The sequence below is a fragment of the Prionailurus viverrinus genome, chromosome D1 (assembly GCF_022837055.1).
Source record: "Prionailurus viverrinus isolate Anna chromosome D1, UM_Priviv_1.0, whole genome shotgun sequence".
NCBI lineage: Eukaryota > Metazoa > Chordata > Mammalia > Carnivora > Felidae > Prionailurus > Prionailurus viverrinus.
In genome coordinates this window covers 37,537,769-38,027,812 of record NC_062570.1, presented here as the reverse complement: position 1 = coordinate 38,027,812, position 490,044 = coordinate 37,537,769, and the positions used below count along the sequence as shown (strand labels likewise).

At 40.7% G+C, this 490,044-nt stretch overlaps 2 protein-coding genes, 3 long non-coding RNA genes, 1 other non-coding gene and 1 pseudogene across 11 annotated transcripts; 4 read left to right on the top strand and 3 right to left on the bottom strand.

Moving 5' to 3' along the window:
- Positions 1–33,135: 33,135 nt before the first annotated feature.
- MAML2 (mastermind like transcriptional coactivator 2) lies at positions 33,136–382,663 on the bottom strand. Its single transcript, XM_047877072.1, has 5 exons — positions 380,823–382,663; positions 144,193–145,707; positions 45,820–46,023; positions 40,588–40,699; positions 33,136–36,949 (listed from the first exon to the last, which is right to left on the bottom strand). The coding sequence occupies exons 1-5, from the start codon at positions 381,333–381,335 to the stop codon at positions 35,934–35,936; spliced, it is 3,360 nt and encodes a 1,119-aa protein (XP_047733028.1). The 5' UTR covers positions 381,336–382,663; the 3' UTR covers positions 33,136–35,933.
- Positions 50,258–50,387, bottom strand: LOC125147308 (small nucleolar RNA SNORA11). The gene has a single exon (XR_007145136.1). It is a non-coding gene; the product is annotated as a small nucleolar RNA SNORA11 (small nucleolar RNA).
- On the top strand, positions 255,495–258,031 carry LOC125176139 (uncharacterized). The gene is made up of 3 exons (XR_007156146.1): positions 255,495–255,567; positions 255,892–255,959; positions 257,978–258,031. It is a non-coding gene; the product is annotated as an uncharacterized LOC125176139 (long non-coding RNA).
- Positions 382,664–386,673: 4,010 nt separating the features above from the next.
- Positions 386,674–420,776, bottom strand: CCDC82 (coiled-coil domain containing 82). 4 transcript variants are annotated; one of them, XM_047877075.1, is made up of 9 exons: positions 420,718–420,776; positions 414,878–415,596; positions 414,195–414,399; positions 403,920–404,012; positions 401,434–401,558; positions 398,182–398,352; positions 392,508–392,693; positions 388,178–388,261; positions 386,674–387,167 (listed from the first exon to the last, which is right to left on the bottom strand). In XM_047877075.1, the coding sequence occupies exons 2-8, from the start codon at positions 415,580–415,582 to the stop codon at positions 388,178–388,180; spliced, it is 1,569 nt and encodes a 522-aa protein (XP_047733031.1). In that variant the 5' UTR covers positions 415,583–415,596; positions 420,718–420,776; the 3' UTR covers positions 386,674–387,167. The 4 variants fall into 4 exon arrangements, with proteins under 4 accessions (XP_047733031.1, XP_047733032.1, XP_047733030.1 ...); XM_047877076.1 differs by lacking the exon at positions 420,718–420,776 and adding an exon at positions 420,578–420,648; XM_047877074.1 differs by lacking the exon at positions 420,718–420,776 and adding an exon at positions 420,234–420,492.
- On the top strand, positions 420,678–474,307 carry LOC125176137 (uncharacterized). Of its 2 annotated transcripts, none has more exons than XR_007156143.1 (4): positions 420,678–420,764; positions 427,649–427,748; positions 465,820–469,365; positions 473,578–474,307. It is a non-coding gene; the product is annotated as an uncharacterized LOC125176137 (long non-coding RNA). The 2 variants fall into 2 exon arrangements; XR_007156142.1 differs by lacking the exon at positions 420,678–420,764 and adding an exon at positions 420,780–420,945.
- LOC125176135 (N-lysine methyltransferase SMYD2-like) lies at positions 436,481–441,500 on the top strand (annotated as a pseudogene).
- Positions 474,308–476,132: 1,825 nt separating the features above from the next.
- Positions 476,133–482,583, top strand: LOC125176138 (uncharacterized). 2 transcript variants are annotated; one of them, XR_007156145.1, is made up of 2 exons: positions 476,133–477,385; positions 482,387–482,583. It is a non-coding gene; the product is annotated as an uncharacterized LOC125176138 (long non-coding RNA). The 2 variants fall into 2 exon arrangements; XR_007156144.1 differs by having other exon boundaries at positions 476,133–477,454.
- The last annotated feature ends 7,461 nt before the right edge of the window (positions 482,584–490,044 follow it).

Genomic DNA, 490,044 nt, shown 5'->3' with positions numbered 1-490,044 from the left:
GATAGGGGACAAACTAACAATCTTTCCCTGCCCTCACAAATTCCCCTGCAGAGCAGGAAGGGAGGGTAGAGAGATAGAATTGTGATAAGAGAATAGGAACTGGGTGAAGGGGAAATGTTCTGCTGTAATTTTCTGTTACGGAAGACACAGGAAGGACAAAAAAAGGAAAGCATAAAGGAATTTTTCTGATTGAGACTGAATCCCAGTTACCTCATGTGTGAAATATAAAATTATGCAAAGACTATTTCTGTAAAATAACTGAATAATTTAAAAAGAAAAGTCCTTGCTAGGATGAAGAGAATTCTGTTCACTTAAACTGATTTGTTTGTTTGTTTTTTTAATGTTTGTTTACTTGTGAGACACCATGATCCAGGAAGGAGGGGCAGAGAGAGAGGGGACAGAAGATCTGAAGCAGGTCTGCGATAACAACAGAGAGCCCCATTCAAGGCTCAGACTCACGAACCCGGAGATCAAGGCCTTAGCCGAAGCTGGATGCTCAACCAACTGAGACACCCAGGTGCCCCAAACTAGGTTTAATTCATAGTGACAACTGATGTTTTTTAAGAAAATCTTAAAGTATAGCCCCAGTGGAATATTAACATGCAAGTACACTCCCCCAAAGAACAACCTAACCTTGTGTTCAGCATACTTACTAAAATAAAATGGGTTTAAGCACAAACAACTTTGCCTTTCTCTTCCATTCTCTAGCTTGGCAAGGATAGGACGGCAGCTGATAGTTTATATTTATATAGTTATATTTATATAGTTTTTAAAGAGGTCTTCAACTGTACTCCTTTAATAGTCAAAGAGAATAAGCAGTCACAAACACTTAACAAGCATAAACATCTACAGTGTTTCATAAAAGAATTTACTTACTGATTCCCTGTCTCTACCTGCCTTCCAAAATGCTGACTCATTGTCACATGATACTTGGACGTAGGTTTTCTAATCTAAATTTGGTGAATGCCGATGAATCCTTGAATGGGAGACCCACGCACTCTCTATTACCCAGTTTGTTTCTATCACTGTATTAATAGAGCAGTTGAAACCATCTGCCTGATGATGTCATAATTTGTATATGAGTCTATCCGGTGATTAATAAAGAACAATAACGTTAGCGTAGAGACTTTGTAACCAGACAAATCTGAATTGGAATTGTGATTCTGGCACCTACTTGCTCTATGATATTCATTAGGTTGCTTCTCCAATACTGTTTGCTCATCTCTAAAATGGGAATACAAAACTCCACATAATCACTCGTTTTTACCTACATAGAGTTGGTTGCACAGTAGGATCTCAGTAAATGGATCTTGCTATTATCATCTGTGCTTCCTCTGAATTTAACTGCTTCTAAATATTAAAGCAGTAATTTCTGAGAGTGAACAACAAGCAAAAAATACTTGAATCTCAGCTGAAAGTTAAATTAGTGCTTGATTCTTTTTCTGACATGTTGGCTGCTATGTCATATAGCCAAGAGAAGTCACCTTGATTAGGACTTTCTGCACCTCAGTTTCCTTATCTTTTAAAAGAACATGTTAGCCTATCCCAGGTCTTTGGGAACTACTGCTACAATTAAACTATAGTGTAGGTTCATCTTGTAGCTGGGGCACAAGGGCGCAAGAGCACCTGGCTCCAGGGGTCCCAAACACCAAGTTCAGCCACTCCCTGTGGACAAAATCCAAAGGCAGAGAGATGACTGGTGGTGAAACAAGAAAGGAATTTATTTCAGTGAGGCCAACACTGGGAAGACCGCAGGATATCCTCTTGAGTATCTCCAAAATGCTGAAAATACTTCCAGGTTTATATAAGGAAAGTGTGAGACAAAGGGTGGGTACGTGCAGGTGGGCAGTAAAGGTTAAATCATTATCTTTGAGTCAATCATGGGCAGAGTCTCGCTGGTTCAAAGCAGTCCTTACTGCCTGAGAGAGTAGTTTTGGTTCTCATCAGGGAATGCTTTGCCCATGGGGTCTTTTGCCTGAGTAAGAAACAAGGTGGAGGTGGGGGTGGGGCAGGGGCACACCTAGGTAGCTCCTGGGTGGCTCAGTTGGTTAAGCATCTGACTCTTGATTTCGGCTCAGGGCTGATCTCACAGTTGGTGACTTGTGCTGACAATGTGAGGCCTGCTTGGGATTGTCTTTCTCTCTCTGCCCGTCTCCCACTCTTGCTCATTCTCTCTCTCTCAAAATAAATACATAAACATTTTTTTTTAACGAAGAAGAAATATGCTAGAAAGAACTTGACCAATTAAAAAGTATAAACTGAAGTGAAAATGGAGGTAGTTGAAGTCCTCTTTCAATCTCTCCTATTAAATGGTTAACTTGAGATCTTCCCAAAAGTAATTTTCTTATTTGAAATCTAGGCCAGAGTTTCTCAAGTTCTCTCTGAGAAGAACCAATGTTTTGTTTTTAATTTCCAAGCCATCATCAACTATTGCTCTTTTTAAAATATAAGAAAATTAATTACTGGATAAATGAAACTTGAGCAAAAGCTGAAGGCACGCAAAATACAAGGCCAAATTATTTTTCTTATATTTAACAGATACAAAATTACTTCATAAAAGTTGCATGAATGTTTCTAAACAGGTATTCTCATTTCTACTCTCATCTCATGGACAGTCAATAAGTAGTTCATGTATTTGAGTAGCACTGATTTGGGTCTATAGGCTTGTTGCCTGTCAGCTTATCAAAGGCTGCTTATTAGACAATCAGAATCAGAATAAGGAAATAAACCTCTTGAGATAGTAAAATCGTGGGTTAGGAATGGACAAGTAGAGGGATTCTTCTCTTAAAACATACATGCCAAAAAAAAAAAAAAAGCATAATCCTGAGATCAAGCATGCATAATTCTTATAATTATTTATATTTAATCTTTTTATTCCTTTGGTTTAGAGAGTTCCACTTCTAGTACGGAGAAGTAAGCTTCTAACAGATTGACCTTTCCACAGATAACAGCTGGAAACTCCAGACAATAAAACAACACCCTGAGGAGTAAAGAGACTGGACAGAAGTACACAGAAGCAAAATGCATAGGAAGTGACCAGTACAGAGTGCTTTTCCATTTTGAGTGGCTTTGACCTATGGACAAACCAGAATTGTGGTGTGGTACAAGGTGGCAAAAATTCACATAGAAAGCCTGCTATCTTGGGGTGTCTGTGTGGCTCAGTCGGTTGAACACTGACTTTAGCTCAGGTCATGATCTCGAGGTTCATGAGTTCCAGCCCTGCATTGGGCTCTGTGCTGACAGCTTGGAGCCTGGATCCTGGAGCCTGCTTCAGATTCTGTGTTTCCCTCCCTCTCTGCCCCTCTCCTGCTTGTGCTGTTTCTCTCTCTCAAAGATAAATAAACATTAAAAAAATATTGGAAAGAAAGAAAGAGAAAGAAGAAAGAAAGAAAGAAAGAAAGAAAGAAAGAAAGAAAGAAAGAAAGAAAAGAAAGAAAGAAAGAAAAAGAAAGAAAGAGAAAGGAAGGGAGAAAGGAAGGAAGAAAGAAAGAGAAAGCAAGAAAGCCTGCTATCTTTCTGGCCTGAGGAACCAAGAGAAGGGAGCCCAGGGCAGCTAGAGAATGAGGGAGGAAACCCAAAAAACAGAACCAGAGAACTTTAAACTCTGTTTATAAACTGAGACAATCCTTGGCTAAGCCCTAATTCATTTTGAAAAACAAAGGCAGAATGCAAAGAGCTACTATAAACTAACTTAAAATAGAATATCCTTCTATCAGATAAAAGAACTGAAGCAAGATTTGAGCTGTTACCCACTATACACAAGTCAAAATTTTCAATTTTAAGCTAAGTTAATTTCTTGCTAAACAAAAGCATCAATAGTTTACACAGAAATAAAACCAAATCCAGAGACACCAAAACAACATTCATAATGTCAAGTACAAAGTTTAAAATTATTTGGCATAAGGGGCACAGTCTGTTGAGTGTCAGACTTGATTTTCACCTCAGGCCATGATCCCAGAGCTATGGGATCAAGCCCCACTTGGGCTCCATGCTGAGCATAGAGCCTAGTTGTGATTCATTCTCTCTCTCTCTCTCTCTCTCTCTCTCTCTCTCTCTCTCTCCCCTCTGTCCCTTTCCCCTGCTCATGCACTCTCTCTCAAATAAAAGTAAAAAAATAAAAATAATTACCAGGCATAAAAACTAATAGGAAAATGGAATATATTCTTAAAGAAAAAGATATTAAAGAGAGGCTAAATTCCAGATGACACATGTATTGGAATTATCAGGCAATGGCTCAAAAGCAACTAATATAACTATGTTCAATAAGGTAAAGGAAAATATACTGTAATCAATGAAAAGATAGTAAAACTCAGCAGGGGAATCATATACATAAAAAAGATCCAAATACAAACTTTAGGAAAAGTACAATACTGAGAAAAAGAAAAAAAAAATTTACTGGCTGGGCCTAATGGCAAAATGGATTTAACAGATAAAAATGTCAGAGACCTGAAGACAAATCAATAGAAATTGTCCAATATGAAAAAGGGAGTATTTTTAAAACATCATCATAAAAAATATATATTATCAGAGGCCAAGGGACAATATCAAAAGATCTAATACGCAAATAATTGGAGTTTTAGAAGAAGTAGAAAATATTAGGCAGAGAAAACTATTTTTTCAAAAAACTATAGCCAAATCCTACCAAATATATCTAACAGCATAAATTTACAGATTCGAGTGCTCAGCAATCACAAAACAAGATAAATACACAGAAAACCATGCCTAGGCACATCATAATTAAACTGCTGAAAACCAAAGATAAAGAGAAACACATCAAAGCAGCAAGAGAGAAATGACACATTACATATGGGGGACTACATTTCTAAGAGTCACAGTTTTCTCAGCAGATATTATGGATGATAGAAAACCGTAGAGAAACATCTTTAAAGTACTTAAAGAAGAAAAGTCAAAACAGAATATATCTAGGTTCCACAAAAACATCTTTCAAAGATGATAGTGAAGTACACATTTTCAGGTGAAGTACAGGAGTGCCTGGCTGGCTCAGTTGTTAGAGCATGTGACTCTTGATCTCGAGTTATGAGTTCAAACCCCATGTTGGGCATAGAGTTTACTTAGAAAAACAAAATAGATGAAGGACAATTAAGACAATGTGTTGCCAATAGAAATACAAAGTTTGCTAAAGAAAATTCTTCAGGCTAAAGAGAAATGATACCAAAGGTAACTTGGACATTCAAAAGGAAGATAAAAAATGGAAAATATTTGGAGAGCCTGGGTGGCTCAGTTTGTTGAGTGTCCGACTTCAGCTTAGGTCATGATCTCATGGTTCATGGGTTCAAGCCCCTTGTCAGGCTCTGAGCTGACAGCTTGCTCAGAGCCTGGAGCCTGCTTCCAAGTCTGTGTCTCCTTCTCTCTCTGCCCCTCCCCCACTCATACACTGTCTCATTCTGTCTCTCAAAAATAAATAAATGTAAAACAAATGGGAAATATTTAGGTAAATGTAAGAATATTTTCCCTTTTAATTTCTTTAAAATGTATAAGACTGTTTAAAGTGAAAATCACACTTTCTGTGGAGTTTGTAATGTATGTGTATGTAATACCTATGAAAATTAGAGCATAACATTTGTCAAGGATTCATTGTAAATGGAACTAAATAATTGCAAAGTTTGTATATTTTATGTGAAGTGGTTCAGCATGAATTCTAAGCAATCTTATTGTTAAGGTATTATTTTTATCTCTATTTTATAGATGAAAAAAATTCTGAAGCCTTGGAAGTTTAAATATCAAGGTCACACGAAGCAGAATGGGACTGGAGTTTAGGGCTACTTCACTCTGATGCCCATCTTCTTAATCACACTATGCTGTGATTTTTCATGAAAAATTCATGCAATTCTCATGACAATCCTTTCAGTTAAATGTTGATTAGGGATTGGCCATAAACTTTCCTTTGCTATTGTGTACTTCTATAAGCTTCTTAGTTAAATTCCTCTTTAGTCTGAAAGTCTAGTTTTAATTTGGAGTTTTAGAACTCACCTACCATATATTTAATGGTCCTCTCCCAGATTTCCAGAAAACAAATGATGTTGGCAAATTATGCTACTTGAGTAAATCACCCTGTAATCTGTGCATTTTCCCAAGAAAGCTATATTTCATAAATTCATTACAGCAATATAATATGCATGCAAAATTCTTTCTTTCTTTCTTTCTTTCTTTCTTTCTTCCTTCCTTCCTTTCTTTCTTTCTTTCTTTCTTTCTTTCTTTCTTTCTTTCTTATTTTAATTCCAGTATAGTTAACATACAGTGTTATATTAGTTTCATGTGTACAATATTTGACAATTCTATACTCAGGGCTCATCATAGTAAATATACTCTTAATCTCTTTCACTTATTTCATACATCCTCCCTCCTACTCTCTTCTTTGGTAACCATCAGTTCTTATGGTTAAGAATCTGTGTTTTGGGGGGTGCCTGGGTGGCTTAATAGGTTGAGCGTTGAGGTTGAGCGTTGAGTAGGTTGAGGTTGACTCTTGATGTTGGCTCAGGTCACAATCCCACAGTTCATCAGATGGAGCCCAGCGTTGGACTCTGTGCTGACAACACGGAGCCGGCTTGGGATCCTCTCTCTCCCTCTCTCGCTACCCTTCCCTCCACTCTCTCAAAATAAACAAATAAACCTTTATTTATTTATTTTTTTTTTTAATTTTTTTTTTCAATGTTTATTTATTTTTGGGACAGAGAGAGACAGAGCATGAACAGGGGAGGGGCAGAGAGAGAGGGAGACACAGAATCCGAAGCAGGCTCCAGGCTCTGAGCCATCAGCCCAGAGCCCGACGCGGGGCTCGAACTCACGGACCGCGAGATCGTGACCTGGCTGAAGTCGGACGCTTAACCGACTGCGCCACCCAGGCGCCCCAACAAATAAACCTTTAAAAGAAAGTCTGTGTTGTGATTTGTCTCCTTTTTTCCTTTGTTCATTTGTTTTGTTTCTTTTTTTTAATTTTTTTTAATCTTTATTTATTTTTGAGAGACAGAGTGTGAGCAGGAGAGGAACAGAGAGGAGACACAGAATCTGAGGTAGGCTCCAGGCTCTGAGCTGTCAGCACAGAGCCCGATGCAGGGCGTGAACTCACGAACTGCAAGATCATGACCTGAGCTGAAATTGGATGCTCAACCAACTGAGCCACCCAGGCGCCCCCATTTGTTTTGTTTCTTAAATTCCACATATGAGTGAAGTCATATGGTATTGTCTTTCTCTGACTGACTTATTTCACTTAGCATTATATTCTCTAAATCCGTCCAAGTTGTTGCAAATGGCAAGATTTCATTCTTTTTATGGCTGAGTAACATTCCATTATATATATATAATGGAATATATATATATATACATATATGTGTATATATATATATAATTTGGCTATTATAAATAATGCTGCAATAAACAGAGGGGTACATATATCTTTACAAATTAGTGTCTTTGTATTCTTTGGGTAAATACCCAGGAGCAGAATTTTTGGATCATATGGTAATTCTATCTTTAATTTTTTGAGGAAACTCCATATGGTTTTCCACAGTGGGTGCACCAGTTTGCATTTTCACCAACAGTCCACAAGGGGTCCTTTTTCTCCCCAGCCTTGCCAACACTTATTGTTTTTTGTATTTTTTATTTTAGGTGTGAGGTGATATCGCATTGTGGTTTAGATTTACATTTCCCTGATAATGAGTCTTGTTGAGCATCTTTTCATGTGTGTATTGGCCATCTGGATGTCCTCTTTAGAGAAATGTCTGTCCATGTCCCCTGCCCATTTTTTAATTAGTTTATCTGTCTTTTGGGTTTTGAGTTTTATATCTTTATATATTTTGGATACTAACTCTTTATTGGATATTTCATTTGCAAATATATTCTTCCATTTAGTAAGCTATTTTTTTTAGTTTTGTTGGTTTCCTCTGATATGCAGAAGCTTTTTATTTTAATGTAGTCACAATAGTTTATTTTTACTTCTATTTATTTTCCCTGAGGAGACATATCTAAAAAAAATGTTGCTACAGCTAATGCCAAAGTACTGCTTGTGTTCTCTTCTAGGATTTTTATGGTTTCAGGTCTCATATTTAGGTCTTTAACCCATTTTGAATTTATTTTGGGGTATGGCATAAGAAAAGGGTCCAGTTTCATTCTTTTGCATGCAGCTGTCCAGTTTCCCCAACACTATTTGTTGAAGAGACTGTCTTTTTCCCATTGCATATTCTTGCCTCCTTTGTTGAAAATTAACCATATAATCATGGGTTTATTTCTGGGCTCTCTATTCTGTTCCATTGATCTATGTGTCTATTTTTGTGACTGTGCCATTCTGTTTTGATTACTATAGCCTTGTAGTATATCTTGAAATCTGGGATTGTGATATTTCCATTTTTGTTCTTCTTTTTCAAAATTGCTTTGGCTTTGGGGAGTCATTATGGTTCCCTACAGATTTTAGGATTATTTGTTGTAGTTTTGTGAAAAAAAAGCTGATTGTTATTTTGATGGGGATTCCATTAAATCTGTAGATTGCTTTCAATAGTATAACAATTTAATAATATTTGTTCTTCCAATCCATAAACATTGAATATCTTTCCATTCGTTTGTGACATCTTCAATTGCTTCATCATTATTTTATAATTTTCAGAGTATAGGCCTTTCACCTCCTTAGTTAAGTTTATTCCTAGGTATTTTATTATTTGTGGACCAAATGGGATTGATTAATTTCTCTTCCTTCTACTTCATTATTAGTGTATAGAAATGCAACCGATGTCTGTATATTGATTTTGTATCCTGCAACCATACTGAATTCATTTATCAGTTCTAGTAGTTTTTGGTGGATTCTGTAGGGTTTCCTGTATATAGTATCATATCATATGCAAATAGGAAAGTTTTACTTCTTCCTAACCAATATTAAATGCCTTTTATTTATTTTTGTTGTCTGATTGCTGTGGCTAGAGCTTTCAGTACTATGTTGAAAGAGATGGTAAGAGTGGGAATGCCTGGCTGGCTCAGTTGGTAGAGCATTCAACTCTTGATTTCAGGGTTGTGAGTTCAAGCCCCATGTTGGACATAGAGTTTACATTAAAAAGTAAAATAAATAAATAAATAATTTTTAAGTGGTGAAAGTGAACGTCCTTGTCTTGTCCCTGATCTTGGAGGAAAGGGTCTCAGTTTTTTACCATTGAGTCTAATGTTCACTGTGGGGTTTTCATATATGGACTTTATTATGTTGAGGTATATTCTCTCAAAACCTACTTTATTGAGGGTTTTTATCATGAATAAATGTACTTTGTCAAATGCTTTTCCTGTATCTATGAAAATAATTGTATGGTTTTTATTCTTTCTCTTATTCTTTCTCTTATTCTTTCTCAACTCAACATGTATCATGTTGGTTGATTTTTGTGAATATTGAACCACTCTTGCATCCCAGGAATAAATCCCACTTGATCAAGATCAAGACTTTTTAATGTATTGTCGGATTCAGTTTGCTAATAATTTGTTAAGGATTTTGCATGCATGCTTATTAGAGATATTGGCCTGTAGTTCTCTCTTTGTCTCTCTCTCTTTCCTCTTTCCTTTCCTTTCCTTTCCTTTCCTTTTCTTTTCTTTTTTTTTTTTCTTTTTTTTTTGTGCTTTTGTCTGGGTTTGGTATTAGTGTAATACTGGCTTCATAGAATGAATTTGGAAGTTTCCTTTCCTCTTCTGTATTTTGGAATAGCTTGAGGAGAATAGTATTTAATTTTTTGGAAGACGTCAGCTGTGAAGCCATCTGGTCCAGGACTTTTATTTGTTGGGAGTTTTTCTGTTGGTGGTGGTGTTTTGTTTATTTTATTTATTTATTTATTTATTTTTTAGTTTTTAATTTTAGGTAAGCTCCACACCAAACATGGGGCTCAAACTCATGACCCTGAGATTAAGAGTCACATGCTCTGCTGACTGAGCCAGCCAGCCACCCCTTTTGGGAGTTTTTTGATTACTGATTCAATTTCATTGCTGGTAATCAGTCTGTTCAAATTTTCTATTTCTTCCTGATTCCGTTTTCAAAGATTATATGTTTCTAGCAATTTATCCATTTCTTCTAGGTTGTCCAACTTGTTGGCATGTAATTGTTCATAATATTTTCTTATAATTCTTTATATTTCTGTGGTATCAGTTGTTATTTCTCCTTTTTTATTTCTGATTTTTATTTGAGTCCTCTGTTTTTTTGGATGAGTCTGGCTAAAGATTTAACATTTTTGTTGATCTTTTAAAAGAACCAGCTCCTGGTTTATTGATCTGTTCTATTATTTTTTTTAATTTCTATTTCATGTATTTCTCCTCTAATCTTTCTTGTTTCCTTTCTTCTACTGGTTTTGGGTTTTGTTTGTTTTTCTTTTTCCAGGTTGTTTGAGATTTTTCTTGCTTCTTGATATAACCCTGTATTGCTATAAACTTCCCTCCTAGGAGCACCTGGGTGTCTTAGTTGGTTAAGCATTCAACTCTTGATCTCAGTTGAGGTCTTGATCTCAGGGTCATGAGTTCAAGCCCTGCATTGGGCTCCATGCTGGGTGTGAAGCCTACATACAAACATAAAAAGAAAAGAAAAGAAAAGAAAAGAAAAGAAAAGAAAAGAAAAGAAAAGAAAAGAAAGATAAAAGAAAAACTTCCCTCTCTTAGAACAGCTTGAGATGCCTTCATTCTGAAGAGCAGAAAGTTTGCACATGCACAATATACTCCAGGTACTTCTGCAAGGCAGAGAATAAGTTCAGGCCAGCCTCAAGTAAGTGCAATAGTTTCCTGGATACGATACCAAAAGCACAGGCAACAATGAAAATAGATAAATGGGGGACACCTGGGTGGCTCAGTCGGTTGAGCATTTTATTTCGGCTCAGGTTACGATCTCATGGTTTGTGAGTTCAAGCCCTGTGTCAGGCTCTGTGCTGATGGCTCAGAGCCTGGAGTCTGATTTGGATTCTGTGTCTCCCTCCCTCTCTGTTCCATCCCCGCTCACATGCAGTCTCTCTCTCAAAATAAATAAAGATAAAAGAAAATAGATAAATGGGATGATGTCAAACCTAAAATATTTGTGCTTCAGGGGACACAATCAATAAAGTGCAGACACAACTAATGAAATGGGAGAAAATATTTGCAAATCAATATATAAGATAGGGGCTCCTGGGTGGCTCAGTCACCTGAGCATCTGACTTCTGCTCAGGTCACAATCTCGTGGTCCTTTGAGTTCGAGCCCCGCGTGGAGATCTGTGCTGACAGCTCGGAGCCTGGAGCCTGCTTCGGATTCTGTGTCTCCCTTTCTCTCTGCCCCTCCCCCACTCATGCTCTGTCTCTCTATCTGTCAAAAATAAATAAACATTAAAAAATTAAAAAAATATATATATATAAGATAAATGACATATATCCATAATACATAAAGAACACTTAACAATTCAACACCAAAAAAATCAAATAACTGTATTAGAAAATGGGCATAGGACTTGAATAGACATTTCTGCAAAGATGATAAACAAATGGCCAATAAGCACAAGAAAAGAAGCTCAACTTCACTAATCATTGAAAAAATGCGAATCAAAACCATAATGGAATACTGTTTGACACCCATTAGGATGGCTTCTATCAAAAACTCCCCCAAAAAAGGAAGTATTGATGAAGATATGGAGAAATTGGAGTCCTGTGTACTGTTGGTGCACTGCTATAATGGTGCAACTGCTATGGAAAATGATATTTGAGGCTCCTCCAAAAAATTAAAAATAGAACTACCATATGATCCTCTATCCCACTTCTGGGTATATATGCAAAAGAATTTAAAGCAAGGTCTCAAAGTGTTATTTGTACAATATGTTCATAGCAGCACTTTTTACAATAGCCAAGATGTGGAAGCAACCTAAATGTCCATCAAAAGATGAATGGATAAACAAAATGTGGTAAACTCATTCAATGGAAAATTATTAAAAAGAAAGGGAATTCTGTCACATGCTACAATATGGATGAGCCTTTGGGATATTATGCTAAATGAAACAAGCCAGTCACAAAAAGATAATACTATATGAGTCCACTTATACAAGGTAATCAAAGTGATCAAACTCTTAGAGACAAAGAGTAGAATGGTGGTTTCCAGGGGTAGCAGGGAAGGAAAAAGAGAGTTACTGTTCAATGGGTATAGCATTTCAGTTATGCAGGATGAAAAGATTTTTTTATACACAACAATAAGTTGTATATAGTTACCGCTACTCTACACTTAAGAGTGGTTAAGATAGTAAGAGTATGTACTTTTTACCACAAAAATAAATAAATAAGAGTATAACTATCGTATGATCCATATTCTATCATATCCAAAAGAATTGAAAATACGTCCATCACTTAATTTTATGATATTGGTCCAGAAGTTGCATACCTGAATTCAGCTCTTATCTGATTGGCCAGAACTTAGTCACGGTCCATCCCACTGTAAGAGAAGATTAGAAATACAATGTTTAGATATGTGTCTCTATTCAATTTCTATTGCTGTGTAGCAAATTATCATCAATTTAGCAGCCTAACATGAAACATTTATTTATTATCACAGTTTCTGTGGATCAGGCAATCTTGGCAAGATTTCACTTGGTCCTCTGGTCAGGATCTCATCAGGCTGAAATCAAGGTGTTAGCCAGGCTGTGTTCTCCTCTGGAGGCTTGACTGGAAGAATCTATTTCTAAGATAATTCAGATTGTTGCAAAATCCTTCTGGCTTTGCTGCGTAATGCAAGCTGATCACATGAGTAAAAGTCCATCACATTCACACATCCTGCCACACTCAAGGGGAGGGGAATACACAGGGTATGCATAATTTTTGAAAACACAGACTTTCTTTTTTTAAGTTTATTAATTTATTTTGAGGGAGAAAGAGTGGGGGAGGGGCAGAAAGAGAGGGAGAGAGGATCTCAAGGAGGATCCACGCTCTTAGTGCAAAGCTTCATGTGGGGCTGGATCTCAGGAACAGTGAGATCATGATCTGAGTCCCCTGGGGGGCTTGATCTCAGGAACCATGAGATTATGACCTGAGCCAAAATCAGGAGTCAGATGCTTCACTGACTGAACCACCAAGGCACTCTAAGAAAGAGTCTCTTAAGCAAGAGAGGAAACTAGAAACCAAAAAGAAAAAGGAAAACACTAACAAACTTGATTATATAAATACATCATTTGTTTCTGGTGACTGAAGCCATAAACAAAGATAAAAGAAAGTTGATGGACTGGACATACTAAAAAAAGGAAAAAAATGAACATGAGATAAGAAAGGCAACAACTCAGTGGAAAAATGGACAGAGAATACACACAAAAAATTTGATGAAAAAATACAACTGGCCAATAATATATACCTCACTGATAATGGTGGAAATGACAATTAAAATAGCAATGACTGGGGCACCTCAGTGGCTCAGTCGGTTGAGCGTCTGACTTCAGCTCATGATCCTTTGGTTCATGAGTTCAAGCCCCACATCAGGCTCGCTGCTGTCAGGGCAGAGTCCGCTTCAGATCCTCTGTCCCCCTTTCTCTCTCTGCTGCTCCCCTGCTTGCACTCGCTCTAAAATAAATTTAAAACAGCATAATAAAATAAAATAGCAATGACTTGTTTTTCACTTACAGGACTCATTAATAACAACTAGTGTTTGCAAAAATCCAGAGAAACTCATATCCCACTGGAGAACATATAGTTGGCACAGCCTTATTTGGAGGATTTTTTTGGCAGTATCTATTAAAATAAATAATATGGGGGCGCCTGGGTGGCTCAGTCGGTTAAGCGTCCGACTTCAGCTCAGGTCACGATCTCGCGGTCTGTGAGTTCGAACCCCGCATGGGGCTCTGGGCTGATGGCTCAGAGCCTGGAGCCTATTTCCCATTCTGTGTCTCCCTCTCTCTGCCCCTCCCCCGTTCATGCTCTGTCTCTCTCTGTCTCAAAAATAAATAAACGTTAAAAAAAATTAAAAAAAATAAAAAAAATAAAAGAAATAATATGTCTTTGATTCAGACATTCGACTTATTACACACACATAGCTTAACTGTCCATTATAGAGTACCACACTATTAAGCAGCTATTTGGATCTCCAGGACACATTGTTAAACAAAAAACAAACAAAAATTGTCAACTAAAATATATCTGATTGATACGTATTTAGAAAAAATTGAATACATTTAAATTCATGAGTATAAATACATATTAAAAGGTCTGCAAGGGTGCCTGGGTGGCTCAGTCGGGTAGGTGTCCAACTCTTGATTTTGACTCAGGTCATGATCTCATGGTCATGGCTCGAGACCCACATCAGGCTCCATGTTGAGTGTGAAGCTTGCTTAAGATTCTCTCTCTCCTTCTCTTTCTTCCCTTCCCCATCCCTGCAAAAAAAAAAAAAGGTCTGCAAGAACAAGTATCAAATTAGTAATCCTTATCATCTCTTGGAAAGGAAAATTGGTTGGATTGGGGAAGGTAAGTGTGAAAAGAAATTTTAACTTTCTACTGTATATATTTTTATATGTCATAAACTTTTAATATCAAGCATATGTTTATGTAAGTTGAAAAGCAGTGAAAATAAAGAAGCAAATGTATTATAAAGGTACCCATAAATAACCTTTAATAATAATAACAATTAAGTGATGTGAAACATTACTATAACAAACAATTCTCTAAGCTCTTTTATATTACATTATCTTTATATTGATTGTATGTATATATCTTTTAGACAATATTATCACACTTTGTCTTTACAACACTCCAGTGAGGTATGTAAGTAGGTAAATATTATTACCCTCATTTTATGTTTGGGGAAATATTCTTTTTTAAAATAATTTTTCATGTTTATTTATTTTTGAGAGAGAGAGAGAGAGAGCAGGGGAGGGGCAGAGAGAGAGGGACACAGAATCTGAAGCAGGCTCCAGGCTCTGAGCTGTCAGCGCAGCCTGATGCGGGGCTCAAACCCATGAACCATGAGATCATGACCTGAGCCTAAGTCAGATACCTAACTGACTAAGCCACCCAGGTGCCCCTATAGTTGAGGAAGTATTGTTGAGTAATTTGCCATACTTTGTATTATTGTATTTACTGAAAGTCCAGTTTTTCCTCATCATGAGATAGAGGCAATCTAAAGAGTCTGTAATATAAGTATAGTTTGTTGAAGTTCATGCACAAAAGACAGGCATGTGGCGTTAGTGCATTTTGCAGGGTTTTCAAAATTATATCAATACGACTGACTGATAATTTTCAAGAAAACCAAGACAATTAGAATAATCTTGGGATCGTGATATAATTAAATAAATAAAAAATAAAGGTACTTTATAAACAACACAATGCTATGCAAATAGTGATTATTATAGTGGCAGCACATGGTTTAACAGGGCTAGAAAACCTAAGCAGAATCCTGGCTTTATACTTCCTACATGTGTGAATTCAGAGTAGTCATCTAATCTCTCTGAGCTCCTGTAAAATGTAGCTCAGATTCTTTGTTCTCCCCGCCTTCTTCCTCCATTATGTGCATGTGACTGCACACACATACATATCAGAATGTGAAAATTAACTGAGATGATACATGTAAAAGCATCCAGGATGGTAAATGGCATGTTATACATGTTTTACAAGTGGTAGTTCTCTGTGTAATTCATTAAAAAAATAAAAACACATATAGCATGGGTCAGATGAAAGAACAGAGACTGAGGATTCCCGGCAGTTTGACAGTTAATTGAAGACCCCAGCATGTAGAGTTTTCTAGTGACCTTGGAGACATATTAAACAATATCAATAGACTGGACTATCTGAAAATCCATTTAAAAAAAATCTCTGCGTTTGAATCTATTAATCTCATATTTTCAGATAATATAATCTCTATGATTGTGATTTAATCTAGCAACTGTCACTTTTACATTGAGTACGTTAAATTGTCAGTTTGATCACGGTTCCTAAACTACACGCCTGTGGACATGTTGCCTTCTGTTTTTGATTCATTAAAATTACTTTTGCATTCATGGCATTTTCATGACTGCTTGATATATTACTTCAGGCATTGGGAAGCAGATAAAAGATTTCTGGCATCTTGGGAAGGATGAATTTGTCCTGGAAGAGATTACATCTTGATGTATTGTTATTGAATCTCCTGGAAAATGTTGTATGAACTGTCAAGCTTTGGTACCAGTTTTCAGTGTCTAATGTTAGGTATCTAGTGTACATCACATTTATGTGGTGTGGGTTGCTTGTATGTACTCTCAAGGTCATCTACTGCCCTTCTGCTCCAACTCCTGGTAACTGTAGGGGGTATTTGAGAACAACCACCTCCTCCTGACTTTAAATAAAGTTTGCGTTTGGGACTGAAAACTGATCAAAAACCTACTTGTCTTCACTAAGGGCCGCAATCACTTTGAAACATTCAGATTTGAAGATAAAATGGGGCCAAAATAACGTGGCATTTCTTTTCAATTCTTACGGTCTTATCAGAGCCAGATGATTTTGACATCTCTTTGTTAACAACTTTTCTATCCTCCTGTTAATGTTCTCACACCTCCTTCAAATCTTTGTTCAAATGTCTCCTTCTCGAGACCTACCTTGAATATCCTTTTAAAACTACATATACACCCTTAGATTCATATCTCCCTTATCCTCTTCTAATTTTTTTCTTACCACTTATTACCTTCTGCTTTCCATATCCTTTCCTTATTTACTCTGTTGTTATTATCTGTCTCCTTCAGTTAGGAATCCTTGTTGGTTTTGCCTACTGATAGGTCCCAAGCACAGAAGAGTGCTTAGTACAAAGTGGGCATTCAATAAATATATATTTGAATGAGTAAATAAATGCATATGTCTCATAGGCTCCCCTAAGAAAATTCTTGATCTGATTTGGTAAGTGCTTGTGAGAACATAAGAAAAAGTGTTATTCACTTTTAACAGTGTTTTGGGTGAGTGATGACTTTATGAAGAATATGTTCTCTTGGCAGAATATGTTTGTATTCTTCCAGGAAATCTGTCCACCACTAGGTTTAAGTCTAAAATACATGTTCATTTCTTTGTAATGCTTTCACATTATTCATGATTTATAATACCCCTATAGTTCAAGATATAACATCTGTGCGGTACAACAAAGAGGAAAAAACTAACAACATTCTTTGTGTTACCCAAATAGAGATCTTTGGATCTCTGCGTATAAATTCCAAAGCTTGGACTCTATCACCACAATGTGTTGTTAAATGTTACTCATAGACTCTGAAAGGCTTAAGGCAAATTAAATACTGACTTTTTTTTTTTTAAATTAAGAAGTGGAGTAATAGGAAATCTCAAAACCAAAACCAAAATAAAACAGCGACCTGCTTAGAAGCAATTTAATGACAGAGAAGAAACACCAGCAAAAAGTGCCCCCACAACACCCCAGCATTTCAGGGCTATAGTTTGAAAATATGGAGAATTTATATATGTGATCCCAGGTCAGCAAGGTTTATGTAGAGGAAACTCGCAGAAGTGAAATTGAGGGGAAAAAGAGAGATGAGCGCAAATAGGTTGGAGGGAGGTTAATCGTGAAGTGTCCCTTCAGGAGGAGTTGTACAAGGCCAAATCTATTTAGTTAAACTCTCAGAATACAATTTCAGGTTTAATAAATGTATTCCTTACTGAAACCAGATTTGCTAGGAATATTCGAACAGGTCTAAAATGATGCAATAGACTTCAGAAACAAGGAACCCAAGCTAAAAAGGGAAACAAATAAAGGATTTTGACTTAATAATCCATGTTTTCTCCAGAATAAAGGAATCCACTGCATAGCTGCCCTCTTTGCATTTATTTTTATAAATATTTATCAAAGCCCTACTTTTTTTTTTTGCAAAGGTTGTGAGGTGGTATATAACAAAGGTACATGAAATTTAAACAAACAGGATGGCAAAAAAGGACCAAAAAAATTATACAAAAAGAACCTTACAAGAACCTTAAAAGTTTCTCTTAAATAAACTTTAGATTTGGCCCTAAGCCTCCTGGCAGCCATATCTAAAGTAAACGCATAACCAGTTATAACATTCTCATTATCAGAAAGGAGGAATCATGAGTTTTTCAGAAGAGACAGAAGCTGTTTATAGCACTGAATTATACAAGAAATATCTCACTCAAATTTCATAAGGTGATTTATAAAATAACACTCTGAATAGCATTTTTGCGGTAAGTGCAATAGCTTAGTTTACACGACTATTTCTCATAATAATTTTTAAAATAAAAACGGGTGACATGATCAGAAAAAAGTACAAGTTCCTTTGGGAGCATTGAATGGGGATAATTAGGGATAGGTCTGGGATGCCTCCTGAAGATAATAAAGGAACTTGGGATGTTTTGAGTTATCCAGGTGAGGAAAGGCAGGAAGGGCATAGCCACAGGGCAAACTGTATGTCTGTGCCTTGTTCTTAGAGTACTCTGATGTTCTTGTACTTATGACATAATTAAAGAGTGATTTCTTGTTTATATGAGTAACTCAACAAAAGACGCAGCCACTACCATTCTAGAAACTTCACCTGAGTAATCCCATCTCAAACTACATTTGGCTTGGCTCCTATCAGAAGAGATGAAAATTGGAGAAAATATTACTCATGGGTCACACACTAGAATGTGCTCACAGCTTCCCCTGAAACCCTTGCGAGATTCCTAAAATACGAAAAGGTCCAGAGATGGGTTTAGGAAAGCATGGAGTCCTCAAAAGAACACAAATTGGGTCCTTCTTTAGGGGATAATGCTTCATGTTAGAGCTTCAAGTTTCCCTCATTCTGGTTCTTGCATTTGAAAACCTCAGTTTATTGATATTATTATTTGAAAAATATCCTATATTGAATGAGACAATACTCTCCAAACTTCTTTAGTCTCTGTACCACTGTAGTGGTAAGGGAGAGCAAACAAACACATATAATCTCTGGGAAGACTAGTGTCGATCTTGAAGAGAAATCAGTAAAATATCAGGCTTTTATTAATCACATACAAAGTATTTTTTCATTACAAACACAAATATATCAATGTCTGCATCTTGTGGAAATGACTACTCTTTCAAAGCCCAGCCAGAATGCACTCTTAGGTTAAATTACATGGGACAGCATTTGCCTAACCATACCGTACGGTATCAGTTGGGATTATGTGAAAAAGGTCAAGTGAGTGAGGAAATTCAAGTTTTAAAAGTAAGTTAAACAGTTTTGTCTGCTACAGAAAAATTTCAAAACACCAGTGTCTCATTAAAATGCAGTGTCCCTCTAAAAATGCATTCTAGTACTTTCCAGACTACCTTGACAATGGAAACCTGTCTGCCTATGTGTTGCAAAGCCCCAAAACAGGAGTTCATGAAATACATCTTGGGAAGCACAGTTTCAAGAGGAAGAATTACACACAGAGGTGGAAAATCTAGCTCTCGAACAGTCTCTACAATCTTTGAATCCAATTGTGTCACTTACCGACTAATAGCAAGTACTCATAAAGTGTCTGAGTTTATATTGCAATGGAAAGAGAAGCATCATATCTTTGGGAGAATATAGAGTTAAACGAGCTTTCTTTTTAAAATCTGGACTCTCAGGAATGGAGCACCACATGTTTTAACTTTAAACCTTAACATCATTTGAACATACTTCCTTGAAGTGAAATATGCCTTGATATGTTTTGTATTTTAAAATAAAAGCAAATGATACTCATATGGAATGTTTTATTTGTTTACTAACTCACACCCAGTATCAGTTAAATTTGGAGATCCAGATTTTTGCCTTTTTTTTTTTTTGAGATTACCAGTTTTCCTCGATGTCATAAAGAAAGCCCATGTCACAGAACAAGTGCAAGTAAGTTCTTCAAGAAAGAGAAACTACCATGAAATATGCCAATATTTCATGCTCCAACTGAGACATCTGTGCACACAATTGACATTCAGAACTCCCCAGTACACATTATTTTATAAGCCTTTGCATATTTAGCTTTCAAACTCTATTATTATTGTATTTAAAAGAAGAGAAACTTTTTTTTTTCAAATATTATCCGCTACCTTTGAAATGCTAAAGTGAGGGCCTTTGAAATGAGTTTTGGAAAAAATCTTGAATAATCCACATCATCATAGATATGTAATACTGAAATGAATTCACTCCGTCACTGCCCTTTAACAGCTGTGTTTCCTCTTATAACCTTTAATTTTAATACTTGCAACTGTGTTATAGTGCAGCTATGGTGGCTCCTCTATGAATATACTTTCTGGATTAGATAGGGATGCAGAATATTTTTCCATAATAAAGTAGTCATCTGGATCGAATTGTCAAAATCTAATCCTCGCAATGCCACTCCTATTGGTTTTGTGAAATGAACAAAGACATCTACTTTGACACGCTCAGAGCAGGATTAAGACATCCTTCAAACCTTCTGATCATTCCAAAGATTAACAAAAAATTCACTGCCAACTTTAACCAAAAGACCAGATGTAGAATAATCTTCTATTTTTCCAGTGAGTGTTGAAAGGCAGAATTATACAAATGGAGACACACATATATAAATGAGATTTATAGGTCTATCTCTGTCTATATATATTTAGCTTTTCTTCAGTGCTTTGAAAAGTGACATATTGCTTTCAAGTTAGTATAATGAATCAGTAATGAGTAAAACCTACTTTGAAGATTATTTATGTTATATTCACTCATATTGGAGATAATCTTTCTTAATATTTAAGTTTTATAATTTCTTAGGAATAAAAGCTTATTTTTCAAGCATGCATAACCTCTATGCCTTCTATTCTCACTTCCCATTAGGTCCTAAACAAAGCCATACGCAAATCAAAATCTTCAGTTCATTTCCTTAAGGTTTAATAGAGTAGATATCCTCTTACATGGTGTGAATAGAACTGAGAGTCGGTCAGTTAATTTAAGAAAGAAAATAAAATTGGATTAAACAGAAATTTATATATATATATATATATATATATATATGTATACAGACACCACATGGGTACAAATATACATACATTAAATGTTTTGACTTAAAACATGAATTTTAAATGTTTTAACTTATAGCTTATAAAGTGCCTTCATTCATAAATCTTTTGATGTTAGTACCAAGGCGTTTCCTTTTAGTATGGTTTTGCTAATGGGAGGTCTCTGAAGTCTTTCTTACATGAATCACATACATAATGTATCTTCTGTGATTTCAAGTTCTGATTTCATTAAAATGGAATGAAAACTTAAAACACTTTCAAAGCAATCCGAGTGCAAAATCCCTGTACTTAATGAAAGATTGGTTGATGGACTGCAACTCCCCTTCTGTCTTTCACATAATAATTTGATAGCATTTAAAAATTGTTTATTATGAAACACATCAGATACACAAAGCATAAATAAAAAACCTATGTATCTGTTAAGGAGTAATGATATAACAAACACTAGTGTATACACAATCAGATTAAGAAATAGATTATTACCAGTACCTTAAAAGACCTTTTTGTTCCATACCCCAGAGGCTGACTTTCATCATCATTCTCTTGTTTTCCTTTACAGTTTTGCTGTCCCATATATGTTGTTAAATAATATTTTTAGTTTTGCCTTTTAAGACATTTTAAGGGAAGTGGACTAGAGCCATATTTTTCTGTGACTTGCTTCTTCCTCTCAACATCATGCTGATGTGTTTAGCATATTCCCTTCTACTGTAATGTAGCATTCACTTTTATGACAATATCTCAACTTACCCATTCCATTGTTGATTGACATTTTCATTTTGTTTTAGTTTACTTGCCCCTGAAGTAGATCCTAAGACAAAGATTTGGGTTTAAGTAGCTTATTTAGAAGGTGATACTGGGAAGCACTGGGAAGGACTGAGGAAGTAAGACCCAGAAAGAAGAAAAGTCTCTGTTAATGATCTGGTTATTGCTATGTGGGCTTGTTCTTGCCAGGACCTCTGAAAGACAGTGTAAAACACCCATCAGATTTATCCACTAAGGGAGGAGGAAGCTAGAGTATTTATCCTCCAACCGGAGTTGGAGTCATCGCTGCACAACAATTGGTTAGTCATCCCTGGCACATTAATGCCCTGCCACGTCCCACCAATGGGCAGAGTAAGCTGAGGATGCCCCCAGGCAGAGATAGGCAGGAAGCATTCATCCTGTACAGAAACTCTTCAGGATAGGTTAAGTGAATATAGGTGGAATGAACCCTTTCTGGATCTGCTACAATGCACCCCTTGTACCACTCAGATCCACTCAAGCTCCACTAATGTTTACTTTATCCTGTCACTAATTTTTTGAGGTTCAAGATACAGGTCCTTGAAAAAGGGAGTAGACCTTGCTTGTGTGGTTGGTCCTAAAGCTGTAAGTGGTACTCACCAGGTCCTTTAACCATCTATTGTAGATTTCTCCTGGTATGCTAGAAATGCTCTTGGATGCTTGCTTGGTAGGATGACCTTGTCCTTCATCTTTGGGGGAACTGAATCTTTGGTAATCATACTTTTTTCAAGACTAGATTGTTGCAATTGCCTATGTGCTGATATCATTGGGTGTGGAAGCAGCAAGAGATACCCTAGCAAATTCCTCAGCATTATATAAAATTGAAGACATTATAATATAGAATTTTCCTGGCTAAGAACATGGATAATTTTCTATTTATTTGGTCTTTAAAATTTTTTTAAATAGAATTTGTCAATGTTATTCATGTACAACTTCATATATATACATAGATATTTCTCTCATATATATATTATTTGTATATATATCTCTTAGATTTCTAAATTGCTTTTGATGTTATCAATGACATGTTTTTCAAGTTACACTTTTTAATGGTGGTGTATAAAAATTGCTTTTATGTATTGATTTAGTATCAAGAAAACTTGTTGGATTCTTTGGGAGTTTTCTAAGTGGATAGCCATATCAATCTGTGATTATTCAAATAATATTTGTTTTGGCTCTTCCCATGCAATTTTTGTGAATTTTATTTCTTTTTCTTGTTTTACTGCACTAAATAGACTGAGTAGAAGTGATGACAGTGGGCGTCTTTGTCTTATTCCTATCAATTTTTAAATATTAAACCAAATTTGTACTTCTGGGAGAGACCCAACTTGGTCATAATGTACCGTGTTTTTTATATACTACTGGATTGTGTCAGCTAAAATCTGGTTTAAAACTATGTTCATGAGTGTGGTTAGTCTGTAATTTTCTATCATGTGCCATCCATCTATGTCTTGTTTAGATATCAAGGGGTTCTGCCAGCTTTAAAAAATAAGTTGGAAAGTATTACTTTTTTCTCAATTTTATGGAAAAATGCACATAAGACTGGACATCACTATTCTTTGACTATTTAGTAGCTAGGCTGCTTTGTCCTGCTGTTTTCCTTATACCAAGATGTTGAACAAGTATCCTGTTAACATTATCAGGTTACCCAAATTCTCTTTTTTCTTAAGTCAGTTTTGGTGAGCTGTGTTTTGTGGTAATAACCACTAAATTTTCAAATTTATTGCCATAAATTTATTCACAGTATCCTATCATCTGTTTAATCCTTACAGATTTAATAATTGTGTTTCTTTCTAATTCTTTTTTTTTTTTTTTAAATTTTTTTTTTTCAACGTTTATTTATTTTTGGGACAGAGAGAGACAGAGCATGAATGGGGGAGGGGCAGAGAGAGAGGGAGACACAGAATCGGAAACAGGCTCCAGGTTCTGAGCCATCAGCCCAGAGCCCGACGCGGGGCTCGAACTCGCCGACCGCGAGATCATGACCTGGCTGAAGCCGGACACCCAACCGACTGCGCCACCCAGGCGCCCCTCTAATTCTTAATACTATTTTTTCCTTTGGTCAGTCTCTCCAGTAGTTGTTAATTTAAAGAACCAACTTTTGGCTTTGTTAATTTCTCTCAATTGTATGTTTGTTTCTGTTATTATTTTTAATTACTTTTTTCTATTTTTATTATTTACCCCCACTTTCTTTAGATTATCCTGCATTCTTTTTTTAACTCCTCAAGTTGGATTTTAAAAATTCATTCTGAGACTTTTTTCCCAATGAAAAGCAATTAAGGAAATAAACTTTTCTCTCAGAACTCCTTAAGCAGTATACATATTCTATTATTGTTTAGTTACAAGCATTTTCTATATTTTCTTACAGTTTTTCATTGTCCCATGAGTTGTATAGATGAGTTTTTTTTTAATTTCCATTTTTGCATTTTTAATTTTTTAATTTCCATTTGATTTTCATGGAGTTTTCCAAATTATCTTTAATTTTTTTTTTAATTTATTTTTGAGAGAAAAAGAGAGCATGGGAGGGGCAGAGAGAGAGAGAGAGAGAGAGAGTCTCAAGCAAGCTCCATGCTGTCAGTACAGTGTCCACTGCAGGGCTTGAACCCATGAACTGTGAGATCATGACCTGAACTGAAATCAAGAGTCTGACGCTTAACAGACTTAGCCACCCACAAAATTTTAAAAGTCATTTCTAACTTACTAATTAGAGGGAGGGAATGTGGTCAGTACAATACTGATCTTTTGAAATGTAACGAGGCTATTTTTTGGCATACAATGTTATCACTTCTCATGAATATTCTATGTATGCTTAAGAATGTTTAGTCTCCATTCTCTAGGGACAATATTTCACAGTGATATTTCTAAACTTCTATTTATTTTTTTAAAAAATATATTAAAGGTAGGTATTTTATATACATCTCTTATTTCCCGTATCTGAAGTTTTATGAGTCTTCTGCTGGTACCTGTCGCTTATGCCGGTTCTCCCTCATGGTGCTTTGTTTATATATGTGTTGTAATTTCTGATAATGGATCTGATGCTGATTGTCTCTGAAAGTTTGTGGGCATTTTGTGAAGCCTCCGAAGATCAACTGCATTTTTCTTCTGTTTCCTGAGGGTGCACCCTAATAGGGGGAGCACTTCAAATGAAATTCTTGACTCAGGTTTTGTTGTTGTTAAATACACAAATTTTTATGAATATAAATCCAAACTCATATGAATGCTGATTTTTGGCTATATGTTTTCAGGGAAGTATGTTTCCCCTTTGTAACATAACAGGATTTATTTCATTTTCACTCTTCCTCTGTGATGATATTCTTTTAGTCTACCAACTTTTGATAAGGGGTGTTATAATAGAATTTTCACCTTCAACATGCTTTAGTCTGTATATCCTATCCCCCACACCCTGTGAAGTTGTCACAATGCAGGGTCAAGTTCTCCAGAGTTCAGCAAACACTGTCAGGGGCAAAGCTTTGTCCAACGATTCCTGGTTTTACTTCAATTCTGGGCATGGTATATGTGTTACTTTGGTAGCAACTCAGTGGTCTATTTATTATTGTTATTTTAATATTTATTTATTTTTGAGAGAGTGCAAGCATGGGAGGGGCAGAGAAAAGGGGACAAAGGATCTGAAGTAGGTTCTGCACTGACAGGCTGACAGCAGTAAGTCCCATGTGGGACTTGAAGTCATGAATGGCAAGATCATGACCTGATTCAAAATCGAGCCCTCAACCGACTGAGCCACCCAGGTGCCCCTCTGATCTATTTTTTAAATGCCTCTGTATTTTTTTCTTTCAAAAGTAGATTTATTGTGATATAAATCACAGATCATAAAATGTATCCCTTTACTGTGTCCAATTCAAAGTTGTACAACCATCACCACCATCTGATTTTAGGACATATTCTTCACCCCAAGAAGTATGCTGTTGGGTATCCCATACCCATTAGCAGTCATTCTCCTTTCCTCCTACCCCCAACCCTAGACAATCACTAATTTACTTTCTGTCTCTATGCATTTGCCTCTGGACATTTCCTAGAAACGCAATCATATAACATGTGATCTGTTGTGACTGCTTTCACTGAGCTGTTTTCTAGGTTCTTCAATGTTGTATCAGTAATTTATCCCTTTCATTGCCAAATAACAGTCCCTGATAAGAATCAACTGTATTTTGTTTATCCATTCATTAACTGATGGACTTTGAAATGCTTCTGCTTTTTGGCCATTATGAATAATGCTGTTATGAATATCCGCGCGTAAGTTTTTGAGCAGATACATGTCTTTATGTAAATGCTATGTTTAACTTTTTGAAACACTTCCAGACTATTTTTCACAATGGCTCTACCATTTTACTCTCCCAACAGCAGTATATGAAGTTTCCAATTCCTCCACATGCTTCTCAACACTTGCTATCATTTGTCTTTTGGATTTTAGACATCCTAGTATGTGTGAGGTGATTTGCATTTCCCTAATGAGTATTTTTTCTTTCATGTGCTATTGGCCATTTGTATATCTTCATTGGCAAAATGTCTGTTGAGACTGCCCATTTTAAAATTGAGCTATTTGTCTTTTTATTAAGTTGCAACAATTCTTTATATATTTTGGATACAAGTCCCTTATCAGACATATGAGTCGCAAATATTTTATCCCATTCTATGGGTTATTTTAAAGGTTAATTCTATGTGTAAACTTGACTGGGCCACAGGGTACTCAGATTACACTTTATTTTTGATGTGTCTCTGAAGGCATTTCTGAATGATATTAGCATTTGAATCAGTGGACTTAGTCAAGTACATTGCCCTCCCCAATGTGAGTGGGCATCATTCAATCTATCCAGAGCCTGAGTAGAACAAAAGGAGGAGGAAGGATGAATTCATCCCCTGCCTCCTGTTTTTTTCTGTCTCACTTCTTTTAAAAAAAAAAAATTGTTTTTAAAGGGAGAGAGAATGTAAGCCAAGGAGATGGGCAGAGGGAGAGAGAGAGAAAGAATCCCAAATAGGCCCCACGCTCAGTTTGGAGCCTGATGTGGAGCTCAATCCCACCACCCTGAGATCATGACCTGAGCTGAAATCAAGAGTCAGATGCTCCACCGACTATGCCACCCAGGTACCCCATTTCTGCCTCACTTCTTGAGCTGGAACATCTCATCTCATCTTCTCCCATCCTTGGACTTGGATTCATGCTATCATTCTCCTAGTTCCCAGGCCTTCAGGCTCAGACTGAGTTATACCACCAGCTTTCCTGTGTCTCCAGCTTGCAGATGGCAGGTCGTGGGCCTTCTCAGTTGCCATAATTACATGAAATAATTTCTCATAATAATAAATCTCTCTCTCTGTATATGTGTAGATAGATAGATAGGTAGGTAGATAGATAGATATGGACACAGATACAAACATATATCTAGAGACATAAAGATATATCTCCTATTAGTTCTGTGGGTCTGTTACTATGGAGATCCCTAATATCTTTTCATTTTATGATAGTGGCTTTGAGTCACCAAAGTTTTGTATTTTGATGAAGTTAAATTTATCTATTTTTGTTGTTGCTTATGTTTTTGATGTCATATCTAAGAAATCATTCCTTAATTCAGGGTCATAAAGATTTACATCTGTTTTTTTTATATGGACTCTATAGTTTTAATTCTTCGTCTTCTTCTTCTTCTTCTTCTTCTTCTTCTTTCTTCCTCAGCTCCATGTCTAGCGTGGAGCCCAACTTGGGACTTGAACTCACGACCCTGAGATCAAGAACTGAGCTGAGATCAAGAGTCAGGTGTTTAACCAACTGAGCCACCCAGGTGCCCCTATATTTTTAATTCTTAAGTATGTGAACCATTCTGAGTTTACTTTTGTACATGGTGTGAGATAGGGGTCTAAGAGCATTCTTTTGCATGTGGAAATCCACTGGTCCTCCCACCATGTTTGAAAACTTTTCCCTCTTTGAATTATCTTGGCACTTTGTTGAAAATCTTTTGACTATTAATGTTAGGGTTTATTTTTGGAGTCTAAATTCTTTCCATGGGTCTTTATGTCTATGCTCATGCCTGTACCACATGGTTTTTATTCTTGTAGCTTTTTAATAAGTTTTGAAGTCTTCATTTTTATTTTTAAATCTAGCAATTTAGTTATTTTAGTGAGGAGGACCTTTCAGTACATTTCATCTGCATACTGCCATAAATCTAAATCAATCACTATTTATTTGTTCATTTACTTATAGCAGAATGCCTTTAGTGAGAACTTCAAATAATTTTTAATGTTTATTTCTTTTTATTTTGTGTGTGAGAGAGAGGTGGAGAGAGGCAGACAGAGAAAAGAGAGAGGAGAGAATCGCCAGCAGGTTCCATGCTCAGTACTGAGCCCAAGGTAGGGCCTGATCTCACAACCGTGAGATCATGACCTGAACCGAAATCAAGAGTCAGACACTTAAGTGACTGAGCCACCCAGGTGCCCCTAAACTTCAAATAACTTAACTTAACTTTCTTTTCATTTCTAATAATCAATTTCAGGTATACAAAAAGACATTAAAATATATACAATTGTATAGTATCCACCCAGCTTATAAAATAACATTAAATCCCTGTCTATATCTCCTCAATCACATTTCCCTACATTCACTCAAAGAGGACCAACATCTTGAATTCATGTTTATCATTCACAAGAATGTCTTATACTTTTATTTATATTTCCAACTGCCTGTTTCTTTGCCATCCTCTGCTATAGAGGATATAACACTAAATACTTGACATCTAGCTTCTCTTGAAGATCTGAAAGTCCATAGACTCATTATGGCTAGTGAGGTGTGAATAAAAGTCTCTGGGTAGGGCGATCTTTCTCAAATGAAAAGTAAAGGCTTGTCACAAGGTGACAAGAATGAGGAAGAAATTTCTACGTTTTCTCCTGGAAGAAATGAATATGGAGATAGCCTGGGTATCTGACAGCCTTGTTGGACTGTTAGGACTGCTCACCTCAGACCCCTCATTGCATGAGGCAAATAGTGCATTTCATTAAATCCAAGATGTCATAGATTGTAAGACACAATCATTATGTATTTTTTGTACCATTAAGGAGCAAAAATTTGCTGATACAATAATATAATTCTTTCTCTTCACATTATTGGAAATGATAACCTAAATTTATAAACAAGAAAATTTGAAAAACATGTGTTTCCAAGAGTCAGTAAACCATTTTTTGAGAACCTTCTTTTTTAAACCTCTAGTAGTTGAGTTCTCAAATGCTTGCAATTGAAGTTTCCTAAAGGATACCATTCTATAACAAATAGACAAATTTAGATAGAAATTCATGTATCTGAAAGCAGGGAGGAAAATCAGGTTTTGCTAAGTAATCTACTTTTTGCCCTAAGTCAGCAATCTAAGGATGGCTGAGAATCAAGAAATCTGCCGGCATGTCATGTCAGACCTGGGCCTGTTGCCTGGGGGATTTATTCCTTGCCCTTTGCTAGTCTGAGACATAAGTCTCCAGGCTATGGTCCCCAGCCCTATGGGTGAGCTAGGTCCTGCTGAGTGCAGCCAGTGAGACACGTTGCCTGGAGAGTGGTAGAACACAGGAGGGAAGAATGGTGTTTCTTCTCCTTCCTGTCTGTCACGATTGGCTTTTCTGCAACTGAAACTCCTCACTGATCTGGTTCCTACCAGACAGGTCATCGAATGTTGCAGCACCTGCTTAGTGATCGTGGCCCTCTGTCTTTTTGTCCTTCCATCCTAGGAGTGGTAGCAGCTTCCTGCTTTTGCTCCCCTCCGGATGGCCTCACCATCCCTTACTGGGCTTCTCAGCTCATCCATCATCTGTGTAACCAACTCCTTGCATTAAAATCTCTCTGACACTTGGACTATTTAAAGGACTTTTTTGTTTCCCTGACTAAAAACCAGTGCTACTTTTTGAAAAATTGAATTCTCCATCGTAGGTTAAAATTACTGCTTGCCAAGTCAAACAGATGGGAATCGGAGCAGGAGATATGATTGGAACTTGAGAGCTCAAGTCTGCTTCCCTGGGCCCCTCCCCAGCACCGAATGTAATATACTCCCTGAGGAAGGGGTGATTATTCCCATTGTAAAATGCAGCTGGCATGCATCCTGAGGAAAGAGGGGAGTTTTTAATGCTTGTCTCCCCTGGGTCATTTGAAAGCCCAGAGACAAAATAGTCTTTATTCTTCTAGTTCAGAAGGATGTGATCTATACATGTTAGTTTCTCTTCCAAATAGTTCTCATTACCATTATCTTTTTCACTCTCCACTTGGATATGTTGGGAATAGATAAGCATCTTTGGGGCTTAGATTTCTGGTTCATCTTGACCTGGCAGAAAAGAGTTTGCCTCACCTAGGTGTGATGGAATAGGAGGTGATGCAGTAAGTAGGTGAGATTTGGATTGCCTCCTTATGGGGAGGAAGTGAGTGCTTGGGTTGTGACATTTTGAAATTGAAAAGAAGGGAAAAACAGTGTGTGTGGAAATAGAACAGCCAGAAAGGGATAGTAGAGATTCATGGTTTTATTTTATACCTCTCTCTCTCTCTCTCAATCTCTCTCCCTCTACTCCCACTCTCCCCCTTTCTTTCTTCTTTTCCTTCTTTCTTTGTATCGTCCCCCCCCCCCCCCCCAACAATAGCAACCTGATTTTCTTTGGGGAAATCACCTCTTTCCCACTCATAGTTTGTATGGTTTGGTGGTATTAACACTAACTCTGCCTCCAGAGATAGGCATCAGATCCAGGCCTGGCCAATTAGAACACCAAATCTCTCTGGCCAAATTAAAGCTTGTGAGATGCAAAGCTCGATTTTTTGAAAGAAAAGTTTTCATATGGTTGATGCTGGACTTGGGAGTCGTGAGAAGTCTGGAGCTTCTAGCAACCATCTTGCCACCAAGAGAGACAGACCTACCTGAGAATGTAGTCAAGGCACAGGAAAGCCAAGGTAAGAAACAGAAAAGAACTGGGGCACCTGGGTGGCTCAGTTGGTAAAAGGTCCGACTCTGGCTCAGGTCATGATCTTGCAATTTGTAGGTTTGAGCCCCGCATCGGGCTCTGTGCTGACAGCTCAGAGCCTGGAGCCTGTTTGCATTCTGTGTCTCCCTCTGCCCCTCCCCTGCTTGTGCTCTCTCCCTCTCTCAAAAATAAATAAACATGGGGCGCCTGGGTGGCGCAGTCGGTTAAGCGTCCGACTTCAGCCAGGTCACGATCTCGCGGTCCGTGAGTTCGAGCCCCGCGTCGGGCTCTGGGCTGATGGCTCAGAGCCTGGAGCCTGTTTGCGATTCTGTGTCTCCCTCTCTCTCTGCCCCTCCCCCGTTCATGCTCTGTCTCTCTCTGTCCCAAAAATAAATAAACATTGAAAAATAAATAAACATAAGGAAAAAAAAAAAAGAAACAGAAAAGAACCTGTTCTTGATGCCATGATTGACCTGTGGGATTCAGCTGTGCCTAAACCCAGACCTACCTTGTAAACTTTTCAGTTATGTTAACCAGTGAATTCCTTTCTCTAAGTCCATTTGACATGTATTCTTTTCTTCTTTCTTTTTTCCTTCCTCCTTCACTCCTTTTTGCTGAAAGAACCTTAAATATCATAAAAAGCATCTTTATGCTCATGCATATTCTGGAGCTAAAGATAACTTCAATTTGGTTAAAAGAGAACTTAAAATGCTATTTATGTAAACAAAAGCCCTCTTTTATCATTACTGCATGCAAAGCAATGACGACAGCATTTGGTTTTAATGTTTTGATCATTCGTTTGTTTTTTGAGAGAGAGTGAGAGAGAGAGAGAGAGAGAGAATGAGTGGGGAAGGGGCAGAGAGAGAAGCAGAGAGAGAATCCCAGGCAGGCTTTACATTCAGCATGGCGCCCGAGGGATTCGATCCCACAACTGTGGGATCATGACCTGAGCCAAAAACAAGAGTCAGGCACTTAACTGAGCCACCCAGGTGCCCCCGGTATTTGGTTGTAAAAATCTAAAGTCCGTGTGTTTTGTTAATTCTCATGATAACAATATTTTAGTTTTATGCTATTGCCGCCAATGGAGTTGATACTAGGGAACTGATTTCCTCTATGATAGCAAAGTAGGAAGTATATTTAAAAGATGTTACACTATCATTTAAACTCATTAAACTTCCTGAGTTTAATGAAGATGTAGGTGATCTTCAGGGACCTACACCATCTACATTGCCTGTTTGTTGACAGCCTACTTCTGGCTTCCTGTGATGAAATCTCTTTTTCATATGACAATATTAAGGAGGTTGCTGCTCTGTTAAGTCGACTGATAACCTGAAGATTTTCAAAAGGTTGAACAGCGATTTCTTTAGTTTAAAAATAATGCTATTTGAGGGTTTTGAGGGTTAATTTTCCACTTAGCTTTGGAAAAAAATCAATCAGAGGCTTCTAGTTGAAAAGGAATAAAGAGCTATTTCAACCCCACACTCTCCTTTTCTGGGTGAGAAAACACAGTCACAGAGCTATAAAATGGAAATAGAAGATAAAATGTTTAAGAATTTAATTTACCAGGTGCCTGGGTAGCTCACTTGATTGAGTGACCAACTCCTGATTTCAGCTCAGGTCACGATCTCAGGATCATGGGATCGAGCCCCACATTGAGCTCTTCACTGAGCCTGGAGCCTGCTTAAGATTCTCTTTCTCCCTCCCTCTGCCCATCTCCCTCCCCCACTTGCATTTGCTCTCTCTAAAATAAATAAATAAATAGATACATTAATAATTAATGAAGACTTTGAACTGCCTTTAGCAATTGCAGCCAGGGAAAAAGCAGAGCTCCTGATTTTTTCACTCTCGCATCTCCTCTCCTCGGGTCTACTTCCATGGGTACCTACTAGGATTCATAGGTAATTCTAGAATTATACCTTTCTTTCTCTTAATTTGTGTATTTTATTTTTTTTAATTGATGTCAATTTTATCTGTTTACTATTGAACTTTCCAGAGTCATTTGACAGGGACTATATAAAATGTCAATTTTATTATTCCTCCATTAATAACACTAATGAAAAGGATAGTATCTCACATCTTTCTGGCAGAGGGGAAATGGACAATGGAACCCCAGCAACATACTTCCACAGGGGAGCAAGAACATTCGGTGAGGAGGGTTCTCATTGCCTCCACCCATCTTTTTGTTAACCTCTTTGACTCTCAAGAGGGAATGTGTAAATATGTTCAGCGAGGCTGTGTTTACCTGGCCTTGCGTTTGCTCAGACTGGTCTGAAAAATGCCCAAAGGCCCACCATGCCTGATAATTAGGGACTGTTTCTTCAGTATTGAGTAGTCCTGTGCATATAGGATCTTAATACAAACTTTCTAAGTGAACTAAAGAACATTGAAAGGACACAGACAGTATTTCACTAGTATGAGAAGCTTCCCAGAGAATAAATCTGCCCATCACTATTAATAGTTCTCAGAACTTTCTGTGATACGGCAACAATATTGCTGGTGACTGAAAGTATGATTTCATACAAGAGAACGACTTCTGAATTTTTTAAAACTATTTTTTAACACATGAAATTACACACAATACAAAGTACTTGTTTTACAAGTTGAAGTCTTTACAGTTATGGGTACAGTTACAGTAATGCAAGTAGTATTAATGCATTCACTTAGAGCAGAGTTATTTATCTTCATTGGGCTTAACACAAAGCCAAGAATGAATTATTTGCTTAAATTGCTTTCTAGTCTTTGAATAAAAAAAAAAAAAAAGGAAAATGCCTTCTACCTCCTGTATAATATGTCAGAATGATAAACAATGCCAACAATTAAGTAGTCTGGTATTTGTATAAATGGGAGATTGTATTCCAATAGCTTTTAAGTTGTAAATCTTAAAGTTTTGGCTACAGTATGTCTATCACATTGTCATTATCTCAGCTCTCCGGAAAATTACGTCATCTTTGGTAATAGGCTGCCAAAAAACAGAAACTATGGACTACACCATTTTTTTTCCAAAGAATCCTGTATTTTAATGAATAGCTGAATAAATAGACATTAATTATGAAATTCACATTAAGATAGAAGAAGATCCAAACATTCTGATTGCTTTATCTCTTAAATTTGATAGCTACTACAAAACATACTATTTATGTTAGGGTAAAAATAAGCTGAATCACAGGAGTGTACCTGGGACGTGCTGGCAGATATATACAGCAACAGGGAGGAGTCATAAAATAAGAGTGTTTATATGTACATATTTTTTTTCCTTTTTTTTTTTTGCATGGAGAAACACTGTTTTATAAAATGGGAAAACACACAGTAGATCACATGCAGCAAGAACCAATACAATGTGCACAGCAGTATAACCAAATAAGACACAAGAACTATGGGTTTAAAAAAGAATTTGGGAGCAGGGAAAGAAAAGAAAAAATTGAAACCTGGAATGCTTTCTTATGAAGGTTTCAGAATATAACTTTGTCTAAACAAGCCTCTTGATAGTTTTTCAAAAGTTCTCACTTGACCTCTTATGGTTTAAGTGTAGAGCTAAAAATAAACCATCATATTATACAAAACTTTGTATATTAGCATACAAAAGGTAACAATTTACTTTTTGTATAAAATATAACCTTTTGATAGTATATTTATTTCACATATGTATAAATATAACCCAAAGAATATGTTTTAAGTATTTCTACCAAAATATTCTTTACAAAAGTTTACAAAACAAGTAATTTATTCATATTTACAACCCAGCACAGAAGAGATTCTGGGCCAGGGATGTTGGTATTGTGTAAAAGAGAGTGCGTCTAGACATTTTAAAGATTGAGAGAGGGCTTTGCGGAACTTTCAAAATATGATCTTTTTAGGACAGATATTTAAAGACTTAGTTGTGAAACAACTTCAGTTAAATTACATTTGATGATTGAATATGTGGATGTATAACTAAAAAGGCTGAAGATAACCTATGTTCTTCTGTAATGAGGAAAATAATAGCAATATTTTTCATCTGATCCGAATCAGCACACATTCTCCTGATTTTACAGCTGGTCTGTGTGTGGGCACTGAGGTTACATGACTCAACCAAACTTCTTTCTTTGATACAGTGCTCAGCCCTGAGGGAGAAGGCTTAGAGATGAAGGGTCCATCTAGCATGTGGTAAAGACACATCACGTCAGGGAGCAAAGAATGTATGGATTGCTACATTCTATTTAGTTCTTTACCCAAACAATATGCCCAAATCAGGACAGATTGTTTTCTCTCTCAATTATGCTTTCCTTCAAACCCTATGAAATAGATTGTACCCATCCATCCCCACCATTTCTTGTCCTGACCTTCTGTGTCTTATCTCCAATCAAAACAAGATACTTTCTTATCTCAGTTTGCTTACAAATCTGTCTCTGGTCATCAACATAAGCAGGGAAGACAAGGCTCAATTTCACTCAGCGAGGAAACTAACCAGTAGGCATCATCACAATAGGTAACACCCCAGGTCATTGGGGGCTAAATAAATCTCCTTTATAGCGTTGTCCAATGGGATGTTTTCTTTTTTAAATAGTGAAATCTGATGCCGACAGGGATGCACGAATATTTCAGTATGATTAGGACAGGTCGTGGTTGTATCTAAGACTTGGAAATGCATTCAGAAATTGGTTGTGGAAGCCCAGATAAAGTTGGATAGCCCTGCAATCTTGTTTCATCACTCAACACAGCGTGTTGCTGAAGTATAGCATATGTAGGAATATTGACAAAGTGAGAGGTGAACCTGGGGAAGAAATTCTATAATCCACTGGCCGCTCTCTAGTTTCTCTGGCTTTTCTCTACTTAGGACACTGGTGACTCCAAACAAACCTATAACATTTCCATCTGCCCTGGAAGTCTTAGGGAAACTAAATGAAAAGACAGAGTGGAAAGATTCAATCACACTTCCATCTATCTATTCGAGCAAATTAAGGAATTTGTTGCTTGCTGCTTGGAACTAGTACCTCCGTGTGACATGGGGTTTAATGAGCTACAAGGTCTATTACTTTTCTTTCAGGGAGGAAAGGAGCTTGGAAAGCCTATTTTACACAACTAATTACACATCAACATCACAGTTCTGTTTGGGCAAACTGGATACTCTGTCCTGGAGTTTAGACAGGGAAAAGTGATCCCAATATTTTACTTTCAGGGTTGAGATTTAAAACAAGCGTTTGAACCGAGCACTACAGTTACTTTCCGCTTCCATTTTTAAGCCAAGGTGTCTTCATATCATCCAACTAAAAGTCAAGAGTTTGGCCTTTACAGAGTCCTCGTAAAATACTGCCTTTTAGTGCTTAGAGTATATTAATCGTCCCTCTCTTCTCCTTTAGGAGTTGTTCCCCAGAATTTCATCAAGATTGATGTCTTTCATCCAGTCGTCGTTACCGGGCTCTGTCTTCAATAAGGAATCAATGAAATCAGCATCACTGTTCAGGGCAGGGCCCATGTTATCAGTCTGTTGGTTGAGAAAGTCAAAAGCTAAGTCACTGCCATGGTCAGTTCCTTGAAAAGCCCTGGAACTTTGGTTGGGTGAAGGAAAGTTGCCTGGTGTCATAGATGGTGTCTGGCTCATGCCTGTCCTCGGCTGGCTCAACCCTGTTCCCGACTGGTTCAAATTAGGCAAGATCTGTGTGCTTAGCTGATTGGGTCTGAGATTCAGACTTCTGAGTGGACCCATGGTTTGTCCATTTAATGTTTGGTTCATTTGGTTCATGGGTCTCATTTGCACTGCTGGTGTTAACTGGTTAGGAGGGGCCGCTGCCCTCTGGGAAAACTGCTGGCTGCCGACTGCCTGCTGCAGTGACTGGTTTGGAGTGTAGGCTGCAGGTGCACCTGTGGGGAAGCGGACTGCCGTGGACTTCAGGGCTTCCTGTTGTTTGGTTGTCGTGTCTTGAGAGGCCCAGTTTGGTGCGGTTGTGCTGGATGTGATCATAACATTTGATGTTCTCTGTGCGGGCATGCTTGCCATGCTATGGGTTAAATTTGGTCTCAATTGTTGCGAATTGCTGACAGGTCCAGCTCCAAAAGTAGCCACGTTGTTATTATTACTTGCCCCTAAGGCAGGTGGCCGTGGCATTAGAGGGTTGTTTTGATTTGCTATCAGTTGGTTTGGGTTTCTCTGTTGGGTCAACTGATTTATTCCTGAAGTGACGTTGTATGTGCCAGGTTGACTGCAAGGCAGATTTCCATACATCCCCATATTCTGAACTGCTGTGGGTAACGACGGCATTCTTGTCCCATGGGAAGTAGACAGGAGGCTGGAATTTGGAGTCAAAATGGTATGCGTCGAAACTGGGTTTGCCAAAGCCTGGTTAGAGTTTAAAGTCACTGCTGATGAGCCACCTGAGAAAAAGAAGACAGTTATATTAGTTTATAACCATAGGTTATCTCCTCTATTATAGAAATTTGCAATAACTTATCAACTCTGAAACTGTTTTCAGGTGAAGGGACAAATAAAGAGAAATAATCATCACAGGTATTATATAAAAGAAGTGAGACAGTTTGCAAGGGAAGTATCACTTAGGTCATCCCTTGGTCAAGAGTTTATATATTCTAGAAAAAAAGGCTACACTAAAATGGCTCTGGTTTTTAGATTTTACTTTATTCCTCTTCTGGAGTCTTTGAGAAGAGGTGATAGTCAATCTTTCTTTCATTTAGAATTGGCTTTACTCTGTTCTGAGACCAGACTACAACTGTGATTAACCATCTGTTATGAAATCCATGCCTCTGGTTACCTCAGGTCCAAATAAGAAAGTGTGGATGAATCCCATAGGTGGCTACTAGATTAATATTCCAAACCTGTGGCCTTGAAAATCATGTCCAGTTATCCATCTGCATTATCCCCACTCAAGAAGCTTCCATGAGTGGCTCCCAAGTGTCCAAAGGGTAAATTCCCATCTATTTAAACATCTGGAATTCAAGGTATTCCATGCTTCGCTGATTATCTCCATGTGGAAAGCCCTCTGCTCCAGGAGGTATAGTTACTATTGCACTGTTATCCACGTACGTTGAGCTACCTTTGCTCATGCTATTTCCCCCTCCCATGATGCCCTTCTTAAGTTGCTGAGCCTTACTTTTTCTTCAAGGCTCAGGCCAAGGTCTAAGCTCCTTCATTAAGTTTTCCCGGATATTCTCGCCTGCTTTTTCCAGAAGGATTTGCTGTTTGAAGTTTTCACTCAGCACTTAGTTAGCCCTCGTCTTAGGAAATCCATAGAACCCCAAAGTAGAACCATCAATCATAGGCTGTCGAATAGTGAGCTTCCACATATCAGAGAGTGATTAGTCAACACATTAAAATCTTCCTGACTTGGGGAGGTTGAAGTCATCTTGGGAAAACATCTTGGGAAGCAAAACTGGTATGCCAAGAAGTTGGAAATAAGTGCCTTGTAGATGATAAGTTCCACGGGGAAAAACATTTGCACCTGTTTTGTTCACTGTCATATTCTCTAAGCCTAGTGGATGGCGCAAAGTCAGTATTCAGTTGGTATTGAATGAATGAGTTAATGAGAGATTGAAGTACATGTGTAACTTGGAGAAAGATACTCTTTTAAAGTACTCTCCCTGCAGAGATGCAGGGACACTCAGAGAATCAGAAATACTAATAAACAAGAATTAGACACATATACAAATCTCAGAACAGGAGTGTATGAAGAGAGCATGGCTGTAGTTGTAGCCCTAGGGTACCCTGACTGCTTGGGGATAGCTAGCATGGCACACGGCTGGATAGACTAAAGTCCTTGCTATTTGTTTTAAAATATGTCTCCACTAGACTACATACCCCTTGAAGGCAGGATCAGTCTCTTGTATCTCCTTGTATGTCCAGACTGAGCACAGAGCCCTGCACTGGTAGGGCAGTGAGAGTTTGATAAAGAGGGATCACAGTCAGGTATGAGATGCTTGAACAGCAAAGAGTTCACAGACAGCTGATGAGGGTAAGCAACATCCTGTTGGGTCTAAAGGTTTCATGAGAAGTGGAGTGACACTATGAAAGTGCTATGGAAAAAAATTTAAAGATTTTAAAAATCATTCCCTCTAGTGTTCTCTATTTTGAAAATATGCCCTGAGAAGATTTATGAGGAGGGCAATATTTTTAAAGTACCAGAATGGGGAGAATTTCCATAAAGATCACAAAATATCAATCACAGTTAATATTTAGAAGCTCCTAATACGTGGTTAAAATTGTTCCATGTGATTTTCATACATAACTTCTTATATTAACATCTGGGCAAGGTAATTCTTACTGTACTGAGATTAAAATAAAAAATGATAAAAGAGTTTGTGTTGTGCTTGTTGTTTATTTCATTCTCAGAAGTCATGGGAAGTTCAATGCTCTAGAGCAATGGTTCTTAACCATTTAGGGGTCAGTAACTGGATGCTCAAGATCCCTCCCTTGGGAAAATGCCCTGTGAAAGTGATCTGCGGGTACCTACCAAGTATCCAGCCTCCCTGTATCCCTTAGAAAAACAGACCCTTGATTTTTCAGCAATGTGCCCAGCTGAAAAGCCACATTTTCCAAATTTCCTTGGTGATGGAGGGATCCAGATGAATAAATTCTGACTAAAGGTAGAAGTTACTAGGTGAGAGCCCAAGAAGCCTATTTTAAAAAGGGAATCTGACTCATTTGGGAGGCCATTTTACCTTTTCCCTCCTTTTATCTTTCTTTTTGGAATATGGATCTGAAGGATGGCAGTGTGGTGGCCAAAAGGCCATCCTTAGGAGGGAAGCTACATGTTAAAGAAGGTGGAACAGAAAGACAAAAGAAACCTGGATCCCTGACAACATGGTACAGCCACCATGAAACCACCATCCTTGAGATTCTTTTATATGAATGGGAAAAGTCCAAACATGCATCTTGAGTTTTTCAGAATATTTCAAAGGGCTCCTAGCTTCCCCGTGACCACGGATAAGCCATTATCACTGAGAAGCCATGTTCCAAATGAACCTCCATCTTGTCTTTCAACTACCTTGAAGACAGAATCAAATAGAGAATCCAGTCTGGGGCCTGAGACAAAGTAATCTTAGAGAGTGGATTGCATATATCTCATTCCAAATTTTAGTGGTGAAAGACAGTCTGGTACATTTAAAGAGCTTAAATACATTAGTACAATATAGTTATTACCATGCATAACAGGACCAGAAAATATTTTTTAAAAACAGGAATATTCATGGCACCTCCTTTAGATAATCTTCTGCATGCCTTCCTGGATAGATGAAGGTAACAGGCAAAATAGAGAGAACTTGGAAAAATTGAGGACAAGCTTAATTTACATGAGAAAGTGCAGAGTTCTGGGTAGATGGGACTTGAATCCATTCTAAATAGGAGAAGGCAGGAACAGTCTGGGTTAGGTCTAGGAGAGGTTCTTTTAGAGTTTGGAGAGGGAGCAGAGAGATTTTAGTGGTAGTGCCCACCACTTATGTTACATGGAGCAAAATTAGGAAGTTTTACTTTGTATCCTAAATGCGGTCCACCTTTGTTGGGTTTTTTTTTGTTGTTTGTTTTGTTTTGTTTTTTTTTGCGAGACTTCATGAATCCTTATTTGCTTTTCAATTATGTCTTGGTGGCAGGACTATTTGTTCCAGAGAGATGAGTCCAGAAACGGAGACAAGAAGATTGGACTTTACGCAAGTCCCAAGAGGGAGAAATGTCTGCTTCCCTTACATGATCTGGGTCCAGATATTTGCTGGGAGCAGAATGGTTGAACACAGCGGTTAGGAAATAGTTAAGCTCTTTTGAACTCTAAGGGGTAATCTGGAGGGCAGTGAACTAGGTGAGTGCAGGACGAGAATCATCAAGAACTGATGGAAAGACCAAAAAAAATACCCAGTTTGGTCTTGATCTGAGAGTTAAATGGGATCTAATGAAGGATTCTAAGAAAGATGTTATATTTCAATATGAGGTGGGAAGAGGAGGAAACATCAAAATGGAACAAGTTTCTTTCTTCTGCAGTTAATGATTTTCACCGATTTTTAAGAACACTCACCAGAATACTGGGCAGTTGGCTGCATGCTGCCTGCGTTTCTTCTTTGGTCTTTATAATCTGGGGGTGGCCTTGTCAAATGTCTATTGATTTGATCCTGCGGAGAAATTTTCTCCTTGAAAACAAACACAAGCGAAAACATATTAAGTTGCATACTTACTTTCCCACTTGCAAACATTCACAGACTGTTGATTCAAAAAAGTAAGACTATAAGAACAATTTTGCAATCATAGCTGTGTATCGCAGACCTTATTTAGTAGGTCTTAATTCAGAGACAAGTCTTCTCAGTTTCAATAAATTTCCTGCAGGGCAGTATAATTTCTACTTCTCCTTAACATTCACTGTGTGTTTTGAGTCTAGGAACTAATCTCATTTTCTTTATTTTGCAATTAGATTTCAGTGAAAACTAAATTCCTGTGCTTCTTGAGAGGGTGTTTCTGGTTTCATTTTGTAGCACGTCTGATATGCTATGGTACCCATTATTTAATTCTGGTCCCACAGGGTGTAGAAAGCCTATAGGAGTAGGATTGTCAGAGAAAATACAGGACACTTGGGAATCCTATATTTTTATTTGCTAAATCTGGAGATGCCGGGAGACAACTATCAGGTACTGGTAGGGACACTATAAGCACATTACCTCATTCCCCCCCCCCCCAAAAAAAACAACCCTTAAAGATAGGTGTGATTATTCCCACTTAATAAATGAAGAAATGGAAGCTTCCATAGGTCATGTAACTTGACAAAGATCACAGAATGGGAGAACAGAAATCGGATCCTGGGTCAAAGACTCGGACTCTTTTCCTGCCACACAATACAATACTTGCTTCTCTGTTTCTCTGTGTCCCATTCTCTCAAAGCACAGAATTTTCCCAGGCCCCTTTCTTTTCTTCCCTCTGGAATCAGTCACCATTAGCTCTTAATGGTAGGTGAGTTTGGGAGCTAAAAGAGGAAGTAGGCACATTCTTTCTATATTATCAATGCCTTTAGCCAAAGACCGCCAGGAACACACCTACTGGGTTTATTTCTCATTGCAGTGAGGGAGAATGCACATCATGGGGGTCCAAGTGGTGTCTTCGTACTAGTATGTTAGAAAGAAGCTATTATAGGATTCCGGCTTTGCTTGGGTGATTTAGGGAGGGTCTAAGGAAGCAACGATTTGTTCTAGATTGTAAGCTATCAGAAAGGGAGGTTGATTCCATCATTGAGTAAAGAAGTGGCCATCACTCATTTAGCAAAAGGTAGGTTGGTATTTTTGTGGGTTTCTCAATGGCCTTGTGTCTATAGTAAGACAAAGTTATGAAGTGGCCTATTTTGTCTCGTTTTATTGTGGTCTCAGAATAACCCCATCTAAGGTCAGTTTTCTATAAGATTGTTTATGTCTTTAATGGCCTGGCTGTGAGTGTCATATCAGTTCTTTTCTTTCTCAGCATGGATCAGGAAGTTTTTAGAATTGCTTTACTGCAACTTTGTGTGAACCCCAAAGCAACTTCCATTTTCAAAGATAAGCACAACCAGCATAGGTAGACAGAACAATATCATTATAGAAAAGTCAATAAATAGAAAAGAAAACCTTGTAAAGGTAGACAGATAAATTAGATGGAAGCCAAATGTGAGCTGGCTAACTTAGATCCCACTTAACCATGTATTTGTCAGTTTCCCATCAAATTCCAAACCTTCCAAGTAGAACAAATCTACTATAAAGGAAAAAAATAGCCTTAAAACAACAACAAATTAAGTTCAAATTCTTGTTTCTAAGAAAAAAATTTGAAAGACTCACAGGGTTTTTGGGCATCAAGTAATTCGTATAAAACACAATTTTGATGAGCTAAGTGTAAATGAATCAGAAACATATGGATTACATTGCTTTTAAATATGGGTTTACAAATTAAGGGAAAAAGTGGTTGGTGAAACTCTTTATGGTTTTTCCCAAACCCTAAATGTTTAAGAAACAGCTTGAGATGTTCCATGAACCCAAATGTGGTGATGTTCAACCATTCTTGTTATAAACTATTGTGCAAGCTGACAGTTTTGATTTTTTTGCCAAGCATGAGACTTTCTGAATTCTTCTCTTTTTCAAAAGCATCTATCATTTGTTTTCTTATGGAATTAGGTGTTTCTGCTGTTTAAGTTGAAGAAAAAGGATTTGCACATTCACGCACATGTTTGCATGTGTGTGTGTGAAAGAGAGAAAGAGAGAGAGAGAGAGGGAAAGAATCAGGCTCTCGGTTCCCCATGAAAGACTAGATCTCAAATCTGGACTTATTTTTATGTGTATTCAACCTACTTACTGACTTTTTTTTGCACGGGAGCAATTAGGTTGTTCAAAGGGTTAACAATACATCTCTGGAAGCTTTAATTACTTAAACTACTTGTTCACAAATGAGTTAGACTTAATGGCCTTGTGTATGGACTATCATGGAACTGCCATTTTGTCTGTCACTTCCTGCTGAGGAGTAGCAAAGACCAGCCTCCAGAACAGAATGCAGACTGTTCCCATGCCCATTCCGTGCAAAAGGAGCACGTTCCCATTCTGTGTAAGTGTAAACTCACAGGTCATCCCCGAGATTACTTCTGTGCAACATGAAATGTAACTTATCCACTCATATCTCATGGACATGGACCCTATAACTCAACCCAATAACTTGGACCTAAAAACCTACCAAAGAAATAAATGCTGTTGCACTCATTGTCCTGCTTTGGTACTGTCATCTCAAAAATGTGAAATGCAGATAATGCTACGACCTCCCTCGTACTCTGGTTATAAGGATTAATCCTCTACTTCTGTAAAAGCTCAGCATGGCGCCTGGCACACAGTAGGTACACAAACTGCACTGGTTATTGTGATGCCTATTGTGTTAAGTACTACTCATCTTTCCTCTTTGTTCTTCTTCATTGGTGGGAGAATAATGGAGAGTAAGGATAACACACATTCATGAGAAAATGTCTCAATTTAGGCGCCTTTCTGGCCTTGCCAACTGACAGGAAATGACTACAAAGCATATGCTAATGAAAAGCGGTATCAAAGACTATTTCTTCCTGGATATGCTAAAAAGCACAGGCACCGTCAATGGCATCCAAACAAAGAGAAATGTGAAAGGTTTATAAAAACCACAAAACCATCAGCTCATTGTCATTCATCTCTCACAGTTTATGCCGATGCCTTTTGCACCTGCTCCAGTGGTGATTCAACTGGAGTCCAATGAGAGGTAGGCCAGTGCCAGGACAAGACCCTCATGGTGTGTTCCCTTGCCTTTTAATCAGAGCTGAAAATCCAGAAATTCAAACTCTGCATGTTGTAATTCAACACATTAGTAGTACTGGTGGGAATAATGAAAAGTGTGTCCAGCGCGTCAGTCTTAGATTGTATGTTTTTCTTTTCCATAGCCCTTGTTTTCAAGCTATGTAGTTGATGAAGATCAAAAAAGGGAGAGAGTACATGGGACAGGTAGAGTTTTGAAAACTTCTAGAAGATTTATAGAATAAATTAGTTGTGTCACTTTGTGATCCAGTCAGTATCACCCCTTCATCTTATACCTTAGGGCAATACTCAGGGTCACCTGTAAACTTAGTGCTCACTATTCCTTACTCATTCCTCACTACTTCTCACATGCTCTGGACTCCAGACTTTTTCCATTTGTCATTCCTTAAAAATAATAAATGATTATGTGATTATTCATACTTTTCATTATGTGTTAAATATTTCATAATACAATCTTACAATCTCAAAGCCACCAACAAATATACACTGAGGCTGTACCTTTTGGTATCTGGCCCAAGTTCATGTTGGAATGGCGGACGCTACCTACTGTATTCATCAGAATTCTATAGTCCTTCAAAGTCAAAGTCAAAGTCAAATTTTGCATCTTCTCAGAGACTTGCTTTAATCTCTCCTGGCTGGATTTTACCTTTCTTCCATTACATTTTCCCTTACCCTGTTTATATTTTATTGTAAATCTGAGTCTAGTGCTCCTTTGTTTAAAGTCCTCTCCATTGCTTTTCAGACAGTGTAAATTCTGATGTATCAAGCTCTATCCTCTGGCCTCTCCTCTCTGGCCTCCTTGACTATTACTTGCTAATCCTTGTGCATATTCTATGCCTTACATCGAATGTGATATGTAGTATACATTATTGTATCTGAGTCTTTGAATATGCTGATTCTTCTGTCTTGAATATCCTCCTTCTCCTTCCCCCATCTCCTATGTCAGCTTCAGATCTTCAGTAGACATATTTCCTCTCTGATGTACTTCCCACATCATAGCATTTAATCACATGCCCTACAATTGCCTATTTATTTGACATCCTGTGGGCTCTGAGCTCCTTAAGGACAAAGACAGGGTCTGTCTTGTTTATAGCTGTTTTCTGACTGAAATTTAGTTAATATTTACTGAATGAATTATAGTGCTTATCACACCCTAGATTTCTGACTTTTACTACAAAGCTTCTTGAGCATAAATATTTTTTATTTGGTTTTTCACATTTTTGTAGACCTTGGCTCTATTAACCTGGAGATGGTTAACTTTGCCCTTTTTTTTTTTTCCCTTCATTTAGCCAAATCGTTTGAAGGGAGAGAATGAAGCTTGGAGACGGGGCTTGTTGTTCGGAGGTGGGAAAGGTTTGAACCAGTGCCCGAATGTATGTCTGAGGATACGAAGGGACAGCAGATAAATAGTGAAGCAGGGTTAAAGCTTGGGCGATGCTTGGGAAATAACCACCTGCCCTTTCTTTAAGGCCACTTAGATATGGTGGGAGTTGGGAATATATCTTCCATTCTGAGATGCTTTATGTTGGAAGCCAAATCTTAAGGTCTGAAACTCCATGCTGGCTTTCACAACTGTTTTTGAAACACTTCTATCTCTAAAATCAGTTGGGATTCGAGCTGATTCAAGTTCTGTCCACTACTTCTGCCCCTCAGGGCAGTAGCACAAGAATGATTCCTTTTGCCTCATTCAAATACCCATGGTGGTAGTTCTTAACATTCCTGGGCTGGGCAGGGCTAGTGAGGTGGGGTGCCCTGCGTTTCAACTGTCCAGCAGCTGGTAAATCAAGTTTTGTTTTGTTTTTTTCCCCATAGCACTTTAACTTCTGTATAGAATTAGCCTCTCTTATAGTCAGGACACCCTTGTTGCTATCACCAAAGTAGGCACAGAGAAAAGGGCAGTAAATAGAAATGGGCAACAACGAATTCCCTGTTAGGCCCATAGGTACGTGCAGGAAGAAATTAGGAGAAAGTTTTACCGCATCAACCAGCATCTGCTGCTGGAGGAGAAGTTGCTGTTTCTGCTCCATGATCTGCCTCTGTAGAGTCTGTTTCTTTCCCATCAATTGCTGATTCAACAGTGATTGCTGGGAGTTCATGTAACCACTTCCGGTGTTTGGATTTGAGCAGGGGTTGGGACTTGGACTGGGGCCTATGCTCTGGCCTACCACAGAGTGTTGATCCTAAAGAAGAGAAGGGGGGTGGGGGAAGCTACTGTGAATTAGAAGAAACAAAAATGTAGCACAAAGATCATAAGCTTAGATTCCAAACATTTTTCATCTTGTTAAGATCAAACATGGTTAAATGGGTTGGGGATCAGAGAATTGCTTTCTAAATGCAAGAGAAATAAATGCATATTACGGCAACCAAAGCAGCAGGGTTAATGACATTAGGGCACTGGAAAAGCTCCCATACGACTCTAATGGTGGACGCTCCACATTCCAGAAGGCGTTTATGGAACCTCAAAGAAAACTACCATAAAAACATATGGCAAACCTCTCAATTGCTCAGGAACAAACACATCATAAAGTAACAAGTTCTTCCTTTTCCTTAAAGTTAGCACATATCATTGCTGATCCTGCAACGAAAATTATGTTTCAATTCATAGGTTCAAAACTTGAATAAACCATTTTGGTCAGAAGGGGCCCCACTCTTTGTGACAAGGCAGGAAGACCTGTGAGTTTCTGTTTTACAAACACTCCGAAGAGCGTAGAAGGGACCTGCCCTTACAGAGACTTGTTAATTTTGCTCCCTGGTAAGTAAGCCAGGAATTTCAGTGTATCAGTCAGTAAAAGAACACCCAACCAGCCAACAATGAGAAAGTATTAATTAAAAATTCAACACTGTATATTAGTAATATTGGGTATTGGTGAACTGCCATTCTAACTCAAGGTCTCTACCAATCTTTAGGCACTGACAAAGTCAGGGCCTTGCAGGGCAGAGAGCTAAACCTGGTCAAATGTTTTCATGAACTCCCGATGATGTGTTCAGGCTGAGCTGTATACTGGTGGAGTTACAAGGACTCTTCCCACCTTGAAGAATGTGTCCAAGTAAGGAGGAAATTACATGCTTACATGTAAAAATACAAGAAAGCACAGAATCGAGTCTTAGATATGACACAAGAACTAAGTCAAAGGTCCTCACACTTTGATGGTATTCACTGGGGAAACAGATGCTCTGGCCTTTCTCCAGAAACTGTGAGGCTACAAATCAGGTACCTGGCCAGGTAATTCTAATACTCGTTGATCCAGGAAATGCTCTTTGAGGAACAGTGGATTATGAGAGCAATAAAACCCAACGTTCATTCTCCAACTGGGCTGTGGGAAGTTACGAGAGATTGAAAAGATAAAGCAACTCTCGTGATGCCTGATGAGTAGTCCACACACTCCATTTGTGGAAAGTGTCTTCCCTTTTACCTCCCTCTTTTTCTTTAGTTATCTACTGAATTAAAAACAAAAACAAAAGCCACCAGCCCACAGCCTGGGGATGTAGAGAACTTGGCCTCTCTTTAGTAATCCCTGGGGCTACAGAGCTTGCCCACCTGTTCAAAAGCAAAGCGATACGAAATAATCTTAGAGATGACCATGCACTGAGCCTTATTATAAGCCAGGCACTGTGCTGAGTGTGCTACGTGATTTATCTCATTGAATCCTCCCAAGGAAACAATGAGCAAGAGCTAGTTTTATCGTCCCAGTTCTGCAGATGAGAAACCTGAGCTCAGAGATCACACAGCTTCGAGTAGTTGAGGAAGATTTGAAGCCAGGTGTGTCTGAGTCCGGAACTCTCTTTCTCAGTCACTATACCAATTGTCTTTCAGCTAAGATGAGCAGTGTTGAAGAAGAAGGTGCTTATACTTCAAAACTTTGCAAACCCACCTGTCCATGTAGCAAGTGTTTATTGAACACCCCCTGCACCCTCAATCAGGCACGTGGAAGGCAGTGTGTTGGACAGAAGGGCAGGGCTGTCGGGTCTGGGAGAGGGGCAGTCATTCTCACCAGTTAACTAAAAATAAGGGGAGCCATCTCCGAGGTAGGCACATCCTCTGTGCAAAAAACCATCCTCTAACACGTCTGCACACAATGCCCAGTCCTCTCAAAGTTAAACCCCTCTTGGCTCTTGGGGGGAAAAGTTCAACCCACATGTCCTACAAGCCACTAGGGATGTGGGTCTGGAGACTAGCGCAGAGGGTCATTACCACAATGCTAGTAGATGAAGATCTGTGGGTTGAGGGCTCTCGGAGGGCAGGTGGAAAAGGAAGTATCTGGAGGACTGAGTGTTGAATCGTTGGCCCACCCACACTACTGAGAGGGAAGCAGAGCCCGCGACAGGGAGAAAAAGGTGGGGTCAGAGAAAGATGACCAGAAGTGATGCCAGAGGAAATCAGGGTGAGAGAGAATATAGTGGAGACAGTGGTTGGCCCTCCACTCTCCACTGTCAACCAGAATCGAAATCATCTGCTCTTTTCGATAATAATGTGAAGTTTAGTGCAAGCTTTTGGGCTTAAAAAAAAAAACACCCGGTTGACAAACATGCATAGAAAAATTCAATGCATTTTTCTTCTCAGCCTTCTTTGCATGGCCAAGTGCTCCAGATCATGAGCTCCGCAGATGAGCCTACTGCAATTCATTTCCCTGTTCTGGCACTTATTAGCTGTGTGATCTGGGAGAAGTTAATTTGCCTCCACTAGCCTCAATTTCCTTGTCTGGAAAGTGGGCACAATAACAGTGCCCACTTCCTAGGGTCCCTGTGAGAATTAGAGGAAATAATACAAGGCCAATAATACCGAGCACAGAGTCAGCACTTCATAAGCAGCAGCTGCTTATAATTGTTTGCATTATTTCAACACACGGGAGCAGTCATCTTGTTTGTTTGTTTGTTTGTTGTGAAGCAAGGAAGTCAGGCCTTGCAGATTGAAGGAAGTTGTTCTGCATCGACCCTTCCAGAAATGCAGAGGTCATCTACGTCGTCGAGATGGAGCTACGGACAGACTCAGGGAACGACTTTTATCCTTCTACCTGGTGATGTCAGAAGAGGAACCGAGTGCTATTCTCCGATGGAAGGTCTTTTGGAGGGTGCTTCCTTCATCTGGGTTAGGGCCTTGGCCCGGGGCCCTGACACTTGGCTTTTCTCCGTGCTGGTTTTTATTTCTTACCATCCAATTATTTATTAATAGTGCAGCCAATATACATGCATTAAGTACCGTGCCTTCATTTCTTCCATCATAAATTAGAAGTAATGACACTAACGGCAGAAAATGAAACCAGACGAAATTAGAACAGTCCGAGGCACTTAGGAGGTACTTTATTAAATTTAGTGATTAGTACTTTTCTTATTTACTTACTTATTGTTTTGTATAGGCCAGAGGTGTTTTAGACACAATTATCTTTGTGATGGAGCTTGTGCCGTAAGCGTACTTGGATTGCGGATGGAGTGTGTTTAGCTCCCATCTTGGTTTAGTTTAGTTTAGCTTTTTTTTTTTTTTTCATTTTGCAACTTGAACACTGATACCCAAAACATGAGAACGCGACAAAAGCACACGACAAAAGCAGGAAGGGCAAAGACAGCTTCGCCTCGCATGCCATCTTGGATGGGCAGGGAGAAGCTGCCTAGAGAGCTGTGTTAAGAGGGGCTCTGTGGAGGCGCTCTGGCGTGGTGAGCTGTTCTGCCGCGGATCGTCAGCATTGTGGGATCCGGCAGAAGTTGGCACTCACTCTCGCAGCATTTCTGGTCTGGATGGTGGAGCTGGTGCTGTCCCCATCATTGGTGCCACTCACTGTTGACGCCAGCTCTCCAAGTGCCTCCCCTGTTGGCACGGGTGCTATTCAGAAGGCACTGCTTGGATCTGGCTCAGGGATCAGCAAAACCTCGCTCCTTGTCCCAGGTCAGGGGCTCCCCCTGTATGTCGTCCTGGCTCCACCTTCCGATCAGAGCCTCCTCCCTGATGCTCTCTGGGTGCTCCTCTGGGCCCTGGCAGGCTCCTCGGCCATATCCACACCCATCGTCGTGAACCTGTCATCCACGGCCTTCGAGAACCTTCTGTTCCTGGGGGTCTTGGTTCTGGTTCTGGGTGATGAGTCTCTGCACCATCTTGCTGGTCTCGTGGTGCGCTCTCAGGCCGCAGAGGAGTTCATCCTCCAGTTCATCCATCCAGCTCCAAGGCTGCTATTGGGAGCCTTGTGTTTCAGGTACCTCCGTGCAAGAGTAAGGTAAACGTTTGCCGACCTGGGGCTGCACCAGCGGTTCCCAGGGGTCTCCTTCCTAGCCCTGATGCTGCAGCTCGGGTCCTGTGGGAGGGTTTCCCTCCAGCCCCTGACTACTCTCATGCTCACTCTCAGAGTTTCTGCCTCCGGGATTGAGGCCTACAAAGCCTTAGGCTGCCAGTCCTGCCCAGAGCCACATGGAGGTGCAGGGTGGGACACGTGTAGGGTATCTGTTCATAGGAAGGCCACACATTTTGTGCCCCTTGTCATAATGAACCCAGATTGCTGTTGGGTGTGTTATAAACAGCGGAGCCATTTCTGCAGGCCCCCTGCTCTGAGCACACCCATCATATTTGAAACATAAATTGGCCCTTGCGCTTCTCCATGGCCCACAGTCCCCACTATTTCTTATTTTATTGTATCTGCCCATTTTCCTCATTTTTGAATTTTTTTTTAATGTTTATTTATTTTTGAGAGAGAGAGAGACAGACAAAGTGCAAGCAGGGGAGCAGCAGAGAGAGAGGGAGACACAGAATCCAAAGCAGGCTCCAGGCTCCGAGCTGTCAGCACAGAGCCTGATGTGGGGCTCAAACTCACGAGCCATGAGATCATGACCTGAGCCGAAGTTGGATGCTCAACCGACTGAGCCACCCAGGCACCCCCCATTTTCCCCATTTCTATTACTTGCCTGGCTCATGTAGGCATTTGAGATTCAGATCTCTGGCTTATAGTTTATCTGGGAATCTAAGGTGCACACACTACGTACCCCATGAACCTCAAATTTCCTACAGCCATCAGGTGTATGACTTCCATCAGGAGGTATGATACCCACGAGTGCTTCAAGATTAAATTCCAGACCTTCCAGTGCCTAGTCTAGTCACCTATGCAGCCATCCGTCCATGAGGGAATCTGATACATTTTACTGACTACCTCCTGTATGCTAGGCAGTTTTCTATTTTCTAGACATTAAAAAATTATTTAGAAATGGGACAAATGCAGAGAAAGAGGTGGGCAGAGTGCTTAGCGTTGGCAAAATTAGCGAACTTCAAAATAAGTTCCAGTGAAATCTGGAAAACTAGCCCCTTCTAAGATTCAGAAAAGATCTGCATACCAAGAAAATGTAACTATGTTCCTTTCTCTAATCAAACAGATGGACTGTGCTAAATTTAGTTTCATTCCTTTACAATACCAAAGGATATAAAAATAAGAGATAAGCTCTCTTTTGGAATTTTGTAAAAGATTTTGAAGCCTCATAGCTTCTGGCCTACAGGCTTTACCATGTACTCTACCCTACACATTCCTTCAGTTCATGATTGAAGTAATATTTGGCTGCTGCTACATTCTTTTGCCCTTATGTTAGCGAGGAAACACGAAACACCTCCTTACACAGGCTTGCTGTCATTGCCAAGATGTTGTGCAAACTTTAGTACATATAATATTTTGAAAGAAAAATATGCTCTGATGCGTCGGCTTTGATTTCCAGATTCGGCCTCGCTCTTTGCCTTACATTCATTCCCGTAGAACTTGGCCTAATAGAAATCAATCTGTTTCCATCTCAACACTCATTTTATCCTTAAGAGCTTGTGAACTTGTGAAGGCCATGGTAAAAATGGCACACCCTCAGCCTATCGATGAAGAGTGTGTGTGTGTGTGTGCGCGCGCGCGCGCGCGCGCGCCACGCACGTGCGTGTGATTGTGAATGAATTAGGCCACTTCCATTGATGTCATCTTTTATATGACAGAAAACCCAGTTTCCTAGAGAAACTGGTGTTCAAGGTTGATTTAGCAGCAAACAATAGCCACGTGATTGGTTCAAATCCTGAATTTGAATGATCTTTCATTTTGTGTCTGTGTGTTTTCTGTTTCTAGGTTAGTATTTGATGCTAACTGACAAATTAGGCTTCTGATCCTATCCTTCTGGGATTTAATATACATGTACATTGAATATGCACTTAAAGTTTTTCACATCTGTGTGTGTGTGTGTGTGTGTGTGTGTGTGTGTGTGTTTAAGAGTTTAAAGTCCTGGGGGCGCCTGGGTGGCGCAGTCGGTTGAGCGTCCGACTTCAGCCAGGTCACGATCTCACGGTCCATGAGTTCAAGCCCCGCGTCAGGCTCTGGGCTGATGGCTCAGAGCCTGGAGCCTGTTTCCGATTCTGTGTCTCCCTCTCTCTCTGCCCCTCCCCCGTTCATGCTCTGTCTCTCTCTGTCCCAAAAATAAATAAACGTTGAAAAAAAAAATTAAAAAAAAAAGAGTTTAAAGTCCTGTTATAGTATTAGTTAAGCCACTGAATTAGAGTGTTGAGATATGGTTAAAGCTTCTTGATCCTTCTTTTCATCTAGCATAGGACTGCCAGGCCAATAAAAGCATATCCGTATTCTTTTAATAAAGTTCTCCCAATAATTAAGCTATATCTTTAGAATTGTTATCTTCATTCTTCAATGATTCATTTATTCAGCCATTATTTGTTCAGCATCTACTATGTATCATGCATTCTGCTATGCCTTGGAGATCAAAGTCCATGTAGCCTACTTGAAAAACCTTGCAGCTCGTCTATACTTTCAAGCTGGACTACTGATGGAAAATTTACCTTCCAGAATGGTCTCAAGGATGTTAGAAAACCATTGGTAAATCAGGTGTGTGATGATGAAACCAGTTTGTCATGCCAAAGGCAATCCAAACATATGAAGTTGATTTATATTCATAGGAAGCTGGAAGCATGTTTTAATGGGAAAATATGGTAAAAGAATGCTTTCCCAAATGTGTTACTTTGTTGACTTAGTATCATGTCCATGAATTACTACAGGAAGCACTAACTCAACAAGGAGGTAAACTATGTCTACAAGACCTGGTAGAAAATTAAGGAGATACTTGAACTGTTGTAAATGGGCACCCCTTTCCTTAAGGGACAAATGACTTGTTCTTCCTGCTATTAACTCTATTTCTCTCAAAGCTAGGTTGAGGTCCTTTTGAAAAAATGTCCAAATTAAAGAAATTAGAAATAAATTCCACTTTTCTATCCATAACAGCTCTTTCACCATAACCTCTTCTTTAATATTTCAGGGATAAAAATGTAAAGACACTGTATGAAACCAATCTTGTAAATCTTAGTAACCAACATCAAGAGGATAGGCATGGCCACTGGGTCTTACTTTGATAAAATGTCTTTGTAAGTCATGCTTAACACGTGAGAGATCTTTCTAAAAGATGTTAATAAAAATGCTGTGATTACCTCTTTCTTTCATTTAATACAATGCAAAGTCTCTGTCAAGCAGGATTGATTTCAGCAAAAGGTAGAACAGTGTCCACCTAGACACATCCTAAAGCAGCAAACAAAAATATCCCTGGTTTCATTGAAATATGTTGAAATACTAAGACTCATTGAATTCAGCCATTTTTACTGTTATGCGCTGAACAGTGCGCCATGGTAAGTTTCACAAAGCAAGCAAAGTTACCAGGCAGGTATTGTTCTCTTAATATTAAAAGGAAAAAAAAAACACTAAAAAATATTTGTCTTCTTCTGGGCATCTGGGTAAAATGGCTCTCTGTTTTTCTGAACTTATTTTGGAAGGGGACATATAATGATTTTTTTCCCCCCACAAAAATGAAGTAATGTAAGTTACTTGGGATCCATGAGAGTATTTTGGCGTGGGATGACTGCCCTTTCTTTTTCTTGGCTTCCAGAGCTAGGCATCTGCAATTTGCAAAACAAATTCAAGATAAAGTACCCAGCTGGGCAAGTTTGTACAGTAGATCTCATAAACGGGTTTGCTATTCAATCAATCTTTCTCCCCACCCCCCTTCTCTCTTGCCCTCTTCTTTCCCTGTCTCAATGAACTAACTGCTCAACTGTTCTTCCAGGCTATTCATCTTCTGAACTGTCTACTTATGAAGCCATTTATTTATCTCTATGCCTGAGAAACAAGTTGCCTTAACCATTTCAGATTCCCTGCAAGCTGGCAGCCCCACTAAGTTATTTACTTGGGGCACAGATAGTGAGCTGGCTCTGTGTGGCTAAAATAATTGAATAGTTCTGACACAACAACAATGACCACAAAACAATTACCAGGAAATCGTCCAGGAAACAACTTCCAAACCCAAAGACTGAAGGGATAAAACACTCTTGTCTTCAGGCTGCCTGTCTTCTATTTGAAGGGTCAGCAAACTATGGCAAGACTGGTCAAACACAGCTTGCCACCTTTTTTGGTAAATACGATTCTATTGGAACATAGCCATGCACATGCATTTGTATATTGTTTGTGGCTGGTTTCACACTACAACAGAGCTAAAGAGCTGTGATGGAGATCTATGGTGCACAAAGCCTAAAATATTTACTATCTGGCCCTTAATGGAAAAAGTTTGCTGACCCTTGCACTATTTGGCTGTACTGGCCAAGGAATGCTAAGTACTTTGGTCTTTTATATTAAATTGATAAAATGCCTGAAACAAAGTGCCCAGCAATCCTTGGAAAGAACTGTCAAGTCGGCAGTGAGAAATACCTATCACGACGTCTGTTCACAATCGCCCTCCACTCCAGCCACGATTACAAACTGTGGGAACTGAAAAGGAACTTACAGATCTTTCATCCGACTTCATTTTACAGATGAAGACGTTGCCCAGAAAGGTTAAGGAATTGACTTGCACGAGGTCACAGACCTCACTAAAAGATGAAGAACACATATCCCAATCCAGGAAAACATTAAGGAGAGATGCATGGAACAAAATGTATCTGCTTAGGAGAACCTTAGCTTGTCTGATAGGAGTGGCTTGTTGGGGGCACCTGGGCGGCTCAGTTGGTTCGGTGTCTGACTCTCGATTTCGGCTCAGGTCATGATTTCATGGGTTCATGAGTTCGGGCCCCATGTCCTGACAGCGTGGTCCCTGCTGGGGATTCTCTGTCTCTGTCTGTCTGTCTGTCTCTCCATTCCCTGTTTGCATGCCTGTGTGCGCATGCTTGCCCTCTCTCTCACACAATAAATAAACCTTAAAAAAAAAACAAGAACTAGCTTGTGGGGGTTGGGGGCGGGGTAGGGCAAATGTTGCAAGGTGGAGTATGCAAACACAGAAGATTGTATCTGAGTTAGTATTTTTCTTTGTCCTTTGCAATTACGAATAGTAGCTGCTTTCTCTTTCTAGTTAATAGGGCATTTTTCTTCACTTGCTCAGAACCTTCCCACTTACCCTGCAGGGAAACCCTGATCATATGTTTATAATCTGTTTGGTTCAAATGATTAGAATGAATTTTGTGGTCACTGTAGAGTTCATCCTTCAGATGTTACCCAATTTTCAAGTCACCAGGACACTGCATCTATTCTAAGCCTCTGGGGTGGACACTTATTATGGGTTGGCACAGAAGACCAGTTCCATGAGCGAGGAAGCAGCATTTAGGTGGGAGAGTGGCCAGGAACAAAACGTCAGTGGGTCAGGGTGGAGTGGGAAGAGTTTGGTAACTCAGGGGAAGGAATGAGAAATTTTTCTTAAAAGAGAAACTCTTTAACTTTAGAAGGGATCTTTGTGGCGGACCTGAAATTTCTGCTCTGTAAGTTAGCTTTAAGCTTTTTATACCTAGAGCAGTGGTTTCAAGCTCTTCTTTGGATAACAGTGCCTTTTGAGGGGTTCACAAAGCTATGGATTCTGCCTCTCTTTTCTTACCCCCAAGTACACATACAACTAACAATTGTGTCTACATTTTCAGGGAGTTTACAAATTTTCTAAACATCCACAGACCATCCGTTGACCTCACGTTGAGAACTCCACCTCCTACCCCTCAAAGGTTAGTGTTGATGAGAGTAACGAAATGATTTTCCACTTGGATACATTCTCTACACTGCACCCCCAGCCTAAAGCCATCTATGGTTCCTCTCAGCCTTTGGAATCAAGTCCTAGCTCCTGAGTATGGCACAGAAGGCCCTCCATGATCTGGTCTCTGCATGTTTTTCCAGTTTCATCTCTCAACACATGCTTTCTTCACTTTCGACTCTAGTGATATTAAACTACTTGCAATTCTTCAAACCCACAGAGCTCCTTCTCCTCTCCACACTTTCGCATATGCTCACAACATCTCTGCCGGGAGCCCTCTTCCCCTGCTCCTCCCTACCAAGGGATCACTCTTTTTTCTTTGCTCAGTTCAGATGTCAAGTTTTCAGGAAGTCTCCTCCGGCCTCCCAGTGCTGTTCAGTGCCTGCCCCTCTTTTGTGCTTCCATAACAGTTGGTACTGGCTCATAGGAGGGCATTTTTCACTCTGTATCACAACTGCTTGTTTGCTTATATCTACCTCCCAATAGAAGTGTTTAGAAGGCTCGGATGTTCGCCATGTTTTTCCTAGTATACAGCAGACCTTCCATACATGTCTGTGGGTTTTGGGGGAATAAATAAATACATACATAAATGAAGAATCCATGTGAAGCAGAAAATGGGGACAGAACCTCCTGCCATAAGGCACATGGGATAAAAATGTTAGCTCTTTTCAAAGGCACCTGGAAAGCCAACGTAGGAGAGGGAGGCAAAGGCTGAGCAGCACTGGGAAGTCCAGTGTTGCATTTATAAGTGCACCACTTTAGAAGGACCCACAGCATAAAGAAAATTTTAGGAAGGAAAGAGCTAGTGGTGAGGGATGGAGAACATGATGATGATGATGATGGTAGTGGTGGTGATGGTGATGGGTAGTAGATACGTTGGAAGGCAAGAAGAAGGCACACCGGTGGAGAATAATTTCTACCAATAGTTACCATCTTTGAAAGCTATGTACCAGGCTATGTGTTGAGGGTTTGACATTTATTATCTCATTTAATCTCCTCAATAATTCTGTTTTAATTGTGATTCCCATTTTATTTATTTATTTGAAGTTTATTTATTTATTTTGAGGGGGGGGGAGAGAGCAAGCACGAGCAGGTGAGAGGCAGAGAAAGAGGGAGAAAGAGAATACTAAGCAGGCTCCTTGTGCTGTTAGTGCAGAGCCTGACACAGGCTCGATCTCACAAACCGTGCAGTTATGACCTGAGCCGAAATCAAGAGTCAGATACTTAACCTACTGAGCCACCCGGGTGCCCCTATGATTCCCATTTGATAGATTAAGACATCTCTCTCTCTCTCTCTCTCTCTTTATTTTACACATATGCCTTTAAAATGCAAAGTACCTTAAAGGCTTAATAAATAAGGTTATTGGCAAAATATATTAAAAATATCCTTCTGTTCTAAAAGCAATTGGAGTGGGTAGGCAGCAATAGTGAAAAGTGGATTCTGGGATCAGACAGAGCTGGGTTCAAATCCCACCTCTGCTTTTTTCCAACTTGTATGGAAGTAATAATATTTATCTCAATATTACCCCAATAAATGGCAAAAAGTTAAGTGAGGTGAGTAGGATAGTATAGTAGTATCCGGTATGGAATAGACATGAAATAAATGTTAATGTCTCCTTTTAAGTAAATTTGATGTTTATTGAATATCAAAGATGAATATCAAAGACACACATATTAAGGTACTGGACTAAACAGAATATAATTTCTGATCATCACATAGTGAGGATAGCGTGATGTTTATAATAATACTAGCAATAAACCAACAAGCAACAATGATCAGTGTTAAGTCACTTAGCTAAGCATTTCACCACTGCCTCTACCAATTAAAACAAGATTAGGGGATTGTGTTTAAGGGTAACTGTACCCTTGTTGAGTTTATTCTATAAATTGTGTTGATACTAATCCCTTCTTCTTCTCCCTTCTCCCTTAGGCTTATAAATCCTCTCTACAAAAACTTTCATTTCAAAGGACACACATTAGGAACTGCTTTTTTTTAAAAATTTTTAATGTTTGTTTATTTTTGAGAGAGAGAGAGAGGGTGTAAGCAGGGGAGGGGCAAAGAGAGAGGGAGACAGAATCTGAAGCAGGCTCCAGGCTCCGAGCTGTCAGCCCAGAGCCCAATGCGGGGCTCGAACCCACAGACCTTGAGATCATGACCTGAGCTGAAGTCAGATGCTTAGCCGACTGAGCCACCCAGGCGCCCCAGGAACCAGTTTTATACCCTAAAAGTGTGCTATTCCTCTAGAAGCGCTTGGAACATGTTATGGTTTTGGATGAGATAAATATCAACATTTTCTGTTCTCATTGAAAGTGAAGGCAATCCAGTAAAGAAGTAGTAATGGAGAAGGAAGAAGGGGTAGAGGACACTACAGTTCAAAAGGAAGGAAATACCTCTTAAGGGGCTGGTTCTTAAATCAAAAAGATGTCCAAATTATATATGAAACAAATCTGGAATTTTTTATCTAAGAGAGAGAGAGACAGACAGACAGACAGAGAGAATCTTAAGCAGGCTCTCCACTCAGCGTGGAGCCTGATGCGGGGCTCGATCCCAGCTGACCCTGGGATCATGACCTGAGCTGAAATCGATAGACACTCAACTGACTGAACCACCCAGGTGCCCCAACAAATCTGGAATTTTTAAAAACCGATTTCCAGAGGTTGCTTCTAACACTTGGGAAGTAATGCCAGATTTTTCCTTTGGAAATAATAAAAAAAAAATGTAGAATTTTGACTCTGGAATTTCTTTAATGAAAATTGTATAGACTGCTTTTAGCTTCATATCTCTTTAAGATTGAGAAATGAGGAATCTAAGAAAATTCTCACATATTTCATGTGGTATCTCATGACAAAATACTGTAATGATGAAAAATGTAAACTTTGTAGTCAAAATGCCTAGGCTTAAATATTTCCCCCATGACTTATTAATTGTTCTTAAGCAAGTTATAAAAATCTCTATGTCTCAGTTTCTTCTCTGTTGAGGGGCAAATAATACTGCCTTACTTATACAATTGCTGTATGGCTTAAATAAGATTAGGTAAAATATGTGGCAGTCTTTAGCTCACAGGAAGTATACAAAAGCAGGTAGCATTTATTTTAAACTATGGTTTTCCTTGACAGTTTTTGCTTATTCTTACTTATACACATTGACATTATTTCATTGATTCTTGTAGGAATCTGGTTCATGTGACCTGTGAACCTTGTTAATTTCGTTTTTTTTTTTTCTTCAACGTTTATTTATTTTTGGGACAGAGAGAGACAGAGCATGAACGGGGGAGGGGCAGAGAGAGAGAGGGAGACACAGAATCGGAAGAACCTTGTTAATTTCGTAGCCTTCTCTTTTCACCTCTCTAGGCCTTACTTTCTCCAATGTTAAGATATGGATATTAGATTATAATCTCTAAATTCCATTCCAGTGCTAGAATTGTTGAAATTCCATTTTTATTGAATCAAGCTAACAATAAATACCACTGTAATGAAATAATTCAATTTCTCTTTTTTTCCATTGAGTCTAGAATGCAACTTAACAGCACAACTTGCAGCGGTTTTGTCACTATAATGTACAAATACTAGATTGACGCAGTTGGGGGTAAGGAGCAGGAAATCACACTGGTTATTTTCTTCTGAAGTGACTGAGGTAAATGCACTGAAGCTTGGGAATGGGAACGTTGAGAGAATTCAAACTCAATTCTGCATCCGTTCAGATACTTCAGTGTGCAAGGCATAATGTAGAACTATACAGGTTTGATAATAATGTTGGACTTTTCTGAATTGATTCTGTAAAAAGTCTGTTTTTCCCCCCTGATTCTGTAAGAAAAAAATCTACAAATTATTTTGCTAGAGGTGATTTTTATATCCATCTGTGCTAAAATATATAAAACATATTGACCTACAAAGTAGCCCACATATTCTTGACATATCTCCTTTTAAGAGAAATGAGAGAATATCTTGGTTATTGCAGGTTATCTAATAAACATAGAAATCTAGATGCACTGACACAGCACAGTGACTGTGGTCAATATCTTCAAATGTGTCCATCTACTCTAATGTAACATGATTAGCTATTTTCAAATGTATTATTATAATGACCACAAAGGACGTTTAAAAAGGAGCCATCTGTTCTCTGTTAAATGTAGTCCTGAAGTCTCCCTTGAATTAGCAAAGCAAGCCACTAAATACTTCAGTGGGACTTCAAAAAAGCTGAGTTCTCCCTAAGAATCACTAAGGGATGAACTTCAAAAGATTAGAGGTTTCACTTGGATCAATTCCCAGAAAATCAGGTTATTTACCAAATCTTATTTATGCAAACTATACAAACACATTTTGATCTGCAGAGTACCAAAATAATGTTTTAGAAAAATGATAACCTTAAGTGAAAAAGTCTACCGTGGAAAAGAATGGGGAAAGTCAACTTTCTTTGGTCTGATTATCTGTCTGTCTACATTCATCAAATCAGCTGTACAAGTATTACCAGATCTGCTGTTTCTTTATGTTTATAAATTCAGAGAGAAATTACCAAAAAGTTTTATTAACTCTGTTGAGTAATAAGATTAGGGATGTCTTACACACACACACACACACACACACACACACACACACACACACCGTATTTTAGCTTCTCTGTTTGGATTACAAAATGGTGGAGATTATTAAATTATTTTTAGACATCAACCAATTTTAAGACATTTTTTTTCATCTGTAAAGATTTCTAGTATAAGTTTGGGTTCATAAACTAACTCTTTACATTAATTCATCTGAATAGAGAATTCAGAATAAGGCAGGTCTATCTTGGCAGTGTCCAACATAGGTGACTGGTATTGCTTGAATTCTAATCGCATCTTGTATTTATCTCTGTTATAGGATCTATCAATTATTTATTTACATGTATGTTTTCTCTTACTAGGCTGTTATTACTTCAAGAACACAGACTTTTTTATTCACCTGTGCATTTCCACCAGCACACATAAGCCTGACCTAAAGTAGACACTTAAATAAATAATAACTTGACAATCAGATAAGCTTAATTTATAACATGATTTGCAATTATTTAGGTGTTACTAAGAAAGTAACATATATATGAAAAGCTTCCAGTGAAATAACAAGTATTAATATAAAATATCATATAAAATGCCTCCTCTGAGAATATTATTACTTGTTAATTCAAGATACTATATGAGTCTTTTTGCTTACAATTAATACCTTCAACTTAAATTTAGCATGTACAGTGTTCTGTGAACTTTTAAACTTTTTTTTCTTAGCAATTTGGGTAGCTTGATTGTATTGGATTCTGTTACTTGTAACTGGAAACAGATCCTTGATTTGAACATAACTGTCCAGTGATTTTAAAATTGGGTAAACATTTGTGGCTTACGTTCCTAACGGCTGATCAGGAGAGAATGCATGAAGGGAGACTGATATGTCGTACAGTTACCAGTGTTTACATCGTTTTGTGTTTTCCAGCTCCATGTGGTACTTTTTAAAAGGGTATATACATCTGGGACTGCTACAGCTCTTCAGCTGCCGGCTGGATCCAAATAAACAGTTCATTTAGCATATATCTGAGCATTTCCGAATATTTAAATCAAAACTGTGACTAAATTTGAGCCAATCTGGAATCGCTTTATAATTTAAAAATATTGTTATTTGGCCATCTACAGGAGAAAAAAAACCCTATAAAAATAATTTTTAAAATTTCTAGCCTGTTCATAAACTTAACAGAACTTGGCCCAAGTATGCGAAATGTCACAATATTGGATATCATGGAAACTTAAAACCTGTCAGCTATCTTCTTTGCCTACAGTATTACCAAACAATTGGCTTGAGAATGTTACTTAACTGAACAAATTAACCGAATCAAGCAGTTGTTTTTGGTAAGGCACAGCGTGATTATCTTTTTTAAGGACCGATTTACCTGATAGATCTTTAGTTGAAGTTCACCATATTTATCTAATCCTTGCCAGGTCTTAATTTCAGTTTTCTCCTTACAGACACAGCTGCATTGACATCACCTGGATTCTAGTATCATTTTTCAAAGTTGCTTTTTTCAAGGTATTGGGCAAACATTAGTATTCCATTTTAGAAAGGTGATGAAATTAATCAATATGTTGAGGGTTAATCAAGCTAAAGTATTTTGGCCTCTTTAGAAACCAAGTAACATTGTTAGATGTAATGTTAATGTACAACTGACCAGTTATGGAGACTGCATAAAAGGAGACAATTCAGTTCCTTTAAAAAAAATACATATCCCACTTGATGCTGAAGATGCTGTCTTCATGTATGGCAGTCCTTCTATATCCTAGTGCTACAACTTTTCCATTACTTCTCAATTAAATCTGAACAATTTTCTCACACTTTTTTTTTTTTTACTCTACCAGAATCATTTCTTTTTTGGCAGGTGGGTTCATGGTTTTCTCCTAGGTAATATACCATTCATTCATATACCCTGCTATATAGCTCTCCATTCCAAGAAGATATTAATATTTGGATTTCACCTGGTCTTTGGTTATAAAAGAAAGTGAGATGGTCACTGCTTTTAGGAGGAAAAGCAATACATTTAGATAATATAGCTTATTTTAGTAATTTAATCATACTTATTACTTACAGAGATCAAAGAGAGGCTATTTATGTGGGGTGAGTAACTTTCAGTCAAGTTAACATCAGTGGAACTAACTTGTGTGCTTACTACTACACTGGTATTTTGAGGGTAGAAGAAAACAGGGGCATTGATATATTGATATATGATCCCTTCACTTCTTAGGGAAGCCATGAAAAGTATGGTAATTTACCTGTAAGCATCTATTATAGTAAAGGAAGGCTGCTGTGTTTCTATTTAAATGCAAATAATAATTCACAGTGTTGTATAGAGAGTGATTTATTTCTATGTGTTTTTCCCCTAGGATTTTAGGCTAGCCACTAGAAATACTGTCCAAGGACATCTATTCAAGGCTCTACCTCACAGAATGGTCGAGTATTCCTTAACGTTTATATCTGTGGTCAAGGATAGAAAAACAATCAGGCCTACCAGGATTTATAAAGCATGGCTTATTGAACGATATTCCTTAGAGGGCTGTAGTTCCATGAACTGAATGGGGAACAATTTGTAGCACGGGAGATGATCTACTTACTGCAAATTGTAATACGTCTTAAATGACCAAACCAGCTATGATTATCATTATCATTGTAAACCTGATTTCTGTCTTAATTTAGGATATTTCCTCATTGTAACCTCAGCGGATAAATTACTATGGTCAGAGAACATTTACATTTTCTCTCTTTAATCTTTAATATCTGGATACGTATATAAATGTCGAGGTGAGACTATGAAAATGGAAATGTTTATAGGTTATATACTCACCATTTTGCCAAGCAAACTGGATTTCTCTTTAGAGATTTTTTTTTCAACGTTTATTTATTTATTTATTGATTGATTGATTTTTTGGGACAGAGAGACACAGCATGAACGGGGGAGGGGCAGAGAGAGAGGGAGACACAGAATCAGAAACAGGCTCCAGGCTCTGAGCCATCAGCCCAGATCCTGACGCGGGGCTCGAACTCACGGACTGCAAGATCGTGACCTGGCTGAAGTCGGACGCTCAACCGACTGCGCCACCCAGGCGCCCCATAGAGATTTAAATAAAAATTGGTTTGGGGGCGCCTGGGTGACTCAGTCGGTTAAGCGTCCGATTCTTGATTTCAACTCGGGTCATCTCACAGTTCATGAGTTCCAGGCCCATATCGGGCTCTCTGCTGACAGCACGGAACCTGCTTGGGATTCTCTCTCCCTTCCTCTCTCTCCCTCTCCTGCTCATGCTTTCTCTCTCAAAATAAATAAATAAAACTTAAAAAAATCAAATAAAAACAGGTTTTCCTACTTGGGAGGATTTAGAGCGAACCTCCTGAGAGATACAGGGGCAGACCAACAGGCCTTTCCCAAGCCGCTGCCTACCTTTCCATGTGGGGGACACTCTGGAGAGGCAGCTCCCTGGGTCGTATAGGATCATTTCTGATATCAACAGAAAATTCAGTTACCTGCAGACTATGTAGGAACACAAGATGCTGGCAGAGGCCACGTTTTAGATTGCTAGAGGTCTAACGATCCCTTCTCAATTTCCCTGATTATACTGTGGATGAGTTAGGAGGACCAGGGGGAAAGAGAGGGAAGGACACATTATATTTTGAACCAAACAGTTACATAAGATACAAACTAGGAGAAAAGTGGTTTCATGCAGATATCAAAAAAACCATAGCAGGCTTTATTTGTTAGAGAGAAATATTTGTGGCTAGAAATATATTTGGCTAGTAGGAATAATCTGACATTATCACCAACAGTTTTAGTTATTCCCTATCTTCTAGTACTTCCACAGAAGGATGTATTTTAGAAGTAATTTCATGATAATGATCCAATGATGTTTATAAGAACTTTAGAGGTTTTTTTTTAAGGTCATATCAACCCAGAAGAATCATTTTTTTTTACATTTAAAAATAGTATTTTTTCCCGCCTTTAAAATGTCCCATTGATCTTTTTATAGCAGTAAAATACAGATACAAAAATGGTTACGCAAAAGTCCAGAAGCTAACTAGTCAAGGACAGAATAAATGGGATTTTTTTTTCTTAGCCTTTAGAAAAACGCCAACACACACTTCAGCCTCTCACATGATTTGGTGGTTAAGGATTTGGTTTGCAAAGCACAATTCAATATTTTATTTATAGAAGGCAAAAGAAATGGTAACAACTTTACATTTTGATTTCTGAATATCTGTGTTTGCCAAAAAGAAAAGGTGTCTATGTGTCTGAGTGTGTGTGTGTGTGTGTGTGTGTGTGGTTGGGAAAGAGTCTTCCTCCCATTACTTCATAAAATCTCCTTCTATTTCTTTCATTGTCAAAGTTTCTCAAAATTATTTTGCTGAAATCTTGTATGCCGAGATTCAGCCGAGCCAAACTCTTGGATTATCTGTTGTCTATTTTTGGGCTGGAGTAACTAACATTCAGTAAACAGAATGTCCAGAGCCTCTTCTTAAAGCACCACTAGCAGGCACTGTTAGAGCATTTTCATTCAGTTTATTCGGCTTGGGCAGACCGGGAACAGCGGCTTACACCGACTGAGGATCACTGAACACAATCTCATAGCAACAGACACCAAAACAGTCCCTCATTACAAGCCTTGTCCGACAATCAAGTCTTTAACGAGAACAAAGGTTGACAGTGATTAATCATTAAGCAGTTCCTTGTTCCTAGATGCACGTGTTCTCAGCAGCCTCCTGCAGAGGCAGTCTGGCATATTTCCTGTCTCTGTGCTCCACTGTGCCATGTCTGAAGGGACACCCAGGCAGCCTTCTCACTATTTTAATTTCAAATGCTACAAACATCTACAGAGTTTCTATGTGCACATGTCTTGACTTTTATTCTGAGCCTGGCAGACTCTGAATGGATATAGGCAGAGAGAACAAAATAAGCCGTTAGCTCCACATCTGCTTACTAGATTATGTTCAAAGACAGTATAAGAAATTGATTAAACACTGTTTTCTGGAATAAACCTTTGAAATCTGTTTGTTTCCTTCAGCAACGCAATATGTTGATACAATTTAGTTGCGCAGCATACATAAGATACCTTCCCAATGTTTCTACATAAAAATAGCTTCTCTGTTGGCAAAGCACCATGCTTTAAAAAGCAGTAAAAAATTTTTCAGAAATCCTCTTTCAAATAATTCTGTTTCACAAAGCAGCAGCTTTGTAATGTTAACTGACATGGTCATCATTTTACTCAATACTCTCTTTTGTTGTGTGTTTTAATTACTTGACAAGGTACAATTTATCTAAGCTGGTTATGCAATGGTATATGTATTGCTATTAATAGACTGACTTGAAGTTCTATTTTTTTCCTCTTTTAACATATAAATATCACTGATGAAAACTACATTACCTATGAATTAGGAGGTCAGGTGAAGAAGGAAGAGTAGCCATGAGACAGAAGTTTCTAGGAGGTGAGAGGCAAGGGTTAATGGAAACAACATCAACAAAATTACCCCAGGAATCCAGTTATATTAACAGCAAATATATTGTTTTTCAATAACAAACATCACATATAACATAAAAACAAAATGGGATAATCTTAAGGATTCTTTATACCTATCAATTTCTCTTTTCAAACCAGTCAGAATTCACTAATGGCCGGTCTCCAGTGGTTTGAGTAGAAGATTTTAACTAGTATGTCTACAAAATAAAAACTAAAGCACGAAATTCAATCAAAAATATGAAATATGCAATTCTCCCAGTGCATCTGGTATGTTATAGTATATAAATATGGTATTTTATTGTACAGTTGTAATTTTTTTTTACCTGAGTTATATTCAACTCACTAAGGAAAGGAAAATGACAATGACATTCCACAAACAAAAAGACCACCTTATTATTGGTAGCTGAGCTCTTCACCCAAATGTATGTGACAGGGATGACATAATGGTTGTTGACTCATGTTAAGATCAAAGCAGCCTATTAGGACACCCCATTCAGAAAATGAACATCTTTTAACCGGAGCCTCCTGGGATCAACATTTAAAACTAACAACAGTGAACTCTGAACTGTGAAGGAAGGCAGTGATGGACCAGAGGAGGAAAACTTTCAGGATTTGAGATTTTCTTAGGCTGCATTCTTATAAACCAACCCATCTGAATACTTTAACTTAATTTAACTTATGATAATCTACTCTAACTGGCTATATATTTCTCTGGAGTTAGGGTAAATTGTCTTCACCTCACACAAATTACTTTGAAAACACAATATTGGGCTTCAACTGGTTTGCTTAGCCTCAATCTTATTCCAGTTAGAAGCTAAGCTTGTAACATTTGGGGGCTTATGTCAAAATCTTAGGGGAAATGCCTAAATCGATTACAAATTAAGGGACTCTAAAACTGTGTAGACGGCATGGAATATTAGAGCAATTTTTAAATCATGGGGTATGAACATGTCAAGGAAATTCCAATATATGCTTATTTGAGTCATTATCCATAAATAACGATAATAGGTAACATGTATTGGGAACTCACTATGTGTCAGTCCCTTTAGTGGACACTCTATGCACTATCGCATCTCATAACCGTAACCACCTTCTGTGATAGCCTTATTAGTGTTCCCATTTTACAGTTGAGAGAACTGATATTTAGAGATGGTAAATAATTCATTGAGAGAGTAAGCAATGGAGACAAAACTCTAACTCAGGCAGCCTGACTTCAGAGCATGCTATAATAGTAGTATAATAAATAAAAGAAAACTCACTCAGCCAGCGTCTTTGTTATAAAGCAGTGGTAAACATATACTATCGGCGCATAATATCGAAATACGAAGCAATGTGGTGTAGCGCAGCAAGTATACAATTTGGAGATAAAGGGGGCCTGTATTTGATATTGAGTAATAGGCCATCAAGTTGCTTCGTTTTTCTGAACGCCAGTTTCCTCATTTGCAAAAGTAGGTGATGCCCAATTCCCACTGTAGTATGTGAGATATTATATGTAAAAAGAATTTTGTAAACGCTGTACTCCAGTTGGGTAAAATAAAAGCATGAAGCCGCAGACATATTTTCCATTAAGCCAATCCAATAAATGTGGAAGAATAAGAACAATAAAATGAAAGTGTTAAGAAGGCAAAAAAAAAAGCCAATTTTATGGAAGCATATTAGCTACGATCGTTGTATGTCAAAATGTGTAGAAGATACCTTATACTACAGAAAAGACATAAACCAAAGTGAACTGAAAAAGAAGTTAATTTTCTGCAGGGATTATGGCATCGTTGTTAGGAATTTTGCACTTGCCCAGTTTAAAACCTGGGCAAGTTACTCAAGTCTTAAGATCTCTGTTTTTCTCATTAGTGAGATGGAGATCATGAATGTAGGGATTAAAGGAGACAATGCGTATGAAGTTCTTCATATTAACAAGGCTTAGTTAATACCGGTGTCTAGTATAATTATTATTTAACTTTTGTCACTGCAGTTTAAAAGAAAGAATATATTTTCAGGAGAGGTCTACAGAGATGACATTTCAGAGTCTTATGGAAGGAAGTCAAGGAAGGCAATGCCTAGGGAACACACATAAACCCAGCATTTGGGGCTGCCTTTAAGTACATCATCAGGTTGATTCTAAAGTCCTTTTGCTTAAAAGTTAATTTTACTGAAACTGATTGGCCCCAAGGTTCAGCTCTTATCAGGACTTCAGATTGGGTCTCTGTCTATGTGGATAGACTTAGTTTCATTCAGTGAAATGCTGTAGTTGAACTTGTTACCTGAGTCTGAGATGCTGTCTGACTCATCACACAGATGCGACCTACTCTAATTGGAGGGGCAGGGACACAGTTCCTGTTGGGAGGGGACAGAGAGAGAGAATGAAGGAGAGGGGGGAGGAAGACTAGGGCAGGGCATCGGAGATCAGAGCCATTCTGACCACCTTGTTCCTCTCAGGGGCAGGAAGCTGTCTGGTGACCAGATTATCAAATTTCCACCTGTACCACATCCACCACCCTTAGGAGACATGACATCCCTCCATTGCACCTTTTCCACCTGATGCCTGTGATGTTTTGAAACTCTCCCTCCTCAAGTTTGAAGAGATCATGTACCATCATATCCTACAGAGATGATCAGATTCTAGGAGGAACACTAATTGTGGGGATGTAAGTAATTATCATAATATTTTACAAGGGCTTTTAGAAATAAGTAGAGGGTTCCTTGTGTCCATTTAGATACGGACACCCCGAATGCCCTTCAAGGTGCATTTGCACGGAAATATGGGCTTTAGGAACGTGAAGAAAAGGGTAGATACACTATATACACTGTTAGTATGGTGAAAAAGAAGAAAAGACTAAACTTTGATTTAGAATGCTTTCCAATTAGAACACGGAAGGGAAGAACAGAGCCAAAAATTCTATGGAAAAGATTTGTTTAAAATAGCTAAAAAAAAAAGGGGGGGGAGGGTGGGGTGGGGTAGGGTGGGGAAGAACCAGTCAAAACATTTCCAGTTGTCCTTTCTTGTGATACATGGGAACTATATAAAATTTTCAATTTGTGAAAACAATACTAAGCTGTAGTAATTTTTTTCTTTTTCTTTTTCTTCTCTCTCTCTCTCTCTCTCTCTCTCTCTCTCTTTTTTTTTTTAGGGAGAGAGAGAGAGAGAGCACACACATGAGCGGTAGAGGGGCAGAGAGAGAATCTTAAGCAGGTTCCACACCCAGCACAGTCACTAATTCAGGGTTCAGTCCCACAACCCTCAGATCAGGATCTGAGCTGAAAGCAAAAGTCAGATGCTCAACCGACTGAGCCACCCCAGTGCCCCTAAGCTATAGGAATTTTTAAAATAACTTAGTAAGATGAAATATATGAGAAATAACCAGTAATGACAATAATAATAGTAATAATAATAAACATATATGGAGGGCTTGCTAAGTATGAAGCATATCACTAAACAGTCTAAAGCCATTACCCTGCTTCATATTCATAATAGTCTTTTAAGGAGTATTTCACTCTCTCTCCCCACCCCAATTCATAGACGAGGAAAATGAGGCTTTTAGAGAAGTCAACTAAATTATACAATATCCCTCAGTTAGCAAATGGTAAATTGAAATCCATTTAATGGACAGGTATGCCTTGGTTTATGTGATCCCTGATCTGAAAACTTGCACGTAGATAAAATCTTAAAAAATTGAACCACTCTGAAAATATGAGAATGGATTTCCCTTTCCTTTCTTTCTTTCCTCCCTCCCTCCCTCCCTCTCCTCCTTCCTTCCTTCCTTCCAAGAAATATATTTTAAGTTCCTGCTGTGCCATATATTGGGGCTGTGGCGGTAAATAAAACAGAGTCCTGGTCTTCATGAAGCAGACATTTCAGTGTAGAAAGATAATAAACATATGAACAAATACTATATTATATAATGCTAAGTGTTATAAAGAAAGAGAAAGCAGGGTTGGGGCATAGGCTACCCTGGAGGTTTGGGTTGGGAGGGATTAGGGTGATCAGAGAAGACCTCCGGGAGGAGATGACATTTGACATTTGAAGTTAAGGGATAGCTGAAGGAATGCCTGAAGTCTTGAGGTGGGAGCATGTTTGGCATGTCCGAAGCAGACTGATGTGGCTGGTGCAGGCGAGGGAAGAGTGGGGGTGGCGGTGGGGCTTGAAGGGGTGGGTTGATCCTGGAGAGCCTTGTTTGCAATTGTCATAACTTAAGTTTTACTTTGAGTGGTATGGAAAGACAGAAGAGGATTCTGAGCAGAGAGGTGACATGATCTGATTTACATTTTAAAGATCATTCCATTAGCTGTGTTTGTGTGGGGAAGGAAGACCAGTAAGGAAGGCAGTAGGCATCGTTCAGGGGAGAGACAGTGGTGTGGACCAGAGTGGTGGCAGTGGAAAGTGGCTGGATTTCAGACAGACTCAGAGGCAGAGCCAAGAAAGTTAATCAATGGACAATGTGGAGTGAGAGAGAAAGAAAGGCATCAAGGGCAACTATAAGATTTTTGGTCTGAGCAAAGGGAAGTACAGCACTATCATTTTCTGACATGGGGAAGACTGAGAAACACAGTTTTGCTTTGTTTTTGGAGAGGACAGGAGAGAGGGAGTTGGAAGTAAAGAATTTCACTTGGGATATGTCAAGGTTGAGGAGCTTAACACAGCCAAGTGTAACTGTCAGGTAGGCAACTTGATATCTGAGTCTGGTATTCAGGAGAGAGATCCAGGCTGAAAATACAAATGTGGGGGTTGTCAGCATAGAGGAGATATTTAAACCCATGAATTTGCATGTGATCACCTAGGGAGTAGGTACAGACGAAGAAAAGGGGTCCAAAGACTGACTTCTGGACACCCCGTTGTTTAGAACTGGTAGATGAAGAAGAAACCAGCAGAAGAGACCTGGGACCGTGGAAGAGTGATGTCCTGAAAGCCAAGGGAGGGAGGTGTGCCAGGAAGACAGTGATCAAGAGATCAATGTTGCTGATAAGTCATGTAAGATGAGAGCTGAGAACGGACCATTAGGATGGACAACTGGGTATCACTGCTGGCTTTGACAAGAGCTATTTCACTGGAAATCTAGAGACAAAAACCTGAATGGAATGGAGTCAAAACAGAGGGAGAAGAGAAGTGGGAGTCAGGGTTTTTGGAGACATTTTTCAGGGAATATTGCTGAAAAGGATGGCAAAAAATGGAGAGGTAGTAATGAGATGTGGAGGGTTTTTGTCTATTAGGTTTATATGCTTATAAAAGTAATTTGTTTTTGTTAAAGTTTATTTATTTTGAGAGAGAGAGAGAGAGAGAGAGAGAGGAGTGTGTTTGCGCAAGTGGGGCAGGGGCAGAGAGAGAAGGAGAGAGAGAATCCCAAGCAGGCTCCATGCTATCAGCACAGGGTTCAACATGGGGTTCAATACGGAACTTGATCTCATGAACTTATGAGACCATGATCAGAGCTGGAATCAGGAGTCAGATGCTCAACTGACTGAGCCACCCAGGAGCCACTTAAGGAAAAATGGCAAATGCTTTAGGATTGTAAACTCTTACTGTATTTCATCTGCTTCATAATATATGTGATTTAGTATATTGGTTTTGCTTATACAGCAAATAATATTACTGATAAGTATTACCAGTGAAGTTATAATAGTGCCAATGATGGTTTATAGTTATCATCCTGATCATAGCTATCATTTTGAATGTAGTATCTATAGAGTTGAGTCTCTAATACCTTTGCGACAGAAAGCTATTAGCTTCACCTTAAGGTCTTCTGGGTAGAAATGCTTCCTGGATATGCTCCAAAAATCACAGACAAGTTTTTGAATAACCTACAGTTAGAGCCACATAATGGAAAAATGTTATGGAAAGAATTAGCCATTCGCTCAGTTCAGATATAACTCTTGGCATAGAACATTTTATTTGGGCTACGGTAACTCAACTTTCTGAGCCCTATAAAAACACACTTGAATTGCCCATTACGGCTACTCAGCAGAGAAAGGCTAACAACAACAATAGTAATAATGATGTAGATGTAGATCCAGACACCTAGGAGTAAACAGGGGACTGGCAAGCTACTGGGAATAGCTCAGCGGGGGGAGTAGGTCAAATTTAGAAATTGGAAGGAGGTGACTGGACATGGCAGTCCCTTTTAGGTGAAATTGTTGTTCAAAACAAAACAAAACAAAAAATCCAGCTGCTGGTTTATGAATTTCCCACCACATTCATGACTCAAAAGTGCAGACTTTGGATGTCCCTCTGAGTCTCCCAGTTCTGGAGTTTATGCTATTTGGTAGTTAAGTGCCGTTTAATGAGGCTATGGGGAGCTTTTAGTCAACGGTTTCACTCCCCAGACGGCCGATGCCGGAGGTACAAGTCAGCGAAGGCGGGGGGTGCCTGTAGATGGGACAGCTTTGCACACACAGATTTAGTTAGCAGGGAGAAAGGGAAGGGCCTGAATCCTCATTTCGTTTCTAAAGTCCAACAAAGGCCAGCATAATTCCCTAGACCATCTCTAGGCAAAAGAGTATAAAAGGTGGGTAAAGTATACCCTCAAAACTCTCCTTTTTCTGGGGTCTTTCCCCATCTTTCATCAGATTCTCATTTTTCCTAAGCAACTCTCTTCCACCCTGGGCTCTCTACCCCCTGCTGGCTTCTTAAGCCTAATCCATACTTGTCTTCCCCATTAGGACTGTGTGCCTCAGATTTAGAAAGATGCCTTTTTTTGCCATAAAAAACAATCTATCTCATGGTCAATTTCTCTTGTCCTCAGTTGGGTCAGTATTTTTCCAACTTTAATATGCATGTGAATCACTTTGTGATCTTGTTAAAAAGCTGAGTCTTAGTCAGGAGGTCTTGGCCATGGTGGGGTGGTGCTGGGGTCCGGCGTTTTTGCATTTTCACAGGCTCCCAAGTGATTCTGACGCTGCTGGTCCACAGCCCCTCCTCTTGCGTATGCCAGGTGACTGAAACTGAGCGGGTACTAAGGCTTACCGTGAAGTAAGGTGGTAGGGGTGTATTGTATGCCTGCTTCCCAATAATGTTTGGGGTTCCACAGGTGGATTTCATGCATTAACCAGACGAGTGAGTGAGATAGGAGTTTTAGGTCTCGGTGGAGAAAATTTTAGAGCTGGACTTTAGTGGATAAAACCGGAAGCAATCCTCTATGAAACAGGACAAGTGTGCTACATGGAGAGAGGATAGACTCCAGCACCAAGGATTATTGCTTTACTACCATTTTCTTTTGTGGGGTGTGTGTGCGTGTGTGTTAAGGAGTACAGTAACATGTAAACATGAAGCTTCCGTAACTTAATCTGCCCACTGCTCAGCCTAGACCAATCACCTCTCCTGTGTTCCACAGAATTCTGGGCTTCTCCTTATTGAATCTCTGGTCACACTATGTGGGTTTGTTCCTTTCCCCATTAACCTGGGACTCGAAGGAAGAACTATGTGTGGTCATTGTATACACAGCCATCAGAACGGCATCACATACAGCAGTGATTGAAAAATGCTTGTTAGGGGCGCCTGGGTGGCTCAGTTCGAGCGTCTGACTTCGGCTCAGGTCACGATCTCACGGTCTGTGAGTTCGAGCCCCACGTTGGGCTCTGTTCTGACAGCTCAGAGCCTGGAGCCTGCTTCGGATTCTGGGTCTCCCTCTCTCTCTGCCCCTCCCCCGCTCGTGCTCTGTCTCTCTCTGTCAAAAATAAACATTAAAAAAAATTTAAAAAAAAGAAAATGCTTGTTAAATGAATGGCAAAGTCTAAAACCCATGCCTTCAGTTTCCCAACTAAGGTGGAAGGTAATAATCCATTATGAGTCCAGTATATAAGGGCCTCACTGAGGGCTGCTCCCTGAATGCAGTTCTCTGCCTGGGCCTGTGGCAGGATGGTGGGGATGTGTGATCGGCCAATGAGTTGTGAGCTGACGTGCGTGTCACTCTCCAGCTAAGAACGTATTTGCTAATGCAAGACCTCTGAGGACTCTCTCTTTTCTCTCTGGTTCAGCAACTGGCAATGCTGAGTGGTGGTTGCTCCATCACCCTTGATCCATAAATGGCTACAAGGAACAGGTCTCCCCGCCCCCATTTTGGACATACTGTATAAGAAATAAAACTTTGTCCTTTAGCCATTGGGGTTTTGACGGTATTTGTTACTACGGCATAACCTTGCTTGTTCTGATGAGCACAGGGTACGGGGGATGATGGCGGGGATTCTCTGAACTGAGGAATGCCAGGTCCTGCCTATTCCCAGGCTCCACATCCCTCTGCCTTTTGAGGCTGGGTTTCAGGTATGGCCCTGAACCAAGTCTCTGGTTCTGAAAACAAAGTTTTTGCCTTGGTTCCTAAGACCAAGTTCACACCTTGCAGCTGGTTCTGGCCGGAGGATCCCTGTCATGTGTCTGTGACTAAAGTTCCACGTCTGTAGCCCAGACTCTCTTTGGTGAGAGGCACTTTGTCCTTGCCATCCGGGGCATTGCGATTATGCTTCTGAGCCCTAATCATCGGCTCCAGCTCACCCTGTCTGTTTGCCTGGATCTCTACAACTGCCCTTGTTTCTCCAACCATATGATCCATCCACAGGTCAGGGCACCCTGAAGACACTGTGGTGAATTTCATTTTGCTGATCAAATGACTGTGTTCCCACTGCTTCTCTGTCTCTGTATTCTTATTGCCACAATGATCTCACTGCTAGTCCCTGTCCTGAATCTGTCCCCGAACTCCAATGCCTGCCTGGCTATAATCAGGGAATTTTGTCCCAGTTTCCTGCCTTTCTCGTTCTTCCCCGAATCACTGCAGTTAAATGGGCCATGTGTATTTGTGTTCAGAGACATAACAGATGGGATCTTGGGGATTAAGGTAGCAAACAGAGAGCAGGGGGCTTTTAGAAGGATTAGTCTTTCGCCTGGTGGGGAGGGTAGAGAAGGACACTGGGGAGCTGATTTAAAAAAGGTCACTTGGCCCTATAAGCATATGTGACAGTCGCTGGATTTAGTCCACTCTCAGTGTCCCTGTCTATCTGCTCCTCTAGTATCTGTAAAAGAAAGAGCACTAGATTTAGAGTCAAAAAACATGGGTTTAAATGCTAGTGTGCCATTTCCTAGCTGTGTGACCTCAGACGACCAGTCAACCTCTCTGAACCTATTTGTTCAGGTGTAAAAGAAAGCTGAAATAATGTCCCTAATGTGGCCCATAATGAGGCTGTGTGGGGTCTCGTAAGGATCGCCTAACAGAATGTCTGAGGAAGCACTCAGCCTGCTGTACAGTTTTATTAATGTAAGGCGGTGTCAGGGTGATGAGGAAGGAACAGATAGACAGACGGACTAGACCAGCAGGCATGTGCTGAAGCTTTAGACTGATCTGGGGTACGCGCGGAGCTGCACTAAGGTTCTGAGAGGAAGAGAGCTTAGGAGCATGAAGTCCCGGAAACCAGTCAGGATAGGACGAAGAACCTCTGCTGAGGGTGTGCCAGGATGCTCCCAGTGGAACGTTCACCCAGTTACACTACTGACTGAAAGCTCAAGTGGAAGTTCAACCACATTGCTTCCCCTCCTGATGTACAGCTGAGATGGGCAGATGTGCAGGGGGACAAGCTACAGATGGCACTGTTGCCATATGATGGAGCCACTGTTTGCATATTTCGTTGCTAGGTAGCTTTGAGGCCTCTGGAGGCCCTCCTTGCTCTTACGTTAATTCCCAGTGCACCCAGTTACCCAGCCCGTCTTGCCTCCTCGCCTTGCCAGCACGGTTCCCACACGTGTGGGAGCTTCGCCGGCTGCCCAGTAGCCAGGCATCAGCAGTTGGCAAGGCTCCCCAGACTGGAGCCTGGACCACCCAGCTAGCTGGAGGGCTCATGTGGAATGTGGGATCATGTTCTAGAGCACAGCAGGACCACACTGCTGCGTGGGATGTCCCATCTGTGGGAGTGGGATATCTGGGGCTCTCAGGGAAATGCAGACAGACTCCATACATAGTCACACAAGGCCCTGGCCAGGGGTGGCCGTTCATTATACAGGGCCTCTCCACCTGGCAGGGTTTCCCTGCACAAGTTGTTCGCAGCCCACGCTTTTCCGGCTGGAGGCAAACAGGACGCCCAAGGCAGAGGGTAATAAAGCACAGGGAGAATGCAGGAAAAATTGGGGGAAAAGACAAGTGATTAAGTTGCAGGGGCTCTAACTAACAAGATGCAATGAACAAGAGGCAGTTTTGCTGCAGAAGGCTGGAAGTGGACCAATCTGGCACAGTTGTCAATACACGCTCAGTTGTATAGGCTTAGAGAAAGTTAAGACATAGGATGGTCATAAAAATGGAGAATCCGTATATCAAGGGCACAAAATAGCTGGAGCAAAGGCTAGGGAAAAGCGGACTAAAGGAGATTTCAACAGGATTTTAGAGAACCAAAACAGTGAGGAGAAAGTTTGTTTTTTAACAGACAATTAAGAGTTGTGTGAGGGGAAAATGTTTCGATCGACAATGAAAGAGTTCTAATAGTAGACAAGATCATTTCTGCAGAGTGCCTGTGCCTTGGGGTTAGGTGGGTTTGCAGCCCCAACTCCACTACCCCGAACTGTGTGATCTTGTCAAAGTTGGTTAGCCTCTCTTAGCCTCAGTTTCTCTCTATACGAACTGGAAATCTTAATAATGCCAAACCACAAGGATCTCATAAGACTTAAAACAGATCATGTGTATGAAAGTTCTTCTAATCCAGGAAGTTCAGACAAGTATTAGCTATTACCAGAGAATTTCTCTGTTTTCCGAGGCTGTAGTTTTTACACCTTCCGGGGGTGCAGATGTGCATGCATGTTGCGAAAAGCCATGCCTTCTGTTGAGTAGCTTGGTGGTAGGTAGAGCTAAAAGGAATAATTAATTAAAAGACCTCCTCTGGCTTCCTATCGGCTATCTGGCTTCCTAACTACTCTTTTGGCCCTTCTCACCCATTCACCTTACAGAACTTCCCTGGACAGTTCTTTGACTTGTTTCATAATTCGCCTGCCTCTGTGACCTTATTCTGGAAGCCTAGAATGCCCTTCCCCTGGATCTCCCTCTGCTCACCTCTTACTCAGACCTCAAAATCCAGCTCGGGAAGCCTTTGCCTAGGGTCAAATTGGTCAATGCTCTCAATGTCCCCACAGCACTCTGTTCAAGACTCTGTTTTAGCTTCTGTCAATAATAGGCATGAAAACAAAGAACAGACCCCAGCTAACATTTATCAGGGGCTTACAATGTTCCAGACACTGTGAGAAACATTGTGCGTAGATAATCTCAAAGACTCTTCAAAATTTTTTCTAAGGTAATGCTGTCGCTGTCTTCATTTTATAGATGAGGAAACTGAGATTCAGAGAGGCTGAGTAACTACCCCAATTTTACTGTAAGGAAGTCATTAGCTGGTACTAGTCATTAGCTAGTACTGTACTGATGTGACTTGTTCATTTATCAGTCTCCTCCTCTCCCATTAGACCAAGAGAATCTAAAGAAGAAGAACCCTAACTTAGTCACGAGTGTGCATGCACGCCCTTAATAAACATTTACTGGATGAAAAGGTAAGTGGGTTTCACTGTGAGTAAAAGCATAAGGTAGGCTCATGAAACAACCCTAAAATGTCAATATCCTCTGTAAACTGAAGTCATATATACGCCACCCAAGAGAGACAACAGTTACATCTGACACGGATCTTTGGCCATCATTCATCTGTTTTTCAGCCTCTTAGCAACACCAGTAAGAGCATCAGCTTCTAATGTGGAGAGATGATACATACATGGGAGGTCTGCCCAGCCCTCCCTTCATTCAGGACTGATTCATACAGTTAATAGCATTCAAACAAGCCGGGGGGCTGGAAGTCTCTCTTTATTCTTTATGTAATCTCATCTACAGAGTTTCATTGTAACAGTGACCAAAAGTATTCCTTTTGGCTAAAATTGAACAAGACATATAAAAATATCTTTATATTACATCAAGGAGAAGGGGAAAGAAAGGAGGGATGATACAGGAATATAATCGGTGCAACACTAGGTAGGGCTGAGATGGTCCAGGGTGGCCATGGGGAAAAATAAGCCATCATATATAATACATTTGTTTAGCATGCTGGCTAATGAATAAATTCATAAAACATCTCATCAAGTCTCCATCACATCACTAACATCAATCACAGTCCCCGGCACGTAGTAGGTACTTAATACCTGTTGCATGAATGGATGGATAAGTGAAATATGAATGGCCAATGTTGTAGAAGTTTTCTCTTCTACCTATAGGAAGTGCAGGAGGCTGGGAATCTGGATTCAGGGCTTTTGTAGGGTAAGGGGAGAGGAGAGGCTGACTCTTCAGGCAGAAGCTGAGACTGTTTCAATCAGTAGCTGTTTAAAGGATGCCTGTGCCTCTGGAGTTTCTAGCCAAGGTGACAGTGTCCAGGATTGAGCTCATGGGGTTTTGATCACTGAGTTGCATACAGTCTAAGGAGAATTCAGAACCACACAATCCTGTGAACAAACTTCGCATTTCCTCCCTCATTCATTCAGCAAATTTTTATTGAGTGCTACTGAAGCTGGCACTGTGCCAGGTCCTTCACATATATTACCCTCTAATACTCAAAATAATTTTAAGGTATATACTATTAGTGTCCCAGTTCACAGATGAGGAAGCTGAGTCCTGGAGTAGTTAAGTCAGTTTTCAAGGCTACACAGCATGTGGCCAAGCTAAGATTTCAGTTTAGGACTCTCTGACCTCCAAGTCCCCTCCTCTTTTCTCCCTTATTCTGGTCTCTGACCTTAAGGAACTCAAAGTTGAGCAGGGGAATCAGCTGGAAGACAAACGCGGTGTGGGCAGTGCTCTGTCAGAGGTAAGAACTGGGTGCAGTGCAACACGGAGGAGGGGTATTTACCCTCATGAGAGCCGAGATCAAGGAGGCAATCTGTCTAGGGGAGAGGATATGCTGAGTCTTGGAGGAGGGCTGGGACTTCATCGGGGGAAGAGGCAGAAATACAAAGGTAAGGGCAGCATAGTTCATTGCTTACTCATTGTTTTTCATTTGCGTGTAAATGGACTCATAGATAAACAAGGTACCAATAATGTCTAGCTATCTGCACCTCTTTCCATTTATCATTTGTCCAAATGCAGGGGAAACCATCCACAGATTGAGTACCTATGTACTAGATATTAGGTATCTAGTACATATATAATATCTAGGTATTAGATAACTTGCTTTAGATCTTGAAAGTTTTAAAAATAGCAATTTTTACTACTCTATTTGCTCCCTCAAACATTTATGTTCCTACTTGCCTCAGTACTTTTGTCCATGCTGGTCTCTCTGCCCCAAAGACTCTCTTTCTCTTTATCTAAAAAAATTAATTGTTTTGTTTTAGTATTATTATTATTTTAAATTTCAGTATAGTTAACATACAGTGTTATATTAGTTTCAGGTGTATAATACAGTGATTCAACAATTCTTTAACATAATTTTTTAAAGTTTATTCATTTACTTTGAGAGAGAGAGAGAAGGAGAGAGAAGGGGAGAGAGAGAGAGAAAGAGACAGAGAGAGAGAGAGAGAGAGAGAGAGAGAGAGAATGAGTGGGGGAGGGGCAGAGGGGGAGGGAGAGAGAAAATCCCAAGCAGGTCCCACACCATCAGCATGGAGTGCAACGTCGGGCTTGAACTCATGAGCTGAAGTCAGATGCCCAACTGACTGAGACACCCAGGCTCTATACATTACTCAGTGCTCATCACCATAAGTATACTTTAAGTATACATTAAGTATACATTAAGTATACTCTTAATCCCTTCTCTTTTTTTCCTTAAGCATTTTACCCATTTCCTCTTTTCTGCACTTGGCTAATTCCTATTCATCTTTTTAAATGTTTATTTATTTTGAGAGAGAGAGAGAGAGAGAGAGAGAGAGAGAGAATGAGAGAATCCAAAGCAGACTCCTCTCTGTTAGCACAGAGCCTGACTTGGGGCTCGACCCCACACACCGTGAGATCAGGGCCTGAGTAGAAATCAAGGCAGAGGCTTAACCAGGCACCCTCTTATTCATCTTTTAAGGGTCAGTTTAACACTACTTCTTCTGGAAGGCCCTCCTGACCCTAAGGTTAGGATGATCCCCTGGGTAGTGTCTCCGAAATGTCTCTGATTATGACACTCGTCACACTTCCATCCCCATTGACTTGTCTGTCATCTCCTACAAACTTTAAATGCTACAAGAGCCTATAACTGTCTTGTATATTCCTATATCTTCAGTGGTCAACAAAATGGCACATAATTGGCACTCAATAAATGCCTGTAGAATGGAGAAATGAATGAGCATGTAGTTGATGTTTTTTCCTACAGGGAAGAAACTGAAAACTCAGCAAAGTTTGATGTCTAGAAAATAGAGTCAGAATAAAGAAAGGAAGAAGACAGAAGAAAAGGACTGTGTGTTCTAAAAAAAGGCAGAGTAAAATGTGACACGTGTAGAGAATTTATAGAATTGTATCATTCTTTATTGCACCCCCGGTACTTCCTTAAACACATAATAATTTGCCAGATCTTATCAATAGTAGCGCTCAATTTTCATATATTCCCAACACATGGACCATTTTCCTTAAAAAAAAAGTTATAAAAATGTTATTCATCACATTCAGGGCAGTGTTTCTCTTTGCTAGATTTATGGCATCTGAATAACATAGAAAGGAAATCCTCAAAGTCAGGGCTCTACTTTTTCCAGGCCCCACTTATTGTATTTTGGACATTTTGAACTGAATTTTTACATTTTTAAGTGATCGATTTTCATTTCAGCCCAAAGGTCCCTGCCTGTTTCTGAAATCTGCAACATCTGCTAGGGAAGTGAAGAGTGAAACAATTTTTTTTAAAGATCAAGTAATGAAAAAAAAGTCTTTCTTGAAGGACTGTGGATTTTCAATTTGTTCCACATGAGACTATCTCAGGAAATTACCTTTTAACTGGTGCTCATCTTGTTTGTGCAGTCATATTCCCCTGATAGGGATGGACTGTGATCTGAGAGTGTTATGATGTAAAAATCCTACTAGTCTGTCTTCCAAGGACAGTATCCAGGTTTCCAGTTGCCTGTCACGTCAGAAGGACTCTCTACCTATGTGGGAGACCATCCTCCCACCCCAGTTTCTATAATGAGTCATAATTAAGGCAAAATTATCATTTCCTGTGAATGAACCTTACAGTGGATTACATAGATAATGTAGTTTTCCAATTATTGAACAAAGGTCAAGGATAGTCCTAGGGAAAACTCCCCCAAATGGGCTGGGTTCACATCTATCACCCCAATCTATCCTCCCACCTCCTCTCGGACATTGTTCTCTCTGTGGGCTGGAAATTCCCACCATTAGTCATTCACTGGCATACAGCTCTCACTTCTATGTTCAGTGACACCTCAGAAGTTTGGTAAATAAAAGATTTCAAGGGCTGAAAGAGGGCTTAATGGTCACAACCAGAGACTCTGTCCCATGGCAAGTATTTTTACTCATTTTGTATGTTGGCAGACTACAAAATATTATGTTTGGAAAAGCTGTTCTGCTGCTAATTTTTTTTTTTTACCAACTCACTCTAAAATTCATACGGGATACAAATTCAAAAATAATGACCATATTTCTGAAAAAAAAAAAAACGATAAGATAGGGGGAATTACTCTACCAGGTATGTGGTGACTTATAAGCCATTGTAATTTAAACAATGTGCTTTGGAAGAAATGAAAAGATGAACAGAACAGAAGAGAGTGTCCAGAAATAGACTCACAAATCTAAGGAAAATTGTCATATGAGAGTAAGGACATTACAAATCCATGGGAGAAGAATAGAATATTTAACAAATGTTTCTGTGACAACTGTCCATCCAAATGGGAAACCCAACTATATCTCTACATCATGGCATACCCACCCACAGAATCACAGCTGAATTTCCATCTGGCAAAACAGCTAAAAACTCAAGCTCTATAGATGGAGATCATTCAGGTCTTACTGAGTGCTCCATAGGGGGGACCAGTTCCAGAGGCAGGTGAGGATGGTCGACCTGACAGAGAACTGCCAGGCCTCCACTTAAAGCCAATCTAGCAGGCAGAACATTTTACAAGGGCAATTTCACTGCTTCAAGGGTGCTAACATAAAGCTGGGAACCAAGGATACAGTAAGACCCCAAAGGCAATGTTGCCAGTGATGCTACAGACCTCAGTGAGAGTGACACTGATTCCCACCTTTGACAGAAAGATGACGAAAGAAAGGTTTGTGTATTTTCTTCTTCCTCCTTCTGAACCCCTAGAGCACTCCTAGCCTTGAGAGAGGAAGTATACAGAAAGGGTAACAGTTTGCTTAGGAGTAATTTAGCTCTGGGTCTGAATTCTGGATCAGACCCTTACTTTTTATATGACTTGGAGATAATAATTGCACCCATATTTCCCAAGGATACTGTGAGGATTAAGCAAGGTAATATATATAAAGAGCATAGCACAGTGCCTGATATACATAACTGTTCAACAAACTGGTGTAATTACTATAGGCTTTTTCTCCTCTATTACATTTTGCACTGTTTCTTCTTTCTCCAAGTTCAATTTATATTTTAATGAACTTCTACTGCATACCAGGCCTTGTAAAAGACACTTTTACATATTTCATCTCACTGAATCCTCATCAGAACCTATCAGGTAGGTATGCTTATTCCCATTTAATGTGTGTGTGTGTGTGTGTGTGTGTGTGTGTTCTTTCTCCAATAATACTATGTACTAGTGTTTTTCAAACCATGTTAAAGAGAAATGGATTCACGAAATTTAAAAAGTTACTCTGTTGAATAAAAACTCCATGGTTATGTAAGTTGGGAGATTGTGAGTTAAACAAACTAAACCAATTTCTTTTTTTGCAACACATCTCAGAGTCCTTGACAGGCTAAGGTGAACTGTTAATTTCCAGGAAGGAGGATTCTTTCATATATTTGAAAACCAAAAGAGTTTTGAGAGTTTTTTCCTCAGAACACAGCTTGAGAAAATGCAGAATAAAGATTCACTGAATAACAGGATCCACTTTTGTACCTTTGCACATCACAGTGCATGGCATACTCTGGGTACAGGCAAAGTGTTTAATAAATTCCAGTTGCTTGATTTACATGTGAAATTGCCCAGCTCTTTGTATACCAATGGGCCAAGATGGCGAGATGCTATCTCTCCTTTTCTCTGACAGTGAGTTCATAGTTTTTCTCATTATCTTTATTGCTTTCTCTGAAAGCGAGTTTACATTTCTTCAAATTAAGAACGACTGGGACCAAGTCCTGGCTAGAATGTAGACCAACTAGAATACCTGAACACTGAGGGCAGGAAGGGCAGCTACTTTAGAAAACAGACTGGGAGGTTCTTACAGAGTTAAACACAACAGCCCCACTCCTAGATACTTACCTAAGTGAAATAAAAATTTATGTTTCCTCAAAACCAAACTGGAAACAACCCAAATGTCTCTCATCTGGTGAATGGATAAACAAACTGTGACACACTCACACCATGTAATACTACTCAGCACTGAAAAGGAATCAACTATTAATACAAAAAACAAAGTAAGTGAACCTCAAATGTGCTGCTAAATGAAAGAAATGAGATGCAAGAGGCTACAGACTGATTTCACTTATCCAGCGTTTTACATAGCAATACCGTAGGAACAGAAAACAGACCAGTGGTTTCCAGGACTGAAGGTGGGGAAAGGGTTTGGTTACAAAGGGACACAGGGGAATTTCTTACTTAGTGTGATGAAAATGTTCCATTAATAGGCTGTGGCTGTAGTTAAATGGGTATGCATTTGTCAAAACTTGGGGAAAAGCCACCTCCAAAACTGTCTACAAGTTTGTTTTACTTCCAAAGTCAAAAAGTCAATATATGTTGTTTAAGAACTTTTTTTTTTTTTTTTTTTTAATGGCAAGGAGTATACCAGTGTCCTCTCCCAAGATGGCTGCTGCTCATAATTCATTCAAATTCCTTTTCCTGGCACTTCTCACCTTTGCTTTGTATCCAAGCTTGCTTCCAAGCCATGGTCTGCCCTGAGGACTATTACATCTGCCACCACTTCTACAGCACTTGTCAAGTACTGCCTTATATTGCAGCTCCTTCTCTGGGGCTTGTCTTCTTTAAATTTTAAGTCTGGGGCAAGAAAGAACCATGCCTTACTTGTTTCCACCATAATATGCATTAAAATGCCTGGCGGGAGTGCTATAAAAGTATTTAGTAAATAAACTGATCTGTACTTTGGTAATAGCGGCAACTCTATGAGTCCTTCAAAGACTGGGAGCCCTCTGAAGACAGAGATTGTGCATACATAGCCTTGACCGGGTCTTCACTGTAAATGCCCCAGAAATACTTTTTGAACAAATATTGACCGTAAGGACCACAGGGGATTACGATTCTGATTTTGTCAAGATGGTGCATGAGTTGGAGAAACTAACCAGGACAGAGCTGTGGTCTGGTGAGAGAGCTCACAGAAGCGCAGGAGGGTAGACCCTGGGCTACTTCTTGGAAAACCTGAGGGTAAATGTGCAGCTCTCCAGGTTACACCTGGCTAGGTTTCAGCTCTTATCATGAGCTTTTCTCAGAGAATTCTTGGACGGGAGATACTAGATTTGGATCCAGTTGGAATGACTAACTGGGGATGGGCTGCAACACGGCAGGTTTCCAGTTGTGTTTCTCAGGCTTGAAACTGCTCCCAGAAGCAAAGATGATGAAGGCTTCATTTGTTAAGCATGAAAATAAAAACAGTTTATACCGGGTTTTAAGCAAATCCTTTCTTCTCTTTTATTCTTATCTCCCCTTACTGTTGGCCACTCCCTGAATTTTAATCTCTTTTGGGAAAGACTCATGTTCCCTACAACTATTTTTCTTAAACTAGACTAAGTGGAAGCATTGAATCTATTTTATTGGATGGATTTTATAAGGTTTTAATTGTTGTAATTATAGTTAAATACTTCAACATCCCAAACATCCTAGCCCTTTAGGTGGCCTAAGGGGAATAGGTCTTATAAGGATATATAATAACATAATGAATACTTGCAAAGCCAGATCCTCTGTATCTGATGACTAACACACGGGATCCAGGACACAGAGTCTGACTCCCATCTCCCTGTCCTTTCTTTGCTTCTAAAACAGCACAGGTAGCCAGCTGGGGCAGTTGGTCAAATACTTTGATGTTACGTGTGTGTTTGTGTGTAATATCTGGTTTAAAACTGTGATAAAAACATTTGTTATTTATTAGACCATTTAATTAAAAGCGATTCCGTAGCTTACTATAAACGTCCTTCTCATTTAATGCAAAAGGCTTTGTAGAAGTAGAAAAGCAATAACAAAAGTCCTGAAGCTTTTCAAGTTCTGCCCGGAATTCCTTATGCCAAAATCATTTTTGATACTTTATTGAGTATCCATAATAGTTTAGGTGTGGAGGGAAAATTTTAAGACACAGTCTAAGAGGAAAATGGGTGCTATTCCTCAGCACTAGCCTCAGACCATCCATTGTGAATGAGGTCAGATGTTTGTCTAGTTGGGATATTAGGGGACCAAAGTCATTGTTGTGATCATATAGGGCCAGTTAATTTTGTCCTGGACCCGAGTCACTCTAACCACAAGGCTTTTATTTTTTTTTTTAAATGTTTGTTTGTTTGTTTGTTTAGAGAGCACAAGTGGGGGAGAGGGCAGAGAGAGAGGGACAGAAAGAATCCCAAGCAGGCTTTGCACTGTCAGCATGGAGCCCAACACAGGGTTCAAACTCCCAAACAGTGAGATCATGACCTGAGCTCAAGAGTCAACCAACTGAGCCACCCAGACACTCCTAACCACAGGCCTTTAGTCACAGGGGGACCATACAGGAATGTCTGGGAGGTTCAGTTTAAAGATTAAAAGGATCCTCTGCTTTTTTGACTGAACTAAGCCATCTTCATGGGCAAACAGGCTGGAATGAAGGACATACTTGTCTTGTCACTGGGTAATATAGGAAGCTACCTAGAAGAAGTGGAGTCAGAATTAACTGCTAAAGAAGAAAAAGTCCACATAATCACCACAAATAAGACTGGAATCCTAGAAGTGTGTGGTAACCTGCAAGGAGGCAGGAAATCAAGACAACAGTGAGAGAGATCAAGAAAAGGTATCCTATTATCCGCGGGAGCTATGTGAAAAGGAAACAGAACTGGGTTGGAAGAAATCTACTGGAAGCCAAGTATAAGTAATTCCGATTTTAGAATTTGAAATAGAATATTTAAAAAAAAAAAGTAGTGGGTGTTTTAGGCATGCCCATTGTTTTCTTGCAACTACATATGTCCATCAAATTCCTGTTTTGTTTTGTTTTGTTTTGTTTTGTTTTGTTTTGTTTTGTTTTTCAGAATGTGGATTCTATGGAAGACAGGCAGGCTGAGTCTGTCAGTGGTGGCTGTCTGGGCCTAGGGAGTCATAGGGAGTATGAACTGGCACCAGGGAAACCCAAGGCCCTGTGCGGTCTGAAGGGACTGGGCAAGTGGAAAGGAGTAAGACACTATGACCTCTCAGAAAGAGAAATACAGAGACAGGTTAGATGATTTGCTGCCATCTTTCCATTTCCTTGATGTTGTCCTCCCAACATCGGGTTTTCTAAGATGCCATTGTAACCACTGAGGACATCTTTTATTAAAGACAAGGTTGGGGAGATTTCTGTTCCCTGAAGTCAAACACCATCCCACCCACACAGAGATGAGAGGGTTATGGACAAAGTTGGAATCAGAAGACCTGGCTTCTGATGCTGCAACCATGTGGCTGAGGCAAGTTACACACCCTCTCTGGTCTGTAGGTTTGGCCTCTGGGAACTCAAGATTATACTGTATACCTTTAGTTATATATTAGTATGTATCATTATATTTAATCCAGATGTAGGAATGAGAAAAGGTCTACGAGTGCGCTTACCTAGCACACTATGGCGCTTCAAAAAATGGAATGTGTGAAAAAATAATGAACGAATATATTGTTTTTTTACTTCACCACAAGTTTATATCTAACTAAAGTATTGTTATTCTTTTTTCAGTAGGCTTCACGCCCAGCATGGAGCCCATTGCGGGACTTGAACTTACAACCCTGAGACCGAGACCTGAGCTGAGATCACGAGTCGGATGCTTAACCTACTGAGCCATCCAGGCGCCCCTAAATGGCATTTTGAGGAAAAGACAGCTACTTCTCAGAGATTTGCAGATTTACATGTAGTTTTACAGTAAAGTAGGCAGGTGACAAACAGAAAATCCCTCATCTAATGAGTGGCTTACGGCCACTAGAATGACATCATGTACAGTTAGAACAACACAAAAGCCTGGGTTTCAGATAATCTTGTGTACAGCATGGGGCCCCAGAAACAAGAAAGTATGCCTGAGGTTTTATGTGGGGGCAGAACAGCACTTTCAGTGCGCTCTCGAGAGTTCCATTTCCTCTCACAACTACGAGTGATTTATCATTCATTCATCTTAGATCTTTGTAGCAGTATTCTGTGCCCAGAATATGGTGGTAATGAATATGGAATAACCATCCTCAACTCACAACCCCTGGGATTGGTCTGATCACCATCACGGTCACAGTTGCAGTGGAGGGTGAACAAGCACTAGGTACGGAAGATGACATTTTAGGTGCACTCAACAGGATGGTAAATAGGGGTAAATTGCGATTCTTAAGTTTAGCATTACTCCTTCTTATTTGGCCATTGGTTAGGGACAATAGATCCCAAGATTCAAGAATATGTTAAATCACATAACCATTTAAAATTAAAGATTTAACCAAGAAGTTGCACTGAAAAAACACCTCTGGAGTCAAGATGCTATGATGCAAAACCTTGAAAATTGTTAACCCCAAATATTTTTTCTTTTTTTTAGAGAGAGTGAGCAAGCCTGAGTGGGTAGAGGGGCAGGGGGAGAAAGGGAATTTTATTTATTTATTTATTTATTTATTTATTTATTTATTTTGAGAGAGAGAAAGAGAGAGAGAGAGAGAGAGAGCATGTGTGACAGGCAAGGGGCAGAGAGCGAGGGAGACAGAGAATCCCAAGTAGGCTCTGCACTGACAAGACATGGGGCTCGAACTCATGAACCATGAGATGATGACCTGAGCTGAAATCAAGAGTGACGCTTAACCATGAGCCACCCAGGCACTCCAAAAGAGAGTCTTAGGCAGGCTCCACCACGGAGCCCAATGCGGAGCTCAGTCCCATGACCCTGGGATCATGACCTGAGCCAAAATCAAAAGCCAGAGGCTTAACCAACTGAGTCACCCAGGCGCCCCAACCCCAAATAATTTTTCTCGTCTGAATTCTCTAGAAACCACAGTATATTTCTAACATCCAGGTGTGATGCTGCCTATTTAAACACCTATTTATACACCTCTCTCTAGCCTCCATTCCCAACACAGGATTAGCATCCTAGACCTGAACACCATCTTAGATAAGTGAAAGCCAAGAAGATAATTTTGAACCTGATCCATCTTGGAAATTTGATCCGAGTCTGAGAACACCACCTAGGTTGAACACCACTCTGTAGTTGGGAGCCAGTGCACCTGGGCTCCCACCAGTTCCCACTTTCTGCCCAATCACCAGATGTATTCTGGGATATTTCTGCCCACAAGCATAACTTGGCTTGTTTTTCTTCACAGCAACGAATGCCTCAGAAAAAACTCTGGCTTTGCAGTTTCTCTGCTGCGTTAAACCTGAAAGCTAAATGCCACACCCACAATAAAATAAGAAGAAATGCTCTTTTTCTCTTTTCAAAAATTACCAGTGGCTATGCAATTGTTGGTGGTTATTGTCCAAAAGTCCAGGTGTTCTCTTTTGCTCTCTTTATCTCTCATACACACTTGAATTTTAAGACAAACACACTCATACACAACGGGAAGATAGCTATAACTTTATTTGATAGCTGTTTGCTTGCAAATTTAGCCTTGTCACTGGAAGCATGTATCTGTAGCTGCCCGGTGACCATGGAAAACCAATAAATACTTAAAGAGGTCTGCAATCAGGGAGCAAAGGAACATAGCTTGATACTAGAACTTCTGAGTGTTAAGGCTGTCACCATTCATCTAGAGCAGGCTAATTCACAGAATCCACAGGCCAGAATTGGCAATTCTCTGGATGTCTTTTCCAGGGGGAGATGCATTCAAAGGCACTTCATCCACAGAGCCTGCATGTATGTCCATTCAGAAGTTCTCTCTCACTGGGCATTCTGAGCCTTGTTGCTATTTCTCTGACTGCTGTTGTCTTACTTTGGGGCTTCCAAACTTGCCCCCTGATATTTTAACTCCTAATCCTGACAGCGACTAAATATCCCAAGAGACAGCATGGTTAACAGGTGAAAAAGCTCACTGGATGTAGATTAAAATTAGGCAGGCTGGGACTGTGGAACTATGTGCATTAGGAACACAGTAAAGAGAATGTTGGAAATCGGTGTTCTTGTATCATAATTAGAATAATATTGTAATACTATTGTAATATGAAATAAAAGCATTTCACTTATGAAATTATGAAAAAGAGATAAATAATAGGAATAAATATCACGTACAGGAAACATGAAGGAATCTCAGACAACATATTCCACACTGAAGTCTATGGAATTCTAGTGTTTTGTGCACTATTAATGTGTGTTCCAAGGGGAAAACGCATATTAGAAAACAAGGAATTAGAGAGAGGCTTTGTTTGTTTATTTGTTTTACTTGCAAGACTTAGAAACACCTATATGACATTGGCGTGCATTATGAATCTTCATGTTTCTTATACTTATTTGCCACAGAACGTGTGTGTGTGTGTGTGTGTGTGTGTGTGTGTGTTGTAATGAGATTTTGCATACTTCAGGTTGGGATGTATTTTACTGGGCACATTCTAGGAATGCTCATCTAAAGAAAAATGTGAAATGGATGAAAAAAATGATTAAACCTTGAATAAATCCAAGAAGCTTCTCCATCCAAAACACTGTGTTAGGCACATAAGCCCTATCCCAAGAAATCCACACACAAGACTTCTATTCAAGCTTATTGTCACTTGCTGTTCACTTTGCCTGTAATGCTCTTCCTTACTTCATCTCGTTCTCTCTTCCAATGTTGTCAATATAGAGGAGCCTTCCCTCATAATTTACCCAACATAGCGTCCCATCACTCTCTAGCTCTTTATCTTCCTTAATTTCTTTCAAAGCACCCCAAATAATTTTACATATTTATCTATTTGCTTGTTCATTGTCGATCTACCCTACTGGAATATAATAAACCCATAAGACATGTCTGTTTTTATCCAACCTTGTATTTCCAGAACATAACAGAGTACCTGGCATTCAGGAGGTGCTCAATAAATATTTGTTGAATGACTGAATGAATGAACGAACGAATGAGAACTATTTCATAAGATTACCACAGAAAGAGTAAAACAGAGAAGTTGAGGAATTTAGGTTGAGGCTGCTTAAAAAGGCTTTATGGAGAAGATGGCATTTGAGCTTGGCTTCGGAGATAGGAAGGTTTTGGACATGGTGCATATGGGATAAATAGACAAGAATCAGAAAAGGTCTTAGTTAAAGGTCCAGATACAGCGTTGAGACAGGCATGGAAAAGAGATTGTCACAAATTCTGGGCTAGCAGCCTATACACCACACTTTGGGAAGGAGAACCTGCCAAAGCAGCAGAGGTCCTCAAACCTGAGTTCTATTTGTATCTTGAATCTGGCCAGTTCTATTCAGGTTTTTCAGATTCAATAGTTTAATCATTCATTCTATTATCTCTTAGGTGCCAGGTACACCTCAAGGTGATATAGATAGAGCAGTGAGCAAAACATAAAAATCCCCACATTCGTGGAACTTGCATTCTCATGGGGAAAGAATGTGGTGAACATTATAATTATAGCATATATTAGAAAGTGGTAAGTATTGTGGAAGAATGGAGTCCGGGAGATGAGTAGTATGGAGGGAGGGGTTGCATTTTTAAATTTTTTATCGAAGTATAATACACATATGGAAAAAGAGACATATCATTAAGACAGCACTCTCTGAATTTTAACACACTGTACAAACCATGTGTAACCAGCATGCGGAACAAAAATCGAACATTACTGACAGCCCAGAAGCACTGCTTATGTTCTTCTAGTAACTTCTCCCCTGCCAGAGGTAACCATTACCTTACTTCAAATAACAGAGCTCAGGGTTGACCTTTTTTGTTTGTATATTATGTGTTCTTGTTTTTAAGCAGGCTGCTTTTCCTTCAGCATTATGTTTATGAGATTCATCCATGTTGTTACATATGATTGTAGATTAATTGTTCATTCTGATTAATTTCTAGTATTTTTCCACCACACTTTATCCTTTCAAATGTTTATGGGCATTTGGATGTTTTCTGCTTGGTGGCTATGTAGATATCGCTGCTATGAGCATTCTGATCTATGACTTTGGTGAGAGTATGGATTTTTTTGAAGTTTTTATTTTATCATTATTTATTTTGAGAGAGACAGAGATAGCGTGAGTGGGGGAGGAGCAGAGGGAGAGGGATAGAGAGAATCGTGAGCAGCTCATACATGGGGCTTGAACCCAAGAAACTGCGAGATCATGATCTGAGCTGAAACCAAGAGTTGGATGCTTAACAGACTGAGCCACCCAGGTGCCCCCAGGGTGTGGATTTTTAAATAGGTTGATCAGGTAGGGCTCATTTAGAAGGGGACGTTTAGGCAAAGACTTGAAGGGTCTAAGGAAGTGGGCCATGGTAACCTGGGGGAAGAACAGGCTGGGCAGTGAGGACATTCATGAAGCAAGAGTCTGACTGACTGATGTGTGAGAAACAGGAAGGAAGCCAAAGGAGCAGAGTAAGGGCAGGGGAGAAGGAGTAGAAAATTCATACTTTTTTCCTGAAATGTCTAAGTCTGTTCTTTCTCCTTTCAGTTTCCGTTGTCTTCCTTGATCCGGGCTCTCCTCTTTTCGCCACTACTGCATTGCCTCCCTTCACTGACTTTGGACCCCCACTGGTCTTCCATGCTGAAGTCAGAACAGCCTCTCACACTCATATCTAATCATGTCACTCTCTTGTTAAAATCCCAGGGTGTTTCCACACTGGATCAAGTCCCAAACTTTCTCCTAAAAATCAAAATCCTTCACCACTGGCTCCCATCCTACCTTTTTTATCTTTAAGTCAGGCTTGCATCTCTGTGAAACCTTTCCTCCACCTCATTTACCCAACGTTACAGAGCAAAGTCAAAGCCTTGCTAATACTCGGCTGGTTACCAGCCAATTCTTAACACTAAAGGTACAGCCTTTAATTCAGGACTAGGTCCACTGGGGACCCCATGAAGAACACTGTCTTTTTCTTAGTCAGCTAACTTATTTATTTTTTTTGAAGTTCATTTATTTATTTTGAGAGAGAGAGTGAGTGAGTGCAAGTGGGGGAAGGGCAGAGAGGGAGAAAGAGGGAGAGAATCCTAAGTAGGCTCGGCACTGTAAGCACAAAGCCTGATGTGGGGCTCGATCCCACGAACCGTGAGATCATGAGCTGAGCTGAAACCAAGAGCCTGACGCTTAACCGAATGAGCCACCCAGGCACCCTAGTCAGCTAACTTATTAGTCTCCTTATGTCACTACCTGGGAAGGGAAGTAGCAGCAGATAATACTCGTATCATTTTGCAAGCAGAAACACAAAAGATCAGACACATTAGCAAATGGATTTGGGTTCTAACTAGTAAAACAGGCTTCCTATCTGTCACAGATGAGGGCAACGACCAGAGAGTAGAGTACGGACAGGGAGGTCTGAGCCGAAGGCCCAATCCCACTGTCCAAGAACAGAAAAGAAGAAAAAACATAAAGAAGCCTTATAAAAACCCTCAAGTGGAAACAAGGAGAAAACTTTGCCATCTGGGTTACGGAGAAAGAGCTGAAGGGCTGCCAAATGTACTTTAATGGTCATTGGTGGGAAACCTGCTTTCCCCATATGCAGGGAAAGGATTCCAGAACGTATGCTGCCCACAGATGGCAAAGTAATTTGCATTTAATATAAAAATTTTCCCATCAGAGGAAGACCAGAATCAGTGAGAAATTCCTGTTAATTTCCTCTGGTTAAAACAACAACGAAATCTAAATGGACAAGAGAATATCTGGTTGAACAGTTCAACAAAGAAAAAGTATTTCAGGGGCAAATATTATGCACAAGGCACTAGGCTACACAATAACGGTATTACAGAGGTGATGAGGGCAGAGTATTTTCTTTCTAGGAATTCAAGATGGAAAGGACTAGAAAGACATAATAAATACCTCTAGTAGGGAGACCGAGGGAAGACTTCCAACACAAGCACTCAACAAAACAATTCCACAAGTAATTTTAGTAACTCTGAGACTCTCCTTTTATGCACTTAAAAGAAGTAGACAGAGATAATCAGCTACGTCAGGTGAGTGAGGGGCCAGGGAACAAAGGTGGGTGTGGAGTGCTTGGAGCCAGAGAGAACTCCCGAGATCACACCTTACCTCACACCCATATGAAGGCAAAAGCTAAGGTAGAAATCCAAGACTGTTACTAATCAAGGGGCTAAACCAAGTTGTGAGACAGAACAGGATCCACAAAATCCAGGGGCTCAGAAATGCTGGGGTATCTGGCCAGGCAAGCAAGAGGCAGGTCTGGAAGAATTTTGGAGGTCGCATAGGGGTTTTCGCACCAGTTTTTCACATGGTTGCACTGATGTCCTAAGTATTCTGCAGAATATGGAGAATTCAAGGCCTAACTGCCATGACATGTAGGTGGTTATAAAGTCTCCTTGCCCCCACCTTTTCCCTTCAATGGGCGCTGCCTGATATGATTCCTGAATTCCACCATTCTTTGAGTACAGAATGCATCCCGTTCTCTCTCTTCCTCCCTCTCTCATACACTATTTACTGAGTGTATATTATGCACCAGGCATTGTGCTAGGCTTGAGAATTTCTGTTAAAAAATAATTACCCAGGGCACCCCGGTGGCTCAGTTGGTTAAGTGTCCGACTCTTGGTTTTGGCTCAGGTCATGATCTCGTGGTTTGTAAGTTCAAGCCTGGCGTTGAGCTCTGCACTGACAGTGCAGATTGGGATTCTTTCTCTCTCTCTCCCCCACTCTCTCTGTCCCTCCCTTGCTCATGCTCTCTCACTCTCTCTCAAAACAAATATATAAACTTTAAAACAAACAAAAAACCCCATAATTATCCTAGGAAGGGTGAAACCATCATCTCCACCTGAATAAATCATCTCATCATCTCATTCTCAATAAATAGTTTTTGAATGGATGCAAGAGACGATTATCAGCTAACATCTTAGAGAGGATTGTGATTGTAAGTGGGGGTGGGGGGTGGGTAGTGACAGGGCAGGTAGTTGGGAGCACGTACAAGCATCTGGCTATTGAAACAGGTGAACAGGTGGAAAAGAGGTCTCCTGGCACTTTTGTCTGTACAATTTTGCTCAGAGCTGAATCTGGCTCAGTTCTTTGGAAATGAGAGGTGTTAAGAAAAAAATAAAAACGAGCTGTTCAAGTTCTTGCAGATGAGATGTTTGCCCCTTTATCCACTACAGTGAGAGGGCTCTTATTCAAGATGAGGACATCAGGATGAATTTCTGTGAATCGGGAGTGGCTGCACCTGGTGTGATTCGCTTGGTCCACGAACGCCGTCTGGTCAGGACCACTATACGTGCAGTCATAGTTTTGCCCGCACAAGGGCAGCTGTTAAGGGAGCAAGTGTGACCTGACATATTTCCAGCTTGCACTTTGCTAAGCTTTGCACCCAGGATGGAGGGTGAGGTGAGAGGGCGTGGGTACGCCCTGAAGAAGAGCAACGTTTTTCTGATTTTTCTCAGGGTGGTTCTGTCTTGAGAGGTTTTCTATCGGCCATATGAATGTCATGGGTCATCAATATTGAACAAAGTCATTGTTGTTCATTACGTTCTGTATGAACTGTTGGATCTAGAACAAAAAGCCACTCTGGATCTGCAGATTGCAGAACTCTGTCTCTGATGTGGGCACAAAAGGACTTGTAGGAGAGGATGGCGTTTGCATACGCTGGGGCTGAGGGCCCCTCGGTGAATCCTTGTCCTACCCTCTTCCTCCCTGTAGTGGATTAGGGACTCTCTGAGTCCCTTCCAACCTGAGATTTCAATGATCCACTCATAATGCCATCAAAGATTAAGGCCTAGGGGCGCCTGGGTGGCTCAGTCGGTTGAGCGTCAGACTTGGGCTCAGGTCATGATCTTGCAGTTCGTGAGTTCGAGCCCCGCATCGGGCTCTGTGCTAACAGCTCTGAGCCTGGAGCCTGCCTCAGATTCTGTGTCTCCCTCTCTCTCTGCTCCTCCCCTGTTCATGCTCTGTCTCTGTCTCAAAAATAAATAAACATTAAAAAAAAATTTTAAAAAAGATTAAGGCCTTTACTCTTTCGACATACCTTTCTTGCATTAATAACCAGTCTCATAAAAGTTGCCCACCTGTGGCATGAATAAGCTGGGATCAGAGTTGTCCAGTTTTACTGTAAAGACATATTGAGAGAAATTACCTTCTTGATTACTCTGGAAAGTCAGCCAAACATCGAAAGTGTTCATCAAAAGCTACCGCACAAGAGGGAAAACAAGAAAAGAATTTGGTGTGTGTGGAAAGTCTCTTTAGGGCCGACCCAAAAATCTCTGATTCAGTCTCATTCTTAATTTATGTACTGGGTCACAGAGGGTACCAGAATTCACCAAACGGAAGGAATATTTTGTCACTCGGATAACCGAGTTAAACAGAAACTACCCTCCAAGTGGGTAAAACTTCCTAGTAGAGCCTAGAACATAAATCAAAACAGACAACTGGTGACCTAGAGAAACATTTGGCTGCCAAAGTGATGTAATGATGGGAATTTTTCCCTCTTAACCTTTTGGTGCCCCCCTCTCTATTTTTCTCCCAGTCAGCAGACTTCTGTTTTTTTCCATTTCTGTTATTGTTTTTGGTTTTGCCCTTGGCTTTCTCTTCTCCTAAGTCTCATTTCTGTATGAGAGGCTGTTGAACCACAGAATTTACTTTCAAAAGAACCGAGTGATTTCCTTCTCCTTCTTCTTAGCTTGCCTCCTGCCATGCCAGCAGGCCACGCTGCCTGGTAAGAGAGGCTGGCAGGAGCACCCGTCTGGGGTTGGGGAAGGAGGAGGGGAAGCAAAGGGGGCAGGCAGGGGGCAAGAGAGAGGAGTCTGAGCCGCCCAGGTGAGGCAGAGGCAGAGCTAATGAGAAGCATATGCCGCCAACCATTTTAAAGGCTGGCTTGAGCCAAGGGAAGTGATGAATTGCAAGAATGTGTTGTGTTCATAGCCGGGGAGCTGGCAGAAAGAGCCTGGCTAGAGGGCTAGGATGGAAGGTTTTTTTTTTGTTTTTTTTTTTTTTTAAGAACTCAGGCTTAAAAATACATTTCTCTTTGTCAGCAAAATGTTCTAGTTTCAAAACTATGAATGGTAGACTACATCTGTCAGACGAATGCATTCCTTGCACCTCAAAATTTCCAAGATACAGTGTACCTTCAAATTAAAAGATTAATTTCTCCCAACACTGGACTTACATGATAGCACAGCTCTGAGCTACTTGGAACATTTTTAATACACAGGACAATCTCAGGCAGGCAAACTCAATTCTGTCAGAGGTCCCTGGGAAGGGCACTTGGACTCCGAACACAGGTCCAGGAAGACTTACTCCTTCCTTTCCTTTTCCTTCCTCTCTCTCCCGTCTCCCCCAATTATTTGTAAAGTCTCTTCTAAGTGCCAGAGTCTGTTTAGAAGAAGATACAGTGGGGAAACAGAATCCAGATCATCACCTCCACCAGGGAGGCCCTTCAGCACAGCCAGGTTGACGACAGAGGCTCTACTTCAGAGGCCTAGATTAAATGCTTGGTCCCCAGAATCATAGCCCCCTACTTCCCAACAATAAGTATGTTAGGTTTTACTCTTGACAAGGAGCTGAGCCCAAGCCCGTGTCAGAACATCACAGCGGGAAGAGTGAATGCTTAAGGTGCGGCTCTCCATAGATATTTACCCAAGTTTGCCTCTGATACCTTCAACCTACCTTGTCACCTGTCTCCTAACTTCTGGTATTACTCGTGGCTATTCAGTTCTCAGCTAAGCGACAGAAGTCTGGTGTCCGCATACTTGTTGTTCACTCCTGTTTCCCCTGCTGCCTGGTACAGGGCTGCCACTTAACGGCTAATCAAATACTTGTTGACTGAAAGAATGAATGCTTTTTTTTTTTTTCCCCCAAATGTCCTATTTGAAATTTCCTTTCGATTACTTGTGACTCAACCAACTGATCTCTCAACCCAAACTCCAAGCAGTTTTATCTCAGATCCTGGATCTGGCATCTTATAATAAGAAACCTTGGGCAAATCACCTCATTCTCGAAGCTTGTTTCCTTACTTTCAATGGGATTCATGAAACTGACTCCACAGGTATGTTTTGAGGGTTCACTCGAGAACTGAGAACTTAAATTAAATACCTAGCCCATCTCTCGGCATCTCGTGAGCATTCAAAAGATATTGATTACCCCCTCTTCCATCCATTCCTTCTGATGATCTCCATCAAGTGTTAGAAAAAATAAATTGGTGGGATGCCTGGGTGGCTCAGTCGGTTAAGCATCCGACTTCAGCTCAGGTCGTGATTGCATGGTTCAAGAGTTCGAGCTCTGTGTCAGGCTCTGTGCTGACATCTCAGAGCCTGGAGCCTGCTTTGGATTCTGTGTCTCCCTCTGTCTCCGCTCCTCCCCCACTCACACTCTGTCTCTCTCCCTCAAAAATAAACATTAAAATTTTTTTTAAAAATTGGTGAAAAGAAGTCATGCTAAGGTATAAATGAGGAATGGGTCAAGTTTTTCTAGTCTGTGGCATTAAAAATGGAAATGGTAGGTATGATAGTTTTGAGAAGATGGGACTTTATGGGGTTTCTCTCCACTCTGTTCCACCTCTATTTTCCATGTTTTGTTTGGATAGTTAGTCCACGCTGGTTACCCCAGCATTCCAGATGTGGTATCATGACAAGATGCCCCCTCTGAAAGGTTGCTAATACATACACTGCAATACCTCACATACACTGCAATCAGTATTATTAAAAACATTTTTTTAATGTTTATTCATTTTTGAGAGACAGAACAGAGTGTGAGCAGGGGAGGGGCAGAGAGAGAGGGAGATAGAATCCAAAACAGGCTCCAGGCTCTGAGCTGTCAGCACAGAGCCCAAATCGGGGTTCGAAATCACTCACCTGGAGATCATGACCCAAGCCAAAGTCAGACTCCCAACCGACTGAAACACCCAGGCTCCCCCTCCCCTTTAAAAAAAAAATTTAACATTTATTCATCTCTGAGAGACAGAACAGAGTGTGCAATCAGTATTATTTAAACTTTGTTTCATGGGTGAGCATGTTAATAGAAAAGTAAGAAATTTGGATTGAGAAATAAGAATGTATAAAACTCAAAATGCATGAAAATAAATAAATGATTGTTGTTTCTTAGTTTTCTTTTGATGTCCCCCATAAATAAAGTTGAGGAGGAGGAAACCATCTCATAAAACCCATCCTGTATCTTCCATAAAACGAATCTTTTCTACTCTAACTCAGACAAAATGAAAATGATTTCATTTATTTCTTTTTCTTTTTTTTAAAGTTTATTTATTTATTTTGAGAGAGAGAGAGTAAGGGAGGAACAGAGAGAGAGAGAGAGAGAGAGAGAGAGAGAGAGAGAGAGAGAATTCCAAGCAGGCTTCACACTGTCAGCTCAGAGCCTGATGTGGGGCTTGATTATGATCAAGAGTCAGATGCTTAACCAACTAAGCCACCCAGGCACCCTGAAGATGATTTTAAATATTTTTTTCTTACATACATAGGCCATTTTATTTATGCTACTGTTTCCTAAGAGAACATCTTAAGAGGAGTTGAAGGAAAGAGAGTAAATTATAGAATTTGATTAAATTTACCTTCACTGAAAAATTGTATGATGGAATGGATTGCCTCAAGTTTCCTAAAGAAAATGTTGTTATGTGACAGACCAAAGTCTTGCTTTTTTCTTTCCTTCTCCCAGGTTGGCACAACTTAAAAGAAAATACCCACTTATGGCTTAAAAATGCCAAAGTGTCTACCTTTCTCCCCACTCCCCATTCAAGTTTGAAAATTTATTTGACAATTAAACTGCCCAATTTAGAATTTTTGTTGCCAATTGCAAATTCTTTCATTGCCCAGATCTGCGAATTAATCAGAACAAAGTAGGAACGTGCTAGCCACAGTAGAAGAAGTTAGTTTAATTTTTCTTTTGTCAGGAATACATGTTCAAGTACATTATAAGTAGACAAAACATGTAGCTGAAATTTTTGAGAAAAGCTATTAAACTTTCCACGATAATGAACCGGTGAGCTTCTAACATCTCAGGATTGTATCGATTTGGAACCCGTTCTTATGTTCCTTAGCACATCTGCAAGGTAGATAATGAGTTGAAATTATCATTTCTTTAAAAGGACTCTGACAGGCCCAGCTGCAGAGTGGTGACTTCAGAGTCTGCATGTGATGCTCTATTTTTTTCTTTATTCCCCTTTGTACTTTACACCTTTCTTCTGGATCATTCGAATTATAAGCTCAATTTTAGAATAGGTAATAATAGAAAAGAGAAAAGAGAAAAGAAATTACAATAAAATGAGGATTTCCCTTTGTCTCATATTTTCATCTAAACTTAACTCTTCTATTTCAACTTCTTTCTTTCTTTTTTTTCTTCGACAAAAGGAAGCACTTTTTTAGAGCAATGTAAAATCTGTTCGCAGCGCATTTACAGATTGGCATAATGGAAATAGTGCATAATCAATACACCCTCTCCATGGAGATATCACAGGGCACAGAACATGGGATTTGGAATGACACTAAATGTGACCTAGCTCCTGGCTCTGCCACGTGCCACGGAGTGACCTCGGGCAAGTCTTGTGATCTGAGTTTTGGTTTCCGCCGAGAAAAAGAGTTAGTAATACCTGATGGTTAAATAAGAGACTATGAGTAAAGCACTTTGCACCGTCCCTGGCACACATACTAACAATTTAATAAAGAGAAAGTATTAGTATAATTCGGGCAGGGAAATGCATGGAGTACTTAATCCTTTCCCTAAGGCAAATTGGTATTAGCCAAACTGTCTACCATCTTGTGGCTGTTTAAAAGGTGAAATGTATGAGAGTTAATGGTTCTCCCTGGTTAAAACAATCTCCCTAACCGCTTGGAGTAAGGATAGTTATCATCACCAGTCATTTAAATCAGGGAAGCCAAGACTTCTCTATGCTTTCCACGTGAGTAGATCTGATGCCATTCAACTGTGATTGGGATTCACTCCCACTCTCTGAATGGTGAGGCTATCTTACCATGTTTACTATGGTCCTTTCAACTCAACCTCTTTGACCTCATTTTATCTTCACAACAGCTCTGTAAGGAAGGGCAAAACTCAACAGGTTCTTAATGGTGTGGTTCTTGGACTGGGATAATCTTTTAGGATGAGACAGGTCCAGGGAAAAGGAAATTTCTTGCGTATTTATAAAAGTGAGGGGTGACTGCGTGGCTCAGTGGGGTAACCGTCCGACTTTTGATTTTGGCTCAGGTCCTGATCTCACGGATCGTGAGTTTGAACCCCACATCTGGCTCTGTGCCGACAGTGCTGAGCCTGCTTGGGATTCTTTCCTCTCTCTTCTCTCTCTCTGCCCCTCCTGCACGTGTGTGCTCACTGTCTCTCGCTCTCTCCCTCAGAATAAATAAATAAACTTGAAAAAATAAAAATAAGGTGAGTGTGTGTGTTAAAGGGCTAGCAACGCTTGGGCTCTGAAGGATAGGATTGCTGATTGGGGGTGGTGGGGGTGATGTGAAAGGAAGGAATGCTGTCAAGGATCATCGAGCTGGGGGGAGGGTGCAGAATGGTGGATGCGACTATGCTTTTATTATTCTATTTTGGGAAATATTTGTGGCAGGTATATGATGTAAGAATGAGTGGTTCACAGGGACATTGGATAGGTTTCTTAGGCTCTGCTGTAAATAACTAGATGGTGTGGGCAAAGAGTTAAGAAAAACTCCTTCCCTTTTTGCATGAGAATCTGACCTTTGGTTAACTTCTTAGCTTGGTTTCCCTGGAAACAGATAAAGATGGTATGTGTCAACTATGTTACTAGGCAACAATGCATATGGTAAAAATGACCCCTCATTGGCAGACTGCATCTGGACCCAGGGGGTGGGGGGGGGGGCACTACAAATGAACTGTAAATACCTGATGGGAATGCCATGCTTTGGACTTCCGTGAGTGCAGAATTTCTTGTAAACAGAATGTCCCTTGCTAGGACCCTGCAAACTATATCTTTGGAGTTATTACAAGAGTTATTGACTGCTATGGGATAGAAGGCTTTTAAGCAAAAGCAGTTCCTTCACCTGCCCAATATGGATTCCATCATCCAGCACCTGAACTGGCAGGGCTCTAATCACAGAAGAATGCCTGATGCTGCTTTGCCAGTAGGCTATGGTTGGTTCCCATCCTATGTCCTTCTCAGTAAACTGATGTCAGATGTAATGTATAGTAGTCTTGTGAGTCTAAACGTCTAGCTGAGCCTCAGAAACTGCCTGCTGAATATCTCAAGTTCGTTTAATGTTATGGTGGTTTCTTTTGGGTAATAGGTGAGGCATGACATCTAGAAAGGGGGTTGGAACGAAGGAAGTCTTTTGTAGCACCTTTATTTTTAAAGTCAAACTCACTCTTCCATCCAGCCATCTAGCCAATCAGCCAGTATTTAATCAGAATCTACAATGTGCCAAGTATCATCGTGCTACACACACAAAACAGTCAAGGTCTTTTCTTTCAATTAGCCCTCATATCTTATGGAAGAAAAAGAGGCATCTATTGATTATTATTAGTAGTAGTAATAATAGTGGCCAATATTTCTTAAATACCAGGTGCTGTGTTAAGCACTTTCTATACGTCATCTTATTTAATCTTTGACAAGGATTCTGCGAAGTAGATGTTATCCTACATATTTTTTAGACAATGAAATTGAGGCACAGAGAGGTTGCTACAAAGGTCGGGTATGGCATTTGAATTAAGGCAGCCTGACTCCAGATCCTAATCCTTAACCAGTATGTTATTTAATGTGATATGCACCTTAATAATGGTTCTCACCAAGGACTTCATTCAACAAGTTTCTATGAAGGCTCTCCTGGCTCTCCATCTCCTACGAGGCCTGGAAGGCCACCAATTAAAGTTTGTTCGAGTTAACAAGGAGTCATAGAAGATAGCCATGGAGATAGGTGATGGGGGAAAAAGAAAGACAAAGTTTACCTGGATCTAGATGTGTATGAGGTCTGTGTCTTTTCTTCTCCAGAGAAAGCTTAAGCTACTTTCTGATCCAACCTAACCAGCTTCCTTTTCCAGTTCTGAAGGCCTGGCTTGCAATTGGGCCGAAGTGAGCACCATGACATTTTATGTCTTCAATAATTCCCTTTCGAACCCAGATTATGAGAGAAAATAAAGTATGTAAGGCGACAAGTATTGTGCCTGTCATGTTGTAAGCACTCTATAAACCATGGCTATTATTTTTCTTTCTTCTCATGTTGCCTGCAAAATGCCAAAAGTTATTGGAGAGGCAGACATTGCGGTGGCTTTAGCACCTAGTGTCCTCTTTAATCCAATATATTTCTTGCGTGTCTGTCAAGAACATTTGTTAAGTGCTCAGTGGGTGGGCTGTAGAGTATCAGAGAAAATAGAGAGAGCCAGGTCCGTCAAGATGCTTATGACACATTTAACAACACAGACAAGGAAATCTGAAAGTGCCTTAGGAACCCTCATGAAAAGGTGCCAACCACGTAAAAATTGTCAACTCTCCAATTTTTTTTCCAGGAAAGGGCCTGGTTAGACTATGGAAGACATTAGCTATTTTTCATATTTACCAAGCTATTTTCTTATAGAAATAAAGAGGAGAATCAGAAGTCGGTCTCCTCTTTGCCACATCCCACTGCCTCAGACTTATCTACTCCACTCCGCCTCTGCCCAGTCTTTATTAAACATGGCCTTGACCAGCAGCCAACCTGTGTCAGTTCCAAACACTTGTCACGAGGAAAACCTTAATGCTGGACTGTGATTCCTTTCTGCCCACCCTAGACTGTCTTGTCTTCTGTCACATTGATACCTAGTGTCAGAGTCTGGGGTCTCAGGCCAATTTCCAATGTTGTGAGCTTCCCTCAACTCCTAAAATAACAGAGGCATTCTTCCCACATTCTACTTCTGGAGATCTCTGGTCTCTGAAGATTCAGTACCTATCCTAGATTTTGAAACACTGAGTAGTTGTACTCCTTTGCCTGGGATGATGTGTGAAGCCAAAGCTAATCCAAGATAAAAGATTTCAGAAAAAGGACCCACCTCTGGCAATGGGCTTGCCTGGTCTGGAAGTCTGGGGTGAGACTTAAGTGCTGGTCTGTCGGACTAATTGACACGGGATGGAGAACAGACCAGACCCCCACTCCGTACTCAACTTGGTTCACTCACCAGACATGTACTGAGCAGGTACTGTCCTATGTTTTGGAAACAGAAAGTTGGTGAAGACAAGGTGTCTTCCCTTGAGAAATCCAACGTCATGTATTGTTCACGTAACATGAAACCCATTCATCAGTTCGTAAGGAAAAACAACAGCAGCAACACCGATTCTCAAACTCTCCCGGAAGAAAATGTTCACCGCTTCCTCTAGCCTGGAGTTCTAAAATGTCTGACTCAATAAAGCAAGACACCATCAACTGCCACCAGAGCCTCCCCAAATGAGAATTCTGTAGCAGAAGTGATCTTGATTATCTCAGAAATCCCAGACAGAAATGGAAGCAATATAAATAAACATAAAAGAAAATAGAGGTGCTGTAACACAACTATAAATTGCTCTTCTCCCCGACTTTCTTCCAGTCATCCAGGGCAAAAGAGGGAAGTTGGTCTTTGTGGCAGAGAATAGACCAACAGCTGTTCTATATCCTGCCAAGAGGAGAGAGACTTATTATAAATAATAGCCAACAATATGTCCTTTGGGACTGGAGACTCAGCCAGTGGGGGGAGTGAGGAGGAAAGAGGGAGGGTTAATGGGATGGGGGTGACGAACGCAACAGAGGACGAATTAGGAGAAAACCCTATCAAATTTTCCTGTGTACTTATGTTTCTATTACCTCATTAGGGTGATTACATAATGCTACTCCATTTATAAACTAAAAGGGAAATAAGGGGCAATATTCTCATTAGCAGGGGCTGATGCGAGACATTAACATACCAGTAAGTCACGTGGGTGAACAATTAATATGTTTGGGAACATCTTTTCTTTCTCTCTTCATCCGTTTGGTATTTTGTCTGCTCCTTCCTTTTTAGCCATATATGTGTATCTGTGATTCAGAAACGGAGATGAAGCTGACAGCTGGGGTGCCCTCATTTTGAGAGCCCTTCATGTAAGAAATTTATGGAGTTTGTTCAACCATTTTATATTCTAAAATTGGGAGAAACAAATGAATGATCTTGAGTGATGTATGGATGGGTCTCTCACTGCTCCCTCTCCGCAACCCCCCACGGGGCTTCTTAGCCAGATGCAGATTGGAGTTCTGAAATTTCTCACTTCTTGAGATATTTTTCTACTTGTGGAGAGACACCATCCTTTCACATCGCTTACTTGCCAGTGTCCTAATTCTAACTTTGTAACTCTAGATGAGGATCCCCCCTCCCCCGAGATGGAAAGCTTCTGTTTATGGAAATACTATTAATTTGCATCTTAACTTAAAAAAAAAAATAGCTCACTAGGACAGTAAAATTCATCAAGTGACATTTCACAGAAGAGGAAACTGAGTCCAAAAACCATGAAAGAACTTGCTCAGAGAGTTTAGAGGGAGAACCCAAGCTGGGACCCAGCATCGGCAGGAGCTACACAGCATATGACTGTAATATACAATTTCTAAGGGAGGCTGGGCAATTTAGGGAGTGTCTGCTCTATCCACGGGCTCTTCTAATGAGGGGGTGTGGGAGGCGTGGGGGTGTTAGGTAGAGCTCAATCCTGCTAAAGGGTCCCTCAGAGAAAGAATTAGCTGTTTAGCCTGTATTTATGTCTTACATGTGGTTTTCATTTGATATACTCACCCTTTATTCCTACATAGCCTTATTTCATCTCTGTCTCTCTCTTTCCATTTTCTTATATTAGCTCTGGTTTTAATTTGGGGGGCTCCCAGATGCATTATTGTAAAGTTATCCTTTCTCTGGAGATGAACACTTATTTTGCATTTGTTCTCACGATTGTAGACTAGATGAAGAGTTTGGGGGATCTAGCATTGCACACGAACAGGAAGGAATATCTTTATTCAGATTAGAAAAACAAAGTAAACATTTAGACTGTAGACAGCAAGTTGGAGAGATGGCGCTTTACTTGGGGCCTGGGAATTAGCATTTGCTTAAATTAGCAATCTATTCTTTAAGGTAAACTGTTCCATAGGTTTTCTATTCATATCTTTTTTTTTTTTAAATTACAGTTTCTTAACTATCCAGCAGATGGCATCTGCTTCAAAACTCTCAAACTTCCATTTATATTTCAGGACAAACAGGATACCGATACATTGAAACCTCCCTTAATTGACTTTTACATTTAATACCTAAAATAGGCTGCTAGAAACATACTTAAGGGTAGACAATTAATTCCCTTTTTTGGGGTAAGAGTCATTCTTTTCTCTTGCCAAGTCCCTGGCAGGATCATGGATACACAGGAAAACCTCGGTCATTTGAAAGGAAACATAATCAGGATTAAACTCAGCAGCTCTCTAAAAATCTATCACTTGAGTTACTTTCAGCATGAAACAAGAGCCGAGTATTAAGATCAGATTCACAAAAACAATGCTAATCTCAAACCTCCTCTAAGGGTGAGAGAAGCAAAAATGGGAGTCAGCTCCTCTGAGAAGTAGGAGGTGACTGACTACACAAAGCTTTGTGGATAGTTACCATACAGAGCCTTTTCCCTCTTTACTCTTTACTTCATATGAAGAGATAGGCGTGATTGAATGACTTCTAACATTTAATGACACCTTTGCTTCAGTGCTTTGTAAAGCTCACACATGAATACACTGATCCATTTCCAGATGATCCTCGGGGCCCCATCCTTTTGTGTCAAGCACAAAGAAAAAGGAGAGAGAGGGAGACACAGAGACAAAGGAACGGCCCATGTAACCAAGCTCCGAACATGATTTAAACAACCAACTTAGTAAACATCAATCTTAAGACGTGTTATGTGAAATGGAGTCATACTCCAAAAGAAATGTTGGCTACGTTTAAAAGATCACTTTGTCTAAAGAAAATGCCAAGTTGAATTTCCAAGCAGTAAGTCATGTTTCTACAAGAAACTGACAAGACAAAAGCAACAATGTGAAAAGGTGAAAGATAGACCATGTGAAAAAAAGTAATAATGTTATAACCCTGTTGTTTTTTTAAAGGGTCTGGTTCCCCTCACCATTTTTTTGGTGGGGGTGGGGGGTTATTATTTGTCAGGGACTAACGTGCCTGTGAAAAGAGCAATGGGTTAGAAATCAAGAGACTTATGTGTTACCTTGTGTGAGTAATGTCACCTCCCTGGACCTCCGTTTCCATCTATGATATAAGGGGATTGAACCAAACGACTTTGGGGTTCGCTTTCAGCTATGTTTGTTTTAACTGGGCATCCCTGCAGCCACAGAACGGCCTCTTAGCACTCAAGTGTCAGTGTGAGTCATAAGGAAGGATGGTGGGAGCTTGGATAGTGGTAGGGTCTGGAGCTACTTTGCCAAAACTGAGCCACTGGAAAGGTATGTGGTCAGGAAGCATTTTAGAAGCCTTTAGTTGCATTTTCCACCTTTTCATTCCATGTCTGTTTTGTGAGAAAGAAAGAAAAAAAGGAGCAAGAGGCCCAGAAGTCTTAGAAATGAATCTGTTTGTTTTCACTTTTAGCTCAAAAATAAAGTGCATTCTGACCATTTGATTCTTCAGGTACACTGTCACACATGTCAGTGAATCTCTCCCCAAGTTTGGAATTTAAAAATGCCTGACATCTCCACAGTTAATATACACAATGGATTCTTCAGAAATGCAGAGTTAGAACATTTGAAGCAGCTGAATACTGATTTACATGAAAGCTGAAAGTGTGCAGTGCTAATAAAATGTATCTTTGACATCTTGGCTTCCAGAGAAACACACTTCCTTTGTTCATTCACAAGTCTGCTCTATTTCCACCTCAGATTTAATTATCTTCCCAGTTCTCATTTGCCTATGTGTAGGCTACCATTTACAATACGCCAAGCCCTACATGTGGGAGGCACAAATCCTTTCATTCAAAAAAAAAAAAAATGTGGACAAGCCATTTTGACCGCATAGTATGTGCTTTAGACAAAGCCAAAAGGATGCTAACTGTATTCCAAGAATACCAATGTCCTTGAAATGAAATTTGCTGCTTGCTGTATTGATCTACATCACTTAGTTGCGACTTTCAATTATGTGTCACATGCATAAAAGAACTGATCTTTTTTCTCTATAAAAGCATAGGCTGTTGGGAATCGGGAGGGACTTTATAGAATGATCTAGTCCAACTTCCTCATTTTACAGATGAGGGAAATGAAGCCCAGAGATGTAAAAGGTTTGCCCCAAATCACCCAGATGGACAGCAGCAGAAGTGAGACTAGACTTGGATTTTTTTTTTTTTTAACTTACACACTGGCATCAGTTACACATCCATGATTGTCATGCTCCCCAGCATCTATCCATCTCCCCATTCAAAAACAAATAACCTCCGAGTGCCAGAGCCTGATCTGGACTTGGTAAACAAAATAAAATGTCCCTGATCCTCAAGAAGCTGGCAGTATACAGTTGAGTTTGCTTTTCAATAACCTTTTGGGGTGGGGTGGGGGGGAAAGAGCCAGCTTTATAGTTCATAACAAGTATCAAAACAAAAAAGATAAACATTATTACAACAAACGTTCCACTTTCCTCTTCTCTAAATACAGAGATACTTCATTTATATTTGGCTTTGGCAGAGAACAAGGTGTTCCACGTAAGCAAACTCTGCAGACCGCTGAAATAAAAACTTTTGAACAGAAATCTTTCTTAAAGTATATTTCATACGTATTGAACATGACTTAAGGTTTTTATGTTATTTTATTTGTTTTACATGACTCAGAGTGATCTCTTAGGAACATCCATTATCCTACTGGACAGTGATCCTGTTCTGTGTCTAATTTTCCAGGTCTCATAATACCAGGCAGTTAACACTTTTCCCTGCAAGTTACCCTTACTTTTAGCAGTGATTTCATAATCTCTTTCAATTTGCAGGGCCAAGAGTCATTTCAGGAAATTTATTAAAAATTATATCTTAAGTGTGCGTCAGAGTCAGTAAGGCTTCAAATAAGGGTCTGATGTGTAGTATACATGCCTTTATTGGGTGAATCTGTGGACCAAAATTACATACTTATGCTTTTCTGATTACTTCTAAGCTTAGGATGATGGAGGGAGGGCTGGGGATGCCATGCCTCTGGCAAGCTGGCCAATACTGCAGTCAGCCTCAGACAGAAACTTTTACTTTATCCCCAGAGCAGAAAGCCATCATGGGACCATAGAAGCCTGAGCAGTTTCGGCAAGGGTAAGACTCCCCTTTGAGCTACTTTGTTTAAGTAGTACCCGATTTTCTCTATTGCTGTTGCGAGAGCCGTCAGAATCCTGTCCACCGGCCTGCTAGGGTATCCCCTGCTCCACGGATTTAGAGTCCAAATGTGCCAGATTCTACTCACAATGTGACCTGCTGACAAGTCCTGGGTCAAGTCCTTTACATAAGAGGAATCCAGGTATTCCCTACAACTCCGTGAAGTAGACTTAACTACCTCATCGAAGGAAACTGAGCCACAGAGATTTTGGGTAATTAACCTAAGGTAAGCTGGATAAAGTGGGAGGAATTAGGCCTCTTGACCTGACTCTCTCTGTCACAGACATTCACGTGCCCAAGGTGGTGACTCTGTAAAGCCATGACTAAGAGAGTTGATGGACTTTCTTGCATCACTTTAAATTTCTTTCTGATAATACCACTGGGTTACAAGAGGAGGGGTCCTCTTGTAGCAGAAAGCAACATTAAAAAAAATTCAATCTGGGTTTTAGCTCATTGCTTGTTCCTCTACAGGCACTGATTCAGATTTTCTAATCTCCTACTTGTGTGTTCTCTGTGTATGTTTGATGGTGAACTATAAGGTCAAGGAAAGCACAAAGAAGCCCACATTATGCAATAAACATACAAGTGGATAAGACTACCCTCTTTTGTGTATTCCAAAAACATTTCTTGGGCACTGACCAAGGGGCAGGCATTCTCCTAATCATTGAGGACTTTAAGATGGACAGAAAGTGGTCCTTGTCCTTGAGCTTCTGACATTTCCATGGGAGAAGCAAGATTATAAGGAAACAACCAGATCAATGTGGGAAGTGCTAAACTAGAAATATGCTAAAAGGTGCTATGGGAACCTAACACTGAACTCTGCTGATGGAGATGATCAATGAGCTGGGACTAGGCAACCGGCTAAAGCCAGAAGGGAAGAAGAAAGGTACTTCCGGGAGAGGGAGCAGCATGGATGGATGAAAGAGCTTCGTGTGTGGCGTGTTAACTGTGGCTGCAGCCACGGGCTGAAGTGGCGAAGTGAGGCAGGAACTTTCTGAATTGAAGGTTAAAAGAATTGTGTAAAATGACTCCACCATACTAATGGCCAAGTTTATAAATGCAATGGCTAGAAGAATGTATGATGAACTTTTTGGGCCCAATTATAAGTAGACAAAACATGGAGTTGAAAGTTTTGGAGAAAGATAGTACACTTGACGGCACAATGAACTGACGACGATGTCTCCAACATCCCCAATAGAATTCAATCTACTTGAAACCTGTTCTTGTGTTATGTAGTATGTCTTTCTTCAATTACAAATTTTGTCCTTGACGGGACACCTGGATGGCTCACTCAGTTAAGCCTCTTGACTTCGGCTCAAGTCATGATCTTGCGGTTTGTGGGTCCAAGCCCCACACTGTGCTCTGTGCTGACAGCTCAGAGCCTGGAGCCTGCTTTGGATTCTGTGTCTCTATCTCTCTCTGCCTCCACGCCCACATCAGAAATAAATAACCATTAAAAAAATTACAGATTTTGTCTTTGTGTCTCTGTGATTCTGATTTTTTTTCAGACCATACATCCTGACTTTTTCTATTTAGAAAATGCTGATATTTATATTATTCCACAGCGCAACATTACCCAAATAACCACTTTAACACATTTCAGTGAGAACATCAATGCATACACCGAGGCCCTGGGTCTAAATGGAAAGAACTGATGAGAGGAAAATGGGAATTTAAGTGGAAATTACACGGTATTGCACTTCTTTCAAGAGTATAAATGCACTGCAATTTGTTAAAGGTGAGGCCCTCTTTTTTATGAATGAAGTGTCATACTCAAGGTTACTACTCCCAGGGAGAAAATTAGAGTTCTTTGGCAATAAAATTACCTCTTTCACGATCACTGCTAAGTTTTACTCTACTGATGGTAGTCCTGTGGTTGGGATCTAAGAGAGTTATTACTAGCAAAACTGACAAAGCAGTAACCCAGAGAATGTGTAACCTGAATCTGTTTCGTGACTATCATAACCTTTTTGTCATGAGGCCAGTCTCAAGTCACATTCTTTGGCCTCATGGTGGGGTAAACTTAGAACCCAAGAGCTAGGGTGATTTCTGGGTCTCATGGGATGCTGGACCTGAGGTCAGCTCTTTTGATTCTCAAGTTATTCTGCATCTGAAATATATAGAGATGCATAGATGAAAGAAACTGAAAAGAAGAGGCACCTATGGTGGTATTGGGAAAACTGGGCCCCAGCATGCAAAGGAAGGAAACTGGACCACTTTCTCATACCAAACACAAAAATTAATTCAAAGATTCAAGACCTAAATGTGACAAACAAAACATCAAAATCCTGGAGGGGAACATAAGCAGTAACCTCTTTGACATCGGAAACAGCAACTTCTTGCTAGACATGTCTCCTGAGGCAAGGAAAACAAAAGCAAAAATGAACTATTGGGACTTCCTCAAAACAAAAAGCTCTTGCACAGCAAAGGAAATAATCAACAAAACTAAAAGGCAGCCTATGGAATGGGAGAAGGTATTTGCAAATGACATATCTGACGTAGGGTGAGTATCCAAAACATATAAAGAACTTACAAAACTGAACACCCAAAAAACAAATAATCCACTTAAAAAAATGTGCAGAAGACATGAATAGACATTTTCCCAAAGAAGATATCCAGATGGCTACAGACATATGTAAAGATGCTCAACGTCACTCACCATCAGGGAAATACAAATCAAAACTATAATGATGGGGCACCTGGGTGGCTCAGTCAGTTAAGCATCTGACTCTTGATTTCGGCTCAGATCTAATAGTCGTGAAATCCAGCACTGAGTTGGACTCTGAGCTGGGCATAAAGCCTTCTTTATGATTCTCTCTCTCTCTCTACTTCTGCTCCCCCCGGCCGTCGAAAAAAAAAATCTATAATGAGCTATCACCTCACACTGGTCAGGATGGCTAAAATTAACAACACAGGAAATAAGAGGTGTTGGCAAGATGTGGAGAAAGGGGAACCCTCTTGCACTGTTGGTGGGAATGCAAACTGGTGCAGCCACTCTGGAAACAAGTATGGAGGTTCCTCAAAAAGTTAAAAATAGAAGTACCTTATGATCCAGCAATTACACTTCTCAAAGGTATTTACTCAAAGGATATAAAAATACAGATTCGAAGGGATACGTGCCCCCTGATGTTTATAACAGCATTATTGACAAATAAAACAGCCAAATTATGGAAAGAGCCTAAATGCCCATTGACTGACCGATGGATAAAGAAGACGTGGTATGTGGTACACACACACACACACACACACACACACACACACACAGAGGAATACTACTCAGCCATAAAAAGAAGGAAATCTTGCCATTTGTAACGATGTGAATGGATCTAGAGAGTATCACGCTAAGTGAAATAAGTCAGTCAGAGAAAGACAAATACCATATGATTTTAGTCATATGTGGAATTCAAGAAACAAAACAAACGAACATAGGGGGGAAAAGGCAAACCATACAACAGATCCTTGAAAACAAACTGAGGGTTACTGGAGGGGAGGGGGGGGGATGGGTTAAATAGGTGATCGGGATCAGGAAGGGCATGTGTTGTGATGAGCACGGGTTGTTGTGTGTAAGTAATGAATCACTAAATTCTACGCCAATATGTTAACTGGCTGGAATCTAAATAAAAATGTGGGGGGAAAAAGAACAGGCCCGTGTGTCTGGCGATTCTGGAATAATGCTCATTTGCTCTATAATTTCTCCTTAAGGAAATCTGCTAGGTTGTCAAATTCCCAAGAAAATGCTCACATCAGGGATTCATTTAGAACTCCTCTGGATTTGTTTTCGGCAGATTGACAGCTATTCTTTTGATGACAAGAAACTGTCCGCTTGGACTGTTCTCTCCTTCTGTTTTTTCTGGATGAAGAGACGGAGTGGTTTCAACAGTTAGGTGCAGGACAAAAGTTCACATGACAGAGTGCATATCTGATGGGCGACAGTGCTGTTTGAAATGACCCGGAGGCAGGAAAGCCGTGCAGTGCGGGTCTTCTTTTCTGAGCAGTGTCACGAGAAGAGGAAGCATAAAGGGGGAAAGCAAGTTTGAAAAGATGAATACAGTTTCCTACTAGGCGCATCAGTTGTTCAAGTAGAGAAAACTGAAACTACTTTGTTTCCCTGGAATACAGTGTCCACCACCATCTGGATGTCATACGTGAGTAAAGAGTGAAGGACCCACAAATCCTACAAAACAAGTCACTTTCTTTCTAGATGAAAGGGAGAAAAATCTGTAATTCAGAATTTCAAAGGAAATATTTTCAGGTAAATAATATCCACTTCAAACAAAACTTCCCCTCTTTCCTTCCTTTCTTTCTTTTTCCTTCTTCCCTCCTGCTCTTGCCTCCTCCTCCCATTTCTTCATTTTTCTCTGTGTTAGGACAAAGTATCTCAAATTAATCCTATTTAATATAGACTCCTCCCAAATATAAATGAAATAAAATCAAGAAAACCCCACTTTCCTCTCAATGAGCAAAAAAGCCTTTGCTTCTCACGTCATATGGTGTTCTTGTTGCTCGGAGTACTAACAACTTCATGACTGCATACAAGGAACACTTTCTGATTGACTGCCCATAGTAACAGTAACTCTAACTGAAAACAACAAATCCAAAGTGACCTGACCAGTATTTAACCTCTGGGAACAGAGGGCTCTTCAAAGCAGCGTGAGACGCATTTACTGAAAACCCACCGTGTTCCAAGTACCGTGAATCAGATGATTAAGATGAAAGCTCTGTGTAGACCAGGCACATCACCGAATGGGAGTCTCAAAACAAGATAGGAGACCATCACACTTGCAAGAAAAGCTCCACTTTGGGCATTATTTAAAGGAAAGACGTTTATTTAACAGAAAAATGGCTGTGTGAGTAATCAAATTAAAAAAAAAATCCTACAGCTTTGATATTCTTTTCATATATTTAATCAATTAAGATAACGGAAAGTAAGGTTTGGGAGGGTTGGAAGAGGGTGCTTTTTTGCTTTGGTTTGTGTGACCAGAGAATGGCTCACAGGACACAAAAAGTTGCTGCAACTGTGATGTGGCATTTATAATAAATGGCTCAACCTCATAAGGCCCAGGCACTCGGCGATTTAACTGGTAATGCCAGTGGGATGATGTAGTATTTCCTGTACTGGTTTAACTTCTCACTAAGCATGTAGACACTGTAGTGAAGCACAGGTAAAAAGTTCACAGCTGGAGGGGGTGTAGAGGAAGTGTTCTGCAAAGCTAGAAGCTTACACAGACCTCCAGCTGGAACTAACCTTGGAGGAATGGAGGAGGGGGGAACACATGGAAATGATTTGAAATTTACAGGACGTGGGCTTCAGGGCTGCCGTAAGGGTGGCAGAGTTTTCTCTCCAAGCCATACGAAGAGGTGGAAGGAAGCGAAATGTAGAGCCGGTTAACACAAGCTAGGAGCGCTTTTAGGGTATGCCTGCTAATTTTACCTCTTAGACCCAGTGTCCAACGGGGCAAGTGCCACTCACCACCATTGGCTCTTCTTGTCCCCAGAGTGCTCATTTTTAAGATCTCAAATGCCATCTCAGTTAGATGGGGTCACCACCTGTTTTAAAAATTCTCACCTAGAACTTTGCATCTGTATTTTCCTTCCTGGGCCTTCTTTAACTGTGCATTTCTATTAGTGTCCCCTTTCCTCTCCTTCAGCCCCTCTCACCTTGAGATGACAAACGTCTCCATGGTCAAGACTTGCTCCTTTCTCTTACCCTGAAGCCAACCCCCACCCAATAAAAGCTTTTCAATGGCTTTATAGGACTTTCAGACAAAACCCAGACAGACTTTTTAACATGGCTTACACAAGGTCCTTCACAATTTGGTCCCAGTCTGAGCCCAACCCTTCTGTCAATCTCTCTGGCACCTCACGGATCTTTCCTTCCTACCATATTTCTGATCTCTTACTTCTTGACTTTGTGTGCGCTGTTCCCTTGCCTGGGACATGCTGTCCACCCACCCACCTGCACCCCCCATCTGCCTGTTGTTGACTCTTACCCCAGGGCTCATAATTTGCTTCAGGGGCTCCTTCCCAAACGCTCAAAGTTATACACTCCATACTTTCCTATGCTCCCTCTCTTATATAACCCATTCTCCATTTTTTATTATTTGTTTAGTGATTCTTTTCTCAGCTAGACTACAAGCTCTGGAAAGTCAGGGATCGTCTCCATCTTTTTAGCACTGTACCTGCAGTGCCTAGGGCATGAAGCTTGGATGTATGGTTCTACTATGTAAGAACTCAATAAATTTTACTTTTTAAGTAAGTGAATAAGTAGCTACTGTAATAACCACCACGGACTGAGTGCCAAAGTATGTTTGCTACAGACTTTATACTTTACACACACATTATGTCACTTAATCATCACAGTGATCCCATTATTACCCATAATACATATTATTATTCCTGTTTAGAGATGAGGAAGCCAAGTCTTAGAGAGGTTATTAACTACCCAGGTTACCTAGCTCAAAAAATGACAGAGCTGGGATCTGAGCGCAAGGCTATCTCACTCCAAAACCTATGGCAAATAGCTACCCAGTAAATGCTCATTACAAAACACACATACATACAAATACTTGTGAATATATTACTTTCTTCCAATTTGAGAATCTCTTTGTAATTGTATTTGATTTGAATTCATGTGATTAGAATTGTTTCTAATTTCAGTAAGAGTCTCTAAATTCCACACCCAAGTCCAGTCCCAAATTTCTTTCTTTTTTTTTTCTTTCTTTCTTTCTTTCTTTCTTTCTTTCTTCTTTCTTTCTTTCTTTCTTTCTTTCTTTCTTTTTTCTTTCTTTCTTTCTTTTCTTTTCTTTCTTTCTTTCTTCTTTCTTTTTTTGCCTATTAATATAATGTCTGTGGAACTAGACGGAATTGAACCAAGGGCTTTGTGCTCAGATGCTGCCTGTGTGCTTAGAAGCGAGATGAGTTCATGTGTATACAATCAGCCAAGGTGGCCAGGACATTTTTACCTAAGGACTCCAAGGATCATGATTGGGACACCACTGTATGGCACCTTTTAACTCTATTTTCCTAAAGATACATGGTTCATATAGTGCCAGCTTTGTACCAAGGCACCCCACAAGTTGGGAAACATGGAATTAAGTCACAGCACAGCAGCTCAATATGTAAGAAAACTCCCCAACCAGCAGGGTGATTCAGTAAAGGGCCATCTGTGTTCCTGGGGAGTGGATGATGGAGGCAGAAGCTGAGTTACCATTGATTGGTCAAGCCTACCCTAGAAAATGATGTGCACATTGGGTGGGTGGTATAACAGGAGAACTTTGGACTCAGACTTTCCTAAGTTCAAGTCCTTTCTCTGCCTGTACTTGTTACAACCTTGGGCAAATCTCTGGGTGTCTAAAAGCCTCACTTTCCTTTTCCATGAATAATAAAATATACGATTATATTTATAGAAGGCAATATATTCAGAGTGTAGAATATACTTTCTAACTGCATGATCTTGTGTGTTGACTAACCATCATGTGCCTCAGTATGTGGTAAAATGTGAAGGATAATAGAGTCTTCCTGGAAAAATTGTTGTGAGACTTAACTGAATTAACAATGTAAAGTTCTTGGAACAGTGCCTAGTCCTGAATAAATCTTCAATCGGTTTTAATTATTATTGTTATTACAATCGTGGACACACCTCACTGTTTTTCACTTTACATCCAGGAGTTTATGTTATAAATTCCCTCACCGTTTGTCATTTTACTTGAATTTTCAGTGTAGAATAGGGGTTGAAAATTTAGAAATGATTAGAATTCATTCCCTAAACCAGGAAGCCAACATCTCAACAAGAGACTGTATTCTTAAAAAGCTAGAAGGAATGTTTTTGTGTCAAAGTGGACAGGAAATAGCTTATTTCCAGAACCTAAAGTATCTGAACAAAACTGATTTTTTTTTAATTTGGAAAATGTTCTGAAAACATGTCTGAGAGATTTAAAAATGCTTCTACACACATTTTTTTAAAGATCTAAGAAAAGTTACTAAGAAAATTGCCTTAGTTTTATAAAGTATTTATTCCAAAGTCAAGACAGAGAAATAGATTTTCTTCTAATGAACACAAGTTAACAACTGATATTAGCTCTTATGGCATTGCAGAGCAACATAGGTTTGTTTGTTTGTTTCATAATCTCCTGTGTCACACTGGTACACAGCACTCTGTCTCTCCCTGTCCCTTTGTCTGTTTCTTTCTCTGCCTCCGTTTCTCTCTTAAACACACACACACACACACACACACACACACGGAGGAAGGTAAAGGACCCTAGCTTAGCTGTGAGTTTCCCAAAGTTCTTTATGATGAAAACATAGAGATTCTAGCAGGAAGAATCATGATTCATTCCATAAGTCTAATATTCTTAAAGGATGATCCGGGTCTTGTCTGCTTCTGGGGAGTTGTCTTTTCTTGTGAACTTTTAGGTGCCAGGAACTGTGGTAACTGCTTAACATAAATGATATCACTTAATCCTTACAGTAATCATGTGTGGTAGGTATTACTTTCATTTTACAGATAATGAGATGCAGAGTTTAGGTAGAATACTTTGATGACAATCGCACAGCTAGGGTTTGGGGGAACAAAAGCCAGGTTGTGAACCAAGGTCTGTCTGACTGTGAAGCTGGTACTGTTGGTCACTTTCCATGCCGCCCTGTATTGGGGGGCACCCAGGGCACAACTGCTGCTGCTGGGACCTGGTGGCCTCCTGGCACTCTACCTGCTCTGGTGGTTGGTCCAAGGAACAACAGAAATTGGTTAGGCTGGGGCACCTGGGTGGCTCAGTTGTCGAACTCTTGATTTCCGCTCAGGAATGATCTCACAGTCGTGAAATCAAGCCCTTCATCAGGCTCTGCATTGGGCATGGGGCCTGCTTGGGATTCTCTCCCTTTCCCCTGCTCACATGCACGTGCACTTTCACTCCCTCTCTCTCTCAAAAGGAAGAAGAAGAAGAAGAAGAAGAAGAAGAAGAAGAAAAGAAGAGGAAAAAAAGAAATTGGTTAGGTTGGTCTTTGACCCACCCAGCCTCCTAGGCCTGCTCCCCTTTCCCTCCCCAACCTTTTCCAGAAGAAGATTGAAAACTCCTTCAAAGGCAAGGGTCAACAACTAGTAATCAGCTAGTACTCCTCCCAGGGAGCTGTGTAATTTAATTAACAAAACCTGGGGTGCCTGGGTGGCTCAGTCAGCTGAGCGTCTGACTTCAGCTCAGGGCATGATCTCACACTCCATGGATTCAAGCCCCGCATCGGGCTCTGTGCTGACAGCTCAGAGCCTGGAGCCTGCTTCAGATTCTGTGTCTCCCTCTCTCTCTGCCCCTCCCCTGCTCATGCTCTGTCTCTCTCTGTCTCAAAAGCAAATAAAAACATTTAAAAAATATTTTAAACAAAACCAGTGGTTCTTCAGAAATCAACCTCAAAGGGAGCAGGAGACATCTCTTCTAGCTCTTCTAGCACTGCCTGAACCTTGCAGATAGGACACGATGCTGCGAGATCCTCTCACTAATGGTGACAACAAATGTGTAAACAGTGTCATCATGTGAATGACTCACTGGGACCACATGCACTGCCATTCTGAGGGTACAAGGCAGAGCAAGGTACAAGGAGGAAAGACAGCACCTCCTGAAGGAGGAGAAGATCAAGGTCTTCAGCCTCAAAGGGTTCCCTGTCCCTGCTTCAAAGTCACTTAGTAACTGCAGCTACACTATGGCTCCTGGGGAAGGGAAGGGAAGGGAAGGGAAGGGAAGGGAAGGGAAGGGAAAGGAAGGAGAAGGGGATCAGGGAGAATACAATGTTATAGATGGACTGGACTAGACATGTAATACTTAGCCCTGAACCACCTATCTTTAGACTTTCTACAGATTATTTATTGGCAATGGATCTAATGATGTTTCCTTGAGTAAGAGTTGACCTAAAGTGAGACCTGATTCCCCAGAATCACTGGGGCCAGACCTCTAAGAATGGATTATATTAGATAAAAAGTAGGATGAAAACCCTTCATTCATTCCAAAAATATTGACTGAGCATTTATTAAGTGCCAGACCCTATCTGAGGTGCTGGCAATTCAGCCAGCCAAGATGACAGTGAGCAAAACTGAAAAAGCCTCTGTTTTCATGGTGACGGTAGACAGATACAAACAAAACACAAGTAAACAGTGTGTCCAAAGGAGATAAGAACTGTAGAGGAAAACAAACCTGGTAAGGAAGACAGAGAGGTGTAGAGGTCATCAAAAGAACAGACTCTGAGATGGGCATGAACTTGGTGCACTTCAGGAAGGCAGGTGTGGCTGCAGGCTAAAGAAACAGGGACAGAGATGGAAGCTAGGGTGGAAGGAAGTGGGTGGTGTGCATGCTTCTAGTCGGATCTTGTAGTGCCTTGGGAGGATTTTGGCATTTACCCCTAGTGAGATGGGAAATCAGTAGAGGTCTCTGAGTGGGGAAGAGACATGACAGAACACATGGCCAGACTTCCTGGAGTTCCTTGAGGCATACCACAAACTAACTTGCCTTCCTAAACAGGCTTACTAGCTTTGTCCTTCAGAACTCTTTCTTCTTCTGGTAAGCTGACATTTGCATACATTTTTCTCTGGCCATAACATCTTGGGTATCAATGCTCATCTGTCCAGCATAGCCTGGCACTATTTTAAAAACAACCCTTCAAGACACGGACTGTCTTACAAAATGCCTTCTTCCATACAACAGAACACGCATTTAAAGAAAGAACAAGGGGCCATTTCTATTGAAGCAAATGTGTTTCTTGCAGCCAACAGCACGGCCCTATAACAGTAATGTTTCTATTTCAGAAAGCAAGTCTATTATGTCAGCAATAATCCTGCAAAAACCCAAGTTGTCACATGATCCCTCTACTCTATGCAAATAGGTCAGGATCCAACAAATGAAACATCTCTCCTGCAAATTGTATCCCATTTGGATTTTATTTTTATTTTTTTAATGTTTATTTATTATTTATTTTGAGAGACAGCGTGCACGAGCAGGGAAGGGGGAGGGGTGGTGAAGAGAGAGAGAGAGAGAGAGAGAGAGAGAGAGAGTCCCAAGCAGGCTCCACGCCCAGTGCAGAGCCCAAAGTGAGGCTGGATCTCATGAACCAAGAGATCATGACCTGAGCCAAAATCAAGAGTGAGACACTTAACCATCTGAGCCAGCTGGGTGCTCCTGTATTTTGTTTTTAATTTTTTTTAACGTTTATTCATTATTGAGAGACAGAGAGACACAGATCATGAGCAGGGGAGGGGTAGAGAGATGGGGAGACACAAAATCTGAAGCAGGATCCAGGCTCTGAGCTGTCAGCACAAAGCCCGACACGGGGCTTGAACCCACAAATTGTGAGATCACGACCTGAGCCGAAGTCGGTTGCCTAACCAACTGAGCCACCCAGGCACCCCATCCTGTATTTTGTTTTTAAATCGTCTTTTTAAATCTGTCATTGGTAAACAGAATTTAGAAAGTAAAATTCCCTCACAGATATTTTATGATAATCCAAAGGAGAGGAAATGATTATTTATTGGGGCCTACTGAATTCTTTGAATGTGGTATTTCATGTTAGTATGAATGTTGGAACAGAGACATGAAAATGCACATCCATAACTACCTATCTTGTTTTAGTTTTCATTTCAGGCCCATATTACTTATACATTCCCAAAGAACAACTTCAAATGCCATATTTTGCAAGCTTGTGGTTTCAAGTTGCTGATTTAAGGTCCTATTGACCTCTGTACAGAATTTTAACATTTTTTTCCTGCTTTGTTAGCCTGAGGGTGATGACGGAATCAAACATGCTTATAAACAGGGCCAAATAAATGGAAAAATCTCTCATAGAAAAGATGCAGTTTTATGGAAAAAAAACCCTGCTCAAATCAATTTGTTTTTTTAAACTTCTCACCCACTGACATTTCTGGTCCAACAAGTTTTCTTCTTGATGTATTTAAATGTCAACAAAAGTGTTACTTATTAATTATCTGATATATAACATATATATCTAATTATATAATCTATAAATATAATTTACGTTACATACAAATTATTTTATTAAAAAAACTTTTTTCAAACATATAAATTATTTTATATATATATAGAATATATCTAATTATATAATAATGCATATATCACTTCACTTAGGAAACATTTTATTCTCAGGTTCATTAGCTTTTTTTTTTTTTTACAAGAAACTTTGCACAGCCAGTGGAAAGAAGATACTTTTTCCTCAATGACTCCCTCTACTGTAATAATTGGCCTGGGTTGATTCTCTCAATATTACATAGTAAAGCTTGACTTTTCAAAGATGGAGGTAAAGCAAGCGTGTGAACTTCCCTCTCCTGGTACTTCCCATAGAACAGCAGTTCTCAACTGTGAACGCAACGCAATGCAAAGTAAAATTTCTGAGGGAGCTTTAAAATATATGTATATGTATATGTATATGTATATGTATATGTATATGTACACGTATGTGTATGTGTATGTTTATGTGTATTGTATGTGTATATGTATATTTATATTTATATATGTATATGTATGTGTGTGTGTGTATACACACACACACATCAGAGAGAGAGAGAGAGAGAGAGAAGATGCCCAGGCCCAACATGAAGAGATTCTGAGTTAATTGGTCCAGGATGAGGAACAGGGCATTTTTAAAAATGTGCACCTCAGGTTGAGAACTATAAATCTAAAAGAAGACTTCCTTTCTCTCTTCTTCCTTCCTTCCTTCCTTCCTTCCTTCCTTTCTTTTTTCCTTCCTCCTTTCCTTTACTTCTCTCTCTGCCCCCTCTGTTTCTTTCCTTTTTTTCTTCTCCTTTTCCTTCCTTCCCCCTTCCTTTTCTCTATTTTCTTTTCTTTTCTTTCTTTCTTTCTTTCTTTCTTTCAATCTATAATAAAGTGACTTCCTATTTGAAATATTTCTATTTTTAATTGAAACGAGCAAAGAAAATTCCAGATAGATAATACTGTAACTATAGAAGACATAAGCACACTGTAAATGAGAGGGAAATCATATTGCTTAGATCAGTGGTCCCTGATTAAGTCAGATTTTCAAATGTATTTTGCAAGCACAGGATACTTCCCAGCTATATATTCAGTGCAGACAACAGATAAATCTCATTCAGCCTTAGGGACACTGACTACAATCGTCTTTGCCTGTTGTCTATTGTTCACTTCTGTCTTCAGTGATTAATTTGTTGTAACTTCAGCATCTCTTGTGTAGCTGAGACCTGAATCCACCTGCCAGGAGGAAACAGGTGAGCGTAAAGGTTTCACCTGGAGGTTAAGAGGCCTCCTGGGTGGATGAGGTGGGTAGCAGTTTGAACTACATCCCTAACTTATGCTCAGTTATTCAGAATGGTAGAAGAGTCTGATGGAAACCAAGTTGTCGGGACAAACTGGAATTGCTGAGGAGACAGTCTTAACGAAGAAATTTAGAGTCTGGTGTAAACAGTGATTCAGCAATAGGACAGGAGACAGGTAGTATTGCCAAGATGACCACTGGTCCCTGGAGGCATCCTGAGCCAGTTCTCATGCTGTGTGTGACCTGGGGAAGGGAAGAGCCATGCAGAAAGGGAATGAGATGGTACAGTAAACCTGGAATTACCTTGGGATCCACAGCCATGGATGTGTGGCGGGCGGGGGGTTCCAGAGTGTAGCTTCGAGTGGCAGCAGCTGATATTGAACATGGCTCCTACTGATGCAAGAGCAGCACATAAAACCCTTCTTTGGGGCTCATAAATGACTGGGGTGGAGGTGAGCACTACAAGTAGCTTCTCAGGTGAGAAGGTAGGGGTGGGTAGGTTGTAGCCGGCGAGATTCGAGTTTTGATCTTATGTAAGCTCATTTGTATGATGCGCTGAAGGAAACAGGGATATTTGGGTACATTGGATATGATCCCATCCTTTAATTTGGGTGCACTGGATATGATCCCAGCCACCAAAACCCATCTCTTCCATCTGTATTACCCCAAAGGGCCCATTTTCTCTTTCCATCCCAGTCCATCCTGCACGTGGCTAATATACAGAGAAAGATTACAAGAGGTCAACATGACATATCAACACTGGCCATTCTGAAGATTGGTTGTCTTCATGGGCAGTCAGTCGGACTAGTGACAGCCATAGAAAAATAGCAACCCCCCCCCCTGCCCCCCCCCCCCCCCCCCCCCCGGCCCAGGCTGCTTTCTCTAATTGCATCAGGAGACCCTTAGGGAGGAATTTTCCTTTCATTTACCTAGGTTGTTGAACCACATACACCACAAATCCCCAAAATGTATAATGCGTTAAAATAGTAAAGAAAACCAAGTTAGGTGAAGTGTAAGATTTGGGGAAGACACAGAGATACATTTAATTAGTTTACTCCTGAATGTGTGTGTGTGTGTGTGTGCATGTGTGTGTGTGTGTGTGTGTGTGTGTGTAAAATGTTTATGTATTTATTTTGAGAGACAGAGGGAGAGTTTGTGTGCAAGTGGGGGAGGGGCAGAGAATGAGAGCATCCCAAGCAGGCTCCATGCTGTCAGCACAGAGCCCGATGTGAGGCTTTTTCTCACAACCCTGGGATCATGACCTGAGCCGAAATCAAGAGTCAGACACTCAACCGACTGAGCCACCCAGGCGCCCCACGAATGTATATAAATATATATTTTTTAAATGAAAATTTCAAGTAGTAGGAATTCCTGATTCCTCACTGGCACTCCCCATTTCCAATCTGCAGTGATTTTTCCTAGCCTACTTGCTGACAAAAGATCTAGTTATAAGTGAGGTCACATTTTTGTGTAGTGGTTAAAGCCTTGCTTCAGGGTATATCTTGAGGGCATATAGGTCGATGGACCTTTGCATGTTTCTTACATAGAATAATCCATGTGCTTGCTAATTATACTTCCACACCATATATTCACGGGATGCAATTGATTACTGGGGTCCAGCACTGATCTGGAAATCAGGTCACAGTTCTAATCATGGTTCTGATGAGTGAACGAACTTGGAAAAGCCGTGGAATCTCTCATACATATGTAAAAATGGAGTAATGATTTTATTAGAAACATCTCTAGGATTCGTACCATCTCTGAAATACTGAACCGAAATTTGAACATTTACATAGTTGAAGTGAAGCTTGGCCTCCTCCTCATCAGGATGGTACGCGGCCAGGAAATAAAAGGAAGGGGATAAAGTCTCAACCAGAAAGAGATCTCTCTCAATGAAAGGTTGTTTCTAAACAACCTACCTCATCCTAGAAACAGATTTTCTACAAAATGAGCCATGAACAGAACCAGCGATCTCATGCCAAAGTGACTGTGTGTTTAAAGCAATGAACGCCAAAGCCAGCCTCTTGCCCTGCACTGCCCAAGGAAACAAGAAGGCAAATCCACAATCCTCCCACCACGATAAACTCCATTTGTCACCTTCTCACACGTGCCTCCAAGACTAAACTTGTCTCTTGGTGGTTCCTTTTCAGTTAATACCCTTAGACCTCAGTCTAAACTCCTTCTCTTACAATTTGGCTCAAACTACTGATCACAGTGAATCTCCATATTTATAGTTCCAATTTGGGAGGACTTTAAAATCTATTACGGAGGGGCACCTGGGTGGCGCAGTCGGTTAAGCGTCCGACTTCAGCCAGGTCACGATCTTGCGGTCCGTGAGTTCGAGCCCCGCGTCAGGCTCTGGGCTGATGGCTCAGAGCCTGGAGCCTGTTTCCGATTCTGTGTCTCCCTCTCTCTCTGCCCCTCCCCTGTTCATGCTCTGTCTCTCTCTGTCCCAAAAATAAATAAACGTTGAAAAAAAATTAAAAAAAAATAAAATCTATTACGGAAACCAGTACAATCTTAGGGAATAGACTGTGTATCCAATTTCCACAATGAAACCTGGGCTGCAGCATTAATGCTGTAGGAAGACTGAATAATTTAACTGAATTGTATTACATTCTTTGTGCGAAAAATCCTTTCTTCTATGTTTGTGTTTTGGGCAAAATCATCAATTTAGCCTTGCAAAAAAGCTTTTGTTTTGCTTTTATATTCTCCTGCCCCTTTGGCATCTTCTCCGTCTCTCTTTATTCGATTCCCTTATTGTTAGATTCAGTCCTAATTAGAAGCATCATTGCAGCTGAAAACAATGACAATTTAATGGAGTGAAGCAGATCTACTATCTTGGGTGGTAGCGGTATGATGTGGTTAGCAGTGCCTTCCACATTCTTGTTAGCTGGGTGCTGAAAACATGAACACCGCCACCATCACAAAGTAGAAGGGGATACATCTCTAGTTGGCATTTTACTTATTCACTTATTTGTAAGTTCCAGTATTATGCTTAAAGTGGTTCAGATAGAAGGACCCATGAAGATCAGCTGGTCTAATGGTGTTCTATGGACACATGTCCATTACCAAGGAATTTTTAGTTTGCTAATGGGACCAGAAAGTAAGAATCATGCACTAAGTTTATCAAACAGCTAAATTTATTCACTGTAAACGATGATCACTTACTCTGCAATTATGTTCTCAATTTTTTAATGCTAAAATGTATTTTTTTTTCATGAAATGATGATAATAGTAGGTGGTAGTTGTTTGAATTTTTAATGTCCTTATACAAGAAAATAAAATATAGCAAATTGGTGTCAGCAACCCTATTATAAATATGACATTGAAAGATAAAAGTGGGGCCACACATCTGGTCTGATCATCTACTTCATTGTGATCTTGGGAAAATGAGGCAGAGAAGTTACCTGGCTTGCATGCAGCTACTGAATTATTCCATGGCATCGAAGCCATGTGGCCTTGGATAAGTTCGGGTTCTCAAACTATACCTGTGTGTGAAGGAAAAGTACATGCTGTACCTATCAAATTCAAAGTCACCCCGAAACTACTGAGTTACTGTGTTCTGTTTATAATGCTCTCATTTGCAGTATTTTTGGTCACATGAGAGTTATCTTTGACATTTAAAAAATATAATTTCTCTCTCTAAAACAAAAACAAAAACAAAAACACAACCAAGGCAGATGGTCCCCCAAGGATACACCTCTTCAGTAGACTCTATCCTTGGACAGGTCACTGTGGAGGAAGGACTCAGGGTCTGTCCACTTTTTGTGCAGATGATGATGGCAGTTTCAAGGCTATCTGTAGACATTCACCTTTTCACAACACTTGGTTTCGAACTCTCTGCTGTTGGTGTGAAGTACAGAGGGCCCACTGGACACTGTGAGAGGGACAAAAAGCGTCCTAACAAACATCCCAACATGAAAAAGATTTCAAGTCATTTTTTTTAAACTTCATGTATTTATGAATACATGAGAGAGACAGAGACAGTGCACATGGGGGAGGGGTAGAGAGAGGGGGAGAGACAGAGTCCGAAGCAGGCTCCGGGCTGCTAGCACAGAGCCTGATGTTGGGCTCGAACTCATGAAGCTGTGAGATCAAGAGCTGAGCTGAAAGCAAGAGTCAGAGATGCTCAACTGACTGAGCCACCCTGGGCCCCATTGGGGCCCCAACGCCCCAATGATTTCAAGTCATTTTGGACACTAGAATAAAAGTTAGATTTGTCTGTGTCAGATTTCAAGTTATCTTTGTCAATGGTGTTCTGATTGAATCAGCAAACCCTTAGGGAAGAGCCTTCCCTTCCTTTCTGTCATCTGTTTTGCCAGGCACACCAACACTGCTGGAGAGGCTAGGAAGTGGGCGTAACCTATTTTGCTTTTGTTTTTTCCTATGAAAAAAGCGAATTAAATGACAGAATAACAAAAGAAGTAAGCAACAAAGAAATGTAAGCAGAAACTTAAGCATGACACTTTATTCACTCTCTGAAGCCTTACTACAAAGCCAATCATGCCTTAGCTTTCAGTTCTGAAGTTTAGAGATTCAATGTTAAATACCACAAAGCTGATACAGAGATTTCCGAGGGAAGATATTGACAATATTTCATGTTTCATGATATAATATTCCCCCAAATGAAATCCATTGCCTATTATTGATATTGCGCTATCCCTGCAGCAAACTTGAAATGTAAGGCAATAGGATTCCACTCATTATTTCTTATTAGTAAAGCTAATAAACCACAGAAGTAGCTAATATATATATATATATAATTGTATGGTATCTGGCCAAATTGTATGGTATCTGTGTTCCTCCCAGCCAGAGCAGAAGGTCTATCTTTTCCATTTTCCTGTCCTCCAAGAACTAACATGGACTCCTCGAGTATTGCATCAATGATTGAGCACATATTTAAGTATCTACAAAGTGCTGGCTGCTGGGGGTTGAGAGGTGCAGAAGACAGATAATTCTGGAAGGCATAACATAAAGAGTGAGAAGAGCTGAGCGAGGGAAAGTCAGGTGGGGGTGGATCTGTCTGACCAGCTTCCTAAAGGAAGTGACGTCTAAGGGGAAACCTGACTGATGAGTGGGAGTTTCCCCAAGTTCTCTTTTTCTTTGTCTTTTCAGGTTACTGGAAAAGCTGGTGAGGTTTGTGGCTAGGAAGATACTGTTCACTGTGTCATCTGCTACAGGGGTCAGCGTGAAAAATGTTTTTGCTTTCAATGCTTGGTGTTCAGACAGTACCTTTCATGTTAATGACATGCTAATGTGTCTGAGCTTCTTGGCCCTGTGATGCAACAGTCTCATGCTCCCCTAAACTTGGATACTGAGGTGAACCTTCTTGGCCGTGCTTTGAGGAGTCCCTTGCCTCCACTTTCAGTATCAATTGGTGAATAAACTCTCCTCTTTCCTACCCAAAGGCAATGGTTAGGCAAAGAAATTCTTCACTTTAAAAGAATTGCCACAGAAAGGTATTCTGACTCTGGCTGAGTGGTGTGGCCTCACTGTCATCTGAATCACCATCCAAGCTGAGTCCCAGAGACATTAAGGGGAAAAGGACAGATGTGTAAAACCTGGAGGTATGAATGTGTGCATCTATGTAATGAATGCATGAGTAGAGATACCAGCCTTGGAGAGATAAACAAGCTTCCCTCCTATTCTGTGTACTGTTTTCTCTCCCTGAAATTTTATTTTATTTGTAAAAGAAGGTTTTTTATCTGTTTTGACAGAGAATTAGCAGAGGAGAAGAGAGAGAGAGAGGGAGAGGGAGAGGGAGAGAAAGAGAGAGAGAGAGAGAGAGAGAGAGAGAGAGAGAGAATCCCAAGCAGGCTCCACACTGTTAGTGCAGAGCCTGATGTGGGGCTCGATCCTATGAACCATGAGTTCATGACCTGAGCTGAAATCAAGAGTTAGATGCCTAACCAACTGAACTACCCCAAACTACCGAGTCGCTCCTCTCCCTGAAATTTCAGGGAGAGAAATTTCAAACTCCACATGTATATAAATAATGCAAGCAATGATGGAAGGCTTATCTCTTTACACACACACACACACACACACACACACACACACAGCCCTTAGAGCTTCCTGCTTAATTTCTCACAGCAATTTCCTCCATTTAAGATGGGCTATGGTCCCTGAGGGAAACCTCCGGCATCTGAATTTGGCAAAGAATCCCATTCCCATGGAAGTTAGGGCTGCCCTCATACTCCCAAGAACAGCCTGGCGAGGTTCTCACCCATCTGGCTTCTTTGGAGAATATGTGCAACCAAGCTGGACTGATGAGGGGGCTTCGATGCTCCCCAGATCACGCAGATCCACAGGTGATCAAGCCCTTCTTGCCTCTGAGTATGAGGAAGAGGAGGTCTACGTAAATCTTTACCAGCACACAGCTCACTCAGTTCTCTTGCTGCTCTACAAAAATGAATGTTGGCAGCACAGTTTAGATATCAAAACTGTCTAAGTGGAGCCTGACCTTTGGGCCTTGGGATCCATGGTGAATTCATACCCATTTAGATTTGACCCCATTTCAAGTGTTCAGAGAAATGTGAAAGAATTTTACAATAGCCACCCCCTCCCCCCAAACTGAATGAAACATGAGGAGGAAAAACAAATGGAGAACTTTGTGAGAATGGTTGGCTTCGTGTGTATTTGCAAACAGAAATAGGCAATTTTTCAGAGTTTAAATTGCCTTATAAAGTATCTTTACACAGCAGAAGAGATGGTCAGAAATGCATTTTTTGGCCCAAATTTCCATTCATTTCTCCCTTGGGAACACTCTTTCCTACTTTTTATTCCCCCTTTCTGACCCTCTGGCTTTCTCTCTGGCTTTGACTATGCAGACAACTTCAATTGCATCTCTCACATGGTTAAAACCTTATTTTAGGAATCATCATGGCTGGAATAGTAGTAAAAGAAGCAGATAGTTTTGTGAATTATATTCACACATGCACAACACACCCTCATCTACCAAGTCATGCCTCCCAAGGCTAACTGTGGTGTCAGAGCACAGCTGGTAAGGCCACCGGGCCAGGCTGCCTTGGTGGCAGGTCCTTTACTGCCTGACTCTCTCTTTGTAGACTATGGAAATAGAGCTGATGGCTCAAAATCATTTTAGCTTGATGAATCAGAGAAACAAAATTCAGTCTACAAAACTGGTATGGATAGGAAGAGACACTGATAGGCATTCAGGTAGCTCCCAAGCTACAAGTATCTTAAATGACCAGAAGGAAGAGCCTTGTGCCCCATCACTGGGGACATTCTGGCCAATCTTCCCTTGGTCTGGGCCATGAAAGTCTAGCCAAAGAGGTGCCTAGCCTTCCCATTCAGAATCTGAAGCCAGGCTGAGGTGGAAGTCCCCTCTCTGTTGTTGACATAGCAAAGGGCTCTGTGCACATGCGGGCCTCACATGTCTCTCCTATGCGGTGATTCTCTGCTTCACTAAATAGATTGTATTCATGGTTCCACCACTATGCCTGGCTCAATCAGTGCATGTCAGACAATTTTTTTCTTAAATGCAGTGTTTGAGAAATTGTGGTCAGTACTCTAATAGTTTAATGTCCGCATGAGTCAAATAGACTCTGTATAGGCTAGCCTGAGGATATAATACACTTTCTTTAAATTGTTTCTATGGAAAAAATGCACCAGGGGTAGCCCCCCCCCCCCCCAAATTAAAAATCAACTTTTAGAACCCAATACTCAAAAGTAGAGACTGTTCAGGGGTGCCTGGGTGGCTCCGCTGGTTGAGTGACTGACTCTTGATACAGGCTCAGGTCATGATCCCAGGGTCATGGATCATGTCGGGCTCTGTACTTAGCGTGGAGCCTGCTTAAGAATAATCTCTCTCTCTCTCTCTCTCTCTCTCTCTCTCCCTCTGTCCTCTGCCCCACACATGCTTTCTGTCTCTTGCAAAAAAAAAAAAAAAAGACTATTCAGAGGACGGTTACCTGCTTCTGATCGCTAACCGTATGAAAGGGCTCGTGTTTCTGCTTCTGCGAGTGGCGATACTGGTACCATGGCCAAGACACCGTCCCAGAAGACAGGGAGGACAGTCCTCGTGCTGCGGTCTGGCAGCTGACCATGCACTTAGTCGCCCTCACCTACTGAGAGCTGTGTCTGAAGTGTCAGGGCCCCTGGGTGAGCAAAGCTGTCAGAGAGCTTCAACTGTGCCAACACGAATGAAATGCATCGATGGTATTTGTCTGCTTGCACATCAGTCAGTAACTCATCTATTAAAATAAAAAAAACAACGATTTTTATCTTCTTTCATTCATTTTGAAATTCTTTCCTATGTTTTTACCCCTTGTATTTACTATTCTGTTTTGTTTCAGGGGATGAGAGCTTGGAGTAACCTGCTGGTACAGGACACAGCCAGAAGCAATTCCCCACCAATAATCCTGGATGTCCCTCAGGCAGGAGCTAAATGTGATAAATGTCAGCAAATGAACTGACTGGCATAGAAACCAAAATCCACCAGGGAGAAGGGCAAAAACCACGAACATATTTTCAGTTGTAACCAGATCAGACTGTAACTGCCTAATCCCTAATAAATAGAGTGGGATAAAGAATTGAAATATTCTTTGGAAATAGCTCTGTTCCAGCATTTCACAGAAAAATATTAAAATAAAACTTGATGTACATGGAACTATGAAAATAGATGTTGCATTAATCAGAATTAAATTATACACACACAGTAAGGGGGTAGCATATTGGGCTAGAAAATAGCAAATGTCTGACACTGGATTAAAGACGTGGTTGAACAAATTCCTTAAGGGCAAGAGTTGCGCATTTATGCTTTCTGGCTGAGAGATGCAGTGTATGGAGTATAGCTAAAAGCAAACATGGTCTGAATTCCAATTCCGCCACTGATAAGCTGTGCGACTGCATTCTGCTCCTGAGTTCTTCATAGATAAAGAGGAGAAAATTATTCCTATTTCTTAGGAATGTCATGGAGAAACCAATTAGCTCATAATAAGTGCTTCGTAAACGAAGCTTCCTTTTTCATTCCTTCTTTGGACACTCGTAGCTCTGAATGTACTTAGGAGGACATTATCTATGTTCAACAATGTTCTTTCTTGATGTTTTTAGTTTTTTTCTTATCTCAAATGAGTTATGATTTCCTGGAAGGTTTCAACATCTTACCTTTCATATATCCTTTGTCAGGAAGCTATTATCAGACATAGTCCACCAAAATGAGAGCTTAAATAAACAACACAAGGGATCCAGAAACCGGGAATCCGGTAAAGGACAGAAATGAAGGCATTTCCAGCATGGAGGCAGGAAGCCCTATGGTGACTGCTGTATCTGTAGGGCTAGAGAAATCTGTCAAGATGGCTGCTGGGGATAGAGGGCTACTGGGGAGATGTATCCACGAAAAGAAACAGCAAACAGATTAACTGACAGGAACTACAGGTGGAAAATTGAGAGATGTTTTACAGAGCCGTTGGATGGTATGAAAAGACATGGCCAGAGAGTCAAAGAAACTTCACGAATGAAAAAGGTAGACACTGAGCTCCTTCAGAGGAATTATGGTTACAACACGCTGGCTTGTCTTAGCTGTAAACATTATTTATATCTTCATAGTTTTACAAACCCTGATGTAATAGATACTGCTTAAAATTAACAAACCAAGAGGTTTTAGGCATGCATACATTTAGCGATCTGATGGTACATACCAGAAGGAAAAAATGATGTAAGTGGTTTCCTCTAAACACCATGAAGGGTGAGGGGTGAGGGGAAGGGGGTGCCAAGGAATAGCTTTTGTGTTTTAGTACTACGTGTCTTTTTAAATTATTGCCTATGTTACTTTGATAAAAATAACCAATTTAAAGATGAGGAGAGTAATTGCATTTCAGAATCAAGAAATTCAGGATTATAGTATAAAATTGTAACAAAGGAAGTAAACGGGGACTAATTGCTAATTGCTAAGTCTAGGTCCAGAATTCTTGCCTCCTATTTCCCATGCCCATGCTGCGCCCACCACACAGTGTACCCCATCCATTACACTTCTTTTAAGTTCCTTTGTTTATTTTGAGAGAAACATAGCATGAGTGGGGGAGGGGCAGAGAGAGAGAGAGAGAGAGAGAGAGAGAGAGAGGGAATTCCAAGCAGGCTCCATGCTGTCAGCGTAGAGCCTGATGTGGGGCTCAAACCCCTGAGACCCATGAGATCATGAACTGAGCTGAAATCAAGAGTCAGATGCTTAACTGACTGAGCCACCCAGGTGCCCCCATTACATTTCTTATAGCGACTGTCGTGGTTTTCTCTGTATGGGAAGTGCTCAAATATTGGTTGATTGATAAATAACTATGCCAATTGCTGAATGTTTTCACGGTGATTTTTAATAAGCTTGGTTTGGTGAACAGGGGTGGGGGGCCCATCTGCAGTCTGTAGTTTTGTTCTATATGCAGGGATAAGATCATGGCTTAAAAGGATTTTTGAAAAGCTCTCCTTGAAATCTGATTCTGAGGTAGACATTCCATGGGTCTCATCTACTCTACACAATGCACAGGTTTGCCAGAGCCTCATTCGAGACATTGAGATTTGAGTGAGGCAGTCTAATGGGAATTTTAATTATGCATTCCTATACAGTCTCTAAACTCTATCTTGGGATAAGCCAGAACCCTGGTTTGAAGACTGTCCTGAAGGGCCCTAAGTTTTAGGGAGGTCTCTGGGAAACCTTGAAAGGGGGAGGGGAAGAGAGAACTATTCTTGATAAAACAAAGTGCAAAAACCATTGATACAGAGCTTCAGAAAACATTACATCTGTACCCCATTATCTCAGCTTCCCAGGGAAAAGTATTCACTGAATTAAAATCCAGTATTTTGGACTCAAGTTTTATAATGCAGCTTAATAACAGAAACTTCAAAGTAAACAGTGTCACGGTGTCTTTGCAAAATTTTCAGTGGAAGATGTCCATCATGTGACCTAATTCCCCCAGTGATAAATGTACCTTTGAATTTGTTTCCAGGAAATAGTTCGCCTCCACTGATGAGCTGGCATGCTTTCTTTCATACTAAAGAAAAAGGACCCCTAAATCCCCCACATAATTTCTCTTTGCCTTAGTTGCCTGGAAACTTAAAGTTAAATGAAAGCTCAGTTTTGGAATTCAACCATTCCGAGTGTCTACTAACATTTAGTTTGGACTGTTTTAGTGGATTCATTTCTGATGGTCCTTAGTTTGAAAAGGAAAGCAAGCTGACATTTGTGAATTGTGTACAAGGTACAGGCCCTGTATTTGTTGTAAGTCTCATGGGTTATTTCATGGAATTTTTTCAACAATCCTGCAAAATAGGCGTTGTCATAATTATTGTACAGATAAAGCAGCTCAGTTCAGGGAATTCAAGCCATTTGACCAAGGCTATACGATCATTAAGGTGCTTACATTTTTGGAAGTAAGCAATGCATAAATTCTCAATAATGTACATTTTGTATTCAGATTGATGTCAGAAATTATTTGACCCTATTTCTTTTCCTTTGATTTCAAACCCATACAACCTGTAACACACACACACACACACACACACACACACACACATCATAGCTTCTTTCCCTACCTTCCTTTGCTCTCCCCTCCTCTCTTCCTGTTTCTGTGTCCTTATGTTGGAACTTTCTCTCAGGTGCTCTGTTAGCCCTTGGAAGCACAAAGATAAATTGTATACAGACTCTGGCCTCAAGGAGCTTGCAGTTTAGTGTCGTGGTTGACTTATAAATTTAATTACGATTCAAGGTAGAAAGCAGTGAATGTAATAAGAGATACAAAATACTCTGTGACTTCAGGGGAGGAAAAAAGAAATTCCACGGTCCAAACCCTCTAGGAATTCTCATTTCACCGGACCAAACAGATACCAAAACAAAATGCTAATACAATATAAGAATGGTACTGAAAGTGTTGGCACTATGTTGTGCACACGAGAGGAGGAAGAAACAAACTTTGCTTGTTTCACAGCTTGAGGAGGGACGATTACAGCAACACAGGCAGTGAGGGCACAGGCTGGGATTCTGAGATACCTTGGAACTGTCAAAGCAGGTGGGCAGGATGCCACAGACAAGGGGGAAAGGTCATCGTTGGGCAAAAGACATTCACAGAAAGGAGAGCTGGTCCTGTGAAGTAGAGGCCTGGGGAGTGACTAGATCTGGAGTGAGGGCACATTCCAGGGAGAAGGCTGGAAGTGGCTGGAACCACTCGCCTTGATCCTGAGGAGCATGGAACAAGGCAGAATTTCTTAGACACACTGTCCAGCCTGTTACTAGGAGGGACAAGGGAATTGGAAAGAAGGAGATGGAAGGAGTTTTGCAATAACTCAAGCACAGAGGCAGCAGCAGAGGTGGTGTTGAGGAAGAGGTGAGGACTGTCACCAGTGTCATCTGTAGAGGTACCTTGGAGGGTGGGCCCAAGGGACAGAGAGGAATTCTACTGACTGCAGAGGATCGGAGCCTGGTTATTGAGCAAATGAGATTCAGAGGGGTAGGAGCACTGATGGAAAGTTATTTCCTTTTTTAACTTTTTAAAAAAAAAACAATGTAGGGCTCGAACTCATAAACCATGAGATCATGACCTGAGCTGAAGTTGGACACTTAGCTGACTGAGCCGCCCGGGTGCCCCAGAAGGTTATTTTTGAAGGATACTAGGGATATAGGGGTGACGGAGAGAATGGGAGAGGACAGCTGAACGTGCAGAGACATTCTGAGGTTGGCAAAGGGTGAATCTTCTGGGGCCCACACTGCGTGCACATCCAGATCCAAAACGTCCCTGGCATATAGATATTGTGAAGATCTCCTTGCCCTTGGCCCCACAGTGTGTCCTCTGTACTGTAACTACACTGAGTTTTCCAAATGTGATTCTTTAGATTCAACATGTTTGAATTACGCAACTACCTCCCGTAGGTGCAAGTTATGCCTCTGTTTAAAGATGACACATACAAGAGGAATTTCTAAACTCTTTACCATGGTTTGTATGTCTTCTGATGATCTGGCCCCTGTTTACCAGTCTCATCTCTCTCCTCTCCTGACTGTATACCCTACAGTCCAGCCCTGCTGAGCCGCCTGACCTCTTCCAAAAGAGCTTGGCCTCTGTCTCTGAATATCACATGGTAACTTCTGTCACAAATCTTATAACACTACAGAACCTCATTTCTGTCCATTACCTATGGGTAGGGATTGGGTTTTGGTCACTGCTGGTAAACTGTTAATGTCCCACACATGTTTTGTAACAGAAAAGAATCATTTGGAATATCGTGGATAAAATTCTCTTAGTTGACTCTTACCCCTGTGATTCCAGGCTCCAAGAAGAGAGCCTCTGCAGAATCCCCTTCCAGAGGTCTAACCCATGGGGAGCCGGGAGAGTGCCTTCTCTGGCTTGCATTACTGAAAACTAGTGCTGTCGGTGCAGGTCTATGGGCAAATGGTGTTTTAAGGGCAGACTTGTCATGGAGGAAGGTGGAAGTGGCAGCTCCCATTCCTTCCTCCTCAGGAGGAGAGGGTGATGTGTTGGCATCCTTAAATCCCCAGAACAGAAGAAGGGATGGCGAGGAAGGTCAATGGTGAAGTTCATCTGTTCATTGCTCAACAAATATGTTTTGGGTGTCTCCCACAAAGTAGCCATGATAGGGGTTGGAGTAAAATGGTGAACAAGATGGACACAATCACTGCCCTCAAGTAGCTTGCAGTCTAGTTGAGGAATACACACAAGAACAAAAGTATAGGAGGGCTGATACCTGCTAAAAGAGAGAAAGTACCAGAGAGCGGCTACCAGAGAGTACAGGATGGGAGCTAACCCAGATTGGGAGACCAGGGAAACCTTTTGGAGGAGATGTCTTAGCTGAGTCTGAGAAAGTGTAGGGTTAGGTTAGCCGGGCCGAGTAGAGCAGAAGAATGTTCCAAACATTCTTCTCCAGTTCCACAACATATCTGGAGACCTGAGGGTGAGGGAAAGCATAGTACTTTTCAGGAACTGGAGGACATATTTTATGGTGGGAGCCAGAGTGCAGAGTGTGTATGAGTGTGGCAGGTAAATACAAGTGAATGGGTAGGTGGGAGTCAAGGAATAAAACAGCTGGAAAAGGAAACCAGTAAATCTTGGCAGGATCTGGGTCATGTAGGGCTTTATAAGCTACATGAGGATTTGGATTTTATTCTGAGAAAATGAAGATCATTTACAGGGCTCAGGCAGGTGACAAACATGATCACATTCCTATTTTATTTTTATTCTTTGTTTAAATGTTTATTTGTTTGGGGGTGGGGAGGGGCAGCACGTGAGAGAGAATCCCAAGCAGGCTCTGCACCGTCAGTGCAGAGCCCCAGGCGGGGCCTGATCTCACAAACCTCAAGATCATGACCTGAGCCGAAATCAAGAGTCAGACGCTTAACTGACTGAGCCCCCCGGGCACCTGATCACATTCCTGTTGTAGAATGCTCACTCCACTTGCAAGTTGGCAAGACAGGAAGGTGGCAGAGGCCAGTTTTTTCGGCACTTGAAGTGAGAAGGGACAATGGTTAGAGGTTGTTCAGGATATGTTTTGCTCATGGGTAATTCATTCCTTTGTGCCAGAGGCCTGTGGGACACAGAGATGGGTCTGCCAGATCATTAGCCTCATGGCCCTCCCCAACACAGATCCTTTTCCAGGAAAAGTCTCTTCATCCTTGTGGCCAGTACTGGCTCCAGTGGCTAAATGCCCTCTCCTCCCCCCAATTCCCACTTACGCTTGCCATAGAACAGGTCTCAAGGAGATCAGAGGAAAGAGACGAGTTCCAAACCGATCTGTAGGGAAAGGGCAAGAGAGGAGAGGATACAGCCAAGGGGATGGGAATGGGACAAAGACCCCTAGACACAGAGCAGAGATGTGAGCCCAAGACCAGAGCGTGAGGCCCACACACTCACGCGTGCACCCACACAGACCTGTGGAGCACCAAGGAGAAGGGCCAAAAAAGCTCCCTGTTTATGAAGTTCATGTTTCCTAAAGGTGGAGCTGAACTTAAGCTCCTGTGAAAAGCAAACTGTGGAAAATGCCAGTGATTCAGGGTGGAGGGAATTAGCAGTAGAAAAAAAGGGAAACAGGTCAACCACCCCCATGCTTTCATCCTCAGGGAACTTGAACTTGATTTTGCAGGATGCATAGGAAAGTAGTCATTGGCTTCCCTCTATTATGCTCTACTCAATTTATTGCTTGGAGAATAAAGTGCCATTTTATTGTTCAGATTCATTGCATGAAATGCAAATATGCAGCCAGAGTTCTCTAATTAGTATCCAGAGCGCTGCCTGGGCTCTGTGTGTGTACGTTTGGTCTTCCCCGCTTAAAACACAATGTGAAAGGGTAAGATGATTCACTCACATTACATCTCTCTGATCCTAGCAGTCTAAACATTTGTGCAGTCTTTTGTTTCAAACCGAGAACTCTTTATAAAAAACACCTCCTGAATATCAAGTTCTGTGCGTGACTTTAATTAATCATTGATGTGAAAATTTACTGATTAGTGCACTGGCTAAATGGGTTGTTGCTTCTTTTCAATTTCACAAAAAGAAATCATCCCCCGCCCCCCAATCACACACACACACCAAACTGATAACAACTGACATCTGATTAGAAAAGGCAAAACTAATTAGAATGGGTGCAAAGGGGATTGTTTGAGTCACCTACGTTAATGCACATTATAGTTAAATATCTGTCAGATTTTCCATTAACCCTCTTGCATTTCCATTTCTAGGATCAAATCTATTTCTTAACCTCATACCCCCTTTTCCCCTAGTTGGAAAGTTGGTATTCAACAGGCTGAATTACACACTAATGCTTTAAATGCACATCTCTTATTGATGGATGCAACACGCTGACAAAGACCTTGGAGTGAGAATAATAGAAGTCATTCCCCTAAGTGTGGATTTAAACCCTATGCATTATGATTCCAAGGCTAACATGCTCTTCTTGTTATTGTGTTTATTTCCTTATTGAGGGATACAGGAATTAATTGTTGCTTTACACCAATTCACTCTATTGTGCTCTGAGCTATTACATACTAGGATGACAAAATAAAATAGAAATGAAAGTGGAATATCCAGCAAATAGAGCTCTACTCTGTAAAAGGTTAAAACAACACATTCAGAGTTGAACGTGTAGACTCAGGGGAAAGGCTCATGTGATTTGGGCTTAGTTATTAACACACAAGAGAGGATTATAGTATATGCACCCAATAAGAATCCAGTAAGTATTAGCGGCAGGTGTCTCTTTCAAATCATAAGCCCATTGAGGGGAGGGACCACGCCTTTCTGATCTTGCAAAGAGGGCTCTTTGCATCACTTAATCTTTTAATCTCCAATTCCTGGCACATTGTAGGTGCTTAATAAACTGTAATCATATGAATGCATACACGAGTTATGGTTTTACCCTATTGTTAAACTCTAACGGTGACCCCGGACAGTTCCTAAATCTTGCTGGATCGTGTTAAAGAACGAGAAAGTGAGTGAATTTTCTTTATCATTGAAAAAAGCTACCCAAACTCTTCAACTTTTTCCTTTAAAAACTGAGTCACATACCACTCCCCTGGGTATTTTCCATTTTTATCTGGGATCAGAGATACCACGAAGCCCAGCAGCAAATCAACCTAGCCCAGATGCAAGAATATGATGAAAACAGCTCAGTTTGAAAACACTCTCTGATCATTCAATTTTTTAAAAACTTTTCTTTTTAATTTTATTTTTTTCCCCTTACCATATCATGCCTTCTTCTTTGCTCTGAGTAGTGGCATCAGTGTCCAGAACTGCGCCTGGCCTAGAGCAAGCACTCAACACATATTTTTTGAATGAATGAAGAAAAACTATTGGTTGAGTTCAGAATGGGACAGTACTCAATTTAGCTGGAGATCTTTAGTTTATGGCTCTTGGTAGGGCAGACCAGGAAACATAGAGAGCTGCGGATTCAGATAAGTGAATTTGTTTGGAGATCCTTCCCTGCATCAGAATTGCCTTACATTTTCCCTGAGGTGGAAATGAATGGGGTATGTAGACAGTCATGAAATTTCAAACAGACGTCATGAGAAAAAGGCCCTGTGAGCCTACCTAGTTCCTTAACGTACGCAGCACAGCAGTTATTAATGCTGGGCTTAGAATCAGACCAGTTACAAACTGTAGTCCTAAGTTATTTAAACCTCATTGAGCCTCCATGCTCTCGCCTGTAAAAAAAAGAGGCTGAGAACATCTACCACTTGGGTTATTTGTATGCGGCACAGAATTGGTACTAATGTCGGAGACAACAAACCAGCTAACAGAAACTAACGAAACACATGCAAAATCTCTCCTGCGAATCTTGCCAATCAGGATTCTTCCGTACAAATCACAGGAGCACACATGTCTGGGAATTCACTCGGCATCCTAGCCTTTGCGCTAGTTTTGGGGAATATTAAAAACAAAGTTTTATTTTTCTTTTCAACTTGCAAGATTCGATGATAAACTATCAAAGACAAGATGAAAATGCAAACATAATGTTTGGTCTGCCATGGACGATCCTCGGAACGCCTGTGCCAGCCCTCGTCCCTCTTGCCAGCACAGCCCAGCCAAAGTGTCACGATGCAAATCACCAAATTGTCAAGGGTCATTTGCAATGATCACCTCGCATCTCTTGGGGCTCGATCCCAACTTCACTCTAGATTTCATGTCGTTTGTACTTGACCCATGACCACAGATTTGATTCCACCTTGTGGCCTCACTCCTGGATTCTGAGTATATGGACTGATTTTGTGTCCCAGCTTGTTTAGGACATTGGGGTAGGCTTATATTTAACCCTTCACACTCCTGACTTCTTTTAACCTGGTTCTAGCCCCTAAACCCAAACCCTGGCACTAGCCTGCCTAGCTGATCCTTTCCCCAACCTGTAGCCCCCAGCAAAGAGGTGGTTTGGAAGTTATATTGTTGCAGGACATCGAATTCATAATTATTTTCCCATTAGAAAAGGCATTCCCAGCTGATTCAAGGTTCTGTCTCTTCTCTGGCACTCTCACTGGGCAATTACAAGGATTTGTCAGTAGACGAGAGGTACAGTGATCCCTTCACCTTCAACTGGGTGCTCATCTTTAAGATCAGATATATACAAAATTACCTGAAGAAGAAGAGAGAACATTAGACTTGTCTGATTTATGCCAAGGGTTGACATGTAGAGTAGTGAAGGATAAACTTGGCTAGGTAGAGAGAGTGGGGTGACATTCTTAATATATGATTGAGGAGCTTGGCATTAAACTAAGGAGGAAATGTACAAATTTATGTTTCGGTCATAACAAACCATCCATTCACTGGCTGCATTCCCTCTCAGAATTTTTAGAGATGGGATAATTCTAGACCAAATATAGAACTCACTTGAGTTTCATGGATCTAATGTTAGAAAAAAATTACACTTTTAAGTGTCTGATTATACAGCTCTGAAAAAGATCACTTTTTGGTTCAAAAGGTTAGAGCTTTTGGATTAAACTCTCATGAGCCCTAGTGAACCAATAACTCTTTCACACCTTAAACAAGTATTCAGTGACTTGAAGATAAATCAGAACTGCATGCATTATATCCTTCTCCTGCCCTCTCCCATAACCTTCAAATCAGAAAGGGAAGGAAATTATAGCCAGGGGGTGTTTCCATTTGCCAAGCCCCAAACATCAGCAGGACAGAGTCACTGAAGACATTTTGTGAAATACCAAATACCATTTGTTCTCTCAGGCTCCAGAGAAGGGATTACTTGAAACCACCCCAGGCATGGCACAATAAAAAGGTCTCCAACAATTCAATTATGTCATATCCATGTCCTAGACACCATTCACATCTAGGAGAACAGAGGTGGGTATCCAGTAAAGAGAGAGGGGCACAGCCTGCCCCCAATTTGTTCCTTGCCCGAACGTGTAGATCTGTCTGGGTGCAGAGCTCCAAAGTGTGAAGAGAAGGCCATCTTTGCACACTCCACTGGGTAAATTACAAGCAACTGTTCGACAAATTCAATCCACCATCCTGCAGCAGAAAGCCCAGATTTCCACCATTTCCAAGGCTAAAGGGCTCCAATTAGCAAATCCCATAGTAAATCTTCCTATGTTTGACATAAAGTGAGTATGACAAGCAGAAAAAATTCATGACCAGTGCTTTCATTTAAGATGCTCTAGTTGATAAACTTGAGAATTGCTTAATTCCCAATCTCTCCCCTCCTATAATTTAGGTCCTGAGTAACAGAGAGTTTGCTAATCTGAAATGAGAACACATATTTGTACTGTCTGCTATAAATGGTGGGGTTAAAACTATGCTGCCTGAGCTGAGAATAATTGGCAATCTACTAGATAAGACAATAAGAATTAGAAAAACCTTCAAAATATGCTCATCCAAATGAAAGTTGCTTCTCAAAATTATCATCTTGGGAAGAACTCATTTTTCATTTTTGTCTTCAGAAAAAGTTCGCAAACCAAACTTTAAATCCAGTTCTATCCTATTAGTTATTTCTTGGTTTTGACCCAAAGCAGCTTTACCCATCTCGACTGTTTTCAAAGATCACCCTGGCAAGGATGAATATTATTGCACTGGTAATAATCCACTCAATGTGCTAAAAGCTCTGAAGACAATCACCAGAGGGAAAAAAACCCGTAACTGTATTAAACAATAGCACCCTTATTAGCATAAGTCCAGCCTCCCAAAGGTGAATGCTTTTAAAAGGGCAACACGTATTTGACTATGGAGCTCTGGTACACTTGCTTACAACTCAGGCACAGGATTTCTGAATCCTCCCTCTTAGAACTGTTGACCAGGAAGAGACAATTTGATTCAATCTACAAAGTTAGGATAAAGCTGTAAACAGGTAGCCATGGCCAGCCTGTATAGAAGGGTCTTTAGCTTGAAATGGTGCTTCCATTTTTACCATATGTGGCATCATATGTGGCACATTCACTGGAAAAAGTTAATTATTATCTAAGGCATTGAAAGATGTTTGCTGATTTGGCCATTAGAACCCACTGGTGTGCTTGGGTCCTGGAAGCTTGGGTGAGGACCAAGAGGTCATGAATGTGGTAGACAGTTGATATGAGCAATGGGGCCAGAAGCAGGACCAAGGATATTGGAGGTAGCAGGAAGGCTCCCAAAGAAGGGCTGATGGGGCACCAAAGAGGTATGTTTCTTCTTGTAAATTTCCTTTTTTGGTTAGCTCCATAATGTTCACCCTCAGGAGGGTCAACAGTCATGCAGACGTTTTTTTAAAATTCTTTTTCTTTAACAGCTTTGAAGGTTGGAGATGAAGAGTTTCTTTCTCCCCAAAGGACTTAATCTACTCTGCAGATTATGTAAAAATGGTTCAATATTTTAAGAAATATTATTTCTCAGAATTTCACCGTGACCCTCAAATGGTCATTCATTTCCCAACAAATCCTACCTGTGAGCTGTAGAGCCTAGTGGCTGAAAGTACAGCCTTCAAAGTAGATCATCGGATTCCTGGCTCTTCTACTTTAGAGTAGCAGAGTGTGTGACTTTGGAAAAGTTACTTAACCCCTCTGTGCCTCAATTGCCTCACCTGTAAGATGCAAATAACGGTATTTCCTTCATATAGGTGAAATGAGATACTGTAAGTAAGAGAGACACATGCCATGCCATACAGGGTACATAACAGATACTACCTTTATTAACTATAAATTATTATTTAGCTCCTTCCTTATTATTTCCATTTTTATGATCTGAAGTCTGGGCCTAGGGAGGGTAAATCGCTCCCCACTCCCCATACTGCTGGACAATAAAAGAATCAAGGATATCGCTTCTCGGCCTTTTGGCTAAGATCAAGTGAAGAATCAAGGAAAGGTTTCTTTTATTCCTCTAAAACTGTTTATGTTAGAATTTGAGACTTACTCCAGTACATCTCCTACATAAGAGTAATACTTGTTAAAAAATATTGATGTCATATGTGGTCCTTTCCATGATTATCACGATTGCCAAAATTATCTCATTTTATTCTAAAAAATCCCAGGATATATTGTTAATCAGCCTCGTTTACAGGCGAGACAATTCAGGCTTAGTGAGGTCCAGTGACTTGCTTGAGGTCACACAGTTAGGGAATGTCAGACTAAGAATCTGAACCCAGATTCGTCTAAACTACAAAGGCTATCCACGCTGTTAGGAAGTAGTTCCACAATACCGTTTGTTTATAAATGATCTCCAAATTACCTGTGTTAAGAAGAAACTCTGAAAATATACTCATGAGTCTCCTCAGGTCCCTTCCTCGTCAACTGCAATTAACACCCCCCCCCCCCCCCCGCCCGCTGCACCTCACATACACCTCTTAAGTGGCTAAGAGGGCCAAGCTTTACTTGGTGCAGAGCTCTTGAATCCCAGTTGAGCCCAGGGTTCTCCTGGCACACATCTAGGGCAAAGGTGAGCTTGGCTACAGTCTGTGGTGCCTTGTGGTATTCTTTTCTGGGCAGTAGCCATGAAAACTACTCCAGGAATGTGACTGGAATTAGGCTCAGTGCTGTCATACTATCCTGACATACTGATTTGACATGGAGCGTGTTGTCTTTGTGCTGGGAAACCAGTGCAGATCTGTCAAATTACACGCACAAAGCAACATTCAGACTTCCTTCCTTCCAGGAAGAGTTTCCTCTCTCAAGTTCCCTGGGGATCTGAGCTTACTCACCAATATGTGCTCTGGAGGCACAGAGCTATCTCCTCCACCTATTCATGTCTGGGGCAGAATAAAACTTCTGCTTTATGTTAATCACAGGATATAAGGTAACCACAGATATTTTTTCATTTGTGTAGTGATGACGATTTCATCCTTTACATGTAACGCAGCTATTACTTTCTCCAAAACACTTCCCCTTGCAGGGTAAGACACCCAACCACTGGGCTATCATGTTATTACCCTTTCCATAGTATTAAAATGGTAGTTTTAAGGCCTGTTTCCCTCCACAGAATGTGCTTGCAGACAGGGCCCATACCTTATTTAATGCACCAGCATGGAGTCACAGCTATTATGATGGGTTGGGCATTTATACGTTTCATCAGTTGGTGTGGTATATACTGGCCATTACATATTCTTAATGCTTTGTCTGGGCTTATTTCAATATTCAATATTTTAATACCCGCATAACCACAACAGCCTGCACATGGCAGGTACTCAGGACGATGTTCACGTCCGCTTAGTGACCGATTCACCGACCGGATGAATAAACACTTGGGCGTATCAGAAACTTACTGGCAACTGGACACGTCACTAAAGGCATGAATTATAATGCAACATTCTTAATCAGCAAGAGACTTTGGTCACTGCAGATCGCAATGGCAGTGACTGTTCTACAAGGAAATACTAACTCTTGCCTCCAGATGCCCCAAGCGAGCCAGGCTTCAAGAGGCCTTCCTGGGAATCCAACAAGACCACTCCCGTCTTTGTGGTCTTGACTCTGTCCCCACACAAATGTAGCAGCAACCAAAGCGTAATGACCCAGCTGAATGGTCTCTGGGTCCTCCGTGTTTGGAGTAGCAAACTTACGGCCTTACCTGTCTGTGCTGTTGGGAGACTTGATACCCCAGTCCTGTGATGGGCTGGTTCTGCATTTTCTGAAGCAGGATCTTTTGCTGAAGAGGCAAGGGTGACCTTAGCAAAGGCTGGCTTGACAGAGGCTGGGCAGGCTGGGATGGCGGCGGCGGCGGCTGCGGCTGCGGCTGCGGCTGTGGCTGTGGCTGCGGCTGAGCTGAAATCGAGCTCTGTGGCGGCTGTTGCTGTGGCTGCTGCTGCTGTGGCTGCTGCTGCTGTGGCGGCTGCTGCGGCTGCTGCTGGGTGTAGTGTAGGAGAGAAGGCTTACTCTGGGAAGGCAAAACAGAAGGCATCTGCTGGTTTGCTTGATCTGAGTTAAAATGGAACAAAGGCTTAGTGTTGCCATGACGGGGCTCCATGGCCGTGTGCGGGTTGTTAATAAAACTTCGACTGAGATCCTGAGGCTTTTGCTGCATGAGCACATCCAGGTGCCCGCCCTGGGCCGACGGGCTGGCCTTGTACATGTAGTTAGCCAGCACCTTCGACTGGCTGCTGCCGCCGGCCACCCCAGGCATGGGGGAGCTCTGCGGGCTGAATGGCTGCTGACCGAAAGAAGGGCTGGGGATCTTCTCCTGCCCGAATGGACCCGGCGATGGCCCGGCGGAAGAGGGCAAGGCTGACCAGCTGGGAGGCTGGTGCTGCTGCATCCGGGCGTGCTGCTGACGGTTGGCAGCAATCTGTTTGAGCTGCTGGGCATGGGACACCTCCTGCCAGCTCGGCAGGGCCCGGCTTGCTCCTGAGGCTGTCTGAGGCTGAGCCTGGCTCTGCGGGACAGAAGGGACTGGGGATGAAGTGGAGAGGGCAGAGGTGGCCATGGAGAATGCAGGGCCGGCTGATGGGGGCCTCATCTGAGGAGAGCCCGAAGGACCCTGGGTCAGGCCGGGGGAGTATTCACTTTTGATCACTGTCTTCTCCATGGGCAAGGAGGGTCTGGGAGTGCTCCTCTGGCTTTGCTGACCCAAGTCAATGTTAAATGGGTCATCCTGCTTGATGGTGGCATTGATCATGTTCTCCAGCTCAAGATCACTCATGGGAGGCACAGATATGTTGGTCAGTTCATTGAACAGTTCCTGCAGCTCTGGATCCATCAACTGCTCTACAGGGTCATCTCCGTACCTATTGGAAAAAATATTCTCCTGGGTCATCTGGCCATCCATGTGCTTACTACATGATACAGTCTCTCCTGGTTCCTTCTTCACTTCCTTCAAGCCCATGTTGAAGATGCCGTTCCCAGGAGAATGTGTATGTGGTGGCAGGGTATTAGTCTTCCGCAGGGGTGCCTGGCTCATGGGCAAGGTCCCTGACATCATCTGATTTTGTCCATTATTTACTTGGAGGCCCCCTTGTCCTGCAGAGAGGTTCTCCCCGACACGGATTCTTTTGATATCAAGGAATGAGTTGTCGACAAAGCCATTGGGCCTCTTGCTGTTGGCAGGAGACAGGTTAACTACTTGTTTTCTTTTCAAGGAACCCTGGAGCTGAAAAACAGAGGGGGAATAAAAAAGAAAAATGTGAGCTATTAATCCAGAAATGCTTTTTAGTCAAAAGAGACATAATATTTAAGTGGGTCCCCCCCCCCATTTATACACAGGATGAAATCAAAAAGAAAAAGATACAAATGGAGCACAGTCTGGAATATAATGAAACTCACACTGGTGCAGACCAAACAGATTAAACTGTTTCTGGAGGAGCAGGTCAGTTAGTGGTTCGAGATCCCATCGGCTCCCGCGATTGGTACACAGGTCAGTGGATGAAAAATACTTCACACATTGTCAGGAGTTATTGATAATACCCACAACCCATCACCAAATGGAGTTCTCTGGAGCAGGCCCAAATACTCCACGCACATGCACACACAACCCCACTCCGCTGCGGAGAACTGGGACGAGCACAATTTTGACCAAGATGGGAAACACCAAAGAGTCGAAAGCTAGGACACAGTTTCCAGGTTCTTCTTTTCACAGATTCATCGGTGAAACCCTTCATCACTATTATCCTCCAAGTACGTAATCAGCATAGTTGTTGTATTCAAGCAGGTAGCGTGCCTGCTGTCTACTATTTTTCTTCCTATAATTCTGCGGCTTTGCATTTAAGCCCATGCAGCAACGCTGTGTGGGTGCAAGGAAGCCATGAGATTATCCTTTATCAAACGAGACGCTCCAAGCACAGATTTTCCTGGGGATTCACTTCTTGTGCTCCCAGTCTCGAAAACTTAAAGCCAAAACCAAGGTGCAGAAAACTGGTACTACCCACTGGTTCAGAGCTCAGGCCCTGGAGCTGGCCGAGTGGAGCTCAAATTCCTATTCTATCACTGAGTACTAAGCGACCTTGCCACTTTGCTTATCTGAGCCTCAATTTCTTTATCTGGAAAATGGGGACGATAGCCCTTAATTCATAGGAAGAAATGAGACAATGCATGTACAAGTTTGGCACAGTGTCGTTGTTGTAAGAACTCAATAAATTACAGTTTACAAAAAAATGACTTACTACGTTCTCAAAGAGGAGAGCCTCTCTAAACAGCAACATTAACAACAAAATGCTGAAGTACTTCGTGCACTGACTCAGTGATTAGGTTGTATTACATGGACTTTAGATATCATAGGGAAAGGAATTAAGGACCATACGATCATACCAATAAATCAATAAGAAACGAAACATTCACCATGGATCTTGAGATCCTTGTTGGTTTGCCTCTAAAGTGTATCTATCCAAGTGTGGCTTTCCGAGTGCCATGGACCCACTTAAATTATTTAATGTTTGTTCAGAATAATTATAAAAAAAACCTGAGGCAGGATACTTCCCGGATACAAAATTCTATCACTTTTCTTTCCCTTCCATCTCACTACCACTCCCTCACCCTCCTGAAGATTTCTAGGTAACCTAATTAGAGAACGAGATTAACCTAACTGAGCATCTGTTATATGCCAACTGCTTTAAATATGGTTATTTTTCTTAGTCTTTACAAAAAAAATTAGATCCGTATTAATTTATAGCTATTATTTTATAGACAAGAAAACCAAGGCTCAGAGAGGCTAAGTAACTTGCCCAGTGTCACACAGCTAGTAAGTGGTAGACTTTTAACTCAGAGTCTGTGTAATTCTAAAGCCTGTGGCATTTCAACATATTATGCTGCCATCAGCTTGTTTGGGGCTAGGGTCTGCCCAGCATGAAAAGGCCAAGGGCAGTGAACACAGAGACATCCTGTATCTCTGGTAAAATGATGAGGAATATGGGAATGGCCAGGATGCAGTTATAGGGCCAAATGTGAACAGTATGTTTCTCGTCATTTAGTTCATCAATTCCTATTTCAATAATCCCTTATCTGTGGTTTTGCTCACTCACAAGTGCTATATAGTTAGCGTGGATGCTCCATGCTGCTATAGCCAGTTTTTACCTTTTCCCGTTGCTAATTGGTAATCAGAGAAAGGAACCTGGCCTAAACTGGGCCAATAAGTTCCTTCCATGGGAATACTGGAATTGGAGAAAGTGAGACCAGGCTTTCTTTGGATGGCTGCATGGTCATTATAAAACTTGTGAGTTGTTGCAACATGTCAACCAAAGCCACAGAGGAACTGAGTCTGTAGAAAGAGAGAAGACTTAACACAGGGAGGGGAGACACAAGTTTTGGCAACATTTGAGGGCTGGATTTCAATCCCAGGTCTGTCTGTCTCTTGCCTTGTTTTCCTCGGTACACCGTGGAATCTTTAGAATAAATGCCCCTTTTTGCTCGAGCGAATACAAGTTGGGCTTCTGGTATCTTCAGCCAAGGGGCCTAACCAAGTCCTGTAACCAAGTCCCGCGAGATTTCACTTTGGGCGATGGGCAATTTGCAGCAAGACATAGACGTACTTTGCACCTGGGTGTGAAGGTCCCCACTCCGCCACCTCTACTGTCTCCTGCATGTTTTGCTGACCGCTAAGCTCTCAACTCTAACGTAGGGAACCTGGAAGGACACTGTCAGCCCTCACCACATTCAGCAGACACTCAAGAGGGGCCCCCATCAGTGCTTGGGGGGGGGGAGGGGGTGGTCAGGAAGAACACAGACCAGAGAGGCTCAGCCATGTTACTTCAGGAGGGGCCACAATGTTTATTTCAGCCTAAGTTACATTTTGAAAGTTTTTTCATAACAAGGAAAGAACAAACAAAGGAGTACACTCTTTTTCCAGGTTTGGGTTATTGCCTTTGATCTATTTTCCACTGCTTTGAAAGAACCTGTTCTGCCAGATTCTCCCACTGCTCGGGCCCCTCCCTACGAAGTGGGAAGCAGCAGGGCACTTTCTCTAAGCCATCCGGATTGGAGACGCAGTAACAGAATTAGCGCTGGCTGTGGTAGCGGTGGTGGCGGTAATAATAATAATGATAGTAATAATAATTATAATAGCATAGTCCTTTATTGAGGGCATGTGTGCTTGGCATGATGGGAAGTTCTTTGTATGGATAATCCTCACGACAACTAAGAATCGTCACCACACCTCCATGAAGTTGATATCTTTCCTACGCAGCGCCCTCCCCGTCCCCAGTTTTACAGATGAGAAAATAAAAGTGCGGAGACTGAGACTTCAAGGTTATGCAAATAACACACAGCAAAGCCGGGAATCAAACCAAGTGTCTCCACAGCAAAGCCTGTCCTGTGTAGTAAATGGCATCAGTGGTATCCTTTATAAACAGTGTTATCTCTTAGAACACTTTCCTGCCCAGACCTAGAAAATAACAGGCACTGAGGGAGTAAGAATGGTTTTTTAGGCATATGTGTGGTGTCAGGACCAGCACAGCTGGATGGATGACCTAAAATGGGGAACAGAAGTCCTCCTTAAGTGACTGCATTGTGCCAGTAGATCAAAGACATTCCTTCAGGACTCCATACTTTACCGAGAGACTTTGGGGGACAGTCTGTGTCCTGCTTCATAGAACTTTCTAATCAAATTATGTCACCAAGACCCACCAAATGCACAGCCCCAGTAGATACCAAACTACTGGCACAATACAGTCAATGATTCTCAAAGTTCAACCTTTACTTTGACGTATTTCCTTTGCTGCATTAAAATTTCTCCAACAGATATATGGCTTTGAATTACGGTATAGAGTCTCTAAAAGTTCTGTGACAAAATACAAATATTCTAGAAGGAGTAGAGAAAGAACCCAGTTAGTCATTAATACCTCAGTGAGAAATAGTTTATCAGAAAAATCATTGCTGTTTTACCAGGCCAAGAATGGTCCCAAGAAGTGAGACTCAAACGGAGGAATGAAGAGCTGGGTTTAAACTGAGAAGGAGGGACAGGCCTAGGGGAGTTAGGAGCTCCACACTGGGAACTTTTGAGTGATTGGGCTAGCCGGGGTTGGGGAAAGGACCAGCAACTTCCAGAAAGCAGTTAATAACAGCGAAATGGTAGAGGGAAGAGTCTCCACAAATAGATCTCTTGCTCGGGGCTGACTTACCCATTAGACACTGTCAGGACAGTGCCCAAGGCCCATGGTAGTCTTAGGGGCCCACAAAATTGCTTGCATTTCTTTTAAAAACAGAAGAAAAACTGAAATTTTAGGTTGAAGAAATGTTTTAACACATAGCAATAATATATTTATCTTTACGTCAACAGAGTCATAAAATACTATTTTTAAATTGTGCAAGGGAGGGTTTGCCTGGGTGGCTCAGTCAGTTGAGCATCTGACTCTTGATTTTGGCTCAGGTCATGATCTCACGGTTCGTGAGTTCGGGCCCCTCATCAGGCTCTGTGCTGGCAGCATGGAGCCTGCTTGGGATCCTCTGTTTCCTCTTTCTCTGCCCTCCCCTGCTTGTGCAAACTCTCTGTCTCTCTGTCTCTGTCTCTCTCTCTCTGTCCCTCAAAAATAAACAAATAAACTTAAAAAAAATTTTTTTTAATTGGGTGAGGGAGAAGAAAGGGCCCTCAATAACAAGAACACCTGAGACCCACCAGAGGCTCGTACCTAATACTCGCTGTGTATGGACGGGTATTTTAAGATGGGTACTCTTAAAATACGAGTGGCATAGAGTCTAGTTTAATCTTCCCACAGCTCTCTGAACGTGTATCCTGATCCTCATTTTATAAGTGAAGAGACTGGGGCTCCTGACATTCAGATTACACAGTGAATGACACGGAGGCAGGGTGCCAAGCTAGGGATGTCTGCTTCCAAAGTCCTCGTTCTTCACCACTGACCACCCCCACTTGCTTTCCTCTCAGCCGTCCCCTTGCCACATGCTGACACCGTTGTGGACACAGCGGGCACAGAGAACCAAGACCAAAGGGTAACAGAATGAAGATGTATTGCACACACAGGGCAAGGGTAAGGGCATTTGGGACTCGCGGGGACGGACAGCAGGGAAAAAGTGGTGACATCACTGGCTGGAGGTTGACAGTAAAAAGCTCAGGACATCACCCTCAAGGCTCCAGTAGAAGAAAGGGAGGAGACAAAGGGTCTCTTGGTCATTCTGAAAGATTTAGTAGGCATCCAGAGAGAATTCTGCACCATATCCTATCAAATCGCCCTTGGCCTGAAGGAAATACACAGATGATTAAGCTAGTGGCGGGATGGAAAGGCTTCAAATGAGCGCTACATGTTACTATGTACACTTTTTCCATCACCAAGACAGACTAAGGGGCAGTTTTCGTTTTGTACAATAAATCTGCACCCCAAACTTGTTACGTTGAGTTTGTGAGATTATAATATCACCCTTTCACCGGCCATTCAAGGAAAAGGGCTTCTTTGGGGAATGATTTCAACACAGCAAGTCTGGACTGGTTTGCATACTAAATCACTGCACTCTGCTGAGATCCAGCAGCCTGTTTCCTTTCACTCCTCCTTGTTCTGATTCTTCCCTGTGAACACCTCGATGCTATCTGAGGCCTGTGGTCTCTGCTGGGGGAAGGCTTAGGCCTGCTCAGGGCCAGGTCCTGACAGAGTGACCGGCCTGCCCCAAGAGCTGGAGAAGGAGGTGCGGACATGGTGCCTGTGGCTGACGGAAATCCGGCACATGGCGGAGTTGGGGCCGGGGTCCCTCAGTATACTCTCCTTTTGAACAGCTGTACTCTGCTCTTCCACAGGACTCGAAATGTAAACTTCCTGGAGGGATTTAAAAATGCCATTATTGTGCAATCCCCTGGTTTCTGTTTCTTGCCCTGCTCCCTATCCTCTTCCACAAAATAAATGTGTTCTTTGTCTTCTGGGCTGCCCTAGAAACAGGGAATATGCCACACAAAGGTAACAATTCAGTCCATAGGTCACATTTTTTCCCCCAAGTAGATTTCTTTCTTTCTTAGCAGGGCATGAGCATAAGAACTGAATTTACCGCTTCTGAGATACTCAAGCGAATGAATATCTTGGTCCCATCTTCTGTAAACTTTCCTCAGGCCATTTTACTCACGGCTGATTAGTGATGGGGTGGGGATAGACCAATCCTTCAAATGCTTTATGACTCTTGAGTTGATTCCTAATGTAAGAAAGTTTGGGGTCCTGGAACAGTAAATTCCAGCTCAACACAGTACGAGGAGGTGAGTCGACTCCTCCTTGACTCTCTTGCCGCAAACTAACTAGATGGGATTTTGAGGCTTTTGCAAAAGCTCCCACTTCTTATTTGGCCCTTGTAGATTTCTCAGCTACCTTGGATTGTGAGGTATTGTCTTCTGTCTGCATAGTACTTAGGTTTGCCTGACTAGATTTTAAGCTCTTCGAGGGTGGGCATTGTACCTTATGCTTGACTGGGTTCCTCTCAGTACCTACCACAATCACAGGTGTTCACACAGTAGTTGGTGGGTTGATCTCAGAACTTGGAAAACTGGATCCTTCTAACTATTGAGCAGTAAAACAGTGGTAAGAAGAAGGCTGTGGCTGTGGGAACATTTTTATTTCCAATTCCCAAGCAATTTAATGGTTCCGCTGGAGTTTTGCTTGAGTGATCATGTTCTTCTGAACCCTGAAGTCAGAAGAATGTGAAGCCCCAAGAACTGTAACCACATTGTCACCCATGTATAAACAAAAAGGGCAGAGGCGCATGAGGCTTTGTGACAGACTCTTGCTCTTGTGGGGCCTGTTGAAGGGACTCCAAAGCTGGGGAGTAATTCTTAGCCCCAGCTCTACTCCACGCCCTATAGGAGTGAAAGCACTAGGGCTAGAAAAAAGTGAGGGCATATATCTTGTATGTTTTTCAGTAACTTATGCTTCTACTCTTTCAAGAAAAAGTAGGAACGTCTTTTTTTTTTTTTTTTTTTTTTTTTGTAAAAGGTGTCAGGGAAGGCCTGTGAGATCTGTTTGGGAAATTTGTTCCAGAACTTTGTTCCATAATGCTTGAACTCTGAGAAATGTGACAATCCGAGTGAAGAAAAGACCTACTCTTCATGAAATCCAAGACAAAATGTTATATGGAAGCAAGAACACTGCCAATTTAGGATCTTCCAGAGAAAATAAGTGAACACTGTCCTTCTAAAGATACTAAACACCAAATGTCCCATATTCAAAATTTCTTCAATGCCTCCCTGCCCCCTCCTATGCTTCATGGCTGGCTGTGGAAGAGTCAGTAGAAGAGCTGGAATTGGCTATAGAAACACTCCTTGTTACAGTGCGGAGGAAGTGTATTTCATCACAGCGTTTTCTCAGTTTGGACAATTCCACCAATTCCACTTGGAGAATGTTGCCAGTTTATCGTTAACCTACAAAGTATTCACTGAGAAAAAAGGAAAGACAGGAAGACATCCTATTTTCTGGAGGCCAATGGGAGGACGTGGGATTTCCAAAGAGCATGGAATTCAACCTGGGATGTACGCACTGCTCTCCTGCAATTTATCGTAGAAGCTTGGACCAGTCACTTACCTACCTGCATGATGGGACGCAACCATATACGTAGAGCACCTTCCATGCTCCCAGCTCAGAGCAGTGGTCTGTTACTGGGAGGCGAGGTGGAACATGAACCCAAGCCTGGGTGATGTTTCCTGTTGTTATCCTGACTGTTATGTGCCAGGCATGTGCCAGACAAAGGCAAACTGAAGACAACAACAGGGGCTTTTCCTCATCTGTAAAGGGAATTTGTCTACTCATTCATTCAAAGGTATTTATTTGGCACCAAGTATATAATTCTGTGAGACTGTCCATGTCATAGGGCTGCCGTGAGGACCAAGTGGTTACAGCACATAAACAGCATGGGAAAATTGGTCTTAGAACATAATGCTCAATAAATGTTAGGACAAAAAAAAAAACCACCAAAAAACCAAAAAAAAAAAACCCCAAGAAACAAAAAGAGATTGACCAGTCTGTCTGGAAACAAAGCAAAAAGTAACAATGCAACGCGATGGTTTTTCTGCGGTTGTGCATGGGATGACGGTCGCAGAGGGAAGGAGACTTTGCTTGGACAAGATAGAAAAGGAATCGCTCTCCTTTCCCTTCCAATGAAGTGCCCCCTGATATGTGAATAAATATGATGCTTTGTGATATTCTGATATTTTGCTAGTGACAGTGTCAACAAAAGCTGTTGTTTAACAACAGGGGGACGTTTAAATCAAAAAGTTCAAAGTAGAATTATTTTCCCACATTGGCTACTATTTTAATGTCATTCCAGATCTACTCAGTGATAACCAGCGTGATTATCCTGCTGACTACATCCTTAGTCATCCTGACGAGTTGCTGCAATTGTTGTAAGGCGGGGACCTGCAGGGGCCATCTTTCAGAGATTGACTCTCCGTGTTTAGCAGAAAAATGAACAGAATATTCTACCAAAGCTTGAAAAACCCAACTGCTTTGTGCATGAAATACTTTACTCATGACTCATTTTTTTGCCCAAAACATATCGAAGTGACTCCAAAGTAAATGCTATGTATAAAATGTTGGCAATTCTCGTGAAATCTCTAAATGTCTTCCTCAGCAGAATGTACAATGAATTGAGCATCATTAATCAAGTGGCTTCTCTCTCTCTCTCCTTTAGCCGGAGGGCCCTGTCTGGAAGCTTTCGTTCTAAGGGGCTTAGCTCAAGGTCCACCTCCTTGGCGAGGCTTTGCCCTTCTGCCTTACGTTCTTTCTTCCCGCTTTAATGATTTTAGCACTCTCTGATTTGTTTTTGGTAATTGATTCGGGTCTGTGAGTTTTTTTCACTTCAATATCACGCCAAATCAGTGGAAGACAGAATACTTCTACATCTCATCTCCTCCCACTAGCCCCATCCAGCACTAGCCTAGGGGAGCCCCCCTGAACTAGCTGGTGATCTGACTTACGGGGCGCTCAGTGGTCTGGGAACACCAGATGAGTCAGTTTATGGGACATCTGAGATCCTCTGCCATTGCTGTGAACCACACCCCGTTTATAAACCCTAGGGCTGATTCTTAGCGACTCTTTGTCCAACTGTAGAGCTGACAGCTCCTAGAGAGGTAGGGACAGCCTGAGTGTTTTAAGAGGCTGCTATTCTTTTCTTATGCTGGCAGGAATTGGACGCATTCCAAAACCTTGGTCAATTTGAATATCAGGAAAACCCAGATGGCAGAGAGAGTGCCCTAATACCATTCCAGGGTTGTCTACTAATTATCTGGGGGCTTGAACATGACTACTAGAGAGCTCTCACCTTTTTGTAAAATAACACAAAACACAGCCACCCCTAATTCCCTGGAGGCATGTCTCCTTCATCTTCAGTGGCTTCTCTGACTCGAACAGGTATTAAAGGTCCCTGTCCTTCCAGCTTCTTTCTCTCAGATCACAGTCTTCATTCTTCCAGCCCCCACTGCTTCGAACACAGCAGGCTACCAAGTATCCTTTGACCACATTCTGAGAATTTGACCCTGCGTTTTGCCTCTCCCCACCCCAATCTGTTGTCCTTGTAGCAACAAAAGGGATCTCCTTCTCACGCCCAAGCTTCAGCTACTATATCACTTATTTTTTAATTATTTTTTTACATTTCTAAAACAGGAAAGGTGATTTCAGCTTCAAGCCTTTGCATATACTGTTCCCTTTCACTGGAATACTCTGCCTCCTCTGACCCATTCCCCTCTTATCAGAGCTGGTTCCTCCTTTTCCTTTACTTCTTACTTGAATGTGACCCTGGCTGCCATTTTCCCTGGACACCTGGCTAAACTACGTTCTCACTGTTGTTTCCTATGCCAACCTTTTGATTGTTTCTTTATGGTCCTTATAACTTCTAAATATTTTCATTAATTTGCTTCCAATTTTTTTTAAATTTTTTTTTTCAACGTTTATTTATTTTTGGGACAGAGAGAGACAGAGCATGAACGGGGGAGGGGCAGAGAGAGAGGGAGACACAGAATCGGAAACAGGCTCCAGGCTCTGAGCCATCAGCCCAGAGCCCGACGCGGGGCTCGAACTCACGGACCGCGAGATCGTGACCTGGCTGAAGTCGGACACTTAACCGACTGCACCACCCAGGCGCCCCTGCTTCCAATTTTTAAGTCCGTCTCCCATGTTATAAAATAAGCCCTAGAGAGGGAGGCTGGAGCCCTGTCTTGACCACTATAACTCACCTTAGTGTAGCCCAAACAAATAGGAGATCAACAATATTGTTTAAACAATAACAAAAAACATCTAGAAGGAAACACTTCAAGATGTTCTGATGGTGCAGTGATGGTTTTTCCCCCCATTTTATTCATATGTCTGTTTTCTCTCTTTTTTTTTTTTTTTTTTTTTGACACAGAACATAGACGATCTATGTAGTTAAGACTAAAGTGAATGTGTGATCCAGCATGTCTGTCCTTGGTCACAACTCTCCTCTGAGAATCTGACCCCACATCTCTGGGTTGAGGGCTTCTGATCATGGGACATCCCGTTTCCCCCAGCCTCAGCAGACTGCATCAAAGTGGACATTTGACTCAAGCTGAACAAATTAAATGCTTTTCTCGTAATTGGGAAAGAAGACCTTCTCAGCAGTCTCTGTGCCCTTGCAATGAAAGGTATGCAGGGCTGCCCCTACTGGAGTCATTCTCAGTTGTGGACAGTGAGAGACACGGAGAGCAAGCCCAACAGGAGAAAGTGCATTGCTAGACAGAAGGCAGGAGGGAGGGAGACAGAGACAGAGACAGAAGGGAGATTCCTGAAGGTTTCCAATTCCTGGTTCTAGGACTCTGGGACACTCACTTATATTTCCTGTGATTGAGACACCTGTACCTTCCAATAAATCTCCCAGTTTTTCTTTTCTTTTCTTTTCTTTTCTTTTCTTTTCTTCTTTTCTTTTCTTTTCTTTCTTTTTTACCTTTTCTTTTCTTCCTTTTCCTTTTCTTTTTTCTTTCTTTCTTTCTTTTCTTTCTTTCCTTCTTTCTTTTTCTTTCTTTCCCTTTCTTTCCTCCGTGTACTTTACAACCACGTCTGTTACTTGCAACAAACAATTCTCAACTGCAACAAAGATGTACGGAAGCCAGTAATTACATTCACCCTAAAGTTTTCACAAGGTGAATGCATACTTTTCTTGACTGATTAAAATTGAAAAGCTGAGGAGAGGTGAAAGGCACACATTTCTTTTGGTTTCTCTTTCCACTTTCCACGTGTGGTCATTCACCCAGCTCTTCCATGACCCTTTGTGAAAGCAGAGCATTATATGAGTGAGGCCGCAGTTCCGTGACAGCAGTGTGCTAACAGGGTTCCATTGTCTCCACATACCTCTACACCGCATACCGGTGAGGGGGGGGGGGTCCAGAGATGACATCACCACCAATTCTCCCCTCAGTGCACGAAAACATTCTGAAAGGAAGACTTCCATCCGAGTCATGTTCGGACAACCCGGGGCCACAACGTGCTAACCGGCTGGGGTGCAATCACCTGGAGACAGAGCCAGGATGAGCAGACCTTTTAAGAGGTCCCCGCAATTTCAGGCCCATTTTTAACTCCATTACAAAGGAATGTTAAGCAGCATTTAGAGGGAGTTTGGCAAAGTACCTGAAAGCACCAAACAGCTCCTTTGATGTTCTTGGCATTGATGCCATCATTCTCTTGAAACTTCTGAAGAAGTATTTTTCTTATAGCAACTGTGTCTAGGTTCAATTTAGAGTGTTGACGTGTGTCTTCTCTGGTCTAATGTCAGCCTGAGCAACCATGAACCACATAGACAGATACTCTTTTAGAGAGGACCTCAGCTTTCACTTCAGCCTGTGTTTATTTTCACATCAAAGACACATCTAAGGGGAAATTGCCTAACTAGCTCTATGAAACATGAAGAGGTTTACAGAGATATTTGGTTATAATTGAAAAAACCCAAACCCAAACCTACACTCCCGGCAATTTAAGGCTTTCATGCCCGGAAATGAGAATTTATAATGGCAGATAGAAAAACGTTCCTTTGCTTTCCATGAATGTCTGAATGCAGACTTTTTCAAGCGGGAACTCAAATCCCACTATTTGCCATACATTTATGGGAAATGATTCTTGATGATTTAAATGGCATTCACTGAGGGACAATAAAGCCTTTATATTGTTTGCAGTTTAACTACCCTTTGAAGCAATGTCCTATAGCTATCCAATGCCCTCACTTTGATCTAACTTGCTCAGCCCAGTAATTATATGACTGAGATGAATTCTCCACCTGACAGGTTCCAATGCTTCATGTGTGGCCATATTCTTTGAAGAGGGGGAAGGAAACCTACCTAGACTGGAAAATAAAACTTGAAGCTAGTCAAAATTGTGAATCAAGGGTAATTCTCTGTGTCAAAGCAGTGGGCTGGAGGAAAGGCCTTCTTCCATATGATGAGAACCACTGTTTCCCAGTCCATGCTTACGTTCTTCTTGCAATCTTTAACTGAGAACATGCTACAGTTCCTTTCTGTGAATTTTTTTCATGATAAATCAACGTTCAGCATTGTAAAAAAAAAAAAAAATACGAGCAGAATTACTAACCTGGGCCTTGGGTATCTGCTGACTGCTACCTGATGAGAAAGGACCGCCCATGCCATTATGAATGGCCACGGGATAATCAGACAAGTAAAAGAGCTCATTTTGCACCATTCCGCAAAGAAGACTGTTTACTGAGTTAAGTGTGCTGAAAATGTAAAAAGCGCAACCCTAACTCAGGCAGCTCATAATCCTCAAAAATATTACTGCTCTTTATTCCATTTGCCTTTTCGACACAATATAGGACAGATTCCAACCAAGCAAGCTCACCAACTGCAACTGTGGAAATTGCTTTTAATCTGGGGCGCCGAGAGTGACACCACTGGGACTTTCGCCCTCACCCCAAACATCCATTTCTTCCCTGTACCTGGCTCACAATATCTTGTATTCACTCATTAGATTTCTAGACGATAAAATACTTCCTTATCCATGACCAGATCTCTGCATTTGTCATGTCTTCATGCATGCCATTCCAATCTCAAAATGGGTTTTTCTCTTCGACTGGTGGCTTTTCTTCACTATTCTCAAATCCCAACTCAAAACCCACTCCTTCTCAGAGCCTCACTGTGATCGCTGCTCTATTGTTTTGTGCTCCTCCATGGTTTACTTTCTTTGTGTATTTAATGCTTCTGGCTTGTAACTGTTATGATACGTTTTCAGTCCCCCTCAGGCAAGATTGTGAACAATGTTACATGTCTTCTAATGCTATTTGAGGCAATATATTATTGTGAGTGTGAGCTCTGGCATCAGATGTAAGTCCTGGTTCGGTCCTCCACGAGACAGGAGGCTCTGGATGATTTACCTAATCCTACCAGCCTCAGTTTTCCTTCTCTGTATAATGGAGGTGATAGTTCCAATTCCTTAGTTGTAATGAGTCTCAAATAAGACAATGTCTATAAAGTAGGTACTCAAAATGCAGCAAATAATGGATTAATAAATACTAGGTATTTTTATTTAGTTTTCAGGGTCCCCTCACAAGCCCCAGATGAGAGTTGAGCATATAGCAGGAAAGAAAAGGTTCAAACAGCCTTCATTGAGTGCTCAATAGAAGGCATCTTACATACATTATCCCATTGAATCCCAGCTTCCCTACTTATTAGCAGTGTAACCATGGGCAAGCTACCTAACTTCTGTGCTTTGACTTTCTCTTCTGTGAAATTGATATTACAACTGCACTTACATCATAAGCTGCACCGATTACATGAATACATGTAGAATGCTTAAAATAGTCCCAACACATAGAAAATGCCCATAACACCAGCTTTTATTATTATTTTCAATATTAAATTCTTACAACAAACTTGAGAGTAGATACAAACAGCCTCGCTTATAGGTGAGAGAAATGACGCCACAAAAGGTTGTCCAGCTACTCATTGAACCAGATTTGCCCGACTGTGAAAATCCATGCCCTTTATGCAATGTATTTGCTGGAGGAAACTTCCATTTCATGCTAGGGAATTATTCCGGGGAAGCTCTATAGTGACAACTAGGTCCTCAGGGAACTGTCCATCATGGGCAAGGCTGACAGTGAAGCAGTCCTGGCAGGAGCGGGTAAGAGGTGGGGCTCAGTAAGATGTGGGACAGGGCTTCTCTGGCTCAGTCACCATGCAGAGGAATGTGGTCCTAATTTTGAAGACCATGGGTAGACATCAAAGCATTTTAAGCAAGGAAGTGACATGATCTGTAATGTATTCTAGGATTTTTTTTCTTCTATTTTTACTCTAACAACCGAATAGCTGTGGGTGGATTGGAGATAGGACAGCATAAGCCAGAAGGCCAGTGAGGATGTCTCAGCCTCAGTAAGAGACAATGCGAACTGGGTGTGAGCGAAGGTGGTGGCAATAGAAATGGAGATCATGGGAAAGAACTTAGGAACCAGAAACCAAATGAACTTTGTGATTAATTCCATGTGAGAAAGCAGTGAGGGCCAAACAGACTTCTAGATTCATGACTGAGTGGGTGATGGAATCATTTGCTGAGAGAAAAGAATGTAGGGGGAGGAGCATGGTTCCTGACAGGATGGTGGGGAAGCAAATGATGGGTCTGAATTTGAATATGTTGAATTTGAGATGTCGTGGGGCACGTAAGTGGAGATGTCTCATTGCCAGCCAGAGAGTCAGAGCTGCAGACCAGGAAGGAGCTCTGACTGTCTACACGGGGCGGGGAGAAATGCACATAAACATTGGTGGAATGAATGTGGTTGTGAGTGTCCAAACAGTGAGGAGTGAGAAGGGAAGGGATGGGAATGGAATCCTGGGGATATCAAAATTCAAGGGGAGAGGAATAAAGTCAGGAGATGAGCAGCTGAAAGAGCTGAAGGAGAAAACTTCGGCGGGGGACGGGGGGTGTGGGGGCAACCCCATCAAATGAGCAAATGCTACCTGGCACAAAGGCAGTGATCTCTCACATCTGGCATTTGATGGTGGTTGGGGGAAGACACCAAATTATAGCGTGTGCTGAGGATGGAGTGGGGAAGTGGCGGAAGGGAAATTAGGTGGGTAGATTATTTTTCCTGAATGCCAAGGTGAGAGGGAGGATAGCAGCCATGGGAGTCTTAGGGTAGAAGGCTGCTTTATCACTTTTTGTATCCTTTACAGCAGCAAGTACAATACTTTGTATTTTGTAGGTACCCGGTTAAACATATTTGAGTGGGTGGTTCTGCCTTATTCTTTGATTTTATCTCACTCATTTCTTCCATGTTTTCTTCTCTTCTCTATCCCAGTAAGGATGCAGTGAGGCTGCCATTCCTTATTCAAATACTAACTAGATGGGAGGCACGGAGTTTGCCTGCTTCTTCTGAAGTGGTTGAATCAATAATGTGTGACAGGAACTTCGGTACACGCGAAGCCAGCCGAGACCCAGGGGGAGGAAGGCCACAAGAAGCACAGGTGACATTGAGAAAGCAGCGGTGTTGCATGGGTTTCACGTCCAAATGCATACGGGTAAATGGGAAAATCTTGTTTGGGGAATGGAAAAGCCACCCCAAGAAATACATAAAAAAGAGACGGATGGCTTTGGGCAGCTTCAAGGAGAATCCCAGTAGTGCAGATTTTCAGGAAATCTACGGATAGTAAAAGCCTATTTAAAATGTTATCCTGCTTGATCTTGATAGCCAAAGATACTTCAAAGCACTAGGATTGGGTCTAATCACTTGTTAAATTAAGGTCACATATGGGACTGCTTTTGGCCAGACAGTTTCATGCTACTGAATAAGAAGGATCTAATGAAGTTTGATCTTGGGACGTCTATCATTATGTATTATCAAGCCTATCATTTTCTCCATCAAAGAAAATACAGTCAGAAAATAGGAAGAGGAGCAGGGAGAGAACAATCCAACAACCTTCGATCCATCTACGCATCAATCGAGGCCATTCTCCATTCTCTGTGTTCACCTCACAAGCACACACCATTTAATTTTTGCTTTTGCTTCTCATCATATTTTTAAACGTTCAATATCATTTAGTAACACTCTTTCTTCCTCCAGGAAACGTTGTGTCACAGGTGCCTTTTCCTTTCTCTATTACTTTTGGCAGTAGAAAGAGAATTTTTTCCTCCCTCCCATTGACCTTTACCTATCCCTAGCAAATTCATTGCTTTATGACAAGAGGTAACACGGTCATACGCAGATGCAATTTATCTTTGCGCACAGTTGGTCTGTGTGCATGTGTCTGTGCGGGCGTGCTTCTCTTCTATTGTTTGACTCCTTTTAACTCCACTCAGATCTCTCTAATCACAGTTTGGAATTCACCTGAATTTCCCTGCTGCGAGAGCTGAAAAAGCTGACATCAAGTTGCAAAGACCGCAGCTCTGAAAAGGAAATAGCACATCTTTATTGGTGGGATACATTAAAAGATACGAATGTGAGGTTTTTAAGTAAGATGCTGCATACATATAACCTCTACATGCTTGACAGTGACATTGTCCCACATGTTGGCCATCTCCTCCATAATTAAAGAAATGCTTTGGAAGAGAATAGAACTGTTTGATTTTCACACTGAAACATTATTCTGGGAATTCAGAGCCCACAGCTTGCTAAGCCCAATCCAAAGCATGGAAATCGTTCATACAAATCTTTTCATGAGGCTGAGAGAGGGCTTGGCAATTCTAGTTTCATTCTTCTCTGAGGGAGAAAATTTAATTTCTTGTAATTTCTTATATATCCATTCGCAAGGTTAGTTTTTTTTTTTCTTAAAAAAGTTGCTATGGCAACAACCACCTATCACGGTGTTCCTCCTTGAGTACTTACAAATGCTGCTTGTTAACAAGTAGATCCCTAAGCCACATGAAGTCCAGGGAGAAACATCAGCTTATCAGTTGGAAAAGATTAACTAAATGGTTTAAGAGACAAATGTTTGAAATGGAAACAAAAGCTTGGATGCTTCCATCAGATGGGGCACTGCAGACACATCATGGCCGTCTCTCTACGAAAACACCAAGCAGACAATTCTACAGTGACCAGGTTTGGTGGGGCCTTGAGGAAGGTGGTGAGGAAGAAATGGGACTCAGGACATTCCCCAAAGAGAGCATGAAGCTCTGGTTTCTTATTGGAGCTCAGTGGCCGTGTGGTGTGGTACCCAGCATGACCCAGGGCAATGTCCATCTGAGGAGGGTGGTCTTGGGCCCGCTGCACTGTGCTCTTGGAGTCACAGTGGGTTTTGCCCAAGCACCTGGGAGTGTCTCCTCCCTTTTCCTGAGGGCACTTGGACCACAAGGCTGAGCCACTGGGAATGCAATCCGACCTACCTCAAAGGTCACCAGTAGCGTTTGTGCTGACATTATTACTGTCTATGAAGTGTTCCCGGGGCATAGAAGCCATTTGCAGAACCAAAAGAAGACTGTTCTTACACACTTCTCTCCCCTCTGTGATTCTCCTTCCCAGGCAGGAGGGGAGGCGTCTGGTCTTCCTCTCCTGCCCAATCTCCACTCTCCACGATCAAGTGTTTGATACCTACGCATTGGCCAACCCTTCCTTCCATAATTGTATTGGCTTCAAGGAATAACTGGTAATACATTCCCAAGGCTTGATTTACTCATTGCTTTCCGTGGGATAAGGCATGTATCTGGCCTAATGGAAAGTGTCTTCTGAAAAAGCCAGAAAAGGGGAACCCAAGAGCGAAAGCGTAAAAGCCACTGGGTCAATTGCTGAGAAGAAATGCTCAGCATTTCCCTCTGATTTCCCTCTGTGGGTCTGTCAGCAAAGGATCTGCCCTCTACACTGGGGGCCCACTCTACGTTTGAGTCATGGAAAATCATAGAGCAATAGGCAGGAATGCAGAAATATGCTTGGCTTCATCTTTTATGAACAGTCTGAATTCAGTTTGCATTTTGCAGTGCAAAAACAAGCATAGTTTTTCTGGAAGATAAATGAGAGGGAGGAAGAAGAAGAGGAAAACCGAACACAATAGAAAAGTCTTTAAAAGGGAAAAAAAAATAAAACCTTGTAGTTGTTTTCCTTCTCAGGGACAAGCAAGGGATACTTACATTTAATCATGCTGTCCCAAGGAAAACATATTGTGCCAAAATTTACATGAGGAGGATTTCACTGTTCTGCATTGTTTTATTTCGGACCACCGGTTCCTTGGAGTTTGCATTTTCAATTTTTTTCTTCAAGTATCTATGCCCCTAGGCGGACAAATTAACTCATTTTATATTGAGACTCTCATTACATCAAGTAAAAATCCTAAGCCTGATAAAATGATTTACCCTCTCAATTTAACTTTTATTTTAGTCTCCCACCAGCTTCCCTGACGTGGGTTTGTTGCCAAGCTATAATACTATTTTAGACTGAGTCATCCAGGCACACTGAACAGCTTTTACTCTGCCTCTAATGTTTCCCCAGCCCCATTGTTGGAATAAAGAGAATGTGTTCGATGGCTTTGCACTTGAAACGGTTGCAAATGGCAGAAAAAAGAAAAAGTGGAGGCTTAAATCCAGGTGTTTGGCCCTGAGGGAACACAGATTCCCCTTTCTCCAGTCTCTTTGGGCCCCTAAAGGGGGACGGAGTACCATTCTATTGAGCCTTGAAATCACTGAAAATACAGGCTCGCAGTTGTATACCTAAGTATACATTGTTTCCTTTCGTCCTGGGGAGAAAATATTTGGAGTCACACAAGGAGGGTGTAGTTAGAGATACCCCCTGGAAAAATTAAAAATAAAAGATCAGGTGAAGTCTTGCTCTCAAGTTGACATACCATCACCACAGTCACAGGATTTTGAAAAATAATAATTAAAAAACCCAACATATCTTCTGCAGGAAATGCAGCCCATTTCTTGATTACACATACTTTGCAACAGGGCAAAAGATACTCCAGATTGAGACAAATACCATAATTCTTGGTGAGCAATCAGCGTAGACACACCAGATTTTAACTTCTGTCAGATAGAGTCACCATTTTATCCTAACCTGTTCAACTCCTGTTCCTTCTTACACCTTCCTCCTTCCCCACCCAGAACCCTCAGTATCAAATGAATTTGTGCAAACCGAGGCCAAGTATCTCTGGTTTTGCAAGTCCCTTCACAGTGTTGGGTTTCTGTAGCTTGTGATCTCATATACTCACACCCTCCCTAGACTCCTACTGATCTCTATTGTTGGCTGTGTGGATGGGAAAACCCAAAATGTTTTTTTTGGAAATAAAGCAGTAGCATCTAAAGTTCACCAAACGGAGAGGCCCCCACCATGGAAGGGAAACGTGAATACTGAAAAGTTTGACTGTCTCTCTACTTACTGGACTCCCCTGAGAGCTAGTTAAATGGCAGATTGGAGGTCCCTACCTAGGTGTCCTTGTCAGCAGAGGGATTCAAACCCCATCTGCTGAGCTACCGTGGCTAGGATTAAGTATACCTGGAATGTGGAATGAGCCAACAAACTCCAATCCCAACAGGGAGAGAAGTAAACAGGCATGGGGAGGGTAGAGACAGGAAGAGGTAAGCGCCTGGGATTAACAAGACAGTGACCAGGATCTTCAGCAAAGCAGAGACAGAGAATGTGGAACATCATTGAAAACCCACAAGTTGTCAGAGCTGTTTCTGCTGAGGTTCTGAATCAAGAAACCCAGGGACAGGAGAGGACATTCATACTCACATGTTGGCCTAAGCCACAACTGGGAGTTTCATACAAAGAGGGTGGGAGGCAGAGAGGGGCATAGTAAATGTTTCGTAGTGTGAGGTAATTTTTTTTTTTTTTTTTACTTCACCCAGCCTCCAAGTAATCTTGGCTTAGAAGTTAAATTAATTAAGTCAATTACATTGGCCAATATATGCCTCATTGGTTACCTCCTTTAGGGTCTGGTCGGTACAATCATTCAACAAACATTGAGTAACTATGTATCAGGCTCTGTCCCACACATGTAAGATTTGGCTGTGAACAAATAGACAACATTGTCTCTTCCTTCACTGGAGTCTAGCGGGAGAGACTAACAATGGGTGAGTAAATAAAAAAGGTCAGGAAGTAATAAATGCTCTGAAGAAATGCAAAGCAAAGCAAGAGGAGAGAGTGCCTTGTGTTAAATAGGATGGTCAGGAAAGATTGTTCTGAGACCCTGATATGGGAGCAGATGCCTAAGTAAGAGAAGGAGTCAGAGGAGGGCACCTCCACCCATGCCAATTCCCAGGGTCGCAAGTTGGGCCGCTGAGAGGTAGGATGGACCCGACATTCAGACCCTGGGTCTTGGCATCTATCTGAGCAGCACTTTTAGAAGGTCTTCTAGAATCTGGCTTCGATGAGCCCACAGAGCTATCTCAGAAAATCATGCAAGTCAGACCCTGGGGTTGAGGATTCTCCTGAAGGCTGATACATTTCTTTCCCACCCTGACAAGTTTGAGGCCAGGAAGCCAGGTACCCACTGGGATTCTGATACAGCAACACAGGCAGCAAAGAAGCACCAGGCTTCTATAAATAACAGACACTTTCTCAGCTGGAGACAGGGCAGTGCTTTTTTGTCTCCCTTTACACTGCTGCATAAAGACTGAATAGTGCACTTCCGCCTGAAATTCTACCAGCTTTTTCTTCCAAGTCAGACTCTCAGTGAGTTATATGGCCCGCTGGATGGGTTCATGAAGGGAACTCGAGGAACTCTATGTTCACCTTCTGGGATGACCAGCCAGGGATGACAAAACACTGTGGAAGGACCGTATTGTGGCACTGGGGATTCTGATTCAGTTGGCCTCCCTGTATGGCAGTATGACTCAAACAGTCAGCCTGTGGCACAATGTACCTTTTCTGTGTTCATATTCTACCCTGGTCTGACATCATGGCAAGTGGGAGGTCCTGGATTGTGTATGTACTTTAGAGACAGGTTTTGTGCTCAACTGCTAAGCTTTTTGGTATTCAGCCACTGGGACATATGGAACCGAGCTCTTGGAATCTTTGCAGGATTGGGAGGAGGAAGGTGGGAAAATAAAACAGGTTTCCAAAGTGCTTTTACCAAACAAGTGATTCTTCTAGCTTGGATGTGCACTCCTAAGTGGAAATCAGTGCTGATTCATATATGTGGCAAGGAGAATGAAGGTTTCCATTTCCAGTGTATCAAGGGATCACTAAATAAAGGACATATTGAGTACGTATGAAATGCAAGGTAGCCATAAGAAAGATACAGGGAAATTAAATACAGAGCCCATTAAAATAATAGTAACAAAACAAGGGCTAAGTTGCATTTTCTTTGTCTTTTTTCTAAAGTTTTATTTATTTATTTTTGAGAGAGAGAGAGAGCGAGCGAGCAAGCAGGGGAGGGACAGACAGAGAGAGAGAGAGAGAGAGAGAATCCCAAGCAAGCTCCACATCGTCAGCACAGAGTCCAATGTGGGGCTCGATCTCTCGAGCCATGAGATTATGACCTGAGTGGAAATCAAGAGTTGACTACCTAACCGGCTAAGCCACCCAGGCGCCCCTGCATTTTGTTTTCATTTATTTACTTTTTAAAGTTTATTGATTTATTTTTAAGAGAGAGAGAGAAAGAGTCAGAGAGAGACAGCAAGCAGGGCGGGGGCAGAGAGATAGGGAGATGCAGAGAATTCCAAGCAGGACCTGCACTGCCAGCACAGAGCCCGACTCGGGGACTAAACCCACGAACCATGACCTGAGCTGAGACCAAGAGTCGGTCCCTTAACTGACTGAGCCACCCAGGCGCCCTTGCATGTTGCTTTTAAAGAACAAAGGCAGTTAACCAGTAGTAATAACACATGGTGAACTGAATTGATGGTCATCACTTTAGGTATCTGAATGAATTGGACTGGCCCAGTAGGTTAAAGCCCAATGTCTTTTCATAGGACTAAACAGAGACAATTCAAGATGAATGGAATTTTGACAAGTGGAAATGTGAGAGGACGGCATTCCAAGGGAAGAGAATCAGATGAGCAAATGTGGGAAGGTCAGGAAAATATATGGAAGCTGATAAGGCATGGGCACGGGACTAGCCTTGCCCTTCCATAATTGGTTTTGCCTTCGGAAAGTGACATGGCTTTGGACTCGTTGATGTTCTCAGCCCTGTCATGCAGCAGAAGTGTTGTCAGCAAGCTCTCATGCAGAAGAGAGGGCTTCTGGAGTACTGCCCTGAGAATGAAACGGGCAAGTAAGCAATCCCAAACATCTACCCCATCACTGCCTTGACAATACATCGTTTTCCACTTAGATGAGACTAGGACAGTCTCCGAACAAAGACGTTCTGTAATCTGCTGAAAGCCTACCATAACCCAAGGAGGAAATACTTAAAAATCATATTTAAAGTTTTATCTATTTATTTTTGAGAGAAAGAGAGTGCATGCATGAGCGCACACACAAGGGGAAGCAGCGAGAGAGGGAGAGAGAGAGAGAATCCCAAGCAGGCTCTGCAGTGTGAGTGCAGAGCCCAATGTGCGGCTCCAAGAGGGGCTCGAACCCACAAACCGTGAGACCGTGACCTGAGCCAAAGTTGGATGCTTAACTGACTGAGCCACCCGGGCGTCCCTTAAAGATCATATTTAACGGACAATGAGCAAACTTGTGGAATCAAGGAACAATAGGAGATATAATAACAAGCGTGGAAAGGACCTAAGGAATAATTTGGTCCAAGGATCTGCCTTTGAACAGGGAACTCCAAACCATCCAGAGAGACTTCTCTTCTTAAATACATACAGATCAAAGACTTCCACAATCTCCCTCGTTCTGGTAAGAAATAAACGCGATGGCTAAGAAAACGTCCTCTATCTGATTCAACCAACATCTGTTAAAGCCACAGTGACAAGTCACTGGGCTGGGCCACAGGGGACAGAAAATCGAGTTTTGTATGATGCCTGTGTTCGGGAGTTCGTGTTCCAGCAGAGGAGGTAAGCATGTGCACAAGCAACTCTAACTGAAGCCCATGAGTGAGAAGGGCTTCACGAGAACGTGCCACACTAGCAGCTCCGGGAGCAACAGGTCTTCTTCATCTCTAAGTCCCTAGAGCTCAGGACAGTGCTCGGCATGTAGTAAATCCTCAACAAACGTTCGTGAAACGGAGAAGGATGGACAGAAGGATGAAGGAAGGCAACACAAGAAGACGGGTTTACAATAATGGTGTTGGAGCCACTCGGAGGTCTAATTCTAATTTAAATCTCGAAGGGTGGGGAGGAACAAAATGTGTCAAGAAGTGAGCAGGCAAAGCTGCCTCTTGCTTGCTCTTTGGTGGAATGAGTACTTCTGAGGTGTATCGTCAACGGAGTATTTCTACATGATCAAAAGGAACAAAAAAGGGCCTTTCAGGATTTGTTTTCTGAAAGGTAAACACACCCTCCTCAACTGTGTCCTTTCTCATCATTTCATTCCGCGTGTCTGCCTTTTCTCTGAACCCTCCCATAGTTGCTCCACATTAAAATAATCATAAAACTCCTTATAACTCTGTTGACTCTTAAAGCTTGCAGAAATACTTCCTGTGGCCATTACAATATTCGATTTTTACAATAAACCTAGGAGGTGGGTCAAGAAAGTAATCGTATTCTGTCATAAAGAGGAAGGAAGGTATGGCATTGTGGCAGACAGAACAGGGGACCCCCAAAGATGCCCTAATGATAAGGACCTTGAATATGTTACCTTACGTGGTGAAAGGGACTTTGCAGGTGTGATCCACTAAGGATCTCGAGATGGGGAGATCATCCTAGATTATCCAGGTGGGCTTGGTATAATCTCGGTGGTCCATGTCAGTGAATATGGGAGAATCAGATGCCACACCTGCTGGCTTTGAAGATGGATGGGAGCCATGAGCCGAGAGGCACGGGTAGCCTGTAGAAGCCTGGAGGACCAGGGAACGGATGCTACACTAGGACCTCCAGGAAGAACGCAGCCCTGCCGACACATTGATTTCAGTCCAGTGAGGCCCATTTTAGGCTTCCGGCCTCCAGAATTGCTGTGTGATAAATCTGTGTTTTAAATTTGAAGCCAGCAGCTTGGCGGCAATTTGTCCAGGCAGTCATCAGAAATAATGCAGACATTGTCTGATACCTTGCTGGAGCGCTCACAGAGCCCATGGCTGTGAGAGCTGCATCTAGAACCCAGGCTGTACCTACACCTGGCCCTGTCTTTTTTGGAGCTACCATATTTCCTCTGATTACTCTTCTTCCCCCCGACTCTCCCTTCTCCATCACAGCACCATGCTTCCTTTAAACTACTTATTAGAATTTGTAATGATTTTATTTACTTGAGTAGTAGTTTTTGTATCTCTCCTTCCACCAGGATGCAAGCTTCACGAGAGGACAGAGGCCCAAAATTTGTTCATCACTGAGTCCCTCAGTGATGGAAAATAATAGGTGCTCAAGAAACGTCTGCTGGCAACAGTCATACTGGAAAAGGCTGAGAGCGTATGCCAACTGAATAGAACCACAGATGCTGAGGTGGTGGCCCAGTGTCCACCACAGACCTGAAGGGCCAGGAGTGGCCTGTACGTGCTTGGTTCCTTGCAAGTTGACATGAAAACCGTGGCATGGGTTGCGGTCCCTGAAGGCCCAAGCGGATCCCCTCACCCCCACCCCCTACCCTGAACTCTGGACGGATGCCAAAGCCCTAGTTCAGGTTGATCACGCACTGGCCATACTCTACCCCTTCATGCTCCACTTCAATAAGCCTGTCTCTCAGTCCCTTACGCACTTTGTTTCCACCCTGCATCTAATTGCTTTTGGATAATTATATCATTAACTCTTTGAAATGAATAATAAAAAAATAAATCACATTCATGTAGGACTGCAGCGCAAGATGCCCAAGTGAGCAATTTTCAACTACGTATGTCTCCTCCTGACTCCTCTGGTCTTTGTCCTCATTCCTTTCCTCTCTGTGACCTTCTGCGTTAGAATCTCAGCCAAGTGTGGCCCAAGAATCTGTATTTTTAAAAGGGTCCCTGGGTAATTCTGATGATCAGTGAGGTTTGGAAACCACTGACCTAGAGGCTCAGGATCCTCAGAGACTAAAGAAGAAGCTGAAGAACGAACTCAAACAAATTACAAAGATCCCTGTGTTTACTTAGTTCTTTCTTGCAAATTGCTCAAGGGATAGTGTCTTGCTTTCCTCAGTAATTCTAGGGCAAGTGCTGTGATTTTGAATCTGCAAAATGGGAAAAATGGCACAAACAGAAGTCCCCCAGGCAGGTAGCCAGATTACCACTAATGAATAAGTATTCCTCTAAAGAAGGCCAGAGTCAGAAGGGAGTGAAGGACAATTTGGATGCTAATCCCAGTCCCAAGCCCATTTCTGGGAGGATAGTAGAGCAAGAATGTTCCTGAAGCTGTTTCACTCTGGACCCTACAGAGCCCCTACACCAGCCTGAAGAGAATGCAAATCCTCTCCTTCGCCCCAGGATAGCCCGGCTTCCTCGGAGGCTCCCAGATCATGAGAAAATTACCTCCACTTAACATGGAAGCTAGTGTTCTCAGATCTTAGGAATAAGCAGACTTCCAGGGATGTCAGGAATATTCATTATGGTTGTGTTTCCATTGATATGTAGAAGATGGTCAATCCTTGTTCAGTTATAAATTGAACTGCCCGCTCTGGGGGAGGCCTTTAACACAAGTGGGCATGATACCCTATTGGCAAGAAGGAAAAGGCTTGCCTTCGTAGAGTGTGTGTTATTAGCCGATGGCAAAAAGCATTTAGCAGACATGTCCTTTGGTGCAGTGCGCATAAACCCTCAATAAACATGTTCCAAAGAAGCATCATATTATTTTTCACTTTATTTCAAATCTAAATTTCAGCTTCCCAAACTGTTTCTTGTTAATCATAACGAACTCATCCAACAAGAACATACAATTGTTGTGACTAATGGGTCAGCGTCCTGGCGGCCTTCACATTACCACACGAGCCATTCTTTCTGGCAGCATTAAGAACGGAGAAGAGAAGACTACAAAGGAAGAGTTGGAGAACCAAGCCACTTGCAATTCTGTGCCCATTCCCTATTCCTGTCTGCAACGATTTTAATTGCTTTGATAACTGACCTGGTATTAGTGCCCTGGAATGGCAGCACAGACATTTCTCTAGACGTGCAGATACAGCCATGCCTGGCCTCCCAATTTGCAGATGATCTCTCTAACGTAAGATCCTCTACTGAAGGGGAGAAAAACCTGTAGGTCTTTCTCAAGGTTTGGCTACGCAAAACTCTTCTGCCTTCTCCCCAAGTTGCAGAAAGTCAAGTCTACTTAAGAGCCCCACCTGGGTGGCTCAGTCGGTTTGGCGTCTGACTTCAGCTCAGGTTATGATTTCGTGGTTTGCAAGTTTGGGCCCTGCAACGGTCTCTCTGCTGTCACAGCAGAGGCCACTTCAGATCCTCTGTCCCCCTCTTTCCCTGTCCCTCCCCTGCTTGCTCTCTCTCTCTCTCTCTCTCTGTCTCAAAAAGAAATAAACATAAAAATTTGTTTTAAATAAAAAAAATGTTTCTTTTTGAGAGAGAGAGAGACAGAGCATGAGTGGGGAAGGAGCAGAGAGAGAGGGAGACACAGAATCCGAAGCAGGCTCCAGGCTCTGAGCTGTCAGCACAGAGCCCCGTGTGGGGCTCGAACCCACGAACCGTGAGATCATGACCTGAGCTGAAGTCGGACGGCTTAAGCCACCCAGGCACCCCAAACATTAAAAATTTTTTTAAAAAGAGCCGAACTGTGGATGGGTCTCTAGGAACAGCCATGAAGGGAGGGAAAGAAAATCAGGCATCAGACAAAGGAGGGTATTACATAAGTAACAAAGGTAGGATGGAAGCAAATCTTTCAGGCAGGTGTGTGTGTGTGTGTGTGTGCACGTGTGTGTGAATACATGATGTGGTTTTTTGTTTGTTTGTTTTTTGTTTTTCCAGAGAAAGTTTAAGTCATTCAATCATAAGAAATTCTATCTCCACTGCAGTAAACCATCACACCTGTAGGCTTTTATTTCTCACAGAGGACCCTGTAAAACCCAAGGCAGCAAATTGGAATTCTGTGTGGTTTAGAGAGAATGCAACCACAGATTCCAGCCAGGAGGGAAAAGATCAATTATCCCATTCTTTACATGCCCAGTCTCGTACTCAGAAAGCCCCGTGTAAGTGAAACGTGAGCCACAATCATGGCCAGGGCAGAGGAAACCTAAGCGCAAACCTGCATTATGCATAGCGAATGCCCTTTATGGTGTCGGTGCTGGAACAGCAGGTCTAATATCCACTTGCCTGATGGGCACGATGAGCAAGAATTTCTGACTCATGCCATTCCATCTGAGGGACCTGAGCTGACCCACGGGCGGGCTGAACCCATCTATTCAGACCCATTCGGTGCTGGGGGGAGCTAGGCTTCTACTCTTGGATATATTTGTGCACAGGACAATCAAGGAGGCGTTGAGTTCCAAGATGGTGAAATGCCCATCTCTGTCTCTCACATAATCGATTACTGCCTTCACTGTTCTAAATATTTCCTCGCTCGATGCCGACCCCTCCATGCTATCGCATGTGGTTGTTAGCAGCTCTCTAAAAGCAGGAACCATCAGATTTCCAAGAAGTGTCACTATCACTCACCTGGGTGAAGTGTGCCTGAGAGACGTTTGCAATCTTTTTACCTGGTAATCACACATCTGCCCATCGCTACACTTGGCTGAGTTCCTCCAGGTCAGGGAGCTGTCTGGTTGGTCACCGTGTCCCAGCACTTCACGTAGTGTCTGGCACCTGGTAAGAGCTCTAATGCTTGTTGATGACAGAGGCTGGCAATTTACCATTTGCTCTGGACATGTTTCAGAGTCCACATGCAACTGGTTTCGTGGCCACATGCAGGGCTCCCAAACATGCTGGGGGGACTTCTATCCTATAGAGGGGAGATGAATTCAGGTAGGACATGTTTAGATTCAGCTCTAAGGCAAAGCTTGTAACAGTCATTCAGGGTTCTCTCTGGAATCACCAGGTGCCGGGGTGGCAAATGGGGGCGGGGGGAAGGGGCCACTGTGGCCTTTATGAAGACGGGGACTATCTGAGCTGAGGGGCAGTGTGCAGAGATGAAGAAGGGAGGCAGAATGACAAAGGTTTCACAGGCAGGGATTTGAAGTCACCACAGGAAACAACATGATATAGAAATGACTGTCCCAATTCTGTGGGCCACCGACTCCCTCCCTCGAGGTTCTGCTTCCGCCAGCATCCCAGGGGGTGTTCATCTGCCCCTCTCTCCCACACACAGTCTTCCTGCCTTAGGTACTCTGCTAGGAACTGGGAGACCTGTCCCTGCCCTTGACCACTCACAGTGAGGCTGGCAAGAGCAGCATGTAAGCCAATTATGACACCATGTGCTCTATGGTCTGAGCCCAGTGGGTGAGGCAGGAGAATCACCTGAGGAGGAGAAAGGAAAGAGTCTCAATCCTGGCTTTGTTATTATCTCTTAGCAAATCATCCCCAGGTTCCTCATGTGTACAAGGTCCATCACAACACCTACTGAGCCTAACTCAAACGGTTAAGTACCTTCAAAGGGATAAAATTCTATAGACACCAGTTCTTATCAACATCACCATGATTTTGTCTATTTAAAGTCAAACAGGGGCGCTTGGGTGGCTCAATCAGTTAGGCATCTGACACTTGATTTCAGCTCAGGTCATGATCTCACAGTTCATGGGTTCGAGCCCCACATCAGGCTCTACGCTGACAGTGCAGAGCCTGCTTGAGATTTTCTGTCTCTCTCTCTCTCTGTGCCCCTCCTCTGCTTCCTCTCTCTCTCTCTCTCTTTCTCCCTCTCTCTCCCTCTGTTTCTCTCTCAAAACTAAATAAACATTAAAGAAATAAAAGACAAAGTCAAACACATGCGTGTGTGAAAAAGAGAGAGAGAGAGAGGCTGTACATGCATACATGTGCCCACATTTACTAACAGGACATGAGGGGGAAAGGAAGGAGGGTTATAGGTCACAGAAGTATTTAGAAGAATAAATATGAAGTCAGAAATCAAACACCAAACCTTCCAAGGTTTGCTAAAAGAAGGGGCTGTGTATTAGGCTCAGATGTAACTTCCTAGAGATATTCTCAAACCTGGGCTTCTATTGCCCCCTTGTTTCCTCCTATGCCATCCACTGCCTAAGAATGGATGTTGGCCACCTTCACTGCCACTTTGCCCCTAATTGGGATCCTTTATTACATATCACAGGAACCCCATTTCATTATTGTATGATGGCCTCTTGATAAAGCATTATCTGCTTATGGCCATTAAGCCACCACTTAGGAAGAAATGACATTGCTGGCTTTTCCTAAGGGGGTTAATGAGCTGCCCTTGAGTGACCTGAAAAGTTCATTATTTATACAGATTCCTCGCAGTGGAGACAGGGAAGTGAATAAACAGAGAGGAGAGACAGACACTGAGCAGAGACCGTTAATGGCTCTTGAAGCAGCAGCACTTTGCCTCACCCACGGTGACCTCTAGGCTGTGAGGCCACTGGGTCACACTGTAGAGAGACGGGGCAGAAGGACTTCTGGTCTCCAAGTCTCAGCGTCTGGGGAGTTGTTAGGAGAAGGCACAGGGCAGGTAGGAAAGATGCGTGGCTGCTGGTGGTGGCAGGTTCTGACCCCGACTGGACCAGTGCCCGTTTTACTGAAGAAGGCCCTCACGTCTGCACATTCAGGCTCTCCAGGGCCTGGGCTGCATATGGGGGAGGGGTGCCAGGCAGGTTCCACTGTGTGCGTGCAGCATTGGTACACACATTACGAAATCCTAAATGAATCGGTACTGTCTGTTCTCTGTGTCATGAACAGTTGGTGTTATTTATGACCCCCAACAGCCCTTGACATGTTACTAATGGTGAAGTGAGAGGCAATGAGTAAAGGTCCTTCAGTGAGAGAAGCATAAAATGAGGCCCTTAATCATCTCCTCTTTCCTTTCCTTGTCATACTCCAGAATGGCTTTTTTCTTGCACTCTATGAGGCCAGGCAACGATGGGAGTCTGGCCATGAGGCTGAAGAAGAAAAGTAAGGGCTCAAAGCATTTTTCCAAGGATGGGTACATGCTAGGAAGCAAGGGGCACAGGTTCTAGTCTGACTGCACCTGTAAGCAGAGGCCCACCGTGGTCTCCAGCTCACAGACTTTTCTGGCTTACATGTGAAGCAGGGGTTCAGACTTCAGGCAGAGCCCTTCACGGGACACCAGGAAAAACTTTCCTTCAGAGGGGAATGCTTCTAATGATATGCTGACTTGTGAGCAATCGGTGAGCATCTGTGGGGTGCAAGCTACTACACTAGGATGTCTGAGGGGTCCAGGCCATGACCCTGGGTCAGCCGGTGACAGATAAACTGTATGGAAACAAAGGTAATATTTTGTGAGAGAAAGTGAAACCAGCCAAAGGAGTAGGAGAAAAAGTACTGGATCAGGGTTATTTTAATTGTTTTTATGTTTGTTTGTTTGTTTATTTATTTATTTAGAGAATCCCAAGTAGGTTCCACCTGTCAGCATAGAGCCTGATGCAGGGCTCGATCTCACAACCCTGGGATCACAACCTGAGCCGAAATCAATAGTCAGATGCTTAACCAGCTGAGCCACCCACGTGTCCCTGGATTAGGGTTATTTTAGACTGAGAATTAGAGAAGGCATCTGACAGTATGCTGTGCTTGAGTTAGACCTTGGAGGCTGGGAAGCAGTTCGAAGGTGGAGAGGAAAACAGTCCCTGTAGATTGGCTGGAGTACAAGATAAACCTGATTTACACATTCATTCATTCGTTCGGCAGATATTGGCTGAGTGCTTGTCGTGTGCTGGGCACTGTGCCAAGCCCTCAGGACACAGTTGTGAAAGGCACAACACAGACACGGTCCCCCACCCTTAGGGGGCTTACAGTCTCCCCGCAACAAGAATCAGATCGTAGCCAATGCTACAGCACGGGCACATCCATGTGTCCCTGGAGGACAAGAGAAGTACCTGATTCTGATGAGGGTGATTAGGAAGAGCTTCCCAGAGGACAGGTCATTTGGGCTGAGCCAAAAGGATTCCAATATGGGAGACTAAGAGATCGGGAGCTCAGGGTGAGGAAGGGTACAAGCAAACTCACAAAGAAATAAAAGTGCCAGGGATATGTGAGAATCAATGAGACTGGATTACGGGGTACGTGGTCCCTCTGCCACAGGATGAGGTTGGCAGAAGACAGACCAGGCCTTGAATGCCACATGGACATTGTACCATGGAGCAGTGGGGAGCCACTGAGCAGGTAGGTGACTAAGCTTGATGATAGGGCATGCCGGGAAGGACATGGGGAAGCAAATGGTGGACAGAAGAGAAAGGCTTGAGCAGGAAGGCCAGTGCAGTGATTTCAAGCATGGTTGCTGTAGGCTGCCCGAGGGCAACAGCCTCCTAATCTCGCTGACTCAGTGTTTCCATCTGCAAGTTGAGGAAATCACACCCACTGTTCCATGAAACCTTTTGTAAAGTTCACTTGAATGGAATAGAATACAGGTGTGCAGAATTACCCGCGCAGTTACATGTGGTTTCTCTCCATCTGTTTAAAGTGGATGGGTGATTTGTTGAACGACACGCAGGGAAATCATGCTAGCAGATTGGCCAGTATGTTAAGACTATAGCTTTCCCGCTTGGTGCCATTTCAATTATTGCTCAGTTAAGAGAAAGCCTTTTCTCTGGATTGAATGGTCCACTATTATTGGATTACTTATTAAAGAGGACTGATAGGTTGAAGCTGTTTTCACTTAGGGTTTGTATGACATGTTCATAACTGAAATGGAGAGTTGCCATAGTTACCTGTGTGCGCTGTTAAACAGAGCACAATCTCCACTAAAATCTCTCCATCAAGGTCAACTAGGCATTTTCAATCAGCGCCAAATAATTTGCTGCCTAATGGAAGTTAATGAAATTATTAGACGAGCAGAAGAAATTGAAAATAAAGTTAATATGGATAGATTTTATATTTAAATATACTTTAGTGACCAGCCATTTCTTTGGGGTTCTTACCAGCTGGAAATTCTGCAATATAAGTGGACATCTGGAGGGAAGTTTAGAGTAAAAACACATTTGGATTTTGGCACAGAGTACTGCCTTCGAATCCAGCCCATCATTAACAGCTTCTGTACAGTATTGTTCTTCCTCTAGGGGCTATAAAAATGAACCAAACCTTTGTTCAACCTAAACTTCCTTTCTTGGTCAGCCATTCTTGCTGACTTTGCCTCCTAGCGACCCTGTTGTTTCCACTGGAAACGTCAGGATGGAGAAGAATACAGGCTGCTTGCTTTATAAGTAGCATGTTCTATTCCCCTAGACCAAGAGGAGGAAAAGGCAGATAGTTACATGACATAATCTTCAGTGCTTCTCAGGCTTTGATGTGGATACAAGTCACCTGGAGGTCTTGCCAGCCTGCATATTCTCATTCAGCGTGTGTGCGGTGGGGCCTGAGATTTTGTGTTTCTAAAGAGCTCCCAGGTGATACCAGTGCTGCTGGGCCACAGATCACACCTTGAGTAGTAAGATCCTGTGTTTTTCACCTGCTTATTGGAATCATCCTATGTATCAACTCTAAAGTGCTGTCACACACCATCTTCTTGTTTGACATGTAGATGATCTGACGCTCACATAGCTGTTAGAGTTGGCTGACACAAAGATGTTATATTCATCAGGCCCACAGGCCTGGTGCTCCCAGCCCTCTCCAATATCTTTTGTAGGAACGTGGCTTCAATTGACAATTACCACACAGCAGCTGACCAGACAAATAATAAACAAGTAAATAACTCAAATGTGGAGTTAATGCCATGTCTTCATCCCAGGGCAAAATAGCATTAGATTGATCTTTCCTCTTTAACAATGAATGAAGCACGAATCAAAAATAAATCAGTCTGCTCAGGGCAAACCAGAATTCTACTGACATGCGACATTGACAAAAAACATATAGAGTAAGCATGACTTCTGAAGTTGTTATTTATTTAAAACAGGAAGCCTCCTTCTTGTATGGTGCAAGCTGATACTTTACATTGTAGTCTATTTTTTTAGGACATGCCATTGTTGGGATTTCTTTTTTGGTGGAGTGATGTGCTGAACATTATCTAGACTAACCATCTCCATGGTACAAATACACTAAACAGTGTTTAATTCAAGATTTACCAATAATCATACTTGAAAAAAGAGTGTGTAGGACAACCGCTATGTTAGGATTGAGATTTACACTACTCTCTGCTAGCCTGTAAAATGGATCCCCCCCATACACACACAGTCAGTTGATTCAATTCCCACTTACCCTTTCCAAAAACACATTCTCAAAAGGAGTAAAGAGAAGTCTCTTCATTCTAGACCAGTGGTCCTTAAACTTTAGAAGACATCAATATCACCCAAAGGGCTTTGTAAAAAGAGTTCTGGGCCTCACCCCCAGCATTTCTGATTTAGTGTCTGGGGTGGGGCCTCAGAATTTGCTTCTCCCACAAGTTTTCAGGTGCTGCTGTGCTGCTGGTAGACACTTTGAGAACCACTGTTCTAGATCATTAGTTCCCCTCCTTAGTTGTATATTAGAATCATCTAGGGGAACTTTTGAAAATCCTAACATATGTGTTGCTACCCAGATAAAAGAAACTAAGATCTCTGGGGGTGGGCCCCAGCTATCAGCAATTTTCAAAGCTCCCCAGACGGTTCAAGTGATTAGCCAAGGCAAAGAACTACTGGGTGTAATGGATGCTGTCTTCTTGCCACTGAGGAGTACAAAGTGATTATCTCAGGCTCATAATATCCCAGATAGTTTATAATGATTCCAAGAGCATAAGTGAGCAAAATAATGGGCAGATAAAAGGCTTACGGTTATAGAAGATGTAAGCTTGAGGACCATGGCAAATTTGGACTATCTGGACTCCAGACAGGAGGAGGCTGGCTGCCAGTTCTCCTGTGCAGGGCTTCTGATGCGGAAGGGTAAACCAGAGGAGCCACCTACATGACTAAGCACAGAACCTTTTTTTTAAAAAAGAGGACTTCCAACAGAATGTCATTTTTCTAGTGAAGTCATAATATGGTTCAGAAACCCAAGAGGGATATGTGACACTTTTTTCTTCTTCCTCACTCAACAGCTTTCTCTACTTCATGCCTCATCACAATCTTACATTTGGCAAGAAGTTAGAGAGGGGAAAGTAAGAAGATCCCCAAATGCTCTAAGTTTGCCAAGCCATGATATGTACCATGGCTTGCTGTTTTAATCTTGGAGAAAGGATCCAATCCAGGGACGTATGAAGTAAGAAAATGAAGTAAGATCTGTAACTTGGATTTTAGTAGCATTTAGGAATAATTTGCTGAGGTTAGAAATCTGCCATCCCTCCATTCATGGCTTGAGATCCCTCTATGAGGGAAAAGAATCTTAAGGTTCTTTAACACTAAAATGCTTGTGACTTCTACCCAGTGTCTTACACAAATCATTAGGATCACTCAAAACAGGGCTACTCTCTTTTTGATGTTAGAAATATTTATTAAATACCTATACCATAGTAGGTATGGAATGGATAAAAAGGTAGAACAGTCTCTTTAACTAGGAGTAGAAAACAAAAACACAGATTCCATAACAGAGACAAAGATACATGAAAGCAGGAGTCAGCAGAACTAGCAGAAAGACGTAGAACTACTTCAGAATAAACAGCCTTGAAGATGGGTCTTGGAGAATGGGTAAAATTTCAGCAAAGCAGAGATAAAAAGATTCCTGACACTCCTGGGAAAGAGAGCAGCGTAAGTAAATGCAAAGAATAATAAAAGGCTTCGTCTATCTAGAAGTCATAACAAGTGTAAACATATACACACTTAAAAAACAGACTCAAAATACAAAAAGGAAAAACTGACATAAGGGTGAAACAGACAGCCCGATGACAGCAGTTTGAAACTTCACTACCCCACTTTCAATAAAGGACAGACTAACTGAACAGATGATCAACAAGGGAACAGAAGACTTGAACAACACTGGAAACCAACTAAGCCTAAGTGATGTATATAGACCACTCTAGTCAACAGCAGAACACATATTCTTCTCAAGAGCACGTGGAACATTCTCCAAGAAAGACCGCGTACTTATGATTCCAGTTATATGAAATACTCAGAATAGGCAAATGCATAGAGACAGAAAGTAGACTTGTAGTTACAAGAATTCAAAGAAAGGGGGCATGGGGTTTCAAATACTCTGGAGTTAGACAGTGGTGACGGTTGCACCATTTTTAAAATATACTGAAAACCAACAAATTGTATGTGTTAAGGTTAAAGTTTCCTGGAAAGGATCACATATCTGGCAAAGGAACAGAATGCATAGTTAATAGCATGCACATACACATACCTTGCCCTCACCCATATCACTTACAGAAAAAGATCTCCAACACGTAAGCCTCCGAGCAGGAAATTAGGGGAAAAATGAACATATACAGTGAGGTCAGGCATTTGTAGTAGAACATACCCATTCATTCATTTCTTCTACAGATATTCATTGAGGACCTATTGTGTGACAGAATTTCTACAAGGTGCTAAGGATTCAGAGGTGAACGAGATAGATAACAGTTTGCCAGAATCTGTGCCCTAGTGAGTCTGTTTCAGAATTGACCGCATTTCAATCTCAGGTATAAGCAGGAGAGTATAGTCATGTACAGCTATAGCGTAAATATTTGATTTTACCCACTTTTAAGAGACAATACATGAATGACGGTCAGCACGACAACAACAAAAAAGGAGGATCTCAAAGAATAGTATTTCTGTTACTGTGTTCCAGCATTATCCAGGCAGTGTTACGAGCCACTCTGCACACATAAACCTATAGTAGAGATGAATATGGCATGCTTTTAGCTTTCCAACAAGAGGTGTGGCAATGTTTCTTCCAAATACCATGGCTCTGATTCCTTATCTAAAAGGCAACTTCCCTTGTAATTTGTCTCCCTACATGTAAGAAAGGATAAATTCATCAGTGCATTTGGGTAATCTGGTCTGCTATATGTTAGCATATAACATTGTAAAGGTCCAAATTGGTATTTGGGTTTACATCTCTGTGTCTTGTGTTTGGCAGTGTGAATTATTTCTGAAAGCCTGATAAAACTTGTATTAAATCCTGAGACATGATGATCATGCCCAAGATACTGCTAATCTGTGATGCTTGCGAAAAAGATATTAGAGTAAAAATTGAAATATGACTACTTAACATCACATATCACTCAACAGGGTATAGTGCGTGCCTTCTACATACATGATATCCTGCTAGGAGGTATGTGAGATACAAGATATGCAAGACAAAACCACCTCAAGTGGGCTCTCCTGGATAAAGATGTTTCTTGATTATTTTCATCGAAGGTACTTAAAGCATTTCACAGACATTAATTAAGCTCTGTGAATATGAGATTACACTCAGAATTTTAAATGACGAGGAGCAAAGATATGAATGTGTTTGATGTTTAATGGAATATTTCCTATCAAATGGAAATACTTTTAAGTATTGAGTGTATGAAAAAGTTACAAGAGTCGCGAGGACTATGAGTATGAAATAAACATGATGCCTCAGTTTCCTGGAGGTCTGTGCTCTCGTTTCAATTTTTGTTGCATGCCACCGGGGACAAAGTAGCTCGATATATTTTAAAAGTGAAATATTTGTCACATTTTATTACTTTTTTATTAAGCATAATCATTACTTTCTTGTTGATTTAATGTTTCAGAAGCACCTACATCTGTTTTTTCTCTCAACCATTTGCACCTGCGAGGTAGCCCACACAATCTTGATTCTTTTCCCTATGCAAGACCTAGATCGGTCCACTTGGCAGGAAACCGGTTTTAACTAATGATAATATTAAAATATAGAGTATCTAATGAAATGGGCTTTGTGTTTTTATGGGACCTACTGTGCCTCAAACAAGAAATATGAGTGTTTCATAGAAGCCTCTACAGGCTGCTTCTATTACCAGGTCAGAATAGTTTATAATCTGGTATTCTCAATAATTATTCTTTGTATTTATTTAGCATTTTGTAGTTCATAAAGCCTTCGTAATGGGTCTATAAGATGCCTTGAAATTCTATTATTCTTTGGACCTGTGACTTTACTCAAGATCATAAAGCTAGTATGCGGCAGGAACATGGCCATGTGGCTATCCTCTTGATAGCCCTTACTACAAATTATGAAGATTTTGTTTATTTATTTTCTTCTTTATTATCTTCCTCCCCTACCAGGTTAAAGGTTCCAAATACTTTAAGATTAAGGAATTATTTGTTTGGAGGATCATGCTTCTTATAGATTTAAAATCAGCCAAACCCTTGTCCAAATATTACCCCAAAATTAAAAAAATGAGTCAACAAAGTTTTGCTATATGTAAATTAATCTATCCTTCTTTTCCCCAAATTCTGTTTGACATTTCCAAGTGCTTGACACACATAAGTTTATAAGTATATTCCCTATTCTTACTTACCACATTGTGGTAAAAAGTGAATGGCATGTCCCAACTGATTCAGCCAATATTGCCTTTATTTCCTCCAGCTAAGAGGGATAAACAGAAATGGTTACCATGGAAAGTCACAAATACTGCGGGCTGCTGTTTCCTTATTTGCCACTATATCATGTATTAGAATAAACAGCCAGGGTTCCTTGTCAAAGCTGGGTTTCAGGCATGTGCAAGGCGTTAGGTCCACAGGATCTGCAGTTTGCTAACTTGCCCAGCTGTATCAGAAGGAGGGGTGTTGAACATTTACCCAATACCAGATAGTGCACCCCAAATGTATTCACTTTATATCATTTCACCCTCACACCATGCCTACGAGTTATGTCTTACTTAATAGTTATTAAGTAATTAATACTATACCTTTACAGGGGCGGGAGCTGACACTTAGAGATGTCAAATAATTTTCTCAAGCTCACTCAGCTAGCAGGTGGAAGAAATGAGATTTTAATCTACTTCTTTTTAACTTTTTAACTTTTTTTATTGTTTACTTATTTTTGAGGTTGGGGGAGGGGTGCAGAAAGAGGGAGATACAGAGTCTGAAGCAAGCTCCAGGCTCCAAGCTGTCAGCACAGAGCCCAACGGGGGGCTCGAACTCATGAACCATGAGATCATGACCTGAGCCGAAGTCTGACGCTTACTGAGCCACCCAGGTGCTCCCCCCGTGCCCGCCCCCATTTTTTTAACTTTTTAAAACAGTGGTAATGATTTTATGGTTTGTGTTGGGGATACACAGGTAAGTGAGTACTTAATGCTCAGCTTCTTCTTATGTGTGTGGTGCTATTTCCAATGAGAATTGGCTAATTCTTTCCTACTCCTGGAGGAGTGATTCCTCTGGTGTGCTGCTCAGGTTGGTGCTCTTAATTCCTCATACTGACATGCATCTCTGAATCAGAGCACCCATCCTCTGGACAAGACGATTCTCCTTCAATGGTGTCCAGGGCTGGGGTGTGGGGAGGAAGAGATGATACATACCTTGTAACCTAAGTCTTCCCGATCCTAATGCTTGAGGGTTCCGCTACCACGGGAGAGTTTTTCTGCAACAGGCGGATCACCTGTCTCCCTGGTCTTTGGAGCAAATGAATCCCACCATGCTCACCTGATTTCAGGAGACCCTGGTGTCGGCCAATGGAACATACAAGCCAGAAGTTTTGTACTGCATTTTACCTTTCTGTTACTACTCTGGACATCAGACTAGGGGATCATTTTCACAACAAAACACCTTCCAGGTTATATTGAAGTGTGAACCCCCTGTACCTCGCTAGGGGTCTGGGACACAGTAGGTACTTTGAGGATGTTTGTTGAACTACATTACTGATGAACTAAACCTTGGTAATCCTACTAAGTGAAGACCAATAGGGGCCTGCACTAAGGTGCCAGAGAAATTCACTGACATGTAACCATCTAAACACATCTAGGAATCAAGTTTCTGAAGTGGGAAGGAGGCCAAGACTTACAGTCCAAGACATATCATTTGAGGAAGTCCAAGCTCCATCTAAATATAAGTCTATGTGGTAAGTTACAAGTTTCTAAATTTTCCTTTTCCTCACCATCAGGTTTCTCCTCTTCCTCCTTTTCCCCTGCAGAATGAGCCACATAATTGCTTCAATTTGCTACTTCCCTCTGACAGATCTAGTTATATGTATATCTGGAATACACACACACTTACATAAACATGAGTTGAAGTCAATTTAGATAACAACTGGCAAGAAATTAAATATTTAAAGATGTTGTTGATTATGTAGTTATCACAAATGTCTAGTTAGCATCCCATATTGGAAAAAAAAAAAACACCATGATTATCTTGTCTTGGCAGTCTTCCCCATCACCCCCCAAACTCAAACTGCTACATATTTACTTAGAACCTTAATTCACACTTGTTTATTTCCTGCGTGCACATGCAAAGTTGGGGAAAACAGACCTCGGTGAATTTCAAATTTCAGAGCTAATAGCACACTTCTGGTATGGTAGGTGTTTATTTAACTTTAATATAAGAAGGTAGGCATCTGTTTTTCTTCAAACTGATGCCACAGTTCATTTTCTCCTGAATAATAGAGACGTTTCAAAATGCGTGAAAGCCTGCTTTCTGCTTCATTTCCTGTAAATAACTTTACACTTACTTCAAAGCTGACCTCTCCTTGAGATGGAAATCCATGTTACTACAAACTTGTGGAGAAGGGAACTGCATCAAGAGGAGAAACATTAAAATAATTGTATCTTGCTTTATTTACTGTACCCTGAACACCTTTGAGGGTTTATAATTTCTGGGGATACCCTGAGCAGCTTGAGTGAAGTGCGCTGCCAAAAATCACATCTGACTGGTGCCCTGTTATTTTTGTTCCACTGCTGTTTTTTTAAACATGCCATCAGGGAAGCTTTAATGACAACAATTCTCTTTCAGTGTTGTCAGTTTTCCATGAGTTCAGGCAGGCCACGGTGCAGATCTCAGATACACAGAAAATGAAACCGGGTTAAAAGGAAAGGGAATGTTGTATATACTTTAATATCATAGAAATCAAGTACAAAGGACATACTACAAAATTGTAGGGTGAAATCAAATTAACTGTATTCACTGGAAACAGAATTCCAATTACCTTGTGCTCAGTTACTGGAGAGGAATGAGGAGACTAAAAATAGACACCACTGTTTTTGGCCTTTGTTTAAAATAGTAACTCCGCAAACTAAATTTCTCTTACTGGCTTTAATATGCCTGGATCAGAAGAAGCAAATCGAACTGGTTTAAAAAAAATCTTTAGGGAAAACCTAATTCCTTTGTTTTCTCAGCAGACTTTGGATAAGAGTCTAAGTTTACTTTAGCCTGTGCATTTTGAGAACTGGAAGACACATTTACTGGGAGCCAGAAAGAGTTCCTTCACATGATCTAAGCTTTGGAATTCCTTTGTTTCTTGCCTCGCAGATAAAGAATCACAAGTATTGTACTGACCACAAACTCACTGGCCATTCAATCTCCGTTTCAATATACTACATGTACAATGTGTGTGTTTGCGTGTGTGCGCATGTGTGTGCACGTGGCGGAGGAGAGGGCGGAGGAAACCGTATGGGTATTTACAGTTAATATTAATCACCTGGCTAATGTGTATTATGAGCAAATTAGAAATTTTGAATTGGGTTAAATCTGAAAATTCTTACATATATTGGCCTTTGACATTTGGTTCTTTTATTTTTTAAAAGTCTATGTAATGGGCTAATCATATCAGAAGGCAGTCTTTCCATGAAATAGCTGCCCTTTCTACACTTTCCCCCAGAGCTTTCTATATTCATCAAGGCAGTGTCAATGCAGCCGCTCTTTGGTCTCTGGCATTTCTACTTTGAACAGAATGGCGAGAAAATGGTCATGACACGTTACTCAGCGTGGATTTATTAGGGTCAAAAGAAGTCCTTCATCTAGGTTAATAAAAACACAAGAGTCTTCTTTTTGTATGACTTAAGATCCTTCTGTTACAATCAAAGATGTGACCGCCCCCAAAATGGTGAAGTGAAGCAAAATGAATTTTTGTCCATCAAAAAGACGGATAAAAATAGGACTTTACTGTACTCCATGCCGATCCCCATATTAGTTTTCTGTATCCCTGAAACCTGCTCCTTAGTCACTCTCTTCAAATGCTAATTTCCAGGCAGCCACCTGAGCTCATGTTACTGTCCCTGGACTAGGAGATCTTTGTTCCATTCCTAACTCTAAAGCTTATGGCCAAAGGAAGTTATTTATGCCATCTGTAAAAGAAGGAGCAAAATAACTGCTCTTTATCTTGTGTTCCACAAGGCTACTCAGGAAATTTATGAAAAATCTATTTCAGTGGCTGCTGAGCTATGAATGTTGAGCTCCTAATGGCTGCTAATGGGAGATCTTATTTCAGTCTTCCTGTTTTCCTTACCCCCAAGTGGTCAGCCAGTGTTCAGGGGAGGTTGAGAAAGATGGGGGAGTTGGAGAATAATGTTGCTGGGTGAACCACCAGGGATTGGGTTTGATAATTCCTCCTCACTTGGAAATGCCTGAACTAGAAGAACCTCTGAACCAAAGTCCAGGAAGGCCCGAGAAGCTTTCTAGTTAGAGATCGGTAGGACCCGTGAGTCCTCCCGAAAACTTTACAGTGTCTTAGGTGCTTGATCTGTATCGCTGAGTCCCCTCCCTCCCTTTTTCAGACACTTGGGGAAGACTCTTGGCCTCTACCATCAAATGCTGATAGCAAAGAGATTTTACAACTCATTCTGAAATTTAAATTGTTTTTTTTCTTCAGTCTTCCAAGGAAGTGAAAATTGTTGGTTACATTTTTGTCATACAGTAACTTCCAGCATCACTGAAAAGAGTTATTTAATCATTCTGCAACTTTTGTTGCATTTGATGCTTACAGTTCCTTAAAAGGGAAATATGCCAGAATCATGTTCTCACAAAACTTTTTTTTCATCTCTATTTGTAATGTACTATGGACCAAATTAGCTATGCTAACACAGATTTGTTCACAAATAGATCTATTAGGCCTATTGCCCACCACCCGTGTTAAAAGACAACGGTATCTAATGATCACCATCCCAAATACTGAATACATAACAATTCCTTTTCTTGGTGTGTAAGAGAGAATGATAAATCTCCAACCATGTTAAATTCTTTACCAAGAACCACAAGAATCATCAACTATATTTTAATTAAAGAAAGAAAGAAAAAAGAAAAGAATCCCAAGAATCTTTTGATCCCTAGAGAAAGGTAACTGGACAGCAGGGGATCAGACACATGGGCCTACATCTTCCCTTTTACTCATAATCATGTTGGTCAACAGCAACTGTTGTCTTTCAGAACAACATTGCGGAAGCTCAGTATCTCAGGCCAGTTCCAGATGATGGCAAAGACCAGAACGATATGAAGCGCTCGAGCAGAGGCAAACATTAAGGACCTTTGAAATTTCTGTCTCTTTTGCCTATTCCCCCTCTTTCAACCCACATCCAATCTCTATGATGCAAGAAAGACCTGGGTACGTGGGCAGCAATGAACTCATAATTATCTTAGAAAAAAAAAACTGAATTAAGAAAGCTGCAGAAAACTGGGAAAACTTGCTGAAAATCTTCAGAACACAAAGTTCCCAAACCTGAGGAAATTGCTGCTAAGGCTTATCATTGAGGGTATTTCGCTTTCTTTATGTGGTTAATTGTTCCTCCCTCCATCGAAGATTTCCTCCCTCTTTATCTCCCCTTGTTTTATTACAAGTGCCCAGGCATTGGTGTGATCCATCTGGGACTCCATCAGACTCGTAGCAGGCACAGAAGCCAGGACCAAGGGAAGAAAAGGAAGAGTTTACCCTGTTAATGTTAACTCATTTTCACATTCTTGGCTTGGCTTGATTGTACCATACTGTTGACAATTTATATTTTTCTTATTAGTTATTCAACCCTCAAAGGTTTAAAATACCATCACAGCCTCTCACAGGATATGTGAGAAGGGCCCACTTCTGCCCAACACAAACAGGTTGCGATGGTTCCGAGCCAATCCCGCGGACAGAATGGATAGCAGAAGACAAGACGTGTAGATTGTGGATTTTCTGTGAGCAGAGTCTCAGAAGCTACTCCTTGAGTTTTTCTGATTTTAAACCAGAATTCTTTCATAAAGTAGCACTTCTCAACTCCACTCTGATTAGGCCTGAAGTAGTGCTGACAGAGGTAGCCTCTAGACTTTTCCCCAAAGACCTTTCACCATTTAAGACACCCACGTGAGACATACCCAGAGTGCAGAAATTGCTAATCAGGTGACTTGTCCTCCCTCCAGGAACTCCCTCTAAGACCTGTATCAGGGGAAGTCTGTGGGTTCAGGAGGCCAAATACACTTGACGGATCCATCTATTCCATCAAGGGCCACCCTAGTCATTTTAGGGACACATTGGGAACATCACTGTCCCTATCCTTCACATGGTTGTTTAATGCTTTTGAGTCGGGCCTAGGGTTGCTAGATATAGCAAATAAAAATACAGGACATCCAGTTAAGTTTGAATTTCACATAAACAACGAGTGAGTCTTTTAGGATAAGTATGACTCACAACATCCAGTCTGCTTTCACTGCACTGTTGACAATTTATATTTCTATTGTTATGAAATACTCATAGGTTTACAATAAGCTTAGGTATGTGGGAATAAAGGATATGATATGACAATGTCATTACCACTTCTGGTGAGGTGTTCAGCTTTGGGCTGAAGTATTACACTTTTTTAGTACAGGAACGTCCCATGCAATATTGGGTACATCTTTGTACTAAAAAAATATTCTCTGCTTATCAGATGTTCAAATTTAGTTGAGTGCATTGTGTTTTTTCAGGAAATCCTGCCAGGACCCTGACATCTCTCCTGAAATGGAAGGAAGCAAACTCTTGCTCATAGATAGATCGTTCTTCAGCGTCGGAAAGGCTACAGCTAGAGCCATCATTGTACTTAACCTCAGAATTGGAGATATTTGAGTATATCAAATGGACATACAGAAGGGAAATCCCACTAACGTTCATTTAAATGAGGAGCCAAAGAGAATCCTGAGGAAAAAACTCATTCTTAGGGGTGAGAGCCACGACACATGAATCTGAGCCACAAACAGAGGAAGGGGTGATTCTGAGCACAGCAGACCTCTGGCCTCAGACTACCTTCCCTACCGCCCCCTGAGGACCATGCCTAGAATTTTCTAGAAATGAGAGCTGTGGTGCAAAGACACAGGGACTAAATAAGCAAATAGGCAGAATGATGCAGCATCAGGATGAGGGGCTTGAGCGTCAGTGGGAGGGTAGCATCTACACAGAGCACAGATAGCCTGGATGCTGATGTCAGTGGGCACAGCAACAGGGCTGTGGCCCTCTGGCCAACACCCGATGGGGCTGCCGCTTGGGCGCTGGCAGGGGCCAGCCATCATTATGGCAATCTGCAGAACTGAAGGAAAGTGACAAAGGTGATGGGGCAATCAAGAAAGCTAATCTGAGGAGATATGAATTTAGTCAACATTTATTAAACACCTCGTATGTGGCAAGCAGTGGGCTTGCTGCAGCAAATATAAAAATGAAACAATATGGTCCCTGACATCATGTTGCTCACAGTCCTGTGTGAGAAACCAACAGGTCCCAGAGACAATCACACTATGGTGTGGCTAGGGCCATTATAGTTTGCATGCACATGGGAGGGGCACCTAACTTACTTCTCTCTGGTAGGCTGGGGTAGGTGTCCCGGAGAGGTGACTTCTAAGTAAAGGCCCAGTGGACCAGTAAGAATAGGTCAGGAAGAAGGGTCCATAAGGGAGAAATCTGAGGGGGCTAGGGTTCCCATCTGAATGCATAGGAGAGTGAGTCCTGATTTGTGAATGCTAACTTGACTTCTTTTTCCTGTTAGGCTGCTGTGGCTCACTTGTTGATGGCCCAGTCTGTGCCCTACGTGGAGTAAAGACCAGGCTAAATGTAAGTGACATGGAGGGCTGAGTGGCATTTTAGTGCAGATTCTCAGGAGCACGTCACCAGGACGCTGAATAAATTACCTAGGCAAACAGGATATTTTGCCATATGTTTTGCACTTTGAAAGCCCTTTCATAATAAAGGAAGTACTGCAAACGTCAAAGAATTAAATTATCCCTCTTTCCCATGACTGTATATGCACAAGCAACCGAAACGCAGCACTGATGAGGTGATGTTGCCCCTCTCGAAGTATCTCTCTGTCAGGTTTTGCAGAACTGATTTATTTTTCTCTGGTCAGAGTAGCCTCAAAATAATAGGTTTCAGGATAAGAAAACAACTATTTTTTTTTGTTTAATCTTAATAATAGGGTATTTCAGGTTTGTCTAATGAAAACCAGAAGCTGATGATCTAATGCAATCAAATACCAGCTTTTGTGCAAAAAGAAGTCGTAAAATAACGTAGGACCTTGTCTAAATAAGACTTATAAATGATGCCAGCTAAATGGGAAAAAATAGCAATAACCTTTTAAAACATTAATTTAGACTTTTATTGGAATACAAAGGATTTCTAGTGTCTGAAAGCAGGCATTGTCTCTCTTTTTCACTTCAATAGAACTGTGGCTTGAATACAACACAGCAGGGTGTGTGTTTTCTAAAGTTGGGTCATTATCAGAGTGTTCGCTGCCGTTTGCCAATAAGCCTTTATTTAGCAAAGTTTAAAACTGCTGACAAATGGGATTCTTCCTGTAGCAGTATAACATGGTACGGCTCAATATGCCTAATTACAACAGCCCTCCAAGGACAGTGGGGAAATTCACAGTTTTGAGAAGATTCACAGGGACAGTCGTCAAACAGGAAATAGGAGGAAAGCCTTGGGGGCCTTGGTCACCTCACTTCTGCTCCTGGCATTGTGGATTTTAAGTTGCGGGAACCTGTGAGATTATTCACCACAAGGTCTAATTTTCTCCAAAGCGGCAATCGTTTCTCATTTAGGCTCTGCAGGCATTTAAGAGAGTTTTTACTTGTGCACACTCTGGTCTGTGGGTTTCTGTGGGTGTCTGTAACTTTCCTTCCTTGTTCTAATCTGTCCCTGCTCCTGAGGCCGATAAATCAGACAACTATTATCCAAAACTCCGCAAATTAATTCCTTGCACATATTTTGTGCTTTTAGGACTCTGTGAATGATAATGGGCAGTCTCTTTAGAACCAGGAAGGGGGCCGGTGTCACATATTTCATGGCAATCTCTACCTCCAGGAGCCCCTCTGAAAGAACAGAAGCTTCCCTTGAACCGGCTTTCATGGGAAAATGGCGTGCAGCAAACCTTGCTCTCTAATTATAGCCAGGGGAACATGAGGTTTGTTTGGAATCAGATGTAGCATTCCGCTACCATAATTACACATTTTATTTCAAACACCTTACTGCAGTGTTTGAAGCTGTTAGCACAATTGTACTGAATACCATCCTGAAGTTCTGGCTTGGGAGGCCTGGAGGGAGTGAGGGAACACGACAGGACGACAGGAAGGAATGACGGGCTTGTGAGGGCAGAAAGTGTGATGGCAAGATAGGAGCGTTGGGCTTCCCGTTGGGATCTCGGGTCTCTGGTCAGTTCTGCTGCCTCGCGGAGGAGGCCTTGGGCTAACCAGGTAAAGCAATTAGCAGCTGAAGGCACACTGAGGGCTTCAGGGGGACCCGAAACAAATATATGAATGTATAGCTAGACAAGAATTCCCATAATATGGTCAAGAAGAGTGCTTGCTGAGAGGCAAAAAAAAAAAAAAAAAAAAAAAAGAGCATCTGTGTTTATATTCCAGCGCTGGCTGGCATGCTTAGTCCTGAGCAAGTCTTCCAGTAAATCCAGGGAGAAGGTTAGGCGAGGGGAAGGAGGTAGCCTTTCCCAGATTGGGACCAGTAAAGTGGTGGCAGCGGGTTCTGTGGGGGAAGTAGGTTCACCAGCTCAGTTCCATTGACAGAGGGACCTACATCGCTAAATAATTCCCCAAATATTTGTGCCACAACCCCTGTGTGGCTGACCTTAGGAGAGAGGGAACAATGGGCTCGCTGGGATTACAGGAAGTGTGGTAACCCTGGAACGACAGGAATAGTCACAAAGAAGAAGAACCCTTGCTCTCCTCTTCGAGGTCAGCTGCCTGGCTATCTAATGAGGTGGGTGCCATCACAGGAGGTTCTGGAAAAGGAGCCAGACATACACCCGGTACGACTGCAGCTCCTTCACTGACATTTCATTTTATTCTCACTTTAAAAGGAACATTTTCCCCATTTCCGACTCAAGACAATGACTGAAGGAAAGTCAAGGTAATGTAGAGTGAGGGCTGCCCTAACAAACTCCCAGTGTACTACATTCTTTTAATTCCACTGTTGTCTCAGTGCCGTGGAATCTCTGTGGTCCATTAATAATACCAATAATCATCCCTTATGTTTGTATGGCACGTAATACGAATGGTTTTCAAGGAGTTTTCGGTGTATTGCCTCACTGGAGCCTCGAAAACAACTCTGAGATGGGCAAAACAGGAATTATTACCCACGTTTCAAAGAGAGTAAAGCTGAGGCTCAGAGAGGCAACAGGCCTTCCTGGGGGCGAGGACGGGAGTACGGCTTCCACCAGCACCAGGCCCTGCTTCCTGCTTCCCCCTGGGGACCTTGAGGGGGACTGGGACAGCCAAACAGCTACCACCTCATTACTAAACCCTGTACCGACTTGTGGACAATAGTCTTATTAAATGCTGAGGATCTTTGGATGGAGACCAAGAACTCTATCTCTACAAAAAATCTCTACAGAAACATTTTCTCTCTTCATTTCTCCTCCTCATTTAAATGCTAAAATATTTACAGCAATAGGCCAGATAACATCATGCTGCCTTGTGATTTTCCAGGGAAAAGATGAGAAGCACATGATAAGGGTGGGAATGTTCAACTGCTTGGCATCAGGGGAAGGCATACTTGTCTAGGAGGTAAGAGATGTGGGGTTCTGCTCCTGTCTCCTCTGTTTATCAGCTACGTAACCTGTCACTTGTCACTTGCTAAGGTCTACAACAGGGACCATCCTGACAAAATCATGATGTGTAATTGTGTACTTATATATAAATGTGTAGAAATCAGAGCGGTTTGTTGCACCAACATGGTGACGTGCAGATGCAGTACAGCCACGTAAAATATAGATGATTGTCAACGCATTCAGCCAAGCAAGGTGAACAAAACGTACGCGTGCTCAAATCGCTGTGTTAGGGGAGTATCTTACACAGGAGCACCATCAGGATATAGCTCTCAAGTGACTGGGAGCAGAAGCTTCAACACGATTTGAAGGAAGACAGACCAGTTTCTAATAGGGCATTGAGTCTCTTGGGATCTTCAGACAGGATATGGAATCTGGTAGCTTTTGACGAGACAAAATGGGAACCTAGTCTCCAGGCTGACCTGGCTATCTGTACTAACGAGGCTCATAGTTCAAGCCACTTTGAAGAACTAGATACAATATTGCTATTAGCAGTGAATCTGGGAGGCAGAGTAGGGGCCAAACCATGGAATTTGGAGTCAGAAAGGGCGGAGTATCACCTGTGTGATTCTGTCACCTAAGCTTTCCGAACCCCAGGGTCTTCAACTATGTGATGGGCACAGCCCCACGTCACAGTGCTGTGTTGAAGATTAGATGGGATGCGTGTCTAAAGCACCTCATGTGAGTACTCGTCATGAGGTAGGCACTCAGTAAATGGCAGCATCCGGGTGTGCAGACCCCATCATACCTCAGGGACACCCGAAATGCTGCCGTGAGGCAGGACCGTGTCATCCAAACTTTAGGATTCCTTACGAGTCACCAATTGTTCGTTTGTGTTTGTGAGAGAGAAAGTTCCATGTTTGAAACGCTATTGGTTCCTTATTCTTTCTGAGAGTCTTTACAGGCTAAAAGATGCATTTGGCAGCCTTTTATAACACAGAAGCTTTAAGAAAAGTGACGCCAGGCTACCATCCTGGTTTGGCATCTGCTTTGCTCCAAACGAAAGGCCATGTGATCTCCTGAGGATCATGATACTTGGCTCAACCTTTGAGTTACTTCAAGGGAGGGATCGAGTCCTCTCCATTCTTTACTTATTCAAAAACCACTTATGGACTACACATGGACGAGCTAATGTCAACCTCCCTCAATGAAGGTACAAAACAAAAAAGGGGAAAATTTTAAAAAGAAATTTTAAAAGTTTTAGGGAATCTAACGAGTAAATAACTGCAAGGACAACCAGAGGCAGAACAGTATATATGCTATGTAGCTAAACATTTTGCCAATGGTTCCTTTCCTATTAAATGAGCGGTGTGGACTATAATCTCCCAGTTATCCCCCAACCCACAGTTTTAGTTGACGTATTCACATGGCTTACGAGGCACAAAAGTTTATGGCATAACCCTTATTCTCATACTTCCTGCACTAACCATTTTTTAAAAACCTTTATCCTTAAATTCATAATAGCCTTAGGAAGTGATTCATAAATGCACTAAACCCTCCCTTAATGAGATATGTGAAAAATTATATTGCTAGGTGTTTTTTTTTGGTTTTTTTTGTTTTTTTTTTTTGTTTTTTAGCCACAGATCCAATTTATGGCCTCTAGAGCTCAAGTCAGAAGTGTTGGATTCGGGGCGCCTGGGTGGCTCAGTCGGTTGAGCGTCCGACTTCAGCTCAGGTCACGATCTCACAGTCCGTGAGTTCGAGCCCCGCGTCGGGCTCTGGGCTGATGGCTCAGAGCCTGGAGCCTGCTTCCGATTCTGTGTCTCCCTCTCTCTCTGTCCCTCCCCCGTTCATGTTCTGTCTCTCTGTCTCAAAAATAAATAAAAACTTTAAAAAAAAAAAAAAGAAGTGTTGGATTCAACTCTTCCACGAGCAAAGGCTGTGTGTTTTAGGCAGAAAAAGTTTGTTTATCCTTTGCACATAAGTAAAGAAACAAAGCCAATTTAGCTAAAACTTTCCTTCTTTCTTTCCCTCCCTTGGGTTTTGGCTGGCACTATCCTTGGGCAAGTTTTGCACCAAAGAAAACGATGTGACTGAGTTACAAGGAAGGGAAAGTGAACTTTGAGAATGCTGTCGGGGTTTTTTTTTCTCTCTCTCCAGTATGATTTCCAAATCTATCACACACACATTTGGGGAGTATTGTTAGGAGGAAAACATGCATTTGGGGCACTCCTATTTTGTGCCTTGAAAAGGGGATTGTTTTTGCTACAGGACACAGCAAAGAAAGGTCTGATGCATGCTAGTCACATCACCTGCCACTCTGAAAGAACAGCGAGGGGCTTTAAGCATAATGAAAATGAGGAGTAAAAACGCCTGGTGTTTATCTCCAGCGTTCCAGATAGAAATATATCTCCGCCCAGTGTGCGGCATCTCCTTTAACAAGACTGTCCCACATTCATCTCTCCTGCATACACATGACGAACACACCTCATCCGTCACGTCGAGACATGTTAAAAGGAACCTTCTTCCCCTGTTCCTTTCTACTCTGAATAAGTAATTATGAAAAACAAATCATCGCCATGTCTCTTTCTTTCTTCAGTTTTATTGGGTTTTGTCTGCCTGTCTCCCATGGACATAAAGAATTGTTCTGTTCATTTAGATCCAATGATTTTCTTTGGGGGGTTGTTTCAGATAAAACAGAAGGTCTGATTTTGTCAGGAATGTAGCTCTGAAAGTCTCTAAGAGCAACTATGCATATGAATTTGAGGGCAAAATGTCACCCTCTAAGTGAACTGAATGGAAAAAACACAATAGTAGTCTGTTAAAATGCTGCTTTGGGCAACAAGGAAAAAAAAAGCCTGGATGTGATCATTCTTTCTAAAGGCCTTGTAGGTGCTGACCCATACTATGATTTGAGGGGTGTCCACCAGCCTACATTTGGATATTTCTTTCTCTTTGATGCACTGCTCTGGATGACATGTTGGGGCTCATATGTGAAGGGAGGTAAGTGGCCTTCTAGCCTGAAAAGTCTTACAATTCTTAAACGCACACAGGCTACCTGACAGAAGGCAGAAAGTGTGTGTGTGTGTGTGTGTGTGTGTGTGTGTGTATGCATGCATGCGTGTGTGAACTGATTAGATTATCTCATCAAGTGATTCAGAAAGCAAGGGACAGAGAGCTGGGGCCAAGCTTTAAGGTCATCCACACTGTGATGAACAGGATTCTGCCCTGGCAGAAAGCTAGAAAGGCATAATACAGGCCTATATAGCGTGGATCTGAAGTCAGTTTTTGAATCCTGATCGCACACATAGGCTTGACTCTTAAGGCTGGGCACCTCAAACCTCTTCCCTCTAAAATCTCCCTCTTGCAGGCTTCTGAAGTATTTTATGATTAACACTGTCCTTATGCTGTGACATGCAACTCCATGATGTGCCTCATAATGAGTTTAACAAAAGGAAGGTTTTCAAAAGTGAAGGATAAAGTTGTTGCCTTCAGTCCATCTCTGTCTGTCCCCGTCTCATTTTCTTTGTGTCTCTATTTCTCTGTCTCTCTCCCTTTGTCTCACTCTGTATCTGACTGTCCCTCTATCCCCTCTGCCTTATTTGACCCTCTGCCATGTCTATAACTGTCGCCTCTATGCGTACGACTCCCAAGCCGCGGTAGCCAGTTTGGAATTGTCTTCTCAATTGTATTCTGACATTTCGCACTACTCGTTGGACATCTTTATCTGGATACTCGGCAACTCGAAATTACCAGGTACCAGACTAAATTGAATTCGATGTCTACACAGCGTCCTTTCTATTTTGCTATCTTACCGACAATGACAAAAACAAAAGCCATTGCCACCATGGCTAGAAAAGCTTGGCTCTTCTTCCTCATGACTCATCCATTCACTCATCAAACACTGATTGGGTCTCTACTGTGTTGGAATGCTGGGGTCACAAAGCTGAAAAAGATAACCCCTGCTCTCAAGACACACAGAGTCAATGACAGGTATGTAATCCGAGTACACAGTGCTTTGATAGGAGACCTCACAGGATGTCACGGGAGCCCAGAGGGATACCTAATCCAGCCTGGGAAAAGGGGGTGGTTTAGGGCACCACGGGAGACTTCCAGGAAGAGGTAACACCTTCCTTGAGCCCTGTGGGATCTACAGGAGCTAGCCTGGTGAGGGGATGGAGAGAGACCGTCGCATTTCTGTCAGATTCCGCAACATGAGCCATGCCCAGAGAGACAGCTTGCCCACTCCTTGTAGGTCGTTCAGGATGACTACAGCACAAGGTGTTGGGAAGGGCTGTGGTCACAATACCCATCCCTTCAGTTTTGGGGTACTGGAGTCATTTATGATGGATTCTACTCCTCTTTCACTGAATACAGTAGCTGTCAAGCCCTACCAATTTGACTTCTACCAGATGTCCTTCTTCTCTAATGCAGACCTGCTTTACCTTGTGGGGCCACTGTAATAAGCCAGTATCCAGGCTTCATCTGCGCCAGTTTATGTCTCATTACAACGTATTTCTAAAACCTCCCTTCTAAAAGCATGTTTTGTAATCCAGAAGCACTGACATCACCTGGGAATTTCTTAGAAATGCAGGCTCTCGAGCCCCTCCCTCCACCTACTGAATCTGAATCTGCATTTTAACAACCTCCCTCGGTAATGTGAATGCATACTGACATCTGAAAAGCTCTGCCCAGAAGCATAGGTTTGCTTCTATCCCATCATTGCTGAAAAACAAAACTGGCGCTGCTTCCCTAGCGCCTACTGAATACAGTTCAAAGTTCCGCAATCTCTACTTCTTTCCAACCTGACAGGACGCTTTCCTTTTCTAGAACATGTTCCATCCATCCTTCCTCGTCCCCCGGCCTTTGTGTCCTCGCCTGGAACACTTTCACTTATATTCCTTCTGATCCACTGGCTTAGTGAAAGGCAGCTTCCTCCTGGATTCTTCCCAGGGGTGTCTCTCTCATCTCTGAATGTCCAAAGTAGTCAGGATATTTCCTCTTACTCTGTCCTACCTTGCAGGGTAGTTACCAGTTCCCTCTCCTGACTGTTAGTACTCTGTACACCCCTTGCCAGGACTCTAGCTTCCCCATATAATTGTCCCTTGTGGTTTCAGTCAGTGGATGCTCGGTACGTATTTCTAGGATACGTAAGTTAATGAAAGAAAATGTACTCGAAAGGTGAAAAAAAGCAAGCACCTACTGCTCCCAACCACCAAAGAAGTGGAAATTCATTCCGCACTTACTGGTCATCGAAACAATGGCCTCCATTGGGTTGCAAATCTGAGAAACAAGTCTGAGAAACAAATTACTTCACAATACTCCAGCTACCAAAACAATACAGTGGACAGAGGAATTGACCGGTTGTCTGAAGTTCTGTCCAAATGCGTAAGTGTTAAACTTTGTAACTCTCACTTACCTTAAATATCACAGGGCACGTGGCCGGCAAAAATTCTAGGTATGTAAAACACATCCTCTCCTCTCTCCCAACTAAAGAGAGGGAGAGGAGGAGTTAGCCTTAAGCCCCTTGATTCTTCCTTCAACGTATCATGTAAAATTTGTAACTAGGTTTCAGTCTCCTGACACATGAACACATTTACCAGAAATATTCCTTAGAGTCAATTTATACAAAGCAAGGAAGAATCATGGCGGGAGCAGCAGAAACGTGCAATGTTTTCAGGCTAGGAAATATCATGTTCACAGAATGCTGATTTGGTAAAAGAAGGAAAGCAGTTTTGCTGGGAGAATACCAATGTAGTTTAACAATGAGACTCAAACATGTTGGGGCATTCTAGGTGACCAGCTCTCAATGACAAGCCCTCAAGACAAGCAGCTTGCTTGCCTGCCAGAATCTCACAGCTTGGAAGTAAGCAAGAGAAATGCTCAAGCTAGCTCTCCAAAGGTAGAGAGACCAAGGAGGGCACTGCAGTTATATGAAGTGATTTTAATTATCACATTCCTACAGCCAGAATGCAGGGTAGTTCTGCCCACTGATTCTCCCAGCAGGAGCCAGCCAGAGGAAAATTGGGAGGAAGCTTTGGAAATCTTCCTTTTTCATACCTAAGTTCATGGGTGGCCAAGCTGTGAATTTTAGGCCCCACTTGAATTTTCTGCTTCTGTTTTTAGATTTGCTGCTGTTGTTCTCTTGCATGAGGTCCCAATGAGTTTAGAACAACTAGGCATCCCTTTAGCCCAAATGATGCTCACTCCTCCGCCTGGACCGTTCCTTGCTCCATCACAACGTTGTGATGTTAGTTGATAAGAGGTCCACAGCACGGGGCTTGAGCCCACCTATCTGGGTTCAAGCCTTTATTCTGCTTCCTACTAATGGTATCATTTTGGCAAGCTATTGAAACCATTCTGCCTGTTGGATCTTTATCTGATATTCTGCTCATCATGAAGTTATTAGCATTAATTTTGACTTAAAAATACACATTAAAATCTTAGTAGCCTTGATTACTGAGATTTTGGTGCCCTCTCTCTCCAGGAGAGTGCCTCATCCCGAGGGCCCCTGTCTTACTTTGCTCATCAAAAAATGAAATGAAACATGGTAACTACTTTCATGCCTTACCCCAAGAAATAAAGAAGATCATGCACTTAAAGTGTTCAAAACAACATCTTGCAAACTATGTGAACTCTCACCATGGTCTTCTTTGACTCTGCACATCTGTTTTTCCTGGACTGGAGAAGGAGGCATATTGCAACAAGGTTTCTCCAAGTGTGACATGCCTAAGAGTCACCTGGAGAGCTTGTTAACACACATTCCGGACCCCACCCTCAGAAATCCTGATTCAGGAAGTTCCGGGGCAGAGACTGCAAATCTGCATTTCTAGCAAGCTCCCAGCTGCTGCTGCTCTGGGGACCAGACTTTGAGTGGCGGTTCACCGAAGGCAAGGGGAGAGCTCCCTGTGAAATGCCGGACTTATCCACCACCAGCAATACGGTAGTAAGTAATCACCAGCACATACACTTACTCCAAACAAATGCCCTCTTACTTACTCCCTGGCACAGGTGGATTTTGAGAAACAGAATCAGCTGCCAATTGCCTCTGCGGCTTTTATTTACATGTTGTAGTTCTGCTTCCCTTAGAACTCCTAGCGCTGTGTCTTAGTGTGTCTTACCCGCGTTCATCTTGACTTTGTAAATGAATACTTAGAGAAACATTTCTGAGGGTTCTGAGACTACTGCAAAACAGTATCTTTTCAGTTGGCTGGTTCTGTGCAACAGACTCTCAGCAGTACCTGCCAGGGCGGGCACTGTGGATGAAAAGATGAGAAGACCCAGGTGTTTCCCTTAGAGTGTGCCATCCTCTGGGGGTGAGAGACATGTGAACGTGAAGTTACACTACAGGATGACATGTAACAAGACAGTAATATGCAGAGTGCCATGTGGAGTGGAGAGGGCACCTTACCTATCCCCTAGGTTCCAGGTAAGATATCCTGGAGGAAGCATTAGGTGAAGGGAGTCTTCTCCACTCCTGAGGGTTGCTTCCAGGTATCCGTGAAGCCCCAGGAGCCCCCAAGAGTGGCCCCTTGATTCACTCTGCCAGACGTATGTGGATCCTGAGTGTGTGGCCTTTCTTCTGGGTGTGGCCTGGGCCCAGAGAACTGCTCCTCCATGAAGGAGGCCTTATTTATTTATTTATTTATTTATTTATTTTTGAGACAAAGAGAGACAGAGCATGAACGGGGGAGGGTCAGAGAGAGAGGGAGACACAGAATCTGAAACAGGCTCCAGGCTCTGAGCTGTCAGCACAGAGCCCGACGAGGGGCTCGAACCCACGGACCGCTAGATCATGACCTGAGCCGAAGTCAGATGCTTAACCGACTGAGCCACCCAGGCGCCTCATTTAACAGGTGCCCTTTTGTGCCCGAGACTGGGTAGATAGGTCTGCCTAACTTGGGAGTCCAGTTGGCAGGCTACATCTTCCATATTACTCCTTTTACAAAAATTAGCAATGGTAATGTTTCCCAGTTTTTTTGGAACTCGGGTGGGAAAGAAGGATCCTTTATATTGGACCCCCTCAGAAACTCCAGCAAAGGCTAGTACCCACCGAAGTTGAGTCAGAAAGGGTGAATAGAGCGTAGTCAGATGAGGTTCCTGCAAAGGAAGTGGTCCTGGAAATGCTGACAGTGCCCAGAGCCCTCTATGGCTCCACCCTGCTTTCTTAATGGGGATGCTCCTTCGAACGGTCCTTCAGAGCAGGGTCAGATTCTGTTATGACACTGCGTGCATTTCTCTGAACTTCATTTTCCTCTAAACAGTAATGCCCACCCCCACAGGGTTGTAACAATTCAAAAAGAAAATATATGAGGAAAATCTCTGGCTAACCAGACCACTCGGGTCCAATGTTAGGCTGTTACCTCCAAGCCATTTTAGAACAGAGCTTTGTGCGTATTAAGTTGCTCAATGAAGCATGCTGACTGGTGGTGCAGTCACCTCTTTGGAGCAAAGGAAAGAGAAGGCACCGTCCCTGCCCTGCCCCCTCCTGTTCTCCTTCAACGTGTACATTCGAGAGCTAACTCATGATCTAAACATGTCTAGCCACACGGCCAGACAAAATGACTGCAGCCCGAACAATGGCCCTTGGCTGCTGTATGACTGAGATGCGTCTGCAATGTGGCCTCTGTGGGTTGAGTACCATCAAGTATTACAAGAGGAAACATTAAAAAAAAAATCCCAGCATATATGCACATAAACAACCTCTTGGGATCACTGGCATAACAAGTTCCTGCACTTCGCTATGCAAAACCCACAGCGAAAGTGGGTTATGCTGACCACCCCCCACTGGTTCCTATTTCCAGCTCATCGAAGAACTGGCCCTCTGCCTGTCTGCAGACAGGAAATGCTCCTGGATTGCTGACATGCTTCGCCTCCGTAACGCAGGGCTTCCATCTGTCCACATGGTCAGACTCTCTTCCTTAACCACATAGAGAAGCCTGTTTTCTCCTGACCTCTTCTGCTCGCATCCTACCCTGAACCCCCTGCATGAACTGGAGATGGCTCATACTGGCTTTTGGCCCAGGCAGCCTCCACCCCCCCTCCCCTCCAGCCCTCACACCCCAAAGGTTCATTAAATTAGTCACTTGGACTTTCCACAGTTGAGCTGAAGGTCACTTGCTTTTAACTGTCAGCCAGGAAAGAGATGCCTCTCTGGGGGTAGTTCCAGAGCTATTGTCTCCTTGACTGGGAGGCTAGGTCTTACCGCCTGTATGGCCGCCCTGGACAGAGCACATTACCGCCCTTCATGGTACAAGGTGGAAGGCAAGAATACTCTCCAAAACGCCAAGAGGAAATCGGTTCCCCAGTGACAACTCATACTTCAGTTTCTGACAGGCTAAGGCAATTGCCTAAGCTTTCTATGCTTCATTTTTTCCAACTAGAAAAACAAGGATACTTAACTGCCTCACGGGGGTGATCTGAGGACACATTAACCAATTCTGAAAACCACCTTATGAGTTTGGCCAAAAGAGGTAAGGAATGGTCACTGTCATCCAGAAGTACTAAGATTGAAATCAACAGCAACTCTACGTATTCTGTTGGGGCTGGAAAACAAATTACAGGTGAAAGCAAACCTATGTCTCTTTGTATAATGTTTCATCTCTGAGCTGAAACTTTAGTATCATGAGGCAATGAAAACACAATAGAATCCTACACTTGATGTGCTCTTGGCCCTGTTTCTCATATGCAGTGGTGGGTGGACTCCATTAAGTATGGTGGCTGTAAAGTCCCCAGCCACGTCTCAATTGGGCAGTAGGGCAGACTTGGCACTGTGTTAGCGACGGCAGTCACTGGGGAGAGGGTTCCAATTGTTTCCCCGTCAGCATCGTCACGATTCAGCAGAGGAAGAAAGTGCCAGAAAGGCAGACGCCACAAGAAGAGATTGGTAAACACTCTGTGTGTCTTACATCTCTCAAAGCTGGCATGTGGAGAAGGCAGTGAAGTCTGTAGAGCTCTAGAAGCAAAGATGCATGTGGGAGTGGACAGATCTATGAGGCATGAGCCTCTTTTCTGACAGAGTGGTGCCCGGTAAAGAGAGTTCCTGTTCTACTTGACATTCTAATGTCCAAAGTCAAGGACTTCTTCAAAACATCTTCATGCGGCATCATGGAGCTTTGTCCACGAAATCACATAAAGAAAAGAATATAAAGCATTGCTTATCAGCCTGTGTCAAATCACTGGTGGTCCGTGGAGGAAAGGCAGTTATTCTACAGTGGAAGAATAACCGCCATCATGAACCTTCATGGGGCTTTGGCAAAATACTAGCAGCCTTTTGCGGCTAAATGTTAGTTCTCCCCACCACCGCTGGCCAGTCAACTGACACGGATAACGTGCTCATGCAGTATGCGCGAAGATATCAGAAATAACTACCCTTTAAGCTATCCCTTATTACACAAAATTGACTCTTGCAAGTAACTGACTATTTTATTTATCTCTCTCTATGATCTGACCCCCCCATCTTCCCATCTCTACATTAATATATCTACCTGATAGCTATGTACAGATAGATAGAAATCTAGTGTTGTGCTTCATAAAAGATTTCAAAGAATCTAAATAAAGAAAAAGCATAAAACCTCTATATTTGCTGTTTGTATCACTTCTGTGGATAATAACTTCTGCAAACTTACTGCCTGAACATTTAAATTTTCATTCTGTTTTCTCTTTCCTTTATTTATTTATTTATTTATTGGCCTTAAAATTACCTATTTCAAACTTCAAGTGGTGGTCCCCAATTCTTGTATCCCATTCTGTTTTAATTCAGTTCAAGGAGAATTACCTATTGTATTTCCAGGGCTGTGGCTTGAGTATTCAAAAGAAATAAAAATCACATTTCCTGTTCTCAAGGTATTCCAAGTCCTGTGGGGAAGGCAAGGCTAAACAGAAAATGTGTTTGTCTGAGAGAGAGGATATGATTACTGTTCAAATGAATTACATGGATAAAAGGTGCTATAGAGTCCCATATATGCCAAGATTGGGTGAGAAATCAGTTTATTTGCAAAGGAAAGAGTCCTAATTCTTATGGTCTGTTGACATGTGTCAGTTTCCCTAACGCAGTGGACCACCCGGTTGCCCTTCTCTAGCTTTGATTGTTGGTCCTGGGGTGACCAGGCCCACACATGGAGATAGGCTCTGAAAGTGAGAGGCTGCCCAGGTTGGCCATCTGTCTAGGTTCTCCTGTGCAGCACAGGGAAAGTCCAGAGTGATCGTGGATGCTCTCAAAGGTTGGCTCACGAGATGCTGCTGGGACAGAGTCCAGAGCTGGCACAAATCTTCACTCCTAATGCCTTTTGAAAACTCTAACAATAGGTAGACAAGACCATCCCTGAAATCACAGCAGATTTCTTTTGGCTGGGTGGAGGCTGGAACCAGCATGTCCTAATTTATGTATGTAGTCTACTTTTCAATTTCACAGAGGCACTGTCACCAGGTTGTAGGTAGGGTGATCAGGAGTGAGACGACTAGGAGGAGAATTAGCCAGGGGCATTCCTCCCCAGCGACCCTCCAGGTCTTATTAAAATTCTGATTTGGAACAAATATTATTCAAATGCCCTGGAAAAAGGGTGTGGGTAAGGCATCATTTTCTCAGCCTTACCTTTTGGGAGAGAAAATAAGATTTGCTGTGTTAGGAGAATAAAGTCTTCTTCGAGAGAAATAGCAAACGGTAGAGGAAAAATGTGAAAATTCCAAAAGGTGTGCCATTGAGCCTTTCTAATTAACACAGGAGCAAAATTCTCCTTCTGTTTCCTGTGGGCAAAGGGTTGCTGTTGTTTCCTATGATCCACAGAGGTGAAAAATATTGATTTGTGAGGAATCCCTGAGGCTCTGGTGAAATTAATGTGATTTTCATAAATGCAAATTGTATCAGAACAGTTGTCATAGAAACTTGAGTGGAAAGAACATCAGGGGCGTGAAAAAGAAGAGAAATCTATGGTCAGTTTCGGTGTAGACTGTATGGCCCCCTGAATCTTACTGTCAGGCAGTGGTCTTTCCAAAATGTAAATCTTAGCAAACAGCTTGCCATCTACCCTTCATCCACTCAATGAAGAATTCTTCACAGCAAGAAGTTCAGTGCATCTAGGGGCACCTGGGTGGCTCAGTTGGTTAAGCGTCCGACTTTGGCTCAGGTCATGATCTCGCGGTTTGTGGGTTCAAGCCCCATATCAGGCTCTGTGCTGACAGCTCGGAGCCTGGAACCTGCTTCAGATTCTGTGTCTCCCTCTCTCTGCCTCTCCCCTGCTCATGTTCTGTCTCTCTCAAAACTAAATAAACATTTAAATAAATAAATAAATAAATAAATAAATAAATAAATAAAATGCTCAACGCTTCTCTAAATCATCAGCCCCAAATGACCCATCCAGACAAATCTGCTGTCGGCCCCATACACCATCTCCTATCAAGCCAAATTCAACTAGCAGCCAAGCTCCTAAACCATAGTTTCTCAAACTTCCATGAACCAAACACCTTAGGGTGGTGCCTCCTGGGAATCTGCATTGCTGCTAAATCCCCAAGTGACTGTGATGCTGAGCACTGGTCCCAAGGCCACACTTAGACAACCACTGCCCCAGTGCCTCTGCTGTGTATACCTAATCCCCTTTACATAAAATAACATCATATCCTGAATTTATTATAGTTAGTTGCATGTCCTGCCTTATAGTGCTATTGTCTTGAGTTATAAAAGAAGGTATATTTAAAAAAAAATTAAGTTTATTTTTTGATTTTTGAGAGGGACAGAGTGAGTGGGGGAGGAGCAGAGAGAGAGAGAGAGAGAGAGAGAGAGAGCGAGAGAATCCCAAGCAGGCTCTGCACTGTCAGCACAGAGCCCAATGTGGAGCTTGAACTCATGAACCATGAGATCATGACCTGAACTGAAACCAAGAGTCGGACGCTTAACTGACTGAGCCACCCAGGTGCCCCAAGAAGGTACGTTTTAATAAGTTTTGTCTTTCTCTTGCCCACCACAGTGCATTTCCACTATAGAAAGAGATCAATAAGTACTTGTTAAATCGGGAGGAAACCAGACAGAAGACATTATGGTCTTCTGGGTCTACCGAAAGCCCTGGGATGTTTACATTTCCAGGATCCCCTAGAGCTATTCACATTAAGGGGAGGGGCCCCCAACTCTCTCTACAATGCACCTTCTATTTTTCCCTTCAAAGGTATTCTTCGTTGTCCTTTGAGCCTGGTTGACAGGAAGGACTTCTGGGTCAGAAAGCCCTGGATTTGAACTCAACTGTGATACTTACAAACTCCATGGCCTTTAGCAAGTTACGGTTGACTTAAGTCTCAGTTTCCCCATTTCTGAGATGGGGACTAGTGATTCCAAGTTACAGATCTGTCTTGAGGATTAGATAAAATAATGCACAGAATCTGCATAGCTCTGTGCTTACTGCACAGTAGGTCCACACTCATACAGTATATATTATTTATTACAAATGCAAATCTGGGTGTCTGCGCCCTCTCAGAGTGACCTTTGGAGAACACTTGCCTATAAATTAGAAGGTTTGACAAATGGCTGCCGGATAACCTGGGAGGCACTGCACCTCTCCCTGAATATCAGTGACCCCAATTTCTGCCAGGGGGATAAATCTGCTTCCATTTCAATATAATTTCTCAAGAGTCGGTGGAGAGTAGCAATGTCACAGCAAGAAGCATCTGGAAACTGCAGAACTGAAAGTGGTGAGTGTCCCTGAGGACCAGTCTGAGAAGATGCCCATGTATTGTGACTGGGAACATTTAGAACCTGAAAGAGTGGGAATGCGGTGGGGAAAGCAAGGGAATTAAATCTCCTCAGCCTCCCCCACACAAATCAATCACCAAGGAAATAGGCATTTGAGGAAAAAGTTCCTGCAGAATGTATTTCTATTTGTATTTCTATTACCTCATCTCATAAATCTCATTCCCTCCTAGTATGATTCCTTGGGCAGCACAGCCCAGATCTTTTTCAGTCTCTTAATGGGTTCATTTTTCGTCACTGTAGGACAGACAAAGGAGTCTTGGAATCCACCAGATGGGGACCGGAGCAGGTTAGAGCTCTGATGGCAGGGTCGCTTCAGACTGCGGACGGATGATGTGAAGCTGACACTCCAAATACCTTCAAGTGACTGGAATTTTCTATCTCCATACTGAAGGAAGAATTTGAAGCCATAAAAATATAATTACAGAGTCTACTCTAGATCTTATTTAAGATTGTGTTGCTTCACGTTCAGCATTCATATGTCCTGAATTTTATTCAACAAGCATGGATGTTCACATTCTATTCCACTGTTCCTCATGCTACAGATGTATCCAGGAACTTGCTACATTTTAGCTTCCATATTGTATCATCCAGTTTGCCTCCTGTCTCCCACATCATAAGATACTTTTTGGTTTGGGAAGTATAACCATTGCAATATATGAGATGGGGACTAGTGATTCGGAGTTACAGATCGGTCTTGTACCCTTCAGTTTGCAAATCAGGAAAGTTGGATCTTACTACAGGTTGGTGTCAGCACGAGGGGGCTGAAATCCAGTTTTTCTGCCCCCCAATACATTACTCCCTTCTACTATACTGTGCAGCCATCATATTCATTTTAAACTATTCAAAGATTTTTTTTTAATTGACGATGTATTTTAATCCTGACAATACATCCCAGACCCCAGCTTTCCATCTGGTTAGAGAGGAGAGAAATAGTTTAAAAGATATGTTCATAACCTCATTGAGGTATTCTCTTACTCTATTTTATAAATCTAACTTAAAAAAATCAGCATATCCAGTACTTTACAGGCAAAATCAGATCTGATTTTTTTTTTTTTTTTGCATCCACAAGAGGCTCATAGAATCAAATCTTGGCACCTCCACTTGATTTAAAAGAAAGCATTTTATAGGGCTAATAAGATACTCAGAAGTCTTTTCATCCAGGTCTAGCATCTGTTATGTTCCAGGAACTGCACCAGGTATTAGGTATTAGAAGTCAATAAAAAGATAAATATCCTGCCCTCATAGAATTTACAGTTGAGCTTAACTTCCCTGAGCAAGAGGGTCTAGGAAAGGCTCCTAGGCTATCCTGGACACAAAAAGCCCAGGGTCTGGCATAGTTTAATTAAATGACCATCCTTCCCAATTAGCCATGAAAAACACTGCTTGTATAACTATGTCATTATCACTTCCTGCCTGGATTAGTGTAATCCATGATACGCAGGCCTCTGCGCTCCAGCATTTCCTCTGGGGATTTGCAACTTGTGCAAAACCCCAGCTTTAGAATGCTGGCTGGAGACAAGACTTCATTACTCACGTTACTCCTATGCCAAGCAAACTTCACGGGCTTCCTTTACAGTGGAGTATACACTGTACACGTTCTCTATTAAAGGGATGAGCAAAAATCTCTTCCCCAAACCTGGGGCTGTCTCGGCAGTTGAAGTATACACGTACCTCCCCCCCTCCCCCCGCCAAGCAAAAGTTGGCAGGTGCCAGCTCCAAAGAACACATGAGCTCATCTCCTGTTCCCCGTCAAGAAAAAGCTGGATCCTGTAGAAGTCATTCAGACCCTCACTAGGGCTGACGAGGTTCCTTCCAACTCTACAATTCTGTTTTTCTAGAATAGCTGCTCCCTGGAGAACTCCCACAGGTACGACAACGGTCTAGATGCCCATAACATCACTTGTTTTGATCGTAAACTCCTATTCTTTTCAGAAATAAAAGAATGCTAGAGTATCAACTGGAAATGTTTCAAGTGAGGAAACGAGCTGAGAATGATAAGGAGCTCAGACAAGGTCACAGCGAGAGGTGGAACAAGGCCTCCTAACTGATCTAAAGAACTACTGTGTCTTTTCTAAAAAAGTAGTTCATATTTCAGTGACCTGTGCCATATGGCTACTTTCACCCTCCACATTTTTGGAAAGGACCCTTCTTTTCTTTTTTAATCTGTAGGCTGTCCAAGTCTTTGGTGCTGTGATGGAAAGGGTCCTGAATGCCAAACACCATGTCTCATCGATAATTTGCTCAGGTAGTGTCTCAAAATAGATTTCCGTTGCCAGAACAGGAGAGCAGTCCATTAAAGAGTGTTCCGGCTTCTGAAAATACCATCATGGGCTTTCACAAGAGCCAAGCTCCATGAAACAGATCAAAGAGCATTATATTGCCTTCTGGTTATGGGTCACTCTATCTCTGTGAATCTAATCATAAAAGCATAGAAATTCAGAGCTGGAAGGGACTTCAGAGATCATCTTGTCAACTCCTTCAGTTTAAAGGTGAAGAAAGCAAGACCCAGAGAATACTACAGACTTGCCCCAGGCTATAGAACTAGTTACAGGGACCTGGCCTGTCCTTTCCCCCTTATGTCACATTGCCCTGTAATAAAAGGCCTATGACACCTGATACATCTGGTGGTTTTTCCACACCAGGATTGTGCCAACAATACTCTCACTCTTTAGCTTTTTTTGAAATTCCCAAGAATTCAGAAGACACTCTCGATTTCTTTAGAGTGACATAGATTGTGACAAAGCCCCACACTGACCTCTTCCCCAGCAGGCGAGCACACATCCCTGGACACAACGCAGGAAAAGAGGAAGGCAAAGGAGAAGAAGAAAACCACCCCATTATGGTCTCAAAACAAGTTGGGTTCAAGATCTGATACTCGCTGTTCATTTTAGACCCTTTGATGCGTATGATGCTTAAGACAGCGTCGTTGCTAAAGCAAAATCAAACATGCCCAATTCTACTTTAAGGACTATATGCTTCCCCACAGAACTGATGAGGCGAGAACCCTACCCATCCTATCTCCCTCTTCACTGAATGTGCATAATATATTTCCAACACGTCTGTTGCCCACAACTTCCAAGCGCAAGAACTTTATAAAATAGTATTTTTTAAATTATAAAAATAATACATTATCATTACAAAACAATTGGAAAATGCAGAAAATCATCAAAAAGAAAACAAAACAGATTTATACATCTACAATCTGTAGGTAAATACTGTTAACTTTTTAAAATATATCTCACCATTATCTCCTTTATATGTATATGCATGCATATACATATTGTCATTACATTACATATTGTCTCATCATTACATATTGTCGTCTGGCCTGCTTTTGCTTTCTTTTCACATTATAGTTTACCAGGAACCTTTTTTTTTCCAAGAAGTTTACCAAACTTTAGTGAGCATCAGAATCAGTGGGAAGCCTTGTTAAGAGAGTCCTGAGGGGTGCCTGGGTGACTCAGTCGGTTAAGCATCCGACTTCGGCTCAGGTCATGATCTTGCAGTTCACGTCGGGCTCTGTGCTTACAGCTGGGAGCCTGGAGCCTGCTTCGGATTCTGTGTTCCCCTCTCTCTCTGCTCCTCCCCCACTTGCACTCTGTCTCTTAAAAAATAAATAAATGTTAAAAAATAGTAATAATAAAAAAAGGAGTTCTGAGCCCCACTTCCAGTTTCTGATGTCTTACCTCTGGGGCAGGGATCCATAATTTGCATTTCCAGAGGATAGTTTCCAGAGGATAATCGATTTTGCGGGTCTGGGGAACACACTTCAAGAACCCTGATTGTACTACAACACAAATTGTTAAAAAACGGGTATTTTTCACCTATTAAGTGGATAAGGTATGTAACAGGCATTTAGATTTTTTTTCCTATTTTTCACTGTTACAAATAAAACGTAATAAATATTTGCATTTTGCATATCTCTGCTGCTTTTTTCTCCCAGAAACATCTTTATTGAGGTGTAATTTACACACAAGATTCACCTAGTTTAAGTATACAATTATTTGTTTCTTTAGGATAAATTCTAAAAAGAAGAATCGCTGGGTCAAAGGTTATGAACATTTTTAAGGCTTTTGATATATATTGACAAACTGTCCTCTGAGAGTGTACATAATTACATTCTCACAGCAGAATATGAGAGTCTTATTTTCTGATTTCCTGGGGGCAACTTGGAGTATTACAATTTTAAAAACAGGTTTGCCTATTTGAAAGGAGAAAAACAGTATTGTATTGCCGTTTTTTTTTTATCTTTCTTTGACACCAATTGAGGTCGAATATTTTCCTCCATATATTTATTTGGCATTAGTATTTATGACTTAGTAAATTGCTCTGCCTGAGGCAGGATATTTGCACAGGTATCATGCATAGCACAAGACCATGAGAACACCAGTCACCTTAAAGATTGACTAATGGACACAGGAAATATCCTTTGTAAATGTAATATCCTTACAGTTCTCACTGAGCATCAGCATCTCCCTGTCTGTCTCTGTCTCTGTCTCTGTCTCTCTCTCTCTCACACACACACACACACACCAAATTGTGAAGGACCTTCAGGCTATGGGGAAACTCTCACTAAGGCTGCAAAAACACACTAGCTTCAAAACTGACTCAAAATCGAATGAGTCAGTTTTATTGCAGTCAATTGAATTTAGTTAAAGGGTAAATGTTATAATGTTTATATAGTTAATTTTAAAAGAAACTGGTTATTTTACTTAATAGGTTTTTTGTCTTGTTTTCGACTCTGCTCTGGGGGAACATAGACTCGGACTGGTAGATGGCTCCCTTGCCCAAATAGAAGCTGAAAAAAGAGGGCCTGAGGAGAGAGCTGTGAGTCCCGATCCCTGGAAACTTCCCCAACTTGCCACCACAGAAACCTTAAGGTTGAATACCAATAGCTAAAGCTTAGGTGGAGAATTTTGCATTCTTGGGCCCTCTGGCACCCACTGGGGAAAAATGTCATATATATTTTCACAGGTGAAGGCAAGTTGGTGCCCAAGGCACCCAATACAAAGGCACTGTGTTCTAGCTTTCAGCCTGGGAAGCGGTGAACTGTCCAGAGTTGTGTGTGTGTATGTGTGTGTGTGTGTGTGTGTGTGTGTGTGTGTGTGTTTAATGTTTTATTTATTTTTGAGAGAGAGAGAGAAAGAGAAAGCACAGGAGGGACAGAGAGGCAGAGGGAGACACAGAATCTGAAGACAGGCTCCAGGCTCTGAGCTGTCAGCACAGAGCCCAACGCGGGGCTCGAACCCATGAACCGCGAGATCATGACCTGAGCCTAAGTCAGACGCTTAACCTCAGCCACCCAGGCGCCCCTGTCCAGAGTTTTTGAGAAGAGTTTCCTTTTCCTAAAATTCTTCTGAATACAAAGTGACTCTTCCATTAGACCAGTATGAAATTACCATATCTTGCTCTGCCTGGTCTGCCCTACTGACTGCTTACCCCCTAAACAGCTATGCTTTATGAATACTTTCTTAGTCCTCTTCACTTCTCCTTTTAGGCACCCTTCCTGAGGGATGATATTCTCTGCCCCCATGACTCCCACACCCACCCTGATGCTCATGGCACCAAATACCATGTTTCCATTCTCAGCCTTGCTCCTTGGCCATCTTGCTAAATAAATGCCTTCTGGGAATTTACCTTCACTGGAAAGACTGACAGACAACACAAACCTAACATGTTTAAAACTGAAACTCTTTCACTCTTTCCACCTCTAACTTCTCTTTATATTCCTCATTTCAGCTAATGGCATCACCATTTATGTTAGTTATGTCATGTGGATAATTTACATTTACTTGGTCCCTGACTTGCACTGGGTCTACCTCAGGCATGTGTCTGGTGTGGGGCCCTCCCTTTCCTTCCACCTAATCCTGTGCTTCAGTTCAGACCTTCCTAACCTCTGGCCCTCGTGACTTCCACCCTTCTAGCTGGCCTTCCTCATGGCAGATTTCCTTCACTCTAATCCACTCTGTGCTTCAACATGGCCTCCAGAGTTGTCTTCCCCTGAAAGAAATCTGATCATGTCACTTCCCTGCCGAAGGATGGCTGCCCAGAGGACTAAATCTAAATGCTCTGGCCTGTACCTAACTCTTCACTCCCAGGCTCTTCCTCCCCACCCCTACCCTCACTCCCACCCCTACCCTGTCCCTCTCTGGCACACTCTGCTTTCCTCACATTGAGTCCCTGTTCCCAGAACAAGCTACTTTTAACCTTTTACCCCTATGTATACATTTCCCTCTCCATATCTGTTACGAAATTTCTTCCTATCATTCAATACAAGTGAGCTGAAGCGAATTAACTCATTCATTAATTCACTCATTCATTCAACATAATTACTTTTAGCATCTAATATTTGTAAAATATTGTGCTAAAGGAAGCCAGCCAGACAGGATCCCTATTCTCACGGAGCTATAAATTTTTGGTGAAGCCTTTCTTGACATCTTTGGCAGTTAATAATTTCCTTCTTAGCATCATAGCATTCTGTTCGCACCACTACCATGGAAGTTAATAAACCATCATGTAATTAGCTCTCCATACATCTGAAGTCTGAATTTCTGACTAACTCTGAGCTTCTGGGGCTGGGGGTACAAGGGTCGCATCAGTGACTCATTCCTACGTTTAAGGAGGCTATTTAACACAGTGGAAAAGCTCATGGGTTTTGGAGCTGACTACCTGGGTTCAGGTTCTGTCTCTACCATTTACAAGCACTGTAACCCTGGCAAGTTTTCTTAACCTCTCTCTGTGCTTTGGTTTGTTCCTCCACTGAACGAACATAATGGTAGTGTCTTATAAAGTTGTTCAGATTAAAGGAGTTGATACATGAAAGCAATTAGTATAGAATATGGTAAGTACTACCTTTTATTTAATTCCATCATGGTACCTAGTAATAGAAAGCTCTCAGTACAAGCTGACTGAATGAGTGGATGGATATTGAAATATAATAAGACCTCTAGCTAGCTATCTGCCACTCTTTCTCTCCCTTTCTCTCTCTCTCTTTCTATATATATATACACACACAGTCCAAGACGAATCATCTCATTCACAGGACTGAGAATGGTCAGATGAACAGACAGCCTAGGGCAGTGATTCTGAAGCGTTAGTGTGCTTTAAAATTTCCTAAGGAACCTATTCATAATTCATTTTCCTGCCTTGTTTCTGATTTAGTGATTTTGGAGATTTCAGAACCTGCATTTCTAAGAAGCACTGTGTGGATAGATGGTCCTTGGACCAAACTTTGAGAAATATTTGCCCTGGAAAGGTATCTTGGATCCCTTTCCCCGTTGAGGGTACCGGAACTACACATTGTCCCATGAGCAAAGGGACTGGAGAGGTCTTGTTGATCGGGGTGACACAGTGCCATGCGAATCGCACAGTGTCCTGCTGTGGGAGATAATCTTGCTAGGGAATGGGCTACACAAAACACATGGTGTGGAGATCATCCACGTGGACATCTGCATCCTAAGGCGATACTGACTGGTGGGGTGATTTGAAAAGAATTGCAGTCCCATTTGGGTTATTTCCCAAGTACTGGCAACAAAGCAATGTTATTTATGGTTCCGAGGTGTTGCCATTTAGGGTTGAGCTTTACCATTGGTTTCAGGTTGGATTAATTTATTATTATTAATCTGCCATAAATTACCCCTGTGACATCTGGCAGGTCACGTTGCCTTTCCAGGCCTCTTCTTTATGTAATAAGTGGGTAGGGTTCAAGTTTCTCTAGACTCATTTAATTCTGTTGTTCACTGTTGGGAATTGCAAACCACTCACTGAAGGCCTGAGGAATTAATGCCTCTCTTTAGAGAGAACAGTTTACTCTGTGTTAACCTCAGGGTCCGTTCCCAAATGTCAATCAACAGTAACACACCTGCACTTTTAAAGGTGAGGAGAGAGTGCCAGCTCTGTGGTACAGCCTGAGCCAGCACTCAGCTGTAATAAGAACAAAAGAGCACATGAGAAACCAAAAGCCATTCTCTTCTCTCCTGCCCTGCCTGCAGCAAACCTGCTCCATCTAGGACTTTCTCCAGAGGCTCCACTTTCCCACCCACAGGCCCTGGGGATGGGCAACCCAGGAAGCAGGTGTTTGAGCTACTCCTTCCTAAAAGGTCTTGCTGAGGCCACCTGTAGGAAGTCATCTGGTCACACCCTTGAGAGCAAATCTAAATGTGCGAGTAATAGTGAGTTCATGCCTGTTTTTCTGGAAATCCAACACCCATTTTTGCTTTTTTTTTTTCTGTTATATTATTGTGATGTTGTGATGTATAATAAGAAATACACATTTGGTCTTTTATCCTGTTTCTGGCACTGAGCTCCTAAAACTCTAGGAGTTTCCTAAGGGACAGGAGCCATAAAGGTGTCTCTCCTTATGTTAATGAGATGACTTTTGGACCTACTTAAGGATAATGCTGGTTGCCAGGAGATCCAACCATGTGATTAAAGAAAGGGGGAGAGAGGCAGGAAGTTGAATCATCACCAATGGCTAGCGATTTAATCAATCACGGCTATTGAATGAAGCCTTCATAAAAACCCAAAGGATGGGTGTCCAGGAAGTTCCAGGTTGGTGAACACGTGGAGATTTGGGAAGAGTGGTGTGCTTGGAGAGGGCATGGGAGCTCTGTGCACTGTCCCTACACCATGCCTTATGCATCTCCCATCTGGCTGTTCCTGAGTTACATCTTTTTATAGTAAACTGGTAATCTAGTAAGTAAAATGTGTCCATGAGTTCTGTGAGCTTCTCCAGCAAATTAATCGAATCCAAGGAGGGGGTATCTGGAACTTCCAATCCATGGCCAGACAGAAGCACAGTTGACAATGTGGGTCTGAAGTCGGGCAGAGCAGTCTTGCGGGAGTGAGCCTTTAACCTGTGGGATCTGACACTATCTCCAGGCAGTATTAGAACTGAGCTGAACTGCAGGACACCCGGCTGGGATTGAATTAATTGCTTGTTGGTGTGGGGTACCCACCATATTGGAACTGGTGTCAGAATCATAGCTATTGTTGAGGGAAGAAGGAGGAATGGGAAGTAAAGTGAAACTTTATTTTTCTCGTGTTCTATAACACGAAGCGGCACCTCTAACCTTGACTTACTTTGCTGCATATTATACAGAGAGTGGTGCACAATAAAAGCATCTCTGGCTGTTTGTTTCAGGAAGACCCAGTTGAGGAGAATGTGATACATCTCAGCAACACACAGACCCTTTCACGTGGGTAGAGTGAAGCTCTTTAGCCCTGTGCCAAAGTTCTGCATTCCCAAGCCTCCTTGGCTAGTGTTTTCCAAGCTTTTAACAAACAAGCGGATCCTAGCCTTTCGTTATTTCTGCCTCCCCTGCCCATATCATGTGATAAAAGATTTTTCTACCCGATTGCATTAATTAAGTAATAATTAATGTTTTCCCATTTAAAAATTAATCAAAGACACAGATAATGGCTAATCAATGCTTCTCCACCAGAGCGCCAGTAATCACTCTTATCATTCCAGAGAAAAGCCCAGAAAATTGGCCTCTCAGTGAATTTATTCAGTCTTATCACACAGATGTACTTTGCTTTCTGATGCAGCTTTTTGGAAAATTGAAGCTGGTTCCAGAACCCCCACGATGCCTCCATCTCTGCGTGTTGACCTTGCTAGGGAGCTAGCAAGGTGAGCACAGCTTCCCTCTCCTCACAATGAGAGGCGAGGTGGCTGATGCCCAGATTACCAGCTGGCCAAGGACATAGGGCTGCCACCTGTGGAGAGAAACAGGGAGGGAGGAGCTTTGGTGTATAATTTCTACTTCTTCCTCTACTTTTGAGTGGGTGCAAGTTCGTGTAGTTCCCGTCCCCACTTGCCTCTCCTCTCTCACCTGTCCTTTCTTCCTCCTTCCTATTGCTCCCAAGCTGATTGATGGTGGGACCAGAGAGAAGACGAGGTAAATCTCACCGGAGGGAGGAGTGAACGCGGCTGTCCAACTGTGTGTGAGTTGAGGAGCATGACACAATACTCACTGTCTGTTGTCATTATGATCTGTCGAGTGGTGATACATCACCCTATTACATATGTGTTTCTGTCTTTGCCTTGACCTGGCTGTGCTTCTCTGCCCAATTTCCCCATAGGCTTCAAGACTCTGCCCAATCAGGGTAGGGGCTCCTCTTCTGTGTCCCCGATATATTGTATTTAATTACCGGTTTATGTTTCTGACCCTCCCCTCTGCTCTGCAATCCATGAAAGCATCTCTGTGCTCAGGGCCTTAGTAAACTGCTTAAACATGAAACATGTTTGGTGTTTAAGAAATGTTTGTTTTTTTTAGATGAACCTATCACAATATGTGTAAATAAAGGGCAGTCTCTTCTGGTTGTCAGTATAAGCATGGGATTAATAAAATGGGTACTGTTCAAAGTCAAATTCCAGCGAGAGACCAAACAGTGCCCTAAAGTCCAGTAAAAAGAGTCAACTCAGGGCTGGAGACAGGGGGATAGTAGAAACCAAATAATGAATGGCAGATGTCAAGGGCAGATGTGGAAAGGTGATCAGGAGAGAAGGAAGGAAACTAGGAAGTTGTGCGTTCTGTAGGCAGATGGGGCCTCTGTGGACAGCCTTTGCCTGCATCTTTCCCCCTCTTCAACACTGTCCCTCAGAAGAAGGAGGACTGATAGCCAAGCGAGAACTCTGACAACCTCTGCTAGACTGCTACTTCTGTAATGGCAGACACCAGCCTTCCGTGCCTGTGGTATTATAACAATGACTTCCCACAGTGTCTTGCACAGAGAGATGCTTGGGCAGTGAGCACTGATTTGACTAAAATTCAAAACACCATATATTCGAATAAAAAGGGCTGGAATCTTTGTCCTTTTTGTACACTCATGTGTCCCCGAAATCTAGGCTTGTGCTTGTCCCATAATTGGTATTCAAGAAATATCTGTTGGGGGCACCTGGGTGGCTCAGTCAGTTAAGCATCCGACTTTGCCTCGGGTCACAATCTCACGGTTCGTGAATTTGAGCCCCTCGTCAGGCTCTGTGCTGACATCTCAGAGCCTGGAGCCTGCTTCAGATTCTGTGTCTCCTTCTCTCTGCCCCTCCCCTGCTTGTGCTCTGTCTCTCTCTCTCTCTCTCTCTCTCTCTCTCACACACACAAAAATAAGTAAACATTAAAAATAAATAAATAAAATATCTGTTGAATGAATAAATGGCTTTTTAAAACCGCATAGCCAGCCGTTGTTTCTATGGCCAAAGTTGAGTAGCGTTTTCAGTTAATCCCCATCAAGGTAGCTCATGGCTCATCAGCAAAGCATAAGTAGATAATAAACCTTAATCGAGCTGCGTTCATCACCTGACAGCGTATGCCAGTGGCCCGAATGGAGGCGTTCAGAGTCTCTTATTTAGTGCCTTCTTCGCTCATTTCTGAAACAAGATAAGCCAGGTCCTTTTTCAAGATGTACCTAAGTTATAGGAGCAAGGAGACAGCTTTTTTCCTCAAACTGGTCTCTGCTCATGTCTTCTTATCTTGGAAGGGGAGCTCTGTTCCTGTTAGACAATGATGACTACATTTCAAAATTTAGGGTAAAACTCTCCCTATAAGCCATGCATTTTTATCTTCAAATGTTACCCTTTAAAACAATGACATGAGAACACAATACTGGTAGTGGAATAAATTCACATGAAGCAGTGTACGTGTTAAAAGCCTTTACAGTCCCAGAAAATGTGGGTTTACATTTCACTTGTCCTGCTACAGCGCCCTATGAATTTACTCAGCTGGCTTTAATAATAATATCATTTTTTTAAAAAGTGGTGGGAATCTATTTCTGTGTATACATTATGGAATGAGAGGCTCTTACAACAGGAATTTAACACCAGCAATCGCACATGTGTACAGACGGAAAAACATGAGTAATTCCCTTTCATATGGTGTCCAGCCTTCTCAATACGTAGAACGCTACACGCTCAATGGGAGGAGCCCAAGTACGAACGGTGGGTGTCTTTGGAAATGGGCATCGTTTTTGCCAATTGCCATGGATGAGAAGATTCTGTTTCCTTCCTAACATCCTTCTCCTCCTTTCACCCCAGCACATTTTGGCATTTCCAAGCCGGGATCCTCGCCTATGCAAACATGCCACACCTCCTCCCCTTTGCCGACAGGCTTTGGAATCCAGGAGGCTATTGGGATGATGGTCCCCGAGCACTTGGGCACAGATGGCAGCTTTCAGCCACAAACCATCTTGGAGGAAATGTTTCACCACCAAAGGAAGAGACTCAAACGTAGAGAATAACTTTTATGTTTGTACTGCGACAGCCTGGAAGCAAGAGAGGAGAAAAAAGGCATTCAAAGGAAAATGGTCTTGTATATAAGAAACTGGAGGAGGGAGCTGGTTTCCAGTGGGACATAGTTGAATGTTTAACAGGCTGAATTGGAGGAGACTGGGAAGCCCTGGAGATAAAGGACTGGAGCTCGGGGCACAAACCACGTCTGGCACAGAGGCGCTGAGGTGTTGACCGTCATCTGCACAGAGAAGGCAGCCCTGGGGAGGGAAAAGGGCAGGGGGCAAAGCTTAAAACTTAAAACTGAGACAGTGCTTAATGGGCCACCTTTTGCTAAGAGGTGATAGGAGCACAAGTGTTCAGTGAAGATGGCAGAAAGACTCATGAGAGGAAGTCGAGGTGGCCGAGCTCCTTGTACCTCCTGAAAGCCATGGAGAGAAAGATTTTCAGGAAGCAAGACAGTAAGTCGTCAGCAATGCCATGGGCTGCAGGGATGTCGAGAAGGTAAGGACGGAGGCTTCTTTGCCTTCTCTCCTCTCCTCCAAAAACCATAAGCTCCTGGCTTTCTCCAGTTCCTGCCTCACTCCAACACCATTCTACTTAGAATCACCTCTCCTGAAAGAGGCAGAAGACATATATTGTTGCTTTTGCTCTTTTATTTTTAGAAATGTGGGTATTTTATCACCTGCCTCTCTTAAGGACAAGGGAGCAGCAGGCAACATTTGCGGAGTGTTTCCCACATGCTCAGCGCTAAGTGGCCTAAAATGGTAATGAACACATCTAAACAGCAATGACTCAGGGAAAGGTAGTGATGAAACTGTCAAGGCGGGAGCATCACAGGCTCGGCCTCCATTCCAAGTCCTCGCACACAGCACCGTGGGCTGATCTCTCTCTTCCCTCGACACAGAGAATGAAAACCCTGCCTGGTTCCCCCAGTTGCTGGGAGGTCACGTAGGATCCAACAGGCTGCATGAATGGAAGGCACTAGCAGGGGGATGTCTGCTTTTTTGTCCCAAAAGGTTGAACCAATTGCACACCCTAGATGAAGACTTCCCTGGGATGTGCCAGTTTACGGTCACTTCCCTTCTCTGAAATTCTACAGTCAACACTGAGATATCAATTATTTCTCTTTATTACTTAAGCCCTATGAGTCTGATCTTCTGAGTGAAAACTAATCTCCTTGGAAGGAGGGTCTGTGTCATATACTTGTGGGAGACTCACAAAGCCTAAAATACATTCAACGGATAGCCAGAATGAAATGCTTCTCGTGGCACCCGTGGTAATTCAAGTCTGTTGCTACTATTTCTCTCTGACAAGGGATTTGTTTTAAAGAACACCTTCTTGATTTGGCCTTGGGCTAGAGTAATATTCTCGGAGCCCACAAACCCTAAGGCATTGTTTTATAATTGCCGATCAGCATTTCTGAGCACTTTGGAAAACGTGGGGCAAAGCAGCTCTTGCCTAGTGCGCTACACAAGCAACATCGAACAAAGCGACGAGGGAAAAACTAGAGGGAAAGATGGCCCAAACTCCTGGGGTTGGCAACTTCTTAATCCAAGCCTTCTAATAATTACCACAGAGGAATATTTATTTTAGGAGTCTTGCATGCACCTTCATTTCTTCCTCTACCGCTTGTTTTGTGACCCAGAAAATTTTACCATCCTTGCAAGAATAAAGGAGTGTCAGGTTTTTCTTGCAGTAGAGATGCTATTCCTCATCAGGGAAAATGGAAACCAAATTAAACTTTGTTCTGCAATTTAAAAACATATCTCAAATGCAAGCCAACAAAAATTTCCCTGGCTGTAGTTGAATTCTTCTTCTTCTTCTTTTTTTTTTTTTTAAATAGTGTGCAAAGCAAACTGCTATAGTAGCCCTTGGCTGGAAAAAAAAAAAAAAAAAGAAACATGAGGGGATCCATGGGACCTTGTCATAAACTCCAGGGAATCAGGAGAAGCTTTACTATCATCTTCCTCCACCTGAGCAATATGAATCCTTAACACACTAAGGAAATGGAAAGTCAGCTTCTGGTGCTTATGTCAATGATCTCTAAAATCTCAGTTCTGTAACTCACCTACTGCAGATTCAAAATACAGGCTGCCCCTGATTCACAAACATACATTTCCATCACAGAAAAAGGATGCCTCAATTTGCATAATGAATTATTGCTTAGACTGTGGAATCGCAGGCATTATCTCCTTTAAGCCCATACCTACCATGTGAGGTAAGTAGTATGACCTAAATTTTATAGACGAAGATGATGTTCAGAGATGTTGAGCCACGTGCCTAAAGTCATGGAGGAAGTCAGTGTCAATGCCAGGACTTGAAGCAAGGTTAAGTTCCCTGGCAGGCCCACACTTATAACTTTGTCTCCATATCTGTGATATTAGGAACTTAATATTTATTATAATTTGTAGGTATGGGAAGATCTTTTTAGAGTATAACTCATTATGAAAATGAATAAACCAGCAATTATTGAAAGCTTACCATTTGGCAGATACTACAGGTCTGTAGGCGACTTACAGACATTACTACATTTCATCCTAACAGAGATTTTGGGAAAGAATTAGCATCTTAGGGAGTAAAGCTCATCTTTTCCTGTGAATGCACTAAGGTGCCCAGGATCTATTCTGGGGCAGTGTGGATGAAATCGGTCAAGAGGAATCCCTCTAGGTGGGGTACAAAGTCTTGCCACTCAGACAGCCCTGGATTTGGTCTTATGAGGGGTCTATGAGAAGATTTGAAAAAGTGAGGTCACCTAGTTGTAACTGAGCTGGAGTAGGTGATGATTCAGGGAGTGACATCAAGGGCTCCTAATTAAGGCCATCGGGTAACGGCAAGGAAGTGGCTCTAATACTTTAGGGCTGGATGAATAATGCCACTCCCTTTAATGCACAGTTTAAGGGGCCTTGGGGAGGGTAGATGTAGTGATACTGATGGATGGCAGCACAAAACAAAAAGCTGTTTTCCTGGTTGACATGCTGCCAGGCGGGGAGAATAATGAGGAAGCACACTACATGCCAAGCACTATTCTAGGCGCTAAAAAATGCAGAAGTGAAAGGGAGAAAATACCCTGGCCTTTACGGAATGTATAGTCTAATGAGGAATAAATATGACCTTTGTGACCCTATTTTAGGCCACAACGGTCTGAAGCAGCAAGAGTTACCTATGTAAAGCAGACACGGAAACGTATCAGGATAATGTCATTTTACTGAAAGTCTCTCCAGATATACTGTTGCTTTAACTCTTGATTGAACCATAAAAGTGTAGTCCCTGCCAAATTGCATGGTGTTCTCAATTACTTGAGTTCAGTTGTCACTGGCAGGAGGCCCTTTGAGGATTATGAATCATTACCTATACCATGTTATTAAATGGGAAAAATATGTTATAATAGAATGTGACTGTCAATTTTCAGGGGCATTACAGTCCCCTGGGAACTGTACTGCATCACAGGAGGACAGGGATGACACAGGAAGAGAGGGAATAATGCAGGTGATATGTGAGTTCATTTCGCTTCACAACGTACTTGGTAATGAGATGGTTTTTATCCAAAATAACATTAGGAGCATTTGCAGACAACTATCCAAATGACAGGCCACTGCCAAAATGACAAGGTATGTCGATGTTTAAAACAAAAAATCTGACAGGGCGGGGGAAGGTTTTTTACTTGGGGCTCAGCCTTCCGAGGCCATAAAACACACCTAGAAATGCACCTTCTTTTGGGCGGAAGCTGCAAGGACACTGAGTGTGCTTCTCTTGTTTTCAAAGACCATTGTATCTCATCTAAACATTTATCCTGAAATTAGCAGCAACTTCAAACCTAAGTTTAGTCAAAAGAATATCCATAAAAAATAGAAAAAAAAAAGAATGGGAGAGAAATGAACATCTTATGAGAGGAGAGAGAGCTTGGGAATAATTTACTTTTTCAGGTTGGAATACACAGACAGTGGTATTTTTGCAGGAATTTTTGAGGGAAGTAGGAAAGGTTGAATATCCTGAGAGCTTCTTTGGGTGGGTGTGTGTGTATGTGTTTAAATAAGAGCCTTCATCTGGGATACAATTTAAATCCTGATGAGATCTACAATTTTATATTCTCTAACTTAAAAAAAATAAATTGACCTATTAAAATAACATCCCTTTATGAGAATTTTCCTTCTTCTTCTTCTTTTTTTTTTTTTTTTTTTTCCTGACATGGGAAGGCTGAGACATCAACACTTCCAAACGCTGTGGGAAAACACATTAAAAGTGATTAGAAAAACAGTAAAAGACATCTGTGGGTCTGTGAACTCTCTCAGACAGCTTATAGGGAAGGATTAAAGATGTGGGCCTCCATTCTGTGAGAAACTGAGGTTGGCCGCCATGATGCGGATTTGGGTTACATGCGACTGCCTTGTTTTTAATGTCCATGGAGAGAGAGCAGACGTACAGCGTCTGACTGAGTGAGGGGCCACCTCTCTGAAATCACCCCTGACTTTGATCAGGAGGCAGACCCAGGGGTGGGACAAATATATTTGATCTGAAGAGCTAAATTCTCCCCCAGCCAGCTTTTAGGGATGACCTTACTATGCTCTTTCACCAGCCACGGGGAAATATCACTTAATCCCTGGCACAGATCAGGAAACGGCTGTGGGAGTGCTTCCCTGAGAGGTGAAAAATGGAGCTGGGCATCCAATCTCCTAAAACGACCAACACCACAAGGAATCAGGGGACGTCACAAAAGGCAGCTTTAATCAAGCTTGATTGTGGTAAACATAAAAACATACGCAGCTGCAGCACAATATCTTATTAATCATCACCCGTGTTCCAAGAGGTAGGTGTTAATTGTCTCTTGTGCTTCTCTGGATATGTCTGGTACCCGGTTTTGCTGGTAACTTGAACGCGGATTAGATGTGAGGAAGAACAAAAGAATCAGGAGGATTTCCAGGCAACACAATCTCTTATAAAAATGACATGGCCATTGTGGGAAGAAGATAATGCTCTGCAGAATTCTAATTTTGACCCTCTTCTGAAAAAAAAATCCAATTTTAATAATCGTCACCCGATGAAATGGTCATCCTTATAGTGCTGCAGGCTGTACACATGCCTGAATGTGATTAGACGGCGTCCTGAGAAAGGGTTCATTCTGCTTTTGTCCCTGAATGCTTAAGTCTGGGTGACTGTCGGCCAAGTCTGTATTATTCTGCCTGACATCATATTTCTTCCCAGAAACGTAGCGTTGTGTGTTGTGACAATGACCTTACCATCTAAACACCTTTCAAATGAAAAGCCTGGCTCACCTGGGCTTATTATAACTAGATACACCAACAATTATCCTTCAGGCTAAGAGGGAGAAATTGTTCAGATGTCCAAAAGGAAGGATATGAACAGATGTTACAAAAGCCAGAGAATGGAGAAAATACCCAGCATCAAACGACAATATCAAAGAGAGAAACTGGACTTCAGGGTCCCTGGCCATCCCTCTTTTGCTCTTTACCCTCTAATCTCCTTATTTTTTTAACCCCCTTACCCAAACTCTTCATAACCTCAAGATGTCTGCTTATTTCCACCTAATCCTACATTAAGGAAAGGATCTAACATTGGTAATGGAATCAGATGGCCAGGACTCAAACGCAGACTCCCTCGCTAACCAGCTTGTGACTCTGGACATGTCACATTCTTGCTCCAGGTCTCGAGAGACTGGATGATATTTCAGGCTATTGTGGCTGCAAAACAAAAATACGATTAAAAAAGCCAGTGACCATGACCCCTACCCCAGGCCACCATGGCGTACTGTGGCTTAGGGGGAATCCTGAGGAGCTATCAGGATCCGAGATGCTGCTCTTCTCTCCACCTCTCTCTCTCTCTCTTCCATGCCACTTGCTCTCTCTTAGGACATGTTTGCTTCTCTCGACATGTCTTCCCCACTCTCCTCTCACTGCCAACTTGCTGTCTTCTCAGAGGATGGCCACTTTAAGTCAGGTAACCATCCATGGTTCAGTCAGGGGGCACCCTGGCTGAATAAGAGCCTGGTATTGTTTTCCAGAATGAGGGGCTTCAGACAGGACCATCAGTCAGAACACGAGAGTAGGGAGAGGCAGTTGCTGGGTGACCACTGAGACTACATAACCTCCAAAGTCCAGTCTAAAACCGAGAATCTATCACGGTGAGGAATGAGGTTTTGGATCTCCTTTTGGAATAATAGCTAACGAGGGAAGGGTCGAGGAGGCAGAAGTGCCTTAGAAGGTACTGGGTGAGGATCTGGAATGGGATGTAGGGATAGCAAAGAAGGAAAAGGAAGGGCTGCTACAGGTATGTGACATACTGTGTTTTTCAAAAGGACTGCAACAATACCTCCATTTCATGTGCTCGTCTGACAATGTGTTTTGACACTCCTCCCCCTGAGAGGTGGGGTCTATGCTCCCTCCTCTTGCATCAGGGCCGAAGCGTGTGACTGCTCTCTGGCCAACAAGTAGAGTGGAGTTGTTGCTATGTGACTTCCAAGGCTGGGTTAGAAAGAGGACACGGCTTCCACTTGGCTCTCTCTTTTGGGGTTCTCATACTTGGAACCCAGCCACCATGTTGTGAGGAAGCCAAGGTCACGGGGAGAGGCCACATGTAGTGCTCTGGCTTACAGCTCCAACCAGCCAGCATCCACCAGCAAACATGTGAGCAAGGGAGCTCTCAGGTGACTCTAGCCCCCTAGCCTGCGGGCCATTGCAGTGGAAGCCAAACGGGGCCAACCCCTGACTGAGCCCAGCCCAAACGATAGGCTCCAGGGTAAAATAAAGGTTGTCATTGTTTTAGGCCACCAAGTTTTGGGGCAATTTATTATACAGTTACAGCAAATAGTGCTTGTACTGTGGATGCTAAAGTTTTGCCTAACAAGAAGACAGACGCACCCCCAGAAAAATGACAAGTCTAATGGTTGAGCTGAGGTCCTGATAAGGCAGAAACTGCTTAGCTACCACCTTGTCTTATCCCAGTCAATGTTCCGTCTAGTAAGGGGCATGGGCCAGCCTCCAGATCAAGATGGTGTTTACATAGTCTTACAAAATCACAAAAACCTAAAAATTCTACTTTTCTGTTGGACCTATACAAAATTCAGCTAGTATATTTTTTAGAACTATTATAATAACTAAAAAGCCTGACATTACGAAAACCTTTCTTTACTTTTTTCTCTCTTTGCCCAGCCACGCACCACTCCCACCTCCATCAAGACTTTACAATATAGGGGCGCCTGGGTGGCGCAGTCGGTTAGGCGTCCGACCAGCCAGGTCACGATCTCGCCGTCCGTGAGTTCGAGCCCCGAGTCAGGCTCTGGGCTGATGGCTCGGAGCCTGGAGCCTGTTTCCGATTCTGTGTCTCCCTCTCTCTCTGCCCCTCCCCCATTCATGCTCTGTCTCTCTCTGTCCCAAAAATAAATAAACGTTGAAAAAAAATTAAAAAAAAAAGACTTTACAATATATTATCTGAGAATAAGTCTAAGATGAAAAAAAAAAAGTAGCGTTTGGCCAAGTGTCAAATCAGCCTTGACATCATAAAGAACTCTCGTTAAAGCCTAAATAAAACTTCCTACAGTGGCTTCATACACTTGGCAATGCATGCTGATGGCCATCAGTGACCATTAAGTCCCCAACTGAAAAGAAACAGTAAAACTATTTGGAAATGGATACTTCTGTGAAATGTATGCTCACTAATTCTTTTCTGCATTTGTCCTCAGCTATCTTTCTTCATAGGATAGCATAAGCAACCACCACCTAACCCAGCAAAAATCTCCCCTTCTATTATACATTTCTGAGCCTCAGGCTTAAGGCTCATCCATGCTGCCTGAAGTGATTAGAATGGCACTGTTACGAGATTTTTATATGTGTGACTCTTCGTGTACCTCAGTGTCCACTTCTACAAAATAGAGCCTAAGATCTATCCTACCTGCCTCCCAGGCTTTGGTTTGTCTATTTTATTAAATAGCTAGAAATGCACTCTAGAAAGCGCGATGTTCCATAATCATCAAAGTAACGCGTCTGAGGATAAAATCAACCAGCCACATGAAATGTTAGGTATTCCAGTACAGAGCCTCAGACATTCAACAAATATCTGTTGGGGGCCTACAGTTTTCAAGCAGATTGCCAGGTACTTACCTACATAGAAGCAAGTTTCATCCCTCCCCAGCGTTTCTTGCCCACTAACTGACCTTCCATCCAACAAGCATGATACCCTCTTCACAGGGTTAAACCACAAAAGCAAGGCATTGCTACTAGAAGCTACTAGAAGCAACTAGAATTCAACTAACATTTGCAAAGCACAGACTATGGCTGTGCTACTAGAAGCTACTAGAAGCAACTAGAATTCAACTAACATTTGCAAAGCACAGACTATGGCTGTGCTACTAGAAGCTACTAGAAGCAACTAGAATTCAACTAACATTTGCAAAGCACAGACTATGGCTGTGCTACTAGAAGCTACTAGAAGCAACTAGAATTCAACTAACATTTGCAAAGCACAGACTATGGCTGTGCTACTAGAAGCTACTAGAAGCTACTAGAATTCAACTAACATTTGCAAAGCACAGACTATGGCTGTGCTACTAGAAGCTACTAGAAGCTACTAGAATTCAACTAACATTTGCAAAGCACAGACTATGGCTGGTGGTTTCACTTACAATATCCCATTGAATCCTCACCGTAACTCCATATGCACATATCAATATCACTATTTTACAGATGAGAAAACTGACGGTACGAGCTGTCAAGGAGCTTGCCCAAAGCCACATGACCAGTAGGAGGTCAGACTTGGGACTCAACCCCAGGCCTTACTCTAAGCAAACTGTTGTTTCACATTTCAATGTGCTTTTATTCCAGAATGTTTTCTCCTGCTAGAGAAGGAATGGGGTGAGGGATCTCCTTACCTTCTACTAGATTTTTTTTTCAGTATACTAGCTAATTATGGTACAGCAATAGACAACTTTTTGGAAGCTCTTTCTTGAAGATCCTTCCTAAAGCCTTTGAATTCAAGATATCTGCTTATATTTTCCAAGATCATGAACTTTGCATTTCTTTTATCACTAGGACTTGATTTTTCAGAGCAATTTTAGGTTTACAGTGAAATTGCACAGAAGACACTGAGTTTGACGTACCCCTACCCCAATTTTGCATTTTTTACATTACTATTTCCCTCTAGTTCTATAACCTAGTAAGCATGCTTTTCATGAATTCCTGTTGTAACTTTCACTGTCATTTTATCTAATAGAAAGTACCATACCCCATACATGTGCTAGAACTAGGTGCAAGACTCAGAAGTAAAACTGTAAGTTTGCTTTTTGGACTGACTATGGAAATGCTACCTGGAATATGTGGAGATCAAAAGTCTGCATTTGGGGGCACCTGGGTGACTCAGTCACCAAGCGTCCGAATTCAGGTCAGGTCACGATCTCATGGTTTGTGAGTTCGAACGCCGCATCAGGCTCTCTGCTGTCCGCACAGAGCCTGCTTCCGCTCCTCTGACAAGCCCCCTCTCTGCCCCTCCCCCAATCACGCTCTCTCTCTTCCCAAAATAAATAAACATTTGAAACAATAAGTTTGCATTTGTAGTCTGCTAAGCAGGGACAGCCCTCGGAGGATGGTGCTCCCAGGGTAGCACCACATCTCTTGTCATCGGGTCAGGGCGAGCAACACCGCAGAAGCGATGTTAGAAAACAAATCCATGAACAATGGTAAAAGAGAGGATTTCAACACTTCCTAAGTCAGCGTCTACATTAAACCTAGAATTTCAAATGGAGTATCTGGGACTCTGAACGCAGTCATTACTTTTATATTTGTCCAACATTTCTAGGATTTTTAAACATTAAAAGTTTTTTTGCAAAGTGTTTCCAGGATTTGCACTTTGGCACTGAGTCATTCAGGGAGGGTGTGTGATTTATTTTTTTCCCTCAGTGGAACTGCCTGGGGAAGATGGAGACATGGAGTCCCTCCCTCATGTCCTTTGTGTTTTATCGGTCCAGTTGGCACCCCAAAACTCATTACATAGAGACTTTGAATACGTTGATGTCAAGAAATCTAGTAGGTGTAGCCAGGAGAAATGGTCTGCAGAGGCCAAGCCGCTCTCAGCGGAGGTACTCCTCACGGTAGGGACAAAGTTCAAGTAAAAGTCTGTGATGCTCTATCTAGCCTCAGGGGTTTCTGTTACAAGTGGTTTGGGAAATAATGGGGCCTGGGGAGGAGCTAGCCTTCTAAAGAAAGAGCAGCAAAGTGTTGAAACCAAGGAGCTTTCTCTCGGTTGAGCAGTTGTGGGCTGACCAGGTGTCGTCTCATGGCAGGTTTTGCTCTCCGTAGCCTGTTTCCAGTATGTTTTCACAGGTGCCAGCGGAGGAGGGTGGTGCCTTTGGGGGAGGCTTGACCGGGTCTGTGGGGGCAGAGCTCTGGGTCTTCCACAGAAAAACTGCTGTCAAGGAAATGACCTGTGGCTGGAATAGTCACACCAATCCCCCAGTCACTGCTGTTGGTTTGGGGTCAAGATCAAAGTGTGGGCCGTAGATTTGCAGTATTGGCATGGCCTGGGAACTCGCTGGAAAGGCAGAATCCCAGGCTCCACACCAGACCTACTGGGTCAGAAGCTGCATGTTAACAAGGCCCAGGACTTACATACACACTACTGTTGGAGAAGCCCGGATGTAGAACTCCCAAATTTCAGCCTTCTGATAGATGGCAGAGTTTACTTTCTCACTTTAATAAGCTGCATCAGGTACCTGCACACCAGAGGAAATTATACGGCAATATAGCATAATTAGCTTTTGCTCCTAAATGAATTATATATTAGCTTTTACAAATTGCCTATCAAATCACGGGAGAAACAGAGTACTTTTTGGAGTCCCCAGAGAGAATAGATGTACAAAGCTGTATTATAAAAGTGGTATGGGTATGGCAGAAGGGGCTGATTGAACAATTACTCTCTAAATGCTTGCTACCGTGTTGAGTATCTCGCATGCATGATCTCATTTCACAACAACTCTGCTCTCTGGGAACCACTGCTATCCTCACTTTACACATGAGAAACGGACGGACGCAGAGAGCTTGAATCCCTCGCCCAAGGTTATACAGGTGGTGCATGTCAGCCTGGCAATTTGAACCCAATAGTTTCTGGCTTCAGACCCCTATCCCTTAACAACTACAGTTCACCGTTCTGCACGGGGAGACGGTCTTTTCGCAAAGGTGACTACAAGCGCAAAATAACACAAGCACAGCATGATTTGATAAATGCCCCTAGATTTTAAGAACCAGGTTTCACCGATTTTAAAATCATAGCTCAAACAAATAAAACAAACACACAAGAATAGCACCTAGAGGCCTCCCTGCCATTGAGTTAGTCTATTCCTCTGACTTTCCCGACGCCGCCTTATGTTCCTTTAACCTTACTCCAAACTGCTGGTGTAACCAGTGACCCTCTGAGGGGCCTTTTCTCACCTCCGTGAATCGAGCTGCTCTTGGGCATCATCTGACTGCTTCTCCACACCTTCTTTAGATGTTCGTTGTGACAGATAAATGAGATTGCATATAAAGAGTGGTGCATAGTAAGTGGTTACTAAAAGCCACTTTTATTTTAGTTATTCTTGTTCAAATATAGATTCCGGATTCCTGGTTTTCTCAGAACTCCAAGTTAACCCATTACCTAGGCCAAAAGAAACGTATTTGGAATTTCCTTGATACTCATTAAGTGCTCTAGAAGTATCTGCATTCTTTTTCATGTTTATTTATTTATTTTGAGAGAGAGAGAGAGAGAGAGAAAGCACAAGCGGGGAAGGGCCGGAAAGAGGGAGAGAGAATCCCAAGCAGGTCCTGAGCTGTCAGCACACAGCCCGATGCGGGGCCCCCGATCTCATACACTGTGAGATCATGACCTGAACCGAAATCAAGAGTCGGATGTTCAACTGACTGAGCCACCCAGGTGCCCCTGGAAATACCTGCATTTTTAATGGTTGAGTAAATGAAAGAATGAGGGTGTTAATTTGGCTGTCCTTAGGAAATCACAGCTGATGCTACCCCAGACTGCCTTGGAAGTAAAGGCTTTGAATTTCCAGTATCATTTATCCAAAGTGACTAAGAATTTGAAAATGACAGAGTCCTGCCCAGGAATGGGCCGCTTATTATTGTTCTCTTCTGCTCTGAGGTTTTTCACGCTGGCCTATGGACTAAGCACTCCAGAAAAGGCGTTTGCTCCTGACTCCAGCACTGTGCATACTGATGAACTCAGCTGGCATCTGGCCTGGCGTTCATGTGGCCGAGGTATCCCTGGCCTCTGGTTAAATGAAGCTGTCCTTCTGATGTTTCTGACTTGGCAATAAAGTCTTAGTAACCAGAGTCATCACTCCGGCACCCTGCTATTTAATCTTTGCTGGAAAGTGATGAAAACAGACCTCAGTCGTATGAGAACTCTTAGGTTTAGTGAAAGCAACAGGAGAAGTTGCCAAGTTTGTGCTTAGAAACAAGCCCATGTTTGAAACCTTAGTTTTCTTTTCCTTAAGCTTTCTCAAGTTGGAAGCTTAGAACACAGAGACGAGGTCTGACTGAAGCTGCCCTTGTTACCTTCCTCGTTCAGTTTTTAAAATCAGCTTTTGCGTGGACGGAAAGTAGAAAGCAAACAAGTCTCTCCCCTGCCCCCATCCTTTCCTGAATAATCTAGATATTTCGGCAATCTTTCCCTTCCCTGGGGGTGTGACTGTAGAGTAGTATTTTATTGACTCATAATTAAGAACTTCTGATGGGAAAACCAGTCAAACAGAGAAAAATGGCTTGGGGGGTCCCACAAGCAAAGAGAGAGGATATACTCTTACTGTGGCAAGTACAATAAACAGGAATGAGGAGACTCCACAGAAGAAAATGCTCTTGAAAATATTAAATCCTTGACGCAAACTGTATGCCCTTTTTGAGGAAGTTATTTTTTTTTTCACCATAATGTGTACGAAACTGTGAGTGATAGTTTGAATTACTCTAAAGTTCAAGGAGTATATGAGTGAGGTCGTGTGTGGGAGGGGGATGGACGATGGAAATTCGGTGAACACGGTGTGGGCAGAGGAAAAAAGCACATGTGAAACATCACTGAAAGGAAGTGTCACAGGAAAATCTTATGAGGCAGCATTCTACAGGGCTAGTCAGAACAGCTTCAAGAATGTTGTGCGTTTGTTCATTTAAAAAGAAATCCTACAAGTAAAAGATTTTAAATGCCCAACGAACCACTGATGAGAAACCATTACTTTTTTAGCTGAACTAACATTCCTGGAATTCAGTCACATGCTATCAGCCAAGAGAAGATTCTAGTTCAGAGCTAGGGACTGGATTTTTGTCTACATCTGGTTCCACTCATGGAAACAACCACCTCTGTACCCATTATTCTCCTGACATATCTAGTTTAATAGAAGAGGTGATTTCCCTATTAGTGCCCTGAGGTATGATCTGATGAGAGTTTGGTAATGCATATAAATGGATTTCCATTATACAATTAAAGCCAATAGGGCCCAATCTAGACTTCTTATTGAATTTTTTTAAACGAGTAGGCATTTTATGTGGTACAGTTTTTTGCTTATTAATTGACTACCTGGTAAACCTTCACATATTATCTTCGTATTGATTAAGAAAGGTTAGTCTTAGGGGAACATAGGCTTTTGAAATTCGCTTAAAATTGGGGTTTTAAATTCTCTGTTTGAAATATCTGCAATAGGCTTTCACACTGATGTGGGTAAAACTAGAAAGAAAAGTAGCCTCCTACCACTATGACTAATTTCAGGTAATTGAAAATCTATGGCCTTGAAATTGCAGCAAAACTCATTCATTTGTGACAGCAAATCAGTTTTTCTCCTGACAGATTTACTAATTCACGTCATGTTTCATCATATCCATTCTGTAGACACACACACAAGCTATTAGAACTCCAAATCTACTCACTGTCTTGTTGGTTATAGACATGATTGTAGGTGTCTTTGTTGAATTATCCAGGAAAATTTGAGGAAGTAAAATCTTCATTCAGAATACAAGAGTAAGTAACTTTAAAAGATGGAACTAGCATATTTATATTTTTATTCAGTTGGCTTAATCTATTATTATTATAAAATGTTAACAATGACTACAAGAATTTTTCTTGTGAAATTCAGAGGCAAAGCATACTAGGAATGTATATGACTAAGGTTGATGATGTATGCAGCCACTGGCATAAAGAAAGAAAGAAAAATCTTAATTCCTATTTTTCTTACCCTCTTTCTTTTTTCAAGGAAATGATTTCACACTGAAAATTTGTTAAGAAGAAATTTAAAAGCCACCACTGATGAAGTTATTTTAATAGATTACTAAATTTTTACCTTTTTTTTTTTTTTTTTTTGAGAGAGTGCAAGTGGAGTAGGGGCAAAGAGAGAGGGACAGAAGATCTGAAGTGGGCTCTGTGCTGACAGGCAGACAGCAGAGAGCCTGGTTGCCGGACTCAAACTCACGAATCACAAGATCATGACCTGAGCCAAAGTCAGACGTTCAACTGGCTGAGCCACTCAGGGGCCCCTGAATTTTTATTGCTAATGATGCACCTAGAATCTGTGGTGCCCTTGCATACAAGATACAGATAATTCATGTGAGGGAAGGGATTGGGGAGACAAACATATGCCAGGTTCTGATCCTTCATTTTTAGGCATTACCCCATTTAGTCTGTCTCCACCCCCCCCCCAAAAAAAAAACAATTAAGGAAGTATTATTATAGATGAGCAGTCTGTTGGTGAGAAATTTTAATGAACTTGTTCAAGGTCACACCATTAGTGAGGGGAAAAGTTGGACTTTGAAATCCAGGTTTGCTTGACCACAGAATCTACTGACCACCTCTTTTAGAGGGAATTGCAATGAGTTACACATCCACATCTAGAACCAATTCATGGAAGAATGACAATCCATAAGGCTCTTATGGCATCCGCAGAACTCTGACCTCTTCCCTGTCTTAACAATTTATGGTGGTAACTTGGTTACATTTTATAAAAACATACTTTAGTAAATTTATCAATGACATGGGGCTGAGAGTAATAAAAAATATTTTGAGTAACAGAATCAAGATGACAAACATCTCAACGAGGTGGAACCATGAGCTAGCCCTAAAATGATGGTACTTAATAGGGATAAAAGGAAGTCTCTGAACTTGGACATAAAATATCAATTGTACCAGGATTGGAGAGAAGAAGTCTAGAAGGTACTAGTGTATAAAAAGAATTTAATTCAATTTAAGTGATCAAAGTTTTAATGAAGGCCTATTCTGAAAGAGACAATGGGGTCCAGAGAGTTCTGGTTGACAGTAACCTCAATCCCAGTCAATCATACAATGTGGCTCCCAAAACAACTAATGTTATCTGTAGTTGCACATATAGGCAAGTCCTCCTCTACACCGTTCTTGTCATACTTCACTGGGAGTACAGTGTTCAGTTTTCTGGATCCCCTGTTAGAAGAGGGATGGCCAAACTGATACTTGTTTAGAAGACATGCAAGGCTAGCCAAAGAGATGAACCTGAGCTACTAGTATATAAGAAAGATGAAAAGGACTGAGGATATTTAAGCAGTAGAAGTATCATAGTGGAAGCATAAGAGTTATTTTTGATCAGCTAAAGTTCTAGCATGTGAAAGAAGGTTTTAACTAATTGGGCATAGAATGAAATTCTTGTCTAGGACCACCTCATGGAGGTGTAAGAGGCTGTCTCTGAGGAAATGGACTGCATTGGGGCATCTGAGTTCTGTTAGTGACAATATTAAACTCCAGCTGGAAAGCCACTGTTGAAGCTGTTCGGGCAGAAATCTCTGCATGGATTGATATCCAGTTGAGTGGCATAAAGGCATTTTCACACAAACCCAGATAACTATGTGAAGTGTGGGCTTCTGCATTTGCTCAGCCCATGAATAAACAGAGCCCAAGGGAGGAGAGGAGAAGCTTTGAAATCAAGTGAGGCTGAGCTGTCTGCAAAGTCAAGTGTCAAGGCTAAAAACAGAGCTGGGAACCTGAGACACTAAAAGGTGGACAGTCAGGAAACCACACGGTTTCTCTGAAGGATGGGATTTGCTTTTACTTTTGCGAAAAGTCACACAAAACACCTGCCAGACTGTCCAAGGCAAGGTTCTTACAATCCTCCTCTGTGGTCCTTCATAACAATGAGTGTCATTGTGACAGATGTGTTTCTAAACTGAGCCTGTCAGGCAAAGAGCCCTAGATCAAGAGTTAATGTCACCTACACACAAATTATCTTTAAGCTACAAAGACCTCTAAGGACACTTCTAATCATAAGACTCTATAATTAAAAAAAAAAGGAGATTATCTATGAAGAGGCATTTTGTGATTTTATAATCATATCCCTTGTCTTTAAACCCAAGACTTGTTGGCACAGCTAAACTGTTTAAAGATAATTCTTCTCCAAAGATTACGAAGCATTTTGTCTCTAAGCTAGCATTCCTTGGAACAACCCCTTCTAGTTACTTACTCAGCCTTCAACTTATCTGGAAGCAGAATAAGACTATCTTTCAGTCTGATGAAGGTAGTCAGGTTATCTATACTTGGGATGACCTACACTTGGGACATAAGCCAGCCTGATTGATCAGCTCCGACTAGACATTGCCTAGTGACCATGAATCATGGTAATTTACCTGGCTTGCTTCCTGCAGGCCATCTGACCCTGCCCTCGTGTGCATCAGAATCGAATTATTTTAAAATAAAAATTCTAGGGGAGCACATTTCTTAGAATAATTTACAGAACTGTGAAATCCAGGAATCATATCTTATGTATACCATTAAAACTCAGGTAAGTGGTTCAAGAACCATTTTGTTCATCCTCTGGCTCTTGCCATCTTCCATTGATTAAAACGTGATGTGGGGGGCATGGAACTGTGTGGCACTGTGTTTCCCCAGCTATATAGACACTGTCAGTTTGATCAGATTGTGATATTCACTTGGCAGAACTCCATGTTAAAGACACGCTGATAGATTTTTTGAGCTATCCTATTTATATAATATCTTTAGCTCCAGAAAGGAGAAGAAATAGTAATAAAACAGTTAATCCTATGAGGTTCAAAAAGACAAATTGTATTTTCTGCAACTTACACAAAGCAGCAACGTATTTATCAATTTTAAATGAGGCACTCTCCTTTGTAACAAAAGGGAAATTTCTCTTTGAAGAGAAAGATCTTTACTCTTCATTGGTTGTTACCTTTTTCCTTATACAATGTGAGGAACACATATTTGACTTATCCATTTACTTGTTTGAAAGTTAATTTATTTGGAGACAGCAAGAGTGCACGTGCATGAGAGAGAGCACATGAGCAGGGGATGGGCAGAGAGCGAGGGAGAGACAGATAATCCCAAGTAGGCTCCATACTGTCAGCACTGGGCCTAGGCTTGGGGCTCAATCCCATAACCATGAGATCATGACCTGAGCTGAAATCAAGAGTTAGATGCTCAACTGACTGAGCCACCCAGGTGCTCCACTGAGTTACCCATTCACTTTAACAGACAACCTACTCACCTTAAGTATCTGCATATACTACTCTGACCTGAATTTTAAGAGACAACAAAAGCAGCTGACAAATTCCCACCATGTGGTCTTTTCTTTCTTTCTGTTGTTCCTTTCCAATTCTCACTGTAGCTGAGTCTGCAGAGTGGGCAGTCCTCAGAGGGGAGGGGATCCCAGCCTCCTGTTACCTGGTCTCAAGCATCCTCTTTACCCTCCTACTGTTTGTCTAAATGGAACCTAATGAGACAAAGCACAGGTCTGTCCATCAAAGGGTAAACTACCTAGAACTGGCTTCAAAATAAGAAACAAAAACTGATAGTCACAAAAATAAAAGGAAGACCAAGGCTCTATAATAGCAGACCAGGTGGTCAGTCCAATAGATTCATGCAAACAAATGGTCAGTTGAATTGGAGGCCAGAGTGGCAGAGCAGAGGGGGAAAGATGGGGGGTAGGAAGTATAGATTAACTAGAACAGTTTAATTATTTTATTAATGAGTCAGTTCAGTCCCAGGGTTTGAACTGGTCACACTGTGTATACATAATTGAAGCCAACCTCTGAATAGTCAGAGTAAAGGTGAGAGTTTAAGGAATTCTCCAGGTAATTTGGGAAAGGGAGTAGCTGAGGGCTCAAATTATGTGGTGTGGCTCTCTCCCCAGTGGGGAGCCCCTACGTAATTTCCTCCATTTCATTTTGTCTAAGCAAAAACAAGCTACCTTAATGTAAAGCAGTTTCCTACAAGGAGAGAATAAATTTGTTGCATTAAATAATTTGTTCTCTTTAGCTTACAATCTGGAGTCAGATGAGATAAAATCTAGAAAAACTACAAGTAAAAGAACACATTCTGAAATGTTGCTTTCTTTTGTTCAGATGAACTCAATGAGTCTCTTCTTTAGTAGCCAAAGGCACAAGAACTAAATACAAAATTCCTTGGGGAAAAATGTTGCTACAGGGCTGAGTCCATTGGCTCCTTTCCCTCCCTTTATTCTCAGGAAGAAAAGGCACTGAAGAGAAGGCATTAAAATCCTTCTGAGGTTCAATTCATGATCCCTCCCTGCCCCTCAACCTCTCCAGCTTCTCTGGCATTTAAAGGAACACTGTCAAATAGGTGAGGTTTCACATTTAGAATTAAAATGTTTCAAAATTCCTAAGAGAAAAGATAGAATTCTGTGATACATATGCTTGCTTGGGAAACCAGAGATAAAAAATATTCAGACCCTGAACTTGCTTTTTCCTGGTTGTTTCTGTGTGGGCACAATGAAATTAGAAGAGTTAAATATTCTGAACAGGGTGGACATCCAAGCTATATAAACCAAGTCTTTCTACCTCACATTTTCCCTCATTTGTGGGCCTTTTTCCCTGTTGATCTAACTTCTAACAGAACTCCAAGCCATGCTATTATTGATCCCGCTATATGAGCCCTTTGCAGGGCTCTCTGCAAAGCCCTGTATAGGCTGGTGCATCCCTGAGGACAATGTGATTAATATATTTGTATCTACAGAGTATGCCACAGTGCTCTCTTAGATATCACCTGTTTTACAGAAACACCTCAACTCACTACTTGTTAGTGCTGGGGAACTCCAGGGCAGGGGTAAGAACATTTTCCCAAGAGCACTCAGAGCGGGTAAGTGACCAGAGGGGGAAAGGTCAGAGGATGAGCTTACAGGAAAGACCCAGAGATGGAGAAGTTTTGCATTTCCTCCAGCGGTAAAGTACTGGGGAAGATCAAGGTGATTCTTCCCTCAGCTCTCAAACTCAGAAAACTAAATATGAATTGTCTGTGCCTTCGGGTATCTGCTTCACCATGAAAATAATGACTAATCTCTGCTACCACACACACAGGCAGAGTAGAGAAAAAGAGAAGCCTGATTTATTAGGATCCAACGAAAGTGAAAAGAAACTTGTACAGAGTGACTGCACATGCACACCCACAGCATGGGCAATTTCAAATGACTCCATAAAAAGGCAAGAGCCAGATTTGTATGCCTGAAAATGAGGTATTAGTGCTTTATTTGAAAATTATACTCTTACGACCATACTGTCAATTGTTAGCACAAACTACGTGTTCTGCCGTCTTTCCTCTCCTGCTGATTTACAGTAAGTCACAAAAGAGTTAACATTCTCTCTCCCTTAATCTCTAAAGCAAGTAGGTTAATGATTAATTGTACCAGAGGGTTTTGTTCATAGAATTGAAACACTGTCATTGTATCTGTCAAGAGAATTAAACTTCCCCAATCATCTATACGTTTTTAAATGTATACTGCCACAGCATATACCCTTACAACAAAGATGAACAAACTAGGCATTACAAAATTAATTAACAATTACATTCTTAGAGAGTAAATATAAGTGAAAAAGTGACTACTGTTAATTAATGCTTTGAACACACCACCTTATTAGCAACTGCATGCCTTTAAAAACAAAAATGGAGGAGACAACAAGATTGTCATTCATGTGCTTTCTTGTAGCAATTGAAAAAATAAGTAGTTCATGTCATTGGGGTGATTTTCATTCTGGGAAGAGCTACTTATTTCCAATCAGTCTCAAAAAAGAACTCTATTTGAAAAAACCTTTTGCAAGGTGACCACTGCTCTGGGCTGCATAAAATCCCTTCTCTTGGAGAAATGCTATCCTGTGTGCCTAGTCACTTACACTCTGATAGTCTGTGTATACCAAGGAAAGAGACCTTTGCGACAAAGCGGCAGGCACGGATTGACCACTGAGATGAACCAATGGTAATGCAGAAGCAGGGCTGTCTCTCTCCCCAACTTAAGGGTAAAGACAGTTTGTAGAATCCTATCCTAGTTCCAGTGGAGAATGGAGGATGCCCTGTCCCCGTGCTGGAAGCAGGAGGTCCACTCCCACCCAGGTCTGAAATATTCCTTGGCTGCCTCCTTAGCCCCAAACAAGAAATTGCTCCTGTCTGTCATGCTTGGGGTAAATAAGGTTAAGCACAATTATAAATTACATGCAGTTTATCCAACGCCTGCCCAGGATCCTTAGAATTCCTAGCCTCTCCAGTCTCCAACTTTTCCCCTTTCTTCCTCCTCACCCATGCTTTCCATAGCCCAATGGTCCCCTCTTCCTCAAAACTATCTGATACATCTCTATGTGAAATAAAATCAACGTGTTATTCTTGTGGTCCTTATATTTGAGTCTCATCTCTAAACTTGGAATGTTAAGCACCAGGAAGCAAATGGCAGTAGGTATTTGAGGACAAGAGTTTACTCAAGTGCCTGTAAAAAATCACTCCAAGAAAAGGCAGAGATGGGTGGCCAGCTCAGGTCGCTATGGTCTGGGAGGCCAAAGCTGTTCATACACAAATTATGCTCTTGCTGTGTTCAAACTCTAAGCACTGCCTGATTCCCTGAGATTCACAGTCACATTCTCCAAAAGAGATAAAAACCAAACAAGGGTTAAGTCCCCAGACACATTAGCAATAGTCTATATACCAAGAAGCCCCTTGTTCCTCCCTCAACATAACTAATTTTAAATAATAGAAAACAAATCCGGGTCAATTTTTGGAGCTGTAAATCCAGTGTCAGTAATTCTGACCTCCACTAACACAGCTACTATTTCAGATTCCACTCTGACAGTTGCTCTGACTCTTTGGGGGCTGGGAGGCAATCCAAGTAACCGGAGAGAAGCAATTCTTTGACATGCTCCAATCCCACCATTCCAGAAAGAATGTAAAGGGGACTGGGGCAAAAGATGATTTTTTATTTGTGTTCCTTTCCTCATTATTCCCACTTCTATGATTCTCTGTCACTCTTAGCTTGCATTTCCTGTCAGCTGAGGCTTGAATATCTTCTATAAACATCCCATGTTATTGTCAGCCACCTACTATGACTGGGCAGTTTGCTCAGTCTGAAGATATCAGACTCTGCCTACAGGGAGCTTACAGTCTAGCCACAAAGGTAGATCATTAAATAAGCACTCTCAGTAACTGTAGCTGTACATAGTAAACAGCAGTTGTGTGGTGCTGAGGGAGGGTCAGAAGTTACCAGAGGCCCTCTTCTGAGTTATCCAGGTGGGAGTGGAGACTTCAGACCGTGTAGGAGTTGGCCAGGTGAAGTATGAAAGTAGTAGAAAGAAGAGTGCTCTGGGAGAGGGGACAACATGGGTAAAGTTCCAGAAGGGAGAGAAATTTGACATGTTTGAGGATGTGGAAATTAAGTCTGGAGACTCAGTCAAGTAACTCAAGATCAGGTCAGGAGGAACTGGGCAGTTAGGCAATGGGAAGCCACTGAGAGGGATTAATCTGGCAGGTTATGTGATCTATTTTGCATTTTAAAAGATCACTGGGGCACCTGCATGGCTCAGTCGGTTAAGCATGAGACTTCAGCTCAGGTCATGATCTCATGGTCCGTGAGTTCGAGCCCCACATCAGGCTCTGTGCTGACAGCTCAGAACCTGGAGCCTGCTTCTGTTCTGGGTCTCCCTCTCTCTGTCCCTCCTCTGCTCATGCTGTCTCTCTGTCTCTAAAAAAATTTTTTAAAAAGAGCTAAAAAAGGTCACTAATGACAGTGTGGAGAATGGTAAGACTACAGCCAGGATGACATGTTAGAATGTTATCAGTTGACCCCACAGACACTCCCTTAATCCCTTTCAGTTGGCCAAGGCAAGTTTACTCTCCCCAGGCATAGCTCATTCTCCTTAGGATTTCTCTGAAGATCAGAAAAGATTCCTTTCCATAGTGCCTGAAGTCAGACTCACTGATTTAGGGCATGTTCTAATCTACCAACTGGGAACATACCTAATAGCTCTTTAAAAATCCTAAGTCAGGTATCTTGTCTTCTCTCTGTCTTTTCTGAGAAGGGAGTGATTCTTGGCCAACCATCACCAGTTCCTGCACCTGTTTCTCATATGATATGGTCTACTCAATTCTTTTAACCCACATTGGGATAGACGTAGGGTCTCTGTCCTCACACCATCCTGGTGACTTACCTCTGAATTTATTTGTTCATAGCTCTTTTGCAGTTTAGCTCTCAAAACTGAAAAACGTACCCTAGATGTGCTGTGAACAAGACAGAGTAGAGAAGGCCTTTCATTTCCCATTAGGAGACCACTAGTCTTCTGGGAAGTGGGGAGAACGCCAGAAAAATTCCAAAAGGGAGAATGATATCCATCCTTCCCTTCTTCACTAGTCATACCATCTCTGAGTTTTGGTTGGACACATAACTACCCCAAATGAAGGTTATGTTTTTTAGATATTCCTACAGCTTAGAGTGACCCTGTGACTAAGATTTATATGGGAATTATTGTGTGTGACTTGTGAGAGAAATCCTTAAAGAGAGAGGCAGTCCTGGCTGCTGCTGCTACTTCCCCCTCCTTCCTGACTGGGCCTCTAGCAGCCATCTTGTCTCACCTCATGGAAGCCACACGCTGAGGCTCGTAGAACAACAGTAAGAGAGAAGAATGTAGATGGATCCCTGACCTGTGGAGTGTCTGCCTCTGCTGGATCATTTGTTGGAACTTCTTTTATGAGAGAGAGAAATAAACAGGTATGTTGTTTAACTGTTATTTTGCATTGTCTGTCCCTCATGACCAAACTAAGTCAGACTGATACACACTCTTTATTTCAGGGAATTTATTTCTATTAATGCAGCCTAAGAATTTGCTACGCCTACCATACCACACTATGAAATGTTTCTTAGCCTTTTCCCCCTTGGTCTGCCATTAAGTCATATATGTGCCTCCTTCACTGAAATGATATGTGAAAAATCACCAGGGATCTTTGTAGCAAGGCTGGTTTCAAGGATGGGTGAAGTGAGACATAAGGCATTGGGCTGGGGCCCCATTCCTCAAAGAGGCTGTATCCTCTCTAAGATTTAGGTACCACATTCTTCTGGGGCTGTGAGTCTATGAGCAAGTCATGACAAACTGAGCACTTCTTTGTCTGTCATGTAGAGCTTGTTCTGAGGAGATGTGTGGGGCTGTGATGACTCCATTGTGTTGGGAACCTATTTGTCAGTGCTTCTGTCTGAGGCCTCACTGCCCCTCTTATTCTAGATCTGCCCCCCCTCCCCTATCCAGTCCCCTGATGCATGCAGTCTTGCTAAATCTAACTCTGCTTAGTCAAAAAAGTTTCTGTTGACTCATGTGAATATGCATCACGGCAAAACAGTGGCAACATTAATTGGCAGGAAGCCAAACCCACCCAGAAGTCTCCACATTTTCTATAAAAGATGAATAAAAAGATGAATGCAAAAGTCCCTGTATGTCTCATCAGTTTGGACTAATGCCAAAATGAAGACTAACCATTTCATTAAGCAGTGTTCAGTTTCTAGTTCCATCCAGAAGAGAATAACTTTTTAACATGAAGAAAAACTTTATTGAAAACTACCTCTTGAAGGATAAAGAGGGAGGATGGTGGCCAAGAATCCATTCGGGTAAATTAAGAAAGAAAAATAATAGTACTTTACACGTGTGTGATGAATTCACTTATATTACCATTACCTACTGGATGGTAATAGGAAACTTAGTTCAAACAGATGAAAAGATTAGTCACAAGAAATATGTAAACATGACCCCAATTACTGCCTTTGCCCATATTTAATCTCTATGTATACACTCATTAGCCCACTTAGTGTTCAGAGTAACTGTAACACCCCTGGTCAGGAGAACCCATGCCTGAGCTCTACATGGTCCAGATGTGAAATGGATATGTTCTAGCTAGGACTTGCTGACAGGACAAGTCTAATTCTTGAATCAGATCTCAGAATAAATACAATTCTCCTAACAAGCTACTAGCTCGACTTCATTCTTTCTCTTCTGTTTCTCTATGAGGAATGAATGGAATCTCTCTTGGGAATTATCCTGTGTCTAAGAGGAAAACAAGCACAAAAGTTCCCACATTTGGAAAACTAAGAGCCTGACAGATTTCATCAGAGAAAGATGTCCTAAGTTAGTGTGTTCCTTACAACAATACTCCTGCAATTTATTATTTCCTTCAGGCCACGGTTATGCCTCACACTGTCACTTCTTCCTGCTGACATTTTAGGAACTTCTGGACAAGTTCACATCTGCAGTAGTGCAAAGTGTGGGGGTGTGGAGTAGGGTGGGGGTATGAGGGTAAAGAGATGTTGAAATGGTATTAAGGGTGGGGGTGAAAATGGATATTTCAAGAGATAAACCAACAGTATACAAAGCAATCAGAGACCAGTGGCACCATAACTGACATGACATGAGAGAAGAGGTAACAAAGGAGGAAACAAAATAGGAAAGACAATTCCACGTGACAAAAACAACCAAGATGGTAAACATTACTTCTGAACTTTTTGGTTTTATGATTTGGAAGCAATATTTCATATGATTACAATGACTTACCTCTTTCAAAAACACATGGCTGGGTTTTCTTGTCCTTGTTTTTTTTTTTTTTTTTCTTAATTAAAAAAAGAAAATAAAGTCCTCGTTCATTTATGGCATGAAATGTGAAAATACTTTGTGAATAATAATTTTCAGGCTGAATTCTTCAGAGCAAAAGATACATACTTCATTGTATATAACTACTTAGAATATTTACTTGCACCTACTTGATGGATCTATAGAGCATTTCTCTCTACCATGTAAATGTGAATCTTTGAAAAGGGAGGTAGATCTCTGGGTATTCAAAAAAAAAAAAGAGGGAAGGAAAGAAAGAGTAGGAGGATGGTGGAACGGGAGGAAGAGAAGTAAAAGGTTTAATCGCCTGAAGGGAATATGAGTTCCCAAATTATAATAGTATCCTGCCATGTGCAATTCCCTCATAAACTTCGCATCCTTTAAAAGTCTATTTAGAATAAGGAACAGTTACCCTAGGTTTGGAGTTTTATTCAATATGTTCCAAGTTCTGGGTTCCCTAGGATTATTCCATAAAAATGACACATCAAGGACCTACCAGTAGTCAAATAAGTAAAAAGTGTTTGTGAATAAATAAAAACGTCTACGAAGATAAAAGCCTATATAGTTCAACTGGAGTCACATGAAAACCTAATAAAAGGACTTGGGGAAGTCTTTACTGGAACCATGGACTCATTGCGAATCATAGACAAAAAGAAAGATTCTGTCTTCCCCACTGTGGATGAGATGGAAAAAAAAAATCATGCAAGAGGGAATAGCATTCCAGTAGTTTTATTGGAGTAATCAAGTACACATGAAAAGGCACAACATGGTCACCAGCCATGGAATCTCAGAATAGAACCAGACTCTCTTTAGGGAAGTGCTAATTGCTTCAATATATTTCTGTAAAGCTGGCAAGAATCAGAGATCGGGAGAGTGGAGGTAAAAGCTTCTTTTGAGCAAAAATATTTTGATGCAAAAGAGAAGCCATTTGAGATGGAATCCACCAATGACTAATGTGCTCAAGAGGGTACTTTTCACCCATAGAATGTGAGTTCCCAAAGGAAACACCAAACACAATGCTTTGGCCAAGGTAAGAATGCAATAAATATCTGTTGAAAATATAAACTTAAATTATCTTTTTTTAATCATATATAAATGACAATATAGTCAAGAACACAAAAGACTACAATAATATAGCCAGATTCTAATATATTAATTTAATCAACAAATATTTATTGAACACTTACTAGATGCCAGGCTCAACAGAACACAAATAGAAAGTTTCTGACTTGATGGTGTTTACACATCAGTTATAAAGACATGGCACATTTGGACCATTGCCCGAACTAATATGTTTAACAGTCTCTAAAGGATGGAAATTTTAACGGTTCTTTAAATTATTTCACCATGAATATACTTAATCAACCGGTTACATACTTCCTTAAGAATTGCTGCTGCTAGAAAAGAATGTAACAAGTCCTATCACCTTGGACCTAAAAACGTGCAAGGTGTTGTTAGATCTGGCTCTACACTCATTAGGCCATATTCATAATTTATGGATATACAAAATTTTTTTTTGGATATCAGTCAGCCATAAGACTGCTAGCTAAAAAAAGATGGCCTTCTTTCTCCTGACACACTATATTCCAGTACAAGAGGTCACAAGTCACAGAGAAATACATTTCAACATCAATGGCCAAATGTAAACAGAAGCAATTATGTTTAATCAAATGCAAACTGTATTTGTGGTATTGATACTGAAATGAATCTATAACATCATACTTAGGAATGAGTGAATCAATGAGGGTCAACCATGTATAAAAATACTTAGCCCATACTAGGATCTATTTATTGAAGTGTTTACCAAAAAATTCAGTGTGGTCATTCTTAATAATGAGTACAAAAACACATTTTAAACTGAAATCTTCCTCCTTTCTTATCTATTGTATTCGTGAGGGTCTTGACAGGAAATAGGTGGTTCACTCCAATTAGGATAATTCGTGGAAGGGTTAAGGATTAATCATCCAAGTGTAAGTAGGGTGTAGGGAATCCCAAGGGATAAAGCAGGAACCTAGGGTGAATAGCAGAGACACGGTCACCATCCGTGGCCTAAAGGACTAGAGGAGGAAGAGGCTTCTGGAAGCAAGGAGGAGAGAGTCCTGAAGAGCAGGCTGTTTTGTAAGAAGCAAAAACTTTCTGGCAAGAGCAGGATGGAAAAGGGTAGAGATGGATGCACAGGGGCAAACGGAAACTATCTGACACATACACAAAATGTGCTATAAATGTTCATTCAATATTTATTGAGCTCCTACTATGTGCCAATCCCCATACTATGCAAGGACTCTAAAAGAGAAGTCATGGTGTTTGCCCTCAGGGAACTCAGAGTCTAGTGTGGACCAGAGACATACAAACACACTAAGCAAAATACATTATTGCCCCAGGCAAGTTCTGTAACAGAACTATGAGAAAATGTGAAAACAAAGGAGATTGAGGAGTATCTTTTGGAAAGGAACATTATTAAGGAATTACTGACACAGTCTTACCTGTACTATCACGTTAATTGTATTCAGGATAATAAAGAGGTCACTGAATTATGGGCCTAATAATTCTACTGATATGTTTATAACGATACAAGCATATGTATTAAGAGGTCTCAGCAAAGACCCTAGATGTGTTTTGTTGTTATTGTTGTTGTTGTTTTCACCACAACTCACATCGGAAATAGTTCAGTGCCTTCATGTTAGGAGAGGAAATGTGCTCAAGTTCATACAACTGGTTAGTAGCAGGGAGGCAACAAGGACCCAGGTCTCCTGACTCCCTGCCATGGTGGGCCTTGGAGGCTTTACATGTTAGAGGTAATGTCAGATGCACCTAAATTGAATCAGTTTCTTCTTTCCCTGTCTCATCATGGATCTACTATATTTCATTTCTTTTTATCCTTCATTTTCTTGCATTGATTAGCGGGCCTCTCAAAATTGGCATCAATTAAATTCTTAAGAATCAGAAGCTCAAATCCTTAAATCTGTTACTAAGCAGTAAACTTCAGTAATGTGTTTTTCACTCTACTATTTGTGGTAGCCTGTACTTTCCTGGTGTGATTTCTTTTTATATAATGTGTGAATTTTACAGTATGATGTCAACATGGTGAAATGCATAACCATATGGTTGCCACATAATTGAATGCTCCAATCTGTGAATTGTTCTTTGAGCAATTACTGTAGTGACCTAATTGTTGCCATTTATTGTTTTGTTAGTAACGATTATTCAGAATACTCAGAGTAGTTGACCCTTAAGCTACACAAATTTGAACTGTGAGTGTCCACTTATATGTAGACTTTTTTTTATAAGTACAGAAAAGTACTATAAATGCATTTCTCTCCCTTATGATTTTCTTAATAATATTTCCTTTTCTCCAGTTTATTGTAAAAATATAGTATATAATACATATACAAAGCTGTGTCAATCAACTGTTTATGTTATCAGTCAGTATTTTTTTTTAACATTTACTTATTTTTGAGAAGGAGAGCACGAGCAGGGGAGGGGCAGAGGGAGAGGGGGACAGAGGATCCCAAGTGGGTTCCATGCTGACAATAGAGGGCCTGATGCAGGGCTCGAACTCACAAACCATGAGACCATGACCTAAGCCAAAGTCAGATGCTTAACCAACTGAGCCATCCGGGCACCCCATCAGTCAGTATTCTAGTTAACAGTGGGCCATAAGTAGTTAAGCTTGGGAGGGAGTCAAAAATTGTATATGAATTTCAACTGTGTGGAGTGTCAGTGTCCCTAACCCTTGTGCTATTCAAGGGTCAACTGTACTTTAATACAACAGGCCACCAATATATTTCATTCACTCACTTCTACATGACTGTGTGAACTCTCAGGGACCATCCTCATGGCCTTCACAGAATGCTTGGTATATTGTACATACTCCATAGCTGTTTCATCATTAAACATACATATAGGGTCTAATGTCTAGTATATTTCAGGCACTGAATTTGGGATACAAATATAAATAAGACATGGTCACTCCCTTCAACAGGCTCAAGCTCAGTCTAATTCAGTGTTACCAATTTTTATTGACCTACACTCTATGTCCAAGGACCAGGCTGGTGAAGACATGGTAATGAGTAAAAGTCAATGATTCATGTTGCCTAGACTAGAGTCTGTGACACGTGGTATGGCTCACAGGCTGAATTTCCTTGGAAAGCTGGATGACGACTCATAATAGCCCAAATGTCACTGCCCCTGAGAGGCTGTATTCTACTTTTCTAATTTACAGGCTGATGGGGAGAAGTCATCTTGCCATGAGAACCCCAAACAGCCGAACACTGAGGTCTTGATCCCTAGAAGAAAATAAAGCTGCATTTTGTTTTTGATCCTTCACGTGTCTTATTCATGGTTTTCCATGTAAACCCACAGCAGAAGACTTTTACACATTTAAGAAGAAATAAGGTTTTCTTATGTGCTTAAAGAAAAATTGATACCTTTGGCAATTAAGTACCTTCTATGAACTTTATGGTTCTAAATACCTGCTTTCATTTGTGTTTTGATGGAACTAATATTCATTATTGAGCAGGTTAAGCTATAAAGGTTTTTATCACTTAATCTTTTCCTTAATATTTTCAAAATGGTTTGTGAGCATAGCTTATATGTCATTAAAAGCTTGTTTCGGGCAAAATGGATAATTGCAGTGACTGATGAGTATCAATATAAGAGAAAAGTAAATAATTTTGCTGAAATTGCCAGAAGACCAAGAGTTATCAGGTAATGCATATCATAGTGTCCTCTGTAGACAGAGAGTAAAAGAATGTAGATGTTTTCTTCTTCTCTTCTTGTCTGCAAACACCACACGCAAATATAGTCAACTACTATGCAAAGTAAAGACTGCCTTGGCTGTGGATTTGGGGGCAACTCTGCTACTCCATAATACTGTTTATCAACTACTTCAGACGTTTCTGGAAATAATGGAGGTATAAAAAGGAACACTGGAAAAACATATGGTTTTAAAGAGATCTTCTTAAAATCCTAACTTCGGTGAATGAAAGACAAAAATTATATAGACCATGAAGTGTTATGAGGATTAAAAAAAAATGGCAGGCAAAGATATCATCCAACCTCCTGAAAAAACACAGTAAATCTGAACCATAACATTCTTTCAAGGTAACTTAAGGAAAGATGTTAAATCTGTTTCCCCTTTTGTTTTCATGAAAGAGATTTACTCTGCTCTCAATAAAGGGACTTGTTTTCCTGTAACTGTACCAGTTAGATTTCTCTGTTGTAATCTGGAAATCTATGGCTTTGAGGTGCTCTAAGCATTTCTCTTTTTGCTGTGTAAGGCTGTGCTGCAAAGGACTATTTCAATTATATGCTGGCCCAACTTTTCAGCCCCTTAAAGGTTACTGGGCAGGGGCGCCTGGGTGGCTCAGTCGGTTAAGCATCCGACTTCAGCTCAGGTCATGATCTCACGGTCTGTGAGTTCGAGCCCCGCATTGGGCTCTGTGCTGACTGCTCAGAGCCTGGAGCGTGTTTCAGATTCTGTGTCTCCCTCTCTCTGACCCTTCCCCGTTCATGCTCTGTCTCTCTCTGTCTCAAAAATAAACGTTAAAAAAATTAAAAAAAAAAAAAAAGGTTACTGGGCAAATTCCATCCAAAACTTCAATATAATGTTAAAGTTACTATTTAAAGTCAATGTATGGTACTCGGGGCGCCTGGGTGGCGCAGTCGGTTAAGCGTCCGACTTCAGCCAGGTCACGATCTCGCGGTCCGTGAGTTTGAGCCCCGCATCGGGCTCTGGGCTGATGGCTCAGAGCCTGGAGCCTGTTTCCGATTCTGTGTCTCCCTCTCACTCTGCCCCTCCCCCGTTCATGCTCTGTCTCTCTCTGTCCCCAAAATAAATAAACGTTAAAGTCAATGTATGGTACTGTCTTAAACTCAGGGACTCTTGGTTCTAGTGGTTCTTGGCTTATGCTCACAGGTCCCCAAATTGGTTAGTAAGTTGTGGTCACCTTCATGATATTGCTTCATCCTTAAATGAAGTTGGCTATAAACAAGATTCAGCCAATAGGTATCGCATATACTAAACTGATCATAGATTGTGCCATCTACCTCACTGCCGGGGGCTGCCCCTTTATATGCAGTCACACAGAGGTGGCCTTTGGTGAGGGCGGGTCCTGGCTTGCCAGGCAATACCAATCTCCTCTGCTGCTCTGCCTGCTGGGTGGTTTGGCTGCCTCAGGATATGCCGCTGTATTTAACAGAAGAGCAGTCCTGAACTCCGCTTTACTATGTGGTGCTTAACTGCTGACCCTTAAAAACTGTCCAGGCCCTATGTGCTTGGTTGTAAATAAATTAATGATGACCGTCAAATACAACAAATTCCACACCAACTGATCCAAGGACTTTGAACCTTACCATTATCGAATAGAGAAGTTACTTTCAGGATTTTCTTATTTTTTTAAAGTTGATGTCCTGGTTGTATAAGCATATATAGTCATCACTAAATAGATGCCTCTCTGTTACAGAGGCAACAAAGAACATTTTTTTTTTTTAAAGCCCCACTTCCTCCCCAGGAAATGGTGTATGCTCAGAGAGGAAGTTGTCTTCCTGTTTTCTCCATATTAGCACACTTGCAAGGTTTTTTCTGAGCTTCCAAACTCAAAGTCTCCATCTTATGGAACAAGCTCCTCTTAACAACTGGCCACATTTTTACTGAGGTGATTAAAAAAAAAGATTTATTTCCCAAAAATCATAACAAGCATTATTAGCCTAATGTGTTGTCTACTATATTAGACTTCCCTACTCCAATGTGCATCTCATTCGATGTATAGTAAGGGCCCTGGATGCATTCTCTGGGATTATTTTGTCAACATCTTTTGCAAAATACATCAACTCTTAGTTTCCCAATTATGAAACAAACTTGACAGAGCACCTGCTTTTTATTATGTCAGTGTTTTGGGATACAAACTCAGTGTGCCTGGCACCCAAGAATGAAATATAATTCAAGAACGTTTTGTACATTCTGCTCTAAAATTTTAGCATTTCAGCACTGATGTCTGGGGCTATTAAAAAGAGCCATTTGGAAACAAACAAAAGTCATTTTTCCCCCCTCTCTTGAGTTTTTGCAGTCAGTTAAGGAGTTTGTGTTTTGTGTATTTCACTAGTTGATACTTGAAGTAACAAAGTGTACATAAAACTGAGAATCAAGGCAGGCCTCCGTCAAGATGATATTTTAAATGATGAAGTTTGAGTTTGGTAACTCTTCCTGTTGTCTTTTTCATTGTTGCCTCTGTATCACCAGTTTGTTGACAACTAGCGTGTCAATTATCCATGAAGTCAAGGTTGTTTTTCAAAGATGGTCCAGAAGACCATCTAAATTAGAATTATCAAAGTGCTTGTTAAAAATGCAGATTCCTGGGTCTCATCCCAGACCCATCAAATCAGAATCTTGTGAGTATGCCTGGGAATCTGCATTTTGATAGCTGCCCATTTGATCACTTAGGGGTGTGGCAAAGACAAAAGTGATCACCTCTCCCAAAGATACTTACTTGTTAATAGTGAGCAACCAAAGACCTGAAGTTCTTTAAAACCTACAGCTTTGTTGTTGTTGTTGTTGTCAGGGTCAAAGTCTTCTGGGACAACGGAATTTTTTTCCATGTCCCACAAATCTTGTAATTAAGGCAGTTTCATCTTTACCTACTATTCATAAATTGAACTCTGGGTGTCAAATGTCAAGAAAAAATCGGCATTCTTTATTGGCAGCCTGTGATATACCATGATGGGCAGATATTCTGAAGATAATTAGCCTAGGAAAAGGCATTATAAAATCTGCAGGCTCTTCTAATTGTAATTATTTTGAGGACATTTATGCTTGAACACTGGCCACAGAACTCACTATCAATTATTTTTTTTTCGTTACCCTCCAGCAGGAAACAATTTCCCACATCAAGTAACAGACCTCAAAATCTCACACTATGCTTTAAAAATATATTAGTGGTCATTCCTGGTAATTGTCCAATTTTAAAGAAATAGCTTTTCTTACATTTCTGTCCAAGAAAGAGGTCTAGGTCCATTTTATAGTACATGTTCAAGACTTTGATAGAAAAGCAGACTTCAAAGCAAAGTAAAAGGATGCAATTAGACAACCCATGGTTAACTATACCTAAGTAACTGTTAACTATACCTCACTTGGATGATTCTCAATGAATTTTCTCCGTTCTTCTCAATAATGATAATGATACCTTAGCATTTTAGATGTGTCAAAACACAGTTTATACAAATTTATCAAATGGTTTATCAAATTACCTACTAATTAGTAGAACATCAAGATGATTAAAAGGCATTTATCCATTTAACCAGATGACCAGGGCTATTGTTTTGGCCTCCTACACGTTGCTCAACCTTTCTAAGACTCATTTTACTCATATTTAAACAAGAGTGATAATAAGAACTGCATCAAAGAGATATCAGGAGGACTAAGTGATGTGTGTGAAGTACTTAGCACAGCATACAAGAAGCACCCGATAATGTTAGTACAGGCATACCTTGGAGATATTGCAGGTTTGGTTCCTTACCACTGCAATAAAATGAGCATCACAATCGAGCAAGCCAAATGAAATTTTTAGTTTCCCAGTGCGTATAAAAGTTACCTTTATACTGTACTGTAGTCTACTAAGTGTGCAATAGCACTGTGTCTAAAAAATGTACACACTTTAACTTAAAAATAATTTATTGTTTAAAAATGCTAATCATTACCTGAGCTTTCAGGCAGTTGTAGTCACTGGTCCCAGATCACCATAACAAATATAATAATAATGAAAAAGTTTGAAATCTTGTGAGAATTAACAAAACATGACACAGGGGCATGAAGTTAGCAAATGCTGTTGGAAAAGTGGCACCAACAGACTTGCTCCAAGCAGGGTTGCCACAAACCTTCAATTTGCAAAGACATGCATTCCAGGTGAAGCACGATCAAACAAGGTAGGCCTGTATAATTGTTATTATTGTTTTCTTATCTCTGGGCATCGGGTTAGACAACTAAATACATACTATGATACTTTTATAACACCAACACATGGATGTATCGATCAACTTCTGATACTGTTTTACACTATAGCATATGTAAATGCAATTGGTTTAATTGAGTTTAGAAATTCTTTTGTCTCTGCCTTTTCTAAAGCATCATATATGCCCTACTTCCTCAAACTGCCCATGATGCTGACTTCATTCTAGCTATTGACTGGAATATATCTAGCTTTATAATCCTCATCTATCTTTGTAGATAGAAATTTGGAGTCAGATTAGCTTATGTATAATGATTCCTTTTTAAGACAATTTAAGTGAATTAAAGTCAAATAAACCTTAGGGAGGCCTCAAAGTGGCTCAAAGTCATACTGGTCCCCAAATATTTAGGAAATCCTAATTCTAAACTGTTAACATCTTGATGTGATACCAAGACCATTTACAAAGGCTCTTTTTGTTAATTAGTTTGTGGGGTGCTAAGTGAGCTATTTAGTAATGATTATCAATAATTAAATATTTCACTGTGAAAATAGAATAATAAATAATACTCCTCCGGTCTTAAATTTTTTTTTTTTTTTCAACATTTATTTATTTTTTTTGGACAGAGAGAGACAGAGCATGAACGGGGGAGGGGCAGAGAGAGAGGGAGACACAGAATCAGAAACAGGCTCCAGGCTCTGAGCCATCAGCCCAGAGCCTGACGCGGGGCTCGAACTCACGGACCGCGAGATCGTGACCTGGCTGAAGTCGGACGCTTAACCGACTGCGCCACCCAGGCGCCCCTCTCCTCCGGTCTTAATAACAGTCACAAGTGCATTCATTCAACAAATACTAAAGTCCTTCTGTGCATAAAGGATCATCCAATGTGTTGGGGTCTTTAAAACATTGTGATCCAATCTGACGAGCTCCAAGTCTTGTTGGGGAGCGACAGAGAAAAAGATTTGATAATATAAAGTTATCAATAAAGAGCCATGAATGCAGAGAAGAGGGATTAGAAATCTAAAAAGACTTTCTTTTTTAAATTAAATTAATTAATTTTATTTAATTAATTAATTAATTTAAATTCAAGTTAGTTGACATACAGTGTAGTATTGCTTCCAGAAGTAGAACCCACTGATTCATCACTTACATATAACACCCAGTGCTCACCCAACAAGTGCCCTCCTTCATGCCCATCACCCATTTAGCTCATCACCGCACCCACGTCCCATCTTGCAACCTCTAGTTTGTTCTGTATTTAGTCCTAACTTTCCAGGACTTAAGGGCAAGTCCTAAGAAAGGGGAAAAGGAAAGGTACAGCAGGGGCTTTGAGATGGAAATCACATAGCTCTTATAGGGCAAACGCACAGGGAAATAGGGCAAGTTAATTATTGTGAATGGAACACAGTGGCCCCCAGGGTACCTCATGGAGAGGATGGAAAGAGGTTGGAGTTCTAATCCAGGAAACTCTCTCTCTCTCTCTCTCTCTCTCTCTCTCTCTTCTGTAGGCAATGAAGATCTAGCAAAATATGTCTAACAGAAGATCAACAAAGATAAATTTTGGTTTTGAAATTATCTTTTGCAGAATACAGAATGCAAATTAGTTAGAACAGAGAGAATGAGGCCACAGAGGAACTTAGAAGGGTATCATGATGACACAGGAAGAAAAAAGATGAGGGCTGAACTAAAACATCTGCATTAGAGATGAGAAAGGGATCCAGACTCAAGACAAATCCCAAGATAAAACAAAGATGACTTGGGCGCTAGATGGATATGGAGCATGTGCTAGGGGTTGAGAATAACATCCAACAGACAGAGGAAAATAGTGTATATGTGTGCGTGTGTGTGTGTGTGTATGTGCGTGTGTGTGAGAGAGCCAGCCAGACAGACAGAGACAGATAGGACAGGGGGGACTAGCAAGGATGTTCAGAGACGTTCAAGGGGTGCCTATATATGGCAGCTAAAAGAGAGTGCTGATGGGAAAGAACATGGATTTAGAAGTCAATATCAGATAGATGTAACCGAGGACACGAGCTCGTATCTGATCACCCATAGGGAGAGCAAGAAGAAGGAAGAGAGAAGACCAAGGGCAGATCCCCAAAGAACACTAACATTTAAGGATTTAGTGGGAGAAGAGAATCCAGCAAAGAAGGAGCAAGCAGAGCAGAATGATCTGGAAGGAGCCAGAAGTGGCGACCTGGAAGGAGCCAGAAGACTTCCCAGGAAGCAGAGCCTGCCGTTGTCTTGAGAGACAAGGCTGCTACCAAGGAGTTAACTCACTGTCGTTCACCGCTCTTTCACAATCTCCAGAAGTGCTAGCAGAATGAGAACGTTCCCATGATAGAGATGGCAGAAGAGGGGAAGAGAGAAGGAACAAGGGGCTTAGATAACTCATAAATGAGTCATCAGCCCATAAACAAGAAAGAGTCAGCAATATGACCATGCCTGCTGAAATAAAGGAGCAAAAAGAGCTCTCAATTTTGAGAAAGTGTCCCTAAGAATTGAGGCAGTGTGGTAATTTAAACAGTAGCTCTGGAACCCTCTGCAAGCACACTGGTATACCTCAGTAAGTCTTTGTTGATGGATGAACTTGGGTAAGTCACTACCAGCGGGGGTGCCTCAGTTTCTTTATGTTATAATTAGAGGGAGTGGTCCCTTTGGTCCTCACAACCATCCTAGGTGGTGGAAACTTATTTGCACCCATTTGACAGATGAGGTAGTCAAGATACCGAGTATTTAGGAGATTTGTCCAGACAGGTGGTAAGTAGCCAAGCTAAATTTCAAATTTGGGCTTTTCTATCCATCAAACTCACGCTCTGTTTCCCATTGGGACTCTCAGAACTTTCAAAGGACTTAAATATTCTTCATTTTTCCCCCTTTATATGTGAAGCTATGAAGAAAGCTGCTTAGGAGTTACCATCTCCACAACAGACAAAGTAATTGAGGATCTGCCTACAAGTAAGTATGTGCCAGAAATGGGGTGTCCTAAAACAAAAGTCTACTAATTCTTCTCCCCTTTGGGGCCTTTTAAAGGTCATTGAATATATTACATTAACAAACTTTAACTCTGAGACCAAAATTAACATCTTGGAAAGAAACTACTGTTACTCTTAAAACTGTATAAAATATCTTTCCTTTCTAGAAATTACAGCACCATGGAAATGAATCATCTGAGATTCTGTCTTAAGAAGTATAGATGGCAGTTTAAGTATAGCTCTCTAAAAAGAAGCAGCTTTTCCTCCATCATCTTACTAGTTAATCTTCCTGGGAACAGGCTGATATTTACTCATCCCAAGAGAGAGTTGAATTGTCTGGACTCCAAAAGATACCAAGGATAAGGTTTTAAGTTCCCCACTATTAGTCATCACATGGAGAAAAGTGACAGAGCTCTTTACAGATGCATTGCTTTTTCTTTGCCCTTAAAATGGCAGTTGAAACAACATTCAATGGATTTAAATTAGGAAATGTCAGTAAAGAATGCTCTCCCTTCCTTAAAAGTGATCGGTTCCCCGGGTAAGATGTGAAATACTTTGCAGTCTCTAGACGACAGGATCAGATAGGCGAACAATGCACTTGAGAGCTTTGCAAGGAAACATTAGACAAAATAGATCAGGTTAAAGTGGACACAAACGCCCAACAGCAAATTCTAATTATTTTCATTCCTAGCCTTGAAACAAAGAGACAATTTAAAAAATATATACATACGTATAGAGTGTGTATATATGTGTGTATACACAGTGAAGGTATTTCTCCTTCATTTGATTTACTATTGATGCTCAGAATTTCTCTGTAGCATAGTACATAAGCAGACTAATAACTGAATAATAAAAAATGAATACTTTTTAAGGCGCATTTCCTGCCTAGGTCTTTTAAGGCCATGCCCAAGTTATTCTGGTAAGCTGATGTTGTGGATGAAACACAGGTTTCCGAGTCCAGAAATTATGGGTTTTAATTCCAGCACCCCCATTTCTAGGTGTCTAGATCCTAGACAAGCTACCGAACTTTTCTGAGCTTCAGTTTTGAAAAAGTCTGTGAAAAGGAAAAAAGAGCACTAACTTTTTGGGTTCTTAGGAGGATTAAATGTGATAAGGGATGTTACACCCTCTGGAAACATTAGCTCTCATTTTCCTCTATGGGTTCCTATTCTTTCTGTGAAAGCATACACCAAAATAGGACGCAGTTGTGAATGTTGGTAAGCCATGAACTCAGTTCCAAGGCAGAAGGTTTAAATAACCAAGAAAACTCCAGGAATTGTTGATGCAGCTATCTTCCAGATGAGAAATGCTCACAGTCATGGGGAACACACTGTACACTTGCTTCTAGATCCTTGGCCGAAATTTCTGTCTTGAATAGCAGTGGTTGGCTACCCACGCTACCCTCTAAAGGCGGCTATATTTTAGTAGCTGTCAAATAGCTGATGCATGCTAAAAACTACAGAAAGTTGCCTTTTCCTCCTTAAATTCTTTTTTTTTTTATTTTTAAATGTTTATTTATGTTTGAGAGAGAGACACACACAGAGACAGAGCTCAAGCAGGGGAGGGGCAGAGAGGGAGGGAGACATAGAATCCAAAGTAGGCTCCAGGCTTCGAGCTGTCAGCACAGAGCCCAACGCAGGGCTCGAACTCACGAATGGTGAGATCATGACCTTAGCCAAAATCAGACGCTTAATTGACCGAGCCACCCAGGCATCCCAGCTCTTTAAGTTAATTGCATCCCTGTGCACAGAAATGACCCAAATAAATATGCTTTAACCTTTCAGGATAAGTGAGATTTTGAACTCAGGTCCAGTTTAGAAGTATAGGCTGAAGATTTTGAAAGAATTGTGTGCCTTTTGAAGTCAGGTACGGGTTTCCTTCTCTAGAGAATCTTGGATAATCGAGCTTGGGTCTCGCTGTTCCCTCATTGCCTTTGCTTCACAAATCAGAAAGACCTAGCCTATAAGAGACATGCCTCCATGTGCCTCTTTTCTCTCCTAGGAGCTAAGAAAAGCTGCCCCAGGACCTGCTGCTTGTAGCTCATGAAATCATGAGTCATTTGTGTAGCAAAATGATTCGGCACGTATGTCTGTACAAAGTTGAAAAGGGGATGGGCTGAGGATGGGGCAATTCAAGTGCAGAAATAAATGCTCTAGGAGGGGCACGGACTCCTTAAGATGCTGGAACAGGATACTGGGTTCACAGTTCTTGGGTCCTCAGCATTCCCATCCTAAGCAACACGTCTTCCTGACGCCTTATAGCCTCATGATAGCAGCATATGACACAGAACATTTCGGGTCACAGAGTGCTCTCTCTTCCACTTCCTGTTGTTTTTACTTGTGTGCTTTGTTTCTTGTTTTCAAAGGTATTTACTACCACCTCTATTAGCTGTTCCTAAATGAGCCACTGGTCAGTGATTCCTCTGGTGAATACACATTGTTATTCTGTCTTCGGGGATGAGGAAATCTGAGGGAGGAAATGGTCAGTGGCCTTTTCGGCGTGATGCAGAAAGGTGGAAGCAGACTGTCTCAGTGAGCAGTTCACTGACTGGCCCACTGAACCTTGCTGCCACCTGGACATGCCTGGCTCCCCACCCCCCACACTTCCGCCTCCACACCTGCTGCCGAACATGGCCCAGCTGCACCATCAGCCCTGGGCTGCCTCGGCTCCTGCCTGCTGCTCCCTCCACTCAGCCCATTGCTTTTCACCCTTGAACCTTGTATCCTCCATAATCAAACGGCATTTCCAAATCCAGAAACTGAAAAGCCATGGGTTTCAGAACACACGAAGGCAATGAGGATGCTTTCTAGCTTTGAGCTTTAGGACAAAAGGGACTCGGGGAAATATTTCATAAAATTATAAAAGAAGAACAGGAAAGTTCAAGGCTAACACAAGTACTGCATATAGTGAGGCAGAGTTACATACTCAATTTGCTAAAAAAAAAAAAAAAATATTTAGCATCATCTTTGCAGATCCGTGTGTATCCAGTCCCCAAGAACACCACAGACAATGTCTGTGAATTCCTTTTAGGCATGCCTCCTAGGGCAGAGGAAGAAGGTGTAAAACTAGATACTGGAAGAAGAGCCCGCTGTTGCCTAGAACGAAGAATGGGAAGAATTTAACCTACTTTTCAACATGAAGCCTTCACTCATTCTTGGCCTTCTCTTTGTCGTCAGTCTCGACTTCTCTGTCCTAAGGTCTATGTCCCCAGTAGACCTACCAGGAAGAGGGGGCCACTGCCTTATTCCATCTAAATGCCTCTGTCAAAGCCCACTGCAAATTTTACCTTCTCCACGAAACCTTCCTGCCGAATTTGACTCTCGCTGCTCTCAACTATTAGGGTGTTTATTGCTGGTGCATTAAGTTCAGAGCTTTGTAATTTAGATGCCGTGCGTGGCTATGTCTCTGGCACCATATTTGTCTCAACTCTTCTCCCACCCCCACAGTGTCCAGGCCAACGGCACATTCCAGTTACCCATTTGCTGAACAAATGTTTATTGATCATCCATGTGTGCCTTGTATCATATTCCATTATGAGAATAAAAAGCGGAAAAAGACACAGTTCTTGGTCTCACTGAGATAGGAAAGCAGAGAAACAACTCACCGGAATCCAGTGTTCTGTGCTTTCTCCTGCAGAGTATGAATACAAGGCTAAAGGCTAAAGCGACACAGTGGAGGGGCACTCAAGTCTAGGTGATCCTGGGGAGCAGAGGTCAGAAGGTGATTTTTGAATTAAGTTTTGAAGAATAAGCCGACGTTCAGCAGGGAGACAAAAGGGCAGAGGGGAATCCCAGCAGGGACAGGAAGATATGCAAACGTGAACAGGCATACAGGGGGCCATGTAGTGAAGTGTGCAGGGAATTGCAGGTATGCCTGGAGACCAGGGAATGTGAGAGCAAGCTGGTGGGGGTGTGGAATGAAGAGCCCGACTAGTACCCTGTTTAAACAGATGCATGAATGCACCCAACATAGTCACTTTACTCATTGCTTATTACGTTATATTGCTCTTCCTCTTAAAATATGAGAATTCACTTAGCTATTTTACAATTTGTCAGTCCGTACCTCTATGTCATTGAAATACTTCCCTTGGTCCCAGGAAAGCCAGTGAAGGGGAGTGAGAATGTTCATTCTCTGCACATACTACAGTATTCTACAAACACAAGTGCACTGTCCACCTAAAGACTAAGCCATCGTACGTCATGACGATGTTATGCCAGGGTGCTGACGGTACAGGTCACACAGCGCTAAGTGCTGCCCTGCACTGTTCCCACTCAGGGCACAGTTAGTAGTTAGGCTCTGTGAGATGCCATATTTAAAGCTGATGCTTTGATCCAAAGAACACCATCCATTGACAACGTATTCCAGCATCTCCCCTCACTGGGATATCTGGGCTTCTGCTTCCATGGTTCCCTTCCAATTTTAGAGACCCAACCTTTACGTCCTCTCTTCTTGAAGGTAAGAATATGACAGGTCAGAGACGATAGCAGGAGTGGACGAGGGTGAATAATGGCTGGCAACTTTCCAGGTGATTACAGCGCTGAGAACATGTCACCCTAATGGAGTGCTATATCTTTTGATAACCTCTGCCTGGTTCAGATACGTTACAAACATGAGACTTAACTATGTAGCCACTGCATTAATTTATGCATCAATTTCTTGACTGCTCATTCTTAGAGGTATTAACCCAGTGTAATTCAGTACTTCCTTGGTAAGCCTTCCATAGGAAGATTAAAACAATTTTAGCGATTATAAACTATCTAGGTTTAGCAGATGCTGGTACTCTATGGGATTGTGACCTGAAAGGATTTATGTCTAAATGTGATTTAAAGTCTCTCCGTCTCCAAGACTTCATTTTACCTTTCATGCTTTCCAGTCTCTCAAAGTGCATTATTTCTCTTTAGAATAGTTTATCTTACTTAATAATTACACGCGAGATAGATGTTAAATAGGTAAATATATTTGCTTTCTGCATTTGGTGTGTTTGTATTAATTTTGGATTGTTTTGGAAATTGCACTAGAAAAAAAAATGTTTCAGTCTGCCTTCTGCATTTTTCCACAGCAGTGTCAGTGACAGAAGGCAGCTGCAGCATTGACTTTAACTTGGTTTAAAGAGTGATATTTGACTCCAACTTTAAAAACGATCGTCGTTCTTAAAATTTAATCTGAAGGCATATGCCTCCTCAGCGAACCCCACTTAATTGTCATCTTTAATGGGGGCATTACTCGGAAATCCAGTTTTCAGCATGCCCTTTTTTATCCTCAGGGTACATGTCCTAAAATGTATTTTTCTCTTGATGCAGAGTAAACGAGTTACTTGGGTCAACCCTGACCATTATTTTAAGGGCAGGATTTCTTGAATGAATATGCCAGGTATAAAAACAGATTTTATATCGGTTCCACAAGATTATCTTGTGATGCAACTCTTTTTCTGCTCCATTGGTTTCATGTTAATAGGGAACACATCTCATGGGGGTGTGTAGCCCTATGATGCTTGTTCTTTTTTCTTTTCTTTCCTGTTTTTTTTTAAAGCCGATTTGATGTTTTCAGTCAGAGTAGTATCTTCATACGCCAAATAAATTCAGATCTCAGAATTTTTCCCCCAGTTTCTATCGGAATACAGTTTTCAGAAAAATATAGAGGCCTGATGAAATTTGAATTTTGATAAACAACAAACACCTTTTTTTAGTATAAGTGTATCCCCTTCAAACCTTGGGACATACTTGTACTAAAAGATTACTTGTTGTTTATCTGAAATTCAAATTTAACTGGGCCTCCTGTATTTGTATTTGCTAAATCTGGCAATTCCGTATCTGGGGGCAGTTGAATTATGACCAGCATTACATTATCTCCAGATTGCAGGTCTGCAAAATCCCCAAGGGACCAGTCTTTTCATGGGTATGTGCAAAAGTGGAGATTGTTCCACAGGCCATTCCCAGAGGCTCCATGGAGCCATCTGGTTTGGGGTCTCATGGATCTAGACACTGGAGATTAACCAGTCCCTCCTTTAAAGAACGTTTAAAAGCTTTAAAGCAACAAAAATAATGCCCTTCACATAGTGGGCACTCAATGTATTTGCTTCTGTTGATATCTTTAGTGTTCATTAGCGCCAGGCAAGATGAGGAAGATGATAAAATAGGACCTCTTACAAACAGCTCCTAAGTAACCCTCAGTTCTCAATCCAAGCACTGCCGGTTCTTCGGACACCAGACATAAATTCTACCTTGTTTGAGAGGACTTCTCACACAACCTCAGACATGAGTCCTCCACCACCCACCTCTCTAGCATTTATCATTTATTCCACTCATTTGGTGTTTCACATGTCCTGCTTAACATTTTAACCAAACTTTCATTTACAAATCCCCTGAGGAAAAAAATGTTGATAGCGGTAGCAAAGCGTTGTGATTTACAGCATGAGTCCCGGAGTCTCCGTGCTGGTCTCAAATGCTGTTCTGCCCCTTCTCGGCTTTGTAACGTCTCACAGACACATCCGCTAAGCCTCAGTTAATTATTTTTATCCCTCAAGAAAACGGGGTTAATAATACCTCCTAGTATTGTTGTATTGAATGAGATAATGGGTAACTCTTGGCAAACACTGAATGATGGTGGGTAATTACCATCACCATCATCATCATCATCATCAGCCTCATCACATTATCTTTCTTGAATCCACACTCCCTCCAGTATCTCTTATCAGGCCCTATGTGAACTGACTGAAGAATCACGCTGGAGAGCTGGTAGAGACTCCAAATTCCCAGCTGCACTTGTGCTGAAAAGCACAGTCTGGAGACAGATGAGCGAGTCTCACTCGTTCTGCAAGGTAGCGATTTCACTTGCTTAATTCTCGATTTCTCTGTACTCCTTGAAACCTACACATTTAAACCACGGCCTTGTGTTCTGCTTGGGATTATGTGAGAAGCAGGAAAACTTTAACCGCCTTACAGATTTGTTTCCTTAGTGGCACCAGCCCGGGGAGCCCTCCTGGGACTTGTGTCACCACACACTTCCTGCCTTACCCTTTATTATTTGCTGCCTCTTGATTTTTCTCTCAGTCATCAGTGAGGAAGTTGCATAACTTAAAAGCTAAGTGGGAGCTGCTTTCCTGTAATCTGTAGTCATACATATTCTTTTTCCTTAGGGTAACTTTTAAAAGAAATATCATGCAAAGTGCTCTTCTGAATGAAAACTGACTTTTTTTGGCATCTGGAGCATGTGCTAGATTGGGTTTTCAACATCTTATGTCCACGTACAGTATAATCAATAGAGTCACTTGGAGAAACAGTATGGTTTTCTTAATATTGGGACATGTTAAAAAAAAAACCAAAATATACGTTTCCATGACTTCCTCTGAGTTCTCTACTGGCTTTTTCCAAAGATCAAATTCGTAATCCTTAGCATAAGAAATAAAGAAATGAAAGAAAAAAGCATTTTGGGTCATGCGTTCATCATCGGCATAACACTTTCAAAACTATAATCTCGCTGAAGGTTCTGGCAGAAACCCACTCATCTTTGTATCAGGACCCAGCACCTTTTTTGTCACAGGTACCCAACAATATCTGTTGAGCCAACTAATGAACAAGTATTTACTGAGGACTTAGGAGATGCATTGCCCACTTGTAGTATAGTGTTAGTATCACTGTGATCATTAGTAAATAATGATATCAAGCCAGTGGCATAAGCTGTGGGGGTCTGGGTGAGAGAGTTTACAGTGTCTGATCGTTTAGAATTCACAGCAATCGGCCTTGCCATTCCCATTGTTAGCCCCAGAGAACAACGCGTTCCCACATTCCCACCTATCTTATTTTTATTGATTAACCACTTTAAATTCATTCTGAACCCATCAAGGCTCAGAAACGGCCCTGGGCCTTTCCTTCTCTGGTGTCCAAGGCGGCCCCATGAGCCCGAGCCCGATCCTGCAGGCTTCGGCCTGGCCCATCTGTTCTGGAGCCCCTGTCATCTTGGGAACAGTGCAACACTGTGGAGGCCAGGCTGTACCCAAGGTTAGAGACCCCGCCTTTAAAATTGCTAGTCTGGGAAAAGCGGGAAATACTGTTTCAATTAGAAGGATAAAACATGGACAGCCATGAACCACTTAAGAAGTTGCATACTACTTGTCTTTAACCACAAAACCAAAATCACCATTTAGCTCTGCTTCTGCACAGCATAGGGAAGATCTGAGTGGCAGCCCAGTTGAGCTATTTCTTTTCCTATTTATTTATTTATTTATTTATTTATTTATTTAATACTGTTCTCTGGCCCTGATTCTGCTATTGAAGACTTCCAAAGTCTCAGGGTACTTCAGTGTTAATAGAAAACAAGGAACCATGGCCACATTTGCAGATGGGAATATGGAAGAACCAGGTCCGTATACATAGGAGCCCGTCGCTTGGACAGCAGGAATGAGTGAGGTTTCCAGAACTGCTTTTCAGGTGTTTCCATTCTTGACTGGTTTTCATTCCCTCTTTCCAATGTGTCATTCCCTTGTGTTTCACCTCATTTCCTCCCAGTTTCCGTCTCTACTTGGTCCCGTATTCGTTTGGATCCTCGTAATCTCCCTTTTTCTCCTGGTACAATCTGGTGACTTTATTGAAACCAGACTGTTTCATAATGAGAAATGTTCACAGGTAAAGTCTTCCTGCTGGCAGCCTCTCCCTGCAGTACCCACCCCCTGACCTGTAGTCTCACTGCTGTAAACTGAAGTGTGCTGAGTCACGTGTGAACGATGCTCAAGGAACCACGCCAGCCATGGCGCCTTAGTCTTGCACCCAAGAGAAACACCAACACGACTGTCACACACATTTGGAATTGAGCACTCAGTGCTGCACAGCGTCACGAGTCATTCCAAGCCTCTGCTCTTGTGAGCATCTCTGTTCAGGCCCCAGTGGGGATGCGTCTGCATACCTCCTGCTCCGTGTCAAAATATATTCAAGCTGTGCACATTTGAATAAAGTTCCATTTCACTTTTAATCCTTTAAAATCTAAAGTTTAGATCACTATGGTCAACAGAAAACAAGTTACATGAAAATCTTTGTTGTGACAGCAAGACGAGGGATTTGGAGAAATGAAGGCAAATAAATAAATTTTATAGATTAATCAATCATTTACTAGTTGTGTATAACCTAATTTTATTGTTCATGGAAACATCACCAACTCCCCAACAGAATATCCAGGCATGCACAATAATAAGTCAATTCAGTCATCAGATATTTTGTTGACTTTCAGTCATAAAAAAAACCATAGTTTTCCATATATTTTTCCATTTTGTAATTATGCACATATATTTGTCAAGGTAGGAAGATAGGGAATATTTAACTGTTTGTTAGCCTGATTTATAATTTTTAAATATTTAGACATATGGTACATTGGTTTCCATCTGTCTTGCTCTGAGCCCTGCAAATGTTTAGGGATGGGTCTGCTCAGGTATTTTCCTTTTGTTGTAGCTTACAAAGCTTACAAGACAGCTTACTGTCCTTTTGAACTATTTCCTTTTGGTGATTGGTTTAGGTACAGCAGAACTGGATCCCCCACCCCCTCCCGCCCACCCCAGCAATTTATTGTATGTTTTCAATAAGTAGTTTGGTTCACAGGTAGGGATAAAAAAGTAAGAGCCAAGAATACCGAGTTCTTTGGGTCTCATAATTAGTTTTCCAAACCATTTCTTGACAACCCATGTGTACTCTTCGACACATTCCCAACATTTTATTCATAATATATTAAGGGAAGAGTTACACATGTGTGTTAAGAACATGGAGTTTTGGAGTCAGACAACCCTAGATTTGAATTTTAACTCCACAGCTCACTAGCAGGTGATTTATTTCAACAATTCGATCCTTAGTTTCTTGATCAGTGAAAGGTGATGAAAATACCTACATCCATAAGGTTGCACCGAGGACTAGAGATAACACATGTAAAATGCTCACCACACAGTAAGCATAAATAGTTACTATTATTGAAATGTCCACATTTTAATTCTCGAAGTATCAGTCTGCTGATTCATTCAATAACCCTCCTGTTCAAAACCCTTTGGCAGCTCTCCGCTGCCCAGAGTGTACCTTCTCATCGCTTGCACCTTCTTGACTCCAGCCTACCAGTCTTAAGTTCCCGCATTCCTCTCGGCTGTGGCCATCCCGGGAGACCTCCATGTTCCTTCCTCTATGTCCTTACGACCACAGTCCCATCTGTTTGGATGGCCTCTCATCATTTTAGGCCCAGTTCAAAGGGCACTTCTTGTAAGAAGCCTTCTCATTTACCAGTGTCAATTAACTTTCTTCTCCTTACAGTCCCAGAGCCCAGGCTCTGTGGCTGTATTAGAAAACCCATTACCATGAGCTTGATATTGTATCAAATTTGCAGTCTGCGTCCATCATGTCTGCTCTACGGTCAGTTTCTTTGGGATAGATTGTCTCTTTTTCATACACTCCCTTCCCACAGGCATGTAACATAGTACTTGGTACAAAATAGATGTTCTTAATTTGTTTAAATTTGAATTTGTTGAGATCTACTTCAGTGGTGTCAAAGGTATTGAAGGCATTATTTCGATTCTTCAAGTACTGGTGATTCTTGTTCTCATGACTACGAGATTTTGTAAAAAATGGCATGACTTACACTTTGTAAAACAATTTGCTAATTTCCAGGAAAAGCACTTTGTCTAAAAGCACTTCTTATTGACAAATGGAACATTGTGATATATTGTGCCACTTAAGAAAAGCATGCAATTCATGCTAATATGTTGGAGAGATTTCAATATTCAGATATTTCAAATGTCCACTACTTCTCTGATATTCCTCCCTTCCAAGGTAGGGCCTAATTAACCTCCTTTTGAATGGCTTGACTTAATGAATCACTTGTACTTTAAGGAATCAAATAAAGCAGATGTGATAGCATGCAACTTAGGAAACCATATCACAAAAGGGGTCTCCCTTGGATCATTCGCTCTGGGGGAAGCCAACTGCTGTGTCATGAGGATAGCCAGGCTGTTCTGCAGAGAGACCCATGTGGTGGGGTCTCCTGCCTCTTGTCATGAGCAAGCTTGGAAGCAGATCCTCCAGCCCTACTCAAGTTTTCAGGTGACTGCAGCCCCAGCAGAGACCCCTGACTGCCACCTCATGGGAAATCCCGAGCCAGAACTATCCAGCTAAGCTGTTCCCAGATTCCTAACTCTCAGAAAATGTGAGATAAAAAATGTCACTTGTTTCGGGCTGCTAAATTTGGAGGCAATTTATTTTTCAGAATAGGTAACTGATACAAATACTATAGAAGTACTATGAGCATTCTCATTGGAAATAGTCATGGTTTTAAATCTGTGATCATTAATTTCTAAAAGTAGCAAGAGGATTAGAGGCGGTTACCAAAAGTCATGATCTGGAACCCACCTCTGGCTAACAGCAGTGGACATGACTGTCATTCATTTTGTCAATTGGTCATTTCATAAGTACTCATTAAAATGTCTGCTCTCAGGCAATCACTGTTTTAAGCCTTGGAAATGCAAAAATAAATACGATAGCGAGCATGTTTTTATTTATTTCTTTAAGTTTATTTATTTATTTTGTGACAGAAAGGGGGGAGGGGCCAGGAGAGAGGGAGAGAGAGAATCCTAGGATGGCTCCGTGCTGTCAGCACAAAGCCCGATGCAGGGCTCGACCTCACGAACTGTGAGATCATGACCTGAACTGAAATCAGGAGTCAGACGCTTAACTGACTAAGCCACCCAGGCCCCCCAGGAGCGTGTTTTTAAAGGTGTCATATTCCTGTGTTCTCCACAATCTCATCTACCACAGATAATAAAAAGATTGGTGTCAGTCTGTGGAGCCCTACATAATTGTGTGCAAAGTTATTTAAGAATTATTTCATGTATTCATTTATTTATTTTTAAGTAAACTCTATGTGGGGCTTAAACCCATGACCCCAAAATCAAGAGTTGCATGTTCTACTGACTGGGTCAGCCAGGCGCCCCCTAAGAATTATTTTGTGTGATGAAAAAAGAATACGGGAAGAATTAGGGAAAAGTCTCTGGGCCAGTTACAATCTTAGCAGGTAGAGTTCCAAATAATGCCAGGCCTGACAAACAGCTTCAGGCTTTTAAGCCAAAGACAGTCGTTTCAGGGGGTGTGACAAATGGAATGTCATGAAATGGTGTGTCTGCCTATGGTCTATCACACATAGGAGCAATCACTGGGGATGAAGGACAGTGACATCAATGGCAAGAAAAATATTCCATTAGTAAAACATCCCCTAATTAATACTAATCTGTTCCCTGGAAAAGCTGCTTTAGAGGGAAGATTTTTTTTCCCTCACATGCTAAACTGCCGAGCATTAATTTGGAAAATTTTCCATTTAGTTTCAAGTAATATTAAAAAGCTTCACTTAGCAAAAATTAAAAGTGAATCTATCTCTCAGCTCATATAAAATAGAAAGATAAGATGTTTTTTACAGGCAATGTCAATTCCTAATTGAGCATATCAATTAAAAACAACTAAATTCTATCACTGTCTGGATTGACCTATCTACTCTTTTGCTTTTATATGACAATGTATTTATTAAATATCTAATTGCATGTAATCTTAGAAACTATAATGTAACAAATAGCGACAAAAAATGTGGCTCTTGTTTCTCTAAAACCTTCAAAGCCAAGTCCGAAAAAAATTAGCAGAAGACAAACAGATTAAAAATGTATAAAGAACTGGGGCACCTGGGTGGCTTGGTCGGTTGAACGGCCAACTTTGGGTCAGGTCAAGATCTTGCGGTTCACGAGTTCATGCCCCGCATTGGGCCCTGTGCTGACAGCTCAGAGCCTGGAGCTTGCTTAGGATTCTGTGTCTCTCTCTCTCTCTGCCCCTCTCCTGCTCACTCTCTCTCTCTCTCTCTCTCAAAAAAAAATCATAAACATTAAAAAATTTAAAAAAAATGTATTAAAGAACAGTGAGAATGTCTTCATATCAATTCATCTGGGAAACAGTAAGAAATTTTAGGTTCAGTTGAGCAATAGGAAGCAAAATAAATGTGACAAACCAGCAGTTTACATTATCCGTCAATAAGCATTCGCAGAATCAGTAATATGTCAACTGTCACCAGCCTCAGGGCTCTGGTGCCTCCTAGCTTCCTGCTCCCCAGCCTGTGTTCCTCTCCAGCTAGTCATCCGCCTTTAGTTCTTCAGATCTGAAAGGGTAAGTCTTTCTCAGCAAAGTTCTCCTTGACTCCCCAAAACAATATCCCATTTTCTTAGTATGCACACCTTTCCTTAATATTACGTATCCCAGTTCATGGTTCCCTTACAAAGTGGGATATGCTCACCCCAATGCCTAACTGTTCTCTTGGCCCTACCATCTTTCCGTCATGTTCCTTGTGACTGTGAGCAGTTAGAGATGTATGTGATTATTTCGTGACCATTATGTCTCAGCCACAGCTAGATCCTAAGTTGCATGCCAAGACTCCAGAGCAGGAGGTCTCCTTTCTTATCCTCCTCAATTAGCCCAGTGCCTGGCACACTGCTGTTACGCAACACCTGGGCGAATATGTGAACAAATGAAGAAATGAGCAGAACGGTGTGTGTTCAGGGCCGGAACTCTGAAGTTAAAGCCATTTGAAGTTAAACAGAGGCCATTCTCTCACTATCCAGTTATGTGACCTTTGGCACGATGTTGTCCTCTCCTTGTGGGTAAAATGGAGAGGAGAATAGTGTCCTCACGTGGGTGTCGTGAGTTTACATGAGAACATGCCCACCACGTGTGTCGCTTGATAACCTGGTGTTGAGCAAGCGCTTCTTGTTGCTGTTGCCGCTGGTTCTGCCTCCACTGAATGAAATCATTATAAACTCACTTGTCCGGGCTCCCTTCTTGCGGAGGAAGGCAGAGGAGAAAGGACTCAATGAGAGCATCTCTGCGAGGCTTCTGGACAGCCTCGTCTCAGTCACCTCTGGTTTCCTGTCACTTTTTGCTGCCTGGCTCACTCCTCGTGGCATAAGCTAATTTCACCCACCCCTCCCAGCCACCGCCAGGTTTCGTTGTCAGTTCCCTGCAACTCTTTGTGGATACAGCTCTCTAGTTTATTTGACTTTCATCCTTCATGACAGCACCCGGTTGCTAGGACTTGGCACCATTTCTCTGAAGGGAAATGAATTCCCGTTCAAAATGATTTCACTTTCCTAACTTCCAAACGCTGTCCCCCAGAACAACCGTGTTCCCCCTGACTTTCCTCTCAGGATGACTTCATGCCCCAACGACAACAGTGTGTGACAAGAAAAGGGATGGCCGCCGTCCCCCTCTCCCTTGGGACATTTTAGCTTTGGGGACAAGTGGTTTTAGTCGCTGACGCTGAGGAAGGCCTCCTGCAAAAAGAGAGCTGCATGCTCAGTCAGCCGGACCAGACCAGACCAGACAAGCCTGACTTGCCTGAAGGTCCTGGCTCCTGGACCCTCACTGTATTTATAAGTCTTAACAGTGTAACTGTGAATTCCATTCTGGTGATGTTGCTTCTGGCTGGCAGATGGCCATGGTTTCCAGTCGTTCACAAGCAATTCTGAGGCCTGCTGATATGGGCATCGAAAGCACTAGGCTCTCTTTTCTGTAACCGTGTGCATGTATTTTCTTGTAAGGTTGCCTTTGACGTCTCTTAAATGTACTAAATATTTTCTGAAGATACAGCTACTTCCACTTAGGAAAAAAAAAGTATTTTTTATTCTCTTACTTCCAAAGATTGCTTTACGGGACAATCTATAAAAATAAAGAGCTTTTACTGAGTTCAGGGTTTAAACAAAGAGAGAGAAAAGCAGTTTCTAAGCAGAAAAATGTAACAAAGACTTTACTTCTTACCAAATAACTTAAGAATGTCTGAACGAAAACATCCCAAACCTGCTAGTGCCAGAATTTCTCAGATAAGTCAAGAGAGAAGAAAAACACAAACCCAACCCCAAACCACCAAGAAATCTATGAAGGGCAAAAAGAAAACAACACTATATCAAAAAATGCGGTTAAATGCTTAAAGAAATATATTGTAAGGGTATTCTAGAAAAAGCAATTGTATATCTGAGTGCTTTCTAATTCATTTTCTTTTGCAAACAGTTGGAAAGATCCTACGGAGCCCAACTCCTTCTCTAGCAGGCCATCCATGACCCCAGGCACCACAGGGAGCCCTCTGAGTTGCCAATCTCTATCTAGATGCCCCTTTACCAGACGATGCCTTGTGTGCCATGTTACAAAGCACTTCTCACCATGTGTCTTTCTAACCAGACTGTAAGTATCCTGGGTACAGAAGTCTAGACTTCTATTTGTATTATCCCCACAACACCTACCACGGTGCCTTGAACACAAGTGATCAATACATATGAGTTCATCAGCTGCCCTAAGAATTTACCAATGTTTTCTTCACACCGGTGGAGAATAAAAACCTGAAAGAGTACTTTATTCCATTATACCAGGAAGAACAGTAGAATCTGCTATATCAGCAATTTTCAATTATTTGGGGTATTCACTTTAGAGAGAAATCATGAAGTCTTTGAGATGCACAGAAATATAGTCATTTGGTGTTTACTTCCATATAACATTGTATCTTGCAAAATCACGGACAGGTATAAAATGCAGGAAGGTGGGTGTGCATATGGAAAACACAAATTTATTTACTGTATTTTGGTATCCTAAATCCCGAGAAAACTTTTCTTAAATATGAAAGTATTATACTTAGAATACAAATGTTATTTTTATCAGCAGTTAGCAAGTTTTCAGAATTGTTATCCTCAATAGAATAACATGAAAATTGAAATAGCTTTTAAAAACAATTTTAATGAAATATCGTCTGTTTAATGAAAAATGTTCTACAATATGACTGTCCTCTGGTTCCATTTTTAGAAAGAAAACCTTGTGCTACTTTAAAAATGGGTATGATGACAACATTCGTGTAAAAATTTCTGGTTTACACAAATACATCAAAGTGCATTAAAATACCTTTCAGAGGTTTATACATTTTGCTCTTTCAAATATGTATATGTATGTCTATACATATTTGTCCATCTTGATTCTCAGTTTAAATGCATTACTTCACTTACTGCTCTTTTAAGATTTATACATATTATCCTTTCAATGATTTGTATGTTTTTTTTTCTCAATTTAGAAACCTGAAATAGCTAAGATGTTGGAAGAACAGGACCACATTTCATTTACCTTATAGCATCTAATATGCAGAGATTAACACTAGATATACTAGCTCTTTTCTTCAAATGGGTAAATGAATATACAGAGGTATTAAATGATTTACTAAAAAAGCACATGAGTCTTGGATTTCCTGATTCTCAAGACTGCCACCATCAGATTATGCTGATTCTTTTTTGGCCAACCTGAGATCTATAGAATTCCCAGATTCTCTGATTTCATCCATATATATCTTTGGCCATGACTCTCAGGAAACAGGATGATGCTAAGCTTAATTTGCATGTGTGATGTCTATGGAAGGGATGTGACACTTGTCTATCTAATTAAAACTCTACCTCTCTACCCAGATAGGGGCTTTGTAAGAGGTCATCATATTCACTTGTGTACTTACTTCCTTATTCTTGTTCTGATGGTCACATGAAATCACTAAATGCTCAGGTCCTGAGTTACATTTCCATGTTTAGTAAATCAGGAAACAGTGAAAGATGTGTCTTGTGACACTTTCATTCCAAACTTAGACAAGGCATGAGTATTTAATGAAAGTGAGTGGACATGAACGAGAAAGAGGTCAAGATTTTAATAACCTGAATTGATATCTAAGGCAACCTATAAACCAAAAAAAAAAAAAAGGTACATGTAAGGGATTTTAATCAATATCTTTCTCTTTCTATGAAAACTCTCCTGATTACCATAAGTAAAATTGATGATTTCCTGTTTAATATCTCACATCTGTTTTCATCATAGCACCCAAACACCTCATTGTAATTGTTTTATACACCTGTCTTGTAAATGTAAAGTCTTTAAGAAAAGTGACTATGTTCTACTCACCTCTATATCCCTACTAACTTCGATAATGCTGGCATGTAGTATAATACGCTTATTTCTTCAACGCTGAGTAAGTAAGTGTTTGTGCATTCTATAGCCTTAAGGATTGCGTACTGCAGCTGGTTAATAAACCATTCAATATTTAGTGGTACATATGGTACATGGTAAAAAAAAAGGGCAACAATGAGGGGCACCCTGAGGACTTTGGAATGACAGAAGTGAGATATTCCTACATAAAGTGAATCAGAGAAAAGATGAAAAAAATATATCAACCACAAGAGAGTAAGACTTACCTGGAAACTAATCAGCTATATGTAAGATCTCACAGCAAATTTGCTGGTAGGACAGAAGTTTGGTCACTCACAGGATCCCTGAGAGAGCCACAGAGTCATCATCCATGGCAGTGCTATTTCATTTCCAATCTTATCTTACCAAAGGATACCACCTACCCAGTTCTGTGGGCAGGTATATCCTTACGTTAAAAATACTTCACTGGTTTCCTTGTTTTAATCCTTTGAACATTCAAATCATTGGACTAGCCGCTTCTGCATCATTTCCATGCTTACCAGGAGTTGTGATGGTTATAAATGAACTCACATAGCTTATTCAGAGGGAGATGATACATTTGTCTGAGAACTTGAGTGTCTAGGTATACCAGACAGCTATACCTCATACTGGAAACTAATAAACTGAAATTCTAACCAGCCTCTAGGAATCAGGTAAAGGTGAGTTTGCCTCTGGTTGATATCACAACTCATGATGTCCTGACATTCCAGTCACTGTGCTTGCTAGTCTGAGGGCCAGAGTTAGATGTTAATGACTCTCCCAGGATGATTCCTCCCTGGTGGTGCTTGTGGCCTTCCCTAAGCATCACATCCCTGTCCTCTCGTGAGCTCTTTGCCTTTCTTCTTCCAATGGCTACACGGATTATGTGCTTAACACTATGCTTTAAACCACTAGAGAGTGATCCAAGATAATGTGTAATTAAGTGAGGATTGTTTGGCACAAACTAAAAGGGTTACAGAAATTTCAAGCAAATAAGGATCATTGTGGTGGGCAATCATCCAAGGAGAGATTCCTAACGGCCTATGGTCTTAAGAGGGGACTTGCTGTCTGGATAGGATGTAGGTGGGTGGAAAAGAGGGGAAGGGAACTTCTAACAGGAGAATGTGGGTCCACAGATGTGGAGGCCAGAATGGTGGTCACATTATTAGAGTATTAGAATTAGAACAGATTCGTCAACACGCCATCTCTTTACTCCCTTCAGAATAAAACCTGGAGGTTGATGAGAAAAGAAATAAGCCTCCTTAAACTTCCAGTTACAAAATAAATAAGTTCTGGGGATATAATGTACAACATGATGACTACAGTTAGTAACACCTTATTGTATTTTTGAAAGTTGCTAAGAGAGTGGATCTTAGAAGTTCTGATCACAAGAAAAAAATTGCAATTAACTGTGGTGATGGATGTTAGCTAGACTTCCTGTGGCAATCGTATCACAATATATACAAATACTGAATCATTATGCTGTATTCCTGAAACAAATATTATGTTATATGTCAATTATATCCCAATAAAAAACAAAATTCAAAAAAGAAATGTCTCCTTACTTAAGCTTTGAACTGGAGGTGTTAATAAAAAACAAAACAAGAGGCACCTGGGTGGCTCAGTCAGTTAAGCATCTGACTCTTGATTTTAGCTCAGGTCATGATCTCACGGTTCATGAGTTCCAGTCCCACGTTGGTCCCTGCACTGCAGAGTTTGCTTGGGATTCTCTCTCTCTTGACCTCTCTCTGCCCCTCCCTTGTTTGTGTTCTATCTCTTTCTCAAAATAAATAAACACTTAAAAAATTTAAAAATTAAAAAAAAATAAAACAAAACAAAATGAAATGAAACGCAGCATTCTGTTAAATGCCTAGGTTCAGAAAAACAATATTAACCTTTTAGTTATTTGCCTTTAAAGACCAATTGTTGAATGTTATCATTTATGCAATGAGAACAATTATAAGAACTTTTTGAAACAAACTGAGAAGAAAAAAAGTAATATCTATTTCCAAAATAAAGCATTTTGAATGGCAAAGTTACTTATTAGCCCAAACTTGTTCCAGAGACTACACCACCACAGGATATGAGGATTTATGGTAGTTAATTCTTAATTTTTTTAAAAAAATAACTTTTTAAATAGATAACTTTCCTTTCAATTACTCTCCAAATAATCTTTACAGATAGAGAAAACTGGTATCTTTGAAAATGCAACATTTATAGTGGGAAAAAGTTAGGTATTGACGTGCTTTCCTCCACTCTTTGTAATACCTAAGTGAAGAGGGAAACAGAAAGTAACTAAAATAATTTTCTCCCAGCTCACTCCAGACAGATCACCCTTCCACCTGCCACAGTAAGTGTTTGGTGGTAGCAGGACAGGAAAGAGAAGAGCAGCAAAGAGGAAGAGGGAGAAGAGGAAAGGGGGTTGGGCGGGCAGGAAGAAGGATCAGTCTGCACCTGCTCAGAGGAAATGGGGCCTGGGGGGGCTGGTCTCCAAAATTAGAACATGAGCCCCTCTCCCCATTCTTCATCTCAGTCAGCACTGCCTTCGTCCTACTCTGCAAGTCTTCCCATCCTCCATTTAATTCTTGCTTTCAGGTTGAGACCAGTAAAGACAATATAATTCCTGAAGGATCGCGTTTCTTATTTATTTATTTATTTTTATTTTTATCTTTAAGTTTATTTATTTTGAGAGAGGGAGAGAGCATGCTTGAGTGGGCCAGAGAGAGAGAGAGAGAGAGAGAGAGAGAGAGAGAGAACGGAGAATCCCAAGCAGGCTCTGCATCATTAGCACAGAGCCTGACATGGGACTTGAACTCACGAACCACAAGATCATGACCTGGGTTGAAGTCAAAGAGTCCATCACCTAACTGACTGAGCCCCCCAGGTACTCCAAGGATCACTCTCAAACAAGTATGTATATAGAACAGAAGAACCCTGTAAATTCCCCTTAGTGAGGGCTCACTCATAGAACACCAGATGTCTTAGGGTACTGAACCCACCAATCAGATTCAAAGGGAACAAAAGTTTTCATTCCAGGCCAGCTACTGTTATGGATGTATGTATTCCCTCTGACTTGCCTCCCAAAGAGTTCTGTCTCTACCTCTCTGTCTTAGACACACACACACACACACACACACACACACACACACACACACACACTTAAAACACTTCAGGCTTTCTTTACGCTCCAAAAGGAATTTTACATAAAAATACAGGGATCTTTTTAGAAAACCTTTATTTCATTTCCATTTCTTAATTGCTGTTAAACTGGAAAACTTTGGAATCCTGTTTATGAAAAAAAGATACAAGCTTAGATTTTTAAGAGATTACTTGAGGTAATAAAATCCAACAGTGCTAATAGAAGACCTTTGAGTGTATTTAACTTTTGAAAAGCATATAGAAACATAAATCTTCCGTGTTTAAGTGGAACAATAGTGACATAAGGACAATCCTGAAGAGTGACTCTTAAATACTTTGAAATCTCATAAAGAAGCTTTTCTCAGGAAAGCTATAAAAAGAGTCAGTTTTGCCTGAGTCAGAGCAATTTTATCTAACTAACAGCACCCTCTGGACCTTTGAAAAATTGACATTCTCCATGACAGATCAAATTTGGACGTGGCTCATAAAGGAGCTCCCAAGGAGACTCTCATGCTTATTTTCCTCCTTTAGATCGAGAGCAAAGGTCGGCATATCTGGCCCACTGACTGTTTTTGCAAATAAAGTTTTATTGGAACACAGACACACTTTTGTTTACATATTGTCTATGGCTACTTTCAGGTACAAGGACAGAGTTGAGTAGTTCTGACAGTCGCCATATGGCCTACAAAGCCTAATATTTACTATCTGGCCCTTTATAAAACAGAGTCTGCTGTCTCCTGAATAATTTCCCTCCTGTGTCACGCCTTTAGACAAAAAGTCAGGATTTTAGACTCCATTTTCCAGTAAACTGCTTTATGACCTCGGGAAGTAATGACATTTCTTGGGCTTGACTTCTTATCTATAAAAGAAGGAGAGTTAGCTCAGGTGATCATATTTTCCTTACTAATTCCCTTTAAATTTCTATGTTCTGAGGAAGGTAAGCCCTTTTCTCGTAACAATGATTTTTAAACGAAATCCGAATCCATTTTGAAAGATGTCTTTCTTCAAAACCCCAGTTTACTGTGAAATGTTTCCCATCATTTCAAGCATGTAACAACTAAGTGATACCCCCTTGCTACCGTATCGTGGACATGCCAGAAAGCTGTAGATTAGGGCTGGAGAGAGAATGTGAACAGCAGTAAAATCTGTTTTAGACGAGGCGGCACATCTGGCTCACACTTCCCTAGAACAGATGTGGCACGCTGCTTGTGCCAGAGATGAATGTTCTTGTCTGTCGTGTTTTTGGTGAGTGAGTGCTCTATAGGTGCTGTAGCCCTGGGATCCTGAGGGAAATGGGATAAGTGCTCACACCAAGGAAGCACTATGAATGGACGATGAAGGCACACGTTCTCTGCTCCTCCAGGAATGGGGCTGGGCACTGTCCGAACTCGGGTGCTATGGGCGTATTCTGCACTGCGCAATTTCTCCCTAGACGCATGCCATAGGGCTACCAACTAGAGAAATGATGGCCAAACAACATCAGTCTCCTTCCACATTCCTCACAAACAACTAAAGGAACGCTTGCAATCACTGTCTTCAAAGAATAAAAGACTAGAGATATCATATCACCCTAAAAACAAATATCGCCTAAAGTGCTCTAAATAGAGGTCAGAGAATTCCCTAGACCTCAATGCTAATGACTATGATTTTAAAACCAAGAAGCCTGTTATTTTGAAAAGTAAACATTTTTTCCCCCATTTCTTTTCTGCCCAGAAAAGAAAGGTGTGCGGAGATATCATCGAGTCCCTGAACCAGAAATGGTTGTTTCTTGGTCTCCATAGGAGGATGCTTTGAATAAGAACAAGTCTACGTGGAATTTTAGAAAGCAAGATGAATGCTCACTGAGTTTAAAACATATTTCAAAACAGAAAGGAGTGTCTAACAAAGGGAGCCACTTGACAGTTTTTGCAAAACCCAAAGTGAATCAACCCTACGAATACCATTCAGAGTTTGGGTAGCATCTTCTCATAAACATCTTCTGTGGTGTGCTGAATTCCCTGCATTTGCCACACATTATATACTTTGGCTGGCACCTTTGTTTTCAGTAAAGCCTTTCTTTGCAAGAAAAAGACACTAGTGCATAGTGTCTATCACTTCTGCTACATCTTCTAGCTTTTCTCTCCCTCTTACAGAGAAACCTCTGAACTGGATGCTAATATTTTGCAGACCAAGCATGAGCCAAAATGGATTAAAAAAGCTAAGCGAACATATCTGCATCAGTCTAAGGAGTTTCAAAGGAAGAGCTGCCATGTTAAGCTGCTTAGCATAGCTGCGGCTCTCCTCCGCTCCCCGCACCCCTCTCACCCCGCCTTCTGTATTTTGGAGTATTTTACCTTCTCTTCTTGGCCAGTCAGTATTCTTCTATCCTCTCAGATCCAGCTTAAGTCCCATCCCTGGGATCACACTGCGCGCCAGCCCTCACGATGCTTTGAACATAAAGGGGGCTTATAAATATTGTTGGTTTGTTTTGAAAGTCTTCCTGAATGACCTCAGCCCGTGTGGATTTCTACCTTCCTTAACTCCTTTGAGATTTACTGTCTATCCCACACAATTAACACCTTATTCTCCTTGGCTCTGTACCACATGATACATTTCATTTTTTCTTTGTAATTGTTTCATGTGAGGTGGTTTTCTTTCTTCAATTAGATTATCAGCTCCCATGGGTGAAGTCGTTTCCCATAGTATCTAGCAAACTGTTAGGCACAGTAAACATGCAATAACTACGTGTTTTTTTTTTTCAATCAACAGCAGTTTTCACGTTGCTTGAAAGGTTATGTACCTTGCCAGCTACGCTGTGGACTCCTACCGATCAAACTGTTATATCAGAAATAGCAATAAGGTAGTAAAGTTGAAATCCCCAAGGAGAATAATTTGAATGAATATATGTGGAATATCAGGGGAAAATGAAAGAGATTGTTTCGGTCATTACTTGCAGGGCAGAATATCTAAATATATAAAAGCACTAAGCAAACAAGAAAAGATGTATACAGAATGCACATATAGTAAGAAAATGAAATTTATCTAATGGATCCAGTACAGGCTAAAATGGTTACAAAATTTAACAGTTCATTCCTCATTCGTTAATCCAATCATCATGTTTTGAGTCTGGCTGTGCATATAACCCATTTAGAAAACTACATAATCTTTTACGGCATGCCTAGTTTCTTCAAGACTCACAGATTTCCAGTTTATACCTTGCTCATTGTTTACAGTGCTTCTGCAATAAAAGCAAGCTGCTAAGCTAATGTTTATTTCAACAAACACTCTGTTTGGATGCGGCCTGACAACTCAAACATCTGTTTTAACTAGAAGCATCAACGAAGTTGACTTACTACATGGATAGAATTCGGAAAATTGCTCAATATTCTGCTTTGTTCTGCTTGTATGGACATAGCCTAATGCTTTCCATGCCACCAAATTAGTACTTAAGTGGTTAAAGTAACCAAAGGAGCTTTGGCATACCCCATGCCAGCTGTGTTCTAAAGAGAATTAGACCTGAAATACCCAGCTCTGAGAACAAGCAATTAGTACAGGGCTTTAGTTGTTTAGCTGTGGGTTTCATTAATATGGAAGAGACAATAAGAGTGTTATTTCCCCTATTATAAAGTTTGATGCAGGCGTTTCATGCTAGGACACCTCACATACGAAACCAGTGACAGATCTGTTTAAAGAAGAGCAATATTAAACTCATCAGACACAAAACAGAGCTGATCCAAGGAGTGTTTGTGTTACATTTCAAGTCAAATAGCACGTTCTTTACTTCCAAGTGAAAGAAGATTTATTTTTTCTGTAAGTGGCTAACCTCTGGAAATAATTTGGGACACCAGAGAAAAAGAAAACCCAATTTTGAATGAAGTCTCCGTTGTGAGTCCAAGCCTTGCTGTCTCCATCGTGGCATTTGCAGGACTGCCTTGGTTGTCACTGTTCCCAGCTCCCCCATGGTGAAGTGTAGGTTCAGCCCCCCTAATCAACGACTCTTTTTCCAGAGTTAGGTGTCATTGTAGCTATGTCTATTGCTGCAGACAAAGCTCCCTTCTTAGAAAAGACATACTGGGTAGGCTAGCTAGTGTTTTCTTCCAGCTTTACTGAGATATAATTGAAACACAACATGGTGTGAGTTTAAGGTGCACACCGTGATGATTAGAATACGTATACATTGCAAAGTGATTACCACAATAAGGCGGGTTAACACATCCACCACCCACATAGTTACCATTTTGTGTGTGTGTGTGTGTGTGGTGAGAACATTTTTGGATTTACTCTCTTAACAACTTTCGAGTACACATTAGTGTGTTGTTAACTGTAGTCATCATGCTGCAGATGATGTCCCCAAGACTGACCTTATAACTGCAAGTTTGTACCTTTTGATCACCCTCACTCATTTCTCCTACCTCCCCAGCTCCTGACAACCACCAATCTACTCTGTTTCTATGAGCTTGGTTTGTAGATTCCACATATGAGTGAGATCATACGGCATTTGTCTGTTAGTTTTTTTTTTTAATTTTTTTTCAAAGTTTATTTATTTTTGGGACAGAGAGAGACAGAGCATGAACGGGGGAGGGGCAGAGAGAGAGGGAGACACAGAATCAGAAACAGGCTCCAGGCTCTGAGCCATCAGCCCAGAGCCTGACGCGGGGCTCGAACTCGCAGACCGCGAGATCGTGACCTGGCTGAAGTCGGACGCTTAACCGACTGCTCCACCCAGGCGCCCCTGTCTGTTAGTTTTTTGACATTAATTTATTTATGTTGAGAGAGCGATCACCAGCAGGGGAGGGGCAGAGAGAGAGAGGGAGGAAGGGAGAGAGAGAGAATCCCAGATAGTCTCCACACTCAGTGTAGATCCCAATGAGGGGCTTGATCCCACAACCACCACGAGATCATGGACTGAGCTGAAATCAAGTCAGTCGCCTGACCGAGTCACCCAGGCACCCCGTCTGTTAATATTTTAATAAGTCAGAAATTGCTAGAAGATGGAAACCAAGAAATATGAACGAATGCAAGTGTCCAGTATGAACAGAGTCAGGTAAAAAAAAAAACAACACCTATTCACAAAATGGGGTAGAATATTACTGAGTCATTGATGGGATACAGTTGATGGAAGCTTCTTGGAGAAATGGGACTCAGCAGGAAGGAATTTAGGGATTTATTGAAGGGTCATTATCCCAAAGAGTAAGTAACAACTTTGGGGCCTCAAGAGTCCAAGTTGAACACGGAGAATGAAGAGCTGTTTTAACCAGTACACGTCAGAAACAGCAAGTGACACCAGGATCAGACCTAAGAGGCACCGACTCGACACAACTACCCACAAGATGAGGAACATTTTTAAGAACATCGGAACCGGCTTAAGAAATACTCAAGCTCCCACACTTGAACACGCTGACAGGGTATGGCCCAGTCCTTTTGCATGCCATAAAGTAAATGCTGTGCCATCTTCTAAATGGTTGATGGACAGCGTTCGGTTTGGATGATTAAATACATTGAAGGCGACAGAAAAGGCTCCAGGCTGCAGTGCCCTTAGGTAAATTTTCTTCCTTCTCCTGGGCCAGGGTACTAGAAGAGCTGGATGCCGGACGGGGACAGCTGCTGACTCCCATCGGAGCACAGCACCGCCAGTGCTCTCACTGCTCCAAGGTAGCTCCTCAGGAAGCCCAGGACAGAGTGATACAAAGACTTCAGATGTTTTGGCCAATTTCATGTAAGGAAAGATTCCTGGGACAGAATCAAGAGCTTCAGAGTTTTGTTTTTCCCGAAACACCGAGGCCATACATAATATGATTACACTCTTCCATGGTTAAGAGTTCCCATGTACGTTATTAAGTGTGAACTAATATACCTTCAGTTCCTTCTACGGTTTTGAGTTCAAAGTACAAGGAAAGCAAGAAAGAAACAAAATCACGAGCTCTGGTTTCAAGTTCTAGGGTGACATTTACAAGCTGTCGCCTTAAGAGTCTCTGTTCAGAGTGTGTGTTTTATCATAAGAAAATGGAATGATCTTAGAGCAGAATGGTGGTCAGTGATGTAGGTTAGATCAGTAAGTTCTTGGATCTTAGTATTCCTCACTCCCTGAACCCTCTGCCTTGCCCACTACCACAGCCATGCTGACCTGCCCCTGTCTTCTTCCCAGTTCTGAGCTGCACTTTTTTCGATGGTAAACTAGGAAAACTATTGATTCCAAACAGAGTGGTTGTGGAGATCAATTGAGATTAAGGGAGTGTTTCTTGCTATTATAGGCTTCGTGGACATCATCATTACTTACGGTCTATGAGGAAATAATAACCAATAACTTTATTCTTTGTCGCCACGCAGCACTTTGATTTATAATCTACATTAAAGACAAAAGCCAAACAAAAGCTAAGGGTCTGTGCCTTAGAATGCTAAATCACCATTAAAATAAACCGTTTGGAAAACTCGATTAGCTGTTCAATTTTATACTGTGATTATTCTTTCCCCAGGTTCTCTTCACAGACAAAAAATAGAAAATTTGGTTTGTTTTTCACAGTATTAAGAAAGGCTGATGAACTGTCTGTGTCAGTGTTATATATTTAGTGGACTTATTATTATTTTTGCAATGCTTTGGCACAGCTCAATTTTAAATGTAATTACCACATTATAATCTTGGCAAAACCCACTGTTCCAAATAATGCTCTGATGTACAAATGAGTCTTCCTACCAGATGAAAACTGCCAAGGGAAAGGTACTGTTGTATTATAGAAAAATGAGAAGTCTCGTTGAAGCGCAGAATAACTGTAAATTTAATTTCAAAGGCATACACTATATGCACACAAACTAAAAAAAAAGTTGTAATTAAGATGTCTCATTCTCCTGAACTAGCACTCTAATTTATAATAATTCACTGTAGGGCATGTAGGCACCCTGGATCAGACAGCATCTCTGTATACTGTGAACTAGAGACAGCAGGAGATTCAATATGCTGAAAAATTTCTGCAACTTTTTTAGAATATGAAGGTAAACACTGATAGAAGCATGGCCAGAAAGTTCTGGAATCATTTTCTCACCGGCACCGTAAGTCAATAAGCAGTAAAGTTTTTACAATGGTGTGTGCTTATACATGTCTTTCAATAACCTGCAGCATTTTCACTAGGTTTGCCTCACAATAACACCATACATGGGTTTCTGGCTTTAGTAGAGAAACCAACTCTGAAATGAGGATTTACATAAGAGATTGGCTTTTATTTTCTATTAGGTGATCCTTCTGGGCAGTTAAGCGTATAGCTTTTCTTTTCCAATATCTCCTGGAAAACCTTTCCAAAACAATGCTGGAGGCTGATGACTATTCTCCTACTGCAATCGTTCTCAAACCAGGGGTGGTTTTCTCTCCCCGCCCCCCGCCCACCCCCTCCCCACCCCCTGCCAGGGAGATATTTGGCAATGACTGGGGACATTTTTGACTGTTACAACTGGAGGGTTGTGGCCTACTGGCATTTAGTGAGTACAGGTCACATCTGTGGCTAAATATCCCACAATGCACAGGGCAGTTCCACACTAAAAGGAATTATCTTGTCCAACCTGCCAATTCTGCTGGGATGTGCATCTCTGAAAACATGACAGGTATTGCCCATGAACACTGCCTGAGTCGGTGTCCCTGGGACGGTCATTATTGGGAACGAAGGCCAACATAACAGCAGAATCCAAATCCTTCCTTTCTTGCTAGGATCCCATGAACATTGCCAGAGCACAGATCCAGCCAATGGGCTCTTGGTGTGTGGAATTTTTTGAAGTTCTAGTTTTGCTTTGTTCAGTCATTTTAGAAAATATGGAAGTATCATTCTGGTTTGAACTAGTTCATTAGGTTTATTTTTGGACATGTTTGGTTCAGTGACAACCCTAATATTTGGGGTCTATTCAGTTCAAGGTGTAGTGCATCAATGTGATTTTGGCTTTTGGCTATGGTTACTTGGTTTAGCGCCTTGCGTTAGTGCCTATGTGAGTGTGGCTTTGGCAGAAAGCTCCAACCCATCCCTATCAAGGACCCTGGACCCTCTGTACACCAAAGGAGTTAATTCATTCTTTACTCTGTTTTATAGGAAGCCTCATTAATGCCAGCACCAAACCAAGAGGTTTGAGGACGTGTTGACTCCTCACTTTCCCCCACCTGGTTTCAAATTATGACTTGGCTGAGAAAAGTAACTTATTTTATATGTACGAGAAGGTACAATAGTCTCACGTTTTTCAGTCTTCCTGACACTGTTTACTTGAGTCCACTGTGAAGAAAAGAGAAAAAAAAAGTTCTTGAAAATCTCCAGGGATTTAAAAAAAAATGCCCGTTTACCCCTATTTTGCAATGGCCCTGGTTGTGAAACCATCAGACTGCAAAATACTGGAGGAGTGTTGAGGGTGGATTTTAGTGACAAGATTTCCTTAAGGCTGTAAACAAACCAAATTCATTAAGAGGAAGAAACAGAGGTGGCAGATTTCATCATAAAATAAGGAAAACAGTTTCCAGCTGAATTATAGATACAGCACAACACGCAGTTGTTCATTTTTGAAAACTCCAGTTTCTGCAGGCTGAAACAGAACATTTCAATTGGCTCAGTTCATGAAAGCCATCTGCACCTGCTCACAAAACAGCTTAAAGAAAAAAAAAATCTGCATGAAGGATTTTAACGTATACAGATAATAAGGAACAGCCTCTGGCACACACACCCCGAAGAAGGAGGAGCCGTATGAAGCGAGGGGCTCGTAATTTTTTTAAACTACCAATAAATAATAATCTAAAATCAGCTTACAGCATTAGTTCAGTTTTACCTGTGGCAGCTACGCTTGCCTGTTCTGGTTGTATGTTTAAAAGTTAGGCGATTAAAATTCAATTATGTGGGTTTTTCTTTTATGTAGCCTAGGGTTGAATGAATTACTGGCAGGAAACTTTAGCTCACGAATTCAATCAAAAATCCTTTCATTTGTCAGAGCTGCTTCCTGCCCTCCTCCTTTAAACATCTGCTTCTCCAGTTCAGGGAAAACACACACACACACACACACACACACACACACACACACACACACACACCCTCTTTGCTGAAATAATAAGCAATCACCAAAACTTCTCTCTCTCTCTCTCCCTCCCTTTCTCTGTCTCTGTCTCTCTGTCTCTGTCTCTCTGTCTCTCTGTCTCTCTGTCTCTCTCTCTCTCACACACACACACACACACACACACACACACACACACACACACACACTCCTTTGTTGAAATAATAAACAATCACCCAAACTTCCCTTGCAAAAGTTAACAGAGTCTCCCTTAAACACACACTTGCTCCCAGTAGAGTTTATTTAATATATCTTTAATAGCTTCCTCGTACTCCTTTCTTCCTTTCCGCTTTCAAATTCTGGAAAATCTCAAGCTGACAAAAGAAGACATTTTTAAAATGCGAACCTTCGCAGGGAGAAGCCCCGGCCCAGCCCGCAGGCCAATGAGGAGGCGGCCAGGCCGTTGGGCAGCACACGCACTCCTTAAATGGCAGGCGCTTCCTGCCTGAAAAAGCCAGTTCCGCGCGCACACACAGACACGCAGACACACACACACACACACACACACACACACACACACACACACACACACGCACACACACGCACACACACGCAGACACACACACACACACACACACACACACACACACACACACACGGAGAGAAAGGAGGAGGTGCAGCTCAAGTGCCAAACAATGTGTCCGCGGCGCTGAGCGGAGTGTGGGGCAGGCCTTGCCAGGGCCATGGCCCCCGCGCCACCGCGGCCTTGGCCTTCCTTCCCGGCCGCGGACCGGGGTTTACTCCGTGCCGCCCGAGAAGCCTGGCCCGTCTGGAGGAATCTGAAAGTGCCTGCCTTCTGGGCCAGAGAATAAGCCCCTTAGTCCGCCCGCCCTGCCCCTGCGCTGACCCACGGACTCCTCTTTGGGAAACTGAGGCAAGGGCCGGCTTCTGTGGCTTGTCCCTTTGCCTAAAAATCGTGCTGTTTCTTTCTCTAGAGAAATCTGGAGTAAAACTTACTAAACCTTGGGGCTGTGCTGCCAAATGATCTCAAGCCGATTTTAGATCTTTTAAAATAGGATCACTTCTTTTGAGAGCCTCGGAGTCATGGAAAAGACGTGCTTTAAGAACAAACGCTCACCTGGAATCTGTAAACATTTAAAACTGGACAAAATGGTGATTTTAACTGAGACATGGTACATAATTCAACCAGCTGTTGTACCATGGTGAAGCCTAGGAATGTTTTCATATCTAAGCTATGCCTGTAATTCTGTAAGTAGATAAGGAAACTTCCGGTTATTATACTCTTCACATGGATAGAAGAGCTTGAACTGAAATAATTCGAAAATTACTGGTATTCCCAAATGTACTACAATCAAAACATTCATAATTAACGCATGTTGTAATTATTCACCCTTAAATTTAAAAAAGTGAGTGATATGATTAAAGTCATTTATTATTATGTTAATAATAGTAATAACAGTTAACATTTCTGAGTGCTATGTACCAATTGTGATGTCAGTTATTTACATGCATGATTGCATTTAACTCCGAAAACTCTATGCAGAGCCATGATTATGCACATTTGAGGGAACATTTAGATCATTAATTTGCTGCAGGCCAGAGAGTTAGTAGGTAGCAAAGCTGTAACTTGTACCCAACAACTGGACTCTCAAAGCCAACACCCACTAGTCAATCATCCATCCATCCATCCATCCATCCATCCACACACCCACACCATCCATCCATCCATCCAATACGAATGCCTATCATTTGGAAGACACAACCAAAGGAGATAAGTTGAACACACACAAAATTTTTTTAACACATACATCTGTTATATCCAATGGAAACATAAGGAACAAGCAGTGTCTTAAAATGTCAGGCATCTGATAATAGCATGTACATACTGAATTGTAGAAACAATGAATAGTACAAGAAAAAAAATAAGATGTCAATGAAACTGTTATTAACAAGACATTCAATACTCCTTCGACATACAAAATGTAACATTCAAGGTATTTCTCAAAAGACCAATTTTTCCTTGAATTTTCCAAAGAATTTTCAAAAATAAATTCAGGGAACATTTGGGAATAGCAAGTTTCCAAAACAAAACGTGCATAGCAAGATTAGTTTTTCAGTTTTACCATTTTTTCTTTCAGTGGAAAGTTCATTGGACAAATTAAAATTTCACCCTAGACAGGATGTGAGAATGTTTTTGTAAATCACAATTTACTGTATATTAGTGCCATGTGAAAGTTTTCTTTCCCAAACAAGAACCCACATGAAACTTGGTTATTAAACCTCAAATAAACCCTTTTTACATACCTATAAGCCTCAAATTGAAATTACCTTTAAATGGGTTTTTAGATTTCTTTTTAATTCCTGAGTGTGTAGGGCAAAAGGTTACATCCTTCATATAAATTTCTGCTTTGGGCTAAAACCAATATATCCTTATTTTGAGGTTTCATCTTAAATGCATCAAGTTGATGTCACTTCAGTGTGAGCTTGTATGGGCTATAAAATCGTGCCTCAATTGCAGCTATTTCTGTATCCACCTGAATCACACTATTATGCTTCATTCTTTGCATTTCACATTCAACAAAAAACGTGAGGGCTTATTGAGTACCAGTCTCCATACTAGGCACTAGAGACACAAAAGGACAAAACAAACAAACAAACAAAAACAAAAAAATAAAAAACAAAACAAAAAACCACAGTCCCTATGCTGGAGAAAGTTTTAGACTCATGAAAGAGAAAGGTAAATACATCATAAGAATTGGATAAGTCCCCAAAAGAAGCATGATCCAAATGTGTGGAGAGTCATAAGAGAGAGTGACCAATTCAGGGAAGGCCCTCTCCTCTACAAACCATCCCTTTCATCAACTCAACAAATATTTGTTGGATTTTGAAGGATAAGCAGGTGTTACAGGTGAGGAAGGCAGAGGAAACACCATATGCAAAACCACTAAACTCTGAAAGGGATTCCACGTTCATGGATAAGGTTGAAGTCTGTACCAAATGGTGGTGAAGCACAAGCAGTCAAGTGATTGACTCTGTTTGGGGTGTGAAGGATGGCACCTGAGAAGACAGATGAGCGGCTCCTGAACGTACCCGCCAATTCCCCTTAGAAACTGAACATTCTGAGAGCTCTCTAAGGTACGATACAGATGAAGCGCGTAATCCCTTTAATACCAAGGCAGTGAGAAAATTCCTTCCATGTTTCAGTGAAAGTCTTGATGGAGTCAAGTATACCTAACTTACTTGGTGAAGAACAATGAAGTGCTCTCACACACACAGGAGAGAAAATGCAGGCTGCACTCTTAGGGTAGTATCACACCCAGGAATGGAGCCACCCGTGGTGACTGATCAATGTGACATACAAAGTTTGAGGTCTGCTCTGAGGGTACGCACTGAGTTTGTCAATCAAGCACAGAGAACCACCTCCCTCTGACCAGCAGCTCTCACAGACTGCTCACCCTGTCTCAATTGTTAATTCCAAGTGAAACAAGGACATGATTCATACCCCCGGTTGCTTTTCTTTTCATGTGTAGCATGATCAAAAGAATAATTATACAGAGAGGAATTCTGCAAAGACAAAAATCGCGTGTGATCCTCCTTACATAAGGACCTCAGTGTGCTGCTGGGAACCCTCGGATTTGTTCTGTTGACTGCCAGCTTCAGGTTACAGGCAGGGAACCAGAACCCTCATTAACATCTTCCTAGCCTCCAACAAACAGAGAGTCAGTTTAACACACCCATTTGGTCGGGACAAGTACATATCAGACCTTGCAAAAGATTCAGACCTTGCAAAAATAATAAGCCGTAGTAAACAGTTTGATGACTTCTGAGCAGAGAAGAGGGGACACACATAGCTCCGTTAAGCAACCCTAGACAAAGAGTTAGGAGGGCTTGCTGAGAGAAGAATTCTGAGACAGTTCACACACACACACACACACACACACACACACACACACACACAAAACAAAACAAGAATGTCATTATGCTTTTAAACTCTTTCCACACAACTGTTGCTTAACATCTCATACTCCCCCCCCAACCCCCCCCCCCCCCACACACACACACAAAGCCTCGATCAGAAAGGGAAAAGGGCAAGTTTCCTATGGGGAAAGTTTAGCATATTTTATTGGATTGGCAGATTTGGCATCTGCTTTCCAATTCATTTCACTCTGGTTACATCCAACTTTGCCCACACCACAGATGCCCATGCCCCTCGCATGCCTCACAGAGGAGAAGGTGGCTAAAAAAAACCCCACTCTCTCAGGACTGCTGGTCGCCCTTTCGATTCTGGACCACTAACGTCAGGCGGGCCATCAGTGCTGACCCAATTCTAGTGTGCTTTTCTGGGTCCCCTCACTCTGTCATTCTCCTACATGACTATTTCCCACCTCTCCCTCTCTCCTCATACCTCCCGCATGTTGTGCCTAATTATTAGTCTAATTCACTGGATGGAAATGATTCCTATACCACTGAGAAAACAGAAGCAAACAGAAGAGAACTTCCACAACTGCTACCAACATGTCTACCCACTTAACTGATTAAATTTTTTTTAATGTTTATTTATTTATTTAAAAAATTGTTTAATGTGTATTTATTTTTGAGACACAGAGAGACAGAGCATGAACGGGGGAGGGTCAGAGAGAGAGGGAAACACAGAATCGGAAACAGGCTCCCGGCTCTGAGCTGTCAGCACAGAGCCCAACACGGGGCTCGAACTCACGAACTGTGAGATCATGACCCGAGCCGAAGTTGGACACTTAACTGACGGAGCCACCCAGGTGCCCCAATGTTTATTTATTTTTGAGAGAGAGAGAAAGAGTGTGAGTGCGGAAGGGGCAGAGAGAGAGGAAGGGAGACACAGAATCTAAAGGAGGTCCCAGGCTCTGGGCTGTCAGCACAGAGCCCAATGCAGGGCTAAAACTCATGAACCGTGAGATCATGACCTGAGCCAAAGTCAGACGTTTAACCAACTGAGCCACCCAGGCGCCCTCCACTTAGCTGATTATTTATCCCTGCCTTCTCCAATATGGTAGTCCCTAGCCACATGTGGCGGCCATTGATCACTGGAAATGTGGCCAGTCCAAATTGAGAGGTGCTGTTTATGTAAAATACACTGGATTTTGAAAATTTAGTATACAAAATGAATGGAAAATTTCAATAACTTTTTTCATTTTCAGTACATGTTTTAGAGATAATAATTTGTATATATTGGTTCAAAGAGTCATGAAAATTAATTGCACCTGGTCCTTTTACTTTTTTTTTTAAACATGGCTCCTAGAATTTTACCATTAAGTAAGTGGCTCACATTGTGTTTGTTTGGGACGCTGCTGCTCTATTCTCTGCAATTACTGTGAAGGAACTCCCCATGTTGTCAGCTAAGACCAAGCCACCCCCCTCCCTGTGCATTAGAACCCTTTCCTCCCTCCCACTCATGGCCTTCACTTTAGCTGTTCTCGCTGCTTTCTCCTTCTTCACCAGTTTCCCCCCTCTAACAGGATCATGCTCATCTGCAGCAAACATGTTGCTGTATCTTTTATCTAATAAGAAACACCTCTTGACCACACATCTCAACTTACCACCTCATTTCTTTCTAACTTCTCAAAAATGTTGTCTACACTCAGTCTACAATTCTTCCAGTTGCATCTTTTATGCATCTACCCCAACCTCTTCCCACACCACCAAAATGGCTCCTGTCAAGGCAGTGTGCTGGAGCTAGTAGGAGCCAACTGGTAAATATTCAAGAATTTTGCAAGCTTTGTCTTAAACCATTGGCAGCTTGAAGTTGGCTATGATGGGAATATTTACAACATGGAAATTGGTAGACGCTACAAGTCAGGAGAGCCAGTGTCCTGGCAGAGCACCGATTGGAAGTTAGCAATGGCCTCTATCAAACTTTATACTCAATTACCATTCTTCAGCTTACATAACTTATTTGTAGCATTTGATATGGACAAACACTTCCTCCTTCTTAACTTTTCTTCACTGCCTCTTGCGGCACCATCTTCTATGTCATCTCCCATGCTGGACATGTTTTCTCTGTCTCCTTTGCTAGCTCTGCTTCATCTGTCTGACCTCTAAATATTGGAGAGTCTTAGCACTCAGGCCTAACATCTCTTCTTCTCTTTATCTACACTTCTTTTCTGGTGTTTTCAGTCTTATGGTCTTAAATACCCAAATGTATACTTTTAGGCCAGGTCTTGCCCATGAATTCCAGCTTACTCATACCCCTGCCCACTTGAATGGCTAATAGGCACGTCAAACTGGACACGTTTATGATGAAAATTTTAATTCTCCATCTTCCCTTCTTCCCCTGTTACCAAACTTGATATTCCAATAATATTCCCCAGCTCAGCAGATGGCAATTCCAGTTGTACAGGCTCCACGTATTGACTTATCCTTGGTTCCGCTCTTTCTTTGATACCCCAAATCCAGTGTGTTGGCACTCCAATGGGCTCTATCTTCAGAAAATATCCCCATATTTCTTAGAATAAGAGAAAATCTTTCTAATGGTCTACAAAGCCCTACAAGTTACCCCCATTGCCTTTCTGACCTCCTCTCCCACCAATCTCCCTTACCTTACTCCTATCCAGCTAGAATATCTTAGTCAAAAAGATGCTCCTGGCCAGAGGCTCTGTACGTGCTATTTTCTCTGCCTGATAATTCTTCTCCCAGATGGTCACATGGCTCATTCCCAGACCTTCTGCAAGACAATTCTATATGAAATGTATCCCCGACTTGGCATTTACCACTATATGATATACTATATTGTTACTGTATGTTTATCATCTGGCCTCAGCAGACAAATTATTTGTTTTTCAGTATTTTACATTTAGTACCCATGAGTACCAAAATCTCAGTTAAATGTTTGTTGAATGAATGCAGAACCGGGTGCCACACTACCACCAGCTTTTGATCATAAAGAAAGCTACTATTGCTTTCTGTTTTGTACGCAAAGCATTAAGTGAAGGACACATATTAAATGGCAAAATATTCTATTTCTCTACCAGGCCACATGTGATTACGGACTCCGTAGTGAGGGAGGCCTTTTGGCTGGCAAAACAATTGAATCTGACTCAATTCAGAATTAATAGTGACTCATTTGGTGATAATGGTATTGCAAACGTTTTTCTTTTTATATTGCCTTTGTAAAAGGGGGACTTTCGGGATGTCTTCACCTGAAAGCCCTCTCAATTTCATTCTGGGAGTGACTGCAGGAAGAACTCTGATGGAAAGAACTGGAATTATCCCCTAGGACCATGACCCTGGTTGGTTTGTGGTGGGGTGGAGTGGGGTGGAGGGCAGGGAGTCTGGGACAGTGAAACATATGCCAAAGGTATTAACAATAAAATAGTCTTTACAGATTACATATACATAACAAAAGTGATTTTTACCTCATCACCCCTCTTTCTCTCCGGCCATTGATTTGCCCAGAAAACCTAGGCTGAAATTGCCAGTGAAAACCATGTCCCCCAAACTCCTACCTCTCTTTAGTAAACTGAAGGTGGTGGAGGACAGGTGGGAGGCAACCCTTTCATCTCCATCATCCCCAGGATTTTTACAGGTGGATATTTTCTCATAGCTCTGTAGTTAGAATTCAAAACACATCTCGTGACTCATACACAGTGACTGGCAGTCTATAGTACCATTTTTTTCCTTCAAGATATTGAGATAATTAGGTAGGCCTAATTTTAATAATCTTTTATAACATTATTTTTATGGGAAATTGCATTATTAGATCCAAATTCTTGCTTCATAACTGAGTTTTTGGAATATAAATTGTTTATACATTGGAAAATGCCTGTAATTATTATTAATTGGGTTTCTAGTCAGGTCCAAAGACCAAGTATGTTTTAACCATCTATGGTGGTAAAACAATCAGCAGTGATTATCTCTTTGATTTGGGGGGTATTAGAGGTTCTATCCACAGTTGAAACTGTTAGAAAAGCATCAGTGGAAAAAAAAATAAGCCTAGAAATAAGGACAAACAAATCATTTAAGCACTAGACAGTATAGCTAGAACACTCCTAGATATATGGCCCGGCTATTATCCATTCTGTTCTGCATAAATATTTTTTATGATGTTGGGGAATATGTGCTCTTCTCTCTTTTTACACACTCCCCCACAACACACAGATATGCACAGTAGGTAGGTGAGTCAATCAAAATTTATTGAAAATCAAAAAAGTACTATACATTGGGTTGAATTCTCTAAATAATGTGTTAATATCTACCTCCTACATAGGTATGAAGTATTTCACATGCATTATATCTAATCCCCACAAATACGAAAGCAAACCCCTATGTGATGCTTTGTGCAGCGTACTATTCTTTTACTTTAATTCACTCCTTTAAGATGCACAACAGGCCCAGAACGCCTGTGTGGCTCAATCGGTTACGCTTCCAACTCAGGTCACGATCTCGCAGTTCGTGGGTTTGAGCTGGTAGCACGGAGCCTAATGCGGGGCTCCATCCAGAGTGGTTGAGATCATGACCTGAGCCGATATCAAGAGCCTGATGCTTAACTAACTGAGCCACCCGGGGGCCCCACATCTTGTCTCTTTAAATACTTAGTTCCTCCAAGTCTATTGGTGTGCCTTAAAATTATTTTGCATAATCTCCCAAGCACAGAAATGTCCAGGGCTCTGCCTCTAGTAGATACTCTACACAGGAAAGAGATTCACACAGAGTGATTTTGCATCGTACGTAAAGATGAGAAAAAAAAAATACTCATCAACACCAGAGCTTCCCTTTGTTTCTGAGAAAATGCCAAGAAAAACTGACTTTGATTTTCTAAATCTTCCTTTGATTTACTCTACTAGAGGAAAATCAATGCTAAAATAACTACTGAAAGCCACCCGAGATGTGCTGATCTAACATGACAAATGCCAAGGAATTTAGACACTAAATTGATCTTGGAATCTAAGCTCCCCTTCTAACTCCAACAGAAGAGAAATCATAATATCCACATGGAGCAGAATCCTTCCTACCTAGATGACGGGCTTGTCATGTACTGAAAGCAGACAGGTAGCTCCACTGCAATATTGTTTACCAAGCAGCTAAGGTAGTTACTTCTGCACCCAAGCAAGTGCTGCCTGTTTACAGTATCGATTACTGGGATTTTTGCTGGGAGTACACAGAGACTGGCCACCAAAATGTGCCTAAAATCTTCAGCAGTTCATTTAATACCTTTCTCTGCATTGAGAAGGAAAGCCTGGGATACAGACCCCACTTCTCAGAAAAGGGGACGCCGTTCCAGTATATGTTTCATGTGATTTATATTTTCTGACAATGGAAAGGTAAATTCTCTTACAGGATTTACGGCACAATTCTCAGCCATCTGAGCTCCGTTTATTTCACCTTGTCTCACTGCTCAGAGAATTACAATTAGATGGAACACCTCGTGTCAAAGCATCTAACAGGTCCAGCATGGCACATTGTGACTGTGGCAAATACTTTTCTCTGTGAAAATCACCAAAGCTTATAAGTAGTCACCATGTCCCCCTCGTTATGACATAGCTAAGAAAGAAGTGACAAACTAACAAAGCATGTAGGAATAAATACAATAAACTGAAAGCATCATTTAAACTTTTTTTTCTAAAGATAAGAACTTGTGTGGGACTTCTGGAGGAATTTTGATAGGTCCTTTTAGGATCATTTTAAAACACTCAGGGAATTCTACTCCTGAAACCAATATTGCATTGTCTGTTAATTAACTAAAATTTAAATTAAAAAGGAAAGAAAAAAAACACACAAGGAAAATGCATTTGAAATTAAATAGTGGTAAATCTGCATACAAAAACAAAAACAGCCATCGGAGAGACTTTCACTCAAGATAAAGTTCGACTAACTCTATGCAAATAGTAATAGCACTTTCTAGAAAGAGTTCTAAAGTAAGTCACACACACAAACCTCAGTAGCAGCACAAAACATCCTTTGTTGCCGGACGTGAGAAAAACACACTCGCATCTAAAAAAAGCCATAGGAAGGAAGTGGAAGAACCTCAGGGGCGAGTGGGAGTGCAAAAGGAATGCTCTAGCTCTTTTTTTTTTTTTTTTTAAACACGTAAGCTTGCTGTGCCTTTAACAGTGGGGCAGCAGTTCAAGTAAGTGAAGCAAAATCTTTGTGATGCGTTTTTCCCATCCCAAAGGTGCACTATCAGCCAAATAGATTTGAAAATCCTGATAAAGGCATGTTGATATCCTGGCAGTATTTGATTGCCCCAAGTTAAAAAAAAAAAAGTTCTTTAAAAAAAAAATCAAAGAAACCCAAACCACCTGCCGTACATTCTAATTTCATACATCTCCAAACAACTTTGATGGCCAACAGAAAAATGAAAAGAAAAGTTATCTGAGAGCAAAGACAGGGAAGAAAACATTCTGCCGAAATTCTGCAGGGTTAACAAAATGGGCTATGTCTGATAGAGGATAGATTGAAGGCTCTTTTGAGAACACAAATATGATCATGCTGCCCCCCCCCCTGTTTAAAATCCTTTAATACCTTCTCATGGTACTATGGAGAAACACAAAATTATCAATATGGTTCACAAAGCTCTTGGTAATTTGGTTGCTGCGTATCTGCCAGGCATAATGTCAGGGCTCACACCAGTTGAACACATCTGTTCCAGGCACAGAAATGCTGATGATTTTCAGTGTCCCCATTTCTCAGAGGAGGAACTAGAGAAGTTGAGTTACTTGACAAGATCAGAAAGCTGGGGAGCAACTGTGTCAGACACTGTTTATGGAGGAAATCAATGCACATTTCCAATACCCTTTCTCTTGGCTGCCTCCATTAGCGCCGCCAGAAAATCCACGTTCTCACTCTCCTGCTTTCCTTACCATTTGGGTTGTGCTCTGACCAATGGTGTGTAGGCAGAAGTTCCCCAGATGACTTCTGAGCTTTTAGCTTTTCTGAGGAGAGGACCTGGCATTACACATCTTTCCCCTTCCTCCTGCCTCCAACGGGGCCATCCTGCCCGAGGCCACTTCAAGACCCAGAAATGGCAAAGCAACAAACTCAGAAAGCAGAGCAGCAGAGGCAAAGGGCCAGGACCTGTGAGGAACTCATCAAACCTTCAGCAACCCCGGACTGCTTCTTCTCAGCCTTTTTGTTTCGTGGCGACAATATGCTGTGCTTTATACATTAACCTCACCAAGGCAGGCTTTCTGTTATTTGGAGCCCAAGGTATTTCTAAGGGAAACAGCTGTGAGACCAGGATTCTAACTAGGAAATCTGATTCCAGAGCCCAGGAGCCAAACCCCATTCCTTCTTGTTTCACTCTGTCGTTTTCACTCTCTTCACTTTGGCCACACCGAACTCTAAATGTTTCTTCCTGCCCCCAAACCTTTGCTCTTCCCTCTGCCTGGAGGAATTCCTATGTATCTTTCATACCTCAGCTTAAACATCACCTCCTCAGGGCAGCGTTTCCTGATCTTTGTTCATGTTCCAGACAAAATCAGTTCCCATAAAAGCGTATCTATGGTTACTGCCATACGTGTCCTCGGTAGCACTTACCACAATTACAAACAGGTAAGTATTTAATGCATCTTTCCATGTGACGTGATAGGCTCATGAGGTTAGAAACCGTGTTCTGAATGTACATGGTAGGCAGTCAATACATATTTCTTGAATGAATGGCTAAAGCAGGCATTCCTCACCCTAAGTTTGTTCCTGAGCTAGACAGATGGAGATAGGAAGCCACTTATCTTACACATCTGCAACCTCAGAAGCACATCGGGCTGGAATACATCTTGTTTGACTCTATTAACTGCCATAAATATCTCAACAGAAAGGAGGGAAGCAAACTGAGCTCCACTGGCTGAGTGTGAAGACAGAGCAGATCCTATTAAGAAAGAAAGGAATATTTCTATCCCAAGGCAGGGGCCATCCCAGAATTAGAAAAGTACTACAAGAAGAAAACAGTGTGTGTCAGGATGGGAACTACAAATGAAAGCTGGGAATACCTTGCAAAGACACAATTTTCAGCAGGCCAAACATAGATACCATATAGTATTTTCTGTGATCCCGAGTTTTGCAGTCAGCATTCTGGGAGGCTTTTCTGTGGGAAAATGTTTCCAATTTTAGAGTGGAGTTGTAGGAAAATGTTTCAATTTATATAAACTTTGCTTTATTGCCAAATTTCCTGTAGCCTGTCTATTCCATTAAGCAAGAGATAACTGGTTTGCATCATCTTTTCAAAATCACAGTTCTTTGTACCATTAGAAGACGCTCTCGTCACCCTGCAACTGGTCTTTTTATCCTTTTGTCTCCATTAGGCTGTAAATTCTTGAAAGTAGGAATCTTGTATTTGATTTCATTTTGGATTTTTAACATAGTGCTGGCACAGAATACGAACCCACTCTATCTTGTTATTATAATGAATAAACAAAATGCACAGGCATGGGAGGCATTTAGTAAATACATGTCAAATTGAATTTTTGATACACGACTTGGAATTGTTTCCCTTTCAAGGTATTTGTTCAGGGAGCATAACTACAGAGCCCACAATCCAACAAAGTCTTCATTACGGAGAAAAGCTAGAAGAGCCTTTGCGTTTTCAAGACAATATGAAATAAAATGGCAACCTCCTTTTTATCGTGTGGATATTTCAAGTGCAAACACAACTCAAAACTTGAGGTAAAAAAAAAAAAAACCCTGTCATATTTCTCTGTTCACCAATCCTGACCATCTTTTGTGTTCTGTCTTCACTTTGGATCTGGGAGGTCTTAGGAAAGACCCTAAGGAAAGACCCTAAGACCCTAAGGAGGTCCTTAGGGGAGGAAAGGAAGGAGAGACTGATGTGGGACAGGAAAGACAGCGAGTAACAGAAAGGAACAAAATGGACTGGGATAAGGAGCCAAGGGCGGGCACTGGAATAACAACAGAAGATATGCAGAATGGAAGTCGATTCCCTCTCTTCTTCTCCAGTCTCTAATTTCTCATCTCTAATAAAAATGTATGCACATCTGTCTATTCGATCCTAATTTCATAATGCAATTTTCATAACATTTTTTAAGAAAAATTAATCGAGAGCTGAATGTCATCAATTTTTATAACAACAAGCTTGTGGTTTTTGACATCTTTTGTTCCCATTCATTAAAACCATCAACTAAGTCCAGAGTAGGGCAGTACTGAGGCCTTGGGAACGCTCTTAATGGATGATAAATACAATCTATTTTCACATTTACAGAAAGTGAAACTTGGGTACTGTACACGGTAATCCGCCTACTTCGTAAATATCCCGTGTTTTCATCTGCATATTGTACCAATTAAACACATGTTGGTATTGACTCAGTCACCCGAGTGGCTTACAGAAATGTGAATGGAATCCAGTCCTGACGTGGGATAGAACCACGACCAAAAGCACATTAGTAGCAAGAAAAAAAGTTTGTTTTGAATATATGGATTATATTTTCTAGTGTCTTACAGAAGAATGAAACTGAAAGAGGCAGCTTTGAAGAAATTTGCACGTGTCTGAAACCCACATCCTGTTGTTATCCACTGCCCTGGCACAGAGAAACTGGGAGATGAACATTCTCATTAGGGCCCCATTAGCTCCGATTTGCAGAGGTCTTCTCTAAAGAGGGAAGTCACGTTCATCCCTCATCTCCCTCCACATGGCTGGGCCACGGACCAGGCATCACCACCGACCAGCATCATTCCCTGAGTGAACATCTAAGCCCAAGAATACGGTGGTCTAATCCGGGGTGCTTAGAAGTTAAGTTTCAAAGATTCTCTATATGCTTCACTCCAGCCACTCTCAGGAGATCCCAAATCACCCACGAGCTGAGGCCCATGTGTCTAGCGCCTAAAAGAAATTATAACAATAAGGAGAGGACTAATGGGAATCAGCCAGTGAGAATAAGAGCCACATGGAGTACTCAGACTTTCGTTCCTTCTTATTTATTTACTTGGTTGCAATGCGTGTGCTTTTCCTTCAGGCAGATGTTGGTATCTTAGCCTTTTGTACAGGAAGCTGTGGAAGGAGGGGAGGATGGCTGGTAGGAAATAGGAGGAGGGCCTGCCAGTGGGAGCAAAGAATATTTTATAGGCCAAATGGCATTTTCTGTTGGCCCAGTGACTTTTTTTGAAAAAAAAAAAAAAAAAAAAAAAAAAAAAAAACGATTTGTAACTCTGTGCAGAGCCCTTTCGAAGGGTGAAAACAATCCCGATGACCTTATGGTCCGAACCATTGCGGGGTGTTGCTTTAAACTTGTATCTTGAAGTTCCCCCTTTATGTTAGTCTGCTTTACAACCACAGACTCTTCCTAATGGCTACCCACATGTCTTTTTAATTTTCTAAGAGGAGCCCAGGCCCCTTCAAGATGTTCCACCAACTCAGCCCTGTCTCCCTCAGATGTTTCTCCTTTTTCTTCTTCTGAGAAGCACGTGTTGATAGACTACAGGGAATTAAGATTTATTTTTTAGACAGTGTTTTCCCCGCAACTGTAAGTCGGCCTTGCTCGCAAGGCGGGCGGGGGCAAACGATTCCAATACGCTTTGCTCTGGTGCTACCATCCCAACGACGCTTTAAAATGAGAACTGTGGGGAGCGAGGTGAAAAACTGGCCTCCATCTGGAAGCATTTACGCACAGAGGTGTCTTTCACTTCAGTTGTCTGTCTAGAATTTCCACTTATGAACCGGCTTGCCCTTCTGCTTTGGGTATGCCGAAGACAACTGTTGGCAAAATCCATTTTATGCAACAATCTAGAGGCTCCTTCAGACTCCATCAGTCTGGAAAGGGCAACTGTGACTCACAAGATTCCCCCGACACACACGCAAGAGTCAGAAGCCAAGGAGAGAGCCAAGCTCTGATGCCAAGGGTGGCCACCAGCCTACCTGACACATCAGGGTACTGTTGTCAAACCAGTTTCCTGCTTGGAAGACGGTGACTCCTCTCAGTTAAGGTGTCAGCACCTCTTTTCCTGAACAATCTGAACGTGAACGACAGGGCCTGAGTCCAAACGGAAGGTGTCTTTAATCTTTTTTTGTGGTTTGATATAAAGGTTACCCGAAGACAACCCTAGGACATGCTTTCGAGATACTGACTTCTGATTAAAAAAAAAAAAAAAAAAAAAAAAAAATAATAATAATAATAATAAGTATGTCGTGTCCAGATTCAGTCATTCCTTTAAGGAAGCAGGGAAGAGGGGTTGCTGGACATCCGCAGAGAAGAAAGGTTGTACAACAGAACACTCTATACTCCTAGGACACCTGTGCCACATTGCTAAAGGCCTGTCAGTTGGAGGCCTCCCCCGAAGTGCAGAGTCTGACTGTGGGTATGTCTGGGCCTGTGGTCACTCTGTGTGGTGTGTGGGCAGAGGGGGGCAAAGCAGCAGAGTCCAGAGAGACGGTGGTAGAAGAAAACAGAGAGAACGCCTAGAAGTCAGAGAGACAGACACCACACCACCTATTCTCAACCCTCTTCTCCTTCGTCCATCCCCTCACCCCACTCTGAATGCCAATGTGAACCTGAGCTTGAGACCACGAGAGAAAGGACAAGAGAATTACAGAGATACTGACCCCGAGCCTTGATGTTACTGAATCGCTAAATTACTACCAGCAATGACCTATCTTTGCACAGAAATACTGTGATGTGAGAGAAAGAAAAAAAATCTATTTGCCTCAAACACTGTTAGTCATTTGGTAGCTCCCCCCACCCCCCAAATCCTAAAAACTCCTAGTTGATTTGGTACAGGAGACAGATCAAGTAAGAAGCTATTTATTCTTAGAAGGCTTTCTGGGGAGAGGGCAGTTTTGAAAAACCCAAGCAAAACTGAATATCCTTCAGAAGGAAAAATCAAGTTAAAGCATCCTAGAGCCTCATAATTCATTTCTAATTTTATGCCTTCAACAACCTAGCACCATTATCCCATCCGCTGGTTCATGGCATTTTTTTTTTTAAACGAAGGACAAGACACATTATATTGTTGTAACCACACAATTGCTTCTGTTAGCTGTTTGTATTTATGTGTACACAAGTCTGTAACTTTCTTCTGTGTAAAGCAAAGATACCAGCTTATGGGGTACTTGGCTCACCCTTAGTCCCTTTAATAGCACTAAACGATCGTCAGAGAATTTTAAAAAGAAGCACGACATAATGAATGGGAAGAGCAAAATAACCTCGCATGGTCACTAGTGAGCTATGGGAAATTTTACAAGTGACTTCAACTCCCTGAGCCTCATACTGCTCATCTATGAAATGAAGAGTTGGATTAGGTCACTCTTTCGAAAGGCTATATGTTCAAAATCGTTTGGTTACAAGCAACCAAGTTGTCTAATCAGGCAACTTTATAATTCTTTTTTTTTTCACCAACATGGACTATGTCCTATTTCCAATCTGTCACCATGAACAAAAATTTTAGGGGCGCCTGGGTGGCTGAGTCGGTTAAGCGGCCAACTTCGGCTCAGGTCATTATCTTGCAGTTTGTGGGTTCGAGCCCCGCGTCGGGCTCTGTGCTGACAGCAAGGAGCCTGGAGCCTGCTTCAGATTCTGTGTCTCCTTCTCTCTCTGCCCCTTCCCTGCTCACGCTCTGTCTCTCAAAAATAAATAAACTTTAAAAAAAAAATTAAATTTTAAAATTTACATTTGAGTGGGTCAGAGTTCACAAAAACTGATGGCATTCTCTGACTTAAAGAGCCATTTCCCTCCTGGCTTGTTATTCTCAATATTAGAGTTTTCAAAAGGTGGTCTGAAGTCCTTGCATTTGCTAGGATCCACCCAACGTCGACTGAACCAGAAGATCTAGAGACGGTACACAGAAATTTCCACTTTTCACAAGCATCCTGTGACATTCTGACATGCACTAAAGTTTGAGCACCGCTGATCTGGAAATAAGTGTCACTAAAAGTATGAAATTTAGACTTGAGTTGGTTAAAAGTTATATAGAGGGTCTTACGGTAAAACAGAGTTCAGTCACAAATTCAGGTCTTTACTTTTCTAAAGTTGCTGATTTTAAGTAATTTTTAATGTGCTCAGAGATAGATTTAACTTAACCTCCAATTAGCATTACCTACTGCATAAGTAAAATTCACAGAAATCAAAGTAAAAACACTTCCCCCAGGATTTTGATTACTGCTCATTTTGCTTCTTTTTATTTTTCCCTTCCGGTCACCATTTTTTAAAAATTTTCATTTTTCTATCCTAATTTAATGGTCTGCTTCATTTGCCACCCAAGAGATGGCAAGTTTTTAGATCCACTGGTTGCAAGGACCATATTTTTTTTTTAATTTTTTTTTTCAACGTTTATTTATTTTTGGGACAGAGAGAGAGCATGAACGGGGAGAGGCAGAGAGAGAGGGAGACACAGAATCGGAAACAGGCTCCAGGCTCTGAGCCATCAGCCCAGAGCCTGACGCGGGGCTCGAACTCACGGACCGCGAGATCGTGACCTGGCTGAAGTCGGATGCTTAACCAACTGCACCACCCAGGCGCCCGCAAGGACCATATTTTTATGGTGTACTATAATATCACCTTCTTGCATTTTTCTGGCTTCTTTTCAATCCTATCAGCTATTAATAAACCAAAGAATTTATGCTGGGGCACCTGGGTGGCTCAGTTGGTTAGGCATCTGACTTCAGTTCAGGTGATGATCTCATGGTTCGTGAGTTCAAGCCCCGTGTCGGGCTCTGTGCTGACAGGTCAGAGCCTAGAGCCTGCTTTGGATTCTGTGTCTCCCTCTCTCTCTCTGCTCCTCCCCTGCTCATGCTCTGTCTCTTTTCCTCTCAAAAATAAAGATTAAAAAATTAAAAAAAAAGAATTTATGCTTATTTTGCATCTATGTGTTTATTGGTCTCTATTCAGATAGGTTTAATAGTAATCATTACAGTCTTATCTAGTAGTAAACTGCTTCCCTGGGAATTAGGGGGAGAAAAGTTTAGGAATTTCTATTCTAGTTCATGTATCTGAATGAGTTGAGTATACACGATATTATAATATCTACACAAATGATTTATTTCTCAAGTACTTTATTCACCCTCAGATTAGTTGTATTGTTACTTCTTTAACCAGTTGTAATTCTTTTCTTTTATTACACATCACTAAAAAAGTTCTCCAAAATACCATGTCTAACTCAGGTATGTTTTCAGTATACTTCCTATAGCTGCTAGAAGGAGGAACTAAGATCCATAAGACAGAACAACATTGTTAATGTTGTTAATGTTAAATGGCCAACAAGTCATTTAAAAGGCAAGATAAAACAGATCAACATAAGTACACTGAATCAAAAAAAAAAGTTAAAGCCATTATAATTCCAATAATTTAACAGCAATATTAGTCATTGTTATTTCATAATAGTATGTTCAACATTTCTAAAATATTTCTCAATCAAAAAATGTTCATGTATCTTGCAAAAAAAAAAAATCAAACTATTAATGAATCATACATAGCACCCTAAAAGGAAGTCTGGTGTCCATTATGCCTCAAGGCAGATGACCCCACACGGATGATGTGCATTCACCCAAGGGAGAGCCAAGATGGCTCCGTAGGAAAGGAAAGGCAGAACGGGGTCCTGACATTTTACACACCCCCTGAGCACAAGGGAAATTCCTTTGATTCTGTACTTTGGCTCTGCAGGTGTGGAGGGAGCCTCGTGTGGCCACAGGGACCACTTTGAGGCGTCAAAGTGATCAGTACCATTAAAAGAGCAGCCATTTTGGAGTCAAGACATGAACGTATGTCCTGTGATCTTTACTTACCAGTCGTAGAACCCAGAACACGCCACAGTCTCCCTAAGCCCGTTTGTGCCCTCATAAAAGAACTGTGACACTCATGTAGTAAAATACCTCCTTCTTGGGGCTTTTGTGAGGAAAAATTGGATTAATGTAGGGAAATTCCTCTGAAATAAGTGTTGGTTAGAATTATAATTCAAATAAGGACCAGGGCACCTCCCTAGGTCCTATCACCCGAGCTGTGGGCACATGTGCCTGAGTGTCTCCCGCCTGGGCTATCTCATCCCCAATAGTTGCCTCAGCAACTATTCATCCCCAGGTAAACTGGCTGGAGGTGCTAAGCCTGGTCCATAACCTCTGTAAAGTCCCCTCACAAACCAAGATGTTGCCAGCTGTTGCGGAACTGGTCACAACGTGTGGAGCCCATCCATCATCCCTACCCCCACCTCAGCTCACTATCTGGAAACTCTGATTCTTGTATGCTGCCGGAGGGGGAAAAAAAAATGACCTCCAAACAAATACCTACCTCTGCAGGAATGTGCACTGGAACAGACCGAGGCAAAAATAAGTCATTCGAACACAATATGCAACAGTGTGTACAAATATGCTTTATGGCTGAACTTGAGTTCTTTCTGATTGTTAACATGTCTCGTTCTTTTGTGCCACCCACACAAAAATGTGTTCTATTAGGAGTCAGGTTCTATTCCTGACCCGCTTAGTCACACTGGGCAAGGCGTTTTAATTTCCCTCAGCTTTATTTTATCCATCTTGGAATCTTTCCCCTCTACTCTACCTTACTGAAGTTTCAAGTTATGTGTTATAAGCTAATAAAGGAGGGCCTGCACCTTAAACATTCTGGGTGTTGCAATGAAGAGCTGTGATTACTGCAACATTTCACCACACCTTTTCTTTTTGTTTTTCTTTTTTCCTTTCTTTCCTTGTTTTCTTTTCTTGTTGTTGTTTTCTGTTTTGTTTTTGTTATTTTAGAGATGGGGAAGGGGCAGAGGGAATGAGAATCTTAAGCAGGCTCCACGCTCGGCACAGAGCTCAACATGGGGCTTGATCCCATGACCCTGGGATCATGACCTGAGCTGAAATCAAGAGTTGCACGCTCACCCGGCTGAGCCACCCAGGTGCCCCTACATCATTTCTTAAGATGTTTCTGAAATGCACGGGTTGAAAGCAAGCACTACAAACCACTGACATATTTAATCTGCTAAATATGTCTTTACAACATTCTGTCAGGAGAGGAGTTCTGAGGAGCAAGACCTTCTGGCTTTCACAATGTTAGCAGATGGCCAGGACTTAACAATGCTAAGGCTATAATATTAACCTGAGGAAATGAGTGCATTCGGATTGCTAGGTAAACAAACCGTATTATTTGCTCTCTAGTGCCTAAGACACGCAGTGTCAGCTGCCTTTCATTAGAAACTTGGTAGAGACTGCCACAGAGGAGGACAGGCTGCGGAAGAGGGCAAGAAATTGCCAGACCCGGCACCACATTCAGTGCAAAGCATTTCGGTCCATGCACATGGATAGGAAAGCGGGGGGCCCTTTCTTGGCCTCAGTGCTTGGAAGAGTAAGGGAGAGTTAGTAGGGGCAGAGAGTGTGATGGATAAACAATACATTTTCCCCATGAATCATTCCTACAAGTGACGTACTCTTCCAAGGGAATTAGTAGATACGGCTCCTGTAGCCACAGTACTAACGTGTGCACAGTGGAAGCCCGGCTCAAAAGAAAAGGATCAGACAACTCAGCAGTAAAGGCCATGTCCCTCCGAGGTCAGTGCCCAGCTGGGCTTCGAGAAGATGACAGCCTTTAGAAAACAACACATTGGTGTCATTCTGAGCTTTCCTGATAGAGTGAAATTGACCACGTCGCTTTCTAATTAATTATATCTCAAAAGAGTCTACAAGTTTCAAATGCTGACCTGACCTCAAGGATAGAAGCCAAATACTAATCTAGATATTAATGTGTGGGTGTTTAGTGGCAGGATGCACTTTTTCTAGAGCTCCTGTGCTATGACAGGCTTTCAGTCTTCTTTGCTTAGGTATGTTCCAAAGGACGTGCCTCAGTGACTACCATACTCGTGAAGGTATACGAGAGAAGCCCCTCTGTGATGAAATATTCAACGCGTAAAAATTTAGAAATATTTTAGGTTTACTACACTGTAATCTTACCCACGAGTAAATCTCCTACTGAGCATATCACATATTCTTTTACATAGTAGGTCCACAGGTAATTTTTAAAAAAATGTTCATTTATTTATTTGTGAGAGAGAGAGCGAACACAAGCGCAAGCTGGGAGAAGGACAGAGAGAGAGAGAGGGAGGGGGAGAGAGAGAGAGAGAGAGAGAGAGAGAATCCCGAGCAGGCTCCATGCTGTCAATGCAGAGCCCAAAGCAGGGCTCGATCTCACAAAACATAAGATGATGATCTGAGCCAAAACAAGAGTTGCATGCTTAACTAACTGAGCCACTCAGGCTCCCCAACAAGTAATTTTTAAAAGAATGAGTGAATGATGGTGTAGCCTTCTGAGGAAAGGTATAGCATTCCTAATGTACAATTTGTATGTGTGCAAACCCTAGGAGAAACAGGCAGGAGATTTCTTTGCAGATGTCACAAATTTATCAGCTACTTGGACTTTTATGGAAAATGCATGGCCTTTAAAGAAAATGGTGTAAAACAATGATGGAATCAGGGCTGAGCTGGTGACTAAAGTACAGAAAAGCATTCTAATGGAGAATGAGCTGCTTTAAATAAGCCCTAAGACAATAGAAAACTTATGTCTCCATTAAATGAAATTTCTATCCCACATATTAAGATTGTGGCGCAAACAGACAAAAGAGAGGAAATATATGATTATATGAGCTTAATTCAGCCAACACAAACACCGTGTATCCATTTTAGCACAATGTGGAATTGCTCAGTTTCTAGCTAGGGGAGAAAAAATAAAAAAGGCATGAGGGGAGGAAAAAAAAAACACCACCCTTTCTTAACAGTTCCTCCAAGGCAACCAGAAAGCAAAACTTAATTAAACAAGTGAAATGTAATTACCTCCTGCTTACTGCAGTGGTGCTGATTTGCGCTGCATATTCTAGGTGCATTAGTAACTGCCCCGTGCTGCCCCCAGGTAGGAACACAAACTCTATAACCCTGTGTAGGGGAACCATTGGCAGGCAGCGAGGGAAGGAAACCACTACCTGTTCTGCCCTCCCTGCAGGGACTCAATTACTTCAAGCGGCTGGTTTCAGCTAGTCACACTTCAGACTGGAACTATGCTTGAGTCTAATTAGGAAAGGGCTGTCCCTCCAGCACGGTGGGAGGTACCCCTGCTAGTGGAGAAGACTGACCTGTTTTTTTTTTTTTTCTTTACACCTCTTAGGACCTCACTGTGCTTGTTCTTTCAGTTCATTTGTTATTTTTATGCACTATTTGGAACATCTCAGCCCCTCTTCCTATACCAAGAGACATTCAACTTGTGGCACCTGTTGAAAGCATTTGAAATGTGATTTCATAGTGACTCTGGAAACGTGGGCATGGCTTTCTCTTACGACAGGCACCTACATCTCGAAGCAGTAGGACACTACCTCTGCCGTCTAGGATTTCTGATCTCTCGTTTATTAGAAGGTTGATGCTATGACAGTATTTGGATATCTTTATTTAATTTTCTATTTCCCCTCTACCAGAGCATCATTAAGCATATACATTAAAAAAGCTGGTAATGGGGCGCCTGGGTGGCTCAGTCGGTTGGGTGGCCGACTTCGGCTCGGGTCATGATCTTGAGGACCGTGAGTTCGAGCCCCGCGTCGGGCTCTGTGCTGACAGCTCAGAGCCTGGAGCCTGTTTCGGATTCTGTGTCTCCCTCTCTCTGACCCTCCCCCGTTCATGCTCTGTCTCTCTCTGTCTCAAAAATAAATAAACGTTTAAAAAAAAAAAAGAGGGGCGCCTGGGTGGCGCAGTCGGTTAAGCGTCCGACTTCAGCCAGGTCACGATCTCACGGTCCGGGAGTTCGAGCCCCGCGTCGGGCTCTGGGCTGATGGCTCGGAGCCTGGAGCCTGTTTCCAATTCTGTGTCTCCCTCTCTCTCTGCCCCTCCCCTGTTCATGCTCTGTCCCTCTCTGTCCCAAAAATAAATAAAAATGTTGAAAAAAAAATTAAAAAAAAAAGAAAAAAAGTTTACTTAAAAAAAATAAAATAAAATAAAATAAAATAAAATAAAAAATTTAAAAAAAGCTGGTAAGTGTATTTTCTCCCTCACAGCTTCTAAGAAACAGACATTTGAAAAATCAAAAACTCGACTCTGGAGGAAAATGAGCATGTAAATCAAGCAAATGGTGGACCACTTGACTGTTCATTTGGATTGGGGTAAAACTCTGCAAATTCAGAAACATACTTCAGAAATCTATGAATCAGGGCACCTGGGTGGCTCAGTTGGTTAAGCCTCTGACTTCAGCTTGGTCATGATCTCACAGTTCGTGGGTTGGAGCCCCGCATCCGGCCGTGTGCTGACAGCACGGAGCCTGGAGCCTGCTTCGAATTCTGTGTCTCCCTCTGTCTCTGCCCCTCCCCCACTCACGCTCTGTCTGTCTCAAAATAAATAAACATTAAAACAATTTTTAAAGACAGTTATGCATCGATACAATGTGGGCATCATGATCCACTTCGCTCATGTACCGTGCTACTGATATGGCTGTGTTTATTGGAGCTGCTAATTAGAGGAATTCAAAGATGCACAAACTATTCTCAGAAATCTGAAGTCACCTGTTATTGACGACAATTAAGAAAAATCACTGGATGTATTTGTGGTGGGGGTTTTGTAGCTCACACTAGGTTGCCTTCCTGGTCTTTCCCAAAGTAAGAGTCTATAATTGTGTGAATGGAGTGAGATTCCAGCAGCCTCCAGTCACATGAATCATCATCGTCCGCATTTGCTTCAGCTCTGTTCAGCCTAAATGACTGGCTTATGACGGAAGCACGGCTGCTGCTGCAGGGACCAAGTTAACTAACTCCTGTTTCTTCCTACTCACTTTGGCAGAACTTGGTAGATAAATGTAACCCTCCAAAAGCTCTTTTTGTTTTTCCTCACATTTGCCTGCAATGTATTCTTCATTTGGCTTCCCATCGATCTTCCTCTTTCACTTGCCTCTCCCAGCCTCCTCTGGGGCTTCATCCCTGTGTCTTTGACCTCTGAATGCTGGCAGTGCCAGAGCTCAGTCCACCGACCTCTCATTGAGCCTCACGGCTCTAAATACTGGCTTTGAGTCTAGTCATTGACGACTGTCAAATTTGTATCTCTAACCCAGACGTCTCCAAACTGGTATATTCAAATGATACCTTTTCTTAGATGTCTAAGACGTAATATGTCCAAAATGGAGCTCCTAATCTTTTCCCCAAAACTTGATCCTCCACAGTGTCTCCTGGTCCTTCCAGGTGCTCCAGTGAAAACACTTGGCATCACTGTTCTTTTTTTTTTTTTTAAGATTTTATTTTTAAGCAATCTCTACACCCAACGTGGGACTCAAACCCACCACCCTGAGATGAGCCTCACGTTTCACTGTGTGAGCCAGCCAGGCACCCCACAACGTGGTATCATTGTTGACTCGCCCTTCCCACCTCATATCCGATCCATTAAAAGTGCGGTTGAATCCACAGGCTTCCAGAATCCAACAAATAGCACCACTTCTGCCACCACCTGCCTTTCCCAAGGCACCATCATTTCTTATTGCATTAATGTGAAAATCTCCTATATTAATTATCCCCTTTTTCTGCCCTTTCTCTCTTCAGGCTTCTTAAAACAAAAGAGCCAGAATGATCCATTGAAAACCTGTCAGATTATGCCACTACTCTGCTTAAAACTCCAAAGAGTTCCCATCTCATTCAGAACAAAAACAAAAGTCCTCACAATGGTCTGCAAGATTCTATGCAATCTGCCACCTACTTCCTCTCCCAGGTCTCCAACAACGTACTTGATATAAATTCCCATTTCTCTCTCCCCTGCTTACAGACACACTGATCATCTTACTTTCCTAGAACACTTTTTGTTAGCCTTCCTGGGATTCCCTTCTACCTGATACCCGTCGGCACTCTCTTATACCCTCGTTAGGTCCCCACTCAAATGCCACCTTCTCAGTGAGGCTTCTATGACCTTTCTATTTAAAATTGGCCCTGTCTAGGGGCGCCTGGGTGGCTCAGTCGGTTAAGCATCCAACTTTGGCTCAGGTCATGATCTCACGGTTTGTGAGTTCGAGCCCTGTGTCGGGCTCTGCGCTGACAGCTCAGAGCCTGGAACCTGCTTCAGATTCTGTGTCTCCCTCTTTCTGCCCCTCCCCAGCTCACTCTGTCTCTCAATAATAAATAAGCATTAAAAAAATAAAATTAGCACCGTCTTTGCCTTATTTAATTCTTTTTTTTTTTTTTTTTAACGTTTTTTTTTTTTTATTTATTTTTGGGACAGAGCGAGACAGAGCATGAACGGGGGAGGGGCAGAGAGAGAGGGAGACACAGAATCGGAAACAGGCTCCAGGCTCCGAGCCATCAGCCCAGAGCCCGACGCGGGGCTCGAACTCACGGACCGCGAGATCGTGACCTGGCTGAAGTCGGACGCTTAACCGACTGCGCCACCCAGGCGCCCCGCCTTATTTAATTCTATAGCACTTGCCACCATCTAACATCCTGTTAATTTTACGTTTCTGTTTTCCCCAGTAGAATGGAACTTCCATGAGAGCAAGGATTTCTGGCCTCTTACCATGTGCCTACTACAGTGCCTGGCACACAGTAGGAGCTCAATAAATATTTGTCAAATGAGTTGATTGACCCACACATCTAGATACTACCCTTCTCCATATTAAAAGGCTTCTGTGATTTCTCAAAAGGCACCCACCTTATGCGGGTCAGAATTTTCAGACATCTTTTAAAATGTACATGGTCAACTGCCAGAACCTAAAGTTTTTAGAAAATGGGCCAGATTATGAACAGCAAGCAAAACCAAAAAACAAAACAAAACAACAACATGTATTTAAATACCTTCCCAGCAAAATCTAAGAAGAAGCCCACCAGATTTAGGTACCGTGTGCTTGGCTATGCTGCTTTGCAAAGACTGAAAACATAAGGAAGCTCTGGAAGTCAGCAAACACCAGTATTTGGCCTTAAACTGATTTAACACACACAAAAATGGCACTGTGCCTTTGGAGACCTGGAATGCAGCATTACAGGTTTTCTCCAAAACAGCTTCATTTATTTAACATTACTCTGACCCTTTAACTTCTAACTTGCTACACAATTAAGCTATTTAAGCCTTCGACTTAGCTCTCTTTGTGCTACAATCTGGGTCTAAGTGAAGCAAAAACAACTCTACACCTTACTGTTTTGCTAAAGTTTATTCTGTCCCAGAAAGTTGTTTGCATATGCAAATTTAGCGCCACATCTGATTACCATACCATTGTATCCCCGAGACTATTTCTATTTTACTCTTTCATTCAGTAAACATTTATTCAGTCTTTACTATGTGTATCAGGCATACAGAGTCAGGTATTGTTTTTCCCTTGCTTGTTTCAAAGCAAAGTTTCTATGTATTGCTGATCCCCTGAAAGTTTGTTACCATAGAAACAAAGGGACAGTCACAATCAAAACTGGCATCAAGTTGCATTGAAAGTATGGAACTGCTTTTGACGGCAGTGAAAAACAATCTGAATTCTGTACTGTTTCCATAAATCAAGGTAATAATCTTGTCTCTCTTGCATGGCCTTTCTTATTTTCCCAAAAAGATTGGAAATGGTTTTAGAAGAACAGTTTATTTACCTCTTGAAAAGTAAAAAAAAAAAAAAAAAAAAAAAAAAAAAAGACCAATTTAGATTAAAAGGGACAGAATTAACTGGGTTTCATCAATATTTGACTTGGGAAAAACTATGCCAGCCCAAAATAGTAATTTCATGCAAATGAAAGTAATTTACTTTCCATATATTTACACAAATGGTTGTTAATTTTGGAAAGTGTTTTACTTCTTTTGAAGCTTGCATCTCTAGCCCTTTGTTTATCTTATTTATATTTTCCCTTTCCGTTGCAGATTCTTCTCTATGGTGCTAAGAAGGAAAAAGAAAAACAAACACTGGATTCAGGGGTAAAAGACCTAAATTTGAGTCCAGATTATTCTATGCAACAGCTGTGTGGGTTAGGGCAAGTTACTTGAGACTCTTTTCTTCTCAGCTGCAAAACGGGGTGATACTCCTCCAAATTATATTGATGTCTAAACAAGATAAGTCTTAGGCTGCCTGGTACATAAAAAAAACAAGGAGATCTGCAGTTGCCATATTAAATTTGTGACATAAAGCAAGATGGTTGCCTTTCCCAGGCCTTTTAATCTACTGGGGAGCCTGGATGGCTCAGTCACTTAGGGGTCCAACTCTTGATTTCAGCTCGGTCATGATCTCACAGTTTGGTCATTGCTTCTAGCCTGCCCCTACCACCCCCGCCCCTGCCCTCAGGCTTTGTGCTGACAGCAAGGAGCCTCTTTGAGATCCTCTCATTCTCCCTCCCTCTCTGCCCCTCCCCCGCTCGCCCCTGTGTTAGCGCTCTCTCAAAATAAATAAAGAAACTTAAAACTTTTTTTTTCAACGTTTTTTTTTTTTTTTTTTTTTTTTTTTTTGGGACAGAGAGAGACAGAGCATGAACGGGGGAGGGGCAGAAAGAGAGGGAGACACAGAATCGGAAACAAGCTCCAGGCTCTGAGCCATCAGCCCAGAGCCTGACGCAGGGCTCGAACTCACGGACCGCGAGATCGTGACCTGGCTGAAGTCGGACGCTTAACCGACTGCGCCACCCAGGCGCCCCGAAACTTAAAACTTTTAATCTACCAAATGCTTAGGACCGTTGAGGGAGTCAAATCCTTATGTTTACACCTTTATAATATGTGATCCATGCTCATTATAAGGTAGTAGCATTCTATTGTGTCTCCTTTGCTGCAAACTTTCTTGGTATTTTCAGTCTCAGTTCTCTTTCAAATCATCCTCACCTTTTCCTTTACAGACATCTTGATTCATGTTTCTCTCTACTACTATTTTCCTGTTGTTAACTATAAAATGTTAGTGCATTTCTTATATTTTTCCTTATTCTTCATAATCATGTATTTATTCTATTGTGAAAACTTCTTAAAGTCAGAAAAATTAAATCAGATCACCTATCAATTAAACATATTTCTAAGGAAAAGGATAGCAAATGTGGAATTCCATTGGAAAAATTAAAACATAATTTGAAATAGAAGTTGCAAAACACCTACAGCTCACAAGCCTGTTCCTTTTTACATATATGTATTTAATGTTTATTAATTTTTGAGAGAGAGAGCATGTGCGCAGGGGAAGGGGCGAGAGAGAGGGAGACAGAGGATCCAAAGTGGGCTCTGTGCTGTCAGCAGACAGCCAGATGTGGGGCTCAAACTCAGAAACTGTGAGATCATAACCCGAGCTGAAGTCAGATGCTTAACCGACTGAGCCACCCCAGTGCCCCTACATTTTTATAATTTTAATTTGTTAAAATAAACATTCTTCTTGTAAATACCAAAATAATACAGAAAAAAGAATAAATATCACCTGCCTCCAACCACCTAGAGATCATTACTATAAGTATTCTGAACTGTCATTAATCTTACTGCATCTAAGTATATACATATTAGACATGTATAATTTCACATAAATGGGTTCATATTACATATGATATTTTGCAACCTGTTTTTTCATCTAATGTCTTGTTGGGTTAATTCCATGTTCATGTTTATGTACTGTGTCCTAATATTTGATAATTACATAATTTTTGATGTATAGATGCATTGTGATATAGGCAATTCCCTATGGGTGGATACTTAGGTTACTCCCCTCTTAATTATTACAGACAATGCTGCAGAGAATAACTTGTATATCCAGATGCCTTTAGAATCATGGCTAAAAACATAGTTGATAAACCATTTCTTCAATACCTTTTAACTTTTACATGTTCCTTTCTCCAGAAACTAAGGAATTATTTCTTCTTGTAGAATTCGGACCTTGCAACACGTAAGCGTGAGGTTCAATATTAGTGCAGTTGTAACACTGGAAGAATGCAGAGACCATGTTGCCTGACCTCTTAATTTTCACTAATTTAAACATTCCTGCTGCATAAGTAGTGGCACTTACACAAAAATCTTACCTTATGTTACAAATCGGTGCAAATAAAGGCTCTCTTTTCAGTTTTCACTCATCTACTCTATGTCCACTTTAACTACCTAGTAGGATTATAATCAGTAATATCTTAATACCATCAGTCCCTCATTATGGGTGATGGCTAAACATTTTAACCCACACAGAACCCAAATCCCAGCCTCTATAAATGTATACTCCTTCAGAAAGAGGATTTTCAAATGACTGGAAAATGTCTAACATGGTGAATATGTTAAGAATTCAGACTGTTTAAACCAGGGGGATATGAGGGAAATCACAGTTTTCACTGAGATGCTTTGATCTATCATGTCCATGGAAATAGGTACAGAATCTTGAGAAAAAGAAATGTGAAATAATAACAAAGCAGCCACCAGTTTCCTGATCCAATCTCCATTTCTAGAGAAAGCAATAACTGGGGGATATATAGAGTATAAGATATTTTTGTTTATTTTTTCTCCTCCAGACCAGTTAATTACATAGTGGAAGGCTATGCATGTTCACTCTCAATGACTAATAACCAACTGTCACATTATACACAACATTTCTTACCCCCAGAGGATTTTCTCTTTGTCCATGGGGAGATGACACCAAGAAAAATTTCTTCCTGTTGTCAGTGCCTGACTTTTTTTAATGTTAGCTTAATCCTAAACTCTAAAACAACTATATGACAGGGGGCCACTTTTAAGGGGAGAAATGTCCTGTCTGTCCTTGAGTAGGAGCCGAGTGTGACATGTTAGGGTCATGCCAACCTGTACTGATGTCTGTAGTTCCAACCAAACAAGATTCTATTCTTTTGCATGACACAATGTGAAAACTAGCTTCTGGGATTCATGTAGTTAAATGCACCCACACACTTAAATGTCCATGTTTTTAAAATGCCAATTAGACTGAAGTGACTTGAGAAATGGCTACTAGCAAGTAGAAGAGGGAAAAAAAAACATGGTTAGCTCCCCATTTCCATAATTATTTCTCCCCTTCTTTTCCATGTAGGCAGATGACATGGTTTCCAGGTTAAAAACAAAAACAAAAACCAAAAACAAAAAACAAAACAAAAAAAAAAACAAGCAAGTTTAATCCCTGCAATGTGTAGTACAAACCTAATCTGGATAGTACTGTGATAAATGTTGTAAGATTCATTCATTCATCCAACTGATATTTATCAAGTGTTCAGCTCATACATGGTAAGTACTATCTACAGCAGAGTGCAGGCCTCTGCACACGAAACAAGGTCTATGCTTTGTAAAAACTCACAGTATGCGAGATTAAGTCAGTATGATTCAAGGCAATAGATTTTAAGTGTCACTTCAGTGGCACAAATCAGTGTAGAGAAGCGAGGACTCACCCTGGAAAGTGTCGGGAGAAAGCGTTGCCGCGAGCGTGCCATTTTTACCTGACACATACCGTGACAAACTCAAGACTAATGTATCTAAAATAATTTTAAATAGCTTAAAAGGTATCTTAGCAGAATTAAATCGTGAAGTACTAATCTGGTATTCTGAAAAAGTTAATTCAATAAACAAAATGCACGGCCTGGCATACGGTAGGTGCTCTACAAATGTTAATATCTTTCTGTAGGGTTTTTGGTTTTTTGTTGTTTTATTTCGTTTTCATTCCCAGGGCAGTAGTCCTCAAGCTAGAGTGACTATCGGGATCACCCTGAGGGTTTATTAAAACAGAGCGCTAAACTCCATGCTCAGTCAGTCCCCTATTCAGAAGGTCTGGAGTGGGTCCAAATACGTGCACGTGTAACAAGTTTCCAGGTGATGCTGGTACTGCTGTTCTGGGGACCCAATCTTCAAGAACCACTGCCCTAGCGAAGAACTTAGGTGCTATATGCACTTGATTCTGTGATCTTTTTCCGCATCAGAGATAAGTCTCCACTTTTCAAATTGTGCTGTTTTCCTTATGTCTTAAAGGAAAGGTTGAATAAAAGTAACACCATTTTATACAGAAGACCTGACGTTAGTCAAGCCTGGGCAACAACTTCCCATGTGGAGTAAATTAATCGCTTTCATGCATGCTTTGTGCTCCGGAAAAAGTAAACCAGACTCTGTGCAACATTTATTGTCACTGTGTTAAGCCCCTCAGAACTGGTCTCTGCCCTGAGGGAGTTTACAATGTAGTGAGGTGGACAGCCTAGCAAAATAGTCCTTAGAGTTCAATGTGTTAAGTGCTATGATGGATTATGATAAAACATCATAACCGACAGTACTGACAGGGGGTGAAAGAGGAACAAACTCAGGCTGGTGAGTTGGGGAGGAAGTGGATCACAAAGGCTTACCTAATAAGATGATTCAAGATTCACTGAGTGGTGAAGGATGAATAGGAGTTTTAAGAACAGAAATTGGAAGGGTTTTCCAGGCTGAGGGAACAGCATGGCCCCATCAAATGCACTTTGCCTTTCCAGAGGTTCAGCAACACTGTATCACAAAGATCGTTGTGTGCTTTACTAATGAATTTGCACCTATGGTAAACATAAGAACATTTTAGGAAGATCATTCTGGCAGCCGTCTTGGCGGGATCAGCCTGGAGGCTGGATAACTGCTCGGGATATTTTTGTAGCAATAAAAGTCAGAAAAAGCGAGACCTGGAAAAACTAACATTGTGGCAGTGGAGATAAAGGAGAAGAGAGGACTAGGAGAGATCTGAAGGGAGCAGCCACTATAGGAATGGGATCATTATAACAACTGAAAAGTGAATGAGAGGGTGGAATCCACTAGAACTCCCATATTTGTGGCTGAGATGAAAGACCATCATTTACTGACATAAAGAACACTGAAGAAAGAACGGATCTGGTGGGGACACTTCAGTTTAAGACAATGAAATTGACATGACCGTGTGTCATCCAAGCAGACATGGCCATTACACTGTTGAATGTATGGGCTGAGAGGACAGGAGGAAGGTCGTAAAACCCTGGTTCTAATGCGGGGTCACCCAGGAGAGTGTACAGAGTGTGGAGATCCATCACAAACCTGGTTATGGACCATACTTTCGTTATAGGGAGAGAGGCAGTATCAGGAGGGTCTCTCCATTGCTGGGCTGGTTATTTGAAATGGGAGGTGAGTGCATAAACTCACCTCTGTCCTTATGATGATCTTTGTTCATTTCTACACTCAGTACGTGTAAGTATAAGGAGATACTGTACATTGAAGTCCTTAGCGAACTACAAGGCATTATATAAAATGTAAGGGAAGACAGAAGGAGAGGAGAAAGGTGACAACTGGCAAGCTTCTCGGGGTTTAGCCAAAAACTGGATTCTCCTGGTCCTCAGCCAATCAGACATCCTCCATTTCCCTCATATGTTTGGCACAAAAGCTTGTTTTTCTGTTTATGGAAGTGCCATACCTGTGGCTCACCTGCGTCTTTGCTGACCTACTGGTTCAGACAATCTAGAACCGGCAACCTGAATTACTGCAGCACTCGAAAGCCATGCTGCTGAGAGAGTAGCAGCTGTCTCAAGTACCTCTCCACGCAGATAAAGATGTATCATAACCCACAACATGTCTGTGTCCCTGGAGGAACGAGGCACTTAATAATGGGGTTTTTCTGCATCTCAAAAACAAAGACAAAACAAAACAAAACAAAAAAAGTCATAGAGAAAATGGCAACTGCAAGAGTTCATTTCCCTTATTTGAGTGAGTGCTTCATCAAAAATATTATTTGTGCTGTTCTACCCTGAGATAAGTTCAAGACTAAATGAACCTGTCATTTATAACATATATTTATAAATAGATCCATATAGAGACAGAGCTCTACGCAGCCATTAACAGACACATACAATCATTCTTTCATTGCAAGTGTGAACTGTCGTGCTGTTTCACCAAGTTCAGACACAGGTCGTGAGCTTTCAAACTAATTTTGGAAAGAAGACGCTGTGGTAGTCAGTAGGTAGACTAAAAAGAAAACAGAAAATTGAGTATGCAGGCCACTTTAACTGCTCTTATATTTCTCATGGAAAGGGGGCAATAGTCTAGAATTTTTTTTATTTTTTAAAACAAGACTTTAAAAGCAGGCAATGACTTGCCAGTAATTCCCCCCACCTAAGCCCATAGTAATTTGCTTCTTGCCAAGTAAAAACCTACAAATCTTTAAAAGCGTTATGAAATTCTTTCTTTCTCCAGACTCATACAATGCCCATATTCATTTCTATTTTTCTTACTTCTGTTTTTACTCTTCTGGTCGTTTTGTCCCACTTGTGCATCCTCGATTTTTCAGCTCCTTCCTGGGAGGTCAGAGATGATTTCATGGAATTATGGAAATCTGCAGCTGAAAGGCATCTTAGTACATCAGCAATATTCCTGACAGATGGTCAAGTGGCTCTGGGCTTGAATCCTCCTTGTGATGGAGGTTTCCCATCATACACCAAGCTGTTTCATTACTTAAAGATCACCATACAATGCCCAGGGTTCTGCTCTATTTACAACACAATCTAGAACATTATATTAGGTCATAATGACCAATGGAGTGGTAGCTAAATGTCCCTTCCTTCTGGTGTAATTTGTTACTTGGCTAACCGATCTACATAATGTTATTCTGTGGTATAAACCTCTCTCATTTAGCGCATACATTCCCCACTCTCAACTGTGAGCTCCCAGAGGGAGTTTTATCTTTATCTTTACTCCTGTACCCCCATACCTAGCATACCTTGGATATATTATAAGAACTTAGTACATCTGTTCTCTTCTCCGATGAAGGAACTCAAGTTTGCAATGCTAGTTCCCAGTGTGAGTACATTATTTAAGAAACAACGATATTAAAATGAAAATTTGATATCCTTACCAGGTACAGCTTTTGAAACCATGTACACTTACGAATTTCATTTTAGAATAAATTACAAAACTGAACTCTCAACATGGTTGTCACTGGGAGTAGTATTCAAAATACTTAACAACCCACAAGAAGAGGGTGGGAGCCATAGCCCCCACAAGTAGCCATGTGAAGATGATTCCAGGGGAGTGTCCGGCAAGAGACGACAGCCACCCTGGGGTGGGGTTGGGAGAGGGCAGGGGGCATATGAGACACTGAGTATTTATCCAAAGAGTGCCAGTGTTGCTGTCAAGGGTGCATATTTGTGCTGGGGTCCGGATCTATTCTGGTTGGGGGAGGAGAAGCTGGGAGCTGAAGAGGGCTGGCTGGGCTAGACCCCAGTGGTAACCGCCCAGGGCTCCCTGGGGTCTGGGATCACATGCTGGTGGGGAAGCCCCAGTTAGGGGAAAAGGAGCAATGGTTTTTACCCATGTTTATCAACTGACTCAGCAACCCTGGTTACCAAAAATGTTAAAATCTGCCTTTGATGTTTTGGAATATCATTAAGCTTTGCAGTGAAGTAGAGTGGATCCCCAGTTTCAGCCCTTTTGATCTGAACAAACTACCACCACAACAAAACAAATTAGAATTTGAAAGGAAAGAATGGTAGAGTATGTATTTGGGTTCCAGAGTGACCATTATGAAGGCAGTCTTGGCTGAGGAAGAGATTTCTCGGCAGAATTCTTTTAACTCAAGCCATCAGAGTGGGTTTAAATTATTTTTCAATCTGAAAATTCGTTGCAAATACAACTTTTCAAGGACGTATCTCCTGAGTAGAACAAAGTATATTGGTGTCCACCCTCACAGGCCAGGCCAGGCCGGGTCTTCAAAATCAAAGCAGAGGTGAAGATTGCATCCATTTTCCTGATTTGTGACTTTTTTTTTTGTTTTTAAAGCTCCTTCTGCTTCAATTACTCTACATTAATGTTAAATTAGAAGTTACACTTTTACTCTAAATATTCAATTCCATTACATAGGAAAAAGTGAGTCTTCTTGGTTCAAATAAGGCAGAAAATTCTGTTTTGACAATATAGCCAAGGTCGCATATCATCTTCCTGCAATATGTGATCACATTGAATTTTATAATTCAAATCTAAATGAACTCAAAAATTTTATACTACACTTCAGAGGTAACTGTAACATCCTTCATGAATTAGTGAATAGCCTTCAAAAACTGGAATGTGAACTGTCTTCCCTCCCTTCCCCCCTCCTCTTCTTACTTCAACCTTAAAGTATACACTTGCAAAATTTCTTCCTCTTATATTCTCCTTTAAAGGCCGGTTTCTAGCAGACAATTCAACCAAGTGCTGTATTTTTCCATATATGATGCCAGGGAATAGAAACAAGTGAGATAGTTTCTTATATGATATAATTTTTTCCACTAAAAGCTCAGGAAAGCAGGAACCAATCCATCAACAAGAGCAAACAAAAGATTGTGTAATCCACAAACGTTAACTTTTGATCACTTATAAAATGGAAAGCTAAATAAGCCATAAACTAAAGAGATGATAACTGTCAAGGTGTAGATCTTTTTCTTCTCTGTTCACTGTGAAATTATTCAGCCTTGTACTCTATTGGCTTTGCGGTCCAACACCAAATTCACAATTATGGTTCTCCTTATCTATTTTCACCTTTCATCAGTTTTTAAACCAGAATTTAAGTAGGGGCATTCATTTAACACCACATTTTTGGTAGGTGTGTGAGTTTGGTATTATTTTTTATGATGTCTACCAGAGAAATTAACATGAGTAATGGAAAGATGTCCTATACCAGTAAAAATAAAATGCAGGGACTGGGTGCTATAGTCTTCGTTTTCTCCAAAGGTGAAAATTAACACTAATGGGTAACTTCTTTTGTTCTAAAAGAACTAAAAACTATTGAGTTTGAGTCTCTAGCTGGAGAAGTCATTAATAAGGTGAGAAATGTGATTGAAGCCCACCATGTAAGAAGCTAGAAGAGGCACATGTTAACTTGGGAACCTACTAGACCAACCAACACTAATCCTCTGTGTCCCAAAGTCCAGTTGGATTTAAGAGTCACCAATCATTCTTGATTGAGCTATTGTATATCAGTGATTTATTCTTGCTCTCTTTGCCATTTTCAGTCTTCTTCGCTACTTGCTCATTTATCTGTGCCTATAAATGTATTCATTATTCTAACCTAAAACAAAAATAAGATTCTGATCTCTACCTCTCTTCCTGAAGACTACTTTCTTCTTTATACCATCAAAATCTTTGAGAGTTCTTGGGGCGCCTGGGTGGCGCAGTCGGTTAAGCGTCCGACTTCAGCCAGGTCACGATCTTGCGGTCCGTGAGTTCGAGCCCCGCGTCAGGCTCTGGGCTGATGGCTCAGAGCCTGGAGCCTGTTTCCGATTCTGTGTCTCCCTCTCTCTCTGCCCCTCCCCCATTCATGCTCTGTCTCTCTCTGTCCCCAAAAAAATAAATAAACGTTGAAAATCTTTGAGAGTTCTTTACAAATTTGGTCTCCACTTCCGCATCTCCTGCTAATCTATAATTATCTTCCATTCTCAAAAGTTGACTGCAATTACCCTCACTTTGCTCTCTAGATGGTCACATATGTCCTTCTAATTACCAAACTTTTCTTTCTGTCCTCATCCTCTTATATCTCCCTGTAACATTTGATACTATATAATATTACCTTCGTTCTTAAGATTTCTTTCCCCCTTGCCTACCAGCTGAAAGGAAAACCATTTCTCCACCCATACCCTCAAAATATAGACAATTCCTAATGCATACCACTTTCGGCTTATCTACTTGGCAAGATTTTCCACCCCCTGTAAATTTCACTCTCAAAGGCAAGTGTGTCTTTTTAAATTGCTGTCCCTGGATATGAAACTTTTCCAGAGGCCTGGATCCGTATTTTAACCCCTCAACAAATGTTTCCACCTAGCGATTTCATCTGCTAATACCTCTAACTCCACGTATTCCAAGTCAAACATCTCCAGCTTTATCCTGTTTTGCCTCCTGGTCTTCCCACTTCTTTTAATGGTTTTATCTTTCCAGATGAGTAATGGATTCTTCTCTTGGTCCTCAACACTGAACTGATAAGCGATTTCCCAAATGTGAGGTTTGGAAACGTAACAGTGAATCTAACAGTGAATCTGCATGCTTCCTTATGATTGCAATCATTATTCTGGGCTTTGGGGGCCAACACCAGTCTGATGGTGCTAAGCACCCATGACACCACTTTGTTCAGCTTCAGAACGGCCTTTGAGCTCTGATAATGTAGGACTAGAAGTCTGCTATCCATGAAGCTTTAGTTTTCCAAGAAGAGCAACCTCCACAGTGGCGGGATTAATGAAAGAATGACATGATTTTGGATCAATGTCTTATCTTCCTTGAAAAAATTTCCACGCGTACTTTTCCCTGATAGAGAATCAATGTCTTCAGTAACCCTCAGTAACCCTAACTTATCATTTTATGGTAATAATCAACATTTACTCAGAACCGGTAAAGTGTCAGGCATTATCTAAGCACTTTAAAATATTTCCTCTGTTAATCCTCATCCCTAGCTTAATGAAGTGCCCATTCATTGACTACTGAATGATGATGTATATTGCTGCATGGAGTAGTGCAGTGCACGGCCTATGCAGCCTGTCTCTTGGCCCTGATAATGCCCATTTTACAAATGAAGATACTCAAGCACAAAGAGAGGTTAAGGAGCTTGTCCAAAGTCACACAGCTATAAAGCCAGTATTGAGCAAGGATCCACACTGTTAGCACAGAACCCAGTGCAACGTGGGACTCGATCTCACGAACCATGAGATCATGACCTCAGCTGAAATCAAGAGTCAGATGCTTAGGTGACTAAGCCACCCAGGTGCCCCGAAGAGATATAATTTCTTAAACTGTTACTCTTAGTATATAAGTATATAAAAAGGGCCTAGAAACTGAGATATAGAAGGCATTGAATAAATTGTAGCTAATATTCATTTTTATGATTCTTATTACAGATTTACCACAAAGCAAACTATAAATTAATATTTGTTGAATAAATGACTACACTAATTCCACAGTGTATCAAGATGAATATACTTACGACCCGGTCTTGTGAAAAATATGTGGCAAGAATGGTAAATAATTTTTGTTCCATATAAGTTTCCCAATCAATCTCTGGGACAAACATTCATTCAACCATTCCAATGTAGAACTAAACAATTTAACGTATTTTTACATGGTCAATGTATCAGTCAGTGATTTCACTGTGGCCCCCCAATTTTGCAGTCATGGATAGTTGTGCACTCTGGAGCCAAAAAAAACCCCAAAAAAACAAAACCCAAAAAAAGTGAACTCACAAGGGAGTGCAGCCTAATGGACTACTCCAGGGATGAAAATGAACGGACTTAAATGGAGATATTATGCAAAGATACCAGCAGTTAGCGCTTATCAGATCAGAGATAGAAAAGATGTTAACTGAGCTTACAAGAATAAAGATTGTTGTCATCAGGTGTTTTCATAAAGGGACCCCCAGACAACCTGTTATTAGAAGAGTGTTACACCATGAAAGTCAAAAGCAATAGCTCTCTTAAATGTATTTGATTAACAACAGCTGCTAAAATTCTCTAACAAATGACCATGGTCAGAAACATATATGTCCTAAAGAGAAATTGTTGGTAGCTAAGAGGCCCTTTGGGGAAAATTCATCTGACGAAAACTCTCTGGAGGATGTAAGGGGGATTATGTGAATGCATATGTCTGCTTCCATCCTTGGATGGGATACATTTTTTTACAGCAAAACAAAGTTCAACATTTGATACCTTTCCAGTGGCCAGTGCCTTAACAGTGATCTTTTGACTAGAATTGACAACCTAAAGCAAAAATATACTAAGAAACTTTAATTTCGCATAAATGTATTAGAGAAACATCTATTTTGGATTTTATCCTATAGTTTTTAGTTTAAAACATTTCTAACAGAATATAGTAATTTCAAATGTAGCATTTATTTTAATTTTTTTTAATGTTTATTTAGTTTTGAGAGAGAGACAGAGTGTGAGCAGGGGAGGAGCAGAGAGACAGGGAGACACAGAATCCGGAGCAGGCTCCAGGCTCTATGCTGTCAGCCCAGAGCCCAATGTGGGGCTTGAACTCATGAACTGTGAGTTAAGCCGAAGTCAGTGCTTAGCCGACTGAGCCACCCAGGAGCCTCTGTAGTATTTATTTTAGAATCAAAACATATAGGACTGGAACAGTCTTAACAAACAATCAAGTGAAATCAGATTTCTTTATAGTAACTGAACCATACAGCAGGGTCATTAAATACTCAAAGCCCTCTTAGTAAGTGGAAGAATTAAGCATTGATATTACTTTTAAATGTTCTTGCCATTACAATACTCTTCTTCTGATACATTATAAATATATATATATACTTATGTATAATTGTAATATACATGTTATTGTGATTATTTTATTGTTTAATTCCATGTTAGGAGATTAAATGGCTAAAAAGTTAAGGAAAAACCAATCATTTATTTTAATACTTACAGAGAATACATGAAAAGAATGGCTATCATTAATGCACTTGGCTTGCAATTTTTGTGGTACTGAGACACTGAATTCCAAAAGGGCCCACATGAACTCTGAGACTAAGTGGAATAGTATCCTTTTTTACTGTGTCGCTGAAATATTTACATTGGGTGTTATAAATTTGAATGACAAATCTTGGAAACCACCTGAAAACCACAGGAAATATTCTATCCCTCTTTAATATATGGAAATAGTTGACGGTAAAAAAAAGAAAAGAAAAGAAAGAAAATAATTCAGAGTTCAGAGCGAAATGTCAGTATCTTTTAACGTGATCAGGATATTGTTACTTGAGGCTGAATATCTACTGTTTTGCAGATTATGTCAATTGGATACCATCTAGAACAAGGTATAAAACAGATAAGCACATTTTCCAACTGGCCCGCACAATGAAAATGAAACCATTAAGCAGCAAATGGTAATGCCATGATTATTCATGTAATATCAAGTCTGATTCCTCATTAACTTCCAATGTGGATTTAAGCTATGAGACTTGTAAATACGTGACATATAAATACTTGGGTATTATGAATTTAAATTAGTTTTAATGATTTCCAGAAAGTTTGGCAAAACTCAAAAGTTTTTCATACTATATATGCAAATGAAGGTCTTTCTGGAAGGATGATACCTAAACACAGAATCAAAATTTTTTTACATGTTTATTTATTTATTTTGAGAGAGAGAGAGAGAGAGTGTGTGTGAGTGAGCACATGAGCAGGGGAGGGGCAGAGAGAGGGAGGGCACTTTTATAGGCTTATATGGGTTAGACAAAATTAACTGGAATATACTGACTCTTCATGTCAAGGAACAGATCCTTGTACTTACATTGACTAGGATCTTAGTAGGCACTTCATAAACGTCTGCATAATGCCAGATAACTCACATGTGAATGAATGAATAAGTCATTTGTAGTTGTTGACAGATTTGAAATATAGAATCCAGATTTTTAATATATCCATAAATGTAACCCTCTTGACATCAGACTTTTCCCAAAAGCTGGCTATGCATATAGTCATATGGTCATTAAACATCTTACTCTGGGTATTTAAATTAATAGAAATGCATAAACCTAACTAACCTGTGACAGTTTTGAGAAACCTGTAGAATATGAAGTATAGGTAGAACAGGGTAATATGCCTAGATTTATTTTTCAGAGCATGTTTTTTATTTGGCCTCATGTACTTATTTGGTGTGTCTAACATTCTCAGCGAACTGGGTGCATACATCGTATATGCAAAGGGAGCGTAACTTCCTTTCTTTGATCACTTTGAAGATTTTTATCATTTAATGTCCCTTTTCTTGTGAAAACGACTTAAGGCTTGGGAGGAGACAGGGCATAAATCCCAACTAAATTAATAATCGGAATCCGGAAAAAAGGTCCTCTAACCTTCCTCACTTTTCTGAAACTTATCGTGTATTTTTATTCCTTTGTTAACCTTTAGCAGTGAATGAACATCAAGTACCCTCTGACCACCTCTTCTTGATGGCTGATGTCCATCATGTCCTGTAAAATAATGGGGAAATGTTGGTACTTTGGGCAATATCTTACACCCTAGGGGTACCTAATGGCCTTTATTCTCCCCAAAGCTTCTCCGGCTCTCAGGTAATAAGTTGAACTTTACGGTAGATGCAGTTACTCTCTCAGCCCAGTAGAGTTCCATTTGATTTACCACTCTACTGCACAAAATGGTACCCTGGAGGCTTGAAAGAGACAGTGGGGAGAATGTGGCTCATTAAATAGTACTCGATGCTGCTGCTACTACTAATGTTAGTGCTGCTGCCAAAATAACTGTGTTGCTTCCATTCTGCTTCTTGTATGAGACTGACAAGAAGCACAGTTCATCCCCATGGATAGTCAATTGCCAGGCAAGCCCAATGGGAGTGAGGCTGACTTGTGAGACAACCACGATTTCAAGAACCTCGTGTGCTCCACATCACCTGAACCACACTCTACCTCCTTCATCCACAAATGCATTATAAATCCTCACAAATCCTAATGAGAGACTCTTTCATGTAAGTACATTTTTAGGTATTTGATATTTACCCTTGAAGTGCCAACTTTTCTTACCTTTTCCTTACTTTCACAAAGGTGGAGACTTTTGTGAAACGGTCTTGTATGCTGCCTACTTTCTTAAAGAATATCTTAACCATAATACAACCTATGTGTAAAAAACCTAGAACCATCATGTTCAATAATTGTTGTACCTTGCTGTAAAATGCCAAAGCCCCTGAAGTTCACATGTAACGCCTCTGGCTATTGGGCCTTTCTGTTTTGTTTTATTTTGCTTTTTATAATTATTCTGACTCCTTCCATCTTATCAGTCTTGTCACTTTTTGCTGAGGTGTTTGCATAATAGTACACTTTTTGTAGGTGAATTCATCTAATTTCTTTTTAATTTTTTTAATGTTTATTTATTTTTGTTTTTTTTTTATTTTTTTTTTATAAATTTTTTTTTTCAACGTTTATTTATTTTTGGGACAGAGAGAGACAGAGCATGAACAGGGGAGGGGCAGAGAGAGAGGGAGACACAGAATCGGAAGCAGGCTCCAGGCTCTGAGCCGTCAGCCCAGAGCCTGATGCGGGGCTCGAAATCACGGACCGCGAGATCGTGACCTGGCTGAAGTCGGACGCTTAACCGACTGCGCCACCCAGGCGCCCCTGTTTATTTATTTTTGAGAGAGAGAGAAATAGAGTGCAAGCAGGGGAGGGGAATAGAGAGAGGGAGATGCAGAATCTGAAGCAGGCTCCAGGCTCTGAGCTGTCAGCACAGAGCCCAATGTGGGGCTTGAACTCACAAACTACAAGATCATGACCTGAGCCAAAGTTAGATGCTTAAATGAATGAGCTACCCAGGTGCCCTGAATCCATCTAATTTCTGAAGGCAAGAAAACATGGAATACAAATTTGTTAGATAAATAAGGACTTAGACAATAGAATTGGGTTTTCTGATAACCATGTGGCTGGCATCTATATGAGTTCCTCACAAGCTTAGTGGCTGTTTCTTAGCTGTATTCCATATTGTTGAGGTCTTAGGAAACATAATGTCCAGATAAGTGGAATCTTGGCTCATGTGACTTAAAAATATGCTTTGAGTATATCATCTTTCCTTTTTATTCTACAGTTTTTATTTTCACTTTTATTGGTATTATTTTACTGAAGGCCTCTTTTTAGAAGCAGATTTTTAGCATATACGTCTGCCTTTTGTCTCTTGTGTATCTAGATCTAGATGTGTGTGTGTGTGTGTGTGTGTGTGTGTGTGTGTGTTATTTGTATATTTGCATACGCATTTGTATGTATTGAAGGGGGGGTGGGGGAACATCAGCTTTGTATTCAGAAAATACGGCTGCTAACCATGGTCTCTTTGAAGGATGTGGTGTGTCTGTCATTGTAAAAGGCAATTGCTAGCTATTATGATCTTCACCTCCTGGATGGATATCACCTTGGCGATTCTGGGATGGCTAGCTTTCTCTTGCCATAGATCTGTGTGCCGAAGAATATCTTTAGGCAGCATGTGAGTCTCTCTCTCTCTTACAATTTATATGTTAGGAAAAACATGCTGCTTAGGAATGTTTAGGAATACCTGAGCACTAAAGTTGTCTCACCACTTCGTGAATGCATAGAACAAATTACCTTCTCCTCATGTTGTTACAACGCACCATTTTACCCTGTAGCACAAAACTGTTGCTGTCACCCTTGGATGGAACTCAGCTAATTTAGTTCCTTCCTCTTCCAGCTGATCATATTTACTGTTGAATAAAGCAGCATATGATGGAATTGGTCCAATGTAAAAAAAAAATTGGCTTTATCACAGAATCATAAAATTTTAGCACTCTGAGGGGTCTTAAAAATAACACTTTGGGTAGCAATAATATGGAAATTCCATAAAAAGAAGACAGTTCTGTGGGGGAAAGGAAATGAATTTTCATCTACTGAATGTTCAGTATGTACTGGGCACTGGACTAAATGCTATCCTTTTTTTTTTAAGTTTATTTAATCCTAGCAATAATCATATACAGTAGATATTATTATCCCATTTAGTAGACAAGAAAACTGAGACCAGGAAGAGTTCATTCATTTTGCCCGAGTCTATAATTATTAAATAGAGCAGTCATTATGTAAACTTAGGTCTATTTGACTCTGACGGCCAGGCTCTTTCCACTGCTGTACTCCACCATGCCTCTCCTATGTAGAAATTTCCTTTTACGTCTGTTGCCAAAAACTGATTTAGCTGGGTTAGTCATTCCCAGCAACACTTTAAGACTAGCCTGTCCCTTTGCTGTAACAACCCAATCTTGTTCTATTCATCTGTTCCTTTCTGTGCACTAATATATGGCTATCATGATAGCAGGCAAATTCATAAATAAATCTGTTCTTCTAACAGCACAGTATGAGTTTACAAGAATGGGATATAAAGTGGAGAAATGGGGAGCAGAGTCTAGCTGTCTTGCAGGAGGTAGCTCCGAACTACAAAGGGGACATCCCTGGGTCATTTCAAGTTTTTCCAACCTATACTGCTTTCAAATAAAAAGTAAAAATTTATCACATACACTATGCTTGGAAAGCTTATCCATGACTTAGGATATGGACATTATTTTTTTTTTAATTTTACATATTTATTTTTTTATTTTTATTTTCTAAGGATATGGACATTTGTTAAGCAACAGCTATAAAGTCATATGCAGCCATATATTCCTTTGAAAGATTCTCTAATGAAAATGGACATGATGTTGCTTTTGTCATGTCCCAACTATTCACATTTTTACTATGAAAGCATCCACAATCCAAGTTTCTGCCCAGCTCACTAAAAGTGTTACATATACTAAAAATCTGGAGCATGTCCATTGTAATCCACTTATTCAATGTAAGTGTGAGGCTGTGTCAGAGTAGAATAAAAGACAACATCCCCCCTCAAAAAAACAAAAAAAACCATGGTAATCATATCATGTAAAATTATGTTATATCTTTGAAACCATTCAGCGGAGTGAACAATTTTCCTCAGTCTCTCATATGCTGAAAGGGAGTAAGGGCACAGGGTTGCATTTTTGGTCATCTGAAGCATGTTAAATCATACAACTTTTTTGATGCACATTAAGATAATAACTATAAAAATGTCAAATGCTTTACTAAAAAGAGCACGTTTGAAGCATAGCAAACTAAAAGGAAATAGCAATAGTAACAACAGCAGAACTTCAACCTTTAAGATTCAAGCGGTAGGGACCCTCAAAAATGCCAGGCTGAAAAAATTAGACACAGCCTTGCAGCCCACAGGAACTTTGTGCAGAGCAATAATCATTTCGATAGCATGCCATTCTCGTGTGGCAGTCCAATGTGAGGAAGTTAAAGTGAAACCGTCACATCTGAATAGACTAGTCAATGTTTCAAATAGAGCTGAAAATATTGCCGATTTCGTGTATGTAGCAGAGAAGCAGAGAAGCAAACTATAGAAAGATCCAGTGAATTCTAAATGGCCCAAACACCCAGAGTCGAGCAGTCTAAGTGGATTGGCCAAATACTTTCTTAGGTCTTTATTTAACCTTGGCTGTTCAGGCAAGAGCTGACTGTCCAGTTGCAGCTAGAAAATACATGCTGAATGCCCAAAGTTCAGAAATTACTCTGGAGGGAGACCAGTGAATTTTAAGTATTATTTTCAGCACTAGCTTAGCTTTCATTTTTAAACAGTTCTTCAAAAGACTGATATGTTCGTTCTTAATTATCCTTGCCCCAAAGCAGTTCTGTCCCCTAGAAATAAGTACATCATAAGGGAAACTTACACAATGCCAAGCTCAAGTATTTTTCTTTTGCAAACAATGCCAGCTCGTTACAAACAGCTGAGGCTGTGAATTTTCTCTCCTTTGGAACAAGGATGTTCTCTTATCAAACCTAACCAATGTAAGAAAACATGTACTTTTTTTTTTTTAATGCACATCAGTTAGTTCTGAAGACGTGTTGCTCATAACACCAAAGCCTCATGATAAACTTGGGGTGGAAGAAAAAGAAACAAATACTCCTTTTGTGAAATTTTGCACATTTTCATTAGTGGTGGTCAAAGAATCTGCATCTTTTAAGTTTATTTATTTATTTTTGGGAGAGAGTGCATAGGCAAGAGTATGAGTGGGGGAGGGGCAGAGAGAGAGAGGGAAGAGAGAGCATCCCAAGCAGGCTCCATGCTGGCAGCGCACAGCCCGACCTGGGACTCGATCTCAGGAACCATGAGCTCATGACCTAAGCTGAAATCAAAAGTCAGCCGTTTAACTGACTGAGCCACCTAGGCGCCACCAAAATGATCAACATCTTATTAGAAGCACCCTCTGTATGAATTTTTATAGGGAGAACTGCAAGGAATTCCAAAGGAAAGCGATGACAGAAATCACTAGTCTTCAGGAGCTCACCATTTATTCAGAGGCACAGCAAACAAATATTGCACGAGTGAAGAATTTTAACTTCATATAGTTCTCATACAGTTGTCATAAGAATGGCATCTCCTCCAGAATAAATGAAGAGAGAGCATTAGTTGAACTCTTACCATATGCTAGGGACCAGGCTTTATCCTTTACATACATTGTCTCAATTTATCAACACTATACCATAAGCACTATTATTATCTCCATTTTATGGTTGAAGAAAATGAGTCTCAGAGACTAAGAAAATCACTGTCACAAAGCTAATAAATGGCAGCATGAGATTTGGGAACCCAGGCTGACTGAGTCCCAGGCTTTGTATATTTAACTGCCAAGAAAATATACTCAGAAGTGAGTACACTTATATGAATTCTAAATCTATAGAAATATATACAAACTTATATATATATATATATGTTTGTATGTACAAATATATACATATTAATTTTGTTCCCTTTGGCCAAGACTGAATTCAGTGAAATGACCACAGCATCATCTTAAGGGCATATTTAGGAATTTCTCCTGGATATAGAAACACATTTTCACATGATCTTGTCCAGCTAAAATTTAGTCAGATACTCCACCAAAGCTGAGGTAACACCAGGTGAATGAAAGCCCTATTTAGTTTGGAATTAACTTTGAAATATGCAAATTTAATTTCTATTACTAATTCACTTTTTGCAATGGTCAGAATTTTTCTGAAAACATTGATATTTTAAGAGAGTTTGAAAGGGTAATAGAAAAACCACAGGTGAATAAACTTTCAATAAAAACTGAGACAGTTAGGATTAAAATGCTTTACTATATTTAGAAACAAAAATGAATTGACATTTTTCAGATTCATTTGTAAGCCCAGATTCACACCAAATACATTCAAAACTGCTTCCTGCGTGCCTAAGTGAGATGAGCTGTAAATAAAATTCAATACACACTAAGATATGCTGCTGAAGGCCTAAGAATTCTCTCGAAATATAAGCCCTGAGAACTAAATGCCTATCATCTGGAATCTGTTTTATTCCAAGACCCTCAGAAGCCTATGTTATTACTTAACCTGGCGGCACAATAGTAATTTAAATCTGCAGTCATGTTATTTGATAAAATCCCAACTGAGTATTAAACTACATTGTGGTTCAATCAAATTACCACTGTTCTGCTGCTGAAACACACACACACACACACACACACACAATTGGAACAATTTCAGAAAGTCATACTCTTAATATATGCAATACTAATTTCATTTTTTTTAAAATGTTGGTTATAACTTGGGGCGCCTGGGTGGCGCAGTCGGTTAAGCGTCCGACTTCAGCCAGGTCACAATCTCGCGGTCCGTGAGTTCGAGCCCCGCGTCGGGCTCTGGGCTGATGGCTCAGAGCCTGGAGCCTGTTTCCGATTCTGTGTCTCCCTCTCTCTCTGCCCCTCCCCCGTTCATGCTCTGTCTCTCTCTGTCCCAAAAATAAATAAACGTTAAAAAAAAATGTTGGTTATAACTCACTGATTTGATTTCTTGACCAACTAACGGGTCATGACCAACAAGTTCAAAACTGCCATTCTAAAGTGCCTGGCAGGTAAAAAGTTCATGGTGAAGTACAAAATGAGGAGAATAAGAAAAAGAAGGGAGAACTTTACTCACTGCTGAATTCCAAGTAATATTTAAAGAATGTAGAATTATGAGCCTAGCTAACTGTTACATATCTTGATGGGCAAAGAGAAAAGAACTCTTCGGGTTGGTAGCCAAGAAAGTATTCCAAATTTTTCAATTGGCCCTTCAATGGTAAAGGACAAATGCAACCCAGTAGACAGATGGGAAAACTGAAGCAAAAGAGGATAAACACTTCATTTGCTTAATCTCTTTGTCCCTAGTGGACTCCTCACATGAACTGAATCCTTATTGTGGTACCCAGGCAACACTGTCAAACTTTTCTACAACTAAAAGCAATGAGTCTTGTCCACCCATCTGCACACATAGCAGGTTCTATGAGCTTTTTTGGCAAAAACATCCTTGATGTCAACTACCACTGCAGCATAGGGAAGGCTGAGGTTGGGCCAGGACCCTAGCTGAGATGATGAGTCGAAATCACCGAAAACACTTCCCAGAGTGAGGCATCAAAGGCTTTATTAGAACACCTTTTCCAGGGCGCCTGGGTGGCTCAGTCGGTTGGGTGTCATGATCTCGCGGCCCGTGAGTTCGAGCCCAGCGTCAGGCTCTGTGCTGACAGCTCAAAGCCTGGAGCCTGTTTCAGGTTCTGTGTCTCCCTCTCTCTCTGACCCTCCCCCGTTCATGCTCTGTCTCTCCCTGTCTCAAAAATAAATAAGCATTAACAATTTAAAAAAAAAGAACACTTTTCCTTTCAAATTTTAAATATTTGAGACTCTAATAAAAGCAGAAAGGTGGACCTACATTTCTGACCATCCCCTTTTTTTGAAAGATTGATAGAACATATTTCAAATATACACAAAATAGAGAGAACGGTAAAATAAACCCCCATATGCCTATCAGCCAGATTCAACAGTTATCAAGATTTTGCCACACTCTGATTAGTGCTCTATGTTGTTGGTGGTGTGGAAGTATTTTAAAGCAAATCCCAGACATAATTTTATCCCTTACCTACTCAGCATGCAGCTCTAAAAATATATTTTCTTTATATAACCACAATGTCATTATTATACTTAAAAATTAAGAATCATCTGGTGTCCTCTAAAATACAGCCATATTCAAATCTACCAGACTGTCTCAAAGATTGTTTTGTATTAATTAGTTTCCTAAAATCAGGATCTGAACAAGGTCTGCACGTCACATTTGGTTAGCACATGCCTTATGTTTATATAGTCTACAGCAGCACTCCCCCTTTGAGCCTCATCTTATTATATACATTTGACTTGCAGAAGAAATCAGATAAATGTTCCTATAAAATGTCCTACATTCAGACTTATCTGTTGACTTCAAGGATCATTTAACTTACCCTCTATCTCCATATTGCCCACAAAGTAGAATTTAACTTTAAATGCTTGATTAGATTCCAGTTCAACTTTTTGTTTTGGGAAGAATATCTCATGAGTTGTATTGTTTCTCTTGTATGCCATGTCTGGAGGCACACAAATGTTAGGATGTCCCACTGTCTGTGAAGCTATGATTGATCAGTGAATTTAGGTGGTGATAGCCTGATTCAGCCATTGGAAAATTCTCTATCACTCTTTCATCTAATGGTTTAATTAATTCACTGATGATTTTGTTCAAATCAATTACATAAAGGTTTGCAAAACGTTGGTTTTCTAATTCTTCTCCCTATTTATAGTTGTTAACTAAAAAAATTCTGTAGAAAACTTCCTTCTCAACTAAATTATTTGGATACTCAGAAATATAGTTACTAGAAGAGAAGCAAAAATAATATAAAAACAGGGATGGGGCCAAAACATAAGAGACTCTTAAATACACAGAACAAACAAAGGGTTACTGGAAGGGTTGGGGGAGGGGGGATGGACTAAATGGGTAAGGGGCATTAAGGAATCTACTCCTGAAATCATTGTTGCACTACATGCTAACTAACTTGGATGTAAATTTAATTAATTAATTAATTAATTAATTAATTAATTAATTTGGGGGCCCCTTTAAAAAAAAAGAAATATAGTTACTAAAGGAAAGGCAGGACACATGCTTAGGTCTTTCTCTTTAATTGCCAATTTCCAGATTAATAATTTGGAAAACAATGCATTTTTTTTGTTTTGTTTCATTTTAAACATATGGATTTTTATGTATTCAGTGTGTTTCAAATAATTGTAATCATAATTATTCTTGATAACCTAATTGTTGCATCTTTAGCCATGTCCCTCCACATTGGCTTCTGTGTTCATTTAATATGACTTCATTAGCCTTTGATGTCTTCCTTGCTTACTAATGACACCAGATGGGCCCATGGGCACCTTGTACATTTTTGGTTATGTTTCTGGAACGGCCCCTTCTTCCAAAACCTCCGATACCTTTCAGTGAAAAAGCCCTGATTCCTTTCAATGAAAAATTGTATTAAGAGACCACAATTTTGGCATTAGGAGGGCTCATTGTTCAGTGGATAGAATTATATTTTTGGAAATAATCATGAGTTCCAATTCATATGTAACACTACATGATTTTCTGATTTGATGCTGGGCTGAAAACACGGTTCCAAAGAATATTAACGTAAGTATTTTCTCTATCTTACAGTATCTGCAAATAGTTTCAAAATAATAACAATGTTACTACCAGTATTGAATAAAATTCAAGATTCCTCTGAAACTTTTGATTTTGGACTGTGTTCCACTATGAATGTCATTTGCAATATTTATCTTTTCGGTTAACCATTTTTCTTTAAGAACAATAAAGAACACTTTTTCAGTTCTTAAAATTGCAAAGCTTATCACCAGTGAAATTATAGCAATTATAAGTCTGGTCAAAATTAGAGCCCGAATGATCAGAAAATGCTTCGTTAATCCCCATTAAAGGAGAAACAGTGATATGACCTTGCCTCTAGCATTTGGGATATCAAAAGAACAAGTTTAAGCTGACCAGTTAGTCATTCTATACATGCTGTAGTCTAATATTAACTTCTTCTTACTGTTCTTGCCTTTTCACAATCTATGTTGAGCACAGCAGAGCGTTAATGAGAAAGTTCACAGAGTATGCCATCAGTAAGTGCAGGAGAAAAGAACAATACTAATGGTAAATTGGTACCTATCACAGGCACAGATTTTTTCAGTATATTTATTGACTATATAAAGCAACTTCTACAAGTTTTATGTGTAGTCTGTCAGCCTGTTTTTTTTGTTTTTTGTTTTCATCATCCTAAAGTCTAAACACTTTGTAAAAAATACTTTGGTATGCCAATTATGTTTTGTATAATGGAGGAAAATACAGAACTGAAAACACAAGTTACAAATTAAATAAAAAATTTTAATGTTTATTTATTTTTGACAGAGAGAGAGAGAGAGAGAGAGAGAGAGAGAGAGAGAATGAGTGGGGGAGGGGCAGAGAGAAGGAGACACAGAATCTGAAACAGGCTCCAGGCTCCGAGCTGTCAGGACAGAGCCCGATGCAGGGCTCGAACCCATGGACCGTGAGATCATGACCTGAGCCAAAGTCGAACGCTCAACCGACTGAGCCACCTAGGCACCCCACAAAAAAATTTTTTTAAATGCACTTATGGATTTTCTGTTCCTTAATTTTTAAAGATTAACTTTAAAGATAATCCTACCCCCGCTCTCTCACCTTTCACCTATCATCTATACCCCACCTTCATCTTCTTAGAGCTTCCCCGATTTCCCAGAAATCGACTATACCCAGGAAAATAAATATTTCAGTTTTTTGCCTCCCTGGTCTGCATGATCATCTTGAAAACAAGATGACTTTCTGCAACACTTCCATCTTGGCAGCTGTGTGATGTAAGGATATCTTCTGCTTCGATTAATCAACAGTATGCTACATATTCTGATTGGGTAAAGGCAAACATGAAAATGTATAGACAAGCCAAGTGATTATAACAATGTAGAGAAAGTTCTCTGAAGAAAACAGCGAAGATGGTAAGGCTAAGGTTTTTGGAGGGGGGTGCTGGTAACTGATGATACAAAGTTCTGGAGGAGTAGGAATGAGCTGAGATAAAGTTTAGCCTTGACGGGAAGATCATCCCTCCCTATGAGACGTGAGGAATGTGTAAACACAGGGCTGGGTATTCTCTGTTGGGAGGGCGTTGAGAAGTTGTGGAGTTAAGAGTCGATGGTCTATTTTCTCTGTGAGCTCTATGAAGCAAGGCCATTTGCTAAGAACATTGGGATTGGATAAGGGAAGATAGCTAAGCAGATAAAGAGTTATTGAGTTCCTGTTATGTATTAGTCATTGCGATAGGTTATATAACTATATTTATATGAAATATGTGTTACATGTGATATGCATGCTTTATTATATGTACTTATTATTTCATCAAATGATCTGTAACAAAACTCAAGTTGACATCAATATCCTGATTTTACACAAGAGGAAACCGTGGTTGGGAGAAGTATGATATCTGCCCAAATTCACAAAGTGGTAGAGCCAGAATGGGAACTCACGGTGCCTCACTCTAATCATAAGTCCTGACGGCAGTGAAAGAATGGCAACACGTCGAAAGAGCATAGACCGTCGTTGATAGGTCCTGCCAAGATCAGAAACCATATATTAATAAGAGCACAAAAGTACAGTCATGAGGAGGCAGCTTTCAAGACCAATCTGGAGTGGAGAGATCTGCATGACAGATGAATGTGGTAGAGGCTGCCAGCACCTCATCCACATCATATATTCTTTGTTCTCACCTTTCCTGGGTATGCTGACAGCTTCTTAACGCAAGCAGCTTAAGACTCTCTTCTGTGGGCCTTTCTCTAGCTTTGTAAGCAAGCTTGGCCCTCGGACAAAAGGGATGCAAGGAATTCTAGGGAAGAAGTTCCCCTGAAGAACCCTCAGCCCACAGATCATGGATGTTGGGGGATAAATGCCCTATCTGCCTTGCCTCTGGTAGAAGGGCGATTCTGAGACACGTTCATGGTCGAACTGAGCCCTAGCTGCCCACAGCAGCAACCTGCTTCTTACCACACCCTGCAGTGGCTTCCTTCCCTTCTCTGTCTCACTTGCCCATGCCTTTACATGTACTTCCCAGAATCACTTCTTGAGTAAGCAAGCTGCCTGCACTCAATCCCTCGGGGTCCACTTCTGGAGAATCAAAAACCAAACCAATGAAAGACTGGATAAAGAAGTCAAGGGGTTGAAAGGTGCTGATGAGAGAGTAGTAATTCCAGTGGCCAACCGTGAGATTCAGACTGGGTAAAACCAGAACAGAAGTCAAGACGATATGCACAGGGTTAGAAACAGCCGAAAGGTCAAGAGAGTTGAGGACTTCATAAGGAAGAGCAGGAGGCTTAGTGAGAGTGGGGCAATTGGGAAGGTGGACGATAAGAGTGTGAGATCTGGGTTTGAGGTTTCCCTGGTAGGACAGTTTGAGGTGATGATAAGGTCTAGAGTGAGGCCTTGGAATCGGTTTTCAGCGCAGCTGAGGTGAATGTTAATGAAACTAGAGGTCATGAAGCTAAAAGCTGGAGGCTTTAAAGTGTTTTCTTCGGGAATGTTGAAATCTGCTTGGGATGATGGCAGGACTTGGGAAGAAGAGAAGATGAGGCACCTGTCAAAGAGTGGAAGTGACCTGGATACAGGCAGACAGCCATGAGAAATCATGTTAGAGGCAATGCAAAGTAAGTGGTGCAAAGTTGAAAGGAGGGAGGAGAGGCTGAAGGAGGTGATGTGGAACTGAGATCATGCTGACACCACCTCTTAATGGTTTTGAGGTACGCTGGGCCTCACCCTCTTTTACCTGAAAGGAATAAAAGGAAGTAAATGTTTTTAGGGGAGAACCAGGTTTCACTGAAGGCTTGAAGCATTTTGTTTTGTTTTAACAGTGGAAAAGAATTTTCAGTGTGCACAGTGGAAAGAGCTGGAAGGGAAGTCAGCAAAAGGAAGATAAGTGTTGGAAGCAAGGGAGGATCCCTGCATTGGATGCCATCGTAAGAGAATTCATGACTTTGGAGACAGACCCCAGTGTTAGGCCCTGGATCTACTATTGACTCTGGGATCTTGGTCATATTACCTAAACTGCTATGCCTCTACTTGCTCAACTTTACAATAGGAACAGTTACCTCACAGAATTGTTTTGGGGATTAAATGTGAAGTTTCACTTCTGGCTCACAGTCAGCATGTAATAAATGTTAATTTTCTTTTCTAATGAGAACTTTGAAGATTTACTCTTAGCAACTTTTTAACTTGCAACATAACATTACTAACTAGTCACCATATTGTACATGATGTCCCTATGACATTTATTTTATAACCGGAAGCACCTCTTGACTCCCGTCACCCATTTCACCCACCCTCCCGTCACCTCTGGCAACATCCAATCTGTTCTCTGTATCTATTCATTTTTTGTTTGTTTGTTTTGTTTTTTTTAGATTCTACATATAAGTGAGGTCATATAATATTTGTCTTTTTTCTGTCTGACTTATTTTAATTTACCCTCAAGGGGTAAACTGTCACAAATGGCAAGACTTCATTCTTCTTTATGGCTGAGTAATATTCCATTGTGTATACATACCACATTTTCTTTATCTACTCAGCCACTGGTAGATACATAAATTGGTTGTTTTCATAGCTATAGCATATAATGCTGCAATAAACGCAGAAGTGCATATATCTTTTTGATTTAGTGTTTTCATATTCTTCAGATAAATACCAAAAAATGGAATTGCTGGACCATATGGTAGTTTTATTTTTAATTTTCTGAGGAATCTCCATACTGTTTCCCATAGTGGCTGCACCAATTTATACCTTACTAACAGTGCACAAGGGTTCCCTTTTCTTCACATCTTTGCCAACACTTGTTATTTCTTGTCTTTTTGATAATAGCCATTCTGGTAAGTGTGAGGTGATATCTCACTGTGGTTTTGACTTGCATTTCTCTCTTGATTAGTAACACTGAGCATCTTTTCATGTGTTTCATGGCCATCTTATGTTTTTGTCTGCAGAAACATCTATTTAGATCCTCTGACCATTTAAAAAATTCGATTATTTGTTTTTTTGTTTTTGAGTTGTGTTTTTTTTTACACATTTTAGATATTAATCCCTATCGGATTTATGATTTGCAAATATCTCCTCTCATTCAGTAAGTAGGTTGCCTTTTCACTTTGTTGATGTTTTCCTTTGCCATGCAGAAGCTTTTTCATTTGATGTAGTCCCACTTGTTTATTTTTATTTCGTTGCCCTTGCTTTTGGAGTCAGATCCAAAAAATCATCACCAAGACTGATGCCAGTGAGCTCACCACCTATGTTTTCTTCCAGAAGTTTTACGGTTTCAGTTGTTATATTCAAGTCTTTAATCTACTTTGAGTTAATTCTTGTGCATGGTATAAGGTACTAGTCAAATTTTATTCTTTTGTATCTTGCTGTCCAGTTTACTCAGCACCATTTATTGAAGAGACTGTCCTCTTTCCATTGTATATTTCTGGCTCCTTTGTTATAAATTAATTCTGGGTTCTATATTTTGTTCTACAAATCTATATGTTTGTTTTTATGCCAATACTGTATGTTTTGATTACCAAGGCTTTGGAGTATAGTTGGAAATCAGGGAGTGTTATGCCTCTAGCCTTATTCTTCTTCCTCAAGTTTGCTTGGCTATTCAGGATCTTTTGTGGTTCCATACAAATTTTAGGATTGTTTGTTCTATTTCTGTGAAAAATGCCATCAGAATTTTGACAGGGATTGCACTGAATCTATAGATCGCTTTGGTTAATATTTATATTTTCATATTTAAATATGTTTTATTATAATGAGCTGCGTGGTTTCAAACAAATCCTTTGTTACAAAAGATTTTAATACCAACTGAATGCAGATCCCAGGTATTGTGAGGACCCATGTCTTCTACACCTGACTGGCAAAAATTGTACACACACACACACACACACACACACACACAGATATCAGTCTAAAATAGACTTTTTCCCCAAAATTAAAAATTCTGAATCTATGTACATGCAGCTCTTCTATCATTAGCACCAGGACTAGAGTGAGGCACAGAATTTTAGACACACTCAATGAGCACATGACTTGAGAATGAGTGCATCCTCAATTTTTGAACCCTATGTGCCTGTCTTGCCTCACTCTAGTCCTAGCCCTGTGAGTAACCCTGTAAACTAGGTCAGTAGTAAAAACCTCTGGAGTATAACTATTTCACATACAGACCCTGATGAAGCCGATCAACTGTAGTCCTCGGACATATGGTAAAAGCCCAGTGACTATTTTGCTACCATATAGATGGCCCATGATGAATTGACATAAACAAATATATTTCGCAGAGCTTTTCACTAGAGTTTATACATACTAACAGATTCCTATCTCATATGATACATCTTTTAACTGCTTTAAATTAATTTAAAGTATATATGTCATTGTCAATGGCATCTTAATAAATCCAAACCTAGAAGAATTAATCAGCTATTTCATGAATTGTGCCTCTTGGGTTCATACTCAGATAATACATTCAGGTGTTGACACTTTTACTTATACAAATTAATAGCACTGGCAAAGAAAATCTAAATTGAACCATAATTCACACATTTTACAATCATTATCACCTGCCACTATATATAACTTAGCCCTTGCCTTTTGGCTACAATATAAACATTGGAGAGCTATTGCAACCTCATTCTTTACATCCTTTAGCCTTTATGTGAGTTTAATATGCACTTTTTTTTTTTGCATGTGTTAGTCATTGTGCAAGGTCATTTCTCATGTGCTACTTCATTTAATCCTCATGAAAGCCCCATCAGGTATTTCCATTTATTAAGATATTAAGAAGCTGCTACTTAGTTCAGTGTTAAAAACACGGATTTGTTTCCATGCTAGGTTGCTTCACATGATGAGCATTTGCAATTAATATAATGGGAAATGTTTCTACCACTATCCACATTGACTTTCTAAGACATACATTATGTGGATTAAAAGTATGAGTATAAGAAAGTTTAGATTACACAGGGAAGAGAAAGAAACTCCCACCGTGTACTGTACATCTGTTGAACTGGCCTCCTGGGTATCTACTCTCTCTTCTTTGTGTATGTTAACCCAGTATTTCCCCCAGGGAAGCACCCCTGCCTTCTGCAACTCATCTGGTGGGACTGTTGATTGTTGGTGCCCTCTTCTCCTGCTCACAAAGTAGGGATAAGATCCAAGACTGACCAAAGAAACTCTCATTCCCTGGAGGTTGGGGACAATGACACGGAAGCCAGGTGGAGCTGATTCTCCTCCTCTGAGGTACCCTACAGACAAGATTTTCCAGTTCCTGCTACCTGGAACCTCAGAGCTGCCCTGATTTCTTCCCTTCCCAAGGTTTGGTTTTTCAGACTCTTTGTACATTATACAAACGACCCCATGTCCGTCTACTCATTTATTTTATTGGTTAAATTAGCCAGAGTCTGTGTTTGTTGCTTGCAACCAAAAAATATATATGGTTACACACCATCTCAATACTTCCATTAAAATCTATGTGTGTTACTCTTCAGGCTTTTTTGTATTAACGTTTTTACATAGGTAAAATTCACTTAACTTGGTTCCTGTTGTACATATGGGTGTTTCCAAGGGTTTATTATTTTTTTAATAAAAACTTTTTTTTCTTTAACATATATGTATTATTGAGAGACAGAGAGACACAGAACATGAGCAGGGGAGGAGCAGAGAGAGAGAGGGAGACACAGAATCTGAAGCAGGCTCCAGGCACCAAGCTGTCAGCACAGAGCCCGACGTGGGGCTGGAATTCATGAACCTTGAGATCAAGACCTGAGCTTAACCAACTAAGCCACCCAGGTGCCCCCAAGGGTTTATTATTATTATTATGAACAATCCTACAATGATTATTTTCATGCATATCGCTTTTTCCATATTTTGGATTCTTTCCTCTGAGAGATTCCCAGAAGTGAAATTACTCAGTCAAAGGGCACAGATATTATTATGGCTCTTGAAAGATATTGCCAAAATGCTTTCTAAAAGGGCTCTGCCAATTTATAATGAATTCAAGGGCCATTTTTATCAAACTTCCGGTCAATGTTGACCATCGATGTCGTTTTGACATTTTGCAGCCAATGTTTTCTATACTTCCCTTGAAACGAGGGAGCATATGATTCACACATTCTCTAGGAAAGATAATAATTTCTACTCAGGCATCCTGAATTATTTCCTCAAATGAAGTATATTCTTTAACTTTTATGTAAGTATCACACAATTTACCAATACAGAAATTACTCCAGTGCCAAAATATAAGTAATTTCAAAGTACAACTGATGCTGTTTCTTTTGCTAACCTTGCTAGACTTATAGTTATCCCTATCATAAAATAGAAATTTCTCCCTAAGGAACGGACCATAGAGTAAGGAACCAGTAAGAAGCATACTTCTATGAGTTCTGATATAAATATATACTAATACAAAAAACTGAGGAGACAGCCCTTCTAACAATTCCTTTCAGTGCACCTAAGAATTTTTAAATGAAGCAAAGTAAGGGGTCTATTCCCCCTTTCCTCTTTTGAACTGTTTCTATGACAAGAGTATACTTTGCGATAATGACTAGATGACAGGCCTTTGAACAAGACAGGCTGAGTACAAAAGACAAAATATGTGTCCTGCAAGAACATATCCAAGAAAATGAGCCCTAAAGGGACACAGATTAACACTAAATAAGACATACTGCCCAAGCTGCCCTTGGTACCCACAAAAGGGCAGAGTTCTTCTCGATGACTGCTGGGTTTGCTCTAGGCTCTAGAGCTAACTCCTCCCCTATCCCACTTACCCTCTGACTCAGGTGTCTGAGAAAGTAAAGAAAAAAAATCATAAGAACTGCTGCTGTGATTGGCCAGCAGTAAGGCCAATCACATGTGTTTGTTGTGATTGTGCAAGGAAATGGGTGCCAGGACCCCGAACAGTCCTCAGTCCCCATCAATGTGTGTACCTCTTTCCCCAAGTCAGGGTCTTTGATCCTCATAGGACCCACCTATTCCAGTCCTTTGAATCTGTGATAGCTTCTTAGGCCCTAGTTCTTGCAAATCAATTCTTTATCTTGCAAACCTTTCTTTATCACAGAGTCCCAATTCTGAGGAGAGGTAGATACTGGCTCTATTGTGCCATGGAGAAAAGGTTCACTCTCTCACCTCTCAGAATGAGAAGTCAGGCTGGCTTCTTCTTTTTTCTTTTCTTTTCTTTTTTTAAAGTTTATTTATTTATTTTGAGAGAGAGAGAGAGAGTGTGAGTTGAGGAGGGGCAGAGAGAAAGGGAAAGAGAATCCCAAGCAGGCTCCACACTGTCAGTGCAGAGCCTGATGTGGGGCTCGAACTCACAAACTGTGAGACAATGACTGGAGCCGAAATCAAGAGTTGGTCGCTTAACCAGCTGAGCCACCAGAGCCCCAAGGCTGACTTCTACCTCAGTTATATTTCAGTAACAAGCCTAGAATCCTCCAGACTTTGGGGTCCACAAAATTCAGGGTCAATTAGGAAGTTTGGAATTTTTTCTAGGCAGAAGGTGCCATTTAAGCAGGGACTTAATACAAAAAGGGTTCACTTTAGACATTTAAATGGTGAAAGGGTAGAGGATATGTTAAGGGGTAAGAGGCCCGTTTGAAAGTACTGCGGTAGTCCAAACACGGAGTAGGATATGGGCTGAGGTGAATTTAGAAAAGAGAGAAATGCCTCCTCCCCCATTCATCCAGTACTGTTTGCTGAGAAAGGCACCAAGGCTTGTTTTAAATCTAGATCATCCTTTTACATTTTATGGCATCTACTTCAAAAGTCCTTAATACTTCCTATTAGCCCTAATTTCCTTAATAACCTTTTATAGATTTGTGAGTGATTAATATATTCATAAAACCTCTTCTTAGAAAAGGTACAGGAGCTATGAAGACCTGAATAGCTAACTATGTATAGTTCTCCAAAAACATAGCCCGGATGACAATGAAGCTATACCACAGTCCTCTGGGACGATGAAGGACTCATTCAAAAAGAAAAGGCTAAATGTATCTGTGCCATGTTAAGTTCTTAGGTTGTTATGCTACCCATGTTTCAATTCAAGGAGCTACTGACTCAATCACGTTTTGAAAATTCCAAAGTCCCAGAAAGCTGCAATTCCTTTTACTGAGAATAGCATTCTTAATTATTATTATTAGGTCAAGGAATTCTCACTTTTGATGAAGAAATTGGTTAGTCTATTTGTAACACGTTCTTAATGCAAAAATGGAGTCCTGAGGTTTTTTTAAAACCACTTATCCATTTTTAAGCGACTTTCAAATTTAAGTGAAGTATTTTAAAATTAAAGATATTGCATTCTAGGGGCGCCTGGGTGGCGCAGTCGGTTAAGCGTCCGACTTCAGCCAGGTCACGATCTCGCGGTCCGTGAGTTCGAGCCCCGCGTCAGGCTCTGGGCTGACAGCTCAGAGCCTGGAGCCTGTTTCTGATTCTGTGTCTCCCTCTCTCTCTGCCCCTCCCCCGTTCACGCTCTGTCTCTCTCTGTCCCCCCCAAAATAAATAAACGTTGAAAAAAAAATTTTTAAAGATATTGCATTCTAAAAAAAGTAAGGGAAAGGCCAAACAATGAAGACTGTAACAAAAAAAAAAAATCAGTGGTTGCCAAGGGTTAGGAAGGAGAGAAGGATGAACAGGTCAAGCACAGAGGATTTTTAGGGCAGTAAAACTATTCTGCATGACGCTATAATGGTGGACAAATATCATTATATGTTTGTCAAAAGCCATAAAATGTACCACACCAAGAGTGAACCCTAATGTAAACTATGGACTTTGGGTGATAATGAGGTGTTGATATGGGTTCATTAATTGTAACAAATTAACCATTCTAGTAGGGGATGTCGACAGTAGCAAAAGACACACATGTGGGGTTAGACGGTATATGGGTTATCTCTCTACCTTCCTGTCCATTTTGCAACGAACCTAAAAGTGTTCAGAAAAATAAAGTCTATTTAAAAGACGATGATGATGATGATGATGATGATGATGATGGTGGTGGTGGTGACGGTGATACACGATGTATCCTATATTAACATACATATGAAACTACGATATGGAAAACCTCTGGGGAGAAAGCCTCATGAATTCCCTAATTCCCAAAAGCCAAAGTTACTGTTTGCATCATCCAGTACACAAAGAAAATTGTTTCTATGTTAGAAAAAAATTTCCACAACTTATATGATTAACTATGCTGAATGTCACCATGACTTGGAAAGATAGTAACTCAAAATTAAGGCAGATGAAAACATCTGTCTCCATGTAAAATATGTCTCATTAAAGTCAAACCGAGTGAAAAATAAATAGCTAATCTGGCAACTAAATAAAACTACAAAGCAACAAACACAAGTATAAGCAGTCTGAAAAGTGTTTCCAAAAGAGAAGATAAAACACTCCTGGAAAATGGACTTCAAGGAAAACAAAAGGCGTGCTGTGAAGGCAAATCATCTTATGTTCAAATCATATGCTTCCTTTATTCGTCTACCTAATAAAGCCTTTAATCTTAGAAGAAAATGAATATTTAGAATGTATCATATGCATCTTTCACTCTAATATTTTAAAACGTGAAAAATATCTTTCTCCCTGTTATCCATAAGACATAGCTGCTTCATTTGTCTGCAACACATATATTTCTTCCAAGTCTCTCAATGAAAACAGACTCAGGAAACGTGGAACACTTCAGTGAGTCTTTGTGGTCACTGCACAGACCCAGGCCCACGACACCGAATGAAGAAGAGTTAACATGTTGACATCTGTTTTAGGCTAAAAATGGAAATTGTGAAGTTGTTCTCTCTTCTTCCAAGAGTTCTCTGGAATGGATCAAGCGCCTTCAAAAGACTTGGCACCGAGGGAACTTCTAGGCAATGTCTACACAGCACAAAATGAAATGGAGACTTGGCACCTTCCTAAAGAATTGGGGCTGCTGCAAAAAAGGGGCTACAGCCAGGCTTTTGGGGCCTGAAAGGCCAAAATCATTCACAAAGCTCCAGAGTTTTCCTCTGTGTGGATCTAGATATCAACGTCTCATCCAACCCCAACGAAAACTGCTTGTCTTCTGAAGGCTGGACAATGACTAAGCATCTAGGCCGGGCTCAGTACTGTGCTGGGCAGGAGAGGTATACAAGTGGCTGAATCTCCCAGATAAGTGAGACAAAGCAGTGTCTGGAGCCTGAAGTTAGAAGTGACCTTCCCAACCTTCCCCTCGTTTTTTTTGTTTTTGTTTTTTTTTCACACACCAAATCAACTTAGCCTGTGCAGTTTTGGCTATTCTTGAGGCTGAGTCAAGGTGAGCGAGCATTTGCGGGCAGAGCTGTTATTTGAGAACGTTCCATTCTTTACAAGGGGTCTTTCTATGTAAAGCAGAAGCATTTTTGTTTTGCTTTTTAGTCGGGGTGAGCGGGGAGACTTGTTTTTCCTCCAAAGTTCAAAGACAAAACTCAGAGACTAGCAAAACGTTGGGTTTGTTGATCAGTTCCAAGTTGAAATAAAGCATAACGTGAATACTCAGCGCTCTATCTTTCCCTGATTAAAGTGCTCCTGCCCTTTGAATTGCTACACAGGATACTGTTCTGTACGGCTCACTCGCAGGGCTGTAATAAGTCACAACAGCTTGGCGCCTCGCCCGACAAAACACAAAGTCTCCTGAAGTCTTGAGCTTTCCCATGGCAACATCACAGTCATCAACACAGCAAACAATCGCTCCAATCCCTACTCCCGTTCCCCTTTTCTAACAGCAGAGGATACCATCACAGCCAGCCTTCTAGAACCATGCTAATTATCATCTATGAAAGGAGACAGCGCCGGAGATCGAGTTGCCTTCGGTGCCGAACTTAAAATGAGATCAAAGGCAGGATAACTACAGGAGCATAGGGAAGTTTTACTTATACTTTTACTTGAAAAGAAAAGAGAGAAGCTGTATGTAAAGTATATTCCTTAAGGATTAATGTGCCTCGTTGCCCTGATTACCAAGGGGCTCTGGCTCACCCACAAGCTGCATACAAAACCCCCATTCACATTGGCCCAGGCTCTCTCCACAGCAGTGAGGGGGGGAAATGCCATCTTAAAGCTGCAGCTCCTGACACATTCCTGAAACTGCAAAACGGGAACTGTTTTCCAACCGTGGATGCTCATTCTGCTCATCCGGGAAGGCCGCCTAACGGGAGAGCAGGGTGGCAGTTCCCTACAGGGGATAAAGGCAGCGCCACCTCCTTTATAACCACTTCTTTTCAGATTCAAATAACATCCTTGGGGGCGACAGCCTCTTCTCATCAAAAGTGTCTGGGCTCCCACAGATCCCCCCGCAACGATAATCTCTCCTTGTGCATTTATTTGATTTTCTGTACAAGGATGGCCTGTGAGAGTTCAGGAGCAGGACGAATACCAAACCCAAGGGATGAATGGTCTATGACTCATGAGTGGATGTCACTTTCTTGGGGGGAAAGTCCCCTTATAGGAAGAGAGTCCTGGCTTCACGCAGCTCTAAATGCTGATTGTGCCACTCTGGGTTACAGTGAAGCCTACACGTGCTCGGGGAAGATTTTACAATTCTAGACTCAAACCTTACCCAGTGCTGTAGATTACATTGGGGATGGCGCCCAACCACAGAAAAAGAATCAAAATTTCAGAAGCTTCATTTCAGCACAGCTACCAGTTAGTTCATGAAATAAAGAATGTAAAATACTAATGACAAAGTATGGGAGTAATTATACCAAGATATTTAAATGAGATCTTAAACCAGGAGGGGGGAAAATGCAGTGATTTGCTAAACAACAGCAGAATTCCAAAATGTGACTGAAGTGTTTTTGTTTGTTTGTTTGTTTGTTTGTTTTTTACATACATATGGGTGACTGCTGTGTCATTCAAGACTCTTTGTGTTTAAATACCAGCCCACGAAATCTACTGTAGGGGCAATTTAAATAATTATGGTATGGCTGTACATTCGGGTACCAGCTTTTCACTTACTACATGCTTAATTATGTTTTATTCTCTATTATCCAATCATTTCCAAACTCCACAATGTATTATGCTGTAATTTTTATCAGCAAGAAATCTATCATAGACATAAAGTATTGAGGAATGGATCAGGGTTGTTCTATCACTCCAAGTGTACTTTCCAAAATTATTTCCATGGCTAATTTCTACTCTTCTAATGTCTCAACTAAAGTGTAAAGAAAGTTGGGCTCTGTGGTCAAAAAAGTACTTGCTACCATAGTATTTTTTACTCTACCTCTCTTTTGGAATCTAAAGTCCTCGAAGTCAAGGATTATGAACCTAACCTGGTGTCTTGGACACAATACACATTGGGCCAGTATTTGTTGAATGAATGAATCTTTCATTTATAAACAGTGAACATCACATGTACTACTTTCTGTTCTGCATACTCCTGTCCAAATGTGAAAATGCTGCAACATAAAGAAATAAAACAGAACAAAAATAATTCACTGGTTAAGCTCAGGAAAATATAGAGCTAAAAGAGAGGGAAAGAAATACAACCAAGCGATCTTGGTGGAGTTAGCTGGCAATGTCTTCATCAGTATGTCTTGAAATTTCTGGATGAATGTTTTTAGGTTTTCAGAGAGAATGAACTCCCACTGAAATGAGTAATCCATTGTGTCTGACATCATACTGAGATCTGGAATGCTATTGTATTTTACTGTGAAAGGCTTCACAATGCATTCACACTCAGAGGCCAAAGTTTCAAATTGCCCTTCAGTTTAACCCTATAGACGTGCTTTCGTAGAAAGACTCTGTAACTGCATTATTTAAGTTTACCACACATTTATTCTACTCACAATTATGAGTGATTTGTTCCCACCTACAACCATGGAATCTGTACAAAGAGTGACATTTGACCCCGTATCAAGATTACTGAAATGATCTGGATGATGCTGCTGACGGCATCTAATCACTACTAAGCACCATAACTACCCCTTCTCGCTTAATCCTAACACCAGTCCTGTTAGGCAGGTTCTATTACATCACCACTGGATGGAGGGGGGAATTAAAGCCTTAGAACAAAATCATTTCCCTCAATTTGTTCAGTTAATAAATGGCAGAGCTTGGATGCCAATGCCCAAGGTTTGAAGTATTATATTTTACCTCCCGAAAGGATGATTTTCGAGACTCTGAAGTTTCCAAAATTTATATGATGACAGATAGGGAGAATGCTTGCTTCTTGCTCTTTTAACAACTAATGTCACATTTGGAGCCAAGAAGTCATAACAAGGGTTCAGCTTATGTTGTGATTCTGTCAAAAAGGAAATTCTACCATAGATATACAGAGAACTGATATGCAAAGGAGATATGCAAATCCAGAGAAAATAGCCAAGACTATTACTGTTGCACCAGAAGTATGAAGGTTTTTGTTTTTCTTTTAAAACTAATCTAAAAATCAGGATGTGGAAAGTCGGAGTCACTTAGAAGTGACAAAAATATTGAAAGAATCTTTTAGATTCATTTTGCTTAAGAATTAATCAGGATTTCCACCATCTCATCACCATTATTAGCTTGGGGATGACCAGAGTATGTCAAATTGCACCCCGATGGAAACCAGACCTGAAACTGCCAGAAGCATGAAATCCCAGGGATCGTCTTTCATGTTGTTGCACATGAGTTCAAAAATTTCAGCACATGGAAGAAAAACAAACATTTGATTTCTGTTCATAAAGCATGGCTTCTTGGATATGTTCTCTAAAACACAAATGATGAAAGCAAGAAACATGTCAGTCTTTTCTCCCTAGTCCTTAGGTCGGCAATCCTATGGTATCCGTAATTATAAGACTCTTTCTCCTATGTAACAGGAAGCACTGACCTAGAGTCTTGACTCTGGTTTGACTCTTTGGTCTTCCAGAGTCAATCCAAACCAAGTCACTACACCTCCCTGAGGCTGTGTCCGCATGTGTATAAAGAGGAAATGTCTTCTGATTTCACAGGGCTGTTGTAAGGATCAAATGAGAAACTGCTTTTTAAACTGTAACTTGCTATGCAAATGTGTGGAATGCTTATAACACATATTTTTCAATATCACTTATGCAAACGTAGATGAGTGCATTTAAATATAGCCAGAAAAATAGCAATAAAGAGCCAAAGAAGCATTGGAACAACAGTAGTGGCTAACATTGATGGAGTTCCAACTATGTCGAAGCACTAGGCTAAGCACTTTACATGCATTATCTCATTTAACTATAACAATTACCCTCTATGAGTTATTACTCCACTCTATATCTAAGGACACTGTAGCTCAGAGAGGTTAGGTAATTTGTTCAAGAGTCCAAGCAAACGGAAGGGTAGAAACTCACATCCAGATCCGAATAGCTCTACTCCATTTCACTATGTTTATTTATGTTGGCTAGGAGTTTAAGAAATCATGTAAGCCCACTTCTGGCATGCAGGATAATGATAAGCAAAACAGAAGAAGAAGCTGCAAAGCGAGAAGAAATGGAAGAAGCTAGATAGTCCCAACACACTCCAATTCTTCTTTATGAAGCTGTCGGAAACCCTTGTTATCTAAGATATTTCTGCAAAGCACATTATAAAATCACATTGTGATTTCTGGAATATCTCTGACCTTGAACTGTAGTCATCCCCGAGGTAGGAATGTACGTATGACTTGCAAGATTCTTCCCTTGGGGATGGCGGTGGTGGTGGCAAAGGGACACCATCCCAAGGGCTGCTGCAGACTGCTCGAGACTTTGGAACCTAGACAGGATTCTCAGGGTTGAGGCCAGCAAAGACCTCTCTTCTTGATTTTCCGAGTACCATGCTGGGGTTCAAAGTCTAGTCTTATACGTAGAGACAGTGCTGTAGGAAAATGCATGCCACATTGTAGTCAGCGTACTTACCGGCTTTTGGGATCCAGCTTGCTTACAAGAGGGAGACTATCTCTATCTCTATGAAAGTGAGTTTCACACTTTGAGCTGAGCAATTGAAAATTGTCGACATTTGCTTTTCTTTTTTCTGTTTTCTTTTTTTTTTAACGTTTATTTATTTTTGAGACAGAGAGACAGAGCATGAACGGGGGAGGGTCAGAGAGAGGGAGACACAGAATCTGAAACAGGCTCCAGGCTCTGAGCTGTCAGCACAGAGCCCGATGCGGGGCTTAAACTCACAGACTGCGAGATCATGACCTGGGCCGAAGTTAGCCGCTTAACCGACTTAGCCACCCAGGCGCCCCTACATTTGCTTTTCTAAAGGATTTTTCCCCAGACCTTTCTTATGCTTTTTATTAGGAGGCTTTTTTTTTTTTTTCCCCATTGGTATTATAGTTTATTTTAAGAACAAAGGTATCCGTCCTTTCTGGTATAGCATGTAACCGTACAAAGAAGGCTCAGACACCAGATAAAGGCCTATGTAACTAGAATTAGGGAAAGCCTGTGTTTCTCAACCAAGTTCATCATCTCACAAAGGAAAAGTTCAAAGCAAATGATAGGCTGTTTTAGGCCAAATCCTTCTGAGTATTTTGTTTTTCAATTACCCAATGAGAATCCAGAAATGTGGGTTTTTGTGTATGAGAAGTGATTGCAATTCAACATTAGGAACCCAAAACATCACCCGATTCATCTTTAAAATTGATTTACTGGAGAATGTACTGACCATGGCAGGCCCCAAGAGCTCACCCCACAAGATCTGCAATACTTGTCTCAGAATTTAGTCTCTTCAAACTAAGTAGGCTTATTTGAACAACAGTTGCTAAACTACACACTACAATGAATTTCTCTATAGGAGAACATAAAGGAGGGAGCTGGTGGTAATACTTGGGCCATCTACATTTTTTTATTGTAGTAAAATGCCTGTATCATAAAATTGACCATTTTAACCACTTTAACTGTACAGCTCCATGGCATCAAGTGCATTCACCCTGTTGTAGAACAATCACGGCGGGGCCACCCACCTCCAGGCAGGCCATCTCCTTTTCTGTATTGCAAAAACTAGCCCTTGGGTGCTTCCCCATCAGGAGTTAATTTTAGCTAGTTGGCTACTCTATTGTGGCCCAGAAATAAATAGCTTAGTTGTATTAGAATCTGAACTAGTTCATCCTTTTATTAAATATCATGCTGGTTCTATGAAGTCACATCTCTTCTTTCATTAGAAGAACAACTATATTCTTCATTTCCCCCAAAAGTTACATGGGTAGCATTGGACAAAACACTAATTTTGAAGGTAGTAAGTACTCGGATGTGTTAGCACTTTGCTGAATATTTTACATGATCCAATTCAGTAGGTGTTGCAACAACTAATCATCATTATTATCCCTATTTTACATGTGAGGGAAACTGAGGTACAGAGGCTAGATACACTGTCACGGTCCCACAAGGAGCAAGGTACAGAGCTTGGGTTCATACCCCAAACATTCTGACTCCTGAGACCAACAATCTAAGTGCTTCTTCACAAGGCAGCTGCATTGCCGTCACTTGGGAAGCGGTTAGAAATGCACATGCTCAGGCCCCACTGCCACGTCAGAAGTGCAGGGAGGCGGTGGTCGGTGGTCTAAGAACCCTCCGACGGGCTCACTAAACTTTATGAGCCATTGCCCTAACCACTGCCTCATTGCAGTTCCTTTTTTTCAAGCTTCTTTCCTCATCTGTCAAGTGCCACCGAATGTTCTGCCACACGAGGTCTCCATTTCAGTGCCCCACCTAAGCCTAGCTGCCCAGAAATTGCCCCATTGTTCAAACCAACTTCCCTCCTTCCTCTTTTCAAGTCTGTCTTCCTCCCATTAAAGACTCCTCTCTTCTGCCACTGGTTTCTGCTACTATTTCATAGAAAAGCAATCCTAATAAATCCTCTTAGGCTTTGGTTCATTCATTCATTCAATAAATACTTACAGAGCCCCATAATATTTTAGGAGTTTTTAGGAAGAGATCTAGATATTTGGGATCCACTCATGAATAAAGGACAAAAAAACCTGGCGTCACACAGGCTCTCATGTTACCGAAAATGCGGGTATTTGGGCCCTATGCCAGAAATGTAGATTTTCAAGGTTTGAGATAGGGCCCTAGGACCTGCATTTTATTAAACACTCCAGTTGATTCTGATGCCTGAATCAGGTGATCTGTATACCCTGAAAACATGATCTGAAACACTTTGATTAGGAGCACACAGAAATTCACCCAGTTTTTTTCTTTCCTTCTTTCTTTCTTTCTTTTCTTTTCTTTCTTTCTCTTTCTTTCTTTCTTTTCTTTTCTTTTCTTTTCTTTTCTTTTCTTTTCTTTTCTTTTTTCTTTTTCTTTTTTTTTTAATTTACTTGTTTTCTTCCCACAGTGGGATCTTTGGGGGTAGTAGGGTGGAAGGATATGAAAAGTAAAGGAAAAAACTTGAGACAACCTGAAGCAGAACTTTAGCAAGAAAGAAAAGTTAAGAAAGAAAGAAAGAAAGAAAGAAAGAAAGAAAGAAAAAAGAAAGAGAAGAGAAAGAAAAGAAATGAAAAGAAGAGAAGAGAAGAGAAGAGAAAAGAAAAGAAAAGAAAAGAAAAGAAAAGAAAAGAAAAGAAAACTTACTAAGATCTTCTAGGACCAGTTCTACAGAAATCTTGCTCAGCCTTCCTCTAGCTGATGAGCTTTAAACATGCGAATGAGTGCCACAAAAGGGTAAAGAGTCAAAGGTGACCCCAGGCAGCCCATGCCCCACCAGCATGGTCAGGTCAGGAGCTGCTGGTTAGAGCATGTGGCCAGCTAGGCCCTAACACAGAGTCTTTTTGGATTATTTAAAAAGCAACACCTTTAACTCTGAGTGGTAGTTTGGACTCATTTTTATGTCATCTTGATATCCCCCTCTTTCCTAATAAAAACAAGACCAGTTTGTTTAACATTTCCTCATACCATAGATTTTTTTCCTGAGACCTCACCCACTCCCAGACAATGACAGCATCCTTCCCGTGGGCTGGTGACCAGTGCCGTATCTAAGAGGTATAATGAGCATTCTGCACAGTGGCACTGTCACCGCCTTCTCTTTGTTTCAACTTCTGCTGAGATAACCTAAAACACAGGGAAACAGGCAGTGGGCAGATTATTTCAACCTTTTTCTCCCTTTTCCAAGATGCCTCCCAAATTCTTGCCCTGCGCCAACTAGTGTTTCATTATTCCATTTAGATGATAATGTAGACTCATTTTGTACCCAGGATAAATGTTTGGCACAATAGGGTCCACAAGAGAAGTTGCCACGGGAGTGGCAGGGGCAGGCATGGCTCCCTCCCCAGCCCCCGAAAGCCAGACTATAGGCTGAAGGAAGTTGGCAATCTGAGCTGGAAGTAGGTATCACAGCAACCAGTGAGAAACTGGGTTCTATTTCACAATTTAAAGAACCAAACATTTGTCTTACTTAAAACAACAGGTGCCAGTTCTAGAAGTGCTATCAAAGCACACAGGAGGTGCTAGGAAGCTTCTGAGATATAGGGTGCGGGGCCCCTAATAATCTATTTTCAGCAGCTGGGGCCACTTTCCTCAGCTCTACCAAGTAGAGGTTCTCAGCTAGACAGGTTTTGCCCCCCAGGGGGCAACTGGCAACATGTGACCCTGGTCATGGCATGGTACCACATGTATAGGAGGTGCCGAGTAAACATTTATTAAAAGGATGAGGGGTGAAATGGTACCAAAGGACATTTTGTGGAACAACATGATTGTCCTTGTTATAAATTGCAAAGATTAGAAATGAAACCCCCTAAGTAATCCATTATGATTATTTAAATATTTATATATTATATATATGTATATATGTGTGTATATATATGTATATATATGTATATATGTATATATATGTATATATATGTATATATATATATATACACATATGTGTATATAAAATTTTTTTTTTCCTTCAGCCTACTACCTCTTGGGATTAGATTTTTCCATAAGCTTTCCACTTACCGTCTGAAGTAGAACTACCTTTTATGTATTCTAATGCTATCTCCTTTAAACTTTAAATTTAAACTAGTCCTTGTGTCCAGGATCTCAGGAATGGGTTCCAGTCTTCTATTTCTTAAAGCCATTCACAAGAAATATATACATTTCTTTTATATATACCCTTTAATGTTTTTGGTTTGTCTCCACACAGCATTCACTCCCCTACTCTGATAGGTCAGAATGACTCACTCTCCTCCTTCCTGGCACCCAGAAGGCCCACGAGAGGAATCTGGCATGTCCCTCAGGACATCCGGCTCAAAGCCTCCCTGTCATCCTGAGCTGGGCTGCGCATCTTGTCCTGTCAGTAAACGCAATCCAGGGCTGGCTGGGAGGAACTCTATGGTCCTGTTGATGCAAACTTCAATTTCATACAACCCAGCTCGAGAACTCATTTCCTCCCAAGAAGTTAGACCAGCAGTTATACGCTAGCCATTAACATAGCCAAAAGCACCAGTAAACGGTGATGTACCAGAGTTCTAGCACATGGACCCAGCCTGGTTTTCACCTGGGTGATACGAGCCTGTGGCTTCTCTGAAAAACAGAATGAGAGGATCTCTGGTTCCTTGAATTTCAGTTTGGGTGAGTGAGTCACTTGTTGCACACTCGTGCAATTTCCTTTCATGGAATGTTTTGGAAGGATAAATTTGTTTGGAAAACAAGCAGCTATTCCTGCTAATTCTTCTTCATACCCTGTCCTGTGGAACACAGGAAGCCACAGTACTTGTTCGCTCATTCAACGAACAACCAGTGGGCCCAAAGGCTCAGACACTCTGGTGAAGAAGAGAGCAAATGGAATATGTTCTAAAGAGGATGATGGACCAAAATGGGCACAAAATCAATCAATAAATAGAGGCAGTGCAAACTGTAGTAAGTGTAAAGACAACAAATAAGGAGCAAATGTACAGAATAATTGGAGAGAGGCCTCTTTAGAAGGGGTAGTTAGTAAGGCTATCACTGAAGTTGAGGTATCAAAATGAAGCAGGGGCCAGCTATGTGACAGGTTAGAGAAATCACGTGATACAGGGCTCTGTGGAAGGAAAGACCTGGACTCATCTGAGGAATTGAGTGTTCCACACACGGCTGGGGAACAGTAAGCAAGGAAAAGGTGGCTTGAAAAGTGGAGCAGGGAAGAGCTTGTGCAGGGCTTATAGACATGAATGAGCTTGGATTTTACATGCAACAGGAGGCCACTTAAGAGTTTTCAGCAGGAGGGATGCCTGAGTGGCTCAGTCAGTCCAGTGTCCGATGTTTGATTTTGGTTAGCATGATCTCTTGGTTCATGAGTTTGAGCCCCACATTGGATTCTGTGTCTCCCTCACTCTCTGCCACTCCCCCGCTTGTGCCTGCTCTCTAAATAAACGTTTCTTTTAAGAGAAAGAGCTTTGGGTGCTTGGGTGGCCCAGTTTGTTGAGCTTCTGACTTCAGCCCAAGTCATGATCTCGTGGTTTGTGAGTTGGAGCCCTGCATGGAGCCCTGTGCTGACAGCTCAGAGCCTGGAGCCTGCTTCGGATTCTGTGTCTCTCTCTCTCTCTGCCCCTCCCCCACTCATGCCCTGTCTCTCAAAAATAAATAAACATTATTATTTTTTAAAGAAAAATAGTTTTTTTTAATGTTTATTTATTTTTGAGAGAGAGAAAGAGCATGAGCAGGGGTGGGGCAGAGAGAGGGTGACACAGAATCTGAAGCAGGATCCAGGCTCTGAGCTATCAGCACAGAACCTAATGTGGGGTTTGAACCCACGAACCATGAGGTCATGACCTGAGCCAAAGTCTGACACTTAACCGACTGAGCCACCCAGCTGCCCCTAAAGAAAAAGAGCTTTAAGCAGGAGTATGATGTGAACATTTTTATGTAGTAAGAAGGCAACTTTTGTTTCTGTACTCGGTATGGACTAAAAGGGATACAGGGTGGGTGACTGTTGCATCATTTGACGGTAGGGGGCTACTGACTGACGTGGGCCAAGGTGGTGACCAGACAGGGGATTCAAGCTACACCTTGAGATGGAACTAAACAATGATCCAACTGACACAGCAAGTCAGAGAGTTAGACAATTCCTTTTTGCTGGAGCTCCAAGGACCCTGCACCCTAGTGGGAGGTCACCATCATCTGAGAGTCAAACACTCAATGTCCTGGTGTTCATTTTCTTCCCAAGCCCTCTGGTTTTACTTGTCCTTCAGCTTCAGGCCTGCATTCCACGGATATTCTGGGGTGTCCTGTTCCTGCTTGCATTCGGATATGGTGCCCACGGAAAGTAGCAGATCATTCCATCCGGGTCACGCATGAAGCTGGCAGATTTTCTACAGAACAGAAGGTGCACCTTTGCAAATCTCTGCTTTTGTGCCTTCCAGAGTACCCAGAAGGCATATGGGAACACCAACAGTTCTAAAATATCTGTGGTTTGGTATCTTCAGACCTCAAAGATTGTGTTTCGTATCTGACCTCCATAAATGCCTAAAAATGTTTAAGTCAGGATGATTTCAAAACTTCCCAAGATTTAGAGTTACCCCCAAGTCTGTGTCTCCATATGGGGCCTGAGAATCTTCTATAGAAATCTCCAAACTCCAGAGCTCCTAAATTTCTGTTGGTGGAGCCCAGAAGTTTAGCACACTTCCCTGTGACTACTATTACTATATACAGTAATGTTTCAGAACCAAAGCCCCAGAAGCTTCAAATATCTTCTCTTAATAAAAACAACATGATGTGTTAATTAATGTAGAAAATTCTTAGGCTTCAGAGACGAAAAGAAATGTTTCCCGGGACCTTCTTTTTTTGCTTGTTTTTATTGTTCCAAGAGCTATGTGCTCCTCACAGACTGGTATGTTATCTCTATTGTCTATATGAACAGGCCTGGATGGGTTTAAAAAATATCATCCCTCAAGGTCACAGAGCCAACAATGTTAGGGGCCAGGACTCAAACTCAGGGCTTGACTTCAAAGCATCCGTTCCTTCCTCCCCAGCCCTCTCCACCCTTGTGTCTTTAGAATGGTTTTCTCTTAAGCTAATCCAGAGCTCACGACTGCCTGGAAATTGGTCACATTTGTTCATGTCTTCCAATGGTTCAAGGGATTATATGTCGCCCGTGCACATACTTCCTGCCCAATGGAGGCAAAGGGAAATTGAAAGAGTATGTAAAATGCACAGAGCTGCAAACTACCAGGTATCCCCAAGAACATACTGCAGTGCCCTCCACCAAAACACACCCCTGGCTCAGTTTGTATTTTGTTTCTGAGGCCTGGAGTTATGAGACTCCCTTCCCTCTCACCACCAATTTCTCTAATGGTACCACTCCAGGAAGGAAGATACGGGAGGAACTGAGAGCAGGCCACAGGCTTCCCAGCCTCAGGAAGGCAGGCACCTCCTTGGCAGGAAGCAGCTGCCCACTCAGTGCTGGGGGGTGGCGGGGGGGGGGGGTGAGGAAAATCAGGGGACATTCTGGCTCGGGTGTCTCGGACTGACAGACTAAGACGGACACCCCAGAGCACATGCATCTTTCCTCTCCCGGCCGCTGTGCTGACAGGTTATTTGGCAAAGTATTTCCACAGAAACAGCCTCAGTAGGAAACCATCAGGTGGATACTGAGAGCACTTTTACATATCTAAATGGAAAACCCTTGATGATAAATCAAAGGTTTTCACACAAGTTGCAAACCCCAGATGGAGCTCTTCTCCCCACCTCATACACACACTAGCGGTGGCCACAGCTGTGGCAAGGGAGGGGGTGGGAAACATGCCCTGGGAATAACATTACGAGACTTCCTACTATCTTGGATGGTTTAGTTTGGGTTGAACTGGGGGGGTCATTTCTTTCTTTTTATTTTATTTTATTTTCCTTTTTTTCAAGGCTTATTTATTTTTGAGAGAGACAGAGCGCAAGCAAGGGAGGGGCAGACGGAAAGGGAGACACAGAATCCGAAGCAGGCTCCAGGCTCTGAGCTGTCAGCACAGAGCCCAACGCAGGGCTTGAACCCACAAACCGTGAGATCATGACCTGAGCTGAAGTCAGATGCTTAACCGACTGAGCCAACCAGGTGCCCTGATTTTTTAATTTTATTTTAAAGTTTATTTATTTAATTTCAGAGAGAAAAAGTGGGGGGAGGGACAGAGAGAGAGGGAGAGAGAATCCCAAGCAGGTTTCACGCTGTCAGCACAGAGCCCAACATAAGGCTCCATCTCATGAACCTTGGGACCATGACCTGAGCTGAAATCAAGAGTTGGATGCTTCACCAACCGAGCCACCAGGCGCCCTGGGGGTCATTTCTGATAGCATCTTTGGTAAGGAGTTCACAGATGCAGTCAGAATAAAGAAAAAGCAGATAAAACTCAGTGGTATCTATGTAGCAAATCCTAAGGTAGGTTGCTTTCAGTCAGTCATTTACAGTTTATAACTCCAAGATAGGTGCTATTGTTATCACCATTTTATAGAGGACAAAACCGAGGCTCAGAGGAGTCAAACAACATGCGCAAGGTAACACAGTAAGAAAGCAAGACAGTTATTACTCAAATCCAGGAGGGTCTGACTCCCAAACCTTAATTCTTAAGTAATGTACTTTACTTCCTCACTTAGCTATCAACTCAGAGAAGTAATCATTTATGACAGTTAGTAGAAGAATGTAATCACTGGAGAGATTGTATTGTTACTGCATCTTTCAAAAAGCTTACCCTTATTCTTGCCGATAAGGAAAATAGCTATCCCGGTTTCCTGCTCAAGTTGGTCAAATGCAAGTCAATGTGAAACAATGGTTTGAGGTCCATGTACTTACCCTCATAGCACAGGCCCACTGACCCATGGGATTTGCTACATGAGAAGCAAAATATAAAACTGAATATAAAACTCATGAGGGTGAGGATCTTTGTTTTATTCACCGAAGTACCCTAAGCACCTAGAACAGTGTTTGGTATATAGCTGACAATAAATAGATGTGAAGTGAATGGATGGCCTTATTTAAAACAAACAAAAAAAATTAATGTTTATTTATTTTTGAGAGAGAGAAAGAGACAGCACATGAGCAGGGGAGGGCAGAGAGAGGGAGACACAGAACCCGAAGCAGGCTCCAGGTTCTGAGCTGTCTGCACAGAGCCTGACATGGGGCTTGAATTCACGAGCCATGACATCATAACCAGAGCTGAAGTCAGATGCTTAACTGACTGAGCCACCCAGGCCTTATTTTAGAATAGTCAGTGGTATAACCTTCCTCAAAATCACAGTAGGGGACCTGGCAGCCTGGGCTACTGTACATGAATATGTTCACTAGCCTCCAAGATGGCCCCCAAGAATACCTACCCCTGGGGTTCATATCTTTGTGTACTCCCCTCCCACACCGCATCAGGATTGGCCTGTGTGGCCAACAGAGTATAGGGGAAGCAAAGGTTTGTCGTTTCTGAGACTGGGCTGTGAAAGACTGTGGCTTCTGGATCCCTGGATCCCTGTCTCATGGAGGAATCCATCAGCTGTGACTTGAGAATATACAGGCAGCCCAAGGACAGTCCAAGGTGGCAAGGAACTTAAGGCCTCTGGCTAGTAGCCAACAAGAAACTAGTGTCGCCAACACCCACGTGAGTGAACCTGGAGGCAGAAGTTCCACCCCCAGTCAAGTCTTGGAGTGACTGCAGCCCTAACCAATGATTTGACTACAGTCTCACGAGAGACCCTGAGCTAGCCTTTCTGAATTCCTGACCCTCAAAAACCGCGTGAGATAATAAATGTTGACTGTTTCCAGTGCTGAGTTTTGGGGTAATTTGTTATGCATCAGCAGATAATACAATTAACTAATCTTGTCATCTTATTAACATGGCAACTGGCATCTAACTTTTGAACAAAAACCACAGTAAAATGTTTTACAGGAAATTCTAAGAGCTCAAGTCTGCAAATCCTTTTCCCTCCTGAACGTTCTGAAAACATAAATATGTGTTCTTCTATGGCCTCTTTTCTTCTTTGCTATGCTCATGGAACAGTTATGCACATATGTAGCTATAGGAGGGCACAAATGCAGCATTATAGTTGTGTTTATTCTGAAAAAGGTCCAGGATAGGGAGAAGTATCCACCTCCCCTGAGGGAGGTAGAAATATTCTTATAAATTTTTAGGAAAAATCTCCCTGCTGACATTCAATTAATTTTTATTCTATGTTAATTTTTTTTAGGAACTTTCATTCAATACTGGAGGAAATGTAACCCATAAAATAAAACAGTTAGATATTTTTCAGATTGAATAAGCACCAGAAAGTCAATGAGCATATAAGAACTCATTCATAGAAGGGTATCCCTGAGACAGAATCAATTGAGATTTTCATGATTTCAACAAAGTGCCTAGAATGGTACCTCACTTGAAAAGTCGTGCAAGGAACGTTCATTAGTAAGAATCAGGAGTTCATCCTGCAGAAGCTCCAGGGAGCTTTCCAGGATGGCCCAGGGAGATAAGAGGCGTGCAAACTAGGCAAGATGATTCTTACAGCAGGACGCTTTTCCACCAAATGGGTGTTGTAAGTTAGGATATATCTATGGAATACCTGTAGCTCAACAAGGGGGAGATGGAATCAATTGGATTTAATTCCTTGTTACCCTGATTGGCAAATGTCACCTGTCAATAGATGCCTCACCGCACAACTAACAATGAGGTACAAGGGTCTGATGACATACCCAGAGGCTGAGAGAAGGGAGTCATTATGAAAGGTACTACTTAGAGTATCACCACAGCCCCAAAGCAGTTCTGTTCAGCTGACCGAATGGTATAACTTCTAGAATCTTAAATCATAAGAGGAAGATGTCAAAGTTGAACCCCCCCTTTTGAGCGTTTAAATTCTTGAAACTCCTGCTTTATGGCTTTCCGTCACCACCTCCTCAAAAGATTAATATGTATTTTGTTACACTTGCCTAAATTCCTTGCAGAGATAAAAAGAAATAGACATGTTTGCAACAACCTCACCTTCACCAAATTTCTGAATATGTCTACCTATTTGCAAGCCGAAGAGAGTTTGGAATATTACTGATGTTCTCCTAATGGAACTAGTAAGGTCTCCAGAATTTAGAGTGTCTGGGAAATGTGTCTATAGAACACTTTGATTCTAAATATAGATGACTTTAAGGGCATAAACAATTTTCTCAGCATACTGGACTGCTTTTCTTTGAGCTGCTCTGCTGGTCAGTCATGTAAATATGGGTAGCAGCCATCATCCCCCTCCATGTGTGTTTGATGGGCATCTGTCAAAGTAAAAGGACCGAGTGGTGCCACTTCTTCTTTCCCTCAAATTACCAGTATGACTGGACCATCAAATTAAGTAACTAAATGCCAAATTTTCTTTTTTTAGATCATGCATAGTTTTGAGTTAGATGAGTGGAAAAATAGTCCTGAAGTCTGAGCTTTTTTTTTTTTTTTTAAATAACAACTTTTCAACAGTTAAACTGCTTTTGGTAAACATGAGTAAAGAAAGTGAGCTCCAGTCACAGCACATGTTTACAACTAAGTTAAAGGCTCTTAAAAATAGGGTGTTTGATGGTCCACTGCCAAAATATGAACTCTAGCAGCCTGGAGTGCACAGCTAATAATAAAGAGTCAGTGTTCTTATGAAAATCCCAGAGACGAGGCTCCAATTCAGCTTTATCCTTCTCACCGAGAGGTTCCCCACAATGACATGGAGACATAAATTTGGAGTTAGAGGTCAAGGTGGGGGGGGGGAAGAGGCCTCAAAATGGTAGGAGGTCACTGAAAAACAAAGTGAAAAAATTGCTGGACTGGGCTCCAAAGAAAAGTGCAGAACAGAACACAAAGAGGTCAGCTGCTACTTGAGGGCTACTGGCCTTGGAGAAAAGAGGAAAATACTTACATCGATAACAAAACAGGCAACAAAAGTCCGAGGTAAAGGAAATACATTAGGCATATGAAGAAAGCTACGGGTGCTTTCTGTTCAGACTCCTGAAACTACAGTGAATGGATACAGGAAGAAAGGAAATACTGGGGAAATACTGGTTACTCTGTGTGAAGAATTACACTAGCCCTAGATTTGGTGGATTCTTCTTCCCGCCACCACAAGCCTCACCCTCAGGTTCTTTGGCCCTTGAATCCTTGGAGAACCTGACAAACTCCACATTGAAATTTGTCCACATTGAAAATGCACATATGCTGTCAAAGAAAATTTTGCATTCAATTCAGAGAGTTCACGTACTCAAGATGCCCTATCACTTACCTTCTAGGGTAAAAGGAAGCTATTGTTAAGGAAGTGTTTCCCAAGAGAGCACAGAACTTGTCTTCTTCACTACTCCATTCCTGGTCCCTAAAGTGGGGCTTGGACATCATACCTCAGTACGCATTTGCTAATTTTTTTTTTTTTTTCAAAGGCAGCTATAGCAGAATTTGGTTCCCAAAAGAAAGCTCTGGTGATCTCAAGCTTGGGGCATCATTTTCCCATTTCTATACTGTGTCTGTCTCTGTTTCTACCAAAAATGGGCTCCTTCAGAACACTGAGCATGAATAATTGTATCTTCAGAATTTCCACATAAGAGGAGCTTAGGCTGCAAGTCAGGGAGGAAATGAAGCTGAGTTTGCACAGCACTGTATAAAATACTGAAAAAAAAAATCAGTCACCTTCATTGAGCTCTCAGAGACTACAAAGGTTAGAATGTCTTTAAGGAACTTACATGTCTTCAAGGCACTTACAACTTAAAGTTACAACTTATTTAACCTATTTAAGCCTAACTGTATAAAGTGGCGTAATCAGATCTTGATGCATTCCTCCATGGAAAGAGTTAACATTTCAGCAGGAATCTACATTCAAGATCTCCCACATTTGGATTCCTGATCCTGAAGAATCCATTCCAGGGACTTGTTGGCCATGTTGCCTTCTCTCTGCCCACAGCAGGTATCAATAATGAACCACCATGGCCCTCTTCCTACCAAGCTTGGATATCACCTTAGGATCCTCCTCACAGCCCTCTAGATGACTACTACCAGCCTACTCCAGAATGCAAGTCAAAACCTTTTTATCACTCATAGACTCTACATGTTCCAGTATGTTTCACTTCTTGAAAAAATGGGAGGCTGGAAACTGTGTCAGGAGTAATCTGTAGCCCCTAGACCTTCATTTTGAATTTCATCTGCACCTTGGACAATGAGTTAGCTTTAATCATTATTGACTTCAAAATGTCTTGTTGCACTTGGCTTCCAAACTCAGGCCTGGGTCATGTGTGAGCTGGAGTCTGATATTACCTGTGTAATGACCTTCTCCTACGTGCAGTAGAAAACCATGACTAACACATGGGCAGTGGCATCAACCTGCTCTGTTCAAATCCTGATTCCACCACTCATGGCTGAGTGACCTAGGCAGGTTCCTTCCTCATCTGTCAAATGGAAATAAGATTGTACCTACTTCATCATGTGATTGTGAGGACACATGAGTTAATATTCTAGAAACACTTAGAAGAGTGCCTGACATATTAAACACTTGATGAAGGTGATTTTTATAATTCTTTTTTTTAAGTGTTTATTTATGTTTGAGAGGGAAGGAGGAGCAGAGAGAGGGTGAGACAGAATCCCAAGTAGGGGATTCTGACAGTGCAGAGCCCAAGGCAGGGCTTGAACTCACACACCACAAGATCACAACCTGAGCGTAAACTAAGAGTTGGACGCTTAACTGATTGAGCCACCCAGATGACCCAATGAATGTGATTAAAAAAAAAAAAAAAGGCTGAACCAGAAGGATATCTTTAAGATCAGTGCTCCACATCTGGTGTATGGTACATTTAGTCACAGAAATGTAAAGGATTGGGGTCCTTTAAAAATTCATGCTCACCACAGTTCAATTTCAACAAACATTTACAAAACGCTTACATACGAGATACCTGGCATTACTGTAGGCCCTAGAAATACAAAGATAAATAGGGTACATCTCCACTTTGAAGCGAAATCCCATCAATTACGAACCCCTGCATTTTCTCCAGGTAATGAGAGAACAACCATCAGCATGAAAAACAGATTCAACTTGGATAGGAAAAATTACTTTTCAGCAAAGAGCTGCAAGTCTCTCCCTTAAGTTCCATCTAAGATACTCATTCCAAAATAAGCAACAGCATGGAGAAAAACTTAGACCAATCTCGGTTACAGAGACAAATCTGCTTCTTTGATTCAAGATCAAGTTTCTATTCATAACAACCTTGTAGCCCTCTCTTCCCAGACCTATGAGTTGGCTCACTAGATCCACAAGAAATATGGGTGGGAAAGTGTGGGCTTTCATAAATTAAAAAAATGTTCTCACCTTGCCTTGTATTCTTACAAACTAATAAATTTTTAAAAAGAAACAAATAAAAAACAAGACTCCCTTTTTTCAGCCTCCCTTAGTCTAGATTTGATGTGCCCTGGGTGTCTGACATCCTCATTCCATTCATGATTGCCATTCTTTCTAGAAGAGTCATTGCTTCAAATTATGTGTGGGTATGCTTCTGGGAGTGCAAGCCATTCAATGTCCTCATCTTAGATGCAAGTTCAGTGATGTATTTGGGGCTCAGCTACTCAAGTGTGGCTGCTGTGCGACCTACACAGACAGACCCCGGTGTCACTAGTGGAGTTGGTGTAGGCCAGTTTGAGTCCCTCATCACTCTCTAAAATGGGTGTAATAATACCCCAGAGAACAAACTCAGATAATATGTGAGTATGAACTTTGTAAACTGCAAATCTATTATTCAAAAGTAAGATATTATTAGCATTTCTTGACTTCTCCCAAGTCTGTTTCCCATATACAAAAATTTTTAAAAAGCTACACTTGTCTTATTTATAGCATAGGGTTTCTGTGAGGGCAATATATGGGTTGTGTACATGTGAGATGATATTATTGTGACGATTGCAAATGCCAGTTTCTGCCTTGGCCTGCCTCCCGAGAACCTACCATGCCTCTAACTCCTTTTAGTCCTGATGCTAATTTCCTGACAATTTGTTTTCTATTGTCAAGGAGGGACAATATTCTCTTCCTCAAAAGGTGCCTGTCAGTAGTTTCTCTTTAATTCTCAAACCTCAATGACTTCTAACACAATGATGACAATAGCTCCAAGGCACAGAAGATGCTGATATGACCACCATCCTCCCTAGGAGAATTTGCACAGACTGGCCAAAGCAGCACACTGCCTGGACAGGTCCAGCCCACTGTGCAGGCAGCTGTCCAGGCCCTGACAAAGGAGCCCATCTCCTATTCTGATGGTAGCTGCTTGTTTACAGTTAATCGCTCTCTACTTCCTGAAGTGTTTCCCAGATTTGCTTCTTTTTAATTAATCCAAATCAATCTCCAACCGGCCACTTCAAGGAACAAAGAGCTGTGCACATATCCCTAGTTAACTTTATCTCATTCCTTTGTTTGTTGACACTGTCTTCCCCTACCTGCCCATTAAAATGTAAACTCCATCAAATAAGAACTGTGTTTCTCCTGTGTGGCACTAAGGACTAACACAGGACCTGGCATATGGTAGTCACTCAATGTGTGTAACTTCTAGTCCATCATCCTTTTCCTTATACCAATGTTTCCTACTGATGAGAGGCTGGGTTTTCAAATTCCAATCTGGGAAAAATCATAAATAATCATCATGGTCTTGTATCTTTCAAACAATTGTAGCACTGAACCATGTTTTTAATCACATTAAAGCATATCTATACCTATATCTACAAATATGCCTTAATAGATAGATAGATAGATAGATAGATAGATAGAGTGATTAAAACCTTGGAGTTTTATCAAACAGTTTAATCAAACAGGAGGTGGAGACTTTGGAGGCCAACCACATGTTCTTCCCTCTCCTTTCATACTTCCATTCCTAAAAGACTCATAAGACATCTCTAGTTTAAAAGCCACTGATCTGGTCATTCATTCAACAAATATTTACTGAGGATCCAAAATGTTCCATGAACTGCTAGGGGCTAGGACACATGTAGTGAACAAGACTGACAAGCTTCCTGGTCTCACGGAGTCTACATCCCAGCAAGGAAAGATAGGAAATGCACCAAGAAACAAGGAATCAACATAAATTCAGACAATGATAGAAGTTATAAAGACAACAGCACTTCTGTAGTGGGATAAAGTGATAGGGGAAGAGGAGAGAGAAAGAGAGATCAATCATGTGTGTACATGAGTTAGGCTAGCCAGGGAGGTCTTTCCAAGGAGGTGACATTTGAGCCGAATCCCGTACGACAAGAATAATCCAGCCAAGCGAAGTGCTGAGGAATCCAACCCTTTGGGGTTGCAGATGGAGAAATGAAAAAGCAAAGGAGGAGTGACTGGCCACAAGGTCATTCTGTTAGTTAGTGGTAAAACTTGGACCAGAATGGGGGTGCCTTGTCACTCCACACTTACCACTGTGATACAAAGCTCTCTTTCCTAGTTTCTGAAATTTGGTATACTCTTGTCTTCTGGAGCAATTTCCTGTAAAACTTATCTTCTTTCCCATACTCTTTAATGTATTTCTTTATTCCATTTTCTCTGAAGTCACCCACATAACTGATTTAGGTCTGTATATACTAAAAATAACCATAGTAAAAAGTATGTGGGGGGTGTGTGTGCATGTGCATGCACACACGTGTGTGTGATGGGGATTTGGGGTACATTTGTTAAGCAAAAGACTCAATCTATTGGAAAAGAAAGTCAACTTGACTTCCCTTATCTTAGTATTTTTTAAAAGAAAAGCAATGTTGTATGGCATAATACCAAGACATTTTCATCTAAAAATTAAAAAAAAAAAAAAATCTTAGAAGAAAAGTTAAGGAGTTTAGAAGTTAGTAGAAAAAAGTCACCATCTCTAAGTAATCTAACAATGAAACTGAGTGTGTCTACCTTGGAAAGAAAATACAAGGACAACCACAACCAAATGACCCTTTGGCTTCCTGCTAGTTACATCTTGTGTTGTGAAAGAAAATGCACTGGCCTGGCCTGGAGCCCGAGATGGGATCCATAGACCCCAAAGATTCAGGGAATCATAAAGATGCAATTTGGAGATTTGTGCTCTAACTAAATCAAGAGATAGGGAGGGAGGGAATGGTGCTATCAGAGAAATCCTCCAGATTAATATTTGGTTGGGTATATTTTCCTTTGTTGACTTGTTTGGAGCAGATACTGTGCATTTCCTTTTTTTCCCCAGTCCCATTAAATCCCTAAACAGATCTGAGTTTTAAGGGCTTAGGGCTGCCCTTGGGAAATAGGTGATTACACTCTCTGCTTAGGGTTTTAGTGATAAGAAGAAAAAAAAAAAGAGGCAGTGGATTGAATTCCCCTCCCCCAGACCAGTTTCTCAGTGACTCTCTTTTGTAGTTCCTCTTTAAAGCAGAAACATATTTTTAAAATGAAGTGGTAACACATATAAAATCCCATCCATTAATCTGCACTTTGCAACTGTGTGTATGTGAGAGAGAGACAGACAAGACGAGTCAGTTCCCAAGCAAGGAAGGCTGTAAAGAATATTTTCCTTTTCATTTCTCATTTTATATTTCTTGAATTATTTCACAGGGGTACTCATTTGGGAATCTTCTTTACCCACAGAAATGTTCCAAGTGTCGCTGGGATAATCTGGGGAGGAACAAAAAACCAAAACAAAACAGTACTTCCTCTGAAAATAAAGGTAATGAATCAGACGCTAGGCCCACAACCGTGTTTTTCATACTGGAACCCTAAACCCCAACAAATAAGGTCAGAAATGGAGTGATTTGTCCATCACTCCCAGGAAGAACATTAAGCAATTAACAGGGCTATGCGCTCGCCCTTCGTCACAGCTGGACCTTGTTCCCAACATTACTTCAGACTCTCCTCACTAGTATTTCCCTTAAAACAACAACACATTCCCACCCTTGTCGCCTCTCCTCCTTTCGGTTCTTCTTAACAGATACGTTTAAGGAGAGATAGAGCTGTGAAAAACAAAAGTGAAATATCAGGGAACTTATTCAAAGTGTATGCACCCAAAAGGGGCCTGGGAGGTGATCCAAGCCACTCACCAAATGCCCTTTATTGTTTTTCCAAGAAGGAAAGTTAAGTGCTGGGGAGGTAAAACGACTGGACTAAGCTGCCCTACCGGCTAGGATCAGTGGGAACACTAGGACCTTCGACATCCAATTCCTAGGCCAGTCCTTTCTTACTACAGCACTGATAAGTATAGCAAGTATGATAGAGTGTCACTATATCACTTCCTCTTTGTTTATTCACTTATTGTAAAGGGTAAGATGGAAAAAAAAAATGAGGGACTTAGAATAATTTGCTACGAAAAGAAAGTGAGCTCAGAAACACTGCTCTTCAAGACTGAATATGCTCACTTTCCCCCTATACACTGTTGAAGCTAGCAAAGTCTTCTGTGACCTAGAAGATCGAATGCAATTACATTGCCCATCTAGATTTGCTATGCTGTTTGACTCTCCCAAGGGCAGCACAGCAGTACAAGGGGAGTGACATCTTTATGAGGTTAACCCTTTTCTATTTTAAGGGTGGACTACCGAAGGCAGATGTGTTCCCTGGGGCGGAACAAGAATGCTGGAAATTCGGTAGTTAGGAGGAATGACAGCACCAGGCCATCATCCGGGAGGGAAAAAATAAATTGCTGTTCAGAGGAACAGGGGGCTGGGGGAGCCTCTGAGAATGCTGATGCACATGAGGTGACAGTGAGGTGACAGAGGCGGGGGCTCAAATTAGAGCACACTGCGAAGGGACAAAAAGGAAGCTGGGAAAACAATGTTTGTGAAGCTCCACACGCTAGGTGCTCTCATGTATTATCTCACTTAATCCTCAAGACCCCTGAGATCGTTTGTATTATCATAGAAAAGCAGGAAATGAGTCTCAAAGATGTGGAGTAACCAGTCCTGGGGTAGCGCATCTAAAGAGGAGGAACCCTTGCCCCTGCTAGGGTTTTCCAGCTGGCATTCAGTTAACCTGTGCTAAGTTACAAACCACCCCAAAACCTTCTGGTTGAAAGCAACGATGTGACATTTCCCGTGATTCTCTAGGCTGGCGGGGTGGTTTCTCTGCTGATATCACCTGGGCTCACTCACTTGTAAGACTGCATGGAGGACTGGCTGCCACGAGGTGGCCTCCCTCTCATGTGGGCAGTTGGTGCTGGCCAGTGGCCAGTGGCCAAGGGGTCCCTTGCTCGTCTGCATGTGGACAGTCATCCTCCCACTGGCTCACCAGCTCTTTTATATGGTGGCCTCAGGGTTCCCCAAAGCTTCTCTTTTATCTTAATTGTTATTTATTTGTTTGCTTCTTTGTTCAAAGTTTATTTACTTGAGAGAGACAGAGACAGTGAGAGTGGGAGAAGGGCAGAGAGAGAGGGAGAGAGAGAGAATTCCAGGAAGGCTCCGCACCACCAGCACAGAGCCCGACATGGTACTCAAACTCACGAAATAGTGAGATCACGACCTGAGCCGAAACTGAGAATCAGACGCTTAACCGACTGAGCCACTGAAGCTTATTTTTTATAACCACTTTACTGAGGTACGATTGACACAGAAAAAGCAGTACATATTTAACATATGCAACGCTAGACATTTGGGGATAGGTGTATACCTGTGAGAGTATCGCCACCGTTAAGGCCATAAACCTACCTATCACTTCCCAAAGTTTTCTCCTGCCCTCTTTATTATTCTTATTATTATTTGTGGTAAAAACACGGTAAGACTTATCCTCTTAACACATTTTAAGTCCAGGAGGGCTTTACAAGGAGCACAATGTTACTTCTGTCAAATGCTATCGCTTAAAACAAGTCACAAGGCCATTCGTGATTCAAGGGGGGAAACAGCATCTACTTTTGGATGGGAGGAGTGGTAAAGTCACACTACAATGGGGGCCTGTGGGATGGAATCATTATGATCATTTAAAAGACCATCTACTGGCTCTAAATTCCATGCTCCTTCTACTACCAAAATGTTAACAAAAATTCCTAAACTGCCCCTGTTGTTTTTTATGGATTTAGAAAAAGTCCTTAATAAAAGGATAACTTTCAATAATCTGGAATAGAAAACTTGGGTTCTAGTCCTGCCTCTACTACTCTTTCAGATGGGCTATAATTGTTTCATCTGTGAGTAGAGGGTTTTGTCTGTTTTTTAAGGGCTTATGCTGCTCTATGAATTGATAGACTAGTGTCCTATTTTCAGATCAATATGAACTAGCCCTCCTGGGAGTTGGGCAGGATGGAGATGAGACACAGCCAGAAATGAGATGGCTTCTATTTGACACACTCCCTTTCATTGTTGTGGGTGCAGAATTTGCGAGGCAGTGAGCAAAGAAAAATTATGCCTGGCTAAAATCCTCCATGATCTGGGTGCCATTCTGGCCATTTCCCCTGATTATATGCTAAGTCGGCGTGGGTATCTCCTCATTACACCAAGGATGAGAGTACAAGTCCTTGTTCTGAGGGCTTCTAGACCTGGTTAGCCACGACAACTCCCGTGCAACACACACTCATAGCAGCTAAGCAGACAGTGGAGGTGAAAAGGCTCATGAGCTGGTCTCTTCCTGAGCGAAGTGCTTAGCTGGGAGCTCTCTCAGAAAGATATTGTTGCCTGATCTCTGGAAGATCAAGTTCCCAAGGAGAAAACTAATGTTTAATTTAGCACAAAGACAGCTCAGAATCTCTCTCTGGGGGCCTGAGCCTGCAAACAGATCCACATGCAAAGAATCTAAGTGAGAAAAGGAAGCTCTCTTTGGTGCGGTGGCTACAGGACTTGGGCGCAAACTTCACTGAACCATTGCCTCTGCCTGTTGTCTCCATCAGGAGGACCGCTGCTCTTTCCTGTTTACTCTTCTGTTTGTACTTTGTACTTTTTCAACACCTCTGTGAAACAACCAAATGGGATAATACCACCAGCACATACTTTTTGCTGTCTGAAATTACATGGTGCAGTGTGGCAATCAAATGAGCAAGCCTTAGCTGGTTCAGCAAGTATCGGTCCACTTAGGTGAACAACAGCAACAAAAACCTTAGTTTCTCAGCTGCTTAGCCAGGGAATGCTTTTATTTTTACATAATTTAGACTCTAGAGACCTCCAGAAATGAGCAGGGTACATTCATTTCGGTAAGGCAATCATCATTCCGAAGACACAGTGCAGGTACATACCGTATTCAATTAAGCCACTTCTCTGCACTTCGGTTACCATGGCTCTAAGAGATTATACCGTGTGTCCAAAAGACTCCTGGCAAGTTATTAGAAGTGGTAGCAAACTTTTGCCTGAAGCAAATTTTCTGAAGGGGAAAAAAAAAAAAACCCCAAAACAAACAAAACCAAACCCAGGCACGTAATTAACTTTCCACTCACATCCATCAGAACCACCTGAAGAGAACTTTGTGGAACACTGAGGAAATTTGAGGTGTCAGGCCTCACGCGGGTGACAGATATCAGTGTTGCTGGGAAAGGTCCACAAATAAAATTCGGCCACATTTCTGACAGAAGAGAATTTTTAAAACGACAATGTTAATGATTCTCTATCAACATACAGACCTGCCACGACAACTCAGTTAGCAAGAATGCTGTTAAAACAGTATAAAACAAAACAAACTTGGCATGAGTTTGACACTACATTTCCTAAGAATATTATGCTTCAAGAGGACAAGGGGGATTAAGTTTAAACGATGGGGAATAAACACACTACCAAAAAAATTTTTTTGACTACATTCTTTGCTCTGAGTTAGAACCAATAAATCCACCCGTGTCCAAACATCATCCACCCAAGATGATTCCTATTCTTATTCCGTCACTTCCTCAGAGAAACGTCATGCTTTGGATTAAGAATTATCCTCTCCAGAGCTGGCTTTGAAGCCTCGGCAACATTGTCCTCCTGTTTCTTATGGAATCAACCTTCAAGGGGTACTGAGCAAAGAAGAGATTCTCAGCTCAGGATCATATCGTGGTGTGAAATTTTGCGCACACTCCAGGTCAGGGCTGGGGAGAGGGCAAACTCTGCCGCCGCCGTTCATCTGCAGTGGCACTGAGTTCACGGATTCCTTAGCGACTTGAGCCAGGGATCTGGCTTTCAAAAGCAGAATTTTAAATCTCCACAGCAGGGAGCCTCTAACTCTTTGTGACTCTGTGACCAGATTCACTTAAGAATTATTCATCAGTCTGAATTAATAATTCAATTAAGTTGGTAAATTTGGACTCCTCAGTTCTAACAATTCCAAACTCTCAATGGACGGTTTAAATTTCTCATTTACCCACAGAGCCTATGTGCCACATTTGTGAGGCAACTGAATGGAGACCCAGCCTCTGTTCCAGAAGAAGTCACATAAACACTCCGGTCAAGTTCTAGATCAGAGGTCCTCAAATCCCAGGAATGGAAGAGATATTAATTGATCCTATTCTCAAGAAGAGCACTATTAAACCCATGCTAGGGAAATGTAAATCTATCCCAGATGACATCTCCATACTAAACTATTTAGGGAAACTGGATGATATGGCATCCATCACTAACCGTTTTAATTAATATTAAAGAGACAAGTCATGGCCTCCCACAAAACATCTCTGACACATTCTGATGATGGACTCCTGAGCTGGAAAAAACCACGAATCTGATTCAGGTATGTCCCTTTTCACATTAATAACGACAGCTAAGTTTTACTGAGACTCTACCAGGTGCTAGGCAATTACCTCATTTAATCAACAACCCGAAGTCGATCTAATACTATCATTCCATTTTACAGCTGAGGAAACTGAGGCGGGAGAGTTTAACGGAATCAAGAAGACATAGCTATCAAGTGGTGGAGTTGTGATGTGAAATCAGGTAATCTCACCCCTGATCCCAGGCTCGTAACGGCAAAAATGCCACCTTGCCTCCTTAAGCCAACTTTCACACCTCTATTTCCAACCCTATCCCCACCCCTTTCAGCTGTAAATACTAAAAGGGCAAAGGCTATATCAAATTGCTCATCATGGATACATGAACTTTCATGCCACAGAATTACTGCAAAACCAGTCTTTGTTGAATTAAGAGATAATTCCTTCAAACTTTATATAGTTCCCATGTCCACAATCTTGATATAAAATTTCAGGACCTTTGCTAAAATCATTAAGACTCATGGAGAGCACAGTACATGTAAATATTGGTATTTGCCCATTTTCACAGCCATTCCTTCAGCTAAGGTAGGGCCCAACTCTCTGGCCTTTTTCAAGACTTGTGGAGAACATGTGATCATCTCTGTTCATCCCCTCCATAAGGAAATGGAACAGCTTTGATTCTTTCACATCTGCCCCTCAGATAAGCATAGGGAAGGGTCAAAGCTGGCAGCCACAGAGAGAGAGCCCATTTGCTATGGTCAGCATCCTGACATCATGCCTTCAGTCAAGGAGGGAAGAAAGTGTTTGGCTTTTCTCCTCTGCCATCTAGTCCATCAGGTGCCTTCCCTGTGCCATATGAACATGGACCAAATAGAGGAAACTGAGCCTTAGGGCAAGGTAAAGATACGGAACACATCTGCATTAAGAAGCAAGCAAGCAGGAGGGTAAGTAAATCTCAAAGGCTATCTGGAGTCACAGCTTCTCATAAGTTTCTGCTCATCATCATTTTTTTTTTTTTAATGAAAAGACCTTTTCCAAATTCATAGACAAGCAAACTCATTTGTTGGGAAGATAAGTTTACACATCAAGAGAAGACACTTTTACCCACAGGGCAATTCTTACTGGCACTGGAAGGCCTAGGGAGCCTGGGAGGAGAGACGTCTGTAGTTGGTTATGCCTCTTGTAGTTTCTCTTCTGTGTCTAGCTAGTGCGCTTTTAAAACCATCTCCTTTCAATGCCAAAGGCCATGTCATGCTGTATATAACTCACTGGGAATAAGAGAAGTGTGTAAATAGCAAGGCATTAAGCAGCTCAAGGGACTTGAAGATAGGTAATACAGAACACTTAGGCAATGTGCTATGAGAAGAGGCTGCTGGAGGGGAAATGTAATACTTGTCTTCAAGTGTATGAAGGATTATTATTGCTTCAGAGATGCTGACTCCTCTGAGCCCTCCTTGCTCTACCATTTTCCAGGGCTACTGATTTACTCTTTCCAGAGCTTCAGACCCTCCAGGAAATGGATCAGCCCCACCTGCCCTCCCCCGCCACCCCACTACTCACACCCAACCGTGTCAGTCAGGCTCTGCTCTGTCCCACACCTCACGTTCACACCCATCTTCACTCAGCTACCCCATTCCACGTTTCCGCACTCTCCCCCACCCCCCACCCCCCAAGCCCCAGGTCCTGCTGGTGACCCACACAAAGCTCCCCCTGGCCTGGGGTTGAATCTCTCTCCCACCAACCATTAACAGTACTCTCGTTTTGAGCACCTACTGTGTGTCAGGCCCGGTGTTGACCACTCTGCTAAAGAACACAAGGCTTGTTATCCAGATGATGCTACCAATGAATGCCCAAAAAGAATAACATTATTTCCCCAAGCTCATAAAGCCAGCAGGTGTGAAATGGGATCTGAACACAGGATGAAATGGAAAATATATGCACCAAATTCTTCCTTTTACTGTTTTTCTAAGCCTCAGTTTCCTTATTTGTGAAGTGGGGCCAATGTTGCTTGCTCACTGGGTATTTTTTATTTTATTTTTTATTTTGAAGGCGTTACATAAAATATAAAATAAACGTGCCTGGTACATTCTAGGACTCAATAAATATTTATTCCTCTTTTCTTCTGATTTTCTACACCAGTTTTGGTCCATTCTACCTAGCTGGTGCTTTTACTGTTACTTTATTGACGTGGTCTTCATTTGCCCACTAGACTGGTGAGCGAGCAGGGGTCTATGTCTTTAGCTGCATTTCTGTCTATTCTCCCACAGAGCCTGTGAGGGTGTGAGGGAAATTAGCATGAAAATGCAGAAGAAAGAATTTGGAATTGTTTTCACTAAACACGATCCAGCCTATGAACATACATAAGGGACAGGATTAAAGAACAAGGAAGTCGTGGAATCCATTCAAAATGGCTTAGTTGCATGCGTGGCAGCACTGAGGATTGTTTAAAATTTCTGTCCAGGCTTTTTGAGATTAAATACTAAAAACAAACACACAGCAACAACAATTAAAATCAAGAACAGCTAATCACAGCCACTCTTTTAGTCGTACTTAATTATCGTGTCTTGGAATATCGGAAAACCCATGTTTGTACTCACAAAAGGTTTACAGGCAGAGGGGAGCCACACAGTATTAAACTGTAAGGTGCAGAACTTGAAGGTTTAGAAAACACCACCTAACAAAGAACACACATGCCTTCTGGAAACAAACACTGACCCAAACAAGCGAGGCATCGTAGTTGACATAATAACAGCCCTTGCTGTCAAAGCAAGCTTTCTGTCCATTTTTGATAAAGGATTGCACCAACTTCTCTCTCCACTTGAACTCGTTTGCTTTGTGAGATCTGATAATTATATTTACTTGAAAGAAGTAGTAGGAAGGTCCTGGATAGATAAGAACTCTCCCTTTATTACTTTGTTCTGGAAAACAGAACAAAAATAGAGTCAGTTCTTCAGGAAATGATGGCTGCATATATAAATAATGTACACACTCCTATCACTGTGCTGGGGAGGTTATTTATCATGGAGACAGCTACAGACACCCAGATCTGGCCAATGAACTGTTCCTGTTCTCAGTCCCCCACTTACAGCTCTCAGATTGTGAATTGTCAATTAGAAACTTGAGTATCATCAGTTAAAAATAACCAGGGAACTCTGGCAATGATTTAACCTGTTTGACTTTCTTAAGCTAACAATTAACATTTTAGACTACTGTTGACAAAATATTTAACTTTCCCATGCCATTTGTGCAAACGACTTTTCTAATGCTCCTTAGATGCTCTGGTGGGCACACCTTTCCAAAGCTGCTCTGGTCCATGCAGGGGCCTGTAAAGGACATGCACCCAAAGACCCTAATCACTTTCACAACAATGCACATTTTAACTGGGATTTCCTGGGGACCTTCAGAAGCACTTAAATACACTGATAACTCAGTTTTATCTTGGCAACACTAAATTTGAAATACCAATCCCTCTATTTACAATAAAAGCTATTTCACCATTTAAAACAGACAACTGAAAGCTTAAGTATACTTTTAATCCCTGGAAAAACTGGTATTATGATTCGTTGCTTAGTGGTTTATTATTAGTAATACTAGTAATAACGCCTTGCATTTCCGCAGTGCTTTATTTTTTCTTTCCAAAGCCTATTCAGAAACACACACTCATCTGGTTCTCTCAACAAGCTAGGGCAGCAATATTGTTCTTTCTGTTTTACAGATGACTGCTAACTAACTTGTCCTAGGTCACCCAGCTGGTTGGTGATCAAGCAGGCACAGAACCGAGGACGCAGACTCCTTGTCTGATCTGCTTTCTTTCCTCTACACTACATTAGAGAAAAGATAATCTCTAAAGCCAAAGATGACTTGGAACCACTTATCTATCCATCCTAGCAACACAGTCTATGCAACAGAAAAAAGAGCCTGTCTCAGGCAAAAGGGAAAGATTAATAATGAACCGCAGAAGCTCTAAACCTTACTGTTCCATGGACCAACAATTATTCAGTTTCACAGTTCATTCAAAGATTCAAACATACTTCACCAGAAGATGATTTAGTGCCTGCAGCCTGCTCCAAGTGGTTAGAAATGCAGATCTGCTCAAAGCCCTATAATCCAGGCCCTCCGAAAGGCCCTGTTCCTGCAGTCTCTGCAGCAATGGGGCTTCCCCTGAACTTGTACTTGCGCTAAATGAAGACATTGGCTGAGTAAGGGCTGCAGAATTAGGCTCTCGATGTGGATAGAATTAGAACCGGCTTGGAGGTTAGTCTTGCATTGTTCTTGAAACTCAAGCTCTTGAGAAAACTCAGACATTATATATTTCTCGCAGTATAACAACCTTCCAGTCAACGCTACCCCATGGACCACAAGTCCTCCATTTACCCACTCAGATATAACTGACTACAGTCAAGCAGGCATGCAGCATACAGAGATTTCAGCTGAGGACGCAGTGCACGTGTGGTTTCAGATCATCAGTATTCTCTCTCTTCCTCCAAAGGACCTTTATGGCCACTTATGACATACAAATGAACTATGAAAGTGATACATCCAGCACACCCAGACAGAAATAAATCCGGTTACGGCCACAGCAATAAAATTAAGAAAGAATCCTCACACTCATTCTGTGCAAAATTTCCCTTAAATTAAGTGTTTCTGAAAATAAGAGGAGCCCGCGTGAAGTGGGACCTGTAGATGAATCACACCCAAATACCCAGGCCTCCCTTCTCAACACAATGTTATCAGGTCAGTACACAACTTGCATCACCATCTTGGAGCACCATGCTGAGTAACAAAACTCCAAATTTAGAAGCTAAAGTGGAGAAGGGAATTTCCAATAACCAAATGGGGCGGTGGGGGTGGTGGATCAACCTTGGCTATGCCACCCATTTTCAGTGAAAAAGCAACTGTTAGAAATAAACTGGTCTTTTTATTCCTAACTCATGTGGCACCCTTGCAACATCACTGTGCCCAGAGGGGGGCCTCCTCCAAGGCCATGTTTTAGGACATGGCTGGTGGTTACGAGGCGGAAATCAGACTCTCTCTTAGAACAGGAGTGGTACAACAGCCACCTTTGGCTTCTGCAGCGGTAAACCTCCAGTCGGGAAAGGCAGGACACCGTTCCCCTCACCACCCCGCCAGCATGGATATTGCTATGATGAGGTTGCAATAACCACTGAACTTGGTTTCACTTCGCATCCCAAAGTGCGTCCCCAACCCCCCCCCCCCCCCAAAAGGCAACAAAAATCAAAAGAACATGGCCAGAAGCAGACACGCCACCTTCCTTGCAGAGGCTGGGATGTGAGCGCCACAGCCAGTCTTGGCATCCAGGACAGAGATGGGTCTTCCCCACTGAAAAAGGCTGGGCGCCTCATTCCCTGTATCATCCCCAGAAACACTTACCAGGAGACTGTGAAGCACACAAAGCGGTATTATTGGGAGACTTGCAGACAGATTATAAATTTACTGGGGACAATCGAGGCATTTAGATACTTTTGGCTGCAGATGCCAGTGACACACACATACATACAAACCTCATTCTTCTCTCCATTTGAGTGATTCTCCCCCACCCCCACCCCCATTCACCTCAGCACGTCTCTTTCACAAAACAAACTCCCACTGCTCTCTTAGGGAATGCCAGGGAGAGCTGGGCATTGAACAGGTGGTAGGGAAAAGGAATTAGGCCTTGAAGCTCTAATACAACCCCACAGGTTAACCGAATTCAAGGATGAAGTGGCTCACACCGGGCAGTGTAAGTATTAGCAGCTCCTGCTTGTCTGGAATTGGTGCCGAGAAGCGGCAGTTCAAGGCATCCCAAGCAAACCGTGTGTGTGTGTGTGTGTGTGTGTGTGTGTGTGTGTGTGTGTGGGTGGTGTGTGGTGGGGAGAAGACCACTATACTAGCTCCCAGAATTTCTGGAAAATTCATCACCACAGACCCAGGCCAGGGATAAGGGGGAGCCATGAAGAAGCATCCTAGAGGCCTGGCTGGAGGAGGTCCTGTCTCTCAAGCTTCTTTCTCAGTTCCTCTGGAAAAGGAGTTCAACGCGGTGGCCTCTCCTTTGGGCTTTCTGAGTACTTTTAGGCTTGCATGGCCATTTCCTGTTGCTGACTTTCATCAGGGCTGGCCTGGGCAAACCGGAGCTGCACTGGGAGCGGACACTGAACTTCAAGGGCTCCACAGACCTCAGAAATGGAGGAAGCCTGCAGGGCTGCAGGGCAGGGCAGGGCTCCACCTTCTACCCAGAGGCCACTGGCCCAGCAGCTACAGGGGAAGCCGGCACACGGCAGGCAGTCACCTGACCAGGACGGGCACCAAGGGCCAATGATTCAAGGGATACTCCCTCTGGGATGGGGTGTGTCTGTGCCTCTGAGGAAGAACTTCCAGCCAGAAACTTAATCAGAACTTTCAGGTTTGAGGTGCTGTCACCAGGAGCAGCTGAAGACAAGGCACTTCCCGGGATGACAGCATGTAAATAGCCCCTTCGTGCTGCCCCCTTTGATGAATGCTGCCAGCTGGCACTACCTGATCGGAGTGTGGCTGCGGGCAGTGGGGAGTCTGTAGGAAATCAGGGAAGAAGCCTCACTAGTCTTCGGGATGTTTCCCCCAAGTTTGACTTTTGACTGAGGGGACGCTTCACGCAACCTCTCTGTGTTGGACTAGATCACCGCTCATGTTCTCTTAACCCAAGAAGGGGCCACCTCAAAGAGGGAAGGGGAAATCGGAAAAGAAGGAAAACGCTTTGATGAACATCAGGCTGAAGAATGGCCGGTTGGGCCTAATCAGAGCTGGCTGGCCAAGCAGGAGGGTCTGTGAGACAGGGCCTCCCTCAGTGGCCCACTCAGGTCTTGCCAGCGTTGGAGCCACCTCTGGACTCCAGAGAGCCTGTGGGAAACCCAGGATTTTAACCGCTTTAGAAATACCCTGCAAGTGCAGGAAGACCCATGAATGAACGCCAGCAGAACTTGATGCGTAAGACTACGAACTGCATACCCAAAGGCCTTGGAGGCAGTCAGGTAACGCCTCGGCCCTTTTCACTGCTGTCCACTCCACAGCAGGCCAAGGCGCGCTCTACCCTCACAAAAGGCCACCGCACCACAGCCAGAATCACGAGAAAACCAGTTGCCTTACCGCAATGAGGGCTGAGTTCCTCTGGTCCCCAGGGGCTGGAGCCTGTGACTGCTGCTCCCCGTCGATCCCACCACCGCCACCATTATTGCTACTGTTGAGCAGGTGCTGCTGGTGGTGATGGTGATAGTCTGGTGGGGGCGGTGGGGCCGCTGTCGCCGCCGCTTGAGAGGCTGTAGGAGGGGCAGCAGGGGGCGGTGGAGGGGCCGCCGTGGTGGCAGCCGTGGCAGTGGCCTTGGCATGTTTGCCAGCCTTCCTTGCCCCCTGGCCATGCTGTACCAGGCTCAGGAGCTGCAAGGTGCTCTCTCTTTCCCGGTCTGAGCTCTCAGCCCTACCACGTTCATAGCGTCCTTCACAGCTCAGGTGGTGCTGGCGGCAGACGGCGATCCGAGCCCGGAGGCGCTCCACGATAGCACTGTGCACTCTCGGGGTGACTGAGCCCCCTCCAAGGAGCCCCGCCCCAGGGGCCCCCCCTAGCCCTCCTGTGGGGGCCTGTGGGGGCGCTGTGTCCCCCATGTTACTGGACACAATGCTGCCTCTGGGATGGTGAGGTGGAAGGAGGCTAGTGCTGGCTACTGCAGGCAAATCTGTTTTTGACAATGTGAGCTCAGTGTTCAGGGCCACATGAATAGAGGTCTTCAGAGGTTGGGGGGGAGCAGTGGAGGTGTGGGGGAGGGGAGTTAGTAAAAAGAGGGTGAGGAGACAGAACAGAAACCAATCGCAGGGGCTTAGCTGGAAACAAACCCTTATCAACTTACTCTAATTGCACTTGACAGCTCTTGAGAAGTTGGACCGAGTTGGTGGGGGGGTTCCCCCCCACCACCACGCTGACAAGAGCCACTAGGCACTTTGTAAACACACAATCTGGGGGTTAGAGCAAGAATTCAGGGATTGTCAAGCCAGAGACAGAGACAGGCAGCAAAGGGAATTGAGAGAGGTATTAATAGAGAGCTGGACTCCCCCTCACCTAGTTGTTTCACAAAAATTTTTATGGGGATGTTTCTGCAGAGAAACACATCTCTACCACGTCTATGTAACCTGCAGCCTTTACTTTTCCTCGGGTTGGAAAAAAAAGTGCTGTTTCAGAAAATTTTCAAAGTCAATGTACAGAATGTACACAAAATCAAGACAGACTGTCTTTTGGCTTTTAATTTTTCCTCCCTTTCCCTTTGCTCCGGTGTTTTCTCCTCTTTGGGGTACTGTAGGATGTTGTCTTCTCCCCAAAGAGGGAGATCTCTTTTCAATTGTTAACAATGTCAGTAGTTGGACTTTTGGACCATGCTTTTTTCTTCGGCTAATCCAATCACCGGTAAAATCCTCATTCCCTCTAAGGTTTCCTAGCCTTAAATGAAAGCAGTCTGAAGTCGCTAGCCACTGAGAGAGATCCTTCAACACATTTTTTTCTTTCCCGCTTACGCTTCCTCACCCCCGGCTCTATTCTAACACAGTATCAAGAGAGACAAACTCTTCCGAGAGTAATTTACAAACGATGGTCAAACTTACAAACTTCCAGCAAATTGCACCGAGTCATGTCCAGCCACTTTTCTGTCCACTTTTGTACATTCCATCCCCGGCCAGTGGATCTGAGGGTCTGGACTCGCAATAAGCAATGTGGTTCTATCTCTTGTATTGCTCCGCTTTATAGATGGAAAAAAAAAAAAAAAGTAGCTTGTATTTTCCTTTCTCTTTCCCGTCTGTTGTTAGCCGCTTTGCTGACACTGGCTCCACTGCCCGGAGTCACGGCGATACACAGGCTTTCATTGTGCTCCGATAGGAGAGGGAGAGAAAGAGAGAGAGTGAGACAGAGAGGGAGAAAGAGAGAGCCAGCAAGCTGCAGATGGGGGCGGGGGGGAGGGGGCGGGCGGGAGAGCTGATCCGCGGCTCCCTGGTGGAAGGCTGGTGCCACTGCACGAGTGAGTAATTGCAGCCAGGCACCGGGGAAAGGGGAACGCAGAGGGCCTCCCAGTGGCTGAAGAGGTAAATCCCAAAGCCCGCGCGTCTCGGTAGGGCTCACTTAGCTCAGCCTGACTTGGCTAAGTGGGGAAGGCTGGGGAAATTCCCCAACCTCCACACAACTACTTCACCAGCTCTAAATGTTTAAGAAATTCCCGGCCAGGGAATGTATTTTCCCTTTCAGACCTACATTACGCCCCCCTGAGGATATCGTTTTCATTTTTCAATATGTTGTAAATGACACCACTGAGCACCCTAGTGAGAGCTGGGTGAGTACCTAGGAAATGTTCATTAGTATAATAAGGAAGACATGTGAGTGTGTGCGGGTTGGGAGAGGGAGGAGGGAGGGGTGCAGAGGAAATCACACCGCTAGCTCCACAGGGGCAGGCGTGTGTTTGTCTACCTGCCTGCCTGTTTTGTGTGTCTCTGGGTAAGTCAACCTGGGTGATTACAAGTAAACCAGTAGGGAGAAATAAAATATTTTAGGATGATGAAATCACCAATACCAGTTCTAGGGGGAAAAAAAAATAATAAAAGGTTTTCTTTGAAAATACAAGGTGACCTCTGACAACTGCAAGATCTGAGATCTCCATGGCTGTCTGGTTTACATATACAAAGAGGAAAATCAATATGCAGCAGTGGAGTTTCAAGAAGTTTAGTAACATGAACCAAATACATCTCTTACACAGACCGTTGTCCCCTCATCTCCGTGTAATCCTGCCTTTAAGTTCTCAAAAGTGTATATTGGACTCTGCTTGTCATTATCAGCTATGGAGAATAAATTCAAGTGAGCACAATATTGGGCTACTCAGGACCATAAACATGCTGTGTGTCCTAACTTGGAAGTCGTTCGAATTTGAGGTCTTGAGCAATGGGACTTCATTAATCTAAACCAACTCTCACATCTCAGGAACATGATCCATCTCCAAACTGAGCCATGGATAGAAATGAATAGGTAACATCAATGCAATCATTTTTAAGAATGGATTATTTACAGTTTAGTTCCCACCAGGCTGGCCTACTTTAGTCCATTTTATTTTCACAAATTCTGGAATGTTTGTTGGAACTGGGGACAAGTATACTCTGATGGAATACAACTTTTTTTTTCTTTTCATTGGAATATACTTCTATCTGTCCCTTCTAAGGCTAGGTTCCTCATTACTTGTGAAGAGATAGGCAGAGATATACTTTTGTTAGGAGTGCAAATTTGATGGAGCACTCTCTCATGAGGTGTCATTAAAAATCGAAGGAGTTTTGATCGTTTTATATTTGATTTCTAAAAAGCTGTATTCATTAGACATTATCTTCTATTGCTATGGGTACTTTATATTCAGCAATGATACTTGATAAAAGAGAAAATGTAATATTTAAATTTAAAATTTACGGTTCACTTGACAGTCATGCAGTAGCATTGATTTTCATTAGTAAGTAACACAGAGTCCTTAGTCAAATCTGCTATTCCTTACTGATATAAACTTTGATTTCCATGCTGGACAGGGACAGAAATTAAAAACTTGCCAAGCAAGAATTTAATAGATTTTCATACTGTATTCAGTGGCGTAAGTCACTTTTTTTGGAGTGTCTTTTGTATACATTTGTCCTTCACAGCCATTTAATTTCAAGCTGAAATCATTATCATGCACATCCTCCATTTCCATTCACATCAGTCACTGTTTATTTACAATCACTGTCTCAGGCACAGCACTTCACACAGATCTCCCTTAATCCACAAACAAACTTGGAAGGTAAGTATTATTAACCTCATGTATAAATGAGGAAACTGAGGATCACAGAAATCAAACTACTCGTTCCAGTTTATGTGATTTAGAGGTCACAGCGCAGGACTCTAGTTCAAGGCTGATTTCAAACCTATGCTTTTTTAACCACTGGGCTTTGTGCCTCAACGTAGCAGAGCTGCAGTCACACTCTACTCACCTTGCTAGAGTCCAAGCCAGTCCTATAATCCTTTCGAGAAGTGAGGATTGAATACAACTATTCATCTCAGTACAAGAGCAGACAAGTGAGAAAACACGGTCAACTACATCAAACTGCCAATAAAGTATTTATTTTTCCCCATTTATGGTACTGTTCTCTCTTAAAAGCCTAACGCTTCTGTGTAGCAAATATGAATTCTTTCAAGTATTACTTTCCTTTCCTCTCAAGTGTTACTTTCCTTTACTTGTCCGTTTCTGTCTTCCTCATCATCTCAACTAACCATGTCTGCCTAACACTAAAGCACCTAACGCTACAGTAATAAATGCCCAGATCTAAAAAGTTCACAGACATGTGGGATTTTAAGTGTAGAAACTATTTTTTAGTGTTATGTCAAATCGATGATATAGATGGTTATGATGAGACGATACCATAATTATGTCCTAACACCTGTAAAGGTTATTTCAGTTTTTTCAACATTTTCAGCATTTTCTTATGGACTACTTGCTTTTGGCTCCATAATCCATGCTCGTTCTCATTTCCTAACAGCCTGTCCCTCTGCCATTCTTTTAGTGTTACCATAGACCTAAGAGCTTCTTGTATTCTTCAGACACCCACTGAAGAAGCATGCTCATTTGCAGTAGCCTCAGACATTAGCAAAGTTACTTCTTACGTTTCCTGATCGACAGTCACAATGCTGTTCCAACAGGGAAAACTCTTCCCGCCAACAAGATGCCTTGCCTAGGAACGGGGTCAGCTGCCCTCTTGAGTCCCTCTAATCAATGATCCTTAATTTTTACAAGTTAAACAATGGTACTTAAAATGATACATAAATTAATTTTTAAAACTCTACCGGTGGAAGGAACGCTCACTCTTCAGCGGTCTCAAACTTGTCTGTAGTGTCACATATGAGAAGTGATGCTTCCAGGGTCATTAGAGACACTTCACAGAGAATTCTCTCATTTTCCTTGGCCTTCCTTCTTACCAGTCATTCACGATCCTTCCAACTTGACTATTACTTTTCCTCCAATTCTGCCTTGCTTCTTTCTGGGCACTGTCACTGCATCTTCAGATTTCAACTGTGGCCTCATTTTAGTTAAGGATTATTTCCGTATGCCAGAGAAGTAAGAATTGAGATATGTGACTAAAATATCTATTTCACCCTTTTCAAAAAGGTATGCAGTCCTCACATGAAACATCAGCATCAGTATTCTCAGCACTTCGTGAGCTTTTTCTATTAGTTTTGCTTACAATAACAATAGGGATACTTTCAGAGAATTCACTGCAGAAAATATTAAGTAATCTCTCTATGTAAGGACTTAATACGATGTAGTTTTTTAGTGTATGCACATACCCTGAACTCCATGCATGAGCCACATAGTAAATGAAGCCAGGTTTAGTCAACACTTGAGGAGGTCAGAAACAAGTATCTAAAATTCCACATTAACATAGATCCTACTGTGACACTACTTTTAAGAATTAAAGATACAGAATAGACAGGGTCCGTTTGATCACTATGAAACCATTTTACTTTATTATATTATGAGAAAATTTAAATGTGCAAAGCAATGCAGATGCCAAAATATGCTTTTAAACTATTTTTGGCTGAATTTGTCTCTCTGAGATCTTCAGATCCTAACATAAATACATATATGGGAAAAGTTATGGATAAAAATAAATAAAATACATCTTAATCATTAGCATGTAGACAAAATCGAATAAAAAATATAAAGAACATTATGAAGCATGAAAAAACACACCATGAAATTATTCCTGAATGTGAGGGTTGAAAGACTCTGGCGGCCTGAGATCTATTTCCAAAGGAGACTTTAGAAAAGGAGAAAAGCGTTCCTTTACTTGTAATGGGTAAACTATAGTCTGCTTCTGAGGTGAGGGGATTGAACTGAATGAAACATTGGGTTTCTTCCATGGCCCTCTGGTGTAGATAATGATAGCAGTGAACAATATATCAGTGCAGATCATTTAATACTGGAAAGGATAATCAACAGATCTGGGCAGGGATTCAATAATAAATACACGTAGGTGTTGATCTAAATTCATTTTTAAAATACAGTATTTGTCTACTAAGGTGACAGAACATGAACAGCTCATTCACTTGATGATCATCTGTTATAAAGGCATTGTTTTGTAACTTTAAAATACACTTACTTAAAAATTACTAGGCTTATGTTTTCTATGTACAGCAGATAAAACTTTTATTCGACTGTGAGTGCCATTTCATGGAAATTAAGATGAACATATGTTTTAAACAAGATATTTGCCATGAAAATACACATAAAATTTATAAAAGTGTCACATGATACAGAGAAACAAGACTCATGATCTTCACATTAACAGGAATTTATAAAATCTTCTCTGAAGGAAATGTGTTACAATTCAGTCAAACTTCTCATCTTGAAAGTAATCCGCCAAATTTAGATATTCTTGAAGTTGACCATATTTCTGTGTATACAATAAAAAAGCTAGTTATTTTACTCAAAGCAAAGAAGATAAGGTAGGCCTTTTCAATCTACAGAGACAAACAGGAACATGTTCATTTCATGATAATCATGAGCAAAAATCTCATTATAAACAGGGACACAATTGCAAATAAGCATTTCTAACTCATAAAGGAGCGGAAAGAGATCAAACTGAACATTATTATTGATCTCATAATGTTCTTATAAAATATAATTTTTCTATTATATTTATAGAAGTATAACAACTTCAATAACTTACTCAACAAAAATTGTTTGAACACATAACATATATTGAATACTTTCTCATGACTGTCTAGGTACAAAAATAATCTCTTTCCCTGATCCTAAACAGACCAGAGTTCACTGGGAGTACACCAATACTATGTGTACAATACAACACCAGTACATGGCACTGGTGCCATGACAAAGTATATAGACACTGTTAGGAAGGTTCAGAAGAGTAGCCATGGTTAGTTGAAGTGATCGGGAAAGAGAATCACTTGAGCTGTCCTGGGTAAAAGGATTCGATAGGCAAAGATTTGCTGGGGAGAGTTTTCTGTAGCAGACAACAGTCCATGCAACAGTGAGAAGACAAGGTTTTATGGAATTTAACTATAATTTGAGGTTTTGTAGGGGAACAGAAAGAGAAGACTGAACCAAAGAGTTTGTGGTCAGAGAATAAAATGTATGAAATGCTAGCTGAAGGAGTTGAGCAATAATGTGACAGGCAATGTGACCCTGCTAAAGGTTATACGGTAGGAGATTGACCTGATCTGACGTGTGTTTTAAGAAAAATGGTAAAACAGCCATTCTAGAATAGTATAGCAATTAGTTACTAGTGTCTTGTAATAAGTTAGGTAATGAGGTCCCAAATTCCAGTGATAGCAATGAAGATGAAGAGCTAAGACCCAGGGTGGGGCAAGATAAGAGAGGGGTCAGGATGATTTAGAAATCTCACAATCGATAGCGTTCAATTGAGGAGAATTAACTGACCTAATGGTTTCTTATGAACTCTGGTTCCATTCCCAATGAAGAGAGAGAGGATCCTGATGACCTGACTTTTGTGATGGTAGGAAACTATGGAAAGATAAAGAAGAAGTGTGTTTTCCTTCTAGAAAGGGCTAGGAAACCTTTTCCCCCTCAAGACCTCTGACTGGATCACCTTCTCCGGAAAGAATGAAGAAAAGAACGGGGTGGGGGGGTGGGGAGGTTGGAAATAACCTTTGGACTACTTAGGGATTCTCTTGACCTAGTATTCAGGTAGGTTCAATTAGATAGGAGTAAAGTATTATAGAATTAGAAACCTGTACATTAAAAGTTTGATTGTTTTTATGCTTTTTATATTATCTTCATATATTTTTTCTCCTTATTAAATTTCTTTTGGAAAATTGCAATCCCAGCCATACTGCATGAAGGAGAGAAAACTTCTTGCTTTTATTACTAATAATAGTTGACATTAATTGATCGCTTACTAATTGTTAGGTCCAATACTAAATGCTTAAAATGTGTTGATCTTTTAATATCCACAATCAAAACTCTTTGTTGTTTTAATTCCTATTTTAGTGAAGAGGCAACTTAGAGAAATAAAGTAACTTGCCTCCAAATTCTACTGCTGGAAAATATTTAAATCCATGATTTTAATCATTATAGTATGCTATTTCTGAGATTTAAAGGTTGGGGGGGGTGCGGCTTTAGTTAGAAAAAAGAAAGCCTTCCTATGGAAAAGTGAAATTCAGAGAGAAGACAGTATTGCCTGGCCGTTCTCTCCACCTAAAGATTCTGGTTCCACCATTCTTTTTTCCTAAAAATTTGGAGAGTTTGGATCTTATTATATTAACCCCTTTGAGGTGCCAGATTGACCTACTGATTAAAACATGTGAACTGTGGGAATGGAGTGTGAGAAAGAGGTCAGAACATAAAAGGAGGAGGTTGGGATCTTCTGGTCAGAAACACCAGTTAGACATGAAGAAAGGAATAGGTTTGCCAAGTCAGAGAACTTACAGGGGCTGAGAATGGAACGTGGAACAACACGTACTTTTTCTTTTTTTAAAGGTTTATTTATTTGTAAGAGAGAGAGAGAGAGAGTGTGAGCGGGGGACTGATGGGCAGAGAGGAGGGGAACAGAGGATCCAAAGCTGGCTCCATGCTGACAGCAGTGAGCCCCATGCAGGGCTTGAACTAACAGACTACCACCGTGAGATCATGACCTGAGTCAAATTTGGATGCTCAACTGATTGAGCCACCCAGGTGCCCTGCAACAAGTACCTTTAACTAGCGGCCCTCAATCTTTGATTTGCTTAAGAATCACCTAACTTGTTAAATACTGGGTGTTTAACACCCTCAAGGAGTCTCATTCAGTAGTTCTGCAGGGAGGCCAGGAACTACTCATTTTCTACAAACTTCTAGGTGATTCTGACATAGGTAGTTAGGGCCTTGATTTGAGAAACATCAGTTTAAGGAGAGAAAGAAAAAGAACAGGAAACAAGTTTAAAAGGGGGGAAAGAGAAGAGACCACATAAGAAGAGTTTCAGGAAGGGGTGAGATATCAAATCGTTATTTAAAATTCTTTGTTATGTAACAATCTTTATGTAATAGATTTAAACTTTTCATACCACAAAACTGAGACTTGATAGTATTATTGAAATACATTCTCCCCTTTCCTGATGTTCCTGTTTTCACCACCCTATCCCAACAACCCTATCTTCAACTTCTCTGGAAACCCCATCATCACGTGCACTTTCTTCTTAATGAGAAACATTTGTTAGAATTTTGCCAGTGGCATATGACAGAATGTTCTTCAAGTGTAATTTAGAATCAGACAATTACTTTTATTATATTTATTATATGTTTTGGTTTTATTATAATTTTCTTATCATGCATCTTTTTCTTTTTTTTTTTTTTTCCCTTTTTTTAAATCTTCACACACAGTGCAGAGCCTGATGTGGGGCTTGAACTCAAAACCATGAGATCAAGACCTGAGCCTTAAGATCCAGAGTCAGATGCTTAACTGACTGAGCCATCCAGGAGCTCCCCATTCATTATTTTCTTCACACTCAGGTTCCTCCTACCCTTTAATGTCATCCTAGATTAAAAACAGGTCATCTTAGTTCAACTGGTAGGAGGAGGAACAAGAAGTCAGTCTAGTTGGCAGGTCTTTGGGAAGAAATGCAGAAATATCCTGAGGTGGAGGAGGAAGGGGCAGATAAGGAAAAAGCAAGGTGTGCAATGTGAGCTGGGAGGAAAGACAAGACCAAATCGTTTGTGTGAAGTAAAAGAAGGGGTTGACATAATCAGTGGGAGGAAAGAGCAAAAAGAGCCACAGATCTGGCCGTTCAAGTAGCGCTGAGCCCTGGCATTGGAAAGGGTGCGGGTGGCTGGGGCCATAGGAGCGCAGCCAAAGAGAAAGGTGTGTGTCATGAGCAATGCAGTGCGGCCACGCGGGACACGCGCACTCCCAGGGGTAGGTGGGGTGGTGCTGAGAAACATCAGAGTGCTTGAGGAGCTCTGAAAGGTAATCACAGCACAAAACGCTGCGTATGGGTTTATATCGGCTCTAAACTGTAGTTTCTAGGAAATCTTTTGAGAAAACGTGTGGACAAATATTTTTAAAGAAAGAGGGATCTCGGAAAGAAAATGAAGCTCTGTGGTATTTTATGTGAAAAACAAAATGTGCATGTTGTCCTAAACATGCATGATCTTGAAATACCTTAAATGCCCAATGCTAAGTGTTTTTCTTTAAGCATGAGAGGACACTTGGGTTTTCTCTTCCCAAGAATTTTTTTTTTCTTATTCCAGGTCCCTTCTGTTAGAAACCTTGTTAAGCTTTCTCTAAGGTACATGATCTGGAAATGCTTTTGGTTTATTCTCTGCAAGAAATTTAATGTTCTTCCCCACATATACTATTATTATATATAATATATATAATACATGCATAGTGATTTTTCTACACCTGGCACACAATTCTTTAAAAAATGTGGTGTCCCAAAAGGTTTTTCAACTCCATGAGAGCGTTGGCAACACTTAAATGCACCAGTGAAAGCACGTAAGAATTTCAGGTCATCATGGAAAATGAAGATGGGACTTACTGGCTAAGTGGTGGCTTCTCCCTAAGGCAAACTGAAAAGCACAGAGGAGGACAGGGAGGAAAGCACTGGGAGAGAAGCTGAAGCAAAGTAAAAGATAAAAAGCTGAGGAGAGTAAAATGAGAGAAAAGACTACAGAAGGGTCAAGATGTGGGGGGCAGGCAGAGAGATCCACTGGGTGGTGTGGCTGTGATGGGAAGATAATCCTCAGAAGGGAAACCAGTCTTGATGTCACTCTCCAGACTGGGACACCTCTGCAGAATATGACGTGTCCTAACAAGTTCCTGTTTGTTGTTCTCTTTTTCTTTCCCTTTGCTCATAAGTTTATTCACTAAGCTCTCATCTTTTTTATTTTCCTCTTTCACAAAATTCCCCTATGATATAAATAACCCAGGCAACAGATCTCAAGGCAGGCTTTTTTTTTTTTTTTTAAGATTAAATATACTGTTGATCTGAGTTGCCTGAAAATCTGCTATATGTTTTCTCTTATACGTTCACGTAACTACACTTGTTTTAGAAGACTGCAATCATAATAGCATTCTTTCCAAGTACCATAAACAATTCTAAAAGCTCTGTGAGCAGACCAGAGCTTCTGAGCTGCCAGCAGATCTTCAGGAATCCAGTGCACTCTTCAAAACCCCCACTTTATCCCTGATATCAAACTTAGTGATCAGCAGGATTTGGGGGAATCAAAATCAGTGCCGTGGCCTGAAACCTCTGCATTCCCCTTGATCTTCAGTTACAGTGCTCACTGCTCAGCCCATGTCCTCAAGAAGAGGATGTGGGTGGTATTAGAACTGGCAGCCGAGATCCTTTCCTCAGATTGGCACCAGGTGTTTCTTCACTCTCGGGTCACAAGAACTGTTCTAAAGAATAGGAAGCAGACAAGCAGAGGTGAGTCCTACACTTCGTCAAAGAAAATACAGGGACTTAATATATATGTAAGGGATACCACATATATAAAAGTGAAAGGACAGAGGTCCTTCATTACAGGACAGTATTATCGCTGATTTCAATTTATCTGATGCGCTGAAGGAATGCTTAGATCATCAGGGCACCTGTTCAGGGTTGGACAATGATAAGCATGAAAGGAATGGGTGGAAGAAGAGAAAATACAAAGACGGGGGAAAGGAGAGATTCTCTTTTAAATTTCACTGTCTTCTAATCATTTGCATCATTTTGCTGATCATAATTAGGCTCCAGAATCTATGAATGAAATGATTCTTCTATATTCACCTTACCTCCTTAATCCAGCCACTTTCTTTTGACTGATTGAAAATTCTTTCCACTGTTTCTTTAACCTGTTCATCCTCAACTTCTTCTGTCTTTGCAATGGAGCAGCATTCCTGGTACAGCTTGAACTTAAAATGTTTCAGTTTGTGATAAATTCTGGTACGATCAGCACAAATTCTGCCAACAGTAAACACCTAAATCAAGGAATAAACATTATTACCTGACATATGAAGTCAGACATATAGTAATGATTACACAGCCTTTCTAGTTTTGAGATTTTTCTTTAACAGCAAAATTTAATAAATGCATTATTAATTTTCAAAATGTTTGTACAATGATTCACTCACCTTCTCTTATACAACTTAGTTAAGAAAAACTGAACATCTGCTATGTTTCTTCAAGTATTGGGCTAAGCACCGGACATGCATTTGATTACAAAACGATGTGTCAAATGCTGTGCAAGAGATGCTACCGAGGTACAAAGGAGGGACAATTAACCCAATCCAGAGAGGAGAGGGGTCCTCGAGTAGGTGATGCTTGAACTAAGTCTTTAAAAACCAGAGCTAAACAAGTTTGAGGAGAAAAATGGCTTGTTAAGGCAGAAGAACAGGCACACCCAAAGCAAGAAAATAGACCCCACGGACACAGTTACTGAATTAGAAATACCTGGATTAGACTAATGTTCTAGCTTAAAAGCAACATGCAAAACTGAAACAAACTCTCAAACCAATTGGCGGTTTTTCACTAAATAATTTGCTCCAAAGCATTTTGTAAAGTAAAAACTTTGTGTTTAGTCCTATTTCGTTCCTTAATTAGTGACTCTGATGTGATTGTAACACATTAATGTTTTACTGTTAGCAAAATATAAGAATTTTAACTTCTATGTGTATATGGACTTCCAGGATTCTGTGATTAAGAATACTCTTCTTGTGAATCAACCAACCAGAGCATTTCCCGTTCAGAACGTTTGGAATATGTACCGTTATACACACTGAAAACTAAAATAGGAAAACTACAAAATAACATTATAACTAAAAACATTATTACATGATCAATCTCATTCTCATGAAGCAACCAAAGGACAGAGACAAATTCCCTGTTAAGTTATGTATTTGTCTCGGTGCCTAAATTCACTAATGGGTTGTGTTTTCATGAGTTTAATACAAGTGGCATAGTTACAATATTGATCTATGTAACTTGTATTCCATCTAACAAAGAATTGTAGTGTTTTCCTGAAGCCACCCTTCAAGGGATCATACAGGTGGTTAGTTAAATAAATAACCTGAGTATACTGGCAAAAAATAGTAATAAAATAAAGAATAGTTTGTCAAAACTGAATAAAAGTTAAATATGATCAGCAACGGGTTTGATGCATATCTTGTGAAAATGGTATTTGGGACATCTTACAGTCTTCCTTAAAATCCTCAAAAATTCAAGAAAACCATGTTAAGATTTCTGTTCGAGTTCCATGAAAACCTTTCTGTTTTTTTTGATTATTAGAAATAATCACAAGGGCACCTGGGTGGCTCAGGCAGTTAAGCATCTGACTCTTGATTCCAGTTCATCATGATCTCACGGTTTGTGAGTTTGAGCCCTGTGCTGGTGGCACGGAGCCTGCTTGGGATCCTCTCTCTCCCCTCTCTCTTTCTGCCTCTCCACTACTCATGGTCTTTCTCTCTCTCTCAAAATAACTTTAAAAAAAATAAACAATCACATATGGTTTGTTCATTGCTTGCCTACTCTCAGTAACCTTCTCATCTCAACATTATCATCAAACAAGTCATATCAACTATCACAATTCCCTAGCCAATATGTCCTTTTATACTTTGAGTAAAAAAGATACCACAATAGTTTCAGTGGCCACTACAGGTGCCCTATGTCTCTCCATTTCTGTTATCAAAGTAGATTATGTGGGTGAAGTCTCCTATGGCCATTCTGGATAAAATACAGTAGAAAAATAATATAATTTTTTAAAAACTTTCCACCATACTGTATTTTATATTTCCATAAAACTGAGGAATTTATCTGCATAAAAATTTTAAGTTAGGGCAAGAGGGAAGGAGGAGGTATTTAAACACCCTTATTTAAAAATCTTTTACCACGATCTCGCGGTCCGTGAGTTCGAGCCCCGCGTCGGGCTCTGGGCTGATGGCTCAGAGCCTGGAGCCTGTTTCCGATTCTGTGTCTCCCTCTCTCTCTGCCCCTCCCCCATTCATGCTCTGTCTCTCTCTGTCCCAAAAATAAATAAAAAAAACGTTAAAAAAAAAAAAATAAAAATCTTTTACCTGTATGAAACAAAAATATCCACTGAAAATATTTAACATTATAGTTTACTTCTTTCCATTTCAAATTCCTGCCTTCTTGGCAGCTACTTACACTTATGTAGATCAATAAACCCAAAATTACCTTTAGAATATTCTCACACTATGTGATCATAACATGTGATCACATTTTCTGTGGAAGAGCCTAAACCATTGTTAGTAGGAGTTCACAGGAAAGAGTAAATGTATGTAATAGCTGTAAGAATGCAAGTAGACCTCTCCCTTCGCCCCACCTGTTTTTAGTGTATTGTCACAGCCTATTATACCTTATGAATTTCTGTGTACATTGTACACAGTTTACACTGTCGGATTCCATTTATATAAAGTACTAAGATAAAACTCTGCTGTAAGAACAGTGACCTTAAATGTTGAGAAACATATTTAGAGATTACTTTTAACTAATTGCATTTCTGGATATTAAGGACACTATTCTAACAAGATAGACAATACTAAAAAAAAATTGCCAGAGATAGAGAAATAAGTTCTGTGATGATTGTTCTCAACGAAGACAAGCAAAATGACATGTAAATGTTACTAATCCACTGTTCAGGGTTAGTTAGCATGGTTCTATAAACTGATGTATCTGAAAATAACTGATTCACCTCACTTATCAATGTGAATTAAGGGATCCTATGTATCCAAAGATACAATTTGAAACAGCTAAAACCTGTCACCAAATTTTCCTAAAACAGCAGATGGTGAATTGTAAGGCAGTAGAAAGAATCTGATTTGTAATTTATTAGATACAGCATGTAGAAGTGTAAACACACTGGTTAACAAACTAAGGCAAGGATACAATGAAACATGCATTATGCACATTTGTAATATCTAGCTAATTATAGGGAGCTTTTTGAGGTATTTCTCTCGGCCCTCCTTAATATACAGAGGAGCCAGGTCCTTATGGAAGTGAAAGTATGAAGAAGAAAGAAAAAAGATCCTCAAGAAGAGAGGAAGAACGGGAAGAAGTTTCTCTTTTGTTTCTAGGTTTCCAGAAACAATTAGTGCAATAGACTGAGCCAAAGGATTCTATTTCCTTTTGGTCCGTTTTTTTCATGGACATGTTACACACTGACACTTATTTCAAAATTCCTGCCTCTCCCTTTGGATCTTGAGTATCTTCAGGAGTCTGGACAGATTCTGGGCAAACTCAAATGAATTCAAGATTACAGTCGGTCCTCCCAACTGCCTCTCAGATTTCGCCCTTTTTCTTCACGTGATTTCCTTTTCGTCTATACCCCCAGACTTCACCACAATTTGGTGGGCCAAGGCCTTTTGTCTCAGTACCCTATCCAAGACTACTGTAACTAAAATTACTCTTTCCCACCAATTCCACTTTCCATCAAAGCATCCTGTCTTTCAAAGAAGCTAATCTTAGGTAAGTAAAGAGAAAAGTTTTATTATTAAACATATTCATTAAATGCATCCTTCATTATTGGCACCTTAAAAGAGGACCCTAGTTAACCCCAAGCAGTCTCAATTTTATATAACTATGGGCAAAAACACAAAATGGAGAATTGGTTTTCAAAATAATTTAAGGGTGGGTCTGGGGATGGCATAGTCTCTTTAATGCCTTAGATGAAAAACAAGTTTATTATTTTCTTCCTTCCTATCCCTTTCCTTTCCCTTTCCTTTCCATATACAGGCATTGCTGCTGTAGTTCAGTAGAATATAAAATAGATTTTAATAGGTACTTCTTCCATTTAAAGAAAAAATTACTGAAAATTTTAGTATTAAAGAATTTTAATTATGGGGGTGTCTGAGTGGTTCGGTCGGTTAAGCGTCCAACTTTGGCTCAGGTCATGATCTCACGGTCTGTGAATTCAACCTGGAGCCTGCTTGGGATTCTGTGTCTCCCTTTCTCTCTGCCCCTCCCCCACTCGTGTTCTGTCTCTCTCTCTCTTTCTCAAAAATAAACATTAAAAAAAGAATTTTAATTACATTATCTTAAATTACACAATAACTAGTTTAATGTTTGCATACAGCTAAACAGACAAGTGTATACATATTTTTACATAGCTTCAAGGACAGTAATGTACACTGCTCACTATTTCACTTTCACCTAGCACGATTTCACAACCTTCATAAATATTATTTTAGTGCTTGTATCATATTCTGCCACAAAATGGTATGATATACATAACTTATTTAATTACTACTCTAATATTTGATTTGAATTATAGCCAAATTTGTTTTGTATTATAACTAATGCTTCAGTGAACTTCATGATTGTGTCCTCTGGTTTTATACTGGATGACTCTGCTTAGCATAAACATGTGGGCACTGAATATGTATAGTGTTATAACTCTGGCTATAGGTAGCTATCCAGTGTTCTAAAAAGATAGATCACATCCTTGCTCTTTGTAGGAATCTTATTGTCCATGAAACTGCCAGTTTCAATGCAACCATGACAGAACTGTATTTTATCATCTGATTTAAAAATACTTTGCTACTTTGAGAGCTATCAACTGGCATCTTAAGATAGGTTTTACTGTATGCCTTTAGATGGAGAATAATCATGTTCTAATTGTTAACTTTGATGTTTCTTCCATTGTGTGACTGGTGTATTAATTTTCTTTGTTTTTATTTTATGAGATCTCTCTTACTTTTTAGATATTTGAATAACTATCTTATACAGAATCTTTACTCTTTCACAGGAATATCAGAACTCCAGAAATGGTTTTCTAACTCACTTTCCTTCCTAGAATTAGCTGTAGACAGGGAAGACAGTGAAAGTACAGCACTAGTTTTGATCTATGCAACAGAACATGATCCTTAGAGTATCAAATCACTTTCATTAGGATTCTACATGTCTTACCTCATAAAAAGCCACAGATCAGTTTTTAAACAATGAGATTTGCATATTGACTGTGTTGAGAAAAGAAATGTTTTTATAGTAACCTGCCAAATGATACGTTAAAGACTAAATCTGAAATCATTATCCCCATACAAACTTTCTAAGTGATTCTTGCAACCTGCATTATTTAGAGGGATCTGATCAATTATCGCCAATAGTACTGAGAAATAACACTACCTAATGTAGTAGAAGAATTTAGATTAACAGTATATTTCTATCATAATAACTGACTGGCAGTACTTAGAGGCAACTCTAAGGGCCCCCCAAACACACACACCCTTCATAGATATACAGACTCACCAGAGGAAGCTCTCATCATTAATATTTTTGCATTTATAAACTTGTCATAAAAGACATTTTTCACATTCAAAATTATACCTTCCTTCCTTATACTCTTTCCCTCTGTCCTAGTCCTTTCTCCATTTGTAAAAATAACAGGGTTATTTGTGTAAGCTTACGTATTGAAAATTTCTAAATACTGAAAACTAAAATGAGAGGGAAAAATACCTGTTTATCATGTGACATGAAATCGTCTGTTTCCATAGTCCTGGTGTTATACAACTTTCCTGATAAATGCACCGAGTATCTGCAGTGGCGATGCAATCCACAAGCCTGACAGCAACAATTTTCAGGATTCTTCAAATGGATACTTACATTAGAATAATTTTCTACCCGCTCCTGAAAACAATGAAAAAATGTAATGAAGCTTTACAAGACTGGAAAAAACAACAAAATAAAACATAAAAAGAACCTAACCAAATTAAAACCAATATTAGGAATCACAGTAAGTGGTTAGGATGTAAGAGCGAAACACACTGATATTTCTTATTTTTATGCAGAATATGGGGTAGATATTTGACAAGATATTTTTAAATAAAAAAAAAACTTATAATTTAGGCTATTAAATGAAAAGAAACCAGACTAGGAAAAAAATTAGTTTCATATCCTTCCCATTTGTGCGTTACTATTAAGTAGTATTCTTCACAGATACTAATTTACTTTTCTCCTCTCATCTCTAGTTAGGTATGAGGTATTATAGTTAAAAATAGAAAAGACTGAGCAGCAAAAATTCAGGATACTACAATAAAAAGATGAATTCATTTAGGTTAGTTGAAAATTGAGAAAAACCAGATCACAGTCTCCATTGTGTAAATTATAGCATATTTCCCACAAAATATTCCAGAAATAATTTAATTTCTTCTTTTTTTAATGTTTATTTATTTTTGAGAGAGAGAGAGACAGACAGACAGACAGAGCATGAGCAGGGGAGGGGCAGAGTGTGAGGGAGACACAGAATCTGAAGCAGGCTCCAGGCTCTGAGCTGTCAGCAGAGAGTCCAACAAGGGGCTCGAACCCATGAACTGTGAGATCATGACCTGAGCTGAAGTCGGACACGTAACCGACTGAGCCACCCAGGTATCCCCGGAAATAATTTAATCCTCCTAATGGCTACTTACTAAATAAAGTACTATGAAAATAAACAAGTTGGTCATAAAACTGCTAGGTGGCCAGTATTGATATAGACAGCCTAATAGCTGAATTAGCAATGAGTTAACAAACTGAGGAAATATTTGGCATTTGTAAACTTGTGGTTGCATATTTTTGCCCACACTCTATGCCTGTGCTAGATACTGCTGTTATAATTAGTAGTGTAGATTACGTTTTACCATAATGTTTGAACTACATACAGTGAACATATTAGCAGGGTTACTAACCTATATTCGTACTCTCTACCAGCTTGAGAGTAAATATCTAGTATAGTAATAGTTTCCTTTCTAACACTGTATGATTCACAACAACATTGCATTTTCTTTACTTTTAATATTTCTCATATTTCATGGCCCTTTGTGTGACATGTGTCATTTACAGGCTGACATTCTGAGGGAACAGGTGGCTAACCACCTCCCCTTCTTGCTTCTCTGGTCCTTATGGAAGCACATTTGAGATGAAAGCTCTAGCAGCTTGGCTCTGTGAATGACTACAATATGTAGGAACACTCCTGCTGGTTTACACGGGACATATAACTGAAAAATAAACTTTGCTGGGGTAAGCTATAAAGATTTTCATTGCTGGTATGTCCTATTATTTATTTTTTGCAGCATAACTTAGCTAATTTTGACCAAGACCATACTGAATCATCTATGTCTCTACATTTTTAAGTTAATATTTTCTTATATCTTAGAGTTATTATTTCAACATTGGGTTATCCAAATTCAGCATAACATACCACAGTATAGTAAAGCATAATATAGCATAGTGGTATGGGCTTTCAAGTCAGAGAAATATTAGAAAGCTATGATTTCTAGGTTTGAACACTGGCCTAGCTAATAACTAGCTCTATAGCCTTGTGTTACTCAATTTTTCTGAGTCACGGTTTTCTCTTCTTTAAAATGGAGGAAATAATAGTGCCTTCCTCATGGGGTTGCTCTGAAGATCAAATAAGATACTTTACACTGCATGCAAATTACTTGGCCAAGTTAAATGATCAATAAATATATGCTATTTTTCTATTAAAGAAAACAATATTTATACCATGTTCTAAGAACTATGCTATGTATTTTACCTTCCAAGTAAGTAAATATTCCTTTTACTTTTTAAAGTAGGTAAATGTTTTCTGTATCTGAGGAAAAGACTAGAGTTTAGAGAGATTAAAAACTCACCCAAAGTAAAAAATATATATATGGTGTCCCTAAACTCAGTCATTCTCCAAACTGAAGTCTTCTCTTTCTGTAATCCCATAACTGTCCCTTAATAAACCATCTGTGGCTAATTTATCAGGTAATTCAAGATTGAATTGAATCAGGCCTTGGATGAAGTCAAATCTCCTAACATAAATGAGGTAGAGTAGCTAATGATTTAAGTTCTAAAAGGACTGTTAGGAACTTGGATCTCTGTTATCTTGCCATTTTCCTAATAATTGGAAGATAGAATGTAAGAAGTAGGGAGATTAAAAAAAAAACACCGTAAAAATCATGTAAGATAGCCTCTACTATTAGAGATCATAAAATAGAAATCTATGGGATAACATGAAATGCAATACATCTTATACATTAAAAGGATGCTCCCCCTAAATTGGTAGAATTACAAAATCTTAAGGTGGAGAAGGATTTCAAAGGCAACCTAGGCCATTGTTTCCCAAATTATGTTAAGGAAATCAATTCTTCTAGCAGGTGATAGAAGGAGGTGATAAAAGGTAGCTCATGAAAAGAAGCCTCATAGTAAAACACAAATTTGGAAAGTATTACATTCTACATCACCCTCTTGAAGATTTATAGTATAAATTTACACATTAATTCTCCTTGAAAAGTCCTCCAGTTAAATTTAACTCTTTCTCTTAACAATGGAACTCTCTTTTCTGAAGAGAGAATTAACATCCTATGAAATAACCTCCTCATTTCAATAGATGGGCTAACACCTGAGAAGTTCTAAAGTTATTCATCATTTAGAACTACTTAATTACTGGATACATATAATAAGTGTTACGATAATTAAAACATAGTAGCCTTTAGATGGGCTAAGACCTGAGATGTTCTAAAGTTATTCATCATTTAGAACTACTTAATTAGTGGATACATATAATAAGTGTTACAATAATTAAAACAATAGTAGCTTTTAGAAGAGGTGATAAGCTGATTATTCAACAAAAAAATGCCAGTAATTTAGAAGATTATTCATTCTGACTGGATATTTAAATCCTGATAGGCCTCCCACTCCCATACCCCCAACCAGAGATTCAAAAACAAATAAAAAACTATATACCTTATATAGCTCTTTCCAACGACTTCTAGAAGCTAAACTCTCTAGACGAGGCTGAACAAAGCGGTTATCCAAATAATGAAGAGATGTCAACATATCTTGTGCATATGATTTTTGTCTGGTGCCATCTGTTCAAGGGAACAACAATAACAACAACAAAAAATAATCACTTAGCCCTTAGGAAATATCTATTATCTATCTATCTATCTATCTATCTATCTATCTATCTATCTATCATCTATCTAATTTTTAAGCCCCCCCACACCAATGAATTATCCAGCTCCAACTACCAATAGTACCAAGGTCGAGAAACGTTATTAGGAAATATTTAAATAACTGAATACTTAAGGATTTCTTCCCACAGTTTTAGAAGGTATTTTAAATTTAAAAAAGATTAATGAAGAAAAAACCCACAATTCCATCAGAATGTTAGGGAAAGGAAAGAACCACAGAGGCCTTCTAATTATTCCTTGACTACATCAGACTTACTCTTTTTTTATCTTAATCCCAGTAAAATTAACATACAATGTTTTATTAGTTTCAGATGTACATCATAGTGATTCAACAATGCTATATGTTACTTAGTGCTTACCATGATAAATGTACTCTTAATCCCCCTTGCCTATTTTATCCATCCCCCACCCACCTCTGCTCTGATAACCACCAGTTTGTTCTCTATAGTTAAGAGAGTTTTTTGTTTGTCCCTTTTTTCTTTGTTCATTTGTTTTGTTTCTTAAATCCTACATATAAGTGAGAGCATATGGTCTTTGTCTTTCTCTAGCTGACTTATTTCACTTATCATTATACCCTCTAGATCCAACCATGTTGTTGCAAATGGCAAGATCTCATTCTTTTTTTTTTTTTTAATTTTTTTCAACGTTTATTTATTTTTGGGACAGAGAGAGACAGAGCATGAACAGGGGAGGGGCAGAGAGAGAGGGAGACACAGAATCAGAAACAGGCTCCAGGTTCTGAGCCATCAGCCCAGAGCCTGACGCGGGGCTCAAACTCACGGACAGCGAGATCGTGACCTGGCTGAAGTCGGACGCTTAACCGACTGCGCCACCCAGGCGCCCCAAGATCTCATTCTTTTTTATGGCTATGTAATATTCCATTGGCTATATATATCACTTCTTTATCCATTCATGTATCACATCAAACTCACTTTACCTAAGGATCTTTGCACTGGGTGTTCTCTCAGCTAGATCTATGCATTATTTCCCCTTGACTTCATTCAGGTTTCTGCTTAAAAGTCACCTCTTGGGGTGCCTGGGTGGCTCAGTTGTTAAGCATCTGACTTCTGCTCAGGTCATGATCTCAATGGTTTGTGAGGTTGAGGAACACATCAGGTGAGCTTGAGCCCTGCTTTGAGTGAGCCCCACTTCTCTGTCTCTCTCCCCCCCCCCCCACCCCCTCCAATCTCTCTCTCTCCCTCTGCCCTTCCTGGGATTCTCTCTCTCTGCCCCTGGCTCACTTGCACCCTATCTCTCTCTCTCTCAAAAAAAAAAAAAAAGTCACCTATTGAGAGACCTTCTTTGACCAATCTAATAGATACTTTCCTTTCCTTTATCACTTGATCTCCTTAACTTACTTAATTTTTTCTCAAGAACTAATCCCTAGTTGAAATTATGTTATATATTTGTTTACTCATTCATTGTCTGTCTCTCTCATTAGAGCAACATGAGGGCAGGAATCTTATATGTCATAGTCATTGCCATATCCCCAGCTCTCAAATAAATGCCTGCCCCTTAGGCACTCTATAAGTATTTGTTCAATAAACTGTGAATGAAATCTCACTTTGGCAATTAGGTAGATATTCAAAACAACATATTATAGTCTTTATTAACTGCCAGATTATGTGCTAGATGCAAGAGATAAGTGTATATCTAAGGCATGGTTCTTCTTGTACTCTTAGAAGGGAGAAAGGCAAAAATACATTTTCAATACAGTAAGTATACACACATCAGTACCACCAGGGTAGCACAAATGAGGGAGTGAAAATGACTTTACACTCACCTGGAAAATCTAGGGTGGAAAGGGATTATATTTTAAGAGAGAACAGTATGAGCAAAGGCACAAAGCATAAAACAGTATATAACTTCTGGCGAAATTCAAGTGTAGAGAGGCTGAGACAACACATGGGTATTGAACTACTCTACTGTTTTGAGTCTATGCCTTATATCCTCACAGTTACTGTGAACTCTCTAAAGTCAGAGGAACATCACATATTTCTTTTCCACTTTCCACATATCACAAATAGACAGGAGCAAGTTTTTGAAGTGAATGGGCTTCTGGTGTAGTTAAGTTGATCCTAGGGAATAATTGGAGGGCCTTTAGAATAGGGTCTCTTGATTTTGCTTAAATGTATGTATATATATGTTATATTATATTATATTATATTATATTATAATATATTAATTATATTGGTAGGGTTTTAGAAATTGGAAAAAGAAAAAAAGATACTAATTGTCCCACTCATATTAACTTACCATACAATGTTCCCAGAAAAGATTCATCTAAAGCATTGATCAGAAGAGCCTTCACAACTCTTTCAAAGTGAGTATAGTGGTCACTAAAAGAATCTGAAATTAATTTTAAATACATATTAGAACATAACAGATAAAACAATTCCCTGAATAAAATAGTTTCCTTTCTCTAAGAAATTAATACTATAAATAGGAGAAATCACTTAGTCATCCTAATTTTGTAGCTGCCTCGGTGACTTTTCTAGTCACTGAGCAAACCTCCATTTTCCAGATTTACTGGCTTCTAATCCAAAATTTCAAGTTGTTATTTAAAATAATCTTCACTTTCCAAACTTATTAAGAGAAAACTGTTCAGAAAATATTAAGAGATATGTTGTAAAAAAAAAAAGCCCCAAATCATCCCCTGTGCACCTAAGTTTAATTATCAACTTAATAATTAGAGTGAGAGAGCAAAAGAGAAAACTTCTACAGGTAGATTGTTCAATATGTACCTGCAACTCCTGACTTTCCTTCTTTCTAAAACATGTTACATATGAAATTGTTCAGGAAATTATTACCCTAGCCAGAACTCCAATGGCTATAAAAACTCGATTTCCCTTTCTCTGTCCCAGATTTAGGATTTTCCACATCAATTTAGAAAAGTTCTCTCTTCTCTTTCTCCTACCAAATATATAAGCCTACCTTCCCACTAACCCAATGTGCTCCATGGAATCATCTATTGTGATGGGCCAGGCTACAACAGAAGGTCCCTGTATTTCCCAATACTTTAGGGTCCAGGTTTACTATGGCTGTAGAAATATTCTCTATCAAAGATAACCCCTTCCATGACCCAAATGGTCATCACAGAACATTTGCCATGGGCACCTATAAGAATATTAGGGTATTTTAGGAAAAGTGGAAGATGCCTGATTATAAATTTAAGCAAAATAAGACCTATATTAGCATTCATGACTGAATTTTGATGTGCTTTCTGTTGAAATGAAATGAAAATAAGACTTAACATGGAGAAACTTTTAGCTTGTATTTTAGCTACTAAAACAGCTGTATAACCTTTTTTCTGGACTTCAGGAAAAATTTTTAGTATGCATTCTTTTTTTTTTAAATTTTTTTTTTAACATTTATTTACTTTTGAGACAGAGAGAGACAGAGCATGAACGGGGGAGGGTCAGAGAGAGGGAGACACAGAATCTGAAACAGGCTCCAGGCTCTGAGCTGTCAGCACAGAGCCCGACGCCGGGCTCGAACTCATGGACCGCGAGATCATGACCTGAGCCCAGTCGGCTGCCTAACCGACTGACCCACCCAGGCGCCCCAGTATGCATTCTTTTTTAAGAAAACATGTTATGGGCGTCTGGGTGGCTCAGTTGGTCAAGCATCCGACTTTGACTCAGGTCATGATCTCACGGTTCTTGAGTTCGAGCCCCTCATTCGGCTCTGTGCTGACAGCTCAGAGCCTGGAGCCTGCTTCGGATTCCTGTCTCCCTCTCCCTCTGCCCTTTCCCACTTGCGCTCTGTCTCTCTCTCTCTCTCTCAAAAATAAATAAACATTAAAAATTTTTTAAAAAGGAAAACATGTTATTATGATACTAAAGTGGTCAAAATAAAGCAGTGATAAAATTAGACTACAGCAGATAATTTGCACAAGGGCATGTAGACTTTAGAGGGCCTATGATCAATTATAAATTACAAAAGAACTGATCACAACCATTTATGAATTTAAAAAAAAATCAGAAGATAATTGGAAAATGAAATAATACTTTAATAGCATTCAATTTTGTCTAGACTTTCATCAAACTCTGGATATAATATAGTGTTGGTACATAATTTAATTTGTGAGTGTTAAAATGCATTTAAACTCTATCTAGTACTTCCCAAACTCTATTAAAGGAAAAATGTTCCAGGTATATTAACAGACATGTTGAGGAAAGAAACATCAAATTCATCTCCTGTGCTCCCAAGTTGAGCTATCAAATTGAAATAGAATTTTTTACCCCACTGAATTTATTAGTCTTCGAATGTACTAATGCCTAACATTATTCATTTGCTGTAGAGTTTGGGAACTGCTGTTTTATTTTAAAGAACCTGATGGCATTTCTTCAGAATTGGGAGTAAAAAGAAAGGGCAGAGGATCAGAGTCATCTCGAGAGTTTTGCCTCACCACAAAATCTGTGTTCTACCAATTGACATCAGTATCTCCTTGAAAAGAGTCAGGAAGGCCTCAATTTCCTTGTGTTTGAGTGAATGGATGGGTGGTGGAGGAATTATGCTCCTGGCATCTCAGATTGGAAAAAAAAAGATTTTATTAGGCAAATAAATGGCAGGCACTGTTTTATACACTTACATGCATTGCTTTACTTCTCAATACAAGTCTATGAGGTACTATCAATACCCTTGGCTTATTTTTAAAAGTTAAGGAAATAAATGCAAAGAGGATGAAAAATTTCCCTAAAATCACACAGCTAGTGAGGGTTGAAAACAGCACTGGAACCCAAGCAGTCTGACTCCAGATTTCATGCGACTATCCACTAGGTAGATGTTCTGCGTGGTAGTCAGGTTTGATAATATTATTGTTCAGAACACGGAATTTAGACTTGGATGGGAAATTGGAGGAAATAATTCAAATCTCTCATTTTAAAATTTTAAAAATGACACAATTATGAAATAATGTACCCAAGGTCACAAAACTAGATAGAGGAAGAATCAGGATTAGAGTTCAGACCTCCTCCAGAGTTGGTTTTTTGTTTTTTGTTTTTTTTTTTCAGTGCTTTAATCGCTATATTGGATGAGCTTCTGTGGAATATCCAAGGAATATCATTTAAAATTTTCTTCTATGACTATTAAAAAACTGCAAAAGGATACAGGAGAAAATCAACAGTATTTGTGTCTGTGCATAACTTGATTTTTCCAAGGTAGTTTAATCTTGGGATAATTTCCCCATACTCAATTGTAGGATACGCTGCTCATTCTGTTGATTTTCCATGCATCTTTTATCATGTTTTAGTTTCACATATATGCCAAGATTTTGTACCAGCACCGTGTACCTTTCTTAATGACCTGTCACTGCCATGCCAGTACTACACTGTTTTACTTACTGGAATTTTTTGATAAATTTTTATATCTGGTGGGGGAAGTCCTTCTAATTTTCTGTTTGTTGTCTAATTTTATTTATTCCCATATATTTTCCCCAAGTGAACTTCAGCACTGTTTTGCAAAGTTAAATCAAAAAGTTAATTTCCGAAGAAATAATTTCTTGTTCTATTTATTGCTTTCCAGAAACATGGTGCGTCTCTCCTTTCATTCATGTTTCCTTTGCTATTTCAATGTAAGGTTTATTCTTGTACCTATAAAGTCATGCTTTTCTTCCTAAGACTAGGCCTAGGAACTTTGTTTTAATTGCTACTATAAATGGAATTGTCCCTTATTAGATCTTTTAAATAATTATTGACAGCATGTAAGAAAATACTGAATTTTACATATTCATTGTGAATCTGGTCATCTTTCTGAGGTCTTTTGCAAATTCCCAAAAGATTCTCTTAGATATTTGTGGAAAGTGAGCTTCCTGACACATCAGAGAGCTTGATAGAGGGAGATACTGTTCGGGAATACCTGGGCAGTAACTCTGCTTTCTCCCCCAACGCTGAGAAGGATGTGGTCTTGCTAGTGCTAAGTTTATTTCAAGAACCAAGAGAATGTTTATAAATATTCTCTTAGGTAGAAGCACAGAGATTGTTGGTGTACTTTCTTCTGAAATAGAAGTATAAGCCTACTGTAAGAAAGCAGAGGCAGAGCAAGAAATTGAGTTCTCTTTCTACCCTAACATGTCCCCCTCAACAGGCAAAAAAGAACACAAGAAAACTATGGAAATATATGCTGCATCTACTCCTGCTCTCAATGTATTCATATCCTTTCTCTTAACTTTTATATCCCTGGCTAAATAAGTCAGAAACTTACAGCTTGTATGCATGTATATATAAAATCACATTATGTTCAAGTAATGTCTTTTCCATTTCAAAAGTTGTATTTCTTTTACTTTGTCTTATTACATTGTTCACAACATCTAGAACAAAGTAGGACATTTTTGTTCTTTGACAGTATCTCTAGCGCTTCATTATAAATATATATTCTCTTAATGTAAAATATTCTTTGTTTTGTAAAGGACATATGCTCATATTACTATTTTTGAGACTTATTTTCTTGTTTTTGAACTAGATATGGGCACTGAATTTCATGAGATGCTTTTTAGAATCTTTTAAAATTAAGCCATTATTTTTTCTCTTTTGACATATTAATGGAACCTGGAACCAATTAATATATTAAACCATTTTTATGGTCCTAAAAAGGATGGCTAGATAACTTTTCTTCATTCTTGTAATCAGAAAAGTTGTTTCCTTCAAATGTCTATTTGCAAATCTATTTTATCAATTTATTAGGATGTGAGCCTCCTTAATTTGCATAAATGGGCATGTCCAGCAACTCAACTGTATTTTCTCCCAAAGGTTCACATTTCCATATGTCCTTCCATCCAGAAACATGCTATATCTCTTAGCACTTCAAATCTTTTACGTATCCCACTAAAGCTATAGAATTTTCTTCCTTTAGGTTTCCATTTATTCTGCATTTCCGCCCCCCCCCACCTTGAAATTTGTGAAATAGGATCATTTCTATTCCTTTATGTATTATCTTCTCCCTCAGAACTGTTTTCATTTTCTCTATTCCAAAAGAACTTCTTGGATTTAACCTACATATCATTGATGATATTTTCTGTACTGTTAATTCAGTTTTTTACATCTTTCAATATAGATTTTACTTCTGACTTTATATTTTTAATTCTCTGGCAACTTATCTTAGCCCTATTTCATCTCAAATTGTTCTCTTTTTATGAGTTTCTATTTGTTTTTCACAGATTGCAAAGCAATGCTTGATATCATTTTCTTCTGAAACATTTTTCACAGATATTTTCTTCCTCCAAGTCTTTATAGGGCAACGTTACTTTTCCCTTGTGCCACAATATGATTTCAATGGTACTTTTTACTTATTGTACAAAAGAAGGAAAGTTCTAGGATTTAATATTTAATGTAAATGCCTACAAGACTGTTCTCGGGCACACACTGCATTATGTTGATAGAATTATTCTCTTTAATAGCTACATGGAGACTAAGTTAATGTTCATTTCTAATCTAATTTCCAGTATTCTAGCAAGTATTTATCCAGCAAGACAGTAGATGACTAGACTGAGATGTACTCTTCTGTCTATACTTTGTTTTCTGTCACTCTGAATATGTGATAGAACTGGAAAAATAATATAATCGTCAGTATCCACAAATCTGAAGATTATTCCTCTCTTTCTGTGGATAACATTCTTAGTGTGTGAACATTGTAGGTCTGGAATGCAATGGACCATTGCCGGTCAATCTCTCTACTTTTTATAATATCTCTTCTGGGAGCTGCAGTCTCAAAATAAATTTAGAGAAATACAGGGATTTCTGAGAAGGAAAAAAAGACCATGATTGTCTTCAATGGCTTCAACCATGTAGCAGGAAAGGGCACTATTTTGAGGTGTTACAGATGCAGCTCTCAGAGCCAAATGGCACATGAGGAAGTGACAAAATGTCTTCCTCTAGATAGAACTGTTCTCTTCAAAAATGTACAATTGCATAGGCCACTGATTGTGATTCTCACCTGAGTACTGAATTTGGAATTAGAAAATGTTTCTCCCAAATAGTGATCGTATGTTGACTATGAGGAGTGGTCAGTGTTCTTATAGAGGTTGGGGGGAGAATTAATTTGGGAATACTAGCCTAATTACAGCCTGAGGCCATAGAGTAGTGTTGATCATTCATCATATAGGTTATTACCCTAATGAGAAAATATATTTTTGAAGTGTAAGAATCAACCTACAGCAACTCTAGAACATAATCCCTTGACAAATTGAAAACTGCCTGTTTAATTTTGTTATATTCGTAAATGGTATAAACATTGATAAGTATTAAAAACAAGTCATAATTTATCACTCTAAAGTATATGGGTTTTTTTTCTCTGATGTTTTAAGAAATTATATTTCTCTGTCTTGAAGTATAGACCCAGGAGCCTTCAGTCAATATATTTATCTTAATCATCCATCCATTGAATTAACAATAAGTTCCTACAATATAACATCAACTTTAAAGGGAATGAAAAATGCAAAGAGAAGTGAAGTGGATTAGCCATTGAGGTTATTTTTTGGAGTGGGAATGCCTACTTGGGTCCCTTTATTTTTACTTTTTTTTTTTTTTAGCACAAAATTCACTCTTTTTGGTGTACAATTCTATGATGCATAAAGTTGTATAACCACAACAACCAAAATAAATAAACAAAAATTAAGTTCTACACCACCCCAAAACTCCGTAATGTTACCAGTCAATAATTTAGTTTTATACATATTGATTGAGTTGGAGGTATCTGAAAGACACTGGTGAAAATGTTCAATAAGAAGATGAAAAATGTGCCTTAGGCTTTGGAGAAATCCGTGCTGGAAATAGAAGTTTAGGAATTTTTGCTGGTATACTAGGCAAAAGTTATGGGAGAGAGACTGCCTGAAACACAAACAAGGGAATTTGAGGATGACCTTTAGAAACATCAATATTTACGTGGCAAGTGGAAAAAGAGGAAAGCGATATTATAAAGGGAAGACAAGACCACAGAGGCTAAAAAGAAAACTTTCTGAAAGGGAGGGTGGTCAATTGATGGTGGCAAAGCACATAACAATACCAAGTTAGCATAAGAACTGGAAAATATTTTGGCACCTAGGAAGTAATCACTAAATTTAATGAGAGCAATTTCACTGGATGGGGCATAGAGTTAATGGGAAACTTGACAAAGGATAAAATTTAGAATAGTGGTTAATGAAACATATCAATTCAAGGGAGGAAAGGCATGAATATGGTTACAAGTCGAGAAAAGACAACTTGTAATGATAAAGCCAGAAGTTACCATTAAGAACATACAAGATAAAATGTATTGCATAAAAAATAAGATTCATCTCTCTGAGTTGGAGATACTTAGTAGTAAAAGCAAGCACAGAGCTCCTTGACATTTACCCAAGTGAGTTGAAAACTTACATTCATAGAAAAATCTGCACACGAATATTTATAGCAGCTTTATTCATAATTGCCAAAACTTGGAAGCAACCAACATGTCCTTCAGCAGGTGAATAGATAAACAAATTGTGGTACATCCATACAATGGAATATTATTCAGTGATAAAAAGAAATAATCTATCATGCCACATTAAGACATGGAGGAAACTTAAATGCATATTATTATGTGAATAAATTCAATCTGAAAAGGCCACATGCTGTGTATTCCAACAATAAAACATTCTAGCAAAGGCAAAACTATGGAAGCATTAAAAGGATCAGTGGTTTGCCAGGGGTTCAGGGGAGGGTGGGAGAAATGAATAGGTAGGGCACAGGAGATTTTGAGGAGAGCGCAACTATTCTGTATGATATTGTAATAATGGATACCTGTTGCATCATTATATATTTGTCAAAACCCATGGAATGTACAACACAGAGAGTGAGCCCGGAGATAAACTATGAAGTACAGTTAATAATAGCGTATCAATATTAGCTCATCAATTTTACCACGTGTACCAAACTAATCCAAGATGTTAATTATAGGAAATCTGTGTGTGAGTGGGGTTAGATAGGAACTCTCTGTAGTTTCTACTCTTCAGTAAATCTAAAATTGTCCCTTAAAAAAACAAACACAGAGATGTAGGATAGAGAAGGATGTTAAAAATAGTTCCCCCATGCTGGATTTTGATTTTGATTAATTAGCAGGAGTAGGTATGAATGGGTATCACTGAGCAAATGTTCTATCACATTCTAGATATTATAATCCAGAATGATGGGGTATCTCCTAATTGAGTTTCCCTAAACTTTCAGTGTCCAAGTGGCAAGTGACCAAGTGACTATTGACGTAAGGAAAATAGTCATTGACTTTCAAAATATAGATGCCTATCACTGGCATCTCTATCACTGATAAATGTCTTGAAATTTTATTCATACCTCAATCTACCATTTTATTATAAATCATGAGATTGGTATTGAACCACATTACATGTAATTTTAGTAAATATGCCCATTTAAAAAAAATCAGAAAGAATGCACTCTTGAAGAAAAAAATAAAAATGTATTCACTCAACAGCCTGTTTCTACCAGAGTTGTAAAACACCTTAAAAACAATCTTCAAATTTATGCACAATTATAGGAATTAGAAAAATGCACATTTAAAGACACCCTGAATTGTCAGGATCCTATTATTTATGGTTTAATTAACTGTATGAAAAGAATCCTAATTTCTAATCTCTGAGAAGTTTCACTGATACTTCAATAGGCCTGATAAAACCAATGGTTCTCAAAGTATGGTAGACACCTGGAAGTCCCCAAGTCCATTTAAGGAGATCTATGAGGTCAAAACAGTAACACTAAGATAAGCATGCTGTTTTTACCATGTTGACCTTTTCACTGATGTGTACAAAAGGAACTACGGGTAAAGCAGTTATGGCTCCCTAACATGAATGATGGCAGTAGAAGCAAACCACAAATAACCACTGTAGGATTGATTCATTGCTATACGCTCAGTAAGAAGCTACGTTTACTTAAGAATGTCCTTGATGAAGTAGTAAAAACTGAATTTTATTAAGTCTCAAATATACATCTTTTGAGTATTCAATGGGATGAAATGGGAAGTAGGCATAGGGCACCTATGCTGCATTCCACACAGCATATGATTGAAAAACTGAACTGGGAGCTGAGAAACCCTCATTTATCATGAAACACCATTTTTACTTGAGAAAGCAACTGACAGAGGTGCCTGGCTGGCTCAGTCAGTAGAGCATGCAATTCTTGATCTGAGGGTTGTGAGTTCAAGCCGAGAGTTTACATAAAAAAAAAAAAAAAAAAAAAAAAAAAAAGAAGAAGAAACAGAAAGAAAGGAACAAAGGAAGGAAGAAAAGAAGAAAATGAATGAACTGACAAACAATATTCAGGCAGTTGTTAAGTATTTTTCTCAAAAATGAGCAAAGGAAATCTGTAATTTCAAGAACTAACAGTATTTACTACCAAAGGTTTAAGAAACAGATTTTTATAGAAGTTAGAATTTTAGAAAACTTGTATCTGCTATTACTGTGAACTTGACAGCTTCCCCATACCTAAAAAAAATTCTGATGGGATTGGTGGTAATATTAACAAACGTGATTTCAAAAATATCATATAATGAAATGTGTCAACATTTGGAAGATCTACGTAACGCAGTGAATCAGTATTTTCCAAATGACTAATGCATGATGTTACAAAATCACATATGGGTAAAAGATCCATTCAAACTGCAAGACAGACTAATGGACTGCAATGTAAGTGAGTACTAAAAGTTCATTTATATGGTTTCAGATTCCATATTGCAACTAACCTTTAAGAAACAATCACTCGTTTAATTGTGTAGTGACAAATAAGAATATCCACATTATTTTTAAAATACTTTTAAAATCTTTCTCCCTTTTCCAGCTACCTATCTGTGTGAAGCAAAACTGTTTTCATCTACTTCAATCAAAACATCAAAATGCACTGAATGCACAAGCAGGTATAGGAACCCAGCTGCCTTCTATTAAGCTAGGTATTAAATACATTTATTAAAATGTAAAACAATGCCATTCTTATTTTTTTGAAAATAATTATTTTTAATAAAAAGGTTATTTATGTTGGGGTGCCTGGGTGGCTCAGTTAATTAAGGGTCTGACTTCAGCTCATGTCATGTTCTTGTGTTCATGGGTTCAAGCCCTGCATTGGGCTCTGTACTGACAGCTCAGAGCCTGGAGCCTGCTTCTGATTCTGTGTCTCCTTCCCTCTCGGCCCCTCCCTGCTTTCACTTTGCCTCTCTCTCTCAAAAATAAAATAAAATAAAATGTTACTTATGTTAACATGTAACAAACTTATTGTTAAAGCCTATTAATTACTAAATATATTTTAAATATCTCTTTTGTATTTCTACAATGGTAAATGTTGATAACTATAACCCACAGAAACAAAAGCTGTTCAGGATCCTTAATAAGTTTTAAGAGTGTATAGGGTTCCTGAAACTACTAGAATAAACTGTTATCAGAGTGACAAAGTTATCTAAAAATAAAACCATAGTTCCCAGTCAATGACTTAGAACATGATAGTAAGAGGCTAATTTGATACTTGATATAATACTACAATTAGAGCAAGTCATAAAACAATTTCTTGATATTTAACTTACAAAGAGAATTCTGTTTTACTAATTTCAGTTGTGATGTAGTCAATTTTTCTCCTTGCTGGCTTTTATTCTCTTCATCACCCTCCTCATCTTGAACTACAAAGTCATCAATAATATAATCATCTCCATCTTCATCATATTCATAATCATCTTCTTCCTCCTCCTCATCACTTTCATCACTGCTTGGGCAGGATTCCTTTTCAGAGTCCTGATTAAATTAGAACATACCTTTCAGTAAATTTGTACTTTTAAATTGTCAGTATGGATATAAAATTAAAAGATTAAATCTTAAACCAATGACCCATGGAAATTAATTTCATATTTTAAGGTTAAAAAAATCTTGTCATGTTAAATGTCGAACTTTCGAATTAGTAAGAAGGTAATATACCTCGGTAAATGATGTAAAATGTTTAAAATGGACATTAAGAGTATAAGTAGAAGTTAAAAAGAGGAAAGACCATATTAAACAGTCTTTCAATTTTAAAACAGAATGATGAACTGAGGCTCATGATAAAACAAATTATATTAGACACAACAGTGCAATCAAACATGTTCAAGGATACTTGATTAAAAAAAATAAATTCAAGAATTGAGAAATAGAACAGACTCAGTACTTTTTTATAAAAATTAAATACTTTGAAAAAAATATTTAAAAACAGTAACAAAACCAATAGAATATAACACACCTCAAAATCTCTACTACTATTGCGTCTCTGACGAGATCTTTGTTTTGAGAGTTCTTTGAGTTTCTGGAATTGTTCTCGCTTTCTTGCAGCTAAAGTTTTTTCAGGTGTTTTTGGCTCCATCTCTACTGAAGAACATTCATCTTCAACCACTCTACGTGGACGTTTAACACCTACTTTTCGAACTAGGATATCACTGCTGTCACTCTCATCACTGTCGTACATAACAGAGGAGATCCTTTTTCTCTTCCCTCGCTTGATGTGTTCTTCTTCTAAATCCTCCTCTATTATCTGTCCAGTGTGTTTGTTGAGATCATCATCCTCTTGACTGGAATGCTTTTCATGATCTGGTGAGTCAGAACTTCTAGGTTTGTTTTTGTTATTTTCTTCTTCGTATGTTGAACGGTTGCCAGTGTTCATGAGATGCTCACAGTTACTACTACCTTCACTTTCAACTTCAATTAATCTAAGTTTTCTTTCATTTTCGGGGTTTTTATTACTATCGAACCCCTTGTTACTATCAAGTTCTTCATCACTGTCAAGCTCTTCATCACTGTCAAGCTCTTCATCACTGTCAAGGTCTTCATCACTATCAAATAACCGTGAAATACTACTTCTTTTAGTCCGCCTCCAATCAACTCGAGATTTCTGCTCATGCTCTTGAGTTTTAGAATTTTTCCTTGTTTCGTGTCTTCTAACATATACCATTTTCACTTAAGCTTCTACAAAATAAAGTTATTAGGAATATAATAATGATAACCAGATCACAACAATGAATGCATTTATGGTAAACTATATTTATTTGGTGTTATAAAATGGTTCACAACAGTATAAATCACATAAAATATCTGAGTGAAGATAGTAGAACAGTTATTCAACAAATAATTTATTGAACAGCTATGAAAAAACTGTAATGAACATCAATTGTGAATTGTATCTTGCGTTGAAAGGGATGCACAGAAAAACCGTGGTCCTGTTCTCCAGAAGATTATCATCCATGGGTAGAACATACAAAGATATAATAAGAAAAATGCAAGGTATTCATTTGGTCCAAATGAGAGATAAAAATAACTGCAATAAAATTATAAAGAGGCAGGAAGAACAGTATAGCAAATGCTTCACTGAAGTTTTAATTGCACAGATATGATCTGATAGACTTCTGAAGGACTGGTTATATTTCGACAAAAAGAATGACAGAAAAAGGGATTTCAGGCAGGTAAAAATGGTAAGGTCAAAACTCTGGCACTGAGAGAGAACATGGTATGTTAAGTAAGTGCAACTGAAAGGGTGTGAAGAAAGGCTTTATGCTGGAAAAAAGAGAGACAATTATAGAAAAACAGGGTGGGGTTACCAGAGTCATTCATCCTTAGGCAAAGGATTCTAAACAGAAATGACATGAATTATAACATAAAGGGTCAAAAATTTATAGGAAGAAAGTTATAAAGTACTAGCTGACAAAAGATAGCAGTGCAAAACTAAGAGATCACCTATCTACTAAGACAGCAGCTTCTATATACTTTAGTAAAATGGCAATGGCTTTAAACCACTCAAAGTTAAAGACAGAATATAATCCAATAAAAAACATTAACAATCCAAAATTGGGTGAAAAAATAAAGTTTCATGGTGAAGCAGGGCATGATATTGGGAAGAAAATAAATACTGTAAGTTTCTGATTCAGAAAAGGGTGAACCCCACTAAAATTGCCACAAGTATATAATAAAGGAACAATTAGAGATAAGTAATGTAACTAGAAAAACAGTTAACACATATGAACTTTTGTAGTTGCTAAGGAAAATAGACATATGATCACAATGTAATGAAACTGACCTCATAATACATGTATAAGAACTTCAGTACTCTATTGAGTGCTATCTCCTTCAAAGAAATCACCTTATGTGGCTAATTATTCCAATATTTACACTATGGCATAAAATATTCTTGGAGATTTCTATAAAACTTAGTATCAGAAAATACATAAAAATATGAAAAGAACCACGCTCCATTTTTTATCCCAAAGAGTGGTTTAAATACCCATTTTGTTCATTTGTCTCAGTTATAAGGGACTATTAGCAGCTTCCAAAAATGAAATCCAACTTCAAAACTTGAACATTAATTACCATTACAGATATATTTTTTAAATATGCTGTAACTTTGAAGGTAAATCCAAAAACAGAATGCCAAAATATTTTGAGCAATGGCAGTATCACTGATCAAGTTTATACCTTTCCAAGATGATTCCTTTTTTGGACAGGCAGGGGTATAAGTGGGAGAAATACCACTCATTTGACTGTACAAATTGTTATGTTTAAAGGCAACGTGACAGTTTCTAAAATGGTCATATCTCATATAAAATCAGCATAGTGGTTTCTAAGATCATACAGCAGAAATTTATAGTGTAGGCTGAAATGTGACTTTTTTTAATGTTTATTTATTTTTGAGAGAGACAGAGACAGAATGCGAGTGGGTTAGGGGCAGAGAGAGAGGGAGACACAGAATCCGAAGCAGGCTCCAGGCTCCAAGATGTCAGCACAGAGCCCAACGCGGGGCTTGAACTCAGGAGCTGTGAGATCATGACCTGAGCCGAAGTTGGATGCTCAACCGACTGAGCCACCCAGGCGCCCCTGAAATGTGATCTTATGACAGTAACCACTACAAGATAGATCGAGCATTGTAACCGCAATCTAACAAAGTTTAGTCAACACACAAAATATTCTCTTAGTTGAAATTACACTTGGATTGCAAATTACAGAAGGCTTATATTAAAAATCAGCCAAGATGAGAATTGTGTAGTCAAAATTATCTTAAAAATTTCTATATTCCTCTTGAAACTATATATCATACTGCTTCACAGCAGGTCCATCCAGTTTCTTCTCCTGGTTGTAAACAGATTACTATTATTGGTGTTTTGTGTGTGTGTGTGTGTGTGTGTGTGTGTGTGTGTGTGTGTGTGTGTGTTTAAGCACCAAACTGGGCAGCTTATATCGTGAAGCCATATAGTACAAATAAGTTTTTTTTTTTTAAGCACATAGAGCTAAATTTGCATAAACCATGCATGTGCATTACACTGTAATGTCTTTCTAATAAATCTGAACTGGGAGAAGGAATGAGAAAACATTTATGAAAACAAATGACAAATATGGCTTCAGTAGATACACTAAAGCAACTGTGAACAGTAGGAACATTAAATGAAAGATGATTTTATTAATATGCAAAAGCAGTTTCATGTACATTAGATGGTTATCTCACAAAACTATACCATGTCAAAAGACATTTATCATATCAATAGGTGGCTTCTACAACAGCAGTAGAAATGATTAATAATGTGACACTGTAAAAGTATCTGACTGCATATGGTTAAGCTATTAAAAACTCTTATATGTATAGTAATTTTTCAGCGCATTTTCATATGTTTTTAAATCCTGACAATGATCCTAAAAGGAAGATATTATCTACGTTCAGTTATAAATATCAAAGCCAAATACGCAGAGTTCAAATGACTTACCGAAGATCATACAGCTTGTTAGTGACAGAGCAGGGATTAGAAACCAGTTCTCCTGATTTCCTGTCCAGTGCTACACAATGACTGCTGCCAATATTATATTTGTACAAGGTGGTAAAAACCATGCCTTTAAAAAGTCATTATTTTATCTCTCATTCATGCTAAATTTTAGTTTCATAAAAGAATCACCAAAATAGTTTAGAGTTTACAAACATGCTTTTTAAAAAAACTATTTTTTTAAACAGTGTTTTTTAAATAGTAACAGAATTTTAGTGCACGTGAGTTAGGCCAGTAACTTCTGGAAATTGTCCATCCAATAGGCAAGAAAAGAATGTGTAAAAGAAATGAAAATTTGTGACTTCCCTCTACCATCTTATTGATGACACTGATCACAAAATTTAAGGATTCCCCATTGAGTCCAAAAGTAAAAATTTCAAAAAGTCAGTTTCTAAGGAGAAAAAAAAAATTATTTTGGAAAACTGCAGTATTGAATATTTGAAGAAACAAATTTTATTTATATAAATCAAGTCTCATGTGGCCAACTGCCAAACTTCCAGGGTCTCTCCTCATATTTCAAAATTGCTGTCACTGAAAAAGAAGATAATTTAAATGTGCTTGGCTTCTCTTTTAAAATTATGAATACTTTTACAATGTTAGCTGGGGAGGGAAGAATGATGACAGAGGGAAAGGGTGAATGAACTGAACCTGAGGAGAGAAATGAGAAGGTGAAGCTAGATTGATGAAAATGACATCTCTTGGGTCATCAGAATTCACTCAAAAAAAAAAAAAAAAAAAGAATCCATGCAATGGATGTAATTTCTTTATATGCTGAGTATACACTCAATTTCTTGAAATGAGAATTTAATCAAGCTTCTTTAATAATACCTTACCTTTAGGCAAAGAGAAAAACAAAGAAACTCCAAACAGAAAGCATTAAATAAATGAAGAAGATCAATACGATCACATCTTTGTGCTTCTGTGTGAATATCACACAAAAGGCATATACAAAAACCAAAAAAAAAGCATATACATAGCTTATGCAGTCTGCCAAAGAATATAGATTAAAGGTAAAAATCCATATTGTTGTCTCTCAGGCAGTCATTCTACAACTCAAAGGTACTTGATGATGCTACTTGAATTTCTCATCAAAGGAAATATCGTGTAGCCTAGGCTTTGAGGTTAATTTATCCTGAAGAAAAGATTCATTCTAGGAATCACTTGCCCTGTCAGGTGACAGTTTACATTTTTAAGGTTTGAAGAGCAATGGAACCCCAGGCATTACTTGAAATTTCACCAGAAGGGATGCATTCCTATTTGTAAAACAACACCCCTCTCTGACATTTCCTTTTATATGATAGTTTGGAGAGAAAACCTTAAGAGGCCAAAGAAATGGTTATTGAATGCCAGCACAGACTCGGAGCGTGGCGCTACTAGAAGAAATCAACACGGCCTCTGCTTCCACGGAGCTCACAACCTGATGAAATTACTGGGAACACCAGTATAACCCGGCATAATACATGACTTAAGGGCTACAGTGTTATAATTCTGATTACGTTCTTTTCACATTGCTGTGGATACATTTATCACAGTTCTTCCACTGGTAGAAAACAGGGCAGCACAACATGACAGAAATAAGAAATGGAAAGATAACAGAGAGAAAGATAATTCGCCCCTTTAGAATCACGAGCCAATGCTCCACAATTTCGCAGAGTGAATCCTGCCAGTTTCGCATCCGGGACAACTACAGTATTCATTAAAATCTTTAACACTGAAGGTGGTTCTCTAACTCCAGCAGGGATGGGTGGCAGAGGAAGGATCCTCTCTGCAGTTTACACCAGAGTCATTTTCCGGATTACAAACCTGGCTCTTTGACGGGACGCAGGTAGCCAGCGCAGCACGCCCACCAGTCCGCTACTCTGCCTCGGGCAGAGGGGCACGGTAGCTGGGAAACCGTACCCTTAGACCGAACTTCACGATGACGTGCGCGGGACGACACAAACCCCCAGGCCCTAAGGGAGCTCCGCAACCCAGAAAACCAACAAAGGTCTGGAAAGGCCAGAAACCCTCGAAACCACCACTCCAGCTCCCCACTACCAGTCCCGCCCACTTCCCCACAGCGGAAGAAACAAACGCCGGGCCCACTGCAGCTCAGCCCAGGGGGGCAGGGAGTGCAGAAAGACGCAGAAGGGGCTAGTCCTACCCACCCGGACAGCGCCCGCGGGAATTTTTTTCCCCCGCCTGCCGGGAGGCGCGGCTTCCCCGGCTCAGTTAATAAGCCATCAGCAGCCTGAGCGAGAGCGAGTCCCCGCCCCGAGCTGGCCCTGCACCGCCCCCGCGCCCTCACCTTTCAAAGCTCCTCCGCCTCTGCCTCCGCCTTTGCCTCCGCCCCAGGTACCCTCTCCAGACTAGCCACGCTCCTCCTCCTTCCGGGGACCAGGGGAAGTCCCGCCTCTGGGAGGAGCAGGGGGCGGAGCCGGCGGCGGGAGGGGGCATCTTCCGGGAGCGCGTGCTGGGGGAGGAGCGGTCGCCGCGCGTTAGTCAGGGATCGGTGCGGGTCCTGGTTCCAATTGAGGTGGGGAGAGGGGCCCGGCGGGCTGTGAGGGGCCGGGAGGACTGTCCAAGCTAAGCCCAGCGCGGGGAAGTGTGGCTTGCGGTGGAAGGGGTTGGCTGCTGGGGAAGCAATCAAACGTAGCCGTTCCCTTGGGGAAAGGGGCTAGTCCCCGACTCCGTGGCTCTTCCGCTCTCTGCTGTAACTTTGGGGTGTGGCAGGGGCTAGTGACGGACGTGTTTACCCTGGATCAGGGCTTGAACGAGGTTTGTGGTCACGATGGAGTTATAGTCTTTATCGCGGCCACTGGGGGAATAAAACAAATGTTTGTAATCCGGATTATCCGCGGTGACTTGGGGCCTCCTCTACTGCCCATCTAAGTTAAAGGCCTGTTCCCTCAAACTTCCTTCCCTCTCATCTTCCTCTGCCGTCTCATTGCTGGCCAAGCCCGTCCAGGGACGGGGTCAGGGTCACCAGGTTCCTGGTAAGGTTGAAAGACTGAGGCTGTAAGACTGCTCAAGTGGGTCTGTGTGAAAGAAGGAAGGATTTTGTAGATTGTTTTCAGTGTGAGTGTGGGGCAAGGGCCTAAGTCCCACAGCCTCAGCATGTCTGGGAAACGGAAGCGGGTGGTGTTAACTATTAAAGATAAGCTTGATATAATAAAAAAACTTGAAGACGGAGGTTCTTCCAAACAACTGGCAGTGATTTATGGGATTGGTGAGACAACAGTTCGGGATATAAGAAAAAATAAGGAAAAGATTATAACTTATGCAAGCAGCTCTGATTCCACAAGTCTTCTTGCCAAGAGGAAATCTATGAAGCCATCTATGTATGAGGAACTGGATAGAGCAATGCTAGAATGGTTCAACCAGCAAAGAGCAAAAGGGAATCCCATATCTGGACCAATTTGTGCAAAAAGGGCAGAGTTCTTTTTTTATGCTTTGGGCATGGATGGTGATTTTAACCCCTCTGCTGGTTGGTTAACTCGTTTTAAGCAGCGGCACAGCATTAGAGAGATTAACATTAGAAATGAAAGATTAAATGGAGATGAGACTGCTGTGGAAGATTTTTGTAACAACTTCCGAGACTTTATTGAACGAGAGAACTTACAGCCTGAACAAATCTACAATGCTGATGAAACTGGACTCTTTTGGAAATGCCTACCTTCCAGGACTTCTGTGATCAAAGGTAAATGCACTGTCTCAGGGCACAAGTCAATTGAAGAAAGAGTCACTATCATGTGTTGTGCCAATGCAACAGGTTTACATAAACTGAAACTTTGTGTTGTGGGGAAAGCAAAGAAACCTCGCTCTTTCAAGTCAACTGACACCTCAAACCTGCCAGTCTCTTATTTCAGCCAAAAAGGTGCATGGATGGATCTTTCCATTTTCCGACAGTGGTTTGATAAGATCTTTGTGCCACAAGTTCGAGAGTACTTAAGATCTAAAGGCCTACAGGAAAAGGCTGTGCTCTTGTTGGATAATTCACCAACACATCCAAATGAAAACGTCCTAAGGTCAGACGATGGCCAAATATTTGCTAAGTATTTACCACCTAATGTGGCTTCATTGATCCAGCCCTCAGATCAGGGAGTCATAGCGACAATGAAGAGAAATTATCGTGCAGGTCTTCTTCAGAACAACTTGGAAGAAGGTAATGACCTGAAATCATTCTGGAAGAAGCTAACTCTGCTAGATGCACTTTATGAAATAGCAATGGCATGGAATTTAGTAAAGCCAGTTACCATTAGCAGAGCATGGAAGAAGATTCTTCCTACCATAGAGGAGAAAGAAGGCTTGGACTTTGATGAAGAAGATGTTTCTGTGGCTACTGTGGCCACCATTTTACAACATACCAAAGGATTGGAAAATGTGACTACTGAGAACATCGAAAAATGGCTTGAAGTGGACAGTACTGAACCAGGCTATGAAGTGTTAACTGACAGTGAAATCATCAGAAGAGCACAAGGCCAGACAGATGAATCTAGTGAAAATGAGGAGGAGGAAATAGAACTGATTCCAGAGAAGCATATTAATCATGCAGCTGCTCTCCAATGGACTGAAAACTTATTGGATTATCTAGAACAGCAAGGTGATATGATTCTGCCCGATAAACTGGTGATACGTAAACTTCGAGCCACCATCAGAAATAAGCAGAAGATGACAAATTCAAGTCAATAATGGCATTTCATTGTTACCATTGTTTTGGTAATTGTGTTTGTAACTCAGTCTCTGCAGTATGGCTTACTTTTCTTTGTGTTCTCAATTCTCAGACACAGTCCTATGAAATAGAGATACAAAAATGTATCTGAAGTGGCTCGAGGATTATGTGTTTTGCATCCTGTGTCTCTTCCTTTATTTGTACAGATAACTGGAAGCTGATTCTGTATAGATACAAATTACCTATACACATGTAGACCTGCAATTATCCCTTCTATTACAGTGGCATTTCCTAAAACTTCTAACAAAAATTATAGACAACGGAACAGATTGAGCACTTTCCTGAAATCTATAGTTCGGTTTATGAGGGCTGCCACAGTAATCTTACTTTGTGGTGACATCTTAAATGGTTATGTTTTGTGTATCTGTATACACTGACAGAATGAGAAATACCTATATTTTAGATTTCGGGGTGATCTGTAATAATTTAAAGTGAAGTCCAATATGAGGAATCTGATCTATGAATTATAAAAATAACTTCGACATCATACTTTTATTCTCTTGCGTTTGTTTAGGTAGCAAGAGGGGGAGAGTTTTCTCGAATGAAGTAAATATAGGAATTGATTACTAAATTAGAAAACTACTTGAAAGTTGATATATAAAAGAGATATTCTGATCTATTTGTAGAAAACTGTGAATTAAAAATTTGGGGAACTTTAGGTTATTTATGAAAAGGGAATAAATAGGCTTGTTTTAATTGGGTCTTATGAATTGGGTAATTATTTATTCATGTAATTATAGTACAGATTTTGTAATGTTACATGTGGTGGTATGAACTCCCACCTTATATGTGGGGGAGAATCTTGGGAATTTATGTTTTTTTTTTACTGTGTACTTGGAAATGTCTGTAGTTTGAAAAAGTTTATCATGCCTTTTTATTTGATATGAAAAGAAAAAGAAATGAAAGAATAAATTTTGTTATTATTTTTAACAAGCCATAGGTTGAGACCTGTTTTATGAAGAAAGCAGAAATAATTACGGAAAGTAATTTTAAGGAATTTTAAGGAATTTCATGACTTACTCTTTTGACAGTTGTAAAAAGGTATTTATTTCAGAATCCATTAGCAAAATTAAGTCAGAATTTTGCTAAATTTGCTTAGTAAATTTAATGTTTATTCAACACATTGAAAAGACTTTACACGTATGAATATTGGTTTAATTTGTAATTTAAAAGCAATGTGAGTCACCATATTATTTCATGCTTTGGCCCTTAAAAAATAAAATGTCCTCTCTCAGTTATTTTTTTAAAGGTTTAACTTTTTTATTAAAATATTTTGCATTTTATAGTGCCTTTCTTAGAATTCTAAGACTTCAAAGAGATTTAGCTTTCCCTAATTTCTGTTATCTTCATGATATATGTCAATTTTTTAAAAAAGACTTCTGTGATTAGAACTGTTTAAAAATTATTGCATGAATTGCCTCAGTGCACAGAGGAAAAAAAGCATCAGAAGTTAACATACATCTTGAATTAGATAATTATACATTCTGCTATAAATTAAATTGTATATAAAATAATTTTTCATTTTTCTAACATGAAAATATGTATAAAAGCTTCTTGGAATTTCTGTCTGGGTTTGTTCAATTTTTAAAATTAATCTTGTCAGTGAAATTCAGCTGTATCATTGCCACCTAGTGGTAAAATTAACATTACTGTTAAGCTGTGTGGTTCTAAATTTTAATATCTAGTAAAAGGTTCACTGTTTTGTGGCCTTGAGTGTGAATCTTGTGACTCTTTCTCTAGCCTGTGAGAGACTGCTATTGTTTTTTAGATTTATACCTATTTGCTCTTTTCCAAAAGCTGGCAACATGGGTAGGCTACAGTTTGTTTTAGACCCTTTTATCCTTAAACATAAGTATAAAATCTCCCCATTACTGAATATCATGTTATGTTCTAAACAATGTACTTGTATAACCCTCAAATTATGGTGGAAATACTGTTGCTCAGCTCATACTCTTAATTGCTGAAAATCACTTGGCTACAGTTAAGAATTTAAACCCAGGTATTTGATGACAAAGCCTCCACTTGTACTGTCCAACCTAGGCTAACCTCTTAACCTTTCCAGTCTTCAAATTTTATTTCTTGCCACCAACCTCCCTCCAGACCTGTAACGGATGTCTGAATTTACTTCTCTATTTTCCAGTGCACTTGTGGCAGCAACTGACCTTTCCTTTACTCTTTCATGGGTTAGTCTTCCTCTTTCACTACTCTGTAGCTTTATTTCTGTTTATCTCCAACCTAATAGCATTTGAACTTGGATCATCTGTCTTTTGATTTCGGGTTAGCCATGCTCACTAAGGAGTCTTTCTCACTTAATTTAAAATCCACCATTGGGAAAATAAACAGCTCTTCCAAACATTTCTCTTTAGTTCATGAGACAATCTCAAAGAAATTTGAGGTGTGGACACAGTATTATACCAACATAGAAGTCTTACTGGACCAGAGATACTGGAAACTGCTACTATCAAAACCACATGAGTATGTATGCACTCAGAGCCATACAGATCAAAGGGGGAGACATGAGATGATATGGGGAAAGAAGGAAGGATAGGTTGAAATACAAGAGGAGTTGGTTAGAGAAGGAAAAAGGAAATGTGGGCTAAAGTGAGGTGTATTTTGTAATGATGTGTATTGCAGCATCATAGTCCCAGGCTTAGTAGTGTGTGCAGCTCATTCATAGATGGTCCCTGAAATCTCTGCTTTTCTTTTTTTATAGAATGTTAAAAAGTCAGTGCCAAGTTAAATGCATGTGATCAGTAGTTGGGAATGGTTAGTGGATGATGACAGAAGCTATTTGGGTACTTCCTGTATGTGCTCCAAAGTCATCAATACTTAGTTCCCAATTCCTCTTCCCTTAATGTACTGTGTGTTTAGCTTTCTCATTCTCCACTAAGAAATTAGCCACAGACTTAGTTTTCTTACTGGTCTTGCCAGGTTTTCCCCTTGATGAGTCTTGATACAACAACAGTTCTCAGAAAACCAACCTGTACATTAAAGTGTTTCTTTAAACCCGTACTCCTAGTAGCCAAGAATTCTGTGGGAGTAGCTTTACCTGTAGGTATTGATAAAGTAAATTAGGAACTTGCTTTTTATGAGAGATTTGGACTTTTGGTGGGTGTTGGTGAGTGAAGTAGAATTCTTTGCCAGGTTTAAATTTAGTGAATCAAAAATTGGTAGAGTCTTAGTATATGCGTAAGACTACTGGGGGTGGTGGGTTTAGGAAAATATAAGAGGATGAATGGTTCTTGTCCTTAAAGATCTTGAAATTAATGTGGGAAAATGGTATTTGAGAAACAAAACAATACAAACCTATCTGTTTCGATTGTAATCTCATATAAAACAGCCAACATGATGTGATAGGGACTGTGTAAGGAGACCATCATGATTTATTTTACTTACTCATTTCTTCACTGGCTTGTTCTTTGTATACCCTCTACATTTTAAGCTTTTATTTGTTCTTGTTTTTTTACTGATTCTGAGTGACTTTATCCATTTCCTTTTCCTGCATGCTTATGACCCCAAATCTACCTCCAGTCACTGTTTTCAGAAGTCCAGATTTGTATCTTCAGTTGAGAAGCAGGATTTAAGTTTGGAAGGGAAATTAAAATTGTTGCTTTGCTTCCCCACTGTAGTAAACTCTATTAACATTCTAATGTCAGAGCTACCTAGGTGGGCTAAGGAGCTAAAATAATTTTTTAATCGAATGCTAAACAAAGCTCATCTTCCTTGGTCTGAAATAGCAAAATAGGTCATTATTTTCTTATCTCTGTCCTCTTAGTTAGCCTTTCCTGATATACACACATGCCTTTGCTTCTGACCATTTGGTCCCACAGGCAGCCATAGTAGTTTCTGTTTCTGGTATCCTGGTTGCTAGTCAAGTATCAAAATTAGTTTATCATGTTCCAACCCCTCACCTCCTTAAAAGACCATCATTTGTACTCTTTACACCAACTTTATTCCTTAGAAATGTACTCTGTCTTCCCCATTTTAGGCAGCTGGCAACTTCACACAGTAACTAGTCTCATGCAATTAGAAGTTGGGTGTGAAAGAATGCCCAAGGGTGAGCAGCAGTCACTGGGGACACCTAATGTGAAAACTTGTATCTGTAAGGCCTTAGCGTCCATGAGACTTGTAGTATATTGTGAAATGGTTTTCGTGATTTGTGTCTGTTAATACTATAAGATCAAGGATCAATGCTTTGCAGAGTAGTAGACATTCAGCAAACGTGTACTCAGCAAACCCTAAATGTATACTTTTCTGTTCATAAGACGTGTCCTAGGCAATGTATGGGATACATGGATAAGACTATCCACTTCAAGATATTTACAATAGAGAGAAAGATGCAGAAAAAGGAGTGAATTAAGTGTTACAATGCTGATGGAATGCAAAGGCAGGACTCATCAATTCTGATGTGACATAAAGAAGCACAATCTGATAGGAGGAGTGGAGTCGAAACAATTGAGTTGGTCTTGAAAAATAACTGAAATTTGCATTTCCCTTTTGTCTTCAGCCTGTGCCAAATGTGCTCCTGCCACATCATCCCCACTTGAGAACACTGCTATAGAGCTACAAGATTATAGGTATTTGGTCTGCTGTTCAAATTATTGAAGGTAATATTTACAGAATATTTTTTACCACTATTCCAAATTACCCAGCCTCTGGTGGTTATTTTTCTGATGCCTGCTTCCTGATCACAAATGTAATGCCACATACTTGAGATTTTTATCACAGCAGCACCCCACTTCAAGGTACCCATTCCACTATTGATCAGGGTAACTCTAGCTGATGAAACAAACCTCAGAATTTTAGAGACTTATAATAAATCTTTTTTCAGCAGTTTTATGATGATAAAGGACTTGGTTGGAGTATAACTTTAAATAGTGATTCACAGATTTAGGCTCCTTCCATCTTGTGATTTTGCATTTGCTAGACTCTTGCAATCTCCTGAATCTAGTCAACAGATGGGAAAAGAGAGAACAAAGAATATACACTGCTTCTTAGAAACTTCCTTTCTCAAAAGTGAAATACATTATTTCAGTTCACATTCTAATGATGAGAATTAATCACCCGGCCCTACCTTGGTATAGGCAATGCTGGAGAATGACTCTCTAGCTAGGCAGCTGCTTCCTAGAGACCACCTTGTACTATGGAAGGGGAAAGCACACATTTAGTGAATAGCCCTTTCTTAAACAAAAAACAAGCAATTCTTATAGAATCATGTAAGGAAGTTTTAAAAAGAATATCAGTGTATGAGTCAAACTCCAAGAGGATCTGATTTAGTTCATCTAGGGTGGCTATAGTGTTTGTTTTGTTAGTTTTAAAGTTTCCACATATCTCTCAGTATGCGGCTAAGGTTGAGAACCATAAGATTAGGAATTTGCGAGGTGCAGAGAAGATGTGGAGACAAGAGAATAACAGGTTCCTCTGATTGACTATGAGGTCAAGACTATATATCAAGACAAAGTAATGAGGAAGCTACATAAATAAGCAAAAGCATGTATATGCACCTGTATGTCTTTGTTGGGTTTAACTATGATATCAGAGGAGAAAATATGGAACTTGGAAGCAGAAGACCAATATTTAAGTCCCAGATTTATCATTTTTCAGCTCTAGAATTTCTAGTTGCTTGTTTTTCATAAGTACCTATTCTTTCATATAGACAATAATCTGTTATTTAAGTGTATTAATTTTACTTATTTGAAAATTACAGTTTGAATTCTCTACAGTCTCTGACCCTTCCCTAACCTTTACTGAGTTTGTAGTCTTTCATGGAGTTGGTACTATTCCAACACTTGGACATTGTTAATTGTGCATTCCTTATGCAGCTGAGATTGCCTGAAACACTATGGTCTCTGCTTAGACAGCACATATTATGGGAAGTATAGAAACATATGTTAAAGTTTGGTTGGAACCACTGATAGAATATGCAATGGACATTATAACCTGTCAGATGGAGAACTTGGGAGCTTGTTTTCTTTGGACTTCTCTTCCCAGCTTTCACCATTTCATTATATGGAACACAGTTTTCTCCTGCATAATTTATGGTCCTCCAAAAGTTTACCTTCTTATTTTTAGGATGGATATACTTTCTTCTTTTAATATTTTATGTATCTTTTTCTATAATGTATGTGATTGATATAAGAATAAAGCAGGGACGCCGGGACGGCTCAGTCAGTTAAGCATCTGACTTCGGCTCACGTCATGATCTCATAGTTCATGGGTTCGAGCCCCACATCAGGCTCTGCTGACAGCTCAGAGCCTGGAGTCTGCTTCAGATTCTGTGTCTCCCTCTCTCTCTGACCCTCCTCTGTTTGCACTCTGTCTCTCAAAAATTAATAAATGTTAAAAAAAAATTTTAAAAAAAAGATAAGAATAAAGCACCCAATATCTCCATTTATCCTGATATCAGAAGTCCTGGCAGCGTGATCTTGGGTGAGTCTCTAAGTCTCTCTGAGTCTCATTATCTCTAAAATGGGGATAATAATTCAGACTGTTAGGAAGAATAAATAAAATAGTGAAGAATACTTTGTGAATGAATGCTAGTTTTTATATTATTAATAGGAAGGATTAAAGGACCAGAGGCATCATAGATGATAAGAGTGAGAGAGTAAGTTAATTGAAACAGTAGGAGTTTGTGGTTGAAGGGAAGGATAATAAAGATCAAGATTTGCAACTTTAGGTATTCACAATGTGTTGAGGCAATGTATACAAATGGGCTCTGGCATTCCTTTTTCATTGCTCTCTGCTTTCTCTTATTACTATATGATGTGGGGACTAACCCTTTTACTCACATTCTAAATCAGAAGACACTTTTTTTCCCCCCCACATTACAGTTGACCCTTGAACAATGGGTTTGAAGTATTTGGGTCCACTTATATGAGAATTGTTTACAGTACTGTAAATGTATTTTATCTTTTAATTTTCTTTTCTCTGTCTTAATTTATTGTAAGAATACACTGTATAATACATATAATATACAAAATATATGTTCATCAACTGTTTATTGGTAAAGGCTATTAGCAGTTAAGTTTGGGGGAAGTCAAAAGTTATATGTAGATTTTTGACTGTGTGGGGCGTCAGTGCCCCCAAACCTTGCATTTTTCAAGGATCAATTGTATAATTATGAAATATTTGTAGATTCTTACTTTAAGGACAAATCCTGAAGGAGAAAAGGACATTTCAATTAAGTCCTAAAGGTAGTGAAGGAATAAAAAGATCAACTGTGGTTGAAAAGCCCTTTCATGGGGTGCCTGGGTGGTTCAGTCGGTTAAGCGGCCAACTTCGGCTCAGGTCATGATCTCGCGGTCCGTGAGTTCGAGCCCCGCGTCGGGCTCTGTGCTGACAGCTCGGAGCCTGGAGCCTGTTTCAAATTCTGTGTCTCCCTCTCTCTGACCCTCCCCCTTTCATGCTCTGTCTCTCTCTCTCTCTCAAAAATAAATAAACGTTAAAAAAAAAAAAAGAAAAGAAAAGCCCTTTCAGGTATACACACTAAGATTTAATGGAAAAGTTAATAAAGTTTCAAAGAACAGATAAAAAATCTGAAAAGGAGGGAGGGGATATTGAATAGATTAGTGACAAGCATTTGGATAATCTTTTGTCTCTTTCTGAATGAAGGAAATGAAAAATAATAAAACAGGAGTAATAATGATGGCAGATTCGTTTTGAAAACTTATTTAACAAATGTGATCACACTGGGATGATTTTAAGTTGAGAGAAGTTTATGGTTTCAGTTTACTACTGAAAAGAAAGCAGTGGGAGTCTGCCTTTTCACTAAAAGCATTTTCACAAAAGATAATAGAAATGATTGGTATTTGATGCCATTCTGGAATTAAAAGAATAAATAGCATTAAGCAGTCAAGTAGCTCTTCCATTCTCCCTTTTTATACATGTCTAAGACCCTGTGTGAATTTGTCTAGTATTATAAATTGACACAAGTAACAGGGATTTGTCTAGCATTAGAAATTGACACAAGTAATGGAATTGTCAGTACATATGTGAGGGGGAACAAGTGCCCAAATTTCATTCTTTTATTTAATAGGGCTTTTCTTGCATAAGGCATGTAAAGAAAAGTCTTTGTTGCAGAGATGTATGAGGGCTCCATGGGAACTGAAAACAAGGCTGCATTTGATCATATAGTTAAACACCACTATTATTTCCTATTTTGATTTAAGTAGGACTAGCTTTTCTTTCTTTCTTTCTTTCTTTCTTTCTTTCTTTCTTTCTTTCTTTTTTTTTTTGTTCTGTGTATTACAGATGTTTTAACAAATGAAATAAAATTGAATGCCATGTGGAAAAATCAGTTATCCAGGAAATAATTTTTAAGCTGTATTTGTGCCCTCATTAGCAGAATTTTCTGTTATCTAATCTTAATAGGAAAAATTATGTTTCATATATTAAACAATCAGATGTCTCTTAAACATTTGCCCCCTTTTAACTTGAGGTCTTTGTTAGTTCCTTTAATGTAACTGTGACATCTTATCTTTTATTATTTGTTCATTTATTCATTCACCTCAAATATTTATCTACCTATGAATATTTACCTAGTTCATAACCAAAATTTTAAATAATTATCCCCTAATTTCATCTTGATTTGTGTAATTATTAACTTGAAATTAAATCCTTATATATTTTGTATGTTAGAAAAATGACTAATATTAGGTGGGTATACTACTTCATTGATCAATGAAGTGATGGAGAGAGATACTCAGAAAGATTGATGATTTAAAAAAAAACTTTTTTAAATTTTATTGATTTTTTTTTTTGAGAGAGAGAGAGAGAGAGAGAGAGAGAGAGAGAGAGAGAGAGAAAACAAGCACATGAGTGGAGGAGGGGCAGAGAGAGCAGGAGAGAGAGAGAATCCCAAGCAGGCTCCATGCTGTCAGCACAGAGTCTGATGTGGGGCTCAAACTCACAAACTGTGAGATCATGATGTGAGATGAAGTCAAGAGCTGGAGGCTTAGCTGACTGAGCCACCCAGTCGCCCCAGGTTGATGATTTTTGATGAGTTTTAGCATTCAAATTGGTTTTAAAACCAGAATTATTTTGAGATTGTCATTTTCAAATGCATATAACACATAACATTTATTCATTGATTTATATGAGTGATAACAAATATTCTTGTTCACACACAGTTAAGATATTTATTTACAATACCCATTTTATATTACCTAGAGATTATTTGATGGTTTTAAAATAGAAAAAAATTCAAATACAAATAAAAGTAGAAAGTTGAAGAAAAATGTTCAATAATGATTAGACTCTATAAGTATTAAAATATCTACTATAGGAGTTTAATTTTAACTGAGTTTTCATAAAAGCTCTCCGAACATAATGGATATTTTCTTGAATTGCAAAGATGCCTGGTCTTTAATACTTTTTTTTGTTTTACTTTTATAGTCATGATAGGTGCATTAACAGCTATATATGCTATAGCTTGACAGAGTTGCCTTCTAACCAAGATATTGTCATCATTCTTGGTTAACTAGCTTGAATATATGAATTTACCCCAATTAGGATATAATTAGGCTAATCCTGATTTGGGTTGACAAAGAGCCTTGCAGGTATTCTAAAGACAAAATTAATTTTCAAGGGTTCAATATATTTCTTATTAGTTCATAACAGTATAAAAAGTTACATAGCATTTTTAAAAAGCATAATACACAAAAGCTTCAAAATAAAAGTAGATGTTCATGACATTTATTTTCTGTTTACCAGATTAGGACACCTTTTCCTAATCTTTAGCATTTAATAACATTTAAAAAAATATACTAAAGGAAAAAAAATCCAAGCATGAATGACTGATAAATTCTATCATCTAATGAAATAAAGTTTATTAAAGATGACTGATGGTGTCCTTTTTCCCAAATCTGCTCAACACAAAATGTGTAGGATGGACAAGAATGTGGTTTGTGGGAGCCAATGTAGAAAATGCTTGAATGGTTAAAAATCAACCAGTAATTAACGAAGTGTACATTAACAGTATAATACTTAGTGAATATTTACAGGAGACTTACATATGCCTGACACTGCTCTAAGTACTTGGAACTTAGCAAGAGACAGCTATATATTGTTCTTAGCTCATGGTTACATACAACAAACTATTTTATTTCCCTATGGGCCAGCTAACAACAGGGAGTGAGTTTGTGGCTCAATAAAAGGCTTAAATTGGTGCTAGAGTTGTCTCCAGATATAAAGAACTTCCTCTGGAACTAGTAGAGCTAATTAGACTGCCCTTCACTAAACTGTTAGAAGAGGGTCAGTCACTGCATTGGTTGTTGGATGAGATGCCCTTTTCAACTCCAACGCTCCATGATTCTTTTACACTGAAGAGTTGTAGGGGGAGTACTGATCAAATTCCAAACAGGAATAAAAATACTTTCAGAAGCTTTCATTTATGCATTCAGTGAATATTTACTCAGTGCTAACTATATATCAGACACTGTTTTAATGCTTGGGGATCTAGCTTTTACAATAAGTATGGTGGGTTTTGGAATGTAAATCTTCCCTTTGATTTCTGTGGTTTCAAAGAACCACATTTTGCCATCAAAATATGCCTAATTATAGAATCTAAAAAAAAAAAAAAGAAATCCAGAAAGAATTAGACAACAAACATAATGAGACAGATGACTCTTTCGATAACCTTTTTTGTTTAAATTGAATTTCATAAGGACTTGTTGTTTCTGGCACTTAGGACAAGATTGACCTTTTCCTCTCATCCATTTATAATTACTAACTGCCTAGTAGTGCACTACTAGGTATTTATCCAAAGGATATGAAAATGCTGATTTGAAGGGGAACATGCACCCGAATATTTATAGCAATATTGACAATAGCCAAATTATGGAAAGAACCCAAATGTCCACCAATTGATGAATGGATAAAGAAGATGTACACACACACACACACACACACACACACACACACACAATGGAATATTACTCAACAATCAAAAAGAATGAACTCTTGCCATTTACAGCAATGTAGACGGAACTAGAGTGTATTATATTAAGAGACAAATACATGATTTCACTCATGTGGGATTTAAGAAATACAACAGATGAACATAGGAGAAGGGAAGGCAAAATAAGAAAACAGAGATGGAGACAAACCATAAGAGAATCATAAATACAGAGAACAAGCTGAGGGTTCATGGAGGAGGGATGGGCAGGGGGGATAGGCAAGATGGGTGTTGGGCATTGAGGAGGGCACTCTTTGGGATGAGCACTGGGTGTTATATGAAAGTAGTGAATCACTAGGATTTACTCTTGAAACCAATATTACACTGTATATTAACTACTTGAATTTAAATAAAAATAAAATTACTATGCTACAATAATAATGGATATCATCCATTGAGCATTTACTATGTGCAAATCACCCTGCTAGATTATTTCCATGTATGTAATTTATTCCTCACAGCAATATTGTGATATGATGCAGGTAGTATAAGTCATAGTAGTGTCTCTTTTACTGAAGAGGAAACAGGCATGGAGAGGCTTACTAACTTACCTAAGGTGAAGTGTCGTAGACTCTAAGTTTAAAGTTCTCTTGGCCAGCAAAAGAGTGGATGCTGGATTAAAGCAAGAGATGGCTAATGTCTGGGAAAAGACAAGAGCCTCGAATAAGGGTCCTTGCCCCATATTTATTCAGATCAGAAGGCTTACAAATGTGATGAGTGTGTACAAAGAGACAAACTAGGAACATTAACTTGGGATGTGAGGGTAAAGGTGGGGGGGTTGAAAATACACAGTATTTGGGATTTGGGTCAATATAGAACAAAATCCAGGAGCTGGGCAGATGGGTAGATGGTTGTTAACAGCAGACAGGAGGCGCCATGCCTGTTTATCCTTGCCAGCCTAGGGGATGAGACAGACAGGGGGAATAACCTCAGGGTTAACAAGGCACCTTTTCTTTTGTTAACCATCTCCGCTCTGGGCTGCTTTGCCTGCAGTGCAGCGGTCCATAGCCTTCCACCCTGAACATCTAATCTTGTTTATTTCATATACGTATGTATTGGGCACCTTTGCACCATTTCTGTTTCGGGACTTTGTCTCTCCCTCTCTAGTTTGGGGGCTCTGCACCCTCTCTCTATTTTGGGTGCCTTTGCAACTCCTTATTCCTGGTGCCTTTGTGCCTCCCTATTCTCGGGGTGTCTTTGCATCCCCCTATTCTTGGAGTGCCAATCTGGTTTACCCAAACTCAGGTGTGAGCATTTTATGGCTTTGTATTTCTTTATGCCTTGTTAACCCATTGGTATAAGCCCAGGGGATTCCCAAGCTTATCCCCCACAGTGAAGCAGCTAGTAAGAGATGATACAAAAAAAAAAAACTGTTAAAAAAAAAAAAGCTGTGTATTGTGCTTATTTTCTATTTGGTATTATTAACCATGTACTATGTAACCTTTCTAGATAAGAGAATCTGTATGCCTTGCATACTGATTCTCATTTGTTATTCTGCAATTTTAATAAGTGACAAAAAGAAGTAGATATAATAAGATAGAAGAAGTAAATGGTGGAAATTAAGAAATGTTTCAACAACACTAACCTGGGTATTCTTTCTGATTTTCCTTCATAGACTCCTCTTCCTATTGAAATTGGAGGTATTTCTTAGCATTCGGTGTAGCAGCTCTACCATGTTCTTCTCCCTTGCAACATAATCCCTGAGTGGCCTTGTTCCTGATATGGATTCTTTTCACTAAAGTTTTTTAAATCTCAAGTCTGCAAAGTTTCCAATACAGCCACTTTCCTTTGTGCCATCCAAATCAGTCTAGGTATCCAACAATCTAAGTACATTTGGAGTTTGAATTGTATTTTAAACTTGTAATCATTTTTATCTGTAAAATTAGTATTTACAACCAGAGATGAGATTTAGCTAATTCTCTAATTTTAAGAAAATCTACATAATCTTTATATTTATTGGTTAGTTTGAGCTATCTCAGTGAGGCCATAATAAACTCATTATTAATAAGATAAAACTAACCCCCTATGTCAACATAGATTGCAATTTATGTGAATATGTTTTCTAACAAATATAGTTCCCTAAAACATAGTTTTAATCTCAAGTTTATAAAGCAATATTTGGATTCATTTTTGAACAATTTCAATATTACAGAATTTTGTTTCCCATTTAATAAAACTTTTTTTTTTTTTTTTGAGGGAGAGAGAGAGAGAGAGCATGAGCAGGGGAGGAGCAGAGAGAGAGACACACACCTACAGAATCTGAAGCAGGCTCCAGGCTCTGAGCTGTCCGCACAGAGCCTGACACGGGGCTCGAACTCAAGAACCATGTGATCATGACCTGAGATGAAGTCGCATGCTTAACCGACTGAGCCACCCAGGTGCCCCCTATTTTTTTTTTTTTTTGCCATTTTTAAGAAACATCTAAATGAAAACCTCAAATTGTGATGGCACAAATAAGTATCAATTAGTATTTTATGACAACTCATGTAAACCTCTTTTATCTAATTAACAACATGTAAAAATGGTTTGTTGTGAGACTTATATTCTTTAGGATAATAGATTTCCATTTGAACTTCTAACTAAAATGCTAATATTAACAGCTTCTGACTCCCTTTAAAATTTTTAGTCAAAGTGCATCAAAGAATTTGTAGATGAGGCTTATGACTATCTTTTGCTCAATGGAGTCAAGCGGAGGAATAGCAAATATCACATTATTTATTGGCTGTAAATGAAAACTAGGAATCAATAGAAAGGATTAAATCATGAGTTGTTATACAACTCACATATGCATTCATTCATTCATTCATTCATTCATTCTGTTATTTATTTGACAAACATTTAAAAAGTATATGCATAAGGCTAGTTGGGATAGAATATCTTACATAAGATACAGCCCTTGTCAAGGAATTTAGGCTCATAAGTATGTCTTCAGTATGAAGATCATGTTCACTAGAGTTTTCCACATCGAACAATAGGACCTTGGACCCTATAGTTCATGAAAAGGTCTTGTTAAAATCTGTTAAAACGTACTAAGTATATTAAATGACTAGACCACCTAGATGTATGCACATTATGCAGAGTTTCCTTTGAAACTAACAGTGTTATAATAGCGCTTCAGTTAATTTCACACAACTACTCTGAATATCATTAAACAGTATTAGAACTCGCCAGCCCTGCAGCATTGGGTGACACCTCTCCAGTAAGAGCTCACAGGGAGGAGGAACCATTGCTCTGGTGCTGCGGTCCCACTGCCTGCTTGATGGCTGCAGACCACAGTGGCCTGGAGTGCTTCTACTGCCTGGGCAAGAGGCAGGGGATGTGGGTCCGAGCCCTTCCACGTGGGGAACTCTGTCCTCCCCTCCAGGCCTACGCCCACATGCTCACAGTCAAGGAATGCAGCAACCACTGCAAGTACTGCTTTGCCAGGAAAAAGGGATTGTTCAAATGTGGAAGATGCAAGCAGGCATTTTACTGCAACAGGGAGTGTCCGAAAGACACTGTTAGAAAGACGATTGGCTTATGCACAAGATGGAATGTTCTTGCATGCGTTGTTTTGCGGGGGGCGGGGGTTGGACTGGAATCCCTCAGAGATGGTAAGGCTAACTGCAAGGATTCAGGCCAAACAGAAGATCCACCCAGAAAAAACACCTTCAGAGAAGTTGTTGGCTGTGAAGGAGTTTGAATCACATCTGGATAAATCAGACAATGAGTAGAAGGACTTAATTCAGGTGACATTACTGCTCTTTGTCACTTTCCCTCCAAGCACCTCCAGTTCCCTGGCAGTGATAACTTGGTGGTACTCTTTGCACAGTTTCACTGTAATGGCTTTACAACTGAAGAGGCAGAGCTTTCTCATTTGGGATATTTCCCCGGGCAATATTTCCTGAGGTTGCACTGATGAATCATAGTTGTTGCCCCACTGTCATTGTGACCTACAAGGGGATCCTGGCAGAAGTAAGAGCTGTACATGATATCAACCTGGGAGAGGAGGTTTGTATCAGCTATGTTGACCTCCTGTACCCAACAGAAGACAGGAATGACCCGTGAAGAGAGTCTTACTATTTTACCTGTCAGTGCCAGGAGTATACCACCAAAGACAAGAATAAGGCCAAATTGGAAATCCAGAAGCTCAGCCATTCCCCCAAAGGCAGAAATAATCTCTGACACGATCAGATATGCACGCAATGTCCTGGAGGAGTTCTGGGGGGCCAAGCACTACAAATGCCCTCGCGAGCTGCTGAGTATCTGTGAGCTCAGCCAGGAGAAGATGAGCTCCGTGTTTGAGGACAGCAATGTGTACATATGGCACATGATGTACCCAGTCATGGGTGTCTGCTTGTATGTGCAGGACTGGGAAGGAGCCCTGTGATATGGACAGGAAATCGTTAAACCCTCCAGCAAGCATTCTCCTCTGTATTCCATTGCTTCCATGTGGTTGAAGCTGGGAAGGCCATACAGGGGCCGGGAAACAAAGCTGCTGGAGAGAAAGCAGTGAAGAAGGCCATTGCAATAAGGGAAGGAGCTCTGGCAAAGATCATTTGTACATTAATGATATCAAACAAGAAGTTGAAACTATGCTGTTAGTTTTCATTTAATGCTAGTGCAGAAACCTTTAAGGATTTGAATATTTCAAATCATACACCTCATTCTCTCATTTCTGCAAAATCATTGGAACGAAAACACTTCCTCTTAAACCTTACATGTGGCTTACCTGGAAGTTGGTCTTAATCTTTAATCTTAATACCAAAATAAATTCTGAATGTTTTTTGTCCCCTAAGAGGTATGGCATGGTTTCATGTATTATCATACACTTTGGACAGAGCAAGTTTAAAAAATGAGATTATTTTTTCCTTCATGCCTGAATGATGAAAGAGAATAGAAAAGATAATGGTAAAAATATATATATATAAAATGCAACATTGTTACCTGGTTTTTTTAATTAATAGATCTTATTTTTAGAGCATCTCTAGATTAATAGAAAAATTATGCAGAATGTACAGAGTTCTCACATACCATCTTTTCCTACCGTACCCACCTTACAGTTTATCCAGTTATTAACCTCTTGCTTTAGTGTGGCACATTTGTTATCATCAAGGAACTGATAATGATGCATTATTATCAACTAAGGTCCACAGTTTATTAGGGTTCACTCCTTGTGGTGCACAGTTCTAAGTGTTTTCACAAATGGGTAACACCGTGTCTGCCATTACAGTGTCGTACAGAATCCTTTCACTGCCGCCCAAATCTGGTGTTCCTTCTTTAATCACTCCCTCTTTTCCTTGCTCTCTCTGAACGCTTGGAGGTCACTGATCTTTTTACTCTCTACTGTTTAGCCTTTTCAGGAATGGTATATAGCTGGAATCATACACTGCAGCATTTACATACTGGCTTATTTACTCGGCAATACGCATTTAATGTTCCTGCATGTCTTTCCGTGGCTTGATAGCTCATTTCTTCTTATCACTGGGTAAAACTCCATTGTATGGATGTACCACAATTTCTACATTGCCCTATTAAAGGACATCTTGATTCCTTCCAATTTTTGGCAATTATGAATAAAGCTGCTATTAACATTTGTATGTAGGTTTTTGAGTGGACATAAAATTTCAACTCATTTAGGTAATTATCTTGGAGTACCACTGCTGAATCATCTGGTAAGACTATGGTTAGCTTTGTAAAAAACTGTTAAACTTTTCCAAAGTGGTTGTACCATTTTGCATTCCATCAGCCATGAATGAGAGTTCCTATTGCTCTACACTCTTAGTGTTTCACATTTAGCCATTTTAATAGGTATGCAGAGGTCTCATTTTTTAAATTTGCAATTCCCGAGTGATATTTGATGTTGTGCATCTTTTCATAAGCTTATTTGTCATCTATATATCTTATTTGGGAGATGTATGTTTAGATACTTTGCCTACTTTTTAATTGGTTGTTTTCTTATTGTTGGGTTTTAAGAGTTCTTGGTATATTTTGTATACAATTCTTTTATCAGCTTTGTGTTTTGTAAATATTTTCTGTGGCTTTTCATTTCTTAACAGTGTCTTTTGCAGAGCAGATGCCTTTAATTTTAACAAAGTCTAAATTACCAATGCTTTCTTTCATGGATCATATTTTTGGGGTGGTGTCTAAAAAAAGTCTTCACCCTAGGTTTCCTACTATATTATTTTACAGAAGTTTTGTAATTTTGTATTTTACTATTAGGTCTATAAGAGATTTTGAGTTAATTTTTGTATAGGGTGTAAGACCCATGTCTAGATTTATTTATTTTTTGCATGTATATGTCCAGTAGATCCAGTGCAATTTGTTGAAAAGAGTGTCCTGTGTATATTTTATTGTTTTTGTTCCTTTGTCTAAGATGAGCTGACTATATTTATGAGGTCTATTTCTGGGACCCCTATTTTATTTCATTAATCTATTTGTCTATTCTTTTACCAAGACCACACTATTTTGATAACTATAGCTTAATAGTAAGTCATGTGGTGTTAATTCTTTTATTGTTCTTCAACTTCAGAATTGTGCTGGCTATTCTGATTCTTTTGCCTCCCATTTAAACTGTAGAATCAGTTTGTCTATATCCACAAAATAACTTGCTGGGATATTGATTGAGATTTCATTGAATCTATAGATCAAGTTGGGAAGAATTGATAACTTGAGGATATTGAATCTTCCTACCCTTGAACCTTGAATATCTCTCCATTTATTTACACCTTTTTAAATTTTTGTCACCAGAGTCTTAGTTTTCCTCATGTAGATTTTAGGTTGATTCTAATGTAAATGGTGTTATGCCTCTAATTCCAAATTTTGTTTATTCATTGCTGGTACATAGGAAAGAAATTATATTAACCTTATCTTGCAACATTCTATAATCATTTATTAGTCTTAGTTCCAATTTCTTTTGTTAATTCTTTAAGATCTTGTTCATAAGTAGTCATGTCACTTGTGAACAAAGGCAGTTTTATTTCTTCTTATCCAAACTGTGTGCTTTGTTTCCTTTATGTTTTATTGTGTTAGCTGAGACCCCCAATATAATGTTGGAATGTTCCAATAGGAGTGGTGAGAAGCACGTAGTTACTTTTTAAAAAGAAAACATTTCATTATTTCATGAATGTGATGGCAGAACGAGGCAATTTAGCATCAGATTAGATTAAAATATGAAATGTAATCAGGTAGAGAAGCCTCTTGTAGAAAAATTTTACAGAGAAAACCAATTTAAATATTCTTTGCAGACAGTAATTCCTGATTTATATAATGGATCAAAATGAGATTTTTTTTTTCTGTTCTATTTAAGTCAGTGTCCATAAACCACATAAATCAATTGAATGGGGAAACCCCTCTTATATCAAGTACAAGGAAGGCCTCCAAAGGAATAAAAAATAATCCATGAACACCCCCCCCCCCCAACACACACACACGGGAACATATAAAACATGTAAAATGTTTTCCTACTTCCGAATTTAGTTTGATAATAAAAAGTAATTTTAAAAAATCAAAAATTTAGTGAATATTATGGAAAGAAATGGAGAAAGGAGAGCCAAACTAAAGGGAAAAGAAAAAAATACTTCTTCAGCCTAGTTACAGACTACCCAGATACCACAGCTGTATTAATATTTTTTTTAATGAAAAAACAGAAGATATGAAGAAGAGAAGTAGTAAAAACGACATATCAACCTGTTTACAAGATGAATGCAGACACACATTTATTTGACACTGAGGTTGCAATCAGGTATTAGACACAATTTAATGGGAGAGACAATTACAGTGACATATCAAATCACAACAGGGGAGGCATACATACACAGCAACAGAGGAACAAAGGGAAAAGATAATAGATATCTGGAAGATCACACACACACACACACACACACACACACACACACAACATGAAGCTCCATATAAAAGACAAAAGCCTACAGCCAGCAGAGACACAGACACGATTCACACACCACTGTCCCATTTTAAGGTGGAAATCCTACTATAATTTTGTTACATAGGTGTTTTTGATTTTACATGATTCTTCCATTTGGAAGCATAGATGATCTTGCAATATTAATTTTTCACACACAAAAAAGCAGAAGTTAAGCCCTCTGGACAAAGTTCAGTAAAAAAAAGAAAAAAAGACATTTTAAATGGAGTAACATCACCATCTTGTGGTGTTTCAGAATATTGACTCTGCTTTTTAATGACATTTTGAGTTTATGTAGTTCTATGTAAAATATAGCTAACTTGATTATTTGTGAAAATAATCTAGATTATATATGACATTACCAGACTCAGAACAAGAACAAAGAAGTGATCCATCTATATACATTTGTAATTAACTTTCCATGAATTTATTACCTACAGATCTCTTTTTTTGTATTATAGTTCCTCTGTTACTTTCTTGCACTCTACGATGTAATAAAAAATGGGGACCTCTGCCCCCTGCCCAATGCTTATTTTGCTAAAATCCCTTCCCCTCAGGGGACTGAGACCCTTTCGGTTATCTACAATGTGGAATAAAGTCTCTAAAAATGCATGCTTAGGAATGTTAATATATACTCGGTTCTATATTTGACGTTTTTTGGTTCCTGGTTTGGTTTTTTAGCATATAAGGGTTTCATTTTTAGTCAATTTAGGATTTAGTAGCATTCCCTGAACTGGCTCTGATGTGCCCAAACTGTGTAACTAGAACATAAAAGTCAGGATTATGAGAGATAGCTCCCATTCGTCAGATGCTTACAGTCTAGCTGCGGATGTAGACATACACACAAGAACCACATGAACAAAACAAAACAAAACAACAAAACAAAAGAAAACAAAACAACAAAACAAGGTTACATAGAAGTTATCTTGAAATGCCATATCACATTTTGCTTCTTTCCCTCTAGCTTTTGCCTCAGTCATTAAATTGATCTGATAAACTCATTAGGGAAGGATTTACTAGGCCCTTACCATTTTCATAATACTTGGTATCATGAAAGATATAGTAGAAGGTGCAGTAAAAAAGATTCAAGGCATTTATAATCTAGTTGGGGTGACTAACAACATGTCTTAGAGAATGTAAATGCTTGCAGCTATAACATAATACACGAAAGTTATGTATGGAAAAAATGGGAGTTTTCGTTTTTTTCAGGCTCCTCATTCATACTTTAAATATATTCCAAAATATAAACATAAAGGGTGACTGGGTGGCTCATTCAGTTAAGCCTCCAACTTCAGCTCAGGTCATGATCTCACCATTTGTGAGTTTGAGCCCCACGTTGGGCTCTGTGCTGACTACTCAGAGCCTGGAGCCTGTTTTGGATTCTGTGTCTCTCCCTGTCTCTCTCTGCCCCTCCTCCACTCATGCTCTGTCTCTTTCTCTCAAAAATAAATAAACATTAAAAAAATAATAAATAAAATATAAAGATAAGATCAAGAAAAGTCAGAAATGACTGAAGAAAAAAAATCATAACACCACTCCATTAACCCAAGTATTTAGTATTTTGGTGTACAAAAGTCTTTTTTCCCACTTCAGAATCCTTAAAAACTATTGTGTAGGAGACTCTGTAGCTGAAGAGCTTAAGATCATATGTTGAAATTAAGACAGGACAGTGAAGGTCTTTACTTTTTTTCTTTTTCTTTTTTTTTCTTTCAAAAATCGAATTAGAACATACTTAGAAATGAATCTGACAAAAGGCTCAAGTTTTTCTTGAAGAAAACTTCAAAATAAGCAGAGGAACATAAAAGACGCTTGCTTAAGCTCTTGATTAAGTTCTGGGGCACAAAGTCATAATACTAGAAAGCAGTAAATTCTCCTCAAATTAATCTACAAATAGAAGGCAATTGCCATTGAAATTCCAGCTTTCCAAAGTGGCTCTAAAGTTAATTTTAATAACTAAATATTAATAAAAGTTAACATTTTTTTCTAAAAAAAAAAGGAAGTGGGCAAAGCCACACTATACAATTAAAACTAAAATTGCCTGATGTTGGAAGAGGAAGATAAAGACAGATCAATGAGGCTAGAAAATCCAGAAACAGGGCAAGTTATGTAGTATAAGAATTCTGTAATATTCCAGATCAGTAAGGAAAGGAAAGAGTGAATTTGACATCCTTTTTGGTAATAATTGACCCAACATTAAAAAGTAATTTACATCCTTACTCTGTTCCAAGTACCATCCAATTTCTAGATGGATCAAAGATTTAGCTATTAAAAATTGAAATAATAAAATTACTGAAAAAATAAATGAATAACTATATAACCTTACAATGGTAGAATTTTCTAAATGTGACCTTAAAGATAGAAACCAGCAAGCAAAATTTGGTTGGTTTTATGAACTTAATATTAGTTGACTAAATAAATGTTAAAAAAAATCTGTGAACTTTTTGGGAAGAGAAATGAACGGTGACAAATTACAACACATATAGGAGGCCAGCTTATTCTAATGTCTGTCATACAAGAGATCTTTTCTCTGCCCCAAAGAGGCAGGCCAGAAGCTACACATGGAGACACCCTGCAAAAGCGCCCCCCCCCCATGAAATTGACAGAGGAAGCCTGAACTCAGATAGTTGCCTTGTATAGAAATGACAGCTGCTGTCTAAAGTAGCCTTAAGGGAAGGACTGTTTGTTTGTTAATATTGTAATTCCTTTTACTTATCCCTGTCTTCAGTAAAGTGAAGAGGCAGAACCTGGTTTCGGCGGTGATAAAGAGAATTAAGCAAAACCTGTATACACGCTTATAAAATGAGAGGAGTAACCCTACTTGAACCTCTCCAGAAAAGCATATGAAATTGGTATGGGGCACCACAGTTTTCAAAGCAGCTCTGATGTACGGCCACACTGAGAACCACAGCATTAGAGGCTGGTGTGAGAGGGGTGGTGGCAGCGGGTCTGAGGTGATTCCACAGGCACCTAATTGTTGGCAGCACAGCCAGCTGTGTGCAGGGGTCCCTGGCTAGGAGGATAACCACAGTCCAGACTCGAGAAGGAGCATGAGCCAGAAGCTGAAAAGAGACTGGAAATGGTATGCTTCCTGGAGGGTACTCCTAGGAGGGGACCTGTGACCTTGCCTTTATGATCATGGTCTTCCAGGTTACATAACAATTCTTGTGAAGAACCGTCTACAGAAAGACGTATCTAAGCTCTGGGAGTCTGAAGTCACATGATATCAGAACGATGCATGGACTCCAGTTGATAGCGATTAAAGCTACTGTCCTATTTGTGATGTATGCATGAGTTAGAAAGATAGGAAAATCTGAGGACCTTTCCAGATAAAAGGGTAGTAAAGAGATATAACAATGAAACATTGTATGAGATAATGGAGTGGAAACCAAGTTACCATAAAGGCTACCATTGAGACAATTGATGAACTTTGAATATGGAAGGTGGAGTCCATAATAGTGTTGTATTAATGTTAAATGTCTTGATTTTGATGATTGCCATCCAGTTCTGGAAGAGAATGTCCTTACTTTTAGGACAGAAACATGCAAAGATTCAGAAGTAAAGATGCATAATGTCTCCAACTTACACTCAAGTGGTTTTAAGTAAAAGGCACATATAAAATATATATACAGAGAAAAAAAACACATGGGGCAAAATGTGGCAATTGACGAATTTGGATAATTGGTATACAGGAATTTGTTTTCCTATTCTTTTAACTTTTCTGTAAGTTTGAAATTATGTTTTAAAAGTTATCAAAGCAAAAAATAAATAAATAAAAAGTTGCCAAAGAAAAACTCAACATGAAAAGAGTCCCAAAGAAGAGAATACAAAGAGTTTGATACAGGAGAAAGTTGGTAGGGCTGGAATGTGTTGGAACATTGTAGGACAGCAAACAATGAGGAAGAGAGGAGGGAATAGAAGTAGGGGTCAAATTGTGCAGTTTTCACAGGCCCTGGTAAGGAGTTTGGATTTAATTCTAATAGCAAGTCACTATAAATTTCTGAGCAGGGCAGTTACTTCCAGGGAATGATTCTGCTTGGAGCTGCTTAGGCTGCATGTCGGCCTCTGGATAACTCAATCGTGGTGTCTACAGAAAGGAGGAAAGGAATAGCTAGGCCTCTTGAACCTCTTGGCAGGAGGAGAAGGATGGAGGTAAAACACCCCACAGGGAGCCTATGGGACAGCCAGAACAATAATGGCCATTGCCCAGACCTTGTCATGCCTTGACTGCCCAGCATACCACAGAGCCTGACACCCCCACTGCCAGCCTTCCTTTCACTCTTCCAGTTCTAGAAACGTTCCAGTCACATTACAAGTGATCCCACACCCAACACCAAGAGCAACAGCAAAAGCCCACACTTAGATGCTCTCTAAAGGGAGACAACCTCTCTAGTTTCTCTATTCTGTTCCATGTCCAGCATCTTTGGGTGATATTTATTTCTCCAAGTCAGGTTTGAACATGGCTCTTCTTGACCCTGCAATTGAAAGCTAAATGACAAATTACATATTGGAAGGGAAGTGGAAAGTTGTTCAGAAACTTGCATACAGAGGATCCTCCTCCCCCAGCAGGAATGGCTGTGCCTGAACCCATAGTAACGGGGACCCTCTTCCAGCAAGAGCAGCAGCCCGCTGCTCACCAGTGATCTGGTGATGGTCACTGGCATTGTCAGACAACCTTCAGCTGTGTTGGCATTTATAGTCAACCTGTTTCATGCTCAAATCCTTTCTATTTATACTCCGTATCCAAAACTTATTATCGTGATTGCCTTTTAAGACTGTAGAGAGTCAGGATCCCTCCCTGGGGGACAGGGACCTGTGGTGTGTCCAGCAGTATATGGAGCTGACTTCTTTCCTTTTTTCAAACAAATATTTATTTATTTACTTTTGAGAGAGAGAGAGAGAGTGCGAGCACGGGAGGGGCAGAGAGAGGATCCCAAGCAGGCTCCCAGCTGTCAGCACAGAGTCCCACGTGGGGCTTGAACTCTTGAACTCACAAACTATGAGATCATGACTGAAAGAGCGGACCTAGACCCGCCGACTCCATTTTGTTCTGTGTCCTCCATCTTGAGTGACTATGTCCCTGACATGGCCCCCTTTCCGGGAAAACCGCAGAAAGAAATTCCCGCTCAAACCTCAGACCATGCCTCCTCCCCTTGAGTAACTTCCTGCTCACCCATTCAAACTTCCTGTTCAAACCATGCCCGGCAACCTGCGCAAGGGGACTCTGACCCTTCCCCAGCCAATCGGCTAAGGCCATGACCATCACCCCCCAACTGCCCCTAGATCCCTATAAAACCTTTGTGCTTTTGAAACACGCTCTCTCTCCGGCGTCTTACCACTTCAGGTAGGGGATTGAGCTCCAGCTAGCTCGAATAAAGGCTCTTTGCTTTTGCATCAGACTCGGCTCACTGGTGGTCTTTGGGGATCAGGAATTCTGGGCATAACAATGACCTGAACCAAAATCAAGAATTGGACTCGTAACTGGCTGAGCCATCCAGGTGCCCCTGTGGAGCTGATTTCTGCAGACCTCTCTTTGTGATGACCGGAGAATGCAGACTGTATGGCTTTTAGTTCTAATCTCTGATTTGTATGTTTTCTCAGTAAAACTAGTTTTTTAAATCTTTACACATGACACTGGAATTTGTCCTTATTCAACTTTAACTACAATAAAAAAAAATTCCTTTGTTTTTTAGAACTGAAGTTGCAATGAAGTTGCGTTTTGGTGAGAGGCACTACATCTGGTGGATAGGTACATAGGATTCCCCTGCTTTGTTAGTGGGCCGATTTCTTCCATGGACAGACTGATTTCTTTTCAGGTTCTGACTGCCAGGACTATCTCCCTGGTCTGTCGGCATCCCTGGCAGCTCCTGAGAGTGGCACAGATGAGAGCATTCCTCTTTGGAGGTATAAAGACCTCTGTATGTTTTGTTGCCCAGCATAGGGTCCCCTTCTTGTAACTGGACCAAAGTGAGTTCACTCCTTGATGAGTCAGAAACTGCACCAGGATGAGCTGTCGCACTGAGAAAACTTTTATTTGAAGCAAATAAATTGATCATGGAGAATTGCTTCCAAAGCTGTGACTCCCGAGAGAGGGTGAATGGCTTCCTTTTGTTTAGGTTTAGGAAGAATATTTAGATGGAGAAGCCTTGTCACCCTATGTAGAGGCGGGCATAACGTCACGCATGCACCTTAAGGAAGCATGCCTGTGCACACATTGTATGTTATATAAATGAGGCTGAGGCTCCTCCTTGGGTGGAGATTTCAGTTTTATATTGAGGTGAGGAGATTGTGGGTCATTGCAGACGTCACTCCATGGTCCATCTGTGCAGGTGTGAGTCAGGTTTAGCTCAAAGGGTCTGTAAGACAAAGCTAGTGGCTATAAGCAGGTGGGCATTAAAGGCCAGGTCTTGGGATCTAGCTGGTGACATTCGGATCACAGAACCTGAGATCTCAAGGAAGCAAATCCCAGGGAGATATATTTGGGTATAATTGCACATCTTAGTCTTTCTTCCAACTGTAGAGATGGGCACATGATGCCAAAAACCAGGGCTGTCAGACTCCTCAGAACTCCTCTCAAGAGGTTTTAGGGAAGATCTTACACAGCTGGAGCTGTTAGGCTAATAGGTTATGAGGTTTGGGGTGCTTGGGGACCTCCATGCCTGGCGCATGAGAAAAGTCTGAGGGACAGTATTTGTGCACTTCATCTGGCTGTGCCTCAAGCCAGTATTATCTGAGTGACCTAAATAAATAAAAACCTTTTATTGCTTAAGCAATATTCTATTCTTTGCAGGCAAGAATCCTGCCTAATTACACCAGGGCATCACTGCTTTAGCCAAACACTTTGTTGGCAAGTTTAGAGGCGACTGGGACTTGCTTTAGAAGTCAAATAATCACAGGACCTTCTTGGCTGGGTTTGGATTTTTCCTGGCAGTTAAAGTCCTTTAGCATCCTTTCAGTTTGCTGGGGGGTTAGATACTGAGAGCCTCATTAGCTTATAACAAATGTCAGAAATCTTGTTGAATCATGATCCTAGAATCTGGACTCTACCTTTGAAATTTCTATCTCTTAGCAACACAAAACAGGCTACTCCCCAAGCTCTAAGGCCTGAGTTGAATACTTTTATTTTTGTCCCTGACTTTAAAAGAGTAGACAGGAGGGGGAAATGTGTAGACTGCATTCAGCAAATGCATTTATATTTTTTATTAAAAATGAAAAAGGAGGATTTTTCCCTTGCACCATTTAAAAATCACTATCAGAAAAAAATTAATTGAAAAGTCGGAGATTATTAAATAGTATTTTCAGTATATCTACATTGTTTTTGCTATTCGTGCTAAAAACTAAAATTATATATTTGAAAGGTTTTTAATTTTTTTCCTTTTTTCTGGTGACTTTATTTTTTTATTTTTATTTAAATTTTAGTTAATTAACATACAGTGCAATATTGATGTGAGGACAATACAGTGATTCATAATTTACATGCAATACTTGATGCTCATCACAAGTGCCCTCTTTAATACCTATCACCCATGTAGCCCATCCCCCACCCACCTCCCTCCATCTACCCTCAGTTTGTTCTCTATCCTAAAGGGTCTCTTGTGGTTTGTTTCCCTCTCTCTGTTTTTTACTCCCTTCCTATATGTTCATCTGTTATATTTCTGAAATTCCAAATATGGGTGATATGGTATTTGTTTTTCTCTGATTGACTTATTTTACTTATAATAATACATTCTAGCTCCATCCATGTTGTTGCAAATGGCAAGATTTCATTCTTTTCTTTTTGATGACTGAGTAATATCCTACACACACACACACACACACATGCGTGCGCGCGCACACACACACACACACACACACACACACAATCTTTTTTATCCATTCATCAGTCAAAGGACATTTGGGCTTTCTCCATAATTTGGCTGTTGATAATGCTGCTATCAACATTGGGGTGCATGTACCCCTTTGAATCTGTATTATTCTATCCTTTGTGTAAATAGTGCAATTTCTGGATTGTAGGGTAGTTCTATTTTTAGTTTTTTGAGGAACCAGTTCGTATTCCACCAACGGTGCAAGAAGGTTCCCTTTTCTCTACATCTTCACCTATACTTGTTGTTTCCTGTTTTGAGGTGGAATCTCATTGTGGTTTTGATTTATATTTCCCTAATGAGTGATGTTGAGCATCTTTTTATATGTCTGTTAGTCATCTGGATGGCTTTTCTTTGGAAAAGTGTCTGTTCCTGTCTTCTGTCCATTTCTTAACTGGGTTATTTGTTTTGGGTGTTGAGTTTGATAAGTTCTTTATAAAGTTTTGATACTAACCCTTTTTGGGTACATCATTTGCAAATATCTTTTCTCAATCCATTGGTTGCCTTGTTTCGTTGACTGTTTCCTTCGCTGTGCAGAAGCTTTTTATATCGATGAAGTCCCAATAGTTCATTTTGCTTTTTATTCCCTTGCCTCCGGCAATGTGTCTGGTAAGGTTGATATGGCAGAGGTCAAAGGGGTTGCCACCTGTTTTTTATCCTGTAGGATTTTAATGGTTTCCAATCTTACATTTAGGTCTTTCAACCATTTTGAATTTATTTTTGTGTATGGTGGAAGAAAGTGGTCTAGTTTCATTTTTCTGCATGTTGCCGTCCAATTTTCCCAGCACCATTTGTTGAATGGACTGACGTTTTTTCTTTGGATGTTCTTTCATGCTTTGTTGAAGATTAGTTGACCATATAGTTGTGGGTCCATTTCTGGGTTTTCTATGCTGTTCCATTGTTCTATGTATCTGTTTTTGTGCCAGCAACATACTGTCTTGATGACTATAGCTTTCTTTGTAATATAGCTTGAAATCTGGAATCATGATGCTTCCAGTTTTGTTTTTCTTTTTCAGAACTGCTTTCGCTATTCGGGGTCTTTTGTGGTTCCATAAAAATTTTAGAATTGTTTGTTGTAGGTGTGCAAAAAATTCTGGTGGTATTTTGAGAGGGATTGCGTTAAATGTGTAGATTGTTTTGGGTTGTATAGACATTTTAACAATGTTTGCTTTTCCAATCCATGAGCATGGAATGTTTTTCCATTTGTTTGTATCTTCAATTTCCTTCATAAGCTTTCTAAAGTTTTCAGAGTATAGATCTTTTACCTCTTTAGTTAGATTTATTCCTAAATATCTTGTTGTTTTTGGTGCAATTGTAAATGGGATCAATTCCTTGATTTCTTTTTCTGCTACTTTCTAATTGGCCTTTATAAATGCAACAGATTTCTGCACATTGATACTAAGACTTTGCTGAACTCATGTATTAGTTCTAGCAATTTTTTTGGTGGAGGCTTTTAGGCTCTCTACATAGTGTATCATGTTGTCTGAAAATACTGAAAATTTGACTTCTTTCTTGCCAATTTGGATGCCTTCTTCTTCTTGTTGTCTTGCTGAGGTTAAGATTTCCAGTACTATGTTAAATAGTAATGGTGAGAGTGGACATCTTTGTCTTGTTCCTGACCATAGGGGAAATGCTCTCAGTTTTTCCACATTGAGGATGATATTAGCTGTGGGTCTTTCATATATGACCTTTATGATGTTGAGATATGTTCCATCTAACAGCACAGAGTCTGACACAGGGTTCAATCTCACGAACTCTAAGATCACGACCTGAGCCAAAATCAAGAGTCAGATGCTTAACCACCTGAGCCACCCAAGAGCCCTATTATCCTTTCTTTTATTAACGTGGTGTATCATATTGATTGATTTGCAATATTGAGCCAACCCTGCAACCCAGGAATAAATCCCATTTGATCATGGTGAATAATTCTTTTTATGTACTGTTGAACTAAAATTGCTGGTATTTTTTTCAATTTTTATTTATTTACTTTGGGAGAGAGAGAGGGAGAGAATGAGTGCAAACATGTGAATGGTGGAAGAACAGAGAGAGAGGGAGAGAGAGAATCTCAAGCAGGCTCCACACTATCAGCACGGAGCCTGACGTAGGGGTCAATTTCATGAACTGTAAGATCATAGCCTGAGTTGAACTCAAGAGTTGGACACTTAACCAACTGAGCCACCCAGGAGCCTCTCAATTTGCTAGTAATTTATTGAGAATTTTTGCATCCATGTTCATCAGGGATATTGGCCTATATTTATCCTTTTCAGTGGGATATTTGTCTGGTTTTGTAATCAAGGTAATGCTGACTTCGTAGAATGAGTTTGGAAGTTTTTCTTCCATTTCTATTTTTTGGAGCAGTTTCAGAAGAATATATATTAAGTCTTCTTTAAATGTCTGATAGAATTCCCCTGGGAAGCCATCTGGCCAGGACTTTTGTTTGTTGGAAGATTTTTGATTACTGATTCAATTTCTTGGCTAGTAATAGGTCTTGTCACAATTTCTATTTCTTCCTGTTTCAGTTTTAGTAGTTTATGTGTTTTTAGGAGTTTATCCATTTCTTCCAGATTGCCCAGTTTATTGGCATTAATTTTTCATAGTATTCTCTTATGAAATACAAATATCACTGTGGTGTTGGTTGTGATCTCTCCTCTTTCACTGATGATCTTATCTACTTGGGTCCTTTCTTTTTTCTTTTTGATAAGTCTGGCTAGGGGTTTATCAATTTTACTAATTCTTTCAAAGAATCAGCTCTTAGTTTCATTGATCTGTTCTACTTTGTTTGTTTGTTGTTTTGTTTGTTTCTATATTGCTTATTTCTGCTCTAATCTTTATTATTTCTTAAAAAATTTTTTTAATGTTAATATTAATTTTATTTATTTTTGAGTAAGAGAGAAAGGCAGAGAGTAAGCGGGGGAGGGGCAGAGAGAGAGAGCGAGACACAGAATCTGAAGCAGGCTCCAGACTCTGAGCTGTCAACACAGAGCCCAATGTGGGGCTTGAACTCACAGACTGCAAGATCATGACCTGAGCCGAAGTCAGATGCCCAATTGACTGAACCACTCAGGTGCCTCTCTAATCTTTATTATTCCCCTTCTTATTTCCCTTCTTCTGCTGGCTTTGGGCTTTATTTGCCCTTTACTTGTCCTTTTCTAGCTCCTTTAGGTGTAAAGTTAGGTTGAGTATTTCAGACCTTTCTTGCTTCTTGAGATAGGCTTGTTTTGCAATATACTTCCCTCTTAGGACTGTCTTTGCTGCATCCCAAAGGTTTTGGACTGTTGTGTTTTCATTTTCATTTGCTTCAATGTATTTTTAAATTTCATCTTTAATATCCTGGTTAACCTATTCATTTTTTAGTAGGATGTTCTTTAACCTCCATGTATTTGAGGGCTTTCCATTTTTTTTTTTGTCTCGTGGTTGACTTCAAGTTTCATGGCATTTTGATCCAAAAATATGCATGGTATGATCTTGATCTTTTTGTACTTGTTGAGGACTCATTTATGACTCAGTATGGGATCTGTTCTGGAGAACGTTCCATGTGCATTCAAGAAGAATGTGTATTCTTTTCCTTTAGCATGAAATGTTCTGAATGTATCTGTTAAGTCCATCCAATCTAGTCTGCCATTCAGAGCCATTGTTTCCTGTTGACTTTATGCTTAGATGATCTGTCCCCTGCTGTAAGTGGGTGTTGAAGTCCCTACTATTATTGTATTATTATCAATAACTTTCTTTGGTTGTAATTCATTGATTTATATATTTGGATTCTTTCAAGTTGGAGGCATAAATATTTACAATTGTTAGATCTTCTTGATGGATAGACCCCTTAATTATAATATAATGCCTTTCTTCATCTCTTGTTACAGTCTTTGGGTTAAAATCTAGTTTGTCTGATATAAGTATGGCTACTCTGGCTTTCTTTGGATGTCCATTAGCAAGATAGATGGTTCTCTATCTTCTCAGTTTCAATCTTCAGGTGTCTTTAGGTCTAAAATGAGTCTCTTGTAAGCAGCATATAGATGGATCTTGTTTTTTTTAATGCATTCTGATATTGTGTCTTTTGATTGGAGCATTTGGTCTATTTCTATTCAGATTGATTGTTGAGAGATATGACTTTAGTGACATTGTGTGTGGTGGTGTTCTTTGTTTTTTTCTAGTCTTTGTTGCTTTTCGTCTTTTTGTTTTGTTTTGTTTTTCACTCAAGGACTTCTCTTTAAAGTTTATTGCAAAGGTGGTTTAGCGATCACAAACTCCTTTAGTTTTTGTTTGTTTGGGAAATTTTATCTCTCTTTCAATTCTGAATGACAGCCTTGTCAGAATTATTTACTGGCCAGAATTATTTACTGCATATTTTTCCCATTCAGCACGTTGAATATATACTGCCACTCCTTTCTGGCCTGCCATGTTTCTGGGGACAGATCAGCTGCGAACCTGATCTGTCTTCCCTTGTAGGGTAAGGACTTTGTTTTCTCTTTCTGCTTTCATGATTCTTTCTTTGTCTGTGTATTTTGTGAATTTGAATGTAATATGCCTTGGTGATGGTAGACTTTTGTTGAATTTAATGGGAGTTCTCTGTGCTTCTTGGATTTTGATGTCTATGTTCTTCCTTAGAGAATTTTCCTGCTATAATTTTTTAAATAAACCATCATCCCCTTTTTCTCTCTCTTCATCTTCTGGGACTCTTATGATATGAAGATTAATAAGTTGCTTGTGATCCTTTACCTTTCTTTTCCTCTTCTTTTCAGCTTCATTATTTTCCAGAATTTTATATTCTGTATCATTAATTCACACCTCTGATTTGTCCATCCTCTTTTTATGGCCTGCATTTGGGTTTGCTTCTCAGTTATAGGATTTTTAATTTCAACTCGACTTGGTTTTATTCTTTTATCTCTGCAGAAAGGAATTCTCTAGTGTTTTCTATACATTGTTCAAGTCCAGCTAGTATCCTCATACTCGTTCTAAATTCTAGTTCAGATATCTTACTTATATCTGCATTGATGAAGTCCCTGGCTGTGAGATCTACTTCCTGTTCTTTCTTTTGGGGTAAATTCCTCCATCTCATCATTTTGTCCAGAAAAAAAGAGAAGAAAGAAAGAAAGAACAAAAAACAAACAAACAAAGAAAAAGCCAAAATACCCCCCAAAAAACTAGATCCTGGATGTGTTTTGGTCTGCTTGCTAAAAGAATCTAGATCCAAAAATAAAAATATAAAAAAAATTAATAAAAGAAAATGAAATGAAAATAAAGAAAAACATTTAAAAATACAAAGAAAAATAAAAGTAAAAATTAAAAAAATAATAAAAGTAAAAAAGAAATTGAAGAAGTGAAAAAAATAATTAAATAAAAAATAAAAGTAAAAAGGAAGTTAGATCCTAGTTCCCCTAGAGCTGAAGCTTTGCAGCACTCTATGATCAGTAGACTTGTTGCAAGCCAGTTGTTTGCGCAGGTCTTCTGGGGGTAGACCTGTTGCTCTGATTCTCAGGCTGACTTGCCCTAGAGGAAGGGCACAGTGGGGTGGGCTTGGTGTAACGGGCTCCAGCCTCCACTAGGTGGCGCTCTTTTGCTCCCTGAAGGCTTTCAGGGCTGATGAGCAGGATGACTACGGCGGCACCCTGCTTGCTAGCCCCAGAGCTGAAAGTTCCCACCTGTGGACTCTTCAGAGAACCCTCACAGAAGAGAATCAATCACCCCTCTAGTGTCACTGATTTCGGTTAAAACCCTGCGTTTCACCCTGCCTGTGTCCAAGATTTTAATATCAGAGGCCCAAGAGTGTTTCAAATCTCCAAATTTTAGGGACTCCCTAAGGGTGAACTCACTCTGTGTCTCTGGGAGAGGGTTTTGCTGTGCTCCTGCCATTTGCCAGCTGATACAAGGAAAGTGGTTGCACAACCATGCAGCAGTTCAGAGTTTATGGCAAAACATAGCAGAAAGGCAGCATCCCAGCTCGGTGCCCTTGGCTGGAGCCCCCACTCCTATGCTTTTGAGCAGTGCAGCACGTTGGCCCCACCCATTCTTGTGACCCAGGGAATCCTTAGATCAGCTGTCACTCCTAGGACTCCACCCGGCTTCACCACCTGAGCACCTTAGAGTCAGGCACATCCCCCCTGGTAGTGGACTTCTAAAAGCTCAGATTTTGTATTCTGTTGCTTCTAATGATCTGTGGTAGCCTCAGATAGCTCTATGTCCCCCAAGTCAACTCTCTGCACCTCCTATCTTCCAGAAGGTGGTCACTTTTCTACTTGTAGACTTGGAGTTTTTGTTCTCTCAGACCTCCAATTGATTTCTTCGGTGTTGAGAATGACTTGAGAACAATCTAGCTGTGTTTAAGGGTCAAGACAAGCTTAGGGTCCCCCTATTCCTCTACTTTCTTAACTCATCCTCCTCAAAATGTAATTTGTAAAAGCCCTTGATTCTGACTAACATTTTCTAATTAGGCATTCTAATTTCTTTTACCTTTATGAACCATGATGTTATATTTTTATATACCCTTTTTCCTCTGAGTTCTGAAGAGCCTTTTAAAAATACTTCATTTCAAGGGGTGCCTGGGTGGCTCAGTCAGTTAAGCCTCTGACTTTGGCTCAGGTCATGATTTCACGGCTTGTGAGTTCAGTCCTGCGTCAGGCTCTGTGCTGACAGCTCAGAGCCTGGAGCTTGTTTTCAATTCTTTGTCTTCCTCTCTCTCTGCTCCTTCCACGCTCATGCTCTGTCTCTCTGTCTCCCAAAAATAAATAAATATTAAAAAAATATATTTCATTTCTGGGTAAATGTATGAATGGATTGTAAATGCATCAACGATTATTGATAAAATGATTTAATACTTATTTTTTAAAGTTTAAACAGTATGAACTTCATTAGAAAGGAAAATATATTTAAATAAGAGGAATCAATTATAAACTATTCAAAGGTAAACATTCATTTACATATGGTTACATATCAAGTCAATTATAGCATATTTATTAAAATCGTTTTTAGAAGTATTTCTCGGCTAGTTGGTTTTGACTCAACTTCATAGTGAAACTTAGCTCTTATGATTGTCCCTTAGTAACAAAACATACTTTAGTAGAAAGACACAGCTTGCCTTAAGAAACCCTCCAATACAAAATACAAATTCTGATATTTGACAAAAATGGAGGTAAGTATCCAGGTGTAGGAAGAATTCTTTCAAAGAATTAATCACATCTTATTTACAAAGACATTTATGTTAGTGGTTTATTTCCAAAATGTACTTTTAGCCATTGTGCCAGTTTTCTTTCACTATATAACAAATTACCATAAACTCTGCAGCTTGAAGCAACACCCAGTTTTAGTTCACACATGGTTGTGTAGGTCAGACGTCTGAGCATGGATGGCATGGCTGTGTTCTCTGTTCTGTGTCTCAAAGGTGGAAATCAGGGCATTGGCCAGGCTGGGTTACTTTCTGGAGGCTCTGGGGAAGAATGCAGGTTATTGGAAGATTTCAGTTCCCTGTGGCGGTAGGACTGAGGTCCCCTTTCTTTATTGGCTGTCAGCTGGGGATGGCTCTCAGTTCCTAGATGTCACTCACATTCCTTGACACTTGCTCCCCTCCATCTCCAAAGTGAGCAACAAAGAATCTCTCATGTCAAACCTTCCTCCACCCTCCACCCCACGCATTGAATCTCTTTTACCAGGACACCAGTCTCTTTTAGGGGCTCACCTGATTAGGTCAGGCCCACTGAAGATAATTTCCCCTGTCTTAAGATTTGGTACCTTTATTTTATCTTACATAATCCTTCACAGCAGCACCTAGGTTAGTGTCTGTTAAATAACTGGGAGAGTGGGGCGCCTGGGTGGCGCAGTCGGTTAAGCGTCCGACTTCAGCCAGGTCACGATCTCGCGGTCCGTGAGTTTGAGCCCCGCATCAGGCTCTGGGCTGATGGCTCAGAGCCTGGAGCCTGTTTCCGATTCTGTGTCTCCCTCTCTCTCTGCCCCTTCCCCGTTCATGCTCTGTCTCTCTCTGTCCCCCCCAAAATAAATAAATGTTGGAAAAAAAATTAAAAAAAAAAATAACTGGGAGAAAGTTTGTATGCCCTGGAGGCAGGGGTTGGACTGGATCTTGAGAACTGTCTCAGAATTCTGCCTGAATTTACAGCAGTGGAGTGTCCCATGATTCGATTTTTAAAAAATCCATTTAAAAAATATGACTCCTAATCCAAAATGAGAGGTTAGTTGGAAGACTTGATAGCCATTTAAGAGGGAGTTAAACCCCTGTAGTTCACATTCCAAGAAAGTAATGACACTATCTGTGTAGGCTTCACTCCAGTACCTTTCCCATCAATGTGAGACACTTACTGCCCTCTCTCCAGCAAGACGATCCCTATAGTCAGCAGTACATGCGTGGTGCACTTCGGGGGCTTATGAAAGGAAAGCTTGGAAATCTATCAGCGCACCCCTGGCTTGGAGGAGGGGAGGGTCTCACTCGTGTTTTTTTTAGCCTCACACATGGCTTGTCTCTTCCCAGGAAAATGCCAGTCACAGGATAGCAGTGCCTCTGTCAGCCCCGTCTCTGTCATCTCTGTGCTCTCCTGCTCAGAGGCAGAAATGCAGTCCCAAAGGCCCAGTTGTACTCCCGAATCAATTCCCTTTATGTCTCCTGAGGCTGAGCTGCAAAAACACTCCCTGTGTTCTGCCAGCCACTTAATCTCTTCTCCTCATTTCAAACTTCAATATACTCTTTTAAAAAAGAATCATACTCAAACCTCCCCCACAGCCAAATGGCCTAAGCGACTCTGCTTCTTGGACTCCAGTGCTCTCATGAATGTTCATAATGTTGTCTCCAATCATTAAGAAAGTGTTCAATCATGTACCGTACTCTGTTTAAGGACACAGGGAGGTGTGTAAAATTGCCATCTTTCTAGTTAGCTGTCATCCCAGCGTGGAATCACCTTGTGCCCAGAGACTCATTCATTCCAGAATCAAGTTCATTCGTTGTTACGGCGTTTTTCATGGGTTTTCAGACTCTGTGGTGAGTTCGAGATTGCTGTACTTCAGAGGTTACCCTGATTCACCCTGGGTGCATTGTCTCCAGCTGTTTGTTCCTGAGTCACCAGATCTCAAGTCTAGAAATTGTGCCTCAACCTGCAATGAAGAGTGGTTTTGTATGATGGGTTCTAGTTCCAGATGTTCTGGGCTCAAGTACCAGCTCGTCTACTCACTAACTAGAGTCATTCACTGTTTCTGTGCGTTGATTTCCTATCTTACAAGATGTGCTTATTAGGGTGACTGGCGGGCAATCAGGTCTTACTATGTCAGGTGTTATTTCAAGCCCCTCCACCTCGTGCATTGAGGGCTAAGCCAGTGGATACATTTCTTGCCCTTTGGCTCAAGAACTGACAGATCTGGTCAGTACATGGCATTTCTTTTACTTTCAACATATATCCAGAATCTAACCACTTCTCCCCATCATCACACCCATCCTCTTTGGTCCAAGCCATCAAACATCTCTTACCTGGACTATTACAATAGTCTCCTGATGGCCTCCCTGCTTTTATCCTTGCTCCCCCTACCACCTCCTGTCTGTCCTTTATCTGGAAGCTAAGATGATACCTTAAAAATGTGAGTCTGGTCATGATCACTCCTATGCTCAGAATCCTGCAATGATGTCTCATGTTTCTCAGAGTAAAAACAAAACCCCTTATAATGGCCTATAGGCCCTTCATTATAGCTGCCCCCTTCCAGCTCTCTGACTTTCTTCCTGCTCACTTGCTCCTGCCAAGTGGCTCTGTGAGCTGGTTCTCCAACAGGCCAGGCCTGCTTTTTGCACGTGTTCTTTCTTGCCTGGAATGCTCTTCCTCAGATGTGTGTCATCTCCTTATCTCTTTGTTCAGATGCCCCTCCTCAAAGACATTCACCTTGACATTCTCCTCTCCTACTCCTCCTTTCCCTTAACTTGTGCTGCCTTTTCTTTTTCCATACTGCATATTGTAATTTTGTCACACCATATGTTTAGCACAGCTTCTGGTTTCTGTTTCCCTGTGACAGGATAAAAGCCCCCCAGGGGCAGGGATACTGGTTCTCTGATGTATCCTAAGTGCTTGGAATAGCACCCAATGCATAGTAGGGACACAATAGTATTTGCTGATTAAAGAATGAACGGATGTTGTGCCGGGGAAGACAAAGATAGAGAAAGATGGCCATGTTGGCAGTTTGAAAGCTGATACAACACAAAAAGCAATGTGGAACTGTAAATAAGAACAGCATGAATCAAAGAGACAGAATGCTGCGAGATGTGATTACGGTATCCAGAGTTCCATCTGAACCTATTGGATTTACATTCATCTTTTCAGGCACGTGTAGATACGTAAGTAGTAATCTAGTGTTTCACCCAGTGTTTGATTATAGGTGCTAAAGAAATACATTTTGATTCACTCACTGTCAGGTCTATAATTGTCAAAACTCAGGTGTGTACGTGAGGCAAACTTTAACAATTTCTGAGGAGAGGGAAGAGGCTGGGACTGAGGGTTGATCTGAATTATAGTTTTGACCTATAAGTGCATAGTGGACAGATCTAGTTTGGGCTTTTAATTCCTACAGATATGGATTTGAGTTCTAACTCTGTCATCTTGTAGCTATGTGGCCTTGGTTAGGGTGTTTTATACCTCAAACCTTCAACTTCCTCTGCTGCAAAGTAGGGAGAAGTATTACCCGACTTAATAATATTATCCTAGGGGCGCCTGGGTGGCTCAGTCGGTTAAGCGTCCAACTTCGGCTCAGGTCATGATCTCACAGTCCGTGAGTTCGAGCCCCGCGTCAGGCTCTGTGCTGACAGCTCAGAGCCTGGAGCCCATTTCAGATTCTGTGTCTCCCTCTCTCTCTGCCCCTCCCCTGTTCATACTCTGTCTCAAAAATAAAATAAAACGTTAAAAAAATTTTTAATAAAAAAAATAATATTATCCTAAAAATAAGATATAATTTGGTGAAAGTATGTGTTTAACAAATATTGACTTGTTATTGTTGTTGAATATACATGGAGAACTTAGGCTTGATTTAGATATTAGTCTTTATATTTATTATAGGTTGAATTATGTCCCTCAAAATTCATATTTGAATTCTTAATCCTCAATGTGACTGTATTTGGAGACAGGGCCTATAAGAGGGTAAATAAGGTTGAATGAAGTCATAAGGGTGGGACTCTGACCTGATGGGATTAGTGTCCTTGTGAGAGGAAACCCCAGAGTCTGCTCTCACTCACTCTCTGCCATGTGAGGATACATCGAAAATGTAGCCATCAGCAAGTTAGGAAGAAGGTCCCACCAGTAACCAAATAGGACGGTAACTTGATCTGGAACTTCCCAGCCTTCAGAACTGTGAGCAATAATTTTCTGTTGTTTAAGGGAACCACTCTGTGCCATTCTGTTATAGCAACCCAAAGCAATGAAGATAATATTCAATGGTGTTTCACAGACTGAAATTTAGGTGAATCTTCAGTATGTAGTCAGCATCTGGGATAACACTGGGCAGTTCCAAATCTTGGAGACAGGGTGTTCTCAAGGCCTGTGTATTATACAGATTCTGGCAAATGAGCTGGAATTCCAGAAAGAGCCCTTGTTCCTGCAGAAAATTAGACTGATGCTTGGGATCTAAAGTGGAAGGAAGACCCAGCAGTGAAAAGAGAGCCCAACTCTCCCATACTCAGACTCACTCCAGATTGCAGATGGTGGGAGAGGGCAGAAGTATTTGATATACTTCTTTCTTTGTTCATATCTTCTTGATGGACCAGACAAAACTGAGGCTACAGGTGAAGGGCACCAGTGCCCAGATCTGAGAGGGGCCAGGGAAGATGAGGGCTGATGAATCGTCTTTGTCTAGTAAGTGCTCATCCCCACTAGAACTTACAGAGCTTTTAAAGGCAAAACCTGATACCACCACGTTAAAATGTGGATTGTTTTGTAATTACAAGTGCATGCTATCTTTCAAAGATATTTAAAAAAGATATTTATATTCATGTTTCACATGTAGTTAATGGAACTGAAAGTGATTTTTTTAGCTATATCTAATGGACTAAATTCTCTAACATATCGTTGAGAGATTCATACAAGCTCTTTTGGGCAGTCCTATCAAGCGATTGTCCTTTACCCAAGGTCTGGGTCTAGGTTGTGTTCTCAATGTGCGGTCTTTATTTTTACCATCAGTGTATTGAGCATTTAGCATTGATAATATTTCCTGCAGCTCGAGAGATTTATCCTCCTAATTGGATATTGTTATTTCCCTTGCTTGGATAGCCAGAATATCTGAATTTGCCCTAATTAGAATTGACTTCTCTGGGTTGACAAAGAGCCCTACAGTCTAAGTCATGATATACATAAGGAGTAAACTTAGTTTTCTAAAGAATCAATACTTTTCTGTTTGGTTTATGACAATTCAAAAATTCCATAAAAACTTTTCTAGAAATAATTTTGAAAAGTTTTCAAAGTATAAAACACACACATGTAAAACATATAACTACAATATGGAGATTCACCTAAAATCTTTCTAGTCAACATCCTTTCATGTAGGAGGTTTAAACTCTCCAACTATAATCAATAGAAATTAGTAAAAGTAAGTATTGGTCATATTGCAAAGCACTGGTGAGCAAAGCAAAGTTCTTGGCTTTGGGAGCCCACGGATTAAAAAAAAATTTTAATGTTTATTTATTTTTGAGAGAGACAGAGACAGAATGTGAGTGGGTTAGGGGCAGAGAGAGAAGGAGACACAGAATCCAAAGCAGGCTCCAGCCTCTGAGCTGTCAGCACAGAGCCCGACGCGGGGCTGGAACTCACCAGCTGTGAGATCATGACCTGAGCCAAAGTCGGACGCTCAACCGACTGAGCCACCCAGGTGCCCTGGGAGCCCATGGATTAAAGATGGGAGAGAGACAAGTTTGATAGCAATTGTAACACTGTGGAATCTGCTAAGGGAGAGAGAGATTCACAGGTTGCTATAGAAACGAAGAGGAGAGGCCTTTAACTCAACAGCATCCGAGGTGTCATGGAAGTTTTCTTAAATATATAATACCGAAGGTGACTGTTGAAAGATAAATGAAAATGATCCAGATGGGTGGAGAAAGGCAGGAGGAAGAGTAAGACACTACAGGAAGAAGGAACAGTGTGTTCAAAGGTTGGAAAAAATGGGATGTATTTGGGGAAACTTCATGTTTATGAGAGTACTGTATTGTGGGTGACGAGGCTGACGCCAGGCCGTGAAAGATCTTACATTTTAGGATGTTTGGGTGAAGAGACACAATGTGTTTATAGAAAGTGGAGTTTTGTGATTATTTTTGTACTTTAAAAATTTCACTTATTCTCCCAAAGAATGATAATAATGTCTACTTATCTTTCCTTGTTTACTCCTCATCATAATGTGTGTCTAGCTGGGTATTTGTAATGTATTGGATGCTACTAAAAAGATAATAGTTTTGGGCTATTGCCTTATTTTCCTTTCTTAACTTTTACCTCTATTCAATTTTCAGTTATACACGCTAGCCAATAATGACAGAATAGGGGTCGTGATAACTTGTCTAACTGCTCCCTCTCTCCATTTATTAGCCTGCATTTTACTGGTTAAGTGGGAACATGGTCAAAAGAAATTATGTGGATATTGGGAACTTAAACCATCAATATTCCTTGTCCGTGTTGAAAAACACTGAGAGTAGACATTGTTTTTTGTCCTTATGTTAATCAGTGCTGGGACCAGGCAAACATAACTTAGCTGTTTGCTTCAAGAAATGCCTGCTTGTGAAAGAAAAGAAAATCAATTGAAGGAAAAGTAAAGAGAATCAATGAAATAGCTTGCTCATTGAGACTTGCTTCAAGACCTCTGCCTCTCTGTCTCTACCAATCCAAAGTTATTTTAATAATAATAAAAAAATTCTGCTCAATCTCAACCAGTTTCCAACTTGCAAGGCTCACTTTAAAACTACCCAGCCATGACCTTAAACTCTATAAATACTCTGTCCTAAGGTAGTGTTCTGCCCTACTGGTCCACAGATTTTTTTCCAGTGTTTTTATTGGGAGAAATTGACATTTAATACTATTCTGCTTTAAATTAGCTTTGACATTCTACTGTTAGAATGATATTCTGATGAAGTTACTGTAGCAACATTGCCCATAAGATAGTATTTGAAGACTTGGTGAGAGATGCTGGGTAGATGAGAATGTAAATTTACAAAGTCATTTACTTTTTGAAGACACAATTTTATCAAATGATGTGGGGTGATAGAAGGGAGCAGAGAGAGGGAGAATGGAGATTTTGGGTGGTGGTGAGGAGTGGGGGACTTTCCTCTTCGCTGCAGAGGTGGTAGAGTCCAACGTATGGCTTCATGATGCCCTTCATAATCTGACCTCTGCTTACCCCTCCACTTACCTGATGCATCCCTTGGCCCCCCTCACAATCTCCTATCCACACAGATTTGTTTTGCAAACATTCTAGGTACTTGGTTTTCTCTGGGCCTCTACACATGCTGTTCCATTTGTTTGGATCAATTTTCTCCATATTTAACTGGTTATTCCCCATGCTTCTTTCCTTTTCAGGTCAGTTATTACTTCCCCTGGGGATTGTTTAAAAACCTCTAAGACTATAGTGATGCCCCTCTTATATAACCTTGTAGTGTTCTGTGATTGCCCTGTTATAATACTCACTGCACTATTAGTTAGACTTTACCTGGTTGTCTCTTACCCACTCCAGACAGTAATCTCCATGGGAGAAAGATTATATACTGTTTTTTTTTCTATGAACTTCCCACTTAGCATACTGCCTGCATACTAGATGCATAATAAATATTTGTAGATTAAATGAGTAAACACTTGCCGGCTGCCTCCAATTACTGTCTCTCATCCTCCAGTGTCTGTGTTCATCTTGAGACCATTTCCTTCTGTTGGACACAACTGACCTGTTAGTTTTGAAAATTTATTTCACGTGTTGATTTTACTTCTATGAAACACATTTTTTTCCTTCATCGATTTTGTGTATCAGAGGGATACTTGCATTCTAGCTGGTTATAGGGCTTGAACTAGGAACTAAATAGCAAATTTTAAAGCTGAATGCACTGAAAACTTTATTTCATGAATGTGCCCTCCTTCATGTAATTCTTGGATTCCTACTGCATATAATCAATGAGTATACGTTTACACACTGGAATCACTTCCTCCTGAATATGCAAACTTCCTCTTCTTTTTTAATCCCAGTTCTTGGGATACAAAATTGTCCTAGCAATTGTGCTTCATAACATCAGCACATAAGTTCCTTTGGTGTTCCCTATTGTGCCTTCCACCCACTGACCACTCACCCTACCCCATTTCCACCCAAGTTACTTACTATTAAATTATTGTGGTTGCCTGAATTTCTCTAAGCCAGCAAGGCTATCGAGGCACGTTCCTCTATGTTTCTGAAGCATCAGTGAGTCTATGTTAGCACCTTATACAAGGGGGCCAAGCGGAACAGACCCGGTATTAGGGTGGCAGTCTCAATACCCAAGTTAGCACTTATCTTGGGATAACTGAATGTAGCAGTACAATCCTGATGAGGAAGTCCACATGTTGAGGTTTGAGGAATACTGAGAAGTCCACCCACTCCAAAATATCTTGTTCACCAGCTGTCAACATTTCTAATGACCAGTGTTTGAAGACCATCTTTTATTTTATTATTATTTTTTTAAATGTTTTAGTTTATTTTGAGACAGAGAGAGACAAAGCACGAATGGGGGAGGGGCAGAGAGAGAGGGAGACACAGAATCTGAAGCATACTCCAGGCTCTGAGCTGTCAGCACAGAGTGGACACGGGGCTCGAACTCACAGACCGTGAGATCATGACCTGAGCGGAAGTCGGAAGCTCAACCGACGGAGCCACCCAGGCGCCCCAGAGACCATCTTTTATTTTAAAAAAATCTTCCAAAAAGGTAGATTTCACAGAAAAAGATAAGACAAGTTCATATTTATGGTACCTACTGTAACTTCATTGGGATTGACTTTCTATAGGTGAAATGTCGGATCCAGCTCTGAGGATTTGAACCGTAGACCAGATCTCTGGAGAGGAGACAGATGTTCAAAGACAAATTTCAGGTACTCTGATGCAGGTATACCCCAATATATAATGACTACCAGTCACAATCCATATTCAGAACCCCAGACTCCTCTTCCCTATAGTGTCTATAGGAGATTCTCTAGAAATTTCTCTGTCAGTTAAAGAAAACAGTGAAATTTCTCTGTCTGTTTCTTTTCTATCAGTTCCGTTATTTCTTCGTCTCCTTGGTTGCCTATCTCTGGAATCCTCATCTCCACTCTGTCGAAGGCGACAGCTGATGTTTCTGCTGATTGCTTTCTGCATCCCGGGAACTCTGACTTATATAGTATTTATGCTGTGAGTGCTATGATAGATTGTAGGACAGCACAGCTAAGGCAAGGCTTTCATATCTGATAAGGATTTAGAAACAGCTATGGGATAAACAAGGGAATTGGCAACCCAGTGGGCAGCTTATAATTACTGAAATGTGGACCGTCTTACAACTTCCAGACTCATGCTTGTTGGTGACTGCATTAAGCATTACCTGTGTCTGTCATATTTGGTTCTTCTCTCCTTTTGGGCACTCAAGTTTTAGCCCCCGTGGCAGTCAGATAAACCATGAGACTAGTTCTGGTCAATAGCTTGTGAAGGAAAACAGGATATGGGAGGTCCCAGGCAAAATTTCCTTTGCAAGCCCCTACCTATATAAACAATTTGATCTAAAAGCGTATTACAAAATTCATAGGGCTGTGGGAGGTATTTATCAATGAAAGTTTAGAATAATGGTTATAGAAGTATGTAGGTATTTGATTATTGCCCAATCATTTGCAGGTAAAGATTTGTTTTGTAGTGTCCAGGAACCATCTCTTTATTTTTCAGTTCCAGAACTATGTTTTCGCCTTTATTGTCAAATGCACCATTTCTGGCAAATTTAATATCTTGCACTGGGAGAAAAGGATGGCAACACTGTTATTACTTACAATGCCATGGCTCTTTGGAAGCTGTTTGTATTGAAACAATATAGAGTTCCTTGCCTCTGCACTCCTCCAGTTCCAGGCGTTGAATGCTGCTTATATCATCAGTCCTGACACTGCATTACCCATTCTGCCATTCCTGAATCCTGGCTTCCAATGATTCCCTCAAAGGTTGTTACTAGGCTTTTGTTTTGTTTTGTTTTTGATGATGCTCACACGTCATCTTCCCCATGCATGAAAAAAAAATGTGAATAATCATTCATTTTTGGTCATGTTATGTGTCCTGTTTAGAAGGTTATAGTGTAAGGGAATATAACACAACTTCTGGCCATCTCTTCTCTTAAACTCCATCGGGCTGTCATCTCTGCATTCCTAAAATGCAATCTCTTTCAATGTTGTTTACATCCCTGAATTTCACATGCTGACAAGGGCAGGGAGGGTAGGTGAGAGGCCCGTGGGCAGAGTGAGAAGAGCAGCCTCATTCACACAACGAATGTCTGGTCGCTCATCTGGCATGCTTAAGACAGACCTGAAAGAATGTGCCATCACCACAGCAACTGGAGGCAAGAGAAGACATCAACTCCAGAGCCCATTGGTGTTAAAGAGCAGTGATGTAAGTAAACATTTGCTCCAGAAGGACAGGCAATCACCACATCCTCCCACTCTCTGTCATGTAATGCTGAGCCTTCATGAGAGGTGGCATCAGCTCTGCGTGTCAGCAGCGGGAAGTCCACAGAATAAAAGATACCTGCTGTCACTCTCAGATGCTGTAGACTAGAGGTGGTTTTACAAATTAAACATGGACAGGTGAGAGCTGACATAAGGGCTCAAACATGGTTTCAGCACAAGTGTTGGTAGGGGACAGATGGTGGTTAAGAACAAAGGATTTTGTCCAGCATAAGTGAGGATCACCCAAAATGGACATGTCAGTACCATTCTGGAGGCCCAATTCTGTGTGATTCCACAAAAGAAGTATCATGCTGACCAGCAGGAGCAATTAGGCTAATCTTGAGTGGCAGTGTGGAGGCGGGTTGCTTGCTGATCCGTAAGGGACGAGGATTGTGAGCGAGAAATAAGCTAGTTTGGTGTCAAGTCTATAAGGCTTTTTGTTACCACAGGAAAACCTTGTCTGCCCTGACTGACACAGACCCCATTCATGGGTGTTTGCTCTTCAGCCACAGGCCAGGCTCCTTGCTTACCAGTTCTTATGTCAGAAGGTGAACTGAGGATTATCCAAGTAAACACATGTATAGTATTTAGAAAGGTAAATGTTAGCTATTACTTGCAGTTATTACTATCGGCATTTGTTCTCATGTTAGAGACTAACTTATCAGTGAGATATCTTTCAGAATATTTCATACAGGTCAGTCTCCAACTGTCATCGAGAATTTTTTCATCTGACTAGATCAAGACCTACCCTGTGTGTTCTCTTTTCTAGTTCTGTAACTGACTTTTTTTTTTTTATAACAATAGACAATGAGAAATCTTACTCCTACTAGTGAGAGAATTCCATCCTTCACTCTCAAGAGAACAAGCTTCCCTCATGGTCCAGATAGGACCACAATAACTTAGTGTACAGAACATATATTGAAATCTGACTCATCAGTCGTGGGGCCCAAATTAAGCTTCACAACTCTTTATAATAACAACTACAAACATTGGTTGAATGTTTACTGTTTGCCAGGCAACATTCTAAGTGCTTCCCGCATATTAACTCATCTGTCATCCTTATGCAAACCTATCCCGCAAAGCACGATAGTTTATGGTTACCTATTATGAGGAAGTGAGGTACAGAGAGGCTAATTGCTTTGTCCAAAGTCATGGAGCTACTCAGTTTGACCCACAATTTCAATGTGTGCAGTCTGCTTTCAGAGTCTAGGCTCTTAACGACTTCACTCTGTCTCTGTTTATTCTGATAACATGCTAACTTGATACACATGACTTGTGGTTTTTTTTTTTTGGGGGGGGTTATTTTTAATAGCCATGTTTCTAGAAAGAGTTGAAGATCAGAGATGAGGCCTATGCCATCATCCTGTAGTCTTCTGGATCTCAGGATCATGATTCAGAATTCTCAAGAACACACACACACACACACACACACACACACACACACACACACACTTCCTCAAGTGCACTTGGTAAATAATGAAGTTTTGCTGCCCGGCAGTGTTCAAGTCTTTATTCATTTATTTAGGAGGTATTTATTGAGTGTCTACTGAGTGCCAAGCATTGTTCTGGGTGCTAAGGCAGTGAACAAGACAGTCTCCGCCCTGAAGGAGCTGAGAATCTCAGGGACACTTTATAGCATTCTAATACGTTCCTATAGCTCCTACCACCCAGGCTTCAGGATGCCGTGCCACAATTGATCATTTTCTTACATTACCAGCATCCTGTCTGTGCCTCTTGTTTGTAGTAAGTCATTCAGTGTGAAGTATGAGCCTCAAGTCAAATTCTGCCAGTGGAACTGATGAGAGGTGGCGAATGACTCAAATGGAGGAGAAGAGAGATTTGCAAGCTGGAGTGGGTTTGTGGAAAGGACTTCATGTGGTATGTATCAACCAGAGTACATGGTAAGAGAAGGAGGACAGAGCCGCCTTTCTCATTTGGCAGGCGGCTAGGGTGTGAGACTAATTAACAATTAAAAAATAAACACAATCCCAAAGCAGCAAATGATAATTTAATCCTGAGAAAGCTTCTTCTGGGTCAGTCATGTCAGCCATTGAATCTCGGAAACTGGCATCAAATTCCAGCCACGAGAGACTGGCTGGAAGCTTCTGCCATCTGTCCTGGAGAATCCATGAGCTTCAGCACTGGTGGTGCAGGGAACTTTGTCACCAGAAGTGGAGATTCTCTCGGAGTTTATTGCTGCCGTCTCAGTGGCTGAAGGACAGGAGCTCACAGAAGACAGTGGACCACAGTCTTTGTGAAGCATTTTCCCCTGCAAATCACAAATACTTACCAAGCCCTGTATACCAGGCAGTATGCCAGACACTGCACACAGAAGAATGAATAAGATGTAGACACTGTTTTTATAGAGCACCAATCTTGGGGAGGACACACTTCCATAAATGAAACATATGATACAGCGGGGTGTATATAATGTTGGGGTGACGAGATTATTCAAGATGTCAGAGGAAAAGCATCTCTTCTTAAGAGGGAAACTGAGTGCATATGGTGACCAGAATTCCCTCAAATCTTCAGATGAGGCTACATTATATTTTAACATCATCTTATTTCCAAGTTGTGCCCCTCATAGCTGATGTGGCCTTGAGAAAAGCACCTGTCAAATATGATTACATAGCCTCTTGATTTGTGATCGCTGAAGAGCCAGGGTCCATATCTTTCAAATTTCCTTGTAATTGTTCTCAGTACCATACTCTGCTTGCTGCTGATAATGCCAGCATGCTTCTGATTTAAGCAGAGAGGTGCTATTGACTACATCTGACCTCTACACTGAAAATAGATCTTTGGTCAAAAGAAGGCAATGTGAAATTGGGCCCTCATTTGGATCCTTATCTATTGGTATAAGTGCTGTCTATTTATTTGCAAATGTCTTGCATCACCAGCCTATTTTAAGGACTGAGTCTTAAAGGAAAGTGAAACTTCCTAATTAAAAAAAAATCAGAGAAATTTTAAAAAGATGGATGAGGTTGTGAAGGGGCAGGGATGGAGTGACTATACGAATTCAAATGATTCTCCTTACCAGGATAAGGGGAAATCTTTCTTTCCTAAAATTAAAATGGTTGGGAAGACTGAAGCATTTGTTTGTTAAGAATTAGCCTTTCATGAACCGAATAGAGGAGAGGTATAGTTCTAGTAGCCAGGAATTACTAGAACTAGGTGGGCAGAAGTCATGGCAGGAGAGGTTCTTGAAATGGAGACGAGCAAGAGCTGTCCATGCTTTGTTTGAAACGATATAGAATCCAGTGGAGCAAACTGATTAGGAGGATGAAGATTCCAGAGCCAGCCAGAAATGTATTAAATTTCTGGCTCTGTTTTTTTTTTTTTAATCTCAGTTATTGGTACCAAGTTACTTTATTTACTTAAGATTGGTTATATAAAAATATATCAATATTCAATAGTATTTTTTGAGGTAGGATAATCATTCCTGTTGCCTTAGGTTCTGTGATGATTCAAGGAGATAATGAACCATGCCTAGTATATAGTAAGTGCTTGATGAAAAGTGGTCCTTTACTCTTTACAATGTTGAGCATCATCAACATTGTTAAGTGAACACTGACTTCCTAGAGCTCATGCTAACACAAGAGGATGAAGACGTATTTATATAATTATGCCAGGAGGGTGAGCCAAGGAAAGAAGAATATGTTCCTCAGGGATGTTGGGAGACAGAACTCTTTCTTGCTGGACTAGATCTTGAAACAACGCGAGGCTACACCTATGGCAGCCAACCTGTTGCCATGAGAAAAGATCCTGGAATTTCTAGGGATAGCCCCGAGGAGCAGAAGACATGGTGAAAGAGAAGTTAAGAGATAGAGAGACTCTCGCCCCAGATAATATCATTTCATCTGTGAATCCAGCCATAGCTAAAGTTGGCACTACCCCTGGATTTCTAATTCTCGAGCTAATAAATCTTGTTTGAGCCTCTCAGTTTTCTGATACTTGCAATGAGTCTGTATTAGAAAATGAAGTCCCATCTTTTATTTTTTAGTAAAAAGAAAAGTATTCTCTCCCCCTCTTTTCCTGTCTTGGATGTAGCTGTCTTGTCTGGAGCAGAATTAGCTGGCTATCAGCCGTGAGGCAAAAAAATTGAGGCGAAAGCTACAAGAAACACTAGAATCTCTTTTCTGATATGGAGTCATAGAAATAACCAGTGCCAGCCTCACTTATTGTATCAGTTTGCTAGGGCTGCCATACACAGTAGCACAGACTGGATGGCTCAAGCAAAATAAATGTACTTTCTCACAGTTCTGGAGCTCGAAGGCCGAGATCAAGGTGTTGCCGGGCACATCTCTTCTGAGGCCTCTGTCCTTAGCTCGTAGATGGCCGGCCGTCCTCTCTGTGCGTCTTTACACAGTCTTCCCTCTGTGTGTGTATATGTCCTAATCTCCTCTTCTTGTTAATATACCAGTCAGATTGGATTGGGGGCACCCTAACGACCTCAACTTAGTTAAAGACCTTATCTCCAGATACCGTCCCATTCTGAAGCACTGGGGCATTATGACTTCAATATACATTTTTTTTTAGGAAAAACAATTCGGTCCATATGACTTTTATTGCAGAGAAGCAATAGTCATCATATTTTGGGTTATTTTACTAATATTTTAGCAGCTAAAAAATGTTAGCAGCTAAATGAAATGGTTAAACATGGATGAAAGAGGCTTGCTCTAATTTTTATTTTTGTAAATGTATTTCTTTGGGCTTACTAAGAGCCAGGCTATCACCTCATGGTTTGGAAAAACTCATAATTCTCAGGAGAAAGGCATTTGCAGACAGAAGACGCCTTGCTCTTGAGTTCAGGAGTGCAGATTATCTTGTTCTTTCATTTTTTTTTAAAGACTGATTTTCCAGAACTCCAGGTTATACATTTAAGGCTTTAATGGCTTAGAGAGACCACCGGAGAAGGAGGAAATTTTTTTAAAAAGAAATGTGGACTAGGCTTCATAAGGGCAAAATCCCTGTCTTACAGCTGGAAGTCTGATCGAGACAATTAATGGTAGCGTCTGCCCGTACGAAGGCACCTAGTAGTAGTTCCTGGATGCCAAAAAAATATCGCACCCTCGCCTTCCAAGACTATACTATTCTGCTCAATCCTAGACTCTGAGTTGGTTACTGCAAATATAGCATTTTCAACTACACAGTAGACACATTGCCTTTTTGGTAACTTACAGCGCAGCTGAGCAAACTGGCCTCATCGCCCTGGGGGATGAAAAACTTACGTACATGGGATTCTAGGTCAGTTAGGTGGAAGAAGAAACATATCTCTAAGTGCTGAAAAGAAAATTCGAGTTTTCAAATGTTGTCCATGACTTGTTTTCTACTCGTTTCTAATTCCTCAAAGAGGCAATCCTACTTAAAATGAGATTTCGGTCATTAAAAAAAAAAAAAGGAATGGTATTTGAGAACTAGTCATTCAGATACAATAAAGCTTCAATGAATTTTTTTCCTCCACGATTTTAATATAAAGCCTGATCCTATATCTCTGCATGGGTTGAGCGCCTACATCTTTTTAATGGAACTTTAGCTTGAATAGGCACTCTGGGGAGAGGTGGGACACAGGGCTTTCTCAGCAGCTGCGTTTGTCCGACAGAGGGCACTTGGAACTCACACATAAATAGCAGCCATGCCCACGCTGTTTAAGATATCCATTTTCATTGCCATGGTGATTCTTAATTAACACATCGCATCAGGTTTTCATTGACACCAGTAAAATGAGGTGACTGTGACCTTGATTAATAAAATGTGTAATCATTCTGGAACTATCGTGAGTTAGAAACTTGTTAGATATTTCTTCCCAGTGATTACACTGGCCTGTAATCAATAAAACCAAAATCTACATTGCAGATTATTCAAGCTCCGTCTCCAGGGTGAAGACTTTTATTTCTTCTTAAAAATAAAGTTGAGCATATATTTGTGACAGTTTAAGGATAAGAAAGTAACAGACTAAATAACATGTTTTATTATATGAAGAGTATTGACTTGCTTGATACTTCTCAATATAAAATACACAGGTTTCAGACACGGGGGAAGGCACTTCAGAGTGTTGTTGATATTTCTAAGATTCTGTTTTTTAAATTTCAGAGTCCAGATCAAGAAGCAAAATGAAAAGAATGAAATTCTTGGACGGTTCTGTTTACAAGTTAAAACCTACAACTTACCCCTAGAGGGCGCTCTTCACTTTGTTATCTCTCAGAAGCCTTGCCTGGCAATGGCTGCCATTCAAATGGAAAACATCGCACTTAATGTTTGTGAATTGTGTAAGAATAATCAGAAGAACCCCACAATGCTGGGCAGATTTTTTACCCCTAACGCTTCTGTTGGTTGTGATGTAAAGTCCTTGACTAAATCAAATGTAAACTGTAAGGATTCAGCAAATCCAGGTTGCCTGTGCAAATATCCATAACATGTAATTCACTATCAACATTTTTATTCTCATAAAACAGACAAAGCACACAATTAAGAAACTTTATGCTTCTCTCATGTTTTCACTTTCATAGAAGCGATTTCGCATATTGATCACTTTCATACCATATCTTTGTGAGAGGTTTTATAGCACAAAGTCAAATAGTTCATTGGTTTCTTTTTTCTTCTTTTTTTTTTTTTCCAGAATGATAAATAATTGACCTTATAAAAATCCTGATCATTGAACTAATTTCATGGAGCTGGTCTAACATATCCCTAACTCTGAGGTTTTATAAGTTTGCTTTCTTTTTTTTTTCAATTAAAAAAAATACTTATTTATTTTTGAGAGAGACACACAGAGTGTGAGTGGGAAGGGGCAGAGAGCTAGGGAGACACAGATTCTGAAGCAGGCTCCAGGCTCTGAGCTGTCAGCACAGAGCCCGACACAGGACCCACAAACTGTGAGATCATGACCTGAGCCGAAGTCAGATGCTTAACCTACTGAGCCACCCAGGAACCCCTATCAGTTTGCTTTCTCAGTAGAGTACATGGTTGGTTGTATTATTTGAAAATATTTACTCTACTTCCTCAAAATGGGCAGAAAATACTTCCCCACTCCATTATGCTAGACTTGGTAAATGGAATGTGAGAAGTAACCATGCTACTTTCAACAAAGACCTTAACTGTGATTTAATATCTCTTGTGCTTCCTTTCTGTTGTGAGAATGCATTCATTACACATAGCAGTTGCCCCTTCAGCCTGGGTCCCTGACTGTGAAGATATGTGAAACAGTGCCAAAGTATTCACAGCCAAGTGGCACTTGCTAACATGTCACATGGGCAAGAAATGTGTTTGTTGTTATTAACTGCCAGAGTGTTGGGGTTGCTCTTTGTGCAGCGAGGAAGCTAATATAAAAACTGATGGGGAGTAGGGTGCTGTTGTATGAAAAAAAAATCAGTGGCAATTCCTTCGGGATAAAGCTGTTGGTGGTGAGAAAGTATTGAAGGAAACTGAAAAGTGGTAATCAGTGTAATAATACAGGTTTGCTGCAGTGACCATAACTGCAGATAGCCTTCTGATGAACTTGTGGCTTTGGCTGGAAAGGTATTTAAATGGAATATTGCTAGAGTGTGTTACTTGTTACTAGCTGCATTTGATATTTTAAAAATGAATCCAGAAAATAACTGGCCTGTTTGCAGGATGGCATGAAAAAGAAAACAGGGAGCCTTAAATTCTGGGATTTCAGAGTTGAAAAATGGGGCTGTTTTTAATCTTCAAGTGACAAAAGATAAAATTGAGAAATGTATTGAGCTCAACACCACTGATTAAGATGTAGGCTGAAAACAAATTGTGAGAGTGGCCACAATTCCTGAAGGCATGAGTCTGCAATAGCTTGACAAGCCCACAGTGTCCTTAAGTCTAGAGAAAAACATACGTCCACCAGAGAATTCTGGTGTAGGCTGCTGGCGCACAAAAATGGAATCAAATAAATCAATAGCTAACAAAGTCTTTGAAAGAGTTCTACTGCTCAAAGCACTGTCATCCTCAAGTAAGAGTTTGTGACTTTTTGAGACAATTTGGGCAAGAAGCTGGCTGACCAAGTTGCTCCTTCCCCCAGGATGGCACAATCCCCGATGCCCTCCCAACATACAACCAGAGAGGATGATAACAGGAAAAAAAAAAAAAAAAGATGTCCTGGAGGGTGGAGTCAAGACCCACAGAGAAAGAGGGACTGGGGAGCTACCTGCAGACAGCAGAACAGGGGCTTACTCAAGGAACATTCCCTGCCCCAGGATAGGAGGGCCTCTAATGTTTGTTCAGCAGAATTTCCAAAGTGCTGTGTATCAATGATTGATTGTTAAGTGCTTCTCATCCTTCCTTTTTACGAATGGGGGCATTTATTGTAATTATTTATACCCAATTTAGAGACGCATGAGATCTTCAAATTGGCATCCAACACCATAATGAGATGAGCGGTTCCAGGTACACTTCTTGAAAGTGGGTAAGTCTGAATGAGAAAGGAAGGAACATGGGACGCCTAGATGGCTCAGTCGCTTAAGCATCTAACTTCGACTCAGGTCACGATCTCGCGGTTTGTGAGTTCAAGCCCCGTGTGGGGCTCGGTGCTGACAGCTCAGAGCCTGGAACCTGCTTTGGATTCTGTCTCTCCCTCACTCTGCCCCTCCCCAGCTCGTGCTCTATCTCTCTCTCTCTCTCTCAAAAATAAATATAAAAAGAAAGAAAGAAAGAGAGAGAGAAAGGAACAGTGAATACCCACAGGAGGTGGTCTGTGATAGATTGTGTTATTGTTTCCAATATTGATTTCCCTCTCCTGTTAGGGGCAGGGTGGATTTTCCTGCCCCACTGCTGTTGGGCTAGTCTGTGTGACTGTTTTTGACCAATGGGATATGAGCCAATGAGACACAGGCTCTATCCGAACAGGAGCTTCAAATGTGATGCCTCTTATTCTTAGTCTCTGCCATGAAAATGAGCATCCCCCGAAGAGGGACTTAGCCTTTACCTGAGGCCCTTGAATGAGAGGACATGCAGAGCAGAGCTGAGCAGCCCTGTCTATCCTGAAAACACAGACATGTGAGTGAGGATAATGTTTGCTCTTGCAAGCCCCCGGGATGTTGGTTCGTTTACCTCACAGCGAGCTGACTGATGTAGGACATGAGCCCTTGTCTGGCACTCCCTTTGCGGTTTTGTTCAAGGGAGATAGTACACACACATATATTAATTTGTTTTTGAAAAAAACAATTATTTTAACTATAGCATTCCAAAAAAAAAAATCTTAGCCTCTATGCCAAGTACAATGAGATGTAATTTTTCTTATTATAATGAAGCAAACACCTGCTCACGTTGAGACCTCCAGCTCAGTCTATTTCCAATTGAAAAGCATTTCATAAAAGAATGAAAGGTCACTGAGTTACTTTCGTTGGACTCTATGATGTATCTGTAGTGAAATAATGAGTTAGGTCAAACCATTTGTAATGTGTTCCCTAAGAGTGAGCCGGACACTTTGGAAAGCTACATATGGATTATCGACGTAAAGTGTACCACTGAGAAATGTGTCTTTATATTTCTCAGTTCAACATGTAGCCAGTGACCCTTCACCTGGGCGCTGTGTCGCATTAGCATGTAAAATCATTCAGGGCTACACCCCATGTGATATACTAGTTGTGACGTAACATTCGCGAACAATTTTCTTCTGTTATGAATCAGAGCCAAGTCAAGATTGTCCGTGTGATAACCACAGGCTTGCTTTCATCAAAACATGTGTGAGAGAGTCATGGGTGGAGTTACATGTAGCACCCCAGTCGCCTCTCAAAATCTCACGTTGACTGGGTTGCGTTTCAGGCCAAAACAGAAGCTGCACTTGGAAACGTGTTCCACGGAGGAACCTCATCTGTTATGTGAAGGTGTAGCAGGGGAAGGTTGAAATCTCCCACAATTCCCGCAAGAACTGATGTGGCTTCTAACGGAGGTAAATCAAAGATCGGAGGTGGTGTGCCAAGGAGCAGTGGGGCCTCTGATCTTCGAGTTTGGAAATAGGGTAAGCGGAGGACATGAGGAACGACACTGAAAAGCCCGGGGAAAGTGGCAGAGAGATCCTTCTGCTCAAAGATGTTTCCCACCTCCATTTTTCTGTTTGCGTTAATACAAGTCGTCTTCTAAAATGCACAAAACGGAGAGCGTGGGTGGCTCTTAAGCGGTTAAGCATCCGACTTCCGCTCAAGTCACGATCTCTCAGTCAGTGGGTTCGAGCCCCGCGTGGGGCTCTGTGCTGCCGGCTCAGTTGCCTGGAGCCTGCTTGGGATTCTGCGTCTCCTTCTCTCTCTGCCCCTCCCCCACTCGTGCTCTGTCTCTCTGTCTCTCTCTCAAAAAATAAACATTAAAATTTTGTTTTAACTTGTTTAAGAAATCAATGAAATGCACAAACCCACTAGGGAGAGTAGAAATATAACTTTTCTAATGCTATAGGGAGTAAGTCCGTGACAAGTCCGTGTGTGGGAGGGGGGAATCTTTCCAGAGCTGGGAGTGTTCAGGTGAAGAGGCTGAGTGGGTGAGGCAGCCCCACTGGGTGAACCGAATCTGACCTGTGCTGGACTCTCAGCAGGTAGGGGTGACTGAGAGGGCATGTAATGCCAACGGGGCTTAAGGACATTTAGGGCTTTGGAAACCTTCCACCAGTCTACTTTTCTTGCATTACGGCCTGTCATTCTCCTGTACTAACTCCCACACAGGACGTGGTGACTCCCCCAAGCACATCCCCCATGACAGGACTTCTTCTGCCTGGATTGCTTTTTGTACTGTCAGCCCTAAATACTTACTGATTCCTCAATGTCTGTCTCAGACGTCTCTGCCTCCATGACACCTGACTGATTCCCTTGACAGATGCAGCTTCCTCTTTCCCACTTTGTTCGCACGCTCCTGGTACCTCTCACATCGTCCTGTCATTATTTGTGTGGGTACTACGGATATATCGAACACAATGTCTAAGGCTTATTCATCTTCGTAGCCTAATCCCCTTACCTGAGCATCTTACACATAATGAACGTTCAATAAAAGCTTACCCTTGGGGTGGAGGGAAGCGGAGAGAGGAAGTCAGAAAAGTTATGTAGATGCGAGATGGCAGCGGATGGCTTTCTAAACAAACTTCCTCCACTGTGACGTTTTCCCTAGGGTGACAGCTGGCCCAGGTACCCCTGCGAATCATTTTGCTTGTGGATTTTGGTACCTGACAATAGTCTTAGATGGATTTTAGTGCTGCAAAGCATTCTCCCTCATAATGGAAGCTGCGGCTGGCAGTGGGTATGTGGGCAACAGTCCTTCCCGTGCTGCCCACCTTGTCTCTGACTTATGGACACACAGTTGTGTAGAGAGCTTGTGGCTGCTTGGCGTCCTGCCTCCTTACCCACAAAGGATGTTGATTACTTTGGATCAAAAAAGCTCCCTCTTTCTGACTTTTGCACGCCAGGTTGGCCGCAGAGGTGTTATGGACATTTCCCAGACTTTTTTTTTTTTTTTCTGCTCTAAGCTGGGCTTTCTTTTTTATGCTACATTTCCTTTGCTTTGATCTGCTTGTGGTCACCCCCACTTTGGCTTGTAAAGCAGCATTGTTTGGGGACCCTGCTGTCATGCATCCTCTGAGCACATCCTGCCTGGCAATGCTCGTGGCAGAAGGCTTTGCTTTTTTGCCAGGTACACGAGTTTTGCTGTTGTGCTCTAAAGGAGCCATTATTTGTTTCTTTATTAAGGAGTGTGTGTGTGTATGTGGAGAGGAGGAAAGAGAGAGCAAGTCAGAGAGAGGGAGGAGGAGAAAAGCATTCTCTGCTGAACAGTGTTAAGGATAGTATTTTCTTTAGGCTGGCATCAAACTGTGAAGTCGATTGACAAAACGCTTCTCTGCTTTATTTGGGAATTTTCTGCCTCTACCACACACCTGTCATGTGTGCTATTCCATGGCTTTCCACAATGTCTTACCTCACTGGATAGCACCAGTACTCTTAATAATTGCTTCCGTTTATTGAATACCTACTTGGGCAAATACTGCAGATGTCTTATGTCTCATAATTGCAAAAGTATCACAATAAAGGGCCAGTACTATTTTTAACACTTTTTCTTTCTTCCTTTTTTTTTTTTTTACATTTTATTTATTTTTGAGAGAGAGACAGCCAGAGCACATGTGGGGGAGAGGCAGAGAGAGAGGGAGACACAGAATCTGAAGCAGGCTCCAGGCTCTGAGCTGCCAGCACAGAGCCCAATGCGGGGCTTGAACCCACAAACCGTGAGATCATGACCTGAGCCAAAGTCGGACACTCAACAGACTGAGCCACCCAGGCGCCCCAACACTTTCTAGATGAGAAAGCTAAGGGTCATAAGGTTAATGTGATTTGCTCAGTTACCTATCTAGGAAAAATCAGAATGTAGATTTGGGATTCAAATTCAGGCTGATTCCAAGACCCCTATATTTCCTCTATGTTAGCCTCTATGAGCCTAACAGAGGAAAAAGAAGAAATTATTTTTTCTAAGTTTCTGTCCATCACCCAGGGAACACCCCTAACCCTTCTTCTTCAGGCTGGAAAGTCATGGGTACATCAAAAGTTCTAATCTCAGAGCTTATGGTGCTTGGGATATGGACTAACTCTTTCAAATGGCATAACATCTCCATCCATTCAAATGACCTCCCCTCACTGCCCCTAAAGGCTATGAAAGAGAGATTTTGGGGGGGGGGGAATTCACTCAGCAGGCACAGGTACTTTAATGGACAGTGTTCTGTTCACACGGTCTTTTCAGTATAATCTCCACCACCTTGAGTTCTTTGTAATGGCGCCCAGAAGCCAGGTGGGATTCTGTCCCAGATGAGGTTCTCAATCATTGCTTGCTCCCGCTTAGGCTTAACACCACAGTGAAATCCCACTGAAGCCTACGTAGGCACAAAGATTCAAGGAATCTTGGATTTGAAGGGAATTTTTAAAAGTCAAATCCAATGCTTCCCAATCTGGGGCATGCATCAAAATCATTTTTTCAAGCTGTAAAGTGACACATTCCCTGGCCCAATGCTGTAGGCTCCTCATTTTGTAGGCCTTGGGTGGTGGCTCAGCTCAACATGGGATTCTGAAGGGCAGCCAAGTGGAGAACCACACATTTAATTTACTTCTCATGATATATGAATACTTTCTTGTTTGATTTGATTGTCTATTTCTTCATCTTTGCAACCCTGGGAAATAGGCAGAAAGCAGAAGATGAAGATTATTTTTTGCTCAGTCCCATAGAGAAAATCAGTGACTAGGGTATTGAATTAGGAATGACTAAGTCTTCAGGCTTTTTATTGGAATAGCATATGGCGTTAGTTTTTAACTATGTTTTCTTTCGAAGAGATATTTCACCTCTTCCTGTGCCTCTTCTTAGGTACCAATTATGAGGACATAGATGCTCCTGGAAAATTAGATCAAGAAATTCATAAATGATATAGCTTTTTAATTTGGAATAAATTTCAGGGAAAAAAACCAAGGGAAGTATAAGAACAGAGATCTTGGTTTTAGCTGTGATGCTAAGAGCTGTAAGCTTTGAGTGAATCAACCTATGGCTCTGAGACTCTGTTTCCTCTTGTGTCGTTTGACCAATGGACTTGGAGAACCCTTTCAGTTCTAGGACTTCAAGCTTTCAGAGTCCCTTCCAATCTCCTTATTGCCAGCTTCAACATGGTTTCTGAGAGCCATGGAAATGACCCCACCCTTCAGTGTCTCTTTTCTCTGAATTATTGCTACACTCAGTGGTCTCCATTTAAAAGAAGAGCTATATGCTCTCATATTATTTTCTGTGTCATTGAATTTGTCTCAGAAAAGATTCCCAGATACTTGAGAGGCAGTGCTGTTTTCTTCATCTCCCCACCCCCACTCAAAACAGTATTGAACATATATGTATGAAGGAAGTAAATACAAAGAATCATAGACTTTTAGAGTTGGAGACCACTTTAGAAATCACTGATTGTGCCCATTTCATTATACCCAGGAGGAAGTGAAGGCCAAGAGCTGATAACCGTTCACGCAGGCAGCCAGTGGTAGAAGGAAAAATGTCACCAGGTGTGTTTACTTCCAGGGCAAATGTATTTTCTCCACCCTATGTCTTTGGTTGGTTGATTAGAAGGCGCTGGATTAACACCATGAACTCCAGCAAAACTAGCCACATCTTACTGACTCATCATGAATTTTCCAAACAGTCTACATAGTGGAATAATTTGATCATCTTATATAACAGTTTATTTTTGCTTTTATTGGTGAATATCTCAAAACACCATAGAGATATTATCAAAATGGTCTTAAAACCAGCATATAGGATCACTACTAAGGGGAAAGGTACATGCTGGTCCTACTGATCTATTTTTAAAAGATGGGGGGAAGGACTCAGTTAAGGAACAGTACTTCAAGGTCATAAGAGTCAGCTTTATCTTCTGCATTCAGCAGCACACACTTTGCCTGGTCTAAGGAAATAGATTACGTGTTGTAAAATGAAGAAATGATGTGATTAACATTTTCTTTGCCTAACGTTAAAAATAGAAAGTGTTGACTTCAGTCATCAATTAGTCGTTGGGTATGGAGGTAAGGGGACATGTATTCAGTAGGCCAGCTCAGCTTGTTTTCAACCAGATATCACTAGGTAAGCACCATTCTCTGCCCCCCTATGTTCTGGGCTGTCCCTTAACTGCTGGACTAGTAAGTATACTCTCAGATTATTTTAGCCTTTTTTTTTTTTAAGTTGTTAGCGTTGTCTATAAATAGATTCCTGAGACTCTCAAGGTCTAATACTAATAATAACCGGTCATCTTTTTTCCCCTGAGAAATTAAACCATTTTATGGTTTACAGTCGTTCCTGAAATTTGTCCTTATGTGCTATAAGATGGTAATGCTACCTGTTTAACTCACATATGCTGCTGCTCTCGCTTTATATTGGTTCTCAACTAGGGACTCGTTTGCTTCCCAAGGGACATTTGGAACTATCTGGAGACATTCTTGGTCGTCACAACTGGTGGCAGCGGTGTGTGAACCACAGAGATCAGAGATATTGCTACAAATCCAGCGGTGCACTGGACAGCCCCTCACAAAAAAGAATTTGGTCCAGAAGGTCAATAGTGCTAAAGTTGACTAACCTTACTTTATAATAAAGATTCACATAAAGATATTATCTAATCCATATAGATATGAATCATTACTGCTAACTTAAACCTGCACCTATTAATCTACATCGAATAATGAGTGTCTGATACTCTGTTAATACTGCTTGTCACAATCCCTTAATTTGTCAAGGTTATGAGTTGATGTTTTGTTCTCAAAAGAATACGAGGACTCCTGAACAGATCTGATCTTGTCAAAAGATAAATTGAATATGAAATAATTTCGTCAGCATTTCCAATTCTTTGGGTCATTTCTGATGAAGGTTTTCAGCATTTAGGTTCCAGTAGAAAGTAATTCCACAAACTAGTTGTCATCAAAGCTTAGTAAACGGTCCCCTAACCTCTGATCTCTGAAAGAGGCTTGTGAAAATGTGCTGATGAATTCATTTAGTCATTGCTCCTGCAAGAAGACTTCAATGCTAATTCTATTTTTAGTTACTGTTTGTAGCAATTATTAATGGAGAAATGAGAGAGAAAAAATTTTTTTTAAAGCTAAAATTTAGTCAGTGGCTCTCTGGCTGCAATTCCCAGTGCACCGTGATTCTGCCTTTAAATGTAATTTCAAAACAGCTGTAATAGCAAATTAGTTTCTTTCTATTAGTTAAGTGATTATACACCAATCAGAACTGAATACACACACTATTAAGTTTATAATTATATTTGAGAACTTCACAGTCCACTTCATCTTCCTTTAGGACTCCTCGAGTGCTCCCTGACTCACATTTCTTCTTGAAGGGAGTATTTCACCAAATGTTGAAACATGGTTATCTTGGTTCAGAATATTTAAAGTCAGGCTCAGAGGTGAATCAAATGGTTGATAAGTGTTCAAGGTCTTCATCACTCAGACCCCAGTCAGACTCCAGTTTAACAGTGAGTGAAATTTACTGTTGATAGCAATTTTCTGGTAAAGGTGCAGGGACTAGGCTATCTCTATCCATTTCTTAGTGGACAGGGGTTTGAGTCCCTGCTATCTCCTTGTCATAACAAAGACCAAATAATAAATGAGTTGGCTGTGACACAGTGGCCCGGTTTAGAAGAAATCCCTGCAAGGTTACAGAGGTAGCTGTAAAGGACTTGGATTCGGTTACCTTTTCTGGGAACCAAACTGTCGCAAAGGGAGCATTTATTTCTTTAGATAGATTTGTTTCTCTTCATGGAACTTGATTTCTATAGCTTTTGCATTGTAATTCTTTTATAATGCAACTTTCTTTTTTAAAAAAAATTTTTTTTTTCAACGTTTATTTATTTTTGGGACAGAGAGAGACAGAGCATGAACGGGGGAGGGGCAGAGAGAGAGGGAAACACAGAATCTGAAACAGGCTCCAGGCTCTGAGCCATCAGCCCAGAGCCCGACGTGGGGCTCGAACTCACGGACCACGAGATCGTGACCTGGCTGAAGTCGGACGCTTAACCGACTGCGCCACCCAGGCGCCCCATATAATGCAACTTTCTATTGCATAAATTCAATTATATTTGTTCAATGAATATTTATTAGGAGGCTGCCATGCTCTTCAATTTATAACAATTCTGTACAGTAGAAGCTTGAAGGATAGTGTGATGAGAAAGATTGTCAGTGAGAAAGCACTGTGGTATGATGGGGACAATACTGAGACTTTGGAGTCAGACAGACCTGTGTTCAGAGCCAAGCTCTGGGCTTAACCAACATGCGACACTGAAAAGTGGTCTCGCTTCTTGGAGTCTAGGTTTCCTTATATATTGGATGGGAAGCTACTTAGTCTAGTGGTCAACTGGAGCAGGGACTCTGAAATCAGACTGCACACTTTGAATTACCTGTCTACCACTCGTAAAATATTAGGCAAGTGCCTTAACCATGTTAGGCTTCACTTTCCCCGTTGAAAAATAGAATTGAATGTTATGTTTTAAAAACTCTTAACATAATTTGTAGCCCACAGAAGGTGATCAGTGGGTGAGAAGGGTCATCATCATTAGTAAATACTCTGTCTTTAGAAGTAGTTAGTCACAGACTGGTTACTTTTAGGTTAGTGTCTAATATATACACGTATACGGTATTGGTTTGATTTCAATGAACTCTTTTGTGATTCTATGAATAATTTTCTGGTGGTAGAATTTCATTATTGTGGCACCTTGGCAGAAGATATTTTTAGGCAACAGCACTTTCACACCATGTGGGCAATTTCCTCTTTTGGGTGTACATGAAGTTGACACCTAAGAGTCCCAATTAACTTTCTGGTCCCAAGGTTAAATTATTATGCTTTTCTTAAAACTTTCCCAAAATTATAGTTAGTCTGTTTTGAATCATCTCCAAATTTTACACATCTTCCTTGAAGTAATGTGTTTACATAGCTCCGAAACGCAGCATGAATTCTTTATGTTACTGCTTCTCTTGTTTATGCATCCCAAGAATACACTTCTTTTTTTCACTAATAACAAAACCATTCCTGACACCTGTTTAGCTTGAGGTCAACTATGTCTGTGGCTCTCCTTTTGTTGCTCCATAATCTCGACTGTTTCTTGAGTTTTTGCACTTTGCGTCTCATGTCAAAATGCACTTTTGTGCTAGTTGAAAGTAACTACTTTTATTTCTGACTCTTGTTGCCAGGATCATTGGGAATCTAATTTTATCTTCTCAGGGTGAGTGACTCACCTTCTCTTCCACCCCTTGTGGTTATGTCATCTGTAGATATAATGAGGACCTCTTTCTTCCTAAGATAAGTGATAGAAGAAGAAGCTACTAAATGACTTAAAGCCCAGGATGACCTTCTGCAAGAATTTTAGATAAAAAGATTTTAGGTATAAAAGCAATCGTTTGCTTAAATCAATCGAAACAAAAGTAGTCTTATGAGCTCAAAATCAAGTAAAACAAACAAAAATATTGTTCTTCCTTTTCTTTTTTTAACTCTGGGGATAACCTAAGTATTTAAAATTAGGAAGTTTACTCATACCAACTGAGCACTGAGCATTTCAAGTGAGGATATTTGGACTGAGTTTGGAAGTGAATGAAGGATGTTTTCAGTGACACATGACATCAGTTAAAATGCCTCACTTAAGCAACAACTTCTACCATGTGAAACACAGCAGAGAACTAGGAAATAAGCCTCAGTACTGAAAAGAGTGCTCTGGGCCATATGACAAGCATTTTATTCTTGGAATTGCAAAGATCTGAGATGACCCACACCCGCACTCTATTCTTTTTACTTTTCACATCCTATATTAACTGTATCTTTTGTTTTCTGTATTTTCATGTTTTTATGTCTGGGGCTTTGTTGACCCCGGAGGGACAGCTCCTTCTACGGTTAGCCAATTTTTAGAGGTAGTAAACCACTGACCTGGGAGCATGCTTTACATATGTAAACCAATCTAGAACCCACACCCCAACCACCTCTTTATGTAGCTCTCACACCCTGAGCCGCTATCCACTTGCCATCAGCCACCATGTTGGTAGGGGCAACCCTTAGGCCTCACAGCCTGCTGGAACTATTCAGGGGAGCCAAGTCTAAGTCTATTTACCCTGCCTTGCTTGTTCTTTCCCATGGAGAGTGCAGTAAAGGTGCTTGCCCACAGCATCTCCCTTCCCCCTCTGTCTCTTGATCGACCCTGGTCCTTCTCCATGTGTCCCTGCTTGGTGTGGCATGCCGTGTCTTCTTGGAAACTGACAGCAATAAACTATCTTTTGAGTGGCCATTGTCTGTGATCTGTTAGCTTTACCATACTTAAATAACAATAAAATCTACTGTAACACATGCTTCATAAAGTTTGGCCCCCTAATTTCCTAATCATAAGAGGTGATTATCATGATGATTTCCTAATCATGATAGGTTCAATTCCTAGAATTGAAGGAAGGTTCTAGAGCCACCTATGTTGGTGGTATTATAAGACGCCACTTCTTCTTGGTTGAATAAATGGTTTCCTGCCAAGTGATATAGAGAATGTATATACATAACCAGAAAAAGGTAAAATGTCTTCCTGCCCATTTTTTAAATTTTATTTTATTTTATTTTTGCACTTTCATCCCTCATTGCTGTCTACAAACTCACATTTCAGACCCATTTGTACCCATTGCATGCTGTCCTTGGCTGTACAGAATCTTCATTCCAATTTTGATATTGTGAAGGATAATAATAGCAACACAATAAATGATTTTTAGAAAGCCGACATAAAACAAACTCTATACTAGCATGCTATGTCTCTTATTTAAAACCCTGCAACAAACCCTAAAATGTAGCTTTTGTCAGCAACTTGTGACAGATGAACAATCAGACATTTACGGAGGTCACAGAACTTGTGCCAAATCACCTAGCCAATAACTAATAGAAGTTGGATTCAGGTATGTGCTGTGTGAAATATCTCTTCTATTTCTCGTACCTCGTTCACTATAGCTTGACAATAAATATACATTTTTAGTTCTAGCTTAAAGAGGACAAGCTACTGTCTGGATGCCATGTCCTTTGGTGCTATGAGCTCAATGATTTTCCCCTGTGGAGAATTCATGAATTCTTTCTGTTTTGAAAGCACATCGCTTATGTTTCAAATTACACATATCACAGTCATAATTATATTAGAGCTAGGTGTACATATATCATCAATTCAATTAGCTTGTGGGCTATATGGAAGCAAAAACTGTTTCTCATCTTTGCATTCATCACAGTACTTAGCCCAGGGCCTTGAGCTTATTAAGTATACAATAAATATTTGTTGAATTGATGTGAGTTGAGGATCAAATGCATTAATGCATGTTAAATCTGTTTGTAAGGCACTAGTCACATGAAAGACAATATGATTATTTGAGTCCTGGACTGTAGAGAAGGAAGAGAGACAGAGTGTATGTTGGTGGGGTGGGGTTGGGGGGAGTTGGGAGGTGCCTCATTCCAGAGACTCTCAGATCTTTTCAAAAGTGAAATAAAGTCATCAAAAGGTGAATAGTGGAGTTTTCATTTAGTGTGGGAATTTGCTAGTCACCGTTAGTGTAGACTTTTCTAAATTTCCACTGAAAATATTTAAGAAAGTAAAGGAAAAAAGATGAAATATTACAGCAACATTGAAGGTGCAGACTCACAGAAAAAAAAAAAGGCCAAATCTGGAAGAAAAAACTACTTGAAATGGTTAATTGTGCTTTTATCAGGTAGATATCATTACAACGTTTTTATTTTATTTTTGGGACAGAGAGAGACAGAGCATGAACGGGGTAGGGGCAGAGAGAGAGGGAGACACAGAATCAGAAACAGGCTCCAGGCTCTGAGCCATCAGCCCAGAGCCTGACGCGGGGCTCGAACTCACGGACCGCGAGATCGTGACCTGGCTGAAGTCGGACGCTTAACCAACTGCGCCACCCAGGCGCCCCAAGGTAGATATCATTACAAATAAGAGAATCCTCTAACAATGATTGAAACATAAGGACATTTATATTTACTTAAATAGCCTGAAGTTAGGTGCTCCCTGTATACTTCAATTGCCTAATATCAACACCAAGAGACCAGGCTTGGTTTCTCACTGCTGTTTTCAATGTGTTGGCATTTTGTCCTTAGGTTTTCATCTCGTTCCAGGATCACTTCCACAGCTCTAGATATTACGTTCCAACACAACAGTATTCCAAGCAGGAGGAAGAGGGGAGGGACAAACATAAAGTGTTTCCTTACCTGCTTTTCTTTTATTGGGGAGGAAAAATCACTCCCTACACCCATCCCAACCAGACTTTGGGAAAGTTCCCTTTACATCATTATCTGGAACTGGGTCACATGAGCACTCCCTAGCTCTTTCATTTTCAAAGGTAAATAGAATTGTTGTGACCAATAATTAGTCTAGGGATAAGCATACTTTCACACACAGGCACACATGCATGCACATGATTACATAATCATGGTTATTTTAGCAATGAAGAATGGGCAAACAGCTATTGCATGAACAACCAACAGTGACTCTCATAAAACTGGATTGAGATAACTTTGCCTGTTGCATGCTTTCCCTCATAAAACATGGCAACCCTACCTATACAGAAGATCATTAGAAGATACTCTTTCCTCACCTTGATGTCTGGGTAGAGATCCTGGACTTGTCCCCACCAGAAGACTAAGCAAACCCCCTCTATTCTCAAGGTTTCCTATGTAAGACTGTCAGTGTTCTGATTTATTCATATTTCTGAATTAAATGCACCATGTTCTACCTGTTTAATAACACTACGACTTCCAGGGGCACCTGGTTGGCTTAGCCAATAGAGCATGGCACTCTATCTCAGGGTCGTGAGTTCTAGCCCCATGTTGGGCATGGAACCAACTTAAAAAGAATAAATAAATAAATAAATAAATAAATAAATGACTACAACTTCAAGAAGACAACAGGCAAAGTGTAGGAGAAACTAGGTATGGTATCATGGAAGTGTAGTGTGCACAAGTCAAAGGTTGTGTCTGGGAATAGAAACTGGTTGGAAATGGCACAGTCTGGAGATTATAGCTTTTCATGAATTGCACTCCTTCAGAATATTAGAGCATCAAGCTGTGGGATTATCTGAAGTTCTATCTTGTGTTTATTAAAACAACAGCACTATGGATGAAGAAGGCATTCTCCATCCTGGAAATCAAATACACTTTAGGAACATTAATATGTTTAGTATTAATATTTGAGAAGGCAATTTGACCAAAGAACTCACAGACTGACAGTGAGTCAATCCAGTGACATCTATAGATTTTGTTCTATAGTCAATGATTTCTTATTTGAATAAGACAAGAGAAAAAGAAATAGCATGTGGCGCTTACATGTAAATATTACAAAGCAAAAGAAAGGAAAAACACACCGAAATTTAGAAAGAGCATGCCTTTTAAAATAATCTACTATTGGCAATAAAAGAATAAAATGCTTGTTCTCCAGTGTGTAATACTTGACACAGAGTAGCCAGGAAGAGCACAATTAAGACAATAAAATGAGATGAAAATAGAGATGGGTGATCCAAGAAGGTATTGCAAGAGAGCATCTTAGTATCATCTCTGTGGGTAAAGCTCAGCCTCCTGGGTTTCATTCTGCTCATCCTCTTCTGCCTCCTTACATTTCCTAACATAAGGAAAAATATTTCTTGTGCTGTATCTGTTACCACAGAGTTTAAGTGGAATTGCTTCACTTGCCTGATGATAATCTCATAAAGCAATGTTTGTTAAAATAACTAAAGTTTCACAAACTTGGGATACGATGAGAGGAGAATTTAAATCAAAATGTGTCAGTAAGGAAATGTTAATTTAGGCTTGAAGTCTTAAATGATCCCTAACTTTTAGGGGCTTAAAATTATAAAATTTCTCACTCATGCCACATGGCCATCTTGGGTGGGTGAGGAGAGTTATCTCTGCATGACCTCATTCCAGGATGTAGGCTGTCAGGGCAGTCATCTTGGAAGAGGGAGAAAAATGACCATTGGATGGTCTTGCCTTAGAAGTTAAATGTTCTGTCTCATAATGATTCGTGTTACTTCTATTCACAAATCATTTGTCAGATGGAATTTAATAACC

Coding starts and splice junctions, on each gene's coding strand:
- MAML2 (XM_047877072.1), bottom strand. CDS start 381,335: ATGGGGGACACAGCGCCCCCACAGGCCCCCACAGGAGGGCTAGGGGGG. Junction 145,708..380,822: donor GGAACTCAGCCCTCATTGCG/GTAAGGCAACTG, acceptor TCTGTTTTTCAG/CTCCAGGGTTCCTTGAAAAG. Junction 40,700..45,819: donor AGCAGATGCTGGTTGATGCG/GTAAAACTTTCT, acceptor TTTGTTTTCAAG/GAGAAAATTTCTCCGCAGGA.
- CCDC82 (XM_047877075.1), bottom strand. CDS start 415,582: ATGGTATATGTTAGAAGACACGAAACAAGGAAAAATTCTAAAACTCAA. Junction 401,559..403,919: donor TTTTCTGGGAACATTGTATG/GTAAGTTAATAT, acceptor TCCCTTGAACAG/ATGGCACCAGACAAAAATCA. Junction 392,694..398,181: donor TCATGTCACATGATAAACAG/GTATTTTTCCCT, acceptor TCCTTGATTTAG/GTGTTTACTGTTGGCAGAAT.